The sequence below is a fragment of the Typopeltis vanoorti genome, chromosome 7 (genome assembly GCF_054136105.1).
Source record: "Typopeltis vanoorti isolate ZY-2024b chromosome 7, IOZ_Tvanoo_1.0, whole genome shotgun sequence".
Taxonomy (NCBI): Eukaryota; Metazoa; Arthropoda; class Arachnida; order Uropygi; family Thelyphonidae; genus Typopeltis; species Typopeltis vanoorti.
Genome location: NC_143555.1, coordinates 82,164,060 through 82,662,500, shown reverse-complemented (window position 1 = coordinate 82,662,500; position 498,441 = coordinate 82,164,060). Strand labels below are relative to the sequence as shown.

General features: G+C 35.1%; 1 protein-coding gene across 1 annotated transcript; it reads left to right on the top strand.

Moving 5' to 3' along the window:
• Nucleotides 1–26,332: 26,332 nt before the first annotated feature.
• LOC150104813 (cytokine-like nuclear factor N-PAC) lies at nucleotides 26,333–444,488 on the top strand. Its single transcript, XM_090395069.1, has 18 exons — nucleotides 26,333–26,362; nucleotides 26,522–26,675; nucleotides 35,258–35,433; nucleotides 43,159–43,363; nucleotides 54,461–54,546; nucleotides 109,407–109,489; nucleotides 125,579–125,708; nucleotides 160,359–160,484; nucleotides 184,686–184,802; nucleotides 195,333–195,599; nucleotides 227,471–227,644; nucleotides 253,250–253,360; nucleotides 281,987–282,088; nucleotides 283,600–283,762; nucleotides 295,864–296,043; nucleotides 297,492–297,616; nucleotides 372,876–372,913; nucleotides 444,094–444,488. The coding sequence occupies exons 1-18, from the start codon at nucleotides 26,333–26,335 to the stop codon at nucleotides 444,152–444,154; spliced, it is 2,328 nt and encodes a 775-aa protein (XP_090251195.1). The 3' UTR covers nucleotides 444,155–444,488.
• The last annotated feature ends 53,953 nt before the right edge of the window (nucleotides 444,489–498,441 follow it).

The window sequence follows — 498,441 nt, the reverse complement described above, 5'->3', positions numbered from 1 at the left end:
TCCAGAGCAACCAGAGCCGCACATTCATTTCTGACCAATGTCTTAAAATGTGGGCCCTTCAGGGCCTTCCACATTATTATTATTTCTATTATTATTTTGTTATTATTGTCAAGTAAAAATGATAATAATAATGTGAAGTGTCGATCATCGACAGGTCAAAGGAATCATCGCAATGTCTGTAAATATCGTGTATTCCCCTGCCTATTTGCCTGTATGTGGGATGAAAAACCGAGTTTACTGGGAAAATCGACTAATTCACCTTCAGTTGAAAAGCATTGAGCCAATCTCTCTCTCTCTCTCAACATATGAAAATAGTTTCGTGTATTTGATGGCTAAGAAGAATATGATGTCATGTTTCCCCCCCCCCCCCCAAAAAAAAAGGTTCAGATTGCGTCTACCACATGGTATAAGTGCACAGTAGTCAGCGTATCTTTCCGGTATCAGCAGCACAGGTTACGATGTCGAAGACGACGTCAGTGGTAAGTGTTTCCCACTGCTTCCAAATATTTCGTGTTGGAGTTCAACTTATGCAACAAATGTGCTGATGCATTTTTGAAAGTTATTTCCGAAGGTATTCTTTCAGTATGTGCGTATTGTAAGAATAACTTTGAGATACTGAAATTAGAAACATGCTAAGTCCATGAGAATTTGCACTCTTTTTGAGTTTAATTTAAGTTTGGATGTTTCTTTCAGTTTTCTTTTGTTTTATTTTTTTTTTTTTTCAAATTGTATTCAGTTTTTCTGTGTTTTTAAATATTACAGATTCTAAAAATTAAGACGTTCCCCTTCTGAATTTAAAGTAATGGATATTAACAAAATAGACTTTTTCAACAAGTATAATTTTATACAACTACAATCATCAGCTACAATAATCAACTACAAATAAGATACAACTACAATCATCTGCATTTTCAGATATAATAGCGCCTACGATTTGGAACTGTATCAGTCATCGAGAGCATCTGTAACTCAGTCGAATTCAACCAAGCTCTTTGATTGGAAATATTTGAATCCGGTTCAGGATTCAAAGAACCTTAATCAGGGCTTTCCAACTGAAGATGAAGTTAATTGGTCTCATATGGACGCGAAAGTGTTTATAATAATAATACTTATTAATAATAATAATAATAATTTTTATTGATAATAATTTTATTATTAATGATAATAACTATTAATAATATTTTTTTTTAATTTTTATTTATTTTTTTATTATGTCTCAGATAAATTACATACATAGATACAGTAATAATTATATATACACGATGAACAATTATATAACAGATATTTGCAAGTTAATAATATTCTTAAATATATATATTTTTTTAATGTCTCAGATAAATTGCATACATAGATACTGTAATAATTATATATATATAATATTTATAACACATTACAGTTGTGAATAACAGATACTTGCAAGTTAATAATTTTCTTCCTCGAAGCTTAGCAGAGCTTATCTGAGGAAGATAATAGATGATAGATGGTGGTGGTTTCATGGTTATGTTTCTATACTGGTCGCAATAATAATAATAATATTTTTTTTTCTCAGATAAATTACATACATTATATGAAGACAATTATGCATAACAAATACTTTCTCGTACATAAAGTTTTTTTTTAAATAATAATAATAACAATAACTGTTTACAACATATATTATTATAATATTCATAATGATTACAGATGTTTCTTTGCAATTTTACACTCTATATATACAATATCAATGGATATAATCACTCTATATTGCATACTTTTGTTACAGTTATTACATACATTTGATCACATATGATACATTACTTACATTTGTTTACATATGATACTTACATTACATACATTTGTTTACATATAATACATACATTACATACACTTGGTTACATATGACACATCTTGGATGAGAACTTATCTGATATTATTATTAATAATAATAATACTTATTATTATTATTATTACATGACACCTCCAGGGAGTCCAAAGACTCGCCGAGGGAGGGGCACCTACTCTATAACTCTGTCTCAACCACTCAATCCACAATTACAACAAACCGCAACTACACCAACGCCACCTACCGCCCACCACGAACCCAGTATTTTCTCAGACAATCACAAACATCCATATCCATGGCGGGATTCGAACCCGCAGCCTTTTGGCTGGAAAGTGGATACGCTAACCGCTCGGTCAACCAGGCTGGCTGGCCGAGTGGTTAGGTAAAAGAGTAATTAGGTAAAAGACTAACCATTTTATCCTAAAATTATTGTTATGAAAGCCAATCTGAAACGAGTCCTGGGCCTTAAATGCCTGTAAGTACGTGGATTATTATTTATTATTATTATTGTATGTCATTATTTTTGCGACATTCTAATGGGACTAACATCACAGATAAAAATTTGATGCAATAATATTTGATTTAAAATATTTAACATATTTGTAAAAAATGATATATATTTCAAATAGTAAAAAAAAAAAAAAAAAAACAGAACTGTTTATCTCTATGGAAGTGTCGCTTGCAACATAGCGCTAGTCTGCCCCGAAAAAGCTGTTCTTAGTTCTAATATAGTTGCAGACTAGAGGAATTTTTTTCTAAGCCTTTCTTCGACAGGTATGTGATTTAATCGATCTCTGGCACCGATAATTGGTGCTTTTTTCGCGTCAACTGGCGTCATTTTTCATATAATGTACCTGATTTTCATGTATTATTCCCCCCCCTCCCCACATTGATCCCGATTTTCATTTTTTTCTCTCATTAATTTATGGAATCCAGTGTGTATATAATATAACATCGTCTTAATCGGCTGATCTCTGGCTTCTTCGATCTACAGATCCATCAGTTAATTAGCTATTACCAATATGCATTCCGCCCTTAAACATGGGCTGAGGAAAAATTTAATTTCAGTTGATCTTAATATTTCCGTTGCTTCATGCATTTTAATGGAAATTTTTGGCGTATCATTCGAAAGTGTAGTGCACTAAAAACCTTCGTGAATTGCCCAAAAGGCTCCCTAAAATGGTATTCCATGATTAAGTGAATTTACAAGCTATAGGTTGTCACCAGTTGCACAAGGGGAAAGTAGCATATTGAACTAAAAAGTAAACGTATTCTTTTGGAACTGAAGAAGCCATGAATATCATCTGTTAGGTAAAAGTGGTTATATCAGGATAGACCAGAGGTAAAATTCAACCTAAGAAAAGATATTTGGTCATGATTGGAAATCGAAGTACAGGGTGGCCATAAATTAACTTCCCCCTCTTTGGAGGTATCTGTAGCTAAAACTAATACACGGAATGAGACCACATTTTATATTGAGACTTTCGAAGGCATGGGAGATGAATTCCGCGAAAAAAATATTTAGAACCAAAAGTCGCCGATAGGGAAAATTTTGGCGCTGGCTGAGCTGAAAGCAGTCAAATATTTGCAGTAAATGCAGGTAAAAAGGATTATGCAAATTTTACTGTGCTTACGTGACATCGCCAATTCCACTTAAAAAGGGATTGGGAACGTTCAGGCAGTTATTCGAATGACTGACGAATTGTGCTCAATATGCGTCCTACCTTGCCTCAGCATGTGACGAGGGGAAATCCTCATATGGGCTTCTTCAGTTGAAGGTGAGTTAGCCGATCTTATACGGTGGTAGTAGGGTTTTTTATCCTGGAAACTCGGGTTTTTCATTCCGCGTACAGGCAAATCGGCCTTCAGAACACACGCAATTTACAGACAAAAAATACTATTGTTGGTGGTGATGATGGGCGATAGATGGTGTTGATGGTAGTAGTGTCGTAGTGGGAGAATTAAGTAGTAGGGAAGAGGATGAGATGTATTTAGCAAAGTAGAGTAGTGTGACCTCCCACGATGAGTCCTTGGAATCCCTGGAGGTGTCACATAGTAGTAGCAATATTATTAATAATAATAATAATAATAATAATAATAATAATAATAATAATAATAATAATAAAACGATTACATAATAATATTAATTAAATGTTTGCTGTACGGGGATATCGCACAATAAAACTGTTTATAAGCTCTTCTAAATTTAAATTATAAGCTAAGTCCGCCTCTGTCGATATAGTTGCAAGACCAATCACTCTTCCTTGAGTCATTGTTGATCGCAAATAATTTTCATCATTATCATCATCATCATCATCATCAAATTCCTGCCATGTATCCTCAAGGGGGTGTACAGGATATGATAGTACTACATGAAAAATTTACATCATTACTAACTTCCTATCTACAATTTTCCTGCAGATCAGTCTGTTACTTGTCAAGACTACAATATTATCAGATCTTATATTTTTGTCGTCTAAGGCACTTTTTGTACCCTATCAAACCAACTATATATTGGTCTTCTTCTGGGTCGTTTTCCTGCCAACCTGGAAGAGAACACTTGTTTTGCCAATCTTTACTCGCCCATTCTGTTTAAATGACCATACCACTTGAGATTAGCTCTATTAACGCATTCCTAGATGCTGACAATATCAAGTTCATTCCTAATATCCTCGTTTTTAATATGATATTGCCATTGATGCCATCTGTTCACACCTCTAATCTTTCTCAGGACTCTCATATCTGCAGTCTCTAGTCTTTGGTCAAGTGTTTTACTTCTGACCCAGCTCTCAGATTCATAGGTTAAGACTGGTTTGAACACGGTCTTGTATATAGCTAATTTAGTGTTCTGACTAATTTCTCTCTTATTCCATATGAATTTATTCAATTGATTTCCTACCAGAAAAGCTTTATTGATTCTGTTGTCTATTTCCATATTTAATTTACCATCTTCACTAAAAATCGTGTCTAAGTAGGAGAAATGTTTTACTTGTTCCACAGGTTCTCCATTCACAACACAGTTGACATTTTCAATTCTGCCTATTTTCATTGTCTTTGTCTTTTTATTGCTGACCTTCATACCATATCTATTACAACAGTTATTCAATTTAGTCAGAGAATCTTACAGACTTGTAGCGGATATTATTTAGAAGTATAACATCATCCGCATAAAGCAAAGAGCTGACATTAACATCTCCAATTTTGATATCATGTTTCATTCCAGTTTCCTTCATAATGTGATCTGTATCGATAATGAATAACAGAGGGGATAATGTACATCCTTGTCTCACACCAGATTTAACATTAAACAATCTTCTGTACTTCCTTCAATTCTAACTGCTGACTTACAACTCAAATAAAGAGTAAGTATTGCTTGATATAATGCCCCATTGACCATATAACTGTAGCGTATTGAATAGCTTGTCTCTTGGCACCTTGTCATATGCCTTTTCCAAATCGACAAAACTTAAATACAGATCTTTGTTATATTCCCATGCTTTCTCGTAAAGTGAAGTTCTGATCCTGACAGCCTGTATTTGGCCTGTATCCAGTTTGTTCTCCACCCAGCTTTTCTTCAACAATTCTTCTCAACCGTTTCTCAAGTATACTTGCATAGATCTTGCCAGGAACACTCAGTAGGGAAATATCTCTGTAATTCTCACATTCAGTTTTATTTCCCTTTTTATATATGGGTACTATGAGAGCTCTAGTCCAATCATCGGGAATTCTTCCCTCTGTCCAGGCTTTCTGAACTATGCAGTGCAGCCACTGTAAGACTTTAATACCACCATACTTCAGCATTTCTGGTCGAATATCATCTACTCCTGCTGCCTTTCCACATTTCTAGCCTCTGATGGCTTTTTCTACTTCAAGTATGGATATGTATTCCTGACTGCATGCCTGCTCAGTGTTTTTTTTTTTTTAACCACTGTGCTGTCATCACTGCTTGTTTCGTTTAGCAGTTTTTCAAAGTAATTACTCCATACTTCAAGGATATCTTTTTCTCCCGTTTTCATGTCAACTTTATCATCTCTAACTCCTTTTATAGCACTCTTTCCTCCATTTCTAAGCTTCTTCAACAACCTCCAGAATATTTTGCCACCTTCTTGATATTTATTTTCTATATTCTTGCCAAAGTCCTCCCATGACTTTTGTTTAGCTAGTTTTACACAGTGTTTAGCATTCTTGCATTTGTCTCTGTATTCTCTGAGAGCACAAGCTGATTTATTTGTCAGGAACTTTAGATATGCTTTCTTCTTCTCCTTCACTGCCTCTTTAACTTCCTGTTTCCACCATGGAGTTGTAATTTTTCTGTCCTTGCAGACAACTTCACCACATGCCTCTCTAGCTGAAACAATCAGGGCTTTCTTCAAGGCTTGCCAATGAATCTCCAAGGTTTGATTCCTGTTCTCAAACTCTTTCATTTTTTTTTCAATAAACTTTGTGTTTTAGTCTACAGTTCACATCTGAGAGCTTCTCAACTTTTATTCGCTTTAAAACATTCTTACATGTTATTCTTTTCAATATGAAATTAAATTTTATCCTGCTCAAGACCAAATAGTGATCACTTTCAATTTCAAATCCTTTGTACACTCTGGTGTCCTGCACCAGGGAGAAAACATCACTATCAACAATAACATAGTCAATGAGACTTTTCTTATTCCTAGCCTCTTCTCTCCATGTGAATTTTTGCATATTTTTATGTTGGAACATGGTGTTAGTAATAACCAGTCTATGTCCCGAGCAGAAATCCAACAGGTATTTGCCATTATTATTAGCTTTGCTCTTTTCTCCAAATTTTCCAAAATATTTTTGTATGTCTCACAATCATTTTGTACTCTGCTATTTAGATCCCCAACTAGATCATCTCTTCCTTTTTCATTGTGTCAGTTGCTTTTTCTAATGCCTCAAAAAATCCCTCCACTTCTAGTAGAATCGTCTGTGGGACCATAGGCAGAAATAAGACTCATTGTCCAGTTCCCCATTCTGATATTTGCCCATATCACTCTACTTGAGACTGTCTGCCATTGAAGAAGATTAGCCTCGTATTTAGTATTGAACACAATGGCTACTCCTTTTTCTTGATTGTCATTGCCTGAATATAACATTTTGTATTTATTGCTCAGAAAGATCTCACCAATTTTGGTCTTTTTTGTTTCAGTCACTCTTATTATGTCGATCTGGTAGTTATCTAATTCCTCAGCTAGCTCCATTTCTTTGCCATTCAGGCTTCTTATGTTGATAGTACCAATCTTTAACTCTGGTGATGTTGAGTTGCGGTGTGTTTTGAGATTAGTTCCAGTAGCTGACTTTTCGCTGTTTTCCCTGGTTCCCTGGCGAAAACAACGGGCCTTGTTTAACCGGGCGACGCTCCAGCCGGAATGAAATTTTGTCATGTTTATATTTTTCATTTATTATTTTTGTTTAACCAATAAGAATACAATTTGATAGGCTAAATCCCAAATTTCCAGCTCATCCTCGTTCGTTCAGTATCCAAGTAGATATCCAACAGGGTGCATCACGAGAAGGTGAGGATTGGACATTAGGTCAGAAGCCCTGGTCGGTTCTCCGCATTCCTTTAAAGGCTATGTGGAGGTCTCCTCTCAGTTATACAGCTTTGACCCTTATGCATCCCTGCAAATAATGCTTAATCAGTTTCAGCTTGGAAAAACTTCTTTCTGCACTTGCTACGCTAACAGGAATAACAGGAATTGTTAACGTAGCGACGGCGCCTACCGTAATATGGCTGAACGAGCGCCCTTATTAAGCCGCGCCGTGAGGCAGGCTATCTCTATGCTACACCCTGTCTACGGTACTGCCTCTGAGTTTGTGTCTTCTTGAATACTTCTGTAGAACAAAAATGACAGTTGAATAATATTCACCATGGAACAGGAGCTACAACCGATTGAAATTAGGCTTTAATGATTCTTGTAATAAGTGTAATCACTTCAGTATTAGTTTTGAATCACAGTACTGACTCTTAACGCATAAGGGATATAAATATAAGATATGCCATTATCATACGAAAAAATTTATTTTAGTAGAAACATATATCAAGCGAATATCACTATTAAGGTAATCTATGTGATTTGGCGAATTCTGTTGCAAATGAACCCTCATGGTACCCGAGGTCAAAGCCTACGCTTATAAGATACAGCATACCCTCAATCACCTTGACTCTTCTTTCATTCAAAGGAGCCTCTCTAGCTCAGTTAGTATCGACGGCGCCTTTTGAAGGAAACACCTGGTTTCAAATCCTGCCTGGGATGTAAAGAACCGCTGTAAGATCTTGAAAGAAGGTAGCTGTTTTTCCTCCCCACAAACACAACCATAGAAGGTGTGCAGTTAACAACCCTCATAGCCTTAGTTGCTTCTGCTGTAATTCCAAAATATGCCATCTGCATTTTTTGATAAGCATCATGCAAGAGGGATTATCAGTCACTGATACTTAAATTATATTGAATAGTTCATCTTGACAGGTGTTCATATTAGCTAATTTGGTTGCCGTACTCCCAAATAAAAAGAACAATTTACTTTGATAAAGTGAGTTATTGTTGTTGTTATTTGGCAGAAGAAGTAAAGTAAGGCTATGAGGTGAGCATATTATGTCTGCTAAGCGCGCGTGTTCTTAAGGCTACTTTTCCTGTTTTGCGAAATGAAAACCTCGAATTTCCCTAAGGAAAAACTGCCACCTCTACATACTGGCTGCTTTATCAAGTACGAAAAACCTGAATCTTCTAAGCTTAGGATTTTGACTTTAGCTGTGCTTACTCAGCTATACATTGCAAAGTAATCAATGAAATCAAAAATATCCAAGTATGGAATTTATCCAATTCTGTTTCTCATGTAAATAAGTGATCTCGTTTAGATGAAATATTAGATGATTTTTAATTAAAGTAATTTATTTTACACGAATATGTAACAAAATTTCATTTTCAAAATGAAGCAATCACTCACAACCACGTTTGGCAACCCATTCACCACGCTCCAAGCAAAAAAACCTACTCCTAACATCCTTGCTAATCACATTGTTGTTACGCAACTTCCACTGGTGACCTGATGTTCTCTTCCTTCTTGCCATATTGACATTAAAAAAATGTCTTGTGTCAATCTTATAAAACCCATTTAATGACTAAAATCTTTTATATTTCCTCTTTTTCGTCGATCAGTTCATCTTGATAGGTGTTCAAGAAGTAGGGCGTCACTTCCTTGGTCAAACCGTCAATTTATTCTCATAGGGAGCATTCCATAGACTTGCCACAATCTTTGGCACTCACCTCTAGATCCTCTCCACCACTTCATCCCTATGGAATCCGGGATTTCAGAATGTGGCCTTATTAAAACCTTATATAGGAGAAAAATAACCCCTCTATCCCTGCTTGTTCGTGTGTTCAACAACCACATAATTCGATGTGCTGTTTTGGTTACATTCGCAATATACTCTTTAAACTTCAACTTCCAACGTTTTTCTAGAGCTGGAATCAAACCAGCAACTGATGGATAACCCTTACATATGTCTCCATCGCTCTGCCAACTAAGCTGTCAATGACCACGTCAAAGGCCTGGCTAGTTTGGCTGAAGATTTCTTTAGCATACTTGCTATTTTTGGAGAGAAAACATCATTCAGATATTTTAGGCCTGGGAAATTTAGTAGTCAGTTGAAAGATACAGTAAAACTCTTTGGCTCCTGGTTGTATTAAAACTATTTCCATTAAATATCCTGTTCCTGATTTACAAACTGGAATTTTTAAAATAAATAAATAAATAAAATAAAGGACGAATCGTTCTGCACAATTTTTCCTGGCTAATAATATGCTCTTAACCAAGTCAGAACAGCGAAATCTGTACGATGCCATTGTTAATCAAACAATAGCATAGGGCAGAACATTGTTTAAGTTCATTAACATCCAGTACATCTCATGAACAGCTAGCCAATGAACTAAATTCTGGTAGCTGAACCTTTTACTTTTTTTTTCTTTGACCACCGGAGGAGCGGATATTATGGACACCAAAGTGTTTGACAAATTAATAGAAGCAGATGTAGAATTGGGCTGGAAACTTATTAGAGAAGAAGTAGGGCGGCACCTCCTTGGTCCTGATTTCACAACCATACCGTTTTTAAGCGAAGCTGTCTATTTTAATCAGATGTTCTTATTTTTTAAAAAACGAAAGGTAAGCTTTTTAATGGTTTAGCTATTAATGATTATCTCAAACAACTTCATAATAGTGTAATAATAAGTTACTGCTTATTTTGGTTGTATTTATCAGTATAACATATTTGAGATAAGTAAAATAAAATAAAGGACGAAGATATTGTTATACATTATTATGAATTAACTTAAAAAAATATGTAAAAAATAACAGAATTTATTAACTCATATATTATTATTATTAGTAGTAGTAGTAGTAGTAGTATTTGTTACATGTTCCAACGTTATTTAATTCATAAACATTTCTTGCACACTACGCTCGCATACGGAGATGGCGAGGTCTTTTATTCTGCAAAACAAAACTAACCTAACGAACACACTCATTTAAGAAACATAATATACTGGCTTCGTAAGTCGTTTCCGCAATTGTCTACGTCTATCCTGCTGCTTCTTCTTAAAATCTTTCTATTTAATTAAATAGACATATTTATCGGTATCATGCATACATAATCTAGTAGGAGTCGCTGTTTCCTACATTTCGATAAAATGCGAATCTAAAATGTATCATCTGCGTATGAACCGATGTTATATCATACTACTTTTATATTTGCTTCTCCCATCACAAAATGTAACAGCTTCATTCCCTTCCATCTACTCAATGTTGCGAAGCTGTCTATTTTAATCGGATATTCTTATTAAAAAAAAAAAGGTAATATTTTCAATGGTTTAGTTATTAGTGATTATCTCAAAGAACTTGATAATTAAAAAAAAAAAAGATAAAATAAATAAAAAAATTTGCCTTTAAATTTCCAGATAAATTTATTGATTTTATAACTCAAGTAGTTGCATAAAATAATAACCATCCTACTCTTTATTAGATAACGCAGTTACTTGCTTATTGGTATCTGTTTAATCGAGTTTTCTGTTTAATTTATTTTAAAAAATAATTCTAAAATAAAAAAAATCTAAATATCTCTGATGTGAAATTTTTAAATATTTCCAAGGTAAGTGCTGGGACGCTCAGTTGCATTTAAAAAAAAAAAAAAAACATCGGGATTCCTGTGAAGCATTTATATAGTTCATTTCAGATTTCTATTTTTTTAGTGCTAATGCACTAACTAAGAGAAAAGTAGAAATATGAACTTCTATAATAGTTATTACTTGCGTATCAAATTTTTCTGGTCATTATATTCCATCAAATACTGCAAATACTGCATAGTTTTTTTCTTCTTCTCTCTCTCTCTTTAATTTTCAGCATACGTCCAGTTAATAATAATAATAATAATAATAATAATAATTAAACTTGAACGTACATAAATGACCCCCGTATTGCGAAGAGACACTGATCAATTTACATTATTTTCCCAAACCCTGGGTTAATATATTCATATTAATTATTAAGTGTTCTACTTCATTAATTTCATTTAAAATATTTTTCAAAATTAATCATATAAAGTTGACGAGAAAGGGCTCGTCCATGAATTTCGAGAAATTTGTTTGTTAATTTACTTATTATTTATTTTTTCTCGTCACAAACATAGGTTATTATTTACGAAGGCGTAACTCATTTATGGATCATTGTCTATTAAAAATCGATGAGAAGTCACTAAAGTAAATTATCATTTACTACAGTATTTCCGCAGGAAAAATCACAAAACAAAAAATTTTAAAAATACGAACTTGTTTTAGTTAGTGCACGTACTGTACAAGATTTACTCGAAATAAAATTATAAGATGGGAATCTGCTTCCACTAATAGATGCAAAAAATTGTCAGAGGTTAGAGCATTACAGATTCGATTCTACCGACTACAGGAACATTTTCTAGGTGTTTTTTTTTTTCCTGATTCCCGAACTTTGTCGATCTTTGGCACATCCAAGTATAGATTTTCTCCATGAAACTGATTTTAACTCCACAACTCAAGAAAATTGATTCTAGAACTCGCGCTATTTCAGACAAAGGGTATATGCCTATCTTATGTCAACGGTTGTTTTCTTGTGTGCTCTCTCTCTCTCTCTCTCTCTCTCTCTCTCTCTCTCTCTCTCTCTCTCTCTCTCTCTCTCTCTCTCTCTCCCTCTACTGATAACTAGGAGAAGAGACTGGCTGCCAACCAATCTTACGAATGTTAGGGCAAAAAATATCTCTGCCTACTGCTATTATAAAATAAAAGGTGTCAGAGAAAGATTGAATATAATAAACAGAAAAAATAGTCAATAATTTGCTATAGCTAATTTTGGGATAAAAATTTCGAATCTGCATGCAATCAGAGTTATTGACATCAAAATTTATTTAAAGGTCTGGGGAAGTTTTTAAAATATTAGGTTTAAATAGTAGTTCTGTTAAAATATTAAGAAAGCATAATCAGTCTTCGTGTCTCAGTTGTTATCGACGATGTCCTTTATATCTGTTTTTTTTTTCCATATCATATATTTATTGCGCACACACACACACACACACACACACACACACACACACACACACACACACACACACTCGTGTATGTATGTACTGTATATATATGTAACAGGCGAAAGAAGAATATATGAGTGTGAATTAAAGCAAAAATTGAAAAATAAACGGCTTGAAGAGAATGATAATATTAAAAATATCTGTAGTCATATCAGAGACAGCATTAAAATGGTATAATGAAGAATGTGAATTGGAAGTAAAGAAAAAGATTTTTTTTTGCACCTAGGTGGCGTGTTAGTTAATGTCGGATAATTTTCAGTTTTCGTGTTTACGTTATTAGTTTGTGAAGAAGTTCAATTATATTGATGGTATATGTGTGATCAGACATTCCTAGAATAAATGAAGTCATTAATGTGGTGAGTAAAGTCAATAATGCAGTGTCATTTTTCACTGATTGGAGTTTCGTGTACGCGTCGAGTTAGGCCTAATTTACACGTGTATGACAATCATTGTTTTGCTGGTAAAGATATAACAATTTAGGTGCTAGTTTCATTTTTCCAACTTGTTATTGGTTAACTTTAAAAAAAAAATGTTACTAGATTATGAAGATGGAGGCTCAGCAGATCTATTTAAGAAGGAATAAAACCATGTCAATGTACTAACTACTTTTAATGAATTACTGTTTACTGAAACTTTTGTAGATGTGACTTTAGTATGTGAAGGTAAGAGACTTAAAGCACACAAAATATGTTGTCTGCCTGCAGTTCTTTCTTTCATGGCATATTTCTTGAAAACTCTTGTAAACATCCAGTTGTTATTCTCAAAGATATACAATACACGGATTTAAAAATGATAATAGATTTTATGTACAAAGGTGAAGTGATCATTTCGCAGGACCAACTTGCCACGCTGCTTAGTGCTGCAAAAAGTTTGAATGTTGAGATCTGTACAGAAGATGCACAGAGGGATACTTCCAGTATTGATATTCAGGAGAATAGTGAACATGACTCAAGTAACCAGGCCTTGTTACTTGCTGAGGTGCAACAGAAAAAACGCAGCACAGAATTGCCACCGGTAATTAAGAAGAAAAGAGGAAGACATCGAAGTAGATATCTTCGTGGTTCTAACAGTAAAGGTATGAAGGCCAATGTGTCATCAAAAGTAAATGAATTAGACACAACAGAAGATACCAACAGGTCAATAAAGTTGTTCACAAGTGAAGGAAGGCTAGAACTGTCGGGAATTGATTATCCATTAAATGAGATTTCTGTTTCTAATTCAAATATATATCCTAGTCCAACTCAGAACTCATTTCCATCTATACAGAGTTCGGTGTTGGTAAAAGGATCACAACAAAGTGAAGATACAATAATAGAAATTGAGGAATCACAGGCGGTGACAACATTTTTTGACAGTTTGCTCCAAGATTCATTGTCAATCCCAGTAATGAATACGATGCCTATTCTTAATACTGTTGAATTAATTGAAACTCACTCAAATAACATAGAATCAGGGCTAAATACAGATCGCCAAATATTAGTTCCTTGTTCTGTATCATCTGAATTCTCTACTTCTCTTCAAGTTGCACAAAGTATGATATTAGATATCGAACCTGGTGTCTCACTCTTATTACCTGGAGCTGCAGTTTCACCTTGTGCCAGTTCCTCACATCAAGACAGTAGATCCATGATGTCTTGGATGAAACTCACTCAAATAACATAGAATCAGGGCTAAATACAGATCGCCAAATATTAGTTCCTTGTTCTGTATCACCTGAATTCTCTACTTCTCTTCAAGTTGCACAAAGTATGATATTAGATATCGAACCTGGTGTCTCACTCTTATTACCTGGAGCTGCAGTTTCACCTTGTGCCAGTTCCTCACATCAAGACAGTAGATCCATGATGTCTTGGATGAAACTCACTCAAATAACATAGAATCAGGGCTAAATACAGATCGCCAAATATTAGTTCCTTGTTCTGTATCACCTGAATTCTCTACTTCTCTTCAAGTTGCACAAAGTATGATATTAGATATCGAACCTGGTGTCTCACTCTTATTACCTGGAGCTGCAGTTTCACCTTGTGCCAGTTCCTCACATCAAGACAGTAGATCCATGAAGTCTTGGGATACATCCAGGCCGACTGCTGTTATGCCAAACATTCCTAAAATACACGATCAGCAACTTCCATTACAGGATCAGAATGTTGTTCAAGCGAAGGAAAATGGGTCAGTTAATTATCCATGGATATCCTCGTCAGAACATCAGTGTGAGGACTGCTGTAGATGCTGTGCGACCAAAAATATCCAAAGACATAATATGAAACTACATGAAAATGACAGACAGGAATATATATTGGATGCGGACATGAAAGCAAAGTTGATGATGATGAGGCAAGAGATGAACTGCATGCGAAATTAGATGAAAAGAATTAGAGACATACATGGAAGATGGAAGAGTGAAAAAGAGCAGAAGGAAAGATGGCCATGCGAAAGATATATGAATGATTCGAGAGTGGTTCTCTATGGAGATTCCATTATTAGAGGTGTGGTGAATGAGAAGATGCATAAGGTTTGTTTTCCTGGTGGTAGAATGGAGAGAGTGTTTGAAGCGTTGGACATGAGGAATAAGAGAGAATTTGTTCCTACTACAACCACAAGAGTTGGTGGTTGTAGTAGGAACAAATGATTTGGATGGGAACAAGGAAAATGCTAGATTGGATATAAGGAGATTATTAAGAAGAGTAAAAGATAACCATGTGGTAGGAAAGGTAGTCAGTGTGTTGTCATAGTGAATTGAGGAGGCGAGCAAAGATTATGAATGATATGTTAGCGCAGTTATGTGAGGAGAATGGAGTGCATTTTGTGAATGTGTGGGAGGAATTTGAGGGACGGATGGAATTGTATAAAGAAGATGGGCTGCATTTAAATGGTTTTGGTGTGAATCTGTTGGAGAGATTGTTACTGGCAGGAGAAGTAATGAATGTAATGAATATATCTGAAGTGGTGCAAAGTGATATGAAAGAGCAAAAAAGTAGGGTAGGGAGAGGTATTTATTCACTTGCAAATGGGGAGGTGAATATTATGAATGAAGTAAATGAGAGAGTGGAGGTACAACACGAACAGGGAAAAGGGGGGAGTCAGGGTGGACGGGGAGGAACGTTATGAAACATGCGGGTGCTGAATTCAGAGGTGAATGTGTAAGCGGACAAACAGATTGAGATGGCCTGGGATGGGTGGGAAGAGTTTAGGTGTGAGGAAAGTTGTAGAATTGGTGGTAATATAGAGGAAGTGACTGAGGAAGGTATTGAAGAGTCATATCATAGGAGTGACGTTCGTAGGACTTGTAGAAGCAGTAATGATTTCTTATGTTTATTCACTAATGCTAGAAGTATTCGAAATAAGGGGAACGAAATTGTTGCTTTGCTCGAGTCTGTTCGCCCCAAAATTGTTATATGTGAGACGTGGTTAGATGACGATGACATCCTGACAGGAATAAAGATGAACGGATATGATATTTTTCGTGAAGATAGACAGGGAAGAAAGGGAGGAGGAGTACTGTTACTGGTAGCAGATGAGTTGTGCCCATCTAAGGTGGAATTGCAAGGTGCAAATAGTGGTCACGGTTTTGAGGCGGTATAGTGTGAGGTAGAAGTAAACAGGATAAAATATTTAGTTGGGTGTTGCTATAGACCTGGTAATATGGAGAGTAATGAGAAGGAAATGTATAGGCAAATTGGTCTAGCTAGCAAGAAACGAGTTATCATTATGGGCGACTTTAATTATGGTAATATAGACTGGAAGCAAGAGACTGCATCTGGGGGTAAAGAAAATGAATTTTTGGAGTTTTTGAAAGATAATTACCTTAGGCAGCACGTAACGAAGGGTACATACACGGGGATCAAAAGTATTGGATTTGATCATCTCATCAGATGATGTTATTATAAATGAGGTGTCAAATCTTCCACCAGTTGGTGAGAGTGACCACGAGGTGATCACGTGCAGGGTGACCAGTCATTCGAGGACGTCTGTTAGAAAGGGATATATGTGGAATTATAAGACTGGTAATTACGAAAAGCTCCGGAAACAGCTTTGCGATAATAAATTGGAAAGAGGAACTGGGTGGAAAGGATATCAATGCTGCCTGGGCCATACTCAAGAACTATTTGGTGGAGGCAATATCAGAGTGTATTCCAAGGATCAAGAAGGTAAATGGATGTAAAAATGGATGAATCAAGAGATAAGGTATGCAATCTGGAAGAAGAAGGTATTATGGAAGAAACACAAAATGAGAATTTATAACAACCAATTGCATGAGAAGTACAAAGAGCAGGCGAGGAAGGTGACTAGCTTGATAAGAGTAGCAAAAATGCAGTATGAGCGACAGTTAGCTAAAGTGACCAAAAAAAATCCTAAGGAGTTTTTTCGATATGTCGCCAGTAGAAGAAAGAATGATTATGGTAGGATGGGATTAATTGGTAAAAACGGAGGAATGATAACCGCTGCGGAGGATATAGTTGAGATATTTAGTGAGCAATTTCTAAAGGTATTTCATTCTTGTGAATGTGGCATCATGCAGAACTTGAAAGCAGTGGGAAAGGAGGAGGAGGAGGAACTGTTAATAAGTGAACAGGAGGTATATGAGGAATTGAATAGACTTGATGCAAATAAGGCTGTGGGACTTGATGCTATTTCACCACGTGTCTTGAGGGAATGTGCCAGAGAGTTAACAACAGCTTTTGTATATCTTTTCAACATGAGTTGGGTCAAGTTTCAAAAGAGTGGGAAGTCTCTCACTGGGTCAAGTTTCAAAAGAGTGGAAAGAGAGTAAAATTGTTCCAATTCATAAGGGAGGTGATAAGAGTAAGGCTTTGAATTATAGACCAGTCTGTGTGTCTGGAGTTGTGGTCAAAATATTAGAGAAGTTAGTTAGGAATAAGATTCAGAATTGGGTTGACAACAGAAAAATACTCTTTGGCAGCCAGCATGAATTTACTAAAGGAAGATCATGCTTTAGCAACCTGCTTACTTTTTATAATAAAGTGACAAATGCGTTGAATAAGGATGTTGCATATACAGTGGTATATTTAGATTTTGCAAAGGCGTTTGATAAATTGCCACATGACAAGCTGGTAATTAAATTGGAACGAATGTGGCTGAACAGTAGATTGGTTCGCTGGATTGGAGATTGGCTGTCTGATAGATATCAGCGAGTTGTCTATGGAGGAGCGATATCTCAGAAGAGGAAGTTACTAGTGGTGTACCTCAAGGGTCTGTTTTGGGTCCATTGCTGTTTAATTTGTATGTAAATGATATCTGGAGAGGTCTGAATGGTGATGTGCAGTTGTTTGCAGATGATGCAAAGTTGGGGAGAGCTATCAGGAGTAGTGTGGATGCTATAACTTTGCAAGAGGACCTGAATACACTAGCTGAATGGGTAAATAAGTGGGGATGTCAATTAAATGTTTCAAAGTGTAAGGTTTTGAAATTTGGGAAGCAGAGATTGGATATAAAGTAGACAACTGGTGCAAATATCTTGGAAGAGGAAATGAGAGATCTGGGAGTGATTGTAGACAAGGACCTAAAATTTCGGGGACATGTTACTAAAACAGTGAAGACAACACAGCAGATAATGGGAATGATGCAGAGGACATTGACTTGTAGAAGTAAGGATGTTATGGTTCCTTTGTATAAGGCTTTGATCAGCCCTTTGATCAGATTATTAAGCAATTAAAATAGCTTAATAATCCATCTGATATTTAGACTGCAAAGATACAAAGAGAACAGCAAGGAAGCTAATAAAATAATCGGACAATAGAAAAGATGATCTTTACACTAAAAGATTTAAGAAATCCAGAAAAAAATTTACTTTAAATAACCGTAGAAAAATATTATGTGAAATTAGAAATCAAAAAACAGACCCACATAGGAAAACAGCAATAACAAAGAAAAAAGACTTGCCACTACAGGTGAAACAGCAAATAGGTGGTGATACTTTAACACACTCCTAAACTGTAATGAACCTGCTGAGACGTTTGAACTTATCATACCTGTCACTCAGAAATATCTAAGTCTTCATTGGAGAATATCTAAGTCTTCATTATAAAACAGACAACAAAGCACCAAAATGAAGAATAAGATTTCCATCTCATAATGGAAATAATCACTAATTATTCCAATATATGTATAAATGGCAAAAATTGTTTGAAAATAACAAATGGATATCATACCTGTCAGCAGGCTACAAAATTTTATCTAATATTATACTAAAGAGAATCTTACCTTACGCTGAAAAAAAAAAAACAGAGGTGAATATTAAGCAGAATTCCGAAGGAATAGGTCTACCGTTGACCAAATGTTTACATTAAGAAGGATAGTACTAGAGGGCGGGTGGATGGGAATATAATCAGCGCCCATATTTTAGTTATATATATTTCAGAAAATCATATGATAGTGTTCGCAGAGAAGGCCTTTGAGACGTATTAAATCAACTTGGAAAACTTCATAATATAATAAATTTAATCAAAATTTGCATCACTGACAGCCGAAGCATGGTATTGGCGAATGGAATTAGATCTAAACCCTTTGCTCTTAAGAGAAGATTGAAGCAAGGAGATACCTTTCGCCCATCCTATTTAACTTACCTTTAGAAAAATGTATTCGAGAAACTGTAAAAGATAACACAAACAGAAACAGTAATATTAGGACATGCAGATGATATCCATACCATTGAATTGGAAACATTTATGTAGATATAAGTCAATCTCATTTACAGCGTATGCAAAAATCTGGTCAACTGTAGACATATTCCTTCGGAATTCTGCTTAATATTCATCTCTGTTTTCTTCAGCATAAGTTAAGATTCTTTTCAGTATAATATAACATAAAATTTCGGCGCCTGCTGACAGGAGTGATATTCTTTTGTTATTTTCAAACAATTTTTGTTTCCTTTAAGAATTTAAGAATGCTGCTGGTCAGTGATCGTCAACAGTGTTGATCACAAAGGGTAAAACAACGAATCTTTCGGAGTTCGATAAAGGGCTTATTGTGGTTGCCCGTCTAGCTGGAGCTACGATTTTGAAAACAGCAGAGCTGATTGGTTTCTCAAAAGTTGAAATATCCCGGATGTTTATTCAGTGGAAAAATAATCCACGTTGCTTGTCTAAGAAGCTCAACTGTGCTCCTAAGAGTGACTGTCTTAAAAGCACAGTTACGCTACTAAGACAGTCAGTCTGTCAGGAACCAGATCGTTGTCGTCTCAGAACGTCTTGTACGGACAAACAGAACTTCCTGTGTAGCAATTGAACGAGACATTTAGTGAAGGATGTTCCCTACCCATATCTCACCGAACTCTGCGAAGGGAATTTGAAGAGGATCGGTATTGGCAATCGCATGCCTACACGGAAACCACCAATTTCTATGAAATTTCTGGTTCAGTGAATTATTCTAATGCTGACGGCATTAGAATAATATTTAGAAAGCTCGAAACTTCTGCTGAAAAACTAGGATTAAAAATCAACCTGGATAAAAACGAATATTTAAAAGTATGTAAAAACCACAATCACGAGGAAAATAACCAGTTTACATCGATAGCCTGAAATTTAAAAATATTATTTCCTTCAAGTATCTTGGAATATTGATAACTCAAGATAATAAAAATTAGTAAAGGAATACAAGCTACAATACATGTCTCCAATAGATCTAATCATTTTCTGCATCGTTTACTTTAACCAAATATGGTTAAAACAGAAATATACAAGGCAATCATTAGACCTATTATTTTATGTGGATCAGAAACCTGGAACATGTCTTTGAAAATAGGATCTTCATAAAAGTGTTTGGACCTGTAGGAGATAACACAACAGGTGAATGGCGAAGAAAACATAATCCATAATTATATGAACTCTATAGATCTCTACTTCTATCTGATGAAATCAGAGCTTACAGATTGAAATGGTTTGGATATATGTGGAAAGAATAGGTGAGGAGAGAATGGCTAATTAAGTCTTCAAGATGAGGCCTGATGGAAAGTGACCGAGAGGAAGGCCGAGCAGGTTGTTATCCGGGATGTTATCGGAGAGGATAACATCCAAAAAGAATTAGCTGAGATGGCATTCCTGGACGGCGAAAGAGCTCAAGACAGAAAAGAATAGAAATTGGTACTTCCAGTAAAGAACTTTAGATTTGCAGCAAGCTAAAGAAGAACTTCAACAGTTAAAATGATAATATTCCATACATATAATTTTAGATATCTCATGATGCAGCGCACACATTCTACTCGTAGGTGTTGTACATTGTAACTCTACAATTCCCCCACTGATGAGATATCAATAAAAATCGAAACCGATGTCAACTATGATGTATGGTATGCATTAATGGATATGTAAGGCAACTTGTGATCTTCTCTCTTTATGCAAATAGCCAATTGTGAAGATATTTCAAATACAAACAAACAAATATTGTTTGTTTACACTATGGTAAAATATGAATGAAAGCAAGAATACAATTTCTTCTCAAATACAATATACTATTAATTCGGGGAGTAAATTTGCAACAGTATGGACTCTCAGTAGTGTCTAAGTTGTGCAATAATGACAAGCAAAGCATGCTGATCATTAGGTGAATTCCCTTTACTAACCATTAAGTTTCAAGACTTAGTATATGCATTAGTTTGCCTATAACATATAGCCAATTAAATAACCAATAACCAATTAATTAATTATACAATTAACTAATTATATAATATCTAATGCTAAATGACTTCGTAATTATTATACTTGTATATATGCTAAATATAGTAATACCAATTTGTCTGAATGTGCATTTCCTGTGTTTATATGTTTCATTTCAATTGGAAGAACGACGGTACGTTGCGCCCTTCGATTAGAAAAGGCCTAAGTTCGATTCTCGTCATGACGGGAGGAATCTTTATATGGACCTTTTCAATTGAAGGTGAGTTAGCCGATCTCATACGGAGGTAGCAGGTTTTTTTTCTCCCGGAAACTCGGGTTTTTCATCCCATATACAGAAAAATCGGCCCTTTAGAACACGCGCAATTTACAGACAAAAATACTAGCTGTGGTGGTGATTGTGGGCAGTAGATGGCGTTGATGTAGGTGATTAGTAGTAGAGGTTCGGTGTAGTAGTGGAGACGAACAGTTCTACAGTAGGTGTCCTCCCGCTATGAGTCTTCGGACTCCTTGGAGGTGTCATGAATAATAATAATAATAATAATAATAATAATAATAATAATAATAATAATAATAATTTCAAGAGTCTATCTTGAAAACTAAGTGGAAATTTTGTACTATATTTGTTTGTATTTTGTAATGAAGGTTTTGGAAAAGCTTGGACTGAAGCGCCCCAAGTACAAGGTAATCGGAAATATGAACTACATGATTGATCAACGTCAACCAGGGTGGCTGTGCGACTTCAACTTTTCCCCATGGAATGTGACAGACAGATATGAAGTGAGTAAATTATCGAAAAACATTTAAATCAAGTTTTTTTTAAAAAAATTGAGACTCATTTTCGTCTTTAATTTATCTGACGATTTCATTATTGACTCAAAGGAAATCGTCTGATCAATGAACGAAAAAATAGCAAGTACTTTCTGTTCATTATGTTATTCTTTATTTACGAGATATCATACCGAACAAGGATCCTTGTAATTAATTAATGGATTATCCATCAGTAGATGCGAATGCAACGAGGCAGATCATGAGCAGCACTCGCTACAGATATTATCATAATTATGTTACGGCAACCGTTCTAAACACTGAATGTATGTCTTTTTGCAATGATGTCTGATTAGCAGCGCTGAACTGGCGAACAAAATAGGCCTAAGAAATTACGTGAGAGCAGTCCACGAGCCCATTATTTGTTATATTAAAATGAAAAATAATTATTTAAAAAATAAATAAAAAAGCAGATATTTAGGCTCATTCCCTCCGAGCCAGTTTGTCCTTGTTAATTAGTAATAGCACTCTCGTCGCATAATAATAATAATAATAATAATAATAATAATAATAATAATAATAATAATAATAATAATAATAATAATAATAATAATAATAAATTCGGATAAAAGAAACAATTTTAATCTTCGCATGACAGAAGATTTCTGATGGACATGCACGGATGTAATGTTATCCTTATTCTCATGCTTAACCTCATTCTTATCACCCTGTACTAGCAAAACATCACGTTAACATCCCACGTGCACTACATACACTCGTATATTATGTTTGATTTATCTTTTTTTTTTTTTCTATTTATGGACAAGATAAAAAAAAGCACAGAGTCAACATTTGCTCTTAGTTTTAGCTAAGTTGTTGCAGACAGGGCTGGATTAACACTTTTGATACTCCCAAGATATGCAAAATTTGCTTCTCAAATAAGATCCTAGAGCCATTAGATCAGCATTTCTCAATCTTTTTACCCTGGAATGGTTTTCATGTCTCGAGTAACCCCTGCATAAAAATTATTCTATATTTATGTTTATTAAATTAACCTTATATTACTTCAGTGCTTCAGTAGTGCGATCGGAAAAACAGCAGAAGCATCCTTCGATTTGAAAAGATTTTAGTTTGACTCTCGTTGTGACGAAAAAAACTTTCATATGGTCATTTTCATTCGAAAGTGAGTTAGCCGATCTCATATGGAGGTAGCAGATTTTTCTTTTTTTTTTCTCCCTGAAATTCTTGCATTTCATCCTGCATACAGGCAAATCAGCGATGAGTATATCCGCAATTACAGACAAAAAATACTGTTGGTAGTGATGGGCTGTAGATGGCGTTGACGGCAGTAGTGTCGTTGTGTGTATTTGGAAAATTAAGTAGTGGAAGAGATGGTGAGATGTGTGTAGCGGAGCAGAGTAGAGTGCCCTGCGAGATGAGTCCTTGGAGGTGTCACATAATAATTTATTTATATATCATACGATACACCCCCCCCCACACACACACAATTATTATATTACACATACACAATACTATATTATATTATTTTTATATATAATAAAAATATAAACACCGTTTAATATAATATAATATAATATAATATAATATTTTATTTAGAGCCTGTGTAGCTTAGTGGATGTGGCGTTTGCACACCACGGCGCTTGGCCGCACGAAGGAAGACTTGGTTTCGAGTCTAGTCGGCGACTAGAGGAAATTTTTCTAAGCCTTTTTTCGACCGGTTCCCGAGTTAGTCGATCTCTGGCATGGGCAAGCGGGTTTTTCCTCCCGGAAACTCGGGTTTTTCGTCCCGTAAACTCAAGAAAATCGACCGTAGAACCCACATTATTTCAGACATTAAATATATTATGTTAGGGTTAGGGACCACGAGATGGCGGCACATTTGAGCCGTCTCTCTTCACTGCGTACCGCTTAATTAGTGATAGCCTTGGGCCATCTATCTCTGATTGGTACCAGTGGAGATTGAACTGCCCACTCAGTCTCCAAAAGTTAGACAGGGCTAAATGGCCTCGCCTACTCCCGTTTACGGGAATAAAAACGCGTTAGCTGATTTTTTGATAATATATTATTTATACGAAGTTGAGGTTTACGAAAAATGCATCTTTCCGTGGGAGGGACTATTGCTAGTTTTCTATACGAAAATAACGAAATCTATCATTATCTTCATCTTGACATTTAGTTATAAAGTAACGAGGGTATGAAGCGCCTGTGGCAAGTGTCTAACTTGCACCCCCTAACCCAAAAATTACAAAAATTTTGAAAAATTTAACTGTAATAAGTTAAATTTTACTAAATGCAATATGTTAAATACTTACTATTAACCCCATCAAAACGAGTTGAGTGTGCTGCAGAATCTGTGTGTCTAAAGCGGCGTATTCTATTTATTTATTTTTATTTTTTACGTTTTGCGCCCCAAATCTAGTTGCACCCGTGGCGAGCGCCTCTTTCGACACGTCCTCATTACGGCACTGATAAATTCGGTATTGGTTTTAGTAATATAATCACTGTTTATAAGCTTTTCTAAAATTGACCGATATTTTCCATTCATTTGGACCTTTATATGGTACGAGAGTAATCATATTCAGAGTAATCTGCCAAAATTTTAAAAGGAGAAGCAACCGTTTGTACAGGAAAATTCGGCCAACAGAATTTGGCCGAACAGTTAAATTTTGAAACATTAATATAGGACTTTGAACGAACAAAAGTCGAATTTTAATAGTTTGGCAATCACTTCTTTATCTCTAATCCCTGTTCAATCACTCGCTCATTGTAGTTATTCTATATAATACACTAGCAAATCATTGCACTACTGATTGATTGTGCATGGACCCTGTCTTCTGAAGACGATTTCAAGATGGACAGAAACGTTGTCACTAGTTTTTTAAAAATGAACCTGGATGTCAGGGCTGTCGCCAGATTAGATCGCGCCCTGAGGCAAACAATAAATATCGCCCCTGATGGATTATAAGACAAAAATATAAGAAAATCTCCAATTGCTATTTTGTTTTTATTACAAGAGAAACATTAATGCAAAACGATTACATAATAATATTAATTAAATGTTTGCTCTACGGGAATGTCGCTCAATAAAACTGTTTATAAGCTCTTCTAAATTTAAATTTTAAGCTATGTCCGCCTCTATCGATATAGTTATCGATAGATGCTGACCAACCAATCTTTCTTGGGTCATTGCAGTTCGCAAATAATTTTTAATCAGTTTAAGCTTCGAAAAACTTCTTTCCGCACTTGCTACGCCAACAGGAATTGTTAGCGTAGCGACGGAACCTACCGCAATATGGCTGAATGAGCTCACTTATTAAGCCACGCCTTGAGGCAGGCTGCCTCAATGCTATACCCTGTCGACGGTACTGCTGAATGTAATTGGACAGTTCTTTGCATGTGCTAATGTTTACGATGTCATTTTCTTAAATGTCTTAGGAATATGTGCATTAAGAATATAAATATATACACTTTTATGCGCATACAAAACAACGTAGTTCGATATAAGTTGTGCAAGTAAAAAATTCATTTTTTTAATGATTTATATTTTTAACAAAAAATGTTGGCTTTTGTCATGGATCAGAGCATCCTAATCCGGCACTGCTAATCAATATTCACAGTGTAATGTGTCTAATGATTTTACTATGACGTCATGAGTTCTTTAAAGTTTCGAATACTCAGGCCTCTTTAAGTAACATGTCCAAACATCTAATCGAATGACGAATAATTATATCTGTATCAGGATGATTTTATCAAATTATTAATCAGACGTTTAGAGATAACACTTAACTCTGGTTTATTTCATTAATATGCCAAGATTTCGACTTAGCCACAAAGGTATCTTTACGAGCATAAAGATAATAATATGCACGCGTAGTGCATAGAAGAAAGGCAAGCAATAAACCGAGTATTACGTATCAACACCAGATTAAATTATTAATCATTATTATATACCAGGGACTCTGCTCCCCAGCATGACTTGGGAATTTCGCCGAACTTGAAAATCATTTTTCTTTCATTGAAAGAAAAAAAAAATGGTTTGGACGAAGCACTCTCTGACTGGAAAGTCTTGAGTTCGGATTCCCGTCTACGACGCGAAGAACCTTTATCAGTTTATGCAATTTACACACAAAAATACATATTCTTAGTATTCTTAGAATGACTATATATCCATTCCCGGATGTGTGCAAGGTCGTTATATATCCTTAAACATTTTCTTTTATCTTTATCCGTAAACTACATAAAGTCGTATTTCTTTGATTTTTTTTTTTTTTTTTTTTTTTGCATGTGTGTGTTATTTCGGTTTGTTCTTATGTTTTTATTACTGTCTACGAATGTCATAAAAAATCGTTTAGAAAAAAAAATTGTTAAAATGTTAATAACTAATGTAATTTTTTCCCCTTTTTATTCCCTTTATGTTCGCCACCATGGATCGTATTTCCTCACATCACAAAGTAAACGTATCAGATCGCTGATATGGTTACTTTTCTTGCAACACAGGCTTCAGTGAGCTGAAATTATATAAGACCTTACAATAATAATGACGTCAATTTCAGTGAACTGTTTTATCAGAATAGCACACGCTATTCTTTTATCTAATTAAAATATCACATTTTCAAATATTGTTCCTTTTTTAATTTCTTTTTTTATTTTTCTGACTTTCAGTTTCCCAATGACTATCGGTTCACGTGTGAAGATCTGAAGGATGACGTCAGTAAAGAAATAGAGCTGACGATCGAACGTTGTCATTTGCGAAGGGTAGAAGGACCATCTGAGGGATCAGTTTACCTCAACCTGGGTTTACTTCCTGGTGTTTCTTGTGAGTAATACAAAGCCATTTATACTATCTCTACATTAGCTGGGATCGCAACATTATTTGGTTAGAAATTACGTTTCAAATAGTGGTTAAATGAGAACGTTGTAATTGTTAGTTTCAAAATCAATTGCTGGCACATCACGAGTATTCTCCCTTCGTGTTGAATAGATCAGGCCACATATGGATTACTGGGCACAGATTTGGTCACCTGGTTTTCAAAAAGATGAAGATGTATTGTAAAAGGTTCGGAGACGATTGACTAAGGTGGTTTCCGATCTCTGGAATGTTGAATATGAAGACAGATTGGCAAAATGCAATTTGCAGAAATTGGTGGATAGGAGGAGGAGGAGAGGGGGGAGGGATATGATCGAGTCATATAAGCTGTTAAGAAATTATTACCATATTAATGTCGGGGAGGTTTTGCACAGACTGGAAGGGAACAAGTGGTCATCCTTGGAAGCTGTATAAGGAGGGTGTGAGAAGAAAGTTTTTTGCATGGAGAGTGGTGAGTGATTGGAATGCATTGCCCGAAAGTGTGGTGAGTGCAGAAACAGTGAATATATTTAAGGCACAGTATGATAAACTGTGTGTATAACAGTGGACCTCCCACGATGAGTCTTTGACTCCATAGAGGGTTTTTTATAATAATAATAATATACACTTTGCTTATATAATTTTGCATCGCCGAACTGAAGCCTTTTGGCTCTTTATTTTAGTGATAATAATAATACTTTTTAACAGTTTATTATCTCTCAAATAAATTACATAGATATACTGTATTATAAAATTTAGGCAACACTACTGAATTTTTTACAAGTGGTTCAGTGCAAATTATAATTAATAGATTGCATATGCGTAATTTGCACAATTGATGCAATTGATATGAAATATAGAACACGCAATTTACAGACAAAAAATACTGTTAGTGATGGGCGGTAGATGGCGTTGTTGTAGTTGTGTGTAAGTAGGGTAGAAGGTGAGATGTGTGTAGCCATGTGGAGTAGAATGCCCTCCCGCGACGAGTCTTTGGACTGTTTGGAGGTGTCACGTAATAATTATAATAATTTTTCATATTATTATTAATTTTAATAGTATTATTATTACGTGACACCTCCAGGGAGTCCAAAGACTCATCATGGGAAGACACCTACTCTATAACTCTCCTTCTCCACCAAATAGAGCGAAATGCACCATCTACACCACCGCCATCTATTGCCCACCACCATTACTGGTATTTTCACAGAAAATCACAAACATTCATGCCCACGGGGGGTTCGATCACGTATTATTATTATTATTAACAATAATCATGGTATTGATTTGCAGTTATTAAATAATCATATAGGTAGTAAATTATCACAGTAATAATTTACAGTTATTTATATGTTGTAGCTTACATAATAAAATTAATAAATGTATATTTTTGATGAATATTAATTTTTTTGACAACGGTTATTATTATGCTGGATATTTGCATATATACAATTAAAGCATTACCACTTCTGTTCTGTTCAAAGTGCTAGGTGGATTCGTTATTTTGATAAGTAAACAGAATAGTAATATTAATAACAACAGTAATAATTATAATAAGAAGGATAAGATGATGAAGACGAGTTAAGGCGATGTAATCCCACTTACTTTGAAGGTGGTTTAGCTTTTATGATGGGAGTTGGTGTTTATGCTAGCCTTTTTTTTTTCCCCATAAAAAGAGTGTAAGCGTAGGGTATTGGGGGTTTCTATGACTTATACGGTTTACGTAGATGTTATTTGCTCTATAAACTGTGTTGATATAGCTTTCCCAGTTCGTTTTCGTTTAGTGTTTTTGTAACTGTTTACGTGTTTTGAATTATTATTATTATTTTATTTTATTTTATTTTATTTTATTATTATTATTATTATTTTTTTTTGGTAGCTTGTTGAGTAGCGTTGGTATCAGATGCACTTTCACAGCTGAATAATGATAATAATGACAATAATAATTTGCTTAAAGCTGGACCAAATTCATCGCTCCCACACATACCATTTTCCGCTGCGATTTCTCCAACACGCGTGAACATGTTATTTAGTAAGATGAATAAGGAATTGGTTTAAGACGTGGACGATACGAAGTGTATTCAGATAAGAGACTTTAGGAATCCAGCAGTGAGGATGAGGAGTCAGAGGATTATGGATAACGCCCTTGTTGTTATTGTATTCGGTAATAATTTAGGTACAAATATTAAGAACAAAATCTCTGTCTTAAGTGAAACTGGCTAGAGAAATAAAGATTTCCTCGGGACGAGGAAATCTTTATGAATTAAATTTTATTATTAATTAAAAGTTTAAAACATTAAACAGAAAACTGAGGAATTGAAATTTAATGTGGAGAAACTATTATTAATATGTTTTATTTTTTAATTTTGAAGAAAAGAATAATAAACGAAAAGGATGAAAGTGAAAGAAAGAAAGAATTGAAATTGTTGCGAGTAAACAAGAACATGCCGTGCTATATGAGATAAAGGGATATTATGTAATTTTTTTTTTCGGTTTAATTGGCCCATTTGCAGGGGTAAATCCTCAAAATTATATTGCAATAACTCCTCTCTGACCAGACAGAATTTAAGGAATCTGGGATTTAGGTTGTACACGCACGATGTCCACATAGACTGGATGTTATTGACAAAATGATTCGAACCGATATTAATAATTGGATACTGACTAAATACAATTTAATGAAAATTTGTATTTATTATCTGTATTAAAATTTACCCGGTCAGTTTAATTTTGTTTTAAATGGGACTATTTTTAGTGACAAAATTAAATTATACGGCGAGAATTTTTATTCCAAAAACAGACTGACTTTTCAGAATTGCGCTAAGCTCGTAATTTAAAAATAAATAAATAAATAATTGTACTATTCGAAGCCAAATGGAAACCATGTTCAATGAATAAGCACATCCAGCTCAGGAAAAACACTGAGACTTATTTAAAGACTAGAAGGGGAGAAGCTCCTGAGAAATCATTAGGGGAAAACATTAGGAAGAAAAACAGGGGAAGAATTTCATTCTTCCCCTGTTTTTCTTCTAGTTGTGGAAAGTAGGATTAGAGCTTCCTGTTAGTAATCTATTGCTATTCATCCTTTCTCGTGAGGTGTTTGTATAATTTCACTGAAGCCATTTTGCTTTTTTTGGGGGTTGTCACATGTATGACGACACATATGTGAAAATGATTTTTCCTGTAATGTCAATAAGTTTTAACCATGTTAGCACAACGTGCTATTCATTATTTGATTGGAATTATCAAAGCAACTAAGGCTATATCTGGTAATCGCATGCATTTTCTAGCCAGTTTGCCTATTTTGCATGATGAAGGCTAAAAAAAATAAATAAAAAGAAAAAAGAAAGATGAGAGTGATAGGCGAGCGCTTTCATTCATTTTATTTCATTTTTATTTTTTAATCTGGTCAAGATAGATATGGGGTACACTATCCACTGATAGTAGATAGTGTACACTATCTACACTCAGTGGATAGTGGCATGGCCATTTCTACATTGTGCGGGGCCCTGTGCGAAATGGAAAAGTTGGGCCCCTGAAAGTTATTAACGTTTATGGAAATTTTAAATGGAAGAATATCTTGTTTAATTAATTAATTAAACCAAATATGAAAAATATTTATGCACATAAATAAATAAGTATGCTCTTTAGCATCAATTTAAGTAAAGGGAAAAAATTAGTTAAAAATAAATCTGTTTGTATGTACATGATATATTATTTTATTATGTAAGTACATATTATCATATAAATACGCCAGAACAATCATTTATTTAATAATATTTAAATATGAAAATATGAAATATGAAAAATAATAATTTTTCATATTTTTATATTATAAATAATAATATAAAAATATGAAAAAAATCCATTTTTACTATAAAGAATGAAATATATGTATAACAACTTATAAGATTTAAAAGAAATCTTAATATATTAAATTTTATTTAACCTAATGCGCTTATCAATATAATCATTTATAATCAAAATTCAATTATTTTTTGCAATTTCATGCTCTATAGATATTATTGTCAGGAACGACAAACGCTCTTGAGACATAGAAGATCAGGTTTTTATTAATTTTAATTTGGAAAATGACCTTTCTGCTGATGCGACCGTAACTGGACTGGTCAATAATATTTTAAATGTCGTAGTAATATTTGGATAAATATCCGACAAATTATTTGCAATTATGAATTTTAAAATATTAATATGTACATCTTCTGGAACAATATTTCTAAAAAATAATTAATTCATTGTAAAATTCAGATTCATCAATATCTGTATTTAATTTTTGATACTGTTTGCAGCAAAATTTTAATTCATTTTCTGTCATTTTTCTTATTAATTTCATATCATAAAGAAATCCAAATGATTTTTCGTGAATTTCATACAATTCAAATCTTTTTTTGACAGATTGTAGAGCAGTATCGAAAATTACAAAAAAGAAATTTATCCTAAAATTATCTTTATTATCACCTGTGTGTGATTCATCAGGCGTTTCATAATCAAAAAATACTTTTCTTCGACGTACTCGACTTTCTTTAAATTTAATTTCTATTTCTAATAGATTTGACAGTTTTTTAGAAATCTCAAAACAGCTATCAAATCCTGATATTCTCTGTACTGCACTAACTCTTTAATATGCTTAGTTGCTACGTCAATGGGAATTTTTGCATTTTGTAATACTTTACTTACTAAATTAACTTTTGACGAAAGCTCATACCAAATTACAAGGTTTAGTATAAACTCAAATGAATCTATTTGTTCATATATTGAAACCACTTCTACTTTGATAGTATTATCTGATGCAGTTTTAGATAATTCTTTTAGTGCATTTAAAAATTCTTTAATTTGAAAACGTACAGCTCTAACTGATTTTCTATTCTACATTTCCATCTTGTATCACATAACGGTTTTGGAATTAATTGTTTAACAAATTTCTTTAATATGTTCCAACGTGAAGTTGAGGCAGCAAATAATGTATATATTTTTTGTATAACATTAAAAAAAAGTATTGCTGTAATTGATGATTTTGCGACATCCCCTAAAATCAAATTTAAATTATGACCGGGGCAAGGAGTATAAAATGCCTTTTCGTTTTCATTTAAAATATAAGTACGGACTCTCTTATATACTCCTTTCATATTCGCTCCGTTATCATATCTTTGCCCTCTACAATCTGACAATTTAAGATTTAATTTATTCGAAAGTGATTTTATATTTTCAGATATACCTTTACCAGTAGTGTCATTAGTTGTTAAAAACGTCAAAAAGTGTTCACGAATTTCAATATCTGCTTCAAATATATGTAAAAATCTAAAAATTACTGAAATTTGCTCCTGATGTCTAACATCAGGAGTACAATCGAGAATTATTGAATAGTACTTTGTCTGTAATATTATATTTACAATATTTTGTTGAATTTTGGTTCCCATATATCAACAATTAATTCATTTTGCACAATGTGTGATAGATACGAATTTTGTTTCTTACCTATATTTTTTTCCCCCGAACATCGCATTAAATGGTCTTTTAAAAGTGGATCAAATTCTTCAATTAATTCTATGATTCCTAAACAATTACAATTATGGGCTGGGTACAAAGTATTAAAATTTCCTCTAAAAGCTAAATTATGTTCGGATAAATAAAGAATTGCTGCTACTATTCGTCTTAAAACATTTCTTAACCATTCTGCTTCAAATTTTATGACATTTTGATTCGCCTGATCAATTGTATTGTGATTTTTAAATTACATTCCATTTGTGTCCATGAATACATGCATTTCATGTGCACTGGATTTCGTTCGTGCGACTTTAATCTTTCACTGACATGTCGCCAGTCAGAAAATCTATTATTAGATAAAAAATTATCATCAGAAGAAAATAATTTGCAACAAAAACAAAAAATAGAGTTGGAAGAGTTTGAATATACAAGCCATCTTCTGTTTTGCTTATCTCCGTTTGCAATTGTTCTAACATAGTGAACTGTGGAAAACACCTCTTGTTGTCATCTTTTGGAAAATCATTTTCAGTCGGAGGAGACGGTGGACCACGTTGTACAATTTGTGTTAGTGTTGCGTTGTTCAAAATTTGACCATGTTGCTGGATCATCAATAGTAAATAGTTCACCTTCCTCTGGTGTCTCAGTTTTAGGATCTTCAATACTCATTGTTTGACCAAACGCGTCATGTTCCCCGCTTCCTTTGAGTATTTCAGAACTCTCATTATTAATTAATGTTGAAGACGAAGAACTGTTTGTAGTTATTTCAGAACTCCCGTTATCAACTGATATATCTGAACAAATCTATGAGTTCAACTTCATAAATTTAAACAGTGAATTTCTTTGACGTTCCTCCTCCGCTTCTTTTTCTTGTTTTCGTTTTCGTTTTTCATGCCCACTTGGGTATTTTCTTCCATAATAATCTCTCTCAAGACTAGTCATACTCAAGAATTAAATACAATAGATTTAATTATAAAATAAGTTAATAAATTAAAACAAAATTACTTACCTGATAAATAAAATATATCTAAAATAGATAATATTAGAAAATAAATAAATCTAATATAGATTGAAAACTGCTATTGAAGAAAAATTCTGATGTCGGATAACCTAAAACCAGTTTACAAAATATATTTTTTAAGATGCTTTGCAAGTAATGTCACATAAAAAAAATGCCATGACAGTACGCGTATATACTTGCTTGTTCATAAAATCATAAAGTAATATAAAAAAAACTCCTTAAAATTGTTAAAAACACCTGTTTTAAAATGCATTTTGCCCTATTTAACACTATGTTGTACGATATTGTTATATATCTTAGAGTAGTTTCAAATACTACCGCTCTAGCGCTACGATCTTAAAATTTATTCCATATACCAATTACTGTTTATCCTAATGTTATTTCATCGAACAATAGAGCCAGACCGCCGGTCCGACTCCGGATATGAGATACTGGGCGAGCAGTAACGCGGTGCAGTGCCAAGAAAGAACGACGCGCCGTTATCAGTTTAATTTGAATGTATTTTCATGAAAAATTCGGCGTTTATTTTACCAAGAAAATACATAAAAACTATGCGGTGGCGCGGGGGGGGGGGGGGGCTGTGCCACTGCACAGTTCGCACACCCATGAATACGGCTCTGGATAGTGGATAGTGTACCCGATCTGCAACCAAGCTGTTATTTCGAATTTCAGGCCGTGGGTTTGCAAATGTCTTTAGGTAGTACATGAATTTCATTACCTTAGTGGAGGCCTAAAATCGTTTCATGTTCTCGACTCTAAAGAGCGTTTACGAGATTTATCGCTTAACTCACCCATGGTATTAATACTAAGTTACTAAAGGCCAACACACACTTTCGTAGATGGAATTCACATTCATTTATTTTTATTTATTTAAATAAATAAATAAACATTCCGACTGGGAACATATCTATGCACCGTCATATTTCCCTATGAGGTCATTTTATTCCATTATCATTTTAAGATATTCATTTAAGATTTGTAACTTATGTACATAAGTATTGTACTGGAACCTCACATTACAGCAACTCACATATTTCAGTGTGTCTATATTATCATAAGTTTGTTATCCAGCACAGTTCTTAAATAAATGGTTTACATGTAAAAATTATAATTGTGAAATAAAAATTATAATTGTGAATTAAAATGCCCTTATTATTAACAGTAATAATTAATTACCAAATGTTTTAATTAAATTTGTAGGTAAGACCCAATAGCATAACATAAAATATGTTTAATAAACATTTTAAAATTAAAAAAAAGTGTTTAAATTAATGTAAACTACTTAAATTACAAACATGGATTAAATTGTATAAACCAGCAAATAAGCGGATTATGTGTTGACTCCTAAATGCAAATAAAGTGCAGTATATATCATATACTCGTAATACAAATACTTAACATTTATAAATACAGCAATAATAATTAATATATTAATAATCTATGGTGCCTACAGATCCTTAAGGCTTGTCACCTGCCAAGGTATCCTTAACTTCCGGAACCATAATTTTAGGAAAAATGGATTAGTCTTATGCCTAACAATATATTTTATGTGTAAAGTGCGTATATTCTCCTGTTGGGGATGAAAAAGTCGACTTTCCCGGAGGAAAATCCTACCACCACCATACGAGACTGGTTACGTTTTGTAAAGTTCTGATAAGGATTTTTCGTGTCCTAAACGGAATTCAAACCCATTTCTTTCCAACCAGGACATCGTCCAAACGACTGAGCTACAGAAAATAAGTCATACAATACTGTTTTGTTAAGTTTAAAAAAAATCGTTATTTTCATCATCTGAAGGACTGCTTTTATTATCGTCTGCGAGTTCAGTAAATAACAAGTTTTCGCAACAGACGAGATTTTTTTTTTTACTTTATTTCATGAAGCACAGGATCACGGATGCTTTGATGCCACCCGAAACTATTTATCATTAATTCGAAACCTTTTCATTTCATTTTGCTGAAGTTAAAACCGAAGTTATCTGGTGTTTTTCTTCTATGTGTGACTCGTTTTTTTATTTTTTTTTTATTTGCAGTTAGCAAGAAAATCAGAAAGATTTATGTGATAACTGATGTAGTGTTCGCCGACCGACTGCAGATGCGGATAAAAATAAACTCTATGGAAGATAGATTGGTTTATGATCACATGATACCTCTGGCATTCACGTATAAGAAATTTTCCCTCACCAAAAACGGATTGCTGGGACCACAGGTGAGTATCAGGTTAAGCTTAACACTGTAATCTTAATGGCAGGGATACAGTTATTGAAAAAACCAAATGCTCCCAGATAGTGGGGAGACTCCTATGCTTTCCTTTCCCCCATACTTTAGAGCAGGGTTTCTCAAACTTGTCCTACGACGGAACACTTCACAAATCCTGAAATTTTAACGGAACACCTTGGTTAGAGTCGAGTATCATCGGTCTCGTATTCAATGTAAAGCTAAGCGCACACTATCGCCGCAGAGGCTGTATCGCATCGCAAAAATGCGGCAGCGCACACTACAGGCGTGCCGCGCTGCATCGCATCGCCTTGACCTTGCTTGTGAACGCACGTTTCCTAGAATAGATACCTCCGTGCTTCACTCGCTCTCGGAGGTGTCGACAACCGCGGGCGGCTGAGTCAAGGTCAGCGCGCTCTGGCCTTAATAGCACAATCCACATGCCAAGTGAGGAACGCCTGATTTTCAAACAAGTTTGAACTTGTCGCAGCATTTAAAAACCATTCCAGACTCATATTAATTTTGATAATTTTTCACGGAACACTTATTCACTTTCCGCGGAACATAGTTTGGGAAACGTTGCTTTAGAAAAACGATTACCAGAAAAAAGCCACGTAAGCCTATTTGTTTGGGCGCGTATCTGCTCTAGAACAAATAGGCTTACATGTTTAAATCCCGTCGGTGGTATGAAAGTTTGAGATTGTCTTTAGGTGTGAGAAGAATTTCATCGCCTGTTGTGAAACCACCGCTCGATTTATGGGAGGTTCAGTATTAAAAAAAAAAAAATCATAGTTTTTAGAGTAGGGATTTTGGATTATGTAGAAAATAAATAAAAAATGCAAAAAAGTGAATACATCAAATTTAAAAAAGAAATCCTTAGCCTTTCCTCAACAGTCTTTCATGGGTACTAGACAAAAAATACTTCGTATTAAAAAAAAAAAAATTAAAGCTTGTAGGTCGACAGTTGTTAACTTTGGGCTTGGTTAGAATTATGGGTCCTGCAAGTAAAGTGTGTATTATGTATATATATTAATTTCGTGTGTTCTCTGGAAGTTTCGAGGTTTGTGTGACGAAACGGATTCCCTAGACCTGACTCAAACCCAGGTGTTTTCAACTGAAGGGCAAATAAACATTGCATTAGTGACCGCTCTACGATGGCGGTTCTAGTTAACTTGGCAGTAGCGTCATGACACTTTACTGTTGATGTATGAAGTACAATGCTTTAGAAAATATATATTAATAATAAAATTTTAAAAGATTACATGATTTGAGATAAGGGAAAAACACGTGATTTGCAACAACTTTCCTCCAGGCGTACAGCAACCCTACGGCAGAACTCCGAAATGGGTCTGCGGAGAAATTACTAGATAGAATGAAAGACTCGAGAGTCCCCACAACAATTCTCAAGATCACAAAAAGTGCACGAAGGCTTATTACGAGGGAGACATAAAAACAGTTCATTCGCTGCTTTTCTCCACTTAGTTTATCTCGTAATTTACCAAACAACACAGTACTTCTAATCCCAGAGTTTCGAAGCCACTGATTGTGTTTAAACTCAATTTTTTTTTTTTTGCTTCTTTTTTTATAAAATCAATAAAGGACATAGAGACGCGGGAGGAAAAAGTCGCTATGTACACTAGTATTCTTTATTGTTTTAAAAATCCAATTCCGAAAAAAAAGCGTACTTAATGTTTTATCGTGCAATTCAGACATTAATTCCTATTGAGATAATCCTCTGTAGATTATTTTAATTTAAAATAAACGTTTAGCTATATTCTGTACAGAATTTGAAAGGTGACGTGAGGAAACATAATCATTCCTTCAATAATCATTCTAGAAAACTTGATATTTTATTTTATTTATCTATTTAAAAAAAAAAAAGAAAGAAAGAACTAGTTGGATTAATGACCCGCATAATGTCAGATAATATGTTAGTAATTTATAAAATTAAAAAAAAAATAAAAAAACAGTTAATGTATTTTCATTAACAAAATGAGTGGGCGACATTAATAGTGATAATTATGTCGAATTTATGTCATTTGTTAATCTTCAAGTTATAATTATTTAATATTATTTTATTTCGATACAGATTTCTTAACTTGGCAGTAAGCACTTCATAATCTGGAAATCGCTCTTCTTCGAATGTTAGTGCTGCCATCTTACTGTGATATTCTCAAACTCTTCACCTTTCATGTTCAATACAAAAATATCAGCTGATGATTTCGATTATATTAATTATGATGTTAATCTGAAATTTAAAATATTCATCACGTTTGCATATTCTAATAATTTAATAACCAATATGCAAAATGTTATTTGATAACTAACATTATTGGCTATTGTTAACCAAAATAATATAGTGATATTATTTAAGTTAAGGGATATTACATCTCATATTGTTTCATAGCCGAATAAGAAACTCAAAGAGTTTCATGCCGAATATAGAAACTATATAAAGTTCGGCGAGTCCAAGCGTAAGCAAATACCTGGATAGTGCAACACTATCCAGTGATATTATATTATAAATATAACGTGGCTAGAGGTGTCACCAGTGCCGCGCCGTGGGTAGGAGGCGCCCTGGTGCAAAACATTTTCAGCGCCCCCATAAAAGAAGTTTCCATGAAAAATCTTTGCGAAAAATTTTACTTTGTTAAAAGTACAAAACAGTTTATACGCATACATAAAAATAAATTTTATTTAACAATAGTAGAGCATTGTAATCACTAAAATTCATTAATAAGGAATTTTTAATATTAAAAATTTTCAAAAATGTTTATTTCTTTAATATATAAATACAACAGAATATATATATATATATATATATATATATATATATATATATATATATATATATATATATATATATATATATATATATATATATATATAAACAAAAATTATTTTTATTTTAATATAAAAAGAAATATTATTATATAACAAAGATAATTTGGAGATATGCTTTTAACTATATAACAATTAGGATAAATGTAGATTTATTTTACATATTTATCCGTCTTGCTTTAGCCGCCACAAAATGTTTAATAATATCTTTAATGTCTAATTGAATCCATAATATTATTTTCAATTGGGATAAATCCGTTAGACGCTCTCCAGACATTGTTGACCGCAAATAATTTTTTATTAGTTTCAGTTTTGAAAAACTTCTTTCCCCTGATGCTACGGATTTTGGTAATGTTAAATAAATACGCATCACAGTCGCAGTATTCGGAAACGTTTAATTCATTTTCCAGTTAATTTATTTTCCTATATGTAATTTAAAACATCCTGAGGGGCCGACTCTTTTTTTAATAAAACATTGCAAAGTTTTTAATTCCTCTAATAAAGTCATACCATCAATATCGCGATTGTCAGAATCTTGATTGTCGCTCAGTTTTAAGTGCAACTCTTTACAATGTTTCATTAAAACTTCATCGCTCCAATCTTTTAATTTTCTAATGTCTCTTATAACTTTAAAGTCCTCGCTATGTTGTTTTAAGAGTATGAATCTTTCCGTGACTGAAGTTATTGTCGTGTCTAAAATCGCGAAGAAAAAATTTAATTTAAAATTTTGTTGGGAATCATGCGTTGTCTCATCTGATGCTTCATAACCAAACATTTCTGTTTTTATTAGTTTGAGAATGTCTCGAAAAATAGGATCAATATTAAGATCGTTTGCTACTTCTTTTGCAGTCCTAATAATATTTTCAAAATATTGGTCTGTTCGGCGAGTATTTAATTCTTGTAGAACATAATCAAGATTTTCTGTAATTTTTCCTATATCAAATGTCGGATTCTGCATTATTTTGCTTGCAACATTTACGAGACTTAAGATTTCGTACCAAACATGAACAGAGCAAATAAATTTAAACGAATAAATCTTTGAAATTAAGTTGTCTGCCTGAACAATATTCAGAATCGATATCTTTAGTTTCATCTTCCGTAATATCAAAACGAGCCTGGTAAATTTCCTTGATATTATTTTCAAGTGTCTTTATTGCTTCTACTCTACTTTTCCACCTAGTAGCAGAAAGTGGTTTCAAATTTAAAACACGAATATGTTTTTTTAATATAGCCCAAAGCTTCACAGATATTGAAAAATAATTATATAATTCCTGAATTACCCTCCAAAATTTACACTTTCACAGGATTTCTTAGCTGCATCAAATTTAATGAATGAGCAGCACATGGAATAAAAAAAAGCCTTTGAAAAAAGCTCTAAAATTTGCAGAGCAATGTCACTGTTTCAGTGACAATCACACATCCACAAAGGGCAAAGCACAGCGTAAGAATGAATTCATGGTCTGTCTTAAACTAATAATTTCCACTAAAAATATAATAAACAATCGAGATATTTATACAATTCTCGCTGGGTTCGATGCTTACTCTGTGAAATAAAATCTGTGCTAATACTGATAACCTTTCACTTCAAACAAATTATAAAAAAACTGGTGATGTATTAAGTTAAAAATATTGTGTAGATTATTAAGAATTCATAATAATTTGACTGATTTTAAATTTCATTTTTATTGCATTAACTATAATTTGTAATTGTGTAATTTATATAGTACGATATAATTAAAGAATAAGAAAATTTATATATATATTTTATTATTGCCCGTGGTGAAATGGCGCCCCTCATCTTCAAGCGTCCTTGTGCGGGGCACAATCTGCACAACCGCACGGCGCGGCCCTGGGTGTCACCACAAGAGGTCATCCCTGGAAGTTGAATAAAGGTGTGGTTTGTGTAGATTTTTTTTTGCTTGAGAACTGTGAATGCGAGTGGACTGATTCTAGCTTTAAAAAAATAATCTAGCTTCTTACCTAGACAAAAAGAGTTGTAATACATTGTTTGTTGAATGGCTGAAATAACTTTGCTGAACAGCAACATGTTGAGGCAAAATAGGAGCATTGATTTCAAAGCAGTATGGCTTGAGACGCAGGTTGACAGAATGAGATATTTAGTTTAGTTTGCATAGGTCAGAAAATGTGTAGGGTGAAGACAAAAAAAAATGTTCAGACAAATTGGCCTGGATTTTAATTATGGCAATATTATTTGGAATAAAGGAATAGCATAATGAAATGAGAAGAATAAATTTCTTCGGTTCTTAAGGGACAACTACCTTAGGAAATATGTAACAGAGGAGCCCAAGAGGATTGTGAGAGTCATTTATTATAAAATGATAAAGTATTATTTTGTTTATTTGTTAGTCTTCAATAATCCATTGAAGAGTACATTTAAATTTAATAGTCTCTAATCTATTGTACATTTGACAAAGTAAAAAGATATATACTGTTTGATATATTACAAAGAATAAATATACATACTGTTTGATATATTACAAAGAATAAATATACCTAATATTAAAACAAGAGTAAGACAAGTATGCTCTCTGTCTCCAACACTTTTCAATATTTACATTAATGAAATATTAATACAGTGGAATACCTTAAACAATGAAGGTATAGAAATTTCCCGGAATAACAAAATAAATATGCTATTATTTGGATGATCAGGTAATAATAAGGAAGACAATTTACAAAGATCAATATATAATTTAAGCGTTATAGTAGAATAGTTTGGAATGAAAATTTCCATAGATAAAACTAAAATAAAATAATGGCATTTTGTGGACAAACTCCAGTTAGAAGCGAAATAGTTATTAATAATAAAATAATAGAACAGATAAATACTTTCAGCTATCTTGGATGTGAAATATCACGTGAAGAAGAAAAAGACATAAAAAAATGGACTAAATTAAAAACTTCCAAATTTTTACAGATTATAGGCCTGATAAATAGAACACTCAACCCAACTACAGTATAGTACAAAAAGAAACACGCTTGAAAATATACTCTAGCAGTGCCCACATTATTATATGGCAGTGAAATTTGGACAAGAAACAAACAAGATAAAGAATTAAAACAAGTGAAATGAGATTCATCAGAAGAACTGCAAAATACATATTATTAGACCAAAAAAAAAAGGAAACCAAGACATTTTAAAAGAACTAAAAACAAAATCAATAGAAGAAAGACTAAACAATTATAAACAAAAATGGATAGAACATGTAAACCAAATGGCCAACACCCGATATCCTAAACAAATACTGAAATATAAGCCAATTGGAAAGAGAAGGCAGGGTAATCCTTAAAAAAAGGATATTGGATGGATAATGAGACCGGAACAGACATACATGGTCTATACTAGTAATTAGCGTTATGATGATGATGAGTCTCTAATCTATATAATATGGATGCAAACTCCGATCCGTTAAAAATAAGGGGGTGTTGAATTCATCTATATTTAATAATATAATTTTTAAAAAATTCTGTAACGAGATTTTCATCTACTGATCCCTTCAGGATACGAAGAAAACTCGCGACTAAGTGCCTTTCTACAGCGTACTAGGTAAAAGGCGATGTTTCCTAATCCTAAGTGGCATTTATTTGTGTGCGTGTGTGTGTTTGTGCGTGCGCGCGCCTTGATCGATATGATTACGTTTCTGGATTAAAAATCCAAGTGTTTTCTAGAACAAACAAACAAAAAACCTGCACCATTGATCGACTAATTCTGGAACTGGATTTAAAAAAAAAAAAAAAAACTCCTTAAAACAGTTCATGGAATTGACCCCTATAAAAGTCTTCTTTCATCTAAAGGCTTAACAACACATGCTGTTGTTCATGTAGCTACTTTTCTTTTTTCTCAGACTTTTTTTTGGGGGGGGGATAAAAAGTATTATAAAAGTGGTACAAATGCCTTTAATAGTATGGAAGGATGGTTCTAAAGGCCTGTTATGGAACAAGCAGAACAGGAGGTTTAGCGAAGGTAGATTTAATATAATTTAAGATCTGCACTTAGATGAACGACGGGACAATGCACCCCCCCCCTTCAACTGAAAATACCCAGAGTTCAATTCTCGCCATGACGAGAGGAATTTTTATATATGCTTTTCAGCTGAAAGTGAGTAAGCCGATATAGAGGTGACAGGGTTTTGCTTTCTCAGAGACTAGTTTTTCATCTCGCATACGGCTGAATCGGCTAGAGAACACCCACCCACCCACACACACATAGTTAACAGACGAAAATACTATTAGTGGGCAGTGACTGGCATAGTATGTAGATGGATGATTAAGTACTGTAGACGTGGGTTGTGTGGTGTAGAGTGCGCTCCGCGATGAGTTGTGGAACTTTGTGGGGTATGTAATAATAATAATAATAATAATAATAATAACAACAATAATAATACGAGAGACTCAAACCTATTAATTAAAAACATAATTTTCATTGCATTCACGGAATATGGAATAAATTTCATTTATAATTTAATTAAAAGTATTTTAAAAATAATTAATTTTATTTATTTCTGTATAATTGCTGTAAATCTGAATAAATAAAATATATTTCTCTCTCTGTATGTATATATATATATATAGAGAGAGAGAGGGAGAGAGAGATTCGAAATTAATATTGGACTGTATTGCATATAAAGAAAGTTGCAGATATTTCATGAACTTTTTGTATTCTGTCTGGAAATCAACTAATTTAGTTTTATTGCTGCCATACAAGACCACGAATGTTTCTTATTAGTCGTATTACTTTTTCATATTAACAGAGCATTATCTATCTACAACGCTGATTTATTAAATATTTTAAAATGATTATCTTTGAGAATCATTTAGGAGATTAACGGGAGGGCTTTTTTTTTATTCTGATTAGCTTCCTACTAAAATTAAAAGATATAATAATGAAGTTCACTGGTCAAAACCATTACCTCAACCATATCCTCGTCTTCCCGGAATGCCTTACCGCCATCCGTTTGAACTTGAAATAACCACTGTACCTATCACCCGTCATCCTAGAACCACCTGGACTCTTTTAGAACCAACAACAACGAAGGAGGTTCACCATAATCCATATTCATGTAAGTAAAGAAATCAGCCATTAAGGATGCAAAATAACTGAGCATATATTGCATTATTTTTTTTCCCCATAAAATGCTTTGTTAGAATATTCTGTTCGTTGTGATTCTTATTTGGAGATTTCAAATAGGATTTCAAAGGTTATTCAAGAATTAAATTTACCCGTGGAAGGTTTGCCAAATGAAATCACATTTCCAATTCATACTTGAATTTTATTTTTTATTGTTGTTTATTTATCTCAGGCAGCATGTAAAGAAAGGCACGCGAGGATCAAGAGTTCTAGATCTTATTATTTCATCAGAGGATGTAATTGTTAGAGAGGTTTCATATTTTCCTCCAGTTGGTGAAAGTAATCATGAAGTAATCACCTGTGTTGTGGCTAGTCATATGCAGGCTTTTGCGAAGAAAGGATATATGTGGAATTATAAGGCTCTTGATTATGACAAGCTTAGGAGACAACTTAGAGCTATAAACATGGAACGAGGAGTTGAGCGGTAAGGAAATAAACGCTGCATGGGAACTTACAAAGAAATGCATAATAGCATCAATGTACGAATGTGTCCTAAAGGCCAAAAGGATGAATAAGGTTGGTGTAAAATGGATGAATGTGGAGCTCAAGCATGAAATATGGAAAAAGAAAGTCGTTTGGAGGAAGTACAAGATGAATAATGGTAATCAGTCACATGAAGAATATAAAGCCAGGAGAGTGACTCAGTTAGTAAGGAAAACAAAAGTAGAGTATGAGCAGAAATTGCCAAATCAGACTAAGAGAAATCCTAGAGAATATTTTAGATATGTGGTAAGTAGACGGACGAATGATCATGGAAAGATGAAGGGATGAAAGTGGTAGAATGTTAACTGATGCAGAAGACATTGTTGAGGTATTCAGTGATTAATTTATAAGGGTGTTTCATCCTGACCAGGGTGTGAATCAGGAGGAACTTAAGTGTAGAGGACATAGAAGAGGATAGCGTAATTGTGAGTGAGCAGGAGGTATTGAGGAAATAAATAACCTTGATGTTAATAAGGTGATAGGATTTGATGAAATATCACCACGCATCTTAAGAGAATGTTTCAGGGAACTGGTAGGACCATTGGCATGCCTGTTTAACAAGAGTTTTTTTTTTGCAACAGCATAGGTTCCAAGGGAGTGGAAGGAGGGTAAAATTGTTCCACTGCATAAAGGTGGTGATAAGACTGTAGCTTCAAATTATAGACCTATCTGGAGTTGTGGTGAAGGTCCTGGAGAGATTGGTGAGAAGTGGGATACAGAAATGGGTTGATAACAGCAGTATTCACTGTGGTTATCAGCAAGGATTTGTTAAGGGGAGTTCATGTTTCACTAACTTATGTACTATAACAAGGTGACAAATATCTTGGGCAGAGGAGATGCATGTGCAGTGGTGTACTTGGATTTTGCAAAGGCTTTTGATAGACTGCCACATGACAAGCTCTTAATTAAATTGAAAGAGATGGGATGGCATAACAGACTTCTGTATTGAATCAGTGACTGGCTGTCAGATAGGTATCAGAAAGTTGTATATGGGGGTGCAGAATCTCGAAAGAGAAAGGTCACCAGTGGTGTGCCACAGGGATCAGTTTTGGGGCCATTGTTGTTCAATTTGTATGTTAATGATATTGGCCCCAAAACTGATCCCTGTGTTTAACTAGTGATATCCAGCTGTTTGCAGATGATGCAAAACTGGGGAGAGCAATGCACAATCAGGCTGATGTTAATGCCTTACAAGAGAACTTGAATAGATTGCATGAATGGGCAGGTAGGTGGAACTGTCAGTTCAATGTTGCCAAGTGTAAGGTTTTGAGATATGGTAAGCAACGATGGGATGCAAAGTATACACTTGTTGGGGAAACTTTAACAGGAGTAGAGGAGATGAGAGATCTAGGTGTGATGGTGGACAAGCACCTGAAATTCAGGGGTCACATTGCACAAGTTGTGAAGACATCACATCGAATAATGACAATGATGCAGAGAACCCCTGACATGCAGAAATAGAGAGATTATGATTTCATTGTATAAGGCCTTGATCAGGCTTCATATGATTATTGTGCACATATTTGGTCGCCGGGTTTCATGGTGATGAGGATATGTTGGAAAGGGTACAGAGAAGATTCACAAAGAGATTTTTCATAGAATTGGAGAGGGAAGTAGAACAAGAGGCCATTGCTGGAAACTGTATAAGGAGGGTATGAGTAGAGGAGTGAGAAGTAGGTTCTTTGCATGGAGGGTTGTTGGTGAGTGGAATGCATTGCGTGAATTTGTTGTGGATGTGGACACATTGAATCAGTTTAAGAACGAGGTTGGATGAGCATTGTATGCAATAGTGAGTACCTCCCACGATGAGTCTCTGACTCCATGGAGGTCGGGTGTTGATAATAATAATAATAATAATAATAATAATAATAATAATAATAATAATAATAATAATAATAATTTCCTTTCAAAACTACAATATTCTTTTCGATTTGTAATATTTAAGCTTCATTATTCGAAAAGCGATTAGCAGCTTTGCTGCAACTACAGTACTCAAAAAAAGCTTGCGAACAACTTATGGAAAACCATTAGAAATGTCATTAAGAAAAAAGTCAATGTAACAGGACTAACAGATCACTTCCATGAGAAATTAATCAAGCTATTAAATGTTATGAAACAGTTGGAAGTATTACAGCGTACGTGTTGGAAAAAAGAGAGGAAATATTGGAATCCGTGAACTTGAATTTTCTTTTCTTTCGACTATCTAAATATCAATCCAATTTTAATTTCTTCAGTAAAGCAGTGTGTGTGTGTGTGTGTGTGTGTGTGTGTGTGTGTGTGTGTGTGTGTGTGTGTGTGTGTGTGTGTGTGTGTGTGTGTGTGTGTGTGTGTAAACGTTAGATAGGCGGTCGCCAGCCCTCATTTGCATATGAATTGATTTTTTACCGACGATACGTAAACTTATGAGTACAACAGACAACTGCTGCCATCTTCTGTATGAAATCTTAACTAGCATTATTGGGTAAAATAATGTAAGTTGTACTGTCGATTTTAGTAAACTGCGGGATTAACATTCTGAAACCTTTAGAAAAGGGCATAGAAAAATGTGCGAATTGTAATGAGAAATTATAATATTGTTCTACTGTTGATCGAGTGTCATCGAAATATTAAGGTTACCTTTCTTCCATCTACTGTAGTGATTTTTCCAAGGTGGCGAAAATTTTCAGACTGACAGTCAGTCTTGTCAGTCGCTGACCATGACATGATATTACTGTATTTCCAAATAAGGCTTAACCGCCAGATGTGGATAGAGTAAAATCTACTTGCTAATTTGCTGCTTGTTTCAAATTGATGGATTATTAATTAGTACCTAAAAGCTTATCTCTGAGCTAATATTGCTATTCACATGTTCTGTGACATTTATGGAGAGATATCACTGCAAATAATTCCGAGAAGTGACAATGGAAGAACGATTTTTCTATCACGACAATGCTTCTGCTCAATCTATTTTGTCTTTATGGACAAAAATGGCAGGATATTCTTTCTGAACACTTCTTACTTTTGTATAAAAAATAAGTGTGTGCATTTGTCAAATTTAAAAGGCAGAACATTTGTTGTTTGCAATAACGCACACATTATATATATATATATACAATCAGAAAACATTTTACATACAACTAGAATATTTTTAATTTCGAATTTTTCTTAGCCAGCATTATATAATTTGAAGTGGATTGGTCATTAAATCACCGTCTGATATTTTTTCTGTAAGTAGATAAGATTGCAAATGTATAAACATTCTTCCTGAGTTGCGCTGTTGGGCTCATCAGAACTCTGATATTTTTTCGGTTATTGCTAATTAACACTTATTGGTCGAAAGTTTCAGCATACAAAATATATAGTCTTGTTAAAAGCATGTTTAATGAGAGCATTCCCATAGCAGTAGTTTCTGTGAGATGTGACTTTTTTTTCTTGTGCTCCAATTAATGAGAATAACGTAAAGATATACCTTTTGGTATCTTTATAGTTCAAAAGCATGCATCACTCTTCTTTAGTTCTCTATGAAAAGATTAGCTACTCGGTCTGATATAAAGATGGCAAGGACATTTTGTGTTTTATTTTATTTATTTGTGTAAAAAAAAATACCTGGAAGCAAATGTAAATTATACACATAAACCTCATTCTTACTTAATGAACCTTAGCTTTCTTATACTGATTCCACTGAGTTTAGCTACTTCATTGCTGATGGTTTATTCTTGTAAAGTGATTTAAATAAATTGTAGTTTTATATTCCCTTCGATTTAATTCTGAAGTATTTCGTTATCCTATCATGAATCGATTTAATATTCAACAGATATAGCACCAACACCCGGCGTACAAAGACCTTCCTTAAATGCGATGCGTCATCGTCTTATGAGTCGCATATTTTCGGCCAACGACAATAGAAATGCTTCCAGAGAGAGGCGTATAAGCATTATCGGAAACAATAATGGCGGTGATTCTCCTGACAGACGCAATGGTTCTACTCCAAGACGATTCCGTAGAAGGAGAAGGCGACAACCTGCAGCCACCTCTGCATATTCCCGCATTCAAAGGTTTATCGCGGACCAGTCAGCTGGAACCAGCAGTGCGAGTTCCAACGAATCCAACACTACTCAGGAAGAAAGAAGCCATAACCAGATGATCTTAATGGATGGTACAGAAAGATCATCAGTATCAGAAGAAAGTAATTCATCCCCTCAAAGTCCTACAGATTTCTAGGAAGAGAGAGACGCCAAATAGTTCATATTTGGAGAAAGACGTGATTCAATGAACATGAATTCATACAAGCTGAAAGTCATTGTAAAACATAAACAAAAAGCGAATAAAAGAAAATAAATGGTCCATACTTAATGTTTTATTTCATTATCATTTTATGGTAATCTTATCTACCACTGATTATTTATTTTTTCACAGGAGAGAAGGTGAATATGTTGGCGATAGATATCACTAGATGTCTCTTATCCATTTATATACGTAAGTTCTCAGTTAGCTATCTATTCGACTTCTCAAACTACTTTCCCAGCAAGTCTTATATCATGAGTGTGTGTATATAACAAACAACAGTTGGGTGCAAATCCCACCGTTATTGTTTTCCGAATATCAGAGGTTGGTTTTGAATACGAATCACATTGATGTTTGAATATCTTCGAGTGGTAGATGAATTTCATCGCACAATTTGAAACCATATCCTATTTATTGAGGAATTGATGTGGCTTGAAAAGTTTCATGTCTGGCCTCGATCGCAGATTCCCCATCAGCTAAACGTTAGCTAATCACGATAATAATCCTATTATTCTATGAGTTTTCTTTTATGATGGAATTCGGATGAAAATGGATTAAATGACCAATTTCATTGAAAAGGTTGCTCTGAAAAGAAAGTCTCAAATAGCTCGGTCATTTTGACCGAGCTATTTGAGACTTTGCCTTTCATTGCTGAACCTGAATTCGAATTATGTCAATGACTCGAGGATCCTTTATTTTGATAAATGCTAGTCATCCGTATAATACGAAGATAGCCTGTTTACATTTATTTATTTTCTGGTAACTCAGATTTTTCTCCACCAGTTGAGGTGTATAGACGTGATGCATCTCCCATAGTCAGATGTATCACGTCTATAGACCTCAACTGGATAAGAGAGATGAAGAAAAAAATAAAGCCTTCATCCAAAGAAACTATTTCTGTCAGTTGACCTGTGTTAGTATATTATTATTATTATTATTTGACACCTCCAGAGAGTCCAAAGACTCATCGAGGGAGAGTGTGCCAACAGCATCGAACGATTGAACCCCTTCCAACTACTAACCGCGCTCAAACTTACTTAACTGAGCCATTAGTAGCAGAGGCTCTACCAATCGACCAACCTTTTCCGGCAACAGGATAAAAATTCCCCGAGTTTCCTGAAGGGAACTGCGCTACCCCCGCCACCCACACACATAAGACTGGGAAACACATTTTCAGTTGAAAAAGAGCTTTTAAAGGCTCCTAGCATCGTAGACTTATTCCAACTGAATGGCAAACAAATGTTGCTTTGTTCTCGCAACATGCTAGTACTCTTTGTCACATTGCAAAAAAGATTTTTTGAAACTAAAATTTGTAAAGCGAAAAAAAAAATATAATTTTTTTTTGCTTGGATTGATTGGACTTAGGAAGAAACCTTATAACTGTAAGGTTAGTGTATTATATCCGTTAATTACGTCTGTTCTCTGACCTCTTTAACATAGTATTCTCTTAACGGGGTCCTAAAATTTTTCCTTTCGTTCAGACCCTAAGTTCCATATCCCTTTAGAAAGCAAAGAACTTTACAAATAAAAGCAAGAAGGTTTTAGCTGAGGGGTTCTCGAAAAACTAGGGCCAATTTAAGGGCCCAAAGAGGAGGAGGAGAGGCTCCGGAGCACTGCAGTGCCTCGGGCCCAAAGCCTCGGGAAACGTGCGGTCCTCCTTACAGCTTGTTGGTTTAAGAGTGAGTATGCTATCCACTTAGCTGACTGATGAATGCGAATCCCACGAAAATGAGGATGTAAACCTGTCGTGCATTGAGTGTCATTGATAAGCCAAGATTAATGCCTAAATATATTTAATAAGATAAAACTCTGACCAGAAGTGATTAGTATAAATTAATTTGGTTTCCGTAATAAAGACCTCACTCTTCTCTTTTGCAATGTTGGAACATATAATATCAACAAACCTGACTTGTAGAACTTGCTTCTGCATTTAGCAGACATTCCGAACATTTCCCCATAAATATTACCAAGAATATAAATTTCCAAGAACTGGAGTTCAGTGAAAAGGGCAAGCCAAAAACAATACATGACTGAATGTACTTTGTAATTATGTTTATAAATAATTAATACGTAATATACGACTAGTTTTGTGTTACCTATTTAAGTACTTGTTCGACTATAAAATAAGTTTTTATAAAACGTAACTCTATTGATATAAAAACTTCACCGGTAAAAATAGCATATTAACCTTAAAATACAACATGTATAGTTTAAAATATATTATTAAAACATATTGCTTTTTTGACTCTAAGATTAGAACATCCTCATTATTTATTATATTGCCTTTTTCACATGACATTAAACATAATATAAATACAACAATCCATTCTTCTTCTTCCTATCATGGATTTTTGGCCGCGTGGTCTGTTCTGGTTTCATACCATTGCTTTCTTGGTCATCCAATTCTCTTTTTCCGTTTATTTTATGTCCGTTTGATATTTTTGGAAGTCTGTTATTGTTCATTTGGCATAGATGTTCTAAACATTTTTTCTTATATTTACTTATACAGTAGTTTATTAGTTTTATATTCCGAGATTGTAAAATTTTGATTTATGGTCCCACTTGGTGTATATCCAGCTGTTTTTCTGAGAAATTCCATTTCTTCTGTTTGAATCCGTTTTTCGTTCTTCTTTTTTATGGTCGATGTTTCACTTCCACATAATAAAACTGGATTAGACAGGAAGTTATTCAGTCTGATTCTGGTTTTTTTAATTTTTTTTTACCAGGATTAACTGAAATGGATTGTTTATTATGCCGTTTACTTTAACAAAACTTGATATTTAAATGTCTATATTTTTTCATCTTTATATGATGAGTTGCATCGTATAAGGTTTTGAGAGAAACAACGGGAGCTAAATCTAGTATTTATTGATCTGGAGAAAGGTGCGATAGAGTGCCTAGAAGTGCTTCGGTACCTTCTGAAGGAGAAGGTGCCGAGAAATATGTCAGGTTGGTGCAGGCGATATACAGAAACGTGAAGAGAAGAGTTCGGACCTGTCTGGGAGAGACAGAAACTTTTCAAGTGGCAGGTGGTTTGTATCAAGGGTCAGCATTAAGTCCGTTCCTGATTAATATTGTGATGGAGATGGTGACGGAAGAGGTGAGAGAAAACGCACCTTGGACAATGTTGTATTCGGATGACATCGTGCCTTGTGCAGAATCAAGAGAAGTGACAAGTAAATTGGAAATATTATCTATCTCTAGGAGGAGAGTACTGAGAGAGAGAGAGAGAGAAAAGAGAGAGAGAGAGAGATGAAACTGAGCAGAAGTAAGACAGAGTACATGTGTTGCAAAGGGGATGACAGCCAAGAGACAGATCTGGAGCTGGAAGGAAATGTCACCAGGAAGGTTAGTGACTTTAGATACTTAGGTTCAACAGTGAAGAGGATGGAGAAGCTGAGAAGGAAGTGGAATGCAGGATGCAAGCTGGATGGAGGAACTGGAAAGATATGGCTGGAGTGCTATGTGATAAGAGGGGTGCCTCCAATCTAAAGGGGAAAATCAACAGGACAGTGGTGAGACCAGCTATGACGTATGCTATGGAAACTGCGACCCTGAGGAAAAATAACATCAGCAGGATGGAGGTAGCGAAGATGAGAATGCTTAGGTGGATGTGTGGTGTGACCAGAAAGGATGGTCTGAGAAATGACTATGTGAGGGGGGGAACTTGAACGTTACGAACTTAGGAGCGAAGATACAGGAGGCGAGATTGAGATGGTTTGGTCATGTGATGAGGAGGGAGGACGAGTATGTGGAAAGAAATGTTATGCAGATTGATGTGCAGGGAAGGAAGAAACGCTGGTGGCCAAAGAAGAGATAGAGGGAGCTGGTGGAGGAGGACTTAAAGATGAAGAACTGTGATGTGGTTACTGCCCAAGAAAGGAAGATGTGGAGGAGACTCACTAAAAACAGCGACCTTACTTAAGTGGGATAAGCTGAGGAAGAAGAAGAAGGAGAGATGATGAGTTGCATCCGGGCTATTTGAAAATATTTACTTTTCTAATAATTTATTATCTGTCACTATTTGATTTCTTATTGGGCTTTCTCTTCTTATTATGTCTTTACTTTTGATATTCTGGATTTTATATTGTGAATTTATTTGTATACCAAATGGGTTATGATGTTTCCAGATTACAGGCCCGGGTGGTGGCGTGTGCGAAGTGTGCAATATACACAGGCGCCTAAAAGATGTAAAAAAATATGAGATAAGAGTTTAAACGATCAACGAATGGCACAGAATGGTACATATAATTATGAATGTACGTCGTCTTCCGTTCGGGCCCCTTGATCTTCCCGGAAACGAACAAATAAATTCTGAAATTGTATCCTGGACCCGATTATATCACTGTAATATTTTATTAAAATTTACGAAAATATACCTAAAATAGTTTTTTTTATATTTTGCTGGATCATAAATCAACTTATGATTAATTGTTGAGTTCCGTGTAAAAAAAAATTGTATAAGCAGGACTAATCCGTAGGTAACATTATACTGTAAAGCCGTTTTCATTTGTTTTTCATTTCCTGTTCGTTTTATTCACACTTTATTCAAAAAAAAAAACTTTTTTGGAAAGGCGCCGAATATTAATCGCACACACACAAGAAAAAGATTAAGCGCCGGCGCTGATTATATATATATATCTTGTATAGATTGTGGAAGCTGTTTTGGTATTTATATTTAGATCAGTATTTAATATTTAAAATAATTTTTTTCTATTAATTTTATCAAAAGCTTTTTCATTATAAATGAAGGCCACGTGTGTTTTAGAAATTCTCTTGTCTTTTCGTTTAATAATTTTAGATAATTAAGCCTTATACCATTTACTTTCTCTTTTAATATTCCTGCATATATTTTGTACCCTGCATTTAACACACTAAGAGTGTGTCAAATGCACACTCTTAGTGTGCATTTGCAGGATTTTTTTTTCCCAAAATTCAGACGCTGGTGTGAAAATGTAATAAAAATGGTAAGGTGGGGACCCACAGACCCACCCAAATAATGTAGTGTATTATAGAAATCCATATCTTTTCGTTCGGGCGGTTAGCCTAGTGGCTATGCGCTTCGCAACCATATGCCTGGGGAAGGAGTGTCCTAGGTTCGATTCCCGTCGGTGACGTGAGGAGCCATAGCCAAGTTAGCCAGTCTTGGGCGTGGACAGCAGGGTTTTTTCCCCAGTTTATTCTGGGGTTTTTCATCCCGCAAGCAGGCAAACTGGCCTTGAGAACTCAACACTACAGGCCATAGGATACACCGGGGCATAAGGCTGACCACCTTATCCTGTAAAAACGGAGTGAGGTCCGTTGATCAATGGACCCTCGACACCGTAAGGTAAAAGAGGGTATAAGGAAGATGATGATGATATCTTTTTAATCAATATTAGATTACGTATTATTTAAGTGTCCTGTAATTTTACAGAATAAAAACGCAGATCCACAAAATTACCTCATGATTACTGGCTAATTTTAAATCAATTTCACTATTATCATCTTCGCTAAATGGCTCTTCGTCTGTCAAAGCGTCATCTATAAGGCATGACTCACCGCCACGCGTTGTTAAAAAGTTATAGTCAATTTGAAATCTTTGGGGTCTGTGACACCCCACCTTACTAACGCTGGCTTAAAGAATTTCGGAAGTCATTTATTAACTTTTCACGAGCATTTTTGTACAGTTTCTTGTTTATAATGTCTGCTTCTGGTAATATCCTATTTTTCATCTTATTTGTTGTATTTTTTTTTTCAGTTCTGATATCGTAATATATTCTGTTAGATCATTCTTTGTTGTATAAAATTTTACTTTTTTATTATCATCAGTCCAGAGATTTTGAAAATATGTTATCCATTTTTATAAATCTATTGTCTGTATTTTATCTTACTTTTATTTTTTCCCATTTTCCATTATTTTTAAATAATTATATATGTTACAAATACATGTATAAGTTATTTTGAAAAATCGTTTTTGATGCTAATCCATTAAGAATATCCAGGTTATCGAACTAAGTCTTTTTTTTTTAGCATAATGTCACATGATTAGTTTTGAGAAAACCTCTCGCAGAACACCTGGCTTTGACGCCAGGTGTTCTGCGAGGAACACCTGGCGTTCAAATTCACCTATATGTTCATTAACATATAGGTGAATTTTTTAGCAATACAAATTTATAGGCTAAAAAATTCACCTATATGTTAATGTGCAGTTAAAACTGGATAACAGCATGATACTTAGTGTTTTCTGGATTCGCAATTTTCAGTAACCAGGGCCGCCCCTTCTCCCTTATTTTTCGTATAGTTTATGCCAACTTTGTCGCCCCGTGGAAATGCACGTCTTGCACCGTCGGCCCTGTCAGTAACACTAACAGTTTCATCGCAGTCATTGTAAGTAAGCGCCGATATTTATTTACCGAATATTTTCAGTAGAAATTGAATTGAATTTACTATATTTAATTTTAAAATTCATCAGCTCTACTTGTAGTATTTCCTTTTTTTTAATGTTTTATTTATTAATTGTTATTTTTATTATTTTTTTAAATAACTCACTTAGTTTTTAGAACCGAATTTTCTGGAGTATTTCTGATATTCAAATATGAAAATTCTTCGTAAAGATGACAGTATTTTAAATGCCTTTCATTAAAACTGTTCCATTAGACACATTTATTATGTTTTTTTAATATTTTGGATTTCGCTGTATATGTTTTATTGGAATCAATTTAACCTGTTTTTTTTTTGTTTTGTTTGTTTGTTTATTGTAGTCTGTTTATCTTTAAAATCGGTTTCAAGAAACGTCATTTCTGATTTCAAAGACTGGTGATAGAATACAAAATAATTTTGGTTTTATGAAGAGTAGCTTTATTAAGTTCATCGATTCTGAACTGTCATCGATAGCAATATGACAATAAAATATAATATTTGTAATGCGACAATGACCAAAAATTGTAGTTAAAGCTGTCTTTCACGACAAGCGAGTATCTCCAATAACCAAAATGTATACTAAATACTCTCCACACTAAATTCGCCGCACACATTCAGACGTGCGTTCTAAGAAAAATACACAGGAGTTAATAAGTCCAAAAAAAGGGAAATAGTTTAAATATAACGTGGTAGTTCGCTTATAATTAAGGTCAAAGCATAACAAACTGTGCTCTCTGCATAATCGAACATTTACCAATAATTTTTTTTTTTTTTTGTCACCTCGCCGCATTTGCCGCTCGCGCGTGAGAAACATTTTTATTTATGGTAGTATTATCTGAATAAAAATTATGCTTCGATGTGTTTAAAAACACCACGAGAGATATTTCGGTTCATTCGCACGACAGCCGACAGGAAATTCCGGTAGCCTACAGACCGAGCCAGTCTGCCTCTACTGAAGCGCACTTTAGTTCTTGTGCTCTCAACTTTGTTTCGTCTTATTCAGTATATGTACTGTTTAGCAAAACTAGAACTAGAATTCAAAGAAAATATAATTTTATTACCGATCTTCGTAGAGGGGGAATGATGCCCCCTATTGCCCAGCTAACACTTCATAAGACTTAGCAAGACTACTGAATGGCATACCTGATTTTTCCGTCTGGTAAAGGCACCTAGGAGCTCTCTTTCTGGAATATTATGTAACTCTCTAACAATATACAGCTCACCATGTTACAACCACATCTAATATGAAATTACAGACTACCAAAAATGGGGGGAAAAAGACAGAGCATTTACCGAAAATTCGGTAAATGCTCTATCTTATGAGGATAACTACCTGTCTCTTTGATCCTATATCCCTAAAGAATTGCTGCAAAAATAAAAATCAGCTAATGCCATTTTATTCCCGTTAAGGGAGTAGGCGAGGCCGTTTCACCTCCATCTAACTTTTGGAGGCTGAGTGGGCAGTTCAATCTCTACTGGTAGCCAATCAAAGATAAGTGGCTCAAGGCTACCACTAATTAAGCCTCCCGCAGTGAAAATACGGCTCAACAAGTGCCGCCATCTCCTGGTCCCAAACACAAACTTTTTAATGTCTGAAATAATGCGGGTTCTATGGTCGATTTTCTTGAATTTACAGTACGAAAAACCCGAATCTCCGGGAGGAAAGCCTCTCTCTGGCACGGACAAGAGCTGGTCAAAAAAGGACTTAGAAAAGTTCCTCTAGTCGGCGACTAGACTTGAACTCGACGTCTATCTTCTGGCGGTTTAGCGCTGAGGAGTCCAAACACCACTTCCATTGAGCTACACAGGCAGAACTGCTGAAATGTTCTAAAAATATTTTTTCAGTAGTATAGGAAAATGCACCTCTGCATCTTCGAGATGTTCTAGAAGATAGTTTCTTGTATGAGAATATCATGACTCTCCTCCAAGTGTTCATCATTGTAAAATTAATCTGTTTTGGCTGCATAAAATTAAGACCGAATGCTAAACAATGGCAATTTTAATCTTTAACTACATTGAATGTGGTCACCGACCATTGTTAGCTCATACGAATTTGGCTACATAAAACGCCATATATACACTGCTCGGAACGAAGTCAATGGATACCATAATGAGAAGGAAAAAATAGCCGTGGCACCTACCTTAACAAGATGTAGGATCTCCTTTCGATGCAATAATTGCAGCAGTCCTACTGGGCATATTTTCCACAAGCGTACAATAGCGATCAATGGGAATTTTGGATCGTGTTCTTGTAGGCATGTAACAAGGTTCTGGACTGTTGTGGGACAGATGTCCCTTGATCCCAGCTGACACTCCAGTTCATCCCACAGATGTTCAGTAGGGTTGTATCAGAGTTCTGTTGAGTTCAGTCAAGTGTGGTAATGTTCATATTCACAAATCATGTAGTTACAGCAGCAGCCTGATGACAAAGTGCATTGTCATCAGGCTGCTGATGACAATACACTTTGCTTTGCTGATGACAAAGCAAAGTGCATTTAAAGAGACAATATTCAGTTCCATAGAGTATCCAAAAGTAGGAAGCATTGCATTTTCCAGAATGGTTTAATGTTCGTGGCACCACAGACAGTGGTCCGAGACAAACTAGGAAAATAAAGACCTTACTATCGCACTGACACCTTCGAATTTCATACTTAGGGTTATCAATCTGATAAGAGACGTTCAGAAGCATCTGTCCATCTGCACGGTTATGGGGGGGGTAGCGTGATTCATCCTTCTATAACACAATTTTCCAAGTTTCCACGTCCCACTTTACAACACTTTGCTGGAAAGTAGGACGTGGAATGTTCTTGTTCAAATTCGTGTTCCAGTGGACGCCCAGAACTACTCATTTAACGTGTCTGCCAACGAATGGCGGTTGTACCATGTCGTCCTTCGTAGCACCATATGGTTACGTTCGGTGAGTGCGGTGGGTATTCCACTGCGAGTAGCACCTGCAGTTTACTTCCTGCGCTTCCATCTCAATATGGTATCACCGATTATTGATAGCCCAATTTGCCGAACAGTTAGGCCTGCAACATGGCATTCTATCATAGTGCCTCTTTCAAACTCCATCAGTTCCCTTCTCGCAGCCATTTCACCTGGTCAGAGTTGCACTGACTTGGGAGCATCATATTCCTCTAATTTATACTGCTACAAACACGTCACTCGTTACATGGCACGACACACCTCCCCCATGGGGTGTCCACTGACTTATTTCCAAGCCACGTTGTAGATGTTCACTTACCGAGATTAATTGGGATCAAAATATCACGGTAAGCAAATTTCACGATTGGTGAGCAATACGAATCAGTTTATTTTGATTTTTTTAAATAAATTTATCTAAAGTATTTATTTAATGTTGCTGTTTTAGATATATGCAGACGCCATTTTAATAAAATAAGATAAGATCCTCTAATTCCCACAGTGAAGTAGGTACAGCTCTTTTAGCCCAAACATTTTGGAAGGGAGCTGTAGGCAGCCTTAAATTTGATTTCTCAACAACGTGATGTGCATTGTGTCACTGATCAATCACTGGTATTCTGCAATCATCTGAATTATGCTGTATTATTTGTCCTATATGCTACTGATTTCATCCTAAATAAATGCAAGTCTGAATGGCTGAAATAGTGACTAAGTAATTTTGTTCTTTTGAAAGTAATTTTAAATCTGCTGCATTACTTCAGAATTACAAAATACAGTTAAAATCGGCTTCAGAGTAATATTAGTTATATTGGCTGATATAGTGCGTAATATATTAAACCATTATCGTTATTTTCGTGAAGCCGTTGAGAGGTGCTGACATCTATCACTCCATATAACGATGGTCATTTGTTCGCTGACTGTTCTTTGGCGTCATCTATGGAGCGGGAAAGACAACTAAATTTTAGTTCACTAACAATCCCGTCATGCATTCGCATGTTTTTCGTTCAGCATGGCGTCGAAATTTAACGTTGGTGATCTTGTGTGGTAAGTGATTTGCAATTTTGATAAACTATGAATTCGTGAAGCCAAATTTATACTCTTTAAGTATGAAATGGATACTTATTATTTATTTTTATTTATGTAGGGCAAAAATGAAGGGATTTTCCCCTTGGCCTGCTCGGGTAAGTGCGCTTTGTTTCTCATTTTATATTACGCCGACAGCAGTTACGCGGCGTCCATGCTTCTTAATTTAACACTAATTTGTAATGCCAATTTCTATATTTTGCGCATACACATAAAACGTGGAAGAAAAACTTTTGCTGTGAAAGTGAAACTCACTGGATTCTCTTACCTAGTTTAATTATATTCGTGTATGTTCCACATGGAATGTATCCAAAATGTGTGGTAGTTGACAAGCGAGTATTAGATTTCAAATTGGAGCGTCTGCTTACTGTTATTGGATCAAATATATTCTGGATAACTGCTGCGACTGTGATTGATATGTTCTTATATCTTCATATGCTGTGTATGTGTGTGTAGTGCTTGGTGTTATGTCGTGTAATAAGATTTTATTGATTGTAGAAATATGTTACATTGGAACTCCCTTTAATCCCTCCACAAAAAAGTAATAAAAAAGAGAAATACCTAATTTTATCTTTAAAATGAACTGCTCGTTATTCTGAAACGATCACTCTTCCCATGCGAAAATTGCTGTGTAATATATTATGAAAGTACTTCAGTAAATTATACGGTAAATGTAAAAGACCTTGTTAATTGTTAGAGGTAAATTTACCTTGTAATTCCTGCAAGAAATTATCCACTCTCAGGTTAGCTTTGTAATCATTATTGCTTCTTTCAAAAAGGCATTTATGAGACATAATATATAGGTCAGCAAAACACCAATATTTAAATTGTGTGAAAAATTTGCAAGTTTAAAAGAGTATTAACATTGTTTTAAAATTTAATTTGAGAAAGAAAATAATGAGTAAATGATTATAATTCAGAAATTAGAATTGCATATTTTTGGAACTTTTGCCAATTAGTTTAAACTGAAAATAATTTCAAGTGACATACATCTAGTCACTATAAATTATTTTATTTTTTAATGTTGCGAGTGTGTTGGAACATGGTCATAAAATTCAAATGTAATTCAAATGTACCATTATGAGAAATTTGTAGATCGGGCCTTAATGTTTACTAGTACTTGAAACATTTAAATATTTGAAGCATTGAAAATGATCAGTTAAACTCAATAAAAATGATATTGGTCTCAATGACATTCCGAGAATTTTAGCTTTTTGAATATCTTCACTTGCTGCATCCATTATAACCATGCTATTTATATTGGTGCAAGTATGTGACTGATAACGGAGAAATCCAAACTACGTCACATAAGTATCATGTGTACTATACTATGGAGTTAAGAAGACATAAAAAAAAGATTGAATTTAAAAAATAAAAAACACAACAAATGCACAATAGAAAAGTATAAAATTAATAGTGATAAACAGTATCATCATATACACAGGAGCTAATATTGTCCATAGCACACATAAAATGAAGAAACAACTAGCACAATGAATTGCTGAAGAGAATTCAGAGATTAAAATATAATAAATAGCCAAGGGAAACATCCAGTGGGAAGCATCAGTAATAATATGATATAATTCCAACACAAACATTAGCAGAAGAAATAAGCCAAACATCACTAACGCCATCAACAGGAATACTACTGACAAGTGCAAGAAAAATTTCTGGAAGCCAATGTCTTGTTTTGATGGCTAACAAGATGGTTGAAGGTTAGTTTTTCAAGCTCTTAGTTGCATATAATGTATTACAGGAAGTTACAACAGAAAAATAAAACTGTAAGCATGACAAAATAGGAATGTAAAACACTAAATATTAATAAATGAAATAATGACTACAAACACTAATATCAAGAACATCAAAAGTATGTTATCAAACCCCTCCTATTCTGTGAGCCTTTATCACTTCAGGAAGAAACAAAAACCACTGTATCAATATTAAGAAGCCAATACCAGAAATGCAGGTACCAAGATTCATCACTGCTATGTTACCAAACTGGCCTGCAACTCTTGAAAGCTAACCAGACCTTTATAAACTAAGTGTGAAACCAATAGATATTAAATCAAGTACAACTACTGATATTTCATAATCATGACTCCTTTAAAAATAGATACTTGCAAAAACTTATTTAAAATCAACATATTTGTTTTATTATAATTATAATTAAAATCCTGCTTCCTTATTGCTGATATAGCCAAATGACCAGATATATGCACAAAAATCCAAATGTGGTCTGCATTTTATTTATATTTATTTTTTTCTCATAGTCCAAGAACTCTGCTTAAAGACCAAACATCAAGACTTTTCAAACAACTTCAGACCTCAAGAAAGTGGAGAGGTGGTATTATATTTGGTGATGAAATTCATCTCCTGCCTAAAGACAATTGTAGATATAAATGTTCACAGCAAAACTCAAACCCACAACCTGTTAATTGAAGAGCAGATACTGACCACTTGTGCAAACCAGGCACACAAAAATGTTATCAGGGGCATTGCATTATATATCAGCAGTTTTTCTGGGTAAGCTGACCCCCTGAACTTTGGTTTGCCAGCTGGTTGTCTGAATGGTTAGCATACCTGTTCTTCAACCAACAGGTCACGGGTTCAAATCCCGTAGTGGGCATGGATGTTTGTGAATATTTTAGGTGGAAGATGAATTTCATTGCCTGGTGTGAGACCACTTCCCTGCTTAATGGATGCCTGCAGTGGCTTGAAAATTTTTCATGTTTTGTTTCTAAAGCAGGCTTTCTGGATGATGTAAAAATTTTAAAAATATATATATGAAATTGATTTCTTAAAAAAATGGGAAAAATCCTTTTGCCCACCCAGTACAAAATGTATTATAGGTAATTCTTACACGATGCTCTGATAGATTTAAAATCTCTATATACAGAAAACTCACTCATACATAGATATCTGCACTGTCAATCTCATCACTTTCCACCACAAAAGCTGGGAACTATCTCTACCTTAGGACACAGAGCACGCTCTCATTTTAAATGAACCAGATGAGCTCCAAAAAAGAAATTAGTCACCTTTCCCTGATCTTTAATCAAAATGGATATTCTGAAAAAACGATTAACAAATTTCTTCTGGATCCTCCTAGGCAGTGTACTACAGAAACTACTAATTTTAAAGGTAGCATCCCCATCCCATACATTAGTTCAGTCTCCAATAAATTGGCTAAAGTCCTTAAAAAATACATCAGGACGTTTTTTACTACACTACCTAAAATTCATTCTCTTATAAGCCATCCGAAGCCTATTCACAATCTAAAATATCCAGGTGTGTACAACTTATGGTGCAATTGCAATATTCCTTACTTTGGACAGACTAACAAATCTATTGAACTACGTATAGAAGAGCATAAGAGAGACATCTCCTATAAAAGATCGTATGCATCGGCACTATCCAGTCTGTTCCTTTCTCAAACAATCCTCATGATGATCTACAAAGTTGCTCAGTTTGAGGGGATAAATCCGAAAACATTTTTCGCTGCAGTGATGAGTTTGAAAGGAAAATCATGGAATCCAGGGAAATCCTCCTTAATCCTGAACATTTGAACAGCAATTTAAGTTACAACATCCCTGATAGCCATACTGCAGTTGTTCAATACTGGCATTCTCGAGAACTTACAAGCACGCACGCAACAGACAATGGCACATTGAATAGAACAACTTGAAAAATACAACGTTTTTTATGTGAATTATGTATTGCATTTTTGACTGTAATTCTCAGTTTTTTGTAACTTCAATTTTTATTATTGTGTTCTACCTTTAGTGGGTATCTGTTTTAGGCTGTAAAAGGCTGAAACGAGTTGTATCATTCTCATTAAAACTTAATGTTTTATCTTGGTTTAAAGTCATTAAATATCTATATTTTAATATATATATATAAACAATAGTGGTCCTAAAACAGCTCTGGCACTCTTACTTTTTATCTTCCTTTTTTTGGGACACCGTATACTCTTGTACATAATTTGCTGACTCCTGTCAGTCAGCCATCTCTGTAACCAAACTATAAACTGGCTATCCATCCCATGTAGTTTATCAAGTTAATCTGTCAGATGCTTTAATAAATCCACGTATAAGCAATGACTTCTAAGGTTGGAACAGGCCACTCTAGGCCTAAATCCTTGATAGGTATGATGGTCATATATAAGCATTTGCTGTTCAATACCCTAGTCGCCCTATTATAAAATGCAGTCCGATCAATGAAGCAAGATGTCATGTAAACAAACCTGTGGTGATCTCCCAAGATTTCCATCCTCAATCCAGATTTGTCTCTAATCAGCTTAACACCACCTCTGCAATTGATATATACACATGGACCTATAGTGGACACCATTGACGTGAATTTTTATTATTATTACATGACACCTCCAAAGGGAGTCCAAAGACTCATCGAGGGAGGACACCTACTCTACAGCTGTCTCCACCACTCAATCCACCAACTATTACAAACTGAAATTAGCATCGTCTACACCAATGCCATCCACTGCTACTAGTATTTTCACAGACAATCGCAAACATCATCATGGCAGTACAGTAAAACCCCGAAGTTACGCGGTAGGTGGGAAACAAAGCGCATAAGTCGAATTCACGTAACTCGGGGTATAATTTTGCATGTAATTTATATATACAAACATACAATTAGGACCAAAGGCTTAAAAAACACCTATATTTTTTAAGAAATATAATCATAAGTGTAGTTTTTTGTACATAAAAAAAGAAAGTTATGTCGATGGTTTCATAAAATCTTCGTCTGGTGCCATGGCACGCAAAATTTCTTCATAGCAAGCTAATGATGTTTTTATTCCTTGCCTTGTGGCTACAATTCATTCTTCGTTAGAATCTATGTCCTCCAAAATTTGTAAACCTTTCTTTTATGATTGTTCTTACTGTGGATTCCTGTAGATCAAACTTCTTTACTAGCTCACAAATTTTTATTCTGCCTTCAAAATCCTTAATGATGTTTAGTTTTTGTTTCCAAAGTCGATGTTTTTCTTTTCTTGCTAGCTGTAGAAGAATTGGATTTGCTTATTTTGGATGACGTTATTATTTTTTATGTGATAAAATTTTTATCAAGAACATAACATTAAACAATCGCAACGTTTGTAGACTATAAAAATCATGTATGAATGGAGACTGCGCAAAACACATCAGTGCATGTGCGACACTGGCGAATGTGGCCAGCGCCTGAAAAATAAGACTAGTGGTGAAGCGGGATGGGAATACGTACATATAAGAAACTGCGTAAGTCAAGGTATGACTGTATTTGGACCTGCAGCCTTTTGGCTGGAGAACAGGTATGCCAGCCAATTTCCTTTGTTTCACTTTTCTGGGACTGTTCCTGTTGCCAGATTCTTGTTGCATAATCTAGTAAAGGGCATCCTTTCTTTCATGGCACTGACAGCTCTTTTGTGCATCTCCATCATCCAGTGGCAATATTCCCATCCAGTCTCACAACCTTATTAACATGAATGCTAAAATTCTAAACAATTCTCCATTTCTTGTTAGTCTTCTGTCTTTCCTATTGTTATTCAACACTCTCCTCTCTCTCTCTCTCCACATGAAATATACTAACAAAATATTCATTGAACATCTCCATTACATCTTCCATCAATGTTAGCCATGTTCCATCTCCAGCAACTAGTCAGACTGTATATTCATCCTTTCTTTTACTATCAATATAACTATAGAATTCTCTAGTTTTTCTTGGCTGCTTCAATTTCCTTTCATATGCCAATTTCTCTATCATCGTCACACTTGCCGCCTTCCTGGGTGTGCCTTATACTCTAATGCTGCTGAGGGGTATCTAGTTCTTTGTCTTTTATAACATCCTCTTTCTTAGAAGCTCCTGCTTAATTCTTTCACTCATCCATTTCACCTCTATTTTATTTATCTTCCTAGCCTTATTAATACAATCTGACATTGCCATAAATAACTGATTTCAGACCAAATCTCAGGCACTGAATTTTCTCCCTTTCAATTGATCTGGCCACAACATGTTGCCAATCTTTACTTTATCATAGTCTCCTGCTCTAATTCACACATTTTGTTCCTCGAATTTTATACTTGTCTAGCTACTTCCCATGTCAAAATCACACGATCACACTCTGTTTGTGTTATTGTGGTAACATCTATTATCACTGTATATGGTATTAAATCCGACACTCATGTCCAACATGTTGCTTTTGACTACATGCTGCATAAGGTAGTTATTCCTAAGTAGCTCAAGCAGTTCAGCCTCCTTATTCAGACTGTTCTCTTTCTGCTTCCACATAGTCACCTGTTATCACCTTTCTGTCATTCCTCCCAGCTGCCTAAACATTTCAGAATCATCCTCTACATTTCCTGACTTGTAGCAGTATCCCACTAAATAACTAAAATTCATGCTCACTTCAGTCTCGCACCAGATGCCCCCTCTAAGCCAATAACACTACTGTTTTCTTCAGGTTTCATAAGGACTTAACTCTTCTGAGATCAGAACAGTTGTCTTTTCGAAAGATGCTATAACCATATCTTCTGTTAACTACATCTCACTGACACCGATGACTTGAGAACTGAGTCAAGGCCATAAACTATACCCAGTACTCCTTATATTGGTGTATAAGCATAGTAGCATACTTCTACTACTAGGATTGGTGGGAGTAAATGAGAAGGGAATGTAAGCTAAGAATGCAGGGATGGCCTCAGTGGGACAAAGTCAAAGGACTTGAATGATGTGGTGAGGAATTTGACTTTGTCCCATTGTGACCATCCCTGCATTCTTAGCTTGCATTCCCTTCTCATTTAACTCCCACCAATCCTGGTAGTTTACTCACAATCTTGTGTAGTTTTTATTTATCTGACTGGCCACACACTCCTCCTTTCATCAACAATCTACCCAGCTTCAGTGCTGCTCACTCAGATGGTCTGTTAACTACATCTCACTGACACCGATGACTTGAGAACTGAGTCAAGGCCATAAACTATACCCAGTACTCCTTATATTGGTGTATAAGCATAGTAGCATACTTCTACTACTAGGATTGGTGGGAGTAAATGAGAAGGGAATGTAAGCTAAGAATGCAGGGATGGCCTCAGTGGGACAAAGTCAAAGGACTTGAATGATGTGGTGAGGAATTTGACTTTGTCCCATTGTGACCATCCCTGCATTCTTAGCTTGCATTCCCTTCTCATTTAACTCCCACCAATCCTGGTAGTTTACTCACAATCTTGTGTAGTTTTTATTTATCTGACTGGCCACACACTCCTCCTTTCATCAACAATCTACCCAGCTTCAGTGCTGCTCACTCAGATGGTCTACATAAGGTAGTTATTAATGGCTCCTACCTTCAAATTTATTCCATATATCTACATACTCAAGTCCTTTTTTCCTTTACATTCTGTCATATCATTCATAGTCATTGCTCTTCTCCTGAGTTCCTTCATATTATATAATACTTTGGCAACATAATTCTTCCACTTTTGCTGTCTCTAGAAATACCGAAATTCTGTGCTATTTCATTTACAATTTCTCCCAAATGCATTTAGCCCTTGCACTTCATCTCCTCTCCACAGCCTCACTCTTTCTATCATTTCTCCTCTCAAACATACTTTTGACACTTGCTCCATTTTCATATCTTTTATCACTGAGTTATCATACAGTACTACACTAGTGTCCTCATTCCATGGCATTCTTTCATCTTTGACTTCTCTACTGCTGGTACCTTCCTTTTTGCACACCTACAATTCGCACTCTTTTTTTAATTGTCCTATCTCATTCTCATGTGCCCCAGTTTATTTCTCAACCTTACCAATTCTTTTCTAATATCCTCACTCATGTGCATATCTTTCCAGCTGCCTTCATTCTTCTATAGTTTGTCTTTTGCATGTTCCCTTTATCTTGCTACTGTTATCCACCATCATTATGCCACATTTGCTATTCTTATGTGGCTTTTTTCATTAACACTATGCTATCTAATGATCACTGTATAAGGTTGCCATCTTAGGATTAATGATAGACATTTCTTGCACATTTATATAATCATAAAGCCAATGCCTACCATGGAAACAACACATGGTTGTAGTAAAGACTTAACTACAACTGTTGCAGGAATTATCAATTTAATATTCATGTGATTATTGAAAAATTAAAATTTCTGAGCTTTACACAATGTTTATTGCTGCTTTCCTCTTTTCATGCAAAACAGTAATCTTTTTACTGCTTTACTGATGACATTCTTCCTGAAACAGTTATATAATATATGTGCATGTAAAAAATAACTTTTCTGATGTATATGCATGAGCATTTAGATTAATGTGCTCACATCCAGTCTGATGTTGCCTGTACAAGTGAAAGAGTAATAGTGCTAAAATGGAATAAGATAAAATATACTTGACATCTTTTCAGTCTCTAGATGTTAATCTGTTTATTTATGTGCTAGCCACACACAGTTTAATGACGACTCATTACAACTGAATAAAATTTATGAACATAAAATAGTATAGTTATTGAAAATTTGCAGAAGCCAAAGCCCATTGATTATTAATCTCAATTATTATTATTCACATAAACTCAACACTTGTAGGACAAAAATCCATTGAAAGTGTGAAATGTGGAAAGAAACTGCTAGAGTAGATATTTGGACAGAAATGCTTCGATAGGTGGAGGTATTTGAGCATAATTCAGAAAGTTTAATTTCAGGCGATTTGAGTAGAGCTTGCTTGGTACCACTTTATTAAAAAAAAAAGTGAGAATTAGGAGTGTTCCAGACAAGATTTATGTAAGCATACTTCAGAAGAAGCAAAGAATAATAGTGGAAGAGAATCTTTGGTGAGAACAACCTGCTTTTATGCTAAATGCGGGTTTTACAGATCAGATTTTCATGTTGACATGTTGAAAAATCCTGGAAATATACAAGGATCTGTATTTAAGTTCTATAGATCTGAAACCGGCATGTGAAAAAGAAAAGACAAAGTGCCAAAAAGAAAGTTCTTCAAAATGCTGCAGTTATGAGGTAAGCTGGACATTATATAGAGCATTACATAATCTGCAAGTTAACAGAATTGAAGGAGGGACAGTAAGATAGTTTGATGCAAAATCTTACATATATAAGACAAGGATACCTACTTTTTCAGTGTGCACCCTTATTCATATCTATACATGACCCATATAGATAAGAATATTAACAGTGGCATTACACCATGAAAGAAACTGGCATTAATCCTTATCAAAATTGGAGATATTCAGCTCGCATCTTTACTTTATGCCAATATTATATTATAAACAAATTTAGTACGTCTTCAGGATTCTTTAACAGCTTGAAGAACTGCTAACAAATCTAACATGAAAATCATCACCAGAAACAATGAAAATAGGCAGAATGGAAAATATAAATTGCATCTCAAATGTAGAACCTATAGAACAAGTAAAATATTTCAGCTCTTTAGGCACAATTTTAGTGACAATACCAAACCAAATTTTGAAATAGACAACGGAATAATTAAAGCTGGATGGTGTGTGTGTGCGTGCACACGCATGGGGGGGGGTCATTTGAATAAATAAATATATAGAATGAGAGAAATTAGCTTAAATACTAAACTAATTGTGAGACAATTGTTCAGACCAGTTTTAGTTCATGGATATGAAAGTTGAGTTGATCAGACTAGACACAGATATAATGAGGAATTAGGGGAGTGAACAGATGGTAAAATCATATGCCAAAATGAAGGTGTTAAGTGACCACTTGAGGAAAGGTTAGCAAAATGGGTATTTGGTGACATGAAAAAAGATGATAGATTGGTTTAATTAAGTGCCTTAGAAGACCAAAATATAAGATCTGATATTGAAAGAAGTTTATTTTTCATTTGGTTAGACTATAATAAATTTAGTTTAATCCTTTATCCAAGTGCGAGCAAACAAAGTTTGTGCCTGAAAATATCTTCAGGACTGGGGTAAGGTAGTACAACACCGAGCAACTCGTAGCAAAGGTGGACCCAGCTAACATCACTCCTAACTCAGTATCTCCCATAATGCAAAACACATCTCCTCGCAGATATGTATATCGTTATATCATATACGTGAAGAGACCTCAATAAAGGTCGAAACTAGTCTGGGTAGTGGCCCTTCCCTTAATGTATAATGTTATACATATCTGCAAGGAGATGTGTTTTGCATTATGGGAGATACTGAGATAGGAGTGATGTTAGCTGGGTCTACCTTTGCTACGAGTTGCTCGGTGTTGTACTACCTTACCCCAGTCCTGAAGATATTTTCAGGCGCAAATTTTGTTTGCTCACACTTGGATAAAGGAGTAAAGTAAATTTATTATAGTCTAACCAAGTGAAAAATAAACTTTCAACATCTTTCTCTAAATCCAGAGTAATTTAATAAAAAGGTGGCACAACGTTTGGCAACTCCTATAGGTAAAGATGACCTGCCATTGCTTCTGCCTGGTATCTCCACCTCTGGGCCTGGCTCCCACTGAAGAGACCTCAATAAAGGTCAAAACTAGTCTGGGTAGTGGCCCTTCCCTTAATGCATAACGTTATACACATCTGCAAGGAGATGTGTTTTGCATTATGGGAGATACTGAGATAGGAGTGATGTTAGCTGGGCCCACCTTTGCTACGAGTTACCCGGTGTTGTACTACCTTACCCTGGGCCTGAAGATATTTTCAGGTGCAAACTTTGTTTGCTCACACTTGGATAAAGAATTAAACTAAACTTATAAGATCTGATAAATAGTGGAGTCTTGATAAATTGGAGGAAAATTGTTGATAGGAAAGTTATCACTTACACTGTTAATCAATTTACTTTAATCCTTTTTCCAAGTGTAAGCAAACAAAGTTTGCATCTGAAGTATACATTACTATCATGTTATCCTGAGAACTCTACGACTATATATACAATACATAGGCTATAATTAAGTTGTAAGTCAGTAGCTAGAATTGAAATTGGTACAAGATGATTTAGTGTAAAATCAGGTGAAGACAAAGGTGTACACCATCTTCAATGTGTAATGTGGATCACATTATGAATAAACATGTTATTAGGCCTGACATCAAAATTGGGGATATGTCAGCTCCTTATGTAGATGGCATTATACTTTTAAATAAATCCAGTGCAACTACAGGATTCTTTAATTCACTACTGTAAAAAATTTGATATGAAAATTGGCAATAAAGAGCATGAAAATAGGCAAGAATTTGAAAACAGCAGCATGCTGAATGGGAAACATGTAGAACAATGAAACATTGTATCTATTTAGATGCAATTTTTAGTAATGATGGCAAATTAAATATAGAAATAGACAAAAAAAAAATACCTGGTATAAAGTCAGCTGCATAAATTTATGTAAATTAGCCAAAATACTAATTTGAACACTGCATATGAGACTGGTCAAACTAATTTTAATTTATGAATCTTAGAACAGATTAGAAAACAATTGATCAAAGACTGGGGACCGTAGATAAAAGTTCTGGGAAAAATTAACAGTGGAAAGATGGCATTAATGATCAAATCATATTAAATTGAAAAGACATTTGAATAAATGAAGGTTTTCAACATTATCAACTGATAATGCCAAGATGCTATTTCACTGAAGAAATACAGAAAAATTGGTAGATAACACAAAAGGACAGAGTGCCTAGAAGGATAGTATGGAAATTTCAGCAGTTTGTGGAAAAACATACCTGTGCTAGGACGCTTGCCGTGTTTTTCCATGTATAAGACGAACCCTACTTTTTCGAACCCAAAATTAAGAAATCAGTATTTTAAACATAGAACACATTTGATATTTTTTAAATATTCAAATTATATTTAGTAATTACGTAATATTTTTAAGATACATACTAAGAAATTATGCATCACTCAGTTCTGGGCATATCATTTTCTTCAACCTCTACTGCATCACTGCTGTCTTCTGTTCTGAGTCACTGTATACACAAAGTCCTTTGAGAAATGTGGAATCAGCAATATCATGGATGGAACTGAGGATGATCTTATGAAATCATTCTCAGATACCTTTTTGAGTAAGCTTAAATCAATATTAATTTACATTATCTAGTACAGTACTCTTCTTACTCTTACAATAATTATCTATACACAATTGAGATTAAGACACACCTAGAGTGAGCTTATTTCAATATTACTTACACGATTTTATTCTCCCTATACATAGATACACTTGATGTGCTTTCTTGCTCAGAAATATCACATGTATAAGTAATTACAGTTCTCGTTCAGCACTGTCTTTTACATGAATCTTTTGTCCACACAAAAGTGTCCCTTTGGTTTTCTTTGTTTTTGCTGGCTTGTTTTTAATCCCCTATCAAATTTCTTTGTGAGTTGTCGATTATTCTATACCCTTTATGACCCTTAATGGCAACAGCTTCCAGCTCATTACTAACAAGACATCCTGATGATAGACACTATACTTCTTCTGAGTGGATCTAGGTAAGCAGAGATGAAGAAACCTAAGACATACTACGCTTCTCTTTTGATTACCGACCTCATGTAACAGTGGACCCAGGTAAGAGAAGAATGAGAAACCTAACACAGTCCTTCTTGACTCCTTATAAAGGCCTGGACTTCCATTGTTGACATCTGAACATGATGTTATAGTTGGCTTCTTTTGAAATTGCCATATATGGACATAGGTTAACAGCATTACATAATGACATCATGCGCCACATTATTACCAAAGGCCATGGTTGTTATTAATACTATAAGATTATTACAGACAAAATTGACATTTCTTTAAGTGCAATCTCTTTAGAAAAACATAAAAACAAACAAGTTGCATATCATGAGATTTACAGTCTCATGTCGCACAATATATCTCAATTATATACCCCCCCCCTCATCTACTGAACTCTGCAAATTGGATTTCCTCAATTTATAGCTTCATAGTTAACATTCTAGAGAGCAAAAACAACTTTAGTCAATAGTCTGAACCTTTCCAATATCTCTTCATCCTTTTGAAAACCAAGTGACTAAATCTGTGCACAGTAATCCATATGTAAGCATGATCAAAGCCTTATACAACAAAACCATAACCTTACTTCTGCACATCAGTGCCCTTTTCATCATTGCCATAATCTCTGCTGTCCTCACAATTTTAGCAATGTATCTCCAAACTTTGAATCATCTGTAAACAACTATATATCACCATTCAAACCTTTCTCAATATTATTAACATACACATTAAATGCCAATGTGCCCCTAAAAACAGATCCTAGATGCATACCAATAGTGGTTTTTCTCTTCTGAGGTATTGCTTTCTCATAACTATATCATATAGCCAATCTCCAATTCAGTGCACTAATCTACTATCCATCATTCCATATTAATTACCAGCTTGTCATGGGGAAACTATCACTGGCCTTTGCAAAATCGAAATATTGCACTTTGTATGCATCTCCCTTGTCCAGTGCATTTATCACTTTATTATATGTATGAGCAAATTGCTAAGACAATCTTTGCAAACCCATGCTATTTATCAAAGAGAATGCTTCTGTTATCATAAAATTCTGAATCTTGATCTCGCTAACTTCTGTAACACTAGCCATTACTCTAGACACAGATTGACCTATGATTTGAAGTCTTATTGTCTCTTCTAAAGTGGATTTAGCCATCTTTCCACACCTTCAAAACTTGGCCTAATTTAAGAATTCTGTCCATCCATCACTTGGTCCTAACAGGCACTTAAGTGCCCACGACCTTCCAACCATTCTTGGACTTTGCAACTGTAACTCGAGGATAAGGTGGTTAGCCTTATTCCTTCCTGTGTCTGTAAATGCATGTGTTCATGGGGCCGGTTTGCCTGTTCTGTGTGAAACAAGAGTTTCCGATGGGGGGGGGGGGGGAACCCCTTACCTCAGTATGAGACTGGCTAACTCACCTTTTGTCGAAAGAGACCAGATAAAGGTTCCTCCCTTCACTGGTTGAAATAGAAACCAGGTCTTTCTGACCAAAGGGCTTCATCTATAACGACTATGGAGGCTCACTCTAAGAATCACATTTAAAAAATATGTCAGCTGTTAACTCTCTGGAATGTTCCCTCAGAACCGTAGCGGTATATCAAGCTTTATAGCCTTATTGATATAGTTTACTCGTTTCCTCATCTCTTGCTCACTTGCATTCAGTGCTTCCACCTTCCTTCCTAGCTGCTGCACTTTAAGTTTGGCATGATGTCACATTCGTGAGGATGAAATACCGTTATGAATTTCTCATTTAATATCTGAACTTTATAAACTCTGCAGCAGTTATTCTTCCATAATCATGCTTTCTTGTACTGGCAAGATATTGAAAGAACTTTGATTTTTTTTTTTTTTTTTTTAGCTAACTGCTACTCATACCAATGAGTTGCCATTCTGGCCTGCTCTTTGTATCCCTCATGCAACATTATTATAACTCATTTTGTGCTGCCTCTGCAATTACCATTTTCCATATTGCTTGCCTCTTCATCTATTTCACACCTATCTTCTTTAATTTACCTTTGTAATACATTCAGGCATTGTATCTGCCAGATAGTTCTGAGTAAAGTCTAAGCAACATTGCTTAGACTTTACTAAGTTTCCTTACTATCCAGTTTCTGTTCATGATATATCTGCAAGCTGTCTCCTGAGTTTTATAATCTTCATCTTTATAGTTCCACATATATTCCGTTCATACAGAAGTCATCTTTCTGGCCACTACCCAGATAATACCTGCTACCCTCTGTAGTTGGATTGCTGGTTTCATAACCAATGCAGGATTATCTTAGGGCTCTGTCCTATCATCTGTCTTCTTTCTCATGTACATAAATGACCAACTCTTTATCACTACTAATTCTATCCACAGCTTTGCAGATAATAGTACTCAGTTCATCCTACTCATCTGATAAACCATGCAGTGTGCATATATACCAATCAAGATCAACTAGTGCTTTAAGCACTGACTTGTGTACTATCCCTTATTTGGCAAGGACAATTTGGTCACATTCACTGCCACCAAAACACAGTCTCGCCTCTTCTCTTGCAAAAGAAATCTCAGCGGGGATTCCCTTATCCTCAGTAATATGCAGATCACCAAACAAAGTCAGATCTCTGTCTGTGTGTGTGTGCGCGTATGGACCTCCAACCACTCCTGGCATAAACACATCACAATAGCTTCCTCAGCATCCAAAAAACTAGGCATTATCTTTTGTTCAAGATACTATTTTATGCCCAACCAACTCTTAACAATATACAAATCCCAAGCTGTCCAGAAGCAATTAATTAGGCTCATCTATTTATCCCCCCCCCCCTCTCTTACAGATTCATTTCGGCCTCTGTCACATAGTATTTCAGCATTGTCTGTTCTGCTGGTCACTGCTTCAGTGAATTGGCAACAATCATTCTTCCACTTAACAGCAGGAACCCAGCACCCTTTTACTGTGCAACCATGCTGAACCTGCTTTTCTTCCTCTTTCCATCTACTGCCATCCTCTGGAACAGTACTACAAGTAGTTCCAAATAACTATGACCTGCAACTCTTAACAAAAAAAAAAAAAAAAAAAAAAAAAAAAACTTCTGTCTCCTCACCTGCATGACACTAATGTACTTATAGGTCCTTTAAACTCCTGTCTATGGAACCATGGTATGTGTGTGTATAAATTGCATGGTCACTCTCGCCAGCTGGAGGAATGCCTTAGCAGTAAATAATCAGCATGATATGGCATGCCAATTTAAGGCACTATCCATAATGTAGTAGACAGAGATACCTGTAATCCTTAAATTGGAAAGTGGGTTGGAATTCAACTAGGATGTGATGAGCCTTTTGGAGAACTATTCAGCTGAAGTTCAAAATCCATTTAATGTCGTTTTTTTTATTCTGCAGACCAACAAGAGAACACACTCTGGCTGGCATTATAGCATTAGTTGTTTTGGATATAATTTCAACCATAATTAGTCTAGCCCTTCCAAAGTTCTAATTTAGTGAAATATAATTCATTCTGAGCAGGTTGTGGAAAACATTTTCAAGTTGGACATAACATTCCATGCCAGAGAATGTCAGGTCTTTAAAATCCTGTGTTTGTGATCTTGGGGAAATTTTCTTGCATTATTCTGTTACTTTTATTTGTTCTTGCTTTTCTAATTTTGTAAATCTGATTTCTGATTATTTCCTCTGTTCCAACTACTTCAAACATGAATTCATTGTCCTTGGTAATTTTTGTAGCAGTCTTCATGTCATGTGTTAGGTGGAATCTTGCTTCACTATTATGTACATTCTCTCTCAGACAGACTCCCCCCCCCAAATGTTCAACGTATGGCATGCCAGTTTCAATTTTTTTTCATTGAATTTTATTTACGAAATTATTTGTGAACTGGCGTAATGGTATAGAGCAGCGCTTCCCAAACTGTGGGCCATGGCCCCCTTGGGGCCATAGGTTTTGTTGAGGGGGGCCGTGAAATAATGAAAACAAATTTAAAATGTTTTAAGACTTAAGTAGATTTTTTTTATTTTAAAAGAAACGTATTTAACTTTTATTATTTATTATTTCTTTTTTGTCATTTTTTATATTTTAATGGAAAAATTCACACATTGGTGTTGGTTCACAAACTTTGCTTTCTGCATATTTTGGTGCTTAATGAATATTAGTAAATATTGCTTATTCATATGTTTCATTTCATAGCAGTGGTTAATTGTATTTACTTCGAATGCTCTCCAGGGCAGCTCCAAATCTTCCTGTCCCTTTCATCACGTGTTTGTAATCAGGGACTGTTGATATTGACTTTATATACATATCAAAACTCATTTTATATTATCACTGTCATCCAAGCTAGTTTTCTGTTACCAATAAAAGTTTCGCATATACTTCGCACATGAAAAAAGCTTACACAAGTTCATGTGGGGAGATAGTAACTTGCTTGCAGTGGTAAACAACACGCCCTCCCTAACAGCCACTATACTGCAGAGGCAAAAAAGTACTTTTATTATGCCAGTGAATAAGGTATGAGGAATAACTGGTAATTAATTTACGGAATTAACAATGCATATAAAGTAAATTAATTAAAGATAACTTTAATGAATCACTTCTATATTTCGACAATGTCACATTGTCATCTTCAGGAACATAAAGATATGGTATGCGCACTACAGGAACTAACAAAGCAAATGAGGAAGAAATTAAGACACTAATTTTGTTCCTAAAGTCCTAATGGTGCCCTCTTGCGGGCTAATTTGGTAGTCTTGGCCGTTGGGCTGAAGTTCTCATAATGAAAGTCTCCCAAATTTGGGGCAGTTTCATGCACCCAAATTTGTTGAGGTTAGGAACGTTTTTTAGAGCTGCTGAAGATTCTTTGAATAATCTTTCGTATTTAAACTTGCTGCGATGGATTATTTTTGTCTTCTTCCAACGAATTTTATGGTGGGTATCTAAGGCATGGTCTGCCAGCCCCGAGCGGCTGTACTGGTGAAACTGGATGTAGTCTTGGTGTTCTGAAATCCTGATATTTGTTGTTCTGCCTGTTTGGCCAAAGTAGGACAATTTGCAGCTGCAAGGGACCTGGTATACACCAGGTAGGTCTAGGGGAAGTGGTTGGTCTTTGGTAGAGCGGATAAGGGATGCCAACTTTTTATATGGTCTGTAACAGGAAGTAAGGTCATATTTCTTGAGGATATTAGTTATTTTTTCAGAGGTGCCCTGGATGTAGGGGATAGTGATAGACTTGGTGTAGTCTTTATTGTTGAGGGGGGAGGGGGTTGTGGTTTTCAGGTTTTAGTATTTTTTGGATTTTTTTGGGGTTATAGCCATTGGCTAAGAAAGTGTTGAGGATGTGGTTTAGTTCCATAGTCAGGGCCTTGTCATCTGAGCAGATTAATTTAATAAATAAATAAGTTGGAAGAAGACAAAAATAATCCATCGCAGCAAGTTTAAATACGAAAGATTATTCAAAGAATCTTCAGCAGCTCTAAAAAACGTTCCTAACCTCAACAAATTTGGGTGCATGAAACTGCCCCAAATTTGGGAGACTTTCATTATGAGAACTTCAGCCCAACGGCCAAGACTACCAAATTAGCCCGCAAGAGGGCACCATTAGGACTTTAGGAACAAAATTAGTGTCTTAATTTCTTCCTCATTTGCTTTGTTAGTTCCTGTAGTGCACATACCATATCTTTATGTTCCTGAAGATGACAATGTGACATTGTCGAAATATAGAAGTGATTCATTAAAGTTATATTTAATTAATTTACTTTATATGCGTTGTTAATTCCGTAAATTAATTACCAGTTATGTCTAACCAACGTATAAGTCTTACCACTAGAAGGTATGAGGAGTCTGTGTAATATATTTCTCAACAAATAATGCAATTAGAGAAAACTGGGATAAAAACACACTAATTAATGAATCACATGTTCCCTCATACAGAAATTATGCTGTATAGACTGAAACAAAACCATATGTTGCATGGGCAAACACAGTATCTAACTAAAAACTATTGTTATTAATTAGATGTGTGTGAGTTCGATTTCCCAAGGCAGCAATAACATTCAACCGAACATGTTAAAATTCGTAAAAGTGTTAAAACTATATATATATATATATAATGAACGTTATGGCAGTTTCGCATATCGAATTCGGTTGAAGAGAGTTAGCATTTCAACTCAATTGTCAGCTATGCTTTTATCTTTTGGTTGTGCGATCTTTTGTTAATACCGCACCAATCATATGCACATTTTAATAACCTTCATTTGCTGTCTGTTTTGCGTTAGGCTTAATTACCTGAAAGGGAGAAAAGTCACAAAAGAGAAAAATGTTCCTGGTCCAGGGATTCCCTTATTCAAGTAATATTCACTAATTTCATGTTATCAGTCTGTAGTGTGCCAGTATCGGTAAGTGGTGATATTATTTGATCTGTTCTGCGTTAAAAAATTTAACCCTGAGATGGATAAGTGGCTGATTAAAAAAAAATAATAATAAAAATAAAAAAAAATTCCCGCGAACAATCAGAAGAAGCAGAAACAGACTAAAAAAAAGACAGTATTTCATATTTTACCAGAACAGTCCGCATCGTCTTCAGAACCAAACGGTAAGAGGCAGAAAATGTAATATATGCATTTGATTTTTGCAATTTTTGCTGTGTATGTTTTGTATTGAATATAAATACAATAAATATTATAATAATATATCTCTCTATTACGATTTTTTTTCGAGGGGGCCGTGAAATATTTTAATTTTTGCAAAGGGGGGCCCTGACATCCAGAAGTTTGGGAAGCACTGGTATAGAGAACTTGAAATGTAATGCTGTCTTAAGGCATTTAAAATAAATAAAAAAAAATTTGGCCTGTAGTACTGTTTGGGAGTGGGATTTCACTTTACAATGTCATTGCAGTACTGTAATTGTAATCCCTAAATTGGATTAAATTGCTTGTAAAATATATTCATATATCTTCATCCATATGGCTGCAGGAATGGAGATATAGTTTTTACTATACGGCCATTTTCATTCCGGTACTAAGCTATTGCTATATAAAATTATTGTTTAATTACTGGTTGGTTATTTGTTTTGCAATATCTTTCTCTAAGTTTTTAATTATGCCCATAATAAATTTGAGTATGTCTAGAGATTGTGATTTGATATGAATTCTGCACCACAGCAACTTGATGGACACATACACACCACAGTTGTAAATTATGGTAATTTGTCTCTAATGATGCATTTCTGTTCACACGTATTTTTTTCTTCCTTAAATGTGCCAATTATTTGAACATGGTTCATGTATCATTAAAGTAGGTTTGCATGTAATTCTATAGGCCTTTTTGGGTAATTTAAACATGCCAGCTGTATATAGAATTTCTGGGAGTTTTACTGGGAGCCCTATTCTCATATTTGGAATTTCAACACTGTGACCAAGCCATCTGAATTATGCCGTGTTGCCATTGTAAAACTTTTATACCTTGATATTTGAACATTTCTGGTTGAATACCATAACTCTCAATCTGCCTTACCACATTTCAGGCTTTTGATGACTTTACTTCAAATCTTCTTATTGTGCTATCTTCTATCGAAGGTCAGCGACCATCTTGGCGAACAAACTGAGCAGTTGTGCACTGCTCTTTCCTGTCCACGTCTTGATGTTGTCAAACCATGATATTCTTTTTCTTCCTCTACTTCCTTTGCCATCAATTCTTCCTACCAAAATAGTTTGTAGAAGTTGGTATTTGCTGTTTCTCATGATGTGTCCAAGATATGATGTTTTTCGTTTCTTGATTATTTGTACAAGATGTTTAGCTTTGCCAGTGGATTTTAAGACATCTTCATTGGTAATTTTTCTGTCCATGATATCTTTAGCATTCTTCTGTATAGCCACATCTCAAAGGCTTCGATTTTCTTGATGGTTGTCGCCTTCAATGTCCATGTTTCAACTCCATAGAGCAGAATAGACCACACGTAACATTTCAGCATTCGGCATCTGACTTCCATGTTTAGGTCTTTATTGCAGAATAGCGTTCTCATTTTCATGAAGGACTGCCGTGCAACTTCAATCCTTGTCTTTATATCTATTTCTGGATCCCACCGTTCATTAAGCCAGCAACCAAGATATTTATATCTTGACACTTGATCAATATTTTTCCCATTGAGTGTCAGTTTCATTGATGAAGCTGGATGTTTGCTGATGATCATGTATTTTGTCTTGTTGATGTTTATATTTATTCCCATTCTTTGGCTTTCTATGTATACTCTGTCAACGAGTATACATAGAAAGGGACTTTATTTACTTCAAATACTGAAATATATTCCTAACATTCCTCTTGACTATTTTTTTACCACTGTTTTATCACTTCTTGTTTTTTTAAGTCTTTCAAAAATAATTATTCTAGTCTCTATCTTCAGTTTTTGTATCACCTTCATTATCTATGATTTCTCTTTATATCGTACTCTTCTCCATTTCTGGTCTTTTTTCAGAAATGGAGAAAATGGCCTCCAGAACATTTTGCCACCTTCTTGATATTTATCTCCGGGACTTTATTTTCTTGAAGATATTCACAGAAACCACGAACTGTTTCTCTTTCATTTAAGCGAAATCTGCATGCTAATGTTTTAATTTCAGTTTCACCAAATGTCAGATGCTCCAGGATTTTGTGGCCAATACTTGGAATCTAAAATCTTGGCACATTCAGGCAAATCAGCATCATCTCCTTTAAGCAAATGCTTTCCAACAACTGTCTTTCATTTTTGTGGAACTCAATCCCTTTGAACTGCATCTTCTTCTGACTTTGAAGAGAAATACATTAGTACAGACCAGGATTTTCAATTCTTTCTTTAAAAAAGTTGAACTGTATTCTTTATCTTCCTGTCTACTTTGTATTTCTCTCTTGTAAATCTAGACTTAGTTCATTAAATTTTTGGAGAGCATCACACATAAGGCCCAAATCAAGAACAAACTCGCACGACGTTATATTCCTTAAAAGGCCCTCATAAAGAAAGCGATCTGTTTTGCTTCTTCTGCTGTCTTCTTTTGCCTCCAGAAAGTGATGGACGAGGGCTTCAAAGTATTGCCACACTGCAGAAACAGTGCAAAAGCTAGGTGCAGCCCAGCGAGTACAAAAAAATTCTGCCAATTTTAAGAAGTTGAAGTTCTAGAGTTGCTGCACATTCCTGTAGTTTCCTAGCATTCTTAGGTGAAGCATGATAAGTCGCATAAAGTTCCATGAAACTCTTAAAGTGATTCACTGTGTCACTAACAGACAATTCAAGGCGATGGCTAGCACAATGCCAGAAAATAACACTAGGAAACTTCTCGTGCATTAGCCTTCTTACACCATTACGCACACCAAACAACACAGTTGCACCATCACAAGTTGCAGACAATAAATACTCCTTTAAGTAATCTTCAGATAATCCTAAACAGTTTAGAATTCCTATAGCAGTTACATCAGATAATTTGATCAAATTTAGGAAGACTCACAGGAGCTGAAAGTTCAGGAAGAACTATGTGAACAATAACAATCAATGTTGTTGTCAATTCATCAATAAGTAACGATTTTTTGTTCTTGGAGTTCACGGCATGCTTTGTTTGCTGCATTCCTTATGATCATAAATCTTTTTTCTTAATGACATTAACTGTTTGCGAGATTCTCCAAAATGACTGATTTTACCATTTGTCCACTCCACTGAAATTTTTGTTACCATGTGTTTATCGATGGCAAGACTTCCTACATCATGACACACACTTTACAGCCCAACATTTTATTCTTGACATACAGCCACTCATTTCTCTCACAGAAGTCATTTTTCTGCAAACATTCAGGCCAATCATTATCAGAATCTGCTTCCTTTTGACCACTTGGATCTTTGATCTTGGTTTCATGATCCTCTTCACCAAGTGTATTTTCGGTGCTAATTTTCTCTTTTACAGGATAACGAGTAGATTCAACAATTTCTGCTTCTTCAGAAGCAGAAATTGTTGAATCTGCTTTTTTTTTTACTCATTGGCATAAAGTAACTATTTATTTTATGCATTTTGAACAATGATTGCACTGATTTAACTTAGATTAATTCAAAACTCACGTGAACACCTGCCTGTTGCAGTTTTTTAATGTTTTTTTTACATTTCCTGTTATTTGCACTTTTTTCCATCAGTCTCCTGAAAAAGTGTAAAAAAAAAGGGGGGGGGTTTACTATATATGCAGGCTATGGATGGTGGAGATGCTAATTCTTGGGAGAACACTAAGTGAGAAAGGCCATTTCAGATACTGCTGGCAGAGAAAAATTAAAGAGAACCTGGTTTGGTGGATTTGAAGTTTAACTGTATATAAATATTGATTAGATGTACCATTTAACAGCAAATGGAATGTATCCCTAAGAAAGGATACAGATTTCATTAATGACTTCAAATGCTCTTTTCTGAATATAAAGAATTTTTTAGGAGGTTTTTGCTGCAACCTTATACATGTGAACAAGTATTCTGAAGCAGGGTAGATTTAGGTAGGTGAACAAATCTAAAAGCTAGTAAAAATTTTCATTTCCAATAGAAATTTTGGTCCATACGGTTAGCCGAGTGGCTATGCACTTGGCAACCATATGCCTGGAAAAGGAGTGTCCTAGGTTCGATTCCTGTTGCAATGCAAGGAGCTTAGGATCTTTCTCAGACATAACCAAGTTAGCCAGTCTTGGGTGTGGACTGCACAGTTTATCTGGGATTTTTAATCCTGCAAGCAGGCAAACCAGCCTTGAGAACTCAACACTTCTACAGACATAGGATACACAGAGAGGCATAGGGCTAACCACCTTATTCTTGTACGTTTGAGGTTGAACGAATATAAAACCCTCGACACCACAAGGTAAAAAAAAGAAAGTAGTAGAAATTTTGTGGAGAATGTACGCACACACATGTAACATCTGCATAGATTAGTGGTAGATACCAACAAAAAAGGAAATGTGATCTTGTCTAAATATATAAGGATTATCATAAGTGAGTCACACCCTCCATCCAATTCAAGAAAAATGACTATTTTGTTACCAATGTAGTTGACTAGGTGTCTCGCTACATTGAAGAATAGTATGGATATCAATTATGCTTTGTTAGTGACACCTGTGTTAAGTCAGTTATTTACAATGCAAGTTTTAATCATCAAATTCCTGATATGTACCCTCAAGGAGTGTACAGAATATGATAGTACTGCATGAAAAATTACATCATTACTAACTTCCTATCTACAATTTTCCTCCAAATCAATCTGTTACCTGTCAAGATCATTGTCAGATCTTATATTTCTATCTTCTAAGGCACTTTTTACTGTATCAATCCACCTATATCTTGGTCTTCCTCTCGTTTTTAATATGATATTGTCAATGACATCTGTTTCACCCCTCTAATCATTCTCATGACTCATGTCTGTGGTCGTCTTTGGTCAAGTGTTTTATTTCTAACCCAGCTCTGAGCTCCATAAGTTAAAATTGGTTTGAACACTGTCTTGTATGCAGCTAATTTAGTGTTTTGACTAATTTCTGTCTTATTCCATATAAATTTATTCAGTTGACTTCCTACCATACCAGCTTTATTGATTCCGTTGTCTATTTCCATATTTAGTTTACCATCTTCACTAAAAATCATGCCTAAATAGCCGAAATGTTTTACTTGTTTCACAATGCAGTTGATATTTTCAATGCTTCTGCCTATTTTCATTGTCTTTGTACCAGTTATTCAATTTAGTCAGGGAATCTTGCAGACTTGTAGCAGATTTATTTAGAAGTATAACATAATCTGCATAAAGCAAAGAGCTGAGATTAACATCTCCAATTTTGATATCAAGACCACTTTCCTTCATAATGTGATCCATATAGATCAGTGGTTCCTAACCTTTTTCCACTTGCCTACCCCTTTTAAACCCATTTCTATAAATTTTACCCCTCATTTTTAAAATAGCTTTTTTTAAATATTGACACTTTTGTTTAGTGCCTATCTTAATGTAAAATAGTTTACTTGTTTTTCCCACCATTACCGATTATTTTTTTTTGTGTGCCCTGAACAGCCCCTGCACGTATCCCTTGGGGGGGGGGGGTATGTGTGCCACCAGTTGGGAACTGATGATATAGATAATAAATAACAGAGGGGATAATGTACATCCTTGTCTCACACCATATTTAACATTAAACCACCTTCCTGTACTTCCTTCAGTTCTAACTGCTGACTTACAACTCAAAGACCAAGTATTTCTTGATATAATGGTCCATTGACACCCTGTCATATGCCTTTCCAGATCTACAAAACTTAAATACAGATCCTTGTTATATTCCCACGATTTCTCAGCTATTTGTCGTAATGTGAAAATTTGATCCTGACAGCCTCTATTTGGTCTGAATCCAGCTTGTTCTTCACCAAGCTTCCCTTCAACTGTTTCTCAAGTATACTTGAATAAATTTTACCAGAAACACTCAGTAGGGATATACCTCTAATTCTTGCATTCAGTTTTATTTCCCTTTTTATATATGGGTACTATGAGAGCTCTACTCCAATCATCTGGAATTCGTCCCTCTGTCCAGGCTTTCTGAACTATGCAATGCAAGCACTGTAAGACTTCCTCCATACTCTAGCATTTCTGCTCATATATCATCTATTCTTACTATACATGAAATATACATCCTTTCCACATTTTAAGCTTTTGATGGCTTTTTCTACTTCAAGTATGGATATGTATTCCTGATTGCATGTCTGTTGAGTGTTTTTTGCTACTGCAAGTTTTAATAATAATAATATTATGTGGTATCAGATATTATAATGTAAAAAATAATGGACCAAGGATAAACTTTCAGTGTCTACCAGAAGTTCACATGACCTGTGAATACTGTTTAGCAAAGCAGATAATAATAATATTATCTGCTTTGCTAAATAATATATTTAATGGTCATCCAATAAACCCCTTGTCTTGTCTTGTGCAAGATGGCGTTGACACAGAATTTGGTCAAAGACATCTTAACTGCAGTGACATTCCAAATTTGAAATACTAAATTGTCTACACTTAACCCATATTCGGACATTGGCAATTCTTCAACAATATCTGGAGGATCATTCTTTAAGTTGTACTTTAAACATTTACGTTATGTTTCAAGTAAAGTATTGTTAATAATGTCAGTTCTATCACATGTGGCTCATGCCACAAGTTTGTAATTCACTACTGTTTGCTTTACCTTTTGAAGGAGTCAAAATTTACCGTTGACATGTTACTTTCACACTGGAAGTGTTAATATTTGACATTTACTACCATTCAATAGAATGGTATACCCATTTCGGTTCCTTGTTAACGCTATCGGATCACCAGCATTGCCACCTTTCATTCTGATGGTGTCATGTTACTTAACCCAAAGATAAAGATGACCTACATGCATCACTCTTTTCCTCAAACTCCTGCACAGATGATAAAGGGAAAATCATTGACCATACCAGTATCCAAACACCATATGCCTCCTGTTGTTTTTTTGACAAAAAGACATCAGAAAACTAAATAATTTAGACACTGAAAAGTCTTCTGTCCTGATGGCATCGATCCAATTATTCTCAAACAGTGTGTTCCAGTTTATTATATAGTTTTATTTTTGTGGTTCCCATACGTATTTTTTTTTTTTTTTTTTTTTTTTTTTTTTTTTTCCCATCATCATCATCATCAAATTCCTGCCATGTACCCTCAAGGGATGTACAGGATACGATAGTACTACATGAAAATAATTACATCATTATTAATTTCCTATCTACAATTTTCTTCCAAATCAGTCTGTTACTTGTCAAGACTCCAACATTATCAGATCTTATATTTCTATCCTCTAAGGCACTTTGTACCGTATCAATCCACCTATATCTTGGTTTTCCTCTGGGTTGTTTTCCTGCCAACCTGGCAGAGAGCACTTGTTTTGCTAATCTTTCCTCGCCCATTCTGTTTAAGTGACCATACCACCTGAGATTAGCTCTGCTAACACATTCCTGGATGCTGACAATGTCAAGTTCTTACCTAATATCCTCGTTTTTAATATGATATTGCCATTGATGCCATCTGTTCACGCCTATAATCTTTCTCAGGACTCTCATATCTGTGGTCTCTAGTCTTTGGTGAAGTGTTTTACTTCTGACCCAGCTCTCAGATCCATAAGTTAAAGTTGGTTTGAACACTGTCTTGTATACAGCTAATTTAGTGTTCCGACTAATTTCTCTCTTATTCCATATGAATTTATTCAATTGGCTTCCCACCATACCAGCATTGCTGATTTCTGTTCTCTATTTCTATATTTAATTTACCATCTTCAGTAAATATCGTGCCTAAATAGCTGAAATGTTTTACTTGTTCCACAGGTTCTCCATTCACAACACAGTTGACATTTTCAATGATTCTGCCTATTTTCATTGTCTTTTTATTGCTGACCTTCATACCATATCTATTACAACAGCTATTCAATTTAGTCAGAGAATCTTGCAGACTTGTAGCGGATTTATTGAGAAGTATAACATCATCCGCATAAAGCAAAGAGCTGACATTAACATCTCCAATTTTGATATCATGTTTAATACCACTTTCCTTCATAATGTGATCCATATAGATAATGTATATACTTGTCTCACACCAGATTAAACCATCTTCCTGTACTTCCTTCAATTCTAACTGCTGACTTACAACTCAAATAAAGAGTAAGTATTGCTTGATATAATGCCCCATTGATACCATATAACTGCAGCGTATTGAATAACTTACTTCTCTCTTGGCACCTTGTCATATGCCTTTTCCAAATCGACAAAACTTAAATACAGATCTTTGTTATATTCCCATGCTTTCTCGACTATTTGTCGTAAAGTGAAGATCTGATCCTGACAGCCTCTATTTGGCCTGAATACAGCTTGTTCTTCACCAAGCTTTTCTTCCACAATTCTTGTCAACCGTTTCTCAAGTATACTTGCATAGATCTTGCCAGGAATACTCAGTAGGGAAATACCTCTGTAATTCTCACATGCAGTTTTATTTCCCTTTTTATATATGGGTACTATGAGAGCCCTACTCCAATCATCAGGAATTTGTCCCTCTGTCCAGGCTTTCTGAACTATGCAGTGCAGCCACTGTAAGACTTATACCACCATACTTCAGCATTTCTGGTCGATTATCATCTACTCCTACTGCCTTCCCACATTTCAAGCCTTTGATGGCTTTTTCTACTTCAAGTATGGATATGTATTCTTGACTGCATGCCTGGTCAGTGTTTTTTACCACTGTGCTGTCATCACTGCTTGTTTCACTTAGCAGTTTTTCAAAGTAATTACTACATACTTCAGGAATATCTTTTTCTCCCATTTTCATGTCACCTTTATCATCTCTAATTCCTTTTACTGCACTCTTTCCTCCATTCCTAAGCTTCAACAACCTCCAGAATATTTTGCCACCTTCTTGATATTTATTTTCTATATTCTTGCCAAAGTCCTCCAATGACTTTTGTTTAGCTAGTTTTACACAGTGTTTAGCATTCTTACATTTGTCTCTATATTCTCTAAGAGCACTAGCTGACTTATTTGACAGGAACTTTTGATATGCTTTCTTCTTTTTCCTTCACTGCCTCTTTAACTTCCTGTGTCCACCAGGGAGTTCTGATTATTTTATCCTTACAGACAACCTCACCACATGCCTCTCTGGCAGAATCAATCAATGTTTCCTTCAGAGTTTGCCACTGAATCTCCAAGGTTTGATTCCTGTTCTTAAACTCTTTCATTTTTTCTTCAATAATCTTTTTGTATTTTAGTCTACAGTTCACATCTGAGAGCTGCTCAACTTTTATTTGCTTTAAAACTTTCTTACATGTTATTCTTTTCAATATGAAATTCAATTTTATCCTGCTCAAGACTAAATAGTGATCACTTCCAATTTCAAATCCTCTGTACACTCTGGTGTCCTGCACCAGGGAGAAAACATCACTGTCAACAATAACATAGTCAATGAGACTTCTTATTCCTAGCTTCTTCTCTCCATGTAAATTTGTGCACATTTTTATGTTGGAACATGGTGTTAGTAATAACCAGTCCATGTCCTGAGCAGAAATCCAACACATATTTGCCATTATTATTAGCTTTGGTCTTTTCTCCAAATTTTTCCAAAATATTTTTGTATGTCTCACAATCATTTCCTACTCTGCTATTTAGATCCCCTACAAGGACCAACTTTTCATTTTTCATTGTGTCAGTGGCTTTTTCTAAAGTCTTAGAAAATTCCTCCACTTCTACCTTAGTAGAACCTTCTGTTGGACCACAGGCACAAATAAGTCTCATTGTCCAGTTCCCCATTCTCATATTTGCCCACATTACTCTACTTGAGACTGCCATTCAAGAAGATTAGCCTCGTATGTTGTGTTGAATACTATGGCTACTCCTTCTTTTGCTCGATTGTCATTGCCTGAATATAACATTTTGTATTTATTGCTCAGAAAGATCTCACCAGTTTTGGTCTTTTTTGTTTCAGTCACCCCTATTATGTCGATCTGGTACTTATCCAATTCCTCAGCTAGCTACATTTCTTTGCCATTCAGGCTTCTTACGTTGATAGTACCGATCCTTAACTCTGGTGATGTTGAGTTGGGGTTTGTTTTCAGATTTGTTTCAGTAGCCGACTTTTCGCTGTTCGCCCTGGTTCCCTGGAGAAAACAACGGGGGTCTTGTTTAACCAGGCGATGCCCCAGCCGGCATGAAATTTTGTCATGTTGTACCATCATTTTTTATTTTCGTTTAACAAATAGGAATACAATTTGCTCTGCTAAACCCCAAATTGCCAGCCCATCCTCGTTCGTCCAGTATCCAAATAGATACCCAACAGGGTGCACCACGAGAAGGTGAGGATTGGACATTAGGTCAGAAGACCTGGTCGGTTCTCTGCATTCCTTTAAAGGCTATGTGGAGGTCTCCTTTCAGTTATATAGCTTTGACCCTTAAACACCTTTTTTTTTTACAGTCTGGAAACCCTGCTTTTAGAGACCAAAGGTGGAACTTTTTCAAGCCACTTCAAGTGGTGGCTCACACAGTGTGATGAAATTTATCTCCCATCTAAAGACAATCGCCTACAATGGAATTTTCATTCCTGTGATATGCTGGTTGGAGTGGGTATGCTAACCACTACCAAACCAGGCCAGCATATTGGTACTTATCTCATGGATGGATGCAATCTCACATCTAGCCTATTCCAAAAAATAAAAGGGGAAAAAGAATTTTACTGTTAAACCACCAACCAAATGCCATCACCTCTGTCCTCTCCAAAATAATGAAAACATCAGTCAACTCCTCCACTATTTAGAGACCTCCCCCCCCCCCCAATTAATCAGACCCAGTACAGATTTTGCCATTCAAGATCTAAACATGGCCTAGTAGCTCGCATGATTCACCATTTGGCAGATGCTATATAAGGGTTTAGAGAAACGTGCTGTAACCTTTATCATTCCCATAGCTTTTAACAGTCCAGCATCAAGGCCTGCTAAACAAATTGATATCCTTTCTCCATGCACACTTTGTAGAGTAGTCGGCTTTCTCTCTAGTCGTTCTCTATAAGTTATGGTAGATGGCTTCTCTTTGAGCTTCACTACCAATGCTCTGTCCTATCACCTATTCTTTTTCTCCAGTACATAAATGACCTACTCACAATCATCACTAATCCTGTCCACAACTTTGCAGATGATCATACTCTCCACTCATTCCACAAACCATGCAGTATTGTGATATTTCAAGCTATAAGATCTACAACTAATGCCTTAAAACATTATTATAACGGTGTCTCCATGGAGTCAAAAGACTCATTGCGGGAGACCCCAAATTGACACACAAACCATTATTTACACAATACCTGTCATACTTCTCCTTAAATTCATTCACAGATGAAGCATTCATTCGCAACCACTTCTGGCAATGCATTCCACCCCTCCAAGTAAAAAAATCTAGTCCTAACACCCTTGTTAACCATACTCTTACATAATCTCCAGGGATGGCCCCTCATTCTCTCCCTTCCTGCACTGGTCTTTAAAAATGTCATCAGTATCTATCCTATAAAATCCTTTTAATAATTTATATGCTTCTATCATATCTCCTCTCCTATGTCTATCAGCTAGTTTTTGCAGAATCTATCCTCATAGGGAACATCCCACAGACCTGCAACAATCTTTGTAACTCGCCTCTGAATCCTCTCCACCATTTCTTCATCACCAAGAAATCCAGGTGACCAGATCTGTGCACAATAGTCCAAACGCAGTCTTATTAATGCCTTATAAAGTGGACGAATAACTTCCTTATCCCTTCTTGTTAGTGTGTTCTTCAACAACCATGTAATTTGATGTGATGTTTTGGAAAGCTTTGCAATATGCCCTTTAAACTTAAGTTCTCTGTCCACAATAACTCCCTTGCCTCGTGAACTTCTTGCAGTTCAGTTCCGTTAATATAGTAAACAGCATGTGATCTCATCCTCCCAAAGTGCCTTACACTTATCCATGTTAAACTGACAGTCATTTGCCTTAGTCCATACCGTCAGCTATTTAAGTCATCCTGCAAGATATCTACATCTGAATTGACTATCACTCTTCCTAATTTTGCATCATCAGCAAACAAGTGGATGTTTCCTTTCAAAGTATTCCCAATATCATTGATCTACAAAATAATCAATAGAGTATCATCAAGCACTGAGCCTTGAGGTACACCGCTAGTCACTTGCCTTCTCCTGGACTCAGCTCCTCCGTAAACCACTCTTTGATATCTATCCACCAGCCATCCTCTAATCCAAATCACCAGCTTTGGATCCATTCCCATTTGCTCTAATTTATGCAACAGAGTTCCATTGATCGACATACTATCCTTTAATGGGACAAGGATAATCCTGTCATGTTCAATGACACAAGATTTTGTCAAATACCTTTGCAAAGTCCAGCAGTATCACTGAGTACTGTTACTTTATTATAGAAAGTAAGCAAGTTACTAGGGCAAGACCTACCTTTCACAAAAGCATGTTGCCCCTTATAAAGTATCATATTGCTATCCACCCAGTCCTGAATTCTAATTTTTACCAATTTCTCCAAAACCCTAACCACCACTCCAGTTATATTGATTGGTGTATAATTTGCAACCTTAGTCTTGGAGCCTCCCTTGTGCAGTGGAATTATTTTCCCCTCTTTCCACTCTATTGGTACTTTACCAGAACTGAGGCTTAAATTAAACAGCCTGGTTAGAGGAGGTGCTAATTCTCCTGCACAATCTCGTAACACATGGGCCGATATGCCATCTAACCCAATGGCATTGATTGACATACTATCCTTCGATGAGACAAGGATAATCCTGTCATGTTCAATGACACCAAGTCTTGCTTTTTCTCTTGCAAGAGATACCTCAACTCACCTATCTTCAGTAATACACAAGTCACCAGACAAGATCAGATCTCTTCTTGAACTAACATTTATCTAGAGTCTCTCCTAACATAAATACATCGCATCAATAGCCTCAGCATCCAAGAAACTAGGCACTCTTTCATTCAAGATGCTATTTTACACCCAACCAACTCTTAACTATATACAAGTCTGCCTATGCTTAGAATACTGCTCACATGTTTGGGGTAGTGCATCTAAAACTTCCTTTAAAATCCTTAGTGTCTACCAACTCTATTACAAAATTTAATAACTGAAAATAAATGAATTTACAATTACTTACGCTTATCTTTTTTGACATAGTGCCAGATTATTTTGCTTGAGTTCAATGTTTAACTGGTTTTTTTACTATCGTGTTCAAAGTGGACACGGAGAGTCCAAGATCTTTTGCCAAATGCACACGTGTTCCGGCATGCCAATCTACACGTCACAGAATTGCCATCTTTTCTTCTACCAAAATACATTTTCTGTCTTTTTTTTTCTCCATGTTACTAACATGGATAATCCACCACTGCAACTTGAAAGCAACTTTCACACTCTAAATTACGTAGCAGAAATTCTGCAATATCAATTCGTAGTGTGATTGAAAAATCGGTATCGCTCATTACTTCTGCAAGCGTGCAGATCGCCGTGATGGCGGAAGCGAAACTACAGCCGAAAGCAATGCCATCTGGGAACAGATGCGCAGATTTCCGCAGAAATCGATTCGAAAATCAGTATTGCCACCCAAGAAAAAAACGCAAATCACGGGAAATAATGTCCACATCAAGTTGTCAATGGCGGGAAAACAATATATCATAAGAAGAGGCCTTAAGACGGGACCAACGGAAAACGACGTAAATTGCGGGAACGTAAAAACGGGGTTTTATTGTAGCAGTAAAAGTTTTTCAGCTTCTTGGAATCGTACAAAATAGATATTTTGTGAAACTCAACTTTAGAATGCTGAAGTACATTTTGCAAGGCACAATTCAATTTTCAAGAATTGACTTGCTGAGTACTTGCCTGTTATGTGACAAATTAATAAGATGTCTGTGATTATTCAAGGTGGTACTTATGTACAGTTAGTGAATTATCAAGAACAGCTTGAAATTAGGCAAAACCTTCATAAACTACTGAAATATTAAGCAACCATTTAGTGATAAGCTTTGAGGAAGAAATCATTTAAAGCACCTCCGTAGCACAATTGGAAGAACGACAGAACATTGTGACCTTCGATTGGAATAGGCCTAAGTTCGATTCTCGTCGCAATGGGAGAAATCTTTATCTGGACGATTTTCAATCGAAGGTGAGTTAGCCGATCTCATATGGAGGTAGCAGGGTTTTTTCTCCCGGAAACTCTGGTTTTTCATCCTGCATACAGACAAATCGGCCCTTCAGAGTACACGCAATTTACAGACATAGCATACTAGTTGTGGTGGTGGTGGTGGAGGTGGGCAGTTGATGGAGATGATTCATAGTAGAGGATCGGTGTAGTGGTTGAGACAGTTGTAGGTGTCCTCCCGTGATGAGTCTTCGGACTCCTTGGAGGTGTCAGGAATAATAATAATAATGATGATTTTTTTTTTCTTCACTGCAGAACTATAAGCTAAGCCTTTTAAGGCAATTCTGAGAGATAAGAGATCCATAAATAAGTGATGACTTGTTTTGCCATAGCACTGCATCTCTTCATTCAACCTTGTCTATTAAGTCTAGTGCCACTAAATTTCTTGTTTCTGAAAATGAAACGCATGTTGGAAAGACTGCTAAAGCAATGTACAAGAGTATCAGTTATTTGTAGTTCAAACTGGAATAGATGGTAGAATATGGGTTGTCCTTGAGTATGGGAAGGTGAGGGATTCAACTAATAATAGTAGAGAAATTGTTACTTAAGATGAATATGCACTGCACAGCCTTAAAACCAAAATGATTTTTAATTTTGTATAGTGAGATAGCAGGAGAAGTGAGTTATTTAGTGGGATCTGATAGGTAGTCCTGGAAATGAGGAAAATAAGGAAATGTTTAGAGAAATTTGGTTTAGCAAATAAGAAGAAAATTGTTTAATTATGGGAATACAATGTACAGTGAAGATCTGGTATCTAGGAGCAAGGAAAATAAATTTTCTGAGGGCTACTTTAGGTAGTTTAACAGAGGATTCACAAACATTGAGTCTCAGATTTGATCATTGCATCAGAGAACATTATGGGATATGGTGGCCAGCCATATGAGAATTGATCAGAAGAGTGAAAACAGAAGAGCAGAAATAATGTAGTTCATCTCATTTGGTATTGTAGTACCAAATAAGGTAAAGATATGCAGAAATCAAAATGGCTGGCAATTATGAAACCTCAAGAGGCAAAAAGCATTAATGTTCCTTAGTCACTGGTCAAGGAATATTTAAAAGCAGCAGCCACTGAGTATATCCCAGGGAATATAAATGAACTGGCTTATAAGCTAATAATAATAATGGTTGGTAAGGAAGGGAAGGTAAAAGTACAGCATGAATAACATTTGCTGTCTGATACTTAACAAATTCTGATAGTCCCTCTTGCCTCTTCCACTATTTGAGAAGCTCTTGATCACTTATAGTCCAAACATGTGAACATTGAGGCCATGCCATAAACTTTGACTTTCACAACTCAGAATGGTTCTCTTCTATTTCCACTGATCAAGTTTTTTATTTACTGTCGGCAATCATTTGTTGATTGTTTGTCTGACCATCAGAATACCTGATCAACCTAGCCATTCTCTCACACCTTTGATCTGTTAACTGTTTCTGATGAATACACTGGACATGTCAGCCCTTCTCTGAAATGATTCTTGTTAGTGTCCTTACCAGTGGAAATGTCTCTTACTCAGTTATTGTCAGCCTTCTCTTCTGGTACTACAGTACCAAATGAGATGAACTACATGATTTCTGCTCTTCTGATCAAGACACCTGCTCTGACTGAAATGATTCTTGTTAGTTTCAGTATAAATTGCATAAATTTTGTTTTCACGAAACTAATAAAAAACAAAAAAGTTGCGTGTACTGATATCTAACACCCCCCCCCACCACCTGCAGGGCAGGAGAGGTGTTAGATATCACTTAAACAAGACTTTTTACAGTATCACAGCTGGAATGGAATCAACATTAAGCTGGTTTTAGAATGGATATATGATAGCATTTGTACTAGCTGGAATTATGTTGCAAAATAATGTGCATCATATCCAAGGCTTGCACATGCATGAGATCTTTGAATGATGTGACCAGACTTGATATGAGATGCCTTGGTTTTTTTATGATATGACCATACTATGATATGACCATTAGTAGTATAAGCAAATCCAGATTTGTTCTCTTGCTTTCCACATCTTTAACATATTAAAGATGTGGAAATCTCTAATGCAAGTCTCTCCACATTGTCATGTTTGTCCTGCATAACCACTGGCGAGCTATAAAGGGCTCGCACGAGCCCTTTGTTAAATTTTTCTCAAATTTGCAAGCCCTTTGTTCTTCTTGTTTAATAATCTTATATACAAATATATAAGTATATAAAAAATCATTTCATTGCATTTTGTTCTGATGGAGCTAGTATAATGTTAGGAAACAAATCAGGTGTTGCAATCAAACTTCTACAAAAATTTCCCAACGTTGTAATTTGGCATTGTGCTCATCGTTTACACTTAGCATTAGATGATTCGATAAAAAACATTAAAGAAATAAATCATTTTGAAATATTTATGGATAAATTATATGCTTTTTATCATCAATCACCAAAAAATCAACGAGCATTAAATACGATTGCAAAAGACCTTGGTATCGAAATTTTAAAGATCGGCCGTGTGTTTGGAGACCATGATGGGCAGCTTGCAGTTTACGAACACTCTTGCTTTGTGGAGAAATTACCCAGCTTTATACAAGCATTTTGCATTAAACGATAAATATAAGGGCTTTTTAAACCAACTTCTCAATTTGGAATTTTTAAAAGATCTAGCATTAATAATTGATATCCTACAGGAATTATCATATCTGTCAGAAGCTCTACAAAGTCGTAATATAAGTATGCTTGACGATGCGAGCCCTTTGTTAAACTTTCCATAGCTCACCACTGTGCATAACATAAACTATTTGAATAATGGATTTTATAGACCCTGATTTTCTAAGGGTTGGATCAGTTGGTTTAGAAGAATTAAAAAAACTGTTGCATTGTGGGATGAAAGATACTGTTTTTCATGTTGAAGTAATTTAGAAATTTTGTATAATGCTGTGCCTCTGTATTCTTGCTTATTTGTCATTGACTGGAGAGGTTTTTGAAAGATCTTGTTGAACATATGACTGTCAGGTGACCTAAGTTAACACCCAGTTGGTGAGCCAGCACAAAAGTTTTCAAGCCCTGATCATAATCAAGGTCTATATGCATTAATGTGTTCACTTTCAAAGTTTTTTATGCACCCTCGGTTGATAAATGGCATTCATTTTTAATGAAATATGGACAAAGATCTGTTGTCATAGCCTTTCCATCACTATATTTTTGAAATACGTTTGAAGTTTTTCCACTTGATTATACTATAAATTAAAGATGCCAAGAAATTATATTCTTGGTTTAAAAAAGTTTGCACCTGAAGTAATTTCAGGGCTGGACAACTCGTATCTAGAGGCTAATGACTTCACTTCGCTTTCCTTAGTATCCCATATTGCAAAGCACATCCTTACAGACATGTATGATACTATATAACTTTCTATCTCTAATCCAGAGTAACTTAAACCAGTCTTATACATGATGCTGATATATGGCTCACCTGTCTAGAGTTGCATGATGAATTCAAATCGTATACCAATAATCTGAAACAAATGTTTTAGCATAGCTAGTTTTCAACACATCATGGATCACCAAGAAGCCAGTATCTCTGAAGTATAAACTTCCCTATGTAAAAAGTCTCTGCAAAATTTTTGCATACGTCACCAATCAACCTAACCATTAATTCGCCAAACAGCAGGCCGCAATGAGCAAGACTGTGCAAAACACATTGTCCCAAAACCATACTGACCAGAAGTTTTTTTAACTTGCTGCCAGAAGCCCAGAATGAATGATAAGGCCCCCTAATATCTTAGGTCAGGGCTATCCAACCTTAGGTAATCCTAAGGTCGCATTAAAAAAAAAAAATATTTATCCGAGGGCTGCATCACAATGCATATCTAGTAATTTGGTGAGCAGCAGCGACACAACCTGGATAGTTGAACAAATGAACAACACTAATCACGCACTTGCATTCCTCATGAGAGCCCAGTGCATGCATGCATTGAAACAAAACAGTGTAAGAATGCCTCTTTGGCACATCTAAAATTAAAAAAACACGTGGGTATATAGTGATGTAAAAACACCAAATAAAATTAGCAACATTGATATTATCGATTAGTGATAGAATTAAAATATCTAATATGCATTTGATTCAAATTGTTGTTATTTTTTCACTCGTGAAAATCAATCCCCACAGACAGGCTGCACAAAATCACATCGTGGGCTGTATCCGGCCCTGGGGGGCACTGCTTTGGACAGCCCTGTCTTAGGTCATTGTAGTCTATTACCTAGTGGTAGACTACACCAAACCTCAAGACACATGTTCCAGAAAACTGTACAGAATAGGCATTTATTCATTTTATTTTTTAAAAAAATCTAGTCTGACACAGTCTTACATACCAAATTACCACTCTATGGTCTACCATCCATCCTGCATAACTAGATTGCCAATCTTTTTCTTTCTTCCTTCTTATTTGCTTAACATATAGTATGTGATGTGTTTCTGCCATGGTGGGAGGTAATTGCCAGAATTAGATGTTAGATCAGCTTTGAGTGATATTACAGTAGTATTGTAGATGTCTTAGTCCCTTTTAGGGATCCCACCAGGTGCTTATGCCCCTTCATGTTTACACCTCCCTCATATCTCGATGATACCAGGATTATTGATGATGATTATTATCTGGTAGGCATATACAGGGGGGGGGGGGGCTCCTCGACATGCATAGTTTCAACTGGCAGTAATCCCATAAATAATTTAAAAAATAGATTTCAACTTGAAGCAGCACGACGTAAAATTCAAACGTCGCAGGTGAACTTGTTTGTGAGCATGGCAGAAGAATACGCCATTATGCGGTGTTTGTTTGGGAGAGGTGGCGTCGCTTGGGTTCCGCATGCTTTGTTTACATTTGCTCTCTCACTTTTTTTGACTTTTTACCCTTCAATATGGCTCCCAAACATAAGGCAGACTCTTCCGATGGCAGTGTGTCGAAGGAAAGCCATTACATTAGAAGTGAAATTAGACATTAAAAGGGCAAAAAAGGGAGAAACGCCAACGAACATCGGCCAAGTGTTGAACTTAAGTCATACCACAGTCGGGACTATTATCAAGCATAAAGTTCGCATCCTTGAACATGTGAAAGGATTGGCACCCACGAAATCGACTGTGATTACAAAAAATGTAGTAGGCTCATGATTGAGATGGAAAGGCTTCTATTCTTGTTCTATGGCCTAGTTCTGTTTCTTGATATATACGTATGACTTTAGGGTGTTTCAGGTTAGGTAAGTAACTTAGGCTATGGTAATTCCAACTTGCATCGAAAATTAACTTGCGTCGGTCCATAAGAAAGGATCTCCGATGTGACTCGAAGACCCTCTGTAAACAGTTAATTATTACTCTTTGCAGATGCTTCAGCTTTTCTACTTAAGGGATTAGTGCAGCTGAAGTTGAGAACATGAAACATTTCTCCTATCAGTAACTTGAATTCCTATTCATATGATGAACCTTGCAATGGCTGTATTCCAAGCTACAAGATCTTTGATCAATGCTCATCTCTTGATTTTTAGTTGGATGAGGACACCTCAACTTTGAATGCCACCTAAACAAAATTCTGCCTTCTTTTGATGTAAGAAAGACTACACTTCACCTCTGCTCATATTTTGTGATACTTAGATCTCCATGCAACATTAGATATGCTTTGGAAACTGTGGCCCTGAGGAAAAATAACATCAGCAGGATGGAGGTAGCAGAGATGACAATGCTTAGGTGGATGTGCAGCGTGACCAGAAAGGGCCATCTGAGAAATGACTATGTAAGGGGAATGGTCATCAAAACACGATAAGTTTTTTCTTATTATTATTCTGTTTCTAAAGTATTTTTTGTAGAAAAGGAACATTGGGACATCCACGAACTTGTGCATATGATTGCTATTAACAGAGTGGAATAGGATGTTCTCTTAAAGTATTAAGATCTCATGTCCCACACAATGAAAATCCTACGAAGGTTCTTGATGGAAGACTGAGAAAGGAGGTGGAGATTGCAAAGGAGCAATTTGGCTTCATGCCTGGATCTCATTTTGGACTGATTTACCTTTCCTGAATAAATTGGATTTGATGTTTTTAATAGTTCTTGTCTGCATTTGTTGTGAGCATAGGCAGAGAATGAAATTTGGATGTCTGTTCTAAGCCAATTGATATTATTATGCAAGTATTACCATGGAGTCAAGATCAATCATGGGAGGCCCATGCTAACCATTGCTAATGTAGTGTCTATCATACATCTTAAACTCGCCAAGAAAGCATTCCTAACTGCCTTTTGGCAACTGTTCTATTTTTTTTTTTTTTTGCAACTCTAAATTTAAAAAAACAAAAACAAAAAAAAACATCCTCACACCTAGTGTTTGCAAAATTACTGACTTTCGATTGCCAGTAATTTGGGGAAATTTTTCATAAATATCAGGTTACTGATAATCTTCCAAAAATTTCTTCATTAAAAAAAAAGAAGCTATATTGAAAGAAAAATCACACTAATAAACCCAAATTTTATTGTAACATAAAACATGACACAATGAAAAGAAATTTTCAGAACAACTTTAAAGATGGGAAAAACACATTGTTTTATTAAAATGAGCTTGTAGAAAACTTATTGAGGCTGTGATCACCTAAATGTGACCTAATTTTTGTACAAATTAATCCAGCTGAAAATGCTACTCAGTTTTCATTCTTTCAAGTATAAACAGTAAGCTAAAAATATCTAAGCTGGTGTTAATAAAGCTATACTTTGTAAACCTAACGCTCAATTTAATTCTAATTGGAGGCAAGGTTGAGATGGTTTGGTCATCAAAACACGATAAGTTTTTTCTTATTATTATTCTGTTTCTAAAGTATTTTTTGTAGAAAAGGAACATTGGGACATCCACGAACTTGTGCATATGATTGCTATTAACAGAGTGGAATAGGATGTTCTCTTAAAGTATTAAGATCTCATGTCCCACACAATGAAAATCCTACGAAGGTTCTTGATGGAAGACTGAGAAAGGAGGTGGAGATTGCAAAGGAGCAATTTGGCTTCATGCCTGGATCTCATTTTGGACTGATTTACCTTTCCTGAATAAATTGGATTTGATGTTTTTAATAGTTCTTGTCTGCATTTGTTGTGAGCATAGGCAGAGAATGAAATTTGGATGTCTGTTCTAAGCCAATTGATATTATTATGCAAGTATTACCATGGAGTCAAGATCAATCATGGGAGGCCCATGCTAACCATTGCTAATGTAGTGTCTATCATACATCTTAAACTCGCCAAGAAAGCATTCCTAACTGCCTTTTGGCAACTGTTCTATTTTTTTTTTTTTTTTGCAACTCTAAATTTAAAAAAACAAAAACAAAAAAAAACATCCTCACACCTAGTGTTTGCAAAATTACTGACTTTCGATTACCAGTAATTTGGGGAAATTTTTCATAAATATCAGGTTACTGATAATCTTCCAAAAATTTCTTCATTAAAAAAAAAGAAGCTATATTGAAAGAAAAATCACACTAATAAACCCAAATTTTATTGTAACATAAAACATGACACAATGAAAAGAAATTTTCAGAACAACTTTAAAGATGGGAAAAACACATTGTTTTATTAAAATGAGCTTGTAGAAAACTTATTGAGGCTGTGATCACCTAAATGTGACCTAATTTTTGTACAAATTAATCCAGCTGAAAATGCTACTCAGTTTTCATTCTTTCAAGTATAAACAGTAAGCTAAAAATATCTAAGCTGGTGTTAATAAAGCTATACTTTGTAAACCTAACGCTCAATTTAATTCTAATTAAAATAATTTTTTTACAAATTATATTAAAAGTATTCGAATACATTTAATATGTATAACAAAACAATTTCGTTTTAATTAGAAGTAAATTTATCCTTAGGTTCATATAAGGATAGCTCTATTATAACACAGTAAACTTAGCTTTTTTACTATTTTCATTTTTTAATTCTTGGAAAGGCATTGTGTCCTTTCTAATGACTTGCCTTAGGTTGTCAGTGTTTTGATTCCCTCCCCCCATCTGGGAGTTGGATCACCATAGCTACTTCAGTTTTTATCAATTCAAGTTTTTCCTTCATTGATAATGCAGCTGGCGTAGAAGGAGCTGGATCTCAACTTATAGCATTTTTACAATCTCTGACTTATCTGAATTTTCTCTTCCATTTTATTATTATATATACTAACAACTATCTCCATGATCTGAAAACAAATCTGAACTCTCAAAACAAACCCCAACTCAACATCACCAGAGTTAAAAATGATGGTACAACATGACAAAATTTCATGCCGGCTGGGACGTCGCCCAGTTAAACAAGACCCCCGTTGTTTTCGCCAGGGAACCAGGGCGAACAGCGAAAAGTCAGCTACTGGAACAAATCTGAAAACAAACCCCAACTCAACATCACCAAAGTTAAGGATCGGTTCTATCAACGTAAGAAGCCTGAATGACAAAGAAATGGAGCTAGCTGAGGAATTGGATAAGTACCAGATGGACATAATAAGGATGACTGAAACAAAAAAGACCAAAACTGGTGAGATCTTTCTGAGCGATAAATACAAAATGTTATATTCAGGCAATGACAATCGAGCAAAAGAAGGAGTAGCCATAGTATTCAACACAAAATACGAGGCTAATCTTCTTGAATGGCATTCAGTCTCAAGTAGAGTAATGTGGGCAAATATGAGAATGGGGAACTGGACAATGAGACTTATTTGTGCCTATAGTCCCACAGAAGGTTCTACTAAGGTAGAAGTGGAGGAATTTTTTGAAGCTTTAGAAAAAGCCACTGACACAATGAAAAATGAAAAGTTGGTCCTTGTTGGGGATCTAAATAGCAGAGTAGGAAATGATTGTGAGACATACAAAAATATTTTGGGAAAATTTGGAGAAAAGAGCAAAGCTAATAATAATGGCAAATATCTGTTGGATTTCTGCTCAGGACATGGACTGGTTATTACTAACACCATGTTCCAACATAAATATGTGCACAAATTCACATGGAGAGAAGAGGCTAGGAATAAGAAAAGTCTCATTGACTATGTTATTGTTGATAGTGATGTTTTCTCCCTGGTGCAGGACACCAGAGTGTACAGAGGATTTGAAATTGGAAGTGATCACTATCTAGTCTTTGGGCAAGATAAAATTGAATTTCATATCGAAAAGAATAACATGTAAGAAAGTTTTAAAGCGAATAAAAGTTGAGCAGGTCTCAGATGTGAACTGTAGACTGAAATACACAAAGATTATTGAAGAAAAAATGAAAGAGTTTAAGAACAGGAATCAAACCTTGGAGATTCAGTGGCAAACTCTGAAGAAAACGTTGATTCTGCCAGAGAGGCATGTGGTGAGGTTGTGTGCAAAGATAAAAAAATCAGAACTCCCTGGTGGACACAGGAAGTTAAAGAGGCAGTGAAGGAAAAGAAGAAAGCATATCAAAAGTTCCTGTCAAATAAGTCAGCTAGTGCTCTTAGAGAATATAGAGACAAATGCAAGAATGCTAAACACTGTGTAAAACTAGCTAAACAAAAGTCATGGGAGGACTTTGGCAAGAATATAGAAAATAAATATCAAGAAGGTGTCAAAATATTCTGGAGGTTGTTGAAGAAGCTTAGGAATGGAGGAAAGTGTGCTGTAAAACGAGTTAGAGATGATAAAGGTGACATGAAAACGGGAGAAAAAGATATCCTTGAAGTATGGAGTAATTACTTTGAAAAACTTCTAAATGAAACAAGCAGTGATGACAGCACAGTGCTAAAAAAACACTAACCAGGCATGCAGTCAGGAATATATATCCTTACTTGAAGTAGAAAAAGCCATCAAAGGCTTGAAATGTGGAAAGGCAGTAGGAGTAGATGATATTCAACCAGAAATGCTGAAGTATGGTGGTATAAGAGTCTTACATTGGCTGCACTGCATAGTTCAGAAGGCCTGGACAGAGGGACGAATTCCCGATGATTGGAGTAGAGCTCTCATAGTACCCATATATAAAAAGGGAAATAAAACTGCATGTGAGAATTACAGAGGTATTTCCCTACTGAGTATTCCTGGCAAGATCTATGCAAGTATACTTGAGAAACGGTTGACAAGAATTGTGGAAGAAAAGCTTGGTGAAGAACAAGCTGTATTCAGGCCAAATAGAGGCTGTCAGGATCAGATCTTCACTTTACGACAAATAGTCGAGAAAGCATGGGAATATAACAAAGATCTGTATTTAAGTTTTGTCGATTTGGAAAAGGCATATGACAAGGTGCCAAGAGAGAAGCTATTCAATACGCTGCAGTTATATGGTGTCACTGGGGCATTATATCAAGCAATACTTAGTCTTTATTTGAGTTGTAAGTCAGCAGTTAGAATTGAAGGAAGTACAGGAAGATGGTTTAATGTTAAATCTGGTGTGAGACAAGGATGTACATTATCCCCTCTGTTATTCATTATCTATATGGATCACATTATGAAGGAAAGTGGTATTAAACATGATATCAAAATTGGAGATGTTAATGTCAGCTCTTTGCTTTATGCAGATGATGTTATACTTCTAAATAAATCCGCTACAAGTCTGCAAGATTCTCTGACTAAATTGAATAACTGTTGTAATAGATATGGTATGAAGGTCAGCAATAAAAAGACAAAGACAATGAAAATAGGCAGAATCATTGAAAATGTCAACTGTGTTGTGAATGGAGAACCTGTGGAACAAGTAAAACATTTCAGCTATTTAGGCACGATTTTTACTGAAGATGGTAAATTAAATATAGAAATAGACAACAGAATCAGCAAAGCTAGTATGGTGGGAAGTCAATTGAATAAATTCATATGGAATAAGAGAGAAATTAGTCGGAACACTAAATTAGCTGTATACAAGACAGTGTTCAAACCAGTTTTAACTTCTGGATCTGAGAGCTGGGTCAGTAATAAAACACTTGACCAAAGACTAGAGACCACAGATATGAGAGTCCTGAGAAAGATTATAGGCGTGAATAGATGGCATTAATGGCAATATCATATTAAAAACGAGGATATTAGGTAAGAACTTGACATTGTCTGCATACAGGAATGTGTTAACAGAGCTGATCTCAGGTGGTATGGTCACTTAAACAGAATGGGCGAGGAAAGATTAGCAAAACAAGTGTTCTCTGCCAGGTTGGCAGCAAAACGACCCAGAGGAATACCAAGATATAGGTGAATTGATACAGTACAAAGTGCCTTAGACGATAGAAATATAAGATCTGATAATGTTGGAGTCTTGACAAGTAACAGACTGATTTGGAGGAAAATTGTAGATAGGAAATTAATAATGATGTAAATTTTTCATGTAGTACTATCATATCCTTTACACCCCTTGAGGGTACATAGCAGGAATTTGATGATGATGATATCTCCATGATTCTCCTTGTTATTGTACAATTTCTGGTTGTATTGAAAATTCTGTAAACATTCATCATTTGACTTGTTTGACAAATGAGATGTTTGTTTCTTCTTCTGGCCTCTGTGGAGTCGGAACTCATTATGGGAAACCCACTCTAGAAAACTGTATCGTACCACTCCTTGAACCCATTGACCATTTGTGCCTTCGCCACTGTTAGGCAATGCATCCCACAGGTCAACCACCCTCCATGCAAAGAAACCATTCCTTACCTTCTTGCTCACAACTTCCTTTTGTGACTTCCAGGGATGACCTCTTGTCCTCGCTCCTTTCCCCCTGTTCGACGAAATGAAAGAACTCCTCAGTGTCAACCCTGTAACTACCTCTCAACAGTAAGTTATGATCCCATTCTGCAGTCCACATTCCCTCAGTCTATCCTCGTAACTAACATTGTACAGTTCTAACATCATTGTTATCTGCCTTTTGCACTTTTAAATTAAAAGGTTAATTTATCCCCTTCAAATCCTGGGAGACCAAATTTAAGTACCATGGTCCAGGCATGGTCTGATCAGGGCTTTATACAGTGGTGTTCTCTCTGCAGGTCAGTGTCCTTTACAGTATTGCAGCAGTCCTCTGGATTACCCTTTACCACCTTTGCAATACGTTCCTTGAATTTCAGGTTTCTATGAAGCATCGCCCCTCCCAGATCTCTTGCTTCCCCAACTTATTCCAGTACAGTTACTCCAACAGAGTCTGCAACCTCCCATCGATGGATCCCACACTTGAAGACTTTACATTTAGCTGATTTAAACTCATACCCAACGTTCATTTGCCCATCAATCCTCTTGCAGGGCTACAACATCTACGCTATTACTAATAACTCTTCTGAGCTTCACATCAGCTGCGAACAAGGGCACATCCCCCTGAAATGCATTATCAATGTCATTGATATAAAGGTTAAACAATACAGGTCCCAATACTGATTCCTGTGGGACCTCACTTGTAACCTTCTGCCTCCTTCATATGCCCTCTGTCCAAAAAGAAACCGAACTTTTGATAGAAAACAACACGCAGACCAATTATAATTATTCAAATCATTTATTTCAATCAATTTACTCTCCTTCAGCTTCGATACAGCGTTGGCACGGTCAATTTATTCGTTAAATGAGTTTTTCATATCGGTTTTTTGGATACTGTTGAGAGTTGTGGTTATTGCCGCTTGAACGTTTTCAATGATGTATTGCTTTCCTTTCATCGACAAATGAAGGGGAAGAGAAAGAAGTCACAGGGTGCTAAATCAGGTGAATACGGCGAGTGATCCAACACACAACTTGATTTTTGCTCAAAAACTGTCTCGCAATGTTTGAACGATGAGATGGTGCATTAGCGTGCAAAAGTGACCAGCTACGTGCATATCGCGTACGGCACGATATTCATGCCGTACGCAACGAATTCTCGCTATCACTCGCTTCATAACTTAGAGATAAAACTCACCATTGACCATTTGGCCAGGTGGAACAAATTCTTTGTGGATAATGCCCTTGGAATTGTAGAAACAAATCAGCATTGTCTTTACTTTTGACTTTTCCAAGCGACTTTTTTTCGGATGGCCCTCTTCTGGTGGTCTCTACTCAGCACTCTGGTTCTTTGTTTCGGGCTCATACTCAACACACCACGTTTCATCACCAGTAACGATCATTTCAAAGAAGTTTGAGTCCTTACTAGCGGTTTTAATGTGGTCGATACATTTTTTGGTCGTCGTTCAACTTGTGGGGAACAAATCGCAAATTCAATTTACGAAAGCCCAAACTCTGGTCAAAATGTTGTGTACAGTTGATTTTGGAATCCCCAATTCATTTTCAGTCACTCTTACATATGATTTTGGGTTTTCTTTGATGAAATCACACACTTTTTGGATGTTAACTTTGCTCAGTCCAGTTTTTAGACAGCCCAGCTTTTTGTCATCCTCAAGCGTCTCACGACCACTTTGAAATTGCTTAAACCACTGGTAAACTTGAGTAAGGGATAAGCATTCATCACCATATGCTTTTTTTCAAGCATTTGATGCATTTCGATAAAACTTTTACCCAGTTTAACACAAAAGTGAATCGCATCTCTGTTTGAAACTCATTTTCTGACTGTTTGTCAAAACAGTCATTCTTGGTCTAATGAAACATTGGCTTCTAATGAAACAAATGTCATAAACAGGTTGACACAACACTAATGAAGGCTGCTGCTTTAGACAACAAAAAGATACAACAGGTGGTGCCACTAGTTTCTTCTATTTTCGAAAAGTTTGGTTTATTTTTGGACAGAGGGTGTACTTCTCCTCCATACACAATTGATCCCTATCAGATAATCAATCCTGAATCCAGTTCACTAACCTGACATCTAAACCTATGTGCTGCAACTTAAATATCAGCTTATGTGGTACCCTGTCAAATGCCTTCGTAAAATCCAGAAAATGGCAGATCAACTGCTCTTGTCACTTTATCATAAAAGGCACATATTACAAAAACAAGAGTGCCTCTTAACCATGCTGACTCTCACAGATGACATTACCATCATCTGCCCAAAGCTGTATATGATCCCTCACTAATTTCTCCAAGATCTTAAGGTTAGGGTATCTCCAGAAAATCAGTTTTGAGGTAAAAATAAGAAAAAAAATTTTTTTTTGTTTTTATAAAGTTTAGATACTAAAGAATATATTCCGTTATTTTCGTATTCAAAAACCTCCTACATTTTGAGTTATAGTTATAAATGTTAAATTGATTTTTCTCTGGTTTTTAAATTTTAACACATTGCAGTTGGTTTTGGCAAGATATCTTAAACTATTAGACCTAGAAAATAATTTTTTTTCCCAACACAGTTTAATATATCCATAATATATTGAACTAAATTTATAACCATTGATATCATTTTCATTTTTATTTTTTAAGTTTATTTTTCAAACATGCAAGATTTGTGTAATAATCATTATATGGGCAAATTAAATTTCATAACTTTAAAGGAACTGATATTTGCTCAATTTTAGTTTATATTGTGATAGAATATCTGTAGCAAATTTGAACTAAAAAAATTATTTGTTTCATAAAAAAGTGACAAAAAATGCATAATTTTTTAATAAAAATTTGATTTTTTAATTAATTTAATTTTTATAATTAATAATTATTATTTAATTATTTTTATTTAATAATTATAATAATTAAAATAAAATTTGAAGCTTATTAGCTCTTTTTACTTAAGTAAAATTTTATTTTTAATTTTTTTCCAATTCCATGGTACACCCTATCGTTAACTACATGAAATAGTTGGACACTTCCAGTCTGTTACCATCCTTATGCAATGGCAGTTATGTTCATTGCTTAAAGTTTTTTTATTTGTTATTTCACAACATACAAATTCATGCAATAAACAATAATACACCATAATTGCTGGATCTTACCCCACTTTGATTTTTTTCTTGTAGGGGTATGTGAAACCAAAGTGAACAGCCTAGAGAACTTGAAACATTGCATTTCTGTTGCTGTGTTCTCCATCACCCCTGACGGAGGACACAGCAACAGAAATGCAATGTTTATATGCATTTCTGTTGCTTCAAATGCAATAATTACATGCTTCAGAGAATCATCTGAAGCATGTAATTGTCAGAGATATATTGACTTGACATTATACATGCTACGTGTACTGATTTTTTTTTTTTTTTACAAAAACTTGGTGATTGTTCCTTGTCATTTGTACAATTTCAACACCATGGTCTATACACTTAAGTAGTAGTAACACGTTGAAACTAGGGAGATCCAATGTGGACACCCTGTATTGTGAGGACAACTTGGGCTGTAAAAACTTTTGCTAGACAAGTTTGAACTCCATGTGCTTCAACATTTCAGAGTAACTGTAGCTGCAACTTTTGTAGTGCAGTCTCTTTGGATATACTTTGTCTTTTACAAATCTCATAGGGAAAAAATCCAGTAATGTAAGAATAGAACTATACTGTAGTTCTGATTTTACATCCTCAGGAAATTTAATTTTTTTTCTGCTAAACCATCTAATCAGGAGTATTCAAAGTTACTTCAGGCTTCTAAACACTATTTGCTGTCTTAAGACTCTTGCAGACATCCCTGTTCCATAGGGAGACTTAAACCCATGGGTTGGGAAGCAGACACACTTATCCTCTCAACCAACCAAGCCAGTATAAGGGACATATCCAGAATAATGTGTAAAGACAAGTCCTCTCATTTTTGATTATGATTTTACTGTAACCTTGTTTATATTAATTTGGGTTAGCCAGTCTCATACAAAGACTTTGAAGTTTTATCATCTTGCAAAACAAAAAAAAAAAAAAACTGGCCTCGTAGCATTTGTTGCTTCAGCCACAACCCCTGATAACACATTGGTTTGTTTTGTGTCCTTCTGTTTGTCAACTTTCATGTGCTAAATAACACTTTCCATCCTCCCTTGTGTGTTAGATTCAATGACATATCCATGGTCAAGTAACTTGGCCTCTTAGAAACTTGATTACTGTATAAGATAGGTGGTTGATTCCATCTGCATTATCTGCTGCATCTATAAATTATATTTGTACTTCTGGCTTGTTTTTTGTTTTGCCAGATGAAAAATTTTTTGAGAAGAAAATCCCTTTCAAATGAGATAGACAAGATTCAAAACCAGGTATGATTGATAGTGACTAAGCTAAAGATCACTTCTCATAATGCCCCCCCCCCATCATTCCTTCAACTTTTTTTTTTTTTTTTTTTTTTTTTTTTTTTTTACCTGACAGTCAATTTGAAACAACCATAGCTTCTAGCATCCTTCTTCTCCAACTGGAAATAAGATCACAATCACAGTTTGAGTGGCTTCTTAACACTTTTGTAGATTGCTTACAAAACATAATAGCTTTATTACAACAAGTTATATTTCATTGTTTGGCAGTGCTGTTTCAGTAGATTGAGTTCTGCCATTTTTTTTTAATAAGATGCAATGAGTAGTATTACAGGAATTTCTTTTTCCAGACTAATATAAATTAAGTTTGTTATACGAAGTTCAGAAATGCTTTTTATACCACCAGTAAGTGATTAAAATCTGATGCTCTCAGGCAAGTGAGTTGGTAATTAGGAATAACCATATGCTAGAATGAAAAACTATAAAACATGAAGGACAAAACTAATGTCCCATTTGGACAGTTGTGGGTTATTTATCCATTCTTTTACTTAATCGGAGATGATTATTTGTCATTAACTCGCTGTAAATAGGATTTAGTTTGTATTAAATGAATATGGTTAAGTAGTATTAATTGCATCAGTAATTGACTGCATTTCTTTGATGAACAGAGATACTGGCTGTTATTGTGTAGGAATGTTACAATAATATTAGTGTTACCAATTAATTAACAATTTGGGATTTTCAGTATTTGAATTTATTAATATATTGTTTCCAAGAGAGATTTGATAACTTGGACCACTGCTATTGATTTTGTTAATAATATTCGAAATGCTTAAAGAGATTCATTTGTATCCTGATGCAAAGATGAGTTAGAGTGCAGTTGTGATAGTGCTTGCAAGAATGGAATAGATTTATTTTTAATGGCAAATGACATGGATGTTGGTTTGGTGCTGTCAAATGCAGTTATGCACTTTGGGTTGAAATTCTAGAAGATTTAGTACATTGATTGGACTTTGCAACTAGTGAGGCTAGGGATTTTAGAAATAATTGATAGGGAATTGAAATTCAGGATAACATTGCATGTAAAAATGAGCAAGAATAAGTCAAGATACCTCCTTAACAAGGCAGTGTTAAAACAACTACATCTGGAATTGCTGTGTTCAGGTCTGGTCTCGAGGATTTTGAGGGACTGGAACAGTGGAAAGGCTACTGAGGTTTGTAATAAAGATATGTGAGGGAAAATGAAAGGAATAAGGGTAATTAAATCTTAATTATGAGAAGGTGATATGCTAGACATAAGCTGATAAAAGGATTTTATAGTCTGAAAGTAGATCTTTTTTTATATAGTAAAACAAGAGGTCATCCCTAGTAGTCAAAAGGAAGTTGGGGGGTGAGTGATAGTGTGGAGGTTAAAATTTTTTTTTTTCCCTTAGTGAGTGGAAGAGGTTGCTGATTGGAAGTGGAGTGTATATCTATGAATGTAGTATGATAAGTGATGTTCTATCCTTCATTTTTGCCAGTGAATTGACATTACCATATTAATTTATTTTGACTTAATGCATTTTATAAATATGCACTTGCAAAATAAATATATTCAAATGTAAAAAGAGTGCGATTTCTTTTCAATAGATTGTGGAACCCAAAAATGATGTTAAAAAACCAAATATGAAGAAGTCCATGCAGTTTGTGTTTTTCTTTGGCTCCAATAATTAGTAAGATTTTATTTTTTTATATTTTTTTGTAATTCTCACCCAGTAAATGATTAGAAAATAGTTTAAACAGCCTATAATCTGATATACCATTTAATTGAAAGAAACATTTTTTATGTCTGCCTTATATAGGGACATTTGCAGAACCAGTATACATTAGTACTGTGTGTGATTGAAAAGAAAGCAGGAACTCGCACTTTGAAATTGGTAGTAGATTAAGTCTTGGAAAAAACTAGGAAGTGGCTGATATGAATAACAGAGATAAAAAAATGAATGAAAGAAAAGGACAGGAAAGCTGGTTCTATGGGATTGGAGTCAAATAGTGTGTGAGATTTTGAGTAATTCCTGGTCCATGTGTTATGTCTAATGAATCTTTAAAAAACAAGAGGTCATCCACATCTTTGGCTGTTTTCCTGTTCTCTATTTTTTTTTTTTTTTTTTTTTTTAAACAGTTTACAACACTTTTCATGATTTCCATCATGTGAAGATCAAGTGTAATAGAACTGTAGCTGGTAGATAACTTTCATTACTTAGTGAAACATAACTACCTTGCTCATTGGAAGTCTAATGGCTGTTGCCATGTTTGGTCTACAAAGCAAAATTTCTGATTTCTTCTTCTGCTTTCTCTTATGTGTAGTGATTGACAATTTTGTGGATATACTATGCATTGTAATGCTAGACTCCCTGTTTGAGAGTAAAGTGGTACAGTGGTCTGCAGACTGGCTTCTGGATACTTCATAAGATCAAACTTGATGCTAATGCATCTAGAGACTTCTTGACCAGCACTGAATAATCCAACTGCCACTTGCTTGCCAGATTGTGCTTTAGGAAAACGTGTAGTGATATTGCAGAAGGAATTATCAAGGTGATTCATTGGAGACTGGGTGCTCTGTTTGGGTAACATGCTTGTTGTTCATCTACATTACATGACCCACTTTTTAAAATTCTCAACATAAATTAACCATACAAGTTGGCCTAATTAACTGGAAGACCACTGGTTAGTGACATCAATATGGATTCCTGCACAAAGGCCTACTTATCAGAGTTCCATTTTATGGTCTTTGTGATGAATGACTTCCTTTTATCAGAATTTCCCCCCTAATGCTGTAGTACTTTGACAGTACTCTCCATTCCTCTTTCAACTGAGAAATCTTTCAGTGCTTGTATTCTAAGCTTCAAGATTATAAGGGGATCAGTCTTAAAAACTGATCCCCTTATAATCTTCACTTGGGTGGTTGGTGGGGAGAAGCAATCTTATTCAACTGTAATCCCACCAGAATGCAATCCAGTCTTATCAAAGAAAGGCCACACATAATCTTCTTTCACGATGATCTCTATGTGAAATCAAATCTCTTCTGAGGCTGACTTTTATCTCTAGCTTTAGCCTCTCCTGACTTAAGCACATAACATTAATAGTCTCCCCTTTCTTCAAAATAATAACTGTCTTTTGTAAGTCAAGACATTACCTCTCTTATATAGAGGGTAATGTCTTGATTCTAAAAATGCTTGTTTTACTGATCAGAAGAGGCCGATCCATTTAAATGACAAATCCTCTTGCAGACTCGCTTTCTCTCAGACTTGCTGATTCTGCCTTATCTCTTCTATAGGTATTTCCACAAGAGCTATCCTGCCAAACTGGTTGCCACCATTCTGCAGTTTCCCTCAAGCACATGGGCAGTGGTCAACATCAATTCACTGTCTATCTCCAAACATACCGAACCATTTCTAGTCCATCCTTTCTTCATGTTCTTCCCCACACAGTTTTTCTAAGGACTGCTTAGATATTAAATCTTTTAATTGCCATTCTGCGATTGTGTACTGATTATACTTAGCAAAAATGCTGGTGTTATAATTCTTTTAAAGTTTATTGTATCACTAAATGCAAATGCAGTACAAGCATTTATACTATATTTAATGACAATTAGTGTAGAGACAACTAGAATGGTCCTTTATAATGAAAAACATTCCCTCCCTTATATTATGCTGCATGCATGTAAAGCAAATTTTCTAAAGAAATAATCATATATGTAACTTGAAATCATTTTGAATTGCATTTGAGATTTTTGATATCATTAAGACAGTTCATAAATGCTAATTTTATAAATAAAATTCTACTGAAAAAGTTGAACTAACATGCTGTATAAACTTTGTGAAAAGGTGCCTGTCTGACACGGAAGCGATATATGTACGATAAAGCAAGAACATGTTAAATAATGCAAAGATATTGTTTAGACATCTGTAGAAACAATATTTATTAGTTCTACATTGAAATGAATTGCTATAGTTTGTCAGTTGCATAATACCGTGTGACTGTCCATGGATGTGTACTAGAGTATGACTTTATAGATGTGATCCGAAGATTTAATGGTTTCTTTAATTCTAGTACACTTGGAAATGTGTGAATCAGTGTATTTTGAGAAAGGAAATCTGAGCACAGTGCTTACCTTATTCAGCAGAGAGTTTTCTTAATTCCCCTTGACTACAAGAGACATAAGATCAGAGAGGTACTTGGGATATAATGTAAAAGAGAACATGATTTGATAATTTTGATAATGATTTCATATTATCATACTACAATTTAATAGAATAACTACAGTACAAAGACAAATTATTAAATACCAGATTTAATCATTTCACTATCTGAAGTTAGCTACCCTTCTCTCATCTCTAAGTTCCACTTTCTCCTCTCGCTGTTTCAGGTGTGCATAGAGTTCCTTGTTCTTGCAACTTATCATAATATGATTGGATTGCGAAATCTGCTATAGTCAGTCAGATCTAGCTGACTATATTGGATACCTTACACAAAATCTGATGGAAGAAAACTATTATGCTCTGTCACAGTAAATATAAACTTGAAAGAATTTAAGAATCAGTAGCAGATTTATTATTATTACACGACACCTCCAGGGAGTCCTTAGACTCATCGAGGGAGGGCACCCACTCTACATCTGTCTCTGTCATCATCTACACCAGTGCCATCTACTGCCTACCACCACCACCACTAGTATTTTCACAGACAATCGCAACATCCATGCCCATGGTGGGATTCAAGCCCACAGCCTTTTGACTGGAGGGCAGATACGCTAACCACTTGGCCAACCAGGCTGGCATTTAAAAAACGTGTCTAATTTTAATAAATGTTATTGTATTAAACTTCCCAAGATTTGGGAACTTTAATTCTTAGCCCTCCTACCCAACAACACCCATAGAAGGTGTCCCTCATAAGATTTTAGACATAGATGAAATATCGAAACGATTAAACCTGTTTAATTTCTCTTTGTGCTACAATTATTCCATTAAATTGTATTATGAGTTTATCCTGGTGTTAGTAAGATGGTCTGTTGGACCCCAGCACACTAAACTTGCTTACACGCAACAGCCTGTCTATGCCGTCGGGTTACGGCAGGGGAAACTACTGACGCATGACTCACTGCCACGCATTGTTAAAAAGTTAGTCAATTTAAAATCTTTGGGATCTGTGACACCCCACCTTACTAATGCCGGGTTAAACCAACACTTAAGCCTAAATAAGTTTTGGCATTTATTTCATATCAGTAAACTTCTCCCTTATCCATTCCCTACTTGTGCAACTTAAGTACATAAGCTTCAGAAGAATGAAAATTGGTTTACTGATCCTTGTCACTGGTATTTATTCATCAGTTTCTGATGTATACTCACAAAGGTTTACAGAATGACAGTAATATGTGAATACTTAAAAAAATTGCTCATGTCCAAGGAAAACTCAACTTTTCAGATTCCTTCTTTTTAGAAACTAGCTTTTTTTTTTTTTAATACTAAAGAGACAAAGTGCATTCCCTGTCTCTTCCTTGCTTATGTTATCTTCAAATTGGTTGAGCTTTAACATGAGATATAAGCATGTGAATTAGACTTGATCTGGTTGGCTGAGTGGTTAGCAAAATTTACAGAAGTAAACTTAATTCCATCGTCCATTGACTCAATGCACAACAGAAACATTGAGATTATTAGAATCGCATGTAATACAAAAATGTTTTGGGAAAATTTGGAGAAAAGAGCAAAGCTAATAGTAATGGCAAATACCTGTTGGGTTTCTGCTCAAGACATGGACTGGTTATTACTAACGTGTTCCAACATTAAAATGTGCAAAAATTCACATGGAGAGAAGAGACAAGAAATAAGAAAAGTCTCATTGACTATGTTATTATTGATAGTGATGTTACCTCCCTGGTGCAGGACACCTGAGTGTACAGAGGATTTGAAATTGGAAGCGGACACTATTTAGTCTTGAGCAGGATAAAATTGAATTCCATATTTAACAAGAATAACATGTTTTAAAGCGAATAAAAGTTGAGCAGCTCTCAGATGTGAACTGTAGACTAAAATACACAAAGTTTATTGAAAAAAAAAAAGAAAGAGTTTAAGAACAGGAATCAAACCTTGGAGATTCAGTGGCAAGCCTTGAAGAAAGCTCTGATTGATTCAGCCAGAGAGCCATGTGGTGAAGTTGTCTGCAAGGATAGAAAAACCAGAACTCCATGGTGGACACAGGAAGTTAAAGAGGCAGTGAAGAAAAAGAAGAAAGCATATCAAAAGTTCCTGGCAAATGAATCAGCTTGTGCTCTTAGAAAATATAGAGACAAATGTAAGAAAGCTAAACACTGTGTAAAACTGGCTAAACAAAAGTCATGGGAGAACTTTGGCAAGATCACAGAAAATAAATATTAAGAAGGTGATAAAATATTCTGGAGGTTGTTGAAGAAGCTTAAAAATGGAGGAAAGAGTGTAAAAGGAATTAAAGGTGACTTGAAAATGGGAGAAAAATATATCCTCCAAGTTTGGAGTAATACTTTGAAAAATTGCTAAACGACACAAGCAGTGATAGCAGAGTGGTAAAAATACTCAACAGGCATACAGTCAGGAATACATCTACATACTTGAAGTAGAAAAAGCCATCAAAGGCTTGAAATGTGGAAAGGCACCAGGAGTAGATGATATTCGACCAGAAATGCTGAAGTGTGGTGATATAAAAGTCTTACAGTGGCTGCACTGCATAGTGCAGAGGGACGAATTCCTGATGATTGAAGTAGAGGTCTCATAGTACCCATATATAAAAAGGGAAATAAAACAATGTGAGAATTACAGAGGTATTTCCCTAGTGAGTGTTCCTGATAAGATTTATGCAAGTATACTTGAGAAACTGTTGTGAAGAATTGCGGAAGAAAAGCTTGGTGACGAACGAGCTAGATTCAGGCCAAATAGAGGCTGTCAGGATCAGATCTTCACTTTACGACAGATAGTTGAGAAATCATGGGAATATAACAAAGATCTGTATTTAAGTTTTGTTGATCTGGAAAAGGCATATGACAAGGTGCCAAGTGAGAAGCTATTCAATATGCTACAGTTATATAGTGTCAGTAAGGCATTACTTCGTCTTTGAGTTGTAAGTCAGCAGTTATAATTGAAGGAAATACAGGAAGATGGTTTAATTTTAAATCTGATGTACATGGATCACATTATGAAGGAAAGTGGTATTAAACATGATATCAAAATTGGAGATGTTAATGTCAGCTCTTTGTTTTATACAGATGATGTTATACTTCTAAATAAATCCGCTACAGGCTTAGATGATTCCCTGACTAAATTGAATAACTGTTGTAATAGATATGGTATAAAGGTCATCAATAAAAAGACAAAGACAACGAAAATAGACAGAATCGTTGAAAATGTCGACTGCATTGTGAACGGAGAACCTGATGGAACAAGTAAAACATTTCAGCTACTTATGCATGATTTTAATTGAGGATGGCATATTAAATATTGAAATAGACAACAGGATCAAAGCTGATATGGTAGGAAGTCAATTGAATAAACTCATATGGAATAAGAGAGAAATTAGTCAACACTAAATTAGTATACAAGACAATTAGAAAATTAGTAGAAAATTGTATACAGGACAGTGTTCAAACCAGTTTTAACTTCTGGGCCTGAGAGCTGGGTCAGTAATAAAACACTTGACCAAAGACTAGAGACCATAGATATGAGAGTCCTGAGAAAGATTATAGGCGTGAATAGATGGCATCAATGGCAATATCATATTAAAAACGAGGATATTAGGAAAGATCTTGACATTGTCAGCATACAGGAATGCGTTAGCGGAGCTAATCTCAGGTAGAATGATCACTTAAACAGAATGGGTGAGGAAAGATTAGCAAAATAAGTGTTCTCTTCCAGGTTGGCAGGAAAAAGACCCAGAAGAAGACCCAGATATAGGTGGATTAATACGGTACAAAGTGCCTTAGACGATAGAAATATAAGATCTGATAATGTTGGAGCTTTAACAAGTAACAGACTGATTTGGAGGAAAATTGAAGATAGGAAGTTAGTAATTATGTAAATTTTTCATGTAGTACTATCATATCCTGTACACCCCTTGAGAGTACATGGCAGGAATTTGATGATGAATCGCATTTAAAAATATCTCAATCACCTCAGTTTATAAACTGCCAGAAGAAGCTTTCTCCTTCCCTGACATGTAACCTTAAGGGGATGTACAGGATATGATAGTACTACATGACAAACTCGCATCATTACTAACTTCCTATTTGCAATTTTCCTCCAATTCAGTCTGTTACTTGTCAGGACCCCAACATTATCAGATCTTATATTTCTATCGTCTAAGGCACTTTGTACCGTATCAATCCACCTATATCTTGTTCTTCCTCTGGGTTGTTTTCCTGCCAACCTGGCAGAGAGCACTTGTTTTGCTAATCTTTCCTTGCCCATTCTGTTTAAGTGACAATACCACCTGAGATTAGCTCTGCTAACACGTTCCTGGATGCTGACAATGTCTAGTTCTTTCCTAATATCCTCGTTTTTAATATGATATTGCCATTGATGCCATCTGTTCAGCTCTCTAATCTTTCTCGGGACTCTCATATCTGCGGTCTCTAGTCTTTGGTGAAGTGTTTTATTCTGACCCAGCTCTCAGATCCTTAAGTTAAAACAGGTTTGAACACTGTCTTGTATACAACTAATTTAGTATTCCGACTAATTTCTCTCTTATTCCATATAAATTTATTTAATCAACTTCCTACCATACCAGCTTAGTTGATTCTGTTGTCTATTGCCATGTCTTTTTATTGCAGACTTGTAGCAGATTTATTTAGAAGTATAACATCGTCTGCAAAAAGATGACATTAACATCTGCCATTTTGATATCATGTTTCATACCAGTTTCCTTCATAATGTGATCTGTATCGATAATGAATAACAGAGGGGATAATGTACATCCTTGTCTCACACCAGATTTAACATTAAACCATCTTCCTGTACTTCAGTTCTAACTGCTGACACTCAAATAAAGACTAAGTATTGCTTGATATAATGCCCCATTGATACCATATAACTGTAGCGTATTGAATAGCTTCTCTCTTGGCACGTTGTCATATGCCTTTTCCAGATCGACAAAACTTAAATACAAATCTTTGTTATATTCCCATGCTTTCTCAATTATTTGTCGTAAATGTTGATCTGATCCTGACAGCCTCTATTTGGCCTGAATCTAGCTTGTTCTTCACCAAGCTTTTCTTCCACAATTCTTCTCAACCGTTTCTCAAGTATACTTGCATAGATCTTGCCAGGAACACTCAGTAGGGAAATACCTCTGTAATTCTCACATTCAGTTTTATTTCCCTTTTTATATATGGGTACTATGAGAGCTCTACTCCAATCATCGGGAATTCGTCCCTCTGTCCAGGCTTTCTGAACTATGCAGTGCAGCCACTGTAAGACCCTTATACCACCATACTTTAGCATTTCTGGTCGAATATCATCTACTCCTGCTGCCTTTCCACATTTCAAGCCTTTGATGGCTTTTTCTACTTCAAGTATGGATATGTATTCCTGACTGCATGCCTGGTCAGTGTTTTTTAGCACTGTGCTGTCATCACTGCTTGTTTCATTTAGAAGTTTTTCAAAGTAATTACTCCATACTTCAAGGATATCTTTTTCTCCCGTTTTCATGTCACCTTTATCATCTCTAACTCATTTTACAGCACTCTTTCCCCCATTTCTAAGCTCTTTCAACAATCTCGACAACATCTTGCTATCTTCTTCTTGATATATATTTTGTATGTTCTTGCCAAATTCCTCCCATGACTTGTTTAGCTTTCTTACATTTGTCTCTGTATTCTCTAAGAGCACAAGCTGACTTATTTGCCAGGAACTATTGATATGCTTTCTTCTTTTCCTTCACTGCCTCTTTAAATTCCTGTGTCTACCATGGAGTTCTGATTTTTCTATCCTTGCAGACAACCTCACCACATGCCTCTATGACCGAATCTCCAAGGTTTGGTTCCTGTTCTCAAACTCTTTCATTTTTTTTTTCAATCATCTTTGGGTATTTTAGTCTACAGTTCACATATGAGAGCTGCTTAACTTTTATTTGATTTAAACTTTCTTACATGCTAATTTCAATATGGAATGGCAGTTTGGGATTTAGTCGACCAAATTGTATTCTTATTGGTTAAACCAGAATACCAAAATGGTGGTACAACATGACAAAATTTCATACCGGCTGGGGCGTTGCCCAGTTAAACAAGGCCCCCGTTGTTTTCGCCAGGGAAACAGGACGAACAGCGAAAAGTCAGCTACTGGAACAAATCTGAAAACACGCCCCAACTCAACATCACCAGGGTTAAAGATCAATACTATCAACATAAGAAGCCTGAATGGCAAATAAATGGAGCTAGCTGAGGAATTAGATAATTACCAGATCGACATAATAGGGGTCACTGGAACATAAAAAGACCAAAACTGGTGAGATCTTTCTGAGCAATGAATACAAAATCTTATATTCAGGCAATGACAATTATGGAAAAGGAGTAGCCATACTGTTCAACAGAAAATACGAGGCTAATCTTCTTCGAATGGCAGTCAGTCTCAGGTAGAGTAATGTGGGCAAATGTGTGAATGGGAAACTGGACAATGAGACTTATTTGTGCCTATGGTCCCACAGAAGGTTCTACTAAGGTAGAAGTGGAGGAATTTTTTGAGGCTTTAGAAAAAGCAACTGACACAATGAAAAAGGAAAAGTTGGACCTTGTTGAGGATCTAAATAGCGGAGTAGGAAATGATTGTCAGACATACAAAAATATTTTAGGAAAATTTGAAGAAAAGAGCAATGCTAATAATAATGGCAAATATCTGTTGGATTTCTGCTCAGGACATGGACTGGTTATTACTAACACCATTCCAACATAAAAATCTGCACAAATTCAAATGGAGAGATGGGGCAAGGAATAAGAAAAGTCTCATTGACTATGTTATTGTTGATAGTGATGTTTTCTCCCTGGTGCAGGACACCAGAGTGTACAGAGGATTTGAAATTGGAAGTGGTCACTATTTAGTCTTGAGCTGGATAAAATTGAATTTCATATTGAAAAGAATCATGTAAGAAAGTTTAAAAGTGAATTAAAGTTGAGCAGCTCTGAGATGTGCACTGTAGACTAAAATACACAGATTATTGAAGAAAAAATGAAAGAGTTTGAGAACAGAAACCAAACCTTGGAGATTCAGTGGCAAGCCTTGAAGAAAACCCTGATTGATTCAGCTAGAGAGGCATGTGTTGAAGTTGTCTGCAAGGATAGAAAAATTAGAACTCCATGGTGGACACGAGAAGTTAAAGAGGCAGTAAAGGAAAAGAAGAAAGCATATCAAAAGTTCCTGCCAAATAAGTCAGCTTGTGCTCTAGCTAAACAAAAGTCATGGGAGTACTTTGGCAAGAACATAGAAAATAAATATCAAGAAGGTGGCAAAATATTCTGGAGGTTGTTGAAGAAGCTTAGGAATGGAGGAAAGAGTGCTGTAAATGGAGTTAGAGATGATAAAGGTGACATGAAAACGGGAGAAAAATATATCCTTGAAGTATGGAGTAATTACTTTGAAAAACTGCTAAATGAAACAAGCAGTGATGACAGCACAGTGATAAAAAAACACTGACCAGGCATGCAGTCAGGAATACATATCCATATTTGAAGTAGAAAAAGCCATCAAAGTCTTGAAATGTGGAAAGGCAGCAGGAGTAGATGATATTTGACCAGAAATGCTGAAGTATGGTGGTATAAGAGTCTTACAGTGGCTGCACTGCATAGTTAAGAAAGGCTGGACAGAGGGACGAATTCCCGATGATTGGAGTAGAGCTCTCATAGTTCCCATATATAAAAAGGGAAATAAAACTGAATGTGAGAATTACAGAGGTATTTCCCTACTGGGTGTTCCTGGTAAGATATATGCAAGTATACTTGAGAAACGGTTGAGAAGAATTGTGGAAGAAAAGCTTGTTGAAGAACAAGCTGGATTCTGGTGAAATAGAGGCTGTCAGCTTCAGATCTTCACTTTACGACAAATAGTGGAGAAATCATGGGAATATAACAAAGATCTGTATTTAAGTTTTGTCGATTTGGAAAAGGCATATGACAAGTTGCCAAGAGAGAAGCTATTCAATATGCTACAGTTATATGGTGTCAGTGAGGCATTACTTTGTCTTTATTTGAGTTGTAAGTCAGCAGTTATAATTGAAGGAAATACAGGAAGATGGTTTAATTTTAAATCTGGTGTATATGGATCACATTATGAAGGAAAGTTGTATTAAACATGATATCAAAATTGGAGATGTTAATGTCAGCTCTTTGTTTTATGCAGACGATGTTATACTTCTAAATAAATCCGCTACAAGCCTGGATTATTCCCTGACTAAATTGAATAACTGTTAACTGTTGTAATAGATATGGTATGAAGGTCAGCAATAAAAAGACAAAGACAATGAAAATAGACAGAATTGTTGAAAATGTCAACTGCGTTGTGAACGGAGAACCTGTGGAACAAGTAAAACATTTCAGTTACTTATGCATGATTTTTATTGATGATGGCAAATTAAATATTGAAGTAGACAACAGGATCAAAGCTGGTATGGTAGGAAGTCAATTGAATAAATTCATATGGAATAAGAGAGAAATTAGTCGGAACACTAAATTAGTTGTATACAAGACAGTGTTCAAACCAGTTTTAACTTATGGATCTGAGAGCTGGGTCAGTATTAAAACACTTGATCAAAGACTAGAGACCATAGATATGAGAGTCCTGAGAAAGATTAGAGACGTGAACAGATGGGGATTCTATTTTGTTTGTTCTGTTTGGTTCCTCCTTGTGTAATGACTGATCCCAGGTAGCTAAAGTTATCTACCTGTTCCAGTGTTTTCCCTAGTATTTCAAAGATTAATTCTTGTTTGGATTTATCTTCATTACTTTAGTCTTGTTATGATTTATTTTCAATCCACATTTATTTGCTTCCTGGTTTAAATTATCTATTTTGTTTTGTAGGTGTTGATATTTTTGTGCCAAAAGGCAAATGTATCTAATATATATCATCTGGAAAATCCAGGTTACTGATTTTATTTGACCATCCATTGAATACCAATTCTTTCTTCAGATGTTTTCCTCATCACCCAATCAATAAAAATCAGAAAGATGTTCCGGGAGAGTATACATACTTGTCTTACTCCTGTGTTGGTTGCAAATGGTTCTGATAGTTTGCCATTATTTATTATTCGGATTTTGTATTTTTCATGAGTTTTCTTTGTTATATTTATGATTTTCTGAGGAATCCTGTAGTGCTTCATTAACTTCCATATACTGTAGTCTTTCTGTCTATGCTATCAGTACGTTCAAAGTGGATGAATCCCAAGTATAGGCTACTCTGCCACTCTATTGATTGTTCAACAATTATTCTTAATGTTATCTGGTCAATACAAGATATGTTTGGCCTGAACCAGCCTGTTCTTTCCTGAGTTTAGTTTTAATTTCTTGTTTCTTTCTTTCTAGCAATATTCTAGTAAATACTTTACTTACTATATTTAGAAGTGAAATCCCTCTCCAATTTTTACAAAGTGTTATATATCTCCCTTTTTTGGCAGTTTCACCAGGAGTCCTGTATTCTAGTCATCTGGCCATTCCTTCTTTTCCCATATTTGATTAAATAGCAGGTGTAGCATTTCAACAGTAGTGTTTATATCTGCTTTAAGTAGTTCAGCCTGTATATTGTCACTCCCAGCTGCTTTGTTTTTTGTTTTCTTTACTGCCTGAGTTATTTCTGGTTTAGTTATAGTTCCTGTGTTTCATAATAAATTTAGTTTAATCCTTTATCCAAGTGTGTGCAAACAAAGTTTGCACCTGAAAGTATCTTCAGGACTGGGGTAAAGTGGTACAACATCGGGCAACTCCTTGCAAAGGTGGAGCAAGATACCAACACTCTTATCTCAGTATCTCCCATAATGCAAAACACATCTCCTTGCGGATATGTATAATGTTATGCATTAAGGGAATGTCATGCATAAAGCCCTGGCTCCCACTGAAGAGACCTCAAGAATGGTCGAAACTAGTCTGGGTAGTGGCCCTTCCCTTAATGCATAACATTATACATATCCACAAGGAGATGTGTTTTGCATTATGGGAGATACTGAGATAGGAGTGTTGGTATCTTGCTCCACCTTTGCAAGCAGTTGCCTGGTGTTGTACCACTTTACCCCAGTCCTGAAGATACTTTCAGGTGCAAACTTTGTTTGCACTCACTTGGATAAAGGATTAAACTAAATTTATTATAGTCTGACCAAGTGAAAAATAAACTTTCAAGTTCCTGTGTTTATTTTAAGTATTTTTTTCTTCTGGTATATCTTGTTCTAGGTTTTCTATTTCTCCATTTGAAATTTCTTTGTAATGTTCTACCCATCTTTTTTTTTTACAAGACCTTCTCTTTTAAACCTCTTCCCAGCTAACTTTCTTGTTATCTCAAACAACCTCTTTGGGTCAAATTTACTTGCCACTTCTTCAGTCTCTTTACACATTTCCTCCAGGAAAACTCTTCTCTCTTTCCTTCCACTTTTTTTTACCTGCCCGTTTTTAAGCCTGTATCTTTCATTTATCCTAATTCTTTTGTTTTCTTCTGTACTTTGCAGAAGTGCATTCCATAAAACTTTCCTTTCTTCACATAATTTAATGGTTTCTTCAGAGATCCATTGTTTGTGATTCCTACTCTGCCTTCCCAGAACTTCTTCGGCGTACTGTTAAATGTATTCTTTATTTTTTCCCAGTTCTCTTCAGTGTCTATTTCCTTATGTTGTTCTATAAGACTTACATATTTATTCCTTAATGTTACTTTATATTTGTCTTTTGTATCCTTGTTTTTCAGTTTGGATATATTGTACTTAATTCTTTTGTTCTTGTCTTTTAAACATTTTTCTTAGTTTCATTTTTATTTTTGCCATCAATAATAAGTGGTCTGTAAAGGCATCTGTACCTCTCCAAATTCTTACATCCATCAAAAAGGTTCTCCAAGGTCTGTTTATTAAAATATGGTCTATTTGGTTTTTGGATTTCTTATCAGGTGATAACCTAAGTCTGTTTATGGATGTCTTTTATGTTTAAATAAGATTCTTCCTATGATCATATCATTGAAAGGACAAAAATCTTTTAGGATTTCCCCATTTTCATTACAGTTTCCTAAACCTTCTTTTCCAATTATTCATTCATATCCCACATTACTATCTCCTACTTTTTGCATTCATGTCACCTATAATTAAAATCATATCTTTACTTTTCACTTCATCTACTTCTTTTTGCAGCATGTCATAGAAGTCTTCTTTCTTTTCTGTTTTTGCATTGTTTGTTGGTCCATATATGTTTATTATAGTCACATTTCTGTATTTAGTTTTGAATCTAGCTTTGATTCTTTCAGAAACTGGTTTCCATTCAGTTAGTGCTCTTCTGGCATCTATTGTTAGCATGAAAGCTACACCTTTGCTATGTGTGTCATCTTCATTTTGGTTTACAAAATATAAAATGTATTTGTTTGTTGTTAGTTGAATTTCTCTGCTACCATTCCATCTTGTCTCGTTTAGACCTAGTATTTCTATTTTGCCTCTGTCCATTTCTCTGGTTAGTAAGTTAGCTTTTCCACTTTCATACAAAGTCCTAATATTCCAGCATCCAATTTTGGTTGAAGGTTTTGGGCTAAAGAGGTTTTTTCTTGGAGTTTTCTGCCCATCAGCTTTCCCAATGGGGCTTTCACTGACTTGCTTCATTTTCCCCAGTATTTCTCCCTCTTGGTTTTGTGTCAGTGTTCCAACACTGGTTGAGGTTTCTGCAGCAATATGTTTTTTCCATATTATGGTTGCTAGCCAGAAGTATAATCCTCATCCAGGCTTTGGATCGGCAATGGCGGAGTTAAGGCCGCATACAACATGAAACAAACTTTATTACTACATTAATAAAGTAGAATTTTCACTTAGGAGAAAATTCTACTTTATTAACATAGAATTGTCATCTAAGTATTATAGGCATCATTAGTACAAGATCACAGAAATGGCAATTAAATAATAACAGACAAATCTAAAAAGTGCCACGTGAGTAGCTAATGTAAGATAACTAAAAAAAAGTCGATTTCCTAACTTGCTTAAAAATAAAATAAAAAAAAAAAATACATAAATACATACATAGACAAAAGGACAAACTTCCAGGTGTCTACCAGATTCCTTGCTCTTGTGGGTTATCTTATTTTGGACAAACAGGACGATCTGCTTTTATTCGTCTAAAAGGACACAGGTGTTATACGAGGGTGGTCTGAAAAGTTCTCGGCCTTGACTATAGATGGCAACACTATCAGCAAGAGATTTTTTTTTCTAAGTTGGTACATCTGTCATAAGCATCCATGTGAAATCGCAAATCATTCTATTAAGTAGTTTGTTTTATACAGCTGTCTGAAGTAAAAGTATTGTCTGTATGTTTTGAAATGGGTAAAATTGAGAATTGTGTGGTTATAAAATTCTTTTGTAAAAGAAGGTTTAACACCAAAAGAAATTCATTCGAAGTTCATAAAAGTTTATGGGCACTCTTTTCTTTTGATTTCGACAAGAGAGCTGAGTTTAAACGTGACTGTACCAGGCCTTGAAGATGATCCATGTTGAAGGATGTCCAAAAAGTGTAACAACACCAGAAATCATTGATCAAGTGCATGATATGGTATTGGATGTCCGGTGAGTCAAAGTGCATGAAACTGCTGAGACTATAGGCATTTCAAAAGCACAATACTTTTTCATATGAAAAAGTATTGTGCAAGATGGATGCCGTGCTTTCCCACAGTAGATCAAACACACTAGTATGAAAATCTCTGATTGCTGCCTGGAGTGTTTTAACAAGAATAAAAACTGATTTTGTGTGTCGATTTATTACTATGGATGAGACTTGGATTCACCATTACACACTAGAATTCAAATAGCATTCAAAACAGTGGATAGAAACCAGTTGTTCAGCACCAAAGAAGACAAAGTCGGTTCCATCAGCAAGAAAGGTCATGACATCGGTGTTTTGGGATGTTAAAAACATTTTGTTTATTAATTATCTTGAAAATGATAAAACAATAACTAGGGAATATTATTCTGATCTTTTAACCAGACTAGACGAAAAAATTCATGAGAAAAGAGTTGCAGAAGAAAAAATCATCTTTCATCGGGACAATGCACCTGCCCACAAAGCTGTTTTGGCAATGGGAAAATTAAGGGATCTGCAGTATGAATTGTTGGAACATCCACCATATTTCCTAGATTTGGCTCCCTCTGACTTCTATCTCTTTCCAAAACTAAAACTCTTCCTCGCTGGTCAGTTTTTTCTTAGAATCCATGAGATGGTATAATGTGTGTTGGCGCATCACTGAAATAAATGTACTAGTCTTAACGGAGATTATGTTGAAAAATAAAAATAATTTTGAAATTATAAATTTGTTTTTCATTGTTAGGCTGAGAACTTTTCAGACCACCCTTGTATAAACTCAATCTCCAAGCTGACTCTGAAATATCTGTCAAATTAAATGTGCTGCAATTTTATTTATTTATTTATTTTTTTTGGTCACTTTGACCACACCATGAAGTATGGTGATCGGATGGCAGAAAATGAAAGAAAATTGAATCTTTTTTTAATATATAAATATTGCTAAATTTTATACATGGAAAGCTGATTTATTGATATGTAGTAGTACTATCATTTTTTTTATTTCCCCGTTAATAGTGCATGGATTCAAAGTGAGTTTATTAAATCGTATGAGGACAATAAAGAGCAGTTTACTCGAAATGCTAAAGCTGGTGCTTTTAAAGAGGCACTTGAAGCAATTGATGATTATGCACGTAATGCACCCAAGGTAATTGATATTTCTGTACTCACTTTTACATGTAGTTAATTGCTTTCCCCTACCACCAATTAGTATATCAGAATGTATGAAGTAAAAATGGAAGTGGAGTTTCTTCGATTAACATGAAAGATCACAATGGATAAGATGCTATTTATTAAGGCCATATATCACTGAATATTACAAGTTGAAATATTGACCTTAATAAATAGCATTACTTATCCATTGTGTTTTTTCATGTTAAAGAAATCTCTGATGGCACAAGCATCTCTTAAATAATGAAATCAATTATATATAGAAAGGTAGATGTTTATTAACACGTTCACTGCCACGCTACTTCGGCATGGTCTGTTCCCCTACGCCGAGCAATTTCACTGCTTCAAGGTCAGTACGATAATCTCGTTACCGGAGGTAAGCGTCCTACGAGTATACTCGTAGTTGGCTTGTACAGAGCATATACGGTCTATGAGAATACACAGTTTTGAAGCTAGCCTCACAAGCCAAGCATTTTCACTTCTTCAAGGTCACTACAATAATCTCGTTCCCGGCGGTAAGCGTCATACAAGTATACTCGTAGCTGGCTTGTGAAGCAGGTTTACCCACTACGAGTATACTCGTAGTTGGCAGCGAATGTGTTAATCAGTAGTTACTTGTTTTTTTTTTTTTAGTTCTTCCATTCTACTTTTTAAAAAAGCACAACAGACTATATTATGATAAGTCCCTTAAATATTGAGTTAAAATACTTTGAATGAACTAGAACTGTGAAAATAAGAATATGAAACGTTATTAGCATTTTCTCAATCGAGAATGATTAGAACAAGTAAAATATTTCAGCTATTTAGGCAATATTTTTAGTGAAGATGTCAAATGAATATTGAAATAGACAACCGAATAAGCAAAGCTGGTATGGTGAGGGAAACTAGTTGAATAAACTTATATGGAACGAGACCAAGCTAGTCAGTACACTAACTGTAGCTGTATATGTGTTCAGTTTTAACCTATAGATCATGAAAGACTCCATATCAGGAAAACAGGCATTGAGGTATTCGTGTGTGTCAAGAATCTGATGGTTATGATATATTAAGATGTTCATATCCCAGAATGAACTTGTATTTTTGTCTAAACTGTAAACTCTGATCTAATACCCAAGTGATAAATGGTCTGATGCAGGGCTCCAGTAATATAACTTAAATCTGCTAGCCACAAAAAATTTTACTTGCCCAAGGTAAAACATTTACATAAAGTAGATTAATTACTTTATGTAACTGTTTTTATATGTGATGTTTAAAAAAAAGTTATGTTCTTGAAATAGTTATACATTCTTTCTCATTATACATTACATGTAATTAAAGAAATTTGATTTCCTTTAATGTGGGTTTAAAATGTATGACATAATAACTCATCACAGCTAAGTTCATTTACTCATAATGAAGAGTGAATTTATATAAATTATCCATAACTAATATAATATGAAAGAAATAATAAAATGTGCAAAAACAAGAAAAGTATGCACAACTATGTGCAGTCTGACTCATTTTTCATGGTGCTCTTAGTCACGTGATCCAGTCTTTTAAGATTTTTTTTTTTTTTAAATTTAAGTATTTACACTAAGCTAATTCATGTTGTCATGTGTGAAAATAAGCTTGGAACAATACTATATTACAATCTCACCTACTCAATGGGTAGAGATTTGAAAGAATAACATGTATAGAAGTACTACAGTATTTCATGAGAATTTGCTGATTTTAACTTTTCTATTTTATAATTAACAGTTTATTTTGTTACTGACACTATTGTGAGGAAAATGCATTTTTTTTTTTTTTTAAATAGATTGCCTATTACATGTTGTGTGTGTGTACACACACACACACACACACACACACACACACACACACACACACACACAGTGTAAGGTTAAAGTTGATTCGATTATAAAATTTATTGGAAATGATAACTGTAATTTAAATTTATTCATGATGTGAAAAAAATTACTTGTTTTCTGATGAAAAACTTAATGTTATCTTGCACACTTGAAGTGTGCAAGATTTCCTGTTTTCAAGTAAAATGCAGTAACTATAATATGTAATGCGGAATCATTTTTCTCACTTCATTCATGAAGTGTAAACTGTGCATGGAATGAAAATAACACTAAGATTGCTGTGAGAGAACTGGGGGATTTTTGGAACTCTGAAGAGGATATTTATGAAATCTTATATAGAAAGAAAAATGTTTTGAACCAAAAAGGACAAAGTTCAGGTGATGGGTTTCTGGCAACTAAAATTGCAACGGTTTTTGTGATTCTTTAAAAAGGGAGGTGTTGGAGTGTTCAAATTAAGGATTTCAGATCCAGCTGTTCTTCTGTAATAAATTCAGTGGCAGCCACTCGTAAAGTTCAAATTGTGCAAAAAAAATTTTCATTTAGAACAAGGCAGAAAATTCACTTGTCTCTGATAATTTGCCTGTTTCAAGTGGATTTCTGAATCCTGGTTTCATGATTTCAATTTTTTCATCATCTACCATACAGGTTTAAAAACTTATTTAACGATTTATAAGTGGAATCCAGTTGCATTAGATTCCACTTGCAGAAGTTTCGGTGAAATTTGGTTAACTGTTTAGACACTTAATTTGAAATATTCCTTCTGCCTTGCTAATAATGACAACTTGTTAAAGTAATTGTTTGCACAAGTGATGGCAATGAAACATAGCTGAAAATTCTGTAAATCTTTCGGAATACTTAATAAAAACGTCTTTTACATAGAATTGATGGCTTGATTCTGTGTCGATTCCAGCAGTTATAAATCCAACTGTTACCATAACATGAAATGAGATTCCTTGTACAAATTATTTGAACTCGTTATCATTTGTATTTTGTCACCTGGCTAAATCTCTCAATGATTGTGTATCTATGTCAATGAAATGTTTACAGACTGGTGCACCCTTCTCCCCTTGGTAGAGATTCTGATATACTGTTCTGTTTGAACCATTAATTTATTAGCTTTGCTTGAAAAAAAATATATATATAGTTCTCCTGTTGCAGAGAGGATTTCAACCTGAGTTGCAGTGAATTAGACTTCAATGAAAGTATTTTGTGTTCCAAAACAGTTTAATATTTCAATTTCCAAACTAAAAGCCCTTATAAATTTAAAGAATAGCATTACTATTACAAAAGCAGCTAAACCAGTATTGCTATTCTTGGCTCTAAATCTTACAAATGGAAGATTGATTCTTCATGATAGTAATAACTACACTATACTTGGCAAAGGTGGTTTTAATAGCTAAACTAACAAGCTTAGCACACTAGGAAATGTTATCTATCTCGATTGAACAGCCATTAAAAAAATCTGGACTTAATTTAGCCATGCCATTATTACCCATTGTATACCTAAACTACATAAAATTGGCTGCCTTCCTAGTTCAGTTAATTCTGTTAGCGGAACTTATATAAGTTCCTATTCAGCAGTTTCAATTCTCTAACAGGCCAATTCTGTTCCTGTATTAGGAATACCACTGAAACACTTCAGATTTAAAACTAGATACCTCTGGTACGATGGTTTGTTTTAGTATCACCTCAACGTTCACTTATGTTCCCTTGAAATGATACTTTCGAATATTGACATTCTGACTTTCGATCTAATATTAACGTTTCAAATTTGTGATGAACTCAAGGTACTTCACTTGAAATTGCCAACTTTTATAAACAAGAAAGAAAAGGGAAATGTTATGGACTGATTTGTTTCCAGGTTTAGCTGAGTGTTATTTAGAAATTCTAAACCATTATATTTGATCCATTATATTGTCTTCACTATGGAAGCACGTAGATTAAGAACCTAAAAATAAATAAATAATAATGGTGATGATAAATGCCTGAGAGTCAGATTTACTCTGAAACAAGTAACAGATGGAACTTTAGCCTTCTAGACCAATGGTGTCAAACTCAAGTACTTGGCAATGTGATATTTGTTCCCAAAGTGGTGTGGGCTCATCTTAAAAAAAATAAATAAATGAACTTAAAATGCTTAAACTTTAAAATATTTCTGAATGTCTACTTTATCTTAACCTAATTTAGGTTTTACCCCATAACATAATTCAGAAAATTTCCAAAAACAAGGTTTTAATTTTACATCTTTCATATATTTTAATGTCGACAAGTTAACTTTGAGAAATTTTTAAATATTGAGTAGGTTCATAACTGTCTTCACTCATTTTATTGAAACTGTTTCAAAACTTAATTTTTGACAATAGCATGAGCCGAATCATGCAAAGAAAATCTTTTGCAAGAAATTATTTTATCGTATCTTATATATATTACAGTATCGGCTTCTAATTTTTGTGATAAAGCAGCTTTCAGTATGGATAAGGCTCACCTGGTAATTTTGACATATGTAAAGTTTTATTTGCTTTCAAGAATGAAAATAATTGCTCGCAAAGTATTTCAACAAAATGACATGGCAAATAAGAATAGAAGTTAGGAACTCAATAAGAAGTTAGGGGGTGCTTAAGGGTCAAAGCTGTATAACTGAGAGGAGACCTCCAACATCGCCTTTAAAGGAATGCAGAGAACTGACCAGGGCTTCTGACCTAATGTCCAATCCTCACCTTCTCATGGTGCACTCTGTTGGGTATCTACCTGGATACTGAACGAACAGGGATGGGCTGGCAATTTGGGATTTAGCCGACCAAATTGTATTCTTATTGGCTTAAACCAATATACAAAATAATGGTACAACATACAAAATTTCATGCAGGCTGGGGCGTTGCCTGGTTAAACAAGGCTCCCGTTGTTTTCGCCAGGGAAACAGGGCAAACAGCGAAAAGTCAGCTACTGGAACAAATCTGAAAGCACACCCCAACTCAATATCATCAGAGTTAAAGATCAGTATGCGGTTTTTTGAATAAATGTATTGGAAATTTTTTGAAGATTTGTGGCAATTAGAAAAAAAACTCAGATGAACTGCGTAGCCTAGAAATATCAAAAAAATTAAGAAAAAAAATAGGTATGTCATTTTAAAGTATGCACATATCTATTATAAAGGTTAAAATTTATCAAGACTTGCATACACGCTTACAGACTGTACGTGGATTTGCAGTCAAGAAATGTAAACAAATGTAAAGATGCAGTATTAAATCATAACTGCTTAAAATTAACTTTTTAATTAAATTAATTAGCATAAAATAAAAATTTTAATGATTCGTTGATTACTGTATAGGCTAGGCTACTGCGAAGCAATCGCATCAATTGCACTAGGCTACCATAAATTAATCGTATTGCTACTTCATTATCGATGCATGAATTGTTATACCTGTAAATAAGTATAAATTTATTTTTCATGTCTAGTGTTAGTAATACATAACATCTAGTGTTTTTGTATCATATGACAATATTGATGTAGGTACTGACAGACATAAGATTCATCTTGTAAACAGATGACATAAACTTACAGTATTGATATTTACAGTACTGTAAATGTATTTCCACTTCCTTATGATTTTCTTTAATAACATTTTTTTTCTCTAGGTTACTTTATTGTAACAATATAGTATAAAACATATACATAGCCATACAAAATGTGTTAATCAACTGTTTGTTATCATTAAGGCTCCTGGTCAACAGTAGGCTATTAGTAAAGTTTTTTGGCGAGTTAAAAGTTGTGTGGATTTTCGAACAATGCGGGGGTTGGTGCCCCTAACCCCCACATTGTGAAAGGGTCAACTGTTTAAATACAGCACTAATCATATTCTTTTGATTAAACATTGCAAGTCCAAAATTGCAGGTCATGAATTCTCTGGAATGATTCAAAGTTTCTACATAGAAGTATCTTCAATTCAAATGCTTCTTAAAAGAAGGTGCTGAAGGTCATCATCCCAACCTTAACCTCAGTGATGTGATGTGATGGAGTAATTACCAAAATTTTTCACAAATTTCCAGCACTTAGCAACAAGAAGCCACAATAAACCGTCCAATGATATGGTCTATAATATCATGATACATTTTTAGAAAAAGATTGACTACCTCATGGGACTAAATGTATACTTTTGTTTGAAATGCATATTATAAAGATTACACTAATGTTATATATTATGTCTCAGTTGGAGCCACCATAGCTCAGTCAGTATTGAACAGGAATTGAACCCAGGTCAGAAAAGACCTGGGTTCAATTTCTGTCTGTTATGTGAGGAACCTTTATCTGGTCTCTTTCAACTAAAGGTGAGTTAACCAGTCTCATGCAGAGGTAGAGGGTTTTTTAATCCAGAAACTCTGGTTTTTCATCACTCAGAACAGGCAAATGGCCTCATGAACACTCACGGATTTACAGTCATAAAATATATATATATCTAATCCCTCATTAAGAGGGCTCAACCTGTCTCCCAAAGGGATGGAGGGAGAAAGGGGGGAAAACCCCATAGAAATAAATAAAATGTCTTATTTTCTGTTTCAGTCTGAATTTTCAAGTTCAAACATTTGAGTTGCAGAAATTTTTTTACTTGGTAAGGTAACTAGCCTTACGCAAAATCCCAACCTTGAAGGACCAGGGTATCTCTTAGTCTGGCCCCCCCTACCTCTCAACCTGTCCAGCTAAAGAAGCCCTACAATAGTCTAGCTACTGATGGCATAGCTCTTGAGGTCATTGGTGCAAGTAAGTTTCTTTTTTGCATCAAGCTGGAGATACTGTTAAAAGGCGGCTCAGATGTTGCAAACTACTCTCCGAAGAACAAAATGATTTCAGACTTGGAAGGTCATGTATAGACAATCTTTATGTATTAAAACAAATTATTGAAAAAAGACAAGAATTTAATTGACTCATGTGATCTTTATAGATTACAACAAAACATTAATAAAATACACAGAAAAATATGGATATAAATATAATGCAAAACCAAGGATATCCATTACATTTGGTGCAAGCTATATAAAGTTTATATAAAGATACAAAAATAATTTATTAACAAAGTTACTTTGTTAATAAATTAACAGAAGAGATTGAAATAAATTAGTGTCAGACAGGAACGAAGTTTATATCCAACACTATTCAAATATATATGGAATAATGTTGGATATAAACAATGTCAGATTATTAGAATATGTAAAAGAAGGTATCCAGAAGTTAAACGGAAGAACTGTTATCAATACAACGATGATCAGATTATATTACAAGACAATGAAGATTACCTTCAAAAATCAGTTTATGAATTAAACAAAATAAGGCAATGATGCAATTTAAAAATTTCAAAAGAAAACAGTCATGGCATTTAAAGGTTGATCATGTTAGATCAAAAATGGTTATAGAAAAGAAAATAGAAGAGATGACACAGTTTAATTATTTAGGCTGCATAAGAACATGTCCTAAAGATATAGATGAAAAAATAAATTTAATAAAATCTGTGGAACAATTAAAAGTACACTGGCTAAAACAAAACAAGATGAGAAACTCAACTAAAGCATCTACAAAGTAATGGCCATTCTTGTTCTGTTATGGGTTCAGAAACATGGATTGTTAAAGATGAAAGCAAAATTCAAGCTGTAGAGATGAGATTTTTAAAAGCAATTAAAGTGTGCACAAAATTTGACCACATAAGAAATGAAGACATCAGAAAAGAACTAGATATTTATGACGTAAATGAAAAAATCGAGGACTATATAGAGAGAAATGGAAAGAACATCTATTTAAGATCAAAAGAGGTGGATATGTATAGACCAGAAAGAGAGGAAGAATAGTGGCATGATGGAAAGGCCAGTGAAGCTGGAACAGGCAAATGCCTAATCCTTGAACAGAAGAATTATATTCTGTATAGGCTGTATATGTGTGTGTTCTCATATATAATTTTATATCATCATCAAATTCCTGGTATATACCTACAAGGGATGTACAGGATATGATAGTACTACATGAAAAATTGACATCATTATGAACTGCCTGTCTACAATTTTCCTCCAAATCACTCTGTTACCTGTCAAGACTCCAATATTAACAATCTTATATTTCTAATATGGCAACTTTTACTGTATCAATCCACCTATATCTTGGTCTTTTTTCCTGCCAACCTGGCAGAGAACACTTGTTTTGCTAATCTTTCCTCTCCCATTCTGTTTAAGTGACCATACCACCTGAGATTAACTCTGCTAACACATTCCTGGAGGCTAACAATTTTAAGTTCTTTCCTAATATCTTCATTTTTAATATGATATTGTCATTGATGCCATCTGTTCACATCCCTTATCTTTCTCAGGACTCTCATATCTGTGGTCAGTGTTCAAATTGGTTTGAACATTGTCTTGTATACAGCCAATTTAGTGTTTTGACTAATTTCGCTCTTATTCCATATAAATTTATTCATTTGACTTCCTACCATACCAGCTTTGTTGATTCTGTTGTCTATTTCCATATTTAATTTACCATCTTCACTAAAAATCATGCCTAGGTAGCTGAGATGTTTTACTTGTTTTATAGGTTGTCCATTCACAATGCAGTTGATATTTGCAATCCTTGTGCCTAATTTCATTGTCTTTGTCTTGTTGTTGCTGACTTTCATATCATATCTATTACCAGAGTTATTCAATTTAGTCAGGGAATCTTGCAGACTTGTAGCAGATTTATTTAACATCATCCGCATAAAACAAAGAGGTCAGATTAACATTTCCAATTTTGATATCATATTTAATACTACTTTCCTTCATAATGTGATCCATATAGATAATAAATAACAGATGGGATAATGTACATCCTTGTCTGACACCAGATTTAACATTAAACCACCTTCCTGTACTTCCTTCAAATCTAACTGCTGATATACAATTCAAATAAAGACTAAATATTGCTTGCTACAATGCCTCATTGACACTATATAACTGCAGCATTTTGAATAACTTCTCTCTTGGCACCTTGTCATATGCCTTCTCCAGATCTGCAAAACTTGCATACAGATCTTCGTTGCATTCTCATGATTTCTCAACTATCTGTCGTAAAGTTGAAAATCTGATCCAGACAGCCTCTATATGGCTTGAATCCAGCTTGTTCTTCACCAAACTTCTCTTCTGAAATCCTTCTCAACCGTTTCTCAAGTATACTTTCATATATCTTACCAGGAACACTCAGTAATGAAATAACTCTGATTCTCGCATTCAGTTTTATTTCCCTTTTTATATATGGGTACTATGAGAGCTCTACTCCAATCATCTGGAATTTGTCTATCTGTCCAGGCCTTCTGAACTATGCAGTGCAGCCACTATTACCTCCATACTTTCTGGTTGAATATCATCTACTCCTGCTGCCTTTCCACATTTCAGGTTTTTGATGGCTTCAAGTATTATTATTTTATTATTATTATTATTACGGGTATCTCCATGGAGCCAGTAGACTCATTGCGGGAGACCCAAACTAGCAAAACAATATCTGTCATATATGTTCTTGAATTCATTTACAGACAAAGAGCTCACAACTAAGTCAGGCAATGAATTCCACTCATTCATCACCCTCCAGGCAAAAAACCTTGTTCTTGCACCCTTGTTAACTACACTCTTCTTTAATTACAAGGGGTGACCTCTTGTTCTTCCATCACTATCACATAGCTGAACCATTTCCCCTGCATCAATCCTATAAAAACCTTTCAGTAATTTAAATGTTTCTATCATATCATCTCTTCTCTGCCTATCAACCAACCTCTGCAATCCACAATCTATCAATGTAGGGAGCATTTTTTACATCACTCACCAACTTAGTCACTCTTCTCTGAACCCTTTACACAGCCTCCTCATCTCAAGAAATCCAGGTGACCAGACCTGAGCACAGTAATCCAAATGTGGAAGTATCAATGCTTTATAAAGGAGAATAATAACCTCTTTATCTCTGGTTGTCAATGTGTTCCTCATCATCCAAGTAATCCTATGTGCAATCTTTGGACACCTTAGCAATGTGTCCCCTGAACTTCATCTACCTTCACCCCTAAGTCCCTAGCCTCATCATTCTCTTGGAGTACTGTTCCATCAATGTAGTACACAGCTGGTAATCTTTTAATCCCAAAATGCATGACTTTACACTTTTCCACATTGAACTGACATCCATTACCTTTTGACCATTCTATCAGCTTATTTAAATCATCCTGCAAACTTTCAACATCAGCTTGATTTTTTTATTGCTCTACCCAACTTTGCATCATCATCAGCAAACAACTGAATATCTCCCTTTAAGCCATTTCCTATATTATTTATATACAAATTAAACAACACTAGCCCAAGCACAGAGCCCTGAGGCAGGTGAGCCACTGGTCACCTGCCTCATCCTGGACTCTGCCCCTCCATACACCACCTTCTGGTATCTCTCCCTGAGCCATTCTCCTATCCATATCACCAATTTAGTATCCATTCCCATCTGTTCCAATTTGCATAACAGTGTTCCTTAGGGTATCCTGTCAAAAGCCTTAGCAAAATCCAGAAGTACCACTGTGTAGCCAGTTCCTTTGTCCAACTCAGATGTCATTCTATAATGAAAAGTTAATAGATTGCTAAGGCAGGATTTACCTTTAGCATGTTGGCCTCTATAGAGTATCATATCCTGATCCACCCATTCTTGAATTTTGTCTTTAACCAACTTTTTCAATACTTTTACCACTACTCCTGAGATGGTGATTGGTCTGTAATTAACTACCGCAGGTTTATGCAAAGGAACCACTTTGCCTTCCTTCCACTCCCTAGGGACTATACCAGAGTTCAAACTTAAGTTAAATATCCAAGTAAGAGGGGGTTGACAATTCCTTTGCACATTCACATAACACCCGAGCTGATATTCCATCTAAATCTACAGCAGTGTTTGCATTTAAATTTTGCAATATATTAAATACCTCTGATTTCTTAGCTTCAATTCTCACATTAGTTATTGCTACAGGTACAGAGATATCCTCACTTGGGTGATACTCTTTTGAAAAGTGATCACTCAGTAACTTGACTATTATATCTGATTTTGTCACCTCAATACCATCAACACCCACTAAAGTTATCCATCCGAAGTGATTCTTCCTTTTACTTGCCACATAACGAAAGAACTCTTTGGGATTACCCTTGATCTCATTGTATGGATATGTATTTCTGACTCCATGCCTGATCAGTGTTTTTTTTACCACTGTGTAGTCAGTGATTGTTTCGGTTAGCAATTTTTCGAAGTAATTACGCCATACTTCAAGAATATCTTTTTCTCCTGTTTTCATGTCACCTTTATCATCTCTAATTCCTTTTACAGCAGTTTCCTCCATTTCTAAGCTTCTTCAGCAACCTCCAGAATATCTTACCACCTTCTTGATATTTATTTTCTATGTGCTTACCAAAGTCTTTCAATGACTTTTGTTTAGCTAGTTTTGCATTTATCTTTGTATTCTCTAAGAGCACAAGCTGACTTATTTGCCAGGAAATTTTGATATGCTTTTTTTCTTTTCCTTCACTGCCTCTTTAACTTCCTGTGTCCACCACAGAGTTCTGATTTTTTTTATCCTTGCAGACAACCTCACCACTTGCCTCTCTGGCTTAATCAATCAGTTCTTCATGGCTTGCGACTGAATCTCCAAGGTTTGGTTTCTGTTCTCAAACTCTTTCATTTTTTCTTCAATAATCTTTGTGTATTTTATCTACAGTTCACATCTGAGAGCTGGTCAACTTTTATTTGTTTTAAAACTTTCTTACATGCTCTTCTCAATATGAAATTCAATTTTATCCTTCTCCAGTCTAAATGATCACTTCCAATTTCAAATCCTCTGTACACTCTAGTGTCCTGCATCAGGAGAAAACATCACTATCAACAATAACATAGTCAATGAGACTTTTCTTATTCTTTGCCTCTTCTCTCCATGTGAATTTGTACACATTTTTATGTTGGAACATAGTGTTAATAATAACCAGTCCATGGCCTGAGCAGAAATCCAACAGGTATTTGCTGTTATTATTAGCTTTGCTCTTTTCTCCAAATATTCCCAAAATATCTTTGTGTGTTTGATAATTAGTTCCTACTCTGCTATTTAGATCCCCAACAAGGACCAACTTTTCCTTTTTCATTGTGTCAGTTGCTTTTTCTAAAACCTCAAAAAAATTCCTCCGTGTCTACCTTAGTAGAACCTACTGTGAGACCATAGGCAAATAAGTCTCGTTGTCCAGTTTCCCATTCTCATATTTGCCCCCATCAATCTACTTGAGACTGCTTTCCATTCAAGAAGATTAGCCTTATATTTAGGGTTGAATACTATGGCTACTCCTTCTTTTCCTTGATTGTCATTGCCTGAATATAACATTTTGTATTTATTGCTCAATGATCTCGCCAGTTTTTGCCTTTTTTTTTTTTTTCAGTCTATTACATTGATCTGGTACTTATCGAATTCCTCAGCTAGCTCTATGTCTTTGCCATTCAGGCTTCTTATGTTGATAATACCAATCTTGAACTCTGATGTTGAGTTGGGTGGGTTTTTAGATTTGTTCCAGTAGCTTACTTTTCGCTGTTTGCCCTGGTTCCCTGGCAAAAACAACAGGGGGGGGGCGTGCTTAATCAGGCGATGCCTCAGCTATCATGAAATTCTGTTATTGTACCGATATTTTGGTTTAAGCCAATAAGAATACAGTTTAATCGATTAAATCCCAAATTAACTAGATACTGAACTTTTGTTTAGTATCTAGGTAGATACCTTAGGGTGCACCATGAGGAGGTGAGGATTAGACATTAGGTCAGAAGCTCTGGTCAATTCTCCGCATTCCTTTAAAAGCTATGGGGGGGGTTTCCTCTCAATTATATAGCTTTGATGCTTAAGCACCCCAATTTTATCATATATTATCATTATATAATTGTTGGTCAAGTGAATAGCATATCTGCTCTCCAGCCAAAAGGCTGCGGATTCGAATCCAGCTGTGAGCATGGATGTTTGTGATTGTCTGTGGAAATACCAGTGATTGTCAGCGGTAGATGACCTTGGTGTAGTTGTGGTCAGTTGGTGATTGAATGGTGGAGACGGAGTTGTGGAGCAGGTGCCCTCCCTTGGTGAGTCCTTGGACTCCCTAGAGGTGTCAAATAATAATAATAATAATTTTTATTTATTTTTTTTTGTGTGTGACTATTGCTCACATTTGTATTTTTATTGTAACCAGTATGGCTGTTGCTCTTAGTTACACACATTGTACATTTCCTTCTAATCTATTTCTGGTTTCAGTGCTTTATTCCTAACTCTTTTTCTTTAACTGACAATCTCTCTGCATTACCACTTGAAAAATAATTTATCACTTGTGTTGTTCTAAACACTTGTGGCATCTGGCATAGATTTTATTTCATTACTTCGGCGTTAATAAATTTCAATTTAAAAAAAATGGCTGATTACAGTAACTTCTTTTTAAGGTTAGTAATAGTTATAGTGTTTTTCAGTTACATGAATTTTGTATTTTTCTTTGTAGTAATGGCTTTGCAATATACATCCTGAAATATTTGTGGGGATTACATGTTTATTTCTCTTACTCTCCACTCAGCCAACCAGGTCATCATGTGACTGTTATGAGCAAATAGTGCTGCAAGTTATTGCACAATGTATTTTTTTTGTGAGATATTTAAAATTATATTAAATTTATTTTCATTTGTTTCTGTAAAATGGTGGATAGCACCATGAGGAACTGAGAATAAGGAAAATTTGGAAGAGGAAAATTTTGATTTGGAATCTCCTCCACTTAGGAATAAGGTTGAAAGATCATTTAAAGAAATTAACAATTCCACGGGGGGATAGAGGGATAAGAATATTTCATACATTGATTAAAAAGACAGGATCCTGGCTTACAGACTAAGAATTAATATTCTTATCACTGCATAAGGAAGATATGAAGAATTGCAAGAACTATAGAACTGTAAGTTTAATTGCTCATGCAAACCATAGAGATCATTCTAAATAGGATTGTCAGAGATAAGATCTTTTGCTTTAGCTCATTGAAAATTATAAACAGTGGACTGTCTTTGGTAATGTGTTTCATGGACTGCTCTAAAACTTTTGACTGTACTGTGGTACTGTGTTCAGTATGTGAAATTGAGGATAATGAAAATAATTGGTTTCTGGAAACATCAAGTTGATGGCTAACTTGTACACTGAGCCATGGTAAGAACAGATACTGAATTAACTGATTGGCTTCAGGTAGACAGGGGAGTTAGGCAAGAATGCTTACTTTCTCCTCACCTGTTTAGTATCTGTGCTGAGGACATTATGCATGCATCAATGGATGAGCTTGAGACAGGATTTAGGATAATTATTATAGAATCATATATCATCATCATCATCATCATCATCAAATTCCTGCCATGTACCCTCAAGGGGTGTACAGGATATGACAGTACTACATGAAAAAATTACATCATTACTAACTTCCTATCTACAATTTTCCTCCAAATCAGTCTGTTACTTGTCAAGACTCCAACATTATCAGATCTTATATTTCTATCGTCTAAGGCACTTTGTACCGTATCAATCCACCTATATCTTGGTCTTCCTCTGGGTCGTTTTCCTGCCAACCTGGCAGAGAACACTTGTTTTGCTAATCTTTCCTCTCCCATTCTATTTAAGTGACCATACCATCTGAGATTAGCTCTGCTAACGCATTCCTGGATGCTGACAATGTCAAGTTCTTTCCTAATATCCTCATTTTTAATATGATATTGCCATTGATGCCATCTGTTCACGCCTCTAATCTTTCTCAGGACTCTCATATCTGCGGTCTCTAGTCTTTGGTCAAGTGTTTTACTTCTGACCCAGCTCTCAGATCCATAAGTTAAAATTGGTTTGAACACAGTCTTGTATACAGCTAATTTAGTGTTCCGACTAATTTCTTTCTTATTCCATATGAATTTATTCAATTGACTTCCCACGATACCAGCTTTGCTGATTCTGTTGTCTATTTCTATATTTAGTTTACCATCTTCAGTAAAAATTGTGCCTAAGTAGCTGAAATGTTTTACTTGTTCCACAGGTTCTCCATTCACAACACAGTTGACATTTTCAATGATTCTGCCTATTTTCATTGTCTTTGTCTTTTTATTGCTGACCTTCATACCATATCTATTACAACAGCTATTCAATTTAGTCAGAGAATCTTGCAGACTTGTAGCGGATTTATTTAGAAGTATAACATCATCCGCATAAAGCAAAGAGCTGACATTAACATCTCCAATTTTGATATCAGGTTTAATACCACATTCCTTCATAATGTGATCCATATAGATAATGAATAACAGGGGGGATAATGTACATCCTTGTCTCACACCAGATTTAACATTAAACCATCTTCCTGTACTTCCTTCAATTCTAACTGCTGACTCACAACTCAAATAAAGACTAAGTATTGCTTGATATAATGCCCCATTGACACCATATAACTGCAGCGTATTGAATAGCTTCTCTCTTGGCACCTTGTCATATGCCTTTTCCAAATCGACAAAACTTAAATACAGATCTTTGTTATATTCCCATGCTTTCTCGACTATTTGTCGTAAAGTGAAGATCTGATCCTGACAGCCTCTATTTGGCCATATATATATATCACAGCAGAAAGTTTATTTATGATACATTGTCTTGTTTGAGGTTAGGTTGAAGAAGGGTTTCAGCACTTTCCTTGTATAAATGTTTATGCATGAATCTATGTAACACTTTGGATTTTCCCATTGGATCCTGTGACTGGTGTGATAGGCCATGTATGTGACAGATCTTCCTGTTTGTTCATAGTAAGACAACGTGCTTGGATGTGGTACTTCATATATGCCAGGTAGCATCAGTAGTGAGTATTTCTTTTGGAGAATGTAACAGATTATAAATTTGGTTAATGGGCTTTTAGGTAGCCATGAGTTTATATTTTCTGATAATTTTTGCCACTCATTCAGAGATGCATTCAATATGGTATAGGAGTCCTGTAGACTTGTCTAGGTTGCTGTTTAGTAGGGCTCTTTGCTTGACAGGTTTCTAATTCTTGTTTAAGAGATCCTTTGGAGGAACAAATTTTGTGTACTTGATGCTAGAGATTTACTGATACCATATTTTTGAAATGGATGGTGGGCTGATATATTGTGGATAGTGACCTGTAAAAATTGATTTTTGGCAGACTGCATGGAAATGAATCTCTTTTGTTTCCATTGGATGTTTACATCTAGAAAGGAGATTCCTTTTGATTTTTTTCTTAGCATGAATATTTTGCATTTTTTTCTTAACGTGAACTTACTATAGGGATGTAGGATGTTTGTTTATTTATTTTTGTAGAAATGGAGTTCTGGTTTTGTGACTCCAAACTGCAAAGACATCTATATACTGATGTCAGATAGGTGGTTTTTGGGTCAAGAGAGAAGTTCTTATTCAAATTTACAATTGCATCTTGGATACAAACAAGTGGAAAGAATGGCAATAGGCTCACTGCTATCACCTAACCTAGCCAACTTTTATCTTGATAGATAAAAGGAGGAAAGAATCTTTTCTCTTGACTAAACCATCAATCTGGCTGCTATATGGTTAAGTGCAGATTCTTTTGCATGTTTTCATTTATTGTTAACAGATTTAAGGAAGGTGTGTTGTGTGTGTGTAACAAATCACTTGAAAAACCACAGCAAAGAAAATCTAAACTTTTAATAGAGAATTTTTTAAACATCACATTGTCCAGCAGAAATATTTAGATATTTTATTGATAGGACAGTCATTGACATTTTTCAGAATATATCTTTATATCATGAACTTCTTGCTGGCCTAGCAGGTGCTGCATTAGGTGAAGAATTACAAACAATACACCATCTTCTCCTCCTATCACCATTGAGAGAAGAGTTCTCATCCCATATATCCAGTTGCTGTCATATTTAAAACTATGATCTTTTGTTCAATTCTACATATGAAATTAAAACCTTCAGTGCTTTTGTGGACAAGAAGTTGAGCAAGTTAGGAACCTATTCATAATTATCTGAAACTGCTTGAGGTTTTATGGAGAAATAGCATGAGAGAAGCTCCATCATAGAACTTGTAGGAGAATGAGGTTGTCTCAGTAGGCTTGAAAGTGACAATTTACAGACTTAGGTAATACGGGAGTAATGATAGTGGCAAGTTTCAGCAGAATGTTGCCCATGAAAATACATAAGAGGGACAAAGTAAAAACAGAACATTGTAAGAAAGTGATTGATTAGGGTGAATCTGGAATTGGCAGTAGAGGGGAGGGGGGTGAGTGTCACCAGTCAGATTGCCTTCTTCTGGATAGTATCAAGTATTTTTTTTGGAAGTTTTTAGTCGGGCATCCCAAATACTATTCCAAGGTTTGGCACATTTAGGATTCATATATTGTTTAAATTAAGAAGTATGGCTTGAATAGATGAGGACATTAGCATATTTTTGGTGACTGAACAGGTAGTTCTGGGTGCATTGTTTGTGCCTGGAAAAACAGTCAATCAGCTGCAAGCCCAAGAAGAGAGAGATCTGATCTAATTTTTTTGTCGAGAAATCAAGGAAGACTGCATTTTGGTAGTACTGAAATTCACAAGATTGTCTTTGTCCCACTGAGAAAATGGTTAATGAATTGTAATTTAAGGCATTGATCATGAGGTATGAAATGATCCAGTACAGAATTTCTCAAATGGTAAAAAAAGATTGTGCTTACTGTCATCAGCACAGAATTTTGGTGAGAGGTTAATGGGAGGTCATTTATATATAGTAGGAAAGTCAGTGAATGAAAGGCACCCCCCCAGCATTTTGGGTAAAACTGAGGAGAGGAAATATTTCATCATGGTTGACAATCAGATACATTTGCAAAGGGTAGAAGAAATCCTGAGATGGTAATTTGTCAAATAGGCCTTTGTCCTTGGATGTAGATGTCCTGATATACTAATAGAAACTACATGAATTTGTCTAGACATTTCTATGTCCTGTGTCTATAGGTGGGTGTGATGACTAGGAGATCTACTGTGGATTGAAAAAAGCAGAATTCATATTGCTAGTCATTAACTGATGGTCCATCAGATAGTTTGTTGTTCTTTTTTTTTTTTTTTTACAAATGGGCTCAGATGATTGTTTGATGGCTGTTTTTTTTTTTTTTTTTTTAATGAGCTAATTATAAACTTGTTTAATTGTCTGATAAATAGGAAAGATTTGCTGATATAGGATTATTGATTCTGAAGTTTTTTTTTAGTCACATTGGGTTAAGGTATGAGGTACATTTGAGATCAGGTGACTTCTTGATAAGTCATCTAATTTAGATTGGTTCACCCTGATGACAGGCCATGAGAGAAAGCAGGGAGAGAGCAGTTTGGTATAGGAGGTAATTTGCTATAGCCATCTGTTCAGGAGTAACAGATGACTGCAACAATTCATCAGATGTCACAATTGCACCACTCTGGATGTTAAATACCTGAAAGTATGGAGGAGTCAGAAGTGCACATAGTAGTCTTGGCACAAGATGAAGGCCTGACTAATCAAGAGGCAGGTTTTCTATATTTGGTCCTTTCACAGCTAAGGACCAAATATAGAAAATGCAGCTCACAAAATTAGTGATTGGCAATTTTGTGAGCTGCATTGTTAAAGTACAGAGCTGAAGTGTTGGTCTTGAGACATTTATAATATCGTGTGGGAGTATCATAGAGAAACAAAAATTGGGACAGTGGTCAGAGATTAAAGAGATAATTCTAGTTTGAATTGTTATTCAGTCAAATGTGTGGATAGCAGCATGTGTAATCAAGTCATGGAAAGAAGCAGAAGTTAGTGGCCATCCCATTCAGCATCATTATATTATCAGAGGATATGAGACTGGCATTGGATGGATGAACGACCTTTCATAGTAAAGGTAACTTGGACAGGTTTATTGCTGCAAGTTATCAGGAAGTACTGGCACATAGAGACAAGGAAAGCTCCAGTACTTTTGGAGAATTGAGGACCATATGGTTTTCTGGAAGTGGCAGTTTGTGTTGTGCTATTACTAACAGTAAATGCCTTTTCATCTTTGAATGGAATTCAAGATGTGAAGTCAGTTTGAGTTGATAACATTGGTCTTCAAAAAGGATATTACTATTTAAGTATTCAAACTTCAGAAAATTAAGTTATCTGCATGTTTATCAGAATTTAGAGGCCAAGAATTGAGCATATTGAATGTACTTAACCAGACCAGGTGACACTGCTTGGAAATTTGAAATATTGAAACATGTACACAATTTTAGTCTCAGAGGGAATCTGCCTTTTTATCAAGTGTTGCACGTTTTGCAGTCAAGATTAACTAACAGAACAACTTCCTCCAGAAATTGTTCTGCTTTCAAGTTATGCCATGCTTTCTGTATAAATGACTTTGTTGTCTTCTGTCATTTGTGTAATGTGAGAATCATAGACTGCTGCAGCAAGCCAATCACCATTGTTTTGAAATGGTCACTTGCAAATGAGTTCAGATTTTCACAGCAGAAGATGGTTTGTGTATTTTTGTCAGACTTCATCCTGACCTAGAACTCAGACTATGACATCTTTAATCCCATTTGCACCACATGCCAAGTTTTTGGAGCTCATTTGAAAAACTGTTTCCTCCCTCACGTATATCAGTTCAGAGACAAATGCTAAAACAGTAGACATGCTTTGCACTCTATCTTCCACCTCTTTGGGTGCTGATAGAAGTTCTTTGTTTTGTGATTGTAGCTTCTAATTACATTAAAACTTGATTATGCGTCCTAAGTTTATGCTTCTGCCAGAGAGAGTACTCTATGATAGCTGAACCCTACTCACCATCAAGCTTGAACAGAAGCATTTCAAACTTTGCTGATCCTTAGTCTATATGCTGAGGTAAATTAACCAACTTTGTTACTTAGACATCAACAGCTGTCTCGTGTAACCAACTTTTTTTGTATGTCTACAGTGGGAGAATCTGTACAACACTCATCAGACTATCATTATGACCATTGGGTTTACAAATAAACTCTTACAAGTTCTAGGTATTGCTGTAGACAACATAGCATAGATGCCATCAAATACACTTCCATCATGGCATACATACTTATTATCATGTAGCTTTTGTTTTTCCTTCACAAATTTTTCAAGCTCATAAAATACTCTGATTTTGTGCCTTTCAGATACCTTGGTATCTTCTGCTGTCTTCCCAAATGAGTGCTTCGTTGCACTCATCTGTTTGAGCCTAGGTACATTCAGCCAGATTTTATCAGATTCATCAAATTTCACCTGGTTTTTAAATTTTCATCTCTTTATGCTCTTTATTTAACTTACGTACTATTGAGATGTTACATTTTTTATCTATTCTATATATATATAAAAAGATAAGCTGAAATTTGAAATGTTTTTGTCACGTTTTTTTGTCTCTTCATTGTTTTGAAACGTCCAACAATGTGTTTGCCTTCATTGAGACAAACACAGTTGTCTCATGTCTCGAGTCATCAGAATTGAAGGAGCCCCACTTGTGTGTGTGTGTGTGTGTGTGTGTGTGTAGATATATTTTTGTTATTATATATGACACTTATTTATTACCTTGCTCTATTGGTACAGCAAGACCATAGCCGTCTCCTTGCATCTTGACATATTTTTTCCTCCAACTCTTTGTATAGATGAGCAAGACACAATACTGCAAACTGTTCATAGCATGTGCTTGATCTTTTGCCAGTTGGATGTTACAAATCCTCACTCTTCATACTTGTATATCTGGTCCAAATGGTATCCTTCCAAATGTACACAAAACTTGTACTTAACTCTTCCTGTATTGCTTCTACTAGTTGTCATACTTACTTTGCATTTACCCAAGAATGTAAAGGTTGGTCGATTGGTAGAGCCTCTACTACTATTGGCTCAGTTAAGTAAGTTTGAGCATGGTTAGTAGTTGGAAGGGGCCCAATCGTTCGATGCTGTTGGAACACTCTCCCTCGATGAGTCTTTGGACTCCCTGGAGGTGTCTAATAATAATAATAATGTATGCTTCCAATCCAGTAGCATTGAAAGCATACATTTATCCAACCATCATCCATTGCCCTCCTCTCTATACCCTCAAAAGTAATAGTCATTAACAGCCATATCTTCAATCTGGAGATTCTTTACCCAAGTGGAAGCAAACAGTCAGCACATGAAGTATCGTCATGACTAGACTACTTATATATAGATACTTAGACTTCACATCAATTGCCTCGGTATCCCATAATGCAAATCACACTTCCATTTGGACTTGTATATTGCTATGCATTACAGGGACCAGTATGCAGATCCATTTTGGGTTATGGCTCTCAAATCACACATCTGAAAGGAGGTGTGATTTGAGATACATTATCGGATACTGAGCCATTTAGCTTAGTCGAGAAGATAATTCACATGCAGTGGCTTGCACTTGCATAAAGAATTAAACAAGAATATAATTATAACTCCTTGACAGATACTACTTTATAGCTAAGTGAAAAACATTTCTACATACTGTGGAGACTTATCAGTTAGTGATCACCAACATGAAAATAAGCCATGGGAAAGTTTGGAAAAACTTACCTGGTTGCCATTAATATTTTTGAGGCATTTTGAGTATCAAAGTCCTCTTCTGTCTCAAAGAAAAAAAAAGTGTTCTTTTTTGTTCAAGACATTAGTGCACAACTCCTAATACTTAATAAATCCCAAATCCACTTGAACCATGGAGTATTGTTCTTACATTTGAGAGTAATGTTCCCAAACCTCCCTAAGGATGCACAGTTTGATTTGAAAAAATCAACTGAAAGGACTCAGAGGGATTTCCACTTAATTAATGACCCCCCCTCCCCCTTTCTCTCAGACTCCCTTCAATTGCTTTCTCATATTCCTTCTGTACTATCTTTTTTTATTGGTATTTCCTTGAGCACTGCTCCAGTAAACTGGCCACCACCATTTTTTTGCTTTCCTTTAATCATGGGAGAACACTAGCAGCTGCTGGTCAATATCCATGCTGTTTATCTCAAATTTTATTGAACCAACTTTTCATCTTCTTCTTTCATTCACTCTACGTCTGTTCTTTGGAACAGCCTTCTTCCATACTATTTATTCCCATGAATACAACTTCCAACTCCTCAAGAAAGACCAACAGATTCATTTTTCTTCTTAACCACTTGCACACAGACACAGTATGTTGTTTCATAGGTTTGGTTGTGTGTGTGGTTCATTTAAAAAAAAAAAAAAAGTAACTTATTTAATTTATCAACTTCTGTTCTTGTTCTGTAGAAGCTATTTACTTTATAGATGTTAGTGTCTTGAACATCTCCCTCCCTGTCATTTTGTATCATATGCTTTTGAGAATTAAAAAAAAAAAAAGCATAACATGGAGATCTTCATTATATATTCCCTTGATTTCTCATAAGATTTTTTAAAAAATGTGATCTTGGCAACCCTTATTTGCCAAGACAAGATTTAAGCTGGTTTATTCTTCAGTGATTTCCCTTTTAACTTTTTTTTTTTTTTTTTACTCAAATGTTTCTTCATTAATGCTATAATTTTCATATTGTTTTCTCTATAAAGTGGCACAGGAGCTGTACCCCAGTAATGAGATTGAACTTCTCATCTAGCCTTCTGAATTGTGATTTAGCTAGCATGTCATCACCCTATTTATTATATATATTTCAAGTTGTTTGCATTCCTCCTATATATTTTCTACTGCTCATATCATTTATCTCATGTAATAACATTGCATGGGGGGGGTCCTTATTCATGGGAGAATCTCCAACGATAGCCATTTTCATTCTTATTCTATACTTTCTTATATCGCTTCTTCTGAGTTTATTTTTTTATTTTCATGTACTCCAGATCATTACTAAGATCCTCAACACTGCCACTGTGTTAGCAATGCAATCCAGGTGATGCATTCAGCTTTTGTTCTTTCTTTGGTAAAGGGAGGGGATCCTGAATGGCATGATCAGAGAAAGGGATAATAGCAGGCTTTACTTATGCTAGTATCTATTTCTGTATTTGTCATTTTCAATAAAAAAAAATTAAAAAAAAAAACCCTGCATAAATAGTTCATTATGCTATAGATTTTTCCATTAAAGAATGCAGTTGATATTTCTCTTGTCGCTGCTATTTTGATAGGTGCAACATGAAAGCATAAACTTTCATAATATTTTTTGCAGCAGTTTTACAGTGTTGCATCCAGAATTAGCACCTACAAAACATGCAAGCTGAATTGTAGTATGGTTGATTGAGCTGATAATGTATCCATTCTCGAATCAGGTAGTGAGTTTGAATCAGCCATCAGCATGGATGTTTGTAAATGTTTTAAGTGGTAGATAAACTTTATCGCTGGGCTTGATTATCATGCTGCTTATTGAATACCTGAAGTGATCTTGAATGAAAAAAAAAAAGTCCCATATTTAGTCTCTGGAGGATTTCTATGTTATCTGACTTTTATAAGAAATTATATTCTTGTTTTAAAATCTCATACCCGAGCATGAAGTAATTTCACGACTAGTCTACTTGAATATAGAGGCTGTTGTCACATTAGTTGCATTAATATTCCATATTGCAAAAACATTATGGGATGCTTTACATCTGATTTTATATCAGTCTACCTTTCTCTACATCCTTCAAGTCTGACTTAAAACTTAGTGTAGGCTATACGTTGCTCTGTATAATATTTTATTATATAACATACAATTTGCATTTAAACAATTTTTCTCTTGGCACTTGGCCATAGACCTTTACTAGATCTACAAAACTTACATATCTTATATTCCCATGATTTCTGAACTGTCTCAAAATTTAATCTCTGTGCCAAAGCAGTGACATCTGACAATTTTCTTGGGGTTGAAGTTACATTGTTCACTAAGCCTGGCATTCTTTAGCATTATGTTTCAGAATGAAAATTCAGGGTAGTGGCATTATACTTTTAACTGCCTTGAAACTAATAGGTTAATGAAGTCACGAGATTTGCTGGCTTTGTCATTGGTAAGCTTGATTACATCCTGTTTCAAATCCCAGTAAGACTTTTATTATTTCATGTGTGTGCTCTCCAATTTTTTTCACATCTTTGTTGGGACACCTGAAGGGAAATTCATCATAAACTTTGTTTCAAATTTTCTTTATGAATCTCTATAGCTGAATCAATATCAATAATGCATTTTTGGTTTGAAAAACCTGGGTTCAAATCTCATCTAGAATGGGAAGAATCTTTAAGAACTTGTCGAGTAAAGGTGAGGTAACAAATCTCATGTGAAAGTTACAGGTTTTTCATCCTACAAATCACGCAAACCTGGCCAGAAGAGTACACTCGATTAACAAATCCTCCCCCCCCCCTCATAGCCTTGCTTTTGTTGAATAACAGGATGAAAAACCTGTTTTTCAATCATGAAAAACCATAAATTTCCACCTGACATTTATATTGTGCTCCATATTTTCGAATCTATATATTTTTTGTCAGCTATCCTCTCTAATGAATTTATAAGTATTTACTTGAATATAACTCTTTTTTTCCCCAAAATTAAAACTAAAAAATCATGGCATGAGGTACATGCAGGGATTTTTAGAAACGAAAGTTTTCAAGAAAAAACTGAAAATGGGTATGACTTACCAAGAATCTCCTATTCACTATTGCTACTTCCGGCCTCGAGAGCGGTTTCCTTGTATGCATTGTCAAAGTCATCAACCTAAATAGCGTCATCTTCTCCCCCATTATTTCAAGCAGAAATTATCAGTAACTTACATGACTTGAGATACATAATGAGCAATCCTTCATGAATGATTAATTAGAAGTGAAAGCAGCACGAAACAGTGGGGAGAGATAGAGCAGCTATTAAGATGTGCATATGGTGCGGTGTTAACAAAAGATCATGCGACCCAACGACAAAGGCAAGCCGACAATTGCTGAGTTAAAATGCTAATTCTCTTCAATGAATTCCATAATATCTGAAAATGTCATAACAACATTCACTATACATATATTCAGTTTTAACACATTCACGACAGGGTGGTGTTTTGCCTGTTTATTGTTCGACAGAACTTCTCATTATCATTTGTGTGCTGCTTCCATGTTGCCCTGGTGAGCTCAACTCACACAAAGCTTCACCCCTTCAGTTGAATTTTATTGCTACTTGTTTGGGCACTGCTTCTGCGTCTTTCAATTCGCAGTAGACTTTTATTTGAAGTTAGCCTCTATGATCTGTCTTAACGTCATCAAAAATTTCAAAGGCAATCAAACAAACACTTATTTCATGTAATTGAAAAATTGGACAGTAGTTTTTAGATGCTGTATTTGCCGGTGCAACATGGTTTTGCTTGAGTCTATACATAGCTTCTGTGGGAGGGGACATGTGATTCAGTTGTCTCTAATTGCACTATTTGTTGAGAAATATATTACACAGACTGTTAACGTCTCTGTGCCTTATTCAGTGATAAAATAAAACTACTTTTTTTCTTGTGTCTGCAGTATAGTGGCTGTTGGGGAGGGCATGTTGCTTATGACAGGGAGCGAGTTACTATTGCCCCGACGTGACCATGTTTAAACTTTTTAACCGTGTGCGAGGTATATGCAAAACTTTCTTTTTTCGTAAAGTAAAATCAGGGTGCAAGTTATATTCGAGTAGAATGATATATTTGATATAGAATGGATAGTTTAAAAGTTCAACAAATAGTGCTGTCAGCAAGTCCAGTTTTTTTAATACTTTATATTTGACAAACCCATGTAAGCATCCTATAGTAATTATGAAAGATATAGGTTATGCAACTTTAAAATTGTTATAGATTTTATGTGTCATGGTATAGTTAACGTATCTCATAATCAGTTGCCAAAACTTTTATAAATTTGAAATGCTTAAGGTGGCAGCAAGGATGTAAGGATGGTCAAATTTTATCATATGTAAAGGAACAAGAATTATCAGATGCTTGCAAAGAAAAAAAAAAGGGGGGAGTTTCCTTATGTTAACTACCTCAGGATGCTGATTTTTGGCCTTTTCATGGATTATATGTTTATCGTGTGCTTGAATTGCCTTCATTGCTATCTGCTCCTTCCTTGGATGCTATTGTTGCAAAAGAGTTGGGTCTAAAAGTGAAAATTTTGAGATGGTGTCCTCAACATCAAGAGATGTTGTTATTCAAATCCTATCTAATAAAGGTAGATGAAAGTAAAGGAAAAAGTTGAGTGGACAAGAATCATGCACATATTCCAATATCTATTCCTTCAGCCATTCTTTTTATTCAAAGATGTGGAATCTTGCTTCTCTCCTCAGGGTAGCAGGACTTCCCTTGGTGCTTTGTGCTGCATATTAGCTTGCACATCAACAACAGATGTAGTCCTACTGGGAAGGGAAGAAAGGTAACAGGAAAAAAGAAAAGTTAATAAAAAGCAACAGCAGCTGATTTCCAAATCAATAGGTTTACCTTTTGTGTAGTGGTAAGTTGATAACAATGAATTTGGATCTTGAAGGATGAGAAAGTAAAAGAAACTGGCCCCCACTATCTTAAATATAGAAAAGTCAAGTGTGTTTACAGCAATAAAGAAATAAAACCAGTTGCCATAAAAGCTTCACATGGTAGCAAGATTTACAGGGAGAACATCAGGCATTGCAAGGGACTATGGTAGATTATTATTGAACAGGCATATCCATGGAGTCCTAAGACTCATTGTGAGAGATCCCAAATTATCAACACTATCGTACCTCTCATTGAAACAATTAGCAGCCAAAGCACATACTCGAGCATTCCATTCATTCTCCACTCTTACTCAACTTTCAGGGATTACCTGTTGTTCTCCCCCCCCCCCTCTAGTTAAGTGCTAAAACATTTCTGCTGCATGAGTTCTATAAAAGCCTTTAAGTAACTTAAATTTTTCTATGATAACCCTTGCTTTTTTTCTTTATCAACAAACTTTTGCAGTATCTGCAAACTCTCAATCTATCCTCATAGAGCATTCCACGGAACACTCACCATCTTGTTCATTTGCCTCTGGATTCTCTCCACTATCTTGTCCTTGACACTTTTCCACATTAGACATCCATTATGTTTTGCCCATACTGTCAGCCTATTCAAATCATCGTGCAAGCTCTATATTCACTCGATTCACTCTACCTAATTTTACATAATCAGCAAGCAACTGAATATCTCCCTTCAAATTATTTCCTAGATCATTACAAAAATTAAGTGGATATTAAATCCAACATTATTTCAGAGCCAAATACAGAAACTAAAGTTTCATGCAAAAATTGACCAGAGTGGTTAAGGGAATAAGTTTCAGTAAGGAAATACCATGAGTAGACATATTACTAACTGTTATAATAACGGAATTAACTCACGTAAATTATTCTTTATTCGTAGAATTTTCACCTAAGTATCACGGCATCATCAGTACAGGTACAAGGCTAATTAAACAATAACTGTTATATTCACAAAGTGCTACCTAAGTAGCTAAGGTTAAATTTCCTAAATTTATTTATTATTTATTTATTTTTAATAATTTAAATTTAATTATTAAATAATAATTATTCAATTATAATAATTAAAAAAATTTTTATAACTTTTTTTTTTTTTAATATAAATATATATGTGTGTATACAATTATGTTAGGAAAGATTTGCTGCTTTATAAAGTACTATCTCCCACAAGGGGGAAAGACGTAGACCATCGGATCTGTTTAGGTTAGGGGAGTGAAGTAATGCTTCACATGTTTTTTTTGTATAGCCGTTCCATTAGGAACCGACTTTTGTGAATGACTTTTGTCTTGCTCCACTTAACTCTGTCTGGTGTTGATGGCATGGTCTGCAATTCCAGACTGTTCGGGTTCAAGGTACTGGATGTACGACTGGTGTTCTTCTAACTGGACCTGAGCAGATCTTCCTGTTTGTCCAAAATATGGGAGCTTGTCCCACATCTCAGCTATCCAGATGTCTACCAGATTCCCTGCTTGTGTGGATTATCATATTTCAGACAAACAGGAAGATCTGCTCAGGTCCAGTTAGAAGAACAGCAGTCGTACATCCACTACCTAGAACCCGAACAGTCTGGAATTGCAGAACATGCCATCAACACCAGACATAGAGTTAAGTGGAACAAGACAAAAGTCATTCATAAAAGTCGGTTCCTAATGGAATGGCCATACAAAGAAATGTGAAAGATTACTTCACTCTCCTAGCCTGAATAGATCCGATGGTCTATGTCTTTCTCCCTTGTGGGAGATAGTACTTTATAAAGCAGCAAATCTTTCCTAACAAGTAATTGTGTGTACACACACACACACACCCATATATATATATATGGGGGGGGTTAAATTATAATTAAATAAATTTAGGAAATTTAACCTTGGCTACTTAGGTGGTGCTTTGTGAATATAACAGTTATTGTTTAATTAGCCTTGTACCTGTACTGATGATGTTTGTGATACTCAGGTGAAAATTCTACGAATAAAGAATAATTTACTCGAGTTAATTCCGTTATTATAATAGTAATGGTTAAGAGAATATACTCTTAAATCATATTTCGGACAAACAGGAAGATCTGCTCAGGTCCGCCAATCCCCCAGCTGAACCTTATAGGAGAGATGAATGCTAGCATCCATATGTTTGTCTCCTATTAGTTTATTTTAATAGGAGCCCGACAGCTGTTTCAAACTCGTTGGTTTTCGTCAGGGATCAGGCAGAAACCTGAGAGAGCAAAAACTCTCAGTAACTAGTACAAGTTGGTCATGGCAAATAATAGTGTATTTATCTTTATTCGTGGGTTTATTTGTATACCAAATAGGTTATGCTGTTTCCAGATTGTTATAATATGATATATAAGTAGATGTGACGGGATACATCCTTGCCATACTCCTTTGTTTTTCTATTCTGATACTTGTTCTAATTGGACTATTTTATATCCTATATACACGTTCTGTCCAAAAAGAAACAAAACTTTTCGAAAATAGAAGAAACTAGTGGCGCCACCTGTTGTATCTCTTTGTTGTTGAAAGCAGCAACCTTCATTAGTGTTGTCAATTGTTTGTGACATTTGCTTCATTAGAAGCAGAGTTATAGTGCCAAGAGTGACAGTGTGTTTTGACGAATGGTCGTGAGGACTGAAACTTCTTTGAAACAATCGTTACTGGTAATGAAACGTAGTTGAGTATGAGCCCAAAACAGAGGTCTGAGTGGAGACCACCAGAAGAGAGCATCCGGAAAAAAAGAAAAAAAAAAGTCACTTGGAGAATTCAAAAGTAAAGACAATGCTGATTCGTCGATGGGGAGTTTTTATCTTGAAGTTTTGAAGTGATTCATATAGAGAATCCGTTACGTTTGGCATGAATATTGTGATGCAGGCAGCTGGTCACTTTTGCACAGTAATGCACCATCTCACCGTTCGAACATTGTGAGACAGTTTTTGAGCAAAAACTAAAATTGTGTGTTGTGATACGATACCATTAAAAACGTTCAAGCAGCAGTAACCATGACCCTCAACAGTATCCCAAAAACCGATATATAAAAAAAATTCATTTACCGAATTAATTGACCGTGCCAAACGCTGTATCGAAGCTGAGGGAGAGTATATTGATTGAAATAAATGATTTGAATAATTATAATTGGCCTGTGTTTTATTTTCTATCAAAAGTTCAGTTTCTTTTTGGACAGAGAGTGTATATTTATGTATATATGTATATATATATATATATATGTATGTATGTATATATATTCCTGAATAGATTACAACCTGGTTGGTATATTTAGATTGGTTAAAATTTTAAATAATTTGTCTATTAATTTTATCAGACATTTTCATAATGAAGGCCATGTGTGTTACTTTTTGATTAATAATTTGAGTGAAAATTGAGTCTATATAAGATTGGCCTTTTTGGAATCCAGTATGTTCTTCTGATAGTTTGCTTTCTACAATACTGTTTAGCTTCGCCTTTAATATTCTTGCATATATTTTGTAGTATGTCTAATTCCTCTATAGTTATTACAGCCATCTTTATTTTATTCTTTTTTTTTTAATTAATTTGAATAACCAGTGCTTTTTTCAAGAGTTAAAAATTTTTCCAGAAATCTGGACCTTATTAAAGATTTCCAGGAGTCTTTCATTAAATTTTTCACCTGCATTTTGTACAGTTCCATGTTTATATTGTCTTTTTTTTTTTGTTTTCTTATTTTTCATCTTATTTATGGTACTTCTAAGTTTTGACATCGTAATATTTCTTATTTGATATTATTGCTCGTTTTTCTAAATGTACTTTTAACATTTCTTTTGTTCTTTATTACTTTATAGATATATCTTAATTCTATTAGAGAATTGCTCCCCCCCCTGTGTGTGTGTGTGCGCGCTTCTCCTTTTGGTTTGTTTTGCAGTTGGACTGTCTTTTGGCTTCTGTCTTGAAATTAGCAACTTTTTTTTTAATTATTATTATTATTATCTTTATTTCTTTGTTCCAATTTCATAATTCTCCTTTTCTATTCCATTTATTGTTTATTCCTAAGCTTTCTGTTTACTGCTTTTGTCAGGATTTGTTTGGTTGTCCCATTTTTCTTTTGTCATTTGATTCACTTATGGTTTCTGTTTTTAAATCAGTGCATTTCTAATATTGTTGCCTAGTATGGGAATCTTGCAATAAAGAAATTTTGTAACTTGGTTGATAATTATTTTCTACTTTATTTTTTAGCCATTCTGATTTAAATCAAATTTTTGCCAATACAATGTAATGCTCAAAGTTTAATTCATAGTCTTGATATATCTTACAAATATTAACACTATAACTCAAAATTTCTTTGTTTCTTCTTTAGTGGAAATTTATTTGGGACCATATACACAAATAAGTGTCATTGTCCAATTTCCTATTTTGAAATTGACTGTCATTCAAGAAGTTTCTCTCTATTCAGTGTTGAGTACTACAGTTCCACATATCAAAAGTTGTCTTTTAATTTTGATAGCATCAGTTATATCTATGTGAGACTTTAATTCTTCTTATTCCACTTCTTTTCCATTCATAACCTATTTTCAATTTTGAGTTTATTACAGTAAGTGACTTGAATCTATCCATTACCTGAAAAAAAGCAGTAGTGTTGTTTCCCCAGCTGGCAAAATGTTTCATGTTGCACCATAATTTTTTGTGGTTTGTCAATGCAGAATAGTTTGCTTAGTTGAATCTCAATTTTCCATCCTCATCCTCTGTTGTTTAATTATCCAGATGTATATCTAATAATAGATGCACCACGAGAGGGTGAGATGTTTGGATAATCAGTCCAACCGAAAATGATAAGGAACCTTCTGGAAGACGTGTGATCGGTGTGTCCAGGAAGGGCAGGCAGTCATTGGCTTCTAGTTCCATTGTAAAGTGGATTATAGGGTGCTGGCATATTTAGATGCACTAAAAATGTATTCAATGTGTCTGGGCCATGTGGCCAAATAGCAAACACATCATCAACATAGCATAGCCAGAGACTAGGTTTGAGAGTGGCTGTGTTGAGAGCTAGCTTTTCCAGATGTTCTATGTAGAAGTCGGCTAAGGGGGAGAAAGGGGGGGGGGTGCCATAGCTGTCTCATCTAATTGTTTGTATATTTTCTCTTTCCATGTAAAATAACCTGCCTGTACTGTGAATTTAAATAGCTGAAATATATCAGGGGGAAATTGTGAATTTAGTAAGTTAAGTGTTTCAGTCAATGGTACATTAGTGAATAATGAGGTGATATCAAAACTCACCATTAGGTCTGAACTATTTAAGGTGCAGTTTTCTAAAATACTTTTTAGGTGGGTAGAATTTTTAACAAAAGAGGGAGAATTGCGAGTGGCTAGTAGTTTGGCTAAAAGTCACTTCCTGGCCAAAAAAAAAAAAAAAAAAACAGTCAACAAACTCGAACGCTTTCACGTTAAAACACCCAGAATATACAGAACTCCAAAAATTCACAAACAAGGTACACCTCTATACCCTATTATAGATAGTATAAACAGTCCTATATAAACTAGCTAAACATTTAGCCAAACCACTTGCACAAACAATTCTCTCTTGTTTGTTAAAAATTCTACCCACCTAAAAAGTATTTTAGAAAACTGCATCTTAAATAGTTCAGACCTAATGGTGAGTTTTGATATCACTTCATTATTCACTAATGTACCATTGACTGAAACACTTAACTTACTAAATTCACAATTCCCCCCTGATATATTTCAGCTATTTAAATTCACAGTACAGGCAGGTTATTTTACATGGAAAGGGAAAATACACAAACAATTAGATGAGACAGCTATGGGATCCCCCCTTTCTTCCCTCCCTTAGCCGACTTCTACATGGAACATCCAGAAAAGCTAGCTCTCAACACAGCCACTCTCAAACCTAGTCTCTGGCTACGCTATGTTGATGATGTGTTTGCTATTTGGCCACATGGCACAGACACATTGAATACATTTTTAGTGCATCTAAATAGCCAGCACCTTATAATCCACATTACAACGGAACTAGAAGCCAATGACTGCTTGGACATACTGATCACACTTCTTCCAGAAGGGTCCTTATCATTTTCGGTTTATGGAAAACCCACGCATACAGGGAGATATTTACACAATCACACCATCACCCTTCTCAACAATATGGTATCTTAAAAACACTAACCCATAGAGCTAGAGCAATCTGTTTCAATGACATTGCTCTCACTGCTGAACGTTCTCACTTGCATCACACCTTCCTAACCAATGGCTATAATCCCCATAAGATAGATAAAATACTAAATGCTACCCAGAAATCCCCACCACTATCTACCACAGAAGACTACAACAAAACTATCACCATCTCATACATTAAAGGCACATCTGAAGAGATATCTAGGATGCTTAACAAACACCAACTGCACACCATATTTAAACCTTATGTGAAATTGGCAACTCTCATCCATTCACCTAAGGACAGATTCACTCCTTTTAACCACCTTACCAGCCATTATGGATCAAATACACATACGCTTTGTATCCATCATATATTTCAATGTAATATCAATGGTATTACAATTTCAATATGCACTTTGCATCCATGATAACTTGAACGTCTATAGACATCTTGGCAGGTAGCATGGTTAATCACATCCAGGAGTCTTATGAAGTGCCCTGTTCTTGTCATCGAGCCTACTACGGACAGACAGGAAGAACTGTGTACATCCACCTCAGTGAACACAAAAAATATATCCGACACTTCCGCTATGGCAAGCATGGTCTGGTAGACCATGCTTTGGATACCCTGGCACACAGGATCAATTGGAAAAAAACAAAAGTACTGCACAGAAGGCTTAAAACATATTCCAAACCTTGACAAGTATGGCTGCATAAATCTACCAAAGATTTGGGAGACGGTCATCCTAAGACCAAATTAATATTTATTTATTTTAATTTAATTTTTTTTTTTTTTCAAACCTTTGGACTACTGTATTTTTATTTATTTATTTAAGTTAGATGGCACCTTATTAGGACTTTAGTCTTGTGTTGCACGCTGTAATTACTTATACTAGCCTCACTGTTACACCGGATTGTGGTTGTCTTGCATTTGTAACAAACTTTGTTTGTGTGCTCTGAAGATGCTGGATATAATACCAGCGAAATACAGCCATACTTGTCAAGCATAAGTTAATAGTTATTTTCTTATCAATCTGTGTTAACATCAGTACTGTGCAATTTAGAAATTTAAATTTTCTGTAATAAGAAATTATTCAAAAATTACAGAGCTCAAAGTACTTGCCTACTTTCACATATGTCACCTATAACTAATATAGATGAAAAGTGGTATACTAATGCAGATGCTGCACAGTTTGAGAAAAACCATTAATCTATTCAATGCTATCTGCTGTCCACAAATAGCATTTTTTGTCTGTAAATTACGAATGTTTCTTTATACAGAATATAACTGTTGTGAACGAAGATTCCTAGAGTATTAATATTACCCTGCTTTTCCACACATCCATCGATTTATCATCTCTGTGCTACATTTTTGATCTTCCCATGCATGGTTCATTGTATAGGAATATATATAAATGTTACTTTTTAGAATACGTTAATTGAGTATTAATATAATATGTTCTGTTGGATTTCCTTTTGCTGTTTTTAATTAAACTGAGGAATCAGATTACTTGACATTTTATATAATACTTGCTCTTAAAGGCAAGACATTTGTATTGGCTTAACCACTAGCTAGTTGACAGTTGTCATTAGCACATTTTAATAAGTATTAATTATACTTCGAATTTTTGGTATTGGAGAAAAGTAGTAGAAACATTTGATCTTAATTTTGAAAGTACACCCACGTGCGCGATCTAAAATCTGAGACTCATCCATAATGCATAGATTGTAATTGAGCATTAATTATCCCTAGTGGTGATTAACTTTAATTTAAAATTAACATCTTTGAATGGTTGCTATATTACTATTTATTTATGAAGTAGTCAAATAAAAATGCTTTTAAACAGTAGAAATGTGCCATTGATCTTCATTTTATGGAAATTTCCATAACCTCACATTTTGTTGTTGCTTCTAATTGCAAAACAAGTAGTCTTAATTTTTATTTATATATATTTTGTTTTCATGCACTACTTCTACATTGACCATACTTGCTGTTTGGAATATCTGTTGAGAATAACAATTAGTTATATTAATTTCATATCAAAACACTTGATTACATTACATTGCAGTGTTTTCTTATGCACTGTTATTTGTAGGACATAGAATATACCAAGCTTATAGTTTAAATCTATGTGAAGTGATAAAGGATCACATTTTTATTGCATGCTATCCCCATTCAGCAACCTATAAAAGCAGCAGACTTGCCATCTATTGATGAGGAAATAGCTACTATTTTCCCAAATGGGTCCAACAAGTCACTACCTCATCGAGACTACTCCCGAACACCATTTCAAGGCAAATCTAAGGTAATCTTAGACCACTGCCAAACATTTATTTAGCTAAATGATCGGTACACCTATTTCAAAATCTATGATTTCCTCTTTTTTATATTTAAAATGCCTTTGCTAGGCTTTTTTGTACATCCTCTAAGCAGTATATATTTTTGAATATGTTTAAATTAAAGATAAACAAATTATTAACTTTTCTGATTCTGAATAATCTATGACATATATAAGTGTAACAAAATTATATAATAGTCCAAAATAAGTTTTTGCATTTGTGGAATTAAGAGTATAGTTTACATTACAGGTTCCTATGTATTTGTGTTTTTATGTCCATAGTGTTTGTAGATTCAAAAATTTGAATATTTGCATACATACAACTTTTTAATCTGAAAGAATTAACAGCTGTAATGTACATTAATAGCATGGTTTTGAATTCAGCTACAACCTCTAGTACTAGCATCTTTTTTATGGTGGTTATAGTTAATTATATGTAGTAATACTTAAATAGTCCGCTTTTTCTTTGAGCTCTCCTTCCTTGATTTTTTTTAATTATCTTATTCATCCTGAAGATAAAGCAACTTCTATCAATGAATATATGGACCAATAATGTCATATAGTTGATTTTTCTATGTTTGATACCGTTATACCTCATTAAAATGGAATCTATTCCCAACATAAGACTTTTTACTGTGCTTCTGTTAGACTGCCAAATGTCATTAGAGGGAAAGAAAAATTCAAAATAGCATTAGGTTCTCAAATATTGGTAGCAGTTGATTGTTTCGGCTAGTATGATTTGTTCTAATGCTGAAAGTATCTATTTTTAAATAGTGTAGTGGAATAAGATGTGCTGTCATTTATTATATTTGAATTGGAAAGGATGCACTTTTATTGAAAAATGATAAAACTTAATTGTGCACCGATTGGTGGAATTTATATAAGTCTAAAAAGATGTTTCCATTTTAATTTTATTTTTTGTAGGAATAGATTTGTCTACCCTACCATGAATTATCACTCGCATTGATATTTAGTGAAGAAAACACATCTGGCAATAATAACTAAAGTTATTGAGCTAATAAATTGAAAGCAATATTTTGTCATGGTCAACCAAAAGCACCTTCATGGACACAAAGAAATAAGCATGTGAACACTGGACCAGCAGAAAGGCAAATACAGACTGACCATGAAATGCATAATTCTAGTCTTATGCCCTCTGTGGGTATGATGGAATCTTTCTGAAGGTCTCAAGATAATGGGCTCTCAGATTTTTGATGAGGTTGAGTCAGCTGAATCTGTTTATTTAGCAAAATGTTATAATGCTGTGACAGATTCTAGATAACCTCTCAGATTTATTTCCTTTTGTATAAAGGACTGTTTTGTTTCAGTGGATCCAATGATTTACACCTGTGGCATGGTCTGCTACTCCAGAACAGCTGTAGTGTAAGTGGTGGACGTATTTTATGTTCTGTCAGATTAGCTATTCTTCCTGTTTGTCCACATTACCAAAGTTTGCAGGAGCAGGGGATGCTGTACACCCTGGGGTGGTTAAGGTGATGGGAGGATTTTTTGGTAAGCAGATAAGGGTAGATGTTTTTAAAGGGTCTGGCAACCATGTCTCCTTGCAAATGTTTGCATTTAGGACAAATGAGAACTAATATGTCTGGAAGAACAAACTACACCCCACTTTCATACTTAGTCTGTGTTTCCCTTCCTTTGTGCATTGCTTAATCATTATGCACTATGTTCACAAAGTTTGTTAACCAACAGCATCCCTTTAGCCACATTTTGTGGCCTTTACGTTTTCCTGAAAATGTAATCTAAAATTTGGATAAACTGTGAATTGTCATTTATTCATTGGTTTTAATGATTTTTAAATGTGTTTTACAAAATGCATTAGCATTCATATTCAAGTTATTTTGGCACTTTTCTTCAAGATTTTTTTCAAAATTTCATCAGTCATCCCAGTCTAGTTTTGTTTCAATTGGACCATATGCAAAAGCGCAAAGTGACAACAGCTCTGCTTTGGCTGGGTAGAATTTAATAAAATTTAGGATTTAGCATAAAAGATGTTGTTTTGTTGCAATGATGCACTTTTATTGAAAAATGATAAAATTGTGTACCGAGTGGGTGGAATTTAATAAAACTCAATTTAATAAATTTCAAGTATTCCCAAAACTATTTGGGAGTACTTGAATTTGTTATTTCATTCAAACCATTTGTGTATGTGTGTTGGGGGGATCATGAGTTGTGTTATGTCATATTAACTTTTTGCAAACTTATTCTCTTTTAAAGTATAGACTCTTGATAGTTCTTGAAAAAACAATGGAATATACAAATAAATTCGACTGTGATCACTGTTATGTTGTATATAATTTTAGGTATTATTCCTAACCTTGTGGTGGTGGGATGGTTATGCTGGTATTATTTTTTGTCAGTTCCATTTTCACTGACAGAATGACAAATTAAACAGTATTTTTTTTTTCCAGCATTCTTGGCCAACTGCATACTATACCCACTTTCAAAATGGGCATGGATATACATCTTTAGTGAGAAATGCTTCATCACCCAGTGTGAGACCACCAATCAACTTGCTTGGAATGTTGAAATGCATCCAACAAGTGCTTTTTTTCTTTCTTTTTTTTTTTTTAGTTCAACCTTTATTAGGTGATATTTTTTTTTGGATTTCTCATTTTTTTTTTTCATCCATTTGGATTAATTCAGAGGATATTTTTGAGATTAGGACTGGTGGTGGGAGAACTAGGGGACACCTTTGGAAGCGGGCAAGAGTGTGGTTAGCAAGGGAGATGTGTGGAATAAATGAGTGGAATAAGCTGCCAGAGTCTGTTGTGGGTGCTATGATGGTGAGTGAGTGAGTTCAAGGCAAGATATGATAGATACTGTGAGACTGTTGTATAGTTGTGTGGACATGATGTTTAGGGCCTCCCTCAATGAGTATAAGGACTCCCTGGAGTTGCCCGTAATAATAATTTCCCATCTCTTATAGCTATATGAAGGATATTATTTATTTTAAACTAGTTTTTCCAATTTTTTGCCAAGATTTAAAATTTTCTAGCTTTCTTAAGATTTTCAAATACACTGATGCCTTTCATTTTATATTTTTCTTTATTTGTAAGATTTTTCATTTGCTGAAAAGTTAGTTTTTCTTCCTAAAAGGAGACCTCTGCATTGGCTGAGTAGGTAATATTCTTTTCCACTCAGCAAGCAGATTCAAATTCTGCTGTGACATCCATTGTCTGAATTTCTTTAGAGTAAATAATTTCTGTTTTAGACCACAACCTTACTTTTTAGTCTAGACCTGAAAGAGCATGACAAAGTTCCATGTTGAATTTCTAGAGCAGAGTTCCTGGATTATTTAACTCTTAAACTCAATCTAAATTACTAAAAGGTTTTCCTACTTAAGCCATAAGTATTTCAAAATATTAAGTTTTCAGTTTCAGTAATCTTACCTGCCTTAATTTTGGAACTGCTACTTGTACAGATTAGCACAAATGCAAAATGCTTACTCGTTTTCCTAACTTATAGAGGGTGGACAAAAAGTGAAAGTACACACCACCATAAAATATTTCCTTGTAGTGGGGAAAGAAGGTCATCAGTTCTTAATCTGGTCAAATTATTCATTGTGGGTCAAACTATGTAATTAATCTGATTATACAGAAGTACTGTTTATCATGAAGGCACCTCATTTTAAAATGGGTACTAATTATATGAAAAATAACTTTCTAAACTCTATAGTTTACATTAAAAATAAAAGCATTGAAACTGATTATCAGGCAACAGTATTTGGAACTACTCTTGTAGCATGAGGTCATTTTTCTCACTTTATCTATTCTTAGTTATTATAATTACTTTGTCAGAGTTTGTGTTGTTTTGTCACTTTGATTCAGTATTACTGAAGCAGCATGCTTTATCTCATGCTATGTTTTTATATTGGTATCGTTCTCCATGTTTAAATGCAGGAAAAACTACATGTGTCCAGTAGTTTTTCCTGCATTTAAAATGTTAAGTGTTGTCTAGCCACGCAATGCATTTTCAAGGTGCAATGGTCTTTTCCTTTTGTGGCTAAACCTCTGCAACTAAGCAAAAATGTAGCTTGTGGGAATGCATTGATATTCTGAAGAGAGCATATTCAGGTATGCTGCTTGATTCAATATTATTAAATAGTGAAGATAGTTAGGCACACACAACTCCTAAAGTTACTTACTAGACTGTGCATATCTATGTTAATTCTTGGTCATTAGCATATTGTATATGCTAACATACAAAGCAACTGAGTATATAGGATGACCCCCAAAAAATTTATTTTGTACTATGCTTGCTGTATAAGACTACCATAAATTTTGAACTTGCTGCTGATAGCTTTTTAGACGTTGCTTTCACTTTATTATAATGTAGGCATAGAAATCACACTTGTGATTTCTATGCCTTATTTACTGTAATTTAGGAACAATGTCTTCTAGTACTAGATAATAGGTAAAAATTGTTTGTAGCAGTTATCAGTTTCATATATTATAATTTGTGATCATCATGCCAGTAAGGTGTCATTAGGATTTAAATTAAAAAAAAAAAAACATGCTTATTATAATGGTAAATTAAGTAAATTTGGACTTATGTGAATTATTCTGAAAGGGTATTGGGGGGGGGGGGTATGAAAATTTTATTTACCATGTATTGCTTGCATGTCATCTGCAAGGCAGACAGCCTGTACTAAGTAGTTGTCTTCTGCACTTCCATAATTTTTGGTGTTTTTGTGTTGGGATAGAATAGTCATGATTGGAAAAAGTGAACTCATATAAAATGTGCCAAAATTGATCTCAAAATTAAATTTGTAGTGGGGGGGGGGGGGATCTGTTCTCATCTGATAATTATCATTTAAAACATTCTAGATACAAAATGTGTCACCATATTTAAAAGTTTTTGGGGTTGATTTTTCTGTCAAGTGCTAAAAAACATACCTTAAGTTCTCATTGCAATGTGTGCATGCAACACTCTTAAATATGATACTTCCATAACAATGCTTTCTCATGACAACTTTCTAGATAACATCAGTAAAGACATTTTTAATGTCAATGTGAAGTTGGAGAATGGGTAGAATGGATTGTAATGCCCCGTGGTCTTAAGTCCAAAGAGAAATAGATGCCACTTTCTACTGAGAGCTTTATGAAGAGAGAGGGGGGGGGGAGCTACTGTTCAGTCATCTCTAGATAATTTCATACAGAAGGCTGAATTAAACTATTTTGGATTAATAATTACATACTGAAGTCTAATTTGTGTGGGCATCATGTGAATATAACTAGAAGAAATAACCTTTAAAACACTTTAATGCAGCCTCATACACATCACCCTATTGGTGATGTGTTTATGGTATGCTTATGGTTGGAGGAATTGGTTAAATAAGATATGTAAAATTAGTTCCATAATGCTTATGGAACATAACTCTTGCATAAATCAGGATTGTCACTCAACAATAGCTCATGCCGAAATTATTAGTATATTAATATGCTAATTATCATTTGTATTATTGTTCTTATTTAACAGAATATAAAAGAAAAAGCTTCTTAGAACACTGTGTGTATCTAGCACACCTGCTGCACAGTAGACATACGTTACTGTAGCAGCTTTATGATGTTTCCATTGCTGAATTCAAAGTTCAGATTTTATATGTACAGTATAATATGACCCATTGTGACAGCAGTTTTTTTTAACTTCAAAGACAAGAACTTTGTCTTTGAAGTTAACAACACTGATGTTGCAAATCACCTGATTTATTTATGATAAAGTCAGTACTTTCATTAATTGCATTTGTTGCAGTTGATTTCTTATACTAGCTGACCTACAAAAAAGTGTAGAATGAAGCATAGTGTTAAAATTTTTGACACTAATCATAATAGGTGTTCATAAAAAAAAATCCTAGTATGTGTAAAGTTTATGTATACAGCTTTACATGTGTTAGGTTAGTTTTTAGATTTTGAGTTAGGGAAAAGCTGTATCTGATAGCTTATGTTGGACATATCAGATATGCTACTGTTCTTTAGGAAGGAGGAAGTGCAGTTTTAAGTAAAGCATCAGTTTAACTTAACTCTGTACGGCTGTTTAAAAAAGAAAAAAAGCTTAATGGTCACTTAAAAGGCAAAGATGGGGAGGGGATTAAACTTTCCAAGAAATTATTCTTATTTAATCCTTTATCCAAGTTTAAACAAACAGTTTGCAGGTGAAGTATCTTTGACGAGGATACTTCATATCAGTTGCCTTAGTATTCCATAATGCAAAGCACTTCCTTTTTGATGTGCATAATTCTGTGCATTATTGGAAGGGTGACTACCCAGACTAGTTTAGATTTTTATTGAAGTCTCATCATTGGGAGCCAGACCCAGAAAAGATACCAAGCTTGAATTAATGCTGAAGTCATATATCTTTCATATACAGATGATAAAGGTGCATCACGTTATTTTGGTAACCTCTATGGAATCAGTAGATTCATCATGGGAGACCCACTCAACCAGCAACTTGTCCATCATAAGAACTTCAAAGTTCATTATGATAGACATGTTGCATTTACATTACTTTCATTCAAAATGCAATCTGCTAACTAACAACTCTCCACATAAAAAAATTTACTCCTTACGCTCTTCTTCACTTCATCTTTCTACAATTTCCAGGGATGGCCTCTAGTTCTTCTAATCTTAACGTACTCTTTTTTATAATTCCTTCTATATTAATCTGATAGAATCCTGTAAAAAAGGAGATATGATAAAGGCTTTTAACTAACTCGAAGACCTCTATCATATCTCCTCTTATCTGCTAACCTCTGTAATCCACATTCCCTCAAATGCTTTTCATAATCAACAATCCAGTGATATCACTTTGGTCATTCATTTTTCGACCCTCTAGTGTTTCCACATCACAAGAAAAACTAGATGACCAAATTTGTCCAGCGTCAGTTTCAATGAATTATTGAAGGATAGAAAGAGTTGGTGGTTCATGATGCTGGATATGAGGAGGTGCTAGGTAAAAAGTGAGTTATATAGAAAAGAAAATTTTAGAGAAGAAATAGAGGATTAGATGGAAGGGGTGGGTAAGTTTGTGAGGGTGTTGGTAAAATATTGATATTGTGCACATTTTTTGCTCTGTGATGTTATGAGACATGGGGATAAATAGAGGGATGGGGGAAGTTGTATTATCTGATGTAACCTGACTTTATAGTAGGGGAGAGAGGGTACTTGATTTTTTTAAAAAAAGTAAATTATGTTTTCAAGATGGTCAGATATTATTGGGTATTTCAATATCAAAAAAAAAAATGTATATATTGGGGGAGGGTAATTAGGATGTTTATGGATTGTGATATTTTCCTTGCTACTAGGGTTTCCATTAGGATTAATGGTATTATATCCATATAATGATTCTAGTACTATCAAGACATCCCAAAAGTAATGTCGTTTTTAGCATTAGGTTTTGAAAAGATATAAAAGATAAATCACTTGCTAATTTAATCAAGTATATATTCTCCATTTGAATCAATAACTCTCTCTCTCTTCCATAATAATACAATTTCAAAAAAAAATTAGGAGGTTTGGAGGCAAAGAAGTAGCATATGCTCAATTTCAGTGCCTCTAATGTATCATTGTTTTTCATTAATGAAATGTTGCAAACTTCAAAATAAGTGATAATCTGAAGGTACAAGATCAGGAAAATGCAGAGGATGTGGAAGCCTTTCCCAGTCGAGTTACTCAATCTTGGTATATATGATTCTTGCACTGTGAGGATGTGCATTATCAGCGAAAAACACCCTTTCGATTGACCAGAGAATACCTCTTTTCTTTCAGTTTTTCATTCATTTGATTGGTTTGTCCAGTATACTTCAACTGTGATTGTTTAGTTTTGTGGCAAGAGTTCAAAGAGTATAATACCATATCCCACCAAAAGCTTCACAAAACCTTCTGAGGGTGAAGGTCTTGTTTTGGCTGATGTTTAGCCTGTTCCACTGCCTTTGCCGTTTAACATTCTTGTAGAGTATCCGCTTTTCATCACTGGTGACTACATGACTCAAACAGATTGAGCCGCTTCAGAATGAAGAGCATGTTGATGCACTCTTTGATTGTTGATCAGTTCATGAGGATCCCACTTGCTGCTAAGCTTAGACACTATTCCATGTTCTTGGAAATGGCATGGATGATCAATAACAATGAATTAAGATCTTTTGCTAAATCTTCAACAGTTGCATTGCTATTTCTTGCAATAGCGGCTTCCAGCTTATTATCATCAAGAGAAACAGGACTCCCAGAGTGAGAGATTCTTTCAAGCTATAGGCCCCTTGTCAAAATTTTTGGAACCATTGCTGGCACTTTTGCACATTCAAAACATGATTGCCATACACTTCTTGCTCATTTTTTAGTGTTAGCAGCATTGTTGTCTTTTTTTTTTTTATTCATAAAGCATGATGTGCCTAAAATGCTCTTCAGTGATCTCCATAGTAATAAAGGGTTATTCAAATAATAACTTACATATGATGTTCTTGTAAGGTGGAATTCCTTTAGAATGAGGCTGCCTCAGCTTAGCAGTACTTAAAGTTTTAAAAATTCATGTTTAAACAAGCTGGGACATGTTTGAACAAGTATGGTATAAAATATGACATTGTTTTTGGGAGGGCCTGGTGCCTGTTTATTTTTGGTATGTGTACTTGGTTATGATTAAATGAGCATATAGCTAGTATGTTGAATGTACTGGTTTCGGAATGGGTATAGAATTTTTTTTTTTTCCCCTGCATGTACAACTGTAATGAGTTAGGCCAGTCCCCTGAATAACTCAAGCAAATACCTTTTTTATACATACTGAGTCAATGTTTTGCAGCAAGAATAGATTGAGACCTACTTGGTATCATAGTTCATCTTTAGAGAAGAGGAAGTATTCACTGTTACAGAAAGTACCACTGAAGATACTGTATCCAATTGTTGTAAGGCAAAACGTAATAGTTTGTTTTTTGATGTTGTGGGGCTTCAGCAAGTTTTGGAGTTTGTATGATTTTGAGTTATGCTAGGTGGGTAGTGCCTTATGAGGAGTTTGTTTTGCAGATCATTCAGATTGATCAGTTATATTTTTAGGCATTGTAAATGACTATTTTTTAGCATGAAAGGACAGGTGAAAGTTAGTTAAATGTATTGGGGGGTGTGTGTGTGTGTGTGTGTGTGTGTGTGTGTGTGTGTGTGTGAAAGATAAGCTGAAATTTTGGTTTGTTTATTTATTTATTTTTAAATACTTTAGGTTAAAAAAAAAAAGGTTTAACCATTACAAATGTGTTTTGTAATGGTTAAACATTATTTATTCCGGTATGAATAGGCAAATATATACAGAAATATGCATATATATTAACTCGGAACGTAATGAATGAAGATGAGTCAAGTTGTTTGTTATATAACACTTGGTAAATGTCAGATGGTTCATGGGTTTCATCAAAAATAATTTCACTTAGATGTTGCGCAAAAAAAAAAAAAAAAAAAAAAAAAAAAAAAAATCCTCTGTGTCCATTAGTTCATCTATAAAGAGCAAGAGCACTGAACCTAGGTGAGGGTAGATGCCAAAGTCAGTCTCATCCACCTCACTGACATCTCTATTGCAGGCAAATAAACAGTTTCTATTACAGGTCTTTGTTAGCTGTCTTCAAGAATGACAGTAGGAACATAGTCTTACAGTGTATGTCCTAGTGTTAATTGAGTAGTGATATTCGATGTCTGGAACCAAGACAGCTTGACTGGTTGTTTTATACAGAGAAATTTTGGTATTTGTGGTGGAGATTGGATTATTATTATTATTACGTGACACCTCCAGGGAGTCCAAAGACTCATTGGGGGGGGGGGGGGGTACCTACTCTCCAACTGCTCCAATGAGTCAATTGACCATCTACTGCCCACCACCAGTATTTTCACAGATAATCGCAACATTCATGCCCACGGCAGGATTCGAACCCACAGCCTTTTGACTGGAGAGCGGATACACTAACCACTCAGCCAACCAGGCTGGCAAATTAGCCTTTTATGGAATTGAAGTGAAGGGATAAACTGCTTGTGAATTTCTGTTGGTGATATAGTTCATTATATTCATGTTGCAGAGGCAATAAAAAGCATTTTTACTTATAGCACTAATGCTGCATACTTTTTTACAAGAGTATCAACAGGACATAAAACATGACCTATCTTGTTTCTCAAATAGGCAGTGAATTAATATGGTTCATTATTTACAAACTGAAGAGATATCAGTGCCATATGCAGGTATGATTAAGGAGAGACTGTTTTTCTTCAACTAATGTCCTTAGTAAATATATGTTTCAGGATAGGTAGATGAAATGAAAGACAACGGGTAATTGGTTCGGTAGATTTGTAGCTACTCTGAATAAATGTTGATTTTACAGCTGTTCTAATTTTTCAAACTTAGCTTCCAGGATGAAGGCAGTTTCTACAAAACCCTGGCAGTTGTTTTGTAGAATTTGGGATTTAGCTGACAAATTGTATTCTTATTGGCTTAAATCAAAACAAAATGATGACACAACATAATGGAATTTCATGCTGACATTGCCTGGCTAAACAAATCCACTCCTGTTTTTAACAAGGAATCATCAGTGAAAAAGAAGTGGAATTGACAGAAAGATCGGAGAAGTCAAATCAACATGATTGGTGTTACCAAAACAAAGAAGACAAACAACTGATATTCTAAATAACTAATACAATGTTATATTCAAGCAGTAACGATCATGGAAAGGAAGGAGTAGCTATAGTATTCAACACTAAATAGAAGAATAATCTTCTTGAATGGCAAGCAAACGCAAGAGAAATATTTAGTTTTAGATGCTGAGGATGCTATACTTGTAATATGCTTATGCCAAGAAAGAGACTGAAGTTACTTTAAAAAGAGAAATCTCATCTTGGCTAGAGAATTAGATGTTATCAAGGTAAGAGTGGAAAAGTTTATAGAACTAACACAGGATAATAAAATTTTATTAGCAGTGAAATTTGTTACCAGCAAATATCACATTTCAGGCTATAAAAAAAAAAGAACATAACCTTGGGAAATTCTAGCATTAGTTGCATAGCTTGAAAGTATAAAGATTCGACTATCATCACTTATGATCTGGAGAGAGAGAGCTGGTCATCTGTTGCAGTTGGCAGCCCATAAGATGGCAGGTCACTTAAGTCTTTGTGTGTGTGTGTGTGTGTGTGTGTGTGTGCGCGCGCGCGCACGCCTAACACATTCAAATACCTCAAATATAAGTAGTAACCACTTGAGATTCCCAAAGTTTCCAATACATTTGTCAAAAGGTGAGAGGCATAAACAAGTAATGTTCCTCCTTTCCTCCATCGAATCATTTATTAGCTAGTTAAGTGGTTTTCAAGTAACATAGAAACCATCTGTTAGTGTTCCTTCCCCATCATTAAAAAGAGAATTCCATTGAAAGAAATTGGGCAGTAATTTATGGTAAAAATTTATCACCCTCCTTTATAATGTGCTGAATATCGGCTAATTTAATTTATTCTCTCCTATTCCACTTGCCTCTGGAATAGGAGAAAATAAAATGGCAGCATAGAACAAGAGTAGTCTGGAGCACAACCATTCAGAATGGTCAGAACTACCATCAAGACCAAGAGACTTTCTTGGTATTCAATTTAAAGAAAGATCCTCCAGGTCTCTTTCTGTCAAAAAAAAAAATAGAATTGTATGTTAAGGATGGTAAAACATTTACAAGTTATCAATTTAAAAAAATTAATTAATTTAAAAAAAAACTAGTCAGGTGATTAGCTATTGCTGTAAATAATTGAACTGCCCAAGTGCAAATAAGGTATAAGTAGGTTTGGATAAAAGAAAGGCAATATGCTTAAAATCAGTGTAATAAACAACTGGACACTAAAGTTTCTTGTTTTTTGCAAATTCAGTTTTGAATAGGTTGAACTACAGTTATTTTGAATTAATATGAACAGAAAAGGACTGGAGATTTTGATAAAGGCAATTAAGTGTTGGTTCCTTTCTTATACAGTCTTTCATTTGATGGCAAATGAGGCTGCTCTATAATTCAGAGTATTTTAATAAGGTGTGACATCTTTTGGCTACTAATATATGGAAATATGACTTCTGCATTACTTCAACCTTGCCATCACATCTGGGTCTGGTTCCCACTGATGAGACTTCATTAAAGGTTGAAACAGGTCCTTCCCATAATGGATAGTGGTCCTTCCCATAATGCATAGCATTATACATGTCTCTAAGGATGTTGCATTATAGGATACTAAGGCAATTGATGTGAAGTCATTAGCCTCTATATAAGAGTTGTCCTGTCATGAAGTTATTCAGATGCTGGATAAAGGATGAAACCAAGAATTAATTTCTTGTCATCTTTAATTGATGGCAAACAACACTGCACATGCATTGCAAAACAATCCATTTTGTCATGCCTTCAATGTACCATGCAGCTATGTGCAGTCTAGGGAATGTGTACTTCACCCCTTCCTTCTGTTTACCAGCAGCTCCTTAAAACACTGAGTTCAAACGGAATTTCTGGTGGAATCTGCCATAATGGGATTGAGAGAAATGAGGGCTGCAGATAATACTACAGCAGGGTCATCTCATCATTACAAGATCTATGTGTCCCTTATACAGATTATAGGCATAACACAAAAAGGCAAGCAAATTGTACTTTCCAATAAATAACTTATTGGAAAGTATACTTTACTTTCTATATCTCTAATCCAGAGTATTTTTTGCCTATGGAAAATATCTCCTTCATTAATTCAAATATTCATATCTTTTGCATCTGGCTCCTATTAATGATGCCTCAGATTCTGGTAAGATAAGTACTTTGGTGTGAAGTCATTAGCTTTGATATTTTAATTTTATTTTACTGATGCTAGTGATGGTACGTACCACTGGCACAAGTAATGATATATATATCTTCTTCTTCCCTTATAAATAGGGAAATTCAAATAAAACACCTTGATATTAAGATGTCAGATCATAATCCAATTTTACTTAAATTCCACTGCATGGATCAAGTAGAGATTAGTTCTGGACTATGGAGAATTCCACCAATTTTCCCACTGATCTTTTCAACTAAACTCCAGACCCTATGTTCAAACTGGAATGGTGTTAGCTGGAACTGGGATATGTGGTTAGAATTTAAATAAGCATTAAAACAGAATATGGTTGAATGTGGAAAGGAATTTTCTTTCTCCAAAGGAAAAAAAGTTGAAAGACCTGTTTAAAGAGAAGCTGGTTCATAGCAAATCAGTGCAATAGTATAGAATGCAGTAACATGATTAGAAACATCAACACAGAAATAGAAGTAGGAAGGCAGAGACCAGAAAGAAATTTTAAAATAAGAATGCAGCAGATAGCCCTTCAGCTGCATTCTTCAGACCAGGGGCGAATTCTCCATGCTTGCTGCTCAAGCTCATTAATTGAGAAAGAAGTAATATTTGTTTGTTTAATAAATGCATGCATTTATAAGCATTCCATTTAGGCTTTTATTTTTGTAGACAGAAGACGTCTTAAGCTTGTGCGGCAATAATTGAGCTTTGTGATGTCTATCAAAGGCCGATGCTTGCTCAGTTGTAGGAGCTTCCAGGTCCTCGCAGCAGCACTGTGATTTCATGCGCATGCATAGCATTTCACGTAGTCTCACTCTGTTGCTTAAACACAAGTCATACGCAGTCAACATAGCTCTAGCTACTCCTTTCAAAAATGCAATAAAAATCTTTGAAGGCAACAACGGTACTGTGGGAAATTAAGCTTGGAGCATTAATGGCTTTCCCATTCATATCCAAGATGGGCTCAACAGACCCATTACACCATCTGAAGTTATTAGAGTCTGTAAAAAAAAAAAAATGCCAGACAAGGAAATCCCCACGACCCAATGATGTAGGGATAGAACTTTATGGTGAGCCTTCAGGTTTTATTCTTCCCATTCTAGTTTTTCTCACTACAAGAACATTTGTTATGTACCATCCAGTTGTTTTTGACTCTTGATGATCCTCTGAACAAATGCTCTATATATATATATATATATATATATATATATGCACAACTTGGCCTTGTGTCCTTTCTTTCAGTGATTGTAAGTTCGAGTGATAAGTTTTTTATGTTGTCCATCCAACTTTTTTTTATTGTCTTCCTCTTCTTCTCCAACAGAACTACCTTTTCCAATGATTCATCAAATTGCATAATATGTCCAAAGTACATCAACTTCTGTTTAGTGATCATTGCCTCCAAGTAGCATTCTGTCTCTAAAACCTTCTTATTGGTCATTCTTGCAGTCCATGAGATGTTTAATAATCTCCTTCATCACCCATAATTCAGATGAATCAGTTTGCTTTCTATCTTTCTTCTTAATAATCCAACTTTCGTGGCCTTATTCGTACCTCATAAATTTTTGTCAGGTTTAACATCACTTTTTTTTCCCCCCATGACTATCATCTAGTAATTCCACAAGCCATATGGGAGATCTCGAGGTAAGGTGACATGCTGAAGGTGAATAGGAAGATGAGTGTTATTTCTGATTTACTTCGATGCTTCTTCTCTTCTGAAGCATGGAGAGGTGATCTGGGAAAGAACATATTACCATGGAAGAGGAGTATATCATAAGGTACCAGAGACAGTCCTTATTGTTATGTTGTGTCCATGAGTCATGTTGTGACTTCAACTTCAAACTGGTGAACAATACTCTGCAACAGGGAAGACTAGAGCCATGGCTGCTGTCCTTAGAGTTGGGGCACTACAACCCCAAGTTGTGCCAGTCAGCATGTTTATGATGTTGTTCCTGGCATATATCTTTTACTTAGTTTTTTCCAAATGTTTATAGTAAGTTTGACTATGGTCAAGTGTGACACCAAGTTAACGGATTATTTTCATAGATAAACTTCTGCAACTTTCCTGTTGCACAAGTTTATTTTTAGTTTTCTATATGAGCCTCATGGTGGAAAGCAGAAACAAGTCTCTCTGGGAATAGATCGTCTCCAGCTTTCAAAGTAATTTTATAGTAAGCTTTGTTCACTGTTTCCTCAAAGAATATTGTACAGTGCTCAGCTCATAGCAGAAATCAAGACTTTATCCTCAACCAGCTTTGGCCTACTTTCATAAGACTTGAAATTCATAGAAATCAGTTATGATGGCCATTATTAATATAGCACAGATCAATAAAGTATATATTATGTCAGCACAATATTGGCTATCGTCTATTACAAATCTTTTAACATTGGTTCATGTTTTGAGATTTATGCTGCTTTTTTGTGTATTTGGTTTGCTAAAAAAAATCATATTCCTCAGAAACTGCACACAAAGTGCATAAGAAACTGATAGAATAAAAAAGCAAACTAACAGATTTTCTTTTAGTAGACATGTTTCTGGCAGAAGGGTTCGTTTTTAACTTATTTTACAGTTTTGCAATGTTTGGGTAAAGTGAGTGAGTGACGGGGGGGGGGGGTGGAGGTAAATAGATCAGGGATCTTTCCATGGGAAATTTTTCCCAAGGACAAGATTAGATATTATAATCCAGCCTGTAATCTGATGCAGATAGTCATAAAAGCTGTCACTCCTTTAATTTTTGTTAATTCAAAGAATTGAGTATTCCAAGAACTACCCATGCAATAAAGAATGTTTGTATAGTTACTAAAATATTTACAGTATATATCTGTGCAATATGCTTGTTATAAAAAGCGAGCAAGGTTAAAAGTGTGTATGGGAGTATGTGTAAATTAAAATCATTGTGGCCTTTTGCTCATTATGGCCATGATCTCATTTCTGTGCTGGTTATAACAAAGTTCGACTATATTACTCCAAGAACTTTCTTTGAAATTCCAGATACTATTTCAATAAGTCCTTCTCCAAATTGGAATTTTTTTGACTCAAAGTTTGTCTAATTTTGCATTGCTGTCAACAGAAAACAAAAATATTTATGGAATAAATATGTAATCATTTATGGATTATCTTTATTTTATTACTCATCTCATCTTAACATCATTACCCATCAACAGTAGTACACTGAGGCATACGTAATAATAATTAGATTCAATCTTTATGTAAACCATAGCTTTACTCACATTTTTCTATTTATTTATTGATGTAGGAAGATTAAACATATTTTAACAGTTTGTTAGATTGATTTATAACTTAAAATATAAATATATAGACATGGTATGTGGACCTGCAGCTGATATATGCAGAGTAGACATCCAAATTTTTTATTAAACAAGTCCTAAGAAAATTGATTCATTTAAACAGAATGCCTTAGTCTTGAAAAATGCATACACAAATGTATTCTGCAATGAAAACCCATTAACATATTCCAAGGTGGAAATAAATTAAAGATGCCAAAAAAATTATATTCTTGGTTTCACCCTTTATCCAAGTGTAAGCAGACACGAAGTAACTTCACGACTGGGTTATTTGTATAGAGAGGCTTGCTTCACATCAACTACCTTAGTCTGGGACCCTTCGCTTAATGCATAGTATTATGCATGTCCATAAGCATATGTACCTTGCATTATGGGATACTAAGACAATTGATGTGAAGTCATAGCCTCACTGTGCAAGTAGCTCAAAGTTACTCCATGTGCAAACTGGGTGATACTGATACTATGAGTCAAGTCCAGCCTATGCTTATTTATTAGGTTCTCCAAATTGATCTAAAAATTAATGAATTATAACTAATTAATACAGAATTTAAACATCTTTATTTGTACAATTTTTGGTTATGTTTCATAGCTATCTTCAGTACAATTATAGGAAAACAATTGGGGGTGGGGGGAGTGAAGAACATTGATTGAAAGCATGTGATATATGCACTATTGGCAGCAGGAGAATAGTTCAGTCTGCATTAATAGATATCCAGACATAATTATTATAAACTAAATTAGTTAATAAAATATTCCTAAATACAGCAATCCCTCGATTAATGTGCCTCCGATTAGTGTGCCTATCTTAAAAATAAATGTTATAGATTTTAAAATATTTTCTATCTATACTGTTTTTATGGCTATCTATTTTAAAAAATCACTCACCAGGATGAAATAATTTAGTTACTGATTTAAGACATTTTATAAAGTTATTTTTTAATGGCATACTACACTATTTCCATGTATGCTATGTTCCAAATTTATCATCTGCTAATTACATGGCATTTTGATGATCATATCTCGTGCCTCCTTTGCAATTGTTTTCGTTAAGTATTTTTCCAACCTTTCATCATGAGTAAAAGAATTAGCAAACAAAAAAAGCGGGAGTATGAAAATGATTCAAAGTAATCCCATTGGAATAATAAAGAAAAATGAACAAGGCGAGCCCAGAGCAAAGACATGAACACAAAAATGGATAAATCAACTATAAGAGCAATTTTAAGCAAAGCAGCTGAATACAAAGAGAAAGGTAAGGCTGCTTCAAGTTCACCATGCATGCACTCAAAATCAAAGTATTATAATGATTGAATTAGATAGACTTCTTTCTACATGGATCAAAGATTTTAACCAAAAATGGATCCTGCTAGCAGCACTGACCTTATTAAATCAAAGCATCAAGTCTCTGCGCAACCTTGAAAGAAAGGGCTATCAGTGATGGAAAAGAATTCCACGCTAGTGCTGGGTGATTTGAGTGTTTCAAAAAGAGAAATAGCCTACATAATGTTCTAATCACAGGCTAAGCTGCAAGTGCAGATAAGGAGGTGGCTGCAAATTATCCAGAGATTTTGAAGAAAATTGTAGAAGGGGCTATCGTGACCAACAAATATGTAATGTTGACGAAACTGGCCTTTTTTCGAAGCAAATGCCTTTAAAGACTTTTCTGGCCAAATCAGAGAAATCTCAGCATGGTTATAAAGTTGCAAAGGCAAATGAAATTATTGCTTCCAATATGTGAGCTGTTTGGAAGCACATTCTTCCACATGATGCAAATGATTTTAGAGGCTTTTCAAATGAATCTAAGTCAATTAAATCTCATTCTGAGAAATTGAGTGATTCCGACCTGCTAAATTTAGATGCACAGCAGGAAAATCCTGAAGAGTATGAAGAAAATTAAATCACTGACAAGCCCAAAGATTTCACAGAAACAATTTGAAAATGTTTTTTATACAATCAAAGTTCTTAAGCAGCAATGCTTAGAGACTGATCCTGATGAACAGAGAAGCAGTAAAATTTGCAGGAGTAGTAGAAGAGGCAATAGGACCATACCATCAGTTGTATGAAAAAAAGAAACAGAATTCCTGCAAAACTATGTTAGCTCAATTCTTTGTTAAGAAGTAGATTCTGAATGTTTTATTGTCTAGCTTCATGGTTTTCCTTTAACTAGGCCCTCATATATATCCTAATTCTTTTATATAAAAAAAATTAAGGCTTGAAATGTAACACTTTGCTTTTGTTCCACTGAATCCTTCCTTAAGAAGTTACCAGAATCTATAATTTGTATTCCATATGTTAAAAGGGATTTTAAAAAATAGCAAGATTAATTTGAAAGATTGACTTTGCAAGTCTTTCCATCCAATTCATAAATCTAATACCTTCTATATCTCTCATAATGACAAATATCCTCTTCTTTTTGGATCCTGGAGTTTATAGAATCTGCTGCTCCTGCAACTGCATGAATTTGTCGTGAAGAACATTGTTTAATTTTAAGAACCCAGTAAATCTGGTTTAGCAAGCCACGCATTATCTACAAAACGCAGAATTCAGCGGAACAAAACCAAGTTACATAGAAGTTATTTTCACCTGGAAAGACTGCAAAGAAAGCCGTGATGCACACATTCACAATCCAAACCTTAACAAAAATGATTGCATTAAACTTTCTCAGTTTTGGGAAGTTATACTGACTAATACTCGCCGTTCTTGTGTTCCTTAATTTGTAAGTTACTCTTTATAATTTAATTTATTTTGTAATTATTTTTGGATATTTGTTAATGCAGATGAAGCTATTCTCCTGCAGCCAATAATGCATTTAATATCGCTTGCTTTCAATTAAATCGATGGTCTCTTTTTGTGATTGTCTTCCTATAGCCGTGTTGAAAATGGCTATGAAATATAGCTGAAAATTCTACAAATAAAGATTTAAATTAAAGTGATTCTGTTATGAATTAGTTATATATATAATAAATTGTTCTCCATTGCATTTTGGTGTGTTTAGGTTTTTTGCTCATGTAATGCTTAGTTTTGTGCTCTTTACTGCTGCACCAATGGTAGAAATCACATTAGGCAGTTTGAGGACCTCAGAGGATTCACAATGTATAGCAGCTAAGATTCTTATTCTATTGAAGTTGGGGTTAGAAGTGTTAAAAGGATGATACTCCTGGTTATAGTTACAATTCCTAAGCATCAGAATTCTTATGACTATTACACTTTGGTTCTTTAGAGTTTTGAACACTAAGGAGATCCCACTCATATCATTCCTCTAGAACAGTGGTCGCCAAAGGGGTCTATCAACCCCCTGGGGTTGATTCGGGCTCAAGGTCGATTGGGGGTCAACAGAAAAATATAAGACATCATTGTATGGGTAATATTTAATTCAGTTAACTTGGATTACCTCCATGACAAAAGACATGGAGGTAATGACAACACAATTAAGAGTGAATCGTGGGATCAGTACCTCCATCTTACAGGTCCTATTCATGGACCTGTAAGATGGAGTAAGGTCATGAAAATAGTTACTGAGGCCAATCAAGTAGGCCAAAATGACGTATTTACCAATAAACGGATGTTGGTGGTTCCTGTCGGCCGGCGCAGTGGGAGCGAGATTGCAACACGTACATCGTTCTTATTTACTGATACTTACAAGTATTCGATCCCAGTCTCATTTTTGCGCATCGACATACAAGTGAGCGTTAATGTTCTAAAATTCATCAACATACATATTATAATTCAATCGTTATTCATTCACGAACTAAACTTCTCTATGTTGAAGCGTTGAGCAGCGCTGGTAGTAATACCAGTGATATTAATACCAGTAGTTTATTAATATCACTAGTAATACCAGTGATATTACTAGTGATAGTAGTAATAGTAATATAATAATATATATTATATTATACATACAATAAACACTGTAACTATAAAATAAACAATGTAAAAACTCACACAAGCGTCTTTTTTTGCTTGTCCTATTATAATTACGTAATAGTAAAATATAGGGGGTCGATAAAAAGTCAAACGCTTGAAGGGGTCGACGGGCAAATGACTTTGGTGACCCCTGCAATTTCCTGATTGCTACATGATTAAGTTTACATTATTATTAATCTCCTATCCACAATCACAACAAGATGGAAGATATATAGAAAACATATATGGAAGTGATCATTTTCCTCTTAACAGCACTGTTTTCACAGGAACCATGGAAAATGGATGAGGCTGACTGGAATGCATTTTCTCTCTTGCAAAATTTAATACCGAAGAAGTGAAGTGTGTCAGACTTGTCCATGCAGAAACTGTAGCAGTTTCATAAACATTATCCTGATTTCCACTCCATCCAAAGCCTTAGTGGAACTGAGAGTAGCAGCCAAAAAAGATCAAGATAAAGCGTGGAATGTATTTTGTACATATCCTACCACAACAGACACAATAGCATGTTATGTGAGATTTCATTCAAAATCAATCCTGGATTAAATTTCCATCACTGATTAAACAAATAACCTGTGCAAAAACTGTTTGGGATAAAATCCAGAAGTTGAAAGGTAGATATAGAACATACCATTTATTTACCTTGAAACATAATGGATGTATTGTTGCTGATCCCAAAATTTAATGCAGAGACTTTGGGAGAAAACTCTGCCAGGATCTCGGCGATAGTTTCCTATCCTCCTGATTTTTTTATTTTGAGAAAAGAAAAAAAAAGTGAAACAGCAGCTATGGATTTATATCAAAGGGATTGAGCTATGCAATTGACCATTTGTTAGGGAGGAATTAAAAAGAGCACCTCTCTCTCTCTAGTGCAGTTGGCCCTGATGACATCCATTATAAGATGATCAATATCTTCCATCATCCTCTGTGGATCTCCTCTTACTATACAATAGAATATTTACAGAGGAAGAGTTTCCAGGCTCTTATCATTAACTCACCTAAAGCCACGCAATCGAGCCCTGGTCAATAATTATATTTCCATTGCTGTGACTAACTATCTTTGTAAGGTGTTGGAAAAAATGGTAAACACAAGGTTTCTCTGTTACTTAGAAGTCAACAGACTTCTTTCCAGCACAAAATGTGGCTTTCATAGACATTAATCAACCATCAACCTTGGTCCATTTAGAAATATGTATAAGAGACTTTCCTGACACAAGAACGTGTGGTTTGAGTTTTTTTTTTAACATGGAAAAACTCTGTGATACAGTCTGAGGAAGTACCTTCCTGTTTTTATTAGGAACTTTCTATCAGCCATGTGTTCCAAGTTGGTAGTGCATTATCTCAACCATAGCATCAAGGTGGGGGGTTCCTCAAGACCATCTTAACTGTTGATCCTCTTCACTATTAAAGTAAACTCAATTACTGAATAGCTTCCTCCCACAGTAGGCAATTAAATTTATGTCAATGATTTCACAATTGACTTATCACTCCTGCACTATCAAGTCATTGAAAAACAACAAACAATGGATCGTTTATCTTCATAGGCTTTTGTCATGGGTTCAGGTTATCTGCTGAAAAAAACTGTGTACACTTCTGCTGGAAATGCATCCTGATCCTGATTCAAGAATGGGACAAACTATTCTCAGTAATTCCAGAGGCCAAGTTTTTGGAACTAATCTTTGAAAGAAAGCTAACTTTCTTTACACACATTCATCTTTGGGATAACTGTAAAAAAAAGTTTCGAACATCCTCCGCACTCTACCAATTTTCCATACTTTAGGAATAGTAAGAACGTCGTTGCGGTTTAAATTTGGTTTGTGTAGTAGGGCTTCAGAACTTTATATAAGCGTTCATGTTTGTATAAAGATCTATGTTAAAGTTTAGACACTTCCCAATGGATCCTATGGCTTGGATTTTCAATTCCGTGTTGAGAGAGGCCAGATATTTTTGCGGTTTAAAAAGACGAATGTGGTCTTGATGTTAAAATTAATTATTATTAGATTTTTTTGAAAAAAAAAAAACTTCTGTAACACGTTATGCACGTTTAATGAGATTCTATTGTAATCATGCGCCCTAACTGTATGTTATTCCTATTATTGTTTAAACTACTGTACTGATGATGTCCTAAGATACTTAGGATGAAATGTTTACAATTAAATAATTTTCACTGTGGTTAATACATGTGTTTCTTTGAATTAGCTTAACATTTTATGAACTACATGTAACTTTTGATGCATAAATCAAACTCTTACAAAATTTGATTTATGCATCAAAATGACAACTCTTTGAGAGAGTTTTTGAGTGATGTGATTTTGTCACAAACAATATCTCATGAAAACAAGACATCAAAAATTCAAGAAGTTTCAAACTGTGTATCTAGGTTCTATTGCAACAGGAATACCCACTGGTGCAACTCCAAACACAGTGAATATGCTTCTCGTTTGTTCTCTCTCGAACAACGTTCCCAAATTACAGCCAAGAACTCTTCAAGAAAAATGTCAAAAAAATCAACTTCATTCTTCACCTGCAACACATATGGCACTGCATTTATAGGTTCTTTTGTTCTCTTTGTATGTGGGTTTGTGATGAACTTAATCAACCAATTGATAACCCCAATTTTGGAGACCTCATTGGCTTGAAGTTTCATGTTTGATCTCTAGAGCAGGATTTCCAGATCCCATAGTCTTCTCAGTACTAATGTATTAGTTAAAACCTTTTTATAGGATTTGCATTTAAAATTGTGTTTGTGGGTATGAAGAGAACATGTTGAGTCCATGTATGTTTGTTTTTGGTGTACACTACTAATGTACATTATTGTAGTATAGTAATTTTAATTTTTTCCTAAGTCTTTGCATAATTGTTTTCATTAGTAAATGACGTGAAACAATTCAAATGTTATGATTTCTCCCTTGATTTTTATGAAATTTAGCATTTAGGATCACTTTAAATTTGTTTCATTTCTACCATATTAATTGGGGGGGGGTAGCCAATCTCATACAGAGGTTATTTCCCTCCCAGAAACTGAGGTTTTTCATCCTGCATACAGGAAAATCAGCTATGAGAACATGTGCAGTTTACAAAAATTTATACTGGTGGTGTTGGTGTTATATGGTAGATGGCAATGATGGTAGTGTCATTGCGTGTATTTGAGGAAGTAAGTAGTAGGGGTGATGTGAGATGTGTGTGTGTGTAGCAGAGTAGAGTAGTGCCCTCCCAAGATGAGTCCTTAGATTCCTTGGAGATGTCACATAATAAAATTCTATTATGATAAAGGTACTGCTATATAAGAATGGTGTTATAAAATGTACCTTTTTTTTTTTTTATGATTATCTGCTCATTATTTCCTTACTCTTACTAGTTTAACATTTAATTGCCAGTCTGGTTGACCAAGTGGTTAGCGTACCCCCCATCCAACCAACAGACTGCAGGCTCAAATCCCACCATGGGAATGGATGTTTGCAATTGTCTTTAGATAAAATTGGATGCTTGAAGTCACATGATAACATTCCATGTTTGGTCTGTAGATCAGGGTTTCTGGATTATGTAAAAAATAAAGTAGAAATACAAAACAATAAATAAATTCATAAAAACATGAAAAAAAAATTCTTAACTCACCCATACACAAACCTGGTGTGCAACAGGTTTGCAAATAACCTTTCGTGGGTAGGGGCAACATGAAAAAAAAAATTGTGGAGTTCACCATTCTCACTTGAATGTGTGTCTCCTGATTGAGGGTGGAAATAACAAAAGCAGTATTATAGATACAGTGGATCTGTGCATTCTATGTTTAAGATATCAGGAAAACAACCTGCAATTGTTAATATTCAGCAATGTTTAAGCACAGCTGATACTACTGATAAAACTACTTCATAGTAGTAGTTATCGTAGTAGTTGCTCCTTCCTTCATGATAATGTGAGGAATTGAATATAACCATCAAATTACTGTGTGTGTATGGGGGGGGGGAGGCTATAATACTTTTTAACCTTTTTTTTTTTTAATTGCCAAATTAAATTTTTCACCCACCCAGTGCAAAATAAATATTAATGTTTTATCACTGGACATTAGTAGTTTTTCATATTCCTGTCTTATTTACTATGCTTTCTCCTAAAATTTTCTCTCTCTCTCTCTCCTCCAAAACAGGTAAAACCATTACAGAATGAAGTGAACAGCAAACCTACTGTTCCTGTTAAAGTAAAAAAACACAAAGAAAATGAAAAATTAAGTAAACAAATAGTGAAGAAAAAAAAAGCAAAAAAAGTAAGTATAATAGTTTTTAACAGTATACTTTGTACAGGATTGAAACCAATCTCGAACATAATATTCTGACATGTCTGAATAAGTTTAGTGTAATGTAGAAACTTGATATAGAAATAATCTGACTTATTAATATTTATTTGGAATATTGTAGACTTCCAGGTTTTACTCAACAAATCCACAAATCTAGTATACATAGTACTAGTTTACTAATCGCTGCTGTATCATATCTACTCCTAACCTCCCCCCCCCTAAGTAAGCTATCTTGCTTGCTTGGGGGGGGGGGAGGTATTAGGAGTAGACTGCTAACACATTGACTGCTAAGTACGAGAACTCGTAGTTGGCCATCTATATTAGGAAGCTAATACGTATTTTTTTGCTGAACACAGTGTCACGGACTAAACAATTTGTTGCCAATGCACATATTTCAAATGGAGAGGAGTTAAGATTAGCATACTAAGTAACTATAGGGAAATTGAAATAAATAATTTTTTTCCAAGTGAATAAATGAGATAACATGACAGATTTGTAAAATAAATGCAAATATTGCAACATCAGAGTTGTACTAACATAATTTTAGAGCTTTCATGTGTATATTACTGGTTAAAGGTTTCTGAGTTGCAGATGAGAAAATGGAGCATCGAGCTTATTAGAAGCATGTGGTACTAAGATGATACAAACATCAAGCAATTAACGTTTGCCTATTTTTATATAGATCCCCCCTCCCCCCCTCTTCTGGAACCAATATATAGCTCATGGTGAGATGTCTCATAGATGGCATATGTAAAACATGTATTTATCCATATGCTAACTGCAAGATATTAGATTCTTGTTTACCAAAAATTTGTAACTACAGTGACAAAAAAAAATAAAAAAAAATAGAAATTGTATATTTTTGAGAGAAAGGACTGAACATTATGGTAGCTGCATCGGAATCTTAGTGCAACATTGTCACTAGCTTCTAATGAGCTGTCTGCTTACCACACATGCAAGACTAGAAACTTCAACCAGTGGCATAATCACACAACCTCAACTTTTTTTTTATTAAAGAAAAGTTTGTAGTTTTTGTGACAGTGAAAACTACTAACAACCTATTTGCAGTGCCAGTAAGTTTGCACATTGGGCCAATGGCAGTTAACATCTTAAAAAAGAGGTGTACTAGTGTTGTAAAAAATGTTATGCTGTAGCATTAGATTACCATTATTTAAGTACTGTGCAAGATTTAAAATTGCATAACTGTTGCAATGTCATGATAATTATTATTGACCCAATGTGCACTGAACAGCATTCTTTTATCCCTATTATCTTTTCTGAGAAAAAAAGATAATACAGATATTTTGTTGCATGTGCCAAGAGAGTCAGCAGCATATTCAGTACTTCTCTGCTTGCAACTCTGAGTAAAAATGTATTACTTTTTTTTTGAAGTGTGAGTTGTAGTGAAAGCATCACTTCTTTGAACTGCCTCAAGCTGGTAATGTGTGATTGACACCAGAGCTAGCAAGGAGAAATGTCATCCTTCCTTTTCATAAGTGTCTGCCAAGTTGACATAACATTATCCCAAGTGAGTTTAAAATGAGTAAATACCTTTTTTTTTATTAAGAGCTTCAATAATGAAGACATTGATATTTGCTTTTAATCTAGGCATAATTTCTAACTGAGCTGTGGTGCAATACATTTTCAGTTATATTTCTAAGCTTTGTAGTTGGGATTCAGCCTCTGAGTTATCATCAGGCATCTGTGGAGTCGATCGTGGAGATCTCGCGTCTCTGCACTCGCACTTTCAGGCAACATTCCAATCGCCTGCCACTCTATATGCAAAAATTCTTCTGCTCACACCCTCCTTATACAGCTTCCAGGAATGACCACCTCTTTCTTCCCCTGTCTTCAGACATTGTATAAAAAAATCTCATCCACGTTAATCTGGTAATTACCCTTTGACAAATTATACATCTCGTTTGTGCCCCCCCCCTTTCTATCCACTAGGCTCTGCAATTTACATTCTCTCAATCTGTCCTCATACTCCACATTCCAGAGACCAGAAACAGACTTGGTCAATCGTCTCTGAAACCTCTCCAACAACTCATCATTTGAAAACCAGGCAACCAAATCTGTGCACAGTAATCTATATGCAGCCTGATCAAAGCTTTGTACAATGGAATTATAATGTGTTATATTTACATGTCAGTGTTCTCCACATCATTCCCATAATTCTCTGCATCATCCTCACAATTTTAATAAAATGTCCACAAAATTTCAAGTCCCTACCATCATCAGCCCACTCGTCCATCTATTCTAAGATATCCTCAACAATCCTATATTTGGCATTCCATCTTTGCTTCCCAAATTTTAAAATCTTGCATTCTGCTACATTAAACTGACATCCTCAGACAATCTATTCAAGTCTTGCAAGGCTACAACATCTGCTCTACTTTTCAAACTCTCCTTAATGTTGTCCATTAAAGAGAATTCTGCTGCTGTCAATCCATTTCTGAATCTCTGTCCTCACTAGCTTCTCCAACACCTTAACCACCACCACCACTGCAGACAAGCAGATTGACCTGAAGAGAACAATTTTGTCCCTTTTTCCACTCCTTTAGAACTCCTTATTAGTTGTTAATGCCCTGGAACATTCCCTCAAGGAACTTGGTGATATACCATCAAGTCCCAAGACCTTGTTGTCATAAAATTTACTCAGTTCCTCATACTTCCTGCTCGCTCACCATCAGTGGTTCTTCCACATTATCACTGCTCTCAAGTTCTGCATTATGTTCCAATCACAAGGATGGGATACTTTAATGAATGTTCTCTAAACACCTACTAGTTATCCTCCTTAGTGTTTATCATTCTCCCATTCCTGCTCACTCACCATCAGTGGTTCTTCCACATTATCGCTGCTCTCAAGTTCTGCATTATGTTCCAATCACAAGGATGGAATACTTTAATGAATGTTCTCTAAACACCTCCTAGTTATCTTCCTTAGTGTTTATCATTCTCCCATTATTACTGACCAACATCATCCTGTAATCATTTTTTTTCTACTGGCCACATGTTGAAAAAAACTCGGATTTCTTTTAGCCTTATTTTCTAACTGCTACTCATACTGCACTTTTGCTGCCGTTACCTTCTTTGCTTGTTCTTTGTACTCCTGATTATTGCCAGTCATCTTGTGCTGTCTCCACAATGCTCTTTTTCTTCACCTCTTCATTCATCCATTTTACATCTACCTTTAATCTCTTGATCATTTCCTCTGGCAGATAGTTTTCTGAGTAAGGACCAAGCAGCATTGATTTCCTTCCCATCCAAATCCTCATTACATGATAACACTCATTCCTCAGTTTCATAATTACCAACCTTATAGTTCCACATATAACCCTTTCTCACTAAAGCTCTGATATGGCTGGCCATTATTGAAATGATTATTTCATTTACAATAATATACTCTGAAATAATCAATCCCAGGACTCGATTCATGTGTAAACTGTTAGATAGTTTTCCCTTAAACTCAAATTCATTCTCTTTGGTTCCAGATGACATCTCTTCATTCTAATCTATATTACAGTAATTGAAATTTCCCATAATGATCGCCCTTTTCTTATTAGCCAGACCAGTTTGCTAACATTTCCTTCTCATTGCCTTCTACATTACCAGATCTATAGCAACACCCTACTAAACATTTCATCCTGTTCACCTCCACTTCCCACCATATTGCTTCAAAACCACTGTCAGTGTGTGTGTGTGTGTGTGTGTGTGTGTGTGCGCGCGCGCGCCCTTTACATATCCATACTAGATGGGCACAACTCCCCTTCCATCATCACAAAAGACTACATATTCCTCCATCTCTATTCCTGTCAGAATATCATCCTCATTCGACCATGTCTCACTTATTCCAACAATTTTTGGACAAATAAACTCTATCAATGCTACAATTTCATTCCTTTTGTTTTGAATACTTCTAGCATTTGTAAACATACACACTAGCTCATTTCCATTTTTATAACAAGACCCATTTACTACATTTCTTGGATTTAACTTCTCTCTCTCTGTTCCTCTATCATCACTGATAACACACCTCTTCCCAAACCTAAATATCACCCGCATATCCTTGACTGTTTTAATCCCTTCTTGCACACTCGCACATCTCTTGAAACCATCTACACTAGTTAGTGTCCACCATGACTCACCCAGTTTCCCTTTCATTCTTGTTCCTTCTCTCTTTGCTCGTACCACTAACCTCTCATTCATTCTCATTTCATTAATTTTCTCTTGCAGCAACAGTTTCTCCAACTGACTTACACAGATATGTACTTGCACTTCCCATTTCACATGTTCAACATCTGGTTTGAGTATTTAAAAACTTAAAGGCATGTGTAAAAATAAACTTCAACTATTGAGTTAGCATAATTACTTCTTACCTCTGATAAGTATTAAGAGACTTAAAACATATTAGTTTGCTTTCTACATCTTGTTCTTTATTCAAATGGATCATCCATATTATCTTTATTTGTACTTGTTCATTCTCTGTATTTTCATACACAATGCTTACTATTAACTAACATCAATGCCATAGTTTTCAGAATCAATTTTGCTCTCTCATTTGTGATGAGGTCAGAAGTGGGAGTTTGTGATATAACTATATAACCGTGTCATATTCTTGTTATATGGGTTAGAGGGAATTCAGATTTTTCTTACTTTCTGCTATCAAATACATTCATATAACAAATGAAATTTGCCTGTGTAATTAGAAAAATGAAATACAGGCATACCCTGACTTTGCACTTATTGATATTTTTGAATTGCCATTTATCCCAAAGTTATCACTTACTTTGGGATTACAGGTCTTTAGTGCCATGACACTGCCATCAGGCATGGCTTGCCGCACATCTGTGTTGTTTTGCACTCTGTGATTTGTATGAATATTAAACTGTTTCTTTTATTCTACTATTTTTGCTGTGATTAAACTTAACATAATGGCAGATAAAAGTGAAAAGTCATAAATCATACATTAGTTTCAAAGATGAAAAGGATTAAACTTAGTGATTAAGGTGTAGCACAATCTGAGGTTGGCCAAAAAGTATGCTTCCCTCACACTGCAATTAAAAATGAAAAATTCTTGCTGCAGTTAAAAGTGCTACTCCAGTGAACACTACTTTAATTAGGAAAAGGGATATGGAGAAACTCTTAATGGCATGGATGAATGGTCAAACCTGTTGCCATGTTCCCTTAAACTAGGCCTAAGTGAAGCAAAAAATGCTGAATTTGGAGCAAATTCAGCAGCTGCCTTTAAACTATTAAAGGCAGCTGCTGCAGAAAAAATTTCCACAGGATTTGACTAAATTAAAGAGCCAAAAGGCTTCAGTTTGGTGATGCAAAATTATATAAATAAAGTGGATGTTTGATCCAGCATTATTTCAAAGCAAATTGTAGAAACTATGACAGTTTCGTAAAAATCAGTTGACCAGAGAGCTTATGGGAATACACTCGCTGGCATTCACGAATTGCCTTAGTGCAGACTACTTAGAAAACGTAAAGATGCTCAGGCATCTATATATCTGCTTTCTATTGGTCCATTGTGATAAGGTTTTGCTGGCCTGACAGCTGTTTCAAACTGGTTGGTTCTCCTCAGAGACCAGGCAGAAACCTTAAGAGAGCAAAAACTATCATTCAGTACTAAGGGACTTGAAATGTCAGAGAGGTGTGTTTTTTTGTAAGTGAACTCTCAGTGAGTGCATAAAGTATTTACTAAAAAAGTTATTTCAAAGCCAAATATAAAATGCTGTATGCTATTTACTAAATATATTTAGTATTTACTAAAATAGTTATTTCAAAACCGAATGTAAAATGCTGGATCTAATATCCACTTATATAATTTTGCATTGCCAAACTGAAACCTTTTGGCTCTTTATTTTAGTAAATACTTTATGCACTGACTGAGTGTTTGCTTATGAAAAATATGCCTCTCTGACCTTTCAAATTCCTTAGTACTGAACAAGAGGTTTTGCTCTCTTTAAGGTTTCTGCCTGGTCTCTGAGGAGAACAGTTTGAAACAGCTGTCAGGCCAGTGAAACTTTATCGCAATGGACTAATAGAAAGCGGATATATAGATGCCTGGGCAGCGTTTGTTTGCCTAAGTATTCTCCACTAAGGCAACTTGTGAATGCTAAGTGTATTCCCATAAGCTCTATGGTCAACTTATTTTTACGAATTATGAAAGTTTCGTTTCTACATTCGGCATTTGAAATAATGCTGGATCTATTATTCACCTTATATAATTTCCACGGGACTTGTTGAACATTATTGACAGTGACTATACAAAAAATCAAATTTTTAATGTAAATGAGATGGGGCTGTACTGGAAGATGTCATCAAGAGCATTAATTGCAAAAAAGGAGAAAACCATGACAGGTTTCAAACCAGCCAAAGATAGGCTAATACATCTGTTGGTGCCAATGCTTCTGGTACTTTAAAGCTGAAGCATGTGTTAAAACTAGACTTCCAGTGCATTTTGTATGTCTAATGTGAAAGCATGGGTAACTGCAGCACTTTTTGAAGAATGGGTTGACATCTGCTTTGTACTAGAGGTCAAAGGCTATTGTAAGGAGAACATCCCTTTCAAAATTTTACTCCTTATACACAATTCTCCTGGCCACCCTTCAAGATTAAATGATCTTCACCCTATCACCAATACCCCTCCCCCTCACTGCTGCAGCCTACAGATCAGTGGGTGAGTTTGTCATAGCCATCTTCAAGTTGTGCTACTCAAGGACCTTGAGCAAGTGTTATTACAGCAGTAGACATCCAAAAAGGCACTAGGCAAGAAGTCATACAGGAAATTCTGGAAGGGTTCTAGGCTATAAGAGATGCATGGAATGATAAGATCTCTATGCTGAAAGAGGCCTGGGAAAAAATTGTCCACAGTTGCTAGATGATTTTTGAAGACAGCAAAAGGCTAGTACTTACCGGAAAGGGTAAGTGTAGCAGTAAATCTCCTACTCTATGGTCCTACGGATAGGGGACCATAGCCGTAGGAGATGCTATACTAGCACCACGCCAAAGGCTTGCTGTGGTGCTAGTATGGCATGTAGGTAACCCTGGTGTTTCCCTTCCAAGCACATTCACTGCTTTCCAGTTAGTGGGCATCTGTTTAGCTCTGGTAACTAACAAACAAGCAAAAAAAAAAAAAAAAAACCTTGTCTGAAACTTCATCCTCAAATTTTTTTGAGGATGCAATTGGATCCAATTTACTTTGTATGTTAATCAAACAAAAAGTTCACAAATTTTATGCAAAAAACTCTAGAAAGTGAAAAGAGAATATGGGATGCATTATTTGTCTACTTAGGATCATAATGGAAGAGTTATTTTTGCCGAGCCCAAAGCCATTGCATTTCGGAAGAAAATTTTGCTCGAATCTCAATAGCTTCATATCCTCCTGAATTTTTAATATTGAAAGAGCAACAAGAGAAACAGTAGCTAAGCTTTTCTACAAATGGACTAGAGACATACAATCAGCTATTTGTTAGAAAGGAACTAAAATGAGCACTGTCGTGCTCTCTCTCTGTCATCCCAGTGCAGTAGGGCCTGATGATGTCTATTACGAGAGGGATGTCATCAGGCCCACTGAATAAAATGTTCTCTAGATCTCCTTCTCTTACTTTATAATAAAATACTTATATTATTATATAAGTATTCTATATATTTATTATAGAATAATAAACAGAAGAAGAGTTTCCAGATTCTTGGCATAAGTCAATTGTCATTGCCATTCCAAATCTTGGAAAGAATCCAACACAAACAATTACTGACCTCTTGAGCATTGCCTGAATATAACATCTTGCAGTTATTTTGAAGAATCTCGCTGTTTTGGTATGTCTTTGTTTGTACCAGTTTATCAACATGGTTCTTCCTTAATTCTTTTGTTCCAATTTATTTTCCATTAATATATCTATATCCATTTTATATATATATATATATATATATATATATATATATATATATATATATATATATATATATATATGAGTACCTGTGTTTAATTCAGCAGTTGCTAGGTTTGAGTTTGTTTCACTGGCTGAATTTTCTGTTCATCCTGGTTTCCTGACAAAAATTGCAGGGACCTTGTTTAAATGGATGAGCCCAGCCAGTGTGATTATTTTTATCTTATACTATCAATCTTTTGGTTTAAACCAATACAGAAAGAGTTAGGTTGGATAAGTCCCAAATTTCTAGCCTATCCTTGGTTTTTCAGTATTCAGGCCAGTACCTTCTGATAGGGTACTATGTGAAGGTGAGAATTGGACATTAGGTCAGAAACCCTGGTCAATTTTCTGCATTCCTTAAAAGGCTGTGGAAGTCTCCTCCTATTTGTCTAGCTTTGACTCTTAAGCAACTCCAGTAATAAACACACAATCAAGAAAACAAGGTTTCCTCTGAAAGTTGCACCTAGCTTTCAGTTGTAACACTCCATTAAAATGCATCAAAAGATAATGCTTTGCTGTATGTGAAAACTTTTTGTTTTATTATTCTTTACTAAACAGAAAAGAAGCTACAAAATCCACTAAATCATTCCTAAGTTGCTCTCTCACCTCCACACACACACACACACACACACACACACACACAAAAAAAAAAGTGAGGTTTTAAATATTTGAAGTAATGGTTTAGAATTTCTCATTATTCCTCTTTGATACACAAAGTAAACTATCTACTTACATAACTTTAAGGTTCTAGAATAAGTACAGTAAACACTGCTATAACAAACTCATTAAATTCCTAACTGGAATTCTATAGCCACACTATAGCTAAATAAAATTTACTATTACAGCCTGTTCCTATGAGTTTATATAATGTAGGTATATACTGTGAGCAGGCTAAAGGTTAAATATTAGAAAACCCTTCTCTCAAGACATAATGTTTAACTCATTCATTCTACTTCAAGCTTTCAACAAGCATTGTAGTGGCATCATATCTGGCAACAGAAATTATTTCCCACTGAAAAATTCATGAATATCCACATCACTATAGGGTTTAAACTTGCTGCCTATTAGTTGAAGATGGGTATTCTATCCACTCAGACAACAAAGCTGGAAGGAAAATCACTTGCTGGGATATGGGTTTGATGTTTCCACACAAGAGTGTTTATCTACTTTTTTATTTATCATTGTCTCAGATCATTGCAGATAAAATAATGCTTGTTAACAGCTAAAAAATGACTATACCACAATAAATTATATATTTAGTTTAATCCTTTATCCAAGTGTAAACAAACAGTTTGCTCCTGAAGTATCTTCAGGACTGGGGAAACTCGTTGCAAAGGTGGACTGAGGTCTCATCACTTTCCTTAGTATCCTATAATGCAAAGCCCATCTCCTTGCTTTGCATTATGGAAATATGACCTGCATCTTCAACCTTGGTATCACCTCGTCTGGCTCCCACTGAAGAGACCTCAATAAAGGTTGAAACCAGTCTGGGTAGTGACCCTTCCCATAATGCATAGCATTATACATGTCTGCAAGGAGATGTGCTTTTCATTATGGGATACTAAGGAAAGTAATCAGAACTCAGTCCTGAAGATACTTAAGGTGCAAACTTTGTTTGCTTACACTTGGATAAAAGATTAAACTAAATATATAATTTATAGTCTTAACAAAGTGAAAAAAAAACTTCCAACATGACTATACCACAAGTATTTAAATGCTATGAAACTAATTATCCATGTAAAAGTGGAGTTTCATGAATCAAATTATTAATAGGTCTTAAAAATCACATTTTCAGCTTTGACTATAGCAAACTCATAGGGACTACAGTAATAGTTTGTTATAGTGGATAATTAGCTATACTGAATTTCTTCTAAAGTTGCATTTGTGCTTACGGGACTTTGGCTTGAACTTCTAGGTAACTTGTTATAGTAAGTTTGCTATACTGGTGTCTGCCATTAGAGCTGACTTCATAAACCAGCAGCCTATTCCATCTATGGGCAAATGCCATTAATTATACTTCATTTGCTTAAGTTTATTTAAGAGGGCAGTTATATTGCTGCTACTTATGTAATGTTGAATTCATTTGTAGATAAGTCTTCTCTTAAATCCTGTCCTATTTCATGGTACTAGAATGAATTTTGTTCTATCATGTTTAGAAAGAAAATAGTTTCTTTGTAATTTTCTTGTTTTTCTTGCATATTTTCCTAACCTCTAAGGATGATATTCAGCAGGAAGAGATGTGCTAGTAAAAATATTAACAAAAAAGAGAAGAAAAAAAACTGTATCCAAGTTAAATAGTTGTGAAGTAATATTTTCTTTGGTTAGTGCCTTTCCTAAAGAATGAGTAACTGTACTGACTGGAAAATGCCTTCAAAAGTTCATTGAGCAATAGCGGAATTAATATTCTCTGCGCTGCTGTCAACGAGAATGTGTGTAATGCTAGCTTAGCTACTATAAATAAGTCACAGTAATCTTTTGTTATAATTAAATAAATACTAGAACTTTCTTTTATTATCATTTTCTAATAGTGCTGTTGTCCTTTTTTTTTTTTTTTTTTAAGGAAAGAGCGCAATCTCCGACTAATTTAAAGAAAAAGAGAACATCAAATAGCATCACCACTAGTTCCGGATCAAATAAACGACAAAAACTAGTTGACAAATACACTTCACTCCTATCTAACACCACATCCAATACTGAATCTGCCTACCCAGAGTCTAATTTATCTGCAGGATCATTGTTTTCGCCACCATTATCCCAGTCATATGTAAACTCAAGTCCAAGTAAACCATCAGGATTGCTTGCTCGGCCACCATATATTACAAGACCAGTAAGAACCTTTTAGAAATTCTTTTATGTACTTTGCATTTAAACTGCTTTTAAAATTCTGCATGTTTTAAATTGCTTGTGCAGTATAATCTTAATATAGCATCAACCCTAAATGCTTGATCAGTTTTCAAAACAGTTAATACTTGGGTAAGAAGAAATTTTTACTGAGTGTAAATATAAATAACAGCAAGAATTTTTGAGAATTATAAAGCTAATTTTTTTTCTAATTGTAAAATCAGTTACTAGATCTGCATGACATGAAGAATGTAAGTATATTACTGTAATTTTAGTTAATTTGTTGTGCTACATAGTATACAGTGATATCTCATAAGGAAAGTGCTGAAAAACCAGTTAGGTAAACAGTGAATACATTGTTTTCAAGAAGGTTTGATCACAATATTCAGCTTTTAATAAATTTTAAAAAAAAAAAAAAAAAAAAATCTTTTCTTTCACATTGTATTATTGCAGTGTATCCACAAAAGCATTTTGGTATTTTAAGTGCAAAGATTTATTGAATACAATTAAGATACAACAGGAACATACGTTAGTTTAATGTGCCTGGTTTTTTCATATGGATTGAACAAATTCACTGTGTTATCCATCTGGTTAAGTGTATTTCTTTGTAGTAAAGTCACTTGATTTTCTTTATGTAATCCTGGAAAATGGACATTCAGTTTTTTCAGTTGTTCTGCATAGAGTTTTTGTTGAACTTGCCCATTGTGACATCTACTGGTTGGAATGGGGATGGATCCTCCTGTGTGCAAAACTTTAAGCAGGCAAACAATATCTTAAGTAATAAGCAGCAATTTAGTTTGAAAAGTATTTGCATTTAAAATATTCTTTTATGGGAACAGTATTTTTAATATTAAAATTTGAATTAAATTAACACATCTTTTATATTTCTACATAATAATACTGAGATAATTGTTTATGCTATTATTTATTCTCTTCAAGGATTATGCACATGCCTGTTCCAGCTTCACTGGTCTTCCTATCTTACAGATAGTCTTCCTTTGTTTATATCTATCGAACTCTTTTGGTAGATGATATCTTTCCATCCTAAATAGATGCTCTTTCCATTTCTCTCTTTCTTGATCTTTTCATTTACATTATAAATATCTCGCTCTCTTCTGGTATCTTCATCTTTTATATGGTCCAATTTTGTGCATGCGTTAATTGCTCTTAAAAATGTCATTTCTGCAGCTTGTATTATACTTTCATCTTTCTTAACAGTCCCATCTTTCTAAACCATATAATGGAGTGGTCATTACTTTATACAGTTTTAGTTGAGTTTATCTTTTTAATTGTTCCACAGATTTTTTTCTGAAATTTATCTTTTAGATATGTTATTATGCAGCCAAAACTGTGTCACCTATTCTCTTATTTTCTATAACTGTTTTTGAACTACATGACTTCTGTCATTTGTGAAATTTTTAAATTGTATCGTTTGCTTATTTTTGTTTAATTCATAAACTGATTTTTGAAGGTCATATTCATTATATTTTAATATAACCTGATCGTTTGCATGCAGCTTTGTATTAATAAAAGTTCTTCTGGTTAACCAGATACCTTTTGGTTTATTGTTTTCCATATTTTAATAAGCTGATCAATATTGAATAGAGTTGTAGATAAGCAACTTCCGTGTCCAACACCTTGATTAACTTCAATCTCTTCTCTTAATTTATTACCTAACTGTAACTTTTTTTTAATCTTTATATAAGCTTCGTATAGCTTGTACCAAATGTTAATGGATATCCTTGGTGTTTTTGTTGTTTTTCATGATATTCAATAATTTTTCTGCATATTTTATCAAAATCTTTCTCATCTATAAAATATATTTAAATTAAATACTTTTTTTTAATAATTTGTTTTAGCACATAATTGTCTATACATGATCTTCCATGTCTGAGACCATTTTTTTTCTTTTAAGAGTGATCGTTTGCAAAATTTCTTTTATTCACGATTTTACTGTAAATTTTGCAACCTCTATTCAATAGACTGATTCCTCCGTAATTTCCACAATCTGTCTCCTTTTTTAAATATAGATTAATCTTAGCTTTCACCGATCCAATGGAACCTCACATTTCCTCCAACAGTTCTTTATTCATTTTAAGAATCTGTGATGTAAATATTCTTCATCATATTTCAAAAGTTCTATTTATGCCATCAGTTGATTTTCTGTTTTTTATACCTTTTTATTGCATCTTTTAGTTCTTTTAATCTAAATGGTCCTATATCAATACTGATTTCTTCATTATTATTTTATTACTAAATTTGGATCATATTATAAATTCTTATAATGTTCTATATATTGTTTAGTTTCCTTAATATTTTGTGGTCTGTCTTCTATTTTATTAATAAATCTGCTAAAAAAAACCCATATATAGCTTTTAAAAAAACATTTTTATAGCTATATTTCTTTTGTTTTTTTATATTTCTTCTGTTTCCTTTGTATGCTTTGAAGGATTTTGTTGATCTCACACATGAAAAGTCACAAGACCCATAACACTATCGTGTTATGTGTGGGCACGTGATTAACAGTATGGGGGGAGATTGTTCCAAAGTATTGAGGTGGATTGGATGATAGAAGCAGATGAAAAATTCACCTGGATAATGTAGGACATTGGCCAATGGCTGCTCTAATTTTTCCAAGGTTAGAAGAAAGTGGAGGAATGGTAGCAGCCAATGCAGAGGAGCAATATTCATGAAAGTACCTATAGAAAAGGCACAGCACTCAGTCTGTGAGAGAAGGGTTGTCTATTAAGCTGATTGTCCTCTTCTGAATATCATCAAGAATGCTTAGAAGAGGGGTCTTGGGTGCTCCATCCCGAATGTGGGAACAGTACTACAAAGTTGAATTGATCTTAGACTAAGTGTTAGGAGTTGAGGGGAAGGAAAGTAATGTTTAGAATGGAAAAGAACACCAAGCCTTTAGAGGCAGAGGAGGATATGTGAATATGTTTGTGGCAGAATAAACTGGATGTGACAGTCAACCCAAAAAAAAAAGTTGATCTTGAAAGGAAACTTCAACATTATCAAAAATGAGAAGGGATGAGGAAGTGTCTTCACCCCCATTTCAGAATGTTGAGGTCGGTGTTCAAATCACTGGTTATGGAAGATCTTGAGGCATCTAACATTAGGGTACTGCAGAGTTTATTGAATGACGAAGAGTACTATCATCACTGAAGCTGTGAATGGGATTTGAAGTCAGAGAAAGGAGGTCACTGATGTAAAGGAGAAAGTGTGGGTGAGGACACTGAACCATGAAGCACACTCTCCAGCATTGATAAGGAAATCTGAGAGGGAAGCTGGCAATCCAATCAGTGTAGAAGAGAGGCCATAACATGGCAGTTTGTTCAGAAGGCCTTGGTGCCAGACACGGTCAAATGCCTTAGAAATGTATGCCATTTGTTTTTCTTTCATTGCATATTCTATATCTGTGTTCCAAATTTTTAATATTTTTCTTTCCAAATGCTTCAGAGGCTGCTTTATGAATTATGTTTATTAGCCGTCCATTGTTCTCTATCTTCATTGATTTTGGCATCTTTTAGGAAGTCTTAATTGTGATTGATGTAGCATTAGAATGCTTTCTTCTTATAATTGATATACTTTGTATACTGTTGTATTTGTTGTGTTTTCTTATTTACTTCCTTTCTCCATTTTGTTGGTATTTCTATTTTAGAAACTTAAGTAATGATCTGAAAAAATTTCATTTTCTCTGTAAACATGTACATCTCTCCACATGAAGCTAGTTCTGATTAGTAAAGATATAATCAATTATAGATCTTGTTCTTCTGCCATTCCAAGGGTATGTATGTATATATTTATTTATTTAAAAAGAAAAATTAAATTATTGCAAGTACAGAAGTGTAATAGTTATTCATGCAAAGTTCTGCATATTTTCCTAAGACTTCTGCTATTAATATATAGTCAATTTATTACATTTAACTGTTTTTGTAGTTTTTCATAAAATTGTTCAAAGTCCTCTTTATGACCTTCTGAAATGGAAATGAATAATACCCTAATGGTTGTGCTTTATGCATATTGCCCTTGAATAAAGCACTGCTCTAATTAAAAGACCAAAACTTTCATTTCCCCCTTGAGGGGGAAAATGAAATATATACTGAGGTTATACTGTACTAAACTGTTCTTGTTTGTTGTCTTTTGATTGAATTGTGATAGTTTATAATTTTACTAATCCGGAAACATTCTCCATAGCACATTTGACATTAATAGTGTTGACCATTTATGAGTGTTCTTTTAGCTGGTAGACAGGTTACCAAGATTCACATGAATGTGACAGAGCTTTTCTTTATAGAAACTCTGGTTTCCTCCTCTTCCCTTGACAAAATATACTAGCCAGAGAACACATGCATTTAGAGATATTACAAAAGACTTCAGAAGTCAGCTTGAACTGCCCTATCATTTCCAAAATTGTAAAGTAATCTGCAGAAGCAAATATTTAAGAAATATTAGCAATGGATGGCCCATCACCTCCTTCAGTCCAAACAAAATTAAGAGCTGCACTTAATTTTCATGATGACCCAACTAGTTTGCTGGGTAGCCACAGAGGGCTTTCTGCAGTCGGTAGTGATCCCTTGATTTTGAGTGATTTTTAGTTGATTTTGGTTACCATTTAACCCTAACTAAGACTTCCAAGCAGGGTCCACTTCACAATAGTCATTATGGCAGTGTCGAGCATATGCGAATCATGATACAGAATGGTGTTGAAACAACTCATTAGTGGTGTTTCAGAAACTGTTATACATATGATTTTGATAAAGAACCAAAGGAAGATATACTGAAATTCTTTGCCAATAGCAATTCCAAAAAGCAAAAGAGTGTTATAAAAATTATGATAAGGGGTAATAATACTAGTGGTGATGGAATGGTTTTGACAACTTTGGAGTGATGGCATGGACTTATAGGATAGCATGTTAATTGAATTGACATGCCAATTAGAATTAGTGTGTGATTGTGGCAAAGGATGGCTTCAAAGGTTTAAGAAGCATCTTAACATTTCTGTCCATAAAGTGTGATGAAAAATGGTCAGCAAATCACAGAAGAGCTGCCAAATATGTGGATGAACTTGTTAAACAGGTTTCTAACAAGCTCCCCTGTCCTGAGAAAATGTATAATGCTGATGAAACTGCATTATATTGGTGATGCAAAGAGCATTAACAGCAGAAGACAAAGAAGAGCCTGCAGTATTCAGACTAAGGATAGTTACTGTCCTAGGGTGTGCAAACAGTAAGCACTGAACAGATATAAATCGTCTACTAACAGGAAAAAGTAAATGTCTATGGCCTTTAAAGGTGTTAAAATTTACTCCATAATATACGGCCCAAATAAAAATGGTTGTATTATCATCAAAATTCTGTTAAGAGAGTTTTTTTGCATGAAGCCCAAGCACACTGCACATCTCTAGGGTCACCAGAAGTTGCGAGATTCTTCTCATTCTGGACAACTATTCAGCTTGCCCCCTAGAGCTGAACTCTTTTGTAAGTAAATGTACATACGTTATATTTATTATTAAACTGTACATTCTGTGTCTAACTCTAAGACCAAGGAACATTACTCTGTGATGGCTGAGCATCACTCACTTTTCATGAAATGTTTTAGATATCATAAATCCTGGGCAGTCCAAAGAAGCATTGATTAAAGAATTTAGCATGAAAGAAGTGATTTAGTTTGGTGCTAGAACCTGGGAAAATTATACAATTGTCAGCACTAAAGAAGTGATGACATAAGTTGTAGCCTGTCTTGATGTTTGCTGTTTCATCTGAAGAAAATGTTGGCGATATGGCTTCATAAGATTTAATGTACCAAAGGAAAATTAAGTTGTTGTTGTGTTGCTCAAATATGAAAAATAATGTTATGGGGCATGCTGCCAAAGGTGTAGCAGGCTGGCTTAATGAAGAAAATGTCAAATGAACATTGACAAGAAACACCTGTTGTTCATCACTATACTGATTGAAATTATTGTTCTGAATCTTTATAAAAGCTGTGAAAGTCCTGAAGATGACAGTCATGAAAATTAGATGTAGATGACAAGTTAATTCTGTTGACGGATGAATAAATCAAAGATCTAGAATAAAACACCTTTTATGGTGAAACAAGAGCTAATGAGTTTTCATTTGATGTCTGAAAAATTACACAAGGAAAGATCAAAGCACATTAAACAACTGTTTAATGTGCTTTGATTTTCTGTTTTCTGTTTTTCTTTATTCTGTATTCTCTCTTTCTATGCAACATCAAAGAGCCAGGATGAATTAGCTATGTAACACAGTAATCTGGGCTGATCTGAACTTCGACTTATGTGATTAGCTCTACAGTCCCATTAAAATTCTAAATTTTTGCCATTTGGGAGCTGTAGGTTTACAACACTCTTTGTAAGTGCAGCAGTTAACATTGTTTCCATTTATTCTATACTGTGCTGATAAACTTGGCAAGATGGAAGTGGAATTTAACAGTTGCTAAATTACATGAAACATGTTATAGAGGGGACAAGGGGTTTGAGAGTGTTGGATCTGATAATAGATCAGAAGATATATCCATAACCAAGATAAACATTATCCTTCTCCAATTGTGAAGAGTGACCATGCAGTCTCGTTCTGGGAAGCTGCCAAACATGTGGAATTCTGTGTTAAAAAAGGGTTTATGTTGAATTATAAAGTTGATAATTATGACACTTAAGAGTCATCTTGGAGCAGTGCCATGACTTAAAGCTATAAAGAATGCCGTAGTGCATGGGAAATGGTCTGATTGTTTGAGAGAAGCAGTGTCAGACTACATACCCAAGGTCAAGAGGATAAACCAAATGGGAATTAAGTGGATGAGTAGAGATTTAAAGCAAGAGCTGCAAAAAGAAAACACTGGATTGAATATAAAGAAAAAGCTGATAAGGATATTCGTGAGCAGTACAAACAAGTGCAAGCAAGAAGGGTGATTAGTTTGGTAAGAAAGATCAAAGTAAATCCAAAAGAGTTTTTTCCTTGTGTAGCATGTAAGAGTAAAAATGGCTGTTGTAAGATGGCTTTTAGCAATGCTCATGGTAAGAAGGTGACAGAGGCAATAGAATTAGTTGAGTTACTGAGTCATTTTGCAAAAGTGTATCATCAAGGTGGTGATTTTACAGTTGCTGATGTTACAAAGATGCATATCAACATTGAGGTAGATGAACAGGAGGTGTTCAGCACATTAAAAAATGTGAATGTGAACACCGCATTGGGACTGGGTGGCATGTCATGTCAGTCCATGTATCGTATGAATGTGCAAGAGAATTGCCATCGCCTCCAATGAAGTTGTTCAATCTAAGTCTTGGTTGGCTTTGGCAAGATTTCAGGGGAGTGGAAAGAGGGTAAGATAGTTCTATTGCATAAAGGTGGATCCAAGGCAGAGGTAGCAAACTAGACCAATTAATATATCGGGATTGGCTGTTAAAATATTGGAAAACTTGGTTAAAGGTAAAATCCAACATTGGGTGAATAGTGGCAGCATGGCTTTGTAAAAGGCCTTAGTAATTTATTCACATTTTATAATAAAGCGACAGCAGAATTGCATAAAGGAAATGGCTATACCATGATATTGCTTGGTTTTGCCAAGGCATTTGACAGAATACCATATGGAAAACTATTACAAAAACTAGAGAGGATAGGAATGGATATGAGGCTAGTAGCATGGTTAGGAGGGTGGTTGCCAGAGAGTAGTAAATGTGGAGTGAAATCTAGGAGAATGATGGTGACTAGTGGAGTACCTCAGGGTTTGGTACTAGGGCCACTATTCTGTAACTTGTATGTCAGTGACATAAGGAAAGATTTAAGAGGATATAGTCAGTTGTTTACTGATGATGATACAAAATTGAAGAGAGCAGTAGCTGATAAAGGTAATATAGATATCCTACAGGGTGATTTAAATAAATTGGCATTATATGGCAAAGGATAATGGTTGTCAATTTAATGTTGCAAAATGTAAAGTTATGCACTTCAGGTTGAAAAGGTTGCATATGGTGTGTCATATTGATGGTATTGGATTGTAGGAAATTGATGTGGCTAAGGACTTGAGGATAATGGTGGACAGAGTTTAAGTTCAGAGGACATATTGCAGAAGTTGGTAAAATAGCTCAAAGGTTTACTTAGACGTTAAAATACATGCTAACAAGCAAAAATAGGAAATTACCTAAGCATAGTGAATATTAGATCCAGCATTATTTCAAAGCCAGATGTAGAAACTATGAAACTTTCATAAGTTGACCAGAGAGTTTGCAGAAATACATTCCTCAGCATTCATGAGTTGTCCTAGTATGGACTACAAGACATAGGTGCTGCTCAAGCGCCTATATATATATTTGCCTTTTATTCGTCCATTTTGATAAGGTTTCTTTGTCTTTTAAGTACTCCACACTAAGGCAGCTTGTGAATGCCAGGGAATGTATTCCTGCAAGTTCTATGGTCAACTTATGAAACTTTCATAGTTTCTACATTTGACTTTGAAATACAATTTCACTCCACACTTATGTAATTTTGCATTGCCAAACTGAATCCTTTTGGCTCTTTATTTTATTAATTACTTTTATGCACTGACTAAGAGTTTACTTATGAAAAATACATTTCTGACATTTCAAGTTCCTTAGTACTGAATGAGAGTTTTTGCTCTCTTAAGGTTTCTGCCTGGTCTCTGTACAGAACCAATCAGTTCGAAATAGCTGTAAGGCCAGTGAAAACCTATCAAAGTGGACTAATAAAAGGCAAATATATAATGCGTGTATGTCTTAAGTAGTCCACACTAAGGCAACTGGTGAATGCTGAGGAATGTATTCTCACTAGCTCTCTAGTCAACTTATGAAATTTCGTAGTTTCTACGTTTGGCCTTTGAAATAATGCTGGATCTAATATCCACTTTGATTATGTAAATTTGCATCACTGAAATGTTATTATTTTTATTATTTCATGGTGCTTCCAAGGAGTCCAAAGACTAATTGAGGGACAAATACTCTATAGCTCTGTGTCCTCCACTACACCAAACGTCTATTATCATCTACATCAACACCATCTACTGCCCACCACCACTTGCATTTTTTGTCTGTAAATTGCTCGTGTTCTGAAGGGCTGATTTGTCTGTATGTGGGATGAAAAACGAGTTTCTGCGAGAAAAAACACTGCTACCTCTGTATGAGATCGGCTAACTCGATTCACTTTCAATTGAAAAATCCATATAAAGATTCCTCCCATCACGATGGGAATTGAACTTTGGCCTTTTCCAATTGAAGAGTGCAACATACCATCATTCTTCCAATTGTGCTGTGGAGATGCTACGTTAAAGATAGGAAAGTTATTATCCCTCTTCATAAGGCTGATTCGGCTGCATCTTGACTACTGTGCACATATTTGGTCACTTGTGTTTTTTAGGAATGAGTAGGTGGTAGAGATAATGCAGAGATGACTAAGCTCGTGACAGGTCTGTGAAATGCTCACTGTGAGGATAAGTTGAAGGTTTTTGGTAGTTGATAGGCAGAAAAGAGGGGACATGATAGAAACTTTTAAGATTAAAGGTGATTTGTAAAAATTGATGCAAAGGAAATTTTCAATATTTGACAAGTGGTCAGAGAACTAGGGGGGCCATCCATGGAAGTTGTGTAAGAGTGTGTAACACTCTTACACAACTTCCATGAATGGGTATAAGGAGAGGCATAATAGGTTTAGTGTGTATAATAGTTACTCCCACAATCACTCTGGACTCCATGGAGATACCATATGATAATAAAAGAAACGTATCATCTCTTAGTAATCATGTATGTATTTCATTAACGTTTAATTAATAATCATGTTCCGTTGAGACTGATAAAACTTGTACCATGTCATGTATACTAATTTCATTTAATCACTTAATTCACATTTAATATTTAAGGTTCTAGCAGTCCATGGTACTTTAATGAAATAGGAAGGTATAATTAGTTGGTCAGAGGTGTATTCAATGAATCATGTGACCTCAGTTGATACAGCTAATCAGGCAAACCTCTTGAACCAGGGTGCCAGGAAAATCAGTTGTGTGCTTGTATATATAATCAGTAGCAATATGCACAAAATTTCATGTAGAAATAAAGCACTAGTTTAATTTAGTATTTTTACACACACACGAAACTATGTGAGATACTGATATATTTCATAGTAAATTAATTGACAATAAATAAAAATTAGCTTTAAAGTGACTAATAGTAGAAACAGCACTGTGATCAGGAGAAAATTACATTAACATGAACCAGATGGTGTGCGATTGTGAAATGATTCAGTCATTGAAAAATTAAGTTATTCAATGTTTATTTTGCCTCATTTCATAAAATAATATTATACGAAAAGGTGATGTCATTGTATTGACCTTTTTGCAAGACCAAAAATTGATGCTGTATGGCAGTGGAATGCAATGGATCTGTCATAAGTTTTCATGTATGATGTGCCATTTTGTCTTTCAAGTCTGCTAAGTAAGGAACTTTGCCCTGATACACCGTGCTTTTGAAGTAATTCCAAAGCCCAAAAGCCACAGAGGTTAAGGTCTAATGAATGTGGAAATAGCTTTTAATGATGAGAGTACGAGAATTGGTTGTGTGTGTGTGGGGGGGGTACTCTGCCTCCTTAAATGATATCAAAATCATTCTTTGATGAGAATCATAACTGTTACAGTAACTTGTCTAAAAAAAAGTGGGGAGGAGGCACTTCTCTTTAACACCCCTGCTTCTGATGCTATCTAGATTTACAAACATGTTCTGATTTTTATCCTTCAGATAACCTTTACTCTTTCTTTGGCATAAATGCAAAATAAATATTCTCTTCTGGCATTACCTTTGTACAACTTGCCATTCTAGTATTCAGTGATGTGATTAAAATTAAGCCTATTTTGATATTTGAACAAAGAAAAAGCTGCTACTTTTAAGTTTTTAGCTAATGTTAACTCAAACTGAGGTTGTCTGTGAGTGACAAGCTGTTACTGTAAATTTATTAGTTTTTGACAATATTGTATCCATCTTTTCAAATAAAAGCAACTGGTAATTTTTTGTATGTTAAAAATTTTATCTGAGATAAATTTGAAAAAAGATCTAACACACAAAATCATCCATCATTCCTAATGATAATAATCCTATATGAAGAATTCGCATGTAATATGTTGCTTTTGCATGCAAGCTTTGTGAGTAAATGAGGATATGATAGTGTTATTCACTTTACTGTTAAATTTGAGAGAGAGAGGTCAAGAGAATGGAAATGATTTAGAAAGATATCTAATACATACTTAACTCATAAGTTTTATTAGTTCTTAAATTGCAGATTCAGCACTAGAAATAAATTTCCACAAGTTTTATTAGATATTGATGCTACAATCTGTTTTATTTTATTATTATTGTATGGGCACTTCATTGGAATCCAAAGATTCATCACAGGAGACCCAAACTAACCATGCATTCTATCATACCTCTCCTTGAATCCATTAACAGAGAGTACTCACATCTGACTGGCAACCCATTCCGTTCATAACTCTGCAAGCAAAAAATCTAGTCTCCACAACCCTACTTACCACACTTTAACCCAACTTTCAGGGATGACTTCTAGCCACGTGCTGAAATATTTCCCTTGACTACACTATCTTGGTCGCTCATCTCTGAATCCTCTCCACGGTTTTTTCAGGAGATCAGACCTGAGCACAGTAACCATATGTAGATGTATCATCACGAACCATGGGCACACTGCCCGTTGGTGTCCGATGCCTCCTTCACTATCTTCTTCCACCTTTCTTTGTGTAGTGTTGCAGTTTCTGTAACCCCATTCCACACCAGCCGTTTATGTGTCATCTATCCATTCTCTGTATGGTCTACCTCTTCTGTTTACACCATCCATAATACCAAACATAAATGTGTTTATCTTCTAGTCCTCACTCATGCTGCAGACATGTCCAAATAATTGCAGGCTTCCATTGTATAATTTTCTGCATTAAATTTTCCTTTGGTTGTATCTTCTGGTAGAGCTCTTCATTGGTGATTTTCTGTACTCATCGTATTCAAAAAAACTTCCCGTAACAAGTTCTTTCAAATGCCAAAATTCCTTTTCTTGATTCCTTATTTATTACCCATGTTTCAGATCCATACAGCACACCAAAGATGCATGTTTCTAGTACTCTTAATTTCATTTGTAGGCTTGATTGCTTTACTTTTCCAGATGTTATCCATGGCTTTCAGTTTTGTTCTTCCCTTTACAATCCTGATCTTTATTTCTTTTTTACAGTCCGTCATGTCATTTTACTTCCCAGATATGTGAATTGTTCTGCATTTTCTATATCAGTTCCATCCACTTGTATCTTTTGTTTCATGTTCTTCTCACCAAATACCATTCTTTGTTTTTTCCAAGTTCATAACAAGTAGATTTATCGAGGCCTTATAAAGAGGAATAACAACTTCCTTATCTCTACTTGTTGGTGTGTTCTTCAATAGCCAAGAAATCTTATGAGCTACCTTGGCAATGTGTTCTTAGCTTCAGCTCTGTCTACCCCCATTCCCCAAATCCTTAGTTTCATGTATTTTGTGTAGTACAATTCCATCAATATGGTATACAGCTTGTAATCAGTTGATCCCAAAGTGCATAACTTTACATTTCTTTACATTAAATTGATGCCCATTATCTTTTGCCCATACTGAAAGCCTATTTAAGTAATCTTGCAGGCTCTCCATATCACCTTGATTAACTATTACTCTACCTAATTTTTCATCATCAGTAAACAACTGAATATTTCCTATTTCATTTATGTACAAATTAAACAGTAGTTGCCTGCTTTTGCCTAGATTCTGCTCTTTCATATAAATTTCTTGATATCTTTCCATTAGTGGCTCTCTTATCCACATAATCTGTCATATCCATCTCTGTTTATTCTAATTTGCATAACAGAGTTCCATGTGGTATTCTGTCAAATTCCGTTGCAAAATTCAGAATGGTCGTGCAGCCATTTCCTTTATCCAACTCAGCTGTTACTCTATTATAAAAAGTTAATAAATTACTAAGGCATGACTGACCTTTTAGAAAGCATGCTGCCCCTCACAGAGTGTCATATTCTTATCCACCCATTCTTGAATTCTCTTTTTGATCAATTTTTCTAGTACTTTTATCACCACTCCTGAGATACTGATTGGTCTATAAATTTGCTTCTGTAAGTCTTTAAACCACCCCTTAGGCAAAGGAATTATTTTGCCCTCTTTCCAGTCTCTTGGAACTTTAGCAGAGCTGAGATTTGGAACCTAGTCAGAGGCACTGCAGTTCCCTTGCACATTCTTGTAAAATGTGAGCTGATGTCCCATCTAATCCCAAAGCCATATTTATATTGAGATTCTACAATATTCTAAGAACCTCTGATTCATCTACCTTTGTTCCATGTCAGTCTGACATATGTCACAGCAGTAACCTCACTTGGATAATATATCCTAGCAAAGAGTTACCCAGTAATCCAACCACTGTTTCTGTCACCTCGTCACCATCAGCACTTATTAAGGTTATTCTCCCATAATCGTTTTTCCTCTTACTTGCCATGTAACAAAGAACTTTTTGGGATTTTCTTTTGCCTTCTTTACCATTCTTGTTACCTTTCTCCATATGTGCCTTTCACAGCAATTTCTTTTTCTGAAGCTCATGCTTAATGATATTACTCATCCATCTAATTCCTACCTGACTAAACCACCTGACCTTAGTTATAAAATTTAATATTGCTTCCCCTAGATTGCCCCTTAACTATCTCCAATGCATTATTAACATCTTTCCCTTGCAGGGATTTATGCCGTGGTACAGCTTCAAGCTGCCTATTAAGCTTGTTTTAATCACCTCTCTTGTAGCTCTGCATACACTCCTTCTTGACAGAATATTTCTCATTTACAATCTCTCAAGTCAAGACAACATAGTCAATTTCATGAATTAGAGGCAATCTTGGTTATGGATAGCTCTTCTGATTCTATGACCACATCCAATACTCTTACACCCCGAGTACCCTCTATCACATGCTGCAAGTAATTATCTCTCAGTAGGTATATAAGTTCCATTTCCTTCCTGTCATGTGATCCTTCTTCTTTCCAGTCTATATTTTCATAGGTGAAGCCCCCCCCCCCATACTAATCATTCAACCTACACTCATTGTACTAATTTGCTGATGCATTTCTTGCATCAGCAAATTTGCAGTCGTGCAGATAATCCCAGTGACCTCATGGCCTATAGCAGCAACCAACCATATATTTTGTCTTATTGGCCTTGATCTTGCGCCAGACCACTTCAAATGAACAGCCACCCTCCATCTATTCGCCCATTCTTTTTGTATGAATTTCATCTGCTATCATCAGTAACACTTCTCCCCTATCCTAATCTTCTTTATCTTCTGAAAATACTAACCCTTTCATATTCTATTCCTGTAACTACATATGCTGTTATCAAAATCTCTCTAATGCTTAACTTTTGGTGAGGTTGCACTAACCAGTACAATATGCCTCCCTCTTGTTCCTGATACTTCTGTATATAGAAGCTGTCATATTTGTTTAGGCCCTTAACTTCCTGAATTGACTACTTGATTCAATATTTTTGCTCGAGTGACACAATCTGCACTTGATTCTTCTCACTTACTTGCCTCATGCTTGTGTTCATACACACATTCACCTGCATCCACCCTAATTGTTTAAGTTTTCCTGAATTTGTGCTTCAGCATACTGGGTGAACAAAGCTCCCTAAATATCTAACACCAAAACCATTTAGATGCAGTCTGTCAGCATTAGGTCTACAAACCATACATCATTCCAGCCTGCATATTGTTTTGTTTGCTATCAACACCCTTCTCAATTCACCTCTATCATAGAATGATAGAGGCTAATGATTTGAAAGGTGAGAATACTTCTCACCTTCGAAATCATTAGTGCCAACCAAGACAATTAGTTCTTTCACCTTACCTTTTTGCATTCAGATGGCATGACTAATATCATTAGTTTTTGCACCAGGGAAACATGATTTTTTTTTTAGACTTTTGTTAAGTACTCCACTCATCGTAGTCTCCGTACGTAATTTTCTCCTTCTCTTGTTTTTCTCATTTGTTCATATCTCCATTCTTACCTTGGACCACCTGCTAATCTGTTGTCGTATCTGCAGTTTTGGGATTTTACTCTTTATCATGTGAAGGATAACATGCAAGCATGCTATTTCCTTATTTAGGTCCATTTTGCTCACCTGTATTTCCACATCCACATGTTCAATATTAATTCCAGCATCAACATTTTCCATTCCACCATTGATACTACTCTACTAGCGCTTCATTCTCCAAAGTTGCTCACCAGTTCCACCCACCTTCCAGAAGTCCTTTACTGTTTGCAATGAATGTCTCGCACACACTGCACTACAGAAAAAATTAAAAAAATAAAATAAAATAAAGTTAGTTTCACTCAATGACATCTTTGCCACCATTACCATCCATTGGCACCATACCAACAATGTTTGATCTTAAAAAAAAAAAAAAAAAAAAAAAAAGGTTTACTTAAAAACTAAACTCAGTCAATTATACACTCGTATAAAAACAAAAACTACAATGAATTAACCTAATATCATTAACTACATTATGAAAAAAAAATCTATCTTTCAGTAGCACTAATAATGATGCAACACATACAATGTGCCACCATGTGCTGATTTATCTCTAAAGCTTTGGATATAGAACATTGGTTCACTATATTCCGTTAAATATATTCTGTAGCTTACATTTTTAGTTAATTTTATAGCACTTCAGTGTACAGCTTAATAGCATACCGTGGCCATTTAATAACACCTTTTTGGTATAGTTGGAACGATATAATCCTTCTGTAATTTTGCAAAATTGACTTATTTGAATTTCCATTACTGTGATTCTCAAGAACAGTTTAATAAGATGCAAATGATTATAATTTATGATAATTATATGAAAAGACAGATTTGAATCCTATTTGGGATTCAAATCACCTAAAGGACTAGTCATCTGAAGTTGAATTAGCTTGCATGGAGATAGCAGGAGGCTCAACTTTCTGGGATGGGATTGTTCTGAATTACCAGTTCAATATCAGCACTGAGATTTTTTCTCTATAAGATTTCAGCCTACTCTCTGAGAATTGACAGTTTGAAACAGATAGCAAACAAGTGTTCTATTGGAAGTGTTAAAAGAAACATATGTCCTTTGATTAATGCAATTTCTCATGAGCTGTTGTCAGTTTCAAAACTTGCCTATTTCAAAATATTTTGCTCTGAAAAAATAATGGATTTTTATGAACTGCAGTTGTCTCTAACAGTGGCAATTCACAAAGCCAACTGGAATATTCATATGAATTATTGTAGTAGAGGGAACCTCACCATTTTGTTTCTCAACTATTTGTATTAAAGTGAAAATCTGATCCTGACAACCTCTATTTGGCCTGAATCCAGCTTCTTCTTCTCCAAACTTCTCTTCCACAGTTGTTTAGCCATTCCTCAAGTATACTCAGTGGTGAGCTATAAGGGGCTCGCGTGAGCTCTTTGTTAAATTTTTCTCAAATTTGCGAGTCCCTTGTTCTTGTTTAATAATCTTGTAGAACTAGAAAATACCATCATGGAATGTATACATGCTACTATAATTGCTACTTTAAATTCATATGGATTTTCTGATAACTATAAAAAATCATTTCATTGCATTTTGTTCTGAAGGAGCTAGTGTAATGTTAGGAAACAAATCAGGTGTTGCAATCAAACTTCTACAAAAATTTCCCAACTTTGTGATTTGGTATTGCGCTCATTGTTTGCAATTAGCATTAGATGATTCGATAAAAAAAACATTAAATAAATAAATAAATCATTTTGAAATATTCTCTTCTTCTTCTTCCTAACATGGAATATAGGCCATGTGGCCTGTTCCGGTCTCATGCCATCTCTTTCTTGGTCTTCCGATTCTTCTTTTTCCACTTATTTTGTTTCTGTATAATATTTTTGGTAGTCTGCTGTTGTCCATTCGATTTAAATGTTCTAGCCATTTTTGTTTATACTGTCTTATGTAGTAATTAATTGGTTTGATATTTAGGGATTGTAAGATTTCTTCATTTGTTTTGTGGTCCCACTTGGTATATCCAGCTGTTTTTCTGAGGAACATCATTTCTGCTGTTTGAATTCGTTTTTCATCTTTCCTTTGCATGGTCCATGTTTCGCTTCCGTGTAGTAGAGTTGGTTTTGACAAGACATTATATAGTCTGATTCTAGTGTGTTTTTGTACCAGGGATGGCTTAAATATACTGTTTATTATGCCATTTACTTTGACAAAGTTTGATATTTTAGTGTCTGTCTTTTTCTTCTTCGTATGATAGATAACATCCCAAGTATCTGAAAGTGTTTACTTGTTCTAGTATTTTATTATCTATCACTATTTTACTTCTTATTGGGTTTTCTCCTTTGAATGCCATTATTTTTGTTTTTTCTTTGGATATTGTCATATTATATTGCTTTGAGATATCATTTAATGATTTTAATGATCTTTGTAAGTCATCTTCTGTAGCTAATACTATTTGATCATCTGCAAATAGTAGTGTATCTATCTTCATTTGCAGGGTCATTTGTATACCAAATGGGTTATGCTGTTTCCAGATTGTTAATATTTCATTTATATATATATTGAAAAGCAGAGGTGAGAGGGTACATCCTTGTCGTACTCCTCTTGATATATCTTTACTTTCTGAGGTGTGTTCTAATTTAACTGCTATTTTATTTCCTGTATATATTTCTTGAATAAATTGTAAAAGTTGGTTTGGTATGTTTAAATTGGTTAATATTTTAAACAATTTTTGTCGACTAATTTTGTCAAAAGCTTTTTCATAATCAATAAATGCCACATGTGTTTCTTTTTGAAATTCTCTTCTCTTTTCTATTAATAATTTTAAAGTAAAAATTGGATCTATGCAGGATCGGCCTTTTCGGAAGCCATTTTGTTCTTCTAGTAATTTGTTTTCTACAATGCTGCTTAGTTTCTCTTTTAATATTCCTGCATATATTTTATATCCTGTATTCAGCAGGCTAATTCCCCTATAATTATTGCAATTGTCTTTATTTCCTTTTTTATAGATTGGGATGACCAGTGCTTTTTTCCAAGAGTTAGGGTTTTTCCAGACATCCAAACCATATTAAAAAATTTCAAAAGTCTTTCATTAAATTTTTCACCTGCATTTTTGTAGAGTTCTATATTTATATTGTCTTCTCCTGGCGTTTTCCTATTTTTCATCTTCTTTATTATATTTTTCAGTTCTAACATTGTGATATTTTCTATTAGGTCATTCTTTGTCTTATAAAATTTTAATTCATTGTTCTCATCTGTCCAGAGATTTTGGAAATAGGTCACCCATTTTTCTAAATCTATTGTTTGGATTTTTATCTTTTCTTTTATTTCTTTATTCATGTATTTTATTACTTTATAGGTTTTGGGTTGTGGCTTAAATAAATCCTTTTCTAGTTCTGTTACGAAATTGTTCCATCTTTCTCTGTTTTTTCCTTACTTCTCGTTTTGCAATTGCACTATTTCTTTTATACTCTATTTCTGCTTCTATTGTTTTGGAATTTAGCCATTTCTGGTAACTGTCCTTTTTGGTTTTTATTATATTTTCTATTTCTTTGTTCCAGTCTCGTAGTCCTCTTTTTCTAATCCATTTGTGCTTTATTCCTAAGGTTTCTGTTGCTGCTTTTGTGAGAATTTGTTTCAAATTTTCCCATTCATCTTCTATGTCCCTTGATTCATGTGTGGTTTCTGTTTTTAAGTTTGTGCATTTTTGATATTGTAGTCTAACTTGAGGATCCTGTAATGAAGGAATTTTATAGCTTGGCTGGTAAGAATTTTCAATTCTATGTGTTTTTAGCCACTTTGGTTTAAAACTAATTTTTGCTGATACCATATAATGATCAGAGTTTAATTCAAAGCCTCGATATGCTCTTACGTCTAAAATTAACTCCGCTAATTTAAAATTTGTGATAATGTAGTCGATTACTGATTTGTATCCTCTGGCTGACCAAGTATATTTATGTATTTCCTTGTGTTTAAACATTGAATTCATTATTCTCATATTATTATAAATGACAAAATCGCGCAATCTGCGACCATTTTGATTACATGTATCTTCGCCAAATTTACCTATGTTTGTTTTGTATTTTTTGTTTCCTATTCTGGCATTTAAATCTCCTGCTAGCAGTAAATAGTCAGTTTTGTTTGTTTTATCTATGGCATTCTGTAATTCTTTATAAAATATATTACTGTCTTCTTTTCCCTCTTCTGGTGCATATGCACCAATTATTGTTATGTGGCCTCTTAATGTCTTGAGTCTAATTTCTATTAGTCTTTCATTCAAATAGTTGTAATATACAATATTGTTCTTTAGGGATTTATGTACCATAATCATTATACCTGCTTTTGCTCTTTCTTCTTTTTTTACCCCACTGTAGATTTGTATATAGTTGTTTGTTTCTTTTGTACATTTTTGTTTTTTCTTTGTTTCTGTTACTATACATATCTTTATGTTAGCTTGGTTTAGTTGTTTATCAAGTTCTTCTTCTTTGTGTGCAATGCTTCTCACATTCCATGTTGCAATGGATAAATTATATACTTTTTATCATCAATCACCAAAAAATCGACAAGAATTAAATACAATTGCAAAACACCTTGGTATCGAAATTTTAAAGATTGGCCCTATGTTTGGACCACGATGGGCAGCTTGCAGTTTACAAATGGCTCTTGCTTTGCGGAGAAATTATCCAGCTTTATGCAAGCATTTTGCATCAAACAATAAATATAAGTTCTTTTTAAACCAACTTCTTCTCAATTTGGAATTTTTAAAAGATCTAGCATTGATGATTGATATCCTGCAGGAATTATATCTGTCAGAAGCTCTACAAAGTTGCAATATAAGTATTATTAAGGGCTAAGTTAGGCTTTTTTTTTTTGCTCGACGATGCAAGCCCTTTGTTAATATTTCCATAGCTCACCACTGAGTATACTTATAAATCTTACCAAGAACGCTAAGTAAAGAAATACCTCTATAATTGTCCTTGTTTTATTTTCTTTTTTATAAATGGGTACTATGAGAACTCTGCTCTAATCATCCAGAATTCGATCTCCTGACCAGGCCTTCTGAATTATGCAATGCAGCCACTATAAAACTTTTAGATCTCCATATTTAAGCATTTCTGGTTGAATTTCATCAACTCCAGCTGCTTTTTCCCATTTCTTGTTTTTGATGACTTTTCTACTGCAAGTACAGATATGCATTCCTGTTGTGAGTTTCTATCACCATGCTGACATTGTTTCATTTAGCAGTCGTTCAAAGTAATTACTCCGAACATCTAGAATATCTTTATCTTCAGTTTTCATGTCACCTTATCATTATTAATTCCTTTCACAGTACTTTTTCCTCCATTTCTAAGCTTCTTCTGTAGTCTTCAAAATATTTTGCCACCTTCCTGTTATTTATTTTCTGTGTTGTTACCAAAGCCTTCCCATGATTTGTTTAGCTAGTTTTACACAGTGCTTTGCTTTCTTACATTTTTTTCTGTATTCTCTAAGAGTAAAAGCCGACTTATTTAACTTCCTGAGTCCACCATGGAGTTTTGATTTTTCTTTCCTTACAGGCATGAATCAATGTTTTCTGCAAGGTTTGGTTCTTCTTTTTTTCGAACTCATTTTTCTTCAATGATGTTTTGTGTGTTTGAGTCTACAGTTTATCTCTAAAAGCTGCTTAACTTTGATTCATTTTAAAACTTTCTTGCACACTTTTTTTCAATATAAAATTCAGTTTTATCTTGCTCAAAACTAAATAGCATTCACTTCCTATTTCAAATCCTCTGTATACGCTTGTGTCCTGAACCAGTGGAAAGACATTGCTATAAACTATAACATAGTCAATAATACTTATTTCTTGCATCTTCTCTCCATGTGAATTTGTGCATGTTGTATGTTGGAACATGTTAGTAATAACTAATCCATGTTCTGAACAGAAACTTCAGCATGCATTTACCATTATTATTAGCTTTGTACTTTTTTCCAAATTTTCCCAAAAACATTCTTATGTGTCGGGTAATCATTTCCTACTGTGCTGTTCAGATCTCCAAGGATCAACTTTTCTTTTTTCAGATTGAGCAAGCTGCCTTCTCTAATGCCACCCATATATAAAAAGGAAAATAAAGCTATATGTAAAAATTACAGAGGTATTTCCTTACTGAGTGTTCTTGCTAAGATTTATGCAAGTATACTTGAGAAATGGTTGAGAAGGATTGTGGAAGGGTAGTTTGATAAAGAACAAGCTGGATTCAGGCTGAATAGAGGCTGCTAGAATCAGATTTTCACTTTGCAACAAATAGTTAAAATCATGGGAATATAACAAAGATCTGTGTTTAAGTTTTGTACACCTACAAAAGACATATGACAAAGTGCCAAGTGAAAAGCTATTCAAAACTCTACAGTTATATGGTGTCAATGGGACATTATATCAAGCAATACTTTATTTGAGTTGTAAATCAGCAGTTAGAATTGAAGGAAGCATAGGAAGATGGTTTTATGTTAAATCTGGTGTCAGACACAGATATACATTATCTCCTTTGTTATTCACTATCTATATTATTATTATTATGTGACACCTCCAGGGAGTTCAAAGACTCATCGAGGGAGAGTGTGCCAACAGCATTGAACGATTGACCCCCTTCCAACTACTAACCCTGCTCAAACTTAACTTTTTGCATGAGCCATTAGTAGCAGAGGCTCTACCATTCGACCAACCTTTGCTGGATTGCATTATGAAAGAAAGTGGTATTAAAACTATTATCAAACCTAATTTAAACCTATTTCCAGTATTAGTCTGCAAGATTCTCTCACTAAATTGAATAACTGTTGGACAGTGAAAATATTCAGAATATCAACTGAAATCAATTAAAGAATATCATTGCATTTTGAATGGAGAACCCATAGAACAAGTAAAACATTTCAGCTACCTAGGCACAATATTTAGTCAAGATGGTAAATTAAATATGGAAATAGACAACAGAATCAACAAAGCTGGTATGGTAGGATGGAAGCTGAATAAATTTATATGGAATAAGAGAGAAATTAGTCAAAACATTCAATTAGTTGTATGCAAGACAGTGTTCAAACCAATTTTAACTTATGGATCTGAGAACTAGTTAGAAATAAAATACTTGACTAAAGACTAGAGAAAACAGATATGAGAATCCTGAGAAAGATTAGGGACATGAACATATGGCATCAATGTCAATATCATATTAAAAATGAGGATATTAGGAAAGAACTTGACATTGTTAGGAATGTGTTAGCAGAGCTAATCTGTGGTGGTATGGTCTCTTAAATGGAATGAGAGAGGAGAGATTAGTAAAACACGTGTTCTCTGCCGGGTTGATAGGAAAAAGACCAAGATGTAGGTGGATTGATACAGCAGAAAGTGCCTTAGAAGACAACTATAAGATCTGATAATATTGAAGTCTTGACAGATAACAGATTGATTTGGTAGAAAATTGTAGATAGGAAGTGAAGTTATAAGTTTTTATGTATTATATTGAGGACACACGTCAGGAATTTGATGTTCTCAACAGAAATCTAGCAGGCATTTACCATTATTATTAGCTTTGTAATCATTTCCTACTCTGCTGGTTACATTTCCAACCATCTTTTCCTTTTTTTTCTTCTTTTTTTTTGTTTGTTTTTATTTTTTTATATTGCCAACTGTCTTCTCTAATGCCTCAAAAAAAAAAAAAAAAAAAATCCATTTCTTACTTTAGTAGAACCTTCTGTTGGACCATTAGAACATTAAGTCTCATTGTCTAGTGACCCATTCTGATATTTGCCCACATTACTCTACTTGATATTGCCTGCCATTCAGGATTCAAGATATTATTTTCATATTTGGTAGAAAATTGTAGATAGGAAGTGAAGTGCCCAGATTTGGTCACCTCGGTTCCTTCTTGATGGGGAGGAAGTTGAGAGGATCCAGAGGCGAGTGACTAAAATGATAGCAGGTCTATGGAATGAACCATATGAGAACAGGTTGAAGATTTGTGGGTTGCAGAAACTAGTTGATAGGCAGAAAAGGGGAGACATGGTTGAGACATTCAAATTGCTAAAAGGATTCTATAGGATTAATTCAGATGATATTTTTGAGATCAGGACTGGTGGTGGGAGAACTAGGGGACACCCATGGAAGCTGGGCAAGAGCGTGGTTAGCAGGGGTGTTAGAGCTGGGTTCTTTACTTTTAGAGTGGTAAATGAGTGGAATAAGCTGCCAGAGTCTGTTGTGGGTGCTATGACAGTGAGCGAGTTCAAGGCAAGGTATGATAGATGAGTCTAAGGACTCCTGGAGTAGCCCGTGGTAATAATAATAATATTTAGTGTTGAATACTATAGCCACTCTCTTTTTCTTGATATTGCCTTAAAATAACATCTTTTATTTGTTGCTTAGAAAGATCTCACGTGTTCTTTTCTTCTTTGTTTCAATGTCATGCCTATTATGTCAATCTGGTACTTATCCAATTCTTCTGCTGAGTACATTTCTTTTCCATTGATGCTTCTTACATTGTTAGTGCTGATGTTGTGTTCTGGAGTTCATACCATTAGCTGACCTTGCACTTTTTGTCCTGGTTCCATGACAAAAACAATGGGGGTGTCTTGATTAACCAGGCAATGCTCCATTTTACATTCTGGTTTAAGCTAATAAGAAGACAATTTGGTTGACGAAATTATTTGTTTGTTCGGTATCCAGGTTGATACCTAACAGAGTGCACCACGAAAAGGTGAGAATTGGACATTAGGTCAGAAGCCCCTGGTCAGTTTTCTGCATTCTTTAAAAGGATATGTGAAAGTCTCCTCCCAGTTTTACAGCTTTGATTAAGCATTCCCATAATTTACTCTTTCCATGATAATTCACACCATATCTTAAATGGAAACTGTTGGCATGTTAACTATATTTGCCATTCAAAATTCATTGCTTAATCTTTTTGTGGAGATATTGCATTTAAATAGTTAAATAAGTTGTTACTCATACATGATGTATGTTTTGAAATATTTTTCAACCCAGATTGTTGAAAGTTACATGTTTATTCGTGTTTACCAGTTTTATGCATATATACTCTTGTCTTTAGGTCAGGATGGCAACAATTTAAAAAACTTTCACTTCATGCAAAATTTGAGTTAGTGATTTCTGTGTGACAAGAATGAGAAAATTCTACTCCATTAATATTTATCTACTTCATAAAAGTAAATGGGTAATGTTACTTGAGGAATAGTTCATACTGGAATTATTTCATGTAACCATAGTGAGAATAGAAATCAGTTTAATAACTAAATTCTCACATAGCATCTGTGCTGATAGCCCATCAATTCCTGTTGTAGAATTCTTATTCACTTTGTGCAACAGCTCTAGTATATCATCCACATGAATTATTTCCTCATATGGTGAAGAGGTAGTGGTGAGTTCAATGTTGCAATATACCAGCTTGATAGCATTTAGAAAATGGCTGCTCATTAGTTGAACAATCATTTCTGCATCAATCACCAGTATAACAGAATTATTTTGGATTGTCTTTAGCTTGCAATCCAGTTTCTTTCTTTTCATACTCGGACTTAGCTTTTGTACAATACTTGCAGGATAAAATTGAATTTCATATTGAAAAGAATAACATGTAAGAAAGTTTTAAAGCGAATAAAAGTTGAGCAGCTCTCAGATGTGAACTGTAGACTAAAATACAGAAATATTATTGAAAAGAAAATGAAAGAGTTTGAGGACAGGAATCAAACCTTGGAGATTCAGTGGCAAACTCTGAAGGAAACATTGATTGATTCTGCCAGAGAGGCATGTGGTGAGGTTGTGTGCAAAGATAAAAAAATCAGAACTCCCTGGTGGACACAGGAAGTTAAAGAGGCAGTGAAGGAAAAGAAGAAAGCATATCAAAAGTTCCTGGCAAATAAGTCAGCTTTTACTCTTACAGAATACAGAGACAAATGTAAGAAAGCTAAACAGTGTGTAAAACTAGCTAAACAAAAGTCATGGGAGGACTTTGGCAAGAATATAGAAAATAAATATCAAGAAGGTGGCAAAATATTCTGGAGGTTGTTGAAGAAGCTTAGGAATGGAGGAAAGAGTGCTGTAAAAGGAATTAGAGATGATAAAGGTGAAATGAAAACAGGAGAAAAAGATATCCTTGAAGTATGGAGTAATTACTTTAAAAAACTGCTAAATGAAACAAGCAGTGATGACAGCACAGTGATAAAAAACACTGACCAGGCATGCAGTCAGGAATACATATCCATACTTGAAGTAGAAAAAGCCATCAAAGGCTTGAAATGTGGAAAGGCAGCAGGAGTAGATGATATTCGACCAGAAATGCTAAAGTATGGTGGTATAAGGGTCTTACAGTGGCTGCACTGCATAGTTCAGAAAGCCTGGACAGAGGGACGAATTCCCGATGATTGGAGTAGAGCTCTCATAGTACCCATATATAAAAAGGGAAATAAAACTGAATGTGAGAATTACAGAGGTATTTCCCTACTGAGTGTTCCTGGCAAGATCTATGCAAGTATACTTGAGAAACGGTTGAGAAGAATTGTGGAAGAAAAGCTTGGTGAAGAACAAGCGGGATTCAGGCCAAATAGAGGCTGTCAGGATCAGATCTTCACTTTACGACAAATAGTCGAGAAAGCATGGGAATATAACAAAGATCTGTATTTAAGTTTTGTCGATTTTGAAAAGGCATATGACAAGGTGCCAAGAGAGAAGCTATTCAATACGCTGCAGTTATATGGTGTCAATGGGGCATTATATCAAGCAATACTTAGTCTTTATTTGAGTTGTGAGTCAGCAGTTAGAATTGAAGGAAGTACAGGAAGATGGTTTAATGTTAAATCTGGTGTGAGACAAGGATGTACATTATCCCCTCTGTTATTCATTATCTATATGGATCACATTATGAAGGAATGTGCTATTAAACCTGATATCAAAATTGGAGATATTAATGTCAGCTCTTTGCTTTATGCGGATGATGTTATACTTCTAAATAAATCCACTACAAGTCTGCAAGATTCTCTGACTAAATTGAATAGCTGTTGTAATAGATATGGTATGAAGGTCAACAATAAAAAGACTAAGACAATGAAAATAGGCAGAATCATTGAAAATGTCAACTGTGTTGTGAATGGAGAACCTGTGGAACAAGTAAAACATTTCAGCTACTTAGGCACAATTTTTACTGAAGATGGTAAACTAAATATAGAAATAGACAACAGAATCAGCAAAGCTGGTATCGTGGGAAGTCAATTGAATAAATTCATATGGAATAAGAAAGAAATTAGTCAGAACACTAAATTAGCTGTATACAAGACTGTGTTCAAACCAATTTTAACTTATGGATCTGAGAGCTGGGTCAGAAGTAAAACACTTGACCAAAGACTAGAGACCGCAGATATGAGAGTCCTGAGAAAGATTAGAGGCGTGAACAGATGGCATCAATGGCAATATCATATTAAAAATGAGGATATTAGGAAAGAACTTGACATTGTCAGCATCCAGGAATGCGTTAGCAGAGCTAATCTCAGATGGTATGGTCACTTAAATAGAATGGGAGAGGAAAGATTAGCAAAACAAGTGTTCTCTGCCAGGTTGGCAGGAAAACGACGCAGAGGAAGACCAAGATATAGGTGGATTGATACGGTTCAAAGTGCCTTAGACAATAGAAATATAAGATCTGATAATGTTGGAGTCTTGACAAGTAACAGACTGATTTGGAGGAAAATTGTAGATAGGAAGTTAGTAATGATGTAATTTTTTCATGTAGTACTGTCATATCCTGTACACCCCTTGAGGGTACATGGCAGGAATTTGATGATGATGATTGTTGAAAGTTACATGTTTATTCGTGTTTACCAGTTTTATGCATATATACTCTTGTCTTTAGGTCAGGATGGCAACAATTTAAAAAACTTTCACTTCATGCAAAATTTGAGTTAGTGATTTCTGTGTGACAAGAATGAGAAAATTCTACTCCATTAATATTTATCTACTTCATAAAAGTAAATGGGTAATGTTACTTGAGGAATAGTTCATACTGGAATTATTTCATGTAACCATAGTGAGAATAGAAATCAGTTTAATAACTAAATTCTCACATAGCATCTGTGCTGATAGCCCATCAATTCCTGTTGTAGAATTCTTATTCACTTTGTGCAACAGCTCTAGTATATCATCCACATGAATTATTTCCTCATATGGTGAAGAGGTAGTGGTGAGTTCAATGTTGCAATATACCAGCTTGATAGCATTTAGAAAATGGCTGCTCATTAGTTGAACAATCATTTCTGCATCAATCACCAGTATAACAGAATTATTTTGGATTGTCTTTAGCTTGCAATCCAGTTTCTTTCTTTTCATACTCGGACTTAGCTTTTGTACAATACTTGACTCTTCTGGCGTGCTGTTATAATTGTCATAACTGACATCATCCTTATGCACACGATATTCCTTCCATATCTTTTTCTTATGAATCTCTTGCTTAATAAGGTTACACGTCCATTTCACTCCTACTCTATTTATTCTTAGAACTCTAGGAACACATTCTGGTGTTGCATCATTTAAATATTTTTTAAACACTTCCCACACTGTCGATGTGCTTCCCATCCAATAACTGATACCATGGAACGGAACCCAGTATACCCCTCAGGTGGTCATAATTTCCTGCTTTGTAGTGGGTCAAAAGCAAGAGATTCTAAATTAACCCTTCTTGCAAGCAGTGGCAGATTTCACAAAAGCACAGATGCACTACCCTTCTGCAGAGAACTCATGAAGTGCGTAATTTGGTCATTGAAGGTGGACAGTAATGATGTAGCTGCAATTTGGATTTCTGTCAAGAGTAAGAAGTCTGATCCTGAATGACTGTAAGTGATGGTGAATGTCATTTATGTTTGTGTGCCATAGATGCAAGTTTTCTTGTGGAGATTCTGGCACAATTTGTATGTTGTGTGTGGTCTATTTTTATGGGGATAGGTTTTGGGGAAAAATGTTATTAACATTATCATTATCAGTGATTGTATGATTCATTATAGGTTCATTTATAGTTAAATGGAAGGAGAGAGTATAGACATGCAGTGAGAGGAGATTGATATTGTACATGTTGTGACATGGATGCAAAGTGCATATTAAATTTGCAATACCTGTTGATACAGTGTATTACATTCACATATCATGGATAAGTGCATGAGGAGTAATATTTTTCATCCAGATGGACATTGATGTAGTTAATCATTTTTTAAAAGTAATTATAGATACTGAAAGAAAAATAATACTTGCAGTATAAACCTTGATTGCATTACATAATTTTGGGTCACTCATTATTTGAACAAAGTTAACTTTTCTCTTGTATCATAGCTAAGACACAGGAAAATTCCTTTCACTGAAGGAATTTTCCCATATACACCTAAACCTCTTTTTACGCGATAGATACGTTCCTAAAAATTACTCGTAAAAAGAACTACTGACTCCATAGAAAAAGTGAAGATTGGTTCCAAACTTGAAATATAAGCAAAATAATGAAAAAAACAAACATTAAATTCATTAGGATCATAAGATTTTTATTTACATTTCATGGAGAATACACATACATATAATGAATTTTAATAACTTAAAAAAAAAACATATTAATTTCAGTTAAGGGGCTAATAAATCCCTCATTTTATTTTAAAGTCGGATACGAAACTCTGAGATTGAAATCTAAGAGTTTCATGCCGAAGAACTATCGGCGAGTCCAGGTGTAAGTGATCACCTGGGTAGTACAACACCAGGGCAACTCGTTGCAAAGGTGGAGCAAGATCCGTCACTATCCTTAACATTTTCTCATAATGTAAAACACAGCTCCTAGGAGATGTATTACTGTTTTACATTATGAGGAGAGGTCACTACCCAGACCTGTTTCGACCTTTATTTAGGTCTCATCAGTGAGTAGGTAGACCTGGAATACCAAGGTTTAAAGTGAACCGAACTTACATATACCCCCACTAATCAATTGCCAGAGCAGTGTACCCATATATTATTATTACTACGATAAAGAGCCACGACGCTATTTTATCTCCTTAACTTATTTTACGCCGCTGGAAAAATAGCCTCTTGGCTCTTTAACATATTCATTTCAGTTGTTTGCTAAGGATTCTATAAAAAAAAAAATTACGTTATTCGCTATCAGTTTCGACATAAACGCGAAAGCTTCCATTTTCGCGAGACTGTAATATCATTGGAACTACTAGATATGGTATTATCGTCATCGACTTCCGCCTCAACTTGTGGAATTCTTCTTGTCATGTCTTGAACAAAAGTACCACTGGTTGTTTCAGTAGTTTTAGGCATGAACTCAGTTATTAATCGCTGTGTTGATGCTTTAGATAAGTCGCGATATAATTCTCTGTATGAAGACATTAACAACTTAAGCTCACGTGAAAACTTCTCAGCACATTCTTCATTTGGATCATGTCGAGCAAAATAATTGCCTAAATTACTGGCCAGTTTAAGACCTTCTTTAATTATATCAACAGTAAAAGTAGGATTATCTTGATCATTATCATTAACTTCTTCACTTTCAGGAGTCTCAGAAACAATCTCCACTATTTCGTCTTCGCTAAGAGGTTTATCAATTAACAATTCTTCGATATCTGCCGACGTAAGATCATTGAATCCTTCTCTGCCAATTTCACGTGCCAAACTTATTATATTGGGGAATTCTGCAGTATGATTGAAAGAAACGGGCATTCTCTTTAACACATGCAGGCCAAATAACTTTCTAGCATGCATTCATAGTTTCTGATCTCAATTCAGATAACGATAATCAAACCTGATCAATACAATCCATAATTGAAAATTTTTTCCACACATCCATAAATGAAAGTGTTTCATTTAACTTGTTCAAAACATACTGAAATGTTTGTCTGACATAATGTTTAATCTGTTCATTTGGGTGTTCTATGGCAGGATGACCAGGTACGTTATCAAGAATCAAAAGCACTTTAAATTCGAGACCCTTATCATTCAAATAGCACCTAGCTTCTGGCACAAAATGTTTGTGGACCCACTCAGTTAAAATATCAATGGTCACCCAAGCTTTTTTGTTGGCCATCCAATGAACTGGCAGTTTTTGAAAATCTATGCCTTTCATTGGCCGTGGTCTTAATGATCGATTTATGAGCAGTGGTTTTAACATCCCATCTCCTAAAGCGTTCGAACAAAATAGTGTTATGCGATCCTTTGCTGCTTTGAACCCACCAACAGTTTTTTGCATTTTTGATATGCAAGTTCTGTGTGGCATTTTTTTCCAGAAAAGGCTGGTTTCATCCATATTCCAAACTTGTTCACGAGTGTAACTCCATCTTCAATTATTTTAGCAAGTTTTTGTGGAAATACTTTAGCAGCTGTTTCATCAGCTGAAGCCGTTTCACCTTTAATTTTTATATTATTAAGAGCATGTCTTTTAATAAACTTAGCCAGCCAACCATTACTTGAATGAAATTCATATTTTTTCCTCGATTGAGATGAAGTATCTGGCTGCAGTTTTTTAATCTGTTCATAAAATCTCAATGATGATTGCTTGATGGAATTTCCGTCAACTGGCATTCTTTTTTGTACATCTATCCACATCACTAAATCTTTTTCGGCCTTTTCTAGAACAACATCTCTTGTGTATGATTATAATTTCGCACTCTATTTTGTACCAGAACATACCGCTTTTCTAATAGCCTCTTCATTTTCTTTATAGAGCTGACAGTTGATTCAAGGACTCCAAAATGCTTATCCACAGCCATTGCACCTTCACCAGTTTGAAGACTATCTAAAATTTGAATTTTTATATCCAAGGAAACATGTTTTTTTTTTTTTTTTTATCGGCAACATCATGTGAGGGCTGGATTAAAATCTTCGGCTAATGAAATGAAAGTTTGAAAATTACATGTAGCTTACCATTTATTATTTCTTGGTAAAATTATTAATTTTATAACGCGGTTTTTATTTTGATTTCACTTAAAAAAATACAAACGCAAAAAATGCGGTAACTGTGTTGTCTACTTAAACACCAAATTCAAACTGCTAAGAACTGTTTTTTCATGCGCAGTCAGTTATGTAATTTGGGGAATTCCCAATAAATGAAATTCATAAGAATTTAGAATTTTCTTAATTGAAACGAGAATGCAATTCTATAAAATTCTCAGAATTTTCTTGAATTACGGATTTTTTCCTAACTTAGACTTTAGGTTGGGCATGTAAATGTGAATAAAAATCGCATAAAAAAAAATTATTTTTGATATCCCAATTCGCGTAAAAAAAAAATTCGCATAAAAAGAGATTTAGGTGTATATGAATTTGTACACTGTACATTATCCATCTATACTGCCCATGTATAGTTTTTTGCATGTATTTTCTCTGGCCAATTGCCAGCAGTTTGCTGAGTGATTAGCATATCCACTCTCCACCAGGTTGCAGATTCAAATCCTATCGATTTTTCATTAACCAGCAGCAAGTTGCAATATGTAAAATAAAAATACTTAAATTATTTAACATAAAACATGTAGATAGCATCTGCATTGTGTAAATAAAGCTAACAAAATTCATACTGGTCACAGACAAGCAGGTGAGTGCATATTTTACTCTTTTCTAAATTGACAATCACAATACTTGTTGCTGTTGCATCTTAATTTTTTCAATACATTTATAATGCCAATCTTTTGTTGAAATTCTGTACTACTTCATTAAAATTGATTTACAAAATAGAGAATTTTGAAATGATTAAAGGTTTTTTAAAATCAATTTGTATATTTTAAAAATAGGCAACGCCTCCTCTGAATGTCGAACAGCCATCAGAAACACTAAAACAAAAAAATGTAACACCTTCTTCCTTAAAATTTGGTTTTCTTGGGCTTGGAATTATGGGAAGAGGCATTGTAAAAAATCTCCTTAATTCAGACCATTACATTACCGTCTGGAATCGCACTCCATCCAAGGTATGTTAAATGTTGAAGAAAAATCCAGTTTTTGTTTGACATGTATTCTAACTTTTGAATGATTGCATTTATGTGAATTGTATGCATTCCATTATCAGCTGGAATGCATTAACTTAAAAATTAATATTAGTGTATTGCAGGTTTGTTTTCTTATAGACTAATCTTGCACACAAATTATGAACTATAGCACATTAATGCTAGGTGTGAACAAGAGATTAAAAAGAGAGGAGCGTGCTGTTTTTAAATAACTGAAAGATTTATAATCCTTGAAGGTTATTGCAATAGAGAGTGAATTCATTTCTGAAGAATTTCTAATTGTATTGTATGCATTTGTGAAATATTATACTAGAACTTAAGAATGGTTATCAGGAGTTTGTCGAGGAGAGCAAAAGATAACATTGTTGTAGGAAAGTTAGTCAGTGTTTCCCAGATATTGATAGTGAGGAGAGTAGCAAGTGAAGATTATAAATGGCATCTAATGGAGCTGTGTGAGGAGAAAGGAGTTCATTTCATGAATGTGTGCAATGAACCTGAGGGATGTCTGGAGCTGTATAAAAGACTATATTTAAATGTATTTGGTATGAGTCAGCTGGAGAAACTGTTGCTGAAAGAGAGCAACAGTTGAAAAAAAAAACAAGCAATCGTTACAGCAATGAAGAAACATAGAGGAGAAACAAAATATATGAAAAAGCAACTGCTGGTATCCTTATGGCAGCCCATTCCAAATAAAGGGGTATGCTAAAGAGAGATACTATCTCACCCAAATTAATCAGTGCAGTATTACTAGAATATGTCCTCATCTACAAAGGGATTAATATCAGTTTGGGCAATCCATATAAAAGAGATGAGAAGAAGATTCTAATATACAGAACCTGAGTAGAGGAAAAGTCAGAATTGATATGTCTGAAAACTATGCAAGCTTTTGGATAAACTCATTAAATTACTTCATATTATCTCATCATATTACTATGAGTATAACTTAGCCAAGTATCAGAAATAGAAACAAAAGCAAATTTTTGTGATATAAGAAAATGGTACGCGTAGCTCTTATATTTATAATAAGAACTAATCAATGTCAGGAACAACTATACAAAAAAAATTCCATGGTCTGTATCGGGTGATGTGGAATAGTAGTAGTAGATAGTAATAAAATTCATACCAATTAATCAGTGGTCACTGAATTAACTAGCGGTCTTTAGGTAGTGAAGTTGATTGTAGATAATCTCCATTATCGATACAAAATTAATAACGGAAAAAACTCGCGTACAAAGATTATTTAATAGTATAATTTTCGCCTGTGTGTCACGGGCATCTTCAGTACATTAAGCTCAAATTAAACAATAACTGACAATTCCAAAAAGCACCACCTAAGTAGCTGGTGTATAGAATAACTAAAAAGGTCAATAACTTTCCTTAAAAAAAAAAAAAAAAAATCAATACAAAGTACTATCTCCCATAAAGGGGATAAACGTAAGCCGTCGGATCTGTTTAAGTTAGGAGAATGAAGTAGAGTTTCACGTTTCTTTATAAAGGCGTTCCATGAGAAACCGACTTTTGTGAAGAACTTTCACTTTCTCCAGTGAATTCTGTGTCTGGTGAAGATGGCATGTTCTGCAAGTCCAGACTTTTCAGGTTTAAAGTATTCAATATAAGATTGGTGTTCTTCTAGCCGAAGAGAGGCAGATCTTCCCGTTTGTCCGAAATAAGATAATCCACAAGAGCACGGAATCTGGTAGACACCTGGATGATTAAGATGTGGAAGCTTGTCCTTAGGAGAAGTGAGAAAGGTGGAGAACGGTCGAAAGGCCACAAAAATATTCAGTGGTTTTAAAACTTTTGCTATACGTTCACTGATGCCTTGTACATAAGGGATAGTAATGCGCGTTATTTCTTCTGTGTTTGAAGAGGAAGACATTAAAACTGCTCAAAGTTCTTTTAATGAAGCAATTCTTATAACCATTAGATAGAAAGGAAGAAATTATATATTGTAGTTCTTTCTGTAAAAGATCGTCTGAAGAACAAAAGGAGTGAGCCCGATGAACCAGTGTTTTAATAGTTCCTGCCTTTTGACTAGGATAGTGATGAGATTCTGCATGGATATAATGGCCTGTATCAGTCTTCTTTCTATAAACTGAGAAATGTAGGTTACCATCTGGTTGGCGAAGAATTAGAAGATCTAAAAAGGCTAACTGTTTATTTGATTCTACTTCTAGGGTAAACTTGATCCTAGGATGAAATGCGTTTAACTTAGTGAGAAATTGTTGAAGTTCATCAGAAGATCCATTCCATACAGCAAAAATGTCATCAACATATCTGAACCAATGAGTAGGTCTGGGAGAAATGTTGTCAAAGATACGTTGTTCAAAATGTTCCATAAAGAAATTGGAGATAGCAGGAGAAAGAGGATTACCCATTGCTGTTCCTTCAATTTGTTGATAAAACTTATTTTTAAAGAAAAAATAACCAGAATTTATTTCAAAATCAAATAAGTTTACAATGTCTGAAGGAAATTCCTGTTCTAGTAATTCAATACTTTCCGAAAGAGGCACATTTGTAAATAAAGAAACATCTAAACTGATCATGATATCAGAAACGTCCAAATGAAGATCTGAAATTTTATTTTTGAAATCCAAAGTATTTTTTATCTAAGTATCAGTTCTTCTAGTTGAAGAAGAGGGTAAATTTGATAAAAATTTTGAGATTTTGTAAGTGGGGCAACCTATACAATCTACGACTGGTCTTAACGGAATGCCTGGTTTATGAACTTTTGGAAGACCATACAATCTAGGTGGACGACCGAATAAGGTTTTAAGTTTTTTCTTTTGATCTTCATTCCATGTAGATACATTATCTATAAGAGAATTAAGTCTCTTCAATTGACTCCGGGTAGGATCCGATGTAAGAGGCCTATAAGTTGAATAGTCGCGAAGTAAAAGAGACATTTTTCTCTCTTATTCCTTCCTATCTTGAATCACTACAGCCTTCCCCTTATCAGCTTTCGTAATAATTAAATTATTGTTATTCTTCAGTGATTTCAATGCTTTAAACTCAGAGTAAGAAAGATTAGGACGAGGAGGCTTGGCATGAAAAAGAATTTGTGCACATTCAAAATGTAATCTGTTGGCTGTTTTTTGGGATAAGGATCGAATACCCCCTGTCTATGTTATGAAAAAAAGACTATCTTTTACAGAAAGAACTACAATATATAACTTCTTCCTTTCTATCTAATGGTTATAAGAATTGCTTCATTAAAAGAACTTTGAGTAGTTTTAATATGTCTTCCTCTTCAAACACAGAAGAAATAACGCGCATTACTATCCCTTATGTACAAGGCATCAGTGAATGTATAGCAAAAGTTTTAAAACCACTGAATATTTTTGTTGCCTTTCGATCGTTTAGAAAAATCTTCACCTTTCTCACTTCTCCTAAGGACAAGCTTCCACATCTTAATCATCCAGGTATCTACCAGATTCCGTGCTCTTGTGGATTATCTTATTTCGGACAAACGGGAAGATCTGCCTCTATTCGGCTAGAAGAACACCAATCTTATATTGAATACTTTAAACCTGAAAAGTCTGGACTTGCAGAACATGCCATCTTCACCAGACACAGAGTTCATTGGAGAAAGACAAAAGTTCTTCACAAAAGTCGGTTTCTCATGGAACGCCTTTATAAAGAAACGTGAAACTCTACTTCATTCTCCTAACTTAAACAGATCCGACGGCTTACGTTTATCCCCTTTATGGGAGATAGTACTTTACAAATCAGCTCATCTTTCCTAACTTTTTATTGTATTGATTTTTTTTTTTTAAAGGAAAGTTATTGACCTTTTTAGTTATCTTACACCAGCTACTTAGGTGGTGCTTTTTGGAATTGTCAGTTATTGTTTAATTTGAGCTTAATGTACTGAAGATGCCTGTGACACACAGGCGAAAATTATACTATTAAATAATCTTTGTACGAGAGTTTTTTCCGTTATTAATTTTGTATCAATATGTCTAATCACGGTATACCTCTTTTAAAACTTATAATCTCCTTTAATTCAAGCATTGAGATGAGGTGAGAAAGTTTGGACTAGACTGTAATGGTGATGACTCCATTTCTCTTGTTTAAAATGGAATGGATAGATGAAATGTGAAATAGTGAAATGCCTGACTGATATGATAAACGCAATATGGGATAGGTGTTGAAGTGACTGTGCGTGTGTGTGTGTGTGCGCGCGCACACACACACACACACACACACACACACACACACACACACACACACACACACACACACAGTTTATAGAAACTGCACCACCTGCTATAACCATGTTTTATTTATTTTTTGGTAATTTGAAAAGGGATAATGCAGTAGTCTGCCCCCCCCCCCCCCCATCTGAAATTTCATTTGCCTGCAGTCAACCTTGGTTCAAAAATATTAAATGAAAAATTCCAGAAATAAACAGTTCATAAGTTTTAAATTACTCACCATTGTGAGTAGCATGATAATCTCTTGCCATCCTTCCCTGGACGTGTACCATCCCTTTGTCTTCTGTATAGTACACCCACAGATATGAGACACTTCTGTCTCATATCTGTGGGTGTGCATGTCAAAAGAAGAATCCATTCCGATAATAGGGTAATCAATTCGTATTGTGGGATGAGTGTTTATTATTACATGTTGGAAAATTAACTTCCCTTTTATGATCATTGTAGTTTTGAAAGTGGTTACTATTTTGCTTTGTATAATAGTTGGAAATTTTTACGTATAAAACAAGTGATTTCGCATGTTGGTGACCAATTCGTGCATTGCCTTATTTCTTTCTCCCCTTCAACATGAATTGACTCTTCTTGACAGTCACTAGTAGCTGTCTCAGTTATCAGATCGACTGTCACAGTATTGCAGTGCTTGCGTTCAAGTAACCCTTATTTTACTTAATGGGCCCAAAGTGCAAAGGTAGTGCTGCTGGCACTTTGGATATGCCAAAGAGAAGCCATAAAATGTTTCCTTTAAGTGAAAAGATGAAAGTTGGACTTCGTAAGGAAAGAAAAACAATCATATGCTGAGTTGCTAAGATTCCATTCAAATATGCATAACTTTTACTACAGTATATTGCTATAATTGTTCTATTTTATTATTAGTTGTTGTTAATCTCTTACTGTGCCTAATTTATAAGTTAGACTTATAAGAAAGTCTAACTTATAAATTAGGCATAAGTCTAACTTATATAATATGTATGCATGGGGGGGGGAATATATATATATATATATATATATATAAGGTTTGGTACTATCTGTGATTTCAAGCATCCATTGGGGATCTTGGAACATATCCCTTGTGGATGGAGGGGGGGGGGGACTACTATAACACAATAATTGTCGCAAATAATTAAGGCAATATAACATTTTTATTTTTGATTAATATTTGACTGTTTGTAGTACAAGATAACATTAGGAAACTTAACATATTTGCATATATTTCAAAATGGGGTGGACATTGATATTTTCACTGGAAAAAACAAATACTGGTATCAAATTTATCTCACCTAGACAGTTTTACTAGTATTCAAAGCTAAAAATTCACTTTTTGCTGTTTAGTACTTTGTGGGTCCTGCTCTTGCCTTTATTACAGCTTAACATCGACGGGGCATTAACAAAATCGGTTTCTTGATGGAGTGTCAATTCATGGTTCCATTCTCTTATGGCTTCTTGGAGCTCCCAGAGTATTTTTGGCTTATTCTCATGTATTTCAACTTCCATTTGATACCACAAATTCTCAATGAAATTGAGATCTGGGCTGTTTCTTGGTCACAGCAGTCACTGAATTGAGCTACTTATTAACTTGCAACAAAAATTAAAGGCTTTAAGTACTAAATTCAATTTGTATGGTATATTTTAGGGTTATAATAGCATTACTCTTTGCCCTATGACAAGGAGCAGAATCATGCTGATTGATGCAAGTTGTCATTATGGTAAAGTGGTCTTTGATAGTAGGCAGCAATTCTAAAATTTTCTGGTACAGTTGTGCATTCACTGAACCTTTTGTGAAATGCAAGTGACCAACAATATAATATAACATGCGGTCCCAGATCATCTGACTGGCTGAGAATTTGACTGACACCAGACAGTCAGTTGAATTATCACCCTGATCATCTTCGAACTATCTGTCTACTGTTGGCACCCTGCATGTTACTTTTCTCTCCAGAAAAATATTACTCTTTTTCACTGACGGGGGGGGGGGGGGATCCATTTGGCATGCTCTTTGCACCAATTTAACCAAGCCAATTTTTTTTTTTTTAATAAGGGCTTCTTTTTAGGATTCATGGCTATCAGTACCCATCAAATGAGTCTTCTTCTGAAGTTAGAGCTTGCCACAGCTCCTGTTTGTTTTCTCATTCCTGTTTCAGTTCTCTGGACGATGAGGTGGTGATTTTTGAAGCAAAGCCACTTCAGGACATGATCTTGGCATGGTGTAGACAGTAGCTTTCTTTTTCCTTTCAGCAGATCTGGGTTCCATCACTTTTGATAGTCACCGTACCACAGGAGATTGACAGTAGGACACTCTTTTAGCTATTTCGTGAGAGGAATAGTCTTTTTCTGTGAAACATTAACTGCATGTAACTAGCCATAGCGATCTCAGCACGAAAATGTGCAAACTAGATCTTGCTGTCTATATATATATATATAGGATAAAAAATTCTGATGCAATAGCAACAACTATTACATTATACAGAAACAAACCCATGGGAATGATAGATGGATGCAATTGAATGAAATATCTAATGATAAACCAATGAAAATGACTATTTAACTAAAAAATGTAATTTATAATTTGTTTCTGTGTGTGTGTAAACACACCAACTATAGAGGAAATGTTTTTACATTTTGTGTGCCAAGTAAATTAGATTAAAATTATCTTCTTGCAAATAAGAGCAGTGTAATGCTCATATATTGTTCTTTTAGGTGAAAAGAAAATTATTAGTGTTAATTCTGAATGATAGACGGGGACTGATAGACCAGCTGTGCAAATAATTAGATTTTTTAAATTGTATGAATGAAACCTGATTAAATGAAATTCAGTTCTGATTTTAAAAAAAAAAAAAAAAAAAAAAAAAAGCTAGAAATTTAATGGATTTTTTTTAGTCAAAATTGATAAGTCTGAAATCTATGCAAACTTTTGGATAAACAGTCATTAAATGGATTTATATTATCTCATTAAAAAAAAAAACAGTATAACTTAACCAAGTACCAGGAATAGAAGCAAAAGCAAATTTTTATCATCTAAAAAAAATGTTACTTATAACATCAGCCTGACAGAGGTAAATGGAATGGATTCCTGTTTCTATATTTCTGAGACCAAGACATTTTACCTTTTTATAATTTAGAACCTTCAGTCTTATCACTGAGTACTCTTGTATATAATCATAAGAAATGAACTTGCACTTTAATATTTTCAGAATGAGTCGCCATTGAGCAATGACTCTGAATGTCCTGAAACTGCATCTGGAATCCTTTATGGGAGAAAATATGTATCCAAATCATTCACTGTGCTCCTGTCACAGTATATCTCTTTCTCTCTCATCCTTTCTGTAGGCATAAATTACTTCCATAAATACATTATTTCACTGATCTAATCTTTTTATTTAGAACCTGCAGAAACATAAGCTGTCGTATTTTATTTATTTATTTATTTTATCCTGCACACAAGAGGTAAGACCTATAAGCACATTTGTGCTCTGTGTGTGTGTGAGAAAGTTAACACATTCGCTGCCAACTGCGAGTATACTCTTATGACTCTTGCTGCCAGCAACGAGATTACCTGTACTGACCTTGAAGAAATGAAATTGCTTGACGGGAACAAACTGTGCCGAAGTAGCATGGCAGCGAACGTGTTAACTTAGCCAAGTTAATATCAGCTTTCCTCTTAATTATTCGCCAAGAATTGCAACTGTTATTCAAGATCATGTCACTTAATTCCTTTTCTGTTCCAATTTCTACTCTCATGTGCTACTAATATAAAATAACTTCTGTAATCTTTGTTTCTTCTTTCACTATGCCTTATCCCATGTTAAAAGGAGTCAGCGTTCACATCTTTAATCTTCTTCTTCCAGATTCTCTGGTCCAGGGCATCTTCCCGACTCCATCCTTTCTCCCTAAGATCCTCTGTCACTTTATCCCTCCATCTGAGTTTGGGCCTGCCTCTTTTCCTCCTTCCCTCCACCTCCATACGCTCCACTGGTTTATCAACATACTCCTCATCCCTTTCTATATGACCGAACTGCTTCAGCCCACTTTCTTGTACCTTCTTACCGATCGGTCTCACCTTGATCATCCCTCTGATGTAGTTATTCCTTATCCTGTCCTTCTTTGTCACACCACTCATCCATCTCAACATCTGCATCTCCGTCACCTCCATCTTCCTCTCCTGTGCCTTTGTTGTAGGCCACGTCTCCGCACCATGGAGCATCGCCGGCCTCACCACCATCTTATACAGCTTTCCTTTCATCTTACATCTTGCTCTCTTGTCGCACAGCATCCCGCTCATCTTCCTTCAGTTCATCCAGCCACATGTTATTCAGTGCTGTATTTCCTCATCCAGGTCACCATTCCTCTCAACGACCGGCCCAAGGTACTTGAATTTCTTCCCTGAAGTTAACTTTTTACCCTGAAGTCGTATGATCATATCCTCGTCACTCCCCATTGACATATATTCGGTCTTCACACAGTTAATTTTCATGCCTCTCTCCTCCAATACCTTTCTCCACTCTTCCAGGGTCTTTTCAAGCTTCTCTCGGGATGATTCGCAGAGGACAATATCATCGGCAAACATCATGCTCCCTGGCGCCTCCTTGATGTCCTCCACTAGTACATCCATGACCAGATCAAAGAGGTAAGAGCTCAGAGTTGATCCCTGATGGAGGGAGCCCTACGACAATGGGGAACCCCTCTGTCATGCTGACACTAGACCTGACCTGAGTTTTCGCTCCCTCATACATTTCCTTCACCAACCTTGCGTACTTTTCCTATGCCCCTTCTTCCTCATACACCTCCATACCTACTGTCTGGCCACTCTGTCGTACGCCTTTTCCAGGTCTATAAACACCACATGTAGCTCTGCCTGCATCTCCCTATATTTCTCCATCAATCGCCTCAGCACAAATATTGCATCCATTGTCCCTCTTCCTGCATAAATCCAAACTGCTCCTCACCAATTTTTGTTTCCTGCCATATCCTTCTTTCAATTGGTCTTTCCCATATCTTCAACATGTGTGACATCAGCTTTATCCCTCTATAGTTGCCACAATCTTGAACATCTCCTTTTTCCTTGTAGATTGGGACGAGAATGCTTTTCTTCCATTCCTCTGGTATCTTTTCCTGTTGGGCTATTTTCCTCATCAGATCCCATAACATGTCTATGCCCTTGCTGCCAAAGCTTCTCCACACTTCTCCAGGTATCTGGTCCGCCCCCCACAGCCTTTCCATTCTTTGTTTTTCTCAGTGCCCAATACACTTCCTCTCTGCTTATGTCCTGCACTGATCCTTCGTTTGCCTCTCCATCCTCACACCTCTCTCTTGGATTCTCCTCATTTAGTAGATTATGAATATATTCTTCCCATCTTCCTCTGATTTTGTCCTCCTCTTGTAGTACTACTCCTGTGGCGTCCTTTATCTGCTTAACTTGATGTTATGTCTTTCGAGGCCTTATCTCTAGCTTTCGCTATTCTCAACGACTTAGCTTCACCACTGTTTCTCTCCAGTACTTCATAAACCTCTTCATCTGCCCTTGCCACAGCTCTCTTTGCACTTTTCTTTGCTAATCTATGTGCCTCCTTGTCGTCTCTGGTTCCAGTCATGTCCCATTTTTTCTTTGCCTCTTTCTTTTCCCTGATCTCCAACTGCACCTCCTCATTCCATCACCATGCCTCCTTATCCTCGGGTGGCCCCTTTCCTGATGTTATACCAAGCACCTCTTCTCCAATATTTCTAATATTCTGACTATTTACATCCCACCATTCTTCCACATCCTCTGGTAACTTCATTCCTTCCAATATCTTTTCTTTAAACTCATTCCTTGGACCTTTCTCTTCCAATTTCCACCACTTTATTTTCCTCTCTTTCTGCTACTTCCATCTATTCTTCTTTTCCCCTTTTATATCACAGTCTACCACAACCAACCCTCTGCTGTGCCGCTACACTTTCTGCGTTAATCACTTTACAGTTTTTCACCTCCTTCAGATGTTTCCTTCTGCACATAATATAGTCAATTTGACTCATCCTATCCCCGCTCTTATAAGTTATCAGGTATCCAACTCTCTTCTTAAACCACGTGTTAGCTATAGCCAGGTCGAAGGCCACAGCATGCTCTATGATTCTTTTACCTTCATTTCTTTCACCACTACTCCAATCCTCATGCACCCTTTCTTCACCACTTCGTCGCCTTCCTACATGCCCATTCAGGTCTGCTCTAACGATCACTCTCTCACCATCAGGTATTCCCATTACTACCTGGTCTAGTTCTCTCCAGAATGCCTCTTTCTCCTCCTCATCACCACCTACTTGTGGAGCGTATCCACAAACTATCACAGCCACGCTTCCTCCAATTTCAAGTTTAACGCTCATAATCCGATCGTTCATCTGGCACACTTCGCAGACTCCACCCTTCAGCTCCTTGTCGATGATGATTCCAACTTCATTTCTTCCATTCTTATTCACCCTGCTGTAAAACAATTTATATCCTTCTGCTGGCTCCTTTGCTTTGTTGCCTTCCACCTTGTCTCCTGCATACACAACATCTTCAGCTTCCTTCTTCTCATCATGTCTACTATCTCCCTACTCTTCTCATTCATTGTACTACATTCAGCGACCCGATTCTTACTTTACACACTCTCTCTTTCTGTTGCACTTGCTTCTTTAGCCGAACCCGTCCTTGGTTCAGTAGCCAAGCCCACTTCTCACAGCTCTTGGGCGACAGAACTGCGCATTGCTTACGGGGGGACTCCCTAGCCATTGTCCTTTCTCTGTTATTCGACATTTCATCCCTGGTTTTGGCATGTTGTTTACGGCCGGATGCCCTTCCTGATGCCAACCCTCCCCATTTATCTGGGCTTGGGACTGGCACTGAGATGGGCTAACTTGCCCTCCCCAGTGACTGGGCTGATCTTTGTTTAGCTTGCTATTATCAAAAAAAAATAAAAAATAAAATTCATGGAAGCAAGTTTCTATAGTTATGAAATGCATCTGGAGTAAGTTGTCTATCATCAAGCATGATCATTGTTGCCATTCTTTTGTTAGGTGATAATTTAAGAATCACTATACAGATAACCCGCGTATAACATGGTACTTAACCACGGTACAACACGGTTTTGATATAATTCGGTCTACAAATTGTATCGTTTGTTGCACGTCTGGTACTTATACAATGCAGCTTTGATATAAAACAGTCTACAAACTGTAGTAACCCTTTATCTTTTCATATATTTTTCAACGCGCGACTTAAAAATCAAATTTTATCTTCGTTAAATTTGCATCTGCCCGTATCGCGCATGTAGTTATAAGTAGTGTTACACCTGATATCTGAGAATATAGTATTCTCAGTTATCATGGTGTAACATGAAAAATAAATAACATAAATAAAAACCCCTGCATAAAAAGGATAATTTAATTAATAAAATATTCTTGCATCCAGTATAAATTGAGTAAAATGCAAAGGTCTATTGTTTAGTTAAGATAACAAAAGAAAAGAATGTATTAAGATGTATTATGACTAAACAAGGAATTTGTATTAAATAAGTAGCTAACTAAGAATTAATATAGTAATGCGATTAAGAATGAAAGAGTTAAGTGCATAAATATAAAAGAATGAGTCATGAAATATGCTATGTAAGAGGCTACAGATTAAGCATTAAGTAGAATTCTGAGAAAAGGTTTTAAAGAGGGTTAAGATAGAGGCTAACAAGAGAAATAACGGAATATCGCTTAGGGCCTATACCCGGATAGAAACTTCGTTACAAGTTGCCGATCAAAATGATGTATGGCGGCCAAATGCTACCCAATTGGTAGACAGACGGAAAACAAGTAGGAGGTGGGAAAAAGAAGTAAGAATGGGCGCCGTTAGGGGAGCAGCTATAAAAGGGTTGGTAAACCCTCCCCTCGAGGCATTTCGAAGAGTAGGCTCTTTTGGTTTTTGGGGAAGACGTTTAGGTGGTCAAGGAGGCTCGAGGCCCTTTTGCCAGAAGAGAAGAAACGTTTGGATAGTCGCAGTGGTTTTAGTTTGGTTTTCTAGTGGATTTCACGGTGTTCCTGAGTGGAGAAATATGGCTTATATCCTCATGCCACAATAAGGAATCGAAGGTGAGCGGGAAAGCTATTCCCGTATTCCTATGTAGAAAGCGAAATATACCATAGAGTCATAGGAAGCTGTGAAAATATCGATGTCCTCGTTTCGGATAGTACAGCCGACGTCACAGATGTTTATTCTCATAGACAGGCTTATACGTTGGTTATGCATTTCTAAATAACTTAGGGAATTGAAACAAACCAATATATCCAACAAGGAATTTAAAGCCCTACAGGAATTGAGAAATAATAAAGAATTAGTTATCACCAAAGCGGATAAAGGAAATGCAACTGTAGTACTTAACCAAAAGGACTACAAAGGTAAGCTGAATGCTCTTCTGTTAGATCGGGCTACTTACCTCCCTATCAATTACAATCCCACCAACTCACAAATTAGAAAACTTCACAGGCTCCTTAAGAAAGTCACTTCTTGGCCTGTAGAAGTTACCAACAGATTAAAACCGTTTAACTCTATACCCCCCCCCCCCCCCCGTATTTATGGACTCCCAAAAATACATAAAGAAAATGTGCCATTACGTCCCATAGTGGATGGCATTGATTCCCCCACATACAAATTAGCTAAACATTTGGCCAAAGAGCTCGCACACTATACTGGCAACACACCATCACACATAAAAAAACTCAGCCCACTTCAAAGCCAGCATAGAAAACCTTACACTCCAACATACTGACATAATGGCCAGCTTCGACGTCTCCTCCTTATTCACAAATGTCCCACTCAAGGAAACTTTAGAGCTAATCCAAGCTAAATTTCCCCCGATATCTCAGCCCTATTTCAGTTCACAATGAACTCGGGCTATTTCGTTTGGCAGGAAAAATTCTACAAACAAATAGAGGGGACAGCCATGGGCTCACCACTCTCCCCACCCTTGGCCAATGTCTTTATGGAGACCTTTGAGGAAAAAGCCTTAGCCTCTGCCCCACAAAAACCAACCATATGGCTTCGCTACGTTGATGATGTGTTCGCTATTTGGCCACATGGCTCTGAAACACTCCTCTCCTTCCTTACACACTTAAACAACCAACACGCCAAAATCAAGTTCACCCTGGAAAAAGAAAACAACTGCCTCCCTTTCCTAGACACACTAGTCACCCACCAGCCTGATGGAACTTTGGTTTTCTCAGTTTACAGAAAACCCACCCATACAGGCAGATACATCCACCAACAATCCCCCCCCTCACAACAATATGGAGTGGTAAAAACACTATACAACAGGGCTAAACAAATCTGTTCTAACGACATAGCCCTTAACACTGAACTAAATCACATCCTCAGCACTTTCTCGGCCAATGGCTACCCCCCCCCCCCCCCAAAAAAAAATCCAAAAAATATTAAAACCTACAAACTACATCCCCCCTCCCCCCCTCCACAAAAAAGATTACTCTAAATCTATCGCCATTCCCTACATCCGAGACACCTCAGAAAAAATCACCAAAATTCTAAAAAAACATGACCTCACCTCCTGTTACAGGCCTTACAGAAAATTGGCATCCCTTATCCGGTCTACCAAAGACCAACCACTTCCTCTAGACCTACCTGGTGTATACCAGGTCCCTTGCAGTTGTAAACTGTCGTACTTTGGCCAAACAGGCAGGACAGCGAATATCAGAATTTCTGAACACAAGGACTACATCCGATTTTACAAGTATAGCCATTCTGGTCTTGCAGACCATGCTCTGGATACTCGCCACAGAATACGGTGGAAGAAAGCAACAATAATACACCGGAGCAAATATAAATTCGAAAGATTATTTATGGAATCAGCCTCTGCCATAAGAAACTCTCCAAACCTCAACAAATTTGGTTGTATGCGACTGCCCCAAATTTGGGAGGCATACATCAGCAGACCTTCAGCCCAACAGCCAAGAACGCCTACTTAGCCCGCCAGAGGGCACCATCAGGACTTCTAGGAGAACGATAGCTTTATATCTTCATTCTTAGTTACTGTATTGTTATTGCCTGTGTGCACCTGCCTTTTTGTAAGTTCCTTTAGAAAATGGCAATGTGACATTGCCGAAATATCGGAAATATCTATTAAAGTATAATTTAATTTATATTCGGATCTACGTTGTTTCAATTCCCTAAGTTATTTAGAGGCACAGATGTTTATATAGCCCTGAATTGCAAGAAGTTATGCAAGCAAGTTCGTTCAGTGGAAGGTAAAGGCCCGTAAGTGAAGCTAAGGAAAGGTATTGTGAATTTTGTCTTATGTTAACTAGAAGTTGTTTGTGATAGGTACCATTGTCATAATACGGAACTGTTAAAGTGATTAGGGAGAAATTATAATAGGACTTTAGAATTTGATAGAGAGTGTTAAAAGTAAGCTAGCTAGTGTTGATAATTTGTGAATAATTAATTATCCTAAGAATCTTGAGTGCCTTCTACAATGTAAAAGGAAAGTTAAATGACATAGTTGTGTGTTAATGAAGTAAATGGTTTTGTTAATATTGAGTTAGATTAGTGTGAATTGAGTAATCAAGTAACCTGAGGAATTTGAATGCCTATTGTGATGTGTAGAGAATCGGAATTGTCATAAGTATGTGCTAGAGCAGTTAATGATTTTGTTAGTGTACTTGAAGTTGAATAATCTAATAATGTGTGGTGATCTAATCTTTCCATGTTAAGTGAATTCATGTTTTGTATGAAATTTTGTGGCGGCATGATCGTAGTAATTTTTGTCGAATCATAGCCCAACTACTTGTATTAAGCTAATTTTAGTGTGTAAGTAATTTAGTTGAGTATTTTGATATGTACCATATTTAGAGAAATAATAAACCTTTTGTTTAATGATAAAAAAAGTTGTCTGATATTGTTAATCCAATGCACCGCTTAGAAACATTCGAGCCTAACCACGTGGGGAATTAATGTTAAGAAACGGGAAGTTTAAGGAATTAATGTTGAGTAACAAAAAATAGTGTCACGACTGCAATAGTTACACTTTCAGATATTTGAGTTCCTTTTCTCTGTTTATGTATAAAATATCTTAAACTAAATATCTCAAAGGGCGCAGTTAAAATACAAATACTAGGGATACTACGGGGAACAATAGCTCAGATATTAGTAGAAATTTTGGTGATGTCTTGAAAGTAGAAGTTAGGAGAATATAGACGAAGGCAGTTTGTAAGACAAACAAAAATCGTAAGAAGAGAAAAGGGACATAACAGTAGTGAATTTATATTAGGGGAAATACCTTTAGCATGCATGTACATCAATTGCTTATCGTATAAAGTGTTTATTGTTGAAAATTGTCTTCATTTTCTGCCAGGAAAGTGCATTAAAAATCATAAGTGTGTTAATCTCAAGCAGAGCACTTTATTTTTTGGTGAGTTACATACAATATGTAATGTTTTTTATGTAAAAAATTTATTTTTATAGTAATGGCCACTTAGAGCTCTTTTGCAATATGGTTGAAAACAAAATTAGTGAATTAATTGATGGGGAAATAGATTTAAATGAGGAAGAAGTGGTACAATTAATAAGATCCTTTAAAGGATTCAGTTTAAAGAAATTAGCAGAAGGATTGAACTTGGCAAGAAAGTTATTTTATGGATAATGATCTCCCAATGGAGCACTCTGGAAAATTCACGAGACAATTGGATATTTGTTTAGCTCTGTATTATAAGCTTAATCAAGCAGCATAGTGATAATCAAGATCTTATTACTGACTTCTTGATAACTAAATCAGCTTAAGTATGCAATGAGAATTATACAAATGATGTCCAAGAGATTTCAAGTAATGACGATGTCCAGCCACTCGTAAATAAAGAACATCTACGAATTGTTAGTTTTGAAGAGAGTGATGACGATTAAAATATCCACTTTCTTTTATTTTGCCTAAAACATTTATGCATTATATGCAATGAAGTTTGCGTACAATTTATAATTTTATATTATGTATTTGTTTCACAGTTTATATGTTTTCTTAACTTACATGAATTTCCTGAATTAAATAAAAATATATTTTTGTTGGATATGCCATTGTTTATATAATATTAAAATCTGTGGTGCCACAGAAGGTTCTAAGAAAGTGGAGGAAATTATTCAAGTCATTAGAGAAGGCTTACAGAATGCAAGAAGAAAAAAAAAAAAACGATTTCGGAACCTAACCCTACTTTTTCTGTGTGAGCTGAGTCTCGCATAACGCGATTTATATAACTCAACATTTCTATGGAACCTAACATCCATGTTATACAAGGGTTACCTGTACTTGTCGTTTGAAGGGGGGGGGGTACTTGTATTCTAACAAATGATTTGTAGTGTGGGACTTAGCCATCCTGATTTTGTTCTCTATGGACTGTAAGCAGTAATGGTACAAGATAAATGTCATGCTGGCTTATGCTCACAGTGCCCCTGCTTTTTTCAACCAAGGTGAAAAGTGAGTCTGATACTGAAACAAACTTAGATTTCAAGGTAGGTACTGTTATCATCAGAAGTATCAGCAGAAAAGAAGTTGAACTGACAAGAATTTGAAAAGCACTACGTTCAAATAATTCAATTACTGAAACATAGACAAAAGCAAGTGGAATTCTTGTAAATAACTATTATATTCAGTCAAAAATGGTTATCAGGGAAAGTAAAGACTGTTAGCATTCAAGACTAAATGTGAAGGTGAACCCCTTGATTGGCAGGCATTTTAAGTAGTGACTTGGATAAACATCAATCCGAGCAATTGGATGGTTTGAAGTTTGCCCATGTAACCACTTAAAATTGCTTACTTGTGTCTGTGGTCATTAGAGAAGGCTTACAGAATGCAAGAATGGCAAGCTATGTGTAAAAGTAGCTAAACAATTTATCTGAAGATTTTGGGGAAAATATAGAAAGTAAATAATTTTCTTTGCTAAGTGTTCCAGGGGATTTATGAAGCATACTTGAGAAGAGGTTAAGAGAAATTGGAAAAGGACATTTTCCTCTGAATTCAGGCGAAATAAGGACTTTCAGGATTGAATTTTCACTTCAAGACAAAACAACTGGTAAATCATTGGCATATATCTGTATTTATATAAGATGCCAAGAGAAAAGCATTTTGAAATGCTACAATTATATTGGATAAATGGAATGCTATACAGAGCAATATATAATTGTTATTAAAAGTTCTAAATCGCTGATTAGAGTTGCAGGAAAAATGATTTGATGTCAAATCAGGTGTAAGACAACAATGCAATGGACAATATTTCCACTCTTATTCATCATGTAAGTGGATCACATTATGAAAGTTGTAAACCTGATTCAAAAATTGGAGAGATTAAACTTACATTACTCTAACATAAGATTATCGGAATTTTTAAAAACTAAACTGAATAGCTTCTGTAACAAATTTTGGCATGAAAATCATAATTAAAAATTGACAATGAGCCATAATATCATGGAAAACATCAACTGTATTCTCAGTGAGAACAACCTACCGAATAGTTTGCTGCCTTCACTGAACCATGTCTAATAAAGGAGGTAAATTAAATATGTAATTGCAGTAGAATAAGCAAAGCTGGTATTTTCTTCCAAATTAACCTGTTGTCTGTCAACATTCCAATATTATCAGATCTTATATTTCTGTCTTCTAAGCTAAGGCACTTTTTACTGTATCATCTTGACTTGCTGGGTCTTTTTTTTTTTTCTTTTTTTTTTCAGAACATTTTGTTTTGCTAAACTTTCCCATTGTTTAAGTCGCCATAATACCACCTGAGATTAGCTCTGCTAACACATTTCTGAATGCTAAGATGTTAAGTTCTTTCTTAATATCCTCATTTTTAATATGATAATGCCATCTGTTCACTCTCTTAGAACTCTCATATCTATGGTCTCCAGTTTTTGATCAAAAGTTTATTTTTAGCCCAGCTCTCAGATCCATAAGTTGAAATTGGTTTGAGCACTATCTTGTATACAGCTAGTTTGGTGTTTTGACTAATTTCTCTCTTATTCAATACAAACTTATTCAGTTGACTTCTTATCATATCAGCTTTGCTAATTCTGCTGCCTATTTCCAAATTTAATTTCCCTCTTCACTATAAATTGGGTCTAAATAGCTGAGATGTTTTGGTGAAGTAGTGGTGTTGGATGGGGGGGAGAACACTTTGCCTCTGTCCTTTATGCAAGAGGATAGAGAAGATAATGGTAAGAGGTCTGTATGGGAGGATCTAGTTATGAGACAGTCATTCATCTTAACTTCAGCATGCTTTCTTACTAGGAAGGGAGAGGAATTTGGCATAATTAAGATAACTGAATAGATATATATTCAAGTTTTCCTGGATGATAATGAAACAAACATTTATGTGGGTGAGCATATCTTTTCTTATTTGGCAGTTATGGTAAATGGCTGTGTGACAAAAAAAAAAAAAAATGAAAATAACAAATAACAGGCAAAAGCTAAAAAAAAATCTATTCTTGCTTTTACCTGTTGTGATGCTGTTATATATATATCTAGTATTAACTTAATGAAAGTTACGGTTCTGATTAATTCCATTTGAGGTATGTGTTGTTCCAATAGGGAAAAAACACTTAGATGAATGGTCATAAAATATCTTTTGAAAGTTACATACTATTGCCAAATCAGTCTAATTCTCTGAAGTTACTATACAGTGTCTGAATAAAACATTTTTGAAAAGAAACACTGGACCAGTTATTTACCTTTTGTTGCAATACACGTAACTCTCACCCCCTTTTAAATGACAAGTGTAGTCATTCTCAAATTAAAACCTAACAAAAGAGTGGCACTGATAATCATGTTTGTTGATAGTAGACAACTCACTCAAGGGATGCATTTCATAACTATAGAAACTTTCTTCCGTAATGTTTTTTGTTAAATAGCATGCTGAATATAAAGATTACAGAAGCCATCCTACATTATTAGCATATGCGAGTAGAAATTGGAAGCTGAAAAAGAATTTAGTGACATGTCTTGAAAAACTCAGTTGTGATTTTTGGTGAATATTCAAGGAGAAAGCTGCTATAAACAGAGCCAAAGAAAAGCCAATTGGAAGTTGATATATATATATATATATATATATATATATATATATATATATATATATATATATATATATATATATATACAGGGTGTTCGGGATAAATTTGACATATTTATAATTAATTATATTTTTCCATAAGTTACATGTATTAACACACACTTCTCTTCATTTAAAAGTTTGGACCCTTCTTCATTCATGTACAAGATGTCAGAAAGGATGGATAGCTGGAACCCACCTGAATCATGGAAGAGAATAACTTGTATCATGATGATTCGTGCCCGCCATCAAAATAAGGATATTACGACTGCTGCCCAATGCTCCCTGAATACAGTAAAAACAATCAGGCATGAACTAGAGACTTGCAATGGTGACTACGAGGATGTAGCAAGAAGAAAGATCCCTAGCAGACGATCTGATTGCGTTCGTACAGCAGAATTCCTCGCAAATCTGCAGGAACAGGTGTTGAAGAACCCTGGCTTTGGAATTCGGGCTTTGTTCGTGGAGTTGCTAACTGTAGTCAAGCCCTGGATAACAAGGGTAGCCAATGGTAGGCTATGTATGGCAGCAGGATTCGGCCCCTTGCCACACCTCTGGGAAAAGTCAAAAATGGTTGTCTGAAAATTTCTACGACTTCACCAGTCCAAATGTTTGGCCTCCAAACTCCCCAGACCTTAACCCCATGGATTATTTTGTATGGGGCGCAGTTGAAAAAGACACCAATCGCACTTCCAGTAATACAAAAGCCCAGTTAATGGATAAAATTAAAACAGTTTTTGCGGCCCTTCCCAGGGAGACTGTAGCATCAGCTTGTTCGAGGTTCCGAAGCAGAATTGAAGCTGTGATCGATGCTAATGGTGGTTATTTTGAGTAAATCTTGTTGATAGTATTGTAATTAACTCTGCCTGTAATGTTTTTTTGTCAATTCATTAAATTTAATAGATACAAAGAAGATTTTCTTTTTCCTTACGAAACTGTCAAATTTATCCCGAACACCCTGTATATATATATATATATATATATATATTTGTGTTTTTGTAGGTTCTGAATAAAGATATTAAATTAGCTAAATAATGTATTTAAGAAAGTAATTTATATCTACAGAAAGGACAAAAGAAATACTGACAGGAGCAGTGAATCAGTAGGGTTGAATGATGTAGATAAATGTTTTCTCTCATAAAGGATTCCAGAGATAGTTTCAGGACATTCAGAGCCATAACTCAATGCTGATTCATTCTGATTTAAAGTGCAAGTTTATTTCTTATGGTTATGTACAAGAGCATTCAGTGATAGAACTTTGAAGGTTCTAAATTAGGAAGGTAAAATATATTGGTCTTAGAAATATACACCCTCTGTCCAAAAAGAAACCAAACTTTTCGAAAATAGAAGAAACTAGTGGCGCGTCACCTGTTGTATCTTTTTGTTGTCGAAAGCAGCAATCTTCATTAGTGTTGTGTCAACTGTTTGACATTTGTTTCATTAGAAGCTGAGTTATAGTGCCAAGAGTTGACAGTGTGTTTAGATGAACATGCAGAAAATGGGTTTCAAACAGAGAGCTGCGATTGACTTTTGTGTTAAGCTTGGTAAAAGTTTTACTGAAACGTATCAAATGCTTCAAAAAGCATACAGTGATGAATGCTTATCCCATACTCAAGTTTACAAGTGGTTTAAGCAATTTCAAAGTGGTCGTGAGACGCTTGAGGACGACGAAAAGCAGGGCCGTCCAAAAACTGGACTGAGCAAATTTAACATCCAAAAAGTGCGTGATTTCATCAAAGAAAATCCGAAATTGTCCGTGAGATTGATTGAAGATGAATTGAGGATTCCAAAATCAACTGTGCATAGCATTTTGACTGAGAGTTTGGGCCTTCGTAAATTGAATTTGTGATTTGTTCCCCACAAGTTGACCGATGACCAAAAAAGTATCGAATTTGAATTGAACACTGCAAGGACCTCGTTAAAACTGCTATTAAGATCAAGCTTCCTTGAAACAATCGTTACTGGTGACGAAACGTTGTGTTTTGAGTCCGAAACACAAAGTGGCTGAGTGGAGACCACCGGAAGAGGGACATTCAAAAAAGTCGCTTGGAGAAGTCAAAAGTAAAGGCAATGCTGATTTGTTTCTACGATTCCAAGGGCATTATCCACAAAGAATTCATTCTGCCTGGCCAAATGGTCAATGGTGAGTTTTATCTTGAAGTTTTGAAGCGATTAATAGTGAGAATTTGTTGCGTATGGCATGAATGTCGTGATGCAGGCAGCTGGTCACTTTTGCTTGACAATGCACGATCTCATCGTTCGAACATTGTGAGACAGTTTTTGAGCAAAAACCAAGTTTGTGTGTTGGATCACTCGCCGTTTTCACTTGATTTACCTCTCTGTGACTTCTTTCTCTTTCCTGACTTCATTTGCCGATGAATGGAAAGTGATACGACACCATTGAAAATGTTCAAGTGGCAGTAACCACAACCCTCAACAGTATCCCAAAAAACAATATAAAAAACTCATTTAATGAATAATTGACAGTGCCAAATGTGTATCGAAGCTGAGGGAGAGTATATTGGTTGAAATAAATGATTTGAATAATTATATAATTGGCCTGTGTTTTATTTTCTATCAAAAGTTTGGTTTCTTTTTGGACAGAGGGTGTAGAAACAGGAATGCAATCCATTTTAATTTGCCTTTGCTTCCATTTCTGTATGTACTTAAGTTATATTCATCGTGATATAATATGGAGTCGGAAAGTTTGCATAGTTTTCAGACATGAATTTCGACTTAGGAAAAAAAAAAAGTAGCAGATTCCATTAAATTTCTAGTTTTTTTTAATCAGGATAGAACTCCATTTAATCAGTTTTCATTAATAAAATTTTAGAAATCTTTAATAATTTGGACATTTGGTAGATAGATAGCATGGAATGAAATTTATTTCATCCACAAAGTATACTAACAATTCTCGCCTTAAAAAATCTTGTAAAAACATTTCCTGTATAGTTGGTGTGTGTGTGTGTGTGTAATATTCATCCAAGCTTGATTTGCTTCCTCAGCCTTTAGTAAAAGGCTGGTTATATTCCACTAATTCGAGCCCTACCCAAGGAGGGCTTGGATTAGTGCTCAATTTCCACATCCTATGAGTTGTGGAAATACCTTCTGAATATGAATGCTGTGTCAAATAAAATGACCTTTTGCAGCTGCCCAGTTTTTAACCCATCTAACTCAAGTGCTTTTAGATGTGTTTTCAATGTTTTGGGGCATCACCTAAAGCACCTGTTATTATGGGAACAACTTTTTGCCAAATTTCAATATATATATATATAATTTATTTTTTTTTTTTTTTTTTTTTTTTGTCAATTTGGGTATCTCCTGGCACTGATATTTCAATAAACTGTGAACACCCTTGTTTTCACTTTTCTTCAACCACTGTTATATTGGGTGTATTACATTCCAAGCTTTTTTGTCAGTTTGGATTTTGAAATCCCAGAGTATTTTAGCTTTTTCATTCTCAATCACTTTTTCAACTTTCTGCTTCCAATAGTCTTTAGATACTTTAAACCTGTACTTTTTACATAAATGCCAGTGAATTATCTTATCTACATTATCATGCCTTTTACTGTACTCAGTTTGTGCAATTTTGCTGCACCAACTTATAATGTGGTCTAGTTGCTTCCTTCTCTTTGCACAATCTGCATTTACTGTCTTATTGTATTTTTAATTTCATAATGTTGATTTTTAATGGCCTGTTCTTGCACTGCAAAATAACCAACTCTGTTTCTTTCTTTAGTTCTCTATTTCTCAACCATTGCCAGGTCAAGTTGCTGTTGTTGCTGTCCTCTATGTTGTGAAGGTATTTTCTATGCAATGCCTTATTTTTCCATCTTTCAGTTCTCACTTTTACTTGGTTGGTCTTGTACTCCAATTTTGTCTCCATGGGTTTAAATAATCTTTCCCTTACCTCAATTAGAAATTTTTTTTGTTTGCTGCAGATGATCATTCAGATTTCGTTTTTCTTCAACAATTTGCTTTACTTGTAATGATCCTTTGCCTCCTTTTTTGCATGATAGGTATTGGCTGTCAATGTCATTGCGAGCATGGTGCATTGTCATTAATTTTTAGTTTTTCTGTCTAAATTCTCCACATCTAGCTGGGTCTATTCAACAATACCTGCTAAATATCTCAGAACAGGTATGGCCCAGATGTTGATTGCGTTTATCAAATTTCCAGCGTTAAACATTGACTTAAGGAGTTTTCTTAGTCACCTTATGTGGTAACCATGGGGAGTTTTATTTAAAATTGTAGTTAAGGGGATTAATGACAACATAAACAATGAAGGAGATTAAGAGTCTCCTTGAAAGGATACCCTTTTTTTTTATTTTATTTTATTTATTTTTTTTTTTTTTTACCTCTCCAATTTCTTCTCTAATCAGAAACATTGTTTTCCAATTTTTCAATTTGGTTTGCAAGAATTTTTGTACGTTTTTGCTAATACCAAATAGTTCTGTGCATTTTAAAATCCAACTGAGGCACTGAATTTTTTTTTTTTTTTTTTTTTTTTTTTTTTTTTTCAATTGGAAAAAGAGAATTTGCTTGAAGATAGCTGCATATTTTGTCAGCTAGTATGCCTGTGAGTAGTTGAAAAGTTGTTGGCAAGCAGGTTATTGGTTGGACGTTTTCTGGCTTTGGACCTTTTTTTTTATCCTTTTATGATCGTAAACATTTTGCCTGCTGTGGGCCCACTCTTCTTTGTTTTATCCTTCTAAAACAGCGTTAAATTGTTTACCAAGTCTTTCATATAAGCCTGTCAGATATTTCAACCTGTAGCCATGTTATTCATCCTTCCTGGGTGTTGACCAATTTTTTATCCTTTTAGCTTGCTTTTGAACTATTTCAGTTGGTCCATTTTTCGTTCATAATTTGTTCAATCCACTTTGCCTTATTATTGTGCCTCTTAGGGTTGTTCGATAGGTTTTGCCAAATTTAAGTGTATTTTCTTTAAGATTATCATTCCTGCAGCAATCGGTTTTCTTGTAAAATTGGTGCTGATTTGCACAAAATATGGAATTTTGCTTGTATTGTTCAATGCATGCACTGTATCTTCATATATTTAGCTGCAACTATTTCTGCTTCAGTTCCTCTAATACTTCATCAATAGGTCATGTTCCAATATTATACCTCTTTATGAGGTTTTTTTGGGTTTTTGTGTGTTTTAGCTTCTTTTCCTTAAAGTTTTTCAAATTGCTCACGTCTGCTCCAAGTTTAAGAATTTTATTCTCCAGTCGATGCTTTGGTTTCTGAGCCTTATTTCTTTTGGGTTCACTAATCTTGTAGTCTAATTCAGATGTCACTATGTAGGCTATTGAGTACATAAGTTGATTCATTTGTCTAATAGTTCTAGTAGAAATAGCCCTTGCAGCTTTATTGGCTTCTTGTAGAAGTTCCTTCACTTAGGGTTGTCCCAGTGAAGTTGAGCTTTCAGTGCTTCAAGCTCAAGTTCACTAAATATCTCGTGCTTCAGAATGAAGCTGTACTGCTGCATCAGCCTTGCAAATGAAATTTCTGAATTTGGTTGTAGTTCAAGCCAAAGTTGGAACATTCTGTCACTTATGTATGTGACTGTGTGTGTAAAATATTCTGTCACTTATATATGCACATTGCCACTTGACACTTCAACACCAATCCCATATTATATTGCCTTTTCATTATCATATTCATCAGGCATTTTGCTATGGAATGCAAGCATCTGTCCATTAGTCTAGTTAAAAAACCCTCAACTCATTGCTCAAATTAATGGAGATAGTTATCTGTAGTCAACTTCACTATCTAGAGGCTTCCAATTAATTCAGTGACCACTGATTAATTGATTTGAATTTTATCACTATTCCACATCATCCATTTCCTCATACAAGATAGTGGAAATTTTTAGAGAAACTTATGTAGTTTCTCTTCACATTTTGATTTGATAATATATTGGCATTTATAGCTTTTACTCATTTTAATTGTAATTTCAGCTAATGCCAATGTAGGTTTACAACCATTGATGGGTGGGATCCAGTTTTTTTTTTCCCCCGGTTAATAGTAAATAGGACAGCCAAGGTTAACATTTTTCTTCACAGCATTAAGAGGTACTTTCATCAGGGATAATTAATTTACCAAATAACATATCTGCAGCATTTCTATAAAAGTGTGAGAGCATGCTTCCTTCATTATGTGATTTATTTTCAATGTTTCAGAAAAAAAATTATTTGACTGTTCATTTTTCCAGTTTGTAATTACAATAAAACCTTATATTAAATTTTATTTCTATTGCTAGTGCCGAGACTTTGTCAAAGCTGGAGCAGTCAAAGGGCAAACTCCAGCTGATGTTGTTGCAGCATCTGATATTACATTCTGCTGTGTATCTGATCCTCAAGCTGCAAAAGAAGTATGCATTTATATACTAACTAGGATTCATTAATTTTGAATTTTATGAAATAACTATTAAAAATGGAAATTCTAACTTCAGTTTAAATTTTGCAAAATTACTAAGTTTCCTGTTACTAATTAAAAAATTCATTAAAATGATTACAATGTTCTACAAATTGACATAGCTGTTATTCTTTGAAACAGCTAATTTGATTTTTCAATTATACTTGACAAAGGTTTATTTTATCTTTCACTCAGGTGTGGGCAGACAAAAGCTTGCATGTGAAGTAACCTGAATGACTGGTCATGTTGCTCCATGCTTCAGGGCATCTATTTGTTTCTTTTCTTGTACATCATATAACAGCTGCATTTCACAAGTTTTTTGTAACTTTCATTCACATTGCCACCATGAAATATTAGAAAACCAGTACTTAAATTATGATCATCTGCTTTTAGATAAGACTATTTTTGTCGCCTGGTTTGAGACAACCACCTTGCTTATTTGGAAACCTTTAAGTGACTTGAAAAATACCACATTTGTTTTTTGTAACAGGGTTTCGAGATATGTAATCTCTTGCCCACTTAAGTAATCACCATTTAGATAACTGAACGTAAATGTAGTAATCCTTGATGCACTATACAGAATGCATATCCTCCCCATTTGCAAAAACATTGGTTCACGTCACCATCAAGGATATAAGGAACTTCTGCATGTGTTTTTTCAAGTGACATGGAGTTAGTCCCACAAAGCAGACAACATGACTTATAAACATTTGCTGTTGCTGCTAAAATAATCAGCAATTTACTCTTTCCTAAATCACTAAAATAAAATCAAAAAGGTTTTATGCCAACAGAATAATAAAGGGTGAAATGTTACTACTCCAGTAGTTAATTTCCCTGGAGGTATATTATTTCTAGATTAATCAAAACATAATTGTTTTGATAAGAAACAACAAATCTTCTTTTATCTACTTTTAAATAGAATATCAGAAATCTTAATTCCTTTTTCAAACTCTTGATTTAGCAAAAAGATTGGACAACATATTTTGCTTTGACAATCCTTCATTAAATTCTATACATTTCAAGAAAGTAATGCTTTGTTATGGTGGTATGTTAAGTTTATATTGGATAAATATTTACATATATGAGGGATGCTTGAAAGAGTAATAAAACTGGAACTTGGCTGTAGCAAAATTGATAATTGTGTTTTGTGTGTCATACTTTTGATGAGGCAGTATGGAATCCATATTGTTTTGTTTGCATTTTTTTAGCATTTGTGTAGAACCTAATTTCACTGTTGGTAGGTTGATATTTTGAACGTTTTGAGAAAATGATGTGCTTTTTTTTTTTTTTTCCAAAGGATGGGGTGATAGGCAGTAAAGAGTAATAAATATTATGGCCTGCTGAAAGCAACAATCTTCAGTTGAGGACTTTAAAATCAGATAGTTCTGCTACCTTGTATAGGATTAATAAGATTTGGTTTACAGGTGTTATTATTATTTTATTGGATAAGTAAGTGCACATAGCAGATTTATAGGCATGTTATCTACATATATTATACCTGTGGTGGTTTTTATGAAATTCATAAAAGCTTTCGTGGGGTGGGGGGTGAACTACTGTAAAAATGATGCTTAAACATTTATATCTTATCAGACCTTAATTACTTGCTTAATCCTCTTCACTCCACCTGGGAGCATAGGTTTTCCGCCAGACTCTGTTTTTTGCTTCTGCTTTTGCTTTTATTTGGTTCCAGTTTTTATTAATATTTGTTATTTCTTTTAGTATTGTTCTTTTCCATGTTTCTCTTGGCCTTCCTCGTCTTCTTTTACCCTGTGGGTTCCAATCTAGAGTCTGTTTTACTATTATTTTATCTTCTTTCCTCAACACATACCCCAGCCATTTCCTTTCACATATCTGTTGCAACATGGGTTTCTGGTTTGTTCTCTACCATAGTTCTTCGTTTGATATTTGTTTTGGCCAATATATTCCCATTATCATCCTTAAACACTTGTTCAGGAAGATCTGGACATTAACTATCTTTTTTTGTGTTTAACATCCACGTTTCTGATCCATACATTAGTATTGCCTTTACATTTGAGTTAAATATTCTCATTTTTAGTTTCTATAGCCAAATTCTTGTTTTTCCAGATATTTCTAAGTTGGTTGAAAGTTGAATAAGCCAGCTGTTTCCTTCTATTTATATCTTCAGTAGTTCCTCCTTTAATTGATACTATTGAACCAAGGTATATAAATTGTTCTGCTTCTTTAAGCGGTGATTCTTCTATTGTTATTTGTTTATTTTGCTTTGCATTTATTTTCCTCGACATTGTTTTATTTTTATTTATCCTAAGACCAACTTTTTTTGCTGTTTCTACAAGTATTGTTGTTTTTTGTTCTATTTGTCGGTGCTTCTGTGAAAGTAAGCAGTTATCATCTGCAAAATCTAGATCGTGGAGTTGGTTTTGAAGTAACCATTGTAATCCTGTATTTCCACGAGATACTTTTCTCATCACTCAGTCTATAACAATTAAAAACATAGTAGGGGAGAGTATACAACCTTGCCTTACTCCTGTCTTTGTTTTAAATGGTTCTGAGAGGGTATTTCCATGTATTACTTTAATTTCAAAATCTTCATACATTTTTTAATTATTCTTATTATTTTTTCTGGGAGTCCATAATTTCTAAGTAATTTCCATAGGGAAGATCTGTTTATACTGTTGAAAGCTTGTTCAAAATCGATAAAATTTAAGTATAAGCTTGTCTGCCATTCCAATGATTGTTGTATGATAATTCGTAATGTAGCAATGTGGTCGGTGCATAATCTATTGGCTCTAAATCCTGCCTGTTCTGGTCTTAGTTGTTTTTCTATTTCTATTTTGATTCTTTCTAGTATTATCCTTGCTAATAGTTTACTTATAACACTCAGCAATGTTATACCTCTCCAATTTTTGCATTCAGATAGGTTCCCTTTTTTGGGTAATTTAACCAGTAATCCAGTATTTCATTCCTTAGGCCACTCTCTACTATAAGTTTTGGCATGGTCGCATTTACCATTAGGCACATCAGGTGCAAGCTGGGGGCCACATTACCTTACTCCTCACAAAGAACAATAAAAAAAACAGCATAGTTATAGTTGCAAAATAAAATACTTATTTTTAAATATTAAATTCATAATCTAAAAACTAGAGGCCAGTGAAAAATTTGTGAGGCCTCCTGCTCCCATTTGAAATACATTCTTTCCTTAGAATATAAAACTAACAGGAACTCCTGTATTCCATAAAATTCATGTATCAAAGCATACCATTGTCCACCTGTTGAAAGAACATGGATAAGAAGTGCAGTTTGACCATCATGTCCATTAGAGGGGGACAATAATCCTTCATGCTGAAAAGAACACTTAACTAGATTACCTGGCGTACGTAGTAGCTACGTTGAGTTGCCTACAGCAAGAAATGCAGTTGCTTGCCATTTGCTCGGTAACTGGAATCTAAGTTATATCAGACTAAATACCTATGAGTTATATTCATTTTTTGCTGCTTGTTTTTATTGTAAAATTATTGTTTTTAATGCCAACGCAAAATAAGAAATCCTTTTATATTTCTTCACTTCATATTATATCACTTTGGAAGATCAATGTCACTATCAATTTTTTCACTAATTATTTTAATTGCCAATACATTTTTAAATTCTCCCAGAACTTGATTGAAGATGATTATTTTTGTCAAACAATTATTTTATAAATTCATGAAAATCCGAATCTAAAAATGAATACAACCTCCATCTGTTCCTAATTAAGTTTTTTTTTTATTCGTAATCTTAGTTTGAAGGTTAGTTCACGGATTGTGCGAAGGTTCGCACTTTTAAATTTTGCTTTATAGAGAATCATACATAAATCTTGAATCATATCATGTAATGCATAATTTTTATAACATAATCTGTAGGTTTTTGCATTTCAACTTTCTTGCTTCCCCCCCCCCCAATCACTCACTACAAATCGAAATAAACGGCAGTTATGAAGTCAACTGTTATGTACATATTTTCGACTAATTTCGATATTATGCGGCAGTTTTGAAGTAGGGATATTTTCCCTACAGTTTATCTTTCGAAACGTATAGGTGCATGCGCTAAAATGAAATTTTATTTCCAAAATTTTCAAAACAGAAATAACATGTGCACTTTCTTTTTGTTTGAATTTGTTATTTTTCCAAAGTAATTGTACCAGAGAACTTTTAATATTGCGATACCGAAATTAAATTGTGATTATTATAAATTAGCAAATTTTGTATATTTTTTCATTTATATTATTTTCTGATTAATATAAATCATTAAATTATATAATATTGGGAAAATTATGAAACTTAAATAAATTATCCTACAAAAGCAATATCAGAATAAAATGTTTTGAACATCTGTAAAGCAATAAGAAAGGTGAAAAATATAATAATAAAAATAAAATAAATTTCTGTGTATTCGGCTTTGTTAGGGACTTTTTAGTGCGTCTACTGGATGTGTTCATTTCTCACTTTCTCGATAATTTTCGTTAGCTTACGGACTGTTACTCAAGCAGAAAGGAATAGGTCTGTAACCCTCTCTCCCTCTCCCAAAAAACATAAATGATTATGTAATGCATATGCGCCTTTTCTTTTAAATAATTCAAATCTTTTTTTTTTTTCCAAGATAATTGTATCAAATTATTTATAATTTTTCGATAACTGCTGAAATTTCAACAGACGCTGAACAACTGATTTCAGATTGCAAAGAAATAATACAGAATTAGAAGCTTCGACAGCACAACAATATTATTGCTTTATTTTATTTTTTTTTTTGTCAAAATGGTAAACCTGAAATAACAGATTTTGAATACTGTCTGAAAGCTTTCAAACCAGTAGAAATTTAAAGTAGTTATGTAATTGAATTCCAGGAGAGGAGAAGGGAGGTAGATGCAGTAGAAAATCTTCAAAATGACATAAATTTTGAATTATTTCGAATAGGATATTCTTTGATATATTTTCAGCATATCTACAGTGGTTACACTGGATATTATAGTAATGCAAATCCTAAAAAAAAAAAAAAAAAAAATCTGTTGCAGTTTTAAGACAAAGGCGAAGAGTCTGATAAAATACGGGATATACATTTTTGATATTAAAAAGATTCGCATTCTGAAACCCTGAGTAATGCAGTTTAACATCATTTGTTGTTCACAAAAAAAAAAAAAAAAAAAAAGTTCCTAAAATTGAAATGTTACAATCCATATAATGGTATTTTGCAAGGAAAGAAAGCAAAATGTCATATTTATTTAATAAATGTTATTTAAAAAAATAAATATTTGACACAATATTTTAAATAAAACAAAAATTTGAAAATTCACGAGAAAAAAAATTCTTCTATATTGTCAGTAAAGTGAAAGAACATAAAGTTGTCTTGTTCTGTGACACTGATGTGAAGAATAAAAGGCAGCAAATTTACTATTCCTAAATAGATTCATTGCAAAGGCTGATCTCTGGTCATTTCAGGATTGATTATTTTCGGAAAGGTGAAATTCATTTTTATTTTTGGGAAAAGACAATAATTGTGCAGGGGAAAAAAAAATCAAATATCGTAGGCAGTACAGTAACGAGGGTATGAAGCACCTGTGGCAAGTGTCTAACTTGTGCTCTCCAACCCCAAAAATGACAAAAAATTTTAAAAATTGAAATGTAACAATTAAATTTTGCTAAATGCAATATGTTACATAATTACTATTAACCCCATCAAAACGAGTTACAGTGTGGTGCAGAATTTGCGTGTCTAAAACGGCATGTTGCCGAAATTTAAAAATACAATATAAAATAGCGGACTTTGATATCTATCTGTTTATTTATTTTTAACGTTTTGCTCCCCAAAACCTAGTTGTGCTTGTAGCGGGCGCTTCTTTCGGCACGTCCTCGTTACAGCACTGATCGTAGGACAGTAAAGGAAATTCCAAGTAACACAGTACACGTAAAGTTGAAGGTTGTTCCACCACAGTTAATCTGTTAACGGTTCTAAAATCGCCATTCAGGGATTAACGGCGAAGGGGGTAATTGCATGATAAAAAGTAGAATGCAGATGAAGTTTTGATCCATTAAAATTGAATTGGCAACTATGCTGCGGAATCTTGTCCAGAAGCAGTGCAGTATTTTTGTTTTATTCAAAACGTATATATAATTACTTTCATCTTCAACAAGAAGATGGAGTATACTCCTTGAACACTTAGGGAAAAAAAATCTTTAACACTTAAAAGATCAAGTGAAATGAGGTGGTCCACAAGAGCTGACACTGTATTGCTTTGAAACCGTGGATATAAACAAATTAAAGAGGCATTACTTGAAGTATCCATTTCTCCTCATGAAAAACCTATTTCTAAATTAGAGCTCATCATTGGCTGATCATTTTGACAATTCAGAAACAGCAATTTTAACAGTTGTGTGGGACAAAATTTTACAACGAATAAATGCTACTAGTAAATCTCTACAAGATCCCGATATGGATTTGTTTTCAGCTAATAATTTGTTACAGTCTTTAGTTGGTTTTATTTTAGATATAAGAAATAGTTTTTAAATGAAGAAGCAAATTTATTAACAGATAAGACAAAATTTAAAGATGAGAAGGAAAGAGTTAAAAAAAAAAAACGAAAAAAAGTCTCACGAAATTTCACAGTCTAACGATGAGATTACTTGTATATTACAAGGGAAAGAAAATATCATTGTTAATACTTTTAATGTCTTTGCGAGAAGCTAATTTTGGAAATTAATGAAAGAGCAAAAAGCTGTTTAGACAGATACGTTTGGCATTTTTTTGAAGAAAGATATAGATCAAGACAAATACAAGACTAGTATTAACAAAATTTTACAATCTTATGCAGCTGATGTTGATTCAGAAAAATTTATTGGTGAAGTTAAGCGATTTTTAATAATGATAAAGGAAGGAAATTTTTCAATTAAAATGTGTACAAATTTATAAACGATGAGTTAAGGTCTAGTTTTACGAACATGGAAGCAATTCTAAAAATATTTTTGAGGATGCCTATTTCAAATGCAAGTGCTGAATGCTGATTTTCAGTGTTGAAACGAATAAAAAATTTAAGAAGCAACTTGCACCAAAAAAAAAACAAGTGACCTGTCGTTATTATGCATTGAATCAGATGTAATAGACTCAATTAATTATATCATTTTAGATATATTTGCTAATTTGCTAAAACGAAAGCCAGAAAAAAAAACTTTTAGTTATTATTTTTTCTTTTTTAATTTGAACTGAATTATTTTTTAAATATCTGAAATATTTTTTAAATGCAAATATATATATGTATACCAATTTTGTGTTATTTTTAGTTTATTAAAATGAGTTATTATGGAAATGTCCATTTTATTTTCAATAAACTAAAAAAAAAATTTTTTTTTAAAAACTTATGAATTTGATTAACTGAAATGGACTTGGGGCCTCATTGAGATGCCTAGGGCCTCAAAAAGTATAAATGCAGCCATGAGTTTTGGATTTGCTTTTAGTATATCGCCTGGTATGTTGTCTGCTCCCTGTGCTTTACCTGTTTTGATCTGAGTTATTGCTTTTGCAATTTATATTTTTGTTATTTCGTTCAAATTTATATCCAATGATGCATTTTGTTCATTTAATTCTAGGCCTCTGGTCACCATCAGTCATTTCTTGAAATTTCTCTGAGAAGAATTCCACCCATCTATTTATCTGTTGTTTTTCATTTAATAATAGTTTTCCTTGTATATAGGAACTATCCATTTGTTTCTTTTTCCACTTAATTTCCTTGTAATATCATACAACTTTCTAGTATCATTTATATATGCAGCATCCTCTGCCTCTTGTGCTAGATTATCTATGTATTTTCTTTTATCATTTCTTGCACTTATTTTTATTTCTTTGTTAATTGCTTTGTCTTTCTAATTGTTCTTGTTCAACATTTTTGCCAATCTGTAACAGTTTCTCTTTTATTCTATCTCTCTCCTCTATTTTTTAATTTGGTGTTTTCTGATGTGCATATTAGTATGTTTTTAATCTTAGTCCATTTTCCCTCTGTTATCTCCTTCTCTTTTTTTCAAGTTTATCCCATTTGTCCTATAGAGTTGTTATAAATTTATTTCTAATCTCTTTGTTTTTGAGTTTTTCAGTTCTAAACCTCTTCCTATTGTGTATATTTAAAAATAAACTGTTTGTTTATTTTTAAATATTTTTACTTTCATGGTAGCTGTTAGGAGAAAGTGATCTGAATGTACCTCGGCTCCTCTTTTAACTCTGACATCCAGGAGTGATTTCCTCCAATTCCTTGATATAAGTATGTGGTTCTTTTTATTTCTATCTGGTGCTATCCATGTCCAATTGTGTATTTTTTTATGTTGAATGAGACTATTACGTCCTATTACAAGTTGATTGAACATACAAAAGTCTATAAGTAACTCCATTTTCATTTATTTCTCTCATACTTTCCCATAACGGTTTCTTTATTAGTATTATAATTTCCAACCTTAGCATTAAAATCTCCAATTATAAGTTGCATATATTTTTTATTTGCTGTTTCTATACTTCTCTGTGGCACGTTATAAAAATTATCCTTTTCTTCCTGGATCGCATCATTTGTTGTTGCATATATAGCAGTTATTGTGATGTTCTGCTTGCCGGCTTTAAATCTAGCATTTAGTATTCTTTCGGATATTGGGTTCCACTCCACTAGTGCACCATGAGCTTTCTTTGTCATCATTAGTGCAACTCCCTTTGTGTGGTCATTCGTATTTTGGTTCCCAGAGTGGATTAAATAGTGACCGGAGTTTAATTTGATTTTTCCAGTTCCTATCCATCTCGTTTCACTTAATCCCATTATTTCTAGTCTGTATTTTTCCAGAACTCTCGAGACTTGGTATGTCTTCTCAGTTTCGAACATGGTTCTAACATTCCAACATCCCAGTCTAAGCTTATCTTTTGGTAAGGTGTCTGTCACTTTCTTCCACATCTCTGCTTCCCCAGAAGGGCTTTCACAGAGGTGCCTCGTGTTCTATTTTCTTCATCCAGTATCACATTTCGGAAGGTTTCAGTTTGCATAGCAAAGGTTTTTTTCTGAGATTGGGTTGCTAGCCCTGCACTCAACCTTTATCTGGGCTTGGGACTGGCATATGAAGTTTTCACTAAGCATGGCTGGGTTACCTTAATTACAGGTTCATATTATATACCACTAGGGATTACAATCTTGGGATCGTGCTTAATAATGCTGTTCCTGTAATTATTAGAGTTTAGGATTTTCAAATATAACTGGTGGCCCAATTGGATAAAACCTCTCCAGCAGGCATAGAGTTCAAATCTCACTGGTATGGGATTTGTGAATGTCTTAGTTGATCCATCTGTCCGTCCACGATGGGTTGAGTCACTCTTATTAGGAGTTATAGGCAGTTAATGCAGTCAGCTTGCTATTCCTCTGCTGCATCGCCCAAAGAGCAAGTATTTTATGTCTGTAGATATCCATGTTCACAGGGCTGGTTTGCCTGTTTTGAGGGATGAAAAACAGGAATTTCCAGGAGAAAAACTATCTTCATATGAGACCAGCTAACTCACCATCTGATAATGGTTCCTCACTTCGTAGATGGGATTCAAACCCAGGTATTTCCAACCAAAGCACTGTAATTATTAGTTTAGGATTTTCAGATATATAACTGGTGGTCCAAGTGGATAATGTTTGGTTAGTGGATAAGATCTCTCCTGCTGGAGAGATCTTATCCACTAATTGAATTATGGAGGTACACACCTTCATAGTTCACACACATTGAGCTATGGAGGTTTACACAAAGGTGATGGATTAAATCACCTTTGTGTAAGATTACAATCTGCTGATAGAGGCATGATGTGACTTGAAAGAAAAGAGATTAAACAAGAGTTCCTTGTTTAATCTCTAAAGCAATGTTTCTGATTATCTAAGCTTTACACCAACGTTTTCTTTTACTGTAATATAAATTTTGTATATTGTTCTATTGGATAAGTAAGTGTGCATAACAGATTTATTGGCATGTTATTTACATATATTATACCTGTGGTTTTTATGTTAATATTGTTATAATTTTCCAATCATATAGCATACATTTTTCAAGCTGTGTTTAACAAAGTTTCAATGATGTTAAAATTAAGAAATAATAATTTATTTTATTTCAGACTCTGCTTTTTAAGAGCATTTATAAAAACACATTCCTATCTCTTCCTCATGATATTGTTAGTACATTGAACATGGGCAGATTGAGAATTAGATTATTCATACAGAAATGGTTTACACATGATATTGGTTTAAACTGCCTCAGATCTTTTGATAAGCAGGATTTGCTGTAATATTGGATGATGAAAGTTTGCCACCTAAAGACTAAACATTCATGCCATAGTGATTCAAGCCAGCAGCCATTCTTGTTGCCATTATTATTTGTATACAAAGACAACTACATGAACAAGTTATTTTTATTAACTTCATTAATATTTTATCTGACAGCACTCCTACTTAAGATTCAAGGATATTATTCCTTCATAACTTAGGTTTTATATGAGATAATACAGAGTAAGGTATATTAATGAAGGACTTGGTATTACATTAGTGACAGCTGATATTACTGAAGACATGAAAAAGAGAATGAAAGACACCAACAGAAGAAGAGTATAGAAGAGGTGACTTTAAAATAAGAATGGACAGCAGATTAAAATTGAGTGTAGGAGAGCATTCTGGTTGTTAACAAGGAAATGGTTATTTCAAGTCATTCTATCATATGAAGAGCACATGAAATAGAGAAGTGAGCAGCAATGCATCAAGATATTACTGACAGCTATGACATCATTTGGTTGGTTTCAAAGACTAGTTTAGAAATGCCTTCTAGTAACCAAATGTGTAGAAATGTAAAGGGTAGTATTCATTTAACATTAATGAGTTGTTATCCTCTGCTTATTTCTGAGCCTGCTACCTTGTAAATACCTAGTTTTTGGGTTATGGCTGTGATTTGAACCAATTCAGCTTAGGAGGCCCTTGGGATGTCCTTGTCATTTTATTATTACTGTTAATTGTGTTATCTTTTTTTGGGGGGGGGGGGGGGCAGGAATCAGGGAACCCTTGGAATCCTTAAAGTGGTCCTCATTTCTTAGTTACAGGTTATTGCATTCTGGTTGGCAGATTTATCTCAATGAGGTTGGATTGAAGAGTGTTTAGGGGAGGGAGGGGATTATTTCTCTTTTCTGATAAAGTTGGCCTAACAATCAGTGTTAAAATGTATGAGGAGGACTTTATACTAGATATATGAGAGAACGTTCTTTGGCTGGCATTTTATAGCTGGGCAACTTGCAAATTAGCTGTTTGGTTTACATGGTTTTAAGATGTAATTTGTTGTGGATAATAGTTTGGAGAGTAGCAAATTAAATGTCTGCAGGTATACAGTACCTTGCTATATGCTACTAGCTATAAACTTAGAGTGCAAAAGCTGATTATCAGGTCATATTTACTGTAAACAGAAAAATAGACAGTTTACTAAGATTTTGTTGAAAGTTTTTCTCACTTGGTTATATTATACATTATGAGGATGGTCTGAAAGGCCTCGGCCATAGGTGGCAACACTATCGGCAAAAAATTTTTTTCTAAGTTGGTACATCTGTCATAATTGCAAGTCATTCTATCAAGTAGTTTGTTTTATACAGCTGTTTGAAGCAAAAGTGTTTCTGTATCCCTTGAAATGGATAAAATTGAATATCGTACAGTTATAAAATTCTTTGTAAAAGAAGGTTTAACCAAAAGAAATTCATTCAAAGTTCATAGAAGTTTATGGGCACTCTTCTACTTCGTTTTTGACAATTAAAAAATGGGCTGCCAGGTTTAAACGTAGCCATACCAGCCTTGAAGATGATCCATGCGGAGGACACCCAAAAAAGTGTAACAACACCACAAATCATTGATCAAGTGCACGATATGGTATTGGATGACCGACAAGTCGAAGTGTGTTAAATTGCTGAGACTATAGGCATTTCAAAAGAACGTGTAGGATATATTTTGCATGAAGGATTGCAAATGAAAAAGCTTTGCGCAAGATGGATGTTGCACTTGCTCACAGTAGATTGAAAACTTACTCGCATGAAAATCTCTGAACAGTGCTCGGGGCAATTTTAACAAGAATAAAACTGATTTTGCACGTCGATTTATTACTATGGGTGAGACTTGGATTCACCATGTCACACCAGAATCCAAACAGCAGTCAAGACAGTGGACAGAAGCTAGTTCAGTGCCAAAGAAGACAAACTTGGTTCCATCAGCAGGAAAGGTCATTGCATTAGTGTTTTGGGATGCCAAAGGCATTTTGTTTATTAATTATCTTGAAAAGGGTAAAACAATAACTGGGGAATATTATTCCGATCTTTTAACCAGACTAGATGAAAATATTCATCAGAAAAGATCCGGTTTGCAGAAGGGAAAAAATCATCTTTCATCAGGACAATGCACCTGCCCACAAAGATGTTTTGGCAATGGGAAAATTAAGGAGTTTGCAGTATGAATTGTTGGAACATCCACCCTATTCCCCCAGATTTGGCTCCCTCTTGACTTCTATCTCTTCCCAAAACTAGAAACTCTTCCTTGCTGGTTGGCATTTTTGTTCGAATCAAGAGATGACTGCAGCTGTAGAGGGGTATTTTGCAGATTTTACTGAGAACCACTACAGGGACGGGATAATGCCGCTGGAGCATCACTGGAATAAATGTATTCATCTTAAGGGAGATTATGTTGAAAAATAAAAATAATTTTTAAATTATAAATTCGTTTTTTCATTGTTAGGCTGAGAACTTTTCAAACCATCCTCATAAAGATGCCAAGAAATTATATTCTTGGTTTCATCCTTTATCCCTGTGTAAAGATGTCAAGAAATTATATTCTTGGTTTCATCCTTTATCCCTGTGTAATCACTTCACAGTTGGGTTACTTTTATATAGAGGCTAATGAATTCACATCAATTGCTTTACTATCCCATAATGCAATGCACATATCCTTACGATCATGTACACTCTCTGTCCAAAAAGAAACCGAGCTTTTCGAAAATAGAAGAAACTAGTGGCACGCCACCTGTTGTATTTTTTGTTATCGAAAGTGGCAATGTTCATTAGTGTTGTGTCAACTGTTAGACATTTGTTTCATTAGAAGCAGAGTTATAGTGCCAAGGGTGACGGTGTATTTTGATGAACGATCGGGAAATGAGTTTCAAACAGAGCTGCAATTGACTTTTGTGTTAAACTTGGTAAATGTTTTGCCGAAATGCTTCAAAAAGCATACGGTGATGAATGCTTATTCTGTACTCTAGTTTACGAGTGATTTCAAAGTGGTCGTGAGACACTGAAGGACAACGAAAAGCCGGGCCATCCAATAACTGGACTGAGCGAAGTTAACATCCAAAAAGTGCTGATTTAATCAAAGAAAACTCAAAATTGTCCTTGAGATTAATTGAAGATGAATTGGGAATTCCAAAATCAACTGTGCACAACATTTTGACCGAAAGTTTGAGCCTTTGTAAATTGAATTTGCGATTCGTTCCCCACAAGTTGACTGACGACCAAAAAAATATCGAATTGAACATTGCAAGGACCTCCTTAAAACTGCTTGTAAGGACTCAAACTTCTTTGAAATGATCATTACTGGTGACGATTAACTGCTTGAAGAAGTCAAAAGTAAAGACAATGCTAATTTGTTTCTACAATTCCAAGGGCATTATCCACAAAGAATTCATTCCATCTGGACAAACGGTCAATGGTGAGTTTTATCTCAAAGTTTTAAAGCGATTGATAGCGAGAATTCAAGTACGGCATGAATATCGTGATGACCGACCATTCGTCAAAACACACTGTCGCTCTTGGCACTATAACTCAGCTTCTAGTGAAACAAATGTCATAAACAGTTGACACAACACTAGTGAATGTTGCCGTTTTTGATAACAATAAGTTACAACAGTTAGCACCACTGATATCTTCTATTTTCAAAAAGTTTGGTTTATTTTTGGACAGAGGGTGTATAACACTATGCATTATGGGAAGGGCACCACCTAGACCCAGAAGTGATACCATGGGTGAAGTAATGCAGAAGTCATATTTCCATATACAAGAAGAATAAGGTGTTGCACCTTATTTCAGTCAAATATTTTTGTTTTTTATTTTTCACTATGAAGGGGGGGGGTAAAATGAGAAACTTAACAGTTGGAAAATATTTTTGGAAATTTTGGAAAATTTACAGGCAAAATAGTTACCACTTTAAAAACTAGAATGTTCATAAAAGAAAGGCTAATTTTCCAACGTGTAATAATAAACTCATCCCACAAAATGGACTGATTACCCTATTATTGGAATGGATTCACTTTCTGCCATGCACAGAAGTGGCGAGGGTTATCTCATCTGTGATTGAACAGTAATGTTGCTAAATATTTGGATATAAGAGCAGTGTATTTATTTATTTTTCATTTTGCAGTTTATTTATATGCAAAATGTCCCATTTAGATTGAACTTTTGGTAAAATTCCTAAATGACAATGCACCAAACCAGATTGGAAAAACAAAGTGGTGTTGAATAGGAGTTTAAGCATTGTTAGTACATTAGAAGTGATTTCTTTTAATACAGCATTGGTACTATGCAAATTTTCAGTGGTAAGTGAAGAACCGATTTGAATATCTCGAATTTTGATATAAGGTTTAATGTCATTTTCCTTTATAATGTAATCGATGTTGGTGAAGAATAAAAACAGAGATGGTGTGTACCCTTATGTCTGATTTTACATTAAGCAATTTTTCTCTCTCATGTCTTCTCTGGGTCTACAAACTTTCAGATCCTACTTATATTCCCATGATTTCTCGACTATTTGTCTTAAGGTGAAATTTTAACAACATTATTAGCTGACAACTCTTAATTGTCTGAATCCAGCTTGTTTTGTCTCAGGTTTCTCTTCCACAATTTTTCTCAGCTTCGTAACTCCAGTCATCCATAATTCAATCTTCTGACCAGGCCTTCTGAATTCTGCAGTGTAACCAATGTAAAACTTCCCTACCTTCATATTTGACCATATCTGAATGCCTATGCCAGCTAGCTTATTCATGTTTCTGGTGATATTTTCTGTTACTGCTTCTTTCATTTAAGTCTTTCCAGTAATAATGACTGAGATACAAATGTCTTTATCACCTGTACTTCAAATTTGACTGATTTAAAATATTTCTTGTATTTTATTATGTAGTATATAGTTTTAGATTAAAATAAACACTATATAACTTCTAAAATAATATAAATAGAAATGATTGTGAAGGTTTTGTAATGGCATTTTCTATGGTAACACCATTCACTATGACAAATATTTTAGACATATTTTTGTTTTGGTAATTTTGTGGCTGCTGTAGTCAATGAAAGTAAAATGATTGCAAATGTTAATAAATCCTAAATACATAATTTCGTTTTCGAATTTCATCAAACAAGAATTCTCGTTTTGTCAGTAAAAAAAATACAGTTCAGTTATTGCACAAATGAGAAAGGAGGGCTGGTGGGGGAAGGGAGGACGGACTCTAAAAACTGTTATTATCTAAGACATGGTATTTAAAGAATGGCAGTAGTTCTGTAAAAATCCAAGTTTGTTAGAAATTAAAACATGGTTTATAAAACTGATCTGTTTTGCCTAATTTTGCTACTATAATGATTAGATTGAAACCAAAATCTGAAGTGCAGATTATGGGATGTGCACCAGGACATTCTGGTGCACATCCTGTATATCAAATTTTGTTAAATTCCATCTAGCCATATTCTAGGAATAACTTGTATAGGCAAGCAAATCTTTGTAGATGTATACCCATGTTCTAAAATGAACCTAAAAAGATTTAAATTGCATTAATTATTAACAGTGCTTGTTTAAACTTTGAATGGAATGCATAGTAGCATATGATTGCTTAAAAGTCAGTGTTGTACTGATTAATCCTCGGTGACATAACATGGGATTGGTAGGGGGGGGGGGTGTCACACCATCCATAATTGGAAGTTCATAGCCCTGCTAGATATTGGTGGGCTTGGTTAAATGATTTGGAAAATCTGCTCTCAGTGCCATATGTGGAACTTTTTGGACTAAGTATTTAGCCACATACTTAGTTTTCCTACATATAATTCATAATTTGGACTGTCATCTCAACGTAATGTTTCATTTTTGTATTTTAGGCAACCAGTAAGATTATAAAAGTGGCTTCCAGAAATGGTTCAGAAACAGGATATGATACTATCCTGTACAGTTCTCAAAAAAAAAAAAATAATAAAATAAAATACTGAGTGTAAATGTCAAATAGAAGGAGTCATTTAAACATGTGAACATAGGGACGGCATAGTTGGCCGAGTGGATAGCGTATCCGCTCTCCAGCCAAAAGGCTGTGGGTTCAAATCCCGCCATGTGATTGTCGGTAGAAATACCAGTGATGGTTGGCAGTAGATGGCGTTGGTGTGGTTGCGGCCATTTGGTGATTGAATGGCAGAGAGGGAGTTGTGGAGTTGTTACCCTCCCTCGATGAGTCTTTGGACTCCCTAGGGGTGTCAAATAATAAAAATATGTGCAATGTCTATCACACTTAAGCGTCTCCGTAGTGCAATTGGAAGAACGATTGTACGTTGCGCCATTCGATTGGAATAGGCCTAAGTTCGATTCACGTCATGATGGGGGGAATCTTTATATGGACTTTTTCAATCGAAGGTGAGTTAGCTGATCTCATACAGAGGTGGCAGGGTTTTTTCTCCCAGAAACTCTGGTTTTTCATCCCACATACAGACAAATCAGTCCTTCAGAACACATGCAATTTACAGACAAAAAAAATACTAGCTGTGGTGGTGGGCAGTAGATGGTGCTGATGTTGATGATTGGTAGTAGAGGTTTGGTGGAGACAGAGTTGTATAATAGTTGTCCTCCGATGATGAGTCTTCGGACTCCTTGGAGGTGTCACGAATAATAATAGTTCCATGTCTCTCTTGTCAGTTTGCCTGATCTGAACCATTCAGGACTTGCTTAATGTAGATAGTTGAGAAAAAATCCCAGAACTCTACAGGTGTGGTTAAAAATATAAACAGCAAATCGGTATTTGGATATTTGTTGAAATATAGGTGCATCCAAAGCTAAACAATCTGGAAGAATGTCACATTTTTACATTCATGCATATAAAATTAGTTCTGTGAAAGTTGTACACACACACTGTATTCTTGTTAAGCCAACATCAGGATTTTCATTATCGCCTGTATTCTGCCTTATCACTGCTGCCCAAAATTAGACTAAATCATGTATTCCTATGACTTCAAAGTGCAAGCCCATTTGTTTAGCATCCAAATGGACACTTAAGCTGTGTGAAACCTTCTCTGAGTTAGGTCACTTAAAGACAATGGGAAATGAATTAATGAAGAGGTTACAGAAGCAAAAAGAACCATGGGAAGATCAAAATATAGGTAGATAAGTTGAGAAAATCCACCAAAAACAAAAGTGATCAGAGACTTGACGGTGACCAGTTTAGCAGAGAATTTGTTGGTAGGAAACTAGTTGGAAAATATGGTTGGATACTCTGACTTATCCTCACATAATATATTTAAGAAAATTAGCATAGCAGCAGAAATTTTATAGATGCATTTTTAGTACACTATGAATAGTGCACTGAAATTTTGAATACTTGTCCAGGAAAGCCTGTATAGATGAAAGAAAAATGGGACAAAGTAACAGTCATTTAGAGCACTTTTTAGGACTTGAACAGGTGATAAGTCATAAGCAATGATTTCTTTACTGGTCCTAGATATAAATCCTAGAAATGTATGAGCTTTTGGGGGGGGGGGGGGGATCATGTGTTTTCGTTTTCATTCCAGACTTGTATGTGCTCTTTAGCTTAATGATGAATCCACATTTGTCACTTGCTAGGCCATTTTTGAACAAATGACTCGATCCACTTATGCATGTTTCATGGCAGTAAAACACTAGTGACATACTAATTAAAAGGATATCTGCACCTGCAGTTTCAGTCTGCAAAAATTGAATTGCTGAACACTTTTCCTTCAATGCATGTAATCAGCAGATTAGTATATGTGGCTAATAAATTCAAATACTTCACTGAAATAGCAGTAAATTATGTTTACAGTTTCATGTGTATTCAGCTTCAATACTGGAGTCATTTGTTGGGAAGGATGTTGCAAATATGGATTTTTTTTTTTTTAAATCTTGCACCTTACTTACCTTACCTATCCTCTTCGTTCCCTGCGGAGCATAGGGCCTAAACCATTGACTTCCATCTGACTCTATTCAATGCTTCTTTTTTGATCTTTTTCCAGGAACATCCCAGCCGTCTTGCCTCTGTTTCTAGTTCTCTTTTCCTCTTGCCTTGGGAATTCCATTCTAGTGCAATTTTTGCTATTTCTTTATTTGGGTTCCTGATTGTGTGACCTATCCAGTTCCATTTTCTTTTAGTGATTTCATTTCTGATGCTGGTTTGACCTGTTCTCTCCCAAAGTTCTATGTTTGTTATTTTATCTGGCGAGTATATTCCTAGTATCTTCCTCAAGCATTTATTTATGTAGACCTGTATTTTATTTATGTTTTCCTTTGTTAGTGACCATGTCTCAGCTCCATATAGTAAAACTGGTTTAACATTAGTGTTGAAGAGCCTAATTTTGTTTTTTAATTTTATTTCTTTGGACCCCCAAATTTTCTTCATCATACTGAATGCAATCTGTGCTTTCTGGATTCTATTTTGTATGTCCTGTTTGGTTCCTCCTTGTGTGCTGATCACTGATCCCAGGTAGATAAAGTTATCTACCTGTTTCAATGTTTTCCCTAGTATTTCAAAGACTAATTCTTGTTTGGGGTTATGATTTATTTTCAATCCACATTTATTTGCTTCCTGGTTTAAATTATCTATTTTCTTTTGGAAGTGTTGATGCTTTTGTGCCAAAAGGCTTATATCATCTGCAAAATCCAGGTAACTGATTTTATTTGACCATCCCCATTGAATGTCAATTCTTTCTTCAGATGTTTTCCTCATCACCCAATCAATAACAATCAGAAGGTCAGGGAGAGTATCCATCCTTGTCTTACTCCTGTGTTTGTTGCAAATAGTTCTGATAGTTTGCCATTATTTATTATTTGGATTTTGTATTTTTCATGAGTTTTCTTTGTTATATTTATGATTTTCTGAGGAATCCCGTAGTGCTTTATTAACTTCCATATAGTCTTTCTGTCTATGCTATCAAATGCACGTTCAAAGTCGAATCTCAAGTATTGGCTACTCTGCCACTCTGTTGACTGTTCAACAATTATTCTTAATGTTATTATCTGATTAATACAAGATCTGTTTGGCCTGAACCCAGTCTGTTCTTTCCTCAGTTTAGTTTCAATTTCTTGTTTCATTCTTTCTAGCAAAATTCTAGTAAATACTTACAACATTTAGAAGTGAAATCCCTCTCCAATTTTTACAAAGTGTTATATCTCCCTTTTTTGGCAGTTTCACCAGGAGTCCTGTATTCCAGTTTTCTGGCCATTCCTCCTTTTCCCCATATTTGATTGAATAGCAGGTGTAACATTTCAACAGTAGTGTTTATATCTGCTTTAAGTAGTTCAGCCTGTATATTGTCACTCACAGCTGCTTTATTGTTTTTTGTTTTCTTTATTGCCTGAGTTATTTCTAGTTTAGTTATAGTTCCTGTATTTATTTTAAGTATTTCTTCTTCTGGTGTTTCTGGTATTTCTTGTTCTATGTTTTCTATTTCTCCATTTAAAATTTCTTGGAAATGTTCTACCCATCTTTTTTCTATGTCTGCTTCATTTGTGAGTAACTTTCCTTGTTTCTTCAGCCTCTTTACACATTTCCTCCAGGAAAACTCTTCCTGGAAGAAATGTGTCTTTCCTTGCACTTTTTTTTACCTGTCTGTTTTTAAGCCTATATCTTTCATTTACCCTATTTCTTTTGTTTTATTTTGTACTTTGCTGAAGTTTATTCCATAAAGCTTTCCTTTCTTCACATAATTTGATGGTTTCTTCAGAGATCCGTTGTTTGTGATTCCTACTCTGCCTTCCCAGAACTTCTTCAGCAGTACTATTAAATATATTCTTTATTTTTTCCCAGTTCTCTTCATTGTCTATTTCCTTATGTTGTTCTACAAGGTTTCCATATTTATTCCTTAATGTTACTTTATATTTGTCTTTTGTATCCTTGTGTTTCAATTTGGATATATTGTATTTAATTCTTTGGTTCTTGCCTTTAAACATTTTTCTTAATTTCATTTTGATTTTTGCAATCAATAATAATCCATCAAAGAGGGTCTCCAACTTCTGTTTATTAAAATATGGTCTATTTGGTTTTTGGATTTCTTATCCCGTTATATCCAAGTCTGTTTATGGATGTCTTTATGTTAAATGAGGTCCCTCTTATGATCATATCATTGAAAGTGCAAAAGTCTTTTAGGATTTCCCCATTTTCATTACAGTTTCTTAAACCTTCTTTTCTCATTATTCGTTCATATCCCACGTTACTGTCTCCTACTTTTGCATTCATGTCAACTATAATTAAAAGCATATCTTTACTTTTTACTTCAACTTCTTTCTGCAGCATGTCATAGAAGTCTTCTTTCTCTTCTGTTTTTGCATTGTTTGTTAGTCCATATATGTTTATTATAGTCACATTTCTGTATTTAGTTTTAAATCTAGCTTTGATTCTTTCAGAAACTGGTTTCCATTCCATTAGTGCTCTTCTAGCATCTGTTGTTAGCATGAAAGCTACACCTTTGCAATGTGTGTCATCTTCATTTTGGTTTACAAAATATAAAATGTATTTGTTTGTTGTTAGTTGAATTTCTCTGCTACCATTCCATCTTGTCTCATTTAGACTTAGTATTTCTATTTTGTATCTGTCCATTTCTCTGGTTAGTAAGTTAGCTTTTCCACTTTTGTACAAAGTCCTAATATTCCAGCATCCAATTTTGGTTGAAAGTTTTGGGCTAAAGAAGTTTTTTCTTGGAGTTTCTGCCTGTGATCTTGCCCAATGGGGCTTTCACTGGCTTGCTTCATTTTCCTAGTACTTCTCCTTCTTGGTTTTGTGTCAGTTTTCCAACAATGGTTAAGGTTTCTGTAGTAATATGGTTTTTCTATATTATGGTTGCTAGCCATAAGTACAATCCTCCTCCTTTCTCATCCGGGCTTGGGACCGGCAATGGCGGAGTTTTAATCTCGCACATGAGGTTAAAAAATAAACTATAGCATGTGGATGAAAACAATGGGAGGAAGACTGCACCAGAGGACAGACAGTTGGAATGAAAGAGGTAGATCAGGATATTGATTTGATAGGTTTCAAGTTAGTTATGTTAACCAGTAGCTGCACATATTTTTACAGCCCTAGAAAAAAAAATGTAGTGGAATAATGGAACCATTTCAGCGTTATATCATCCTTAAAAATACCTACAGAAAGAAAAAAAAAGCATGAAGTACATACAGTGATTGGAGTGAGTCAAATAGAAATAATCTTTTAACTAAATTGCTGTTTTCTTTATAGTATAACATTTTCAGGAATTCTGTGAACAATGGTCATATATCAAATGTTATGATAAAATACATGTGAAGTTAGCCAGCTGTAATACAGCTGAGAATAGTGTATGATCAGAAAAGATTTTTTTTGAAGCTGAAGAGGCTACGAATATAATCATGCTTGTGAAAGTCAGTCCAAGAAGAGAAATTTGATCTTGTTAGATCTCAGTATTATCAAAATGGTGGGGGGGGGTAAAGGAGTGGGAGGAGATCATGTCTGGAGGTCAGCTCTAACTTAGATTCATGTTATATTGTACCCATCTAGATGCAAGCAGGATGAATGCATGGAAAAGCAGAAGTTGTACTTATAGGTGTGTGTGTGTGTGTGTGTGTGTGTGTGTGTGTGTGTGTTTTTTTTTTTTTTTTTTTTTTTCCCATCCTATCTAAAGGTCTGTCTGCACAATCTGCAAGTTTTCTGCACCTGGACCTTTTTCGGTTTTTTTGTCTGAAGCTGGAACTTTTGAATTTTTACTTGGACTGCCGAGTGTTTTGTAGAACAAGGCTTGGACAGTGATTGAAGATTTTGAATGGAATGTTGTGAAGGCCTTTATTCCAGCAAGAATTGTTATTCGGTCAGAGCACATCTTCCAATCATAAGAGCAAAAACAGTCTGGAGGGACAGTGAAAATTGCAAAGATCATTCCACTTGCCACCATTGTAGTATCGAAGAACGTAAAACTGATCGGGTAGAAAAGTTGCATGAAGTTATGGTTTGAAGAATGTATTCTTCATTTGCAATCATGATGCAAATGAAGAATACATTCTTTGCTTCTAATTTTTTAGGAAATGGCAATGTAAACTAGATTATTAATTATAAAATCTTTAATAACTACCTATATTTCAGCAATGTTACGTTGCCATCTTCAGGGATCACAAAACAATATGTGCACGAAGGCACCCATGCTAAGCAAATGAGGCTGGAGAATGGCAACAGAAATTGGTCTTCGTCCTAAATGGTGCCCCTCCCCCCTAGTGTGCTAAATTGGGTTTTTTGGCCATTGGGCTGATAATCTTAGAATGTATGCTTCCCAAATTTAGGGCAGTCTAATGCACCCAAATTTGTTGAGGTTTGGAAAATTTTTCAGAGTTGAGGCAGATTCAAGGAAGAGGGCCACTTTATTACTTGCTGCAGTGTAATAAAGTGGCCTTCTTCCAATGTATTCTGTGGTAGGTGTCTAAAGCATGGTCAGCAGGTCCTGAGTGGCTGTATTGGTGGAACCAGATGTAGTCTTTGTGTTTGGATATCCTGATATTGTCTGTCCTGCCTGTTTGGCTATAGTGGGACAGTTTGCAACTGCAAGGGACCTAGTATGCTCCAGGTTGGTCTAGGGGAAGTGGCTGGTCTTTGGCATAGTAGATAAGAGATGGCAATTTCTTATGTTGTTTGTAACTAGTTGCGAGGTCATATTTTAGAATTTTTGTTAGTTCTACCTAACTCCTATAGAATATGACCCTGCCAGCACATAAATCAGAACACTCCATAGGCTCCTTAAGAAGGTTACCTCTTGGCCTGAGGAAGTGACAAACTAAAGTCTTAACTCTAGACCCCCCCCCCTAGGATATATGGATTACCAAAAATCAAATCAAAATGTTCCATCACATCTCACTGTGGATGGCATTGATTCCCCATATACAAATTAGCCAAACATTTAGCCGAAGTGCTCACACAACCTGTTGGCAACACACCTTCATTTCCTCCCAATATTTCAGCCCTATTTCAGTTCACCATAAACTCAGGCTATTTCGTTTGGCAAGGGAAAATTCTATAGATGGAGGAGACAGCCATGGGTTCTCCACCCCTCACCAGCTTCTTTATGGAGACCTTTAAAAATGTCTTAAACTCTCCACAATTTCACAACACACAATCAACACCCCAGGATCCAGTTGTTTTCCTATTATACAATGCAGTCTGTACTTTCTAAAATTTCATAACCCTATGTTCAGATTTGTGTATTATCTCAGATTTGCTGAGATATATTATCTCAGATTTGCTAATTAAAAATATTTTACATGGCACTAACAAACTGTCTGTAATAAATAAAAAAAAAAAAAAAAATAGCTTTATGCATGATGGTTTCTTAAGGCATAATTGTCATTTCATTTCTCGAATACCTGATAACATACTGAAATTTTTTTTAGAACTGATAGCAACCTCTATATCCTGAGAGAAAATGAGTTGTTGAATATGGTGAAAACAGAAAATCAAGATGAGAGCCTGTTACCAAGGTATGACATGAGTAATATGAGATGTGATCACTGATGATTCAATACACATATTATGCATGTAAAATAGGATGCAGTATATTGATGTGTGGGATGGTTTGAAAGAATTTGTACCTCTAGGATTGGATTATCATTAAATCGATTTGGTATTGGGTGCTTCGAGTGAATTGCTGAGGGAAAGAATGCATATAGGCAGGTAGGGTGGCTGCACTAAGGCAGAAGATTGGAGTTTTGACAGAGAATGATAGTATGGAAAGATGCCCCAAAGAATGGTTAGATAAGAAAAAGATTGCAGCAATAGGGTAAAGAATTTGGTTGAGTCAACTCTGGCTGCTTACTTGAACCAATCGGGTTTTAAGTTACTTTAATATGTATCAGCTTGGTGGTGGTTGGTTATCATACATTTTGATTAATGCCAGAAGTATCAGGAATAAAGGTGAGGAATTTTGCATTGGTAAATGATATGGGACCAAAATTTATTGAGACCTGGTTAACAAAAGAGATGCTATTCCTTACATGAATGGATTTGTGATGAGTACAATGTCTTCAGGAAGGATAGAATCTAATGATTGCAGACGGAACCAGAATAGAGATCTTGTATGATAGTCAGGGGCATGCTAGCCATATGTGCAATGTGTTCGATGCACACAGTCACCAGGATAGTAAGGTGCCAAAGAGGAGGAAGTTTTTTTTTTTAAAGTGATTTTTTTTATTGGAAGGGGGGGGGGGGCAACTAAAGTTTTGCACACAGGCACCAGATACTACTGGTTATAGGGGCGCCAACTAAAGTTATGCACACAGGCGCCGGACACTACTGGCATGCCCCTGATGATAGTGATGGTGCAATACAAGTAATGGATTTGAAGCTGGTTTGTGTGAGGAAGAGGTTAACAAGACAAAATACATAGCAGCATGCTGATACAGGCTAGCCATCTGAAAATGACTGAACTGCAAAAACCACATAAAACATCTTTTGGATATAAGGACTCATTTTCTGATTTCAACTGGATCTATACAGTGGAGGAGAAGGTGGCAAGAAGATATTATGCAAAATGCGGGAAACAGAATTGATAGTTACTGAGAGATAACTACTCAAAGCAGCATATGATAAGAAGAATTCATTGCACAAATACTTTGTGATAAAAGCATCTGAGAATCTATAAGGTAGAGCTGTTTTGCCACCATCTTGAGAGAGTAATCATGCAATCTTAACTTGTGAAGTGGCTGATCAAATGAGATGCATGGAAAGGCTTGTGTTGGCAGTACACGTTAATGTTTTTCCATGGTATTTATGACAACACATGAATGATAAGAAAATAATTAATATTAACTTATTTGCTGATATTTCACTGGTATTATATCCATTTAAAAACATCCATTGATTTAAAAGTGGGACTAGTTTAAAAAATTGTAACAGACAACACAAGGAACTAAAGTCCTAATTAGGTGCCATCTATGTTGGAAAAGAGAGAAAACAAATATTAATTAGATCTTAAAATGACTGCCTCCCAGATTTTTGATAAATTTATACAACCATACCTGTTGAAGTTTGAAGTATATTTTAAAGCTTCTGTTGACTCCAAAAAACAATGTCTCTGACTTATTAATAACACGTATAAAACCAACAGTAATAACTTTAATGAATTAAAGGTACAAATATTTCATACTGAAAGTAACAGTACATCATCAGTGTAGAACAAACAGTTAAAAGGAGTTGAATACAAAGTACAAAACAGTCGGTGGATTACCAATTAAATTGTTGTCGCGTGCCATTATTTAAAAAAAAAAAAAAAAACTATTTCATTGATGGTTGCATAAGATAAGAATCTCCCAAACTTTTGGGAGAGAGGGAGAGAGAGTCATTTCAATTCAAATTCGGCCGATGTAAAAGGGCTTCACAACTTTCTTTGAAAAGGCGCTCATATTTAAACTTGCATCTATGGAGAAGACAAGCTTTATTCCACTGGATATTATGTTTAGTGTCACTGCTATGTTGTGCTAGACCAGACTTATGAGGTTTCATGTATTCGATATAATACTGATGTTCCTTCATTCTTTTTTTCCACAGAACAGCCTGTTTGTCCAAAGTATGATACATTACATTCACACAGTATCTGGTAAACACCAGCTAATGATAGGGGTGCCAGTTTGTCTTTTGTAGATGGCAACAAGTAAGAAATTTTGTTGATAGGAAAATATGTGGGAATAAGATGATACTTCTTCAAAATTCTGCCAATAGGTTCTAAGATGCCTGGAATATAAGGGATTAGAACTCTGCAGCCTATTGAAGAATCCTGAGGTGTTGGAACATAGGAGTCAATTATCTGCTGAAATTCTATTAACTTTTTTATAGTAAAAAGTTCTTGTTGTAAGCTTAATGGGAAGGAGCACACTTTATGTGCTCTATTAATTAAAGATTTGATAATGCCGATTTTTTGAGAGGTGTGATGAGCAGACTTTTGATGAATGTATCTGCCAGTAATTTTCGATAGACACTTGTTGACAAAGTATCAAAAAATTTTTAATTTTAATTATGCCACAGGTACCTCTAAAGATTAGTCTCTGACTTATGACTTCTAATGGGTCATTATAATGACTATAATGAAGATCTAATTAATACTTTTCTCATTTTCCAACAGATGGTGCCTGATTAGGATTTTAGTTGCTTGTGTTGTCTATTATAATTGTTTTGCATATTGACAAATTGTTTTTGTGCTCTGAAGATCTTGGATGTAATATCAGCAAATAAGTTAATAAATATTGTTTTCTTATCATTCTGTGTTGTCATCAGTACCGTGAAAATAAATTAACAGATCAAATGAGAGCTTGAAATAAAAATTGCAAATCCTTGAGAGGTAAGAGAGAGAGATGCATGTAGAACTATAAAGTACATGATTATAACATGTGGGAAAATCACATGAAAGTTATATCTTTCATGTGATTTTCTTATTTACAATAAATCGTAAATAAGATTTTGAAGCATGAGCTGCATAAAAACATTGCTGTGGATCTGGTATCAAGAGAAAGGGGGATAACCATGTTCAGGAGCATTTGAAAAGCAGGTTAGAAGGGCAACATCTGTAATGAAGACATATTTGCTATGAGAATAGGTTTTGCTTTATAGGAAAATGAGAAAATTCTTGTTGTGTGGCAAGTAAAAGAGACAAACAGATGAATAACCTTAGTGAATGCAGAAAGTAGGAAAGTGTATGTGTTTTGGAAGTAGCTGAGTGCTAAGCATTCACTTCTGGCATACACCCTAGAAACCTCCTAGCTGTCTGAATGCTAAAGTGAAATGAGGTGAAAGCATAGACATTAATGAATTTCAACATGAACATAATTCATGAGTGGAAAGGGCCCATTATATAAGAGTGGAGAAGCTGATTAGGATTTACATCCACAGAAAACAGTTGGTATATAGAGCCATTACATGCATAACTTTTGACCAGCTGTTCTTTCACCTCTTCTGCACTTAAAAGGTTCCATTGTATCACTACCCACAGAAAAAGCCAATTTTTGACTTCTTTCCATTTCAAACACAAAATATTCAATTTCCTTTTTGATTTTTTTCCAGAAAGATAAAAGAATCTTGCCCAAACTGGATACCAAAAAAAGCCCCTCCTAATTCTGATTGCATCTCACTGACTGCACTGAAAATTGATGCTTCAGGATTGACGTCTGTTCTTTGTTGTTCTGTTCCCCTCCTATTTCACTGATATCCTTCCTGCAGCCCAGTAATGGAGAAAAGCCATTAACTCATCTTTTACACTATCTTAAATCTTCTCAGCTAATAAATGATTGCCAGTAGATTCTGTTTCTATCAAAAGAAAGTCTTCTTACCTTTATTTACATTTGAGTAAATACCATGGGGAATCTCAAATAGTTTGCCCTTCATCTCTAAGGCATTTGGTCAGGTTTGGCACAAAGGCCTATTAAGAAAGACCATCATTATATGGTCTGTGTAATTGAGGGACTGATCTTTATTCTCAAACTTTGCATCTAATGCTGCTACTTCACAAAGCTATGTTCTTTCACATATTCTCTTCCATATATATATTTGCAGTTGACTGCAAATCCAGTATGTAGTTTTGTTGATAATAGCACACGCAGTGCACTCTTGTTTCTCATTTGACAAACTATATGCCAAGCAATCACTGAAACCTCCAGAATATCAAACATTTGCTATCATAAATTTGGATCTCCAAACTATTCTTCAATGGGATCCTGAAAAATCTTGTTAATTTCAATCTAGTAAAACTCAATTACATTTCATCTCTTGCAAAAAAAATTCTTCCGGCTTTACTTTTCCAGCCAAATCATCTAGACAGATGATTTCTCTTCTTGAGATCTCGTAACCTCAGAGTATCTCTTGAATAAACATATATTTCAAATTTTGTCCTCTTCAACATATAAAAGTTAGGTTTTTTCCCTTCATTCAAGGCTTACCCTACTTCTGAACAGCTATTAAACTGTATACAAATTAAAAATCTAACTGTTGAATATTGTTCTCATATTTGGGGTGGTGTCTCTAACAGTTCCCTAAAAATATTGACTTTCTACAAATATATCCATAAAGTGGTTAAAGTTTGTACTTTAGAGAACAGCTAAACAAAGGTATCTTAAATAGTAAGTTGCATACTATGCAACTTGCATGCTTTTTTTTTTTGTGTGTGTGCTCAAAATTAACCATTCAGTTATCAAACTGTCAATTGGGTTCTGAAGGATCCAGTGTGCCTTGCCATGTAGTCCAGTTTGTAAGATTGGCTTATAAGTCTGTCTTAAGTGCAGTTAAAAACTTTATTTTCCCTTGCATACAGTAAAATAAAACTATAATTACAGATGGTGTTTGGTAATTGTGGAGTCTTACAAGAAATAAGATCTGGCAAAGGGTATGTTGAAATGACATCAATTGATCCAGAAACATCACAGAATATTGCTGAGGTAAATATTGACATTATTTGTTCTTAAATCTAGTAGTCTAGTCTAGCAATTTGCTCATATCAACACAAATTACATGGTCCTGAATGGTATTTGAGTAGTAAAAATCATGTGCAACTTAAGAGTTGTTTTTGTTAACCAACACCTGCAAGAAAGTGTTTTTGCTTCTCCTTTTGGAAGGATCAAAGTTCAAATTATCTGAGATGTGAAAAACCTTTGAGGGTTCCCCAGAAACTTTTTAATCCTACAAAATAGACATAATATGCTGTCTTGGCCATAATGCAAAACAACCCAAAGCACCTTTTCATCCTTTCACCTATTTAAAATAAAAAAAAAAGTTGGTTTCATTTATTTATTTTTTAATAAACATTTATTATGAAATGCTTAAATACCTTATGAAGATCCCCTGTTATAGTAAGCAGGTCTATGTTGCATTTTTAACTTACTGCTAGTTGGCATGAATAAAGTGTAACAAAAATCAAAATTGCTGTTTTTGAAATCAGTGATTTCTTAATCATAGAAAATCATTGATTTTATATTTTTTAATAGTTAAATTTTAAAAAAAATAGTTGCATTGTATTAATAAATTAATCAAACCTTTTGGCATCAAAATCTACCCAGGAATTGTTGCATCCAGATTATAATTAATTATATGAATAGCAGCTAATGAGTTGGGGAAAAATATTAACATCTGATTTTTTTTAAAATTGTAGATGGTTTGTGACATGTGACAATGTGTTTATAAATTGAAATTTGAAAAGAAATGTATCGGAGAACTTTTTTATTCACTTGTCACTGTAAATACATTGTAAATAAGAAATAAAAATTTACATTTTCATTTCTTATTTACAATGTTATTTACAATCTTATTTACATTGTAAATAAAAATTTACATTGTAAATAAGAATACTTAGATCTATTACCTTTCAGATGATTTTTTTCCCATTATGTGAATGCATTTACCAGCTCAAAATTTATAAAGGCTTATCATCATCAAATTCTAATATGTACTCTCAAGAAGTGTACAGGATATTATGATACTGTAAACTCATGGACTATTGGAAAATTAAAGGATTTAAATGACAAATGCAGTGTTTGTGTGTGGATGATCTAAATGAGATATATTAAAAATAGTTTTACTGATAATCTTAGTTTTTTTCACTTGGTTACAAATTAAATTAAACTTACCAAGAAAGTTTATAATTAGATAAAGGATTCTTGGCAAATTTAATTTACTGATATGAGGGATTTGGACTTATACCTACATGTAATGAAAATAACTTTTTTATCAATGAGAAATTATAGATAACCAGTAAAAACTTTCTCCATCTGTAATCTGTTAAAGAAAAAAAAAGTTGCAACATAATAGTCCTTTTTTTTTTTTTTTTTTTTTTTTTTTACTCCAAAAAATGGAACATAGTAATCACCCCTCCCCAATCAAGATTACTATGTTGTGTATGATCAAATTTTAAAAATGGAAATAATTTCCCAAGGTATATTATTTATATTTCAAGGCTATCATAGCAAGAGGAGGAAGGTATCTAGAAGCTCCATTATCAGGATCTAGAAGGCCTGCAGAAGAAGGAACACTGATCATTCTTGCTGCTGGAGACCGTTCACTCTTCAATGACTGTTCTACTTCCTTTCAAGCGATGGGAAAGCATGCCTTTTATCTGGGTAACCTGTTTTGGTTTTGCATTATATAAATAGAACTTTAAAATGGTTTTGTTTGATTGAATGTCAGGCCACGTTTTATTTTTAAATTCATAAAGTAATGAAAATAGGAAGTAAAGTTTTTTTGTACCCATCAAAGGTGTAACCTATAATACATTTGTACCTTAGATGGGATAAGGATTTTTTTTTTTTTTTTTTTTCTCTCTCTCTCTCTATTTGTTTGTTGGTGGATTGAGTTGTGGAGATAGTTTCAGAGGAGGTGCCCTCCCTTGATGAGTCTTGTGACTCCCTGAAGGGGTCACATAATAATAATATATTGCATTTTTATTTATTTTTGAGTCTGGAAACCCTGCTCTAGATAACTTGGAACTTCTTGAAGCCTCCAATGAGTGTGTGTGTGGGGGGGGGGGGGGTCTCACACCAGGCAATGAACTCTATCTACCACCAAAGGACAATCACAAACATCCATGTGCACAGTGGTATTCAAACCTGCAATCTATTAGGAGAGCAGATACACCAACCAGGCTGACCTGGGCTGTTATAGATATTTTGACTTCTGTTATCATGCTTTTTGCTATCGATAATGCAAATTACAGTAATCTGTGATTTATCTGACTCTTATCAGAACAGTTATCAGAACGGCAATTTCTAATAATTGAAGTATTTACATGGTATTCTACGAGAAGTCAGTTGACAATGCAATGGGTGGTTAATTGGAAGACTGTTGGTTTGAAGGTCAGATAAATGGCAGAATACTGTAGCAGTATTTGGGATAGCATTGTATTAAGACTGCATTTGCAGTGAAGCTTATATTAAATTATATAATATACGAAGGGGTCTGGAAAGTTCTGAGAAACACCTAGAACAAATATTATATTAAAGCAACTGATATAACCACAAGAAAGAACATATCTTAAAACTCTTTAACCCCCATGTTTCATCAAATTGTAATAATTGGTTCTTCTTTTATATAAGATGGCAAAATTAATTTTTTTTTCTAGGTGTTTATCTGAACTTTCCAGCCCCCCTCTCCCTGCCATACAGAAAATTATTGGTAAAAATAGTATTTAACAGAAGCTCTAATTTCAAACAGCTATGATCAAGTAAGTAGATAAATTGACATTCTCAGAAATAGGATGATTTGTAATTCAGTATTCTGAAGAATTATCTGAAATGAGCTTTGAATGACATAGCATGCTGAAGTATTACATAGCTCTTGAAGTATCATTTCTTGGAAATTTAGTGCTAATATTGTTATGGAAATGCATCATTCTTAAACAAAACTTATACAGAAACCAAAAGTTAATTGAACAAATCCAACTAAGTTTGGGATAGTATATTTGGGCTTTGCTCCTGGTACCAAAATTTCTGTGGTACTTCTGAATTCATAGTTGATTTGTTGCACATAGTAAATACTAAAATACAATAAAATGTGTTGGTCTTTTGATCACATTTCTTGAAGTGACATTTATTCTTCTTTATCATCCATCAGATGTAGGATTGAGTCCTCTAATTCCTTTTTGATTAAATGATTTCCATCATTTAATTGTTAGAATACTACCTTAATTATTGGAAGTTTGAAGTGGCTTTAAAAGCTTTTTAAGCTACATTTGAAAAAACATTAAAAAAATCTTATTTAATAGTTAATTGGAGAAAAAGTTTTATCTAAAGAGGATTTTTAATGTATATAAACTGTTCTAAATAATTAATGTCTCTGCTGATATAAGCTTTTATTCAATAAATTAAGTGGATATTGAATCCATAAGTTAGCTGCTTTTATTCGAGTTTTTTTTTTTTTTTACTAGCTTTAGTTTAGTATTCATAGGACAGGTTTTTTCAGGATACAAAATTGCTTTATTTTATCATTAGGAAATGTAATGGTTGTACTTGGCACTCTGCCAGAAACACTACTTGAACTACCTAATTTTATTGTCACTTCCTTTAACTGTTTCCATATTCATAATTATAATGAATTAACATTGTAAACATATCAGATCAAAGTTTTAACTATTTTTTATTTTTAATAAAAGAAAAAAATTAGACTAATAAATGGCCACTGTAAAGATTAAATTATATTTGCTAAAATAAAATAGCTAAAATCATTATAGTAATATAGTAATGTAAATAAAAACCTTCCTTTTCATTAAGAAAAAGTATTAGTTTATTTCTTGCAGATAAAAGAGTTTTGTGCATATCTTAACTGACTTGCTTAATTAGTAACACAGGTTTTTACATAGTCTGGAATCAGATAATTTCAGTAAAGCAAATATTAGAATGATTGCAGGTATAAAACAAGCACATGTAAAGAAGTAAAAATGCAAATGTATCAATAAACATTTAAATAAAAATTGTAGTTGGGTTGATATTGTTTGAAAGATGCTGAAAATTCCAGATGTTTGCTGGGTTTATATATACCTCAGGGTGTATGTTGCAGAACTATTATGATACTATTCATATGGAAGAGATGGAGTATTACATTGATTGCTTTACTTCTACACAATGCCTTGACAAAATTACTAATGGTAATAATTTCTCTGCTTGTTATTAATGCATATGTGCAAAATTCTGCAAAGACTTTATGAAAACAAGCATAATATACAAATATTTTCATCTGTTACAGCCAAGTAACAAATCTGCAAATGAAACTGATTCTCCATAGCTCAGTTGGAAATGAAGATACTCTTTGGCTGAAAGGACCAGAGTCCAAGTCCCATCTAGCGAAGTCTTAATAAAAGGCTTGTTAACTGAATAAGAGTTAGTCAAAATTGGCTGGAATGGAGAGCATATACAACTAACATATGCAACATTGTTACATATGTTAGTTGTTGCTTTGGTTGTTTTAGCAGTAATCCAAAGCAAATAATACTTAGAATAAGAAAATACATTCATTATGGTGCTCTGGTGTATACTGAGACCAGTATTTCTAAATCAATAGTTTATATTCTTAATCTCATTCTCCACTGTATGAGACAGTTTCATGTCATATCCTATCAAATGCCTTAGCAGAGTCTGACAGTATCCTGTATCCATTACCTTCATCTAACTTAGCTATAACATTATAAATACAAGCAAATTGCTTGGACATGAACTTCCTTTAATAGACCCATTTCTGTGTGCAAATTCTTGCCAACTTCTATAAAATCTTCACCAACTCTCCAGATAGGTCAGTTTTTGCATCATCCTTCTACAACAGAACTGTCATACATTCTTTCCATTCCTGTGTGATCTTTCCTGAGCTGAAACTCAGGTTATATAAACATGTCAAGGGCCAAACCATTGCAGCTGATATCCCATCTGGTCCTATTGCTGAATCAATATTCAGGTTATGCAACAACTGTTGAACTTCATTCTTTTGCATCTCATCTCTTCATCCAGTTAAGCAGTAGCATTGTGTGCCATGCTACATACACCTGGTTGATACTTCTTAATAAAGTGAACACTCATTATATGAACAATCTTGACACAAGGATATCTGCATTCACTAAAAGTATTTTTCTCTTCATTTTTTTATTTGCAGCATAGCCATAAAATTCTTTTTGGTTTCCATTAGCCTGCACAGCCAGTTCATTTTTATACTCTGATTTAGCTTTCTATATAATAATCATAACTTTTCTGGCCTGTGCTTTATATATATTTCATAACTCCTCTTGCTCTTATTTTTACATTATTCCTTCTGCATAATTTTCTTATGGCTCTTTTGCTTAATAAGGTTGTACATCCATTTAACTCATTGTATAGTACAGAAACAGAATGTTTTAGACAAAATGGATAGTAAATAAAATTTTAAAAAATCCAATTTTCAAATGAATGTGTTTAACCAAAATTCCGATAGTCAAAAAAAATTCATTAATCCTCATTGTGCAGATGCTTGTTACTTCTCTTAATATTTATAAAGCTTCTAGTTCCTGCTTTAATCAAACCCTAATTCTGGTCCCAGCCCCTGGGGACTGGTGTTCAAGCTGTTCCTTCTTCTGTTCTCAGGTTTAAATTTAATTTCTTGGAGAAGGATAAAACCATCTAACTCACCAAATCCAATATACAAGAGTAGTATTCAAACTAATTTGAAACATAGATTGGCAGTTGGAAATAAAAGTTGATCAATGGCTGGAAACTGCAAATATGGGAAATTGATAGATAACATCTCTGACAGAGCCAATATTAAAAATGAAGATATATATTCTTGAATATTAATGTCAAATTATTTTATAAGTGCTACTAATCTAAGTTGACATGGTCACTAACATGGAATAGGAGATGGCAGATTAACGAAACAAGTATTTGAAGCAAAAATGATAAGGAAAAAGATTCCACTGGAAAATAGATACAAGATTGAAATTTGAGCTGATAGTGTTAATTTGAAAGAAAATTGATTAGAAGGTAGTCATATCTTAATTTATAAATTTGCATATTTCTTAAGGGTATGATATTCATCAGAAGATTGCAAAGAGATCTAGCATGTAGGTAGGCATCTAGATAGATTAGATTTTCAATAGAGACCTTGGAAAAATGCCACTTTTTTTTTTTATTATTATTATTATTATTATTTTGATTAAGGTGCCTAGATAAGGTAGCTTCAGCATTTCCTAATTAAATTTTTTTTGCGATTGGTTTGAAAGGAGTTTATAAATTGAGAGAGGAAGAAGTTTTTGATTTTAAGCTTGTATGTGTAACATTGTTATCCATTAAATCTTTTTGTAACAAAGATGTTGAGGAAAAAGAACTAGTTGACAAAATTTTACAACTGATGTTTCTCTAGTGCCATACTAGCATTTTCAGAACATCAGGGACCAAAGATAAATAACCAACTTAACAGATCAGTAGTTTATAAAAACATCACTTTTAAAATGATGGTAACCATCTGTTTGTAAAATAAATTATAACAACTATTCCACATCATCTAATACCAACAGCAGATATGAGGCTGAATAAATGTGGTAAAAATCTGTTGTTCAAAATGAATCCTTGGCCATGTTTGTTGATATAAGGATGCTCATAGCTGTTCTTTCAAATTTTCCTCCAAATCCTATAAGTTTATTTATTGTATATCAGGGGAAATTTTATTTTACTTTGATTCCAAGGATGTGATGTTGTTTACCAACAAATCTTAACAGGATAAACAATGATATAACATGAGCTCACTAGCTATTTTGAGTATTTTGATTTTTGAAATAAAATAAGAAATATTCTTGAAAAGTTGGATACCTTTCAACTTTTAAATCTAAAAATTTTCCTTGCTATAATTAGCCTTATATTTTGTTCTGGTTATTTTACTTACAAGGGAGCTTTTATCTTAAAGGGTCACAAGCTGTGACCCTTTAAGATAAATAATAATCACATTCCATTTATCATTATAAAAAAAAAAAAAAAAAAAAAAAATTCTTATATATGCCCTGAAGGGGGTGTAAAGGATATTGCACAGCCCAGTCAAAATATTATGTCTACAGTCCTAATAGTTCATAGACCTGTTTCACTTCTTGCTGTGCAGCATGGCATAGACTGACCTTTGAACATTGCAAGGGTATGCTCTACCACAGTGGGACTGCCCCCCTCCTCCCACCAGATCTGCAAACATTCAGAGTAAAGGATTCAAATAATGGATTTCTCAGTTCACATAATCCCAGCCTGTTCTTTGGAACAAAGACCAGTCTGGGATTATGTTACTATTGTGGAAGCGAGCCACCCTTGAATGATCCTGGTAATATGGTACAATGTGCTTATCCTCCTGGAAGTACACCTATGCCATCTGGAAGATTGTTGCTATGAAGGGATGGGGTGTATACCTAATCAGCCACAATGGATAGGTACTCTGTGGCATTCATAATTGCAGCCTGAGTCATGACTTCAAGAAAAACGTTTCCATATAATACTGCTACCTATTGTCCATATATCATAGGTATGGACAGCAGGTGGAAATTAAATTCACCCAAAAAGATGCCTTTTGGGGTGAATCTCCATCCAAAAACAAAACTTTTTTTTTTTCTTGTCTTCATTGGCCCAATGAAAGTAAGAGAAAAAGAGATTGGAGTTGATCTATGCAGAGTGTGATCATCATTTAGTCAGGTTGCCCTTTTCTGTATAGCATCAAACAATGTTAGAGAGAATTTGTTGCACCACCCCAGATGTGAGCAGTATTCCATGGTTGTATCTTGAAGAAAAGTACAGGAAAACCTCGCTTGACGCAAATTTGATATGTGCAATAATCAGTTAGTGTGATTGAGTGAAATGATACTATTTCTCGCTTTAAGCGAGTGATTAATCAATTAACTTAATGTTTTTGTTACGCAAAATTTTTTGTCACCAATCTGCAGCTAGCAGAAAAGCTGGTTAAATAAGAGACATGAAAGTGGTGCTAATAATACAATGATTGTGCGAGACCAGGGATACAGCGAGTCTACAGTTTTGGACTATATTAAATAAGAGCAAAGAACAAGGAAAAGTTGCTACTGCATCTTTAAGCATGCAGATCACCCAAAATAAAAGCCATTTAATGATCGAGATGGTGCGTCTTCTGTCACTCTGGATTGAGGATTATAACCAAAAAATAATACCTTTTAGTACAGGGAATATTCAGGCAAAAGCTGTCAATATTTTTACCTCATTGAAAGAGACCAAATTTCAAGAGGAATGTGAAAGCTTTACTGGGAATGTAGGATGATTTGATCATTTAAAAATCAAACTGGACTGAATAACTGGGAATCTGCTAGTGTTGATAATCATAATCAGGAGAGTGATTGTGACGATCAGCAAATATTCAACATCGAAATTGGTCTCTTTTGGAAACGTATGCTAACAAAAACTTTCCTAACTAAAACTGAAGCATCTCAACCAGGATACAAAGTATCTAAAGATTGTCTTATGCTTTCATTAGGAGGCAATGCAGAAGGGGACTTTAAACTCAAGCCTATGTTAGTTTATCATGTGCAAAATTCAAGATCTAACATTATTAAAGAAATCAGCACAATTGGAAAAGAACTTGGATTTAATGAACTGGATAATGAAGATGTGAGAAACTCACTCGATTCTCATTCAGAGTTAAGTGAGAATGATCTCCTTCAACTAGAAGAACAGCATGCATATGAAGAAGATATGGAGTGCGAACAAGAAGAAAATGTTATGACTAAGAAGCTAACTGCAAAAAAACTTAATCTACTTTTCAATCACATTGAGTATGCTAAGAAAATTTTGTTTGATGCTGATCCTGATATGGGATGAAGCTTCGAAGTCTGCCGAAATTTTCATAAAGCGATTACCAGCTGTCGCAAATTGTATGACAAGATGAAAAAGTTGAGCAAGATTTAAATATCTTTACTTATTTTTTTTTTTTTTTTGTAAAAAAAGTAGCTCAATGAAATGTTTAAGACATTAAATAAAAATTTAAGCAATTGCTTTTTATTAACTTTGATTTTATCCTCTAATAAAGCTTATACTGTAATTTTTTTTTTTTTTTTTTTTTTTTACAAATTTACGCTGATAGATGAATTATATTCCTATTGTTTATTGTATTCACTTAATGCGATTTCGCTTAGCATGCATTAGTTGATGGCTTAATTAATTGCATTATGCGAGGTTTTCCTGTATCCCTGGATGAGGGTTGTTATGTGTATGAATGAATTTACTTTATTCATAATTAGTCTGTTAATTGTCACACCTTCAATATTATGAGATCTTATATTTTAATCTCCTAAAGGAACTTCTAACTGCATTACTCCAAGCATTTTTCAAATTTTCTGTATGTAGCTAGACCACTTTAGATCAACATGTGAAGAACCCTTGTAAGGGCTTTTCAAATAAAAGTGAATTAGCTAGTCTTGTGCAGATTTTGCAAGATTTTTCATCCTGTAAAACAGTCAGAGCACATGTAATTAAACATACATGCTGTATTGATCTCATAGCAAAGTTGTTTCCTAATATAATTTTTAATATGATTATACCACCTATTCACTCCCCTAATTTTTTCAGAACCGTGTCTAGTTTTCAAAACCCGCTCTCAGATAAGTGAACATTATCTTGTATGTCCAGTTTAATGTTTTGCCTAACTTTTCTCTTTCATCTATATATAATTTTTTAATATGATTGTATACCACCTATTCACTCCCTTAATTTTTTTCAGAACTGTGTCTAGTTTTCGAAACCCGCTTTCAGATATAAGTGAACATTATCTTGTATGTCCAGTTTAATGTTTTGCCTAACTTCTCTCTTTCATCTATATATAATATAAGGAGAGCTAGTTACTCAACAGGCTCCCCATCATACCAGCAGCAGAAAGGTTACTTTGATATGTTTGTTTAGTAATTTAGCCATCTTGTCTGTAACATTCTTGGTATATGGAAGCATGATAGCGTTTTTGAAATCTTGTTTCTGTGAGATGTTTGTAGGAGGTGCATGGAGGATTTTTTGATAGTCTTGGGTTCATAACCATTTTTTTTTTTTTTTTTTTGAGGATCTGTGTTAAATATTCCAATTCTTCGTTTCTCTGTTTTTCTCTGGAAATATTATAAGCTCTGTCCCTCAGGGTTTTTATTACACCTATTTTTTGTGAAGGGTGGTGTTGTGAGGCCGCATTAAGAAACCTTCCTGTGTTGGTGGATTTTCTATATATTGAGAAAGAAAATTTATTATCTTTTTCATTCACTTCTAATAGGATGTCAAGAAAAGGAAGCTTTCTAAGTTCTTTTATTTATTTATTCTGCATAATTCAGAGGGCGTGGCCAGAAGGTCAAATTCCAGATGATTGGAGTAGAGCTCTAATAGTTACCTATATAAAAAAAAAATAATTAAAAAAAAGGGATAAAGCCGAATGTGACAATTAGAGGAATTTCTCTGAGTGTTCCAGGTGAGATTTATGCAAGCATACTTAAAAAGTGAGAAAGATTGTGGAAGAGAAACTTGGAGAAAAACAAGCTGGGTTCAGGCTAAATAGAGGTTGTCAAGATCAGATTTTTACTTTGTGACAAATAGTTGAGAAATTATGGGATATGACAAAGATCCGTAGTTAGTTTTGTAGATCTGGAAAAGGCATATGACAAGGTACCCAGAGAAAAGCTTTTCAAATCACTACAAGTATGAGGTAAATGGAACGTTATACAGAGCAAACAATCTATGTGTATGTTGTAAGTCAGCAGTTAAGTTAAAGTACAGGAAGATGGTTTGATGTGAGACAGATAAGGCAGGATGCTAGCTCCATTCTTATTCCATATGGATCACATGAAAGAAAGTAGCATTAAATTTGGTGTCAAAATTGGAGATATCAAACTTAGCTCTTTGCTTGATGTAGATATCCTAAACAAATCAATTGCAAGTCTTGAGGATTCTCTGACAAAACTGAATAATAGTTGTAACAAATTTGGCACAAAAATAGGCAGGAATATTGAACACATCAACTGCATTCTGAATGGAGAGCCTATAGAACAAGTAACGCATTTCAACTATTTAGGCACAGTTTTAAGTGAAGACAGCAAGTTAAATCTGGAGATATAGACAACAGAATAAGCTGATCTATTATGGTGGGTCTCTAAGAAAAGTCAGTGATATTCTGAACGAGGAATACGGAAGGTATAGGATTAATCTCAAAGGAGAATTTTACATAGGCACATGAAATGTATAGGGATCTACAGGTGGGTACGTTTGATATTGACTGTAAAAGAGTAAAAATGACATGATGGGAATTACAGAGCATTGGAATGGAGAAGGTCATTTCAAAAGACAGGATGGTAAACTAGTTGTTTATTCAGCAGGTGACTAAGCATCATGTGGTAACAGTGATACTGAAGACAGTTCATGTAGTAAACAAGTTATCCTGTTAATGACAGGACACTTTGTATTAGACTTAAGGCTCATCTTACCAATGTGTCACTTGTGGTAGTCTATGCACAGTACACATAGGCCTGAGAGGAATTCTATGAAAACTTAGATTATTTTGGAGACAAGTGTGTCTAGGAATGTAAGAGAGTTGTTTCTTTCTATTTCAATGGTGAATTGGATGCGTTTGTGGTTGTTTGTTCAGGTGGCTAAGGGATGTATCTAGTGCTTCGCGGCCGTGGGGCCAAATGGCGAAAATCTCGTCGACGTATCTGAGCCAAATTTTGGGCTTTAGGCATGCCGATTCTAGAGCTTGTTGCTCAAAGTCTTCCATATAAAAGTTTGCTATTGGGGGGGGAGTGGTGAGCCCATGGCTGTACCCTCTTTTTGAAGGTAAAAATTATTTTGCCACACGAAATATCCGGAGCGGAGTACGTGGGCAAAGAAGGCTGTGTAGTAAACAAGCAGTTTCCATCCGTATTTTGTCAGCTAAATTGGCGGGGAGGGATCTTAAACCTCTCTCGATATGATATATTATATCTAGTTTATTTACTGACCTTGGAGCAATGGCGTAATTTAAACCTTTCTCCAGTAGCGAGAGTTCACCTTGGGTGAGCTCTAATAACAAAAAAAAATTTCAAGAATGCTATTGCTATACCATGTGTTAGAGGCATTTCAGAAAAAATAGACAGAACACTACACAAATACAACATCAAAACCATCTTTAAACCCCTGACAAAATTAAGACACCTACTCAGTTCTTCCAAGGATCCCCTGCCACACCTAGCCCACCCAGGAGTTTACAAAATAGGTTGCACATGTAACATACCGTACATAGGGGAAACAGGGCAAACCATCCCAATCAGAAAGGATGAACACAAACGACACATAAAATACCTCCATTTTGGAAAAACAGGCCTTTCTGACCATGCACTCCAAACATACCATATAATTGATTGGAAAGGTACCAAGTTCCTACACCGCACCAAAATCTGGTTTGAGCGGAAATTCAAGGAAGTGTGTAAAATGCTCAAACATGATCCAAATCTGAATAAAAATGGTCTAACCATTCCAAGAATGTGGAGAACCCATATGCAACCTTCATAGCAACCATGAAGAAAAATCTCAATACAAGAAGACTTGAAGTGTTTTTTTTTTTCCTGAACATTCAGTAGCAACCTGTACTGTACAAATCCAGAAGATAATCATAATATAACAATATAAACTGTATAATTCCAGAAGAATCCTAGTACGTGAGGACTTTAGCAGAGTTTATTGTAGTTTTTATTGGTTTTTTTTTTTTTTTATCACTAAAGGGCAGGCTAAGAAAAAAGATTAGTTAACAACGTAGATTTAATTTACCTGTATAGAGTGCAACACCATGTAGCTTGGTTCTTATACACGTATCCTTCTGATGATGACCTCAATACAGGGGTCAAAACGTCAAGTTATTATTTTATTATTAATCAGTAAAATAATCTTTTCAACACATGTTTTGTGTCCCTAAATTCATAAATATGAGTGCTGATCACTGTGTAAACTTAAAAGAAAGAGATAAAGGATAATGAATTTAGTTTAATCCTTTATCCAAGTGTAAGCAAAGTTTGCGCCTGAAGTATCTTCAGGACTGAGGCAACTCGTAAAGGTGGACCAAGCTCTCATCACTTGTCTTAGTATCTCCCATAATGCTATGCAGTAAGGGGAAGGGCCACTACCTAGACCATTTCGACCTTTAAGACTTATATTGAGGTCTCGTCACCGGGAGCCAGACCCAGAAGTGGTGATACTAAGATGGAAGTAACGGAGAAGTCATATTTACCTATATAAGTTGCCAAAAGGTGGCAACTCATATAGGTAAATTATTAAATTTATCTTATTATTAAATTGCTCTGGATTAGAGAAAGATGTTGGAAGGGGTTTTTTTTTTCCCCGCTTGGTTAGACTATAATGAATTTAGTTTAATCCTTTATCCAAGTGTAAGCAAACAAAGTTTGTGCCTGACGTATCTTCAGGAGTGAGACAGCTTGTAAAGGTGGACCAAGCCCTCATCACTTGTCTTAGTATGTACCATAATGCAAAGCACATCTCCTTGCGGACTAAAGGATCTTTTACTGACAGATGTTGTCAGCACTAAGGAGATGTGTATGGGACTGATCTGCACTGTAAATTAATTTCCTAATGTCAATGATTATACAAAAGAAATGTAAATACATAAAATTAATATATATATATATTTATTTATTGAAATAAAGCAAACAAAATTTTGCCATTGCCTTTCCTTCATGTTTAACTTAATTGTTTTTCAGGGGAAGTTGGTAATGGTTCAAAGATGAACTTAGTCATAAACATTGTGTTGGGTACTACGTTAGCAGGTCTTGCAGAAGCGATGGCTCTTGCTGATAGAGCTGGCATTTCACAAAAGGATTTGCTAGAAATTTTAGAACTTGGACCTCTAAACTGTGGTGCCATTATGGAAAAGGGACAAGGTAAAAAAAAATTCTATATGTATTTTTTAAATATGTATATGAAGGTATGTTTATAACTTACTCATGTTCATAATGCTTAAAATCATTTACATCTGTAATATAAAAAAATTCTTACAGAATTAGATGGTAAAATGGTTTCTTTACCATTTGAGTTTAGCAAGCTGGCTGTTATTGATTAAATGCTTTCATGTTATTTTTGAGCATCGAAAATTTGAAAGCGTAGACTTTTTTTTTTTTTTTTTTTTTTTGATAGTTTAAAGCAATTTTGTTTATTTATCTCTTATATTTTCTCAAAAAAACATTCCTGATTTTTCCTAAATGAAAAAATTCATATAGTGCATTTTGCAACAACACATAACCAAGCACCTTTTAGTTCCATTTTGTTTACCTGTATACATAATCTTTGTTTTGAGAGATTTTAATATTTCAAATCTTCATTAAAATTTGTCTGCTTTGTATTGGGCCATGTGTGTCAAAATTCACTTTGGTTGGCTATGGGGTTAATTTTTCTTAGAGGTGCTTCAGTTTTTATCCTCACAAATCTTTTTTGAAAGTTATGTATATAGTAAAGATATAAAGTATGAATTTAGATACTTATGGATGTAAATTTCCTGTTTGATGTCCAATAATAATAATGTATATTATAAATGACAGTAGATAAACGGATTCGATATGTAGGCGGCCAGAAACCATTCTATGTTCAGTAGCTATGTAAATTGTATATTAATGTACATGAATACTATTGTATTAAAGATTCATCAATTAAATCAGTAATGGGATGGATATTCACATTATGTGCAATAGTTGCTTGTTAATGTTGGGTGGACATGTTTACAGTGGCTATTTGAACAGGGTAAAGCTACTGCTGAATGATGTGAGCAGTTGAGACCTTTAAACGTTGCTAGTAATAAAATAAATTGTTCTGTAAAATAAATAAATCCTTCATGTAAACAGAGAGCTGTTCTGTTTACTGTCTGAAGTTATTTGTGAACTTGAAATGTATCCTTTTTATGTAGCATTTATTAGAATGAATAGCCAAGCTTGCTTGCCTAAATACTTGAATTTAGGCAGGCAAGCTTTAAAAATAAAACATTTAAATATCATTTCCACACTGTCACTGTCTCTTGACATGTTTAGAGAATTTTGTACATTTCTTATTAATCACCTTACTAATAAGAAATGTGATAATTATTTTAAAAAATAATAATAATTAATCGAAACCAAGCTTCTCAAGATATGTCAATCAACCAATCATTGATAAAGTAAGAACTTTGTAGAAATGCCCTAATCAAAGCATTAGAATCTCATGTATTATCTTAAACATTTTAAATGTGATAGTGAACAGTTTTAATTGATTTTGGTTGACACTAGCCAGAGCACTGGTTTTGGCATTTCTCTTGTTGGTTTGGATTTGATAAATATTGTCGCTAATTTTTTCCTCCCTCCAGCAATTATTGAAGGAACATATCCTGCTAACATGCCATTACAGCACATGCAGAAGGACCTCCATTTAGCTTTAACCATTGGCGACCAACTGGAGCAACCGTTACCTCTTACTGCTGCTGCAAATGAGGCAAGTGTATAATTTTTTAATTAATTTCTCTTGATCAAATAGCTATCATTTATGCAGAATAAGAACACCAAAATGTTCTAGCACTTGCCTATCCTTAACTATTGAGCTACTAAGGACACCAACAATTGTTTGTATGTGTATACAGTGAACTCCTGATTTAGTGTTCCCTTATTTATATTTTATTTTTTATGGCTTCAGAAAACCTCCATGAAATAACATTTTTATCCCTTTAAATATTATTATTCAGGCAAGTCTCCAGAATTAATTTAAAAAACAAGCAAGCATATTTGATGTTTTACTTGCAATCATTGAATAAACTTTTCAACCCTTACCTTATGCTTCTGTGGATAACTTTATTTTGAAACATTTGTCATGGGTGGGAAAGGTGGATGTTTGAGGCTTTTTGCTGATCTTCTCAGAAAAATATTTAAAGACCTGATCAAGCATAAACTGCTCTGTTATCAAATATATCAGATGATGCTCTTTATTCTAAGTGATATTCCCCCTTTTACATTTTTTCTAACTAGTGCACTGTTACAAATAGAATGTAAACATTTTGTATTTTTACTTTGGGCTTACTAATAATTAGGCCTATGATATATAATTTCTGAATTAAACCTCATTTCAGGCAAAGGTAGTGTGCATTATTTTATTCCCTAAGTTTGTTTTCCTCATTTAAGTATTCAAAAAAAATTTCTGGATAAATGTTTGATTAGGATTTCACTGTATTCATAATTACCTTAATAGATAATACATACTAATACTGCATGTTTATTTGAATATGCACAGCTGAATGAATGAGGTTAACTTCATCCTGCAAATGCTTGTTGATGCTCATGGAACAAGCTGGTCCCAATGATTACGTATTTAAAAAAAAAAAAAAAAAAGGTGCTATGCATGCATATCAGCCTTAATGGCATTTTGAAATAGAATATAGCATCCTCCTTACATGGTATTTACTAAAAGAGAAAACAGACTTGCTGCATAACAGCACTTTCCACATTTGCTGGGTTTTACTTTTAAGTCACTGAAATTGATATTTGACTGTTCCCTACTTTAACTCTTGAATACATCTGTATGTTACATATACAGATGTACTCATGAATACATAGATAAATTATCACTTTTTGTATTAGGATGTGTGATCTAGTTAGCAAAATTGTGTTAAAATTTGAAAAGCATTGCTTCCATCGCGTTTATTGTAGTTATATACCCAGGCAAGACTTGCCTCCAGGCCCTTGCTTTAGAGGACTTCACATATCACAAACATAAAAAAAATTGATTAAATAGGAGGGGAAAAAATGAATATTCAGAATTAAATCATATAAAGTAATTAAAAACAACGTATACAAATAAGCGAATATCTGTATGGTATGTCTGAATGCACCTAATTCTGTGAGCCATGTATTATTAATGTATCAACAACAGCCATGCAAGTGCTGTTATATTATAATAATCACTTATTTAACAGTTTAACTTGATGTATAACTTAAATATTTAGACATGGTATGTGGACTTCCATTTGTATTATTTTCCCCTGGCCACACAAATGTTAGGAGAGAGCTTGATTACAAGTGACTGGACTTCACAGTATTATATCGTATGGAATGCATGATATCCTTGAGAATGTGTTATCTGCTCATTTAGTATCATGCTGCATCATGGCATGATTAATGTAAGAATCATTGATTAATAGACCAGTGATTGAAATACCATTTCATGGTAATTATTTTTACATGATTATTTGTTTAATTTTATTTATATACATATATATTACTAACCCCCCCCCCCACACACACACACACACAAAAGGCAGAAGAACTTATAGCAAATAAATGCTGTTGGTAGGCAGTGGTCAGGAGTAGAGTAATCTAACAGTCATGAACTGTTACGTTTTAATTTTTTTTTTTCAAATAAAATACAAAGAAGCAGGTAATTTGAAATAATGATTTTGATGGAGACCATGCCTCACTGGAAAAAAAATATGAAAGGATTAAACAGTTTTATTTTATAAAATTCCATTGAAAGCAAGTGGAAGTTGCAAATAAATCTGGAAACTTTCTAGGTGTTGTCTATACTAATTGTATTTAGAACATATTTGAATATATATGCAGATATTTAAATTGTACTTTGTAAAATATTACATCTATATTCAAAAACTTATATTAATCTATATGGGAGGGGGTGAACTAGTGATTTTCAGACAATTTTTAGCAACATATTAAAACTTCTTGTTAATACAGTAAAATTTCTCAAACCTTACATTCCAAAAACTGCATATTTCTGAAAATGCAGGCAGTCCCACCCACAAAAGGTTGAAAACCTATAGCACAATTTTCAGTAATATTTAAAATCCTTTGCCTTGAGACGAAGTGGAATTTTTGAAGTCAATTCAGACTTCCAGTAAGCAGGGTGATGGTTTCATAGTGTACTTTGAAACCACAGTAGGTTGACTAGATAGCGCACACACATTATCTGGTTGGCCAAGTGACTTTAAATTTCTCAGAAAATGACAATGTATAGGGGCCTGGAAGCAGGTCGTGCCTGGGTATATAACTACAATAAAAACGATGTAAGCAATTCTTGTCAAAATATACTATACCAAGTATACTAAAATATTAATTAAAAAAACTTTAATCGGTACTTTCCAATATTTCAGAAATGTTACATTGACATCTTCTGGGGACATAAAACTATGATATGTGCATGCAGGCACTAATGAGCAAATGAGGCTGAAGAAGGCAACTGGCATTGGTCCTATAGTCCTAAAGGTGTGTCCCCCCCCCCAGCTGACTAAGTTGGGTTGTCTTGGCTGTTCTAAGGATGCACACTTCCCAAATTTGGGGCAGTCTCATGCACCCAAGTTTGAGATTTTTGAAGTTTTTTTAGAGCTGAGGCTGATTCCAGGAACAATTTTCATGTTTATATTTGCTTCGGTTTAGTAAAGTGGCCTTTCTTCTAGCATGTTCTGGTGGGTATCTAGTGCATGGTCTGCAAGTCCTGAGCGGCTGTATTGGTGAGATTGATTAATTAATATTTTAGTATACGTTGTCGTTTCCTGAAAAATTTAAAGTCATGAGTAACCAATGCATAAGTTTATCTACAAGAGTTGGCCAAGTGGATAATTCTGATTCAATTCTGCAATTTATACAAATATTTACATTTCTCCCATTTTCATTTATTGCAGCTGTTGTGTAGTTTGCATTCATATATCTTAATTATCTGTGGATTATACTGTCAACATCCAGTCATCTCTTATTTTATGTTCTTTAAAAATATTTGATTTTTTTTTTTTCCTTAATATAATTGATAAGTAATTGTCGGTTTAAAAAACAAGTCTCTGAACTTCAAATTCTTTATACAAGGGACTTCCAGAAAGTAAGTTCCGTTTTTAAATATTTTGACTGCAGTACTGTGAGGGATCGGTGCCATTTTCAGACATTCTTGCAGTGCATGTGCTTCTTGGGGGGGAGGGTATAATGTCTAAGAAAATCTAATCATCTGCCACATGTGAAAGATCAGTTATCCATTTCTTGAATGCGAGGAGGAACGTTAAAGCAGCTGAAATTCGTCAGCAAATTGTTGAGGTTTATGGAGAACACGCAATGAGTGATTCAGTGGTATGATGATGGCGATGCTTTCCTGAGCAGACTTGAGTGTTGGAGGCACACCTCATCACCAGTCAAGACGAAATTGAAGACAATGGTTTCCACTCGGAAAATCATGTGCACTGTTTTGGGACAGACGAGGAATTTTGCTGGTAGACTTCTTGGGTCAAGGCTCCACAATCAACGCAAGCATATACTGCCAAACCCTTGAGAAACTGTGTCGTGCAATCCAGAATAAACGACGTGACATGCTTACCAGGGGCATTGTTTTCATTCATGATAACGGCCGGCATAACACAACAACTTCTTGCTACCTTCAGCTGGGAACAATTCCATCATCCCCCATATAGTCCTGACCTCACTGAAATCTTTCCTTGGCATGGCGGTTTCTACAAGACGAGGTCAAAGAAGCAGTCAATACGTGGTTTGTGCCTCAGGCGGCAACCTTCTACGATGAAGGTATACAACTCTTTGTGCCCTGTTATGATAAGTGCCTGAACAATGGCGGAAATTATGTAGAAAGTAGTGAAAGATGTCTACTTTAATTTCCAATAAAGTTTTTTGTAAGTATATATTTTTGTTTCTCTGACAGCCCATGGAACTTACTTTCTGGACATCCTTCATATGATGTAATCCTGCAGTGAACACCACTCACAAAATGGCATGATTAAAAATAAAGATAAGATTCACTTATGTATTACAAAGTAAAGGATGGTGGATAAGAAAGAATTCAGCTGTTGTACATATTAGCTTTGTTCATCAGTTCAGAAAAACTATTTTGATTTATTTTAAATTTTATGTAAATTTAATGCTATAAAAAGCAGTGTTGGGATGAGAGGATGCATACATTCTTGTTCCTGGAGTAACAACCTATATTCACTGAAACCAAGAATAGCTTCACATCCTTGTTATTGCAGATAATCTGTGTTGGACAAATCTGTTGTACAGCTTGAAACCAAATTGATTATGCAGAATTCTATAATATGTTAGAATATAATTATCTAAATGAGTTATTTTGTATCTAATATCAGTGTTTGTTATTGTTATATGTTTGTCTTCAAGATAAGTTTCTAATTTTTTCCTATTTTTTTTTTTTTTTTTTTTTAAATTATTGTAATATTTCGTTTTGTAGGTGTATAAACATGCCAAACGTCTCAGCTACGGTGAACACGACATTTCTGCTGTTTATGTTCGGGCCCGATTCTGACCTTGGACGCTTAAATGTTTCATAGACCACACATTATTATTGAATGTATGAATATTCAATAGGATGTCAATGGAAAGACTACTGCTAATATATATATATATATTATATATATATACATAAAAAAGGAAGAGGTGAAAATGATAGGTGTAAACAAAGTGGGACTCACTGTGTTGTACAAAAGATGCAAGCATTTAGCATTGTGCTAAGTGCGGTACCAGTTTGCTTCTAATAACTTTCAAGAAGCAAATTTCTTCCATTCTGTACGTGTTTGCAAGCACAAATGAGTTGGTCTCACTGGAGGTCCATTTCTATAGAAAAAATAATGCAAGGAAAGGTTTAATCTCCTAAAATTGCTGTCCAACTCTTGTATAACATTGCAGAGATTAAATGGAATTTCACCTAAACAGGTTATTGAAAGAAACTTAAGAATACAAATGGTAACTAAAATGAGATTTCAACCATGTTGCAGAGGAGATCAAATTATAGTTTTACACTAAAAGAACATTGTTTTTAAAAGCAGGAAATTATGTGTATGATTACAAGTACAGAATAAAGTGATATCATAAAATCATTCGTTTGTTAACAGAAATGATACAGTACTGCTGAATTCGAAATTTTTTTTACTGCCCTAATCACAGGAACTATTTATAGAATTTTTGTTCTTAAAATTGCATTGACAGAAGATTAGTATTATATGCAGGTTGAAATTATTTAATGTCATTGATTCCTTGGCAGTTCTCATAAGCTCTTTAAAGTTACTTATACATTTGAATACAAACTTTTTTCATTGTTTTTATTGAGTCTTTTAATAGACTCCCACAATGTTAGTTATTAAAGAAACAAATGTGCAACATGGTAACTTGTACAATAAGCATATTTGTGATTTTGTGTATCAGTGAATGATCATCCCATGCTATTTTTGATCCTCATCGTCATCCTCATCACATCATCATTTTTCCTTTCTGAAGCACTTTTTATTAATTTTTATTATTCATTTTATGTGACTTCAGCAAATACCTTATAAAGAATCCTTCATATTGATAGTTTCTTTTATACATAAGTTTTGTAAATTGGGGAGAAAGTACAAAAAATTAAAAATACTGCTCTCATATTTCTAAGACATCTGCATTTTCTTATTCTTGCAGAGTGCTTCCATAATAATATTGCAAAATTTCTTATAGGAATATTTGTTAATAAAAGTATTGGCATTTTGAACATTTTAACAAATGTGTAAAATATTATATTAAAAAGAAAGTGCAATAGAATTCATATGTAATTCGTAATAAAATCACAATATTGAATATCAGAATGATGATTTATCTGTGATGCCAAGTTTTATATTTTTTGCTATGTGAAAAAAAAAAAAAAAGAGGAAATAAATCAGCTCAAAATTGCAGTTTACCAACTGTAATTACACATCTAAATCGGAATATTTGCAGTGTGCTCATCTTGCAATATATTTTGATATAATTACATTAAAATTAAACTACTATAACAAAATGCGCAAAAAAAGTACCTTGTTGAAAGTTTCTTCACTTAAAAAACCTTGTTTTAAATATGAACATCATATAATAATCAGTACATCTTAGAAACACTGTAAATAGGCCAGCAAATCCTCTTGTAACGCATTGTGATTTTTTTACTTGGATATGTGCTAGCTTTGAACATGTTCTTCATTTTGTTTATTTTTAACACAGAAAATCATAAGACATTTTCTGTAAATCACAAAAACAGTAAATACATGAAATCTTTCCTTAGAGAAGTAAAATTCTGTTGTGCATTGCCCCCACTCAGAATCTTTTGTATTTTTTGTTTGTACTTTTATTTAAAACAAATAATAAATCTGTTCTATTAAAATAACAATTGAGTTTTCTAATTTGATAACTGGTAGTTAAGATTGTCATACAAATAATTTGGCTATCATCGCTAAAAAGACATTTTCTGTATTCTGTGACAGTTTCACGTGTCACTCAATTGTACAAGAATTTACGTTTGGAGTGACAATAAAATTTTATCTCATTTATATACAAGAAAATAATAATAAAAAAATTATACTGTTTTATCTGTTTATTTATTCTAATCAAATCGACATTTTCCATTTTGTAAGTACATGTATTAAAGACCATTCTACCACAATGAATACTTAATGTTTTGTTTCATATCAATAAGGTCGTTGGAACTTGATTTTTCAGCCTGTGAGAAGTTTTTCCCCAAGAATCAGCTGAATGGTATTGACTGCATAAGCTGTCCACTGAAGTATATCCTGCCTAAATTGGCAGAATATATTCCTAAGTTAATACTGTACTTTACAGTAAAAACTGGTATTGATTACATTGACTACAACCCAATTCCAGTCTGCAGAACTCTTAGTGTTCATTAAGTAAGGAGTTAAAGGAAGCAGTGAGTACGAAAATTTGTCTTGAATAAGAACGCCGATTATATTTTCCAAGAATATTTTCAAATTTAATCAAAAGCAAGTACTTGAAACGTTTTCCTGTAAAATATAGACAGCAACCTTTGTGGATTCCATGCATAACAATACTGAGATTATTTCTAAACCAGAAGATCCCACTTATAGCACAAGCTGATGAAATGAAAGTAAAATTGCAGTTGTATGTATATGTACAAGTTTCACAAAGCTTATTACTGCTAAAAAGTACTTACCAACTGGCATGAATAATGAAACTCATTATGAGCATATGTCTTGCTATTCATTAATTTTTAAGAAAAAATTAGCCTTTATCAAACATTTCTTTCAGGTAGGGACTATAGTTCCTCCTCCCCCCCCCCCCCCCCAAAATCAACCCTGACATGTATTCTTGTTCCAAGAATACGTGTCCACAGATCTGTTTGGGTAACAAATAGATGCAGTGATACTTTTAAGGTTAACTATCTCTGGTCTATCTAAACCACTACTGTATCCTGCAAACTATGAAGTTACATTACAAGGTGAGATTTATAGCTTGCAAGATACAATAATTATAAAAGTCTTTCTAAATAAACTAATAACTTCATCCGATGTTACAAAGAAATCATGTTTACATCTCATAACCCACCAAAAAGCACCAGTGTATTATAGGTTTTCAACCTTTAATGAGTGGAATTGGCATTTTGAAAAAAAAAAAAAAAATGTTTAGAATGGCCACAGGTTCTTCCATCTATAAGCTATTAAAAAATATATAGTTGATTCTCACTTTAACAAACCACTGACGGAGTCCCACTAAAGCCGATTAGGCACAATGCTTTGCTAAAGAAATTGACTCTGGCAAAATCTCCATAAAACTACTATGATCCCTAGTAGTTTGTTTGAGTGAATCAACAATATCTTGAAAGACATCTGGCTTCAATTACTTTGTCAAATTACACATTTGTACACAGTATTCATTTTGCAGCTATTCCAGTCAAGATATATATTCAAAATCACCAGCAGTTATATAAAATGAACACCTCTGATGGTATTTCCTTGTTCAAAAATGAAAAACTTCCTATTATGTATACTGCCTTTCAAACAGATAAAATAACAGTCCAATAGAGTAGGGTCTGTGGTTTCCACAGTTAGGTTTTATAGCATGGAAATTGACATTGTCATCTAATAAGTAACAACCTTGGTACTAATTCCCAATTGCTGGCTTTAGCATGTCATGCAGTATCTCACAATACTGTTTGTACACTGTTTTCTGTCATGTTCCTATTTGTGTTAATGACTGATATTGATGTAAATTTGCACAAAGATTGGTCTTTAGGAATTCTGAAAAAGTATAGGAATAACTTTCCCAAGCTAAGGATTGCGATTTGAATGTTATTTTTTCTTCACAATAGGATAACGTGTTTCTATTCTCAGCACTAGATTGTTTGCTTGGTGGGGGAGGAATCCATGTTTCATCACCAGTGACAGCGTTTCAGAAGATTTCAGCTTTCTTGCAATCCAGTTTGTAAACCTATCACAAACTCAAAGGTTAAATTGGGTGTGAATAACTGTGGAGAGCAGTGAGTGGTCTCTAAATTGCTTTGCACTAGATATAATCTCCCTTGGAACATTTTCATCAGTAATACTTAGCATGCTCTATTTCTATTATTCCTGTGTTATACATCTGCAGTGAATTTCTCCATCAGCTACACCTTAGCCTTATATAAAAAAAAAAAAAAAAAAAAGCTAGGAGTCAATGCACACTATTCTTCTTTAGTGTGTGGTCAAAACTTTTTTCTAATATATATCCTTCTTATGGCTGATATTTATTTTTATTTAGTGTTTGGCTAAGAAGAATACATGCATATGTATTCTTCTTAGCCAAACCACACACAGACTTACAAGACAAATGTATAAAAGAATATAATAGTGTGAAGTAACATTGTAGTCATTTATACATAAAAACATACAAATATGCCCTGTGCATGTGGTGGCATTTGCATGTATTCTTCTTCTTAGCCAAACTCTAAATAAAAATAAATATCAGCCATGAGGATATAAAAAAGGATAAATTAGAAAAAAGGTTTTGTAAACTATACAACATATCAAGTTTGACAGCCAATCAGCAGCATCTGTAGAAAGTCAGTTACAGGTCCCATGTAGGCTCTGTGGGGACAGGTAATCGTGATATGTTATATCACGATTGGAGTTTGGTCTTATCCCTAAGTTAGACAAGGAAGCTCTGCACCTACCATGGTTGGTGCAAGCCCTATTTAGGGAAGTCCATATGTTTCGAGATAGGTTGAACTTTGATGGAAGCCTGTTTGGGTTAAAGACAGTCTGCCAGATTCCTGGGGCTTGGGCAGTCCCTTCCATGTGCCATGGTGTTGTTGCATCATAGCCCACAGTGACAAGTTGTTGTGCCATTATAATAGGTGTGTGTGTGTGTGTGCCTTGACTTAAGCCTCTGTTGGTGTAAAGCTGTCAATATCAGTGTATAGGAAGCAGTGGATTCTGGCAAATTTTGTTAGATTCATAAATCAGGTTGGCTCTGTGTCGTAGTTGTGGCAGCTGTATGTGTCTCAGAACTGGTAGCCAATATGATGGGATAGTCTTCATTGTTCCAGAAATGATACGCTGATATTTACTATTTTAACACACAGGCCTGGTGTATCTACATTTTTATCTGAGGACACCTTCTGATTTACTTGCCAGGAATTTTCTATATAATTTTAGAATCTTGAATGCAGTTTTTATTTTCTAATCTTTAGATTTTGCCATTTACTCTCCACAGTTGAGCAGAGAATCAATAGGAAGGATTCACAAATAACTACTTAAAACCTTACTTTAATTTTTAGTTTTATTCCATTATATTTAATGATTAAAACTTCTGCATATTTCAGGTAGGATGTATCTAAATAAGAGCAAGCATCTTACCACTCAGCAAGAGATGTTTTTTTTTTTTTGATAAACTTTAATGTGGAAGATGCAGCAGAACTTGCCTTTTCTTTATGTACAGTGCAGGAATAATCTATCCAGTCTCATTTTGTGTGATTTTGAAATGTGCTCTTATATCTGTAATTTTTTTTTTCTCCCACTTGGTAATAAATTAATCTTAAAAATTACATTCTTCTTTAATCCTTTAAGTATAAGCAAATAAAATTTGCATGTGAAGTATCTTCATGCACAAATGCCTAGTCCAACAAACTGGACACCGCTTTTCTCTAAACATAAAGCACAAGCAGCTGCTGGTCTTTACAATTTACTCAATAAGTTTTTGAGTAAATTGTCTCATTCCATTTGTCTTTTGTTGTTTTGAACAGCCTTTTCCCATACCATTTTCCCTAAGGACTACCTTAGTTGGTCAGAAGGATTTAAATGTACGAAAAGAAAGCTTATATGGCCTCCATTAGTTATAGTAGGATCATTGGAAAGATGATCATAATGATCTGATTCATTCCAGCATATTAACATACTTGCAGAAATTTGGCATCAGTTGGTAGTGTATATAAATGCATGATACAGGTGTTCTGAGCAGCATCCATGGGTGATATTTGTGATGAAGATAAAACTTGAGTGCCAAAGCAACAAATGGATGATTATAGAGCTCTTAAATTAATATTTTCTGATGCATTACTATGGTGATGAGGTTCTTATAGCATAAGTGTATCATATGACAAAAACAGTAGTCTCCACTCACATCCCAATTAGCAAAGATGATCATAGCAAGTATTTTGAATCAAGGATGCTTCATGTTCTTCTGAATGCTAATTTAATGCACTGGTTAAGCTACAATGACCTATTTGTCACAAATCCCCTAGGGTCATGTGATACATTGATCATGCTGCATGATATAATCATGCCACAGTCTGTTGCATGTGCACAGTGGTTGCGTACAGCCCATTTCCTGGATAAATGATATTCTGGCATGCCAGGATGCTTTAGTAATTATGTGGAAAAGTTATACACATCAAAGCTGATTATGTGGACATCTTAAGATCTTAGTCCCTTGCCTAAGAGTGCTTCTTATCTCTATCCTTTTTTTTTTAATGTTCTCTTATTTTACTGTACTCTAGTCATTTAAATTCTTCGATCTGATTGTTAAATACTTGTGATTTATCAATTGTAAGAGACAAGTTATCAGAGGGAGGGGGTTAGATAGGATTTAATGGGGTCACATAATTCAATTGTTGAATATACCTAAGAGCAAGGTCCTTGATTCTGCTTTGCTTTTCAGTTCTTTCAATTATATCTAATTGAAAAATAACAGAATTTTAGAGTACTATTCTGGCTTGCATTGCTTATGTTGAAACAATCGTTCCTACAAAAAGTTCAAATAATGTTTGGAAAAAAAAACTATTTGATCTGTAATACTTAGAATGTGTTTCATTGCATTCTAGAAGTTCTTTTTTTTTTTTTTTTAAACCAGATACTAGTACCTTGGCCCAATTTTTACTTTATATGCAGGATTATTCTTTAGGAAACTTCCTGTCTCACTTTCACCATATCTTATACTATGAGATTCTTATTAGGGGAGGGGAAAATCCATGATCCCTCTTCTGCCAACTGAATTCAAACTAATGCATTCACTTCTAAAATGTACCAGCTGTTTTAATTGGTGACATTGCCTCTTTGGGTGGTCGAGCAGATAGCATCTGAGGTTGTTCATTTGAATCCTGCTGTGATATGCCGTTCAGGTGTAACACCATCCAAATGTTTTGCTTTTTAGAAAAGGTTTCTTGGCTCATCTGGTACTAAGGTGCTAATATTTTGATATTGCTAAAACTCTTGGTCATAATCTTCTTGACAAGTAAGAGATGGCTTTTCTTGCTATTGATAAACAGGTTATGAATTGTGTGCATGTGGCATACAAGCTACAGCAAAACGGCAGAAAATGAATTTCATCATCCAGTGTGAAGACTAACCATCCTGACTACTTATTGGATGGTGGAGTTGCTTAAGAAAGTTCCATGTTTAGTCTAGAGTTGGCTCTCCGGATTATCCCTCCCTTAGTCACCAACGTACGATAGGTTTTGTGGGTGGAATTCACATAAAAAAAAGGCATTTCAGTCCCAATTTTATCATCTTTTACATGTTTTAAAAGGCTTGTGGCGCCATTCTTAGGCTAATCACTGTTCTTTTAACTAGTCGGTGATTCATGAACCTGAATTTCGGTCTTTGACCCAGCCAAATGAACAAGATTAACTGCACCAGAAAGAAATACCCAGACAACCTTTTTTCTTCACTCTTCAAGTAGTGCCGTCAAAAGGGCACGTTATTAACTGGGGTAGAACGTCATTTTGCATGCGTGCAAAGCCACTGAACTGTGAATAAGAAATATTCATTTCGCAATTAATATGAAATGTTAATTTTGCACTTTCTTTGTGCATTGCACTGAATACGAGCAAAAATTTATTACTCAATTAAAAACAAACTAAACTTCAAAGGATGTTTCACAACTTTTAGTATTTTAGAAACTAAGTATACTCGAAGTGTTCCGTAACTCTCATAATTAAAAAGAGGCTCTGGGATTCTTGATTGAAATTAGCGCATATCTTTTTTTTTTTTTTTTTTAAGAATTGCTCGAGATTTATTGTATTAGGGTTCAAAGTTCATAATCTGGTTCAGTAGACGGAAAGGCGGAGGAGAGAAATAGTGGAATGCCCTGAGTCGTTCGCGATTTCTTCCCCTCCCCCTCCCCCTCCCACAAAAAAAAAAACATTTTTACCAAGTGGAAATAACACGCACTCGTCTTCTCGCTAGTTGGTCGAGCAGATTACAACTGACAAGCTGTGGGTTGGCATTCCATTGTAGATGGGCGTTTGTGAAAGTCATATGTTATAAACGATTTGCAGTAATGTAAGATATCCCGAAGTAGCTTGGAAAAGTACGTTTCTAGAGCAGGATAACCGGATTATCTAACCCTTCAGCTACTGATAATCTATGATAGGTTCACAACCTTTTGTATGTAGGATTCGCATTAAAAAAAAAAAAAAAAAGCTCGGTTTATCAGATTATAATTATACAAAATTCAGACGTTATTTAGAGGTATACATTTGTTAAGATTATTTTAAATCAATAGCTTTGCTTAACGGATTTAGGCACGAAATGCTGATATTAACAAAAATTTAAGTCATAACTGCTAGATGTACAAGTGTGTTCCGGTATCCACAGGAAACTTTCGAATCATCTCGATGTCCCGCTTTTAATGAAAATAAATTGTGTATTCAGAATTGTTTCATTTTCTTTATACTATTAATGTTTTTCTTAAAGTTTTATTGATACATTCTTTACCAATAAAACTTATCTGAATTTACTTCTGACAAATGAAATTTTGATTTGCTAGAATGAAAACTAACCAGACGAGCTGTACCCCAGAAAGGGAGAGGGGAATTCTTGGGTATACCATAAGTTATTGCATTTTCTCTCTTTGGTGTCTGTAAGCTATCCCACTTGCGCTAGATTGGAAAATCTGGTAGCCTTTAGTTATGCGACACCTCCAAGGACTCGTGGGAAGGCCCGTGCTCCACACAACCAACCGTCTCTTGTGCGAATGCTGTGGCCGAGTTGCCTGTATGTGGAATGAAAATCTGAGTTTCCAGGAGGAAAAAATCCTGCGACTGTATGAGATCGGCTAACTCGCCTTCAATTAGAAAAAAAGCCTATATAAATAAAGTTTCCTCTCGTCACTGCGAGAAAGTGTGTCCTGTCGTTCCAATTGCGCTAAGGAGCCGCTTAATATTTTTACTGAGTGCAATATAACCAACAAAACTAAATGAAAATTTATTTACTAGCAATCGGCATCTAATATCATCCCGAGGTGGTAGGGTTTTTCATCCCACCAACTGGCCAGAAAAACCGCTTGACAGACATGCTGCCCGTATATCCGTAGGTTGCTTCACCTACTTTTCTAATCAGAATAGCAATGTTGATGAATGCGATTTCATATAGCCAACGGTCAACCATTTCATTTTACAGCATACACTGTCCAGGTTGACCGAGTGGACAAATCTGTGCTCTCCAATTGATATATTATCAATATTTACTTTTCTGTCAATATGCTTGAGAAGATACGGATATTATGATTGGGAGGTACCATATTTTTGGAAACTCGTTCCTATACATGCACCCCAAACCAGCCAGAATACGTGCGATTAACAGACGTACAACACTGGCCTCTCCAGAGTTTTTTTAGTTGCTTCTCCCGTAATTTCAAAACATCCACGCTTATCGACATATTGCTTGCTGTCACCTGTATGAAAATATTAGTTTGTATAATAATGGAGGAGAGGTGGGGGGTTCGCTCATTAAAATTTCAAGTAAAATAATATACTTTAACGATTAAAAGGACTAATTCTGAAAAACACGTTCCTGATACAATTCAAAACCTCAATAAAATATATATAATCAACACTTGCAGTACAAGCATATCCTAATATTTTCTATAAAAAATGTTCAAAATTTCGGAAAGAATTTCTAACTGCCAGAAAATGCAATACCATTTTCGTGTTTTACCACATCCTAGCGAGTGGTAAAAGCTTGTATCATGAAACTATCTTTCGCAGTTTATCGGAGTTCGAACAATTCTTCAAATTATGTACGTATTAGCCGTAAATGTCTACATATCTGATGCTGCTGCTATCGTATCCATCTTCCTGCGCGAAGCCTATCGAGCGTACTGGCGTGTTTAAAACCAGGTTTTAGCAACACATGATGCTAAATTGGCGAATGGCATTTTAAAAGGCGCCTTTATACGTTGAAAGAATTAGATGTTTTACCCTCTACACAGAACATTTTCAGTCTAGAATTCCTTCAGCACTTCAGTTTATGGATTTACTACCGCAGCTGTCCTTTCTTCGACATCTTCAATTTACTGATATGTAGACTACTTAGAAGATGCGTACACCCTCATGGGCACCTGTGTCCTCATGAAATGACTGCGAGAAGGGAACTGACAGTTTTAAAGGGGCGTTGTGATAGGATGCCATGTTGCAAGCCTATCTGTTTGGTAAATTGTTCACAAATGGGCCATACTGAGATGGAAGCGCAGGAAGTCAAGTGATATCCGCAGTGAACGACTCACCGAACGTGATTACATTAGATTATAAGGTGCTACGAAAGATAATATGTAAAAACCGTCATTCGTCGGTGGACGCGTTGAATGTAGAATTCGGGGTATCGACTGGAACACGAATCTGCACAAAAAATTAAAACCGAGGCTCGTAACATGGGTTTCCATTGTAGGAAATATCAAGCCCTACATTACCCATGCAGCATCGTCTTCAGTAGTACAAAGAGCCTGTATAGTGAAAAGTGGAAGCTTAAAGCTGTGTAATGGAGTGACGAATCACGCTACACCAAGTACTTGGGTGTGGCGAATGCCCGGTGAACGTCTCTTACGAGAGTGCATAACCCCAACTATGCAAGTCGGAGGTGACGGCGTGATGATGGTTTTGGTTTTTCCTGGTTTGGCCTCAGACCGCTAGTGCCACAAACACTGAACATTCTGGACAATGCAATGTTTCCTATTTTGTGGCATTTTTATGGGATGCGATTGTCTCTTTCAGCAAGAAAATGCGGCATGTCATAAGGCTGCCGCTGTTGTAACTGCATGGTTTATGAACATGATCACCACACTTAATTGGCCTCCACAAAGCCCTGGGCAGAGGTCAAAGGACATCTGTCCACAACAGTCCAGGGCCTCATTACATGCCTACAGGAAGATTGGTTATCCTTTCCTGTGCCATTCTGTATGTGACCATACTATGGTAAATTAGCTCTGCTCACATTCTTCAGTGCTAACGATGTCAAATTCCTGATATCTTTTTAATATCATTGTCATTAATGCCATCTGTTCCCTCCCCTAATTTTTCTCAGAACTCATATCTGTGGTCAGTATTTATTTCTGCAGTGCTCAGATCCATAACTTATATAGTGCTAGTTTATTACTTTGCTAATCTTTCTCTTTTTCCATAAAAATTTATTCAGTTGACTTCCCCACCATTTCAGCTTTGCTAATAGTATTGTCTATTTCCATTTTAATTTGACATATTCACTTACAACTTTGCCTAAATAGCTGAAATACTTTTTATTGCCGATTTTCATGCCAAACTTATTACAACCGTTTCCAGTTTTGTTAGAGAATCCTCGAAACACACTGGATTTAGTCAGGTGAGTGTCCTCCCTAATGCAAAGCTAACTCTATAAAGGTTGACATCTCCAATTTTGACACAAGATTTAATTTAATGCTTTTTTTTTTTCCCATAATGCGATGCATGTAGATGATGAATAAGAGTGGAGCTGCATTACACCTCATTTTAGATCAAACTGCCTTACAACATAAATGTAGACTGTTCACTCTGTATGATGTTCCATTTAACCGGAATAACTGTCGAGCTCTGAAAATTATTTCTTTTGGCCCTTTATATATATATATATACAGGGTGTTCGGGATAAATTTGACAGTTTCGTAAGGAAAAAGAAAATCTTCTTTGTATCTATTAAATTTAATGAATTGACAAAACAACATTACAGGCAGAGTTAATTACAATACTATCAACAAGATTTACTCAAAATAACCACCATTAGCATCGATCACAGCTTCAATTCTGCTTCGGAACCTCGAACAAGCTGATGCTACAGTCTCCCTGGGAAGGGCCGCAAAAACTGTTTTAATTTTATCCATTAACTGGGCTTTTGTATTACTGGAAGTGCGATTGGTGTCTTTTTCAACTGCGCCCCATACAAAATAATCCATGGGGTTAAGGTCTGGGGAGTTTGGAGGCCAAACATTTGGACTGGTGAAGTCGTAGAAATTTTCAGACAACCATTTTTGACTTTTCCCAGAGGTGTGGCAAGGGGCCGAATCCTGCTGCCATACATACGGCCTACCATTGGCTACCCTTGTTATCCAGGGCTTGACTACAGTTAGCAACTCCACGAACAAAGCCCGAATTCCAATGCCAGGGTTCTTCAACACCTATTCCTGCAGATTTGAGAGGAATTCTGCTGTACGAACGCAATCAGATCGTCTGCTAGGGATCTTTCTTCTTGCTACATCCTCGTAGTCACCATTGCAAGTCTCTAGTTCATGCCTGATTGTTTTTACTGTATTCAGGGAGCATTGGGCAGCAGTCGTAATATCCTTATTTTGATGGCGGGCACGAATCATCATGATACAAGTTATTCTCTTCCATGATTCAGGTGGGTTCCAGCTATCCATCCTTTCTGACATCTTGTATATGAATGAAGAAGGGTCCAAACTTTTAAATGAAGAGAAGTGTGTGTTAATACATGTAACTTACGGAAAAATATAATTAATTATAAATATGTCAAATTTATCCCGAACACCCTGTATATATATATATATATATATATATTGCTAAGACTTTTCACTTAGTATATTGCTGTAAAGTGAAAATCTCATTCTGACAATCTGTTTGGCCTGAACCCCACTTATTCTTATCCAAGTTACTCTTCTGCAATTTTTCTTAGCCTCTTTTCCAATATACTTCGGTAAATTATCTAGAACACTTGTAATATAAATTTTCTGTAATTCTTGCCATCTGACTAAAAGTCTAAAATTATACACTGAGTTCGCTTTGCATTAGGAACATCCACCTAATAATGCGTTGGTCCACTATATGTGTGAAATCACGGCTCAGAGACCCAGGAACAAATTCTACAAGGTGTCAAACATCCATGCGTAACTCGACCGATGTTCGCTGCAGCAACTCCGTCAGTTCACGCTCATTCCGTGAACTGACACCTTAGTTCTCACTCCCTATTCTAGCATATTCCACACGTGTTCATTTTGGTGGCCAAGGCAATGTGGCAAATTCGTTGTGTTCCTCCAACCACTCAGTAGTTATACGAGCCCAAGGACAGGGTGCGTTGTCTTCTTGAAAGATGGCACTATAGTCGGCATAGACTTCCTGCAGATATGGATGGAGATGGTCGGCTAACGCGTTCACCAAGGCGTGCCAGGAAAAAAAAAAAAAACTCCCCAGACCATAACACCACCTCTACCAGCCTGTTGAACCCCAACTATGCAACCAGGGGATAGGCTTCATGCTGTTGACGACAAATGAGAACCTGGCCATCAGCATGGTTCAGCAGGAAATGGGACTAATAATCACTCCAGACGACCTTCGGTCTGTCGAGGGTTCATTGTCGACATGCGAGGCGTTGTTTGCGATGCCTGGCTGTCATCAGGATGCTTTGTTGTTCTTTGGCTGTGGAACCCCAGGCGAAGCATTGCACATGTGGAAATGGGTTGAACTGCCCTGCTGGTGGGTGAGCTGTGTAACTATTGCATGGCGTTGCTGAGGATACCAGTGGTGACATCCGACGCCCTCCAGAATCAACTATGCGTGGCTGACCAATGTGAGCCCTTCTGCTGGATGCCTGTTCATGGTTAATCCAGTCCTGGTAAACTCTTCATACGGTAGTATGGGAGCAAGCAACAAGTGCATTTGTTTCCGAAATACTGTTAACTTTTATGGCAAGATGGATGATAATCTCGTGGATTTTTATCCCTTCGCTAAGGAGTTGGTTATATGTATAAAAGTTTATCGAGCACCTGGCTCGCCCAATTTAGGGCCGTGTGAGAGCGCTTGTACCGGTGAACAGAGCTGCCTTCAGGTGCTTGTTTCCATCTGTCGTTCTCGTCGTAGTTGGATGACTCTTGAATGGGTTGATTGGGGGTGGAGAGCCTCCTGTGCGAAGTATGTAGAGGTGGTCTCGTGAGAAAACGTGGGTGCATCCAGTATATTAGCATCTTGATGGAGGAGAGCAATCCTGACAAACCACAGAGCATCAAAAATCATACGGAGACACTTGTTTTGAATTACTTGTATTTTTTTATGTTGCTGGGGGGAAGTGTGACCGTGGGTCTGATGACTGATTTGTAAATCTGTAGCTTGTTTTCAGTGCTAACTTGGCTTCTCCGGTTGAGAAGAGAATCGAGATGGACAATTGCGGAATTGGATTTATTGCAGACATATACAATGCGAGGGTTAAAACTGAGACAGTTATCTAGTTGTATACCTAGATATTTGATTTTGGATTGCCATGGAATGGAATAGTTGCATTGAACACTTTAACTTCTCTACAGTTGGGTGTTTTCCGTTTTATAAAAAGTATGGCGGTGCTTTTGTCAGCATTAACATCTATCCTCCATTTCGTAAACCATTTTTCCAGGTTTGTTGCTGCGTTTTGTAATCGCTGCGTAACTAATTGCGGCCTGAGAGATCTGGTCAAAATTGCCATATCATTCGCATAGCAAGTCAGTGCGGTTGGGACTTCTGCAACGTAGATGTTGAAAAGCAGCGAGCCTTGTGGTACACCTGCAGTGATTCTTTTCATAGAAGATCTGAGTCTGCGCAGCTTAACTTGGAATTTCCGGTCTTTTAGATTCAAGAGTCAAGAATTTTGTAAGGTATAAATGGTGGAAACGTTGGCTGTAATTAATTTGTAAATAAGGTCTTTGTGCACAAAACCTTATCAAAGGCTTTTGCAAAATCAAGAAAGATAGCTCCTGTATGTTGTCTCAAATTAAAACCAGTTATAAACTCTATCAATCTGTGGACTTGCTGGGTTGTACTGTGCCCAGTAAGGAATCCAAACTGCTCTTTTGGAATAAGGCTGTTTTTGTTCACCTCATCTTGCAGACGTTGAGAATAATTTTTTCCGCAATTTTCCCAGGCATGACAAGAGGCTGATGGGCCTATAATTTTGGGGAACTGAGGTGCTTTCCCCGGCTTGTGAACGAGGATTATATTTGCTTGCCAGCGAGTGGGAAAATAATTGAATTTGAGCATTTAGTTTATAATGGCTACCAGATGCATAAAACTGATTTATGTGGGAGCACCTTTATAGTTTTGTTAGTAATTTCGCAAGACCTGGGTCCTTTTTGTTGAGTTTTTTTGATGATGATAGAATAAACTTCTCTAGGCGAAGTATGACAAATATTTTCACCACTGACGGAGCCCGCAACGAACATGCCGGTAGATTTTCTCGATGAAAAGCAAATCCGCATGCGTGTAGTTAGGACTACACTGAAGCTCCAGGGCGTCCGCGAAAGCCTCTGCCTTTTCATCATCTCTGTAAGCTATGTCTCTTTCACTGTGAATGGGCTGGATCTTGGAACGATCCGTACTGCGAGCTTTAGCCAACTTCCACAGCAAGTTATCCTCAGTCTTTAGGGAACACAACTTTCTTTCCCATTGTTGGCTCCTGTGATCTTTCAGCGCACAGCGAACTAAATTTGTTGCCCTATTTAGCTCTTGACGGTCCTGGGGAGATAATGTGTTGTGATAACGGCGTCTGATTCTGTTTTTATTACGGATAGTGTTAGAATTTCTTCCGGAAGCAGGTTTGCTTGAACTGGGGTGGTAACGGTGGAGGCTACTGCCAAGCCAGCATGAATTGTGCTTTCTAGATTATTGACCGCTGCATCAATTTCTTCACAGGAGGAGATAGTGGGTACTAAGCCTATAAGAGTACGGAGTGCGACTTTGAATTTAGTGAAGCTTGTGCAGGTCTGGCTGGGGATGAGTTTAGGGTCCCCTCCTAGGCTTAGTAATACTGGGTTGTGGTCAGAACTAAGATCGTTAATCACCTGTAGCTGGAATTGATGAGAGGTGTTCTTGAAGATGGCTATATCCAGTACATCAGGTCTGCCTTGCGGTCCGTAGTGCGTTGGTTCAACCGGGCCTGTAATGACAATGTTTCTTAGCCAGGCAAAGTTGTAAAGAATCATGCTATTATTATTGAAGCTTTACTGTTCCATAGGGGATGTTTTGAGTTGAGATCTCCTGCCACAATCGTTGCTTCATTAGCATCGAGCAGTTGAGAGAGATCAAGTTAGGAGAGGTGTGCCAGGAGGGTTATAAACTGAATATATATATTTTTAGACTGCCTGCGTTATTGGATTTCAATACCAGTTTCTTCCAGATTTGTTGTAGTGGTCTTCTTGATTTCGTTATAGCGGATGTTTTTCTTGACAAAAATAGCTGTGCCGCCACCTCTGGCATTGAGTCTGTCATTTCTGAGTAGCTAATAATATCTAAGTTTAGGGTTGTCGCAGGGCCGAAGATGTGTCTCATTAATTAAGAGAATATCAATTCTGAAGTGGTCTGCAAATTCTTGTAGCTCCAGGAGTTTGTTACTGAGACAATTAGCATTCCAGAATGCAATCTGTATGGAATTAATTGAGATAGTTGGATTATCCATTAAGCATTGAGAATATGACTTGGATATTTTTCAGGAATTTGTTTGTATCACTCTGGTTGGGGTTAGTTTTGCTGAAAGCAGTTAACAGCTCTCCTGAGGTAGCGGCTAGAATAGCAGCAGCATTTTGACTGCTTGGAACGGGTTCTGCGTTTTGTGCGGGAGGAAACCACTGAGGCCTATGATCTGTTAGTTGTAGTAGTCCGCAGAGAGCTTTCTGTTGCAGAAGGTGTTGTATGCTTCTGAGTTGATGGGGCTCCTGTTTCCCTAGCTTTCATCAGGTTAGATGGGTGGAGTATGCAACCTTTGTAGTTCGCCGGATGCGGACCACCGCAATTTGCGCGCTTAGCGGGAGTAGTGCGTGGTTTGGAAAACATGTATGAGAGGGGGGGGGGGATTGTCTCCGCATTATACGCATTTGTACTCTGCTGTACAGAGCTTCTGCGCATGCCCATATTTCTGGCAGCAGTGGCATTATCCCGCAGATGTTTTCCTTCTGAGTGTTTCGGTCTTTATTACTAGATTACAGTCTTCAGATCATAAATCTCTTTCTCTGATCTTGCTGATTTCCACTAAAACCAGAAGCATGGGACGTTTGTCTGCTCGATACATATGCGAGACTTATCAGCTCTAAGCCTTGTGACTTGAAGTCAGTGGCTATCTCTTATGATGTTATTGTTTCCACTAGACCTCTGATAACCTTTAAGTTTTTCTCGCTCTTTAGCTGAAATGTATGGTATGGAATTTCCAATTCGTCCATGAACTTAGTAAGCCGACGATTGTCCGATGCTCCTTCGGGTTGAATGCAGACTCCATCAGAGTTTTTAGCCGATGTGAACTTAATTTCGATGTTTGTCATCACCTCCGCAACTGTCAACCATTTTTCTTTGGCTCTTAGAATCACCGGTGGAACTCTCTCTTTGGGCTGTGCCGCTGTGTCTATCGATACTTGAGACTCTGCGGCTGGAGCCTCCTTCCTACGCTTTTTCCTACTGACTACCGGTAGTTGTCAGTGTCTTCTAAAGATTGAGCGTCGGCTGTTGACACATTCTCTCTGGTGTTGTCTTGAGAAGTGCTTGGGAGAGAGTCAGGGGGTGGTAATCCTCTGATTCAACAGCCGGGATCTTATGGAGCTCGACTCTGCCCGGCCATTTGGTATGTAGCAATATTCTGACGTCTTAATACTGCAAGCAGTTGTTTAAAATTTAGGTCTTCGAATGGAAAGTCCATGTCTAGGCCTGATCTGTGGGAGTTTTGTGTGGTTCAGGACCTGCCCTATCCCTTCCTACCACCAAGTGTAGACCGGCAGTCGAAATCTCCTTCTGGAGGCGGAAGACTACTGACGGGCACAGGAGAGGGCCTGGGAAAGTTGCATTAAAAGCCAAAATCTTACCTTGCACTGTGCAAATGTTGAAAAGAACCTATGCTGATAATCTGAAAAGTCCAGTCAAGCTTCACAATCGACGATCTCCAATCACTCTTTCCTCAAACTCGAACTTAAAAATTACTAATTTACAGCTCGATGAGTACTCATCTGAAAAAGAGCGCGTTTTCTAGCACAGTAAATAAAGCACGTCTGTTCACATCAAACTCACAATCAAGAATCTCCTCAATCTGTTTCCGAAATACTATCTGCCATGTCCATTTATAGTAGCCACACGTGACGTTGATATCACATGGTGCTTCGTTATCGCGCCAGATATGCAAATGGGGGAGGGACGTAATGCAAAGCTAACTCAGTGAGTGTAAAGTCCAAACATATCGAACCAAATACACAATCTGCTTCCTTCATTCCATTCACCCCTGCTCTGTAGAGCAGCCTGCCCCATACTGTTTTTCCTATGAATACAACCCTCTACACACACCCCTTGTATGTGGGGGGGAATCAAACAGAATCCTGTTTTCATCAAGTAATAGAATTGTTTATTGACTAAGTACCAGTCACAGGTTCAGTAACCTGGAAACAATAGTGAATATCTGTAACGCGATAAATACAATTAAAAAAAAAAAAAATCTTTTCTTATAAACATTAATATCTTACTGCAATAAGAGCCTAAAAATACTTCATTCTACCAGAGACTATTTATAAAAAAGATATGTAATAGCGTTTTTTATGGAATTTTTATAAAAAAGATATGTAATATCGTTTTTTATGGAATTAAAGATATGTAACATCCCTTTTAATTCATAGCCAAGTTAAAACTTACCTGAAATCTTATGAGAATTGCCTTGGTTAGCACCACTTAAATGACATACTCAGCCACGACCTCATCTATTCGCACTTTTATTAGTACGTTTAAGTTACACTGGCCTGACAACTATTTCGAACTGTTTGGTTCTCTGTTGAAACGTTAAGAGGACAAAAACCCACGCATTTGAGCCTGTTGGTGGGAGAGCGGGTACGCTATTCACTCGGCCAACCAATTGCTGATAATGTTGTTTACAGTTGATGTTGAGATGATGCAGCTATCTTCTATTGTTAAGCTCAATGAATGCAATGCATATGTAATATCTTAAAATTTTCTGTAAAAAAAGTAAAAGTGGTCCGTATTTGAATATTTTATGCGCTTCAAACCGGCAAACCTCTCAGTACTGTGTTAATGACAGTGCATAGATGTGAGATCATCTCAAGTGCATCTTATTCAATATGATCGGATAGAGGACTGAAATTCCGAGAAGTATACAACAGTGGACTGTAATCAGGGCCGTACTTATGCACAGGGGCTCTAAGGACCCCGAAAAATTAGGTCCAATTTAAGGATCCCCAACAATGCAGGAGGTTCCATGATCACTCCAGCGCTTTGGGCCCTGCCTGCCTCGGGAAAAGTGTAAGTACGGCTTTGACTGTAATTGAATCCTTTGAATTTACTAACAAATGAACACCTGTGTGCTGCACGGCAGAATTTTTGTATTCAATGTTCTGTAATGATAAAATAACTAATAATTTGTTTTGCTTTCATTTTTGAAATCTATTACTGGAGAACTTCAAATGATAAAGGATTTGCGGCAGAATCGCATGACCCAATTAAGTTGAATGAATGTAAGAAGTGACTGTTTAATAATTTTGAAGATCGTAATTACAAAAGGGAAAAAAATACTTAAAAGCTGTAACCCATTTAGACTAAAAAGTCATATTTGGGTCTATATATCTTACGAGTAATATCTAATCGAGTCTAATAATTAGCATAAAGACATGCCTGGACGGTATGTTTAGCTCCTCGAGTTTATAAGGCTTATCCCTTTTTTAATGTCTAATGAATAATTGCGTTAAAAATAATTATCTGAATGAAAATTTGTACATGAAAACAAAAGAATGCATAGTAGATGTATTATTTCATTGATGAATTCATAAAAACCATTTCGTCAATGTCTGTCAGAAAATATGTGTATTTTGAATGTGAGTAAATGCCTGAATTCAATACAAAAAAAAAAGGATCTACTGAGATCCTAGATCTACTGAGAATGTTTGTAAATGATACATCAGCGCTTATACTCACTGAATTTTCAAAGAAAAATAATACTCCATCTCAAGGGGACAGAAATTTCTACTTTGAGTGGAAAGTGCGAGATCAATTAGCATGTTCAGTCAAATGAACATTTTAAATTCAAAGCTCCGTAACACAATGAGACCGAAACTCTGGATTGCAGAAGTTTTTTAAATAAAGTCAGGATAACCGATGTGTATAATTCTTGCTGAAGCTGCATAAAATTGTATTTGAACTCCAGCACAAAACTCGAGGCTTATTTAACCTTTGACCCATCTATGCAATTAAATAGCCAGCCTAGTTGCCGAACGGATAGCATACCTGCTCTCCAACCACCAGGCTGTGCGTCTGAATCCCACTGTGGACATTGATGTTTGTGAATGTGTTACTAATTCCTAGTGGAAAGGATAGGCGCAACTCTACTTCTAGCAGAGACATCATTCCCAAAATCCTTTAAATTAAATCTAAAATACTCTAGAACAAGGTTGACATTATTAAAATATATATGTAGAAAGTTTTTTACCTTGGGTGTAATATACGTTAAAGATACCAAGAAATTTTATATACTTGGCTTTAATCATTTTCCCAAGTAAGCAAAGCAAAGTTTTGTGCGTAAAATACATTCACGTCTGAGCTACTTCTACAGGGTGTTCGGGATAAATTTGACAGTTTCGTAAGGAAAAAGAAAATCTTCTTTGTATCTATTAAATTTAATGAATTGACAAAAAAACATTACAGGCAGAGTTAATTACAATACTATCAACAAGATTTACTCAAAATAACCACCATTAGCATCGATCACAGCTTCAATTCTGCTTCGGAACCTCGAACAAGCTGATGCTACAGTCTCCCTGGGAAGGGCCGCAAAAACTGTTTTAATTTTATCCATTAACTGGGCTTTTGTATTACTGGAAGTGCGATTGGTGTCTTTTTCAACTGCGCCCCATACAAAATAATCCATGGGGTTAAGGTCTGGGGAGTTTGGAGGCCAAACATTTGGACTGGTGAAGTCGTAGAAATTTTCAGACAACCATTTTTGACTTTTCCCAGAGGTGTGGCAAGGGGCCGAATCCTGCTGCCATACATACGGCCTACCATTGGCTACCCTTGTTATCCAGGGCTTGACTACAGTTAGCAACTCCACGAACAAAGCCCGAATTCCAATGCCAGGGTTCTTCAACACCTATTCCTGCAGATTTGAGAGGAATTCTGCTGTACGAACGCAATCAGATCGTCTGCTAGGGATCTTTCTTCTTGCTACATCCTCGTAGTCACCATTGCAAGTCTCTAGTTCATGCCTGATTGTTTTTACTGTATTCAGGGAGCATTGGGCAGCAGTCGTAATATCCTTATTTTGATGGCGGGCACGAATCATCATGATACAAGTTATTCTCTTCCATGATTCAGGTGGGTTCCAGCTATCCATCCTTTCTGACATCTTGTATATGAATGAAGAAGGGTCCAAACTTTTAAATGAAGAGAAGTGTGTGTTAATACATGTAACTTACGGAAAAATATAATTAATTATAAATATGTCAAATTTATCCCGAACACCCTGTATATAAAGGCTCATGACTTCATATCACTTGCCTTAGTATTTATCCCATAATGCAAAGCGCACCCCCCTTCAGGCGTGTATAATGCAATGCATAATGGGAAGGGCCACTACCCAAACCGTTTCCGACCTTTATCGAGGTCCCTTCAGCGGGAGCCAGACCCGGAAGAGATACCAAGGTTGAAGTAATGCAGATATATATATATGATTTCTTGTCTTGTGTATGTAATGTATGTATGTATATGTGTGTGTGTGTGTGTGTGTGTGTATATATATATATATACACACACACACACACACTAGGGGGGCTTTGGCGCCTACGGCACCCCCACCCACTCCCCCCCGAGTTGGTAAGCCGGTTCTCCATTGTTTTGAAACGTCCAACAAATTGTTGTCTCATGAGGCAAACACATTGTTGGACGTGAAACGTTTCAAATTTCGGCTTAACCCGGCTCAAAACATTGAAGAGACAAAAAACGTTTCAAATTTCGACTTATCTTTATATATATTAGGGTTACCAAGTAATTTTATAAACTTGGTTATTTTACTCCTAATCCCAAGTAAGCAAACAGTTAAGTTTGCGCCTGAACGTAGTTCAAGTCTAAAGGTGGTGCAACATCAGGCAACTCATTGTAAAGGTGGGTAAAGCTCTGATCACTATTAATATTTTCCATAATGTAAAGCACATCTCACTAAGAGCTGTATACTGCAATACATTATGGGTGGGGTCACTACCAGACCGGTTTCAACCTTTTTTGAGGTCTCCTCAGTGAGTAGCTAGACCCTAAATACCAAGGTTCCTTATAGTCCTTATAAGGACTGGCTTAAAGGGGCGAAGCAAGAATGCTTTTCATCTTCCCCGTTATCTGTAGAGGACAGTGTAGGGATAAGGTGTTATTGAGCAATTAAAGCTCTAATCATGGCAGGAGGGTAACAGCAATAGCTGAGCCTCAGTTAGAACTTCATTGGCTACAGCATTACCATCCATTACCCTCCAAGGGTATTGGATTGAATGAATCAATCACCGCATCTCACCATACCAAGGTTTTAGTAATACAGAGCCTTATCAACTTTACCTGTACAAGTTGCTACAAGGTGTTTTTAATTTTTAATAAGAATCTTTGGAGGAGATATAGATGTAAATAAGTTTTGTTACCTTGGGTAATGTATATTAGGGTTACCAAGTAATTTTATAAACTTGGTTATTTTACTTACTTGGGATTAGGAGTAAAATAACGAAGTTTATAAAATTACTTGGTAACCCTAATATACATTATTCCCAAGGTAAAAAAACTTATTTACACACACACACACACATATATATATATATATATATATAGGGTGGATACATATAGAAGACAAGAAGTCTTCTGTATCTGGCTCCCACTGAAGAGACCTCAATAAAGGTCGAAAGCGATCTGGGTAGTGGCCCTTCCCATTATGCATTGCCTTATATACATGCCTGAAAGGGGTGGGGGTGTGCATTGCATTATGGGATACCTACTAAGGCAAGTGATATGAAGCCATGAGTCTCTTTATACATGCCTGAAAGGGGTGGGGGGTACATTGCATTATGGGATACCTACTAAGGCAAGTGATATGAAGCCATGAGTCTCTTTATATATACAAGTAGCTCAGACATGAATATATTTCACGCGCAAAACTTTGTTTTGCTTACTTGGGAAAAGGATTAAAAAAATTTCTATATAAAATTTCTTCGGATCTTTAACATATATATATATACACACACACACACACACACACGCACGCGCGTAGTTTATTCAGTTTTAATCTGCATGTTGCTTATAAATCAAATCTACTTGAAAAATATCAGAAAGCCAACCTTCCTGTTTTTTTTTTTCCCCTCTGTGTGTGTGTGTATAGGGGAGGAAGGGAAAAGAAGGAGAGTCTAGGAAAATATAAACATATTCAGAACTACATTCAATATAATAGGGTATATTTGTGAGCAATATTGGTTTGTGTATATTGTTAACAATATTACCTTAATGAATGTAGGAGACGCCGTAGCCGTCTTACTGGAAATAAACTAGGTTCGAATCCCGACAAAGACTGGTATCGTACAAGGATGGAGCATTTTTCTTCCCTCAAAACAGGGAAAGCCCCGCCAACATCCATAGATGTAGAATACTAAAACAAAGCAACCGGAAACCATCGCCGTGTTCTATAATAATTCCAGAGTGAAGCAGTATTGCTACCACACCAACCAGATTGAGGAGACAATGAATGTATATGAAACCTTATATATAATACATACAGTATATATAGTTGTCGGAAGTTTTTTTTCAATTGGTTAAACTATAAATTGAAGATGCCAAGAAATTATATTCTTGGTTTAAAGCTTTATCCAAGTGTAAGCAAACAAACTTTGTGCGTGAAGTATCTTCACGCCTAGGCTATTTGTATATAGAGGCTAATGACTTCACATCGGCTGCCTTAGTATCCCATAATGCAAACCAATAAAGGTGGAAACCGAATTTTGGATTCTTCTTCTTGTAGGCATGTAATGAAGCGGACGTCCCTTGACCTCAAACAACGCTCCAGTTCATCTCACAAATGTTCAATAGGTTGAGATCAGGGCTCTGTTGAGGCCAGTCAAGTGTGGTGACGTACAAGTGTGACCATTTGCTTACCATTGTCTCTTTCAGCAAGACCAGTGTTTTGCTGAAAGAGACAATGGTCATTTCCGTAGAAACGTCACAAAGTAGGAAGCATTGCATTGTATTGTCCAGAATGGTCATATACCTCTCGGAGTTCAGTGTTCGTGGTACTACAAACAGAGATCCGAGGCCAAAACAGGACTATACCATCACACCACCACCATCACCTACGAATTTCATAGTTGGGGTTACGCACTCTTGTAAGAGATGTTCACCGGGCTTCCGCCACACCAGTCCATCTGCTTGATGGAGGGGTGATTCGTCGCTCCATTACACAGCTTTTCAAGCTTCCACTTTTCACTATACAGGCTTTTTGTACTAGTGAAGACGATGCTACATGTTTGTTCGGGTAATGTAGGGCCTACATACTGCGGTCCTACCATGTTGTGAGCCTCATTTCTGAATGTTTTTGTGCAGATTCGTGTTCCAGTCGATACCCCAAACTCCACATTCAACGTGTCGGCCGACGAATGATGGTTTTTACATATTTTTCGTAGCATCTTGTATTCACGTTCGATGAGTGTGGTGATTCGTCCACTGCGGGTAACACTTGCAGTTGACTTCCTACGCTTTGCTCTCAGTATGATATCACTGATTGTCGACCTGGAATGGCCCAATTTGCCAAACAGATAGGCCTATAACATGGCATCCCATCACAACGCTTCTTTCAAACCCCGTCAGTTCCCTTCTTGTGGTTATTTCAATCGAGAATAGTTGCGCTGACTTGGGAGCATCACATTCCTCCAATTTATACCTGCTATAAACACGTGACTCGTTACATGGCACGATGCACCTTGCCCATGAGGGGGAGTGATCATAAACTTCTTTCTAAGCAGTGTAGCCTAGTCGTGAAGATACTTCATGCGCAAACTGTTTGCTTACCACTTCGATAAAGAATTAAACCAAGAATATAATTTCTTGGCAGCTTTAATTTATATATGTGTTGTGTTTTTGAAAATCTTGGGAAATGATAGTTCCTTGGATCACAATCTCCTTAATCTTTACAAAGCATTTGGGAACCACTAATTGCAGAGCACAATATGATTACAAAGCTGGTTTTCTTAGCGACTCGCAATATATATCGTAGAGAATCGTAGTATTACTACATTTTGAAAGCAGTTTTGTAGGTACGGTTGAAAAATGACGTGTTCCGCTTTCCCCCCCCCCGATTCAGTCTCTCGTGTCTAATTAATAATTATGGGAATCTTTATCTGTGTATTGCATCTGTTCTTGCACAGATGACAATGAAAAACTAATTTTATGAAAACAACAAAAAACTGAAACGCTATGTAATAATATATTATCATCACCACTGTATAATGTATACCCTCAAGGGATGTGCCAGATATTATAACAGCCTATCACAATTAAGAATTCATGAGTAGTTTTGATCAACCTACTTTCTTCCAAATTGGCCGATATTTACCTAATGATAGATCACTGTATTTCAATCGTCTAAAGTGCTCTTAAAAGCATCAACCCACCTGTTTCACATTTGTTTTGATAATTTTTCCTCTCCGATTCCATTGAAATGATGATACCAACTTGAAATAGCGCTGCTAACACAGTTTTGAATGCCATGTCAAATTCTTTGTGTTATCTTCGTTTTTAATATGGTTCAACCACTTCCTGTTTTCAAGAAGAAATTTATTGTGATTATTTAAAATCCAAGTGAAAAAGCAAACAAGTTTTCAATTTTCTATAGTTAATACAAAAATAAATAAAAAATCCATGATGCGATGACACACAAAAAAAAAGGATTCCACAGACCGTAAACTTTTAACAACTGTGTTAAACTGCAAATCGTTTCATCGACAATTTCAAACTTCAAAGAATATTTCGCTCAACTTTCGTTGCTGCATTTGTCTGAAACGAAATTAAGAGAAACGTTCGACTCCATGATTTCGAATAGCAACGCAAGCTAGTATAGTATTAGGCTGGTCATCTAGTGCAGGCGTGGCCAACTTCATTCTATACGAGGGCCAATATATGATGAGTGGTATCCTCACTGGCCGCACACTTTTAGACAGAACTTAAATAAAAATAAACCCTGCGTTTTTTATACAATATTTATATATTGTATAAAATAAATAAATATAACTAAATATAAAATATAAATATAACTAAATAAATATAAAATATAAATATAACTAAATAAATATAAAAAAAATAAATATAACTATTGTATTTTATACAATATAACTATTGTATAAAATACAATAGTTATATGTATTGAATTACTATATTTATTAAATAATTTTACTACTGGGAGAACAATATAAAATAATTGATTAATTTAAATATAAGTTGTTAAATTAAATTTAATCACATATTTCTGTAACCAGAGCAGAGTAAGTGACTTTCAATGATGCGTTACTCTGGAGCGCATAGAAATCTACCACTCCCACTACTACAACTCGCACAGAGAAGCAGCAGATTTTATAAATTGAGTAATCTTTTTAAAGCAATTTTGATTCCGTGTTGAGAATATAAATTGTTTCCGTCATCAGAAATAATGAATATGACTAGTATATCAATCAGAAAATCTGCGGTCGAAACCATAGCTAAATTGATAATACATATAATTTAATATAGTTTTTATCCTGCCTCAGACCGCACTAAATCACGTTACGGGCCTGCTGTTGGCCACCTATGAGCTAGTGTTTCGCAAATAGCAGCAATGATGATCGTGAGGAAAATCCGAATTTATAAATTCAGAAAATTTGTAACTTAATTAGATACAATAAATTACATTTAACCGTTTGGTGTATACGGCAATTCATGACGATATTCAATAAACTATTAGCATAATGAATCAATCTATACAGTACTTTGTTTTCCCCGTACTTTTTATTATAGCACCAACTTACTATGGAATGTAAAATATTTTTGAATTATTAATTTTTATTTATTTTAATTTTTGTATGAATATGAGTCTGATATGATGAAGAGCAAAAATATCTTCATACTTCAGGTAGTAGGAAAGATAATAAATCAATTGCCTGTGAAGAATTTGTCTGCACGGCCAGATTAAATATAACTAAAAGTGGTTATTACAATCACTTTCAGTTATATTTAACTATCATTTAACGTTTATGGATTTGTATAACAATAACAGTGGCAGGATTGTTTGATTAATTTTTTTTAAAAAACGAATCCGTTTAGTAAATCAGATATTTTCTGAATATTGATTACTACATGAATATTTGAAAATAATAATAGTTGAACGATATGGATTCAGAAGTGGTAAAAAAAAAAGCGATGCAATACTAAGCCTCCGAATGATTTGCGAAAGAGCAATGATGCTCAAAAACAAAACAGGACAAAAACTTTACTTTGTAAATTTTGAAAAAGTATTTGTCACTATTATTCGCGATAATCTTAGGCTCAAAAGATTTAGAGACAATAAAAAACATACTGGAATTAACAATCCGCAATAAAAATAATCAACACACTTTCACAGTGAATAGATATAAAAAAGAGAAGTCCGACGAGGATATATATTATCCCCATCGTTGTTTTGGTTTCTTTAATTCACACGAAAAAACAAAGAAGTAAGTAATATTTATTTAAAGCCATATATTACAGGTCATAATGCATAACGACGATAATTTCTTTTCAAAAGTCGCATGATGTTATACACACTAAACAACGCAGTGGTTATAACTGTATTAAAAATGTATTAAAAAAAACTAGTGATGTGTGATTAGAATAAGGCTTTCCCATATCTTAGATTTAAGATGCATCTCAATTGGTTGGGGAAAAATAACCTAAGATATGCAGACGCTAGAGCACTAATCACTGAGAACGAAGAAAATCTATGAAAATCTATCACCACTCTGTTAGATGTAGCTAACAGAGTTGTGATAAATTCGTGCTAAAAATAAACACTCAAAAAGCGAAAACTTGATATAGATAAAAGCAATGTTTAAATGATATACTGAAGTGATCTCTCTATCTGATGAAGTAAGGTATATTTATACTAGATAAACATTATTCCATCATCCAGTTTGCTTTTAGCAATTACGAACAACTACATGAGTATTCCCCCCCCCCCCCCATTCAAGTAGCACATTTTGCTATTTACACGTCAGTCTCTGACAGCGCATATGACTGTTTCCTGCCTTGCGCTCAGAATTTGCATTTCGGGTAGAAATTATGTAATAACAGTGCTCTTTTTTTTTTTTTTTTTTTCCTGCGCGCGGATACTGACTTGCTTTTTATCCCATAATCTTCTTTTACTACGAATCCCCAGACATCTAGTAACGAAACCAGCGGCACGAGTGGTAAGAAATGAAAATTAGCGATGAACAGTAGCATGGAAGAGCAGACGATAAAGTGTGCAGTAGCAGTAGTAGAGATTAATATCATTTATGAGCACCGTTACGTGCAGTGAAGTAGCAAAAGGACAGTGATGTAATTAATTCTCTTCCATATGAAAGAAAAAATGGCGAAAATCAAGCAAGAATTTTCTCGGGAAACTAATTAACTTCATTAGTTTTCTAATTAAGAATTGTCTACCGTAAATTTTTATTAAACACACCAGGCGGAATTAATATATTAAAAACTACAACTAAAAATAATTTATGCAATAATTTGTTCCCCACAGGTCTGCAGAGGAACAGGGATATACGGGGGGAAAAAATTAAGCCAAACATTTTTCATTTGGGAAACAAGTCGCGGTTCGTTAACTTTCCCTAAAATATTATTAAAAATAAACACACACACACAAAAAAAAAAAAAAAACTTCTGTGGAAAATTTCGGTTAGTTGTAAAAACAAAAGGCGTACCGCTGGCGCATTTTAATTAATCTCTGTTGTTCTTATTAAAAAAATAAATAAAAGTAAAAAAAAGTCACATAGAAGTGATGAGAAGAATATTAGCGTTGGGATAAATGTTAGAATAAAAATTAAAAAAAAGAAAAAAGAAAAACAATTTCGTTAAAATCTCTGCGCACCGTTGTGACAAACCCTATTTCAAAATGAGAAAGGAAAAAAAAATCGGATTTCTTTTCCTGTTCAAAATTCATGATTTGTTATATGTGATAATTAGACAGTTGCTAGTTTTCTGTAGTACTAATGAACACAAAATCTATTTCTTATATCGTTTATTCTTGTAATTATTCCGCTTTTCTCCTGAATAATCATAGAAATGCAACATCCCGTATACAGTCGATTAAGAAACTACCTGTAAATTTTATGCATGTATATGTAAGTAATTGCAAAAATGATTAAAACCTACCAACATAATGTCTTACAAAACATATTTCCAAACAAAATGTTAGCCTATAAACTGAAATGGGAACAAGCACTTAGAACTTATAAGAACGAATTACAGTGAAGATAATACAGTCGATGTCCGTTATAACGACAGTTCAGATTAGTTGGGAGAAATGTCATTATATACGGAAATGCATTCTAGAGCTTATCTAACAAATTCTGCAGCACGGTCAACCCAATACAAGAAGTGAAACTAAATGAATAATAAAAACTCCAATTTATGTTGACGAGAGTGCGACTGAGAGACGATTTCTGGTAGATGCTAATCCTTTGAAAACAAGTTGCTGATTCTCCCCCCCCCCTTTTTTTTTTCAGTCATATTAGAAACCAGAAGAAACGAAAAATAACAAAATACAGTAAAAGTTCTACATTAAAAAAAAAAAAATCCTTAAAACACCTAGGACATTTACGTTTTGATTTTAAATTAACTTTTCCTGTACATTTTAAAGTTTGTTTTTTTTTTCCTACTTGTAATAATATTAATAATAAGGAATAAAAACTTAAAATATCTGTGCATAAGGTTCAATTACATACAAAAACTGGTAAACTATACTCTGTCTCTGTATGCTTGAACAGTAATCTAAGTTGGATCCCGTTCGAGATAAGTATTTAATGATGATAATAATAAAACGACGGGGAAAACTTTAATTCTTCTTCCATAATGTGTTTTTATACGGAAAATTTATTGTAATAATTTAATAAGGGCTTGCAAGTTGCAAGTCATGCGAATTAGCATCCCACATACAGAGGTGACAAAATTTTTCCTCTTAAATATCCAGTTTTTCCTTCTGACAAAAGAAAGACCGACAGGAGAATACGTAGTTCAAATGCTTCGTGGTAGATGCAGGCCCGTTCCGTGCCGAGGTGGAAAGGGTGCAATGACCCCGGTCGGCACAACAATTTAGGGGCGGTAACGTAACGTGTTATTGTACTTCGGGATCTTTTAATTTTTAATGGAGGGGTGGGGGGGGGGGCACAAAAATTTTGCACCCAGGTGGCGCAAACCCACGGAATGGCTCTGGGTAAATGTATTAATTGCCTTGGAAGAATCCTAACCAATTCCAATTCCTAATATCATGCATTACAAAGATTATCGTTCTCCCCCCAGTTGTGACAATTACGATATTAAAAACCATCCTCCACATAAATGCGCATATCTGATATCTCGTGGTAGATAGAAACATCATTTTGTCATATATCTATAAAATTTCCCTAGCTCTAAGTATAACATATTACCGTAATAGCAGTGTGGCTATTTGTGCATATTTGGCTGGGTCAGCTCGTACTGAGAGGCAACCCATGCTATTTACTTTTCTAGACGTGAGAGATAGCGACATATTATGTGCTGCTCTGAAGACCCCTGGACAACAAATGTTATGTGGAATAAACTTGGACAAAAAGGCAAAAATGCCCAGTGTATTGGCGCATAATAGAGTAATATTTCTTTCTTTTTCCTTTTTCGTGACAACCGAATGGACGAGTTATTTCGTAAAGGCAATTTAAATCACCTCATACGCATGATAAAAACGTTAATAGTATGGTTGTGGAAAGTAAGTTTAATTTATTTAAAATTAACTTTTTGTTTGTTTACAGTGAAAATGTTATTACCGTCGCTTTGGCATTGTTCTCAAAATGTATATAAATATGCATATTTTTTTTTAATGTTTCGCATAGCTACGTACGATCTTAAGTGATTGTTCACGTTTCTCCTTTTAAAAACTCATTAATCAGATCAATCGTTCCAAATGCCACTGTGGGCCGCTTTGAAACCAAAAATTTTATGTAACATTCACTATTTACCTCATTGCATGAATAAGGTGAGTATTAACTAAGTTCAGTTAATTTTTTTTCTTCAAATTCTATTTTTATTTAGCATTAGTAATTCATATTTATAGTTTTTTCGCTACTTAAATAATCATTATGATAAAGTATTATTCCGCTACGCGCGTGCAAATTAACAAGTTTTTCACTCTCTCTCTCTCTCTCTCTCTCTCTCTCTCTTTAAATAAAAATAATTCGCAAAGCAGCTAAATCGGTTTTAATGAAACTCAATAGTCTCAGGAAAGATTCTCCAGCGATTTTAATTGTTGTTAAAATTTGGAAAATCATACTGGTTAATATGAAGACTTCCCCCCCCCTTCCCTGCTCATGTAACGTGCGTTGCAGAGGAGTTACTCTTGAGCGCCGACGATCGAAATAATCTTGCCTTTCGTTTATTAAGTAACAGTCGTTAAGTAATGTATTTTAATACCACACCTGCGCCTTCAATGTCACGTCACGTAACATTTCCTTTTTTTTGTGTGTGTGGTGATTACGGACTCCAGAAAGAGTGATAATACCTCATTTTTATCATGCAAATTTCTAATCTAATCTAATCGTTATTTTTTTTTTATTTTTTATTTTTTTGTCATATTTGAGCATTGCTGCGGAGCATTTCCTCCTCGTCGTGACTTTTATTTTACATCTTAGTCAGATGCACCGCGTATGACTCAACCACAGAAAAAACACGGCCGTGGGAATAAAACCATTCCAAAACTTATATTTATGGAGGAGCTGCATGAATAATAAACAATAATATCTGGTGTTGTAGCATCTCCAACGAAATAACGGAACACACTTGATTATTTTTGCTGCCTTAAAATATTCTCGGTAAATATCTCGCTCGCCATTCACCGTTTCTACAAATTTAAAACAAGCAAACAGTCGGTTTTATTTTGCACCTTAATGCAAAAAGTTGGGCTATTAAAGCTGAATGATAGCGTACGGGATGAATAAATAATTTTGCAATCCAGTTCGCGTGAAATACGTTATATAAACTTATGAAAGCCCGCATTGGGAATATGGGTTGAAACGCAGGGTGGTCAGAATGGATAATAAAGAAAAACTGCTATATATTTGTAGCAATCGCGCTTCTATCATCTCGAGAAAATGTTTCGACTGAACTTGGCCCAGTAAGAAACTAAAAACGAAAAAAGTCTCTGATTATTCCTATTGCATAATCAACTATTGGATAAATAATTACTATCGCAACTACGTAACCTACATGTACCGTGATAAATACAATTTCGTTTTTGTTTTGTTTCCTTTCCAAAATTAAAAAAAAAAAAAAACTGCCTCTATATGTGAAATAACAAGAGAATTGTGTCAATGCGATGCCGTTACTGCCCTATAAACCTAAATAATAAATGACACTTCACACTGTAACTGAAGTTCAATAGTGTTTGTCATAACTTAGAATGTGCGTCAATTAACAGTGGTTACAATAATGAAAATTTTTGACATCTCCGAAAACTGATACTCGTTGAAGAAATTTAAACAGTGTATTAGAGAAAGTCCTAGAACACCCTGATGGGTTGTAGCCTTAAGTGGACATTCATATAGATGGCAAGGTTGTTGGTTGGAGAGAGCGGATACGCTAACCAGGAAGACATCAAAAGGTATAAATCTCTGATGATGTTGCGGGTTACGGACTGCACTATGACTCAAGAAGGAATAGGGAGTATCTGCACAGATGAGACTATAAAAAAAATATCAAATAGAAATGTATACGTATAATGAATTTTAACTGACAAGTGAGGAAATGATCTCGAGCAGATAAAAAAAAAAAAAAGTGCGATTATCATAATGATAAATGCGTTTCGCAATTACAATTTACGTATAGAGAGACGACGTAATCCATTATCACAGCTGAACCTTGTGCCATTTACTGTGTAGACAGTTCATTTATTGCCATTATAATTTTGGATTCATTTCTACAAATTCGACCTAGAAAAGCAAGGCTTGACATATTTTAGAGAAAATCATGAATATTAAATCTGAATAAAATCCATCCGCTACAGACGAATGAACAAAACGAATTTGATAGGTGCCACACATTTAAGAGGGTGTCACCTAATATTTCCAATCTTAAAAAAAAAAAAAAAAAGAGGTTTTAGCGAAATCAAAGAATCTCGAAAAGGCTCTTTGATTTATTTGAAAAAGTGTACATGCACATTTCGGAGTATAATGTCGCTGCATACTAAATACAAATAACAAAACAAAAATACTTTAAAAATATATTTCATAAGGGTAATTTAGATTCAAGAATCGCATATTATAGTAAGGAGGAAGCTGCTCCTCTTGCTGTTAATGAGGGATTATGGATTTAGTATGTTGGATTCCAAACAAAATGTTTATTTTGCAACGTTAATTATGTTATCATTTATTTTAGTGAATGAGTAAACATCGGAAAATATTGCTAAAACATTTTATCATACTCAAAAACTGAATACATAAATATATTCAGTTTGGTGATTTCCCCTAACTTTCACCAGATCAATAACGAATCATAACTTCTTCAGTTCGAGCTCTTTATATTTAATAACAATTTTATCTGGAAGAATAAGAACAAAGAAACACAATTAAGTATCTGTAGAAGAGGTGATGACTAACATATGCAGAGGAAACGTGCATGCACAAAAACTGGTCAATAAATGAAACTGTAAAGAGGGAAAAAAAAAAAAACGAAAAAGTAAACCTAATTTTTTGAATTTCAAATATTTATTAAGCCTATTTTCCGACTTATAAGCCAATATTTCTTAACTGGATAAAAGCCAACTAGACAACTAGGTGGCAGATAACTTTCATTGCCCGGCGAAACACCACCGCCCTAGTTACGGGAAGGGCGAAGTGCTATTGCTATGTTTCGCAACCATAGTAGGATATCCAGTTTCTGTCCCTCCTTTCTTCTCACATGCAGTGCAGTGACGGTCTTGCTGGGAATGCTTAACATACTGTTATTAATAAACTAGGGCGCCAGCACTTCCTCCATTTGAGGGTACAGAAGTAAAGCGGTTTCCTCAGGCCAACTGCTAGAGAGAGAGAGAGAGAGAGAGAGAGAACACGGGACTGAGCCTGATGGTAACAAGTTCTGGAGAATTCCCAATCAGTTGGAGAATAATCCTGCTGCTGCGTTCGTGCCAGGGAGTCCGGATATCGCAGACTGCAGAGGTACCTTGGATTGGAGTCTGGACATTCTCTGTGTGGGAGCTATGTATAAGTCCTTCACCTCAGATGCATACCTCTGCTCTGGTTCCAATGCTAAATCAACCATGAGATAACCCAAAATTAAGCATCACAGCGGTTATAAAAAGTATCGTCCCAAAAAATCACACATGCAGCGAAAATACAACAAAATTACAAAAATATACCCTCAAAAGAACACAAAAACAATTAACAAATCAATAAAAACAGTTCCATTTTACTAACATCCGGGGCATCAATATTACTATTACGTGACACCTCTAAGGAGTCTAAGGACTCATCGAGGAAGAGCACTGTACTAACTTACCACCACCACTACTTACTTAATCCACCATCTATCGCACACGCACCAGCAACAGTCCAGAGTATTGTGGTGAAGGCAATGGGGTTTGATAACTATCTCCCATAGCGGGGTACTACTACTTTACAGGCATCAAAACTCGATATACTGTTCTTCACAGAACCCAAACTGGCATCCTCTATAACCATTCACTTCAGCTCTCCCAACAACATCATGTGCTTTTGTCAAATCAGACATTTCCTGACAAAGGTTATCAAACTGGAATCTCCGCTATACGATCTGCTTTGTCTCAAGATTTCACTGCCTCTCTTTATAGCTTTCATTTGTTACTTTTACCACTCTTCTAATTCAGAAGACCATGATGACCTCTTTCATTATTTATCTCTAAAAATTTATATCATACAGTCTAAATACTCAAATTATGATTTAGCTTCCTGGTATATTAATATTCATAATTCAAATTAGTTTCCCTTCGCTTACCTCACAGATCAAGCCAGAAAGGACGACAAATCATTTGCTATCAGTTCTAATCCAAATTATTAACTAGAATACCAGATAATTCTCATCATTCTTCCAACGACCCCCTTTGTTAGCTGGCTCCCGCTCCAAATATACTGTAAATGTTTACTATCTTCTTAGCAACTCTGACTTTATCCACGTTCCATTTTCTACAGCTCGATCTCCTCCCAACGACTCTCAACCTCATATCCTGTAGCACTGCAGTGTTGGCAACTGGGTTGAACTCGGGATTTTTACGCCTCTTTTCCAAGATCTGTTTCCGCTTTTTCAATCCAAACACCTGCTCTGACCTAATATCTGGAATAATTGTTACTGAAATAAGTCCTTCATTTCCCACTGCGTATCCCCAACCTCTATCCAAGCCTTTATTCTCTAAAAGATATGCTACTACAGATCAAGATAAAAATTTCAGAGCATATCCGATGGATCATATTTCCCATTCAGTCTACAGTACAGCCCAAAACAAGTATAAGGAGATTCATCAATAAATCTCAAGCATTGTTAGAGCCAAAGCTTGCCTCTTGCACAACTCACTGCTCAAAAATTTAGGGGATATTTTAGTTTCTGTCGGATAATTATGAATTTCTGCAAATAATTATAACTGTTGGGTACTTTATACATGAATAAATATTTCTTACTTATGGATAGGGTGTAATTGATGAGATATTGTTTAAATAATCGACATTTATTACAAATTGTGTTACATTTGTTAAATTATTTTTATAACTTTATAATTTACAAGAAAACCAAAATATCCCCTAATTGTTTTGAGCAGTATAGTAGAAATGCTTTCTGATACTTTGTTAAACTTAGTGAGGAATCAGGCTTGATACTAATGAGTTTTCTGATCCAGAGGTATCCCTACAGTCGTACTCAACACTTGTGTTCCAAAATTAACACCCATAATTTATCGCCTATATAAGCTCTCATACTCATCTGACATCTAACCTATAGCATGAAAGCAAGTCTTTATCCAGCCTGTACCTATAATGAGAGATAAAAGTCAGTCATCAAACTATCGTCCCATTGCTCTCACATCAGTACTGTTGAAAGTGACAGAGATGGTCGTTAACAACCAGCTTCTTCACTACCTGGACGCCGATCAGTTAATTAATGATCCCGAATATGGATTCCACTAGTCAAGTTCTATGATACACCACTTCGTTCACCTTACCCGCCTTTCTTTGGCCTATATTCATCTCTGAATCCAGAATATGAAGAGATGTGGAGAAACTCATGTGACCGCTCATGATATTTCCAAAAGCATTTGATGCTGTCTGGAATCGAGATCGTCTTACCAAGCTACCATCTTATGCTCTCGCTCCAGTCTTGTGAGTAGTCTGCTAGTTTTTTTCTTTGGCCGTTCATTCCGGTTTAAGACGGATGGCTTCCTCTCAAATTTCTTTATCAATGCTGGAGTATTCCAAAGTTTTGTACTCTCGGCCATATTCTTCCTCATATACATCAATGCGCTCTCTCTCTTTCCCTAACTTCAAATCCTATCCACAGCTTTGCTGATGATAGTACTCTCCATTCCTCTTCTTCATTCGATAAACTTTGTAGTACTTAAATGATTGAAGTTTCAAGATCTTCTAAACCCAATGTCTTAAATACTGATGTTCTCATTATTCTCAAGTGGGATGAAGCCAAATTAGTGAATTTCAATGCTACTAAAACACATTCCTGTCTAATTAAATGCGAATCGGAACATTATCAATCTATTGGTACTGTTCCGATTTCGAGTCAAGATCAGTTTCCACTTCTTGGCCAGACTTTCGCAACTAGCTTAATCTGGTATAAACATGTCCACATTCATAGCCTTCACAGGCTCCAAAAAACTTGGCATTCTTTTTTTCATTCGAACACCACTTCTCAAATCCATTCACAATTGATAAATCTCAAATCTGGCCGACCGTTGAATACTGTTCTCATATGTGGAGTGATGCACCCAAAACCATTTAAGAATTCAGAATTCTTGATGAAATACACACAAGGGAACAATCCGCCCCTAATAAGTGATTTCTCTCTCTCTCTCTTTCTTTCCAGTCACTTTCTCATAGGGCCACGCTTTTCTGCATTATGCCTCATGTGGTGGTCCACAGAATTGGCGAGGAGCTGCCATTAGTCACCATCCATATGCACTTCAGCTCCAAACTTGTAGAACCAACTTCTCATCTTCTTCCTTCATTCAGTCTGCCTCAGATCTTTTTAGCAGCCTTCCCCCATACTGTTTTTTAATTAATACAATCTCAACTGTTTTGAAACGTGTTAATAGAGGTGTTCTTTAACTACTTGCCAGTACACGGCAGTGTGGTATTGTAGATTTTGTAACCTCTTCCGTGTGTGTTAGTGTTTAAAAAATTATTTTAAATTTCAATTTAAAAAATGAATAAATAAAAAGTTTGGTGCACACACAAAAACAAATCTATAAAATACATTCAATAAATGACTGCGTCAGAAAAAGAAAGACAATGAAAAGAACAGCTCATTTTAAAAAAAATAAATAATAATAATAAAAATAATAAACAATACCGAGGGAGGAGAGGTTTTAGAATTCCATGGAGAATATAGAGGGATGGCCTTAAAAACAACAACACTACAAATAACTACATTTAATAGCGAGGATAAGAAGAAAAAGGTGCTTCTAATTTCTGCAGGCTTGGGTGACAGAGAGAGAGAGAGAGAGGGCAAGACGTATCCACTTTGTAGTCAACTTGCTAGATTCGAATCTCATTGTGGAATATTCATCCACAGTGGGATTTGAAGATTGAAGTCGTAGATAATTTTTATTTCCAGGTGTGACATCATTATCTTTCTAACTGGAGATATGCAGTAGCCTATAAAAAGACTATTTTCTAGGGTCAGTTAGGCAATACATCCTACAGCAATGATGTCCAGTGGCAAGGCCTCGACACCACACTACCAAGCGACGATAATTAAATAATGTACTGTTTGACGATTTCCTCCGTTTCTTTCTTTTAAGTTCAGTTAAAACGCCCTTCGTTTTTGCGTTCTATTTTTAGCCGTAGTGATAGTTTATTAAACAGATTTCCTTTATGCTTTTACTCAGTGCATGTCTGTACACGTACAATAAATATCACTTTATATAACCCTTTATGTCGAATATTATTTTCTCGTAGACAGGAATCTTCCCTTTTTTGCTCGGACTCATTGCTTTGGAGCATTTCTAGGAGCATCTGCTTTATTTTCAAAGCAATGAGTGTGTTAGTGTTTAAATACCGCCCTGAAGTTTCTCAAAGATGTACTCTTTTGTTCTTATCGTAGTTCAAATAATGGATGTATGTAATCCAACTAAAGCGGTGAAAAAAAAAAAAAATTTAAGATATCCAGAACAAAAACCATCATAAAATTAAAAGTTCTGAAATATGTAAAGCATAAAAGATTTTGTGCGTAAATATGCATTCGTTAATAAGAAAAACAGATGAGCACACTTGGAAAAAAATGCTAGAAGCACAAGAAAAGATGATAAAATAAAACACTGCCCTGTATTCTCTCTTTAAAGATAGTCCGACAGTGTTTTACGACTTCCATATCTCGACTTCGTTTTTTTGTACTGTATTTACTTTTATCTTCATACTCGATATCACTAGTGATTCTTAAACTTCAATCACTGTACTTAAAGTTCTTGAACTGTATATTGAGGTCGCAAAAGAAACTTTTTTTTTTATATGGAAAAATTAACAATATATATTTTACTGTTTCATGCCATTTCCTGTAGTTAGAAATGCCAGTTTATATTCCAAACTTTTATAAGTAGCATTTATTTGTGAACGTTAAGCAGTACGTCCATAACGCTGAATTTCTATACTGACCTATATAACGCCTACCCACGTAAGGCTGTAAAACCCACAGTTAAATTAATACTGTGAATGAATTACATTTTTTGTAAATTTATAGTTACTTTAAATATATTTTTTTTATGTTTAACATAATTCAAAAACCCTTCTAGCCAAATATGGAACTTTTTCAAGCTACTTTAGGACTCTGACTAACTAGGGTGATAGTCTTCACACACACCGGCCGATAAAATTCATCTCACACCTAAAGACAATCACAATCATCCATGCCCTACAGCTTGTTGGTTGAAGAGAAGGTACACTAAGCACCTCAGCTGGTCAACTCACTGGGAAAAACGTGTTAAAAAAATGAACAGGACTCGACGTACCGCGAACATTGAAAAAAAAAAAAAAAACTGTTGCGAGGATTAATATTATTAAATTAGGCAATATACCATACAGCTAATGCACTGTGTGTGTGTGTGTGTGTGCATGGTCTCGCTCATATACACAGAAACAACACTGAACCAGATGACATCCTGTGAAATGCTGAGCGCATCCCAACTATTTTGTTCCCAATCTAATCCTGTCGTCTTCCTCACTTTCAGCCAAGAATCTGATTACTAATAAACCACATTAATGAACAGCCCATTTCATCCAGGGCCTACAATACGAGCGGCCAAATTCATACAAGTTTTAAATCAAATTTAATCTCATTTTAATGAAATAAAATGCAATTATAATTATATATATATATATATATATATATATATATATATATATATATATATATTTATTTATTTATTTATCCCCAAGAGCCCGAAAACTTTGCACGCCTGTTTGTCACCAAAAGTAAACGTGCTAGTTTCCATCCAGGTCAAATGTAAAATTGGTACTCCTGGCAAATGTAAAATACAAATATATTATTTCAACATATATACACGTATATATATGTGTATATATGTTCACATATATTTAGCAATGGATGTCACCGCAATAAACTCATGTTTATTAGAAATTCTCAAATAACCGGCTCTAACTTGAAACTAGATAAATGATCGACCGACACCTTGGTTTTAGAATGACTGATACGTTTATTATTTATCGCGTGGCTCGAAAAGCGGCTGGTAGAGGTACTGAATATTGACCTTTTATGGTTTTTTCGTTTTTTGTTTACATCCTCCCGCGAGATGCGTTATGAATAATGAAAATTATCTTTAGCAAAATATTCTAGGCATCCTTGAAAATGTCGGCAAAAGAAAGAGCCAAACTACCAGTGAATCAATATAAGAACTTGAAATGATAAACTATGTCAGAAAAAAACGGTGTTAAGAAAAAATATTTTAATGAATAAGGGACAATGGGATAACCTTCGTTATATGTGATATAGTAGTGTATGCTATATTAGTTACACACAAGATTACAAAACATACAAATAAAATAAAGTGTATATATGAAGAATTTATGAAAACAGGATGAGCAGTAAAAATAACAATAAATAAGTAAATTCTATAAAGTCCTTTATTCCCAAAGGGAATAAGCGGATCCCCTTTAGCTTAACTAACTTTTTTGATGATCGATGGACAATAGCGTCTGAACCCCTTCAATTTCAAGCTACCAATGAATCAAGACTTTTCAAGGAAGAAATTACAAGATAGACAAGTGCCATCATCTTGAGGTCCCTAAATCCTAACAGGTATATAGTGAGCCGAAACAGAGCTCTAAGGTCAATTTTTTGAGTAGCGGAGTTAAAAACCAAAGTTTCCTGAGAAAGCCTTCTCATTGATGTGTTAAAGATTGACTAACTCGGGAACCGGCCAAAGAAAGACTTCGAAAAAGTTTCTGTTGTCAGCGACTAGAATCGAACACGATCTTTCTTTGGGCAGTTTAGCGTCTATAGAAACAAACGCCATTTCCACAGGGCTACATACATATATAAAAGAAAGAAAACAGTCCCAATAAAAGGAGAATGTATAGTCTCATATATATATAGGCAGCTTCCCCAGCCTCCCATATCACAAACATAAAGACAAAAATAGGGTTCTTTAGGTGCTTTTAATTAGCCCGCACCAAAAAGACGCATGAAAAGGGGGAGGGAGAGGACCAAGCTACGTATATCATCTTCATCATCATCATCATATTCCGACACTTTCAGAGACTTCGATCTCTCTGTGTAAAAGTCGTTTGCCGAATTGGTGGGGGGGGAAGGTATTTTTATCCTTAATTCATTCTAAATAATCCTGGGTTTTATGCTGATGATAGGCATAATTCAGACTGGTTGGCCGAGTTATCTAACCGAGAGTTTGTAAATTCTCTGTTATCTAATCGAGAGAGTTTGTAAATTCGAATCCCAACTACGGGCATAGATGTTTATGGATGTTTTCAGGTGAGATGAATTTAATCGTCGGGTATGAGAATACCATCTCATCTTACTGCAGGCTTGAAGGAACTTGAAAAAGTTCTTGAATCCTATGTTTGACCTATAGAATAAGGTTTCCGAATTATGTAAAAAATACTTATCTACGGTAATGTACTTCAGGTTTACAACTTCCTGGGTGGGAAGGGTCACGAAAAAAATCGCAAGGATTAGAAATTTTCACTGCCAACCTAGAGTTCTACGGAAACCCGATAAACATAAGTTTACTATATTTTGTACATTTTATTAAAATAAAAAAAAGAGCAGCAATACCTCAAGACTCAGTGTCGAATTTACGAGCAGACAAATGTCCAATTTTTATTATACATTATGAAAATCATGGAAACAACTGCCGTGTTGGAGTAAAAGTTTACTTTAATATAAACCAAAATAAACACTCGACGTTTCGACCTTCATATTAAGGTCCAATTTTTGTTATCTTTCAAATGTTGTTTGTTATCCGTTCCTATATATATTTGTATCATAATTTCAATTTCCTAGAATAACTTTAAAATATTTAGATGCATAATGATTTTGTGATTGTGTCGTTAATGCATAACATTTAAGTAATAAGTTCAATGTAATATTATATTAAAATTCCATACACATTGTATTTTAAAATGAAAGGTGTATATCGATGCCAGTCACAAATCCAGATGGTGAACACTGGGATTACGATTAAAGAAAATTAATTTACATTAAAAAAATAAAAAAAAAGATTTATATTAGCTGGTTTGCTAATTGTGCCTAAAACACTAAAATGTCATCAATTTCGTGTTTCACCCCCCCCTCCAATTTACAATAGTATTTGTGGTTTTGGGCTTCGAAAACTCAAAACATTTGAAACCAGTAGGCGCGGATGTTAACCACTTAGCTAATAGTTATGCAAATCCTATTGCCATCAAAAGATTACGTCATATGTCTTGATCAACAAACGAAACGAAAAATAAAAAAAAAAGGAACAAATTACACTGAACTTGAGTTAGGCCATACAGACGTTAACAAAATTTAAACTTGAATAACTTAATGCATTCTTCAAGCTTCAGAGAGAGAACGTTTATCATGGAAATATGATTTGTTAATATAAACTGATTGGCGATGGTCGGGAAGCGCTGCTCAACTGAGTACTGTGGGTGGCTAAAATAGCATGTGCTGCCTATTAACATCGTGAACAAACATCTTTCTGCGTTGTATATAATCGTTTTTTGTAAAGCGAAAAAAAAATCACAAGCTATTTGGCGTTACGCTACACAAACGCAAACTCCATTTTATCACTTGCAAAATTTCCTAATTAGAAGTTTAATCATGACTTAAGTTTCTGCCTATTCAATAATTTCTCGCAACGCATGCAGAGCACGAAGAGCAAGCAACTTGTTTTCCTCTCTCTCTCTCTCTCTCTCTCTCTCTCTTTGTCCATTATAAAGTTCATCTCCATGTTAATGATTCGGTGGTTGATAGGCGACCATACTGGCATCTAACGGTAAATTAGAATTTCTGAAACGAAGTAAGTTTCGTCTGGGAATTTAGCCATCTGGCGAAATGATGTAATTAGACGAGGTCCACTTTTGCGTCAGTAGATCTAAGAATAAGTATCGATAAAAATTACGTCAGAATTAATGGAAAATTGAAAGCAGATTAAAAAAAAAAATTCTTGAAATTTGTAAGTAATAAGTATTAATCTCTGGCTTTCGTAAGTGTAACCGAAAGATAGGCATTACATTCACCGTAGAGGTTATAAAAAAGGGCTCATCTGGAGGGAAGCGATGATGTGGGAGGGGAAAAAAAGAGTAAGGAAGAGAAAGGTGAGGGTGGTGTTACCATAATCAATAAAGGAAGTAATAGCGATTATACACATTAAGCTGACAGGATCAGAAGTTGAGCAAAATATGATAAAATTCCTTGTCATCAACACTGAAACCTGAATGCCGACTTTAAAAATCTGCACTAAATTAGCAAGAAGTTTGTCGATAAAATGTTTCCCAAGAAATTTTTTGTTGTTGTTTCTCACGTGCGAAATCACACTCCATTTACCTTTCTGCGATAAAGGTAATTAGGAGTTGGTTAACGACGTGACTTCCGAATATCCGAGAGAGAGAGAGAGAGAGAGAGATGACTGGGCATACTGCCTACACGCGGCTAATAGCATCCGGGAGAGATCTATCACTTCTCAACCCCTCGCCTCGTCTATCCCCGGTGTGTCAGCTTAGTATTAAATCCAATAGTGGGTGGTTTGGAATCTTTGCAGCAGAGGAAAAGTTATTTATGCCAAAATCTTTGGGTATGTCGGTGTACCTTAGCACTAAGCCTTGAAGTCTATTTTTGTAATCGTCAAAAAAGAAAAGCGAGTGCGGTGGTAACATGCGCAAAGTGGATAAATTTGTCTTTCGTTGTTCGAAACAATAAAATGGCATTAATACATCGCTGTGGTACTCGTAATCTGAATATTTTTGTGTCGGTGGCGTGCGTTTATGATGTTCAGTTTAAATTTGCATTTCTCTGTTTTGAATCTCTAGCGTACGTTTCGTATTTACTTCAAATTTGAAAATAAAAAAAAATAATGATAAGTTCCACAGTCATACATGCAAAAGCGGACTCACCTACCCGTTGACCACTACTCGGTTAATCCTAATTAAGTCGAAAGCGAAGACCATATTTACTACTGTATATTATTATGTATGTATATATATTAGACAAGTGAGAGTATCAAATTGAAATTTGATACTCTCACTTGTCTAACCTTATTCCAAAAAAAAAAGTATTCAACACGAGATGAGTATACTAAATAAGCAAAATTAGACATTTCGTGCCTCGTTTCTCCATCTGTCATGAGCGCTTCGCTTCTAACCTTCGTGGAAATTTTCCGTAAAGCTGAAAGGATCAAAATTTCCCTCTTAGTAAGGTTGTCTATTTGCTGATTTGCGTATCAGGATTTTTTAAATTATCCTGTGGGTATCCGGTATCACTTCCGATGTGTCAAAAAGATTTGAAATTTAGAATCAGATATGCAAAATGCATCTGAGAAAACTGTCCATTGCTCCACGTGTTTCATTGTTCCATTCTTCTCAGGTTAAGAAACTGGCACCCTTATTTCCATCTATAGTAAGAATTACATTATTTAAATTATTACTATTACGTGGCACATCCAAGGAGTTCAAGGATTCATCGCAGGAGGACACTTTACTCAAAACCCCTATACACATTTTCCCATCTATTTTACTACTAATCCTCTAATTACACACAACTCGCCGTTTCTACTTAATTCTCCAACTACACACAACGCTATCAACCGCCCACAACCAACAACAGCAACAGTATTTCTGTTTGTAAATTGCGTGTATTCTCACAGCCAATTTGCCTGTATGCGGGATAAAAACCTGCTACCTCCGTATGAGATCGGCTAACCCACCTTCAATTGAACAAGCCCATATAAAGATTCCTCTCGTCAAATTACATTAGTGAGAATTCCGTACTAATGTAATTTAAATAATTACGGATAGACTGGCCGTTGTGGTGAGGTAAAACGTGCGTGGAGACCATATACATTACGCTCATTTTCAACATGGTAAGTTTGAACTGCACAACAATTTGCGATATTATTCATCGAATCAAATGGCACTTTTCCATCTACAGTAAGAATTACTGTATTTAAATTATTACTATTACGTGACACATTCAAGGATTCATCGCAGGAGGATTGTAACGGTTATTTAAGGAATCTTATGAAACTTTTTTTTTTCACTCTGATAGAATTTCCATAAAAATGACTCTCTCATATTTAAAAATAATTATTCGAAAGATGAATAATAAAAAAGCGATTCTTCTAAATGTCATCAAATAAATCTTCGCCTATTTTCCAGCATACTATGCATATTATACACGTGACTGATTCATATTGAGCTTCTTCTTTTTAACGTTTAGATTTAACCAAAAATTAGCGCATTCTCCTTTTCTTCACTTATCATTAAGATACAAAGCCATCAACAGAAAACAATCATCGAAAAATAACAGTTTCGAAATTAGGACAACAGCAAGTTCAGGAATAAAGCAACAATCACACCAGCAATAGTTTCTATCTCACAGTATACAATGTAAGTGTGAAAAAGTGAATAAGGTATGAAGAATATTTTACAAAAAAAAAAAAAAAAAAAATTAATTAATTCATATTTCAATTTCAACTTCGGTATTTCAATTTCGGAAGAAAAAATAAATAAAAAAAAATATATATATATAACCTTTTCTTCTTCACTTTTGTAAAAAAAAAAAAAAAAAAAAAAAAAAAATTTCTTTTGCATTACTGTTGAAGTAGAATTAAGCATGAACGCGTATCCCAAAACATACATTCTCTCGGTCCTTCATCTGACATTCAAGCACGTGTGATCTGCAGCAACAATAATGAAATGTACTGAGCAGGTAGACTACTACTACACTGTCCTTTGCATCAAGTTAAGCAGCTTGCGAAATGACTGAGGTGTTGTAAGGCAGCTATCGTCTTCCAGTCATGATGGTTCGTGCTAGCGACTACTATATTTTCATCAATAAATGCAAGGCAGTTTTATCAACTACCCTCGTTTTTAGGTCTGGTAATTCATCACATATTTCTTGTTAGCACATTAACCCTTACTTCCTGGTCAGTAGTTCGAGCGACCTCTCCTGGTATGCATAGAGCGACTACAGCTAGTCAGTGAAATTACTTTTCACCGTCACTTAAGCAAAAAGGAAGAATTATACTATTTATTCGGGACGAACTATTGTAATGTCAGGAAAACTAGAAACGCCCTAAAAATTATTTTCTGTATTAAACAACTGCATTCTTTCATATAAGCAAACTTCTCAAAAGAGTAAGTTACTTTAATAATCATAATATTTGTTGCTACACGAGTATCTTGATTATGAAAATAGAATTTGGAGAAATGTTTCGAGTAGTGTTCACAACTCAGGGCCCTCGAGTTCATTTTTCGTGCCTTGCGAAATATGCGGCCCTTCCGAGATTTTTTGGTAATCAACCTAAAATCTGTCAGTGATGTATTTCCTTCTCTTAAGGTGATTAGCCCTGTGCTTATAAGTATATTTGGTATACTAATTGTGTGTGTTCTCCTGGTCGCAATGCCTGAATGCGAAATGAAAAATCCGAGTTTTCAAGAGGGAAAACCCTGCTACCTTCGTATGAGACTGGCTAACTCACCTTCACCTGAAAAACTCCGATAAAGATTCTTCGCGTCGTAGATGGAATTCGAACCCAGGTCTTTCCAACCGAAAGGCATCGTCCAAATCGACTAAGCTGCAGAGGTATTCCGATGTATTTATTAGTTCGTTTTATTGTTTTTAATAATTTTTTCACTGAACTGAATGGATTAATTTTTTTAAAAAAAATCAAACTTCTTACTTTTGATAATAACCATATTTATGAAACAAGAGAAAGATTTCTTTTCTTTGAATAGCTTTAACTGCAGCCACTTCGACACAGAAAGTAAATGTTTTCTCTTATTTTGCTTCTGAATAATTACTAATTTTGCGCAAATCAAGAAGCTACAGAATACTTTTCACACATCCGGAATTTTTCCTTTTCTTCCTTGCCTAATACTAGTACATGTCCTATTGGCGTATTAATTTGTTTCTTGGACATTAAAAAGAGAACAAGTAAAAATATCCGTATATTCTCAATTTTCTTTACTTGTCTGTATGGGAAACAATCCATTCACCTTGGCCTGAAACTGATGAACTCAGCCTTATTTGAAAAGACATAGAAAACTCGTCTTGCTCGACAACATTTAAATCCAGGACATTCCAGTAGAAAAGCTAAGTGGGGAGTGGAGAATTTTTTTTTTTTTTCTAAATCGTTTAGGCCATGGCAGTTAGGTTAATCAATCAACCTAGCATCACTCTGCTCTCGATCTAGTTTTTTCTGCATGTATTTTTAGAGATATTTTCAGACCTTTGTTAATCATAAATGGCATAGAATACTAGACATCATTCAGTTCAACGTATGAATTATTAAATAGTTTTTTTTTATTATTTCTGTTCATTCATCCTATATCTTCTGTTTCTATTACTATTCACAACAACATTCCATTCCTTCATTAGTATTCCTTAAAAACTGCACCATAGTGAAGTATTTTAAACAATTTTGTTAGTATTTAAATCAAAGCGTTAATAATTTTATTCTTTCCAATTCTTTATTAATTTGCGGTGCTGCTGTAGTACGAATTACACAATTTCACCATTACAAAAGAGCAACTGCTCGAGCGAAGGCAGTAGGGCGGCGGGCAATGCAAAATAACTGGCTGAATTAAGGGGGGGGGGGAGGGGATTGGGAACTGTGAGACACAAATTATTATATGGTCTAAAATAACAGAAACGCTACGCACTAGTCACTTATTTTATTTGTATGCGTTATGTTCTCACACGTTTAGCAGCATAATGAAAATTTTAAAATGCAAATTTAGATGTGAGCGAGAAAAAAATTGAAACAAAGGTCTAGATCATTCCTAATAATTAGCGAAAACAGAAAATTATGGATAGGCTTACAGGAAGGAAGTAATGCAGGATCGGTAAGCATAAATTACAATTAGTACTGTTGGAGAGGAACTGGATGCAGGAATATAGATCTGCATCCAGGAATATAGATTTCTGTAGCAAAAAAAAAAAAAACAGCGCATCCTCAAAGATGTGTGTGTAGAGATTACAGATTAAAAGATTAGAGGTGTGTGTTTAAGCTGATTTCTGTGTTGGATACAGAACGATGCTTGCGGTTTGAGATCTAATATATATATATATATATATATATTAAATATAAATAGCGAATTTATTATTCATGATCTTCATTAAGTTTCAAGTGTAGCCAAATTTTACATCGTTTGAAGACTTGCAGTCCAAAAGCAAGAGGGCACAATCGTTGATATTTAGAATGCTTGAAAAGCATTTGATGTAGAAAGTAAAAATGTTAATCCTCCGAACTAGGACTAATCTCTCTCTTTCTCTTTTAATCAAATAACAAAATTCAAACATAATTCAAGAGATCAAATATTATCTCTGATTTCAGAGCCTTTAAGGGCGAGTCTGTAATCTGACGAAAATGAAAAAGAAGTAAAATAAAAAGCACACAAATATATAATTATCAAAATTATTTGTATTGCAATTGAAAACTTTAGCGAGGGACAAAAAATTATCGAAATATGTTACTACAATTCTATGTTTTAACCAAGAAGGTGTGATCCCATTGCTGCAGGAACGTCTCGCACAGGAAGGTTTTGGTAAAAGTAGGAGGAAAAATTTGCGTAATGGAAATGTAGATTCAGTCGTGTTTGCACACAATGGAAGTTTTTTTGTTTTTTTTTTTCATTAAAGTTCTAATTTCTCAGTTTCTCTTTCAAGTGCATTTCACTTATTTAAGACTTGTCTTATTTATATTTTCATGAAATCAAAATAAGCTTCGCATTCTAAATATCTAAACGGAACACCATACTACTAGAACCATACGTTCTTCAGATCTAACTGCTCCAAACCTGACACCAAAAGGTTTCGGATCACTGTTCAGTATCAATCATACTTACAATAACGGAATTTCCATTTTTTTATCTTCGAAAAAAAAATAAAAATAAAAATTGGTCCAATCACGTTTCTAGAAATCACAAATCACACCACAAACCGTGACTCTTTTTTTTTTTTTTTTTTTTTTGCGGATTGGGCAACTAGAGTGGTGTTCTGATGTTTTCTTTCCACATAACCTACAATTCTGCTTATTAACGAAGCCGTTAGCTAAAAATGAACTTGTCCGTCATCATTATTTTTGATAAAGAAGATTCACAAATTTATCAGTTTTTTTAAATAGCAAATTTAAGAAAGTTATAGAGGGGGGGGAAGAAATATTACTGCACCTATAACTTATAATGCCGTTACTAAAAAGCAACGAGCCGAGAACTCACCCTGGGCGAAGCAAACTCAGAAACGCAATAATTCATAAAGAATAAATAACTAGCTAAATAAATATAAATAAATAATCAAAAAAATGCAGTGAAAGCGCTTGTTATTCAACACATTAATGTGGGGAAACGATTCCCAGAGGAAATTTCAAATAACTTAAAAACTAAATTCTTCAATTGGAGAGGGCGTAAAAATAGCTATACGGCACGTGCTTATATAGCGTACATTTCACTTTGGCTTTGGATCACGTAGTTGTTTACAATTCGACGATACTTTATACTACTCAATAGGCTACACGGTCAGGTCAATATACCTTGAAGAATCAGGTTTTGCTATCTTTAATTTGAAACTATCACTGACCAACACATAGACAGCTGGTCAGTGGCACTAACCACCTAAGTAGGTTACTGTTTTGTAGATCATAAAAGGCAGCCATGATCCTCATATTACCTTGAATGCAAACAATCCTGCTTATAAAGGACATCCTTGTAAATGTATCTATTTATCGACCCCCCCCCCTCAAATGAAACTTGAGGGGGGGTCGATAAATTACTCCTGAAGTGACATTCTATTTAAAAAATGTTTTCTTTAAATAAAAACAACAGTGCTTTGCTTTTTTTTCTGCCGTACTGAAAAATAGGAGGAAAGGTCAGCTAAAAGTTTTAAAGTGATTGATGTTTTAAAACTTAAATGCGATAATTCTTCGTTATTGTTCAGAAATACTCTTTACTTGAGGGGGGGGAGCAAGGACTGGGGGCTCGTATTGACGTAGAAGACATTTCCCACTACGTCACTACTGAATCATTAGTTGGTGATTTACCATTTTGCAATATCATCGTAAGCAAAACTTCCACTCATCACTGGAAATGATATGCCAAATACGGCAGTCTTTTTCGTATCCAAAGAGATTGTCAGAAAGACTGACTTTGCGCCTTATCATTTTCATTGATTTTTCTTTAAATATTTTTAGTCCGAGCACTACGCAGACAAACGTTTCCTTGATACCATCAACAACCTTCTCTGCTGTACACAGTTTCTCACTGTCGCGGTAACCTGATTTGCGTGGGCTTTGACAAATGGCTCCCTCGCAGTTGTCACACTGTCATTACCAAACGTTTAGTTCGGTCTGCCAGTTTTTTTCGCATGACTCAAAACAGCTGAAAGTTTTTGTAACGTTGAAGTGGTCTAAAGTATCTGGAAGAGGGATTCCGAATATTCATATTTGGAAAGTGGTAATCGCATAGCTATTCATATAAATCTGAGAGGTTCAGTATTTTCCATCATGCTAAACTGATTCTCAGTGCAAGAGTTTATTTATTTATTTATTTATATATATAATAATAATGTCAAACAAGAAACGGTTGTTGAATATATAAACACTAGTACCATGAATAAACGGAAAGATAGCGAGAAAAATTTTAATAATGTACTGTTTAAATATTTCAAGTTGTAGTTATTAAGCGTGAGTCTCCATAGCTCAGTTGGTTCGACGGAACCTTTTGATTAGAAAGACCCGTCTATGACGCGATGAACTTTTATCAGGGCTTTTCAATGAAAGGTAAGTTAACCGGTCTCATACGAAGATGAAGGATTTTTCGTCCCTCAAAACAGGCAAATCGGTCTACAAATATCGGTTAATATTGGATAAGGAAGGCAACCGGAAATTAGCTTGTTTTATAATAATTCCATTATGTAAAAAAATAAAACATTGCTACTCCACCAACCATTGGATTGAGGAAAAACTCACCAAGCGTTGTACCCCCCCCCCCCAAGCAATGCATAGTACTGAACATAAAAACACATACATGGCGAATCATCACTGTCTGTCCCTCGAATCACGACCAATCAATGAAGCTTTATTACAGTTCATTACGAACACATAAGATCTAAATTCAATTTACTTAATAAATTTAGACTTTTTTATTTTCTTTAATTAATTATTTTATTTTTTAAGAACGAGCAACAGAGGGGGGGGGGGCGGAAGAAGATGTAAGGTCAGTAAATTTGAGATTATTTCTACTGGCCTGTTCGGCCAAGTGGTAGTGTATGCACACTCCACCTAACAGGCTGTAAATTCAATTCTAGGAATGAATGTCGATGAATCTCGTCATCCGGTATGAGATCACCATGCTCACAGGAAGCTTAAAGTGGCTTTTGAAAAAGTTTCATGTTTAGTTTCTAGAAGAGGGTTTCCGGGTTGTCTAACTCTTGGTTCACGCATGGTACTAAATGTACGTATAAGTTTACAACGTCTCGTGAATGGGCTCACATAAAACGGGCGAGGAGTGTATGGGCCAGAAGAACGACAACCTACAATGTACAGACGTGCCGCATCACAAATCAGTAGCAAATCCGGGGTGGGGGGAATATTTCTCCTTGAAGGAATCAGAGCAAAACAAATATTGTGAATTTTAAATAACAAAAAAAAAAAAAAAAAAATCTTTGCAATATAGATTAAAGATTCAAAATAAATATTAGTGAAAAAAAACTAAGTATATTAAATAAATAAAAATTAAATGTTAAAAACCTAATTAAGTATTTATCACCTCTCCCGCCTATAATATACTAATGACGCCTCCCAAACCTGAAATGCGGATCTACCGCTGCAACGAACGGCTTGGCTATGATGAAAGTAATAAATCACTTTCAAGATAAAGTCTCTTACTCATGGAGTAAGAGTCTTGTACAACTTATTTTCCAAGTAGGCGAACGACCTCTCTTTCTGCTGCTGCTGCTGTTTACTAAATCGGCGATCTACAAGATTCCTAAAAATCCTGTTAAATGTATAATATATCTCGTCATGAATTGGTGATAAAAGAATCTGAAATTGATTTTAAAATATAAATGTTACAGATGTCCGCGCGGTTAGCCTAATGCAGTGTTTCCCAACGTTTTTTTTTTTTTTTTTGGTCATTTTTAGCATAATAGTCAGCCAAGTTCTGAAAAAGTATAATATAAATAGGTACTTTAAATAAAAAAGGAACATAGGTAAAAACTGTTTTTAATTTGACTTTCTTCAATGAATATAAATTTTATATTACACTTTGTATATTATAAAACATAAATCGAACTGAACTCGGGAAAATAAAATCCAAGTTAATGCGATCCTTGAGCTTGATGTCTGCTGCAAAGAGTTTTTATTTGAGGTACTAATTTAGTCATTTTCAATCTCAAATCCCCATGGTTTGTGATATCCAGATGATTTCTTTTTTTTCAGTAGCAAGTCATTTACAGCACTAAAACCACATTCAACTAAATATGACGACGGGAAGGACGACAGTATTTTTTTTTGCAAAACTAGTTGAATTTCGGTATTTCGTTTTTGTCTCGTCAGAAAGCCATGCCATTGTTCCTTTTATGTTAAATAAATTTCTAATAGATTCATCATTTTGCTTTTCTGAGAGTTCTTCTTAATACTACATTTATGTTGACTGCTGTACTAGTGATGTCAGCTTTTTTTCTCGGAAAGTCAGGGTTGCAACATCGACAATTTATCGCTGACAGTGGTGAGTTTTTTGAGTATATCGGTGATGAGGTGACGAATGCAACGTCATTTTCTAATTTGCCAGTGTTTTCTAATTCGCCAGTGTTTCCCCAACGTGGGGCGTACGCCCCACGTTAGGGAAACACTGACGGGGCGTAGGGCTGACCACCTTATTCTGTAACGGTTTGAGGTCCGATGATTAATAAACCCTCGACACTGCAAGGTAAAAGAGGATATAAAGAAGATGAGATGAGAAATGTTACAGATGATTCTTAGTTTCAACATCTCTCTTCCCCTTACGTATACAACACACATAAATCAAAAATTGATCTATGAACACTCAAGATTGCTATAACTATGTAACAATGTAAAAAGACAACGTGCTGGACGCAGATGATGATTCGTTTATTTATTTAACTTATGGATTATGTTCGTTATTTTATTTTTTTAAACATTTATTTTGAATGTTTTTTTTTTTTTCAGTCAACTGAACTGTGTATGTGTACATCAACTGTCTGAGAGTAATATCACATAAAATATTTTTGTTATGTATAATGTATCATTAGCAATCTAGGACAGCTTAAGGTCATCAAAAAATAATAATAATAACCGAGTTTATAAGTGTGTACAGTGCCAATCTTAGCCCGAACGGCAGTCCGGGGAAGAGCAATTGGGAGCATCCCCTCTCTCTTAATCTATCGATGTAGAAACCTACAGGCTATATGATAGTTTATTTTCTTACTATCAACAATTAAAAATAATATAATTCTTATTTAACATTCATTTTATTTTTATATTCTTTAACGTCCTCTACTATTTTATTATTATAACTGCTATTTGTTATATGGCAAGCCTTTCATAATGCTTACTCGAAATAACATTCTTTGATACAGAAATCTAAGTTTAACTTTCTCACATATTTGGCCTCCCGCCGCAATCAAACAGTTCTTGAAGGAGGATATTTTCGTGCCCAAAAAAAAAGAATATTTACTCAGTGAATGAGAGCTTGTTAAAGAAACTGGCGAATCATACAGTGGCTCCAGTCAAGGAAATCAGACTAAACCCCTCGGATTAGGATGTTTTATAAACCATGGTGACGTGGGTGGATGGATGGGGGCCAAATTTTTCCACAACACAGTCACCTTCCTTTGGAAACTAAACACCGAAGTGAATCAGAAAAAAAGCGTTTTGTTTATTCTATTTTTCTTCCATTTCCTTTTTCTTTCGACTTGATATTTAATTTAATTTTTTTAATCTATCAGATTGCCTATAAAAAGATCGTGGAGGGGGGGGGGGGTTGCTGCGTTGCATAGCAATTTGACGGTTTCCAGTAATTTATTTAATGCTATGAAGCCCGATGCAAATTAGGAAGCTGTATAATGGCAAATGCTCTGATCTAATATGATTATCATGCACTAGAAAAAATACATATCAGCAATCTATACAAGATATCATGGATGACATACACAAGACGTGCGAGAGGGTGGTGAGTTTGACCTTCCCACACTTTTAAAAAAAAAAAAGATGTATACATATCCTCTGTGGCGCAGCTGGAAGACCGATAGTACCGTTCAAATCTCGTCAACATTTATAAGGGCTTTCAACCAGTGGTGTAGCTAGAGTTTTTGACGCCCTGGGCGATCCCTGAGTTTGCCACCCCTCTCAATACACACCAAAAATACTACAAAAAGTCAAAACGACGTATAGGAAAATAAATTAAAACACTATGCTTATTTTTGAAGTAAAACTTTAATTTCAACATTCTAAAATGTTATTTTAGAATGTTGAATATTTTTCTTGCTTTTCTGTTAGCAAAATCGTCGATGACATTGGAAGAGTCTATTTCATAATAATGTAGGTAATTCTTAATCAAATTTTATTTAGAAAAACTCCTCTCACAACTAGCAACGCTTACAGCAATTGTGAGGAAAATTCGCTGAAGTATTACAATAGTTGGAACTGAGTTCTCGAGATTGTATTTTAGAATTAACTTCAAAAGTTCAAAAATGTTCAAATGCAGCCAGGGGGCGGACCCCCTCCTCTAACTACGCCTCTGCTTTCAACTATCTGGCCTCATATAGCGGTTGCAGGGGTTTCCTTTCGAAAACTCGAAGTTTTATGCCAGCAGAAAACAAACAAAACGTCAAGAGAGTACACTTAACAGATATGATATACCGGTCTCCTGTCCTTAGTGGACTCGGCTGTAATTCGAACCAATATGGAAAAACCTCTGTTAAGAGTTCAGGACAATGTAGCATAATTTTGTTATTCTTTTTTTTTTTTTTTTTTAACAGGAAGGACGGATTATTAAATGTCAATATGCAACGTTTTTGCTTATCTATTCATTTCGTTTAGGCCTAAAAAAAGTCAATGCTGCGATAATTAAGCACATTATATATTTCATTTGAGATCCTACGATATTTGTAAATATATCAAGCTTTTACTGTGAATTAAAATAAATAAAGCAAAAGAACGATGCTAGCAATTCGACACACGGTAATCAGGAAACGTTTTATGACCTTTGGAATGGTTTGCCTAAATATCGCAATGCCTAAAATACACAGCCCACGACAAGGCTGTACATTTGTTTTTATACTGTGGTGATCTGACAACACCATTTCAAAGATATCCTTTCGCAGCAATGGTCATAATCATTTATAAATTTCGGCATGTGCAGATTTAGATATGACGTCTAAGACAGTCCAATTCGAAATACTATTGTTAAGTCAGGAAATTCTAACAAAATACTAATAAAAGCAAACATATGAACTCTTCGGAGACTGGTGTTTTACGTAGTGAAATATCAAGGTGGACTCATGGCGAAGGTCATAGGAATAAACTGGAGATTATTCATAAAAGATCGTTGTATCTTAAGATATATTTCATCATTTCAAATGGGTAAAGAATTGTGCAAATTAATGCCAAATATGTCATAGAATGTAATATGTTTTCAGAAGATTCGATGAGTCTGACTTCAGGAGATTAATGCAATAATGATTTCTTGGACCTCTTTCCCCGTAGAAAAATCCTGTTAAGCCAGTGATATAACAAACTATCAAGTACTGTATAATAAAAATACTTAATCTTGTTTAGCTTTTATACCATCAAGAGAGGCTAATTTTGATGTTGACAGCTCCAATACTATACTCAATGCAATAAAATACGTGGAAAAATTTATGGAATTCTAAAATAACTTTATTGTGCGTTCCAGTGGCGCACCCAGAGGGTGGGCCAAGTACCCCCCCCCCCCAAAAAAAAAGAAGAAGAAAAAAATACTAGAAAATTTTCCAAAAATATTTTCCTAATTAAAATTCTTTTTTTTTTTTTATTTATGTTGTGTCGTGTCTTCTATTTCTATACTAATTATGAATTAGCGATCATTGCAGATGCTCAGTCATAGGTCGTATGCGATGCGTAGTGTGTATTCTCAAATCGTCTACTCAACTCCCCCTTCCCCCTCCCAAGATTACATCCTGAGTGCGCTACTGGTGCGTTCGGTGTTTATTATTTTAATATTATTTCAGTCATATTATTTGGCATCTAATAATGACAGCGTTATAAAATTTTACATTTTGTAGAAAAACTTCTACCCCTATGCGTCTTGACTTCACGAGTAATAATAATAATAGAACTGCATGTGTCGAAGGACTTAATGAAGATAGATGTAAACTGTAGCTGTCTTCCACAAAATCTCGGCTTCTTAACGCAAGCATTAGTTTGTTTGCTTGGCTGAAAAATATGATTTTTTATCCTTTTCCAAGAACAGCCTTTAATGTAAAGATGTGTTTGAAAACGCAGATGGACACTAACAAGACGACTTGATTAGTGTCTATTATTACAGCAACTCCAGTCAGCCACCAGCACGTGCGGGTATTCGGATAGCTGGGTGGAAGTAGTTATTCGGAACGCCCGAAATAAATAATCTGCTCACGACTAACTATGGAGAGTGCCTCCAAGGCCGTTACACACAAACAGGCTCTTAGGAAAGTTGATCAACTGCTTTGCGACTACAATCACGTTTTTCTGTTGGGGAATAGTTAAGCGGTCGACCGACACACAGAGACGCACGCGCGTACCTTTTCGCGTGCTTGACATTAAAGTCCGCGTTCCAATTCGGATTTCTACGAAGACCTTCTGCCTTCGATGGGATAACCAGTGACATCATATGTGCGAACGGAATACGAAAAGAATATCACGGACACATGAGTTCGAACTCGATGATGACGTAACACCTCAAAATTATGGAATAGTAATTGTAAGATTAGTAACTTTTGTATTTATAATAATAATAAAATGAACTATTCAATTTACAAAAAGAATTCTTTTGCAAATGATGCTAATCTGTCCAAAGTAATTATGATGGAAAAGAAAATGTTATGGCTTTTGACATTACATTTTTGTTTTTTATCTGTAAAAAACCATGCAAGGAAACATGAAAAAAAATATGCAACCGTGGCATACGTTGCCACTCCGAAAAAAAAAAAAAAAAACTAGAAGAAGGCACAAGAGCTCAGTGAGCCAAATGAAGGGGGGGGGAAGAAAACCTAAGCTTTCTTTACTCGGTGGAAAGGCCAATGAAAGCGTCTTGCCGGAGGAGGAGAATTCAAACGACATGGTTAAAATAATGTGTAAAAACGCAAGTTTCTTATTAGTGATAGTACTAACAATGATTTCATTGTCCTTCACTTTCCGAAGGAATATACTGAGTTATAGCTTCGCCCTCGGGAAGAGCATTATGAATCATGGCATGCTGTTGCTTAATAAAACAAAAAATGCTCAGAAAGGCGCAAGTTAATATTCAAAATAATAATTTGCTAGCCATCTTGACATGTTGCATGCGACTTCATTTCCGCTAAGGAAATAGATGTGGAGAATGCTCCCCGATCTGAAACTCTTATCTCAGCTTGCATCAACTATGAACTGTAATACCCAAACTTTTCCATCATCATCCGGGATCCCATCATATATTAAAATTGCATAAATAATTTTGAAAAATCAGCGATTTTTTTTTTTAATCAAAATTCTCATTTGCGTCCTGCACACTTTCTTCACTAACAAGATTTTTATTTGTTTTGTTATATCAATCCAAGAAAGAGAAGGAAGACCAAGAAAGAGAAGGAAGACCAAGAAAGAGATGGCATGAGACTGGAACAGGCCACATGGCCTAAATTTACATGTTAGGAAGAAGAAGAAGAAAGAAGAAGAAGTTATATCAATCCATGTTGGAGATAATCCCAGTTCGATAATTTGGTTGCTCTACTCTAGAAACCTTATATGATCTCCTTTTAAGCGACTTGAAATCTCCAATAAGCGGGCAGTGGTCTCACACCCGGAAATCATTTACAACCAAAAGACACTCACCAATACTCACGCCCGTGGTGGGATTCGAATGGCCTGTTGGTTGGAGAGAGAAGAGCTACCCACTTGGTGGAGACGAAACAAACAAACAACGTAGATGAAATAATAATAAATTTTCATTCATAAAACTAATCATTATACAATCAAGTAATAAAAGAGGTACTGTAATTATATAAACTCGAATAATCTTTGACAAACTATCTGAAATATACGAGTGATCTCGAGTATATTTACGAGTATCTCGTAATATATCATACAAATAAAACGCCCTTTAGACTCAACACTTGTTGGAGGAAAACCAGCACATAATAAAAGACTATGCATTCTTACCTGTAACTGTATCCTGTTAATCATTATTATTATTTAAGTCACATCTCCAAGAACCCATACTGAAAGGGCATTCTACACTACACAACACACCATCTACCTTAATCTACCATATACGCCGCAAAATCCATGATCCACACTACGCTGTCTACCGCCCACTAATACATTACACAATGCAAACTCATTCGTTATTCTGAATCTAGATTTTATTATTATTATTGTTATTATTATTTCTTAATTCTCCATTTACACACACTGCAAAAGAAATAATAAATTTATTATACGAGCTACCCGTTTATTATTATTATTATTTAGCAAACTTCGTTAGTTTCAGGTTTTGAGGAAAAGTGAGGCTGTTGCATTAAACAGAGTGATGGAACAAGTAAAATAAAAATGCTCTAACGCCATTTTCTTTCCAAAATGGAGTAATTCAGTGCATTTCCGATGGAAGACAATGCTGCTAATCTTAACTGGGTAACTGGTATTCTGCTGTTCAGTCGATTTTGCTGAGTTACGGGTCTGAAAACCCGAGTTTCTTTTTCTTCTTTGGGGAAAAATTATTTACCTTGGCCAGAAGTTTTAACTAACTGTAGAATTAACTGAAAAAGAATACCCGAGAAAAATTTCCTTTATTCAGTGACTAGAAGTGAACTTATACGTTTCTTCTGCAAATCTAGTGTCACAGAAGTTACCATACAGGTACGCAAGTGCTTTCCCCCCCCCCAGGGAACAAGTTCAATGACAGAAATATTAATAAAGAATTTGAAATGTAAGGCAGACATTAATCTTTCAAATATGAGGGTTGCTATAGTATTGTAAGCGATGTGAACGTGCACTATTGTTATAGTTCCATAGCTAGTTATTGCCATTTTTTTAATGCAAGAGTTTTTTTTAAATACTTTTGGTGGACGAATCTTATTTATTTCAGATCTATGATTGAACAGTAGAATATATCTAGGAAACGACCGAATAGAGAAATAGTGATAACTCAAAGATTGTGATGCTCGGATGTATACAAAAAATTTCGTTCTGTAGCAATTCTGTTTAAAAGCAGAATTGCTACAGAAAACGACTATAATATTCTGGTCAATTTATTCAACTGAAAGCACTGATCAGAGCACTAATGATTTTTCAAAAGCATTTACTTTTTTTTTTTTTTAATCATCATCTGCCATGGACTAAGAGTTATACAAACCAATTAGACCAAGGGTTAGATTTACGTGAATAATAATAATAAGTAATTGGTTGAAATTTGCAGTAATTTTCTTGCATAAAAATTGTCTGAAGTGATACATTTATAACTCGCAATTTATAGCAATTCATTTATACGTTTATAGTTCAGGAATTAAAGTTTTGGCATTTTTGCTTGTATATTTCTCTCGCAAACGGAAATTTTAACTCAAATATCTGTTTATTTTAAATGCCATTGATGTAAACTGTACTGCAGATTATCAAGAATTAACACAGACTCGGGATGAGAAAAACATCTACATCTAATTCTTGGACACTGGCATAAAATATTACGTGCGGTATTAACAGTACAGTTGACATGCCGTGTCCTGACATATCACTGTCTGGATAGTTTATCTTTCATAAGCTATCATAAAAATATATACATAAAAACATTTTTATCGTCTTCTCGGTTAATGCTTAGGGAATGAAGCTTTTAATCTTGAGGCGTGGCCTTTCGTAATATCTCAAACACCTGGGATTGGTTGGCTAACGCTTCAACCTTGAAACATGAACGTTCGCAATGGCTAAGATGAATCTGTGGAATTCACCCACCCCTCTCTTGCTTACGTCTCTTTTTATGTGAATACCACGCATGAAAGGCTGTAAATCTATAGTACATTTGTATCTTGATGAACAACCAATTAGATAATCCTGAAAACATACTCTAGAGATCAAGCATCGAACCTTTCCGAGTCACTTTAGGCTTCCTAGAAACAAGATGACATTCATCTACTATCCCCAAACATTCACAAGACATGAGATACGAATCTAAACACTTGATTGGAGAGCAGTACGCTATCCACTCGACCAACAAGGTAGCAAGGGTTGGCTGAATAAGGATTATTACTGTTAGGAATAAGAAGTTGTTTAGTCAAGGATCAGCTGTTGGCCAATAATGAAACCTAAATATGACTGAAGAAATAGCAGACGAGGGTAGGAAGTTGACAGAGAGAGCGAAGAGAATGCGGAAGGGAAGAAAAGAGAGTTCCCTGTGATAAACAAATAGTTAACGTACCACTAATAAAAATATAAATAAGTAAATATAAAAAAAAATTAAATAAATAAATAAATAAGGCGAAAAGGAAGTTTAGATAATGCGTGTCGTATGCTTCGTATTCTGCGCATAACGTAGGGCGAATGCAGAATATAGAAATTCCATATAAAAATTCGAGTTACGGTTATCTTAGTCATTGTTCAGAGACGAGGTGACATATTAACATACCCATTGAATTTTAAATGAAGAGTTGGGAACCTTTCATGGGTTAAGACCTTGGGGGGGGGGGGAGAATCTAAGAACCGCCATTGATGTTTACATTTTATTACGGAAAAAAAAAACAAAAAACGATGTTACTCATTAAATATTATTTAAGTGCTACTGGTTACCTTGCGTTCGCAACAAACTTATATGCGAAAGTTGTTCAAAGGCCACACAACAAGTTTTGCGTGTTGTGTGGGTGGAATTCTAAGTGCTATGTTTCGCTTAGTTTTTTTTTTTCCTTTTTTTGAGCTTAACGTTTTAACATAACAAAACGGATGCGATTATTCAATCACATAATGTAGTTGATGACAGAGCATCGGGTTCTGACCTCTGAATTAAACCATCGATTATTTGTGTGTGTGTGTGTGCACATTTTTATCTAAACTCTGCTGTTTAACTTCTAAGACGAACCTTGGATATATATTAGCAACTGAAATCCCCAGATAAGCGATTTTTAAAACATGGAAGTTTCTACGCGTGGATAGGCTTATGTGTTCGTCAGACATGTTGTAATAGATTTAACGGTATTGATATGAACACAGATGGATAAGAAAATAACTATTTATTAACTTAAAAGCTAATATTTCGCTGGTATTATATTCATCATCTTCAGAGCACGCAACACAAAGTTTGTTACAAATGCAAGACAACCACAATCCGGTGTAACAGTGGGCTAGTATTAGTAATTGCAGCGTGCAACACAAGACTAAAGTCCTAATAGGGCGCCATCTAGGTTAAAAACAAAAAATAGTTCAAAGTTTTGAAATAGTAGTCCAAATAATAGTCTTAGAAAGTTTGAAAAAAATAAAATAAAATAAAAGTAATAAATATTAATTTGGTCTTAGGATGACTGTCTCCCAAATCTTTGGTAGATTTATACAGCCATACTTGTTAAGGTTTGGAGTATGTTTTAAGGCTTCTGTTGATTCCAGGAACAACCTCTCTGACTTGTAGAAGCTTCTGTGCATTACTTTTGTTTTTTTTTTTCAATTGATCCTGTGTGCTGGAGTATCCAGAGCATGGTCTGCCAGACCCGACTTGCCATAGCGAAAGTGTCGGATATATTTTTTGTGTTCACTGAGGCGGATGTCCACAGTTGTTCCTGTGTGTCCGTAGTAGGCTTGATGGCAAGAACAGGGAACTTCATAGACTCCTGGATGTGATAAAGGAGAGCATTTGTCCTTAGGTGAACGGATGAGAGTTGCTCATTTCACATAAGGTTTAAATACGGTGCGCAGTTGGTGTTTGTTAAGCACCCTAGATATCTTTTCAGATGTGCCTTTAATGTATGGGATGGTGATAGTTTTGTTGTAGTCTTCTGTGGTAGATAGACGGGATTTCTGGGTAGCATTAAGTATGTTATCTATCTTATGGGGATTATAACTATTGGTTAAGAAGATGTGACATAGGTGAGAAAGTTCAGCAGTGAGAGCAATGTCATTGGAACAGATTGCTCTAGCTCTATGGGTTAGTGTTTTTAAGATACCATATTGTTGAGAATGGAAGTTTCTAATATCTTAATTTAATAATATATTTATTTTAAATGTATTGTTTAATTAAATATATTTAATTTAAATATACAGAAACGCACATGAGTATTTTATGTACATAAATGCATTTTTATTTTAATAAAAGCATATTTTTTTTAATACTGACACTAACCTATTTTTAATTTGCCTATCATTTAAATTGTTTATTTGGTAGGGTTATGCGATCTCCAAAATAATGGAGATAAGAGTCCTTCCATTCCCCTACTGAGGATCTACGTCCACAAATATAGATACCAACGTACAAGATTACGTTTCCTTCATTCATACAAATATACTTTTAAAATTGCAATGCGTGGGGGAAATATTCCGACTTCCTTCCCGCTCCCCCACCAAAAACTAATAATAATAAATAAAAACAAAATCCACCAAGAAATCGATCCTACAGTCTTTCTAAGTCGCAAGTATGCGAAGTATCTCGGAGGCCTAGTATGACACATAACTGCAAATATTTTCCACTGGAATGGTTTTCCTGAGGAGTTCACTCACACTCTCTCGCGCTCACACACACAAGTCACTGTCCTCACTGACAGAGAAAGTTGTCACTCTTAATACCTCTTCTGTCGCTTTTGTGGGTACAAGTAATGGAGTATGTGCTTGTTCTGAGAAAACACGCCTGCATTTTAAACTCTCAAGTCTTCCTTAGTTTGATGTAAGAGGAGAAGGGGAAACTAAACAACTGATTGGTGATGCTCACTTTTTCATACATAGTTAAGACTAATATAACTGGATATAGCTGTCAGATTTTTTTTATTTAAATATAATCAAATAAATATTAGATGATAATAAGAATCAGTTTAGATTACTATTTCAGAATATGAAATATGAATTAGCTTAGGAGAATATCAAAAATAAATAAATAAACAAGACTCTCTTTGACCCCGGATGGCATTTGAAATAATAATAATGATAATCAGTGGCGGCTCGTGGCTTGAAATCGTGGGGGTGCAGCAACTTTCGAAATATACATACACACTGTAAGTACAGTGTATACGTGTTTGGATAAAATATCAAAATTATGGTAAAATTTTAAAAAAATTACACATGAAAAAATATTGTTTACTATCGATAAAATTATGTAGTTTAGTATAATTCAAAATTACTTAAAAATAAAATCCATTCCTTTAATTGTAATTAAAGGACTGGAGTTACAATTTTTGGACATTACAATTAAATCCTTTAATTGTAATGTCCAAATATTTAAAGAGACGGAGTAACACGATAAGCACTACGAACACTACTACTGACGCAAACTTCATATAAACAACAGTGGAACTGCGCGACGGACAGTACCGCATTGCGCTAATAGCTCTCATCTCACTATGACGTGCATATGCTTGCGCGCGTAGCAATACGACACTGTGGTAAACACAGTGCTGCTAGCTTCCTTCGCTCTTCTAAGTGCTACAAGATGGATTTTTATTATTTTTTATACAAAATAAGAGAATTGTATAGGATGATGATAAAATTAAATATTACAAGAAAATATAAATAAATTAATAAATATATTTACATATCGAGAAAAATTAGGGTTGCTGCAGTTCCGCAGTCCCTATGCACGAGCTGCCCCTGATGATAATACTTGTTAATCTCTACTTATAATATAAAATAGTATAAGCAATAGGAAATAAAAATCGATAGAAACCTTGTCAAATGTAGGTCTTAATTATGTAGTTCACTAGGTCCTTCTTCTGATGTAATCTTTTTCTGCTTTATAGCGCTCTTTCACATATGTTTGGACCTTCAAAATAACCTATATCTAGTTGGTTGGGTTTTTTTTTTTCCTCTAAAATTCTCTGAATAAAACAAGTATAGTCAGTTAGAGCGGAAAAAAATTTATAATAAAATAAATAAATAACAGAAACCGGATACGCATAAAAACAGGAATCCCCCTGTGGCATGACAAGCTGTAGAAAAACCAGCTGTGAAGGTTCTGTCACTAAGATGGAGGGAGCTGCAGTGTGAGTTTTCATTTCACTTTCAAACCTAACCAGTTTGCTTGGAATGCAAGCAAAGAAGGAAGGAATGGTCTGTAGAACTGATTTTTAAATCGCCAATGAATTTATTTTTAGCTAAAGTTGACTAATGATTTAAGCACAATTTAATTGTCAAGCTTATCTTTTATAGTGGCAGCAGTTTTACAAATGTTTGGGTATCATAACATTTGACAAATTTTAACCGCAATTTCTTTTCCGGAAGAAAATATTAATTAAAGAACTTATATTCCAATTTCGTTTATTGATTTTTAAATCTGTAACACTTTTATGTAATGAATTAGTGTCTGCTGATGATTCTTTCCGTGTGTATGGTTTTAAACATAAAACTCACCTTGAACACATTTTGCAGTAGTTCCATGTACGTTCCCGTATAAATATGAATTTGGGTAATTTGTGGTATTAATAACCTAGGTTATGTGTATATGTCATGAGACGTGTTTCATTGTTTGGAATATTAACTTATGGATTTCAATAGAGGCAACTCCCAGTATAATACGATACTTTTACAACATGGTTGCACTAAAACATGGTCAGAGAATTGTGGCAATCCTCGCGCATCGTAAAATACCGTATTTTGGAGTTTTTATGCGGAGAAAACCCTACTAATATGTTAGATGTAATTTTTCAGCATTTCCATTCTTTTTTTATGAATCCCTACTGTTGACTCGCTAAGATTATGCAATAAAAAAAATCTTATTTTATTTTGTTGGGAATCCCCATGTTAGGTTCTGCCACTGAACTTGTGCTTATTTGAGATAATTAAAAACTGTGAGTTTTAAGGTTTTTGTAAGGTTATTTTTGGTTTCTATTTGATCGTTTATAAATTTTTATGGTTACGTATTACTGGAATAATTTCTATGTTGTGAATTAAACTCTAGCCCACAAAGAAATACGGACCATAAAGAAAAATGAACAGATCATTAGAACTGCTGTTGCTTCAAGGTCTTCCATTTCCGCAAATATGACAGCTGATCCCCGAGTGCCAATCATGTAAATAAAGCAGTGTAAATATACTCGTTATCGGTATATTGGAATGCAAATAAAGTTTAGATAACTGTCAATTTATTTAAAGAATAGTTTTCTAAAGTATCAGTTATTACTCTTTTTTAATAAATATTAAGTTTCCGATAGTTATAAAAATAAAATGGTATATATTTGTTAGTTTTTGGAACTGGATCTTAGTCCTCATACCATGGTTTAATACTACACAAGGTTTATAGGAAATGAACTGCTGTGTTATATGAGAGTTACCTGTAATTGTTTGGAGTATCAAACATCTTTTAGAGTAGGTTAAAAAAACTTATTTAAAAAAACGACAGCCAGACACAAGTTTTAATTAATATTTATCGCTTTGTTTTGATGTGGAAATATAGTCTTCGGTCTGCTAACGACAATACCAGTTTCCTTTAATACAGTATTTTGTAATAACCTTAAAGTTTTCTCCTGATATTTGTTTAACCGTTGTGTTTGTTAATGAATTCTCCTAATAACATACTCGAACGCACAGTTTTTTTATGTCCTTTGGTTGCTTTTCAATTAATTCTGACATGTTGTTTCAACTAGCAATTTGTTATGTTGCTCGTATGGAAAAATAATGAAAACGCGCTCAAATCCCACGAATTAGTGCCCTGCACAGGGGAGGAAACTGGTGAAGTTTTTTCTTTAAGTTTCTACGCCATCTGACAGTTCTTTCTGATGTATAAAGCCTTTTTTTCCCCTCTCTTTGCTAGGCATCCTTTATTTTAATGACAGACAAGTAACTGTTTTGTTTATCACATTTTTTGCATAAAATGAAGCGTTAGATCGGAGGTTCTAATGCTTCTGGTAGTCATCGCAGCTTCTATGATATTATTAACTTAACAACTCTCGAAAGTGTTACAAAAACACGTCTCTCTCTCTCTCTCTCTCTCTCTGTGTGTGTGTGTGTGTGTGTGTGTGTGTGTGTGTGTGTGTGTGTGTGTGTGTGTGTGTGTGTGTGTGTGTGTGTGTGTGTGTGTGTGTGTGTGTGTGTGTGTGTGTGTTATAAAACATGTTTCTATATCATTAGATACACTAATTTTGACAACGAATAAAGAAATAACTACAAATACCATTCTAAATGAAATTCACGTGAATATATATTTCACCATATCTTGAAAGTTTTTTCATTTGATTATATTATAAATTAAAGATGCCAAGAAGTTATATTCTTGGTTTAATCCTTTACTGAAGTGTAAGCAAACAAAGTTCGCGCGGGAAGTATTTTCACGAGTCGGTTACTAGTATATAGAGGCTAACGACCACATCACTTGCCTTAGTGTCCCACAGTGCAAAGCACACATCCTTTCGGGTATGTATAATGCTATGCATTATGTGAAGGGCCACTACCCAGACAGGTTTCGAACTTTACTGAGGTCTCATTAGCGGGAGCCAGACCCAGAAGGGTACCAAAAGGTTAATTTACACTATAACTTAGTGATAAAACTATCAAGATCTGTTTCTGATTCAGATTAATGTAATTTCAGTAATTTTTTTGGTATCCCATCTAGGGTCTGGCTTCAAACTGATAAGACTTCAATAAAGGTCGAAGCCGGTCTGGGTAGTGGCCCTTCCCATAATGCTATACATTATGGGAAGGGCCACTACCCATAAGGATGTGTGCCTTGCATTAGGATTCTAAGTCAATTGATGTGAAGTGTGTATATATGAATAGCTCAGTCGTTAAGTGACCTCATGTGCAAACTTTGTTTACTTACACTTAGATAAAGGATTAAACCAAGAATATAATTTCAATGGAAAAAAAAAAAAAAAAAAGCGCAGCAAAAACTGAACCCTGTGACTGATAGAAAAGGTCAGTGAAATGCCAAATCATCATCATCTTCTTTAGATCTTTGTAATACCAATTCAAAACACTGAGAATTTCGCAAATATATACTGTGCTTAATGGGATAAGGTGGCCAGGTCCTGTGCCTACAGACTACTATAGCTATCGGAGCGTATTTTCTTATTTTCTGACTTTCTTATTTTACAGGAAGATACCCGAGTTGCTGGAAGAAACCATTCTGCTCTCTTCATCTCTAATCAGCTAAATTTCGCTCTGACTGAAAAAGTCCTAATAAAGTTCCTCCCATGATTCGAACCTCAGATTATCTTTCTCAAACAAGCGCCGTGGGACCTAGTCATCCAAGGAACTAATAATTGCATGCTTGCATATTTATGTCAATAAAAATTTAAAACTTCTTTCAAGCAGAATAATACTAATTCTAGAGATCCAGATTTGGAAAGAAAGCAGAGATGAATTATTTTTTTCCAGAGGACATTTACTAGCTAGGGTTTTACACTCCCCCCCCCCCATCCTCCGACATCGGAATTTAAAGTCTACAAGTGCTCGTTGCTTCATTAATAGTGAGAGGTTTAGCGATATTTTATATAAATATTTTCTGGTGTCTACTTCAAGTGCTGATCAAATAAAGATAACGACTGATATAAAAACAAAAAGTAAACAGCAGAACTTTCGAACTATTCCTAAAGAGATTCATACATCATCATATGTGGTGAATGACCAAAGACTGGGATTCGTTGGAATTAAAACCATGACGCTTGTATATTTTGGCGTTAATGGAAAAGTTTGTTTTCTCGGAAACGTTTTATGGAAATTTCCGTAAAAAACCGCCTGACTCGAAAAGATTCTTCAATCTCAGGTGGGATGCGAACAGACGAAAGCCACTATCGAGTCGTCCTTCTGACGACTAGTGCTACAAAGACACTAGCAAAAAAAAAAAAAAAAAAAAAAATCGGATGTCTACCCTCATACTGGGGCAACTCTTTTCTTTCTTTTTTCTTTTTTTTTTTTTTTTTGTTATTGTTTCATCCCACAGACCGTTTAACAGGCATGATTTCATAGCCCTTGTTACTTCAGCCAAAACCAAAGTAGCTATGACAGTCTAACATAATTATGATTTTCATATCTAGTTTCCGAAGTAGCGTATTATTCGGCAGGTCTCTGATTTGTTCAGCGCTTAGCTTTCTGTCTTTTGTATCAACCCACATATATCTTGTTCTTCTTCTGAATGTTTTTGCTGCCAATTTTGCTTCAGTCACTCTTGTTGATAATCATCTTCCATTAAGAAGATGATTATCAACAAGATTATGATTAAAAATTATTTGCCAATGACCCAAGAAAGATTGGTTGGTCTAGCAGCTATATCGATAGAGGCCGACATAGCTTATAATTTAAATTCAGAAGAGCTTATAAACAGTTTTATTGTGCGATATCCCCGTAGAGCAAACATTTAATTAATATTATTATGTAATCGTTTTGCATTAATGTTTCTCTTGTAATAAAAACAAAATAGCAATTGGAGATTTTCTTATATTTTTGTCTTTATCAATTAAATTTTTGTCTTTATCAAACAATTAAATATCGTCACAAGGAACGACATTTAATTGTTTGCCTCAGGGCGCGATCTAATCTGGCGACGACCCTGCCGAATGATATTAAGATTTTGGAGATTTCTAAAACATCACATTGGTTTTGCTTGGTATTGCCCTTCTTAACGATGTAATCCCGAAGGGAACCGGCATTTTCGTATTTTATTAAGTTTATTATTATTATTATTAGTTTCACTAGTAAGCTGTTTTCGAACTCGGCTCGCTTCAGAGATTCGATAGGAATTCAGAATACTTATAGTAGTTTGTTTCGAGTTATTCAAATTAACATCACTGCCGTTTTTTTTTTAAAAAAATAACTTTTTTTTTTTTACGAGGGTTGCATTGTATCAGCTGCTAAAAAGATATTAGTATTGATCACTACTGCAAAAAAATTGAAAAACTTCCCAGTCTTAACTTATTTGATGCTGCCATTGCTTTTACAAAACATGCAAATAAATGGAAGCTTGAGAAAGATCCCGTCAGATAAAAGTCACGCTAATCAAGATTTAAAAAAATCGTAATACATATTTAATATTTTGTTTCCCCCTTATGCAAAGGAAAAGGACAATATCTGAAGATTAGGGTAATATACGGCAAACGTTGACATGGTGAAACTGGTATTAAGTAATCAAATGAAGCTCATTAAACTTCAAGCACTAAAGAACGAATGCATCCCCCCCCCCAAGGCCTCTCAAATAAGCCAGTAAAACCATCTGTTAAAGATTTATTCGCGATCATGACCCTTTTCTAGTCTGTTACTATAACTGGACTCATTTGTGCCAGTAGAACTAGAAAAGGAGCAAATGTCACTCAACTCTATAGAAATGGGTCAAAGACTGATGTAGCAAACTGCAGACAAGATAAGCTTGACCTCAGCAGCAGCAGGAAAATAATAGAGACATTCATTCGAGAAAAAAAAAAAAAATTGAAGTGGTTGAAAGCTAAAACTGCGTACTTATAGGATCCAATATTTATTTCCATCGAAGTATACTAAAAGAATTAATCACCAGAGAAAGAACTATATAAGTTAGAGAACACAGTAATATTAAATGATCAAGTTTTGGAATGGACTAAAATAACGCGTAATTCGATTTTAAGATCAATCATTACTGTTCTTGATTTTTTACAACCATATCTTCGTTCATTTGCAATTATTTATATTGGTTACCCGTAAGCTTCAACTAAAACTTATGTTGTCGTGTGTTTTGGTCATTTGCAGAACGAAAGAACCAGGATAAGATGTTTTCTAGATGACAGGTAAAATTTAATACTTAAAAGTAATGTATATTATTAAAAATTATTTCTAATAATATATATTAGAAATCAGTGTTCGGTGCTTTACGCTATGAATAAAAGAAGAAAAAAATACGGAAAAATGACATTCAAGAGGAAAAATGAAACCATAATAATTTATCCCGTCCACCTATATATTTCTGCTGGCCTGCGATTAGCGTATCCACTCTCCAACCAACAGGTTGCGGGTTCGAATCCCCTCTGCAGGCACTTTAGGTGAGAGATGAATTTCAATAACAGCTGAGACCACTTCCCCACTTATTAGAGGCCTGAAGTGGTTTGAAAAAAATTCAATGTTTCGTCTCCAGAGCAGGATTTCCGGACTATGTAAAAAATAAATAGAAAATTACAAAAAATATATAAAAAAATTGATAAAAAATTAAAAAAAAAGTCCTTAACCCACCCACGGTACAAATGTACGATAAGTTTACTAATAACCTTTGTGGGGTGGGAACCATAGAATAAATATAACATGGGAATTGTGAACTTGATGAAAAGGAGAACAATGCAAATAGAACTATATTTACAATGTAGTTCTATTTGTTTACATTACAAGAAAAACCAATGTAAATTGTTTTTTCTTGTAATTATAAAGTTATAAAAATAACTTACAAATGTAACACAATTTGTAATAAATATCGATTATTTATAAAAATAACTTACAAATGTACACAATTTGTAATAAATATCGATTATTTAAACAATATCTTATCAATTACACCCTATCCATAAGTAAGAAATATTTATTCATGTATAAAGTACTCAATTGTTATAATTATTTGCAGAAATTTATAATTATCCGACAGAAACTAAAATATCCCCTAATTGTTTTGAGCAATGTAGTTCTATTTGCATTGATATTTGGGCGCGCAAAGGGACAACACAAATGTATGTATTTCATCCATGATTTTATAATTTTAGCAGCTCAACAACAGGTTAGATTTCGACAGTTTTCACCAAACTAATGAAGCAATTAAGAGTACAAAGGAGAAAAAATTGAAAAAATATATACTGAAGAGTATATATTTTTCTTCAGTATATATACTGAAGAATATACAGTATGCTAGAAAGAGAATTCATAAATTATTGCACATTACTTATTCCATAAATCTGGAAAATCACGACATGCATTGACCATATAGTAAAACGATAATATTACGCCTGACTTATGTTTGTTACATTACTTAATATGGCTAACGGTTGCCACGAGTACACAGCCGCATACCTTGGGATTACTCAGATGGAGGTGGGCGGTCATCGACTAGGGAGAAAAAGCGCGTATGGTTGTAATTTTATAAAATGTTAAGAGTTAGCATTTTTCGGGTCATTTCCTTCGTGACAGCTGAGTTTTAGGTGTCAACAATACGGAAATAGTTTCATTAACAATCGCTGTTTAGCATCTGTGCCTACGGCAAATGTGGTGTGTAGGGTGCAGTTGTGCGATACTCGGGGTGACGGTGCGGACTCGTACTTCCTCGTGCATCTCTAGAGAACTAGAGTGGAACGCGGAAGGGAGGAAAAACATGTTGGTTTAATCAGTGTTCGGTGCTTTACGCTATGAATAAAAGAAGAGAAAAAAAAAAAAAAGCGGAAAAATGACATTCAAGAGGAAAAAAGAAAGCACTATAAATTTATCCCGCCCACCTAATAACACTGCGTGAAGATTTCTGAAAAAAATCATTATGGAATATTTCAAAATAAATACTTAAGAAATAGATATTTAAATAAAAAAAGGAAAATGACAGGTGATGGTATTCTGTTAACACCTAATGCTGTTTTTTTTTTTTTTTTTAAATATTCCCTCCAACAAACATACTTCTACACAGCATCCCAAATAGTTTTTATTGCAGCTTTTCACCTGGGTAATTTTTGGTCGTTCGACACTTATACAACTCTAATGATCCCTTACAAGCTACATTGAACATATGGGCTAATCTTTTAGAGTCACTTTGCAACAGCGTATATCGGAAGCGAATTTGCAATTCGTCACAAGAACCAGTTTCGAACACGCACATTTTTAAATATTGTGCACTTATATTTGCAGTAAGGAGGAGAACAATAATTCTAAATCCCTTCGCTAGCAATCAAAAAAGTCCGATAGCTAAAATTTCAGTTTATTTCTCTCTCCTCTCTCGGCAAGGTTCCAGGAATAAATAGTGCTAACAAAAATATTATCAGACTACTTCTCGATATCTAATATCTGAAAAACTAACACAGCGGAATACCAGATACAGGTTACAAATAGGTACCAGGCACGGTTTCTGTGACTGGTTCTAGAGGTATCCTTGACCTTGACGCTTTACAAATATGTGAAATGAGAAGAATGCAGTGGTGTTGTGAAAACTTGGCAGTTTACGTGAAACACGTATTTTTTTTTTTTTTTTAAAGACAAAGAATTTAACTAAATTAACCCAACAACATCTGAAACGTTAGCTGCGCAGTAGGTATTTATTATGCAGATATTAAGATGGCCTTAAATAATCGTTATGCAGAGAGAGAGGTAAACCAACATTTCTTTCTCTGTGAAATCCTTTCAAGAGAAGTACTATGAAAATGTTCCACATTTAGCAACGTCACTAACCTAGTGCAAAGTTAGACTGTTGACTGCTTTCTCTAGTTTCTGGTTATTTTAGTACGAACACATCTACTGATTCAGAGTCAATTTACTTGAACTTTTTTTTTATTAGGGTAATCATATAAAAAATTCATGCTTCCGAACTTGATCGTTCTTTTAGAGCAACTGTAAAGCATCAAAACGATGAACTTATAATTACATACAGAGTGGAGAAAAGAACGAAAAAAACAAATAAAAGAAAAAGCTGTCGTAATCCGTGTCAGTTCCTTACGCATGAAAGATTGCACGATATTGGCTTCAGGCACGCGACGTCACGTGACCCTATGCGCACTCTAGAAACATGTAGGCATACTTCCTGAACGCACGCCAACTAGGCTACTACAGTAGGTTTAGCACGACCTACTATGGTAATCAGAAGCGAGTAGCCAGAGCCCTCTATTGACGTTATTTGACTAAACTCCTCATAACAAAAAAAAAAAAACTATGTTAGTAGAGGATGTAAAAAAAAAAAAAAAAAACGGGAGAGGTGACCACGGGTGACGGAGAAAGAGTATAATCTTCCCCTTTGTCATGTCCACTTATTTCTGCTACAAACAAGTTTGGTTTCCATAAAAATCTCACCGAACGCCGTTCGCCTCACCAAATGCTATATCCACCAAAACGAGTACGTTCGCCAGTCGTGTGTTGCTTTCCTTCACCAATTGTTTAGCCTGTACTTGCGCCCTTCTCCTGGATCATATTTGTTAGTTCTTAAGCGGGGTCGTCATTCGACTATTTTTAGCATATCCTCGACAAGTATGTAAAACTGTTACTTCCCTTCTCCATGTCTTTCTCCCTCAAATATGTACAACTACATGCATAGCGCGTGGGATGCTTTAGTCTGGTTTTAGTCTTCGTATGTGTCAAAGAGATATAAAAGTAATGATGATAATTGCAAAGTCGTTCAGAATACTGCTTAACATATGCACATCACTAAAACAAAAACACAGAGCGCCACAATCAAGATAGACGACTCGAGACTGCGTTATTGCCAGACTTTTATATAATGAAATATATTTAAGAAGAGAAATAGACGGGGCCAAAAATAATTAACCAGCATCAAGTGCAATTCCATGAATACAGCCTTTATTACCTTACTAGTTTAATAAGTAAATATAAACACTAAAGGCGCATGCATTTAAGCCACATTTACAGGTTATTTTAAAAGACCGCATATTAAAATAGCAGGGGAAAATGGGTGATAAAAGCAAAATGCTTTTGCTTATCAAAGTAACAAAAATCATCATAGGAGGATTAATGAAAAAGAAAACGAATTCGATGCCTTAGGATCAGAAGCGAGCTTCAGTCGAAACTTAGTACATTAAAATGTACTTGAAGTACTAAGTACGAATATTTGAAGCAAAAGTACTTGTCATTTCAAATACTGTTCACGATCTGTAGTACTTGAAGTGTCAAGTATATGTCTCTATTTTGATAATCCCATCTATGAACAGTTGGAAACCCAGACCACGGTTATTAAACCATGGTGTAGGTTTCCATGGTTATTAAACCGGAAACTGCTTTGCACTTCTGACCTTTAGTAGAGGAACTTAGGATAATACGGAATATATGACTCAATGTCATATATTAACAAACTTCAAGTTTTCGTATTAGTGTTATTTTTTCAGTAAACGAATAGTCAACAAACCAACGAAAATTATTCATTCAAAATTGCGATATATCATTTATTAATATTGTCGGAACTACAACTCGATGTCGGTCACCTCAGGTCACCCGGAAACAAGCTTTCGTTGGATTCATAATCGCTTTCACCAGGCTCCTTGATTAGACTCCCTCCCAGCTCTCGGGCGCCACAAACCAACATTGAGAGGTTTCATGGTAAGATCGAGTTTCGCTACAATGATGTAACTGATATACTTTAACACTAATACGTAGTGGAAGTTGATAGATATTTCAAATTATTTTCAATAATTCAAGCACTGAAACCCTTGAACAAGTATTTTAGAGTATCATGTTACTGGTTTTCGAAAAGATACTCCAAAGTACTAAAAAGAGTGAAGACATGATTTTTTACACGTGTTGCTCAACTCTAGTTACATTTAATACTGAAATATTAACTACTGTTAATATTTCAGTATTAAATGCAAAGTCCTAATGTCGCCTTCATTTACATATAATTGATGGATATACAACTTATAAATGTATCTCTTTTTTTTTGTTTGAGGATAATGACTATCTCTCCTACTTGAAGTGCTTTAAAAATCTAAAAGGTCAAATATAATTATGGTCCAGCACATTCCTTTCATTATATTTACTAAAATAAATTAATAAAATCTCGACAGTTAATGACTGTACTTACTTGTTTTGTTGGAAAAAAGATTTCTTCGATTTTAAAATTCTATAATGGAGCTTCGTCATATATTGAGGATGGATGTTCTTAATTCAGGTACTACCAATTCTTCATTTCACATTCAACATATGACTTGAAAGGGAACGTCTCCGATAAATGAAATTGTTATGCCACTTCATTTCACTAAGATTTTCTACAGTCATTTATTGGTTCCGCCAAAGCGATGGCATCATAAATGGGAAGTCTTCAATTGCTAAGAATGTTCTGTGATTTGATCTGTAAAAAAAAAAAAAAAAAAAAAAAAAAAAAATTAGAATGGTATAACAGATGGAGAGCAAAATTACATGAGCTAATTTTCGTAATCATAGGTTGTCCACATGTGCCAAACAGTTGTCAAGAATAAAAACAGTTTTCCGTTTTCGGTCTTTATCATATCTCTGTTTGCTTTAAGCAACCGATCTGAAAATAGTTTCTTAATCATTCGTATCTAAGTGCTGAGCACAGAACAGTCAAGTGACATTAAAAACAGCAGTGATTGGCAAAGTGACCGATGAGCAACAGTGTTAAGTTTCTAGTCAAGAACACAACAATAACACATGCGCACTGTCGTTTTTCTTGAGATAGATTGTTCCGAAATATTTTAGAAAATTTTCATAGAATTTCTTACCGCAGATTTCACACAACTGTATATATTTCTTATATAAGGTTCTATGTTGTTTTAGTTGGAAAAAGTTTGTTGTCTCGCAATTGCCGTTCTTTATTGGGATTCATAATTATGTTATATAAAAATTTATTTCTGACTTCTCTTCTCAATTCAAATTATTTCTCTAGGCGTGCAGCCTCAAGTTCATAAAGAGGCTGCTTGAAAATCTGTTCGCCATCGAAATTTTTATTTTTTTATTTTTGTGAACTCTTGAGTGCAGTGAGAGTTGACTCGTTTTCGGAAATTTCTTTTGCGTTAGTTTTCATAATTGAGACGTTTCTCGTAAATATGCATTGATAAGTGTGTTCTAGGGATTTTTTATTCTTTTTAAAATTTATTTGACCGGATTTACAATGAAGTGAATAACGCAGATTTATAAGGTGATGAGTTTCTCCACAGTATACAACAAGAACGCTTCTTTTTCTGGAAATTTCTTTCAGAAATTAAAAATCCATTTATTTTTTAGCATGCATTTGCATTTCTTTTTCGAGGTTGTTTTTATATTTTGGAAATATCATTACATTTCAAAACTGAATTCTGTTTACTGAGTTTACTTATTAAATGGGTTTCCTTTAGCGAAAAATTTATTAAAACGGTAGTGTATGGGAAGCTGCTGGTTAAAAACTTTTTGATTCATTTGTTTGGATATTTGTTCTAATGATTAAAATTCTTTCCAAAGTATACTTCATTTCTATAAGAAGCATTTTCTCTTGATTTGGAGGTTTTTTTTTTAATTCTTTTTAATATTCAATTTAATTTAATAATCAGTAACTGTTCAGTATTTTTATTTGATTTATTTATTTATTATTTCTTGTTTCTATTTCCAGAACTTCTTTCAGCCATGCACTTTGTCTTCTGTATTTTTTTTGTTTATTTATTATTTATTTTTGCTATTTCTGGGGGGGGACAAGAAAATGTAACAAAAATTAATGAGGAATAATACACATTCATTTCAATACTAATTGACAATTATATTAGCTTCAATGACTGTGCAATGAGGAAAGAATGAGTAAAATGCTATTTTCTCGATAGTAAACACTATAAAACAGCTAAAAGATATACTGTATTTTATTATCATGATAACTTCTTAGCAGAAGCAAATAGGGAATAGCCCACACAAGAGACTAGTAATACACGTTGCAACCCTTGAGAAAAAGCAGGGTATGGACAAAGTCAGTGGAAGGAATTATTATTATTACGTGACACCTGCAAGGAGTCCAAGGACTCGTCGCGGGAGGGGCACTCTATTCAGCTATATGCAACTCACCATCTTCCCTGCCCTTTTACTACCACAACGACACTACCATCTTCCGCCTACTATCACTCAGAAGGACCCTAAACATTTTGTTAAATGTAATAGCCTGTTGAATAAACTTACGGTAGAGATCTATAAATAAATAATAATAAAGTGCTTATACGTTTGACACCAACTCCAAGTAACAATTTCTCCATTCTCTAATGTCTCCAAATGGAGAGTGAGCCAGAATAATTTTCTATACAATATACTTCAAAAGTACAGTATATTCTGAGTTACTAAATGGCCTCATGAGACCCACAAAGTACGAAAGTGATACCTCATTAAAACAGTAATAAAGTGAGAAACATGTCTAAGAATTCGATACTACTCGACCTCGACTCTACGCAACTCATGCCGCAAGTTTTACATGCTCCACGAACTTTCAAAAATACTCGAAAGATTTTAGTGCAAAACGTTAGTTTGGCTGTAAATCTTCTTCCAATGATTGTTTGCTATTCCACCTATTTTGGTAAAAGGAAAATTGACTACATTGTATTGGAACGGCTAACACAACCGTATACAATCCAGTTTTTACTCTACATTTGTCCATAACAAACATGTCAGACTCAGTTCGGTTTATATATTATATTTTGCACCCTTAACTATGTAAGGGGAAATATTTGAATAGGTATTGTCTAAACTTAAAATTTTTGTAAAGCCACCTGAGATTTTTTTTAACTTTAAATGTAATCCTAATTTACAAAAATAAATAAATAAAAATAGTTTGGCGACCTCTACTTTAAACCTCTGTAAATTTTGTTCAGCAAATTCTACGGTTTGGCGTTGTCAACGTAATAGGTTCTACATTTATGGTGTTATAAACACTGCTAGTGTGTTCCATACACTAACGTTAAAGCAAGACTCAGTTAGTGATATGAGTCATGACATACTATGAACGACCTTCGTGTGTAACAGGTTCGGCCTGATTTTCTTACAGCATAAAAACTATCTTAGCTATAAATGGAATGAACTTCGACTGGCTGAGTCGCCTGACTAGTTGCTTATTTTCATTGGGCGATCACGTGACATCAACCTCGCCCCTCTCTCTCTCTGTCTCTCTCTCTAGTTTCAACTTCCCATTCTCGGAGAGTATTTAATAAAAAAAAATAATAAATAAAAAAAAGCCCAATTAGAAATTCCTGGAATTTTATTCAAGTAACTTCAAGACTGAGTTACGGTCGAATTCTTATAATCAAAAAACCACGCAGAATTAAAATGACCCAAGCAAACTACGCGTGATGATAAACCGTGACGCGGTAACTGATAATTTACACAATTATAAATATCAGGGAAAAAATTGCAACAGAAGAGCTTGAAAAAAAAAAAAACTTCGATGAGTGCATAAAGAAAATAAAGCAGGAATTTTCGAAAAAGTCAGACTAACTACAGCGAAGTATCATGTGGAATGTAGGAACTTTTTTTTTACCAGTTTTAACAGAATCGAGAATAAGATCGGAGTTTACAGAAGTAATATTTTTCTGACTTAGTTGTGTGAACACTTTGGAGTACTATGTCTAACTGATCTTGCAAATATACGACGCACACAATTATGTCCTTTCAAGTAGCACAAATAGAACGCTGTCCCGACTGAAAGAATAAAAAGATAGACATCACTATCCAGATAACCTCTAGTTAAAAAGAACTAAAAAAAATCGCAGACTTGCATTAGTGCTCCCATTTAGGCTTCGTAACTGCGATTTAACTTTGTACTTTCTAGCGCACGTGTGGCAGAAATCAAGGGCTTATCTTGCGTAATTTCTGAGCTTGTTATTTAACACTGCCATTGCTAGACGGTCGGTACAGCACGCAGTCTGAAATGAATACTAGAAGTTTAAAAATCAACAGCCCACGAGGCTAGATGAAAGCAAGATATACCATTGTTGACCTTATCGTTTTGGATCTTCAGAGGGAAATAATTCTGGTGTATAATACAAAGAAAATACGCTTTATAAACGCGTAAATGAACGTATATATTTGAATTATCTATTTTGTATAATATGGTTGGGTTCAGTTTTATTCATAGTAAGTTATATTCATATACCTATTTGCATTAAAAACATTAACATTTATCTGTATTTATGTATGACTACACTTACGAATCAAAAAATTAGAATAAAAGAAAATATGTGAATGATTTGTAATTCTAATTTATTTTGCATAGAAAATAATTATTACCAAATATGAATTAGCATCATCTAAATCTACGTACTTTGTAGATTATATAACCATGTAAACACATAAAAAATGTAATATAAATTATAAGAAAATTGTTATTTGAAAACATTTACAAAATGAGAATAATTTTTAACGTGGTTCAAAATGTTAGAATAATGCGAAAATACATGCACAAAAATTACAGTTCAAAGGGATAATTAGTACTTTGTTGCATCTCCCCTTAGCTTTTATGACCGTTCGTAAACGGTTGGGCATATTATTTACTAGCGGTTCAGTCTTTTTTTTTTTTTAATCAAAACATGCCAATATGAACTAAAAATAGTTCACTTTTGTTTCTTGGGGAAGCTTCTTGAAGACGTTTCTTCATAATTCCCCACATGGGGGGTTTAAATCTGATGAGTTTGCCGGCCAAGGAATTACACCGATTTGCCTTTCTTTGAGCCATCTAGTAGTTGTTTTGGAAGTGTGACAAGAAGCTGAATCTTGCTGAAAAAGGAAATCGCCATCACATAAATCTTCCGATGCCAGTAACAAAGTGCTCAAGAATTTCTTGGAACGCTTTGGAATTGAATCTCTCATACACAATACACAGCCTACATGGACCCTCTGCAGTCATACAATCCCACATCATGACAGAGGTTGCAAATTTCACCGAAAGTTTCATGCATTCTTTATCAAACGCTTCTTCCTCTTGACTCCACAACAGTCTTTGCTTTCAGTTACACCATCACACTCTAGCTGCCGTTTACTTGGAAGTCATAAGGGACTTCATCTTAGGCACACGTGATTTAAAACCCAATTTGTGAAGTCGTCTCAACGTCGTAGATTTAGACACATTCACACCTAGTTCTTTCCATATCCTGTGAAAATACCTTACGCTTCGCAAGCGGATTTTCTTCATGATATTCTTCAATCTCCTCTCATCTCTTGATGTAGTTATTACCTTTCGACCACTATTGCAGCAATTATTTTGAAAACTCCAGTTATTAGAATATTGTCTCAATACTCTACTCATGCTTGCTTGAGAAGGCGAAACCGTTGAGTTTGGCCTTCTTTGTGCAGAGACACAATACGAAACTTCTTAGCTTCTGATATGTCACTCGTTCGACCCATGTTTAGCAAATGATTAATTGAAATCCATGCACAAACAATTCCTCACACACAAGTCAACTCCGCAGCTACTGACTGCTTTTTCTATATTTTTATATGCTTTTTCTATGCTCTCCTCAAACCAATCGGAAAAATTTGGAATATTCTAATATTATGAACCACGTTAAAAATTATTCCGATTTTGTGAATGTTTACAAATAACAGTTTTCTTATAATCTATATTACATTATATAACCATGTGTTTACATAGTTATATAATCTACAAAGTACGTAGATTTAGATGATGCTAATTCATATTTGGTAATAATTATTTTCTATGCAATAAATTAGAATTGCAAAATCATTCAACACATTTTCTTTGATTATCCTAATTTTTTAATTCGGAGGTGTAAATTTCACATAATCAGCTTTGGAAATGTAAAGATGGAATTATTTTTCAGTAGATTACCTACAAAGAGACGACAATTACAGCGGAAGAAAACGAGGAATGTCCCTCCGAGTTAGTGTCGTGTGAAATAGTAAGATTATTTATTCAAAGAAATTATTGAAATGTGAGCACGGCACTGCCCTTTGAGATATATCCATGCACGATATTTGACATCTCCTGACGTTACGTACTGGTAAAAGAAGGTAACAGATCGGTTTGGTCTTGAGCCAATCTAAAGTGCAAACATTGAAGAAACATTCCTGATGCGAGCATTAGGAATGCCTTTCCAAAAATTACGATGCTGTTTATAGAATCATCTTCAAACAGTCCGAAATGCAGTTTGTTCGAAAAAAATGCATACAGATGCAGTTGGTTTCTGCACCACAACTATACCCGAAGTCCCCAATCTCCTCTGTGATTTTTCTATCCCTGCGAAGCACCTTGAAGGAAAAATAATTTCAAGACGTCGTGGATATAACTGAATACAACACAGCAGGTTTAGGTAATTCCCAGACTGGGTCTACCAAAGGTGCACATCTCTAAATATAATCAGGAAGATAGGGTAAATTATTTTGTGATTTAATTTCCCTATAAAAATTCTGCCCTGGATCAACTTCATATGAACATACCGCTGAAAGGCATATAAAAAATAAATAAAAAAGAGAAGCCTAATCATTCAACCTGAGAGCATTTAAAGAGGTTACAACCATTCCACCACGCTTTTCATTGTCATTTTATTTTTTATCTTTATAACCTACTGTTTTTCCTTTTCTGTAAGAACGTACCGGATATAAATCTCCGCCGAATATCCAGTGTAAAGAGCATTTCCTTCCCAATTCCTTCCACCACTTTATAAGCTATTCATAGATTCATATATCGGGGACACTATATTCAAAAACGGTATAAACTTTTTTACAAAATGCTTCTTGTCCACTATTTCCATTTCTGCTGCAAGGTAAACGAGTAGTACCTCCTCTTTCAGCTCCACATGACACTAATTGTATCTTAAAAATAAATACGCTGTAAAGCTTCGGATGCTTTGAACACTTCCGAACATTTGTCTGCAAAAAATTATAACCGGTAAATCTAGACTTTTCCATAGACATTGATCGTCATATCCCTGGTCGAAGTACACCCAAAAATACCCATCCCAACACGCAGTAGTAAAGCTGTCACACAAGAAAGGAAGGCTTTAGCGCCTGGAACGGTCACCTTTGCACCCCTCCCTCTTCTGCTATGTTGTTGTATCCAATTTCATTTCAAACAGGTTTAGTAAACCCAGGGTGTATGGGTGTGTTGTATTTACTCAAACACAAACATCGATGCAATATTATGCGCAAAAAAAGTCCCTTTGACAGTACTACCACAAGCATCTAATAATTTCCTTTTAATTCCCTTTAATGAGTCCTCTTTTAATCATTTCTTCCCAATTGTAAAGTAATTTTTGCTTTCTTTTAAAAACAATTAAAGGAACCACATAAGAAAAGCAATTATAGCCTACTGACCTAGAGAATAAATCGAACTATATTGAGATTAAGATAATTTATTAAGATTATGAGTGGTTACTTGTAGATGTTTCCTGTTTCCACCACAGACAGGCTTAAGTAAATAATTCTACACGTGTAGACACACACACACACACACAAGAGAAGCGGAAGTCATACATGTACTTCGATGAGAATCGGTTAACATACTCCGGAGCACATTTTATCTCTGCAAACAGCTGAAGTGGCCGCATTTGAGATAATAAACGCTTGACGTTTGCTTATCTTTGGACACATTTACTTGTAGCGATAACGGCATCAGGAATTCACAGTGAAGGCGTGTGGACATTTAAGCCGTAAACTAACAAAGATCATTAAAAAAAAAAAAAAAAAGAGGATAGCGAGTCAAAAATAATCAGTTTCAGATACTGATTTTAAAGTTTTTTTGGGGAGAGAGGGAGGTAAAGAAAATATGAATAATAAATAAAATTAAAGGTTTCTCTACATGAGCATTTACTTTATAAGTCATCATCACGATTAATGTACGAAGCACATTACATTAGTCTAATTGCATATTAAAAAGCATACAATAAAGTAGAGCTGAAACGAATAGATACATTGTCATCCAAGAGAATACCTGTATATACACTGCTTAGAAAGAAGTCAACGGGCACTGTAATGTGAGGAATAAAGGAAGAAACATCTTATTAAGGTGGTGTCCACCTTAATAAGATGTAGGACCTCCTTTCGCTGCGATGACTGCAGCAGCAATCCTACGGGTCATACTTTCCACAAGCGTATGATATCGATCAATGGGAATTTTGGACCATTCTTCCTGTAGGCACATAATGAGGTCCTGAAGTGCTGTGGGGTGGACGTCCCTTGACATCACCTGATGTTCCAGTTTCATCCCCCAGATGTTTGATAGCGTTAAGATCAGGGTTCTGTAGAGACCAGCTGTGACCTTATGACACAGTGCATTGTCTTGCTGAAAGAGACAATGGTCAGTTCCATAGAAACGTCACAAAGTAGGAAGCATTGCATTGTCCAGAATGTTCAGATACCTCTCGGAGTTCAATGTTTGTGGCACCCGAATAGAGGTTCGAGGCAAAACTAGGAAACACAGGATTGGGATTACGCATACCGGTAAGGGACGTTCATCGGGCATCCGCCACACCCACACCCGTCAATCTGCTTGGTGGATGGTATAGTGTGATTCGTCGATCCATACCACAGCTTTCCAAATTCTTCGTCCCACTGTACATGTTCTTTGCACCACTGAAGACGACGTTGGTTGGTTCGGGTAATATGGGGCTTGAATATTGCGGTCCTATCATGGAAACCTATGTTGTCAGCCTCGATTCTGAATGTTTTTGTGCAGATTTGTGTTCCAGTCAATGCCTGGAACTCCGATGAATGGCGGTTTTTACATATTATCCTTCGTAGTACCCTACGGTAACGTTCAATGAGTGTGATGGGTCGTCTACTGTGGGTAGCACTTGCAGTTGACTCCCTGTGCTTCCATCTCAGTATGGTATAACTGATTGTTAACCTGGGATGGTCCAATTTGTCCACAATTTACCGAACAGATTGGCCTACAACATCGCATCCCTTCACAATGCCTCTTTCAAAATTCGTCAGTTCCCTTCTTGCAGCTACCTGGACACAGTTGCACTGACTTGGGAGCGTCATATTCCTGTAATTTATACCGGCTACAAACACATGACTCGTTACATGGCGCGATGCACCTTCCCCATGGGTGGTGTCCGTTGACTTCTTTCCACACAGTGTGTGTGTGTTATAAATCCCACTTACTGAAGGTTGTAATCTATACTAAATTTAATAACATAAGCGAGTTTATGATTAGATACCCGGCAAACTCTCTTCTACAGACCAAACGTGGATTTTTTTTTTTTTCTAAGCCATTACAGGCTTCCAAGTAAAGAGGATGATGGTCTCACCCCAGCTCAATGAATGTATCGAGTATAACCTTTATGGTTGCAGAATATGACCTTGGTTGTCCTTTCGCCAATACCCCCCCCCAACTTATCCACTAGGTAATGAAATTCATCCGTTACCTAAAGAAGTTTACAAACCACAGCGGAATTCTAACCAATAGCCTTTTGGTGAGAGTGAGAGAAACGCTGAGCAATGGGGAAACCAGGACGGTAAATATACACCGATTTCCAAATCTAGTTTTCGACTTAAGATCTAATCCACACCCAGCTGCAGCATATTATTCTATTATAAATATGCAACCAATTACAGCCAACCCTTTCACTGGTTTCGTCCGATATTAGTAGCCATTAGAAATTGTATTACTTTTTTCCTCTTTCCAACAACTCATAATTAGGCTGATATGCAGATGTGTATCACAAGCAGAGATTGGGCATTTTGCTATTAATAGAAGTAAAAGCAGCTGATGCGGGCGCCTTACACAATAATCAATTTTTAAAAAAATCGCTGCAATATACATCTTGTCCTATTCATCCACACTGTACTCGTATATGCCTATATCATGTGAACACTGCTTTGAAAAGTTCATACACCAAGTTAATGTGTTAAAAAAAAAATCTCTGATATACCAGAATCGACTGCCAATTTTGTCTACAGAACACGAAATAGGACTCTGACAGCAATGCTTGTAAGCGCGGCTGAATCCAATGCGAAGGAAGTTCTTTCTCTCTTTGGATTCTAGCGTAAACATTTGGAATAAACATTGCTGTACTTAACCAATTAATACAGGTAATGCAGTTAATCAATTTATTTATTTACGACTTCGTAAATAAATTTCAAATCGATTCTATACAGATCTTATTTTTGAAAAAAGAAAAAAAAAAGCTTTAGCAAATTCACAAATCAGTAAATATCTTTAATGAATTGTGATTATACTTTCATAAGTAAAAACCTGTCTATGGGAAAGAGGAACGACAAAATTTCATTTGTCCTAGTGGTTAATAGACTACTTAAACTACTCTACCTACCCGTATCATCTTCGCACCACGTGGTGCATGAGGCCGAGATCCATTGTCACCAGTTACCCCATATTTTTTCCAACCAAGTTTGCATCTTTCCAGCTCTCCCAATTAATCATATTTATTTTTTCTGTCATTCTTCGCAAAGTCAATGTAGGTCTTCCTCTTTTACTTCCGGGATCCATGTCAAAGCTAACCTTGAATTTTTCCTATGTCCATTCTCAGAACATATCAGTCCTCTTCCATTTATATAACTCATTAATTATTATACATTGTGGCCAGAATTATTTTTAATATTTTACGCAAACACTTGGGTTTGCAAACTGTTTAATTTGGCTTCCTGTTTGTTAATTTCCATGTCTCTGATCCATGTAATAATAGTACGGCCTTAAAATTGCTTTTGAAGATTTTTATTTTGGTTTTATTATAATATTTGGATGATTTCCATATACAGTATTATTATTATTATTATTAAATTTTCTGAAAGAAGTATTTGCTTTTGTCAATCTTTGTGTTTATATATCCTTATCAGTTCCACCCTACTCAGTATCAACCTTAGCTCTCAAGTATGTAAAATTCTTAACGACTACTGTATTTGGTCAATTTTAATTTCTTTCCGGCATTTGTTGTTCAGTTTATGCAATTGTTTTTCTCACATTTTATTTTAAGTCCAGCTTTTTTTTCTTATACAGTGTTTCTAATATAAAAGCAAAATAGTGTTTCTATTTTGCTTTTATATCAGTGTGTTTTGATGATTATTAAAAATATGACATTTGCATAATCTAAATCTTCCACTTGTAATGTGAGATTTCATTTTATTCCCTCTCCTTATATATTTGTAAAATGTTTTTCAGAATCCAATCGATGACTATGCTAAAAAGTAATTCGGACAGTAATTAAGTAGCCCTGTCTCACACCCGTCTTTATCTCAATGCACTCTGATATCGTTTGCTGTGCAATAACGCAGTTCTTTTATTATCACAGATATCAGAAGATTCCGTAGTTTATAATAATTATCCATAATATCTTTATCAATATTGTCAAAATCTAAAAATTTAAGGAGATTCTGAATTCTATATACATTAATTAATTATATTGCTTAAAGTAAAAATGCAATGCAATGCACAGCACTTCCATCCAAGGTCACCCTCTAGGAATTTTGCCGCCCCTTCCCCATTATTTTTCGTATAGTTTATGCCAATTCTTCCGCCCCCCAAAAAACTTGTCGCCTCGTGCAAATGCATTTGCACCATCGGTAGAGCCGGCCCTTCTTCCATCTTTTCTAAAACCAACTTACCTTAATATTTCTTCTATTTATCAACATTTTGCAAAACATTTTTGCAGGTATTGATAATAAGCTAATTCTCAAATTTTCATATTACTGCTTATTTCAACTGCCTACGTATCTTTTCACTCGCTAGAATATTATTAAAAAGCTGTTGCAATTCATCAGCAGCAATTTCTTTAGAATTTCTATTACTAAATTATCATTGCCACATGCCCTTCCAATCTTCACCTTCTCTATTACGCTCATTATTTCGTTTTTAGATATTAGTTCTAATGTAACATTTAAATCCTTATAGGAGGTTCCTCATTATTGTACTTATTATATTAGTTATATTTTCTACATTTAATGTCTTATCAAAGTGGATCTATATCTTATCTTAGAAACTGTGGCCCTGAGGAAAAATAACATCAGCAGGATAGAAGTAGCAGAGATGAGAATGCTTAGGTGGATGTGCGGTGTGACCAGAAAGGATCGTCTGAGAAATGACTATGTCAGGGGAACAGTGAAAGTTACGAACTTAGGAGCGAAGATACAGGAGGCAAGGTTGAGATGGTCTGGTCATGTGATGAGGAGGGAGGACGAATATGTGGGAAGAAGGGTCATGCAGATGGATGTGCAAGGAAGGAGGAAGCGTGGGCTGCCAAAGAAGAGATGGAGGGAGCTGGTAGAAGAGGACTTGAGGATGAAGAACTTGGATGTGGTGATAGCTCAAGACAGGAGGATGTGGAGGAGACTCATCATCAACAGTGACCCCACTTAAGTGGGAGAAACTGCAGAAGAAGAAAAAATGTCTTATCAAAGTCCTCTCTTTTAACAATCTTATCCACTTTAGTTAGTAGTTTCATATTTGCATCTTTCTGAGGTTATTTTACTTACCACTTCATACAATTTTCCAATGTGGCCTAATTCTGAAGCTTTCTGTACTTCTTTTGCGGTACTGTCCGTAACTTTGCTCACGTTCTCTTGTTGATCTTTTAACTTAACTTTCTCTCTATAATTTATTGGACGAATTTCTATAATTCTCTGAGACAGCATTTTCAAATAGCATTTTATTTTAATGCCCTTCTTCTATGAAGTTTGCAAGTCTTAATTTGATAACCAATTTTTGCTCTTTTTTTCCTTTCTTATTACCCAAATAATCCCTTGCTACCTCAATATATACCGTAGTAATTTTTTTCTCTTTTCTATCATGTCTTCTGGACCTTCTTTCCCTCTTTCCAAAATGTGAAATCAATTCATTATCACAACAGAAAAATTTTCCTTTATTGCATACATTTGTAACAACTGATCCATATCATATCTTATCCTTAAAAAAAAAAAATGTTATTCCTACACTGCTTTGATTTAGGTTTAGTGTCACTAAGGGATGATAGATCAGATCATAACTCAGCTCCTGTCTTTCTTCAAAGCTCTCTCTCTCTCTCTCTTTGACAGAGAATTTATCTAAGTGAACTTTTGAAACTAACCTTTCTCGCAATGTGACTTTTGTTCTACCATCTGATGATATCCAGATCATTTTATCTATTTCTTTATGTTTAAATAAGTTTCCACAAACTTATTCGCTAACACAAGATTATTCATTTATAAAACGTTACCAGTAAATCACTATTATCATTTATTTGATCACATGTTTCATTACCTACTGCTCTTTCATCTTCATTATTTCGTTTGCCAACTTTCGCATTCATATATTACCCATAAGAATAATCATGTCATGCTTCAGTTGTTCTATACATTTCTGTAATTTTTCACAAAATATTTTCCTTTTTTAACGATCCTTATAGTTACTACATCAACCAGAATGATGGTTAACTTCATCATGAAGCTCAGACTCAGATTGCTAGCGCTCTCAACAAGTTAGAAGAAATTTACTATAACTTTTTACCAATTATTGCTATATATTACTATCCTAGATCTAAAATATTTCCACGTAAATGGAAAGCCAGCTTGATTTCAACGGACATTTTAACACACTTTCTGCTAGAAATGACGAATTTAAAGAAATATTGTATTTCTAGCTTGTGTTGAGGATATCATAATAAACAGTTCATTTCACCTTAAGGCAGTGTTTCTCAACGTTTTTTGGATCATGTCCCACCTCGACGTCTCAAAGATTTTGATGCCCCCCCCCCTAGCATAATAGTCAGGCAAGTTCTGAAAAAGTATAATATAAATAGGTATAAATATGGACATGTACATTTTCTAATTGCCCCCCAAAATATTCAAATTGCCCCACGTTGAGAAACATTGCCTTAAGATATTGTGACTTGTATGTGGAAATGTAGAACTCTGACATTTAAAATTAAAAAAAAAAAGAAATTTCCGAAATAGGTTACATTTCCGTAATTAAAATAAGTGTTTCCGCTCGGTATCCGCCCACCGTGCATCGTCAAGTTCCTTTCACTTTGAATAATTTTATTCATCTGTTATTTTATCGCTATGTTCGGATTAGTCAGACTTTTAGCCAAATAAATATTATCACAGCATTGTTTGGCTAATACAATCAGGATTACACTATCGAACTCAGAGCATGTGGAAACTAGTAAAAACCTCGTGGGAGAAAAAAAAAAATGTTAGCATGAGTATATATTAATAAAAGCTAAAATAAAGAATGAGCTTTCAGTTATTGTTTAAACTTCTTAACTAATTCTTTATTGTTTACAAACCCTAATTTTAGAAATGAAGGGCTTCCTTTCTAAAATTAGGGGGAGGGAACTCGGCAGTAGTTCCCTCCCCCTCCTCATCCAGTGGACCAGTTCTAATTACCGAATCAGAAAATAGCATTAGAACTTTTCTATTTTGAAGGGAAGTTTGGAAACCTCTTCATTGTTTTGACCATATAATAAACACCTTTTTCTGACAACAAGACTCCACAAAGCTATTTTCAAAGCAACACAATATGGCTTGTGTGTGGCCTTTATAAAATACATTCTCAACAGAACTTCCTGAAACCTAGAGCTGCAGATTATTAGCGAGAGAGAAAGAGAAATAGGGGCTCCCCCATCCCACTATACTTAATACGTCTGCTTCCGTGCTTGTTGTCACGCGCGTCATTACCCGTGCGCGCGCCTCTGCACGTAATTGACATGACTAGTTTCGTGGCGGGGTACCAAAGGCACTCACTAATCCCACCCATCGATACCACGTACAAACTCAGAGCGCTTTGAACTGTTGCTTGCCACATGAACAAAAGTTGAAAAAGGGCGGAAAAAGAAGACTACTAATGGTTTTTTCCCCCTTCCACGCACAGACGCGGCAGTTGCTAAATATATATAGTGTCGTTCCCATGTATTACTTGAAACAAAGCTTCCCTTGAGAACTAAAAAATAAAATAAAATCACTGAATATTTCGCTGCAGTTGAACTCAATATGACTTTCCTAAATGGAAGCCTTACTTCCGATATTATCTTTAATCACTCCCTCCCTCCATCATCTGCAATAAGGATCCACTGAATGCTCGACCACAACTAATTTTCGTTTAGATTTAAATAATGTGTACATAAAGTACATTTTAAGTTTGTATTTTTGCAGTCCCTTTACTCTGACCTGTGACATTTATAAAGTGAAGTGCATATTTACATATTTGTACGCCATGTATTGAGTACAAATCTGACTAGATTTCAGAGAAAATCATTTTATTTGTCGAATGAAATAATTTAGATTCATTTATCCAATTCATTGTAAAAATTATTTAAATAACTATTCAAATTATGCTTTTATGTTTGTACTTGTTTTCTGGGCCGAGGTGTCGTTTATCTCATTAATATTTTATTTTACAATATAATTATTAATACTCTTAGAAATCATTCAGTAGTGTGTGTGTGTGAGAGAGAGAGAGAGAGAAAATGTATACTTTACTTCTTAACGTGTTTTGAAATATAATACTGAAGCTACTAAGATTTCCAAACTTAATCGAGTTCATTTTTTTAATTCGAACTAATTCTATAAACAAATTTATTAAGTGGATTTAAACATTTATATCTAGATTTATTATTTAAAATTTTTAAATGTTATGTATACTGTATATGCAAGGAGAGAATCTGCACTTTTTTTTATTTGTTTTTCCCACTCGTGTACTTTCGTCCTCTTGTACTAGTCTCTTTTTCGCTGTTACCAGGAAGACACGTCAGGAAATGACCATCTAGAATTCTAACGCATTAGCGGCACCCTGCACAGCTACACTGCACGTACTTGGATTCCTCTTGCATACTGTAGCATTTAATTCCCTGACGTCGAACAGTCTCAAATTTTCACAAAATGCTTCGTGTCATTTCAGACAGGAAGTTGTATTTACTTGGAAGCGAATGAGGCTAGTATACAAGAAGAAGAAGAGCAATAAATAACTTATAATAACCACCTACATAAAAATAAAAAAAATCTGTAATTGTTGGTATTCTATTTGATTTAATGCTGTCGTAAGTGTGGATTTTCCTCGTTCATAAATCGCCTTCTGAAATTCTAACTGAAAATATAACGATATCAATAAATATTATTCATAGAATTTTAAAATATGTCCGTAATATTATTTAACTGAAGAATACGGTCGATTTTGGACAATGCGTCATGTGTTAGGTAAACAACTTAGTAAAACAGTTGTGCTGTGACGTAATACTTTGCCTCAATGTGAAAGTTAACCAATGGCGTACGCAGCAAATCACGGTTACTGATGTAAACTACACCGTGTGACGTTCAAAAATTGTTAACAAGATTGTCCCAAGAAAAATAAACAGGGACCTTCAAACCAATGAGATTCTTATGTATTTGGCAAAGGACCTACGCATTTAATACTAAAAGATTCTCTCACAAAAAAAAAAAAAAACATCCATACGGAATTTTTGATCGAATATTGCTTTGGCGGAACGGAACTAAAGCTACTCAGAGTTTTACATGAAGAAAAGAATAATGTCATTAGTTGTTGATGTCGAAAGATAGAAATTGTTCCACAAGAGCAAATAAACTCGTGGGTGTTAAGTGAAAGGAGGCTCTACAGATAAGAATTAAGCAGACGCAACATAATACACCCACGGCATTATACATCTCTCTCTCCTTCACAGTGAGTGAAAAATAGAGAGAATGTATGGTTTTCTAAATTGAGAATGCATTGCACAGCTACGACAATAACAAACTAGCAAAAGCTCAGTTAATACTGACGCAAGCGTACTCATATAGCGTCACCTCTTATACTATTGAGCAGCGCTTCCCAAACTGTGGGCCGTGACCCCCTTGGGGGCCGTAAGTTTTGTTGAGGGGGAGCCGTGAAATAATGAAAACAAATTTAAAATGTTTTAAGACTATGTCGATTTTTTTTTTAATCTTAAAAGAAAAGTATTTAATTATTATTTATTATTTCTTTTTTTGTTCTTTTATATATTTTAATGGAAGTGATAAATCACAAATTTGGCTTCTTGCGTATTTCGGCGATTAATGAATATTGGTAAATATATGCTTATTCATATAAGTTTCATTTCAAAGTATTGATAAGAAACACAAAAGAGATTACAAACACAAAATCTTGAATATAAATTGTATTGAATATAAATACAATAAATATTATAATAATATATGTTTATATTAGGATTTTTTTTTCGATGGGGCCGTGAAATATTTTAATTTTTCCAAAGGGGGGGGCCTTGGCATCCATAAGTTTGGGAAGCAGAGTACTTAATTACAATGTAGGATTCGTGACATCCCAGAGAAAAAAAAAATTAAATAGAAACTATACTTTTATTTTTTTTGAAGCTGTGAAGTTGTTAGTACGAAGTACGTAGGGCTAATCCGATTTTTTAAGTATCATCACCATTCAATAACCAATAAAGTCAAGGCACTCTAGCAAGGACAGCATTCCATCAATATACAAAAAAGAATCAACAGGCAACAAAAGGTGGGGGGGGGTAAGTAATGGGTAATATTTTGCCTCGGGCCGAAGGAAAAAAAAAACTGAAGCGGTTCTTCTCTCTCTCTCCCTTGCTAAAGAGTTAAAAAAAAATCAATACTCTTTGTGACTTCAAAAGACTTTTCAATGTTTCTGAACTGGCAAACAAATTTGAAATTTTTCAATTAACAAGGAGATATCAAGCACGATCATGAAACTTACCAAATATCTAAGTATTTTTCCTAAATAGCAAACTAATTCTGAATAATCTCATGTACCTTATTAATATATTTTTATATTTAGTAGCATGTCATAAAACGTATCAATTTCCCTAATTATGTGGAATAAGCAGAACTCTTTTACATGATCCTACTTCTCAACTGACCCAAAAACCGATTCTGCGCATGTTGTCATGTGTATAACAGAGAAACCATTTCAAACCGATTTATATTGGATCTAACATTTATTAATGTATTAAAAGAAACAGCTGCAAGAATGATTCGTGTAGGATCGTTATATACTAACATGCGAAACTTAGAAAGGTGTATTTTTATATTATGAATTCAATAAATAAAAAAAAAAAAATGGACGGCTGGTCGTAACAATCGATAAGTTGTTACATTTGTATATAAGAAGGGGGGGGGGGAGGGGAGTTGTACAGAAAAATAGTGCCTGTGGATGACAAAAACTTTATTTATGTAAAAAACTTACATGACAGACAAATAAATAATATTCGAAAAATAATTTACCCATCTTAAAAATAATAAATAAAATAAAATTTCAAAATAATTTAAAATCTTGTGTATTTATATTTACAAACACGTAATTTCGACAAAGATACACATCGTTAATTAGATTTCCACAGAAATACTACGGAGAGATACCAAAAGAATTCATTTTAAATTTAGAACTTAATTTCTTACATATTTCTTTTCATCGTCTGATGAATTTTATATCTTGCAATAAAGCTGATAAAACCTGGGAAGAGGAGGGGGGGGGGGATGAGAAAGGAATTGTAAGCTGTCTTTTTTACACGCCTATCTGCAACTTTTATCGATAAACTTTAATATTTTGGTCGTATTTCTTTTTTTCTTTACCTTATTTTTATCGGTAGACTCTATATTCGTTGTTCATCCCACGCACTGCTGCGGTCGCACTGCTACTTGATAATGAATTTATCCGTACACGCGGCCGTTCCGCAGATTCCCTGGAGGTTGTAACACGGCGATTCTATGACGTCGACTAGCCAAAATCAATATCTTCTGCAGAGATATCGATTAGTGTGACGTCACTGCTTCCGTCGATGTACTTTGTGATGGCATAGATGTCGTCAGTACCGAAGGGTTTTTTTTTTTTTTTCATTTCTTTTTAATAGATAGTACCTAAAGTGCTAATGAGGGATGTGGGTTGGCGAGTGCACAATCTGGAAGGGGGGGGGGGGAGGACGATTCTTTTGCGTCAAAATGATTCGTGCTAAAAATAAAAGCCTACCATGATTTTAGTTTAGCAAATGCTGCACAACTATGAAATCTAAATCCGAATTCGATTTTACGACACAATAGTTTAAAATCTTTCTGTGTTCAGCGATTTATCTGTTTATAATAAATATATAACTTTCTTAAGAATAATCAAGTTCTGAAACATGCTCTTATGTAAAATTTAAAACCGTATTAAATGATCACGCGGTTGCCATAGTTACAATCACATCAGTGAGCAGGCTGGTGAACTTTAAATGGTTCAATTATGTCGTTGCCCCCTTTGCAACGTCTGGTTAAAGTCTGAGTCCAGATTTCGTTCACTTAAAAGTAAAATTAAGCGATGTCTCGCGTATGATTTATTTTTGAAGAAGGCGAATGAGGAGAGGAGAATGAAAAAGTCTCTCACATAAGTTCTACTGAAAGGTGTTTTCTGGATCCAGTTCACATTAGTACTTGGAGAGAAAGTCAACAAGAAGCGAGTATGAGCTAAAAATTAATGCTGCGTTAAATTTAACCTACTAGAGGAGGATACGTTCTACTTATGTTAACCATTATGACTTCAGTTCTAAGTTCTTTAATCTGCGTGTGACCTCACAAGGGAGTGATTGAACGCAAGATTGTTTATGAATGCAACAATAATGCACTTTTAGCATGACTGCAGGAAAACCACGGACTTTTATGATCCATAAAATACTATCAGGGCATTGCAAATCAGAAAACGCAACCTGGATAAAATTCAATGTGAAAACGCTGCACTGTCGCACTACGCCACATTAATGTGACGTAGTGCGACAGTGCAGTATTATTGACATTGTTAGTGTCAATATAAGAGGACTAAACTTCTCGTAATGCTGTATCGTAATGATTTATATTTTAGAAATCACCGGTCATTAAAATGAATTAATGATCTATGTACATGGCAGAGGTATTAAAAAAAAAAGAAAGAAAAAAGAAATGGGAAAGAAAGGAAGAACAGCCTATATTCAGAAAGCTCTACTAATTTCATTTCAGTGCTATCAGAGTTAATAACAATCCATTACGGATTTTTGTTCTAACATAAGTTGTTTATCAAATGCAACACAAGAAATTTTCTTATTATTATTTTAGAGAAGAAAATATGCTGAACACTTTCCAGAAAGAACAGATTTGGTGAATTCCAATTTACCAAATTAAGAATAATCAAAAGCAGTCGACCTGGTTAGCCGAGTGGATAATTCTTCCGTTTTCCAATCAATAGTCCGTGGGATGGAAGCCTGCTGTGGGTTTGGGTGTGTGAATGTTTAGGCCCCCAATAAGCAGCACATTGGTCTCTCACACCCATCTCTCACCTAGGTGTGAGACTACTGTGCTGCTTATTGGAGGACTGAAAAGGTACAATGATTTTTTTTTTTTTAATTTATTTAGAGTAGGGTTTCCGAATGATACGTTTATAACCTTTTGTGGCTGGGATTCGCAAGAGGGAGGTGGGGGAATAGAAAGGATGTAATGATTTAAATTTAAATTGATTCCATAATACTGAAATGCAAAATAATATGCAATTCATCTGATATACAGATTTTGTATTTGTTTTGCAAAAAATATATAGATAGGATTGAAAAATAAAATGAATAAAAGAATCGTATATGAAGAGTCCGGATCGATGAATGCAGAAAGGAAAGAAATTTACTGGATTCAGAGATTAATCTTCTCGAAGTGTTTTTTGTCACTGTTTGAAAGAATTATCAAAAACGTTTTTGTGATATTCAAAATTTTCTTGCTCCTCTGTTAACAACCCTGAGATACGCGTTTCATGTTGTTCAGGTCTCTTATCAAAATGAGTAGTTACATGAGTCACAGAAATTCCAACGTCTTCTGCTATTACTGATCCCATTAACAGTCAATCAATTTAAACTTAATTGCTAGCTTTCTTCCTACAGTTTCATCTTCTTGACGTTGATCGTTAAGTGTGCGGATCACTTTCTTCTTTAAAATTGACGGAAGCACTAAAGACTTGTAAACGTTCCATAGCAATATCTCTAATGACATTAGATGTCGCTATGGAAAAGCTCTAATATCAATTTCAGTAAATTATGTTATCTCTGTTTTTGCATTTCGAAATAAATTTTAATACAAACCCGTTCCTCTCTATTTTCAAACATCGTAAAAAAACTTTTTTTTTTTTCACCAGAGGTCAGGCCAATAATTGTAGTAACGGTTGGTCAGCAACTTTAGCAAACCATGTAGATTGTAGTGCAGCTTGTTTCTCTATATATATTGTGTATGTTCCAGAGGATGACTTTGATATGAAGGTCGAAACGTCGAGTGTTAGTTTTGGTTTATATTAAACTAAAGTTTTACTCTATAACACGGTAGTTGTCTCCATAATTTTTCAAAATGTATTCTGATCACCGTATAAGCATGAAAGAAAGGATCGTAAAAACTGAATATAAAAAAGTCAAAAAAAACTTGCAAAACTACTTATATTTATTGAAAAATACTTCAGTATTTTTATTGATAAATATAATTAAACTACTCTCCGGGATCTTTCTCCTGCTCACGCCTTGTCCCACACTTTACAGAACAGGCGTTACCAAATCCGACAGAACAGGATGGCAAATCCTTATTGTCATAGTGTCCTATGTCTGTATACTGTGCATGTTCTTCTGACCGTTTTGAGGGGGAAAAAAAAACGAGTTTCTGTGGGAAAAAAAATCTCTACGCCATATGAGACCGACTAATTCACCATTTCATTACGAACAACTGATAAAGGTTTATCATGTCATAGATAGGATTCGAACCCTGAACTTTTCGAGTGTATGGTTTCTAAGCCAACTGAGCTACACAGGCTCGTGATCTTTTTCAGGTTCCGATAAAGTAAATAAGCAAAGACATTTTGAACTCTCTCTTTTCTGAAAATCAAACAAAACTGGATAGTTATTGATCTATGCTCACCAAGTACATGGCCATGAAATAACAATAAACAATCTTCATTTGTTCTTTTAAAATATGTACTAAAGACATTCCATTTCATTTTTTTAATAAAACATCTCATAAATGCGGTACTCTCTTTACAATGAGAATAGGATTGAATATTTATCCTGGCGTAAACTTTCCATGCGACATAATAAAATTAATCGGCCTCGTTACAGTTTTGGTCTACTTATGTTTTCATATACTTCAAGCAGATAGCCTTCGATAATTCTCCCCGCTCCCCCTTATTCTTGCCATCCGTGAAACACTCTAACCGGTATTACTACTTCCAGTCAAAACTTTTCTTCCTCTAGGTAATGAGAATATTTATAAAACCTTGTCTGATCGTTCTTCACTCGAAGAAGGGGAGTGAAGGAGGGTGAGAAAAGGGGAGTGATTATTTATATGTAGGTGCTGAACTTTTTATCTTCTTTCTCACTTGTTCTATAGCTTACAAATGCTCTGGATTTCGACTATAACAACATTTGTACCACTGAATCCCTTATATACTAAGGTGTATTTCTGTATTTCCTAAAGCTTTATATAGTTGTTGTTGTATTATGTAGGTTAAGTAAAAGTCGTTGAACCTTGGGAGAGAGTGCTGACGCGAAGCGCGCACGTACACGTACGCAAAGTCCCAAGGCGACAGATTCCTTTGAATGAATAAATATTTCAACGTGAAAAAAAAAAAAAAAAGCATTTATCTAGGACTAGTCTGAAACCAAACTGAGCTTCATGAAGATTGTGAAAAGAAAAGTTAACTTCTTTGTTAAGATATACATATTTAATTAAAAAAATACTTTACTATATATTCCTGAGGGATATTGCTGTTTTCAGGAGATGAGTTTGATACCCAACCTTAGATTTGGTTTCCTGACTAATTTGAATCTACACATACTGGCCACTGAATTAGAAACTCTTATTTAATACGGTGCTGGGCCTCCTTTAACCCGAATTATAGTACATATACGGTTTGGCATAGATTTCACAGGTGTTGGATTACAGCTACGTCTACAACATATCAGGCATTCACCAGACAGTCCTTAACTGGCTCAGATTTCACGGAAGAGGACTTTGTTCCCGGTTCTGTTTTTCTCATACTTTCCATACATTTTCGATGGAATTCAAATCCGGACTTTGTGGTGGCCACGGAATATAGTGGAATTGCTGTCACGCTTGCTGAACTACTGTTGAACAATTCTTGCGCGATGGACTGTAGCACTATCATCCATGAAACAACCGTTACCTGCTGGATAAAAAGTCAACATTGCAGGATGGACTTGATCGGCAACAATGTTCAGATATTCCTTGGAGGACAACACCCGACTTGCCAGCAATATCAGGGGACTCTTTCCGTAGCAGCAAAATATGCTCCACACCATGACACCACCTCCAGAACCTTGAGTTGTGTTTACGAAGCAAGCTGGGGCTCCCGCCAAACACTCTGCCTATCGCAGTACAGAACAAGGTGTGCCGTGATTCGTCAGACCACATGACTTTTTCAGTTCTTCGCAAAAATCAATGGTTTCCGTATAGGCATGCGACTGCCAATACCGATCGTCTTCAATTCTCTGCACATAGTTCGGTGAGATGTTGGTCGAGAACAGCCTTCATTAAATGCTTCTGTCAATTGCTGCACAGAAGAAGTTCTCTTTGTCCGTACAAGCCTTCTCAGACAGCGATCTTTCCTGACAGACTGTCTTTGGACACAGGTACCCTCTTAGACAAACAATGTGGGTTATTTTACCACTGATTAAACGCCAGATATGTCATCTTTTGAGAAACCAGTCAGTTCTACTGTTTTCAAAATCGTGGCTCCAGTCAGACGGGCACTCACAATAAGTCCTTTATCGAATTCCGAAAGATCCTTTGTTTTTCCCCACTGTGATCAGCACTGTTTTACTGACCAGCAGTATTCTTAAACAGTTGCCTAGAACACGTGGTGACGCTCGTGACCAGGTATTTTTCATATACGCTGCATAAGTGATATTTACGTATATCTGCATAAAGGTTTCTAATTCAGTGGCCGGTATGTGTAGTATACCATTAACAACTTCGCTTTGATGCTTTTTGCGCTAAGCTGTTGTTGTTTGAAATCAGGGTAGTGTATTGTGTCTGTAAATTGTTCTTCGGGCCAGTTTTTTCACGTCCCAGACGGGATTCGAACCCAGTTATTTCCAGACAAATGTTCTAAAATATAAACTGGAATGTTGTAATAAATGTTTTTTTTTTCTCTCTGAAAATCAGGGCATGGATAGTCAAATGATTTGATATTTTTGATGCATTGCAGCTAAGACCATACTTGCACCACGACCCAAATCTAAACCATGATAAGTAGTGTGTGTGTGTGTGTGTGTGCGTGTAGAGGCTTTTCACCTTTCATCTTGTCAACTGATGAAAATCCTGAGATAGTTATTCTGATAATCGAAAGGATTCAAACCCAAGATCTTTTCAAAACAAGAATAATGGATGATACCAAAAGAAGCACATAACGATGTGGAGAGGAACATTTGTCAGTAAGAAATAAAGAAACTTGGGTAATTAGTTCTAGCTAGTGGTGGCGTAGCCAAAGAGAAGCGATTGTAGAAATCAGGGTGAGAAAAAAAAAAAAAAAAAAAAAGAAGAAGCAGCATACACGCTATCCAATAGCCCATCCAGGTCGGTATACACTTATTTTTAAATAATAATACAAATTAAAATATTTAAATGAATATTGTTAATAAAAATGGAATTAAATTACATTAACAAAACAAGGAATACTAAAAATCCTAATAAGTATTTGTCACTTGCCTCCAATACTATCACAATCGTTCCCTTAAAAATAAAATAAAATAAATCATCCACCCTCATACTTTATGACTTGGCAAGCAAAGTTATAAAGTGGGTGTGCTGAAGATGCAAACAGATGCGATGTGTTTATGACTGGATGAACATCATCAATCCAAAAGACGCAAAAATGATGTTTGAAAATGATTAGACCTTTTAAAAAAAAACGCAGTGTAATTAATTAAGAATAGAATGTTGAAAGATGTATAAAATATTTAACGATGTTTTATGAATTGCATTTCAACAATATATTTTCCTTATCAACGAATGCTTGTGACGCACTCATGAAGAAACATTATTATTATTATTATTATTATTATTATTATTATTATTACGGGCAACTCCAGGGAGTCATTAGACTCATCGAGGGAGGCCCCAAATCATATTCATCACAACTATTTGACATTCATACAGTATCTATCATACCTCGCCTTAAACTCATTCACTGTCACAGCATCCACCACAGACTCAGGGAGCGCATTCCACTCATTCACTACTCTAAAAGTAAAGAACCCAGCTCTAACACCTTTACTAACCACACTTTTGCCCAGTTTCCATGGATGTCCCCTAGTCCTCCCACAACCAGCCCTGTTCTCAAAAATATCTTCTGAATTAATTTTATAGAAACCCTTCAGTAATTTGAATGTCTCAATCATATCTCCCCTCCTCCACCTATCAACCAATTTTTGCAACCCACAAATCCTCAACCTGTTCTCATAAGGTTCATTCCACAGACCTGCTATCATCTTGGTCACTCGCCTCTGGATCCTCTCCACATCCTCCCCATCAAGAAGAAACCTAGGTGACCAAATCTGAGCACAGTAGTCTAGATGGGGTCTTATCAAGGCTCGATAGAGTGGAACAATAACCTGCTTGTCTCTGCTTGTCAACGCATTCTTCAGCAACCAAGTGATTTGATGAGCTGTTTTGGTCACTTTTGCAATGTGTCCCCTAAATTTCAATTCCTTATCCACCAACACTCCTAAATCTCATGCCTCATCAATTTCCTGGAGCACGGTTCCACCAATGCAGTAAACTGCCTCCCATCTTTTCACCCCAAAATGCATAACCTTACATTTTGCCACATTAAACTGACATCCATTCTCCTTAGCCCAGACCTCCAATCTATCCAAATCATCCTGCAAAATTTTAACGTCATCTGCATTCACTATTGCCCTACCCAACTTCGCATCATCCGCAAACAAATGAACTGTTCCTCTCAGATCATTTCCTATATCATTTATGAACAAATTAAACAGCAGTGGTCCAAGAACAGATCCTTGTGGCACACCACTAGTCACAGGCCATCTTGTGGACTCTACTCCCGAGTAAACCACTCTCTGATATCTCTCCGTCAACCACCCTCCTATCCACCTCACCAACCCTATGTCCATTCCCATATGCTGCAATTTACTGATTAGAATTCCATTTCTAATCAGTAAATTTATTTATTTCTAATCAGAACATTTATTTCTAATCTGATTGCAAGCAGCGAAAAAACATTGTTTTGTCCTCATGACTCTGATATTAACATATTTAGATAATTTAAAATCTGCAGTATTAAAAAAATATTGAACAGTAAAATAATATATTAAAATGTTACATGATTTTTGAATTTATGCCTTTCACATTAATCTCGAATTTATGGATTTTTAATTTCAGATCTGAAAACACTAATGTTGGTACAAAAAAAAAAAAAAAAAAAATATATATATATATATATATATATATATATATATATATATATGTGTGTGTGTGTGTGTGTGTGTGTGTGTGTGCTTTAAGGAAAATCATTTATATAACTAGATAGCCGAATGTTAAAAAAAGAATACAACTAATTTATATTTTTAAAGGCATACTAGTTTCATCTTTCTATACTCGTATATATACAGTAGCAAACAAACTAAGTGTCGAGTCTTCAAAATTCGAGTCATCAGAATTGAAGGAGAACCAGCGTAACAGTTCTGAACACGGGGGGGGGCGTGTCCCCCTAGTATATATATATATATATATATATCATTACGCTAAATCAGCAAAGAATATTTATACATACGAGAAGACCCATGAGAGTAGTATCGGCAGTTTCTGGAACCATAGTCACTAAAATTTCATTATTTTATAATTTCTTATTATTATTTTGATTATTAATCGGCTTTTGTTTGATGTCAAACAAAATCAAATGTCAAACGAAATTAAAATAATCATAAATTATTTTGGTCTGATAGATTTGAACCACGGAGGATCATTTTACAAAGTGGAAATGATTTTCGCGCTTAATAACAATGATATGCTAATTAATTTAACGACTAAATATTTTTCCAGTAGCAACCCGAATTCAATATATATATATATATATATATATATATATATATATATATGTTAAAGATACCAAGCTATTTTAAACCTGGTTTTACTCCATTTCCCAAGTAAGCAAACAGACAAGTAAGCTCCTGCAAATATTGCAAGTATAGGTGACCCCACACGTAGTGCAAGTCAAGGCAACTCGTGGTAAAGGTGGGTAAGCTCTGATCACTATTCTTAATATTTACCCTTAATGCAAAGTACATCTCCTGGAGGAGATGTATGATGCTATGTATTAAAGGCAAGGGGCCACTACCCAGACCGGTTCTCCAACTCCGCGTTGTTCCACTCAATGACAGGCTCACCCCGTCACCGAGAAGAACTTCTCAGCATTGGCTCTACCCAGTGGCAGGCTCACCCCACCACAAAGCAGAGCCATAATCTCAGCGGTGGCCCCACTCAGAGACAGACAAAAACCTGTTCCCAAGCAGAGCCTCTCAGAATCCAAGTCTCACCCGCACCGGTCCCGACCTTATGAATAAGTAAAGCCGTCTCTAAAAATTCGGACGATCCCTAGGCCACTCAATTGTGGGCGAAAGACCGTCCATCTCAGCGTTGACTCCACTCAGTGATGGCCTTCCACCCACCACCACCAGAGCAGAACCGCTCATATTCCGAAGAAAAGCATTCACCGACAAAGCCTCTCACCAGGGCGTGCCGGAAAACACTTTCTCCAGAGACTCAAATTGCTCCCTTAAGGCAAAAACCTTAAGAGAGCGAACTCATATTAGCATCTCACCGGTTTCGACCTTATGAATAAGTAAAGCCGTCTCTAAAAATTCGGACGATCCCTAGGCCACTCAATTGTGGGCGAAAGACCGTCCATCTCAGTATTGGCTCCACTCAGTGATGGCCTTCCACCCACCACCACCACCACCGAGCAGAACCGCTCATATTCCGAAGAAAAGCATTCACCTACAAAGCCCCTCAGCGGGCCGTGCCGGAGAACACTTTCCACGGAGACTCAAATTACTCCCTTAAGGCAAAAACCTTAAGAGAGCGAACTCATAATGGCCCTCACCGGTTTCGACCCCTATTGAGGTGTATTTAAGTAAAGACCTCTCTAAAAATTAGGACAATCCCTAGACCACTCCATAGTGGCCGAAAGACCATCCAACTCGTTGTTCCACTCAGTGACATGCTCACTCCGTCACCGAGAAGAACTTCTCAGCGTTGGCTCTACCCAGTGGCAGGCTCACCCCACCACCAGCCAGAACCATAATCTCAGCGGTGGCCCTACTCAGAGACAGACAAAGACCTATCCCCAAGCAGAGCCTCTCAAAGCCAGCCTCCACCAGTTCCGATCCCTATCGAAGTCTCTTCGGTGGGAGCCAGGCTAGAAATACCAAGATTTTAGTAATACAGAGCTTATAAGTATTTTACCAGAACAAGTTACCATAAGGTGTTTTAACCTTATTAAATAAAAATCTCGGGATGAGAGATAGATGTAGAAAGTATTTTACCTTGGGTATAATAAATGTTAAAGATACCAAGCTTTTTTAAACCTGGTTTTACTCCATTTCCCAAGTAGGCAAAGAGATAAGTAAGTCAAGTTTGCGCCTGCAAGTATTGCAAGTCTAGGTGACCCCACACGTAGTGCAACTCGTGGTAAAGGAAAGGTCGAAACCGGTCTGGGTAGTGGCCCCTTGCCTTTAATGCATTAAGGGTAAATATTAAGAATAGTGATCAGAGCTTATCCACCTTTACCACAAGTTGCCTTGACTTGCAATACTTGCAGGCGCAACTTGACTTACTTGTCTGTTTGCTTACTTGGGAAATGGAGTAAAACCAGGTTTAAAATAGCTTGGTGTCTCTAACATTTATTATACCCAAGGTAAAATACTTTCTACACACACACACATATATATATATATTTATTAAGTCCAGTGATATATATATATATATATATATATTAAGTCCAGTGATATATATATATATATATATATATATATATATATATATATATATATATATATATATATATATATTAAGTCCAGTGATATATATATATATATATATATATATATTAAGTCCAGTGATATATATATATATATATATATATATATTAAGTCCAGTGATATATATATATATATATATATATATATATATATATATTTATTAAGTCCAGTGATATATATATATATATATATCACTGGACTTAATAAATTCGGTATCGACATTTGAAAATCGAAATTATCCGACTGGGAAATTCTCTCGTTTGATGCAGTAAAAAAGACGGATAAAGCCATAGCAACCACTATTACATAAACGTTACGTTGAAACTTTTTGTTGTATAAAACTAGACGCGTCGTTCGATCCAAAGCTGCAATTCTCACTGTCTGGTTTCCGCAGGTCTTTAACCTCTTCGCCCTCTCCTGGTTCAGCTACAAAAGTTAAGCTGCTAAGCATACCGTGGTGGTAGTGTGACTCGAAAACAGGGGATCTTGTTTGGAGTGAAGTAATTCTGTTTCTTCCTGAAATTTAGATGTGATATCAGGCGATAACATTCGTGATAAACGTGTTATCTGCATATAACAAAACAGCGACAGATACGTGTCATTGTATGACTATGAATTCAATGTACAAAGAAAAAAAAGTGACAGGATAGCATGTGTGTGCGGTTTGTGCGTTATACCTGACTGGATAAATGTGAAATATATAATTTGAAAAAATGTAATGTGCACATTCGAACACCATTTTCTTTACTTGTACCTTCTCCATTCCAACCTCATTTTTTACCGTATTATCAAATGAATTTCTTCAGATGAAATGTCGGCCTCGAGCACCTGTTTGTTTCAAGGTCTAGTTTCCCAGTCAACTAGTTGCACCTGCATACGAGTGACCTTCAATATTGTTATATTATATAAACCAGACTTTCCTGAAATTCCGTCAAAATACGTAGATTCTGAATGCAGTATATGTTACCTTTTATTCCCCCCCCCCTGATATTTCATAGATGCTAAAGGCACACCAATGATATTTCATAAAAATCAGTGTTGTGTCTAAGATTATCTTAGGGCAGTTACAAACAATACTGATCGAGAATCCTCATTATCCAATGAACATTCTTTATTAGGTAAACAGTGCTACCATTTCTTATGGCAGAGGCCAGAAGCGTAAGCTTGGGTCATCACCAATTTATATGTACATTACCAGACATTATAGATTGTGAGATTAATAAAGAACGGGCTTCTCTTTCCATCAGTAAGAAACCATTTTCAGATTGAAAATTTTTTTTGCATTTTTTTTTTTTTTTAAATATATACTCGAGTCACTTTATCATTGGATACATCTGCTCTAGCTGATGAACACCTGCGCTATTCAGTGACCTTCTTACTGATCTTCCCTCTGGGTGTGCAGGTGCTTGCTGAATTCTCTGCAAAATAAAAACTAGTCACTTATTGTAATCTGACTTCCCAGTGACCTTACCCTCTCGGCATCATCATCGTCTTGGAAACGGACAAAGGCGTAAACCACCATCTCTTACAAACTGATGTAACTAAAAGTTTCAAGTTAGAAGAGACAAAACTGCAAACAAGAATCCAGAAATTTTGTAAGCAATAACATGGAAGATTGGGATCGTAAAGTACTAACAGAAAATATCCTAAAGGAATTGCTTTTCTGCGGATAAAGCGCAACTAAGTAACAGAGGATTTATTAGGACTACCTTAGAAACTTATTTAGTTTCTGCACTTTTGCCAAAGAGCTGTGAAAACATGTTCCGCAAGTATGACAGTAGTGCGGGACTTCAAAAAGCGTATTTGTAATTTATAGTTTTTTTTTTTTACTTCTTTTTACATTTTTAAAAAACCTGAATAAATAAACAAAGTTTCGACCTAATTTTGCTATAACCTACTTTTGAACCTTCTCCTGCTAGGGGAAGGTTCAAAATTTGCGTAGTGATTGCGATCTACGAAAACTTGCAGCTTAAATGCTATTTCCGACTAGGTCTGTATCACTGATCTCATCATCGGGGGTTAGCAGAAAAATTACGGAATATTACTTTGAAACGAGTGTCTAATTCGCGACGTTTATCAAGAATGAAGTAAAATGGAAAGAAACTTGTGAATGAGGTCACTGAAAATATGCACATAGAAAACAACTAGTTACATCACAGCGCATCCAAATCTTCCAAAACCGGAATGCACGACCCCAGTATACTGGAGTTGAAGCATTTTGGAATCAGCCAATCGAGAATAAGACGTAAGACACCTTTCAAAAATACGTTTTTTTTTTGTTTTTTTTTTACGATAAACACACTACTAAGTCTTTTACTTTTCAAATTAGGATCACTTCCTGCAACAAATAAGATCTTCTTGAGCTCAGAAGAATTCAGCTTTTGTATTTAGGTCATCTGCTACATTTTGACTCCAGTTCTATATAGGCCTGACCTTAGAGTTTGCAAGGCCTAAAGCAGTACGTTGACAATTCACAGTCAGACTTGCGTTTGACATGCTACTTATCTATCCCCCCGACAACAGTGCGGACCTTAAGACTGAGATATTCTCCACCATTGTATCCAATTATTTGCATCATAAATTCTTTGTATGAGGAAAGAAATAAGTGAACCATGTTTTTATAGTTCACTTATTCCCTTGCATCACTATTAAATATTAAGAAAAGAATAAAAACAAGATGCCAACATTATTAGTTATTTTAACTAATTAATATTATGCAAATAACAAGAGCTGATCTGAAAAGCCAGAAATGAACTTACTTGGTTGAACACATGCGTAGCAGAAAAAGTTCTAATCGTTTTCGTCCAGCTGTGGAGTGAATTTTGCTCTGTCATGCAAATCTACTTCTTTGCTCTGCATCCTAAATATCACTCTCAGGTAATGAGTTGTGTACATTGTAGATTCTAAGTCCACAAACAACATCCTGTCTATATACATTTTCATTTAAAACAGTAACTAGTCACTCAACTATTAGGTCTGCAACAGGAACCAGACACGAGAGAGGTGAAAGGAGGACAAAGGCAAAAAATGGAAGAAAATATAAAAATATGGTTTTATTTAAATTATTGTAACATGCTAAATTAGTAACCTATACTTTTATCAGACATATCACCAATATTTTAAATAAAATTCGCTTTTTATACTTTAAAATGCCGGACGAATAGACAAGGGAATTCAGTGATCCCACTATACAAATAACTGTTTACATATTATGCACATGGCGTTACTGGACAGAATATCGTTCTAGTTATTAGTTCTGGATTTAAACACAGGAGAACTCGAAACCTAGGGATCTGTTGTTAGTCTAAATCACGTCTGAAGCAATTGAGACTACGAGGCCATGATCTTCGTTATCATCATAATACTCCCAATGATTATCCATTTCTCTCCACGAAAATCTCTCTCTCTTTCAGATACTAATCTCTCTCTCTCTCTCTCTCTCTCTCTCTCTCTCTCTCTCTTTCAGATACTAACTATAGTCTACATTATTATCATTTACATTTTAAAAACTTCAATTGTAACCTTTTTCATATCATTCACGCCTTCCGTGAACAACTCCCCCAGTTTTAGATTTCTTTTTTTTTTTTTTTAATGTGCATCTCTAATGAATACAAAGGCTTTTCCTCAATCGTTTGTTCCTCTATCTTCATGGCAGTTGCAGCATCAAACTAGGGGGCGCTGCACGTTATCATTAAGTACTATTTAACCTACTCCCCTTTCTCTAAAACGAAGTTATTTCACCCATTCCTTCCAAAATATCATGAACTAATGAAAGAAAAATGCAATTACATTTAGGAAACGAAAAAAAAAAAAAGTGAAGCTTGTAGAATACTATGGAGCCAGTCTTCTAGGAGGTCCTCATTTCTTTAGGTCTATAACAACCTCAAATTTGTATTTTTATAAAACAATGTATGATTAAAATTTTTGTTTGGAATGTTTTCAACTATTGTAACCCCCCCTTCCGCCCCACTAAGCATAGGTTACAGAAGTTTAGTCTCGAAAATAAATCTATTGCTGCAATGTCAAGAAGTGAAGATGGATGATAACAAAATAACAGAGCCCCCCCCCAAAAAAAAAATCGGATTAATTTTACTAAACTGAACAATGCTAATTGTCCCTTTAAAATGTGTATAATTTCAAACTGAGATACAGAACTATCCGATTTGATTCAAATAAAGCGCGCAATGGCGAAGTGTCAAGCGGCCTTCGTTTGTAAAACACGGATATGACGAAAAGCAAGGCTTGCCACGAACAATCGGGAGATTGAGATACTGACGTAGAAACAACGGACACAGACCAAACCATGGATCATATGTTGGAGGAAGACGGTGTATTTAACATGGTAAATTGTATTCAAGTCACAACCAGCAGCTGAACAATAAGGGCAAGAGCGCCCTCTAGGGTTATCGTTTGCAGCCGATAGTAGTAAAGCAACCTCTCAAGGTCATCTGCTGGTTAGGAAGATAGCTGCGCACTTCCCATGGTGCTACCAGCACGTGTTGCACGTGCCAAGCAGCTGATGATAAATGACGTTGAGAAGGGGAGAGGCCAGTCGGAGGAATAAAAAGAAACACACGGTCGCTACTATCTAAGCCTACAAGCGTGGCGCCACCTGCTGTTCAAGACAAACCTGGTTAGGTTTCTCCTACTGAAGAGGATGACGGTTCGACGAAATTACTTCTCGAGGTCACTCACACGTCACGAGTGTGCAAACTATATCGCAAGACAGGAGGAACTTTCCGTGGTACGTCATAACTGCAGATGTAGCCAATTCTTTCTCTCTCTTTTTTCTGGGCTGTCTTACAACACGTGGCCAAGCAGACAATGTAATGACAAAGATGACATTGAAAATGGACATGGTATACGTGGGAGCAGATTACCATTAATTAGCATACCCTTCACACGAGCGATGCGCTGACGAAATAATTGAGTATTTAAGACCCAGCGACCTGAAGGTGGAAGATTGCATCCGCAGATTTTCTAGAAGTCAAAGCAGTGAATACAGAAAATTATGAAGGGAATCTTTTTTCCCTCTGTAGTTCATATTTCTCTCGAACTGATTAAAGCTTTCTTATATATATATATATATGTGTGTGTGAATTTAACACAGCTATTAAGCACTAACCAGCCAAAAAACTACTACAATGACCTTGAAAGTAGCAATTCTCTGAAATATTTCAAAAATTAAATGCTGTTTTGAAAATATTTCATTTCCACTTTTTCCCGAAATGTAATTGCAATATACTGTGTTTTGTAAGCACTAAAGAATATTTAGAAAATACACCGTAATGCAATAAAATGACGAGGCCACAAAGGATGTGAGTCTAGCATAATATTCCTGTTCACTGTGTTATTTCTGAGGAAGGTTTGGTCATTTTGCAGTGATGCAATACGCAGGTGGAAGATTTCGAGTTGAAAATCCTTTATAATTATAAATGTTCTTCTACTCTAGACCGGATAGGAACATGGGTCATATAATCGAAGGACAAATGTCACATTGAACTCCTGACTAGGCTAAAGAACTTTCGAAGAAGCAATGATGATGATGATGATGATGACGAAGAAAGAAAATTTTTTCAGTTATTTGATTAAACATAACTTGTATATCAAGTACGAAAGTCAAATACTCTCAAAACACATCTAACATTATGGTGTTTTATTCAAGGTTATGCAGTGTACGAGGCTATAAAGCTAACATGTGTTAAGTATGTTTTATCTGGCTAAATAGAGAAAAAGGCGTCTGTCTAGCTAATTGTGTATTTATACAACTGAGTGAATTCAAATATTATGTGAATGAACAACTGTCGTCAGGTTGCCAGGAAGCACCTTGCCTAAATAAAAGATAGATGAGCAACGTCCTATTAAAAGCAAAGCGGAAAATCTTGGCCGCCCCCAAAAAATAATTCTTAAAATTTTTTTTTTTTAAACTAACAACTCAGCCTCTTTCAGTTGTGTGTCTTCCACACAATCTAAAGAAAGATTGTTATGCTCTAAGAGCTGGTGTACTCTACCCTGACTAGTATTATTCTTTATTCTCCAGTACTGTAAACATCTCTAACACGTTTTTCACTTCACTAATCACCAAAGACCTGTAAGAATTCAAAAGGTTAACGTGAAAGAGAAAGTAAAGAAGCAGAAGGGGAAAAAAAAAAAAAAACTGACAGAAATATTTCCTTCTGAAAAACAAGTTTTAAAGTGGTTAGGACCTTTGACCTCGGCAAAGAGCTTTCAGCTTTGCATTTTTAGGTTGTCTCAAGGTGCTCAGAGAGTAGTCATCCAAGGTTGGAGAGCGAATACCCTAACCACTCCACCAGCAAAATGAATCGAACTAATTGCGCTGTTATCTTTAAATTAATGTAAGGCTTGTTGGAGATTCACGAATGTTCCAAAAATATACATTTGTTAACTATATATTAATATAGTCACAATTTAAGTCAGTGTAACTAAGCACCACCATTGTTCTTGCGAAAATGATATATCAGTGGAATGTTTAGAGTTGTATATTCGCGACTTTAAAAAAATAAAATAAATAAAAACTGTATATATATATATATATATATATATATATATATATATATATATATATATATATATATATATATATATATATAAACTGAGGTTCTAAAGACGATAAACAACTATGAGAGATGAACATTCATATTCTATTTAGAACTCTATCCTATTCTAATGGAATTGTATTCTGATATTTATTTCAAGATTTGTTCAATTTTATACGAGAAAAACGTTGGCTGCCAAATGCACGATGACGATGCGATACAACAGAACTAAAATAGAACGATTCGGCGGCTTGCCAATGAGCGTAGTTAACATTCACTCGTGCATGAATCATAAGTAATCGCAGACAATTCATGTCGATGTATGTTTGAATATTGGCATGCGCTCTCTGGGCTTGGATGATTTGACTTTATATAAACAAATGCTTTTAAACTGATTTCTCAATATATTCTCGAAAGTCGAATTAAAATTATTAAAGGTCCATGTCCGTCACAGTGGCTTGGATACACCTGCTTATGAATGTACAGAGAACCGGAAGGCCAAGAGCAGTCTTATGGCCGGAAATAATTTATTGTGAAAATTTGAAGAGAGAGGTTTACAAGAATAGTGCAACTGCAGTCCAAAGCCGATCAAGTGACAGTGCACAACAACCATGTTCTACAAAATAACATGTCGGAACACACCATTGGATTCTGTAGGTGATGGAACACACCAGGAGCTGACCGCAATAAAAATTGCTTATGACTTTGCTCCTATTCAGCTAAAATAAAACTGCGAAAGGAAGTGGGTGGTTTACAGAGGAGGCACCTAAGGCCGTACAACATGATACAACCATTCTAAAGGTTCATCATATCCTTAATGAGATTCGAACGCAACTTTCCAACTGAAGGGTAACTACAGGTGCAATAAGCACAGAATATTGCGCACTTTCTAGAAGTGGCAATGTTTCTGTACACACTTAAAAAAACAGTCCTTTGGTTCTATGAATCCCACTTCCAGTAGGTATGGTGAAAAGTAAGATGAATCAAATTTTATTCTTGATACATTTTGGATCTCCGATCCTAGTAGAGTGATTTTAATACCACAGCTGCATCCTTTGTTCGTTTGCTGAGCGTCGACATAATTTATCCAGCTAATAATCGTAGATATAGTATATCAGCTCTCAAACGAACATGTTTTGGGTTAGAATCCCATTGCAAGCATGATGAATGTTCGTAAATGTCTTTAGGTGAGAGACAAGTTTTGTGGGGGTGTAAGACCACCGCCCAGCTTATTAGAGGCATCAAATGGCATGGAAAGGCTCAGGTTTAGTCTCTAGAGCAAATGCTGCAAAAAAAAAAAAAAAGAAAGAAAAAGTTATTTCCAGCACCACACTTCAATGATGTGTTCAGTCACTGGATCCCAATCCGAGATCTGCTGGGTGAGAGGAATGAGTCGTTCATGACAGGTATTTGGCGAAGTGCAATATGACGCAGCCACAAGATTCTGCGGTCATTATACACCTGCATCCTATGGAATGCTTTCGCTCACTGCAATCTCCTTTAGGATCAAGTCTATTTTGAAGGATTAAAGGGGAGGGGAGTGCTTCTCGTTATATTAGATGCACCTAATAAAAATGTTTATTGCTCATATACATATGGAACAAACAGTGAAGGAGATATTGGGAGGATATTTTCTAATAATTTATTTTCTGGTTTCTTTAGTGATGCACTGGTCAACAAGCTGTAAACGATAAATCATCTATGAAGTAATCGATATTATATTCATTGCTAATATATTAATTATAGGCTTTTTCTTGTGCAGCAATTTATACCGACTTCAATTGGTGAGGCAAATGCCACATCTACTACGCCATACTGCAGAGCTCTCCTAAGTGGTTATTTATCCAACATATGCCTTAACATTTGAAAGCAATACGTTTCCTACGTAGTGCGCGAATGTTTGTTTTACGAAGTTTATATATAAAAAATTCTTCAGATACTAGTTAGGTATTCATAGTTTAGTTTTACATTTGTTGCCTTGTGTGCAGTTGATCAAACTCTGAAAGAAGCTAGAAATGGGACAAGGTTTATAGCAAAACTCTTAACTATTACAACCTAGTCTTGTTTTGAGAACTCTCCACGGCTGTTGTCGACCTTCAGTTATTGTAGCTTCCCCCTCCACTCATGTTGCAATAACTGTCGGTTATTGCAGCATGAGTGGAGAAAAAAAAAAAAAAACGTCGAGGTAGCTTTAACTTGAACTACGATTTTCGAAAAATAACCTTAATCTTCGATTTTAAACTGTTTGGCTACAATTTGACCGAGATTTTTCTCGGAAGGACGCTAAAAGTGAACTTTATCTTGTACACATCCTGCCAGGAAATCTGTCCGGATGTGTGTGAGCGCGTGAGATTTCTAATAAGAACACATATATTAAAGAAAAGTATAAAATTTAACGAGGACCTCGGCGAACATATAACAAGAAACATGTTTATCCACGCATACGAATAGCAAAGGGGGGGGGGGGGAGGAACTCTGTCGTTACCTAAATTTATGGTACAGCTTTTTTTTCCTAGCTGAGAAAAAGCTTTCACGAATATTATTTCCAATTGGGGAAAAAAAAAAAAATCATGATTTATTTACTTTAACCATCAGATGATGTCAAATATTTATTAATTTTTCTTGATAGAATTTTCTTTTGTGAAAGGAATGCTGCATAAGGACATAATTTCAGGATGTCCATTCCACAAATGCAGCACTGTACTGCAATCTAGAAGTCTGTACAAAGTTCCATATCGGCCTAATATATCTTTTTGTTCCACTTTCTTCATCCAGCTGGCAATATGCCCACAGGTTCTCGGCGGTGTGGTTTCCTCTTCTGTGTGCCTTATCTTCAGAGCCGTTTCGTGCCAAGGTGCAATGCGCCCGGCTGCAGACGAAAATATGGGGAGGGGGGGGGGGGGAGAAGGCAACCAAACGTCGCCATGACATGGGCTCAAAATATACTTAATAATAAAAATACACTTTGCAATTTCAGTATCGTAATAGCATAACCTATCTTTACCCACAGGCTGTACAGCACAAAATTGTCCTGTTTACCTTGATATGAACGGAATCCTAAGAGTAAATCAGTTCTGCAACGAATATAAACAGAAAGGCAATGCAAGAAATTTCGTTTCCTTACTGCTTACAAGTGTTTCTTAATGCGAACCATATCTTAATTCACAAATTTATTCTCCAGTAATACTTGAAGAATATAACACGGTGATAATTTCAAGAGGAATAAGATCTGGTTTCATCTATGGAATGGGTAAGTATGGTTCACTGTCCCCAACTGAGCCATTTTCAGTCATAATGGAATTACACAGCTGCGCTCATACCAAAGTGACGTACATGCAGTAGTATTGTATGAATACCAGTGCCACAAATAGACATTTCCTTATAAGATATTACATCCTTCAACGTAAATTCTCTCTCTTTCTTGAATTCACAGTTTTGTCTAGAGTAGAACATCGAAGGTCACAGTGTATCTGCTCAAAAATGTCACGTGGGACCAGCTATAATATTTCATTCTCTCCACCCTCCACTACGTGTGCACGTCCACACACACACAGGATGTCAAAATTAAACGTACGATACACCCTTACATCCGGGTATTTATTGAAGTTATTGTGTTCGTAATTTTTCTCCATGCTTTCCTGCCATGTCATTTTTGTGCGTGCGTGTGTATGATGACGTCACAACATGACGTCTGTCTCCCGGCAACATGTCTAGTACGTAATACAGGCAGACCATTAGCGGCATTGATTTGTGGTGATGTAGATAAACTGTTGCTGTGTCCAACTACGGGTTTGTCTAATAAGAACAAAGCGAGTCCAGAAGGAAGAAAGGACTTTAAAAAAAAAATAGAATGGGACTATATCTATAAGAAAGTGACATTAATGATAATTTTATCTACACGAGACGGAATGAGTCGATTCTTGTATTTCTAGTACAATTAGAGCGTATACAGAAAATACTAGTACAACTGTGAATAATTATAATCAGTTTGCTTTTCCTCCATCTTCCCTGGTTTCATACACCAAACATGCATATTTCACGCGCCGTTGTTTAAAGCTCTTATATATCCATTGATCCTTTGTCATATGAATGTAATCTAATGTGAATAGTTTGATCGTTCTCTCAACTAGCTCATGCTCCGCAACAGCGGAAACACCTCACGAGGGGGGGGGGGGAATATCCGGCTCTGCAACGACACTGCACGCGGAGACAAATGTAAGAGCAGAGAAAAGATTTTCCTGTGCGTTTCCTGTGTAAGCGACGGAGGGGGGGGGGGGTATATTGAAATACTGTTTTCATTTCACCTTATTTTTCACTCATCAGAAAGTCCTTAAGACGAGGGTAATAATATTTGCTGACTACCCATTACAAATAAACATGGTCCCAGTTTAAAAAACTGGACAAAGTCTATCGCAATGTATCATATTATCCACAATTCTTGGGCTCGACTGAAAATCGATAAAATAACAGGATGTACACCACCAATATTTTTTAAAAAAAAAGCCTGATATATCAAGATGCTGTTTTAGAAACTTGTTTTAAGCAAACCTTCCGCATTCCAGTAGATTAGTAGGCAATTTTTTGGGGATATTTCCTTCCCCCCCCCCTTCCTTATTTTCGTCTCCTTTTTCCTATTAAACAAAAAAATTGCCATCCTTTGGTCTCCCTGCCACTTCTGTAATTGGGTAATCGGCTTTCTCTCTGGTAGTTCTCTGCGATTCATAGTAGATGGCTCCCTCTCTCTCTTTCGAGCTTCCTCCAATGCTGGAGTTCCTCAAGGCTCTGTCCTGTCTCCTACTCTCTTTCTCCTGTATGTAAATAACCTACTCACAATAACTAGTAATCCCATCCACAGCTTTGCAGACAATAGTACTCATTTGAAAACCATGCGGTATTCTGAAATCCCAGGCTACAAGATCATCCATAACTAGTGCCTTAAACATTGATCTACATACTATCCTCCAATGGGGCGAGGATAACCTTGTTATGTTCGATGCCACCAAAACTCAGTCTTGCCTTTTCTCACACAAAAGAGATCCCAGATCACCAGGGAAGATCAGATCTCTCTACTTGGACTAACATTTATCTTCAGTCTCTCTCTCTCTTGGCATAAACACATCACATTAATAGCCTCCTCAACATCCAAAAAACTAGGCATTCTCTTTTGTTCAAGAGGCTATTTTAGACCCAATCAACTCTTCAATATATACAAATCCCAAATCCGCCTATGCTTAGAATACTTAGTATTCACATATTTGGGGTGGTTCACCTAAAACCTCCCTTAAAATCTTTGACGCTATCCAGAGACGAGCAATTAGGCTAATAGATGATCTCCTCTCTTACAGAATCACTCCAACCTCTAACTCACAGATGATAGTTTCAGCACTATGTCTGTTCTACAAGAACTTCCGTGGTCATTGTTCCAGTGAATTGACAACCATCATTCCTACACTTTCTGTTGCACATATTAATACAACAGCTGCAGCTTTTGTATTAATCGTTTTTATTCAGATTTCAATAACATTTGAGACTGTAGATAATATTGATATGGGTCGGTAATCTCTAATTTCATTTCTGTTACCTCCTTTAAATAAAGGAAAAAAATGAAGCAACCGTTAAGTGTTCTATAAATTCACCGTGCTCAAAAGATTTATTTATAACTGTAAAGAATTTTAACTTGTGTTTAATTATTATATGTAGCTGTTGAACAGTTATATTATCATATCCCATTTTCTCCCTTTTTTCTCCGATTATTACATTCTTTACTTTCTTTATTGCAGTCTTCACATTTAAACAGAAATCTAAATTGAAGTGAAGGGGGGGGGGTCTTCTTTCAAGATACGAAATTGTTACAAATACCAGAATTTGCTGCTTGTTTTCCATATATTTCATCGTACAGGGCGTAAATGAAATAAAACATACATTTTTCAGATGTTTTCAGAGTAAATTAAGTCCAACTTAATGGGCTATCATTTTCTAATTCATATGACAGACTATCCCCTGTTTAAAACTTACATTTCTACATTACGGAGTTCAAACCATTTCCGCATAGGTGTGTTTATCCACAATTATGAACTAGAGAAAAAAAATGTGAGGGGAGTAGGAATACAAGAAATACAGTTATAAACGTGACCAGAGCATTCTTCGGTTCTGTTATAAAGCAATTCAAAGTTAATGAGTAAAAATGTTAAAATCTACTTAAGTGTCACTTGAGTCAATAAAAACATTCGCTAAGCGTGAAGTGCGAAAAGTGCAAAAACGTAATAAAAGAGGTCAAAGCCTCATAACATTAGATTGGAAGTTGTCAAATATTAACATGACTACTTGCGTATTACCGTCAGTCTCACTGGGAGATACTAAAAAAATATTAATTATGGTTACCCATGTATGGCGAAGAGGAGACCTCCGCTATACATGGGTAACGGAGGTCATGGAAAATTTACTTAGTGAAAAAAAACAAAAACGAAAAAAAAACATCCATTCTCCTCCAACGCTACCCCCCCCCACACACACACACAAATTTACACTTACTGTGATTAGGTATTGGGCGTGGCCGACGATAAAATAAGGTCACACCGGTGTAGTATTTGCACATCATTACAAACCTTCATGACAGTATTTTCATATTTAATAGCTAAAGTTTAACAGTGTATTTTTTAACGAAAAGGCAAGCGCAGACAGAATATATTATTTACAGGTTTTTAACTGAAATGGCAGGACTCTAACCTATCCGTTCTCGACTGAGCGAAAATCGATGGTCATGGAGGCGGAAGAGGCATTCAGGCAGAGAGCGTTTTTTTTCCTTTTTTTTCTTTTCTTTTTACATGGCGGTTAATCTTACGAATTTTCATTGAATGTAGTCGTGTTTCCTTGTTAATCTTACAAACATGTGTGTTTAACTATAGGTACAAAATATCTTTGATGATATCTGCTTAGAAAATAGACTAATTTTATTTCCGAGAAAGAGAAATGTGGAACAATCATGTCAACTGCATCCAGTCTGTACTGCAAACAATATCAAGCTCCAACCTTTTTTTTTTTTTTAATAGCTCCAACAACTATATAAATTTACTTTTTTAATGCTCGATTTCTAAGTTCTTAATTGCTGTGCTGTGGTTTAATTAATTATTTCGTGACGACCTTAACGGCTGGTTCCTTGTGTCGCTGTTGTAAACGAGGAGTTTTAGCCGAAGCCTAACAGATGCTCGCGGTGAAACCTGATAATAGCTACCATGAGCTACGCTTCAAAAATTCAGGAAGAAAACCGATAACTTCTACAAAAGTGAGATGAACAACTAAGGCTTTCCGCTTCATAAGAAAAATAATGTTACAATATTACGGTACTACGAAAATATTAAAAATATTTTCAGAGTGGTATCGTACAAGGGAAATGGGATTTTATGAAGTTAATAAAGAACACCATAGTTAACATCGAGATAAGTAAAGAAAAAAACGTATATCAAAACGAACATATTGGCAGTGTAATAATTAGTCAAATATAAATAAATCTTAGTTACTTGAAAAAAAAAATCGTCTTGTTTATTATAATCACTTCTAAATTAATTAGTAATAGATTGAGATTGGTAAAAATCGATTTGATGGTGCATAAAATATAACTAAAAAGAATGCTTATATCTACTTCAGAAGGGATTATTTTCTAGTTAGGGGAGAAAAAACGCATAAAAGGAATAATTATGATTAAAGGAAGTGAAATCTGTAACATAAAACATAAACTAAACGATCCACTCGTATAATTTAAGTTTTTAAATCCTGAATAAGACCCTCTGTAACTCAGTCAGTATGAAGCCCTTTGGTTGGAAAGACCTGGGTTCGATTCCCGTCAGTGACGTGAGGAACCTTTAGCTGGTCTCTTTCAACTAAAGGCGAGTTAACCGGTCTTATACCAACGTAGGGTTTTTTTTCACCCAGAACAGGCAAACCGGCCCTCCCCCGTAAACACACAGGGATTACAGTCATGAATACGTCCCAGCCATATGCCGATCCTGAGCACGGATAAAAATGTGTGTGTGGGGGGGGAAACAATGGTGAACTGCCCTGTAAAAATCTCACCATGGGCAATGCCTACAACGACACCTACGGTCGGAAAACGACTGAAAGGGAAAATCAAGAATCCTGAATATGAAAATAGCACTAGAATAACATACATCTGCAGAGGACATATTTTATATGTCCTCTGCAGACTAAAATCCTCTTATAAAATCCTTTTATATGTCCTCTGCAGATCTAAATCCCATGTATGGAATGGATGGTATAAAAGGGATAAACGAGAAAAAAAAAAAAAAAAGGCAGAGAAAACATTCATTATTACGGGAAACTACACTACCACTACACAATCCGTACCCATTAAATGATTTTTTTTGTGTATTCATCAACTAGAATGGAAAAACTTTGTTTCCGTATATATAACTCATATGATAACTTATATCTTCAGTTCAAAAAGCCTTCGCAAAGCCTTACATCATGATAAGACTCGAACACAGACTTTTCAACCGAAGTCGTATTCGTTCTTCTGATTACCCTGTTCTTCATGATTCTTGAGCTTCGCAAGCTAGATTTTTTTTTTTTTTCTTTTTAACCTCAAAGCGAATTCGGGTCATAACTGTTTTATTTCCGTCATGCTAAGTTCTAACAAGTAGATATTCATTCCTGCAGCAGAATGCATTGTTCTCAGTCGGCTACCTCTACAACAGGTTCTCCGTATTCGTGATTAGAACCAATCTTCCGACAAAGGAGTATTTATCTCATTTTCTTTGTCAGCTACAGAAATGTAACGTACTGGAACCAGCGCTACTAATAAGAATGTTTGTTCCCAACTTAGAATTCCTGGGTGATCTTAGACCTCGGGCAATTGTCCTCTTCCGAGGCACCACTGATGCAAGGACCAATCTCGCTTGACAGTGTTTCGTAATTAGATCTACGCAAGTAGGGTAAGGTAAACATGCAACACTGGGAAGAAGTTGTTTACCGGAGAAAGGGACAGAAAGTACATAGGGAGTGACCTAGAAGTTCAAATACTGGGTGGAGACAAATGATTGACGATGACAAACACAAGAACAAAACATCTGATGTGAATTTATTTGTAAATCTAAGACTAGAATTAATTTTGAACACCGATTAATTTAACGAACACGTAACAGGTCTGTACTCCATGGACTCTTTGTTTACGATTATTTAAAAGAATCGTTTTTGGCAAGAATAAGCGTATAGATATAATTTAACTATTTTATTTCCGAATGCGAATACAAGGAAATGGTGCACTTTTACTGAATCCAAGTATACATATAAGTAACATTTAACAATAAACAGCTTTGAAATACTTTTCAGAATAGACAATTAAGATGTACAGCTATTGTGACTGATTTTGCTTTTCATCTAACAGTATCGTATGTAAGTGGGTCTTCACCTTACGCTTAGTGTCTTGAACTTTTACTCCCTCCTGGGCGAAAGATTTGATAATGTTCAAAGGGCAGACGTCCAAACCACTTGTCGACTCGATGTATGTAGAAACAGACAGCAGACGGATTTTTCAATTCCATGTTCACCAGCACCTGTCAGGAGACTGACAATTCACAGAAAACTGCCGGTTCCGCAATGAAAGAAGGCAGAAAAGCATTTATCGATCCATCACTCTCCGATCGCCAAGGCTAACACCCACCGTCATCAAGAAAGAGTAACCTTTTAAGACGCGAGTATTAGAAGTCAAGATGACAAATCGCAGGAAAGAAAAAAATAAATAACAAAAAGGAAAACGTTAAAAGAAGTTGCATAAAACAGCGATTTGTGATTGAAATGGTGTTGTCTTGATGATAAAGGTTAGAAGGGATCAGCTAGTTTACAGTGATCACTCGTTCACATGACGCTATTAATTCATTCAATTAAAGCAAATCTATTTTACGTGGTTAAAACCATTCGACATATTTTGATAAAATTTTGGACAATTATTAAAATTAATTACGAAGGTTTAAGCCAATTAATAAAGATTAATTTCTTAATTAAATCTTATTTAAACATTAATTTGAAGAATCTGAAATTAATCCTTTGAGTGAAAAACTAGTTCAAAATAACACTTTATGTCTGCAACCTGAAGATTACTTGTTGTTGCTGAGATATGTAATCTGATTTTTTTTATTAATATTTTCAATTTAATATTTTAAAATATATTTTAATATTTAATTTTTATTATTTTTTGAAAAATGGAAAAAATCGATAAAGAAAGAAAAAGCCCTAAGATAACGAATCTTTGTGATATAAGCATAAGGCGTGTAAAAATGGTGCAGTTAAGAAAAACCTGGATTCAAATCCCGTCTAAGAAGCGAATAGCCTTTATTAGGACTTCTCAACTGAAGGTGAATTAACCAGTCTCATACTGAGTTGGTGAGTGTTTTTCATCCCGGAAAACACAAGTAATTTAGCAGATAAATGAAGATAGGATTAACTCCTCTATCATAAGCAGTAATGAGGTTTTAAGAAGGCAAGTTACTGTACGCTCACAGATGCGAGACCTTTTGACACTTCTGCGCATGTCAGAAGAAGAACCCATTCCAATAATAGGGTAATCAATCCATCCTGTGGAATGAGTTGTTTATTTTTACACGTCGGAAAATTAACTTTTCTTTTATGAACATTGAAGTTTTTAAAGTGGTAACTATTTTGATTGTATAACAGCTGGAAAATTTTACGTTTATGCACGTGATTTCGACGTGATAACGATTTCGTACATCGCCTCATTCCTTTTTCCCCTTCAACATGAATTGATTCTTCTTAGCACATTGCCAGCTGAGGATCTCGGATCTGTTGTCGGACAGTACTTGGCCGTGACAAGCCGTTGAGCCTAATAAAGGAAGATGATGTTGAGTGAACTACACAAGGGAGTCAAAATGCTGGTCCAAAGAGAGTCCGTTAAGACATGCAAAATTTGGTTGTAACAGTTCTTTGTCAGCTAATCGTTTTTAGTAAGAATAATATATAAGAATAGTATATCTAATGGCCCTCCTGATAAGCCAAAAATTGCAAAAAATCGGGAGGGTTGGGGGGAATAAGTATCCCAAGAATAATGTACTCTCATATGAAAGAGTTCTTGAGATAAAGTCAAAAACTGCAGAAATTGGGGTAATAAATTATCCCAGAAACCAAAACTTGGGTCCAAAAATAAGTGCATAAGAAGCAAATGTCTAAGAGTTCGACAATTTACTCTAAAATTTCAAATTAAATAGAAAATTTTGAAGCGCATATGTGTAACTTAAGAGTGGCAGTTCATCCCGGTGACAAAAATTGTAAAATATCAACATTGACAATGGTCATTTCATCGCAGTCTACGTTTGCTTGCAGTTAATAGACATAGCAGATTACTGCCATAGTTTGCTGTAACTAATGACTGCATGGGGTTCTCTTACCGGTTGCATGTTATTTGGGATGAGAAACTTTTCTAATCCATATAAGACCGGCTAATTCACCTTCAGATGAACAACCATTATAACACTGATTCCAGTCTGTCTTTCCATTTGAAAGGGTAAACGTCGGTACGTTCTTGCAACCGAACTATGCAGGTTCTAGTTCACCCATAGAACAAACACTATAGCATATTTCATGCAAAACACTGAAACACAGGATTCTTAAAAAATTTATCCAATTTACTTCATTACACTTGCTAATTAATTAATTTATGCACTTATTCTGAATAAATGTTTTTTATTTGTAGAAGAAAAAATATTCGTTGATCAAATTCTTGTATTTTTGGACTGATTCATTTCTTATTGATAGAGGTAGTACTTACAGGATAGTACTTAATGGCTACGACTTGCCCAGAATAACTTTCATAACCATAATTTGAAGATAAAGTTAGTCTTATGCTTTAATACTGGGGTCTTCAACCTTTCAGACAGTGCGGCAGCATTAAAAATTTCAATGAAGCCCGCGAACCACTAAGCTATACTGCGGTATTTAGAATTGTAAGATGCTTTCCAGATCCACAAGGAACGCTGTGCATTTGATACTTTATATAAAATCCTATAAAAATAAACAAACTCAGCTTTAAGAGCGTAGGTAGGAGTCGGGTTCATAATAAGTAAATACAATCAATACTTGAAAAAATATAATTTAATGAAGAAAACATTCATTTTTTACAATGCCAATGGGCAACTTAGCAATGTTTTTCCTTGACCAGCTTGTCGATGTTCGCATCAATTGGAAGTCGCTATGCGCAGAGTATTCTCGAGATGTTGATCTGTAATCTGAGTTCTTGTCTTGGACTTCACATGCTTCATTCTGGAGAAGAACTGCTCACATAAGTACGTTCTTCCTAACAAAGCGCACATCTTCAAAGCATGCCGGCGAAGATTAGGGAATACTTTCTCATAAATGTAGTCTTTGTAAAATATAAGCAAGGGCACATGGAATAATTTTTCTCTCAAAGAAGAGCTGTTTTCGAGTTCAAGCAGCTCCATTTGTACTGAGCATGGCATTTCGGCAGCACTGACATGGAATGGCATTGAAAATAAATCTAAAGAAGACTGTTGGTTACGAAAATCACTAATTCTCTCTTGAACTCACTTCGCAACACGGCTAATTTTGTAGCGTATTCATCAAGAGATGAACAGTTGGACTCAGCGAGAAGCTGAAAATGAGTTAAGTCTTTTTTTGAGAGTTGTGACTCCCAAATTTGAGCTTGGCCACAAAAGCTTTGTTGCGATCAAACAGATTGCATGCATCAGTTGATCTTTGGATTGTAGCCACGTATTTAGGTCATTCATATGCAACGAGATGTCGGTCACAAAGGCAAAGTCTGTCATCCACTTCGGATCGTTAAATTCCGCAATCGGCCTCCCTTTGGTTTGCATGAACTGCTGTATTTCGCTCCTTAAGTCAAAGACTCTTTTAAGAACCTTCCCTCTGCTCCACCAACGCACATCGCTATAATAAACCAGATCGCCGTGATCCGCTTTGCACTCTTTGTGTCAAAAACTCTTGAAATTGACGATGATTCAATCCTCTTGCCCTAATAATGTTGACGACAGTCACAATAACTTTCATGACATTCTCAAATCCAATAGTTTTCGCGCACAAATTCTCCTGGTAGATTAAGCAGTGGTAACGGACTAAATATTTTCCTTCTACTTCCGGTTCTTTCCGTAGCAGCGCAACAAACCCTTCGTTCTTTTCCACCATAGCAGGGACACCGTCAGTTACCACACCCTCGAGGTTGGTTAAGCTGAGGTCGAAACGCTGGAACGTTTTCTTGGCGGCTTCAAGAATATCGGTGCCTTTCGTCGTTCCCTTCATAGATACGAGCGTTAGTGGTTCTTCTGTCACATTGAATTGTTGATCAATGCCATGGACAAAGATAGCCAATTGTGCTGTATCCTTCACATCTGTGCTCTCATCCAAAGCAAGTGAATATGACGTAAATTCGGACGACAGTTTTTTTTAAATTCCTTCAATGTCATTGGCAAGTTCTTCGACACGTCGTGCTACAGTTACCCCAGACAAAACTCGTTTTTTTAAACACTTCCTTATTATTTGGGCACAGAATATCCCCAACAGCAATGAGACACTCTTTGGTTACGAAAACCACTAAATCTCTCTTCGAAGTCACTTCGCAACACGGCTAATTTTGTAGCGTATTCATCAAGAGACGAACAGTTGGATTCAGCGAGAAGCTGAAAATGAGTTAAGTCTTTATTTACGAATTGTGCCTCCCAAAGCTCAAACTTTGGGAGGCACAACGCGCCGTCCAAGAAGCTTTTGATTTTTTAGCAATTTTTTTTTTCAGCTATTACCTGCTATTATTATATTTTTTCAGCTTTGACGCACACTTCGGTCTCATTCCTCTGCCTTTTAAACGTACCCTGCTGGCATTTTAAATCAATTTGGAGAGTTCACTTTGTCCACACGAAGCCGCCCTTGAAGGTGATCGAAATTGGACGCATGCTTTGTCTCATTGTGTCGTTTTATATTGTATTCTTTTGATACTGATACTGACTCACGACAAATTAAACACACTGGCTTATCGTCGATCGGCACAACAAAATATAAATTGGTCTACTATTCATTAAAAACCCGATCACTTGATTTACGCTTTTTACTCGTAGACGCCATAGTGATGGAAGGTGAACCCAAAAAAATGATCCAAAATGGCCGTGTAACGGTTATCATCCACTGAATATATCTCACACTAATGAAAAACAGTCTGGCAATATAAAACCACAATAGGCAATGGCTGACACGACGAACCTTCGTGCACTTATACACGAATATCACACTGTTCATGACTGATTAACTGACTGTGGATGAGAGCCTCTTATATTTATATGTAAATAAGAAGTATCGAGAACCTTCGAGATGTATCTGGAAGGCACTAGACAGCGCACTCGAACGAACTACTGCTTCAGCCATCTATCTGCGACGTTAGTACTAGTACTTAAGTACCGCTTGGCGCTGGTAGATGGCTGAAGAAGCATGTCTATTTAATATTTATTTTGATAGGATTTTATGTAAACTATCAAACGCACAGCGTTCCTTGTGAATCTGGAAAGCATCTTACAATTCTAAATACCGCAGTATAACTTAGTGGCCATTCGATTAAATAAAAAATAATTGAAATTATTTTTTTATTTAATCGAATGTTAAGTAGTTATTTTTTCAAAATGACTACTTAACATGCGGGCCACAGGTGGCCCTCGGGCCATGCGTTGAAGATCCCTGATGGTGAATTCTTGGGTGTAAACTGCGTGTGTTCTCCTGGCCGGTTTGTATGACTGCGGAGAAAAACTTCTCACATTCCTATGAGACTAGCTAACTCACCTTCAACTGAAAAGTCCTATATATACCAAAATTCACAACATAGGAATAATCAGGGCACCGGACAGGAGATCAAATTATGGGTCCAGATAACGAGATTCATAATTGACCATTATTGGTTATATTTAGTTATGTGAATCTCTAGTCAAATAGAATGATCGTAAAATTTGATCCCATGGTGCAAATCTGTATAGTAGAAATAAACATTTACTTTTATATACTGTATATATATATGTGTGATTGGATAAATTTACTCAGGGAAATACGAGATTTCTCCCACCACATTAAATGAGGAATCTTTTGGTGGATAACAGACAAAAGTTTGATTACAGTCGGTTAAAGCCGTATTTCTTGCTCCATCTCTTGTTCTATCTGTTAGAAAAAAAGCAAAAAAACTAGGGTCATGGTAATACCTGAATAATTTTTTGTGGATCGAAATGCAGTTGTATAATTAGAACGTGAATTAATCAAAACATCACAGTTGAGTGACTTAGAGAAAAACTTAATCTAAGTCACGAATTTTGTAATCTTGAATGGTATGATAATCTAGATTTTCTCAGCGCCTCTTCCCTCCCGTCACTCCCCCTTTATCCCTCCTGCTTTCTCCAACCGGAAGCAAGCACGGCTGATAAAAGAGCCAACTGTGACACAGGCCAATGAACTCAGAAAAAGTGTTCGCTCCTCGATAGCTATCGCCCGCCATAAGTTCACTTTTGTCAGCTTCACGTCTTTTTCCTATAGCTAGGCAAAAATCTTCAGAAACATATTTTTAGAGGGTTAGGTTTTCGGAAGCTTGTTCATGTGCTTCGAATAACACGTAATTCGATTAATGACGTAATCTTATTTACGGTAATTAAAACGGAGTCAATTAAACTTTGAAATGACGATAGGAATGACGCATGAGTTCGTCCATTAATGCTAATACAGAGCCGTTAAATGATCTGAGCGCTCCTGCATATTCATCTTTTCGCAGCACCCCCCCCCCCCCCACACACACACATTCGATATAATTCTGATTTGTTTAGCTGATTGTAAATGCAATAATCTTTTTTTCGATATCTCTCTCCCATGTCATCCATGTTTAATCGGTCATATCCTTGCACTTTTTTCCAGGCTACTGCCAGTTTAATGATACTGTTTATATTAATAGCATTTGTGCTAATTTTAGAAATTTACAAAGATGAAATAAAGTACAGTGGATTTCATCACAGTAGAAAAACATTAGATTGTAATAGAATGGCAGTAAATCATTATGAACGGGAAAATGGAGCCAGAACAGAAGAAAATTGCTTCGGAGGGTAAACAAGTGGAAAAGTTCGTGCAATTATTTAAATCTTGATTAAAACATACTACAGAATTGTGTGTGCGTGTGTGATTAGAACTGCAACTGACCATACCTGTGTGTAAACTACAGGGCTCTCTTAAAATTACTTTATTTTAATTTCGCTAGCAAAAATTAAAAAATCTGATTAGCATAAAATGCTAATTATGTGCTTCATCTAATCGAAAAATTCCTTAAAAATTTTAAATAACAAAAGTAATAAACTTTTTTTACTGTATTTTTGTATAAATTGTTGTCCTTCCCCTGACTTTAACTCATTCGTCCCTCAGAGTGGGTGAGTCCACTGATTAGGGATCACGGCGAATTAATGCATTTATGCCTGTAGTGTTTCATGGAGTTTTGAGGGAGGAAACCCTCAAACCCCGTATGAGACCGGCTAACTCACTTGATTGAAAAGACCTGATAAATCTTCCTCACTTCGTAGATGAATCCGAACGCAGGTCTTTCCAACCAAAGAGCTCGTCTATACCAACTGATTTATGGACTGTTTACAAGTCTTCGGAAAATTATCCAATCACTGTTCCAAGAGGATACCGAGAGTTAACATCCGACTCTGAACAAAGTATTAAAAAAAAATAAATAAATAAAAACTTTTTTTAACAAACGCAGCAACTGCATGTGTGTCCTTTAATTTCAATACTCTTGTTTCCAATCGCTTCGCTTGTTAAACTCCTTGGAATATGCCATCTGCCTTGCCAAACAACATGCACAATTGTGAAAGCGTGTTGACTTATATTACTAAAAACTTGTTGAATCAGCTGTTCAAAGTGCATTTAGAACAACTTCTTTGTCTGAACAGTTTTATTCGTCTGATTACGTGTGACTGCATGAGCGAACACAGCGGGAAATTATAAACTTAATGAATTTCTTCGTGAGACAAAGCTTTCACAATACAGAGAGAGAGATTTCAGCAAGAAGCCAGCGTCTCCATGAACAAATTGATTCAACAAGTGTCACTTGCCTGAGAATAAGACCGGCACTTCGGGAGAATGGAAAGTCAGGCGACCTTAAGTCGTTTATTTATTTATTTGTTTAAGGCAACAAGTATTAATCAAAGGATTTTGACGGCATAGGAGTACGCAGCCTTAACCTCATTATAGCTTTCGCTTATTTCTTCTTCAAAATTAAAAAAATATATATACCGGTATTTAAAAATTTAAAAGATAACTCGGATATTTCCATCTCTTACAAATGATTATCTTGAAGCCTTGAAATTATCTGAACTGAATTATCAGAGAGAGAGAGAGAGAGAGAGAGAGAGAGAGATGAATATATTGAATGTTCTCACTGCAGAAACATCAGTTGAAGAGCTCATTAGCGCTCTAATGGATGCTAATGAGTGATAGTAATAATCGAAAAAGCAAAGAAAAAACTTGACCAGGTATCTTTGCTAATTTAAATCGTCCATAACCTTTGCCCTGAAAATAATTAATCCAGGAGAAGAAATGAGTTATCAGACTGGTAATTCTACATTTCATTAATTAGCAGCAAGATAATTATCTTCGAATTATGAATAATCGTTGGATATGTGCAATTTCTACACGCACACATATATACCAACTTTAATGATGGTTTCGACCAGGCAGAATTTAGGATGAGTTAGGTGATCTACCTACTGGTTCGAACAGGTCCAAACATTGCCCTTGCAAGCTCCGTGTGTCTTGTCTCGCATACGCGGCGAATGTAAAATACGTAAACTTATCGACTGTATCATTCGCAGATCACGGAAATAATTATACATGATAAGAATAACAGATTACACAAATCCAGAAACTATATACCTCTTATTTGTATATGAACAGGAAAGCAATAGTGTTGTGTTATCCCAACCGATCACAAGAAGAAAAAATACTTTTCTCGACATTCTCAAAATTTTTATTTAATTTGAAATCTTCCGCAACTCCCTTGAGAGATCTGCTGCACTTAGTTTGAACATTATTGGCATACATAACTGTAGCTGATGTTGATATATATCCTTTTAGATAAAAAAAAAAAAAGCTAGCGTTTATCATTATATCATTAGAAATGAAGCTCTTCTGTATCTTCTACATATTTAGAGTAAATGACCTGATGTTACAACCGAAGTAACCGGATATGCTAGGACAGAATCAAACTTAAGCTGAGTGACCTCTGTTTTCAGGTCAACTAATTTACCGTAGTGGCAGGTATTTGAACTATGTCATGAGTTTCACAAGGAAGGAACCCAAACTTGTGTATGTACATAGCTGCGCGCGCGCACACACACACACGCGCGCGCGCGTTTGAGGTGGGGATAAAAAATAAGAAACTAGAAATAAGATTCTTAAATTACTTTATCAATTATAAATGTAGTGATGATAGTAGATGACAGTACGTTGCCTTCGTTTTAAAGTTCAAATTCTTATCTGTGCGTTTGTCCCTGTTACCATGGGTAAAAATGACTTCAGACTTATTTTATAACACACGCAATATTTGTTAACAGAAGGTTGACAGATAAAGTTCATAATGGAATATTCTTTAAAATAAAACATTTTTAAGGATATATTCTAATGGAATGTGATAACATAATTAAAACATTGATTAAAGTTGCTTACGTTATGGCAATTACCATGAGGAGACTACTGCATGTTTGTTAATTGTGTGTGATCTGCGGCAGGTTTGTTCGTTTCTAGGAGGGAAAAATTTGAAAGAAATGCGCTGGAATACGTTGACAGCAGCAAATCTGATATCAAATCATGATAAATATGACAATATATGCTTTCCTTCTTTGATCAAGTGCAATAACAGTGATACAGCTTTTTTACTCTAATAAGCAGTTTAGCATATTATACTTATAATAGAATGCATAATAGAAGCAGATGCGAAATGAAATTATGGTTTACAAAATTCTAAATTTTGATAGCTTTTTTTTTAAATATTGTTTGTCACCATTTTATGCTTGGAAGTTTGCCATTTAGAAAATTTTAAACATAGTTTTATGAAAAAGAAAAAAAGTTTTGTCATTTCTAAAACTAGCTAAGAATAGCTTGCAATGTCGTATTGGTTTCACGAGAAAACCCTAATACAAATTTAATATCACTGGCAAAGGGTGAGAAAACCGGAGCCTTTTAAACAAAGCACAAAGTGAGCTAGGCTTATATTTGAGTAAAATGATTTAAGTTTCTTCCCCCCCCCCTTTCCCCCTTCAGTACAGCAGTGGTTAGAATTCAAAAGAAAAAAAATACTCATAAAAGATATCTGGTGGCGTTTCTCCACAAATTAAGAATCATCTAAGAGTCCGCGCGGTTAGCCGAGTGGTTACACGCTCCGCAACCGTATGCCTGGGAAGGGAGTGTCCCAGACACATAGCCAAGTTAGCCAGTCTTGGGCGTGGACTGCAGAGTTTTTCTCCCCAGTTTATCTGGGGGTTTTCCTCCCGTAAAGCAGGCTAAACGGTCTTAAGAACACAACGTTTCACAGACAATTATACATGGTTGAGCGTGGAAATAACACCTCATAGTGAGTTATGAAATCCAAAAATGGGAGGCCAAGGCCCTACAGGGGGCTGTAGTGCCAAAGAAGAAGAATCATCTGAAAATAGGCAAGATTATTTCGCGTCCAACAACAAAATAAAAATTAAAAAAGAGCGAGTAGAAAAAGCTGCAGTATTTTATGATTCTGCAAAAGAAAAATCTGCTCTTTGCTTTGTGATGTTGCAGTTGCCAACAGTGAAGGACTATACTGTTACTTTTTTTTTGTTTGTTTGTTAGCATTAAATGTGAAAGAATAAAACATTTTTATTTGGCTCACTTCCGCATATATGATGAAACCGCAATAACCTTTGTTTCTTTTTTTCCAGTAGGCATAAAATTTCTATACTCCGCAAGAATCCGTGGCCTTAAGGCCGGGGAGGGCTGCTAGTGAATCAACGATGGACAAGGAGAAGAGTAAAAAAAAAAAAAAAAGGGGGGGGAGAGAGGCTCCATACCGCTAACCCATGTATTCTAGTAGAGAGTTCGCAAAGCTCTTATCACTTGTTTGACAGATCATTCCACAAAGCAGAAAACCCATAATATATCATTTTCTTGCTCTTTAGCATAATCAATACGGTGTTAAAATACTGAAAGACAACAAAGAGTAGGTGTTGTGCTCCTTTAGAGAAATGTTGCCCAAACGCAAACTATTGAAGTGAAGCACACAAGTGAGCTGCTGAACAAAACATTAACTTAAAAAGGTCTGCGATGGTGAAAAATTAGGGAACCACCAGAGAGCAGTTAAGTAGGTCTGGAACTCTGCTCTGGAGGCCAAACTGGGTTTTAGGCTACTTGGAAACCTAAATAAGCATAGATGGTGACGATATAGCACTGGTAGACAGAATGCCAGCGATTATTCAGTCCGTAGGCAAACCGCGCGGACTGCGTATGGTTGCGAAGGGCAAAGATATGCCTGGGGAGGGATCCTAGGTTCGATTCCCGTCAACGACGTGAGGAGCTCAAGGATCTTCCTCAGCCATAGCCAAGTTAGCCGGTCTCGGGCGTGGACAGACAACAGGCAAACCAGTCCGAGGACACACATGGATTACAGTCAGGAATACTGACCCAGCCATAGGTCTGATTCGTCAGCCTATGCCGGTTCCGGAGCCCGGATAAAATTTGGGGGGATTAGATGATACTATGAACTCCCGTATAAAGGGGGAACGCTGTATCATCACACGGAATTTATGTTATTTATTCAGTCTGCAGCTGAACGATTCGTTCGCAACCAGACTGATTACCGTTTTGATTTGTAAGTTTATACACACACAGCAGCTTGTATCAGTCACTCGCAGGAACTATTTTCTATTACTAAACTGCAATCGGATTATAAGATTTCAAATTAGAAAAGGAAACTATTATGATTAAATTGGGGAGGGGAGTAACAGTTTTAAGTTGTTTTAAATTTAACGTAATTATATTTATAAGAACATAAATTATTTATTGTTCACTTGTTCTGCTTCCACATGAAAATCAGTTAGAATTTTCTAATAAACAGAGCAGCAGCATAGAAATGAGTTAAATATTATGCGTTGATTTGTCTCTGGGAAGTCAGTTGGCCATCGTTCTTTTATACTGTCAATGCTGATATTTGTTTCCAATGGCTGCAATGAAATTTAGTTCGTCTGAGTTGGAAAAGACGAAATCATCTGCTAAAAGCAATTAACAATAACCAGCCTGTTAGCAGTCTGAAAAGTATCCCCAGTCTTTCAATGTTCAACTTGTTAAAGGAAACCACCCATGTGTGAATCAACTAGGTAGCAGGGAGAATGCTCCCCCCCCCCACGCCGCCGAGGAAATGGGGATTATGTATCCTTCCTTCTCTTCTAAACCTATTGAAGCACACAAAACCAATAATTCGTTCACTATCAGTTCCAAACTCACTAAACCTAAATTTCGTTTTTCAGTTGACCTTTCACCCACCCCTTTCTGTGTTCTTTATATTTTATGTCATCATCATTTTCTGGAGCGTATCAACAAGGAAGAAATATATATATATATATATGTGGAGATAGTCGGATTGACAACAAAGAAAATGAAAAAATTACAAAATATCGCGATTTGCAAATCGAAGTTGAACGAATCTGGCAAAAGAAAACGAAAGTTGTTCCCATAATAATAGGTGCTTTAGGCGCCATCCCTAAAACATTGAAAAAACATCTAGAAGCACTCGAGTTAGATGGATTAAAAATTGGGCAGCTGCAAAAGGCCGCTTTGTTCGACACAGCTTTCATTTTTAGAAAGTATTTCCACAACTCATAGGCCCTTGGGTAGGGCTCGAATTAGTGGAATATAACCAGCCTTTTCCTAAGACTGAGGAAGCAAATTAAGCTTTGATGAATATTATATATATATATATATATATATATATATATATATATATATATATATATATATATATATAAGAAAACACTGAAAACCATGTTGTTTATGCATTTTCTAAAAAATAACAATCAATTAGCGTATATCTTCTACCCCGCGTTTAAATCAGTAATCTGTGGCGATGTTATAGAGTGCAACAACCAACACATGCATAAGGTCCTTGACATTACCATACAGCTTTAGTTGTTGTTATGGAATTCATTGACTCATCGATGGAGGTCCATTCATAAACATTAATCAACAGTTATCAATACTTGTACAATATCTGTCATATTTTGCCTTGAATCATTCACCGACAAAACACACGCACAACTGAATCTCGCAAGCTATTCCACTCATTCACCACTTTCCAAGCAAAAAATCTATTTCTCACTCCCTTGCTAACCACACTCTTATTCAATTTCCATTGATGACCTCTAGTTTTCTTCATATTATCAATGCACTGAAATGTTTCGTCCACATCAATCCTATAACCCCCCCCCCAAAGCAACTTATATCTCTGCCATATCCCCCCATTATCCGATTATCAACCAGCGTCGTCTGTTACCCACAAATCTTCAAATCACAAAGTCTTGTCACCGTCTTAGTTACTCGGCTCTGAATCCGCTCAATCTCATCCATATTTCCAAGAAATCTAGGTGATGAGATTTGTGGACAATAATCCAGATGAGGCCTTATCAAAGCTTATAAAGAGGAATAACAACCATCTAATCTTTGAATGTCTTCGATAACAAGGTAATCCTATCTGCTGTTTTCACCACTTTTGCAATATGCCCTCTGAATTTCAAGTCCCTATTCACCAACACCCCAAATCCCTGGCTTCATCAAGTTTCTGAAATACAGTTCCATCAATATGATACACAGTTGGTAATTTTTTCACTCCAAAATGCATAACCTTAGACTTTGCCACTTTAAATTGGCATCCATTCTTCTTGGCCCATACTGCCAGTCTATTTAAATCATCCGGTAAAATATCGTAAAATATCAACATAATCTTTATTGACTACTGCTCTATCTAATTTTACATAATCTGCAAACAACTGAATTAATGAACAAATTAATCAGTAGTAGCCCAAGTACAGAATCCTGTGGCAATCCACTGGTCACATGCCTTCTACGGTACTGTGCACCTGTTTAAATTACTATCTGGTATCTTTCCATCAACTATTCTCTTATCCACATCACTAGCTTCATGTCCATACCCATTCGATGTAATTTATATATCAGGATTCCATGCGATATCCTATCGAACGCCTTTTCGAAATCCAGCAGTATGACTTGTAGCCATTACTTTTATCCGACTCAGCTATCACTTACCTTATTATAGAAAGTGAGTAAATTACTGAGGCATGACCCTTCACAAAGCCACGCTGCCCTCCCCATACAATATCCCATTCTTACCCACCCACCCATTCCTGAATTCTGTCTTTAACCAACTTCAATACTTTAGCCACCACTCTTGAAATGCTACTTGATCTATAATTAGCTACTTCGGTCTTGGTACTATCTTTATGCAATGGAGCTATCTTACCTTCTTCCATTCCCTTGGGACTCTACCCGAGCTTAGATAAATTCAACAATCTAGTCAAAGGGCCTACCAATTGCCTGTACGTAATACACGGGCTGATTCCGTCTAAACCCATATCTGAATTGATATTCAGATTCTAAGATCCTATATACTTCGACTTCCGCTATCCTCACTTCCACATTAATCCCTGTATATCTATTTGTGTAATATCATCATCTGGATGACACTCTTGCAAAATGATTGCTCAATAATTCAACTAGTTTGTCTGTTTCAGTTACTTTCCTACCGCTTGCATTCTTCAAAAGTCATTTTACTGTGGTAATTTTTTCTTTTGTTTGTCACATATGCTTGGCTCGTTCGGCTAATATCCTCTCATACTCCGATTTGCCTTCCTTACCATGCCAATCACTCTTCTGGCCTGTGCTTTATATCGCTCATGGGCTTGCTGGTCACTTCTATCTATGAATCTCTTCCACATGCCTCTCTCTCTCTCTCTCTCTCTCTCTCTCTCTCTCTCTCTCTCTCTCTCTCTCTTAAACTCTTACTTAATGCTGTAACTTCCATTTAATTTCCAGTTTATTAATTCTCTTTATTCTTGGTATGCGGTTAGCTACTTGTTCCTTCAAACATCCCTTTATCACTTCCCATGCACTACTAATATCTTTTCCCTGAAGTACGGTATATCCTCCCATGGTACCGCTCCAAACGATTTTCTAAGATTTTCCTAATTCCCAGCTTTGTAATTCCACATCAAACCCTTCTTTATTGACATCCCAAGTCAAAACCGAATGATCGCTCTCATCGAGTGAGGGCAATATGTCCATCTTAGGTATACAAATCCTCAGATGTAATCACAAGGTCCAACACTCTCGATCCCCTTACCTTCCATTACGTGCCGTCGTAGGTAATTATACCTAAGAAGCTGCATAAATTCCATTTCCTTCCGCCCATACGACCTTCCCTCCTTCCAATCTATATCTCTATAATTAAAATCACCCATAATAATTACCTGTCCCTACTTATTGAAGAATGTATTTGCTGATACATATCATCCACATCATCCTTTTGCATTCCCTGGCCTATAGTAGCAGCCAACTAAATGCTTTGTCATGTTAATTTGTATCTCATATCAGACAGCGTCTAAAGAATTGTTTTCCATTTTAATGATTTTCTGTTGTACTAGCACTCATTTAGTCTGCAACTCATCTGATGTCATCAGGAATATCTCTTTTCCCATCCTATTTGCTCTATCCGTTCTAAAAATATTATTTATTATTATTATGACCATCACTTTCCATGCCTATAATTACATCATTCTTAGTCAGCCACGTCTCACTAATACCATCCACTTTTGGCCAATAGGAACTAACTAATAGGACAGTGGTGTTCAAACTTTTTTACTACGCGAGCTACTTTTCTATAAAAAGTTATTCGGCGATCTACTCTCTTATATAGATCACGTTCCCCCAACCTGATATCTGATTACGCACAAATAAACAACTAAAAATAAACAACTAAAAACTTTATTTGTGTATTTAAAAATTTATTTATCACTTTTAATTATTTTAATACAAAAAAAATTTTAATACAACAAAAAAAATATATATATATATCGGAATAAAATATTTATTTCTCTATTTTGGAAAATCAAAGTTAGAAAAAACGACAGGTTGATTACAAACTCACAAGTTACAGGAAATGCTGATTGATTAAAAAAAAAAAGTTAATGTGAAATTTGTCATTGTTTAGACCTCGCAATATTTTCATAGTGAAGTTGATATGAAGAAGTGGCCAATCATCCAAATGATCATTTGTAATTTGGCTTCTTAATTTATTTTTTATGACGTTCATATTTGAAAAAGCGGATTCTGACAAGTATGTCGATGCGAAACACGACAGAATTTTTAGCGCAATATCAGTTAATATTGGAAATTTTTCATGTGTATACTTCCAAATGACTTCATTGTTTATTGATTTTAAATGTAAACTATTCTGAATGTTTATTATCTCAAGTTCTGCTTCAGCTTGGTTTATATCAAACAGCCCACTAATTTTATTTGAAATTTCTGTGATGTTCAAGTTTTCTTGAAATGGATTATTGATAAAAGATACAATCATTTCAGTTTTATTAAAATCTTTAAATCTTGAATTTATTTCTTCCTCAACTAATTCTATTTCACGAATAAATTCTTTTAAATCATAGCGAAGCATTTCTTGATTTTGTTCAAAAAATGTTAATAAATATGGGAGATGTCTAAATTCGCGGTCATTTATATTTTTCTTTAATAAAAGTAAGTATTGTTGGAAAGTTTTTATTGAACTTAACATGCCAATTAAATTTTTATCTCTACCTTGTAACTCTAAATTTAAATTGCTTAATTTCATATAGAAATCTACTAAAAATGATAAGTGTAACAACCATCTTTTATCACTCAATTGTGGATAAATATCTCCTTTTTCATCAAGAAAAATTTTTATATAATTAATTAATACACGAAATCTTTCTAAAAATTGACCTGCTGAGCCAGCGAACATTATTGTACAACAGAAGTTCCCTATCATCAGCATCTGCCTGTAATTTAAATAACCGCCGTTGTAGGGCTTTTCCTCGAACAGAATTTACAATTTTAAATGTAATATCCAAAACATCTTTTGTGTTTAATCTTTTACTACACAGTACTTGTTGGTGAATAATACAGTGGTACGTTAAAAAATCTGAATATTTGTCATCGTTTTTACATAATGAAATGAAGCCTGATTTATTACCTATCATTGCAGAAGCACCAGCAATAGTAATAGACACAAGTTTAAAAAGCGGAAGTTTGTGTTGTTTCACAAATTCATCAAATGCCGAAAAAATGTCTTCTCCCCTAGTCCTTCCCAATAATGGTATAATTTTCAAAAGTTCTTCTTTACTTGAATAATCTTGAAATACCATGCGAATAAATACCATTAACTGAGCAATATCAGTGAAGTCGTTTCATTCATCAAATTGTAATGAAAACGCAACACACTGGTGAATGTCTGACATTAACTTGGCCTGGAAACTTTTCTCCGGCAATTGGAACTCTTTCTTTCGGCAATTTGAAACCTTGTCTGCGGCCTAGAAGTAGTCTCTCTCTAGCGACGTCTCGAACTGAGAAGTTCCTTTCTGGAAGCAGGAAACTTCTCTCTCAAGCAACGTGGATCCGGGCAGTCTCTCTGACGGTGACTCTGGACCATGCGACCTCCTCTCTGACAGCAATTCTGGAACCGGGACCTCCTTCTGCTTGCTTCAGTCCCTTTTTATTAGGCCTCCTCTGAGACCTCGCACGAAGTTTCGCAACCCCTAAAAAATCGGTATGAGTCTTTCATCTTAAGTTTCAAGTTCGGCACGCCTTTTGTTCTCCTCCGCTTTCTTTTGATTGTAAGTTGCCGGCCATCGAAAAGTTGTTTGAACTCTTTCTGACTGACTTCGGAGATGTTTACACTTAAAGCCTGCAAGCCTTTCTCATACATACAAGTTTCGATAACAATCTTTCTAATGTCGCCATGTACAGCTTCGGCGACAAAAACATTGCCTTTGTTTTTAACACTAACATATTCTTATTAAAGCATTATATACAGTTAGCTTCAAAAGAGTTATTTAAAAAACATCTAATACAAACTATACCGAGACAAACAAAGTTTATTTTTTTACAATATTCACATGGGACTTAACCTAAGTAAAAAATCGATGTAATGTGCTTTGGAATATTTAATATTTAAGCTACAATCGAGTTTTTACACTTTGCTTATAATCATATTCACTCGGCTCGCTGTTTGACTTCCACTGATCCAAATTAATTCATTTACCCGGACTCTTAAGAAAATTACTGATTTGACGATTTTAACGAAAAATAAATAAACAATAGCAATACACTTAACGCGAATTAAAAATAATACAAACTAATGATAAATAAAATATTATGTTTTCAGTTTTAAATAAATTTGTAAGTAAGGAGGAATACACAAGAGATCGACCAAAAATCGCTCCGCAATCGACCGGTCGATCGCGATCGACGGGTTGAACACCCCTGTAATAGAAGCTAAGAACGCCTCCCTCCTTCTTAATACTTCTGACATTAGTATAAAAAAATGATATAAACCTCATAGGTACATAATTAACTTTAAGCCATGTACCCCCATAATCCCATTCTTATTTACTGCCTCGAAGACTAAAGTCGGAATTTTCTCACTAATCATAATATACCCTTTTTTCTCTATCGATAATAATAAAAACAGAATTAAACAATAAATTCTGGTTGTATTAATCAACACTTTACTGTGGTTTATTTCAATATTTCCTGTTGATCTACTAATACTTCGCACTATTTGAAAATAAAATAAAAGCAGGAAGTGTAATTCGATATTCGAAATTATTTTATTTTATTTTCAAAATTTTATTATCTGATAGTTTAAGATGAAATTTCCCTTTCGGTATCAAGCAGAGAAATAACATAAAATTGTTGATTCTGAAATAAAAGCAAACACATCAAGTATGCAATCGTAAGTAAGGCTTTTATCATTGATTCATTCGATTCGGTTGGAAAATAAAATAAAATAAAAATAAATAAATAATTATACACTCTGCCTCGTGAGCAGTCATGGTATATCACGTGACCAGATTTTCAGAGACATGATTTGTAGTGGAAATCAGAAAATTATACAGATATTTCAGTCAACAAACTACTGCTGTTTTTCATCTCTCCCCAGCCATAATCACAAGATTATTATTATTTATTTATTTTTTTTTTTTGATTTATGGTGCCAGCAACTCAGGCTATGAAGCTAATGTATTATGTCTGTTAATTGCGTGTGTTCTTATGACCAATTTGCCTCTTTTGAGGGATGAAAAACCCGAGTTTCCGGAGCAGCAACAACAAACTGATTTCTTTTGTTTTGTCAATCTCAATTAGCAATTAGAATTGGCAAAGAATCTCCTCCCTTGAATAATTTATAGTTAAATGAAAGATGGTTATGAACCGCTTGTTTCCAATCACTGGCCATTATTCTTAAGAAGTATTTATTATTATTATTATTATTATTATTATTATTATTATTATTATTATTATTATTATTATTATTATTTATATATTTTTATTTATTTATTTTACTCATTATATTTCTCTTTTGGTAAGGGATTGTCTCCTAATTTTTTGGCCATCCGAATGCAATATGTCCATTGGGTCGTCCTGCAAAAAACAGCCCTAGTCTGTCTTAAAAATGAAAGCTGCTGATATTCGAATTTGTTTGAATTTCGACGAAACACAGTCATTAAACACTTTTCATCACTCTTACAGTAAACAGCGAATGCTAGAATGCACATAACAACTCTGTCAATAAGGAAAATAAATATAAAAGCTAGTGTGGTATCAGCTACCTAGAAATCTACGTATACCTTCAAATGCAATTTTCCAGTCATAAAAAATATGATATGCAATAATTTTGTCTGATAATTTAAATTTTTGTATCCGAGGCCTATAATAGCATTATCATTTGTTTTTATTTATTTATTTTTCCTACAACCTACTCTTCAATAAATATTTGTCTAAGCTTCCTGAGTATATGAGGGGGGGGGGGTCTTGAAAGTTCTGATAAACACCTAGAACAAAAAAATATATTAAAGCAACTGATATATTCACAAGAAAGAACAGACTAGCATATAAGAATATAAGAACATAAGTTACCTTCATAACTATGCTACTAGTATGTTCTTTCTGGTGGTTATATCAGTTGCTTTAATATCATTTTGTTCTAGGTATCAGAACTTTCCAGCTCCCTAGGCCACGCTTGCAGTTTATTCCAGCCCAAAGCCAGCTCAAACGTTTTAGAACTGCGAGTAATTTTGTTCTGGATCCTCATTAATACATAAATTGTGAAGTAGAAATAATTTTTTTAAATTATTTTAATAAGGTCTAATTATCGCAAAGTGCACTTGTTTAACATAAAATAAGAAATTAACTATTAAACAATTCCTAGAAAACATTAATTGCAATGAGAAATATTTAAGATTTTTTTTTTTATTATAAAAATATGAACAGCAGTGATATTTCATAAGATACAACTACCATATCCTTCACTTTTCTAGAGGGGTCTGTTTTTAATATTTCTTATTCATAATTTCAAATATTAATACTTGAAAAGGTAAATTTTATTAGTGTTAGAATAACAAGGAAATTCTATTGGTCGTGAATGTTTCAGTGCAGTGATTCCCAACTGTTTTGTACGAAGTATCCTCCGAAAGATAAATATGTATTTCGGAAATACGTATTCCTTAAACAACTTTCGGAAATGTAAACAAGTATCTCTTTGTGTTATTATTATTATTATGTAATTCGATTTTGTGGTTATATATGACAAACTAATAAAACAATGGCAACAATTTTTTTAGTGTTGCTACTGTTTACTAGTGCACGTGAAAAATATGATTTTTTTGTCGTACACATTATTTTTGTTTTATGCATTAACTAATTATAAATCACTTAACTATGTTATGTTTACACTTGAATATTCTACTCAGTAGTACGATTAATACATAGTAAGCTATATACGGGTAAAGATTTTCGCTTTCCTTCCCTGTAACAAACATTTTCACATAAAAATCAGAATAGCCTTTTCCTTAAGATTTATAATTCTGAGAGCAAAGTGGACTCTTCACTTTTTCACTTTTCAACTATCGCCGTTACAAGTAATCTTATAGTTAGATCTCCAGCTATGAAAAAGTGTACATTTATCAGGAAATAAATAATAATAATAATAATAATAATAATAATAATAATAATAATATCTATATGTACCGTAGTGTTCTAGACATAAGGATTAGCAAGAAAATGCTTTATATTCTTAAGAAATAAATAAAGAAGTAAATTTATAGATTTCTCAACCTAATTATAAGAATAAAAATATATTTAAGTTCAATATACAGAAAATAAAGATATACCTGAACCTTATTTAAAGAACGCAACAGAATTTCTTTAAATGCATTTTTAAATTAGAATTGTTTGGCTCTTCACTTGTCAAAATTTCGAAAACTTCGATCCCGTGTCGATCATGTCTTGGATGTAAAAGGTTCCCTCTTTCCCTGAAAACCCTGCACTCTATTATGTAGATTTTAAAATTTATTTTATATTTATTTTATTGACAATGTGATATTTAGAAAAGTTTTATTTTTCTTCCAGAGCAAAATATTGTGAAAGATTTCGTCATAAACAATGGGCCACCTCAACTGTAAGCAGGTGAGGTTGAACTTGACATCAAACATGCATTATCAGGCGACGTTTCAAATACAACTTTTGAAAGTGATGTAAAGCACCAACCTGCTGAAACCACCAAAGATTTTCCTTCATGATCACTCTTAAAAAAATCAGAATCACCTAGAACTAATTCATAATAACTTATGTAATGCAGAGTTAAAGGCAAAGACATATTGTGATAAACCGAATTAATGGAAAAATTCGGCTCTGTTAATAAAACATATTCCCTTTGAGAAATATCCATGTCAATCGTATTATCTGTTAATAAATAATATCTCCTAGATTGCATTTTCAATTAACAATAAACAATATTTGTTTAAGTAACTGTAATTTTTATTTATTTAAGTTTAAAATCCTCTCACAACTTTTTTGAGGGCGGGGGGGGGGCGAAGACCTATATATCGGAGCTTTCTTCTTTATTTTAGGTGAATATAATTTTAATATTCGATATGTATGCCTTACTGATCAAAACATTATGTTTGTAAGTAATAGTGATATCAGATGGAAATAAGTACCAAAGTAACATTCAACCCATAGAAACCTTTTGTGGGTGGACATATAAAAAAAAAAAAAAACACGAAGTTCCTCATCCAACGTTGGAGTAACTTGTGGAAATCCATTAATATACCGGACATTATGAATCGCGCATATAACTAGCTACCAATCTCTCTCTCTCTCTCTCTCTCTCTTTATTCTTATATGTCTGATAGATAGATAACATTTAACTTCATAAACATCTTAAAATTAACCACAAAACACTTGTCAAATTTTCAAAAACTAAGCAGGAAATGTTCAATTGCAAGTGACAAAAACTACATTAATTCCTTCCGTTGTCTGAAATACTTCTGAGGCTGCAATATTTTAATTTAAAACATTTTGAACACTTTGTTCATCAATAGAAACTGTTTGGCTACGATTTTTTCCCTTGTAGTGATGCTGGCATGAATTTGAAATCCTGTAACAACATTCTTTACTGCTTGTCATTTTTAGGAACGTTGTTTCCATTACGTACGTCTGTGCGTAAATTATTCTTAGGCTCTGACTCCATCTAGAAGAATTTTATTGAATTATTCGGTATCTGAAAAATCTGTCGAGCTATATCAATTTTTCGGTTTCCATCAGATTATTCTGTACACTTTCAAAATTTAGTAAAAAAAAAAAAAAAAAAAATGATATTGCAATACCTCTGCTATGGTTGAATGGAAGTCAATGCACTTTTGGATTAAAGATGCGTGATAAAATGTGTCCCGACTTAATAAAAATATAATTTTGTTACAGTCGAATCATTTTGATAAAATATTCGAAATTATAATAATAATATCTGCTCCCTGGGTTGATGGAATTTAACTTTTAAATTGTTCCCCTCAAAAAGTTTAACTGTTTGATTTCGATGGAAAAATACGATAAGAAGCTTGAACTACTCTAGAATAACGAGTCAAAATGTAACTATAAAAGCTAAAATATGTCAAATGCTCCTGAAAGAAGACACCTCATGGAAAATGAAAATTAAATCGCGTTATCCGGGTGTCGTGTTACCTGAGATCGTAACTAAGCACAAGAGAATGGCGCTCAGAAAACAGCTGCAGCAGTTATCTGAGTTGTATGATTGAGTTTTCGCTGTTTAAATGTAAGCAGTTTGCTGTGGTCAACTTGTAGCAAGGAATAATAATTTCTTTGGGCAGTAACACCTTTTTTCCAAATGAACCTGTAACGTCCTTCTTGAACAATCAGGTATGAAATTAAACAGGCCGTTTAATATACTGCAAATGATAATTTCAGTTCGCTCATGCGGAAAATTAGTCTTAAAAGCAGGTGAATTTTAAAGTTCAATTTTTTTTTTATTACTATTGAAATAGAAACTATCTCACTTGTAACAGCATATGTGAAAATAATTTTATACAGACATAGCAAGAATACAAATAATGATATTTAACACTTTACTCTTTAAAAATCACTTTTATTCGATAATTAACAATTATGCAAATATGCTCGCATTTCGCCTGGTTATACTCATTACCTTAGGACTCTGGTATCCAACCCCATCGCCACTAGCCACATATGGCGAAAAGGCTAAGGTTGTTGCGAATTGGTGCTTGTAGTGTCAGAATTTGTCCGTTTTTAAATAAAATATTAATTAAAACTCTGAGTAAAAATAATTAAAACAAATTAATTTTATCATTAAAATATTAAAATACGACAAGGGATGTACATAAGGGAGGGCATTGCATTATTGAGTAGTTGCAAACCTAACTTGGCGAATGCATTATAATAACTTCCTTTTCGTGTTTCTTTCTTTCTTTCTTTTTTCTTTTCTTTTCTCTTTTTTTTTTTTTTTTTTTTTTTTTTTTTTTTTTTTAACCAGCTTAGCATTTTCGAAACACCATTCAAATAGCACTTTCGGCGAAAACAAAACGGCGAACAGAATATAACTGTCTCCCTTTTATCGAAACTGAAGAAGTGGGAAAGCATCCATAAATTCTTTTGACAGACATTTCTTTTTGTACTGGCAAAAATGCTGCTCTCTGTGGGAGGGTCAGCCTTTAAAGTTTACACCTAAGGAGACGTGAGGACTACAGCTGCGTCCTTATAACCCTGGAAGCTATCGTGTGGTTCTGGACTGAGAAGTTTCCGCATTTTCATGGTCGCCTTCAAGGTTGCTGCCGTTGGTAAAAGCGGAAGCAGATAGCGCATTTTTAAGTAAGCATTATGAAAATCGCTTGTTCCTTTTCTGAAGCACAATTTGAAAGTAAAAACATTCTGTCTTAGAAGTCTCAGATTTTCTAAGATATTCAAAAATTTCGGCGTTTTTAAAAAAAATTATTTAGGGCTTCCAATGTAGAAAAAACTGCTAGATCTAACCCAGTGGCGTAGCTAGAGCTGTTGCCGCTCGGGGCGATCCCTGAGTTTGCCGCCCCTCTCAATACATACACACCAAAAATACTACAAAAAAAAAAAAGTGAAAACGACGTATAGGAAATAAATTAAAACAGTATGTTTAGTTTTGAAGTAAAACTTTAATTTCAACATTCTAAAATGTTATTTTTCTTGCTTTTCTGTTAGCAAAATCGTCGATGACATTGGCGAAATCTATTTCATAGTAATGTAGGTAATTCTTAATCAAATTTAATTTAGAAAAACTCCTCTCACAACTAGCAACATTTACAGCAATTGTGAGAAAATTCACAGTAGTATTACAATATTTGGAAATGAGTTCTCGAGACTGTATTTTAGAATTAACTGTAAAAGTTCTAAAAGGTTCGAAGTGCCGCCTGGGGCGGACCTCCCCCTCCGCACCCCCCTAGCTACGCCACTAATCTAACCTTAGATGAGTTGAAGCTCGGGAATAAAAAAAAAAAGAGTCGTATTAACACTGGATCTGAATATCGATAAGGTGTAATTTTTTAAAAATACATATGAAAGATGGTATTCTCAAAAGCACAAGCAAAGCAGATGAAGAAAAAGGAAGAAAGTTAGCCAGATAAAAATGGTATTTGAATTATGAATAAATAGTACCACACTTGACTTTATGTCATGGAATTACAGATTAAAATTCATACGAATTTTTATGAATAGCTATGGAAATATTTGTAGGAAAGGAGAGCAATAGAAAATCATTGATTAATCTAGTAGGTTCCAAACTGTGGAGAGAGGAGGGCTCTTAAGTTAAGGGACTGTCCAAATAATCTCAATCATATAGCGCTTAGTAATGTACACTATCTACCAATAATTGTCTGGACATTTTAGCAATTTACAATTGACACAAGCAGGCGAACCCTAATATCGGGTATGTCCACCTTTGGCTTTGATCACCTCCTGCAACCTTTGAGGGAGGCTTTCTACCAATGTGCAGCAGACATCAGGTGGAATTTGTCTCCATTCCTCCATCAAAGCAGCACTGAGTTCAGCGACAGATCGAGGACGTACTGCTCTGGACTTCAATCGCTGCTCCAATTCGTCCCACAGGTGTTCGATGGGTTGAGGTCAGGACTCTGTGCAGGCCAGGGCAGTCATTTAACACCCATCTCTTCATACCATTCCATAACAGCTACAGCTTTGTGGCATGAGGCATTGTCGTCTTGATAGTAACACATGTCTGTTGCATAAAAACTCGACAGTGTAGGCAGCACCTGATTATCTAAAATATCAAGGTACTGAGTCATGGAACCACGTATAACGAACAGTGGTCCCACTCCAAACAAGGTGAATGAACCCCACACCATTAATTTCTACCACCAAACTTTGCTGTGGATACAACACTGTGGTAACAAGCGTTCACCAGGCTGCCTCCACACACACACACACACACACACACACACACACACACCCTTCCATCAGACTGGAAAAGGTGAACCTTGATTCATTGCTTCAGGGTACCGTTTTCCACTGGTCAATTGTCCAGTTCACTGCTCTTTGCACCAGTCCAGACACGCTGCCTTGTTCGTTGTTGTCCAGTTCGATGTCTGGCTTGTGTGCCGCTGCTCTTACGTGGAAACGCAGTAAATGGAGTTCTTCTGGTGCAGTATTAGTGCTCATCATGGCGTTACTGGAACGTATCACGGATGGTCTGTGCCGAATGTAGCCGGTTTTTGCGTGCCACCCGCTTTAACACCCTCCTGTTCCTGTCAGTCATTTTTGGCAACTGCCCTGGGTATTTTCCTGAACGTCTCCATTTGTTGATCACATCACCAACCATTGATTTTTGATGCTCCAGTTGAGCGGCAATGGCACGTATAGACATGCCACCAATGTGACAGCCCAGGATAGCACCTCTCTCGAAGTCACTGAGTTCACGTCGTGTTGCCATACCACTTGTGTTCAACTGCTACGATGAAATACTACTTCCTACTATCTGTGCACCGGTTTTTATGTTATTAACAAACTTAGAATGTTCCGTAACTTCAAATAACAGGGGTGTCCGGACAGTTACTGGCAGATAATTTACGATTATGAAACTGTAATGAAACCGTAGTCTCATACAACATGATGAAATTCGTCTCCTACTTAAATACATTCAAAAACATCCCCGCCCATACAGGAAGTTTGTGAACTGCAACCTGTTGGTTGAAGAGTAGATACGCTAACCACTCTTCCAATCAGACTGGCCTGGTTGGATGATAATGGCACTTTTATATAATATAATATAATACTTATTAATAATGGTATTGATATTATTAATAATACTTAATAATAACACTTAATATAATAACTTTTACAACTTTATTACTACTTACTAATGCACTGCTATATTGATGCCTTAATTCATTAACTAATTTTAGATAAATAAAAAGTTTATATAAAAAAACATACAAGAATAAGAGTTTATAAAGTTTGGGAAAGACCTTCTCTACTGTACGGAAGTGAATTATGGACCTTAAAAACTGCAGAATAAAAAATAATAGAAACTGGAGAAATGAAATTCCTGTGAAGGACAGCAGGATATACTCTCTGGGACAAAATAAGAAGCACAGAAATACGTAGAGAAACTAAAAATTGACTCAGTATTGTACAAATTGTAGATGATTGGGATGAATGAAGGAAAGAACAAAAGAGGAAGACCAAACAGAGAATAGGACAATGACATTGTCAAATCGCGCGGAAACTCTGTACACAAACTGAGTCATATTGCACAAAATAGAATGCAATGGAAGAATCATATCAAGATGGCACCAGACACCTACGGGCGTTGAACTCAAGGTTGTTGTTGATTGATTGGACAAAATATTCAAATACCGAAAGAAGCGGATTGAACGTATTGAAAGAATTGACAGTTGAAGACTACCGAAAAATATTCCGATATCATCCAATTAGAGGACATAGAAGTCAGGGGCGACCAAGGAAAAGACGGAATGAGACCGGACAGGCCCTTGGGCCAAAATCCTTGAAAGGATGGTGATTTAATAAAGGGGGGTGGGAATACGTTTCTAATAGAAAAGTAGTAAACCATTCAATAGAGCTTTCTTTGCATACAGCAAATTTGTTTCCGACAACATGATAATTCCAGAGAAAATGCAAGAAATTCAAACTGCTGAATTTCAACAACGTGATGAATATTTGGTCATATACATACTTGTAATACAGTAATTTTCAGTGTTAGATTCAAAACTGGTTAATAAATTATTATTATTATTATTATTATTTATAATATTACATTATATTATTATAATATTAGAGCTGGGGAACTCTCCCCAACTCTATTCAACATTTATACGCACGATATTAATCAGTTATCTCTCAAAGGTAAGATCTTCCAATACGCAGACAGTACAGCTATAATATCCATCCATAATAGCGCAAGCGTAGCCCAAACAAATATGCAACATGACATAAATCTGCTCATAGACTGGCTCACCAAAAACTCCATACACCTAAACTCAGATAAGAAAAAATTAATGATATTCAGAAATCCACTGACTCGACCAGTTGATAACAAATATATAACCATCCAACATCCACTCTACAACATAAAAAACACAAAGAACAGTAAAACCACTACAATCACTCAGGTTGAAACAATACAATACCTTGGAATTTACTTCGATGCAGATATGAACTAGAATAACCACATTAAACATCTACAACAAACTCCGAACAATAACTGGCAAACTCTACAGGTTAAAAGACATCGTTCCCGCACGCCTAAAAACACTAATATACAAAGCACTATGCCAAAATATATACAGTACTAAGATACGCTATAATAACGTATGCTCTCTGTGCACCCTACGGACTAAATAGATTAATGTCGTTATAGTACAAAATGATAAAACTGATCGTTTCGGAACAAAGAGAAAATATCGATTTTATATACACTGCAATGCCAGAACACAAAATACTGACAGCAAAACACTTATGTCACTATGCAGCTTTGCTAAAACACTATTTCGATGCCAACTACAGGACAGTCCGAAACAGATACCGTATAACAAGACCTCAGACAACTAATTATATCACATATAAATACAATAATCACTACGGAAAGGCCACACGAAACTTCTATTTTGTTTCGGTAATTTGTTTAAGACATGCTTAAACAAATTACCCTTTGAATACAGGAACCTTACAAACTACAATAGCCTGAAAAGAGCCCAAGACATACTATGAACAAGAAACACGCACCCTAAACACCATACAAACTTAATTAAACACAATATATTAGTTCAGGCTTCCAGTTCAGCGACGCATCAAGACATTCTAAGTTATTTTGTGTGTGTGTGTGTGTGTGTGTGTGTGTGTGTGTGTGTGTGTGTGTGTGTGTGTGTGTGTGTGTGTGTGTGTGTGTGTGTGTGTGTGTGTGTGTGTGTGTGTGTGTGTGTGTTTCCACTACAGCACAACGGCTGCAGTGGAAATCAAGCCTATTAAACATCAGCCTATTTCCCAACCCCAACACAGCAGACAAGCTAATAAATAATAACTGGTGTCATCCTCAGATAAGCTTAACAAATAAGCTTCAAGGATGAAAGCTCAGAAATTACATCTCATCCAAGATCAAAAAAAAATAATAATAATAATAATAAATAAATAAATAAAATAAAATAAATAAAAAGGAAAAAAAAACATATATCACATTTAGGTGATGTAGTTACAGCGCTTAAATATATTAAAATCAAAATTGTAAATACATGTACATATAACCCATTGTTAAATGAATAAATGCTGTATTATTTCTTTCTACATATGCTATATGTAAAAGAAAAATCTGTACGAATTTCATTGTTACATAAAAAAAACAGAATTAAACCTATTGTAAATATGTAATCCTATGTGTAAATATGTATTGTAAATATGAAACCACAATGTGTAATCATAATTTTAATAATAAAAAAAAGGATTGAATTTAAAAATAAAAAAAAATGTAATGAACGTATGTATCATATGTAATCAAATGCATGCAGTACCGTCGACAGGGTGTAGCATAGAGACAGCCTTCCTCACGGCGAGGCTTAATAAGTTCGCTCGTTCAGCTTTATTGCGGTGGGCGCCGTTGCTATGCTAACAATTCCTGTTGCTCGTAGCAAGTGCGGAAAGAAGTTTTTCCAAGCTTAAACTGATTAAAAATTATTTGCAAACAGCAATAACTCAAGAAAGATTGGTTGGTCTAGCAACTATATCGATAGAGGCATTAATTTGCATTAATGTTTCTCTTGTAGTAAAGACAAAATAGCAATTGGAGATTTTCTTATATTTTTGTCTTATAATCCGTCAGGGGTGATATTTAATTCTTTGCCTCAGGGCGTGATCTAATCTGGTGACGGTTCTGAATGCATGTAACGTAATGTAATGTATGTATCATATGTAATCAAATGTATGTATGTATGTAAGCAATGTATGTATCACAAGTAATTTAAATATGTAATCATAAATTTTAATTAAAATTATTATTATTATTATTATTTTATTTATTAAAATAATAATAATAATAATTATTATTATTAGTAGTAGTAGTAGTAGTAGTATTAGTAGTAGTAGTAACCCGAAAAAAGAAAACTTCAGCACAAGATTTTATTGCAAAAAGCTTCGGTCAGGACACAAACCAAGAGGAACTAGCAGACTCATTCAACCATGCTTTCACAAACAACATCACACAACTCAAAAAAGACAAACTACCAACGATCAACAAAAAACTACCAACACAAAGTCAACAACAAACGATGTATTTTCCACCCATAACAAAACAGGAACTGAAAGAAGCACTCCTAAAACTAAAACCAAAGACCACTCCAGGAATAGACAAAATAAGACTCACAGACCTTATAACACACTTTGAACAAATAAATCCAATACTTTTGAAACTCGTGAACATAATATTCGACACAGGCATTATTCCACAACAACTAAAAACTGCAGTAATTACGCCAATATACAAACACGGCAAAAGAAATGATACTCAGAACTACAGACCAATAGCTACACTACCAGTCATCTCAAAAATTCTAGAAAAAATAACATACACCAGACTACAGAACTATTTACAGAAGTACAACATCATCTCACAAAACCAATATGGCTTTCAGAAAACAAAAAGCATCATTACTTTATTAGAAGACATCGCCGACACAATAAACAAAGCTCTCGACAAAAACAAGTACGCCGTCCTTATACTGCATGACCTAACCAAAGCATCTGACACACTTGAACATGACATACTACTCACCAAGCTATACTCAATAGGTATAAGAGGAACACTTCATACATGGTTCAAGAACTACCTTTCAAACAGAACACAAGTAACAAAAATAGGTACATGTCACAGTCGGAGTATACAAGTAAAACACGGTGTACATCAAGGTGCCATATTATCACCCACTCTATTCAACATATACATTAACGATGTTCATAACATATCCATAAGAAGTCAAATATTTCAATACGCAGATGACACAGCACTACTAGCAATTCACACAGACATTAACACAGCTCTCTGCAAAGCACAAGACCTAAAAAAATCACAACATACTTCCACCAAAACGCAATTCTAATCAACGGCACCAAAACACAGATGTTGATAATACACAACCCAAGAATCATACGCCCCACATCACTATCGATACATTGTCACACATACCGCTGCATTAATAACAAAAATACCTGCCAATGTTCCGAAATCAAACCTGTAACACACGCAAAATACCTCGGTCTCTATATAGATTCCCACCTTAAATGGACAAAACATATAGAATACCTACACACCAAACTCAGATCATCGCAGCAAAACTCTTCCAAGTTAAAGACATTATTCCACCCAACATAAAAAAATTCCTATATCACGGTATCTGTGAATCCCTACTCAGATACGGAATAACAGTCTATGCAAATACATCAAACAGCCACCTAACAAAATTAGAAACATTACACAGGAAAATTGTGTCAACAGTGATCCGGACACCTTACACGCAACAACCAATATCCGACAAGCACATGGCGATACACAGAATTCTGAGCATTAAAAACCTGAAACACTACATGACATTAACAAGGAATTACTTCAACATCACCTATCGAAACAACAGAGACACATATCGTATAACACGACCTACAACAACTCTCTTCATCCCCACACCCTTCAACAACTCATACGGTTCTTTTGTGAGATCACATCAGATACCCACGCAACTCAACAACCTACCAAGAAAGTTAAAACACGTAGATAACTACAGAACATTAAAAAACGAACTCTGGAAAATATACCAACATAGTTAAGAAACCATTAACACTAATATACAAATCACAAATCACTAGCATCCAATGCCTACATCCCATACATAAACAGTAGCAACAACACAAATAGTGAAGGCTAAATCCCACTCTCTTCATAAAAGCTAACCCAAGCTTCGAAGTAGGTGGGATTAACTCGCCTCACTCTACAAGTAATACTTATAAGCAAATGCAGAAATTTGTATGTATAATCACTCTTTCTCAAACTTTAAAAAAATAAAATAAAAAATTATACAAAAAATTCTGTTTAATCTTCATTGTTAATATTAGAAGAACATGTGTTGTAAATACATAATATAAAGGCAAAAAAGTATTATTTAAAATTTTAATTGAAATCCAATGTAGGAATTGCAGCACTTAGTGCTGAACTCTGTAAAATTATAAGATGCAATGTCACACAAGATGTTTATTGTATGTATAAATATTTTAGCAATCAATAAATATATTATTAAAAAAAAAAAAAAACGTGTAACTAATAGAAGTGCCCACATTGTAGAGAAAACAACAGCAAAGGAATTGAAAAACAAGGAGTACAATAACGGAAACTCAGATGAGCCCACTTTGAATGTATTACTAGAAAATAGATTACAAAACCTAAAAGACTGTTTAATCAACAACTACTTGTTGGACAACTATCTGAAAAACATACTGCACAAATTACCCCAAAATTCAACCAATATGGAGAATTTATTAAATTTAATAACAGTTCGGTAGAAGACGTATTGCAGACCATTAGAGAAATTAAAAACTGCGTTAAAGAGCTAATGGAAAGACAGCATAACTTAATTAAAGAGACAATGGAGCTACAGCAAGAACTAAATTCTTTAAAACAACATTACGAACTCCTAAACCAACAACAGTATAAAAATGATCTCTTCATAGATGATCTCTCAGAAATTGCTACTGAACATTTAAAAGACACGGTAATTCAACTAAGTCAGAAAATTGGCGCTCCCATAGAATCAAAAGATATCCATTCGATACATCGATTACCTCAAAAAAGGAAAATAGGTCCCCCCCCCACCACCACGGTGAGACTCACTAACAGCCCAACAAAAGCAGGATTAAAAAACCAGTAGTCAAGGATCTGAATGGAACTCACGACAATACCCTAATATACCTGTCCGAATACTTAATGCCATATTATCAGAAACTATTCTACCATACAAAGAAAGTAAAATAAGAAAATTTACCAGTTTATATGGATAAGAGACAGCAAAATATTCCTTGAAAAGATAGAAGATGCAAAGCCAATCCAAATAAAATCCGTAGAAGATCTCAATAGACAACCTCATTAAAAGGAACAGTGATGAGTCGTAAAGAAGGGAACAACATATCAATCTACATGAACGCAGACCACCAAGCCAATGTAATCACCCCAGAACATGACAATTGCCACATTCTAAACTCAATAACAGAATGAAAACAAGGGATTACCCCCCCCCCCCACACACACACACAAAAAAAGGACTATCTATTCTCCATATCAATATCGGGAGCATTCAAAAATACTGGCTAACCCTGCAAGCTTATCTGAAGGACGATATAGACAGCATAGATATTTTAAAACTATCAGAAGTATCCACAACAATCAAGAGGTAACCAAATGCCAAACTTTCAACAACACAAACACTGCAGATAAACTAAACGATGTGGTGATATATAATATTTAGCAAGCATAAATTAGAAGTAATAGAAATAAATAGAAGAAAACATATGCATCGAAGTTAAAAATATCAAACAAGAGAACTCCTTGATATTAAACGCAATATACAGACCACCCAATTTAAGCACCACAAAATTTCTAGATGAATTAAACGATGATTTTTTGCCACGGAAGAAGGCGCCTCAGAATACCTGATAATAATAGGTGACATGAATATAAACATTAGGAACATACATAACAACACAGCACAATACCTAGACCTCTTATCAGCATATAACATAACCCCATCCACACAGTCGTATACACGAGAAGAGATAGTCAAAAATACAATCACCTCATCCTGTATTGACCACATAAGTATACGTGCCCCCTCCAAACAGCTATACAGCAGCCGTCATAACGTGCATATTGGCAGACCATTATGTCAATGCATTACAGTTACATACTGAACCAGAACACTTAAAACTCATTGCGACTACAAAACAGTATACAGTAATAGCGTCTTAAACAAAACTATAATAAACGACGAAATCAGAAAAACAGACTGGATGCAGATAGCATCTTTAGACTCTGCTGACGCTATATATAATAATCTTAATTTAATAAAATATATAACAAAGCATTAACAAAAATAAAAATACGCTCCCAAACCAGAGGGAATCCATGAATAACATATTAATAGACATAGAAAGAAAAGATGCCCTATGGAAACAACTTCAGAAGTCACCTAACAATACTGCTTTACAAGCTAAATACAAAAGAAAACGGGATCTCTTAACAACACAGATTAGAACTTCAAAAAAAAAAACTATTATAGAAACATATTAAAAACAGCTCAGAACATAAAGGAAACCTGGCACCTGATCAATGAAATGCTGGACAAAACGTACAAAACCACTGAGAAACAATAAAACACAACTTTGCTTGCGAGCCCAAATCCTTCAAACAGCACTTCGCGAACTCTGTCCAAAAACTACAAGAAACATTCTTTCCTCACAAAGAAACATTCTCCACTAGGACCACGAGCAACCCAGTCAATGTGGTTCCCTACAGTAACAAAAGAAGAACTGTCACTTACAATTCAACAAATTAATCCCAGGAATAGACGGAATAAGATCAAAAGACATCAAAAAACACTCAACTAACCTATGTCCAGTTATGCTAAAACTGTTAAATAAAATCTTCGAAACGGAGCACATACCACAAAAGACTGCATTAATCACTACCATACATAAACATGGAAAAAGAAACATTATAAGTAATTACAGACCCATTGCCGCATTGTCTGTAATCAACCAAATCATGGAGCGCATTGTGTATTGCAAACTCTCCGCATACATTGAAAAATTCCAAATCATCCCAAAAACACAATATGGCTTTCAAAAAAATAAAGGAACAGCAACACTCCTGGAAGATTTCACAGACCTAATAAACTCTGCATTAGATAAAAACAGAATAGTATTAGTCGTTTTTATTGACTTAACAAAAGTGTTTAACACACTAACATGCAAAACCTTGTTGAATAAACTAACACATATAGGAATCGGAGATCGTCTACTCCAGAAAGAAAACACGAAAAACAGAAAGCACATCAGACGTATAGGATCAGTGCACAACAAAGAGGTACCGGTAACCTGAGAATACCACAAAGAGCTGTTCTATCTCCCATTCTTTAACATATACACACACAATATTGGCCATCTTCTCCTAAAAAGTAAAATCTTCCAATACGCAGACGACACGGCCATAGTACCCATTCGCAACAACGCAAATATCGCTTACACAAATATGCAACACGACATCAATCAAATCACTAACTTGCTAACTGAAAATCGCATATATATATATATATATATATATATATATATATATATATATGAAGCCTGAAAAAAACAAAGATAATGATATTCAAAACCCCCCCAAACCTTACCCACAGAAACTAAAATCTCACTATCCAACAACCATCCTCCTGTACACAAAGCTCTGATCCTAAAAACACAACAGTCCAGTCATACAGGTGAAAAAAAAAAAAAAAACACAAGCCTACTAATCTATAAAGCATTTTTTGTGAAAACATTTTAAGATATGCAATTACATCATACCAATTGATGAACCGATATTCTCAGAACAAATAGCACAGCCCACACTTATACAGGTAGCAAGGACAGAACACAAAATATTTAAGATAAAACACTTATGCCAATACACAGTTATGTTAAAACATTACTTCAGTCCAACATTACAGATTAACCAGAACAAAAACAACATAACAAGCCAACAGTCAACAAACTACATAACATATAACAATCACTCACTATGGAAAGGTCACCCGAAACTTCTACATACCTGCATGATTAACCAATTGCCATTCGACGATGGAAACCTAGGGACCTACAGAGAGCTGAAACAGGTGCTATTATAGCGAGACTGAAAATTAGAGGCAAATTCCTCTCTCTCTCTCTCTCTCTCTCTCTCTCACACACACACACACACACACACACACATATATACAAACCTATAACAAACCCCTCTCAAATACCATTACAATATATATATATATATATATATATAAACGGAATATATTGTTTATATATATATATACGTTTCTAAGCACATACATATAAACAGTTAAATCAACACCTAGCTTGCGCCGGTATTGAAACAAAATCACGAAACCACCACCATCTATGATGTTCCTCAGATTAAGCTCTGCAGAAGCTTCGAGGAAGAAAGCAGAAATTCCACCCAAACAAACAAAATTATTATTATTATTATTATTATTATTATTATTATTATTGATTAAAAATAGCAATGTTAAAAAGTGAAATTAATCCATTCAACATTCCCTACTGATAACAAAAAATAAACTGTAAATATAATTTGTAAATTAACACGTTCATTGCCAAGCTGAAAATTGGAATTTCGTGTGGTGGCCAAGTTTTTTTTAATTTTTTTATTTAGTTAACGACGTCCACGCGATAACGCGTGATCGGCCGACAAGTGAGTGCTCGCAGCACGTGATATCGCGTGATGATAATGAACGTGTTAAAACGAACTGCAGATTGAAAAAAAATATTATGTTAGTTAATGAATAATTAATTTAATTGAATTATATTTTGTTTGGTTTTTGCTATAACTGGACCATTTTATTGAAAACTGATAATAATAATAATTACTCCCTGGGCTGAAACGGTTCTAGATTGAATTGCTGTGATAATAAATGACGTCACTATACAATAACGCTATGACGAAACGCGCCTATTTATGATTATCTGTTTCTTTACTTGTTTATGATTATAACTATGGCCGTTTCCTTATTTTTTTTTTTTCCCTCAAGATCTTTTGATGACATTACTAGTACAATGTTATTATGAGTAATCTCACGATAATATTGTGGGACAGATACTATACTGTTACATTTACCTTCATCTCTTAGTTACCCTATGTAAATCCTTGGTATTAACGATGATAATTTACGGAAGTGAGTTTTTACCTCCTCGAGGATACGCGTAATACTATATCGCAATTTGTTTCACATAATTGTATATTGATGTATATAATGCATTTGCATACATTGAACATGCATATTATTATTATTATTATTATTATTATTATTATTATTATTATTATTATTATTATTATTATTCCTGACACCTCCAAGGAGTCCGAAGACTCATCGCGAGAGGACACCTACAACTGTCTCAACCACTACACCAAACCTCTACTACGAATCATCTCCATGAACGCCATCTACCGCCCACCACAACTAGTATTTTTTGTCTGTAATTGCGTGTGTTCTGAAGGGCCTATTTGTCCGTATGCGGGATGAAAAACCCGAGTTTCCGGGAGAAAAAACCCTGCTACCTCCATATGAGATCGGCTAACTCACCTTCAATTGAAATCGTCCAGATAAAGATTCCTCTTGAAGGTAGATATTTTGCTCTTGCTAATGATGCAAAATTACAAAAGGCAATAAAACTTTAAAATAGCATCCTTTCAGAATGACATGAATAGATTAGTATTGTGAGCAGAAGAGAATTAGAATGGACTGAAAAGAATGTAAGCTGAATCATACCAGTGGAAAGAGTTTCAGGAGATCGAGGAGATTAGCGGTTTAGTTGTTGACAGGAATTCAACAGCCAGAAAACGAGTTGAAGTTCCTTCTGAAGGACACCGACGAGTAGGTATAATGAATTCTAGGGATCATCGAGGGAGGCTAATTTTATCTCACACAATGCCTCTAATATTTTCCGAACTCATCCATCATCACACTCACCACTTAATCATCATCTGTTTCTAGAGAACTTCGTTGGGAGACAAAAGGCGAAATGGATGTTTTGAAAAGCCTTGAAGAAGTCGAGAGAGAGAGAGAGAGAGAGAGAGAGAGAGAGAGAGAGCGATGAGAATGGATGGATAACTACGGTGATATTAGGAGTTGGAAACGTGATTAAGAATGTGGATTGCAGAGTTTCCTGAATGGACAGAAAAGAAGAAATATGATTTTGTATGAAGAGATTTTATCGGACAGATATAGGGGAAATTTTTAATTAATAACAGTAGGGGATAAAACAGGATCTTCCTTGAAGTTGAGTAAGAATGTAGTTAACAAGGTAGGGAGGAGTCGTTTTTTGTTTGTTTGTTGGTTGGTTGGTGAATAAGCAAAGCATATACTACAACCTGAGAAAATGGTGAATGAGCTGAGAAGACTTGATTTCTAGAACTCCACTGAGGTATCCGATCGAATAATAATTTAAAGGAGACAGACGTAGTGGTTCTTCATCCATTCACGTTTGACTTGAATGGATAAGAAGTAATTATTTTCCATCTGTGGCAGAGATTATCCTAATTCAAAGCGGATGGTCATCTCTCTCTCTCTTGTAGAACAAGTTCTAAAACTTAGAGAAACCAAAAAAATTGCAGCCTAATATTTCAGCATAATCGCCAGTTGGAAATAATACTTTCAAGCATAATCTTGAAGCCAAATATTTGGTATGAAATAAAATTCGAAATCTGCCAAATAGTGAATTAAAATGCTCACAGATTTAGTTTAGAGACTTGCTGTTTACACAGAAAAATCAGGCGCATTGTTACACATGTGTAATACTGTATATCCAGCAACTCAATTAAATTTGGATAACTTGGGAGACAATGCTATTACAATTATCGAAAAGTGTGTGTGGTCTTAAAAACTTAAAAACTCATTTTTGTATCATCGATGTCGTCAATGGCTGGGATACAGTAATACTATAATATAAGTATAATTTACAGTGAAAAATAAGCTACGTGATGGTTTCTCAGCTCATACACTACGAACAAATATAAATTTTACTGCATCTGTATAGTTGGCAATAATAGAACAGAAAACACGCAATCAAGTACTGAATACGCATAACAAACTGAAAAATAATTCCAAAAGATGATTTTGTAGTCTCAATCACCAAATAATGAAGCAAATCAAAACACGAAAACGCCACTTTCAATAAAGAGTACTTCATCGCATGTGACCTCAAAAATATTTTACTATTATTATTATTATTATTATTATTATTATTATTCTCCCCCCCCCCCCCCCCCCACACACACACTCAACTAAGTTCACACACGAGTGGAAAACTTTCGTAATCGAAGACAGCCGGAGCTACATTTATCCAGTTGTCAATCTGAATGCGAATGAGGATAGAAACCCCGCAGTGTTTCCCTATCTTTCACACGGTAGGAAACTTCCCCTACAGAACAGCGCTGCAGGGAGAACCACCATATCAGAGATTGGCCGTCTGTGAATAGTGACCCCTGAAGGGGTCATAACAGTTTGTTAAAAGCATTTGCTAGTAAGGAAAACATGTGGGACACAAGAAATACATATCTACAAGAAAAATAGAAGTCAGTCTGAAGAAGTATGTCTTATGTCAGTGTGGCCTCGTTTGAAATGGAACAGTTTTGTGGAAGAGAAGGTTGGCCATTTGTGATATCGTGCAGACAGACGTTTGTCATTACTATACTGTATGTGCACAGCTGATCTAATCAAAGCCTTGAAAAGAACGGTCCATTATTTACGTCTTTCTAATGTTTTAAGTTTCATATTTTAAGTTGATTCGATTCTCATTTTTGCACTGTAAACAGAAACTAAAGATTTTTTATGAATTTTATATATAGACTGGTGGATGAAATTAATTTAAATTCATGAGATTTTCTCTAGACTTTTTTTTCCAGCAATACTCATTTATATATAATTTTTAAATAAATAAATAAAATAAATTATATTACGAAAATTACAAATGAAATTTCCTGAAAGAATAAGTGGTATGAAATTCAGTTTATTAAAGAATAGTAATCAGACCTTTTCCTGCATTCTGTAAAATTTAAACATTTTAAATTTAAACACTTTAATCAGAATAATCATTTTTAGACAATGGCAAGGTTTATTATCATACAGAGTATATATATATATATATTTTTTTTTTTCGCTCATATGAATGAGACATATAATAGAAATGAGACATATTTTCAGTATATTAGAAAGATTCAGTACAAAATGCAAAGTATTTAATTCTTTATAAATGTAAATACACATTTTTTAAATAACTAATTATTTTTAACTACGTTTTTTAACAAAATTCATAAAATAAATGGATTGGCACGAATGTGCACACAATTCACTGTAAACAATTCACTGCACACAGTTCAATAGTAATAATAATGATGAAATGATTTTATATTAATATATGTAATTTTTCTGCATTTTGTCTTTTGCGTTTTTTTTTAATTTTTTTATAAATTCTGTATTTAATACAGATATTTACAGAAAGTAATTTCCCTCTAATTTTTAGTCTCGCTATAATATCTATATAACGCCTGTTTCAGCTCTCTGTAGGTCCCTAGGTTTCTGTCGTCGAATGGCAGTTTGTTGATCATGTCAGGGATGTAGAAGTTTCGGATGGCTTTCCATAGTGATTATAAGTATAATACTTATATGTTATGTAGTATGTTATGTAATAATAATAATAATAATGAATGGAGTGTTATAATTTTATCTTATGCGTATCTTTCTGATCGTAGGTCGCGCACGATGAGTCTTTAGACTCCATGGAATTTAAAGACTCATCGTGCCCGACCTACACCAACCATTAATGGCACAATGGTTGCTCACCAACAAAGCTCTCACGACTTGTTTCCATCAAAATTTTCTACCTATCCAAAGGGGAGTTTGTCCTTCACCGCCTATACACTCTTATACAACTTCTAAGGGTGAATGATTCCTTAGTTTCTCCGATCCAGTCATGGACTATAAATGAGCATCTATTTTATAAAACACCTTTTCCATCTGTTACCTCAATATTTACAATACCCTTTGGTTGATTCGAATCCTACCTAGGACATAAAGAACCTTTATAAGAATATTTCATCTGAACATTATAAATCCAGAACATTATAATGGAAAAAACAAATCTCATTGAGAACCCTAATGGGTGATTCGTCAGCTATGCCGGTCCCGAGCCCGGATGAAATTTGGGGAGACTGAGATGGTGCCGTACTTCTCCGTAAAGGAGACTAACAGCCGTTGTATCATCATATGATAATTATTATTATGGAAAATACATCATGGTGGTGGTGGTGGGGAGGGCTCTAAAAGTATCTTATAATATCACGGTACTTGCAGACACTTAAAACCCACGATTCGCCCAGAGCTTTCAATTTTAATAACCATAAGTTTAGGATAAGATGGATATATATTTAGTCTTATGCCTAAAACACACACACACACACACACACACACACACACACACACACACACACACACACACACACACACACACACACACACACACACACACACACACACACACACACATAATATATATATAATTTTTTTATTTGTAAATTGTGTATATTCTCTTGATTGGTTTCCTAGTTGGAGGATTAAAAAAAAAAAAAAAAAAAAAAAAAAAACAGTTTCCGGGAGGAAAATCTCTGCCATCCGTATGAGATTGGCTAACTCACCTTCAAATGAAAAGCTCTAATAAAGAATCCCCCCCTCCTACACAATATTTAAACCCAGGTGATTTCAACTCAGGCTGGAAAGATCTAGACTCATCAAAACCGATTGGGCTACGGAGGATGGTTGGAAGGATCTTGCAGACTACTAAATATTTTTAAACATACGCAACATATTACAAGAGGTAGGTTTAGAACCAAAAAAAAGAAAAAAAAGGAAAGAAATAAAGAAAGAAGGCACTAAGTATGAATTATTCATAAAATAGTTGATAATATCAAAACTGTTTCAACAAAAGGTACCAATTTAGAATTAAAAAAAAAAAAAAAAAAGTTTTATTGCTATTTTTCCCCATGCGTCCAACTCCACGGTCACACTATTCTCCAAAAGATGAATGGTCGCCATTGGCAATATAATGGGCACCTACCTTACCTCCGCTTAAGGCACTTTAAACTACATATTAATGGAAGAAATATCATTAATGGTGCTAGCCCAGAGATTTCAAGATAACATCGTCTTAGATTTTTCGGTTTGGTTTGTGAGCATTTGAAAGAGGGAGAGAAAGGAAAAATCCAATTAATAGTCTAATATGAATGACTATGAGATCAATGCAAAGGCTAAAATTAAACGAAGTAATAATAGGTGTTCTTAATAACATGTGAAATAACATAAATACAGAAATACTAACTGATTATGAGTACTTTTTAAATAATAATTTCTATAAATTTATATAGTTGTATTAAATACCGTCGTTGCACATTACGTAGAAATAAATTTAACTCGTTCACTGTATCTTTATATATTTAAAAGTGGCATCACTTGTTATGTACAGCTAGATGAAGTAACTCCATAGCACTAATTTAGTCCATCATTTGAGAGATTATGCCAATTGAATTCTTTCAGAATTATTGCACTCGAACTATTAATAAAATCTGTTAACATAAACAAACCTGTATGAAAAAAAAACAAAAAAACTTCACTCACTTCGCAATAAATTAGCTGAATTCATAACTTGATCCTTTTAAATGTAACTAAGAGGATTAAGTCTGTTTTATACACTTATCATTATAGTATGTGGCTATAAAGGATTTTATTTTCCTCTTGGTAAAGGAGAGAAGATTTAAAAACAGGTCCGAATTATCCAACAATGTACATTATCTAAGGACATACTGTATTACTAAAATTATAAGCCCTATTTTTCAGGTTACACTAATGAGCAGGAACGTTGTTAGGATATATGCTACCCCCTAAGCAAGCATATTTTGCTAAATTCAAGAAGATATATAATTTTTTAAAAAAAGAAGGTGTTTTTATGGTTGAAATATAATTTTGTCGGTTTTTACCTGCCCACCAAACTTGCGCTCTTATGTATTGCTTTACTGGGTTACGACGGCTCTACTAATAAGTCACAACTTCAATTGTCTTTATAAATCACCTAGCTTTATGAGAACGGATAAGTTAGGTAACTCTAGTCCAGGAGTCGGCAACCTTTTGGTGCTGAAGAGACATTTTGATGAAAATCGAATTCGATCGAATATTTCGAGAGCTACGCCTGAAAAAAGGCCGCAGTAATAGAAATAAATCAGCGTATTATATTTTTTATAATGTAAACTGATTATATGTTGTGTTTATCTTCAAATAAACAAAACGTGTTTTTTTTTTAAATAATAAAAACAGAAAAGAGAAACAGACTATCCTGCAATTCTTTTCATTCGAAAAAAAAAAAAAAATATATATATATATAGGGTGTCCCAAAATTCACGCAAGAAGTAATTTTGATAGAAAACACAGGTTTTTAATTAAAAATTGTAATTTCTTATTGATTCATAAAGTATACAGTATAGGGTTATGCATGGAACAGCATATCGAGTAAATGGCCTCCACGGCTTTGCTGGCACATACGCACTCTTTTGTCGAAATTTTCCATGACCGTTTTGCATAAATGTGGCTGAATTTCGTTGATACAGCGCTCAATTTCCTCCTTCAAGGCGTGGGTGGTCGTGGGCTTGTTGGCATAAACCTTAGACTTCAAAAAACCCCAAAGAAAAAAGTCCAACGGCGTGAAGTCACATGATCTGGGCGGCCAATTCTGATCACCAAAACGGGAAATTACACGACCAGGAAATGACTCATGCAGTAATTGAATTGTTTCTCGGGCTGTATGGCATGTGGTACCGTCTTGTTGAAACCACATGTCGTCCACATCCATATCTTGCAATTTAGGCACAAAAAACTGGATTATCATGTCTTGATAGCGAGCACCATTAACTGTTATTGCTTTACCAGTCGCATTTTCGAAGAAGAATGGACCGATGATGCCTCCAGCCCAAAATTCGCACCAAACAGTGACACGTTGTGGATGCATTTGTTTCTCAATAATCACTGATGGATTTTCTGAACCCCAAATGCGACAATTTTGTCGATTAACGAAGTCATCAAGATGAAAATGAGCCTCATCGCTGAAGATGATTTTGTTCGAAAAATAAGCATCCACTTGTTGTTGTTCCATAATCCATTCAACGAACTCTCTTCGCTGTGTGTGTGGTCAGTAGGCTTCAGTTCTTGAGTCAATTGAACTTTGTAAGCATAAAGATGCAAATCTTTCGTGAGAATACGCTGTAGAGAGCTTCTCGAAATGCCCAATTCAAGACCACGGTGCCGAATTGATGTTCCTGGACGCTCAGCAACACTCTCACGAACTGCTTCGATGTTTTCTGTTGAACGACTTGTTGAAGGACGGTCAGAGTGTATAAGATCACTAATTGATCCAGTTTCCTTGAATTTTTTAATTAATCTTTTCACAGTTGATGAAGTTAAATCACTATTCCGACCATATTTTGTATGAAAATTGCGAACTGTAGCTGCCAAACCTTCATTATTTTTAAAATATTGCTCAACAATGAAAATGCGTTGTTCTTTCGTGTAGCGCTCCATTTTTAATAACCCTGAACTGTCAGCTGTCACGCTGTCTTTTTTTTTCTCGTTGGCAACACTTTACCGCACAAATGGCGCTAAATTTAAATCTTGCGTGAATTTTCGGACACCCTTCATATATATTCAATATCTTGAAATCATCACTACTGTGATCGCATATTTAGCGGAGTTTTTTTAATTTTGAAAGAAGATGAAGAAAGGGAGAAAGGCCTTTTTAAAAAACAAAAGCAGAATAGATGAAAGAAGGGGAAGAGAGTTCAGTGCGTTTGAAGTTGAACAGTGTATAATTGGTAAGCCTGTTACGCGTATTTTTATGGGTTAATACATGTGGTGGTGGTGGTATGACGGGCCTGCTTATTGGTAAGCCTGCTACGCGTATTTTTATGGGTTAATACAGGTGGTGGTGGTATGACGGGCCTGCTTATTAGCAGGCCCGTCATACCACCTCTTCTTCTTCTTCTTTCAACATTAAAAAAAAGGGAGAATATACTGTAAGTGCCTCTGTAGCTCAGTCAGTTTCGACGATGCCCTTTGGTTAGAAAGACCTACTTTCGAATCCTTTCTGGCCGGTTTGTCTGCTCTGCAAGATGAAATATCTGAGTTTAGATGGAAAAACTCTTTCACCTCTGTACAAAACTGGTTCGGTTACCTTCTCTTGAAAAGCCCTGATAAAGATTTCTTCGCATCCTGGATGGGATTCGCAACTCGCGAAACTGAGTTGTAAACACTAAGCGAATAGGATTACGCTCTATCAGACAATTAATTAGGAGCCAAAAAAGCCAAATTACTTAGCTGCTGTTGCAAGGCAGCGAGCCTAACACGCAAAGGGGAATGGAAATACTGTATTGAGTGTTCCAGAATTAATGTCGAGGCAAAAAAAGGTGGCAATTAGTTAGCTAGTCTCATACGGATGTGCAAGGCTTTTTCCACCCCAAAAGAAAAATCAGCCAGGAAAAACACACGCAGTTAAGAGATATAATATATTGGTCTCATAGGTTAAGTAAATTATATTTCACAAAAAATTATATTCTTGTTTTAATCCTTTAACCAAGAGTGAGCAAACAAAACTTTCAGCGTGAAGTATTTTAACGACTAGGCTACTTGTATATAGAAGTTGTTGGCTTTGCCACAAATTGCCTCAGTATCCCATAACATACAGTGCACTTTCTTTCGGTGTCTAAATTATAGGAAAAACACTTGCAAAGATACTTCACGCGCCAACTTACGAATATTGATGTGTGTGGGTTAAAGGATGAAAACGACAATTTAATTTCTTGTCAAGTATAATTTACTTCGTAACCAAGCGAAAAAAAAATGCTACTATAATCATGAATGTAGAGTATTTTAATCCCTTAACGTACCAATTAAAAATCAGAAAGCGGTCGTTGTTCTGCCAATTTTTTGGGCGCGTTTTGGGCGAGAGTGATTCACTGGATAAAATTCATCATTTGAAAATAATGATGAATTTGTGCAAACGCAAATAAAATAGCCGATACACGCCGTTGGCAACTTTTCTCGGCTGAAAGGAAATAGGCACAAGATTGTGTAGCGTCTATATTCGGTTGTATTTATAAGTGAAACCAAAATTCAAAATCAATTTTGGTGCAATAAACAAAAGACGTGTCACAGACTTTGTATGTTAAGGGGTTAATAATATGGTTATACCTTTTTGCTACTTGTATACTGAAAATATGATTTCCACATTGATTTAGCTCCACCGGATCGAATGAAAAGATTCTGCTTTTGGCTTTTGATGAGAACGGACGTGTTATTTTAGACTGAGCCTGATTACATTGCATACAAGGTTTCTCAGTAATATCACATTGCACAGGCGCTGACACAGTTTGATTCCTACTGTCTCTCCCTCTGCACGAATCATGCTAGAGGTCAAATGGCCGGCAGGCCCCACCCGCATTGAGGACCAGTGGTGGATTTAAGGTTTTATAGGGAGGTAAGTTTCTAAACTGTGGCCAAGTGAGATGTTGATACTCCTTTTCCCCAATTAGTAGGTTGCAACAAGACTTAATTTGCTAGTAGACCAACTCAGTCTACAGGACACTTGCTGGCAGGCTTCAAGCACTGCGGGATTATTTATACTGCTGTCAACCAATTTCTGCTGGCACTAAATCGCCACTTTGACATGGAAAACATCAAAGAACAGATCCAGATTCATAATAAGGAGCAGTTATTATGCTCTTGCCTATTATGAGTTTCAGTACCTCTAGGTACTGAAACTCATAATAGGCAAGCTAGAATCTGACTGGCCAGGATTTATAAAACAATACATTCACTCTAATGATCAGGATGGAGAGGAGGAGGAGAATGAGATTTCACAAGATGAACTCATTGCTGCTCTGTCACCAAAATTCCCCTGTCAAAACAACTCTCAGGGAAAGCACTCTAACAAAAGAAGAACTATAGAAGACCAGATGGATGAAGACATACCAACATCAGATGTCCCGAGGAACACCGAAAAGGTTCCACCTGTTATACTAAGGGATAAGGACAAATGGACCACTGTCACATCAGCCCTTAGGGAACATAAAATCTCATATTCCTGGGCTAAAAATCAAGATGAAGGAGTCAAAATCTAGCCAGCCTCAGTCACTGATTACAGATAGTTGACAAGATTAATGGATAACAAAAGTCTTCCATATTACACTTTTGCTTTACCCAGTGAAAAGAATCTCAAAGTAGCACTTCGCGAGGTAACTGAAGGTGTCACCTGTGAAGAAATCACTGCTGACCTTATAAGTCGGAGCCTAACACCAGTGAACGTGAGCAGGATGCTCAAGGCAGATAAACGGCCAATGTCACTGGTACTCGTAGAAATTGATAAGGCACAGAAAGAGATATATGAACTGACAACGATCTGTGGCCTCAGAATTTCTACTGAAGCACTAAGGAAAAAGTCGTCAGCTGGGCAGTGCCATAGGTGTCAAAAGTTTGGCCATGCCCAAAAACTTTGCAAAGCAAATTACAGGTGTTTAAAATGCGGCGAGGGCCACCAGACCGTCATGTGTACAAAGCCAAGATACACACCAGCTAAATGCACCAACTGTGGAGGACCTCACCCCGCCAACTACAAGGGATGCATTACACACCCAAATAACCGAGGGTCAGCAAAAACTACCCTTCCAACACATTTCAGCGATGCCCAAGACAGCCGTGCAAGTCGCTTCCCAGTCCAAATTATCTCCAGCTTGACAACTCAGGAAAGAAAACAAATGTCCAAAATTTATGCAGAGGCAGCACGAACAAAGGCTGCTCCATCTCATGATCAAACAAACTCAAATCTAACATCAGTATTAACTGCCTCACTAGCTACCATGTTACAAGAATTCAGTATGACAAATCCTTCGCAATCCTCCATGAAAAGATTCCTACAAGGTAACCACTCAATTCTGACAGCCCTCAATAACGAATAAAAGAAAATTCCATCCTAACTCTCTCATGATCACTGCATGGACGCCAATGGACTGAATAACAAAATCCTAGAACTACAAGAGTACACTCACAGACACAATCCTGACATATTACTGGTAAATGAAACACATCTCAGGCTAGCCAATAACCCCAAATTACGGAACTATATTATGTACAAAACAGATAGACTCACCAGCAGCAGAGGAGGAACAGCCACATATATTAAAAACTAACTAAGCCACAATGTTCTGACCAATCCACAAACCAAGAACCTAAAGATAACAGGCATTGAAGTTTATACCAACAATGCTGGCAGTATCAAAATCTATGCTGTATATAATTCACCCAACATTCCATTACTGGTATCTGACATGGACACCATTCTCGGCTTCACAGACTCCATCATCATGGCTGGTGACTTTAACGCCAAACATACAGCCTGGCATAGCTCCACAATCAACGACAAAGGTCGAACTAAAAGGCAATTTTTACCCCCAATTCAGACTACGAAGGGAATAGCCCATACTGACAAGGAAAAGGCAGAGGCTCTGGCAGACAGCATGGAAACTCAATGCAACCCCTCTTATGAAAATTTGAACATCAATCTCATCTACAAGATTCACTGCCGAGTCAGGCAGGCCATAACACAACAAAAAGATGACCTAGAACCTCTCACACCCACTTCTCCAACAGAAGTTATAAATATCATAACCCACCTGTACAACAATAAAGCTCCAGGTTCAGATGGAATTACAAACAAAATAATCAAACTACTCCCCAGAAAAGCCACTGTACATCTAGTCAACATAATTAATACCATCCTCAGACTCAAGTATTTCCCCTTAACATGGAAGATAGCAGATGTCACGCCAATCAAAAAGATTGGAAAAAACACCCAACTCCCTGAAAGCTACAGACCTATCAGTCTTCTGTCTAACCTTGGAAAGATCGCAGAAAAAGAAATCCTTACAAACTTCAATCACAAACGGATAAACTAGGTATAATCCCAAATGAGCAATTTGGATTTAGAAAAAACCACTCCACCGTTCAGTAGATCCACTGGCTGATCGAATTCATCTCCGAAGGCTTCAACCGGAACCTTCATACAGCTGCAGTCTTTTTTAGATGCTGAAAAGGCTTTTGATAAGGTGTGGCATCAGGGTCTTCTCTACAGCTCATCACATTCAATATGCCTACTAATCTAGTTAAAATAATTCACTCATACCTCAGAGACAGATATATGCAAGTCAAAATAAATGAAACTGTGTCAACCAGACGCAAGGTTCTGGCGGGAGTGCCGCAGGGCACACTCTTGGACCCCTTGCTGTTTTCTATCTATATTGCTGATATCCCTCAAAACCCAAGCTCAACAATCACTGCATTATATGCAGATGATACTGCATTATTAGCAAGATCTCTCAGCCCCAAACTAGCCATCAAAAGACTCCAAAACAGTATTCACATTAGAGAAATGGTTGATGGACTGGAGAATCCAACCCAACCCACAGAAGAGTTCAGCCATACTGTTCATTAGAAAAAAGCCTCAAATCAAGGAAGATATACATTTACTAGGAGTTAAAATCCCATGGCAGAATACAGTTAAATATCTCGGCGTAATTCTCGATAAAAAAATACATTTCACCAATCATATAGAACACATAAGTTCAAAGACATCCAAAGTAATAGTGCAGCTCTACCCCATGAATAACAGAAAAAGTAAATTCGATACTCAGAACAAACTACTCATATACAAGATGGTAATACGCCCAGGCATCAATTACGCATCTCGTGCATGGAGTCATACCTCGAACACAAATATTCAAAAGCTGCAGAGAATACAGAACAAATGTCTGAGAATGAGTTTGGATGCCCCATGGTTTATCAGAAACTCCCAGATTCACAGAGAAGTCAACATTCCCTACATCACATCCCTTCTTCACGACCTAGCTGAAAAGTTCTTCATCAAGACAATTAATCATCCGAACCCACTGATCAAGCAAGCTTCAGACTATAATGAAGCAGATTTCTGCAAATACAAGAGACCAAAATCAATTCTACGCTCAGCTGAACCCAGTTAATCGCACTGCCCTTTCAGGGCGAGCCTAAAGCTCAATAATTCTCCACTCAAAGAACTTTCCTTTTCAGATGGAGGGGAATATAAAAAGCATTTATGCTTCACCCATCGTCAGTATCGTTCTGCTCCACGGGATCTAACTCCTATTAATGAGGAAAGATCTATAGTGGGGTAGATAACGATTCTTACAAATAGATAGAAATACAGAAGTCCAAAAAGAAGTGGGCTGGACATTATAGGATACAATTCGCATCAAACTGTCCGTAATGATGACCATTATAGGGTAATTTGAAGCGAAATCATCTGCTTCCATCTAAGTAGCACCGTGAAGATGCTTCACACTCAACCTTTTGTTTGCTGGTATTGCCATAATGATAACGTCGTAATTAAAAAAAATAAATAAATAAACATAATAATAATAATAATAATAATAATAATAATAAAACAGAGGCGGTCATTCAAATACAAATATGAAAGAACTAAGTTACATATTTTCTTTAATATGTACCTTTGAATTGAACAGTTTTCTTCTAGAATTAACCATCCAAACTTAAAACTAGATAAGATTGTTTGTTGACGAAAGAGTACAGCGAAGTTCGAATATTTCAAGATTTCCAGAAACCTTAATAATTTTTTCTTAAAGAAACTTTTGTTTTCTAGTGGTTGACTTATTGGGTGATTGATGTGTTTCCTTGTGAATGCACTCTGACCCGTTTCCGTATTATGCGACATGAAATTACTGAGATTCCAGGAAGCCCTTTATAGCCTCCTCTCGTATTATGGCGAGAATCAGATCCGAGTCTTTCCAATTCAAGAGCACCCCATCCAGTTTCCAATTGTGCTATGATTTTTAATAGCAAACACACCCACAAATGGAAAATAATAGTGTCAAAAAAAATTTGGGTGGGTGGGGAGAAACTAGAATAAAAGTAGCACAAATTCTTCTAATTCTAATGGCGAAATCTAAAAATAAACATTTTTTTTTTAAAAAAATTCCGATTCTTAGGACGAGAGAAAGCAAGGTCTTCACTACAGCCACTATACCTTGGTAACAGAATGCAGCATGGAGATAAACATAACGATCAAATAACAGATGATATTTGTTCGTTATGATACCAAATCCCCACTGTCCCTGTGGAGCCGAGACCCAAACCATTTACCATATAGTACAGGAATGCGAGCTGACAGCATATCCAGGTGACTTTAAGGATATCTTTGACCTATCCCCAGAGGCGATCAACTGGATTAAAAACCTAAATGTTAAAATATGACTAATCTTCTGTCTGATGCTTGTCATAAATTTCATATTTATGACAAGCATCAGACAAAAGTCTACATATTTGCCTGAATGTAGACTTTTTTTTAAATCATATATGTGTATTATATCTTATTGTATTTTAACCATGTGTACAAGTCATACGATAAATAAATAACAGATGATAAATATCAGGAGGATTTTTATAGTAATAATAATAATAATAAAGAAAATGTACAGTAATACAAATACAGTAGTCGGTGATATATGTGAAAAATGTATTGCATCTAAATCTACGTGTACACTTAAAATGTCTTACAATTAAGTACGATAAGGAGGGGGGGGGATACTTCTCGTTGGATGAGATCCACACTGTATAAAGAAATCCAAAGTTTTCTTTCTTGATCCTTACAGTTTCTAATAAAAAAAACAAAACTAACATAATGAAGTTAATTACGTTTAGAATTAAATAGGCCTTATGAAACTGATGTTCTTCTTTCCTTTTATTTATACAAAACAGTGAACCTTAACTTAAAAAATCAAAGTAAACTCAAGTTCTAATATTACTTCTTACTACATACCCTGTTGAAGTTTAAATAGCCGAAGTGTCGCTCGAAGAAAGGGAGGAACGGAAAATGAGTAAGTCAACTGCAAATAATGTGATTTGTAGTTTACTTACTTATTCATTTAAATTCATGAATTCATTTTTATTCTATAATCGAATACAGAAAAATTATAGTTTTACTCTAAAACTCGCTATAATTAGTCTAGGTTCACATAAACACTGTGCTTAAGTACGTAACAAAAACTACGTGTAACTGAATAGCGTAGCTATTAGCATAAACAGAAATGAAAGTAAACACTCGAAATATGAAACCGTGCTAAGGGCCATTGAAAAGAGGAACGAGATAGAGTTGTTCACAAACAGAAATATGATTATACAGTAGGGACTATTACGGTAAGAGAAATGCTCCTGTTTGAATTTTATAGTATTAAGTTAGATATGCAAAAGACACGAGTGCTTGAAAGAGATTTTCAAGAAATGTATGCCAGAACACGAATCCGTCGGAACGTTTATTATAGTTATTCAATAAATATGTAACAATCGTTTGTTCATATAATAAATTTAGTGGACTTGCTTGTGACATGATTTTTGAACGTCGCGCGATTATCCTATTAAAAGATGTTAATTGACTAAAGGTATGTATATATCAATACCATAGAAAGATCATAGGATTTTATTAGGAATGCTAATAAAACTATTAATTTTATTAAAACATACTCGTAATTAAATATATGATGAATGAAATAAGATCAAAGGTCAAAAAAAGTATTTAATAGAAAGATATTTCATAATGAACACAAAACAAATGGACCGTTACAAGAAATAAGAATTGCAATAATAGCAAATGTTAAAAGTACATTATACCGCTTAGACAACACAGCAATTTTATATCATAAGAAAGCAATATATATATATATATATAACAGCAAGTGAAGAGTAAGACTCACTAGATGAATATATATATGTTAAAGAATATATATCATATAAAAATATTATTTAACATGTTGGCTGTGTGAATAGAATCTGAACAACAGGGGATGAATTCGAATTCCACTGTGGCATGAATGTTTGTGAATGAAGTTGCACACCGTTCTGATTACTGGAGGTCTGTAAAGTGGCTTGAACGAAAACGTTGTTCTAGAGACCGAATGTGGTATCTAACCCGTAGCTATTCCACAAGCTAAAATATTCAATTAGGTTCGCATCCATTTTGTAGGAGGGATTTACATAAAAAAAAAAGAAGTGAATATGCATTTATGTGTAAAAATACACACAAAAAACCTATTAATAGATGTTATTACTGGCAATTCAAAGCACTATTTCTAAAAATTATGAAAATTGTAAGCAATCAGTGCGATTTAAATTTGTTGTTTGAAAACGGCTTTGAAATATTTTGAACAATCTCTCAAATTTAAAAGAAGCAATGCGAAGAAATTTTGGACTGTTGAAGAAAACCAGTAGAAACGCCGTTCTCTCAGGTTAAAGAAAAAGGATATAATCCACATGTTGACCTTCGGAAGTCTGCGGTACAACTAGTCAGCCTGAAATAGGAGAGGCTCAAGGGAAAATTAATCTCGCACTCCTGAATGCACTAAGAGTGGAAGTTTATCTTTGGTGTAAAGAAGAATTCAAAATATCATTTTAATGACTTGAAAGTTGCCTAGAAGTCAAAAAAAAATTTAGGACCTTTGAAATCCTTTCTGAATGCTTTCAATATAAGGAAGAATGTGTATGCTTCTCTTGATATATGATGAACGGTTGTTAGCAGCTGAATAATTATCCAACATCTGTTGCATTTTAGATGGAGAATAAGAATTGAGTATCATGTTATTCTTAGTGCAGTGTAGTCCTTATCGAAGAGCGTCCTCAGAAGAGTTGGTATGTGCGGCCTGTAGATATATATATATATATGTTAATCTCTCTCTATCAGTGATTTAGATAACGTTATCAAAAAAACTTTAAACCTACAGTTTACATAATATCGTTATTCGTATCTCTAAAAATATCGGACAGGAAAGTATTTATTAAATCCAAACAGAAACTTATTCAAAAGTATGAATCTGTTATGAAGACAATAAATCATAAATCTACGTTTCAAATGCCTGCGTCTTAGACTGACGGAAAAAGAAATGCATATTTTAATTAGAAGCCAATATGTCTGTCACTCCAAGAAAGATTCTTTATGCTAGATAACGTTATGTCATATATATGCTAGACAATAGTATGCCAAAGATAGAAATACCGATCTTCTCTCATATACATAGTCAACAAATTATATTTTGCAGTGGCCCATTCTTCTAATTTTCCCAAATGTTCCACTTATGTTACTCCTGAAGAATCGTTCTATCTGTAAACCAATTATACTTCTTCTTCCCTTCACATATTATGCCTAGTGGTCTGTTACGGGGATTCTAAACCGTACCCATCCCGAGGATAAGGTGGCTAGCCCTATGCCTCCCGGTGTGTTCTATGTCTGTAAATGTGTTGAAAAGAGGAACAAGATAGAGTTGTTCACAAACAGAAATATGATTATACAGTAGGGACTATTGACAGATGTGTTGCAAAATAATGTAATGCCGGATTTATGTATTTTAGGAAGTTCATATATCCTAGTTGCTCTGAAATAATAAATCCTTAGTTTATTAATAGTCAGTATGCAAAGAATTAGCGTTATCTAGCATCGATTGCTCAGCATAATTGGTTGTCCGCGCGGTTAGTCGAGTGGCTATGCACTTCACAACCATATGCCCGGGAAAGGAGTGTCCTGGGTTCGATTCCCGTCGCCGACGTGAGGAGCTTAAGGATCTTTCTCAGACGTAGCCAAGTTAGCCGGTCTTAGGCGTGGACTGTAGGGTTTTTCTCCCCCAGTTTATACTGAGCAACCAATGCTAGATAACGTTAATTCTTTGCATACTGACTATTAATAAACTAAGGATTTATCATTTCAGAGCAACTAGGAAATGTGAACTTCCTAAAATACATAAATCCTGCATTGCATTATTTTGTCGATTGTGTTGATTTCCCTACTATATACAACCAAAAATATTTATCTACCCTACTTGGTGATCCAACAGGTAAATATCAGTCCATTTCCAATGTGAAAAATTTTTACGTTTTCAAATGTCTAACATCATAATGAGTTTGGATGCAGCTTTTCTCTTCACAAACGTACCATTGGAGATAGCACCACAACTATAGCTACTTTCCCATGAAGTTTGTTGCTAACATCCTTAAATTGATTAACATCAGTTTGCAGTCTGGATGTTTTGTGTGTGTGTGTAGATATATTTCTGCACACAGAAAGCAACTTACAAGATTTCCTCTCTATCGCCATAATTATCGGAATATTTCAAGAACGACTTTTTTCTACCATCACTCCGTATCTGTCTATTGGTTTTGCTGTGCTGTTCTCATTTGGCCATATTCTAATGAAGAACAAAAGAAAATAATGCAATATCCCTTCTCCATGAGGAGACACTTGTAAAGAGATCTTTAGTATGCCTTAATGACCATAAGCAGTTTTTGGAGTATTTATGCCTGAGTCTTAGGCTTAGTGTGTGTGTGGGGGGGGGGGGTACTTTTATATCAACAATTTATGCCCTAGGTCAAATTCGGGAAGATGAAACATCGCACTTTAGTAGTGATATTACACCTAGCAATGCAAATCACCTATCATTTAAATATGTGTAGTAATTATCACAATAAATTTTTAAAGCTGAAAAGAGTTTCACAAAAACAGCCGCAGCAGTTTGTAACAGCTGGTCACAAAACGAAGGCTATAACCACTCAGCCACCGAAGCTGACATAGGAAAAAAAGGGACAATATTGATTTTTTATTAATAGCTCATAAACCTAGCTGTCCATATTAGTTAATTTTATTTATGCTGTACATGAATATTGAAGATATGTTAGGGAAATGTGGGAGTCAGTCATAAATAAATAAATAAGGAAACCGTTCAAGTTTATGAACACCCAAATGTCTTACTGCCATATCACAATTCAGCTAATTTTCAAGGATATTTGGCTATCTGAATCGTAAAATACTGGGAGAGGATTGTTTAACAGAAATGGGAAATATAATAATTTGAAAATAAAGGAATTGTAAGTTGACTTGCTTCAACACCTTGAGCAGAGACAGGACTAGTATGACGCACCGACGGCCTGAGAAAAAACAGGCCAGTGTACCTTCTGATGGTTCAATGCTGTTATTCTCTGTGTACGTAGAAAGAAGCCTTAGTTTTTGTTTGTTTTGCCTATATATTCTAAGAAATCCTGTCTATACGATATATTACGATTTCCATAATGAGTCCCTCACCTTTGTCACTCTGGATGCACATCAGAATACAATTCCGAAAAGGGAAGGAAGGATATCTCAGGAGAATCTCGCCGCAAGGAAATATTTTCTCCAGTTCCGATTAATGCAAGAAACATCTTCGCAAGTAAAGACACCAGTAATTAACCTCCCCCCATCCTTTCTCCAACACACAACACACATTAGGAACTTTATAAATCCTTCTTGGTAAGCATTCAGTAAAGCATTAGAACTACTCCGCATATTATGTCACTCTTCTTATTAAGAAATGACTAAGACAATATGCAGAATAAAAGAGTGAAAGAAAATATAGCCCTTCCTTCCAACAAAACAGGAAATGTAATTGTATCTTAGACATACGGTTATTTATCGGTAAGTTAGTTATAGATCAGTTCTTACACAACGGTAATACCGATTTTCCTATCTTAAATGCATAATGTAATTTTACATCTAACTTTAATGAAATATTTGCCTAATACAATAAAAAGAAAGTTTCTAAGCTAATCCACTTTCTATGGAAAGCAAAAGGAAAACTTGTTCGCTCATTCCATTTCCGTTTTATTTAATATAAAATGCTTCTCTTTAAATAGATAAACAAAGTGTGAGAATAATTTTTTTTTTTGCAAATATACACTAAATAATTAACAATGAAAAAAAAATTGAACTTTCAAAGTTTCAATGAAAGTAGTGAAAACTTAAAGTTTAAATGAATTGAAGTTTAAACTTTTGAAGTGAGGAGGTGGTGCAAGTGTACTTTGTTGAAATAAACGAAACGGAATTCCCAAAGTTCTCTGCAGACAGTAAGATTGTTGCTAAGTGTTATCTAAAGTGAAGTGAAGATAAATTACGTCTGAATGTGTGTGAGTGAGAGACAGACAGAAAGAGTGCAGCAGAAGAGTAGAGGATATAATGACACAACACTGATTATTGTGAAATGAGATTAACCACTTGTAAACAACAACGGCGTTTTTTTTTTAATCAACAACGTTCAATTAAAGAGAACAAATCCGTTACACACACACACACACACACACACACACACACACACACACACACACACACACACACACACACACACACACACACACACACACACACACACACACACACACACACACACAGAGAGAGAGAGAGAGAGAGAAGATGTGAGCAGTAAGTGTTCTTTCAAAAAATACATTACCAAACTGAGTAAATTGAGAGATATCGATTTCTTCAATTCTGTCCTACATGCTTAAGAAATTGTCGAATTTGTGATTTGAAACCTATTAATATTGCACATAAAAACTTAAATTGTTTCCTCAAATAATTAATCTGCTCACTAGAAATTATATTATTCATTATGAAACTGGCAAGTGACGCATGCAATGAAAGAATGAGTGAGAGAGAGAGAGAGAGAGAGAGAGAGAGAGAGAATCCGAAGAAATAATGAAAAATATCAACACAGTCAGCTTACGCAAAACAAAAAGTTGGAAAAAAGAAACAAAAAAAATAATAAATTCGTGAAAGTATTTGTTTAGCTATTTCGTTGAAGTGTTTATTTATCTATGAAATGACTTGCTCTTTCGCTTATATTTAAGTTGTCCATGCATTCGCCCTTGAGAATAATGTCGGCTACAAGTAGAACTGAACAATTTTCGTTGATGTGAGTTTCATGTAAAAAAGCCGGAGATATCAGAATTATGAATCACTGTACTTCTTTCCTGTCTATTAAGTGATCGTTTGCAATTTATTTTGTGGTCTCCTGGCAACTGTATTAAAACCAAATTGGCAAAGTAGTATAATACAAACAGGGCACGGGCGCTGCATAAATGATGATGATGTATTAATACTATACATTCAGTTCCGTGAGTTTAATCCCTTCGCTGTAATCAAGTAATGTTTCGATTATGGCATGCTAGGCTTAATTGGCAAGAAAATAAACGCATGTTCGCGCGCCCGCGCATGTGAGTGAGTGAGCGAGAGAATGTTTGGTCGGTAAGGACTTGTTGAAACTAAAGAAAAAAAAAATCAACAGGCAATTGGGACTCTTTTTCAACACACTCCACAAATAAACATACTATTAATCGGTGATGAGTTCTATTAAAGTATGCGTAATTTATATTTGCAGTTTATTTTATGAATGGGCGAAGAGATGAAGAAGAAATATTCAGTGGAAATGTTTTCATGAAAACGATCTAAGGCCATTTAAATTAATCAGTATTGCAACAATAATAATTATTTGTACTACTTCAGGCATTTATGGACCACGACTCGCGCAGTCGCTTTCATAACCATAATTTTAGGACTAAGATAGTTAGTCTTATTTGCACCCTAAAAATTTTGGGGTGTAAACTGAATCTGTTCTCTCGACCGGTTTGCCGAATTGTAAGATGAAAAACCTGAGTTTACAGGAGGAAAAAATTCACCGCTTCGTATGACACTGACTAATACATGTTCTAATGAAGATCCCGATAGAGGTTCCTGGCGTCCTGGAGGCAATTTGAACCCAGGTCTTTCCAACAAAGGAGCTTTATCGAAAATGACTCACTTATGGAAGCTCCAGAACCAATGCTGTATATATACAAACATAAAAACTACTCATTATTTGTTATTTTTGGAATATAAGTGTGATGTGTTAGTCGAAGCACCTCTCTCTCTCTCTCTCTCTCTCTCTCTCTCTCTTGGCTATTCCGGGATATAAATTGAGCAGACGATTTAATTCAATTAATCGTTTTTAATTTTCTTTCTTCATTTTTTTTAGCGTTTTGCGGTAAAAAAAAAAAAATTGATATTCACTGGCAATCAACTGACACTGAAGTTGAAATTATTCACTAGGCTTTTAAATTTCGATTAAACACAACAAAACATTAATTTAGATAAAACAAATAAATGCTAAGTACATTAAAAAGCATTCATTGTTTTACCTTTTAAAAACAACAAAAAGCAATACTGGCATTAATATTATTTTCATTCACTTAATGTTTATACATAAGAAAGAAAGTTGATAAATAATCGCTACAGCTACATATGTAATTTTTTAATAAGTTTAAAAACTTTTAACATATTAAAGTCAATTTAAACATACGGATATGAGACTTGGACTGGAAATAAAATAGTTAATCAAAGACTACAGAAATATGAAAGAAAGTTCTGAGAAAAATTAGGGGAATGAATAGACGTAATCAATGGCAGAACTATATTAGCAACGACGACATCAGAAAAGAACTTGGCATTAATATTCATGAATATGTAAACAGAGCTAGTCTTTGATAGTATGATCACTTAAACAGAACGAGAAATGAAAGATTAGCAAAACAAGTGCTGAAGCGAAGTGATAGGAAAAAGTTCCTATTCCCAGAGGGAGGCCAAGATATAAGCAGATTGATGCAGTTAAAAGGGCTTTATATTGAAATGAAGAGGAGATCTAACCAATGATACAGCAATTTAAAAGAAAGCTGTTGATCGGAAACTAGTAATGAAATTTTGTGTTAGACTATCGTAATATTTGGTACGTTTCCTTGTGGGTATATAGAAAAGCATGATGATTTTCATAGTCCATCTACGATCATCATCCCGCTTATTGGAAGTCTGAAAAAGTACCATGTTTGATTTCTTGAGGCAGGATTACCAGATTACTGAACCTTACCATATCCACGGATTTGATGTATAGATACTAAAATCAATCTTGGGCGGGATTGTTATTAAAAAAAATAAATAATCTTCATTTTGATTCTTATTATTTCACGAAACATTTTAAAAAATGCAATATTTCTGGAAATATATTTCCTTTAGATGTAGGGAGCATATTGAATACGCAGTGCAAAAAGGGGTAAAAAAAAAGTGCATTCAGCCAAAAAAAAAATTAATTTTATCCTTAATAATAAGTAAATTCTAAAAAGATAACAGAAATGCAGTAAAATTCCCAATCGTTTGCACTCCTCGTAGTGTACTGGGATTCGTCTCTCCCCCTCTTCACTGGAATGCGTCCTCCGAAACGGCCATAAAACGTAATGCTTTGTAGCTCGTAACGGTTTTTATCAATGTCAGTATCACAAATTGGATTCTGCGAGTCGGAGAATTACGGTTTTGTATCTCCAAAGAAGAGAATTAGTTGAATTGCGAGTGCGAAAGACGACAACAACAACAAATTTATGAAACAATTAATATAAGCAGCATAAGTGCACTGAAGATTAAACAATTGCCAATAAAAAATTAATCTACACATGCTGCAAAAATGCTTTTTACTTTTGAATTTATTCTGATGGAAGGTCATTCAAAATTTTATGCAGTTTATGACTTCTCTTGCAGTCAAAATACATACGTCAGAAGATGATGCGTCAAAAGAATGCATACAAATAAGACCCTTGACCACAGATATAGTCTGCAAGTAGACCTTGAAATCATCAGGCCTTGAAACTTCTCGCAGCAGGACTTGGCGAGAGGAGTTTTTTCGCATTCTCATCATATCGCATTCTCCATCATATATGAACATTTGCTAAATGTCCTTTCATCCACTCTTTGTGAGCGAAAGATAAAACGGAAGTCATCTCACATTTTATCGAAGTCACTAAACAGAAAAGAACTTTTGCTCAATAATTAATTTTTCAAAGTTACATCACAACCTCAATACAAAAATCTCATACATAGATACAATATACACAAGACGAAAAAATGATTTTTTTAATATAATGTAATAAATAGATGCCAAACGCATTTTTTTTATTCAATATACTTTTCTTTTTTTATTCATCATATAATTTTCCTATGTTTTCTAGGGTGGAGAATGGCATGCCAAAATCAAGTGTTTCAATACCTTGAGAAACGTCCAGGAGCCCAACAAAAAAACAAATAATTTCATTTTTAATCTAAAACAAATCGAAAGTTTGGAAACGTCTTGACTTCACATTTGATCAATACATCGACAATCATGACAGGTATTTATTCGTCAATCTTCAAGAAAAATGGATTATACTAAACTCGGTTCTTTATAAATCTCATCAACATGGTTTACTAGATCTTTCATCGACGTCGATGAAATATCCAATAAATCAGAGATTCCCAATCTTCTCAAATGATGAATTCGTTGAAACACTGGAGGGAGGGAAAAAGCGAATACTAGTTCTGATTCTTCTTATGAATAAAGTTAAAAACAGTTTCATTTCAAATTAAGCTAAGAAAAATAAACATATAGAAGAATAGTTATAATGACAGATATTACTGTTTTTCGTTATTGACCAAGAGTGATGTTTGGAGGTCAGGATATTCCAGGATATAGAATGGTGTTTGGAGGTCAGAATATACCACAGTATAACCACTTTCTGAGCTTCAAAGAACACCGAAATGTTTATTACACACACACACACACACACACACACACACACACACACACACACACACACACACACACACACACACACACACACACACTAAGCAGGATTTGTATTCCATTAATGTTTAATTCCATTAATTCCCCGATCGAAGCAATTCTTTAAGGGTTTGTCATTAAAGGAATGCTAAGGAGAGAGTTCCTATAATCTAACTGCGGACGAATGGATGTGCTACCCGTGTGATAGCTCATGGTGTCATTACAAACTATCTTGAGCAGAGTATATGTTTACACCTTTCAATTGTAAGAAGATTAGTTAGGGTGGCTTACTAACTGAGCTCACTGCATCCCCAATAAACAACAACAACCAGCATATGTGCAGTTTTATGAAAAATATCTAAGAAAGTATTTTTCAAATTGAAAAATCACACTCCTTTTTTTATGTGAATCCTATGTTCACTAAAGGCTATAAACCTATAGCACATTAGTACTACTGTGCATGAGCTAAGGAGTTAGATAATTCTGAGGAAATGCTCTAGATACAAATGGAATTTTTTCAAGCTAGTTCATGCCTCCAGCAAACAGGGTAGCACCTTCACATAAAGATTGGTACATCTTTGTATGATTTTTTTTATTTACATATAAAGCGACTCGCGAAAAGCTGTTTCTAATACTAACGTACTATGGGTACTATGGATGGATTAAAAGTTAGATAACACGGAAAATCCTGCTCATGAGACCAAAGATAGAAGATCTTTTTCCAAGCCATTGAAGACCTCCAAACAGATAGCGACATGAGCCTACTGTTCATTTAGAATAGTCGTCCTGGCCAAACAGGACGACTATTCTTCGAACTGTACATTTTTATTAAAAAAAAAAAAAAGTAGTGTAGTATTAGCCGAAATAGTCTTAATGAATTTTTTATTTTTTATTTTTGTAAAAATTCATCAATTCTCTAAAACTTAACTAAATGTGACTCTCGATAACATGCAAATATGAGTTTCACAGGTTTCGAAATGTTCGGCTTTCAGCGAGGGACGTGTTATAGGAGTGAAAAATATCTAAATATACTGGTAGGCCAATGGTTCTCCTCTTTCTTGCTATTGCAGAAAAGAGAACTTAAGCAGGACAGTAAGGTTTTTTTTTTTTTTTGATTGCCGAGGACAACAAATGTTTCACTTGAACAATTAAAAAATAATTTTTAAAACTGAGTTTTAGGCCTGGACATTGAATGATTTACCCAAGTCTACGAAATGCCTTAATTCCATTGGATTTTTCACAAAGACGACAAACCCAGTGCTTGGGCCCATAAGAAATCTAATCTTTTTCTTCTGCTATTCAACAATATTTTTTCCACTGCTTGCAAATCATACCCATAGTTTTGCTCATACTATAGTAGTAATATTCTTCTTTTTCTTTTGATGAACTGTATAAACAGACCGTTGATGAATATTTTAGATAGGAGACGAATTTCACCGACTGGTGTGAAACCACCGTCCAGCTTATTTGAAGACCTAAAGTAGCTTGGAAAAAAAAAGTTCCATGCTTGCTCTTTGGGAAAGGAGTGTCCTGTGTTCGATTCTCGTCGCTGACGTGAGGAGCTTAGGATCTTTCTCAGACATAGCCAAGTTAGCCGGTCTTGGGAGTGGACCGCAGGGTTTTTCTCCCCAGTTTATCTGGGGGTTTTTCCTCCCGCAAACAGACAAACTGGTCCCGTGAACACACGCTTCTACAGACATAGGATACCTCCAGGAATAAGGAGTAACCAACCTATTCCATAGGATTTCGGTTCCGAATGCCTGTACGGTAAAATATGTAGGTCTACGCGTGAGCGTAAATCGCTTGCTCTCTAGAGGAAGATTTCCGAATTATGTAAAAAATAAAAATACCAAAATATACAGGGAGGCCATAAAATAACTTTCCCTCTTTGGAGGCATCTGTAGCTAAAACCAATAAACGGAATAAGACCAAATTTTATATTGAGACTTTTGAAGGCATGAGGAGATTATTTCCGCGAAAAAAAGATTTAGTACCAAAAGTCGCGGATAGGGGAAATTTTGGTGCTGGAGGAGCCGAAAACAACCTAATAATTACATTAAAAGCAGATAAAGGAATAATAACATTTCGACGGTGTAAGCGACAGCCGCGTCACTCATTCCAGCTGGATATGTGGCACGTTACAATGATAATAAGAATAATAATAATTAAACTAAAACAACAACTTGCGAGAGACACAGAAATTAATGCAGTGATTGAACTCACAGGAAATAATGTTTTATTCATCAGAATCCGGGTCCTCTGGACCACATACACGATTTTCAATGTGCTGACCTTTCTTGTGTAACGTCTGTTACTGTTCCTTCTTGCACTACTTTCCGTCCTCTGCCAGGTCTAACTCCTAGTGATCCAGTTTCTTCAAACTTCTTAATCATAGCTCTCGGTGCTACAGCTGACGTAGGACCTGTACGCAGGTTATGAAGCCTTCTAAATTTCCAAGGGCCGCTACGGCATTGCACTGTTTAAAGTAAAACAACTTAACAAGTAAAGCACGCTGAGGCAAGGTAGGACGCATATTGAGCACAATTCGTCAGTTATTCGAATAACTGCCTGAACGTTCCCAATCCCTTTTTAAGTGGAATTGGTGGCGCTGCTGTCACATACGCACAGTAAAATTTGCATAATCCTTTTTACCTGCGTTTACTGCAAATATTTGACTGCTTTCGGCTCCTCCAGCGCCAAAATTTCCCCTATCGGCTTCTTCTGGTACTAAATCGTTTTTTCGTGGAAATCATCTCCTCATGGCTTCAAAAGTCTCAATATAAAATTTGGTCTCGTTCCGTTTTATTGGTTTTAGCTACAGATGCCTCCAAAGAGGAAAAGTTATTTTATGGCCACCCTGTATATATATATGTATATATATATATATATATATATATCAGTGGCGCACCCAGAGGGGGGGGGGGGCTGGGGCCATGGCACCCTCAAAGAAAAAGGGAAAAAAACACTAGAAAATTTTTAAATAAAAAATTCATTTTTTTATTTATGTTGTGTCGTGTCTTCTGTTTCTATACTACTTATAAATTAGCGGTCAGATAAGGTAAGAACACTCTATAGCTCTGGGGAATCACAGCCGCTGTGAACACAAGGCGGACGAAGTAGTGCTCGGGCGGACCGAGAGCTACTTTATTCGAGCTCAAGTTGTGGTATAAAAAACTGTGAAAAACCATTTGCAATAGCTCCATGCAAAAATGCCATTGATGCAGTTTCGAAGTGTGACAAAATGATATATCCTAACATCTATAAGTTATTAAAAATATTTGCAACGCTTCCGGTAACAACTTTCTACCTTACACCTTTTAAAAACCTATTTAAGATCTACCATGACAAAATCACGATATAACGGACTGGCTTTGCTACACACACACACACACACACACACACATAGAGAGAGAGAGAGAGAGAGAGAGAGATTAATGTAACCACTACTGAAGTAATTCAAGAGTTTTGTAAAAAGAAAAGACAACTGGATTTTATTCCTTAAATAAATTTTTATAATCACCTAATGAATTTTGTTGAATTTGCATTAAAAATATTTTTATCCGTTCAACTCGGCTCCCCCGAGATTAAATCCTGAGTGCGCCAATGATATATATATATATATACAGGGTGTTCGGGATAAATTTGACATATTTATAATTAATTATATTTTTCCGTAAGTTACATGTTTTAACACACACTTCTCTTCATTTAAAAGTTTGGACCCTTCTTCATTCATATACAAGATGTCAGAAAGGATGGATAGCTGGAACCCACCTGAATCATGGAAGAGAATAACTTGTATCATGATGATTCGTGCCCGCCATCAAAATAAGGATATTACGACTGCTGCCCAATGCTCCCTGAATACAGTAAAAACAATCAGGCATGAACTAGAGACTTGCAATGGTGACTACGAGGATGTAGCAAGAAGAAAGATCCCTAGCAGACGATCTGATTGCGTTCGTACAGCAGAATTCCTCGCAAATCTGCAGGAACAGGTGTTGAAGAACCCTGGCATTGGAATTCGGGCTTTGTTCGTGGAGTTGCTAATGTAGTCAAGCCCTGGATAACAAGGGTAGCCAATGGTAGGCCGTATGTATGGCAGCAGGATTCGGCCCCTTGCCACACCTCTGGGAAAAGTCAAAAATGGTTGTCTGAAAATTTCTACGACTTCACCAGTCCAAATGTTTGGCCTCCAAACTCCCCAGACCTTAACCCCATGGATTATTTTGTATGGGGCGCAGTTGAAAAAGACACCAATCGCACTTCCAGTAATACAAAAGCCCAGTTAATGGATAAAATTAAAACAGTTTTTGCGGCCCTTCCCAGGGAGACTGTAGCATCAGCTTGTTCAAGGTTCCGAAGCAGAATTGAAGCTGTGATCGATGCTAATGGTGGTTATTTTGAGTAAATCTTGTTGATAGTATTGTAATTAACTCTGCCTGTAATGTTTTTTTGTCAATTCATTAAATTTAATAGATACAAAGAAGATTTTCTTTTTCCTTACGAAACTGTCAAATTTATCCCGAACACCCTGTATATATAATTTAAAACAGAAAAAAAAAAGAAAACCTTAGTCCACTCACGGTATTTATGTACTACAAGTTGACAAGCTTTCGTAGGTAGGAGTCAAACATAAAATAAAAAATATGAATGTGTGTGGGAGGGGTTAAAAAGAGTTTTTCCTTGCCACCATTATAAAACTTGTATGTAGAAACCGGTTCATTAAATACTGATTTCCATAACCCTGATAAGGGAAAACATAATTCAGATAGCATCAGTTACTTCAATGTCAATATAAAAACTGTCTTTTTTCTCGGGGGAAAAAATCACTACTTTTATCGTCTTCAGACAAGAACAGAATGCTTTTCGGATATTAATTAATCTTCTAATTGCAATAAGGGAAGGTTATTTTTGCTTTTCGACTGGATAATATGAAATAATTTTTGTCTAGACATCTTATCCAATAAAGACACGTGAGGATTTTCGCTTCCTCTTTTTCAAGAAATAAAACAGGACTGAATTTTATTGGTACTGATGTTAACAAGGTTACATCTCGCCACCCTGCTATAATACGGTAATAAGGAATTCGGAATTTAAGGCATTCAAGTGACGATTTCCCTATAACTATTTTAAAAATTTGTTTATTTGTGCAGTGCGAGTATTATTAAGTAAGTTGAAAGAGGAATGCGGTGCATTATTATCAACCCTGTACGGATAAAACTGAAACCCATGGAAAAGTGCCCTTAATATACAAAAGAAGGGGGTGGGAAGTAATTAAAAACATATTTTTAGATACTGCAATATTAGTCTAGAAATTTGAATATAATGAATAACCACCGCAAGAAGTGAATAATTAAAGAAGAGAATGACCAGCGTGATTTATGCCAAAACTAAGCAAATCTGGATATGCCAAATATCGATTTGAAAAATAGGTAAATCAGGGAAGAGATTACAGGCATAAATATACTGGCCTCAGAAACGTAGGTATTTTTGCTGTAATTACAACCTTCATTCCTGTCAACAGAAGTGAATAACGATAATTTATCTACGTCCTGCACATGTAGAATCCACGGGTTTTGAAACCATGGAAATTTTTAAAAATTTATTTCCATTTTAGTTATTTATTTATTTACTACTATATGAAATTGCAAGAGATTCCGTACATTATAATTTGCTCTGGGCTCTTCGCACAGAAGCTAAGATAAAAATAATAAATGTTTTATGTTTTAATGGAACTTTCTGGCTTCTACATCTATACCATATTTTTATAAAAGAAAAGTCCAGAAAAATGTAAATCCATTTTATAAGCCTGGAGCATGCAGAGGTAAACATTTCACTGCACATTACGTATTTTTAAAAAGAATGCATTCAGTAAACGTTATCACAGCTGCGAATTTTGATCGTAAGTGAAATCAATGTAAAATATCCTCTCAAGCACACGGCCAAAACAAATATAAAACGAAAAGAGCCTGCTTATAATACAGTATGGATTTTTTTTCCCATCACAACAATACAAACCACGAGATCAACAAAAAGCAAACTGGCATGCCACAGTTCACAAGACTATCGACCTGAATGGATGGAAACTGTAGCCATCCTCCTCTAACACAGGAAGGGCAATGAAGCTACAAAACCATTGTTCTGCTAGTGTTGCGAAGAAGTTTGCTCGCGCATTTGGCACCCGGGTGATAAGGTAAATATTTCATTCATCCTGACCTCACTTTTTTTACTAGCTACATAATTCTGAAAACTTCATGCACGTTTTTGAGATTGTCACCAAAAATTAAAATACAATCTAAAGAATCTTAGTAGGAGTAATAATTTTGAAAAGTCAACTAAAGAATAAGAAGCTTTTCTACACTTTTTGCGAATTCTTCAAATTCATTTTAAGAAGTTTATTGGGCAACATTCCTGGACAAATTCCTTTTGTAACTCACTGTTACTTTTGTTTTTCCATGAAACAGCTACTCAGGTCGTGTCTTTCTAGGCTATAGATAAAAGAACAATGGATTTTGCTGGGTCAACTGTAATTACAGAAGAATTGTGTGTGATTAACGATATTAAAAGTACTGGATTGAGTAACAGCTGAACCGACGCAAAATTTTACGGAGGCAAGAAAATAATAATAATAAAACCAGTTTGCTGTTTTTGAACATTAAGGTCACAATGTTAAGCGCTGTATGATTTCAGCTACAATCTGTGCGTGTGTGTGTGATGTCGAATTTTGGTGAGAAACCAATTCAAAAGCTGTTTAATGCATTTTTTTTTCTTTTGTTCTCAATACTTCCAGCTATCACGATATCCAAAAAATAACATTTTACCAATATTATTTACTAATGCAATCTAAATGTATTATAGATTAGGCAGGTGTCTAAGTTATGAGTAGTCCAATAATGTAAAAACATTCACTTATTTTTAGTGGTATTTTTTTAAAAAAATAGCCTCATGTATAGAAATCGGCGATAAATAAAGATATCAGATCTATTCTAATGGTATTGAAAGAAACTGTTTTGGTATCACTTATCATTACTTATTATTCAAAGGTAACGTTCAATGCCTCTGGAGACCTAACTTACTAAACCTTGCGTTGTAATATAATTTCGTTTTCATGGTTACAGTGGATTTGATCAATGCGAAAGGGAATCATTTGTTTCTTAGGGTGGGTGGAACAGAGGACACCGCCTGCCTCACGATATTCTAACATAAGAGTGATGATGATGATGATGATTTATTCATCTGAAGCGTACAATAAATCAGGAGGTAAGAGTTTAAAAGAAGAGTGAGCCAACGACTACACATCACATGCAGTATTTGTAGTGATGCTTACTGGTGGTTAGAGTAGTCACTCTCAAATCAAAGTTACGATGGGTTCGAATCCAGTGGTGAACATGGATATCTGTGATTGCTCATAATGGCACAAAAAAAGTTCCGTGTTTGGTCTATAGAGCAGGATAAAAATGATATGTAAAAAATGATACATATAAAATTAATAAACATAGGAAAAAAACTTTAGTCCCATGTACGAATGTACTATAGATTTAAAGAAACCTTTCGTAAGTGGAATCATATAAAATAAAAAAGGATATTAAAAGGAAATATCCAACGGATATTTCTTGAGGAAACAGTACTCCCTGATTACGAAAAAAAAAAAAAATCGGATTAAGAATTCATGGAAGTGAGGGTAATTTTCGCTGGAGAGATAGACAGCGAAAAACGAAACGTGACTTCGATATATACGATTAGTCTCGCATTCACTCTCTCACTCTCCCCGGTACACTCTTTTGATTTTGGTTAGCACCAGCACCGATGATGTCATCTTCGGTTGAAATAAAAACTTATAAAAATATTCCACGGCATTGAATCTAGGTCTTTCAAACTTAGGAATATCACCACTGCTCTACTGAGGTTGTGGTTTTACTCTTTGTACAGAGCAATAATTAGTCTTGTCCATGTTTTTTTTTTACAGAAAGTCTAGTCTTTTTTTTTTTTTTTTTTTTTTTTTTTACAGAAAGTAAATGTGTTTTAGCATAGCGTGTAATTTTCGAAAAAATTGAAAATGAGCACTACGCAACATCTCGAGCCTCGACATTCAATTTCCATAGGCGGTGGAGACAGCAGTTTACAGCATGTTTGTTACACTGCGTTTGTAGCAATGGAATGGACTTCAACTACTGAAATTCGTTGAGATACTACTTTCTACAGACACGCTTTCTACAAGCGTGTCTGTAGAAAGGAGTTTTTTTGTCTAGCCTTAAAAGAATGCGATAATCAAACATCTGTAGAACGGCCAGCAAAACAAAAAGTAGTATCTCAACGAATTTCAGTAGTTGAAGTCCATTCCATTGCTACAAACGCAGTGTAACAAACATGCCGTAAACTGCTGTCTCCACCGCCTATGGAAATTGAATGTCGAGGCTCGAGATGTTGCGTAGTGCTCATTTTCAATTTTTTCGAAAATTACACAAAATGTTTTCAATTTCTCACTACACAAAGTCTCTCGTTCCACTGTGGATGTATATAATTTGCATAGTTGCATGATTGCTGATGATGAGAACATCATCAGCAAATGTGCTGGCGCTGCTGATGATGATAAAAAGCGGGCTTAATAAATTATTTTAGAAAATCTTGTATGTTTTAAATACTCAAGAAGTTCTGAAGAGAATCTGCGAGTGGTATACTACATGCGGTCGCTAATTTTAAAAATAAAACCTTACATATCTCACTACATAAAGAGTCACGTAATGAGTTATGTAGTATATTATATACTGTATATATACTTCCTCGTAGAAAACTTCGAATTCTTTATTCCTCTGCCCCCTCCAATATTATACTTCGCTAGCTAAATAACATCCATATATTTATGTTCAGTATTTTTGTTTTATATTGATCCCATACACGAGAGGTCGAGAGACCTATAAGCACATCACTACCCTGTGTGGGGTATTGATAAGGACTAAGATAGAAGTTTATTGATGGTTGATGGTTTTACTTCATGAGAAAGACTGTTCTAGGGGACAGAGGTGGACAGAACAAACGAGAAAGAGGAGAAGCAGGTTCGTGTTTGCAGTTACACAATAAAGGAATATTGGGCAGCTGCTGCTGCTGCTCTTGAATTAACAGGTCCAACTGAAAGTGGAGATGTGATGGTTACCAATTCACTGGAGCAGTGACTATGAACATACCTGTAGTATAGATGCAGCGCTGAAACACTGCATCTATGAGTTAGAGGTTGAAATGAATCTGTAAGAGAAGATCATCAATGAGCCTAATTGCTTGCCTCTGGACAGCATCAAAGATTTTAAGAGAAGTTTTTGGTGCACCATCCCAAATATGTGAGCAGTATTCTAAGCATGGATGGATTTGTATATAATTAGGAGTTGGTTGGGTATAAAATAGCCTTTTGAAGGAAAGAGAATGCCTAATTTCTTGGATGATGAGGAGGCTACTGATGTGATGTATTTATGCCAAGTGAGATTGGAGGTATTTGTTAGTCCAAGCAGAGAGATCTGATCTTGTCTGGTGGTTTGTGTATTATTGAGAATAAAGGTAGTGAACTGAGATCTCTTTTGTGAGAGAAAAAGCAAGACTGTTTTGGTGGCATTGAACATGACAAGGTTGTCCTCATCCCCATTCAATAGTGTATAGATCAATGTTTAAGGCACTGGTTGTAGATGATCTTGTAACCTGAGATGTCAGAGTACTGCATAGTTTATCAAATGAGCAGAATTACTGTAGGTGCTATCGCTGCAAAGCTGTGGATGGGATTAGTCGTAATCGTGAGTAGGTCATTTATGAAAGAGAAAGAGAATAGAAGACAGGACAGAGCCTTGAGGCACTGCAGCATGATGGCGAAACTCGAAGAGAGGGAGCATCTACTGTGACTCGGAGAGAAAGAGAACAAACAGAGAGAGAGAGAGAGAAAGCTAGCTGCCCAAATACAGAGGGTGGCAGGGAGACCAAAAGATGACAATTTATTTAGCAGGCCTCGATGCTACATATGGTTGAAAGCTTTGGAAATGTGAAGGACTACAGCACAAGTTTCTCCGAATCTTATCATGGCACGTGTTCAATGGTGATGTAAGCTACGAGGGTCAGCTGTGGATCTTAAATGACCGAATCCGTACTTGTGGTCGTTGATTAATTCTGGGCTTCTAATTAGTGAAGGAGTTGGCTATTAATGACTTTCTTCATTATTTTGCAGAGAATAGAGATGGTGGCAGTTTACTATCAAACTATCAATAGTTTGTCGGTAGTTTGATGGTAAACTTCTACCGCCTTTTTTTTTTTTTTTTTTTGAATAGGATCGATATGAGATTTCTTCCATGCATTGAGATAAGTACCAGACATCTATAATAAACTGTAGAGACGATGCAAGAGGGGAGGGGGTGTTAACTCTGGAGTACACATTGTTTGAGAACAACTGGAGAGATGCCATCAGGACCGGAAAACTTTAGTATCCAAGTTATTTAGTAGTTTTTCGGGTGTCTTTTGTCTAAAAACTACAGGAGACATACGGTACTTGGATTCTCGCACCGTATTCAGTCTAAGCAGGACTTCGAGGAAAAGAGTGATGCCAAGAGATCAGCTTTATTGTTGGGTGAAGTAACAGTCGTGCCACCAGGAAGAGAGAGAGAGAGAGATGGAAGCGCAGGAAAGCAAAAGTTGCGTCCAATGGCCTTAGCAAGGGACCAAAAGCCACAGCTTCCATTTGGACAGGAAGCAAGTTTTGCTATTGGCTTTTATGAAATCGGATTTAGATTTGCTGATGACGTATTTGCATATGTTATATGCTTTGGTATAGGGTGTGAAACTGGGGTTATTGATATGAGCCACCTGTAGTAAGCTACTTTTTTCTTCGACTGCTTGATATACTTTCGGGTTGAATGGTAGACGAAAGCCTTCATGCCAGTAAGAATAATTTCTGTGACTCGTTCGTAGAAGATGTTAGGATCAAATTAGCGAAAACAACAGTCAGACCAAGGAAAGGAAGAGTAGAAATTCCAGAGGTAATCCAAAATTGGCTCCTTTGTAGCTAGAGGATGCGACGTCGGGAGTGGATGGAAGAAGGAGCGTTCTATGAGAAAAGAGACGTACAAGATGGTGGTCTGAGTTGCTAAGAGCAGAGATAACCTCTACAGTGTATCTGCAAGGAGAACTGGTTTAAAAGAGATCCAGAATATTTCGAGAGTGAAGCGGGTTATCAGGAATTCGAATAGATCTGTACGATTTGTGTTAGGTCATTACTTATAGCAGAGATTTCTGTTTCTGGTTCAGCTTGGTGGGTGGTGTTAGAATAGGGGAGGCAGTTGGAAATGTGGATTTTGAGGTTGCTCAGGAAGATGGCCTCACTATTTGAATATTTGGATTGCAGATCCAGCTACTCAAACAGTCAGGCCTGATAATCCGTTTCAAAAGAATACGGAGAGGTCTGAGGGTTAGCTGTGTTTCGAGACCGATAAATGCCACAAATAAATGTTACTAAACGGGGCAAGGAAATCTTGGGCTAGAGAAGGTCAAAAGCAAGGGATTCTAAATTATAAATTCTCTGACGGGTTGTGTTATATTTCACAAAGGCATAGGTGCCACCTTTGTGGCGAAAAGAATCACGAGGTGTGTAGCTTCAGTATTGTAGGTGGACAGTAGTAAATGTAGCTAGTTTGGAAGACTGCAAGCGAAGATGGACGTAATTTGTGTTTGTGTTAATGGCCCGGATATTAGTACAAGTGGATGTGAAAGTGAGTGTTTAGTGAAGAGATTCTGGCTTGGTTTGTGTGACTGGTTGTGATGTGACTTTTTTGATGGGAATAGTTTATGAGGGAGATTCACTTTTGTCGCAGTGTCACTGTCACTGTTGTAGGAATCTTCATAAGTTTAATCATGAATAAAATACAAATTGCCAACCAGTTTCACTAGCAACTGTCTAGCATTATCAAGGCTGTACTGGTGTAAATACAAATGCACCAAGTTACATGAATAAAGAAGCGTTAGTACCTATTAGGCCGTTACATTTGATAATTCTCGTTTGGACGTGCATGCGTTAGTCAGAATCCGGTACATGACCACGTATTGTGTGCTTTTTTCGCGAATTGTAGTTCTGTTAAGCTGGGAGAATTGATGAGATTTTTCCATATGTCTTTAAGAATAGCACCCTGATTTCTATTTAAATTGCTGCCTGTGCGTAGTACCACTGCTGATTCTTTAAAAGTTCTGTGTCTGTAGTTATCCTCGATGTAAGGCACAGAACTATTTTTCCAGTCTATAACGTGATTGGATGTCGAAAAATGGTGAGCTAAACCTGATGTAATTATTCTGTTGTGATTTACATCTCCCACATGTTCTTTCTGTTTTATTTCAAGACTTCGAGATGTCTGTTCAATGTAGGATAGGCCACATGTGCATGGAATTACATATACTCCAGGATGTTTGAAGAATGGGACTTCATCTTTAGGTGATCTTAAGACCTGTCTGATCGTAGTAGTTGGTTTAAAAACCACTCTGATGTTATGAGCTTTTAACATTCTAGTTAATTTTGTGGATACTGAACTAATATATGGAATCACTGCTGTGGACACATATTGGGAATCAGTTACACGTTCTTGGAGGTTGTCTTTGAATAGAAATTTGTTTAAAATGTTGGTGGGTATCCATTCAGAGATGGAGTCTTAGCTATTTGCGCCAGTTCTAACCGTACATAATCATCTTTTGAAATAAATTTAAGGCTCTATTGTGGAGCATATGAATGATGCTATGTTTTTGTGATCGATGATGGTTTGACGAATAATGTGGATATCCTCCTGTATCTGTGGGTATCTTGTAAATGGAAAGGATCACACAAACAGAGACCTATATTAAAAATTCCCAACAATTTGTTGAAAAAATTAAGACAGTCACAATTTCACAAACTAACATTATGGCAAGTCTACATGTTGTGTCCCTATTCACCAACGTTCCAGTCGATAAGGTGGTCAACATTCTAAAGGATCTCTTCCCTCAGGACATCACCCATTTGTTCCATCATTGCCTGAAATCAAATTCCTTCATAGTAAATAACACTGTATACAAACAATCAGAAGGTCTAGCCATGGGTAGCCCCTGTCACCACCATGCGCAGACCTATTTATGGAAAAACTTGAAAAATATATTTTTTCCAACATTTCACCTATACCTTCGATATAGTGGAGATATGTCGATCACGTATTCATCACATGGAAAGATACCATGGAAAACCTTCTAGTGTTTCTTAATAAAATCAACACACTACACAATAAGATCAAATTTACTATGGAACTAGAGAAGAACAATGAACTACCCTTTCTTGACATACTGGTGAAGAGAGAATATCATAGTGTAAAACTGTCAATTTACAAGAAACCCACAGATACAGGAAGATATCTACATTATTCGTCAAACCATCATCGATCACAAAAACACAGCATCATTCACATGCTCCACAATAGAGCCTTAAAGTTTATTTCAAAAGATGATTATGTACGGTTAGAACTGTCGCAAATAGCTAAGACTCTATCTCTGAATGGATACCCCACCAACATTTTAAACAAATTTCTTTCAAAGACAACCTCCAACAACGTGTAACCGATTCCCAATATGTGTCCACAGCAGTGATTCCATAAATTAGTTCAGTATCCACAAAATTAGCTAGAATGTTAAAAGCTCATAACATCAGAGTGGTTTTTAAACCAACTACTGCGATCAGACAGGTCTTAAGATCACCTAAAGATGAAGTCCCATTCTTCAAAAATCCTGGAGTATATGTAATTCCATGCACGTGTGGCCTATCGTACATTGGACAGACCTCTCGAAGTCTTGAAATAAGACAGAAAGAACATGTGGGAGTCGTAAATCACAACAGAATAATTACATCAGGTTTAGCTCACCATTTTTCGACATCCAATCACGTTATAGACTGGAAAAACAGTCTATAACTGGAAAAATTTCATCAATTCTCCCAGCTTAACAGAACTACAAGTCGCGAAAAACCACACAACACGTGGTCATGTACCGGATTCTGACTAACGCATGCGCACGTCCAAACGAGAATTATCAATGTAACGGCCTAATAGGTACTAACGCTTCTTTATTCATGTAACTTGGTGTATTTGTATTTATACTAGTACAGCATTGATAATGCTAGACAGTAGCTAGTGAAACTGGTTGGCAATTTGTATTTTATTCATTAAATCATATGGTCTCTTATTAATAAAGTTTTCAGTTTTAAGTTTAATCAAGATTAGATGGAAGGATATAGTGGGGGCGTGCAGTGAGAGAATATAGAATCTTGAACATGACATCCATATAGAAAGAAACCAATCTCCGTGCCAGGAGGTCGCCTCGACAGTGTCCCACCCCCACCCCACTCCCACACTACTACTCGGACTCCCTCTCCAGGCACAACCTGGCAGAGCATGTAGCAGCATGATTATGCACCAGCTGACCGGGAAGCCTCCTGACTCGTTACTGACGGTAATCCTATC

Excerpts from the sequence above, each read along its gene's own strand:
- LOC150104813 (XM_090395069.1), top strand. The coding sequence starts at position 26,333 with ATGGTTACTTTTCTTGCAACACAGGCTTCA. Across the intron at positions 43,364-54,460 it reads TCACCATAATCCATATTCAT|TTTATGCCAACTTTGTCGCC; the intron begins GTAAGTAAAGAA and ends TTTTTCGTATAG. Across the intron at positions 283,763-295,863 it reads AAAGCATGCCTTTTATCTGG|GGGAAGTTGGTAATGGTTCA; the intron begins GTAACCTGTTTT and ends ATTGTTTTTCAG.